Source organism: Pan paniscus, chromosome 2 (assembly GCF_029289425.2).
Source record: "Pan paniscus chromosome 2, NHGRI_mPanPan1-v2.0_pri, whole genome shotgun sequence".
Classification (NCBI taxonomy): domain Eukaryota; kingdom Metazoa; phylum Chordata; class Mammalia; order Primates; family Hominidae; genus Pan; species Pan paniscus.
In genome coordinates, this window is record NC_085926.1 from 183,910,277 (window position 1) to 184,486,992 (window position 576,716).

General features: G+C 43.6%; 7 protein-coding genes and 2 long non-coding RNA genes across 22 annotated transcripts in view; 5 read left to right on the top strand and 4 right to left on the bottom strand.

Annotated features, from left to right (window-relative positions):
- Nucleotides 1-6,776: 6,776 nt before the first annotated feature.
- On the bottom strand, nucleotides 6,777-70,074 carry ETV5 (ETS variant transcription factor 5). Its single transcript, XM_003806618.5, has 13 exons — nucleotides 69,840-70,074; nucleotides 66,725-66,843; nucleotides 66,526-66,613; nucleotides 66,350-66,397; nucleotides 66,206-66,256; nucleotides 41,912-42,041; nucleotides 40,683-40,970; nucleotides 26,696-26,955; nucleotides 25,307-25,366; nucleotides 18,281-18,349; nucleotides 17,933-18,102; nucleotides 12,889-12,990; nucleotides 6,777-9,312 (listed from the first exon to the last, which is right to left on the bottom strand). Exons 2-13 carry the CDS (start codon nucleotides 66,767-66,769, stop codon nucleotides 9,091-9,093), a joined length of 1,533 nt encoding a protein of 510 aa, XP_003806666.1. The 5' UTR covers nucleotides 66,770-66,843; nucleotides 69,840-70,074; the 3' UTR covers nucleotides 6,777-9,090.
- A 25,264-nt stretch (nucleotides 70,075-95,338) lies between these two features.
- On the bottom strand, nucleotides 95,339-323,500 carry DGKG (diacylglycerol kinase gamma). Of its 10 annotated transcripts, XR_008624956.2 has the most exons (27): nucleotides 323,069-323,489; nucleotides 281,527-281,841; nucleotides 268,383-268,459; nucleotides 259,606-259,771; nucleotides 258,963-259,025; nucleotides 250,316-250,486; nucleotides 246,275-246,324; nucleotides 242,254-242,328; nucleotides 241,435-241,557; nucleotides 237,130-237,247; nucleotides 233,853-233,941; nucleotides 230,400-230,516; nucleotides 229,284-229,376; nucleotides 226,850-226,909; nucleotides 223,297-223,376; nucleotides 222,018-222,092; nucleotides 219,445-219,530; nucleotides 214,690-214,779; nucleotides 213,356-213,516; nucleotides 204,119-204,183; nucleotides 173,451-173,541; nucleotides 149,882-150,059; nucleotides 126,552-126,672; nucleotides 123,263-123,323; nucleotides 109,495-111,824; nucleotides 102,072-102,167; nucleotides 95,339-96,601 (listed from the first exon to the last, which is right to left on the bottom strand). XR_008624956.2 is itself a non-coding variant. In XM_055110769.2 (25 exons), exons 2-25 carry the CDS (start codon nucleotides 281,591-281,593, stop codon nucleotides 96,575-96,577), a joined length of 2,304 nt encoding a protein of 767 aa, XP_054966744.1. In that variant the 5' UTR covers nucleotides 281,594-281,841; nucleotides 323,069-323,500; the 3' UTR covers nucleotides 95,339-96,574. The 10 variants fall into 10 exon arrangements, 7 of the variants coding, with proteins under 7 accessions (XP_054966744.1, XP_054966745.1, XP_003806668.2 ...); XR_004670872.3 differs by lacking the exons at nucleotides 102,072-102,167; nucleotides 109,495-111,824 and having other exon boundaries at nucleotides 95,339-96,357; nucleotides 96,457-96,601; nucleotides 323,069-323,500; XR_004670871.3 differs by lacking the exon at nucleotides 102,072-102,167.
- LOC134729915 (uncharacterized) lies at nucleotides 321,560-374,059 on the top strand. Of its 2 annotated transcripts, XR_010111481.1 has the most exons (5): nucleotides 321,560-322,725; nucleotides 324,837-324,955; nucleotides 352,735-352,897; nucleotides 360,803-360,877; nucleotides 373,130-374,059. It is a non-coding gene; the product is annotated as an uncharacterized LOC134729915 (long non-coding RNA). The 2 variants fall into 2 exon arrangements; XR_010111482.1 differs by lacking the exon at nucleotides 352,735-352,897.
- Nucleotides 374,060-402,063: 28,004 nt separating this feature from the next.
- LOC130541410 (uncharacterized) lies at nucleotides 402,064-406,984 on the top strand. Of its 3 annotated transcripts, XR_008955461.1 has the most exons (4): nucleotides 402,064-402,167; nucleotides 402,700-402,839; nucleotides 403,590-403,826; nucleotides 406,646-406,984. It is a non-coding gene; the product is annotated as an uncharacterized LOC130541410 (long non-coding RNA). The 3 variants fall into 3 exon arrangements; XR_008955463.1 differs by lacking the exon at nucleotides 403,590-403,826 and having other exon boundaries at nucleotides 402,700-402,897; XR_008955462.1 differs by lacking the exon at nucleotides 403,590-403,826 and having other exon boundaries at nucleotides 402,064-402,128; nucleotides 402,700-402,897.
- Nucleotides 406,985-500,897: 93,913 nt separating this feature from the next.
- Nucleotides 500,898-506,810, bottom strand: CRYGS (crystallin gamma S). The gene is made up of 3 exons (XM_034957866.3): nucleotides 506,602-506,810; nucleotides 501,654-501,896; nucleotides 500,898-501,267 (listed from the first exon to the last, which is right to left on the bottom strand). Exons 1-3 carry the CDS (start codon nucleotides 506,620-506,622, stop codon nucleotides 500,995-500,997), a joined length of 537 nt encoding a protein of 178 aa, XP_034813757.1. The 5' UTR covers nucleotides 506,623-506,810; the 3' UTR covers nucleotides 500,898-500,994.
- A 1,536-nt stretch (nucleotides 506,811-508,346) lies between these two features.
- TBCCD1 (TBCC domain containing 1) lies at nucleotides 508,347-529,591 on the bottom strand. Of its 2 annotated transcripts, XM_063602637.1 has the most exons (9): nucleotides 529,508-529,591; nucleotides 526,236-526,614; nucleotides 520,657-520,812; nucleotides 518,649-519,015; nucleotides 517,138-517,324; nucleotides 516,858-516,991; nucleotides 516,494-516,608; nucleotides 513,387-513,537; nucleotides 508,347-509,229 (listed from the first exon to the last, which is right to left on the bottom strand). In XM_063602637.1, exons 2-8 carry the CDS (start codon nucleotides 526,569-526,571, stop codon nucleotides 513,408-513,410), a joined length of 1,425 nt encoding a protein of 474 aa, XP_063458707.1. In that variant the 5' UTR covers nucleotides 526,572-526,614; nucleotides 529,508-529,591; the 3' UTR covers nucleotides 508,347-509,229; nucleotides 513,387-513,407. The 2 variants fall into 2 exon arrangements, with proteins under 2 accessions (XP_063458707.1, XP_003806672.2); XM_003806624.5 differs by having other exon boundaries at nucleotides 516,494-516,991.
- A 2,896-nt stretch (nucleotides 529,592-532,487) lies between these two features.
- DNAJB11 (DnaJ heat shock protein family (Hsp40) member B11) lies at nucleotides 532,488-548,112 on the top strand. Its single transcript, XM_008955699.4, has 10 exons — nucleotides 532,488-533,286; nucleotides 534,416-534,572; nucleotides 538,146-538,243; nucleotides 539,974-540,106; nucleotides 543,691-543,833; nucleotides 544,309-544,391; nucleotides 545,030-545,087; nucleotides 546,175-546,286; nucleotides 546,740-546,899; nucleotides 547,656-548,112. The coding sequence occupies exons 1-10, from the start codon at nucleotides 532,982-532,984 to the stop codon at nucleotides 547,718-547,720; spliced, it is 1,314 nt and encodes a 437-aa protein (XP_008953947.3). The 5' UTR covers nucleotides 532,488-532,981; the 3' UTR covers nucleotides 547,721-548,112.
- An 11,155-nt stretch (nucleotides 548,113-559,267) lies between these two features.
- LOC100993393 (protein PET100 homolog, mitochondrial-like) lies at nucleotides 559,268-559,590 on the top strand. The gene has a single exon (XM_034955623.2). The coding sequence runs from the start codon at nucleotides 559,299-559,301 to the stop codon at nucleotides 559,524-559,526; it is 228 nt and encodes a 75-aa protein (XP_034811514.2). The 5' UTR covers nucleotides 559,268-559,298; the 3' UTR covers nucleotides 559,527-559,590.
- A 15,457-nt stretch (nucleotides 559,591-575,047) lies between these two features.
- The window catches only part of AHSG (alpha 2-HS glycoprotein), a 9,109-nt gene continuing 7,440 nt past the window's right edge, over nucleotides 575,048-576,716 (top strand). The window contains exon 1 of the mRNA XM_008955727.4: nucleotides 575,048-575,689. Within this exon, the coding sequence (XP_008953975.3) occupies nucleotides 575,216-575,689 (474 nt within the window). The 5' untranslated portion in view covers nucleotides 575,048-575,215. The remainder of the gene's footprint in view (nucleotides 575,690-576,716) is intronic.

Genomic DNA, 576,716 nt, shown 5'->3' on the forward strand with positions numbered 1-576,716 from the left:
AGGATACCTAGATTTTCAAAATTCTTTTAGAGAGAATGTAAGGAAAAAATGTGAAAACTACTGATCGAATTCATCATTTCATCCTCAACATCTGGCTCAGAATGCGGTACATAATAAGTGCTCAATAAATATTATTTGAATAAAGATAAGAAAGAATGAATGGTAAACAGAGGGGTACATACAAATAATGCCCAATGTAGACAAAGGTTGTAAGAACCTAGGCGAAAGAAGTTGCAGGATACTAGTAAAGGTACAAATCCTCACAATCTTTCTGGAAGGCTTTTTGCAGTCTGTATAAATGGCTTTAAAATTTGCCCCCCTTTTGACCAAATCATATATCTTCTAGGAATTTATCCTGGAAGTCGTAAGTGAACAAAGATGCTCATAACTGCACTCAGTCAGTCAATACATATTTCTTAATCACCTACTCTTTATCGTAGATAAAGCAGTTAGGTACGGTCCTGCCTTCATAAAATGTACCGTTTATTGGGGGAGGCCAAGTAACTAATGTTGCAAATGAAAGGTTAAAAATTGTGAGAAGTTCTATAAAAAATAGATAGCAAGCACTGAAAGAGTATTAAAATGGTGTTGGAGGGGAATGAGAGCAAATCTTGGAAGGCTTGGAAAATGCAATTATTCATTTATTTGAAAGATAAACTGATTGTTTTCCCTGGGGTGCTCTTAGAAATGAGAGTAAAGAATGGGTGGAGGGTAAGCTGCTTGGAGGCCAGAGATGGATTCGGGGCGGGATAACATTTCAGCTCCAGGGAATAGCTCGTGTCAAGGATGGAACAGGAGGGATCAAGATATGGTTGAGACACTGGAAGAAGGCGAGGGGCCGTGGAACATATATTACAGGGGAGAGGACGGTGCATGGTGAGGCTGAAGAGGTATTGCCAAAGGCCAAGTTCAGGATTTTGGTTTTATCTCAAACAATGACTATATTTTCAGAGGAATAATTAACATAAAATAAAATGCACAGACTTCAGGTGTTCAGTTCAATGAATGTTAACAAACATATACATATAACAGTCACCCAAACCAAGATATAGACAATTTCTGTCAATCACCCCAGCATGTGCCCTCTACCCCTTTCCCGCCAATACCTGTCCACCCATCCCTTGCTACCGCTTTCTATCACCATAGGTTAGTTTTGGCTATTCTAGAATTTCATATATTATAGAATCACACAGTATGTATTCTTTTGTGTTATTATTTAGTTTAACATAATGTTTTTGAGATTCATCCACACTGCTATGTGTATCTGTAGTTCATTTTCTTTTATTGCTGAGTAGTGTTCTGTTGTATGGGTACCATGACTTGTTTATTTGTTCTCTGGTTGACGGGCATTTGGGTTGTTTTGAGTGGCTGTTGTAAATAAAGCTTCTATAAATGTTCTTGCATACATCTTTTTGTAATACATGTTTATATCTCTTTTTGGCAAATACTTAGAATTGGAATTGCTGGATCATAGAGTAGATGTATGTTTACCTTTGTAATAAACTGCCAAATAGTTTTCCAAAGTTGGTTGTACCATTTAACACTCCTGCCTGCATTGTATACTTGCCAACATTTGGTGTTGCTGGTCTTTTTACTTTAGCCACTCCAGTGGGTATCACTGAAAAGTCTCAAGTAGGGGAGTAACTCGCGCTTAAAAACAAATCACTCTGACTACATCATGCAGAAGGGGCGGGGGTGGGGCAAGAGTAGATGTGGTGAGACCTGTTAGGTGGTGACTGCAACAGTCCAGGTGAGAGATATTGGGAGGTTTATGGTACTGATGATGGAGATGGATTTTAGAGATATTTAGAAGGTAGAATTAATAGGAGTTGGTTACTAATTAAAACAATAGAAAAGACCCAAATTATTATTTGTCATTTGTTTGATTTTGGGCTGGGGGGAGTGTAGATTACTTGGTCTGGTGGGCATGGGTATATCATATTTGTGGTCCCTTTATCTCCAGCAAAGGGGACTGCTTAAATATATGATGTTACATACGTACTATGGAATGGCATCCTGTCATTAAAAATGGTGTAAAAGAGTTTTTCTTGATATGGAAAGATGTTCAAAATACAATGCTTAAAACAAGTTTAAAGACTTTGTAAAGTGTATAGCATGACCATTTTTAATATTTAAAATACAGTATAGAGAAAAGCCATCTGGGAAGATGTAAAGTGTTAACTGTGATCTCTAGGTTGAGTTTTCAGAATAGTTTTTAATTTGGGCTATGATTTTTTTCTGGTTTTCTACAAAGAACATATGCTAATTGTGTAATATGAAAAAAGTTATTTAAAAACACTTAACATTTCAAAAATAGAAATTTATTTTAAGAGCACAACATGAGAATAAATAGAACCCCAAGGGGATGGGAAAGGTAGTGATAACAGGATCTTGATCCTTCTTCCTTTATCCTCAGATACTCTTTCCCACCGTGTATCTTCCAGTCCAGCTACCTGGCAGGGTTCCTAGGCCTTTTTCAGCCTTTGAAGGTCTGAGAGTAGAAGGGCTAGTGAGAGAGGCTGAGCTGAACTCAAATCCAGGATTTTGAAATCCATGGAAACTTCTCTGATCCCTGTCCCCAACTGAGGGTACATTCAAACCTCCTTTGGATTCTAGTAGTATTGATCAGTTCTATTGCCTCTGCCACTCTGGAAATGGCATCTGCAAGTCATACATGGCCTCCACATTGCTAATCCAGCCACAGTCCTCACCGTACTGGACACATCAGAAGCATCGGCCATTGTCGCTCTCTCCTTCCTCCTGGAGACACCCTCCTGGTTTTCCCCTATTTCACTGGCCACTCTTTTTCAACCTCCTTTTCAGGTTCTTCTTTGTCTCTCCAGCCTCTTAATCTTGGAGTGTCCAAGGGCTCAGTCCTTGGAAATTTTCTTCTATTTATACTTACTCCCTTAGTGATTTCATCCAGTTTTAGCTTTAGATACTCTCTTGCACACTGACAACTCCTAATTGCTATCTCCAGCCTGGATCTCTCCCCTGAACTCCAGACTTGTATAACCCAATGTGTTCCCAACTGGATTTCTCAAAGGCATCTGAAAGTTAATATGCCCCCTAAAGAATGCCTGTTCTTCCCCCACCTGTCCCCACGTTGTTCCTCCTCAGTCTTCTCCCTCTTGGTAAATGGCAACATCAACCTTCCTTGGGCTCAGGCCACAAACCTTGGAGCCATAATTGACTTCTCTTTCATTTCTCACCTTACAAGTCCAAAGCCTGTTGGCTCTATCTTACAAATATATTCATATATGCTTTCCTTATGCCCTGGCTCATGCCACCATCTCACCCCACCTGGACTACCGCAGCCTCCTACAACTTGGTCTTCTTCCTTCCTTCCTTGTTCCCTACAGTCTATATTCAACTTAGCAGTCAGAGTGATCTTTCAAAATACACATCAGATGATGTCACTTCTTAGCTCAAAAAACTCTAACAGCTAAACATAAACAGAGTAAACACCAGAGTCCTTAAAAAGCCTACACGGCCCCAGATGATACAACCCGTTACTTTGCTTTTAACAATGTTCCATCTGACTCCTGGATCCAGTTTCACAGTCCTTGTTATTCCATAAATATTCCAAGCATGTTCAAAGCTTCAGGGTCTTACACTTGCTCTTCCCCCTGCAGGGAAGGCTTTTCCTTCCAATATCCATCTGGCAGCTACTTTTTTGGGTCTTTGCTCAACTGAGACCTTCCCTGACCTCCCTACTTAAAATTGCAACCCTCCACTCCCACTACTCACCATTTCCCTTCCCTGATCCCATAGTACTTAATACCTAACAAATTCTATCATTTGTTTTTTTTCCTCCCTTGCCCAGATGTAAGATCCTTGAGAGCAGAGATTTATTTCCCTCCACGAATCCTACAGCAGTTACCTGGCATAGACTAGGCACTATTTATTGGATGAGTAATACTCAGTATATTATACCTTGCATTCTAGTTTCACCTGGAGAAATGTTTCCCCCACTAGATTGTTGGGTGCTGAAGGAGAGGGTGGGCTTGTGACTCCCTTATCTTCACCTGCAAAGTGTCTTATTACAGTGTCTTACACATCATCGATGATTGGTACATGATAACTCAATGATGAAAGCACAGACTCACCCTTGTTTCACTCTAGGAAACAGGTCATCCAGGAGAGTCCGGCTAATTGTTAAAGGTAGGTGTCACAGACATCACTGATGCCAGCTCCATGTGCCCTCAACCCCCTAAGCTAACCGCATCTGAAAACAGTTCCTAGCACACTGATTATCTGCGTCTACACTCTTCTCTTCCTGATAGGATATATATTGAAGAGTTAACATCTCTGGGGATAACCTTCAACCAATAAGGGCAGGAGTTGGAGGATAAATGCCCCAGCCTCCCTAGCTTCTGGTCAACATAGTCTGGATAAGATGGTGTCAGTAGTGTTTAAGTATTACCTGGAAAGTATAGCCCTTAAACATGTAAGAGGTTGTCACACAATTACTATACTACAAACAGGGCTTTAGCTTGAAAATGCCACCTAAATCATTTATTTTTAGCATCCAGCAGTGCCTGGCACCTAGCAGGTGCTCAGTGGATGATTGAAAAAGAAGAAACGTGCCGTTAATGGTGGAACTGAGCCATCTTCAGAGCTTGCTTAAAAATGGTGACTTGAGAATGATGTTCTTAACTGTTAACTCTCCTACACACGCACACACATTCCTTGACTCCCCTAGGAAACTCCTTTCTTTCTCCCTTACTGCCTATGAGATTGGGGAGTAGTACTTCATCAGTGCCCTCAATGAACCTAGGAGGTTAGGCCAGATGGTCCCCTGAGACCATTTAGTTAAACCCAATCAACCACTGACCTGGGGCCAGAACCCAAATGTCTAGGCTCCAAGGGACTAGTCCTCTTTCCACAGTAGCCACTGTGAAAATTCCAAAAAAGAAATTAATTTTGGAGGCTAACAGCCATGGTATTTTCAGACTCAATTTCAACAGTATTACCATTTCAGAAAGCCTGCCAAAAAGATAATGGAGATGAAAAAGTGCTGTGTAAAGTGCTACCCAAAGGTTACCTGAGGTTCACTGCCAAGGTCAACAAACCCAGGCTTGGGTGTAGAGCCAGCTCTTAAAGTTGGAGGAGCTTAGGCTGGTCATTCAAAGGGCCCCTTCTGAATGGGACACCAGTGTATTTGCTGGGATCAAAAGGACATAGCCGCTCGCCTGGTACCACCCTCACACCCTCCCCCTATTTTAAGTACAATACACTTATGTTGAATAGAATACTTACACTATGTATTTGTACTAAACAATACTTACACTATGCATTTGTATTAAACTGATGATCTTCTGGACTTTTTTCCTTTCTCTTGTATTTCAGAGGCCACACATTGAGTAGCAGCCACCTGCACCGCTGGGCAATGAACTCTCTCTCCAAAGTTTCCAACCGTCTGGGTACATTAGTGTTTTTCTTCCACATTAGTTTACATTTGTCCCAGCTGCATTAGAATTTAGATTCTGCACATACTCTGGCTCTCAAAACCACATTCTTCTGCGCTCACACTACCTCTTTGTCATCTAACAACTGAATACGCATTGTTTCCCTGGCTTGGCTCATGAAAGGGGACCCTGATGCAGAGTAAACTTCCCATTCTCTGAGCTTCCTTATCCTAGCGCCCAACACTAGAAGGGCGGCAGTGTTTGGTGACCTCCTGCGTTAGGTTAACGATCTGGGTCTGGGCCCAGGCTGGATAACGAGCCCGTGAATAATGGGGAGCGGATTGTTAAAGCCTTATCATGGTGAAGCTGAGAGGCAGAGACGGCTTTTTCCTGCGCACCCTTGCCCCTTCTCCCCAAGCATCTTTTCTTAATCTGTCGAAGCTAATGGGGTTTATGTGGCAGACATTCATTCCTCACAAGCTCCAATTCAAGAGGCGGTGCACTGATTCAGTCTCGATGTTTCTACACTTAGAGGCTTGTAAAACAGTAAAGAAAGATAGCAGATAAACTGACAGAAAGCCTTCTGTTCTAGGCTTGAAAAAAGGCTCTACTTTATTTCTCCACTGTAATAGGAGTCTTGAAAAGGCCAAATTAGAGGTGCAGAAAAAGGGTGAAATAAGAACACTAAAAGCCGTAATAATACTGCAATACAACCCGGCAAACTTTATTTCCTTCCACGTATTTCCCGAGTGATATATATTCACGAGAAAGAGACAAACTTGGAGGAAGGGTTTTTACTGCTGCATGGCCAGAAAAAAACATAGTGGGCAAAACCTTCCTGAGCTTTTTTCGTTATTTACCAACCATTAATTGATTTTTCACTTGTCAAGAGCAAAACTTATTGGGGAAAAATTAGAAAACGAATGGTCTTAAGTTCTTACTGGTTTTCAAAGTATCCACATAAGGGGCTGAGAATAATTCTGGGACTCGAAAGTCCTAGACTGCTTTGTAATCTTTTCACACAACCCAAAGCCAAACATGGGCTACACTTAAAAAAAGAGTTACTAAGAATTGGTGGCTTGGTGGGCTCAAGGGGATGAGGTGATCTCAGCTCACCATTGGCTGGGAAGAGGATCTCTCGACTTTCTACCTCTTTGGATTAAATTTTTAGCTGGAGTTTAAGAGGAGCTGTGTACGTCTGTTTCCAGGTAACAGAGTTCTCTAACTACCCTCGATGCCACTGTCCATTGGTAAGGCTAAATTGTTGAGAGGGATAGGGTGGGGGCGGAGAGAAAGCCAGGGGGCTTTTGCCTGCTTTAAAATTAGACCAATGAGGGCAAGAAAGAGGCAGGTTCGGGTGCTTGATAAACGAAAAGCAAACTTCTTTATTGTACACAGTACAGAATATAACGCAGCTTGGCAGGATGCATATGGCCCTGCGCAGGGGAAAGTATTTCAAATCAACTGGCAGGTTAAAGCCTTTCTGCACTGTAGACTTTCCACACTCTGGAAAAGAAGCAAACAAACAAACCCCAAAGAACCCCCGAAAAAAACAAAAACCATCCGGGAGGTGCATGAGTCCAATGGGAATGCAACGGTGATGCCGCTGTCCTATGCCCGGTGACAGCACAGGCCACGTAAGTTACAGCAGGGGAGGGGTAGCTCAAGCTACAGAGGATTATTGTCATATTGCTAAGACAGCATAAATCCATTCAAAAAAAAAAAAAAATCCAAACCAGGGTAAGTAAAGAAAGGAAAACCAAATCTATACAGCATTTACAACAAATAAATCTCTAGCCAGCTGGGGGTAAAATATGCATCTATGTATAGACTATGTGTAGGTTAAGAAAGCTATAAATATGGTTTAGAAAGAGTCCTTTGATTAGAGTACAATGCTAATTAAGGCCCAATCTACAGGTTTACCACCTTTGTGGGCTAATTAGCTTCCAATAGAGGAGAATCTCATGTTTCTGTAGCTATAAAGTGCACCCCTTACCCCTGTGAACCTCTTCACAAATGTGCTGTTGGTCCTAAGGGGGACAGTTTGAGACTATGGAGTGCTCCATGAATAGAAAAGCAGTTCAAAGCACGTGTCTCACACTCACGGAGTCAGCACTGCCTCCTTCACATACGAGGAACACTGTAGTCATCCTTAACGTGCTTAGTGTCGCGGGGAGCACAGAATTCTACCAGCAGAGCAGGCAGCAAGGTACCACCAGTAACTCTTCCTCTACTTTGAGCTCAACTTTCACATGGCTTTAGCTTGGTTGTTTAAAACTTTTCCAATATAATACAGCAATGAGAATAATTTCTTTTTTAAAAAAGGCAGGAATCTAGAATGCTAGCACTGTTGCTTACCTGTCAGTATCACACGTAAGTCTCAAACCCTACTGAATCACACAGGTAGGGTTTAAAGTCCAAGATTTAAAGAAAAAGGAAAACAAAACAAACTGATGAAATGGAAATTGTCATCAGTCATGCCCAGGGAAGAATCCCAAGGGTTTTCACCAGGTGACCAGGTTTCCAAAGGACATGACACATGTTATATACATATGCTTTCCAGAGAGGGCATGTTAGTGAACACGGGGAACTATACATAGAGAATCTAAGCTTGTGTCCAGGCTGCCCTGCACACTTCAAAAATGTACAACTCAGGTGCAAATGTTCCATCAGGTTGTCTGGTGCAGAAAGCACAAAGCAGGCAACAAGGCGGGCTTTCACATGGCCAAGGGGAAGCCTCAGCAAAGCCCCTCTCAAGCTGCAGTGTCTTCATAAGTTGGCACGGCCCTGGCTAAAGGACACAGTGCACAGTTACCAAAAGGTTTGTTTTTGTTTTTTGTTTTTCGTTTTTTTGCTTTAAATACCAAAACTACAAAAATCAGTTTATAAACTGTTTTTCCAAAACAACCACCAAAACAAAACAATCCCCCAAATCAGGGCAAAACAAAATACTGTCAAAAGTGTTAATCGCCCTTCTCCTAAAATAAAAGTCGTCCACACTAAGCCACGTGATTGGGAAGAGAAAGGGGGCTTGCTCTACTTGGCGACCACATGGCCGGGTGGTTCCCAAGAGTAGCCATGGTTTATGATTTTGAGAACCACAGAGTGGGGAACAGCTGTTCTGACTGCCCCCCTTTTTCTAGGCAAGGGGTAATATTTCAGATTCAGCTAGAAGAGCTTTCCAATGTTTAAGATGTATTTTTAACCCTTAATGGTTTGAGCCTCCCCAACTTAGCCTACTTACTTTTCTATGGGTTTGTGATTTTTCAACAAATTGTGCAAATCAGAGCCCTTCTATGTAAAGGCATTTAGTAGTCCATGATCGATGCAGATTGTCACATACTATGTCCCGTTTTGCGGGTACTAACCTGAACAAGATATTGCTTTGCATATATTGTCCATGGTAAGGAGACTCCATTTTGATCTCTTCCCAGAAACCTCATCAGAATCAAGAGTTGAGGCACTGGCCTTTTGGTGGTTTTCTGCCCCTCCCTGTTCCCACTCCCCAGCCAATGTATCTGTCTTTAAGGGCGCCAATCCAGAGACGGCTTGGGTTCTCCAGATAATACTCAAAGGGCAAGCTTTAGGAACAGCCAAAAACACAAACAAAACCACTGCCCTTGTTTGCCTGAATGGGAACTGCTAGCTCTAGGGTTTGGCCACTCCGCCACTCAGAAACTTAGTAAGCAAAGCCTTCGGCATAGGGGAGGCTGCTGCAGCGGTCCATGTCCAGGAGGTAAGCGGGGCTGTCTTCAAAGTGGGTCAGCGGCAGGGTGTCCTCCTCGCTGAGGTGGCACTCGGACTCTGCCTTCAGGAACGGACGCTGGTTATCCGGGAAAGCCATGGAGAACAGGGCATCTGGGTCACAGACAAATTTGTAGACGTATCGCTCTCCAGCCACCTGCGGGAGAACACACACCTTACAGGGCCCAGTTGGAACAGGGCATGGGATCAGGGGAAGAGAACGAGGTATTCCTAAGTCACAAAGCCAGGGACCAAAGGAGCAGCCGATTACCCCAATCACTCAGACTGATTTTGAGAACTCCTGGGAACCTATTATCTGCCAAGTGTTTTACTGACACTACAGCAGTTAAAAAAGAAGATATCTGAATTTCGAATTCACACTAGATGGACTCTTAAAAGAAAATCTTCACTTTCTGTCTTCCAGTGACAGCTTTGAAAGCACGGTTATGCTGAGCCTGGAGTTTGGTGTTCCAAAAAAGGTTTAAGGACTGACAGGTGCAAGGCAGAAGCCTGACCACATTTTTAGTCACTTCCAGAGTTTACAGTCTTCACAGTATGGCCTTGTTATTTAGAAAGGTTAGAAATCTGATGAGAGCGAGCCTACGCAGAAGCCTTAAGTATGTTCCAAAGCCGAGAAGAATTGCTTTTGGCTTACCTGCAGCTTTAAATGACTCATCGCATGGCTCTGCTACACTGAGGGAACCGCTAACTACCTTTCTATGGGTTTTCTGCATGATAATATTAGAACCAGAAGGTCTTGGTTATTCAAGGACCTCATGGTATGTGGCTGATGAGCCATCTGCGTCAATGGGATCACCTTCTCTCTGCTGGTTGTTCAGCAATAGTACAAGAGGCACCTAATACCAAAAATCAAACCCAATAATCGGCTTCTGTCTGGAGACGCAGAGGGGGAAGGGAAGGCAGCCAAAATTACTGATAAGATAAACATTTTAGATTTAAAAATGCAAACTGTTGAGTTTAATCCTGCCCTTCAGTCATTCTGCTGTGATTCTAAAATCTTTTTTTAACTGAACAAGTATGGCTCTGCTTCCACATCTCTACCAATCAACCACCTCTAGTTAGTGTTGTACGCTGGTTTTACCTTAAAGCCCAACCCCAAAAATTAGTTTGTGTGGAAGAGTGAGGCAGGAGAGCACAGTGGAAATAATCCTAGATCAGAAGCTGGGAGTTGCACGGCTTCCAGTCCTGGTTTAGTCACTAATGAGTCTTAACCTCTGTGAACCTCAGTTTTCCCTTCAAAAATGGAGGGCATGGGACTACAGCTTTTCTAAGTCTCTCTACACAGTGACGGGCTATCATTCACCTTTTAATGAGCTCTCATTTATTCGTGAGTCATGTAACAAATAAAATAATAACCCCTTCCTTACACTGGATGGCGCATTATTATTTCTGAAATATTTTCAAATATATTACCCTGTGGGATTAAAGCAAGAATTATTATCTACATTTTTATTAGAAATAGAGGCTTTGGGAGATTAGGTGACTTTCCTCAAACCATACGGCTAACAAATTGAAGTGTTAGGATCTGAGCCCACGAAGCCTCATTCCTGGGCCTTCCTGTACTCTTTGCCTACTTATTCTCAGAAATAAAGTTCTCTTCTACTCCCTTAGAAAACACAGAAGCTAGTCATAAGGACAGCTCATTTCCATTGGTTCAAGTTACTGTGTCCTGGGTTGCATCTCCCCATGCTGAATGTGGAGTTGGGAACAGCAAAGGAATAATGGCTCTCCCACCTGAACTTAGGATTTGGCCTGATGATATCAACTCTAAGGAGGATAGAGGACAATGGGGAGTGGCTGCTGATGGGTATGGCGTTTCTTTTTGGGGTGATAAAATGTTCTGAAATTAATTGTGGTAATGGTTGTACAGCTCTGTGAAACCACTGGACCGTATACTTTAAAAAAAGGAGAGGTAAGGTAGGGAACCACCTATCCTACAGCATTTAACTCTGTATCAAGCACTGAAGTTAAACCTCAATTCCTAACCCAAAGGAGCTTACACTCCAGTGGGGGGTAGCAACAAGAAAGGAGTTAAGACACAGTGAGATTAAGAAAATGTGGCACATATACACCATGGAATACTATGCAGCCATAAAAAATGATGAGTTCATGTCCTTTGTAGGGACATGGATGAAATTGGAAATCATCATTCTCAGTAAACTATCGCAAGAACAAAAAACCAAACACCGCATATTCTCACTCATAGGTGGGAATTGAACAAAGAGATCACATGGACACAGGAAGGGGAATATCACACTCTGGGGACTGTTGTGGGGTGGGGGGAGGGGGGAGGGATAGCATCGGGAGATATACTTAATGCTATATGATGAGTTAGTGGGTGCAGCGCACCAGCATGGCACATGTATACATATGTAACTAACCTGCACAATGTGCACATGTACCCTAAAACTTAAAGTATAAAAAAAAAAAAAAAAAAAAAAGACACAGTGAGAAGAGCAGTGGTAGGAACAAGTACTGGTGCCATCAGAAGCAGCAAAGGGGACCACCTAACCCAATCTGAAATGGAAAGGTGACAGAAAACAAGGAGGGGCTGGCCAGGTACTGAGAGCATTAGGAATGTTCTAGGTCTTAAGTAGGATGACAGTTTAATAGGTGTCTTCCATTTTATGGTATGCCTGAAAATGTACATGCATGTAACATGTATACTTTGGCAAACAAATACTACATTAAATTAAAAGGTGGCTATGCTAGTGAAAGCCGTCAAGTTTGAGTGAAGAAACGAGAGTTAGGTGGTGACCAGACTAGGAACAGCCTCAGAGCCTGTATGACGCACTAGCAAGTCTGGAGCTTATCCAGAAAATCACAATGAGCTGTTGAGTATTTTTTAAGGTGGCGAGGAGAATATGGGGTCACATTACCACCCGCCTATGAGAAAGATGAATCTGGCTTCTTGTAGACAAGTTCTCAGCAGTTTTGCCCATATGCTTCTGCCACGTTCATCTTATTGGCTACTGCCAGGTAGACTGGCTTAATGTGTAAATGCTAGTATCTGGGCAACAGTACATTACGAATTTGGTAGCTAAGAAAGACTTGCCATTCCCATCTTCTACTTATCCATGGGATGTTAAGACTGTGGCCCCTCGCTACCTATCCCACGAAGAATTTTGTACTGATTTCCTCAAAATATGCTTCATCCTCTATTCCACAAAGAGCAACCTGCTACCAAGTGACTCTGCTGCCATTCTACAAACGTTGGGTTTTTAACTTGAGTTCCAGTTTCTGTAAGTCTGAAAGAAAAATCAGATGCTCTTATTCCTCTAACACTTCTGAGCATATCAAACTAACAGATTTGGAGGTCTAGGTGTTTTAATAACTAAAGACTTCAATCAAGCTGTTGAAGTAGAGACCTTCAAGTTGATTCCCTGTAGTCCTTTTTGGATACAACAGTTGGCCTAAGTTTCTGGAAATTTCTATATATAGAAGCAGTTTTGGGAAAGCACAGAAGCCTAATTTTCTATTGTGTGTTCTGCATGCAACTTCTAGTTTCCACATAACCAACAGCATCAAATGTACTCTATATCTCATTTGATTCTTGTCTCAAGTTTGTCTTCTCAAGATTGTTTCCTACCACAGAATCACTTAGGGGGCTAAAATTTTCTCGTAGAGACGATCACCAGTCTCACTACAGAAGCCCTGGACTTTTTCCTTAAAAGAGACCAGAGTGGGCTAAGGGTCTTATATAATGGCTCACCTTCTGCATGATGCCCTTTTCATAGTAATAGCGGAGAGAGCGGCTCAGCTTGTCATAGTTCATGGCTGGCCGGTTCTTCTGGATGCCCCAGCGCCGAGCAACCTGAAGAGACAGGAAAGTGAAGAGCAATGGAAACGCATTCCCTGGGCCCCATGTTCTCTCCCAATCCCAGCAGAGCCAGTTCTGTAACCTGACTGCTTTGGTCAATGATCTGCTACTCTGACCTGGAAGGGAAGGCATTTAACTCCCTCAAGACCAAACATTCAACAAAGGCGATGATTCAGTGACAACTACTAGGAGGTGAGACCTAGAGATGGAAGAATCCTAGCACTTTAAGATTGCAGAGGACTTGGCTAACATCCCAGAGGATGCAGGCCCTCTACTGTTTCTCCACGTATGAATTATTGACCAATACCCATAGACCATTAACATGTTGCCATTAAGTGCTATGGTTTCTGTAGCAGTCAATAAGGAATAATTAGAATGGTCATTCCTGAAACATTAGAAACACACTAGTGAGTTGCTAATGGGCCAGCAGAGCAAAAGTTCAATTCTAATAAGATTGGAGGGGGGCTGGGAGATGTTTACTTATTGCAGCTCATGGACTAAGGGGGAATCAGATCATTTCAGCCTGCTGCCATCCAATCCCATGCTCCCAGCAGACTTGCAGAATGGACATGAAAGCATGTAGCACCATTAGCCACTTAATGAAAAATTAACAGGGCTTTCCAAACAGTTCTGAAATGCATTATATCCAACCCAGTCCACCTGAGGCACACTGATAGGGCAATATAATTGGAGCTCTGGGCAAAGCAGCCTTCTAGCAGGAAAACTTCCTAGTAGAGTTTACCCAATTATCACGGCAGCCAAGCAATTTCTGTTCTCAAGTATATCAGCTTCCAAAATCCTACTTATGAGAATGACTGTCAAGGTAGTAGAATAACCCTGGAAATGTGAGTTTTACTCAGAGGTTTTCAAATGTATGCAAACCAGGGATCGGGGTCACGTTTTGAGCATTTTAGGTCAGTTTTGGAAACTTAAAAAAAAAACTATATTCCTTCGATTATTTTATTTTTATTTTCTGAGATGGAGTCTCACTCTGTTGCCCAGGCTGGAGTGCAGTGGCACGATCATGGCTCACTGCAACCTCTGCCTCCCAGGCTCAAGCGATTCTCCTGCCTCAGTCTCCTGAGCAGCTGGGATTACAGGTGTCCATTGTCATGCCCAGCTAATTTTTGTATTTTTAGTAGAGACAGGGTTTCACCATGTTGGCCAGGCTGGTCACAAACTCCTGACCTCAAGTGACCCACCTGCCTCAGCCTCCCGAAGTGCTGGGATTATAGGCATGAGCCACTGCACCCGGCCCCTTCGATATTTTAAAAGCCAAATGTTAAACATGGAGTGGAGTAGGAATCAGAGAGAAAACAGCATTTCACATAAACCTTTTCCTTAAAATATCTAGGCAGAATGAAAGCAACATCTTCTAAATTCAGTATTCTAAAATGACCTTTCATAAAAACCAAAAATGATCTGATAAGAATGCATCTCTCTTAATTACAATAATAGCAATGATTCTGCTCTGCCTTGCAAGAAACCCTGTGAAAGTCCAATTTCCGTTCAGTTGCTTCATGTCCCCACAGCAGACACGATGTCCTGGGTCTCCTCTTTTCTCCATATGGTACCCACTCAACTCTACCTTTGAAACAGCCCAAAAGGCAAAATTAACCAAAAATTACATCCTGGTTAGAGAAGATAAACATTTAAAACCAATAGAAATAATGGTAAGAAGAGACATCTGCTAACCTAATAATATACATCATTGTACCCTGTTCAAAGCAATGATGCCTTATAATACTAATCTTTAATTGCTGTCTGCCACAAGTGACACAGGGAAATTTCAGAGAAGCTCAGCCTCATCATTTTACTATGTTAAGGGGTGGAAAACAATCCTTGAATATTCTTCAACTTCAGTGGCCACCTCTCAGCTGTCACTTGCATATGCAATTGCTTACTGGAGAAAGGTTTGGTATACGCACAGATTTCAAAGCAGCTCTGGTAGCCATAGTTACTGACTCATCCTCCCGGGCCAGAGCCCTGTGATTCTGTAGCCCTCACCACGGCTGTTCCTTCTACAGTAATGCATGAGGCGGCTCAGCTCCAGAGCAGCTGGTAATTAGGGCTGCCCCTCTTCTGGGACTGGGGAGGCAGGCAATAGCTTGTCATCAGATCTTTCTTCTCTCTCATTAGTTACTTTGGTAGCACGTATCTTGAGGACTGAGGCTGAAGGAGTTAACGGATCTAATCTACCTATTCCTTCTCCCCTTTAAAGAGAGAGCAGCCACAGCCCAGGGAGTGGCTCTTTCTAGCAGCCCATCCCTTCAAACCTCCCAGCAGCAGTTATCTGCCACATGTTCAACAAACAACCCTACCCCCCAAAATATTCATTAATGCAGATTCACAGTTAAAATGGCTCCAGATTAAAGCCGAGTCAGTCATAATTGAGAGGGTGCTAAGCTGGATGACTATCAAAAGACATTTGATTAGGGGGCCTGCCAAAACGCAGCTCTAAAACCACAATTTCCATGCACAGTGTAATGGATATTATGGATCATTACCCAGAGTGCACTACTCAGCCACACAGCTGCCTACAATTACGTCCCAACAGCTTCCTCCTCCGCTTCACCCTTCAAGCTCCCCCATGACGACTTCTTACAGCATTTTCCAGAAGCTGGTATCTTCCTGACATTAACAAGAACAGGGCCCTCACAGGTATACAAAGAGGGGCGGGGGGAGCTCAGCAAATGTCACCTGTCCTGAGGCTAACGTGCACATGTGGCACCCAACTGATCCTGGGTGAAGAGAAAGGAACATTTGGAGCTTAGGGAAAGCTTGGGGACTTCAAGGTGGGGTGGAAAGCACCATTTCCTGAAGAAACAAAGCTGCCCGGTCAACCGAGGGAGGCTCAAGGACACCACAGGCTTCTCACATGACTTGGCTGCCTGGCATTTATGAGCATTCTGTATTAATATTAGTTTCTTTATTAAGTAAGAAAGCAGGGGCCCTTTGCCATCTGTTCATCATTCTCTATGCCACTGGTAGGAGTGCAGAAGATTCAATAACAGCTTTACGAAGGATCATAACCAGGTTTACCTGCAGCTGGACGGCCTGTGCTTAGGCCCGAGGCAGTGGCAATAAAATAATAAAAGCTCCTGTTTGTGAAACAAGATAAATCAATAAGGGCTGCCCACATGACAGAACTACTTTCAGAAAGCCTCAGTGAACCTAGGTGACATGCTTTTCTCAAACTTCACATAAACCAGGCCACGTTATTCAGAAAGCAGTGAGGAGAGGCATGGGTCCGGTGGGGTGGATGGCTCTGTAGGGATGCTAGAAGCCTAAAACATGGCTCTATTTCTACACAGCCAGAAAAAAACACGTAGGCACTAAACTAACACAGTGGCACTCAACTCCAGCTCTGAAGGTAGACTGAACCGAATAGAAGCTGTTTAATTAGTCCATCTAGAGATGCTGACACATTTCCATTCTCGTGAGTGAATATAAAACAGGGAACACATATGCATATCTTGTTTTCTAATTGCCTTGAATGAAGTCTGCCTTCTCCTATCAATCAGGATTCTTCATAAATTTCTAATCCATACATTCTCCTCCTTTTCCCATTTGAATCTTTAGACCACTTTCTTGTTCCAAACCAAGTCCCCGGTTGCTACCTCCTCCTGTTAACCCCATGCCAGCGTATTTCTTTGGTGTGCTAAAGCGAGTCCTAGAGTTAACTGAACACTGAAAACAGCAATTCTCGTTCAAATGCTTTCTAAGAGTGTCTAAGAGTGTTGTTCCCAATTTAATTATACCCAACCCAAAGATGCCTTTTGATCTGCTGGTTTAATTTATATGCCTAAGAACATGCTACTAAAAGAAGCATATGTCAGTTTTTTTGGGCAGTTATTTCTGTTCCATTTATAATCTCTCTAGATTCTAAATCAAACAGAAATTAAAAATCAACCCCTTTAGAATATGCTATACTGAGAGCCTGATTTAATTTACTTTGTTATGTGATATTCAGGAAAAGGATTCTAGGGTGTGTCTTCTCCACTAAAGAAACGGTACTGGTTCTGTCAACAGTGTATTTCTGTTCTGGGCACAAAAACAGTAACAGTGTTTTTTTCCTATTAAAATAACTGAGGTTTGTATCATCTCTCAACTACTCTATTGTGATGTCACATAACACACTTTCATTTTATTTTTTTGGACACAGGGTCTCGCTCTGTCACCCAGGCTCAATCGATCCTCCCTGCCTCAGTCTCCCAAGTATTTGGGACTATAGACACACACCACCATGCCTAGCTAATTTTTTATTATTTTTATTTTCTTTTATTTTTTGTAGAGATAAGGTTTTGCCATGTTACCCAGGCTGGTCTCAAAATCCTGGGGTCAAGCAATACACCTGCTTCAGCCTCCCAAAATGTTGGGATTACAGGTGTGAGCCACTGCACCCGGCCGTAACACACCTTTAAAAAAAAAAGTCTAAGCTCATTAAGATTGGGCCACCTCTGATAATTTTATTTCTCCAGGCTACAGCCATTTGAAATACACAGTGGGTAGTTGTATCCTGTAATATATTGTCAAAATGTCATACAGTATGTTCATGTAGACTCAGAGATAGACTATGGCCTACAGGGGCTAAGACCAAAACAAGTCTGTATCATTGAAACAGCACCTGAAAAAGACTTTCCAAGAGGGAGAGCATATCCTACTTGAATATAAGTCTTCATGATCTTGCCCCCTAAATTTTGCAGAAGTGTTACAAATACTTTTCATGTATTCTACAGTGGAGAACTCTGCCTGTCCATGTATTAGAAACCGTCCCATTAATAGGAGGGATACAGCCAAGCCCACTGGCCAGGCCAGAATATGAATGAGAAGGAAGAGCAGACTTGACACAAAAAGCCTCAATGGAAATCTAAACAAAAAACATTAACAACAACAACAAATCAAAACCCGTCTGAGTCCAGCATCCAGTGCATACCTCTTCCGGTTCTATCAGCTTGAACTCCATGCCTCGACCTGTCCAGGCAATGAAGTGGGCATTGGCTGGGTCATCAAGAAGGGTGACCAGGAACTGCCACAGCTGAAGGGAACCTCGCCTCTGGTAAGGGGGCCCCTCTCGATACATGGTAGGCTCCTGTTTGACTTTGCCTGTTTGGGACAAGGACACATCACACAATAGCTTAGTCCTAAGTTTCTCAGGTGGTTGGGACAAAAAGGAGTTGTTCATGCTGATTTAATCACTGGACTTGGGAAGAGAGTCATGGCTGAGGTGTTCTGACACCTCCAAACCTCTACCTGGCAACAAACCTTGGATGGGGCTACTTACCTTCCAGTCTCTCAGGCACAACACAAGTGTCGTCAAAGTATAATCGGGGATCTTTTTCATATGAAAAACCTGAAAGAGAATTTAAAAAGAAAGACTACGTTGCTTAACAAATTCTGTGTTGTACTAAAACTATGGATTTAAGGACTAGAGTGCAATCCTATCATTTCAGATCCTAAGTCCTACTGCTGTATCTATGGCAGACTGAATTTTCAGGGACTTCAAGAGGGCTTAGGCATTCCAATTCTGATGTAATCACCTGCGCCTCAGTCAGAGCAGCATCAATTCCTGCTTTTACAGCTAAGACTGCAGGGAAGTGCTGAGTCACCAGTACGTTCCTTTGCATTTTGCTTCTGAGGTCTGCATGGATCAATGTTGCTCTGACTAAGCCTTTACAGCTGGAAACACATCTCTATTTCAGTTGGCCTAGCTGGATGGATTTGGTTGATCTGTACACAGACGTGCCATTTTCCTTTTAGCTAAAATTAATTTCAACCTTTCCTATTAACTCATCCAAGCTACTCACATACCTCGTTCAATTACGAAAGAGCCTGAAGGGTAAAGAATGTTGCCAAAATGGATAAAGACTTGGGCCTGTAGAGGATTTCGAAAGCAGTATTGGAGGTATTATTACCAAACAGTGGAGAGGATCTGAAAAGACTTTCTAGCAATGAAACAAATTCACTGTATAGATGACAAAACAGAGGTCAAGGAGGAACTGGCCCAACAACACATGCAAAGGAAATAAAAGAAGGCAAGGCAAAAAGTTAAAGGGCTCAAGAAGGAAGGATGGCCTGACAGTCTTCATCCACAAACCCCTAATATACATTCAGTGCTAACCACCATGTCGCTAGGCACCTTGTCAAGATTGGTGGTTCAAATCAAAGCCAGGTAACAGATAACTTGGATGGGGTCACATCCCTCCTTGTAGTTCAGCCTGTCTCAAGGTGTAACGTCTCCAGTGCATATTCCTTTACCAGCACACGTCTTAGGAGAATGCCCCAAGGGCTCCTGTCTGATAAGCAGTGCTTCCCTGTGCTCCGTTTTCCTGTTAGTTCACCTGGCTCATACTACAGGTCTGTGTGTGTTGGATAATGCAGCGGGGGCAGGCAGGTGAAAAGGCTCTGCAATGAAGGACTTCCATTAGAGTCTGAGAAGGATTCACTGCGACTTAAAAAATCCACGAGGCTGGGCATGGTGGTGAGCAATTATAATTCCATGAGCAATTATAAGGGTGACTGCACCTGTAAAGCTTTAAGGGTTCTGAATGAGGATAGCCATAATAACAAGTGCTATGTGGCTTACGGAGGAGTAGGAAATAAGTGATTTTAGATTGGTTTGTTGAAGACAAATAGCCTGTAATCTCAGCGCTTTGGGAGGCCAAGATGGGTGGATCATCTGAGGTCAGGAGTTCGAGACCAGCCTGGCCAACATGGTGAAACCGTCTCTACTAAAAATACAAAAAATTAGCCGGGCATAGTGGTGGGCGCCTGTAATCCCAGCTACCTGGGAGGCTGAGGCAGGAGAATTGCTTGAATCCAGGAGGCGGAGGTTACAGTGGGTGGAGATCACGCTATTGTACTCCTGCCTGGGCAACAGAGAGAGGCTCTGTCTCAAAAAAAAAAAATAAATAAATAAAAATAAAAAATAAAAAAAAAGAAAGGAAAAATCCGCGAGTAAAGGTCCCAAGGTATAATTTCACCATTCTTTGTTTCTTCAGTCAACCCAGATCAAGTAGCTTCTTGGCAGGACCAGCACCATTTTTAAGAGGCCTGGGACTGAAGAAACTCTGCACAACCGAGACTGCTTTGAGGTTTATATTATTCATTTTTGTTTTCTCAGCCCTAAGCATTAGTTCTCTGTTGCTTAACGACATCAAAGTCTATTTTATTGTCATTTATATATTATTTAATCCACTAAGTATTTATGCCAGGCGTTGTGCTAGAAGGGAGTAGGTAGCCAGGCGAATGTAGACTTGGTCCTTGTTCTCATGGAGCCTGCATCTCAACTGGGGGCGACAGACAATAAAGGAGAAAAAGAAATGAGAGGTGGCATAGTACTGATGGACTCCAGTCAGCTGTGCGATCTTGAATAAATTAATATCTGGGCTCCAGTGTCCTCATTGCAGCAGATAATAATTCCTACCTTATGGTGTTGTCATAAGAGTTTAATTTAGTATCATTCAACTGATCTATTTCTCTATCTTTATACCAGAGTGCCAAGAGTAGCTCCTGGTACATAAGTGTGTAATAAATGGTAGTTAAAAAAATAAACATAGTCATTGTACATTGTGGTAAGTGCTATTAAGAAATTAACTGAATAATGTCAGAGCTTGATCTTATATCCTCCACCAAAGATTCTAAATTCCTTGAGGATAAGGATCGTATCTTGGTATCTTAGTGTCCTCATGGCACCTTACACGTAAGTACTAAATAAATATTTGAATAAATGAGAAGTTTTATAGTCTTCATTAAAAAATATTTAAGAATATAATGCTAACTTTTAAGTCAGGGATTCAATGACTCCTGATCAATTTATTTTCCAATTTGGCACTAAACTGACTTTTCTGACCAACTGGTGTACTCTGTATTACCAACAAGACTTTCATAATCCACCATGCTTCAAACATTTTGCCTTGCCTGCCAGGAAGCTACATATTTCCTGATCTTCCATATGTATTTTGCTATTCCGGTGATGTTTTAATGGTCTTATTATAAAGTCATTACAAGCGAACTACTTCAAGTTTACATATCTGTCAAACTTGCCATGTTATTTTCAGAGTTCTTCTCCTCTAAGGTAAGAAAAATACATTCACAGTACGTAGAAAAAAACACAACCACCTACATCTAGAAGAAATTCTCAGTTTGGTTTTCAAAACTAATCAGATGAAGGTCTGCCTATAAGAAGTATCACTGTGGTGTATCTTGTGGTTTCTAGTCGTCGCCACATGTGGTCCTCTACACCATCTGGAAGATACTATTGGTTTAAGTGAAATTTAAGTCAGTTGAATTTGAGCCAGCAGTTATATCAGTTGTGGCCACAATCATCTAATCGCTCAAATGAAGGTGGCAGGAAGGAAGACCTGTTTGAGGGGCAAACTAGAAACGAAAGACTCAAAACATTATGCAAGGACTCCAGGTGAACACTTAAGGCAGGATGGCTATCTTAGCAATCACAGATGCCAATCAGAAACACTTGTTTCCTTAACTGTTTCACAGGCATCTGTGGTCAAGCCTGTATAAGGATAGGAAAAGCATGTCAGGGTAATTTAGAACAATTAAAAATGCTGGATTCTTTGAAACTAACTTCTTTGATGTGTGTGAAGTCAGGGAAAGGAATGGGAAAGGGTGGAGGGAAAACACACACAAATGCACCAGATAGTCTGTGTGTAGTAAGCAACCCAATGCCTTGCTAAAAATATTTCCCTTAAGAGCATGCTCTTTCCTAAATGTTGTAATTATGCAAAATGTTTTCCTCCCTCTCTTCCCCCACTCCCTCCTAGTTTGCCTGCTGCAGACATCAACTGCTTCTGTAGAAACATTCAGGAACCTCAAAGAGCCCCATGCAGCTGTGCCCATCACAGCCAGTGTCCGGGAGACAGCCCTTCCTTTCCAGGGCTGGACACTTACTCAGAACATCACAGGGTACCCAGTGAAACAACACTCGGTCTCCCATCTAACCAAGTGAGTGCGAAGCAGCTACCCATAAACACCGCTCTTATGAACTAATCACTTATAAAAGCCACCCAATGCTTCATGAGTATCAGCTCTTTTGACTTTCATTTAAAATGACAGAGACCAGTGGTTCTCAACCTTGGATGCACACTGGAATCACCTGGGGAGCTTTAGAAACTACTAAAGCCCGGGTCCCACTCCAGAATTTCTGATTTAATTGCTCTGGAGGAAACCTGGAAATCTACATTTTTAGAAGCTCCTCAGGTAATTCCAATGTTTGACCAAACTTGAGAACCGTTACTACTCAGTAGATTTCAAACTCAAAGGTGCATCAGAATCTCCTGCAGGACTTGTTAAAACACAGGCTGCTGGGCCCCACCGCTGGGGGTTCTGATTCAGTAGGCCTGGGATGGGTCCTGAGAATGTGCATCTCTAAAAAGTCCCAGGTGAAGCTGTTGCCACAGATTTTGGGAATCACACTGCTTTAAATCTTTAGGGAGAAATCCATTTGAGAAAAAGAAGACATACATCTGGGGAAGGTGTTCTAAAAAAACTTCCCTGTTTCAATGTTTCGAAGGGAACTCCTCAATCCACCATCCCAAGTTAGCCTTTGCCCAGAAGGGTAACTTTACGCTCTGAGCCCACCTCTCCAGGCCTTTCATATCCCTCAAGCATGATCTCAGTCCCTACAAGGGCTCCTTTCCATCAAATGAGCCCATTGATTTGCTACTGTCATTCATTTATGCAGGAGCTTAAAAGCCCGATTATCCTCCCCCAACAAAAGGATCCCTTCTTCCTTTTGATTCACATCTAATTACTTCTTTAGATAAATCGTAAAATTTAAAAATCTGTGACAATGTACTAAAAACAACAACAAAACAGACCCTCACAAAAACCGGCAGCAGATGCCTTAAAAAATGTCATACCCTCCTTTACCCAGAAATTTCAGAAACTTAACTTCAAGAATCAAGAGAACAAGAAAACACTTAGCTAGATGAATGTTCATGGAATTTGAGAATAACCTGGAAGTACCCACTTTTCAGCAACAGGTGATTAGCTAAAAGCATCCCCATGCAATGAGTACTGTGCAGCCATTAATGAGGAAATCACAGTGTAATGTTGGGTGCTATAGAGATGACATTGGCTGTGAAATATGGAAGGAGATGAAGAGTATGGGCTCTGGAGCCACAGGGCTTGGCTTAGAGTTCTGGCTCTACTCTTACAGCCACGTGCCCTTGGGCACATCTTTTCTCCTTTCTGAGTCTCGGTTTCATTACCCTATGGGGCAAATAGAAACATCTATCCCTTGGGAGGCCGAGGCAGGCAGATCACGAGGTCAAGAGACTGAGACCAACCTGGCCAACATGGTGAAACCCCGTCTCTACTAAAAATACAAAAAATTAGCTGAGCGTGGTGGCACACGCCTGTAATTCCAGCTACTTGGGAGGCTGAGGCAGGAGAATCACTTGAACCCGGGAGGCGGAGGTTACAATGAGCTGAGATCACGCCACTGCACTCCAGCCTGGCGACAGAGCAAGACTCCGTCTCAAAAAGACAAAACCAAACCAAACCCAGAAATATCTATCCTATAGGGCTGCTATGAGAATTAAACAACTGAATTTATGCATCTAAAGAACACATAACAGTGTCTGAAACACAGTAAATGTTCAATTTGAGTTAATGACTATTGTTTAAAAAAAGACTATAAAACAATGTGTCCTATACGATCTGTATAATCCTATATTTACATATGCACAGCAAAGATTGAAAGACTATGTAGCAAGTTAATGGTTATCTCTGGGCAGTGAGATTTAATTTTCATCTTTTTGTCTGTTTGTATTTTCTGAATTTTATGTAATCAGTATTTATTGCTTGTGCTAAAAATAAGCTACAAAAGTTTATATTTGAAAGAAAACTAGGCTGGGCGCGGTAGTTCACGCCTGTAATCCCAGCACTTTGGGAGGTCGAGGCAGGTGGATCACGAGGTCAGGAGATCGAGACCATCCTGGCTAACACAGTGAAACCCGTCTCTACTAAAAATACAAAAAATTAGCCGGGCATGGTGGCGGGCGCCTGTAGTCCCAGCTACTTGGGAGGCTGAGGCAGGAGAATGGCGTGAACCCAGGAGGCAGAGCTTGCAGTGAGCCGAGATCATGCCACTGCACTCCAGCCTGGGCAACAGAGCGAGACTCCGTCTCAACAACAACAACAACAACAAAAAAAAAAAAAAAATGAAAAAAAGCAAGCTCCTCCAAGAAACTGACATTCTAGCTCCATTCTGACCACTTCCTTGAAGCCATATGCTATGGAGCACTTATGCATCTTATTTGTTCCCAATTACTTTCACCCTAATTAGTAGGTCAGCACTAATGAAGGCAAAGTCACAGGCTCAACCTTGCCTACTGCTCCTGCTCCTAATTAGAGTGAGATCATCTCAGAGACTTACTGAATTAAGTTGGTCCCAAAGGGATAGGGCACAAGAACTTGAGCAGACAGCATACACCCTTGATATAAAACGATCATCTTCACATAAAAATAAATGTTAGGATATGTGATAATCCAGGCTTGTGGGTAAACTGCTTTATATCTGTTCTCATGTTTCTCCTTTGAGGTATTTTTTAAAAATCCAATGAGAAAACATTTGTGTCCTTCAATTATGCATTTTGTACATAACATACCTCTCCACTCCCATCCCCAGTACTCCCTACCCCCTGCTAGCTCACTTCCCCACCAGCCCCCTCAAGGTTGGTGAAGAATACCTTCAATTTCCCTCCCATGTTAAAAATGGCAACCATTTATCATATAATAATAATTACAATGAAGAGTTACCCACCCAAGCACTCAAACTAAGTAAAAAACGTAGAGACACATTTTAAAAACTCTAAGACATCCTTGGACCCTCACTGACATAACTGTAAAACATATAAAAACCACCCTCACTGACATAACTCCTAAATTCCAGTTTCAGCTGATAGTGTTATATAAACATAACCTCCATTTCTGGAAATGTGGAAATAAGGTGGGTTTGTTTTTTCTCCAAATTGTCCTATACTGTTAAAAAGTTGGGGTCATTGCTAATGAAAATGGCAGCCCTCACAGGGCTTAGGGGCATGCCTGAAACCCTGCGTGCAAAATAATTGAAGATTACAATAAATCAGCTCTCATATTCATGAGCTAAGCAAGGTTTAAACTATGATCTCAAATCTTAGCCTGGAAACTGAGCAATTTTAAGCTTGGGTATTAGTCAAGCAAAGAAAGAGGAAGGAAGGAAGGTAGGAGAAAGAAAGGCAGAGAGAAAGAAAGGAAGAAAGGAGAGGAGAGAGGAGAGAAGAGGAAAGAAAAGCAGGCTCCTTACCTTCATGGCTGCTGGAGAAATAACCCCCTCTCATGTAGGATGACTGGCAGTTAGGCACTTCTGAAAGGAAAGCAAAGGTGGACACAATCCTGTCAATAGTTTCTGCAGCAGAAACAGCACATCGGTCAACTGCTGGTAAAGCCCCTAAACTTCCTGCTCTGGGGTCATGTCTTTCTGGCTTTGTCCTGGGAAAGAGGTGCCACACCAATAAGCAAGATGGCAAACACCATAACCCACCATCTGAAAGGCAGGCTCTCCTAATCAAGAGTCACGGGAGGAAAAAAAAGATGTTTTACTCTCATTGTTCACTTATTTTAGAAATGTGTTAACACTAAATCTGGTGAAAGAGCCAATGGCAGGGGAAAAAATATTGGCTTTCAAAAGGCCAAGCCTGGCCTCTTGCCCATGCTGACTCCTGGGTGTTAGGGTGGGAACGGGAAGAGGACTGCTTTAGATCTTTTCTAATTTGCTCCCCTTTACTGCTGGTGGTCACATCCAATTTTGCTCCAACAGGTGGGAGTATTTTTAGGCCAAAGGGATTAGGGGACCTGAAGTTAGGAAGCCAGGACCAGCACTGGAAGGGGTAGAGGATTGCAGTTTGGTCCATTTTTGCCATGCTGGGGCTGTCATACTGAAACCAAACCACACTCAAGTGATCTCTTCTTCAGCCATCATGTTATCAGTGTCCATCGAGAGGAAAGACAGTAATTTGAGTTGTGTCCATGTGGGATGAGCCATCACCCTGGCAATACAACTCAGATCAAAGAATTACAGATATGGTAACCTCTGTTGAGTGTCTTGCTTTAAGGGAGTGGAGTGGGGTGCAAAACCCATCAGGACAGATCAAAATGTCAGTCTTAAAGGAAAAAATGTTGCTGTTCATGCTACTCCTGAGAAAAATACATCAAAGCTTTCCAGAGGAATGCTGATGGAAATGTTTACACACGATCACTACCTCACACTTGGTAATTTTTCTGTCATAAAGCAACAGGTCTCTCCCTTCTGCCTATTTCCTCAGCATTTCCCATAACCAACTGGTGCCTGAATAGATCAATCTATGTATTATCTCAGAGAAGGTTGAGCAAATTCCATCCAAAACTGAACCCCAACACTCTCCAGGCTTGGACTCAGAGATGTACTTCATACCACTTCTGAATGCCTACCGCACTTCCTACCACTTACATAGCTTTTCTGTTTTGTTTTGTATTCCATTGTGCATAAACATGTCAGCTCTACTAGCTCCTAAGTTATTTGAGGGCAATTCTTATAAAAATTATAAAAAATTCTTATAAAAATTCCTGTCCCCAAGGCCCTGCATGTATAAGACACTGAATAACGAGACAGAAGAATGCAAGAATGAAGCAAAGAATAGCACAATTTGATGCTGACCTGAATCGACGCAGTAATCCCGAGGCTCCTGCTTGATTCCCATTGGTGACTGGAACCCGTGTGCTGGGGGCCCTGGCATGCCCGGGACCCCATGTTCATAGAGTGGGTCATGGTATTCTTGTTTGAATCCCTGAGGGGGCGGGGGAGCTGCAGGGACAATAGGTTCTGACATTTGCCGATGGTAACTGGGGCGACTATCTCCAGGAACTCCTGGCTGAGGAGGGAAGGGGTGGCAGGGTTCAGACAGTTGTCTCTGAAATCTGTAAGAAGAAAGAGGTTTTCATGTTGAACAAAGACTTGATGAATACCTACTATGATCGAGCACTGGGGACTAGAAGTTCCAATTAATGAAATTATTTGCAAAGTACTTAATAATGCTTATTTCTGGGCATTTTACCCTCTTCCCAAAATTACATTGTGTATTTCGAAGCTCTTGAGTCAGGAAGTGGCAAAAAAAAAAAAAAAAAAAATCAAAGCAATGATGTGGTAGCCTCTTATCTTCCATGTATGTATATTTTATGCACAGTCTATCTGTATAGATGGGCCAGATTATGTATCTGAATATATGAGACCAATTATCTGCAAATAGCACTAACATATACATAAATGTTTGTTCACTAGTTCATCCATTCTCTCACCTATAGATAGAAGGAATTTTTAAAGACTGAATACAAATTAACCAGTTAGAAAATGTAGTTAAAAAGAAAAAAGAGAGAGAATCCCATTCATAGTAGCAATAAAAAACATAACATTCCTAGGAATAATCAGGAAACCTATAGGCCATATAAGAATAAAATCTCAAAATTGTTTTCTGAGGAAAAGAAAGAAAAAAGATTTAAGAGAATATATTTAGGACTTTGAAGCTATTGATTCACTGAAAATTAATCTATAAAAGCAAATGCCTTCCCAACTAACTTGACAAAATGATTCTAAACTTTATTTTGAAAAGGCCTAAGGACCCACTAGCTATTGACATATGTCATAAAACTTCAATAATTAAAACAATAATACAACAAATTGAGAGACTGGCAGGTCAAAGGAATTTAATGGCAAGCCAAAAACTGTCAAGTATATTCCAAAATTTACTACTTGTTAAGGTGAGCATTTCAAATTAGTTGGGGAAAAAAGTTAGACCCCATTTTATACAGACACCAAAATAAATTTCGTATGGATTAAAGGTTCCAATATAAAAAGTGAAACCAGGCCAGGCATTGTGGCTCATGCCAGTAATCCCAGTACTTTGGGAGGCTGAGGCGGGCAGATCGCTTGAGGTCAGGAGTTCAAGACCAACCTGGCCAACGTGCCAAAACCCCATCTCTACTAAAAATACAAAAAAATTGGCCCAGCACGGTGGTGGCTCATGCCTGTAATCCCAGCACTTTGGGAGGCCAAGGCGGGGGGATCACGAGGTCAAGAGATTGAGACCATCCTGGCCAACATGGTGAAACCCGTCTCTACTAAAAATACAAAAATTAGCTGGATGTGGTTGTGCGCGCCTGTAGTCCCAGCTACTCTGGAGGCTGAGGCAGAAGAATCGCTTGAACCTGGGAGGCGGAGTTTGCTGTAAGCTGAGATAGCGCCACTGCACACCAGCCTTGTGACAGAGCGAGACTCCGTCTCAAAATAAACAACAACAAAAAAACCTAAAAAAATTAGCCAGGCGTGGTTTTGTGCACCTGTAATCCCAGCTACTCAGGAGGCTGCGGCATCAGAATCACTTGAACCCAGGAGGTGAAGGTTGCAGTGAGCCGAGATTGCGCCACTGTACTCTAGCCTGGGCAACAGAGCAAGACCGTCTCAAAAAAAAAAAAAAAGTGAAACCATAATATGAAAGTAAATATATATGAAAACTTACAAAACTTGGGAGTGAGGGAAAACCTAAGTATCATACCAACAGCAGAAATCATCAAGATAAACCTGGATATACCTCACTGTATAAATTTCTGTAACTTAGAAAGACATCGGAAACAAAACCAAAAGAAACACATCAAACCAGGGGGAAAGAATCTGTAGTAGTCAGAAAACACCAGAAACAAAACCAAAAGTAAAACTGAGGAAAAATCTCCACAGATACAGGAATCTCATTGTTGGCATAAAGAGCTTTTAGAAATTAACAAAAGATGAATATCTCAAGAGGGAAAAAAATGGGCAAAGGACATAAACAGGAATATCCTTACAGAACAGGAATGGTCATAAACAGAAAGTTTAACTCATTAGTAATTAAAAAAGTAACAAAGTCAAAAGAGAAGTGTTTTTCCTTTTAACTTGGAAGATGAGCAGGCAGTTACTAATTCTGTGCCAGGTACCTGAACAGCAATTCAGTCACAGATGATCAGGTATAACTACAAAGATGGTCACCAATGCAGCTGTCTAACAAGGAAACTGGCTATATATATTATGATACAGTCATTTGGTTGAAAGCAACCAATAGAAATTACATAATATGTAAATATATAAGGTCTTGGAAAGCTATTTTTGACATATTAAGGAAGGTTGCTAAACAGTACGTAGAGTATCAAAGCTTAGCAAAAATAAAAGTAGTAGTATGGTGTCATATAAAACCACAGAAAGACTGACATTTAGATATTAACACTGCCTATCTGTGGGGTGGTTATAATTTTAGGTGATTTTCTTTTTTTGCTCATCTATAGTTTGATAATAAATATGCACTGTTTTTTAACAAGATAGAATAAAAACCTGTTGCTACTAGTCGAGTTTCCTTAACACTCTTCAGCTGTCAGATAAATCCAGATGTGTGCCAGCTGCCCTTTCCCTGTTGGGTGTGCAGTGTAGAAGGGAAAGCCTGCCATGCCTTAGTAGGGAAGTGACCAAAGGCAAAGTTGCTTGGCTTTGTTTGCTTATCTGTGACATGGGGATGTATTATCCTCCAAATGCTTCTGAAATGGTGAAATACAATCATGTCTGTAAAGTATGGTTTCTGCCACAGCCATAATTGACAGACTATAGAGTTTAGGAAGGTGGTTGTGGAAGGTTGGAGATGTGTGACCCTCAGTCCATGAAACAGACAGGAAGCACTAATCTATGTGTATAAAGAAAAGCATTTGTGAATATATACCCTCAGTTAGAAAGTAGGAGCCAAGCTTCAAGGAAAAATAATACAATCCTGTAATATTAAGGTCTTATTCTCTACTTTTAGCTTGAATTCTATTAATTCAAAGAATTCTTGAATAGCTTTAATAAAATAGTTTGAATTTGATTTGAATCAATCTGTGGGAACAGGTGGCCAGCAGATTTCTAGAACATCAAGATTTACAATCTTAAACTGAAGAGATCTGTGTACAGATAGAACACTGTTTACATCAGGGTATAGCACAGCACAATATACTGCCTTTACTACTCTACCTAAAGCAGCATGGTAAGATCATTTTATAATATGAAAACTACTGGGCAATTTACATGTACTTATCCTTTTATCCCAGACATCAAAAGCCTCAGAATCCACCTGGCCAATGTCTTAAACAAGTTTTACCAATTATTGAAGGTTCAGTGGGCTGATAGCCTTTCACGGGGCACTGAATGCCTTATGGCAGAACTTCTTCAAGAAACCTTTCAATGGTCTTTGAAGAAGTGTAAATTCCCATCTCAGGTTTACACTTGATGTTTAGAACATGGGCACCGGCAGCATGCCGCAAACCTAAAGGGAATTCTTTCAGAAAAGAGAGACGAAGTTGTTTTTTTTTTTTTTTTAAAAAAAAAAGAAAAGTCTTGCTCTGTCACCCAGGCTGGAGTGCAGTGACTCGAGTGACTCGATCTCAGCTCACCGCAACCTCCGTCTCCCGGGATCAAGTGGTTCTCCTGCCGCAGCCTCCCAAGTAGCTGGGATTTTTAGTAGAAACGGGGTTTCACCATGTTGGCCAGGCTGGTCTTGAACTCCAGGATTCAGTGATCTGCCTGTTTCAGCCTCTCAAAAGTTTGCTGGGATTACAGGCAAAAGCCACGGTACCCAGCTGATGAAGATATTCTTTTTATTTTTTGTTGAGATGGCGTCTTGCTCTTGTCCAGATTGGAGTGCAGTGGCACAATCTCGGCTCACTGCAACCTCTACCTCTCAGGTTCAAGCAATTCTCCTGTTTCAGCCTCTCAAGTAGCTAGGATTACAGGTGCCTGCCATCATGCCTGGCTAATTTTTTTTTGTATTTTTAGTAGAGATGGGGTTTCACCACATTGGCCAGGCTGGTTTCGAACTCCTGACCTCAAGTGATCTGCTCGCCTTGGCCTCCCAAAGTGCTAGGATTACAGGTGTGAGCCACGGCGCCCGGCCGAAGATATTTTCTTAAGGCCTTATTTTTGTAAAGTGCCCACATCTTGTGCTACTTGAAAGGAATGGTAGTAATGCCTTCCATTTTCTCTCCCTTTCCCCTCTGCCACCATCCCAGCACCTTCGAAGGTGACCTCCAGAAATCAGTTCCTTTGATAGCTCCGAGATGGCATGTGCCGCTCAGTTCTGTAACCAGAGCCTCTGCAGCTGGCAGGCTGGTGGCCTCACTTCCGCTTAGTGCTCATCTTCTCACCTTCCAGAATGAAACTCTAGAGTTAGCCTGGTATGGCCTGCTCAGGAAAAGGTACTTCCACATGGGCACTAGCCAGCAACCTCATCCCCTCCCCGCGGCATAACTTTAAGGATGCGCAAAGCTTAGAGGCCTGTGATCTGCAGAACAGATTCTATAATTGGGATTGTTCCGTACTGGTTTGTTTTGAGACAGCGGGAGTGGCCAAGGGGGATCTCAGGGGTAGGTCACAAAGCCAACATATTTGGAAGAAAGATTCTCAGAGCTTGCTGCTGATAATGTCTTTTATGTGCAGAGATTAGTGAAGTCATTCAGTCCTTGTCCTCAAAATGCATCCTGTGAACTTTACTCACTGACCTTCACTTGAACCACCCTCCCTTCTCCAGTCCTTTTGAAGTATCTAAGAATGTGTTGTATACATAATACAGCTACAACAAAGATGCCTCTAATTTACCAAGGCAGGCAATCACTTTCAGTGAAGGCACAGCCTGGTTCCTACCAAACCTCCTCTTCCCCTTAACCTCCTCCCTTCCATCCACTCCCACCATTAGCCCAACAGAGTGCACGTGTAAGGAACTCACATTTGGTGAGCAAAGGGAGACTTCTGACTCCGAATAAGCCTAAATTCAATAGGTCACAGTTTAAGGCTTTTTCGGTGCCAGTTTATTTAAAGAACTAGTTATTTATTTATTTGTCAGATTTATATAGCACCTTTCCTCCCACGAGCTCACCCACACTCCCAACATTTGGTTTACGTTATGAAAACCGTTAGATGCTTTTTCTGCATTTCCTTTCTGGTTTCTGCTGCCAGCACACAAAGTAAACACAATGCTCACAGGAAAAAAAAAAAAAAAAGGAGAAAAGGATCTGACGGAAGCTATATAGTGATTACGGGTGCCAGGTGAAGCAGTGGCCGTTTAAAGGCCAGCTGAGAGATGATACATAAAATCTGCCAAGAAATCAACATCATGCACTAGTACTTCCGTTAAGGCTCAGGGAAGAAGACGGAAAATCGAGAAGCAGCACAGCTGGGTAAGAGGCTGTGGCTGTGAAGTCAGAACATCCTAGGCTGAAGTCCAACCTTTACCACTCAGTAGCTGTGTGACCTTGGATGAGTTATCTAACCGCTCTGAAGCCTCAGTTTCCTCTCCAAAAAAATAAGGTCAGCCAGGATACCTTGTAAAGATGATGTAAGATAATGTATGTTATAAGCCTGGCCCTGTTATAACACTGGTAAGTTCTCAATAAACATTATCTTCAACTGCCCCACCTTCTCCCCACAACTCCCAAGCTAAAATCAGAAGATATGCAAATATGGCCGGGCACGGTGGCTCAGGCCTGTAATCCCCACACTTTGGGAGGTCGAGGCGGGCAGATCACCTTGTGAGTTCCTTACATGAGGTCGGGAGTTTGAGACCAGCCTGACCAACACGGTGAAACCTGTAACCGTTTCACCGTTGACGTGGAGTCTCGCTCTGTCATCTAGGCTGGAGTTCAGTGGCGCGATCTCGGCTCACCGCAACCTCCGCCTCTCGGGTTCAAGCAATTCTACTGACTCAGCCTCCCAAGTAGCTGGGATTACAGGCGCCTGCCACCACACATGGCTAATTTTTTTGTATTGTTAGTAGAGACAGGGTTTCACCACGTTGGCCAGGCTGGTTTCAAACTCCTGACCTCAAGTGATCCACACACCTCAGCCTCCCAAAGTGCTAGGATTACAGGCGTCAGCCTGTAGCAGTGGCTCAGGCCTGTAATCCCAGCACTTTGGGAGGCCGAGGTGGGCAGATCACCATGTGAGTTCCCTAAATGAGGTCAGGAGTTTGAGACCAGCCTGGCCAACACGGTGAAACCTGTCTCTATTAAAAACACAAAAAAATTAGCCAGGTGCAGTGTCGAATGCCTGTAAACCCAGGTACTCGGGAGGCTGAGGCAGGAGAACTGCTTGAACCCGAGAGGCGGAGGCCAAGATCACACCACTGCACTCCAGCCTGGGTGACAGAGTGAGACGCTATCTCAAAAAAAAAAAAAAAAAAAAAAAAGATATGCAAATAAAAGAGAAGATCTTAAGGAACTGGAAGACTATGACACACACAAACCATGCACAAATCAAAGGAGCCCACTGGTTGTCTTTTCAATATCCATTCTCCTTTTTCAGAAAGAGAATGCTGATTTTTATTGGAGGTGGCAATGTGCCAACTTCACAATGATGTTTATTTTCCTGCGATATAACGAAGAGCCAGACACTGTCCCTAAACGTACACCAAAGAACTCTGAAACAACTCCATAAGGCCTGCCAACATTGCTGAGACTCAAATGGGCCCATTTAAACTGTGAGAAGACATTGAGAGATAAGGAACAAAAAGCATGTCCTTTGTAGGCCTGTCTGTCTGACTTCTCAAGATCAAATATGGGAGAGGGATGGTGATGAAACTAAGACATGCCCCCAGGATATCAGATGGTGAAAGTATTAGTTGTAGATATAACATTAATAACTTTGGCTGGGCGTGGTGGTGCACACCTGTAATCCCAGCACTTTGGGAGGCCAAGGCAGGCAGATCACCTGTCAGGAGTTCAAGACCAGCCTGGCCAACATGGTGATATCCCACCTCTACTGAAAATACAAAAATTAGCCGGGTGTGGTGGTGTACTCCTGTAATCTTAGCTACTAGGGAGGCTAAGGCAGGAGAATCGTTTGAACTCGGGAGGGGGAGGTTTTAGTAAGCCGAGACTGCACCACTGCACTCCAGCCCGTGCGATGGAGTGAGACTCCGTCTCAAAACAAAACAAAACAAAAAATATTACTGTGATGATGAAAAGATTAGGGAGAAAGGCAGCATTACATTTTAAAAACTTAACATTAAACAATGAAGTTTCTCAGTTTGCGATACCTACATCATTTAAGGAAGTGTCCTTTAGTATAGTTTGTGTAAAATAAAAGTGACTTTCAAAAAGTAAAATTGTCATAGAAGCTAACATTTACTGAACACCTTCTCTGTCCAAGCGTGATTTTATTTAATCTACCCAACGCTTCTGTGTGGTATCTATTATCCTATTTTCAGACGAAGAAACCAAAGTTTGGAGAAGTTGAGTGCCTGCCTGAGGTCACACAGCAGCAGAGCGGCGATTCAACCCCAGATCTGTCAGTCTGTCCAACTCCAGAGCCACTGGCCTATACTGTTTCTACAATCATTTTAAAATACTCTCTGGATGAGAGATAATAAAAATCATATAGTCCAGGCAACCAGAAAAATCTCATACGTTTAGAAATTAAGAAACATATCTATATAAGAACTCCAAGGTTGAAAGAAATAATAGAAAATACCTGGAGCTGAATTTTTAAAATACTGCAAATCAGAACCTGTGCAATGTATCTAAAGCAGAACTTGGGTAGGGAGCTCAAATAACTGATTGTCCAAACCAGGATCCTTTGGAGAGTGCAAGAAGAAGCTATTAGCAATCACTTCTAAACAAGGCATAGACAGACCATAAGTGACCTGGCAAACTTCCATGTACAGTCACCCCAGCCTTAAGAGAAATTTTATATGGTTTTGTGCTTACATATTATAAAGAAAAAGGGCTAAAAATTAGTGAGCTAATCATACAACAAATAAGTTGGAAAAACAGAATAAACCCAAAGAAAACAAAGAATAAAGTATTTTAGTGAGAGCAGAAATCAATGAAACAGAAAACACCCGAGAGAGAATAAGTAAGGCCAAAAGTAGATTTGTTGAAGACAATATTGTCTGCCAAGACTAAGGAAAAAAAAAGGTCTATATAAATAATATCAAAAATGAAAAAGACAACTACAGATGCTATAGAGATTTTAGAAAGGGCACCATGGATAACTTTATGTCAATTAATTTTAAAACTCACACAAAATGGACAACTTCTTAGAAAAATTTATTTATTATATTTATTCAACTAAATAGAAATCCAGGGCAAAACTGTAAAATGTGAAGACACTGAGCCAGTAATTAAAAATCTTCCTACAAAGAAAATGCCAGGCCCAAATGGTGTTACCAGTAAATTCTTCAAAAAGTTCAAGGAATAAAGACTTCCAATTTCACATGAGATGTTCTAAAATATAGAAAAGGGAAGACACCCTCTACTCATTTGATGAGTATAACCTTAATGCTAAAACCTAGCAAGGACAATATAAGAAAGAAAAATTATGTACTTTCTCAATCATGAAGACAGATGTGGAAGTCTTATATATTTATATTAGAAAACCCAAACTCAGCAATGTACAAAATATAATACAGAATAAACAAGTTAGGGCTGGGCATGGTGGCTCATGCCTATAATCCCAGCACTTTGGGAGGACGAGATGGGTGGATCACCTGAGGTCAGGAGTTTGACAGCAGCCTGGCCAACATGGTGAAACCTTGTCTCTACTAAAAATATAAAAATTAGCTGGGCGTGGTGGTGCCCGCCTATAATTCCAGCTATGCACCCAGATGGCGCCACTGCACTCCAGCCTGGGCGACAGTTAGACTCTGTCTCCAAAAAAAAAAAAAAAAAAAAAAAGAATAAACAAGTTAGGTTTGTCACAAGAATGCAAGGTTGGTTTCATATAAATCAGTGTAACTCACCATATTAAGAAATTAAAGGAGAAAATTATTTGATCACCCCAAAAGAGGCAGTATAAATGTTTAATGAATTTCAACCTCTATTCATGTTAAAAAACTTTCAGTAAACTGGGGATAAAAGGAAATGTCCTTTAGCTTGTTAAAAGGTAACAAGAAGCCTACAGTAAACATGATGAAATGCTAACAACAAACCCTCTTAAGACTCAGAACTAAAAAAAACCTACGCACTCTAACCATTACAAGAACATCATTCAGTCTGTCAAAGAAGGTTCCATTAAGCATCCATGAAACTCAGTTTCAGATCCCAAAGTGAATCTGTGCTGCCATACACAACATGTTATTAACAGGCACTTGGAGAAGAGATGCATCAGGCACATTCACTTTATTCCAGGCCAGGCTACAAATGTGACTTACAGTCAAGTTCATTCCTCTCTAAAAATTATTGTACTACAAAATCTGAAGGACAAAAAATGAATAGCAATTGACTTTAAGGGTAATGAACTTTAAGAGAGGAAGAAAAAACAAGAGGAAAAACGAGTATATAAAATCTCTTAATTTATCTAGCCTCCTTAAGGAATTGGTAGTTTTTGTTAAATCAAAATTCCAGAAAACTTAGCCCATCCCTTTAAGCTCTGAATCCTCAATAATAACCACTGAAGCAGACGTTCTTGACATTCTCAAACAGCTTAGGCTGTTTCCTCCTTCAGAAGACACTACCCAGTTGACCTTTTCCTGATGACTCCAGCACGACACATTTTGTTCTGTCAATTACAGCATGCTAGCCTACCACAATACTGATGCCCTTAGGGGCTATCCAGAAGCAGAGGATTCTTCTAGTACAGGAGCATTTTCTTAAATGTTGCTGCTTCTTGGGTTTTAACCTCTTTGGTTGATGTCAAGTAAGTGAGAAAGCAGTGTATTCCAAAATTCTTAGAGATACATTTTTCTTAGTGGAGCTTCTTCAGTTGAATTGCAGGGCTTTCCTCAACTCAAGATATAATGAGATATGGTTTAATAAAAGCCAAAAATATATACGGCCAGTACTATAGGAATATTTTTCTAAGTTCCTCCACCCAGCACATGTAAACATCATAAATAACACAATGAGAAAACTCACAAGATTGGGAAGGCTGAAGGAAAAAACATTTTTTCAGCTGGTCTTTCAGGATAAGTGGCACATGTCTGAACATGTCAAATTACATGTCTTTTCCCCTCTCCTTGTGGGGAGGAAATCACCGGTATAAATCATGGCTTTCAAACACAGTATTTATCTTCTAAAAATAAATTGAGTTGTGAAGAATTACATGCTAAGACTATATAAAACATTAAGAATGTACTTTTTTCTTTCTTCATTATTTTCTTAGAGATGGGGGTCTCACTGTGTTGTCCAGGCTGGAGAGCAGTGGCACAATGAGATCATGGGAGTTTTGACCTGCTCTGTTTCTGACCCCTGGGCCAGCTCACCTCTGCTTAGACAATTTGGTGGTCCCCACTCCCAGGAGGTCACCATATTGATACTAAACTTAGTGTGGACACCTGATAGATCGGCATAGTGTACTACAGAGCCCAGGACTCCCGAGGGCAAGTGATCCTCCCGCCTCAGCCTCTCAAGTAACTGGGACTACAGGTGTGTGCCGCCGTGTGTGGCAAGGGTGTACTTTTGACTAGATTACATTTTAGCTATTTACGGTGTAACTTTAGCAAACTTTTATCACTATCAATAAACATATACTGAGGACAAATAAGATACAAGGCTAAATGTGGCCTAAAGAAAGGAGTCTAAATCACAGGTTTTTATCCTCAAAGAGCTTACTCTATTCAACTGAACAGATACGGCACACCCAGCAAAACAAAAAAGACACATTTTGGATTAAATGATGTAGGAATTTATTAAGATTTTGTAGTTGAAGAGATAGATAGAACTTAAAAGTATAATAAAAAAACATAATGTTCAAGGTCAAAACAAATTTATCAAGGTCAATTACGCAGTTTTTATAGTAGACATTAGTGGATGTTAGCAGCCCAAATAAAATCATAACTGAAACAAATGGCGTAATTACACGTCCTGAAAGTTTTTGGTTGCTGAATGTAGGACCCTGTATTTGGCTATGTGAGCTTTAGAAAGTCCTTTAACTGTGCTGAGGCTTGATTTCTAACCTATAAAATTGGGTTTTTTCACTCTGCCTATGTCACAGGGCTGTTAAAAGTTTCAAATGAGACTCTCTTTACTTCTATCATGCAAAATACCATATATTTGTATTAGGGATTTCGTTTTGAAGTAATAGTCCCTCTAATTTTAATAAAAAGTTCTAAGCCAAGAGACAACCTATAGTCACCAATAAAGGTAATCTGCCCCACTTTTGGGCAGGCATAAAAGTTATTAAATATGTGATTATGAAGCTTGATATTATCCATGACTGTAATTTCTATTACTTTTACAAATATCAAATCAGGGATTTTGGTCTGTCTCATTTTCTGTGTACTATCCAGTATCTAGAAGAAAAATCACTGTCATGTTTTTGATGCGTTTTATGTCACACAGATATCACGTGGATGACCATATTAATAGACAAAGGCAGTAGGAACAGAATTTGGTAATATATGCTTTAAATAAAGGTAGGGTGGAATAAGGATGAGGGTAGAGAGAGCTGGATCACAATTTCTCAAAGTGTGACAAGACTATATCCAGGCCCCACCCCAAGCCCACACACTCTATCTCTGAATGTTAACAAGGACTCTGCATTGAAAATCCCCGCTCCACACTCCCATGGGGACTCCTGTGCACTTTCAACTTTGAGAGGACAGCACTCTGGAGTGGAAATCCAAGTGCCCAGTGTTGTTTGTAATCGATTTGGTCACCTACAGAATACCTCCCCCTTCACCTCAATTACCTCAAGGATCTCTGTATCACCCCAGTGTGTGTGTGAGAGCTTTGAATTTTAGACCCATCAGTCTCAAAGGCAGAGTATAACAAGAAGTAAGTCCAAAATGCACAGGCAGACTTCAAGGAGGAATCACCCAAGAAAAGAAATACCTGCATTCTGGTTCCCTCCTCTCTTCCTTTCAACACCCACGGGCAAATAACTCATCAATCCCAGGAATCCAAACCTCCTTCCTTCTCAGGGGGCTGGGTGGACTGGAGACAGGCTTATTTCACAGCTGAGACTGGGGCTACCCATCTCCCAATTCTCCAGGAGAACTAGGATATTTGTCTCCCAACTCAGTTAACTGTTAATACAGTATGTTACATAAGCCCCTTGGATAAAAAACAAGGATTGAGGGGGAAATATTAGATAAAGGAATTTTCTTTTACACTTCATGGTATAACAAATAGAAGTTTGCTAAGAGTTTCAAATACTGAATATATACTCGACCCCACACTTCCTCCCCAGTTTCCCCATAACCCTTGCAGAAAATCAGCAAGATGCTGTTTAAAAACACCAAAAAACCATTGAAATAAAAATGATATCTAGGCCAGAGTTCACAAATTGGCAGGCCTGCAGGGTGATTTTGCCCAGAGAAGTTTTGTTTAGTCTGCAGAGAGGTGTTGTTTTTAATTTGAATTAGTTGCCAATTAAAAAAAAAAAAGTCTACAATTTTTACATAAAAAACCAAGTAAGCAAATTCTTCTGCACAAGTACAGGTTGTTAGTACAAGGTAACAATTGCCAAAAGCTCAGCGGCAGCTGTGTCCTCCAGATGAGTCCCCGGTGGCAATAGAGGCCCACTCCCGAGCCAGCCCCCCACAACCCTGTCAGTGCTCACCCCTTGAGCCCTCTGTAACACAGGCGTTCGTGTTCCTTGGCCTAACCAAGGAATAAACAGCAACCAGCCATATTTTGCCGTTCTTAATGCTGACTTTCAGAGCAAAACGGGAAGGGGATCAGAACCAGACAAAGGGACCTTATTTTTTCCCCTGCATTTCATCTAGAAAATAAAAATAAAATTTACCTCCAAGTAAATACTGGTAGGCATCTGGAATGGACCAGGCCTGGGAAAGGTATACTCATATATTCTTCCCACTCCTGCCCCATTGTGGCCCCCACACCGATCCACCTAACACAACATAGATAGATATGAAATACCATGGCCACCATCTTGCATCCTTTGGTAATATTGTTGACAACTACCCCCCTATCCCAGAGAAACTTGAAATAAAGACAGGCCCCCAGCACATCTTCTATAAAAGAAGGCCACAAGCATCCGAGATTCTAGAATACCACAGATAAAGAGGTCAGGTTTGGAGTGTGCAGAGAAGGTTCCCTTCACACACTTTTTTGACAAATGAATGACTCTGGACAAGTTACTCCTGATGCCTCAATGTCTGTAGAAATGTAAAAACCACCTGCAGTGTAACCAGGAGATTTCTATCTCAAAAGCAGATGTACAAATAAGGTCCTTAGCTAATCTCCTACTGTTAAAACATGTTAAAATCAGATAAGTAATATTACCTTGTATAAATCAGCAATTGTCCCTTATATGTAAGTGAAATGGTAATAACTGAAGTTCAATTCTATTAATAGTAGGCAGCATCCAATGAGGAGTCAGGAACCTGCCCTCAGTGAGGGACAAGACTATCCTGGCAAGTCATTCTTCCTCTAGTTCTGTGAGACGGGAGAATACCAGTTACCTCTCCCTTACCTACTTTATAAGGATGTCGTAGTCCATCAACCATCTGGAGTACCTTGGGAACAGGGTGGTATATAAACAGTCATATTCGTATTATCATTAGTCTTGCCTCACAAGCTGCCTCAATGTAATGATAACTTTTTAGGAACCTGGTAAATAAGACAAACTGCTTCCCCTCTCCCAGTGAGAAAGGATAGGAGTGAGGGAGACAATTAAGGAAGAAGCCCAGATCAACACCCACCTCTGTTCTGATGGATACTGGTTTTCAGGCATCATCTTTGGCATCTGCAGGGGCTGATGTGGTGGTCGGGGGACCGCAAATGTTTGCTGCTGTGGTCCAGGCTCTGGAAGCGAATGGGGGGCGGGGGCGGGGCCCACACCTTGAACTGGGCCAGCTGCAGGGGCGTGCGCTGAGGTGGGCAGAGTTGCCTGAGGTGGGGGAAATAGGGGATTCTGATGGGTGGGTGAGAGGGGGGTTGTAGGAGGGGTTAATGGCTTGAACCCAGAGGGAGGCTTCCTATCATAGGCACTGTAAACAGAAAAAGAGAAGGAACCATTAAGCTGAAATGAAGCCATTAGCATGGTTACCAGGTCCAGCAGAAAGCTAGTTTGCAGCCCATTGTTGCCAGGAAATAACAGCATTAACATAGTTAAATCGCTCGTAGCCCCGAGGGGATATTTGTACCTCTGAAAAGTGACAAACACACTGCGTCACAGGGACTTGTTTAACACTTCTAGTGATTTTTCTCAAGGATAATTTTAGCCTCTGCTTCCGGTTTCATTTTTCCCTCCTTCTAAAATAATTCTCCGTGTATGCCTGTGTAGGGTGGGTGGGTGAGGGGAGAATGTATGTTTGCCAGGTGTTCTCTGGTCCCCTCTCCCAACTATTTCCAGGGTTCCCAGGAATTAGTCAGAATATGTGTTGAAGGTCCGTTTGTGCTGTGACATCATTTGAATTAACAACTCTTCTCCTCCCCCTTTCAGGCAAATCTATGTTTATCTTCTAGAGCAAAGAATGATTTAAAATTAAAGCTTCATTCCTGGGGCCTGGATATTCTTAAGTAAAGGGCACAAGCTTCAAGACTTTTTCATATATTCTGATTTGGAGATTACTTCTCTGGTGCTTAAAGTTCACATTAACATATGATAGACATGAAGAAGTATATATTACCTGCCTCAAAGCCACAGATCAAATATCCCAGGATTGAGACTCTTTCCCTAGAAGTACTGGGTACCCTATGAACTTAGTGCTCTGTAGAGCCACAAGGTTTTTAATGGTTTTCTTTTGTGTGCAGTACAATGATCCCAAGGGGACTAGACTACACCCGGAGGATGACACTGCCATGAAAGAAGGATATGTTTTACCACAGGGTCTGCTGGGTAAGTAACACTGGGAAGGAACATTCAGCTTGATGGCTACTTCCAGAGCCTTTCTGGGCAGCCTTTCTTCGACTCCTCTTGCCCACTTACCAATAGTTGTAGAGGCACTTTTCTCCATAGTTAGCACCAAGAGCCTGCTCATGGCTACAAGACGACAGCTCAGAGGAGGGGCTGTGCAGCTCCCGTTTGATCTTGGTTGGAGGTGGGGCATGAAGCACCACTGAAATCAGAAGAGGGATGACAGGGGAATAGAGAGAGAACAGCTGATTAACAGGGAGCACAATGCTTCCTTCTGCAAACCTTCTAACTAGCTGATTGTTCTTGGAACTCATGTCAAGTCACATGTCAGAAAAAGCAAAACGCTTAAACACACAACCTCCCATCTAAAGCCAATTAAATTCTTCAAAGTCAGAAAAAGTATCATCATCTGATACTTTTAATTAGCCAAGTCTTTTTTCCCAAATTTCTTTGGTCATGGGTCTTGCTTTCCAGAAGCTGCAAAATCCTTAAAAACCTTGCAGGTAATGGGTCTCCACCAAAAATGCAAGTGGCTGCAGACATGAAGAATTTTGTTTCCAAAAAGGACAAAACGACCAAAAATGTGTTGGTAGACATTACCAACACATTTAAGCTTATCAAAGGCTTAAAATTGCTGTGGCAAATATATTTCTTATTCAGATGCATATTTACAAATTAAATATAGAATTTTTAAAAAGTCCTTTCTCAAGTAACTTTAAATATCAGCTCTCAGCAAGAAATACTCAACTTTAGAGGCATTCCAAAAATTTTAAAAGCAAAGGAATAAAACAACAGACCAATCCACCACCTAGGAAAGGCTAATGAATACAGAAAGCAGAAAGCCTGGCTACCTTTGTGCTTACAACATCTGCTCCAGGCCTGTCTCAGTGACCGACCAGCAAGGGTAGGTTTGCGTAACCAGTCCTTTCATAGATGGTGCAGTGAATTTTGCTGAATTCATGGAATAAATACATGGAGCTACTGCTTTTGGCTTGGAAGCCAACTACATATACCACATAGGATTCTGAGAGGGCAGAGTAACAAGAATTTTTCAAATCAAGGTGATTTACATGTAGTGGCCAAAATAAACCCAAAGAACAAAAAACCGAGTTTGCCTTTTCTGTCTTCTCTAGGAGCTAAATTGTTGCAGAGACAGCATTTTATCCAAAGTGGAAAGATGCATTTTGCGCTATAAGGGCTGCCTTCTAGTTGAGTTAGAATGGTTACTCCTTGTCTAGCTACCTTGGAAGGTGGGGAAGGAGAGCAAGTTAAGCTTCTATGCTGGCCACTGGCCACTGTATCAAAGGTCTCATTAAATAGCTAACTACAGTCAGTGGTCTGGTGACCCAGTAACATTTTCATTTTGACTCAATGTTTACTCCTAAAACATCTTTAGGAGTTACTTCTTAGTAATTATACTAGGTAGAACTAGCTAAACAAATCATCATTTTTCTCTTTTTTTTTGAGACGGAGTCTTACTGTCGCCCAGGCTGGCATGCAATGGCGTGATCACTGCAACCTCTGCCTCCTGGGTTCAAACGATTCTCCTGCCTCAGCCTGCTGAGTAGCTGGGATTACAGGTGCCCGCCACCATGCCCAGCTAATTTTTGTATTTTTAGTAAAGACAGGGTTTCACCATGTTGGCCAGGCTGGTCTCGAACTGATGACTTTGTGATCCACCCACCTTGGCCTCCCAAAGTGCTGGGATTACAGGCGTGAGCCACCGCACTCGGCCTAAACAATCATCTCTTTTCTATTAATATCTGATAAGACCGAACTATCTTCCAGCCAACTGGCCTCTCAGGTGCCTCTATAATCCCAAATTCTGAACTCAGGATTGAATACGAGACAGATGACTCTATCACAGATGACAAGGTTATAAAGCAATGTTGCTGCAAAGTCTTGCCAGTGACTGACTGGAAAGGACAGGTTTTCATAATTCTTTTCTTATATAATGCCAACTGCTTTTCCTGAATACATAAAATAAGTTGAGAACTAGCAGATTATATTTAGAAGTCATTAGAGTTTCTCTCGTGATTTTTTGATGGTGACATCATGGCAGCCAACACTCAATTGTTATCAACTGTTTCAGATATTCAGACACAGAAAATAGCGAAGTTTGTTTGAATGTTGCTAGTAAATGAGAATTTGACACAGAAATCCCTTCCTCCAACACAGTAGATAGTCTGGCAGTTCTCAGCACTGCCCCGTGGTCACTGCCCTTCCTCTCACCAGTCTTCTGCTATAAAAGTTTTGGCAAAATAATGAGGAAAGGTAATGATGACCCAATTTAAACAAAAGCTACATGTCCTTGAAACGTCTACTTTTCTTGCTTTATCTAAAGATAATCATTTGCAATCACCACTTTACCTAAGTTTGGAAAGAAAACAATTAGGGTATTATTCAATGGTCTGATTTCAGGTTTTAGAAGTGTCTTGACATTGTCACAATATTATTATAACAGTTACCAATTTTGCTGACAAGTCTAACACCAGAGGGTAAGCCAAAGTTGCCCAGAAAGAAACATTTTGTATTTGTTTCAGGAACTGCACGTATCTAAAAGGATCTAAGCTGCCAGCGAATTCTGATGTCTTGATTTCTTCAAATCCTGACAGTACTTAGTGTGTACCACATCATTTTGGCTCTAAATTATATAGTACCTTCTACCCCAAAACGTCTTATATGTGGAATAGTATATTCTTTATACAAAGGGGGAGTTCAAAAAGTATTTTTGTGAACAAATGGATTATATTTCCAATTTGTTCTTAACCGTGAAGGCAGGTACCACATCTACCCTACAAGGCTGGGTACAATGTTAGTTACATATACTTTCCCCGCAGGACAAAACATGGCAGGAACGAGAATGGAAAGTTTCACAGATCTACACTGACAGGAAAGCCATGAGGGGCCCTGTGAGTGGTGAGGAACAAGGCTCAGCTCCTCAAAGGTCTGTGGGACTAGAGGATGTGTGAAGGAGCCTAATTCTGGCATGTGTTAGTCAGAGATAGTGGTGTATTTAAAGCAGGAACTCAGAAGCCAAGGAATGCTCCTTGCTTTCAGTCTGTTTCTTCATTTGTAAAATGAGGTATGTGATGCAGCCTTGAGAAATAAAGAAAAGGGCACAGCACCTTGCAGATGGTGCTATGATGTTGTGTAATTATACCCTGTGCTTTCAAAAATAGTATTTACCTTTGCACAGCTGACTTGCTAAATGATGACAGAGACCCAGGACTATAAAGGATGGCAACAAATTGGAATTGAAAAGGGATCATGAACTCTTGAGGAAGTTTGAAAATAAATGCTAAAAAAAAAAAAAAAAAGTTGACATTTGAGCTAATAAACATCTTCTGCAATTAGAAACTTTGAGTTTAAACTCAGAATTGTAGAAGAGGGGCCCACAAAGTCAATGGTGCCCTGAAAATAATTCCTGCTGAATGTGGACTACCTTCTTTGTCATGAAGATCTTTCTTTCTGTCTTCATTCATTCATTCATTCATTCATTCATTCACAGAGTATCTTCGATGGGCCAGGTATTCTGGATGTCGGGGGTGTGATGCTAAGCAAAACAGACATGGTTGGCCTGCATAATTTAGTGAGGCATCTGACTTTTAGCATCTTCTCAACGATGCAATCAGAGATAGATTAGGGCCTCAGTATGCTGAATTCAAGCCCTCACATTTATAGATAAGGATCCTGAGGCCCAATGGAACTAAAGGGCTTAGGGGTGCTGCTATTCGAGGGGAGAAGAGGCAAGGGCCTCCGCACTGTCATTTTAGTCACCTTCTACCACACTGACAGAAATGGGAGATACTCTACTCGCTCACTTTGTACATTAAAAATAGAAGGCATAAACCTTTTTTTCAACTAAACAAAAATACCACTTACACCTGTTTAACAGAAAATGCTCTGGAACAAAGGAAAAATGGATGAGAAGAACTAATACCTCTGGAAAAGAACAAAGAAGGCAGACCAAGAAAGAGGCAGCCAGCCAAGACCCCTTACCATTTCCTTTATGCCTAGTTGCTCTTACATACCTCATTTCATTCAATATTCCCAATTCAATGAGAAAGCTATTAATGCTTCCATTGTCTTCATTTTACGAACATGAAAACAAGGCTCAAAGTCACTTGCCACGTCTCACAGCTGGTCAGTGGCCAGGATTCCTACCTATGCAGTTCTTAGTCTTTTCATTATATTGGCTCCCAGAAGGAATCTGAGAGAAAAAAGACCAATCAAAGAGAGAATAAAAGATAAAGGGAAAGAGAGAAGGAAGACAATACAGGAGAAGACAACAGAAGGATACTTTTTTCCAGCTCTCAGGGCTGTATCCTCATGTTTATCCTACACTCCCCAGTGCGAGCCACACTTCATACACCTAAATCCACTCAAGGACTTACACCTTTGTCTGGCTCTAGGATACCAAAATTAACCAGGATCTCTATTTCACCTCCATTGTCACAAGCAATGCCATCTCTGACTCCAGTAGCCTTCGTTTTTTTTTTTTTTTTTTTGAGACAGAGTTTCGCCCTTGTTGCCCAGGCTGGAGTGCAATGGTGCAATCTCGGCTTACTGCAACCTCCGCCTCCTGGGTTCAAGTGATTCTCCTACCTCAGCCTCCCAAGTAGCTGCGATTACAGGCATGCACCACCACTCCCGGCTAATTTTTTGTATTTTTAGTAGAGATGGGGTTTCACCATGTTGGTCAGGCTGGTCTCAAACTCCTGACCTCAGGTGATCCACCTGCCTCGGCCTTCCAAAGTGCTGGGATTACAGGCGTGAGCCACCGTACCTGGCAGCCTTCACTTTTTGTAATCCTTGCCTCCCATTCTAGCATTCCGTCTAAAAGATCTCACTCTCCCTTCTATAGTCGAGCTGATCAAAACGTTCTGCTCATTCAGACAGCTGCCAGCACTTCAGAAGACCTGGCATCTTCTATAGCCAGTCACTACCACCCAGACTCCGCACTGCAGCCATGGATGCCATCTCTCTCCCCAGAAGCCCTGCCCCGCCCTGCAATTGCTTCTGGACAATTGTCTTACTACCACCACTGAGGCAGGAAGATCTTGCGTGAGCTGTCTGGACCCCTATTTGACTATAAGAACTCTGCTAAGGATCTATGCACAAATATATATGACAGTCTTAGCTCGTCAGGGGTAGAAAAAAGAAGGGCAGCTAGCTGATAAGATGTAATTAAGACCATATCTGTGGGTATGCACAATCAAGTACATGTATTGCCTTGCAGACAACCATAACACCATTTTAAATTTAGATGTGATGCTCACAAGTCAACCAATTTCATAGTTGCTTTTCTTATTAGACTACGGAACTCCTTAGATTTTTCTATCTGACACAGGGATCAAAATCCAAGCCTGGTCCTAGCCAATGCAATAAGGCAAGAAGAATAAACACAAGGCAAATTAGAAAGAAGGAAAGAAAGCTGTCATTATTAACAGATGGCCTGGTTAGGTACATAGAAAATATAAAAATATCCACAAGGTATAAGAATCAGTAAGCAAGGTCATTGGCTATGAGGTCAACATGTAAAAAAACTTTCAGTATACAGTAACTAAAACAATGTGAAATTAAAAGCATACACAATATCAACAAAATCATCAAATACCTAGGAAAGTGTCTAATAAAAGACATATAAGATGTCTACACTGGGCCAGGCATGGTGGCTCATGCCTGTAATCCCAGCACTTTGGGAGGCTAAGGCAGGGCAGATCGCTTGAGCCCAGGAGTTTGAGCCCAGCTTGGGCAACATAACAAATTCCTGTCTCTACAAAAAGATACAAAAAAAAAAAAAAAAAAAATTCAGCCAGGACTGTGGTGTGCACCTGGGGTCCCAGCTATGAGGTAGGGTGAGGTGGGAGGGTCACTTGAGCCCGGGAGGCTGAGGCTACTGTGAGCTGTGATCATGCCACTGCACTCCAGACTGGGCAACAGAGTGAGACCCTGTCTCAAGAAAAAAACAAAGAAAAAAGATGCCTACACTGAAAACCACAGAACACTAAGAAAAATTAAAGAACTCTCAATAAATGGAAGGATAGATCATGCTCGTGGATTGGAAAGCTTAACATTATAAAGATATCAATTCTTCCCAAATTTATCTATAGGTTCAATGTAACCCCCAACAAAATCTTAGCATTACACAGAAGGGAGAATGAAGAAATTGCAATTATGCTTAACAACATGGATGAATCTCACAAATATGCTGAGCTAAAAGAAGCCAGACACAAAAGGGTACATGCCATGTAAGTCCATTTATATAAAGTTCAAAAAAAGACAAAACTAATCTATGGTGTTTGAAAGTCAGGAGGGAGGTTACTCTCGAGGGGGTGGTGCCTGTTAAGGGGGCACAGGAGTCTTCTTATAGTCTGATAAGTTCCGTTTTCTGATCTAAATGCTTATACCGTTTGTGAGAATTCATCGTGCAGCTGTACTCTTGTGATTTCTGTATGTTACTTCAATTAAATTTCTACTTTTTAAAAAAGCAGCCTGGTCCTCATCAAATAGCACCACAGAGTTAATACTAAGATATATCAAATTTTAGAAAATCTTTCTTCTGTGATGGTCTAGAAACAGTCTTCCAAAGAAACAACTCAGTTGTTTTAAAATAGAAAAAATAAACTGGTCCATTCAAGAGAAATAATAATTCCCTCTGCTGACAAAAGCTGTTTACTGCCCACAAGTACAGGCCTGTGGACTGTTCAAGGCGGCCACCCCATGCCCGTGCTAACGGTAAACTTCACTATTACAGCCCCAAGGATCAAGACGTAGGAAAACACTTTTGTTGAATGTTATGATGAGCAACAGTTCCATTCAAAAGCATTTTTTTTTTTTTTTAGAAAGACGAAACCCATCTTGTCTAATAAGGCTTTCTTTGGTGTTTCATAATCATCAAAGTTTCAATTTGCCACAGACTTTGTTGTGAATACATAAAACATTTATGTAGCTGCTGAGTGTTAAAGAAATTGCCAATTAGTTACCCTGCGGTCTGAAGGGAAGAAGGACTAAGCCCATCCAGATTTCTCCTACTTCATACACAGGCTTTGACCGCCTTCCAGCAGTTGCCATCCTTCAGGTTCTGTTTTGGGGTTTTCCTTGTCCCTTCTTCAGTTTCATTTACCTTCATCTGGCCCAGACTCATCTTTCCCAAATCAGCTGTGCAGGCCTGACCTCCAGGTCACACTCAATTGTCATTATCCTCTTAGTTCACATGGAAAGTTGTGTCTCATGACAGAAGCTGACCAGAGCACTGACACGTGCTTCTGAATGGCGTGTCCATGAGGCTGCAGCTCAGGGGGCTGGCCTAGGTCTCCAGAGCCTCCCATTACACTTGAACAAATATGATGTGGAATGTACACAAATAGTAATGGCCATATACTGCTCAGGGTTCCAGAGCCATCATCCTGAAAGGAAGGCCTTCTCCTAAGTCTCCTGGCCACCAGCTTTGGGTCACTGCTCCTCTCTGTGACCACTGCCATCTCACTTCCTTTCCCTCTAGAGGAAGAATTACATACTGGATAGTCCAAGAATGGGGGTGGGAGGGGAGAGAAGTCCGAGACACCTGCCCATACTATTAATATTCTATGGTTGTGGGAGTGAATAGAACACAGGGAAAGAAGGTAGAGGAAAAGATGATCAAGAAGAGGGACATGGAAAAATAACAAGGACACTGGCAAAACAGAACCGAAAAATCCACCAGGGAAGAGCAGGTATGACCTCTTTTTCCCTGATTTACCCTTAACTTGTCTGAGTACTCCACTGGCAAAGACCAGAGGGCTTTAAGTCACAGGAGGGAGTGTACCTTGCGCTTCTAACATAGTGCTGCCTACTCTTAGCTCTTGCCTTTTTTGACGAATTTTGAGACAAAGCTCAAATACCTAGTTAGCAGGAAAAAAGATGTAGATAGGGTAAGACTTATTTTTTAAGTTCTACAGTATTACCAGAGAGGGTCAGAAATATTTATTTTAGGACTGAGCAGATTAAAAACTCATTTCACACATAAAATCTATTATACCTCAATATTCTTTGTAATTGCTCTAACAGCACTAGTGAATGACTCTAATAGTAGATAATACTCTGTTCTGGGAAACAAGAAGGTTCACAAGGAGATAAGGTTAAGTGGACAGGTTCTGGCACTTAAAAAAGAATATCTGGAAAAGGAGATGTCTGGATTTCCAAACCAAATAAGAGGCATGCTCAAACTTGTTTAACATTGATCCTGCCTGGCAACAGTTTCCAAAAATAAAAATTGACAATGTTATCAAATTTAGTTAGGGGACACAAGTTCTTAAAGCAGAATTGGTGTAGGTATGGAAGAATATGCCGTTTTTCTTTAATATCTCACACAGCTAACCTGTGTAAGGATAAATTCTCAAATTTAATAGGTGAAAAATCATCCACAAATAGTAAAATCAACTATTGAGCAAGCTGTGCTAAAAACCATTTAATGAGCCCCCCAAAAGCCCTCTCCTCAAACATGCACAAATGATCTCTGACCCAATTATCTCCATCTGTGTCACTCTGTTCTTTCACCACTGTTTTAAGGTCAACACAAATACATAAATGTGAGAAGTGAGAGAACCAACAATATTAGAGATTTCTAAGCCTAAGGGCAGCATTTCTGGATGCTGTTTGCATTTCTATATATTCTTTAAAAATGGACCCTAAAAAAGTCAGCGACTGGCCAAGACTTTAAAAAAGTCACTGTTACAGGGAAAATAAAAAAGCTAGGGAGACTGTTGCATATTAAAGAAGACAAATGAAGCATAAACATAAATCCAATGTGTGATTTTAAATTGAATCCTAGATCAAAACCATTATCAACATTGCTAAAAAGATATCTGGAGACAACTGGGGAATTCTAAATATTACTGAATAAAAATTAATTTTCTTAGGCTATGTAGGAGAATGTCAATCTGTGGAGATGCACACCAGAGTATTTGGGGTGAAATGTTATAATGCCTGAAACTTGCTTTCAAATGGTTAAGAAAAAACTATATATACACTGAGATGAAGCAAATGTAGCAATACGTTTTAAAAATAAATCAATAAAACAGCTATTATGTCCCATTTCCTCTGAGATATTTGGAGGAAAAAAAATCCTTTATCTTATAGTTGACTAACATGTCAAAAGTAGAAATGCTAAGAACTTCAAAACCATACGTCGACAAATGAAGAAAGTCACCCTTGGCCTGTTACTGAATTGGAAGGATAATACAGCCCTGGGAATCTAGCCTTACACAAGGATATATGCTGGTCATACCTAATGTCTACGCCAGTGGTTCTCAAACACATTTTGTTGGCTTTGGCCCACTTAGAAAGGACAAGGGAACACTCCAGAGATGGCAAAATAAAAACAGCCACTGCTGTTACTGTGACTACTGCCTGCTAATACTTCCATCAAACTGCCTGGGTAAAAAGATAGCAGTTACACAAATGCAAAATGATCGACAAAAATAACACCTATCAGTAACTATATTCATATTAATGCATCTATAACAGGAACTAAAATATATGCCCAAGTCAACCACAAACGATTCTTGAGAAAAAAATGGAGAATTTCCACTCCTTGTGAATTTATATGTAAAACAGGTTTAGGACAATAGGTTGTCCAGAACAGCTGGACAACTCATTTGATTTCATCCCCAGGGTCCTCCAGAGAGTGCAAGGCAGCTATCACCAACCTGGGAAGGTTGGCAGAATTAAAGTTCTCTTTCTTATGGTTCTCCTTCATTTTCTTCCCTCATAAGCAGCTTGGGTTAGCCCTTTTTACCCCTAAATGCTGAGCAGGGCTGGGATCAGGACGAGAGGAAGCTGGAAATAGGTGGCCTATGCTTTCGCTGCTCTGAGCCTGGGGGCTCCAACTGTTCAGCCTAGTTTACCAGGCTAATAAAAAGGAACACGGGGCTGAAGACCTAAACTGTGTTGAAGTAAGTACACTGGCCTGGAAAATCCCCTGTGCCTTTATGTCTTAGGAACCAAGAATGGCAGCTGGACCTTAGTGTGGAATCAAGGCCCTCCATACGACTCATAGGGGACATGACAAACACCTGGTAAGCCAACAACTGGCTGGCCATACCACATGCCGGGGCTGAGATTTCAGGGCAGGCTCATTCTGCAAGAACAGCTGCATTTGTCCTGGGCAAAGTCCCACATGAAGAAAGTAAGGCTTGTGCTTTGTGCTTGTGCTTTGGGATAGGGTTTGCTATTAGCAGGTACAGGGAAAGAAGCTTCAGAACTGGCACAGCTGTATAGTATTCAGGACTTTAGATTAGCAATTAATCATGGTGGTGGAAGGGAGTTATGATGTTGATGACTCTGGGGTATTTTTGCTATTTGTCATATTTCTCGGCAAGAACCAAAGGACTGACTGTCACCTTGGTGGTATATTTCAGGGCTCCAGGGTCTCAGATCAACCATGAGATAGCAGAATTCATCAATGAACAGTTACAGAATAGAATCCCTTCCTATAAGGCCAATTATCATCTTCTGTACAATAAATAACGCAAGAGCCAAATTAGGGAGTGGTAAAGCTAGTTCCTGGAACACTTGGCTTCAGGAATCAGATTTCTCCCATGCAGTGGGAAAAAAAACTACAGTCAGCAGAAGAGAGGCTTCAGGAACTGGTGTGTGGACAAAACAAACAAACAAACAAACAAAAAAAACACTCAATTCTTGCTGATTTAGACCTAGAAACTTGGGGTAATACAATCAGCTCAAAATAAAAGGCTTTGAATGTATTATCATGACATGGACTATGGGAAAGACATATCCAAAAAACAGGGTTAGGGTTACATTGGTATAGGAATAAGACCAACCTAAGATCCAGATTCAAGTTTTTGAAGTTTTGAAGGCCTTGCATGAAAATGGCTAGAAATACCAGGATGTAATAGCAGCCAATGAAATTAGAGCCAAGTCTTGCCACAGTGGGAAAGGAAGTGAGGGAAGGAGACACCTTTCTTGCTCATGAGAGTAGATGAGGTTGTATCAAGTGTCTGGAAATTCAAGAGCCAAGACCTTTTGGGGAAGATTTTTGAAACGCAAGCTGAGGAATTTTGTTGGTGAGTGCCATGTTAAAAAATGCTAGGCACCTTGCTTGAAAGACAGCATAGAGACTATCTCCAGAAAGCCCACTCTCAGTTCCTAAGTGTGGTGGCAGAAACACAATTATTAAGGACACTGGAAGATTACTCTAGAATTCTGAAAATGGAAATCCAAAGGCCTTGAATATAAAAGTTAGAAACTAAAGGGAAGAAAAGGAGCTTAGAAAAGACCTGAATCAACTTTGAAAATGTATAAATAGCATTAGTAGACAATGGTATCTGAAACATCTCTAAGAGGTTGCCTGCAAAGACAGTGGAATTTCTCCCAGAATACAGGAATTAAGAGTTATTGATAAAATTTTCCCCACCTGGGTTTCATTTTACCTCTTTTTGTTTGTTTTTTTAGAGATAGGGTCTTGCTCTGTGACCCAGGCTAGAGAGCAATGGCGCAATCATAGCTCACTGTAGTCTCAACTTCTGGACTCAAGCGAGCTTCTTGCCTCAGCCTCCAGAGTAGGTGGGACCACCGGTACCTGCCACCACATGCAGCTACATTTTTTTTTTTTTTTTAAAGAGACGGGGTCTCACTATGTTGCCCAGGCTGGTCTCAATCTCCTGGCCTCATATGATCCTCTAGTCTCAGCCCCCCAAAGTGTTGGGATTACAGGCTTGAGCCGCTGCACCCAGCCTCAAACCTGGGTTTTAAAATAGATGACAGAACTGGTACCGAGAAGCAGTTAAGACCATGAGGCCATTCTCTGTAAGTCTCTCCTCCATTGCTTGTTTACCTCAGATAACCCTAAGTCTCTGCTATGCACTCGAGCTGACGATAGCAACACGGGTCTAGGTTGTGACACGTATCATGTACTGGGCTTGCAGAACATTGCTTTCTCTGGGGGAAATGCTGGCTGTATATAGAACTGGTGCTTTGAAGACAAGATCTTGCAGAGTTCTGGAGAGTCAAGTGTTTGTATAAGACCAGTGTTATGATATTTTATGCCCTTACTGCTCCCTGGAATGTGGGCTATATGAGATACAGGATAGATTCAACAATGGAGAAATCCAGCATATCAGCAATTCCAGCTTAGGGGACCCCCAGGTTGTAGCTTCTAGTAGACCCCAGAACAAAGCCCGTCTGGCTAGGGGTAAAAGCAGGGAAAGATGAAAATGGTGATTTTATACTTACAAAGGAATTTTAATTTCTTTGTGGGAAGGGGGAATGACTAGACAAGGAGGTTACACTTTACAGAAAAGGGCTTTAGTTGGGAGCATTCTCACACTGTTAAAAATCTCATTATTTGAACTATAAGGTTTATATTATCTAGTGGCTTCATATAACCTGGGGGAAGGGGAGGTGGTTTAAAGCTTTGCTTCTGCTAAGCATGGCTCAAGGATTGCAACATTCAGCAAACAATTGCCTCCCTCCCATCCCCCATTTCTCATGGCCGCTTACAGCAATGGTAGCAGCTAGAGAGCAGAACCAGCACAGGGTATCTGGCAATCAAATCCCCAGATGAAATACAATTGGTTAGAAGACAAAAACTAAATTCTGCCCATGGAAGTCGGCTTGGGAGGTTACTGTCTAACATGTAATTGTAACCCACAGGTTGGACAGTACAACTCAGGTTGACCGGCCCAAGTGTGGGGGGCACTCCAAACTCCAGGGGGAGCTCAAGACTTGCCCTACCTCTTTACTCCTTCCAGAGAGAAGAAATGTGATCAAGTCTAAGATGACACCCAGGTCCTCAAGGACAGACAGGGGGAAAGATGGGGTGGGGCAATAGCTTTGGCTAGGAAGAGCAAATGTGGTCCTGAACACTGTCTACCTTTTCTGCTGCATGAGGCTGAAAGCTGCTCCCACTCTCCAAAGGCTGAGAAGGCCCAGGGAAGAGCTCAAGGCAATGGACCTGTTGCGGGCCTTTGGAGTAAAAGAGTCATCAAAGGTGACCTATGGGGCACTAGCAAGTTTGCAAGGGTAGAGAAGTTGGCAAGGCATGCCTTTGGTCATCAACTAGGAGGGCTGGCTTTTGGGATACTGGTCTTGTCCTTTCTTCACTTCTATCAGCGAATGATATGGGTGATTTGTAAAGATTTCTATTCTAACTCTGGCTAAAATACAAGGAAAGAAATTCTTTGTATTAATGCTTCGTCACTGCTCCTCCTCCCAAAAGAAGTGGTCACGGATGGGAGGAGAGCCCTCCGTCCACGGGTGTAAAGTACTAAATCAGCAATGTCCTGATTCATAGATGGTGACCTGTGGGTAAGAACGATTATCTATCACTGAATAGCTGCATCTTATTCTCGGGACAAAATTGCCTCTTGCAGACAGTAATTTCCAAACAGAAAACCTCTGTTATCAAATAAGGAAGAAAACTGAATGCCAATGGTAGTAGAGTGATTTTTTTTGACCCAGATGAACTAGTTTCAGATTTACTTCCTTTAAGTTCATATTCTTTCTACACTTCAGCATTTTTCTTGAAACAGCTTGGATTTGTACAGTTCCCTTTCTTCAAAGGACTCATTTAGCCTAACAATTTAGGATTGTTACTTTAGAACGCCAAAAATGGAAACCTAGATGCCTTCAATTTCAGCGTTAGAAATTAAAGGTCAGGAGACGAGAAAAGAATTAGACCAACTTCGATTGAAGTAGGGCTCAAGTATTAGCACATACGGGGCTCTTCCATTAAAAATATTTTATACAGGATGAATATTTCTAATTGCATAAGAGTGTCGCATCTCAGAACTTGTGGGATGTGGAGAAACCAAAGCATTTAACAGTCAAGTAACACGCCTTTGAGTACAGAACTGACTCCAGGAGAGTCAAGATAAAAACAAGAGGTTCTTCTGACTTCTAATGCACCGCCCCCTTTCGACTACCATAGGCTTCTTTTAGACCTACAGCCACAGAGCTGGCATGTTGGTTACTTTCATGCTTAAGAGACCAGCAGCATACAAATGTGAGGGACTGGCAGGATTACACCAAAGGAGGATTCTGAGCATTATTTGAATCAGTGTTTTACTACTTTCCTTGGGCAGCTTAGCTCTTCAAAGAATTTTAATACTCAACCTGTAGAAATATGATAGACAACTATTGGTTTTATTTTCAAGATTGAGAAAGAGGTCTAAGGAAACCCCTGTTCTCCCAACTCATTAGAGATGACAGGGCGGCTTCCTCTACTGTGACCTTACATCAACCACAGTGGATTTTATCATGAAGGGCTGCTCACACTGGATCACGCAATCAGGATAAGGGGAAACAGGACATTTTTCCTGAAAGGAAAAAAAATTGCAAAACTAAACCTTAAGCTTTAACATCCCTTCTATAATTTACTCCCAACTTACATAATTCTCATCTACACTGGCACTAAAGTGAAATGTTAACAGTACTTGAAATAGGATTTAAGCACTGTGGAAAATCTTATCTTTAATTTCAAATTGAAAATTCATCCTTAAAATCTGACAGGAGAAAATCCAAACCCTAGGGAAATGAGTTTCTTCCCCCAGAACCATTCCCTTCTATCTATAGCCCCACTTCTCCTAAAAGCAGAAACTCAGCAAGTACGTCAAGGGTGCCTAAACTGTGACTTGCTCTCTAGCACATGCAGTCTTACTGGGAAACATAGCATTAGCTGCTCAAAGTCTAAATGCAGCCTAGCAACACTTGGCTAGTGTATGTGTTTAAAAGAGGAAACAGAAAATGAGAAATAGCCCTAACTAGCTTTTGTTCTATTTATCTAGAAGGTCATCCCAAGGACTCAGAACTCTGGGTTTGAGACCCTTTACAGTGTTACTTCCCCACCAGCTGGAGGCTGGGGCAGCTGGGATGGGAAGGGCATGTGGTAGGGAATGCGGTGGTGTGCGGGCTGTATGCACCAGGTGTCCACAGTGTGCAGAGCAGGCGCTGTGGCTGAGGCGGGACATAAACACGTGACAGGGCTCCTCTGCTTCTGCAGACACTTGGAGCCTAAGAAATGTGATTTGTTTCCTGTTTCAATAGGCATAAAAATGGGGAAGCAGGGACTATGATTATTAGTTGTCAAAATACTAAATACCTCCCCAAACCCTATGCTGTTTCCACCTTCTTCCGCAAGAAATAAAATTCCACGGCTGCTGGGGAAGAAAAAAAATGAAGAGGGAGTTGAGGAGAAGCAGAAATTTTCTGAGTCGAGATATCCCTCAGCACAGCAAAGTTATCCCCCCTCAATTATTCTCTATTAAAATTCAGATGAGGAAACTAGGGGTAGGCTCCAGGATCCGGCCTTTACTGTGGGTGACCATGTGAAAGAGACATCCCCCCTCTTCTATTCTACCTTTTCTATGGGAAAAGTATAAAAGACCCTCATTAAGTGCTCTTGCAGGCCATTACAAAGCATTTCCAGGCACTCAGCTGAAAGTGTTTATGTAAGCGAAGTCCTTTTCAGCCCCTCTGGAGAAACACAGATATCAGCAACCTCCTACACAGCTGATATCTAGGGTTACCTCCTGAGAGGTTTCAAACTCTCTCACAAAAGGACAATCTGCCCAGGCCTGTTCTTTTTTTTAATAGGGAAGGGAAGGCATGCTTGCAAGGCCAACTTACAGCAAGGGAAAAAAAATCCTTGAGGCAAAACACAAGTGCAAACGGCCTTATTAAGGTTGTGAGGATGAAGAGTAGGAACTAAGAAGAGCTCTTTAAAATCCTGAGGAAGTTGCTCTGGATCATTACTATTATGTTTTGTTTTGCCTTTTAACTGATTGTCCTTTTTATGCTCATCATACATCCCTGGGCTATCCCACAGAGCACACTGGACGTGTGTCTGTGAGCTGCCAGTGAGCTACCAGGTAAGATGTTGGAGGATGCTTAAGTGTGGAAGCAGCTAGGTGTGGTGGCTCGAACCTGTAATGCCAGCTATGTGGGAGGACTGCTTGAGGCCAGGAGTTTCAGACCAGTCTGGGCAACACAGCAAGACCACCCCCAGCACACCCGCTTGGCCAATCAATCAATCAATCAATCAAGGGTGGATGCTATTTTGAGGCACATGCACCCTTAAAACCTGGCCTAGTTTTGGCATGATGAGGCTACTTTGGTTTGGGGGTTGCTCAGAGGCTGGGTTTTTCTGGTACTTCCAAGGATGTTCATTTTGGGAGGCAATGCATTTGATTAGTGTCCAGTGGAAGGGTTTACAGCCATAGTGAGGTTCCCCCATTGCTCAGTACCAGAGTTTGAGTACGGTCGTTTAAAAAATACTTATCTGACCACAGTGGAAAATTAAACAGGAGTGAAGGCAAAGGAGTAGAGAAACTACAACTTTGTCTCCCCGTGTTAAAATTGTAAGCCTAAGCAAGAAGTGTCTGTGTCGTGGCAGGCAAACACCTGGGCTATTCAGGCCTGGAGTAGAGGGGAGGTCAGAGAAGAGCAGGCAGGAATCCTCAATGGGGAGCTAAAGCCACAACCCCACGGGAAGGAGATAAAAGGGTTTAACAGCCTCAGATCAAGTCTCAACACCTCCCTCTCCAGGGGAAGCTAAACCACCCTCTCCTCTTATTATCACGCCCTTTAGACAGCTACAGTCTAAAATGAGAGACAAAGAAAGGGGAATGGGCTTCACTGGCTTTGTGGGTCAGCGGCAGCTCTTCCCCAGAATCCCAGGCCATCAGCCCGGCAGTTTAAGGGTTAAAGTGAGCACTTAAAAGAAAACTCAAACCCCATTAAGCCCAGGCTTGGAGAACAGGGAGCAGCAGGGAAGCCAAAGGAAACTAATTTTGGAGGCTCTCCAAGCTGCCAATCACAAGCATATTTCTAACAGTCCTAGTGTTGTTTGAGTTGGTTGTTTTTCCACGGGCTGCACAATGGGGTCTGGTTATTCATTGAAAAAGTCTGCAAGTGAGCCCCGCCCTCCATTCACAACCAATTTGGAATGCTCCATTCAGGCAAGAGGGGGAATCTGCAGCTCTGCTAGCTGGGGCAGACCTAATAGTGCTCAGCGCCCAGCTGTCGCCGCAGGGACGCTTGCTCGCTCAGTACGCTGTGTTTATGTAAGAAATTCAGACACGGCAGGGGATCTTGCCTGCTGTGCACCCTTCCTAGGATTCAAATGGCCAAGACCCTTGTGGAAATCTGCAAGGGTGTGCAAAAGTCCGCTAGAAGTAAGGTCAGAAAGTGCCCTCTGGCAAAACGGGAAAGGCAAAAGACAAACTATCATGTGCCCCTCGGTTCAGAATCTGGCTGTAGCTACCAGCTGAGAGAAACAGACTTCAGTGGTATTTCTCCTGCCCCAGGGTGAGCTGGTTTGCATTAGGGCACAACTCTCTCTGGAAGCCTGCCTCTCCAGACCTTCCTTCCCATTCACTGCTGGTAGCTACATCGGAGCCACCTGGCTTCCTCCCCAGGGGAGGAGGGCTCTGGAGACACTACCAGATTTTCTGGCTGCAGAGAAGGGGACAAGCTACCTATTAAGACAATTTCAGTTCCTTTTTTGGCTTTGGATCCAGCCTGAAGAGTTCAGAATACCCTCCTGAATGCTCATGAGACATCAAAAGGGAAGAATGTGGAGATCTAAGGTTGGAGGGTGAAATCTACGCCGAGACTTTGCAAAGTACAAGGCAAAAAAAAACTGGTTTCGCTTCTTAGATATTTTTTCCAAACCTTCAATAATCACCCCGAGGGACTGGTTTCGTTTCTTAGATATTTTTTCCAAACCTTCAATAATCACCCTGAGGGAAAGCGGATGGAGCCGGTCTGACAACCCGACTTTATTTCAAGGAAAAGCATACTTCTTTATGAAAAGCAAATCCAGGAGATAAATTTTAGCTCATGGTTGTTTCCTTTTTTTTCATCACATATTTGGCTATTTTCAAATGTCTTATGTATGCTTCTTCTCACTGCCTGCCCTCACGTCCCCTCCAGCGAACTCAGTGCCACTGGAAGCATTTCTCTGAAGTCCTTCTGACCACAGAATCCCCATTCCATGCCTCGGCTGTTCAGACCAGCCTCAAACTCCTGGCCTTTTAATAACTAGATCTTATCCTGCTCCCTGGAATCTTGCACTCTCTGCTTCAATTTTCCCCTAGATGCTTCTTTCTTTTTAAACAAGGGAGCCCCCTTTATTTTCTATGCAGAGTCCTCTTACGGGGAATTCTTTTCCCTTTAACATCTGAGTTGCTAACCCACTGTCATTTGCCTGCCAGGCCCAAAGGTGTACTTACATTATGGTTATAATTTATACATACACACTCTAACTAGTGCCGGCACATACTAGGGGCCTGGTATCTTGCCACTCCTTTAAGCCAAACCTAGAGGGATAGGACAATGATAGAAACTGACGACCAAAGCCTCTGTTAAATGAGCTTGATGAGTTCACAAAATGAATTTTTAAAAAAGCAACCTAATCCGGTAATGGCATCAGCATGCCTGGCACTTGTCCAAGAGCCGGGAGCTGCAACATGACAAGCCTCTGAGCTCCTTGGATTCCAAGTGGAGAAGCACTGTGTGCCAGGGCACAGATGGGGCCCAAGCTGCCTCAAGGGCAGCCGTATGCCCGAGAGGGGGCTGTCAGCCTCTAAGGCTGGATGTACTTTACCACCACTAAAACCCAAGAAATGTGTGGAGGGAAGTTTCTCGGCGGAGAATCACACACCCCACCCCACCACCAAGAAACATTTTTTTCTAGGTCTGAAATTAAAACAATGATACTACTAGATGGTAGAAATGGGAGACAGTACACATTTTCGGCTTCATTATGCTACCCATGCCTTACTCCTGTAAAACTGAAGAATGCTGAAAGAGGAGGGGATAAATGGTAATTTCTTCATGGATGCCAGGATTTTGTTACTTCTGGCACCTACACAAGTGATCTTGACACAGATGTAACTCCCCGTCCCAAATCTTTCTCACCAAATACAAAGGACTGGTAAGCCTACTGGGTTTTGTTAGATGACTAACAGCGCAGAGACACAGAAGGGTAAGAGAAAAATTCAGTTTTAAATAAGCCTAACTGAATTAAAGGTAGACGAAAGCAGATTTTGTAAAACAGATGGCTCCTTTAAGTAAATGCGTACTGTAGGTCTTGGGTCCTTCAGAATACTGAGTCTAAGAATCTTTGAGGCTATCAAAACAGGAAGGATTTCACATCATTTAGCACCCTCCCAGCAGTAAGGTACTGGGCTAACTAACAAACACTTTGAAAGTAACACTGTAAAATCTGGAGTCAAAGAATCTCTCCTCCATGTTTTCCTCACGCTTTAGTCAGCATTCTTTTCTACCTTCAGAACTACTGATTCCTGAAAAGTATAAACCAATGGCCTTGTTTTCCCTCAAACCTCTTATTTTTAAAGTGCCCACTGTTTTCTTTCTTACCTTGCCAAACAAAAAGACTTTAGGATGATCCTTTTGAATAGAGGTGGCCCAAGCAAGAAAACATGGTGTTTTGCTACACCACACCTAGGACCAAAGACCAAAATGATGTACCCTCTCCAAAGGAAAGGCACTGCCTCTACTGTACTAAACTCACACATTAATAAAGAAATCCAGCTGAATAATCTCATGGTGAAACAGGATTAAGATCAATGTGTTTTAGGCTCAAGGGCTGTCATAACAGTTAATCCTATTTCCCCAGCCGTCTATTGCAATGTATTTATGAAAAGTCGATTTTATCAGTTAATTAGCTGGTCCTTAGGAAATTACTTGTACTTCCTCCAGTTGTTCCATTCTCTTTGAAATACAGATCTAAAAAGAACACTTCAAGGGGAAAATGGGGTCATTTGGATCTTAAAACAATTCTCTAGGCTGTATTTGGTATGGAGGCCATGATTTTGAAATAAGATTTTTATCATGCTCTCTACTCAGCATAAAATATCTTAGTTATTCAAGATGCTAACAGGTATATATTTACAATATCATAACTGAAATTAATAAGTGAGATTAAAAATCAGACCCAAAATGTATATTTAAAAAACTGCTATTTATATATGCTAAAATCTAGTAACACACTCTTTAAGTACCCAGTCAGTTCAGAAAAATGAATGGAACACATCACCTTACCCCGACTTTGAAACACTCTTGAGTTCCAATCTTATCCATGGCATAGTTAGTTCTATGAAAATGTGTAGTAAATATGTACATACATCTATGCACTGACCCAGATTCCCTGGTTTAGCAGCTCTATGTGTTAAGGTACACATTTAGCTACATACACACTTACATAGATATATACACATGCACAAACACTTTTTCATATATAGGAAATATGTACACAGTTTTATCTGTATACACATGAAAGGTGTCTTCTAGGAAACATGGCAGTTTTTTTTGTTTTTGTTTTTTAGAGATAGGGTCTTGCTCTGGTACCTAGGCTGGGGTACAGTGGTGTGATCACTACTCGCTTGAACTGTAACCTCGAACTCCTAGGCTCAAGAGATCCTCCCGACTTGGCCACCTAAAGCACTGAGGTTACAGGTGTGAACCTAAATATGTCAGTTTTTTATAATTTTTTTTCTTTTATAATTACTCTCTGTCTTCCAAATCCTAGATGGAAAAACTCAAAGCATGAAGGCATTGAGTAACTTTCTCAGGATCATAGAAGGAAAAGAAGTGAGTGCCGAAATGGACAGCCAGAGGTCTCCCAGATGCTTTCCTGAACACCATCTCTAGGTATCTGAAATAATGGAGACCCTGAATACACTTGAATATGCCACTACTCCCTGGCTCTGCAGCTTTGTGAGAACTTCTTTAAGAATATTATTTTATACATCTTCCTCTTACTTCACCTAAACCTTCCCATCTGCCCCCACTACTGGTCAGTCTCTCCAGCTATTTGGGAATAGCTGTGAAAGGAGGGGGCTGGGCAAGCTTGTCTCTACAAGGGACATCCAACTCAAGCAATCTGAGATCTTCAGAGTTACTTCTTAGGACCAAGGGACAATGAGGTCCACTGGTAGAATCCCTATGATCTATAGATTTCTATTCCCTTGAATTTGACCTTTCAGAGTCTCCATGCTTTACTGATATCTATATGTGTGAGGTAGAGGTGAAATCTGTACAGCTAGAAGTAAGCTGGGCATTTCTATAAGATATAAAAGCAATGGTTTCATTCACTCAAATCAGACTTAAGGATGTATCCCTATGGGCAGGAAACCCAATTCTAAGAAACTTACAAAATATAATCTCTTTAGAAGTTGAACTTTTAGTGTTTAGAGAAAAAAAAAAAGCCATAATCTTTAAAACTGACATTCCAAAATAAAAATATTACCTACATTTCTTAGTATTTCTCTTTCTTTCATGTATACAATAAATTTACACATATACAATGGAAAATTATCAAATCATTATTAATAGGAAAGTGTATTACCAGTGGCCACTGGTAAGAACATTTGTTACAGGCCGGGCACAGTGGCTCACGCCTGTAATTCCAGCACTCTGGGAGGCTAAGGTGGGCGGATCACCTGAGGTCAGGAGTTCAAGACCAGCCTGGCAAACATGGTGAAGCCCCATCTCTACTAAAAATACAAAAATTAGCCAGGCGTGGTGGCAGTTGCCTGTAATCCCAGCTACTCGGGAGGCTTAGGCAGGAGAATTGCTCGAACCCGGGAGGTGGACATCCCAGTAAGTGGGCCGAGATTGCGCCATTGCACTCTGGCCTTGGTGACAAGAGCAAAACTCTCTCTCAAAAAAAAAAAAAAAAAAAAAAAAAAAGGTTTGCTTTCCCCGGCAAATCTAAGTTTGGCTTATATTCATTGGTTAAGTGAGTCAAACCAACTTATAAGGTTTCATTAAATTTGAATGAGTTTTTTTCCCTCCCCTGAAAAAAATCACGAGCTCTTCCAGAAAATGACTGGAGTGAAGCTGGTCCTGAACTCGAGGCTGTGGAAAGTGCTCATGGAAAAGTAAGTGCATGCAGCCGGCTGTGGGCTCTGCCAGCTCCTCCTCATGCTTCTGGCTGTCGGTCTGAACTGCAGGCAAACAAACTTGCTTTTGCAAGAATGAATGGCTCAAAGATGTACCACCCACATTTGTGTTCTTGCCTTGCTTCTTAGGCAAGTTATTCTATTTGAATCTATCCCTTCTTGAAGCTCTACCTCAAGAAATAAAGTCAGAGGGAAAGAATCATTAGAAGACCTTTTCTAGGCTAGTCAACCATCTCTTTTATCCTTAAAAGACAGAAAGGCTCAAACTTAGGCAGTTAAAACAAAAAGTAAGCAAAGTAAAAAAAACATCATACTTGGTAAGCAGAAACATCTCCCAAATTACCTCCACTTGAGGTATGGAATTTTAATTAAAGAACTTAGCACATTCTATTTGCTGAGCAGAAATTATTTCTAAAGAGCCAAAACGCATTTATTGATTTCTTCACTTTAGCCTATTCCCACAGATAAATATCTCTCCAAATATAAATCCTGCTTGCTGACAAAGAACATACCCTTGCTTCAGCACATGCAATCAATTTGAATGCAGCCATCTCATCTCCCTTTTAACTCTTTTGGGTTACAGAGAAACAAACAAAAGTGTCATAAAAGCATTTCAAAGAACCTCTGCCAAGAAAGCCACCTCCCAAACAGACTGCAGTTTATGCTGCTCTGAGCAAGAACTGGAAAGGCTGGGCCAAATTGTCAACACAGAACAAAGTTGGATTACAAACCCTGTCTTTCATCTTGCAAACACACACACACACACACACACACACACACACACACACACACACTTGGGTTATCTTTATTTAGTCTTTCAGTGGCAAGCTTCCCAATCACTTGAAAGCAATCAAAGGGCAATAATTAACATGCATTTACTCTCCCATAGAACACATCCACAGCAAGCTGTGACAAAGCTAAGGTAACCATGCATGTGTGTGTTACAGTTTATTCCCTTTTACAGTTTCATGGCATTGTGCCTTGGACATGAGGCCTATCATTAAGGAATGTTTAGCTGCTACCTCTGCTCTTACATTTAAAAGATTTGGAATACCCAACTTTTTACTCAGAGAGAGACCTAAGATACTCTCTCTCCAGTGGCATTTTTACACACATACACCCACCTACCCAGAGATAAAACAAAGCTGGGAAGAATCTGTTGGTCCAAAATGAGAAATTGAGTCCTTGCATGGCTCAGGTGCTTGCTATTATAAACTATGACTAAGAGACATGAATTTCTCTATGATGCAACTCTCAAGAGAGGCAGCATTTTCTCCAGGCCTCTCTTAAACCTGCTCATTCGCCAGTGACTAATGCTCTCTAGAGCAGCCCTGTGCTGCTCAAATTTCATCAGCCAGCTTTGTCCTTCATAACTCCGCCTAGACCATAAAAGCTCCCAAACCTGTTGAGGACAGCCCCAAAAGATCAGTGCAAAGTAACCATGCCCCTGCCAGTGTTGAAAGCCATCTTTTGAGCTTCCCACTGCATTTTCTCTCTAGTAATGAGCACTTAGTGGCCATTTTAAGAAAAAGTTTCTCTTCTCTGAAGAGAAAAGCCACAGCAACTACATGAAAAGTAAGAGTAAATCAGGCCACTCTGTGACCACCCCTTGTCAGCTTAGGGGTAGAGACAAAATTGACAGCAAGTTGGATGAAGCCAAAGTTAACTGGAGTTTTCCATTAACTATTTTCTGCACCTTTAAGAAAAAGAGAAATATCAGGTTCATGATTCACATCAAGGACTTAATTTATAAAACAAACCCCAAAAAAGCCATAAAACAATGTGTGATTAATAGATGCTTGGCCTAACACCAAATATATTTTGTCAGTTAATTTATAATTTTGAGCTTAAAGCTTTGCAATATTCTTTTTTTTTTTTTTTTTGAGATGGAGTCTTGCTCTGTTGCCCAGGCTGGAGCTGTAGTGCAGTGATGCGATCTCAGCTCACTGCAACCTCTGCCTTCTGGATTTAAGTGATTCTCCTGCCTCAGCCTCCTGAGTAGCTTGGAGTACAGGCGCCCACCACCACACCTGGCTAATTTTTGTATTTTTAGTAGAGACAGGGTTTCACCATGTTGGCCAGGCTGGTCTTGAATGCCTGATCTCAAGTGATCCGCCTGCCTCAGCCTCCCAAAGCCCTGGGATTATAGGTGTGAGCCACTGTGCCCAGTCAGCTTTACAATATTCTTAAAGTAAAAAGAAATTTAGGATAAAATTATGTTCAGTAAATCTTACCTGCAATACAGTAGAAATACTTTAGAAATAATTTTATTAAGAAATAAAAGTTTTCAGGGTTAATTCTGAATTATTAGAAGAAACTAAATGCATACTACTGTCTAAATCTGGCCATAGCTGAAAAAAGCATATTCTAGACATGGATGATCTAAGACCAAACAATTTCAGAACAAATGTGCCATCACCAGAAAGGTACTTACAGTTATCAGACTGAAAATCTGGGACAAACTGTTCATCATCAGGAACTTGTGCTGGAAAATAGATTTTTATTTTAGACCTTTAAGTTTTATTAAAAAGCACAGTAAAATGTTTTATATGGAAAATAGGACATCCATGAAACTTGCCTTCAGCTAACCAAGCCTCTTGAAGTTGACTGAGATCCTGAAACAGCTCTGAAATTGAAAAAGAAGACCCCAGAATGAGGATATTTCTTTTGCTAGGGAGAAGACAGGGAAGAATCTACACGCTACTGTCACTGGGAGCAGGGAAGCCACAACATAGTCAGGGAAAGCTTTACTACCTTCAGAATCGTGAGCCAGATCTGTGTCCAAAAACTTCCTCTTTCTGTCAATCACAGGCCGCCCTCTACATTCCTCAGATCGAGATTTCTGAAAGAGGCCAACAGAAAGTGAAGGCTCAAGTGTAGTAAAGAGGTCCACAGGGGGAAGACTCATATTGGAGAGGGAGGACAAAACAAACCAAAAGCCACATAAACTTACCCCTGGGACCATAAAAGGGACTTGCTGATCATAAAACCCATCCATGGTGCTTTCAGCGTCTCTAATACCACTTTGAGAGGTTTCAGCATTGAGTAATTTCTGGGGGAAAAGGGATCCTCCTGTAATATGAATTTGGGAGATTTTAACTAAGAGGGGGGAAAAAAGATATGAAACAATTTTAGACTGCCTTTTTTTTAAGGGCCTGTGCAAAATTATTACCCTTCTGTGAAGTACTTAAAACCTACTCAAGGTGCAAGCTTTACAGACCAATGCCGGGCTTGATTAATGGTATCAGAGGTACACGATGTACTCCGTGCCAAATCCATTTACCCAGTCATCATTTTTTCTTTCTTATTTAAATCATTAAAATTACAGATTTGCTACTGTCTGTCCTCTACCAAAACAAAAATAAATAAATAAAATAAAATAAAAGGGTGATTTCAAGATTCTCTCATATACTCCAGGGCATTTGTAGTAGGTTTTTTAAAAAAGAGATAATTTAATTTTTGACAGTACAGTGTCAGGAAGCAGAGAAACTGGGTTTAAGTATTCCAAATTATTGGCAATTAAAGATCTGACATACATGGTGTTTCTAAAAGCATTTTGTAGGTCACTGTTAAAACACTATATACAGTTCCTGGAATAAATTGATCAGAGGTATACTTATCCTCACACACAACTCTTTATTTAAAAGAGGACTAAACAGATGTAGCATCTGTAATGTCACAAATATCTCCCTGGTTACTTACAGAGATATTTGTGACATCTCCAACTTCTAAAAGAATAAAATGTCTATGAAAAGTAATGGATTAAAAAAACTAATTCCATTGCATGTGGTACAATGCATCTCTACCAAAGGTCTTTTAAAACTTAGGCTGTTTCTTATAGCGGAATCATTTTTTTCTAGACATACCCCCCCCCACCCCCAGATGAAACTCATTTCAGGACTGGTAAGTGTTGAGTCTGGGGAAAAAGGGTGGGGTTAGAAGGGAGAAAACTTCTCCTAACGTGAGTGGAATAAAGTAACAATTTTAGGGAGGTACCATCTTCCTAAACACTTTTATTCTCCAAATAAAAACACCGTTAAGTCAACAAAAGGTGGAAAAACATTAATTTCACTCACTCCAGCTCTAAACAATTCAAAATGCTTAAAGGTCAACTTCTTTTGTGTAACATATACACAATTTTAAACAGGAAACTTTTCCCCCGGTGAGCAATTCCATCCAATTTGTTTTTCACACTGTGTGTAGCATATCAAATTTTTCATAAGTGGGCAGGATACAAGGACACCCTTCACAGCCAGCATCCTCCGCAGCACTTTGGCCCAAGGAATCAGATATTTTCAAAGTCAAAGGAAAGAGAGGAGCAAAATAGCACACAGTTCATAACTTCCTAGAAAAACACTCGCGCCAGCCTGCCTGCGTGCCCCGTCCAAACACCACAAGAAATGTTCAGAATAACGCCTCTCTCAAATGCCACCAAACCGTATACAAAATCTGAGAAACCTCAGCAGTGAGTTGAGGGGCATGAAAGAGAGTGCTCTGTCGCTTAGGAAAATCTGTCAGATGAAATGATGGCCTTAGACATTTTGTGAATGTGTTAGGAGGAAGGGGACAACCAGTAGAAGACGGGAGGGGGAGATATTTTTCAGTCTCATGATGAAATACTTCACCCGGAAGAGCAAAAAAAAATTCTAAAAAATTAAAAGAAATAAACTGCCATAAACGAACGGAAAAGAGGCATTCCAGGGTTAGAAAAATTGTATTCCAAGTATAATTTTTTTAAAAGCCTGAAGGAAAGGCTCGAGTTCATCCAGGAGTTTAAACCACTTCCTTTGCCCCCCCACCACCCGCGCCCCGGGCGCCCCCAGGAAAACTTTAGCACAGCGCAGCGGCGCGATCCAGGCCCCTCCCCTGTGGCGCGCAGCGGGCCCGGTTTTATGAATGGGAGAGCGAGCCGCGGCCGCCACATCAGGTAGAGGCTGTAACTGGATCTCTAGCGCTGGGCCCCATTCACAAAACAAGACACACTTCCACCCAATTCTCAGCCTTCCCCATTCATGAAAACTCCTTCGGCTGCGCCCCCGCCCCCATTTCCAACGCACGCCCAGCCTCCGACGCAGGCCCCTCACCCCAGCGTTTTAGGAAGAAAGCTCAATGCTTCATTCACAAAAAGGGAAGAAAAAAAAAAAAAAGCCGCAGGGAGCAGCGAGCCAACGAAAGAAACCCGCTTCATTCATAAAGTCACCCACATTCATAAAAACGAGGTGCGGCGCCCGGCGCTACCAACCGCTTCCAATCCCCCCACCCCCAACATCTCTCCCTGGCACCCCCTCCTCGACCAGGAGTTCGGTTCCCCCCCCGAGTTTTCTCCACCCTCTGAAAATGCGGCCGGAACCCTAATCCGCTGCGAGGCTCCAGCATCTTTCGGTGCTGTCCCCTCCACACCCGTGTTATCCCCACCATCCCCAGGCCGCTGTTCCGGTGCGCCCCGATTTTCTCGAGTCGCCGCACAGCCCGACGCCCTCAGCCTGCTGGGTGGGAGCAGGGCGACTGGATGTCCACTTTCCACCACCTGAAACTTGCAAGGCCTGCGTAAGTTCCTGGTCGACCCCCGCCCCCGCAGGCTGCACTTGCCTGTGTCATTTACCTCCTCCCAGTGCTCTGGGGGGCAGCGCCTCTCAGACATTCCCCTCAAACTGCTTCCCGCCCCCTCCTCCCAACTGCGGAGCTCCGCCAAGCGTCTCTTCTCGCGAGCCTCCAAGTCCCCTCGGGGCTCTCGAATCTCCAGAGACTGAAAGCCTCGCAACTCCGCGATCCCCCATCCACTCGGGAGCCCCCGCACTCGCGCTCGGCGCGCCTCCCCCACGACGTGTGGAAAGCCGCTCTCCCCGCGCTCCGGAACCGTTAGCCGCACCCGCCCGACGCCTCCCAGGAACCAAACCGGACCGGGCCGCGGGGGGAGGGGGCGGTCAACCCGGGGGGGTCACCCCAGCTACTGCACCCCGACTTTGAAGATTCTGAATCAGCCCGTGAACTCTAGCCGGCTGGGCCTGTCGGACCAGTGGCCGGACGCCCCTTCCGATCTCCCCCCTGCCCCCGCAAAGCCCCCTCACCTGAGGCGGCCGCTCTCCTCCCCTTGCAGCGGCCCCGGCGGCGCAGGCGCGCTCACGCACGCGCGCACCGGGCCTGGGCGCCTGGGCGAAAGGCTGGGCCGAACCGCTCCGAAGACGGTGAACCGCTCCGCGCACCAGCGGCTGGACTCTGCGCCGCAGCTGCCAACCAGGCTGGAGCGCTGGCCCGGCCCCCCGCAGCTCGCTGCTCCGCCCGCCGCCATTGGCCCGCGGCCCTAGCCCAGCCTTGTTCCCATTGGCCAGAGGCCGTTCCCGCGGCTGTCCATCACCTCTTGTTTACCCTGTCTGCGGGCAAATCCAACCAAGCCGCCCCATCAACTCCGGCCCCCATTGGCCAGCAGTGCATCTCTCTCCACCCCCTCAGGGGTCTGTTTTACATAATTTATGCACCGGGGGCCATTGGCCAATCAGCACAGGCTTGTTTATATAATGAATGTAAGGACGTTTTTCATTCATAAAAAACGCGACCTGAGGGGGAAGCTTAGCTGAGTCAGTGAAGCACTTAAAGGCGCCGAGGCCAGGAGGAGCCGCCGTTACTTCCCTTCTCGCCGCTGTCCCGACTTTTCACCGAGGCACGACTCTTCCCCCTTACCCACTCACCCCCACTTCTCCATCCAGCAAAGCCCCGACCAGAATTGGGTCTCTTGGCGCCAGACGTTCGCAGCTGCAGCACCAAGCAAAGTTATCATTTTAGAATTCAGGGGAGAGGAATTCATCATTCCACACAAACTCGCTGACCGACCTGGGCGTTTAGCCCACAGAAACACAGAAAACGGAAACCGAGCCCTCTAATCTTAGTTACCTTTAAGAGAGGCCTTAATTTCTTTTAACCAGGTTTCCAGTGGGAAGAATAAGCAGCATCTGCTTTTAAAATCTCAGCTCTCAAACAGATTTTAGTTACTATTTTGTACTGGCAAGGCCTAAGGCCCAACCAAATCCCGTTTTCTCTTTAACTGCGGCTCGTAACCTCCGCCAGAGTGGGTTCCGTAGTCGAGGTGAGACCGGGTTCGGGCTCAAAGAAATCCTCTCCGGGGACAGCAGCAGCCAGTCCACCGACCTGGAAACCTAAATCCCTCCGAAACGGGCACGCAGACTCAGACTTTTTGCCTCCCTCCCCGGGCTGCTTGTTTTCCATTTAAGTATTGAATGCAAGATGGTGTATTTGCGAATTAGATCCCGTGCAGCTGGGAACGACGAGAAGCGGCTCTGCTTGCCAAACGATAGGGCACTAACTGCAATTGCTGAGATTCTTAACAGGGTGTTCCAGGAAACAAATAAACAAACAATCCTCTCCCCTCTCCGCCCCCTTACCCCCTCCTGTGAAGGCCGTGGGGCAGCTCTATCTTCTCCCCGGGGATGCTGGGGGCCTGTGACGGAGCTCTGTTCTCGTCCTGCTGGAGTGCCCTGCCATTCACGCCGCGTGCCAGCGGTGGGGAGGAAAGATGCTAAGTGACAGGAGAAAGCCCCTAGCAATGGGGGTCCCAGGGTGGCCAACTCTGGGGCAGTTCCTGCCCCTGCCACCCCCACACTTAAGTCAAAAGTTGCCTACCTTCTTTCCTATCTCCACTTGTGTCTCTTAAACAGAGCGGACACTTGGTCTGTCGTTTATAGCCCTTGAAATGTTGGCGTGTCCCTAAGCAACCTGCAGCACCCGTGTTGAGTCCTGGGCTCAGCACTGACCAGGCACGCTGGAGCTGTTGACTTTGGAAGACTGAAATGGGCATGAGTTGATGGATGGAAAGTGCTCTGAACATATAACAAGCAGTTCCTTGAGATCTAGTTTCCTGGTAGAACATTTTGCTTCCGACTCCAGTTTTCCCTTAGTGCCCTTTTTCTTTTTCCAGGTGGTACCGTTTCTGTTTGGTGGCTGGAGATCTTACACTAGTACAGTTGTGCTCTGAGCTTATTGCTGACATTCCTGAGAGCTCTATCTCCCTAGCTAGATGAAGGGCCCAGGTAAGCTCCCAGATCCTCCTCCTCCCCAATTTTGTCTACCCCCACTCCCGCTCCTCCCCATCCCATCCCATGACATCCTGCTCTCTAAACTCATTTTTCCAAAGGAGCTTTCTTACTCCTCTTCCCTTAAGTCTCTCAGGCCCCAGCCCTCCGGAAGGCTTACAGCCCACAGAGCCACATATCCTCACCATCTAAACCGTAACACATCAATCACACTTTATAACTTTGGCTACAGCAAAACAGTGCCGCACGCTTCACAGCAACTTCCTCACAGGGTTGGACCTGATGCCTGGAGTTTGGCTGTTGTGACCTTTGCCTCGAGCCAAGTCTCTCCATTCCACTTTGAAAAGAGAAGTAGGATAGTTCTGGGTTGAGTAGTAACAAATAGTGGCTCAGGTGGGGGCAGGGGAGGATTGGGCGATAGATTTTTTTTCAAAAATGCTTGTCTTGAACACGTGATCATGTGCAGGGGATTACACCAGAATAATTGCCAATTAATTATTGCAATTATTTAGTTATCCAGTAAACATGTATTTTGTACCAAATATTCAGCCAGACTTCGTGCTAGGCAAAAAAGTTGCAGAGATGAATAAGACCCAGTCTTTGCGTTGGAGGAGCCCACAGTCTGCTGTGTAACTTCAGTATCTGAAGTTTACTCAGCACTTTATATATGACTTGTTCATGCCATATATAATTCTTCACAGATTATCTCATTTAATCCTCATAATAATAGTACCAAAGTGGTCAGGCTATTAATATCTCCATTCTATAATATATAGTTGAGAAACTGAGACACAGAGATTAAGTAGTTTGCCAGTGGTCACAGAGCTTGAAAGTCAGTTGCTGAACTTGGATAGGAGCCAAGGTGGTCACATCCCAGAGCCCATATATGGGAGACCTAGCATCTGCCTCTCTTGTTCAGCGACTACCGGGAAACATCATTTCAACCCAGAGTGGTAAAGGACAGAGCTGGCTAAAGTCAAAGGAGGCAGATTTTAGCTCCGAGTAGGGTTAGGAAGGTACTCTGGGATGTTTGGAGTGGTCCAGCAAAGGAAGATTGTATCTGGCCCTGAGTCTTCCATCACATGAGGCATTTATGCAGAAAGATTTAGGGATAGGGTAGAGGGACTAATGCATTTTCCAGGATAGAAGAACTCTGAGGATTGTTCCATCTCTCAGAGTCTCTGATTCTGGGAATTTGGAGGTTTGTGCTGGACAAGGGGTACAGCTCTTGGCACAGCCATCTTGGCTGCAGCATTAAAAGTCAGAGTACAGCCTGCGATGACCTGAGCCAGCTCCTGGGCCCAGGGTGGGCTCCTCATTTTTAAATATTTACTGATATCTTCTCTCCACTCTTCTTCCTTCTTCTCTTTATGATTTACCTCCCCAGCTCCTCTTCTTTTGTTATCTTTGCCTTTATAAGAGTTAAAGGTAGTATTTAGAAGTTCTTTGTCTATTACATTGAGTCTTCCCTCCTAGGAACATTACTTACATGGGAGGTTTTGTCGAACAAGCATGTGTTCTAATTATCATTCCCTCTCCTCCAGGAGAGAAACAGGATTGGAAAAGAAAACAAAAAGAGAGACCAGTCCTCTGGCACATTCATCTAATGTCAATCTAGCCTTTGTCCTCTGGCAGTAGCAAAACTCAATCACAGCACGATAACTAGACCCTTGTTCTTTAAACTCAATTTGCAGTGTGTCTAGAGGGGAACAGTGTAGAAGAATAGAAAAGAAAGTACCTTGCCCCAAGCCTGAGAACTGTTACCCTTTAGAGAACTGCTTTTAGAATTTTCCCCTAAAATGCCAAAAGCAAGTTACCGTATAAGGCAGGCAACCCTGTCTTGAGCTGATCACCAAAATGATCGTGGGAAATATGGAAGCATCATGATCCTGGTCTCTCATACTGGGAAAATGCCTCCTCTTTCTCTGTTAGAAATGCCGGGGTGAGTGTAGGCCTGCCTAGGGTTTGGGATGTGGGCTACAGTGCTCCTGGAGTCCTTTCCTATTCTTGTGTGGGGGGAAGGAAGGGATTTGAGGAGAGGGTCAAAAAGGTACTGAAATGTTGGCCACGCGTGGTGACTCACACCTGTAATCCCAGCACTTTGGGAGGCCCAAGTAGGTGGATCACCTGAGGTCAGGATTTCGAGACCAGCCTGGCCAACATGGTGAAACCCCGTCTCTACTAAAAATACAAAAATTGGCTGGGCGTGGTGGTGCATGTCTGTAATCCCAGCTACTTGGAAGACTGAGGCAGAAGAATCGCTTGAACTTGGGAGATGGAGGTCGCAGTGAGCTGAGGTCATGCCACCGCACTCCAGCCTGGGAGACAGAGTGAGATTTCGTTTCAAAAAAAAAAAAAAAAAAAAAGGTACTGAAATGTGTTTTTATTTAAGGGAGAGATAAAGAATCCTATCTTCCTTTCTAAAATTCAGAAATAAAGGCCCTAAAAACTTAAGGGAGAAAAGAACATCTGTTAGCTTCAATGTCTCTTTAAAAAATAGGGGGCATATTGTTTTTAGGGTTCCTTCCAGCCGGGGAATAGTAAAAGCTGACATTTACTGAGTACTTAATATGAGCCAGACACTTTGCTAAACACTCCACATGACTTGGCACAGTTAGTCCCAATAACAGCCCTCTGAGGGAGGTACTATTATCATTATCTCCACTTTTCATAGATGAGAAAGCTTAGGTACAGAAAGGTTCAATCTATTGCTCCAGGCCACATAGCTAGCACATAGTAAAAAAAAGGGAGTGTGCCCAAGCAACAGAGTCTGCTCCCCTAGGGCCTTCCCAGGAGCCACTCTGCTGCCCTGTGGAAGCTGTGTGTGCTTAATGACAGCGGCCAGCACTGCAAGAACACTTCCCTGTGCTAGACTCTGTTTAGGGGCTTTGCTTATATTAACCCACTTGATCATCCTAATAACCCTGTGATACAGATATCATTATTCTCCCCATTTTATAGATGAGGAAAGTGAGACACAGAGAGGTTAGGTAACTTGCCCAAGGTCACACAGCTAGTAAGAGTTGGAGTCAGGCACCTAATGTAGATCAGAGTCCTTGCTCTTATTCACTCTGTTCTGTTGCCTTAGTTCCTGCAATCTCTCACTTTGTCATCTTGCCCCTCACCTTGTTCTCAGGGCTTTGGCTGCTTGCTTGCCATGCCAATGAGAGCTGCTGTGCTTCCTTAGGAACCTGCTTCAGCAACTCCAGCCAGACTTCTGAATTATTGTCCTGGGCTGGCAAGGATTTGTCTTCATGAAAGCCACTTTAGAAAGAGAATGGAAATGATGTTTACTGAGCATCTCCAATATGCCAGGCTCTGTGCTAGACACTTTACATACTACAGTGTTTCATTTAATACGCCCAATCTCTCTTAGAAGTGGTAATAATACCCAATTTGCTGATATGAAAACTGAGTTTCAAAGTGAGAGGTTTAAAACCATGTCTGAGTTTCCTCAGTTAGAAAGGAGCAAGTCAGATCTCTGACAGAACACAGAATGCATGTTCTTGAGCCTCTGATCCAGCCAGTCTGGGGGACCTTATTCCTCTCCTGGTTCTTGACTGAGCTCGAAGACATCCTTTCTCTTGTCTCCTTCTGACTTTCAATTCTTATGAAACAGCCACTATCAAGAAAACCTGGAAGAACATGTCCTATTTAGATTTCTGATGGCTGACAGGTTTATTTCTTAAGCCCACAACTTTAAAAAGAAACAACTAGCCCGGCGTGTTGGTTCACGCCTGTAATCCCAGCACTTTGGAAGGCTGAGGCAGGCCAATCACTTGAGGTCAGGAGTTTGAGACCAGCCTGGCCAACATGGTGAAACCCCATCTCTACTAAAAATACAAAAATTGGCCAGACATGATGGCGTGTGCCTGTAATCCCAGCTACTCAGGAGGCTGAGGCAGGAGAATCACTTGAACCTGGGAGGCGGAGGTTGCAGTGAGCCGAGATCACACCACTGCACTCCAGCCTGGGAGACAGATTGAGACTCCATCTCAAAAAAAAAAAAAAAAGAAAGAAGATGGAAATCTTAGGAAACTTCCCATGGCTTCTCCTTGACTCAAAACTGAGTCCAGCTCTGCAGCAGAATCTGCACAGCAGCCATGCGACCCTGCAATCTCTCCCAAGCCTCCTGAGTCCTTTCATCTCACCATGCAGGGAAGAGCTCCTAGAGCCAGACACACCCCTGCATCCTTCCCTACCCCTGAGAAATCTGGGGGACTGCCTGTCTCCCATGAAAGAGCCTCGGGCTACTGGACTTTTGGTGGATCCTGTGTTGGATCTTCCGAGTTTTCCTGCCCCCTTTTCAATGTCAGGTTGTTAATCAGAACATCACGATGCATTCAGCACATGCTTCTCTAGCCCCTCACATCTGTTGTAATTTTCTGACTCTGATCTGCCATAGGTGTGGAAACCAGCAAACCAAGTGTGTTTGCAATGGGCATAGAGAAAGAGCCCAGAGGTTCTGAGTAGCAGCAAAAGCATCCCCTCCAATGAGGAAGTGGACAAACTTGGATGTGTAGACTTGGCAAAATCTATTTTGACCGCTCAGAGTCCTCTTTTTGCTTCCTTTTATGCCCGTGGTGGTGAGTTTTATGTGACCAGGGGTTAACCCCTTCTGTGCCCTCCTTGGACTTCAGCTCCTACAGCAGGAGCAGGCTGACTCAGAACTTGCCCGTCTCGAGCTACGAAAGGCCTTGCTTCAGCCTCTCCCGCAGCTCCACTGGAAGAGACTAAGGGGCTGGCAGGGCTGGAGCGGGGCTTCTTCATAGGCCTGCTTCAACGTGGCAGCTGGAGAGCGGGTGGTAAGGCGGGCGGTTCTTTCAGCTCTTGGCTTGGTCTGTAGACGCCCACCTCCGCTGAGGCTCTGCTGGGCCTGTGGAGTGGGCTGTATTTATTTTGAGTTGGACAAAGGGAAGATCAACCATGGCCAACTGACAATTGAGCCCCCAGAACAAATGTCCTGTCAGTGGATTTGATCGCTTGGCTTCAAATGCGGGGTCCAGTCTGCCCTTTTAGCCTGAGGCATCTTCCCACTCATGGCCATGTCAAACCAAATAACCACAGTGAGTGTTTAAAAAGAAGTACACATCCTCTTCCCTCCTCTCCCCATCATGTTTCTTGCTAATAGTCTGTCTTGCCTGCCTGTTGGCTCTGGGGCAGGAGGCAGCCTCAATTTAAACCAGACCCATCTGAAAACCTCTTCTCATCCCCGCTCCTCTCCCTTCTCTGCCTTCTCTCCTATCAAGAGGCCAAGCTATATGCCTAAAGATTTAAAATATGAGAACAGCATCCCATCCCAGGAGAGCCCTGAAGGCATCCAGGTTCTCTGTCTGTTCCTTCCTGCCCTAAGGCTCTACTTGGGTACAAGACACTAGCGCTCATGAAATGATCAGGGGGCACAGTTTCACTCCCATCTCCACGTTGACCTGTATTTATTTCTAGGAGGCTGGAAGTTCGGCATCCAACTCTCAAGAGGGATTATCAGCTTGATGTAAGGGAATGTTCAGGCACCTCAATTTGGGCCTGTTTTGCATGTTTGTTTACTTTTTAATTGAAGTATAACATACATACAAGAAAATACACAAATCATAAATATACAACTCTATGAGTTTTCACAAAGTAAGCACCTCTGTGCATTCAATACCAATATTAAGAAACAGAACACTCCTGGCTCCCTTCCTCATCCCACCAAAAGCCGCCTTCATAGCCCTTACCAGTTGTTAAATCCCCTTCCCCACGAGGGTAGCCACCATCTTGGCTTCTGACATCACTGTTCAGTTTTGCCTGTTTTTGTACTTTATATACATGGAATCATACCATGTATAATGTGGTATCTGGCTTCTTTTCTTCAACATTTGTTTGGGATATTCATTCATTTTGTAGTATGTAGTTATATTTCATTCATTCTCATTGCTGTATAGTATTCCACTGTATGAGTATATTACAACTCATTTACCCATGTTACTGTTAGTGAACATTTGGGCAGTTTCCAGTTTTAGCTATTTTTAATGATGCTGCTATGAACATTGTAGTGAGACTCTAGCACATCTTTTGGTAAACATCAACCTAATTTTAGTTGGTTCACTTAAGATGCAGTCATAGGAATTGTTTTAATCTCTTATTTCTTCGAAAAGTGACAGAGATCTATGACAAAAATTTCAACAGCACAGAAAGGTGTAGAATGAAAAATCAAAGCCTGTATATAACCTCCTAGCCTGTATCCATTTTCATGCATGATTAACAGTTTCTTGTGTATCATTCTGTTTTCTATTGCCCAAACAACTATATCTATGTGTTACAGCCTTTTAAAAATATAAATTTTATTATACTGTATTTCTAACCTTAGGTCTCCTCCACCCCAGCCCGTAACACTATAGAGTCCCAGCAATAAGTGGGTGAGCATATCTGACCATGGAAAGTGACTGGTCCTTCCTTCTATCAGATAAGGCTGGGCAATCACTTTTTTTTTTTTGAGATGGAGTCTCACATTGTCATCTGGGCTGGGGTGCAATGGTGCGATCATGGCTCACTGCAACCTCTGTCTCCCGGATTCAAGCAATTCTCCTGCCTCAGCCTCCCGAGTAGCTGGGATTACAGGTGCCCGCCACCACACCGTGCTCGTTTTTGTATCTTTAATAGAGACAGGGTTTCACAATGTTGGCCAGGCTGGTCTTGAACTCCTGACCTCAGGTGATCCACCTGCCTTGGCCTCCCAAAGTGCTAGGATTACAGGCATGAGCCACCGCGCCTGGCCTGGGCAATCACCTTTAATGGGTTCTTATTAAGGTAAGACACATAGGAGTTTGCACAGCAGTAAATTTCATTTTCACTTCTAGAAGCATTTGTTGAGTTGCTGGTGTCCTCAGCTTAGGACTTGTCTGAGAAAAGGTCACAGTCTAGTGGGAGGTGGAAGAAGGGCACAGGAACAAATAGCTATTGTACAATATTTACAGGTGTCTTAATAGAGCCCTGTAAATGGGTTCTGAGAGTACAAATGAAGGAGCAGTGAGTACTTCCTGTGAGGGTCAAGGAAGGCTTTAGAGAGGGTTGACATTTGGGACAGCCCTTGAATGATTAATTACTCAACTTTGCTTTGCAGAGCAAGTAGCTTTCCAGGCAGAGGGAACAGCACACACAAACATATGGGGGCTTGGCAATAGCTGGCATATCTAGGGACTGTTGATTCCTCATGTGTGTCTAAACTGTAGAATGTTAGGTCGGGGGGAGATGTGACTGGGAAAGGGCTAGAATGGGTATTTTAGGGACAGGACATCAAGGGTCTTAGAAAATCATTAGAGGGGTGACACTTCACATTTTGGAATCATTGAATACATCTCTTAGGTACTTAAAAACAATCAACCAGGCTGAGCGTGGTGGCTCACACCTGTAATCCCAGCACTCTGGAAGACCTTGAGCCCAGGAGTTCAAGACCAGCCTGAGCAACATGGCGACACCTCATCTCTACAAAAAAAGAATGCAAAAATTAGCTAGGTATGGTGGTGCGTGCCTGTAGTCCCAGCTACTTAGGGGGGCTGAGGTGGGAGGGTCACTTGATCTAAGGAAGTGGTGGCTGCAGTGAGCTGAGATTGTGCACCACTGCACTCCACCCTGGACGACAGAGCAAGACCCTGACTCAAAAAACAAACAAATACCCAACCAACCAAACAAACAAAAACTCAATCAACCAAAAGATAAAAACCTCTTCAAACATCACAGCGTTTGTGATGTCTTCAATTAAAGCACAGATCACATTATTTATGCATCTGTATTTCCTGTGACACAAATTCCTCTTACAGGGAACCTCTCAGACTCTTGTCTGAATCCTTCAGCCCCAACCACAGCACCTGGCACTTAGGAGGTGGTCACTAAAGGATGAATGAAAATGTGAATGAACATGTGATTTCTACCGCACAGCAAAACACTGTGCCTGAGAAAGGGGCGGCTGGGTTACCTTCTCTTTGTGGACTTAAGTTTTACAGGTGCGCAGCTTCTGCCTTGCTCACATGGTGGGAGAAGAATGAGGAACCGGTAACCTGGCCTCTGCAATAGCTCGGTGTGTGTGGAGGGAAGCACCGCATTTCCTTAGCAGCAGTACCTGGACCCTGGGACACCGAATTTCATTTTGGTCAGGTTAGGAATGGCATGAAGCTCAGTGGGACCCTAGGGCCTCATCTTAGCATTTAGCAACCCAGAAGGAGTTCATATTGCACCCAAATTCCCAAGTCTCCCATTTGCATGTCCTTAGTTAAGTCTTGTTTAGAAGGAGGACTTATACCTCCTCATTGACTCATTCCACCTAGGTCCCTTTCCCTTCCCGACAGGTGTCCCTGGGGCTGGGCAATAGTGATCAGGTTGGAAGAACCACTTTCCACTTCTCCTCTGGGCTGGAAAGATTGGGAGGCTTCAGGGTCCCCCCTAAAAAACAGTGTCTCACTTACCCCTGGTGTTCCTGGTCCTCACCATTGTTGCCAGTTTCCCTGGGATACAATCCCATGCATCTGGAGGGTCTTTAGGCAGCCAAGAAAAATCAACATTCCAAGGCTTTCCTTTCTGCCTGACCATCAAGGAATTTTCTTCATCAAGTAGCATCCTGGTTGGGAGAATTTTGTTTACCTTTGACTTGAACTACCTTTGAAATCTTTCCTCACTCTTCTTGCCCCTTGCTCCATAACCTAATTGCTTTGTATATTTATCTGGGTTTCATCTAGATCTTCCCACCTAGGAATGTTCGTCTCGAACCTGTGAGCTGACCTTAGGGCCTGCTCCAACAGGGTCTGTCTCCATCACAGGGGAATATACCAGCTAAATATGGACTTCCCCTTCCTCCCTATTAGTTAAACTGCTTTCGATGACAAGATGCAATTTTTCATTACAGGATCCATGTTTTACCCATTCCAGCCCACACATTCCTGACTGGAATGCGAGTAGCATTCATTTACAACTATGTGTACACCTTGTAAATGTAAATGGTAACTAGGTAATCCATGTGGTAATATGGTAATGGCTCTATAGACTCTTGTCTGAAAGAAGCTCTTTATTTATCCAAAGATCTTCAGTGGCTTAAACCACCTCCCCCTGCTTCCCAGATGTAATATTTTCTCTCAAAGCTACTAAATTATACCTGTGCTTCCTTGTGGCAGCTGGGGTATGGTGAAAAGAGCATGAACTTGGAGCCAAAGCCCCACATCCTATCTCAACTCTGTCATCACTGACTAGGGGACTGTTGGTTCAGGCTGTTTCATTTCTCTGCATATCAGTCTCCTATCTGAAAAATGGGAATAATAACTCCTGTCTTATAGGGCTGTTTGACTGTTCAATGAGATAAAGTATGTGAGGATGTCCAGTGCCAGGTAGATGTGGGCAGTGGAAATGGGTTTCCATCTTGCAAAGTGGATGAATTTGAGCAAATAATTTCATCTCTCTGAGCCTCAGTTTTATCATTTGTAAAACAGGGATAATAATGCAAACCTTAAAGTTTCCAAAAGGAATAAATAGAATATTTTGAAAAGCATCTAGCAGAGTATCTGGAATAGAGTAGAAATGTAATACATTGTGCTCTCTCCCAATTTTTCTGTATGAATCTTGTCGCTAGGAGCTCACCTTTCATGACCATCAGTGACCTTTTCAGTAAGATCCACAAAGCTGTTCTCTGGGGTAAATGCAATAGTTCCCACATCTTCCTTCTCAATGTGATATTTCCTCCTTTGTAGATTTCACTTAGTGTTTTCTTCTTTACTACTTTTCTCTGATGTCTAGTGTTTCTCTCTTCCTCACTGATTTCCGAAGAAACGAAAGGGATTCTGTTGGATCTCAGGACAGAGTTCAGAAAGCCTTCATGGAGGATAGGACCTCGCAGAATGCCCAAGTATTCTTTGGCAGAAAAGGGGTCATGGAGATCATAAGAAGAACGGTATGATGAAGGCATGTGTGTATGAATCTGATATGTTGGAAGAAGAAGAGTGTGTCTGAGGCAATACTTTGTAAAGTCACTGAGATGTCCTGGCTCTTAGCAACCACAATTTTCTTAGTAGAACATTATGACTTTTTTTTTTTTTTTTTGAGCCTCAGTCTCGCACTGTTGCCCAGGCTGGAGTGCAGTGGCGCAATCTTGGCTCACTGCAAGCTCCGCCTCCCAGGTTCACGCCATTCTCCTGCCTCAGCCTCTCGAGTAGCTGGGACTACAGGTGCCTGCCACCACGCCCAGCTAATTTTTTTGTATTTTTTTTTTTTTTTAAGTAGAGACGGGGTTTCACCGTGTTAGCCAGGATGGTCTCGATCTCCTGACCTCGTGATCCACCCGCCTTGGCCTCCCAAAGTGCTGGGATTACATGTGTGAGCCACCTCGCCCAGCCTGAGTTTTTTTTTCTAAAAAAAAATAAAAAAGACTACCAGAAAAGCATGTGGTATATACTTCTATCGTATGAACCAAAACAATTTTATTAGTAGAAAATGGGAATTTATTTTATGTGTGCATATAAAATCACAACCATGAGCACGTGTCTATGAAATAAACAAGCTGTTGAAGGACACGTGATGGGCTGCTCCTGAGGCTTTTCCATGATTATTCACACGGGACTTGTTCCTTCGCCTTGCCATCTGTGGGCTCTCACTAGAGATAGGCAGAGCTGTGAGTGCCAAAGGTTTAACAAAAATTGATGGGAAAAACTTAACATTGAGAAAATTGTATCTTTGAGCACAATTTGGACAAGCTTCCACTATTCTATTTTAGCGAAGGAACATTTCTTTCCAACTTCGGAGTGCCACTGAAGTTCAGTCTGCAGGGAGAGCTGGGTTGGGTGCTGGGGTTGGGGTGGGAGTAGGTGGGATGGGGTGGGGGTGACGGAGGTGAGTTTGGAGGAAGTTGGGTAGGGGCTGTGTATTGGGGATCTGAGGAATTTGGGTCTGATTCTTCAAGCCATGGTAAGTTGTAGAGTAAAGGAGTGACGAATGGAAGGGGGAAATTTGGGAACGACAAACCTGATGAGGGTGAAGGGTAGGTTGAAGTGCATCATAGCAGAGAGGTGAGAGAAAGAGAGCACAGACCTGGCTGAAGAGATGGGGGATCAGAAAAAGCATTCTTCAGATGCCTTCTTGTCCCGGCTCAGAACACCCCAAAGCTCAGAGGAACAGGACTAGGTTCACAAGGAAGAACAGGGAAGGCTGTCTGGGCTATCAACACTCTTCAGTGTCTTGGAATCAACCCAGCACGTCCTGCTGCTGCTGCTTTCTGCCTCTGCTAGCTTGGATCCGGTAGGAAGAACAGAGTTTTACATTCCTTCAGTGAGTGAGTAATTGACAAAGCTCCACACCAGGTGTGAGTGGGGGGGTGGGGAGGCTCATATTTGCTCCTCCCCTGACTTCTTCCCCACCCTCCCTCCCTCTAGGCACACCAGGGATTTATTCATCAGGGCTGATCTTGAATGGTGGAGATAGATTCAAGCCATTTTGAGCCCAGGTCCAGGGTAAACAAGTAACAGAATCCTGTAGGCTGTTACATTTGTTGTTTTAAAAAGACTTGGTACATTATTTGTAAGGGAGTGCCGTGGGAAGTAAAATAGTTCTTTCAGCTGGCAGGCATGCCTATCTGTCATGATACTTAAAAAAAATTAAACTTATGGCCTAATTCCAATCAGAGAGGTTTCAGATATTTAATAATCTCATTTGTTACAGTTTCTCCAAAAGCATTTGTTTTTGTTAAGTTTTAAAATCAATCTTCTCAATTCACCCAAATTGGGAGTTATAAAGACACTTTAAATTGTAAAATCATTCTATATCCATTGTATACAGTTAGGGAAATATAAAAAATAATTACAAATAAACTAAACATCCATCATTCTAGAAATGAATACTGTTAACATTTAAGCATATTTCCTCCCTGTCTTTTTTCCTTGCTGTTTTACATAATGGAGATTTTAAAAGATAAAAAGCTTTGTATTTTTTCCTGTATTATGTCATAGGAGTGGCTCTAGGTTATTAAACATTCTTCTAAAACTCAGTTTTTAAAGTTTGCTTAATATGTCTTCTTATAGCTATAATATGATTTGTTTGTTTCCCTAATGTTGATTATTAGGCTGTTTCCAATTTTTTGAGGTTAAAAAACAACACTACCGTGAATATCTTTGTGTGTGTGTGTGTGTGTGTGTGTGTGTGTTTTAGTATAGGTATGACAGTAGGCGATCTGGCTACATTCTGTTGCCTATTTTAGATGGGGATAGGACTGCCCCCTTGCCATTATGAATGACAGCTGTCAGCCAGAGAGGGCTGCGCTAGAGACTGTCAATCTGGCTCCTGGGAGAAGGGATAACACTCAGCACAGGAATGTTGTAAACACATTAGGGAGGTCTTGCAATTCCACTTTGAAATGGAGGAACCTAAACTACAATCCGTTTTCAGATGAGGTCGGGTTTGTTCAGGGTGGTATGGCCATAGATAACAATCCATTTTCAAAGGAAACAGGTTTCCAAAAAGCCTTTTGAATGGACTGGGCTAGTATTGTGTGATTTTTAAATTAAATTACACATGTTAAAAATGGGCGATCTAATGAAATAGATAATAGAGGTTACTTTGAATGATAAACTAGTAGGAATAGTATTCGTGAAGTTCCAGGCAGGCTGACTTCCTTGGTGAGTTCACCGGGGTAACAGGACGAGTGTTGGAGTTGGCAAAGCAGAATTCTAATACCAGCTGGGCCATATTGGGCAGGTTGCTTGATGTCTCTGAGCCTCATATTCCCCACTAACAAAATGAGGCGGATAATGACACTAATATTTCTCACCTGCAGTTTGTTGTTGAGAGGATTTAAACACCAAGGAAGGATCAGTAAATGGCAGCTAAGGCTGTGCCCTAAGGGATGGCTGAGGCTTGTTCTTAACCCAGAATTCAAAATAGGCCTGCCTGACCTCAGGACGGCGCAACACGAGAGACTTGCACGTACAGAACATGGATGTAAGGAGGGAATCCTGGGTTATAGTTTCAGAATCCACTGTGGGGATCTTAAACCTTCTCTCTTCAGCCTTTAATAAATGATTTAATTTGCACACTGGACAGTTCAACACTATTTTTTTTTTTTTTTTTTTTGCCCCAGCCTGTGAAAAGGGACGGGGTTGGGCTAAGGCAACGTTGAAACATCGCATTCCTCTGCCAGAAGCTTAAAAACCCTGCAATCAAACCCGAGGCCCTATTCGGAAACAAGTGTATCCGATGACAGCTTATTATGGAAGGTTCTGAACTTCTAAGAATTCCTTAGTAGGAGACAAACAAAATACAAAGATATCCTCCTAATTTTCTGCGACTGGGAATTTTTGTTTTTCTCTTCCTCACTTCTCCCATCCATTCTGCATGTTTGTTAAAATGTAGGCACACAGGGTCCACGGTGTGTGGTACTTGAGTGGGCAAAAGGCTAGTTCAGCTGGCCAGCGAGGCAGACAAGACGTGGTTCAACACACACATTGCTGGGAGCTGGGACTTCTCCTTCATTAGTTAAACATGGGCATGAAGTAAAGATTTCTGGTGTGTGTGTCTGTGTGTTTTCAAACGGCAGGTTCAGCACTTCTAAGTACATAGCATGATTGGAAGAGAAGTCTGTAATTACCTCTCATGTCTGGGGTCCTGACGGGCCCAGAGCAGATTTGATTTACGTTATCTTCAAGCGGGAAACTTGTCATCCAGTCTTCATTTGCCCTTCTCTCTGGGCAGGAAAGAGCTCCATTTTTCCCGCTCCACAGAGGACATTTTATTTTTGCCGTTCTTTGAAGTGCCCTCAGAGATCTAAGCACCAGACTGAAGGCAGCTCTGTGTATCTTTGCAACAGATTAGAACATATTCACATTTTATTTGCTCACAGAACAAATATTTCCCTTGGAATGAGACCGAGGCAGTGGAGCAGGACCAGGCAGGACCAGCCACCAAAGACGGCCCCCAGGCCCCATGCTGGGCCTGCTCAGCGCCTGCACAATTGGTTCCACATAATTGCTTCTCCGCACTCACCTCATTTAGGCCCTATAGACACATATGGGCTGATTAGTTGAGTCATTTATTGATTCAGGAATATTTGTCGAGCCTCAACAATGTACCAAACACTATGCTGGTAACAGAAATAAAGAGAGAAACACATTCTGTCCTCAAGGGGCTCCTAATCAAGTAGGGGAGAGAAGCAATGTCTGTATATTAATGAATCAAATCAAGGTGACAAAGATAAGGCTTCAGAACCCAGGAGACAAAGTGTTTGAGGTAGGTCATTATTCTGTCTGTGTGTTGCGGGGTGTGTGGGCAAGGGTGAGGCGTGTGGGGTGGTGTGGATATGGTGTGCATGGGCCTCTGTGTGTGTAGGTTATGTGTATGTGGTGTGTGTGGTGTGGGGAGTGTGTTTGTGTATGGGAGTGTGTATGTGTCTGTGGTGACAGTGGTGAATATGTGTGTGGGTATGGTAGTGATGGTGCTAGGTGGTGTTTAGTGCGTGTCGTGTGAGAATTGTGTGTAGGTATAGGGATGTGTGTGTATAGTGGTGATGGTGGTGTGTGGTGTGGGGGGGTGTGTGTGGTAGAGAGAGTGTGTGTATGACAGTGTGTATGTAGTGAGTGATGGTGGTGAATGTGTGTAGTGGTGATGGTGGTGTTTGTGTGGTGTGGGGTGTGTGTGTGTAGTGGTGATGGTGGTGTTTGTGTGGTGTGGGGGGTGTGTGTGTGTGGTGAGTGGTGGTGAATGTGTGTGTGTAGTGGTGACGGTATGTGTGGTGTGGGGGGTGTGTGTGGGGGGTGAGTGGTGGTGGTGTATGTTTGTGTGGTGTGTGTGGTGTGTGTGTGTGTGGAGTGGTGGTGAGTGTGTGTGTGTAGTGGTGACGGTATGTGTGGTGTGGGGGGTGTGTGTGTGGGGTGAGTGGTGATGGTGGTTGTGTGGTGTGTGTGTGTGGTGAGGTGGTGGTAAATGTGTGTGTAGTGGTGATGGTATGTTTGTGTGGTGTGGTGTGTGTGTGTGTGGAGTGGTGGTGAATGTGTGTGTGTAGTGGTGATGGTATGTGTGGTGTGGGGTGTGTGTGTGGTGAGTGGTGGTGGTGAATTGTGTGTGTAGTGGTGATGGTGGTATGTTTGTGTGGTGTGGGGTGTGTGTGCGTGGTGAGTGGTGGTGGTGAATGTGTGTGTAGTGGTGATGGTGGTGTTTGTGTGGTGTGGGGTGTGTGTGTGTGTGGTGAGTGGTGGTGAATGTGTGTGTGTAGTGGTGACGGTATGTGTGGTGTGGGGGGTGTGTGTGTGGGGTGAGTGGTGATGGTGGTTGTGTGGTGTGTGTGTGTGTGGTGAGGTGGTGGTAAATGTGTGTGTAGTGGTGATGGTATGTTTGTGTGGTGTGTGTGTGTGTGGAGTGGTGGTGAATGTGTGTGTGTAGTGGTGATGGTATGTGTGGTGTGGGGTGTGTGTGTGTGTGGTGAGTGGTGGTGGTGAATTGTGTGTGTAGTGGTGATGGTGGTATGTTTGTGTGGTGTGGGGTGTGTGTGCGTGGTGAGTGGTGGTGGTGAATGTGTGTGTAGTGGTGATGGTGGTGTTTGTGTGGTGTGGGGTGTGTGTGTGTGTGGTGAGTGGTGGTGAATGTGTGTGTGTAGTGGTGACGGTATGTGTGGTGTGGGGGGTGTGTGTGTGGGGTGAGTGGTGATGGTGGTTGTGTGGTGTGTGTGTGTGTGGTGAGGTGGTGGTAAATGTGTGTGTAGTGGTGATGGTATGTTTGTGTGGTGTGGTGTGTGTGTGTGTGGAGTGGTGGTGAATGTGTGTGTGTAGTGGTGATGGTATGTGTGGTGTGTGTGTGGTGTGGGGGTGTGTGTGTGTGTGGTGAGTGGTGGTGGTGAATATGTGTGTGTAGTGGTGATGGTGGTATGTGTGTGTGGTGTGGGGTGTGTGTGTGTGGTGAGTGGTGGGGTGGTGGTGAATGTGTGTAGTGGTGATGGTGGTGTTTGTGTGGTGTGGGGTGTGTGTGCGTGGTGAGTGGTGGTGGTGAATGTGTGTGTGGTAGTGATGGGGCAGGCTGAGGGCTGAGCCAGAGAAGGCATGGAGATGAGACAACTCCAGAGGGTATGTAAGGGGAGGTGAGTGGTGGGAGGTGAGCTAGGAAGGCATTTTTAATGTTGACCCATACTCTCTAATCAAGACAATGACAGTTTTGCAGCTGTTCCTCTTCCTAAGCTCATGTGAGGATTTTGGGTTAGAATCACTGTGTTCTTCTCCGCGGGCCGAAGCTCCCTAGCGCTGGGGCCTCCACTCTGGGAAGGGCCCTGTGGGTGAATCTCTGAGCGTTTACTGGGCTCCTTCTCTACCTGGGCTGCCGCGCCCAGAACAGTTCTTAGAGTTTCCAGCCTCCTGAGCTCGCGGAATAGCAAAGATGGGTTCTACTGGACTTGGGGCAGAGGAGGTCTAAATGTGAGAATCCCTGAGGCAAATGTTAGAAGAAAGGGCAGTGCAGCCGGGCAGGGGATCTCCAGCTCTCTCACAATGCATGGCCGCCCTGGCTAGATCTGGGCTGTGTGGAGCTGTTTAAACAACGAAAGAGGGGCCAGGCACGGTGGCTCACGCCTGTAATCCCAGCACTTTGGGAGGCCAAGGCGGGATGGATCACCCGAGTTCAGGAGTTTGAGACCAGTCTGGCCTATGTGGTAAAACCCCGTCTCTACTAAAAATACAAAAATTAGCTGGGCGTGGTGGCGCATGCCTGTCATCCCAGCTACTCGGAAGGCTGAGGCAGGGGAATTGCTTGAACCCGGGAGGCGGAGGCTGCAGTGAGCCAAGATCATGCTACTGCACCCCAGCCTGGGCGATAACAGCGAGACTCCGTCTCAAAAAAGAAAACAACAACAACAACAAACGAATAAGGAGGCAGATGTCAGGAGTTGGCTTTCTTCCTCAAATTTTGGTTTGCTTTTTGTTACTTTCCCCTTACTGGATAGGGTCAAAGCTGCCTCATGATTAAGTGTTGGCCAGATAAGAATGATTTATTTCCATTTTACTAGACAGGGACTGGAAACACAGAAAGTCTAAAGATTGCAAGATACTAGTCATGTTGTCTCAGGTCATTTTCGTGGTTACCTGTGAGGTAAAGGTTTTCTGGTATCGTCCCCATTTTACAAATGGGGAAATTAGGGCTGAGAGAGGTAAAGTCACTAGCACAAAACCACTCAAGCTTTTCCGTGAGTTCCTCATCACTGATTGTCTAACTGAAATTTGAACCCAAGTCTTTTTGGCACCAAAGACCATGTTTTTTTCATAATGCTTCCTGAAGTTTATGAGGCAGCATGGTTTGGCTAAATGATGGTGGTTTTTTTCTTTTTTCTTTTTTTTTTTTTTTTTTTGAGATGGAGTTTTGCTCTTGTTGCCCAGGCTGGAGTGCAATGGCACCATCTCAGCTCACTGCAATCTCCGCCTCCCAGGTTCAAGCGATTCTCGTGCCTCAGCCTCCTGAATAGCTATAATTAACAGGCATGGGCCACCACACCCAGCTAATTTTGTATTTTTAGTAAACACAGGGTTTCTCCCTGTTGGTCAGGCTGGTCTCAAACTCTCGCCCTCAGGCAGTCCACCCGCCTTGTCCTCCCAAAGTGCTGGGATTACAGGTGTGAGCCACCGTGCCCGGCCGATGGTGGGTTTTATCGTTGCATAGGAATGGATTTAAACCCAAGTTCTCCTCCGTGCTGGTTAGGTACGTGACCTTGCATTCTTTCCTTCCTTGCTCCCTTGTGAAGTGTTAATTGAGGCCTATTATATCCGTGTCAAGCACTCTGCTGGGGTCTGGGAACATACCAGCTAACTTCACAGTCCTTGCCCATCCAGGGCTTCCAGCCAGATGATTAATTCAGACAATGAAATAGGCAAGTACAATGTAGTTTGAGAAGTGCTATGATGGGAAGCCTCAGGTGCTCTCTGTCCAATAAAATGCTACTAACCACAGCCCAGTGCTATCAGTGTAAAATGCCTGCAGGATTTTGAAGACTTAGTGCAAAAAAATAATGTTAAGCTCTTCATTAATAATGTCTTATATTGATTACATGTTGAAATGATTATTTTTGGGATATGTTGAGTTTAAAAACTACTTCATTCAAATTAATTTCACCTGTTCCTTTTTATTCCTTGTATGTGGTTATTAGAAAATTTAAACTTAGGCCAGGCACGGTGGCCCATGCCTATAATCTCAGCACTTTGGGAGGCTGAGGCGGGTGGATCATTTGAGGTCTGGAGTTTGAGACCAGCCTGACCAACATGGAAAAACTCTGTCTCTACTAAAAATACAAACAAATTAGCCAGGCGTGGTAGCGCATGCCTGTAGTCCCAGATACTGAGGAGGCTGAGGCAGGAGAATCGCTTGAACATGGGAGGTGGAGGTTGCAATGAGCCGAGATCACACCACTGCCCTCCAGCCTGAGCAACAGAGCGAGACACCATCTCAAAAAAAAACAAAAAAAACAAAACAACAACAAAAAAACAAATTTAAACTTACATATGTGGCTCACATTGTATTTCTAAGGGACAGCGCTGCTGTGGAAGAATAAAAGCATGCAGATATTTCCTATCTTAATGCAACAATCAAAGAACATTTATCCTGTGACCTCCCCAGGAAGGCACACAAGAGATGCTTAGCAAGCAGGAGCTTCTCTCCCTCCACACATGGTTTAAGAGGCTGTTGTTTATTGTGGAACCCTCAGTCCTCTGGTACTGTGGAGAAGGTATCAGGTGACATGGCTGCAGAGCTTGTTCAGCCCCCTCGAGGATTCCTTTGGGTCCTATATCTTGAGAAGTAGCTGTCGTAACCCATCTCCCCATGCCCCCCGAAAAACCCATGGCTGACAGATGAAATAAATGTTGCTTGTTGCCATGGCCCCTAGGTATCTTTGCTTTTCTTTATTTTAGCAAAAGGAAGTCATGTTAAATATTTCAGGAGAGTCTGATTTTCAGTATCTTCATTGGATTGAAAAAGACAAGGCACATTGGGTTAATGATAAGGCCTTATCTGCCCATTAGATTCATAGAACTGGGAAGGGTCTTGGGAATTGACTAGTCCCACTTCTGACCCTCCTTCTCAGAAAGTGAAGCTCACAGAGGCTAAGGGGCTTGCCTAGGGTAACAGAGCCAACCAAGGTTCTCAGCGACTGGAACCCAGTCTTTCCATCCCCCCCTTCCACATGCAGCCGTCATTCTGCCCTGCCCATTCTTTTCTAAGATACTCCCTTTTCTGCTCCTCTCGCCCAAAGTCTCCTCCTGTTTTGTGCCCCATCCTCTTCTGCTGCCTTCTCTCTCTCTGACCCGGTGTCTTTAATACAACAGACAACAGAAACAGGTGTCAAAAAGAGATAGGCACCGGGCACAGTGGCTCACGCCTGTAATCCCAGCACTTTGGGAGGCCGAGGCAGGCGAATCATGAGGTCAGGAGATCAAGACCATCCTGGCCATGGTGAAACCCGTCTCTACTAAAAATACAAAAATTAGCTGGGCATGGTGGCACGTGCCTGTAGTCCCAGCTACTTGGGAGGCTAAGGCAAGAGAATAGCTTGAACCAGGGAGTTGGAGGTTGCAGTGAGCCAAAATCGCACCACTGCACTCCAGCCTGGTGACAGAGCAAGACTCCATCTCAAAAAAAAAAAAAAAAAAAAAAAAAAAAGACATAGGCAAGTTAAAGGATAGGCAGAAGTTAACATGACAAAATGGAACAGAAAAAAAACTCTGATTTTGAATAGACATGAACAAATGAAGCCAGGGAGATTTTCGTGGGCCTTAATAATGGTTCAGGGCTGGGCGCGGTGGCTCACGCCTGTAATCCCAGCACTTTGGGAGGCTGAGGTGGGTGGATAACCTGGAGTCAGGAGTTCGAGACCAGCCTGGCCAACACGGAGAAACCCCATCTCTACTAAAAATACAAAAAATTAGCCGGGCGTGGAGGCCTGTAATACAAGCTACCAGGGAGGCTGAAGCAGGAGAATCGCTTGAACCCGCGAGGTGGACGTTTCAGTGAGCTGAGAGCATGTCATTGCACTCCAGCCTGGGCAACAAGAGCAAAAGTCTCAATAAATACATAAATGACCATGGTTCAGGTGAAAAGGCAGCCTGGGTGTGTTTGGAGGAGCATGGATTTGGAATCACAGGCTCAGGGCTTGAGGGCTGGCCATGAGGCCTTGGAAAACCATAGTTTCCTCCTCTTCAGTCAACTTCACCGGGTTGTTGTGAGCGGCAAATAGGAGCATGTTTCTGAAATGGTTTTGTCATCTCTGAGACGTCATACCAGTGGTGGTTATTATCATTCCTACGAGGCTTGGAGATGTTGTTGGCTATGAGAGCAGGATGAAATAGCAGAGTGATATGGTTGCCAAAGAAAGCTAATGTGGTATCGACAGCAAGGGACGCGACTCTCCACTTGACCATCCGTTTCTGGGGCATTATGCTGTGTTCAGTTCCGGGAATTGCCTTTTAAAAGGAACTTTGGCAAACTGTTGTTGTTCCAGAGAAAATTGCAAGAATAGCTTAGGGTTTGAGAGTTATGACATATAAGGGATGATTTAAGGATTTGGAGGATGTTTAGTCTGGAGGAAAAAAAAAATAAAGACTTAGCTAGAATGAGGTAGCTCTTTCCAAATATCTGCAAGTTGTCCTGCAGAAGAGAGGAAAGATTCATTCTGTGTTGCTAGTGGCCAAGCCAGGGCCCAATGATGGGAGTTAATAGGAGGCAGATTTGGGTGCCACTGGAGCCTATCTAAAACTCAGAAAGTTGTTCCCAGATGGACTTCCTGGGAAAGTGGTGAGCTGTCCATAAGTGGAAGTCTTCAAGCAAAGGGGGCTGTTTCTGGGGACAGGGTGCTGTGAAGAGAAGTCCTGCTCTGGCTGAGAGGTTGAACCAAGTGTTCTCTGTAATCCCGCCAATTCTGAGACCACGATTATCTGCTTCTGCTCTCTCTGATCTTTCTTGCTGATCTGCTTCCTTCACCGTTTTTGATGCCTTTGTTGACTGTCTGCTCCTTCTGAGAATGCTTTAACGTTTTAGATTCAGAAATATTTCTGTAATCATTGATAGTCCAGTGTAACGGAAAGTAGGAAGGAGGAACATTTAAGAACAAAGGCAGTGTTGTTACTTTGATGGACACACAGTAACCTGTTAAGTGGGGGTAGAAGCAGAAACATGGTGGTGTGTGTTAGGGAGTCTTGTAAATACTACAGCAAACGAATAGGCATCTCTTATTCTTAGCTATTGTTTAAAATGCAAACACAACTGCTAAAGACCTTTGTTCTTGAATGGACCAGCATTTTCCTTGTTTGTACAATTCTTTTGTTAGCTACAGAGATTCAAGAAAATTCTCACTATAAGAATTCTAGATCATAAACTGCTTTCCAGACTCATAATTTAAGTGCTTTGCTGATTTGGTTATATCAAATTCTGTACAGGAGGTGTTTTCATGATTTCTCGACTTCAGAAAAGCCATTTTCTTGAGGAAAATATTTTTCACGCATAGTTAGTGTTGCAGCTGGGAGAGTAAGAGGCTAGCTGAATCTCTGCAGTTGAGTGGGCAGCTGAGCTATTTCCAGGATTTTGTTCTGCCCCCAAGTAGCAATTATGCATCTGTCTCACAGTGCTCCACCTCAGACATCCCAACCATTATTTCAGAAACCTCCACCTAGACTCGAAGGCACAAAATAGAACTCAGCAGATCCAGGTGGAAGGAGGAGGGAATGGGTAGGAATGAGTAACATTTTGGTCAGATTCCCTGAGGTCAGAGTCCTCGCCCAGTCCCGAGAATGACAGCGGAGACATGGAGAAAACTGTGGATCAGGGCGTGAGTTCCAATGCTTTGGGAGCCTTGTTGGTCCACTGTGGCAGGAAGAGCCTGGAGAGACAACAGTAATGGTTCTTCAGATCTGGGGGACTGGCCAGTTGGGCCAGGCTGGGCAGGGTGGTGGGGTGCTGAAGAGGCAGCAGCAATCTGTAGGAGCTGCAGCGTCCATAGTCATCCTGTGAGACTGCTGCCCTATTGCAGACCCAGTCTCTGAGGCTGCTGTGTTGAACCCACATCCTGTTGCCTTAGCTCCACCTTGGTGTGCCCTTGAACCCTGGGCTCAGGACAGCCTCAGCCTGGAGACCAGCAGGTGGATTTGCTCTTGGATCTACATTCTGGAGAGAGGGACCAGCCAGCTCTGATTGAAGCCCAGCCCACAGCCTTACTCCCCACTCATTCTTTTTTTTTTTTTTTTTTTTTTGAGACAGAGTTTTGCTCTGTTGCCCAGGCTGGAGTGCAGTGGCACGATCTCGGCTCACTGCAACCTCCGCCTCCAGGGTTCAAGTGATTCTCTTGCCTCAGCCTCCTGAGTAGCTGGGATTACAGGCACCCACCACCACGCCTGGCTATTTTTTGTGTTTTTAGTAGAGATAGAGTTTCATCACGTTTGCCAGGCTGGTGTCAAGCTCCTGACCTCAGGCGATCCACCCGCCTCGGCCTCCCAAAATGCTGGGATTATAGGCGCGAGCCACCTTGCCCAGCCCCCACTCATTCTTTTATTCCAGACCTGCTTCCTCACCAGTCTCTTATGTCTAGGGGTTCTCTTCTATAAGCTCTGGTTTCTGAGCTTATAGAAGTCTGGGAAAATGGAGTCTGGGAATGGAAGGGACTTCTTACCGAGTCATTTTAAAATGCTGACTTGTCTCTGTCCTTCCAAAGTAGTCCTGCTGTCCCTGCATGGAGTGATGCAATGGTTCTCAAACTTCTGTGGGCATGAGACAGCCCCAGCTTTTAAAATACCAGATGTCAGAGGCCCATTCTCAGAGATCATGATGAGGGAGATCTGGGTGGGCCCTGGAAATCTGGAGCCCAGGTGTTTCTGATGCAAGCAGTCCCTGGGCCACACTTAGAGAAACATTAGAGGAAAGAACATGAATTTTGGGGTCTGAGAGAGACAGAACTGGGTTACTTATTGTGTTATGTGTTGAGCAAGTTAATCACCATTTTTGAGCCTCCTGTTTCATTATCTATAAAATGCTGACCACGTCTCAGGGGAGACGTCGGTGTGAAGATGTATATAAAGTGTTTAGCTGGGGCTTTTAAAAAATTTTATTTTACTTTAAGTTCTGGGATACATGTGCAGAATGTGCGGGTTTGTTACATAGGTATACATGTGCCATGATGGTTAGCTGCACCTATCAACCCGTCATCTAGGTTTTAAGCCCCACAGGCAGGGGTATTTTTCCTAATGCTCTCCCTCTCCTTGCCCCCCACCACTCAACAGGCCCCGATGTGTGATATTCCCCTCCCTGTGTCCACGTGTTCTCATTGTTCAACTCGCTGGAGCTTATTAAATAGGGCTTTTGGTTCTCTCTCCCCCTCCTTCAACACCAGGAAATTGGCAACAGAGAATTTCAACCCCTCCTAAACCTGACACATCAGTGGTGCCTCTCTAGCAGCGTGCACCTGTGGAATGGTCACAGAAGTGTCTGGAGGAGCACGTACATCCCCAGAGCATGAACGGCCAATCCTGATTTCACAAGCAATGGCATGAAAAGAAATGACCAGGAGGTCAGAGGTCAGCCACCTGCTGTCATTTTTATTTGCAGTAAACCACAGAGTCAGGACATACACATATACAGTGCATTACAGAGCAAGTCCACGGCACTCTATGCAGGCAGATGAGCAGTCTCGAGCAGGCGACCTCTGTTATAGAATAACACATCTAGGGTGCGGGAGGCAGTGGAAGTGGAAGAGCAAGAAAGGAAGGATCTGGATCCTGGTCCTGTACTTTTAGTTAGCTACTGCCCCAATCATGGCTGGTAAAGCCTGCATTTCTGCACTGCAATGGAGGTGTGTTAGGACCTTTAGCTTCAACCTGTGCCCAGGGTCATCCCCAAACACTGAGGTTTAGCTGAGTTCCGTAAGTGGAAGCAGTGCTTCTCCGCTGTGGGACTGAATTCTCTCCCAGCACACTGGCAATTCAAGAGGGCAAAAGAGGTTTGATACATGGAAGGGAAAATACTTATATTTCAGGGTTCCTGTATGTGTCTGTGTCAGTGTATGTGTATGGGTGTGTGTAGAGGTGGAGAGCTTACCTAAGAGTTTCTTTGTAGTGTTTCTTTCATGTTGGATGCCCCCCACCCCCAAATTAGCTGATTTCTGAGCATGATCAGTCAATGAGGGAAGGAAAGTAGATTCTTGGCAGAGGGGCTAGGAGTGGCCCTCCTGGGTCAGCAGGGCTTGGAGAAACCTTGGGCCTGGTGGGAGACCCATGAAGACAAAGACCCTGCCTCCTCTCCTATGGCTGTGGCATTTACCCAAGGTGAAGCAAGATCGCTATAGCAGGAAGGTCGTTAGAGCACCCCCTTGTTTGACAGATACAGAAAAACAGGTCCCAGAAGCCTATAGGATGTGTCCAAGACCCTGTAAATGAGACAGGACTGAAGCCCACTCCGTGTGCTGCTCTTGTTTTCCCAGGCAGGGTTTCAGGCCTTATCCTAACATGGGATGTGGAATGATTCCCTTCCACAGCAGCCTCTATGGAGCATTTGCCAGACTTCCCCAAGATAGAAGGTTCTTACTTGTTTTCTACAGAGAGAGAAAATCATCCATCAGGAACCCCTTAGCAAGTGGCTTCTTGGAATTATGACTACTTGCTAATAATAACACTTTCTCTGAGATACCCACCGAACTTTGAGGTTGATGGTACAGAGAAGCATAAAAGCATAAAACTTCTTCCCATTCTATGGAAGAGGACAGCTGTGCTGTAAGCTGGGTCAGCAACTTGCTGTAAATCCTCTTCTCTTTAGTTGAGTTGTCTGCCTCTTGCCATCTGAAGAAGGAAGAAAGAAAATGCAGCACGTTTTGAAATCTGCCTCCTTGTCAAGTGACCTACACGCTAGACCACACTGTCTCTATTAAGACTGTAGACTACCTCAGCAGGTTAGCACAGACCAAAAAGGGCAACATCTGGAGCATCAGGCCCTGTCCAGGTGAACACCTGCCTTGCCTCCTATCCAGGGTCCTGGGAGAGTTGCTTTGAAGGAATTTTTTATATGCTGATGGAAGAACCAGTACTGAATGACCACCATTTGTTATTCAGCTGTAATCAGCAGAGACAGACTTTGTGCTATGCTGGCTGCCAACTCTGCATAAAAGGTTGGACTTGATAACATCTAAGGAAGGGCCTTTCCAACCTAAGGGGGCTATGATTTTAGAACTCCTTGCTCCGTGGACTTTTCATGTTAATTGAGATAGTTTGTTAGAAACTGTGAGTCCAGTAGGGTCGTGCTTGTTGGTTTTTTGCTATTTGTTCTGTCTTTGTTAATTTTACAGAAGCCCAGTCTAGCTAACTGCCATAGCCTCTAGTCCATTCTGTGTTCCTGGATCTGGTTTTACATTGAAACTATGGTTGTTAGGGCCTGGGATGTTCCACTATGTCACTATGGGTTAAACTTTCCCACAGTTCTCTCTCACAAAGGTGCTTTATGTCTGTGATGTGACTCAAGAGGTAAAGAGAAAAAGGAGAGTAGTATTGAACAGAGGGGTTTAAGTTAGACATTGAGGCCATTTTTTAATGGAAGAAGTTGTGAGACGCTGGAGTGCATCCTGAAATTGGGCTTGGAGTATGCCCTCTGATCTTTCCTGGGCCTTTTAAGCACAGGTTTGCCTGGAGGTAACAAAGTGGGCAGATGGCCCCTTAAAACCCTTTTCTAATCCTCTGATTTTATGTATGAACATTCTAAAAATAGAACCATGCTGGGGTGGGGGAGGGTGCAGAGAGTGAAGAAAAATACGAAAATAAAAGAAAAAAGCTGAAGAAGCAGGCTCTGGGTGTGGGTAGAGGTTGAGAAAAGCAGAATGTGATGGGAAAAGATGGAGAAAAAGTAATAGAACTGCATTGCGACATATGAAGAGATTAGGGTGCAGTGCCTGACAGATTGACATTCTTTTTTTTTTTTTTTTTTTTTTTTTTTGAGACAGAGTCTCTTTCTGTTGCCCAGGCTTGAGTGTAGTGGCGAGATCTCAGCTCACTGCAACCTCTGCCTCTTGGGCTCAGACGATTCTCCTGCCTCAGCCTCCTGAGTAGCTGGGATTACAGGCGTGAGTCACTACGCCCAGCTAATTTTTGTATTTTTAGTAGAGATGGTGTTTCACTATGTTGGCCAGGCTGGTCTTGAACTCCTGACCTCAGGTAATCCTCCCGCCTCGGCCTCCTAAAGTGCTAGGATTACAGGTGTGAGCCACTGTGCCCAGCCCAGATAGACATTCTTTTTTTTTTTTTCTTTTTTTTCTTGAGACGGAGTCTCGCTTTGTTGCCCAGGCTGGAGTGCAGTGGTGCAATCTCGGCTCACTGCAAGCTCCACCTCCCAGGTTCACGCCATTCTCCTTGCCTCAGCCTCCCCAGTAGCTGAGATTACAGGCTACAGGCGTGCGTCACCACACCCACCTAATTTTTGCATTTTTAGTAGAGATAGGGTTTCACCACGTTGGCCAGGCTGGTCTTGAACACTTGACCTCAGGTGATCCTCTCGCCTCGGCCTCCCAAAGTGCTAAGATTACAGGCATGAGCCACCATGCCCAGCCCAGATAGACATTCTTTAAAAACAAAATATTCACTGATGAATCCATTAGTAAGTGTGTGAATCACCCTATCCAGCCCCATTTTACATGTGGGGAAAGTGAGCTGTAATATGACTTGCCCACATCCCTATTGCCAGTTGGTATGAAGGGAGGCACCAGAATTGGCCTTGCGAGAGAAGTCCAGTGCTGAGCGGAAGGAGATGAGCACATTTCCCCGGACGAGGATGTGTGGGTAGGAAGTGCCCTCAGGATGTGGCTTCGAAGCTCAGGAAAGAGAATGAGAATGGCCACAGCTAAGGCCTGCGTCTTCCTTCCCTGGCCCTGCCTCAGAGCCCCAGGCCTGGAGTGACTGAGGCGGCAGAAGGGAGCCGGGCACTGCAAAGGGCCTCATGCGTTTCCTTTCCTTTCGTCAGTGGCAGTAGGAGAAACAAATCCTGTCATACAACCGTCCCTTCTCCTCTTGGGAGCCATGCAAAATATCCACTGAATTTGGAAGTTGGGCTCATGAATGGCTTTTCCTTGCTTTTTCTCTTTCCTCGTTTCTCTGAGTTCCTGAGTGCGGTTTCCAGAAGTTTCTCTTCTCTTTTAAGAAAATGGAGTCTGGGAATGGATGGGACTTCTCACCAAGTCAGTCGGAGGCAGGATGGATTTCTTGCAGATGACCTACCTTTGAGACTATCTGACAGATTTCCCTAAATGTCCTTTTATTTCCCCTTTGGGGGAAGATGGGAATTCTCATCGATTAGGTTGGTGCAAAGGTAATTACAGTTTTTGCCATTAAGAGTATAAGCAAAACAGCAATTACTTTTGCTCCAACCTAATATTTTGTCTTTCCCTCTGCCCTAGTCCCTGCTCACAAACATCTCAGAAAGGACCTTCGAGCTGGAGTCTTCCGAAATGTCACACAGGCGTGGCCCCCAGCTCCCACTCTGTTTCTATCCTTGCTCCCCTGTGGTGACCCACAGCGGTGTGGCTCCATCACAGAAAACAGCCAAGTGAAGGGGGCTCAGCACATTCAAGTGAGCTTTGTCTTTTGAATTCTTATTTTCCCCCTTAGGAAGTTGGGCCACTTTTAATCACTGGGAAATAGGAAGAAACTTTGTGCTTCCTCTTCCCTACTACAAAACGACTGACGAACAGTAGTACAAATAGGCCTCTCTGTTCTGAGGAGATAGAGAAACAAAAAGTCATGTTGCCTAGGCGAGGCAAGCACAAGTGTGCAGAGACCTAGCCCAGCATCCATCTCTGGGAAGGCCTGCCAAGAGCTCTTATATAAGCTGCAGTGAGCTCATGTGTTTGATCAGCAGATCCTGGGCTTCAGGGCCAGGGGTTAGGCTGGAGGAGGGAGCTTAGAAGAGATTGTGTTCTTCCAAAGAGGGGGCGATCTGGGAAGAAAACATGTTCCTACACTCAGAATGATGGAGGCAATTTTCATCTCTGTGCCGTCAACATAGACTTCCTTTTCTTTTGGTGTCAGTGTCAGGAGAAGAGAAGGTGATGCTTGGTGTTATGAACTCCATGGTGTGAGGAAAGGGGTGGCGAAGGGAGGGGTGGTGTTTAATGATTCAAAGGCGGGCAGATGCGCACTTGGGGTATGGATAAGAAAGCTTTCCTCTCGATGTGTAGGAAGTCAGGTAGGTGCCCGTGTAGCTCCACCGTGCACAGGCTGGGAATCTATCAGGCCTTGGTTTCTAGTTGTTACTTCTCCCTTAGGCTGTGCTTAAAATGGGAAACACATTTCGTTCATTGACTGAGACAGGCTGAATATTCTGGCACCTGCTATCACTCATTTTTGCCTGCTTTTCTTTTGTTTGGCGGAATCACTGAGCTGGTAGACCTTTGCACCACCCACCTTGCCCACCATCTTGTCCGGAACATGTGCAGTCAGCCCATCCTGATCCCAGCAGCTACGCACAGAGCAAGTGGAATGATACCTGCTTTCCATACATTTTGCCTATTGAAAAATTCTCTCTTACCCTGCATAAATGAGCCAAAGCTTTTCAACCAGGCTTCCCAGATGTTCTCTCGGGGGTTGACACACTTCCAGATCAGTCCTGCCCTAGTGGAGGGGAGTATCTGTACATCACAGCAGCCTACCCACTCCCTGAGTCTAGCTTCCTACTCTTCACGTGATGGCACAATAACTAAAACTGTTTTTTAGCTGAATAAATAAATCTGCAGACATGGTGTTCTATTGTTTTACCTGTTCAAAATAATATTGTGCCCAACCACTCTGTAACTAGTAATGCTTTAAACAGTTTTTTGTTTCAGAATTAAGAACTTGCATTTTTCAGCTGAATTTCTTTTTCTTTCTTTCTTTTTTTTTTTTGAGACGGAGTTTTACTCTCAGGCTGGAGTGCAGTGGCACGATCTCGGCTCACTGCAACCTCCGCCTCCCGGGTTCAAGGGATTCTCCGGCCTCAGCCTCCTGAGTAGCTGGGATTACAGGCACGCGCCACCACGCCCGGCTAATTGTTTTGTGTTTTTTCAGTAGAGATGGGGTTTCACCATATTGGGCCAGGTTGGTCTTGAACTCCTGACCTCAAGTGATCCGCCTGCCTTGGCCTCCCAAAGTGCTGGGATTACAGGCGTGAGCCACCGCGCCCGGACTTTCAGGTGAATTTCTGACTCCTCCAAGTGTTTTGCATTTTTCTGTCTGGCATCATTAGTGCTTATAACACTTTCTGATTTAGTGTCTTTTGAGAATTTAGTTCATGGGCTGTTTGCTTTCCTGTTTCCAGAAGAATCAGAAATGTTTCAAATACAGCTAAGACCGTCTTTGGTTCCACCTAACACTTTCTCCTCATGAGTGATGGTAATGTCCTGATGAATTTCTGCTTGGAAACAACTGGACTCAGTCAGTTGAGAAATGACAGAGCTCATATGCACAACACCTTGAAGCCTTCCTTCAGCAATGCGGACGATACACACAACCTTCAACACTTCAGAGAGAATCCTCCGTGATGATGTATGCTCAAGTATTTTGGTGTGAGATGTCATGATACCTATAACTTACTTATTAAAAATTCAGGCCAGGCACAGTGGCTCATGCCTGTAATCCCAGCACTTTGGGAGGCCGAGGCGGGCAGATCACGAGGTCAGGAGATCGAGATCATCCTGGCTTACACGGTGAAACCCCATCTCTACTAAAAATACAAAAAATTAGCTGGGCGTGGTGGTGGGTGCCTGTAGTCCCAGCTACTCGGGAGGCTGAGGCAGGAGAATGGCGTAAACCTGGGAGGCAGAGCTTGCAGTGATTCCCAGATCGCGCTACTGCACTCCAGCCTGGGCGACAGAGCAACACTCCATCTCAAAAAAAAAAAAAAAAGAAAAAAAATTCAGTCAGAAAAAGATGAAACAGGGCAAAATGTTAACAACTGTTAAATCGAAGTGATGGGTACATGGTTGCTCACTATACTCATGGCTGCACTTTTTTGTATGTTTGAGCATTCTCATCATAAAAAGAATTTATTCCCAGATGTTCTAATTTCAGGAGGCATATTTAACCTGTGGGGGCTTCGGGAGGCTGACAGGGAGCAGACAGGAGGCAGGAATTGCTTAGTTCTCCTAGGTCTATTATCATTACCTTAATGTCTGGTAGTAGCAGAGTACGACAATAGCAAACCCCAAACAGCGATTCCGTGACACCCTCTGTTATTAACACCTTCCATGCAAGTATGGTTCTCTGAGTTAAAAGATCTAGTTCTCAATCCCTTTACCTCAAGGATGTTGGGGAGAGAGGAAATGTTCACCAGGAAAACTTTTTTTTTCTTGAAGATCATGCCATTTTCTGGTAACCAATTGGTACCAGTTTTCTTAAAAAAATAAAAAAGACAAAAGAAGTTCATTAATTACTTTGAAAGTACTGTTGTTTAGTCCCTCAACAGAAAATGCAAACTTTCTGGAATCTTCTTCCGGATTGCCAGGTATATTGTGGGGTTTTAAAATTCATTTCATTTTCTATATTCTAGGGTACAAATACATTATTATTATTATTTTTTTTTTTTTTTGAGACAGAGTCTTGCCGTGTTGCCCAGGCTGGAGTGCAGTGGCACAATCTTGGCTCACTGCAAGCTCTGCCTCCTGGATTCACGCCATTCTCTGGCCTCAGCCTCCCAAGTAGCTGGGACTACAGGCGCCCACCACCACACCCGGCTAATTTTTTGTATTTTTAGTGGAAATGGGGTTTCACCATGTTAGCCAGGATGGTCTCGATCTCCTGACCTCATGATCCGCCCATCTCGGCCTCCCAAAGTGCTGGGATTACAGGCATGAGCCACCGCGCCCGGCCTATTATTTTTATTATTCCTCACCTCGTAATTCCTCTTAAGATTTCATTTTTAAAAGATTTTTGCTTTTTGAGACTTAAAAATGCTCAATTTTTTTGCATTACTCTAGGCAGTAATTTTTATCCCAAATTATGATTCACCCAAAATGTTTTTAAAAGGCCACTTCAAATCTCCACTCCACCTTTAGAGATGTTACTAAATTCTGACATTTGACTACCTGACCTTATTTCTTTTGCCCCTGATCTTTACTATGGTCTCTGCATAGCTTTTAGTATGATCTTTAATACTATGTGAATACTGTGATCTGGCTGAGTTCTTCACTAGGTATCCACCGTTGTCCATCCTGCTCAAGTAGTGCCTTAGGATATATCCCAGCTGGTGCCTGGGAACAAGGACCTGGGAAGGTAGGAGGAGGTTGAATGGACCTCCTGCTGCTCAGGGCTGCTGCCCCACCTCAGTGTGCCCCCGCTTCTAGACATGTGAATGCTATTTCCACTCCAGCTCTGTTGAAAAGGGAGGAGAGGGACTTGGGTTTCCAGTTTGAGAAGGGAGTAAGTCCTACATAGGGGATTAGTTTCGGGGTAGTAAATCCCTGTCCATTCCTGAGGCTCAGAGGAATTGTTAATGGCCCTGCAGGCAGAAACTTGGACTTTGAAGGCAGATACTGACAGATCTGAATCCTGGATCTGTCACTGTGAGATTTGCTCTGTTTCTCAGTTTTCCTCACTTGTCAAATAGAGAACCATACAGGTTTTTGTGAAGTTCAAAAGTGGTCATAAAAATAGTAAGCTTTGGACTAGATAATAAATGATAGTTGTTATTTAATAACAACGTCATTAATACCTGGGGATTTCTATTTTATCATTTACTCGACTTTAGGCTTAAAAAATATTTTTTGAGGATTTCTCAGTTCTTCCTTCTATTTTTGGACTGTAGTGTTCATGCCCACCTCCCTTGCCCAAATCAATCTGCCAAAAAATCCAGTTCTCTATCTCTTTTCATCTTGTGAATCTGTATCTTATTATGCTGATCTCTTACTGTGTTGTAACTCTACTTCTGTGCTGCCCTTTTATTCTTTGTCAATTCTGACCTTATCTCTAAGAAGTGAATTGCAAATATTTCTGTCTTTCTGTCCAAGTTGAATTTCATATTTTCTGAATCATGTAGCTGCCCTCCATGTGACCTAGAAAGCCCTTTGATGATCCATATTTAGCTGTATCCATCACTCAACAGATGTCTGGGTAGTTAAAGGCCCCCATGAGCTCCCTCTACATCCTGTGGTTTCAAGTTCCTGAGTTGTTAGTTAAAAAGCTTTCATCCCCCTGCCCCCCACCCATTCCAGAGTAGAAGTACAGATACCCACTTTAGCTATTCATTCATTTATTCATTTGACAAATGTTTACTCATTACCTACTGCATGCTTGATACTGGGTTAGATGTTACCCTCTTTGTTCCAAATTGCATTTTCTTAATCTGACCCATTTAGAGTAGCCCTCCAGGTTTTCTGATGATTTCTCTGGAATCAGCATTGAGCATCCAATTAAACCGTCTCTTCTACCTGCAGGGTTTCCTGACCCCTGGGAGACTTGGAGGCTTAATCGTAAACTCTGATGTCTTGCTATAATGTACCTGCTATTCCATGCACAGATTTCAGACTTACAAAGGTTCACCACAGCTCTATCTAGGGGAGTTTAGTTCGCAGATGAGGTTGCAAGGCTCGCTTGTCATCCTGCACCTTGGACATGAAGAATGAAGTGGCAGCAAGGGTAGAACACCCAGCAAGTTAAGTAGCTAATTTCCAAAACCCCTTGGTTTTCTGTGTCCCTGGTTTCCCACAGAGATGCCTATGAAGAAAGATGCTTCTCTGCTTTTTGAGCTCTCTGGATCTTCCCATTAGATAGCATCTCTTGGCATCTGAAAGGCAGCTTGCCATTCTGTTCTCCTGTGGAACACAGATGGCCCAGCCCACGCCTATCACTAATGAGGATTGCATACAAAGCCTCCTCGCTGGAGGCTCCCTTCAGCAACCCCAGTGCTCCTTCCCTTTGCTGGCCAGTCACTGTTGACCATGGCATTTAAATCTGAGAAGGCTGTTTGCTGCTCTCCCACTCACAGAGCTGAACAAAAAAACCTATTAGGTGTAGGTCCTGGGAAATGAGTTGCATTCAGCTAGAACATGAAGACATTGAGGATTAAGGAAGGGATGGCTACTGATTCGATTGCCAGGGTTTTGGAATCCAGCTGTCCGTGGAGGCTGTTGAGTTTAAATATGAACAAGCACTGGAAGTTCTTCAGTAGGAACATGATTAGATGGCTATACAGAGGTTGAACAGATGGGATATCAATTTGTCAATGCCATATTATTTCAAGTAGAATACTAGTATGGTTGGAAACAATTAGAATAGAATGTTAAAGGCACTAAAATGTAGTGGAAAAAGCATAGATTTTCTTTCTCTTTTCTTTTTTTCTTTTTTTTTGAGATGAGAGTTTCATTCTGTCACCCAGGCTGGAGTGTAGTGGCATGATCTTGGCTCACTGCAACCTCTGCCTCCCAGGTTCAAGTGATTTTCCTGCCTCAGCCTTCCAAGTAGCTGGGATTACAGGCGTGCACCACCACACCTGGCAAATTTTGTATTTTTGGTAGAGACGGGGTTTCACCATGTTGGCCAGGCTGGTCTTGAACTCCTGAACTGAGGTGATCCACCCACCTCAGCCTCCCAAAGTGCTGGGATTGAAGGCGTGAACCACCGCGCCTGGCTGAGCATAGATTTTCATATGAGACAGACCCGTGTCAAGTCCTAGTTCTATCACTTGCTGTCTGTTGGACAAAGTACTTCACCTTTCTACGTATGAATTTCTATATCTGTAAAAAGTACAATGCCAATATCTTAGGCTGTTCTGAAGATCAAAAGGGAAAGCACATGAAAAGACCTTGACACTGTGCCTGGCACTAGTAAGCAATGAATGGGAATTTCCTTTCTTTTTTTTTTTTGAGACAGAGTCTCGCTCTGACACCCAGGCTGGAGTGTAGTGGCATGATCTTGGCTCACTGCAACCTCTGCCTCCCAGGTTCAAGTGATTTTCCTGCCTCAGCCTTCCAAGTAGCTGGGATTACAGGCGTGCACCACCACACCTGGCAAATTTTGTATTTTTGGTAGAGACGGGGTTTCACCATGTTGGCCAGGCTGGTCTTGAACTCCTGAACTGAGGTGATCCACCCACCTCAGCCTCCCAAAGTGCTGGGATTGAAGGCGTGAACCACCGCGCCTGGCTGAGCATAGATTTTCATATGAGACAGACCCGTGTCAAGTCCTAGTTCTATCACTTGCTGTCTGTTGGACAAAGTACTTCACCTTTCTACGTATGAATTTCTATATCTGTAAAAAGTACAATGCCAATATCTTAGGCTGTTCTGAAGATCAAAAGGGAAAGCACATGAAAAGACCTTGACACTGTGCCTGGCACTAGTAAGCAATGAATGGGAATTTCCTTTCTTTTTTTTTTTTGAGACAGAGTCTCGCTCTGACACCCAGGTTGGAGTGCAGTGGCGTGATCTCGGCTCACTGCAATCTCCCACTCCCGAGTCCAAGTGATTCTCCTGCCTCAGCCTCCTGAGTAGCTGAGATTACAGGCATGCACCACCAAGCTCAACTAATTTTTGTATTTTCAGTAGAGACGGGGTTTCACCATGTTGGTCAGGCTGGTCTCGAACTCCTGACCTCGTGACCTGCCCGCCTTGGCCTCCCAAAGTGCTGGGATTACAGGCGTGAGCCACCGTGCCCAGCTGGGAGTTTCCTTTCTTATCTCCCTTTCCTGTTTTCTCTTTATAGCAGAAAGTTGAAAGATGCACTCTAATATGGTAGAACATCAAGTTGAGCTAAAATCAATGGCTCCATATGAAAGTTTGTACAATTCTGCTCTCCTGTTTTATTTAAAACTTGTTGGAATTTGAGATGTAGGATAGTTTCTTTTTCCTTGCTATTGCAAGTCTGATACAGGTCTGATATTTATGATTAGAAGTTCCAAACTGTTCATATGGATCTCGGTAGAAGGGCAAAATCTGTTTGACTTTAATACTACAATCCATTTTTTAAGTTCTCAGAGCTACCAAGGAGCAATCACAACCACCATCAGCGACCCTTGAGGGTGCCAGTGAGTCAGGTCAATCCTGCCATGTCCAAGACTGGTCTAAATGGTCAGTACTCCCAATCCAGAAATTGCGCTTGGAGTCATTTTTCATTCTTTCAGAAAATAAGGGACACCAAGAAATGCTGTTCAAAGGGAATTAATAGATTTACTGATTTAACATTAATGCCTACGAAAACAGTTTAAATAGCTTTTGGGGCAAGGTAGATTAGTTACTGTTTGTTTCCCATCCAACCAGGTCAAAGCTTTTTCCTATAAGAGCAGGTGCATGTTCATTCCCGTACATGGCAGCCCTTTCCATATTAGAGCAGCTCCAGGAGTAGTTATTAAATTGAATAGAAGTTAACCTGTCTACAACTGTGTTTTTCAGACCTGATTCTGGTCTCTGGAGTTACACAGATGAAGTCTGATCTCTACCTGCTATCATGCCTACCCTTTCATTTTTTCTTCTCTTTAATCCCCTTTCCAGTCCCTTCCCAACTCAGGAAACAAAGGGCCTAGATCATTGATTCTTGCTTGAAGATGTGTAGAGGGGAACAATAAAAATAGACAAACAATCTCATAAAGAAACAAGAAAAAGGGTCTTAAGAATGGAGACTTGGCCGGTCGTGGTGGCTCATGCCTGTAATCCCAGCACTTTGGGAAGCTGAGGCAGGTGGGTCACCTGAGGTCAGGAATTCGAGACCAGCCTGGCCAAGGTGGTGAAACCCCATCTCTACTAAAAATACAAAAATTAGCTGGGCACAGTGGTGCATGCCTGTAATCCAAGCTACTCAGGAGAGGCAGGAGAATCGCTTGAACCTAGGAGGCAGAGCTTGCAGTTAACCAAGACTGTGCCATTGCACTCCAGCCTGGACAACAACAGCAAAACTCTGTCCCCAGCCCCTGGCCAAAAAAAAAAAAAAAAAAAAAAGAATGGAGACTTCTTGTCCTAGAAAAAGCACTTTTTGAGATATTATTGTGGAGGATGGTCACTTGCGTGTTTCCACCTCCACTGAGAACAACAAAATAAATGGTGGTCTTAAGGCAGTGTTTTCTAATCTATAGATGTTGACAAATAAAGGACTCTATGGTTCTTTACTAGGAGTTCTCAGAGACTCTCTATGTACTTCCCAGAAGAGATTTAGTACTTGACCACAGAACTCTTTTTTCACGGAACATTTGATGGACACTAGTGTTTTGGGAGACACATTTTAGGAAATTATGGTTTCAGATATGCTGTGGGGACTCAGACTGGACATTTGAAATAATTTCCTGATTAATTACTGTTAGAGCCTGGAGCTGGCGGCCAAGGAAGACTGTGAAGTTTCCTTCCTTGGAAGGCTGGTAGACTCTTCCTCCGTCCCCCAACTCCCGCTCTTTTAATATTAGCATTAGACATGCACCTGCCTGGGAGTGTTGAGGTGTAGGCCTGACATATAGGGGATCTGAGCATCTAGATCCTTCCCATCCCCATGATTCTATTTTTATGGATCCCAATTGTGGTAGTGTTGCACGGAAGGCACAGACTAGCTGGGACAGGAGGTAACTGAGAGTTTTGGCCAAGAGAAGAGGGGGCTAGAGATGGGAAAAGTTGATGCAATTATTTTTGGCAGGAGTTGGAACCAAAGCAGCAGAAGAGAGTAAGTTTTAAGACTCTCTGGCAAAGTAACTTCCTAATCTGTCACTGAGTATGTGTAAAAAAGTGATTAGTGGGTCTCTATATTTATCATGATTACTCACAAATATGTAATTTACATAATATATACAGCACATTAAGTACTATGTCACCTTATATAATGTGCATATGTATAATGTATATGCATGTTATGTAACGCCAGTCTGGAGGCTCTTCCAGGTTCTGCCAAGTATTTCCTAATTTATTTGGCAATTTTAACGTATCTTTTCCATCTGTGGAAAGAACTCTCTTGAGAGGAGCTGGTCTCTGACCTGAATATAATCATCCTACTAGGTCTATCTCCACTCTCAACTCACTGGGGAAAACCCACAAAGACTAAGCCATAATGAGACACAATTCCTAGCCCATCAGTTTAGGGACAACACAATGTACTAGAGAGTTCCTGCTTTACAGTTTTTATTGCTGTTGGGGTAGAAGCATGGGGGGCAGGTGAGAACATGTTTGTAGCATGGCCAGAATCAGAATAAGATAAGAAATAAGGGATTAGGTTCTCCCCTGACTAACCATGCGGTTTTGAGAAGTCACTAAACCTCATTAAGCCTTGTTCTCCTCATTGAGATCGAGATAATAATACCTTCTCTGCTAACCTCAGAGGTTGCTATGCGGGTCACTATGATGAGGGACTCCACAACAAGAAACCACAGTCATAGTGTTTAAAGGATGATTTGCAAGGCACGATTAAACAACAACACAAGATTTACTAAGGTTACCAAACTGGAAGTGCAATTCCACTGAAGTTGTTATACTCCATGCCTCTAAGAAGGACTTGGGATATGTCTCTCAAGCAACATTGCAAGTCCTGTGCACTAGGGTACAGCAGGTAAGGGCCATTTTCTGCACAGCCCCTTCATGAGACCTGTGAGTCTCTGAGAATCAATTTCACCTGTTGATAGTGCCATGTCTCAATAGCCTCAATCTTGGGGATCATGGCTGAAACACATGCATGAACTTCTGTAAATGTCTTAGAATCAGTGACCCCAAACCTGAACCTGCCTCAGTTTCAGAATCAAGTGGCTTCCAAGATAGTACCTGTAGTAATTCTGGAGCTTGTTGGTCCCATCACCAAGAATACCATCATTAAAGATATTCTTCAGGTGGCCTGGTTTTCCCCTTACTTAGCATTCTGCACTGTTAGGTTGAGCAGAATGGTCCAGGATCTTGCTCCTAGATGGTCCTTCACAGTTAAGTGCCATTTGTACACACAATCTTAATATTCCCTTCTTTGTCCGAAGCTCCTGTCCAATGCAAGGAGATTAGAGGCAGCTCAGTGGAGCGATATCAAGTGGGTCCAAGTTTCCACTGATAAATCTCAGAGAGGGATGGAGGCCCAATGAAGCTCTGCATGGCCTTGCCCTTGGGAAAGGATGGTAATGCTGGCACTTGCTGAATGAAGCCCACTGAGCTCTGCTGAGACCCCTCTGTCCTGGCTGGCAGTATCTTGCAGAAGACGCCTCAGTCCTTCTTGTGACTCTCCACTGAGGTCATCCCTGCAGCCAAGGTTGTTTCCAAACTAAGAGACTATGATGACCATGATGAGGTGACATGTGAATAGTTCAGTCTGATGATCTGTTTAGTACCTTCGATCTCAGACCAACTTCTTTTCCATTCAGGTCAGAGAGAACCTCTGGGAAGCAGCATGAGGCGCTCGTTTTCTTGTGTGGGGATATCCCATCCACGCATGTGCTGTACGTTTGTTCCTCCCTGGCAACCTGGATCCAAGTGGACTCACTTTTCAGTGACCAGAAATGACCCTACTCTGAGATGTGTGGGTTCTTTTCTCCATTAAATATCTTTGTAACGGCACCTACTCTCAAGCTGCATTAGCCAAGACACCATGGAAAAGTCTCTGAACTTTTCTGAGACTCAATTTTCTTATCTGACAAATGGGAGAGTAAATCCAGCCCAGCAGGTCTTTCATGCTTGTTTTGAGGATCCAGAATAGGAGTTCTCGGTCTCTTCGTTCATAATAGGGAGCTACTTTCATTCCCCTTAACCCTTGTGATCACCGCAGGGAGATGCGTCCTGACAATGAAACAGTGGAGTCGGGGAGTGAGAAACTTCTTTTTCCTTACCACTTTCTGTCTCATACTACCTATGTTTTTTTTTTTCCAATCAGGAAAAGTCCATCAGTAAATAAATATTTATATATATATAAATATATAGGCTAAATATATATATATATACACACACACACACACGCACACACACGTTAAGACCATCAGAAGGTCCTTCAGGTCATACTCTGGGAGTGGTGAGTGCAAAGAAGCAGGAGGGAACCGTCTCCTGGTTTCCCCAGCAAAGTTCCTTCCTTCCCATCTTTTCTGCCTTCAGGAATAGTCTGCCACCAGGGCTTGGAACTCAAACAGGAAACACGCTTTGGCTTGAAAAAGAAAGAAGCTGGGGGTGGTTTTTTTTTCCTTCCCTTTTTACACAATATTATGACACCAATTTGAAAAATAAATCCCAGTTTCTCCGCTTTCCCTCCCAGGTGTTCACAGAACTAAGAAAATAAATACCACATCTAAGGTGTGCTATGCAGGCAGCTCTGGGGGCTCTTGGAGCCGCCTCTAAACAAACACATAGACACCAGGAGAAGGTTCCGGGAAAATAACAAGTGCCCACTGACGGCGCAGAAACCCAAGAATGGAAATACAGCTTTCCACGGCCTTTCTGCCTCTTCAGCAGGTTCAGGGAGAAGTTGTCACTCAAAGGATGACCAAGAAACCAACGTGCGCCTGCTGAGCCCTGCCAAGGATTATGCTCTGAGAGCCGGAGTCCGTTTTGTCTCTGTACAGAGGGACCTTTGTGCAAATTCTCTGGAACCAGAGCTCTTTCCCTTGGCCACATCTGATCTCACCATAGGCAGGAAACCTGCAGCCTGCTCCTCGCGAGCGTCCGTGAGGAAACTTGCAGGGCTGGTAGAAAGAAAGGGGGATTTCCCTTCAGTCTCAGAAAATTCTACTCAAGGCCTGTGGGAATGTGGAGGTTGCTGCCTAAGCCAGCCACAACCTCATGGGCCCTAAGTGCATTCAAAATGTTTTGTTGGCACTGGCTCTGTTAGGGGTGTACCCACTGTTGAAACACAATGTATGGCAAGGTGACGTTTTCTTCCCGAAGGGTGGCTTTGCTTCCACTGGTTAGAGAAGAGTGTGTGTGTGTGTGTGTGTGCATGTGTGAGTGTGCACATAAATGTGTGTGTGCGAGTGTGCATTATAGTTTCTTGCTTTCTCTCTTGGTTTAGCTGGTGTTTGGCGCACTGTTTAGTCTTTTGAACGGCTCTTCCTTCTCAACGAGAAGAAGCTGCTCTTCTGGGGAGGCCCCATCATCATGGGCGCTTGGTTCTTGTGAGTAATTTTAATCTAAAAGCAAAGAGGCAGAAATGAATTAGTGGCATGCAAATCTCAGTAGCCTAAGGGAGAGTGAGTCGCAGAGAAAGGAAAGGCCAGCTTCAGGCTGGAAGGAGCCCCATGCAGAAGGACAACTGTCCTTGAACGGCTTCAAAATTGGCAACTTGACCCTGACTGGGCCTGGAGTTTGTCATGGCTGGAAGTGAGGGGCGGAAGCACTGGGGAGAGACAGGTGTGAGCTTCCCACGTGGTGATCAGCTCACACCTGTCTTGTGTTCTTGGTATTCACAGACTCTCAGAATGTCACAGCCAGAGGAGACCTCAGGGACTCAATCGACCCCTCTGCAGGAGCCCATTAGACTAGCCTAAGTTCACAAACAGAGCAGCAGCACAATTAGAGCCCAGTTCTTCAGATTCCCAGCCTCCATTGCTCCTGGTCATTCCTGCCAAGGCAGTGCTGAGATGTCAATCAAGAGACCGAGGCTTTGGTCTGACCTCTGACCAAGCACCATTATGTGGAGAGTTCCCAAGTGAGTGCCTTATGTATTTCCTCTTTTCTTGGCCTTTGAGGGAAGACCCTAAATTCTTTTTAAAACTTTTTTTCTTTAAATTTTAGGATTTATAAGTGTTTTCTCCTGTAAACTTTAAGTCAATCGGAAGTGAAAGACACTGATGTATTCTCATTTTTGCCTTTATTCCCAACCTTATCCTCAGGTCATGGCTTTGAAATAGTTAATGCCTACCTGAGTGTGGCCTTGCAACCTTAATAATCTACATTATCCATCCACAATATTTATTAAGTATGATAATGCTCAGAGTAGGACGATGAAGTGGGAACAGGAAGCAATTAGAATTCAAAGACCTGGGTTTGAGTCCAGACACTTTCACTTCTTTGCTGTGAACATTTAGATGAATCATTGACTCTTCAGAGCCAGTGCTTACTGAACTGTAAATGAGGAGGATAACATTCGTCTTATTTTCCTCACAAAGATCAAAGAATAGATTGTCAATGAAAGCCCACTGTAAACTGTAAAATGGAAAGTAACAGTTAGTGAAATCCTTGTCTTATGGAGAAAGAGAAAGAGAAAGATGGATGTCAAAAGACACAGAACCTATGAACTCATTCTTGTGGTTTTTACCACATTATAGGAAATGACAGTGTGACCGCAGGGAACAACAGAACTCTTGAACACAGAACCATCAATGAATTTAAATCAATGTCGGCTAAACCAAGTGGTGTCCAAAACAAGGTGGGCATGGAATGAGAAAAGTCTGATGGGAACAAGGAGGAAAGAATTTTAAAATCTGAAGGAAGGAAAGGAAATGTGTTGATGAAAAGGGAGTGGGTAGAGAAGTCACAGATGAGCAGGTTGAGTTCAGGGCAAACTATGAGAAATGTGGTCATGGACACAGGTGGGGCAGCTGGTGTGGGGTTTTAAAGGGAGGCAGAAAGACTGGGTTCACGTGAAGAAACGAGGAAGCATGAGAGATGGCATTCTGCGCTGGAGAATAACATGACACAAAAGAAAAGAGTTTGAGGGAAATTATTTAACAGCTGTTGTCAAGGTGAGCTGGGGTAGTGAGTGCCTGGCTAAGAGGGCACTACTGTAAGCCAGGTTTACATTGAAAGGGCTCCAGGAACTGTAATCCCAGCACTTCGGGAGGCTGAGATGGGCGGATCGCTTGAGGCCAGGAGTTTGAGACCAGCCTGGCCAACATGGTGAAACCCTGTCTGTACTAAAAATACAGAAATTAGTTGGAGGTGGTGGCAGGCACCTGTAATCCCAGTTACGTGGGAGGCTGAGGTAGGAGAATCACTTGAACCCGGGAGGCAGAGGTTGCGGTGAGCCAAGATTGCACCACTGCACTCCAGCCTGTGCGACAGAGAGAGACTCCATCTCAAAAAAATAAAATAAAAATAAAGGGCTCCAGGAAATGGAAGGGAAGGATAGAACCAGAAGACACTGTGGACAATTAGCATAACCTGGTGCTAAAAGCTGAAAATGATCCTTATGTTGGCTTCCACCAGCCCGGAGACCTAAAAGGGGAGAGAGTCTCTGTTTTGTGATAGTCACCAGAGGAGAAAACTGAGAATGCATCAACATCATTTTGTGTTGTGTGTCTTATTGTGGGCATTATGTTTATCCCAGGACGCACGGAAGCGAGGCATAGGCTGGAGACTGGAGACTCGGACAGCACTTATCTGTGGCATGCAATGTAGCATTCTTTGTTCCCCTGTGGAACATGTTTGTGGCATGTTCCCCTGTGGTCAGCCTTCTCTCACTCCTGATCTCCCATGCCCATGAGGGGAAGGACTTCAGCTTATTCACCACGGTACTCTCTGAGCCAGTGCAGTGCCTGTTCAGGGTACAACACACTGTGGAAGTACTGACTGATAAGCCCTACGTGCTGGCAGTGGAGATGGCTCTGTTGGAAGCAGAGGATGGTAGCGGGTGCCTACATTTCCCGCTGGTAGAGCCCCTCCCCCCCTTTTTTTATTTTTGAGACAGAGTCTCGCTCTATCACCCAGGCTGGAGTGCAGTGATGCAATCTCGGCTCACTGCAACCTCCACCTCCCAGGTTCAAGCGATTCTTCTGCCTCAGCCTCCTGAGTAGCTGGGACTACAGGTGCTTATCACCATGCCTGGCTAATTTTTTTATTTTTAGTAGAGACGGGGTTTCACCATGTTGGCCAGGATGGTCTCTATCTCCTGACCTCATGATCCGCCCGTGTCGGCCTCCCAAAGTGCTGGGATTACAGGCACGAGCCACCGCGCCCGGCCTTTTTATTTTATTTTATTTTATTTATTTATTTATTTTTTAGATGATCCGAGACCCTCGCTTCTCTTTTTTCTCCCTTTAGCTGAGCTATTTATTTGCTAGTTAGTACCTCCAGGGCACGGAAGAGGAAGTAAAACTCAAATCTCTCCTGCTTGTTTTTCAGCGGTTCTGACAAAGGTCTTGACAGGGTAGGAGTCTGGGGCTCCTGGGTAACATAATATTTTGGTCAGCTTTGTGGATTCTATTACTATAGAACCGAAAGAAGTATGAAATCATATCCTCATTTCCAGTCAAAGGGATATCAGTCCCTTACCCTCAAATTAGGGGCTAGCAGGTAAAATAGTTACGATCCTATTTTAGGAGGTAGTTGAATGTGGCTAAGCCTGCCTTTTCAAACCCTGATAGAAAGAGGTCATCCCACGTTTCTGTAGTTAGCACCCAAGCTTCTTTGGTAATTGGGCAAGTCAGGCCATTGACTAAAGTCTCCATGATTTTCTTAAAAACTGTTCACATCACTGACAGCACCTGGCCAAGTGCTAAGATCAGCAGCTAAGTGCATAGTTTTCTGTTTGATCACAGAGAGAATTGATACACTAGACTCTTGCATGATAGTTCGAAGTTCACAAAACTATTACAGCATGTAATTTCCCCTTTAAAATAGAATAAAAATGTGAACTTCACTAGTGCTGGGGATTGACTTTGTCGGGGGCTGTTTTCTGCAAACCAACACATTCTTATTACTTCAAGAGAAGCAAGAGATTGAGGGGCTTCTTCCTGAATGTTGCCTTCTCAGGGCGTGTAATTCAGATAATGCCTAGTAAAATGGCCAATAACCTGAAGTGTGAACCCTTCCCAAACCATTTGAAAGGTGCCTGAGGGGCCAGGCGTGGTGGCTCACGCCTGTAATCCCAGTACTTTGAGAAGCCCAGAGGGGCAGATCGCATGAGCGCAGGAGTTCAAGACCAGCCTGGGGAACATGGTGAAACTTCGTCTCTACAAAAAATACAAAAATTAGCTAGACGTGGAGGCGCGCCCTTAGCTACTTGGAAGGCTGAGGTGAGAGGATCGCTTGAGCCTGGGAGGTCGAGGCGGCAGTGAGCCGTGTTCTCGCCACTGTACTCCAGTCTGGGTGACAAAGTGAGACCTTGTCTCAACAACAACAAAACAACAAAAAAGAAAAGTGTCTGAGGTCTGCTGTAATTTGAACTGGAGATGCATAGAAAGGCACAAATCTGGAAGGTCTCAAATAGTCTCCACGATATTTTAAAAGTTAAAGAAACATGGTGAGCCTAAGGGAGGAGGAAGGTTTGCATGGCTTTCCGGTCTTAGTTGTTTCCGGGCTCTCCAAGATCCTAGAATGTGCTGCTTCCTGACAGTGTTTCCTGCCATCAGAGGCCTTCGAATGTAAATGGACAAGGCCAGGCGCAGTGGCTCACACCTGTAATCCTGGCACTTTGGGAGGCCGAGGTGGGGCAGATCACCTGAGGTCAGGAGTTTGAGACCAGCCTCGCCAACATGGTGAAACCCCGTCTCTACTAAAAAATACAAAAATTAGCCAGGCGTGGTAGTGGGCGCCTGGAATCCCAGCTACTTGGGAGGCCAAGGCAGGAGAATCACTTGAACCTGGGAGGCACAGGTTGCAGTGAGCCGAGATTGTGCCATTGCACTCCAGCCTAGACAAGAGAGCGAGACTCTGTCTCAAAAAAAAAAAAAAAAAGAAAAGAAAAAGAAAAAAAAAAAAGAATGTAACTGGACAATCAGGTTTTGCAGAGGGTGGGGAAGAAGTGTGGGATTTATTGATGAGTTGGGAAGTTCAACTACGTCATTGGTTCTCAAAGTGTGGCTCATAGGCCAGCAGCATCAGCATCACCTTGGAACTTGTTAGAAATGAAAACTCTCTGGCATCCAGACTTACTGAACCAGAAAATCTGGGATGTGGCCCAGCAATCTGTGTTTCAGAACCCCTGTAGGTTATGTAGATGCATACTCAAGTCTGAGAATCACCAGACTAGATAACTAGGATCATCTTTGACTTTGAGATTCTGCTATTGTCTAACTCTGGGAGAAGATTCTGAATTTTGAGGCTCAGATTATGCCACCTAACTGTGATGGTGAAGCATGAGAGATCATCTTACAGTGTAATAATAATGAGACAAGTTTCCTGAATAAATATATATATACGTTTGTATATACATATATAAACAAATATGGGCTTCTGTTTTTGTTTTATTTTGGTTTTGTTTTGTTCTTGTTTTTGTTTTGTTTTGAGATGGAGTCTTGCACTGTCGCCTGGGCTGGAGTGCAACGGCGTGATCTCGGCTCACTGCAACCTCCGCCTCCCGGGTTCAAGTGATTCTCCCGCCTCAGTCTCCTGAATAGCTGGGATTACAGGCACCCACCACCATGCTCGGCTAATTTTTTATATTTTCAGTACAGACGAGGTTTCATTATGTTGGCCAGGCTGGTCTTGAACTCCTGACCTCGTGATCTGCCTGCCTCAGCCTCCCAAAGTGCTGGGATTACAGGCATGAGCCACTGTGCCCAGCTGAAACCTTTCCCTAAATGTTGGGCATTTTAAGGAAATTTTTAGGAAATTTCCAACTTTTTGCAATGATAAGTAATGTAGACGTGACATTCTTATATATCAGTCTCTCTGTATTTCTGGTAATCTGTATTTTACTTAGAATAAATTCCTAGAAGTATATGAACAATTTTTAAAAGTGAAAGTAAATGAACTAGATCAACGTATATTAATATTTATAACAGTTCTTGACACATGGGTCTACATGCTTTTCAGAATGGCTGTAACTGTTGATACTCTTGCCTCACTGTATGAGTGTCCTGGTCTCCCCATACCCTTGACAGCAATGAATATAAAGACAAAACAGCTGTGCTAATTGGTCAGTGAAACATGGCATGGCTTTCTCACTGTTTTAATTTGAAAATCTTTTCTTCCTTTTTTAAAAACTTGTGATATTAAATATTATTTCATAGATTTATTAGCCCATGACACTTCTTCTATGAATTCTCTGTTCACTATTGCATTGTTAGTATTTTTTTTTTCCGCTGGATTCTAATAGCTGGTTTCTTTATACCTTGTGAGAATTAACCTGATCTTTGGGATAGCGATGCAAACATCTTGTCCTTAGTCTTTCAAAGATTCTATATTGATTTTTGACTTGTAGAAATTAAAATTGGTTAACAGTCGAATATGTCACTTTTTCATTAGAAAATCCCTGCCCCCAGTGTAATTATGATCATCTATTTTTTTTCTGGTAGCTAAGAACATTTAATACTGTAATTGAACTGGGGGGCTTTTTTTTTTGCTTTGGTTTTGTTTTTGGAATACAGTTTGAGGTGAGAGGTTCTATATAAAGACATTTTCTGAAACGCAATTTCTTGGATATCATATGCTAAACAGTTCATGCCTACCTAATTAGTTTATAATCTTTCTCTTTCCTTCATTAGTTTTTATGTATACTAGGGTTTCTCAAGGCTTGCTTCTGTACTATTGATTTATCTATCCATTATCATGCCAATAGCATGTTATTCAAATTATTGCGGCTTTATAATTATTTTAATATCTTGCAAGAAGTTATTTCTCAGCGTTCTTTCATAAAACATCCCAGAAATTGCATTGTTTGTAGAGTTAAAAAAACAATTGCATTGGGATTTTGGGATCCCTGTTCAGGAACATGGGATGTTCTGTGTTCAAATCCTTTTTTTTTCTTTATTGGTTAAATCTTATAGTCATCTTCATGCATTTTACACAGTTCAGTTTAGTATTTTATGTCTTTTATTGCTTATATAATGATATTTTAAGCTTTTAATTATATCCTTTGAATTGATTATTGCTGGTATACTATTAATATTAATGCCAGAAAACTTAATATTTGTCCATTTTTTCTATAGGGTTTTATTGAAGTAATTTATCCTTTGAGGTTTTCAGTTTATTCTATTAGCTTTTTATGTTCATAATCATACCACCTACAAATAATGACAGTTTTGACTCTTTTCCAAATAATTATATTTCTTTTTCTAATTATATTTTCTAATTATATTTCTTTTCTGCTTCAAGTATATATTGCATTGGCTAAAATTTCCAATGTTAAAAATACATGTCTTGTTCATGATTTTAGTGAGAATTCCTCTAGTGTTTTACTATTAAGTAAAATATTGGTTATGGTTTAACATATATTTAACAAAGGTATTCATTAGTAGGGGAGAAGCTTTATGATCTTAGTTTTCAGGAGTTTTTATCTTTAAAAATCAGAAATGTTGAATGTAATTGAATACTTTTGGGTCATCTATTTTATCATGTAGTTTTTCTATTTAAACTAATAGTAGAAGACTTTCTTTTGTTCCTTTAATATACTCATAGGGGTGAATGATTCTTTTAATACATTGTTCAATTCTACCTACCAATACTTTTAACTAGAATTCTTATGTCATATTTATATATAGTCTATAGTCTATAGTCTTCTATTTTTAAATGTAATTTTTGTTAGGTTATTGCATGTCTTCATTTCATAAAATGGATTGAGTAGCCTTCCATCTTTGTCTGTACTATGAAACAGTTTACCTAAATATGTATTTCCTAGTAGTATGGAAGATCTCACCAATAAGGCCATCTGTTTTTAGATCATTTAGTATGTAATTCTTTGAAATAATTTAGTTTCATTAATTAATGGTTACCAGGATTTTCATTCATCTTCTTAAGATGTTCAAGTTCATTACAATCAAGATGATTATATATTTTGTTTTATAATTTTTTTTTTTTTGAGACAGTGTCTCACTCCATCACCCAGGCTGGAGTGCAGTAGTGTGATCTTGGCTCACTGCAACCTCTGCCTCTGGGTTCAAGCGATTCTCATGCCTCAGCCTCCCGAGTAGCTGGAATTACAGGCATGGGCCACCATGCCTGGCTAATTTTTGTATTTTTGGTACAGATGGGGTTTAGCCATGCTGGTCAGGCTGGTCTCAAACTCCTGACCTCAAGTAATCCTCGTGCCTCGGCCTCCCAAAGTGCTGGGATTATAAGCATGAGCCACCACGCCCGGCCTTGTTTTATATTTAAATAAAGCCACGGACACAGTTATATTTATATTTTTATATTACATTTATATTTTTTACCTTTTAATATGTTTGATTCCTTTCTCTTTTACAAATTAGGTTTTCAAACATTTGACATATTTTAAGAACTAGTTCTAGAGTTTCCTGTTTTTAATTATTTAATTTCTTCTTTTATCTTTATTATTTTCTTCCTTCTGCTTCTCCTAAGATTGTTTTATTATTGCTCTTCTAATTTTAGTATTATTCATTACATTTTACTTCTTTTTTATATGATGGAAGATTATGAGGCTTTTAATTTACTTCCAAATATAGTTTAGGCTATATTCTATAATTTTTAAACTGGAGCCTTCTTATTTTTGTAATTTTTTGAGTAATCTACCATGGTGGCTTTGATCTCCTCATAAATCTCTTGTTGTTTAGGAGAATTTTTAAGTCTCCAAGTGACTAAATTTTGTTTATTCACTGAATCTTCTATTAGTAATTTCTAGCTTTATTACTTTGTGGTCAAAGAAAATGACCTTTATAATTTCTGCAACTGGATTTTATGGAGCTTTTTGCCTTGTAAACTAGTTTATGATCTATTTTAATAAATATGAATGCTTGAACAAATATGATATTTAATTTCTTTATGAGTTATAGAGTTATTTCATCCAAGCATTTATTTTTTTGCTACTTAACCTCAAAGATGGAAACAAATATTTTAAAGCTTCTCAATATCTGTCTGTCAACTTCTATATTAACCTTTTCTCAGAATATGTATTGATAGTTTTTTATATATTTTGATTCTGTTATTAAATATCTAACATTTTATGACCACTATATCTCATAATTGAATGTACTTTTTATCAAATAAAAAATGTGTTTACTTATTCTGCTTCATGCTTTAGGCACATGGGAGGGTTACTTTGCCTAAAATTAGCATAATTAACATTACTATGTCTTCCTTTTAATTTCTTTGTACCTGATCAAGGATAAAATAAGATATATATTATATATACGTATGTATAACCTTTCATTTTAGATGTATCTTTTGTAAGAAGCATATATTTGGATTTTCATTTTTAACTTAATATGAGAGTATTGATCTTTTAATAGGGAATTTTAACTCATCTATTTTTCTTTTATATATATTATATATATACAGTCTTAACATCATTCAACTTGCTTCAAAAAATTTTTAAATGTTGGCTTATTTTTTGCTTTCTATCCTGTGCTACATTAATAGGGTTTATATATTTATATATTTTAAATTCTTCCAGATTTGAAAGGTGTGCACCCTATTTTTAGTTTCGCTAGTGATTGTCTACCTATTAAAATTATCTTCTGATTTATATGTTTTGTCATCAAAGTGAAGAGAGACAATGAGAAACTTCACATATCTTTACTATTCCTTCAGCAGTGTCTCCTGCATGTTTTTGGCCTTTGTTAATATAATCTCAGGTTTGGGATACAGGTTATTAATATTTACATGATATGTCTTCTCTTTCAAAGAATGATTTTTTGCCATTTGCATTTAGTTGCATAAACATATTTAGCAGGTTTTTGGAAACTTCATTCTAATTTCACTGGTTTCCATTTTTACCAAAAGTTCTTTTGGGCTGTGATAGTCCATTCTTAAGGCTTTAATTTTGAATCACTTCTTAGTTGGTGTATACCTTCAAGAAGATGTTTCAACAAGGGGTACATGGGTTTTAACCCTTGCAAGTTTAAGAATGATCTTCTGTTACCTTCTGTTATGGAATAAATTGTGTCCCCCCCAAATTCATATGTTGAATTCCTAACCCCCAGTGTGACTATATTTGTATATAGGGCCTTTAAGGAGGTAATAACGGATAAATGAGGTCACAAGGTGGGGGGGCCGTAATCCCTTAGAACTGGTGTCCTTATAAGAAGAGAAAAGAGTGTACAAACACAGAGGAAAAGCCATGTGAGGATACAACAAGAAGGCAGCCGTTGGAAGTCAGGAAGAGAGGCCTCCCCAGAAACCAGCCCTTCCGGCACCTTGGTCTTGTGTTGTCAGCCTCCAGAACTGTGAGAAAATAAATTTCTGTTGTTTAAGCTGTCAGTCTGTGGTATTCTATTATGGCACTCAAAGCAGACGAAGATACCTTTACATACGGATTTCTGGGCCTCACACTATGAAATCATTGGTTCACAAATTTTTTCATAGTGAGTTGTAATCTCTAAAGGGTGGTATGGAGGAAGGGTGGGTGTGGGCATAGGGAGAAGCATTTGGCTATTTCAAAATCCAGGGCTTGAATTTATAGGAATAGCAATCCAGTTTTCAGCTAGGACTGAACCAGGTAGGAGAGGGTTTGATTTCTTCCACCTTTTTTTTTGTAGGGGGGTTGGAGATAAGAGGAACTTGGATAGAGTCTTCTCAACTCAGTTCCATCAAATGATAAATAGTAGAAATTCCCTCTATGCGTCCTAACTCCAGCAAGGTGGAAAGCTATTATTTGATATAGTGTGTTTTCATTTTTTTCTTGGTCTTCATAAGATTGAGGTAAGATTTTTGCAGAGAAATTTCTGTTTTTGATAACCTTTATAGAAGATGCTACCTTTTCTCAGCAGGTTCATGGAAACCTTCCTTTAGTAGAAGACAATTTGATGTTCTGGAGGGCTCGAAATAGCAGGTGATCAAAGTATCTGAATACTCCACTAGAGTGAGGAAGCTTAGAAACTCCACTTTTGTCTTTTGAAATTTGCATAGCTGCAATCTTATTGAGGGTATTACGCATGTAGTATCCCAGCAGAGGCCCTGAAAACCAGGACGATTGCTCTTCACCACGAGATTCTAGCTGCGTTTCTAACTGAGGACAAACTAAGAAGGAAGGATGCATGGCTTCTGTACTAGTGCTAAAGGGAGAGCTAACGGATATGGTAAGTCTGGGAATGGAAATACTCTATTTTTGTTAATTCATTTGTTCAGTCTTTTATTCATCATTTGACATGTATTATTGTGCAACTATTACAAACCAGGCACTGTTCTACATTCTGGGTGACAGTGCCATAAACAAAATAGATAACCTGCGTGGTGACTCATTCAGTGGAATTTTCAAGTAGGTTATCAGGGCTTTGGGTGCACCGACTGGGAGGCATGTCTGTGCTCTGCGAGGAATTTTCTCCCGGGAGCTCCAGCAGTCAAAGGAGCTACCCTACCAAATTCTAGGTAAGGTAAGTGTGTAGATTTGGCTTCCATGTAAGGAAGCAATTTGACTTGTTCATCAGCAGAACAGTCTTCCTTTTGAGGTAGTAAATTCCTTGCCATTGACATGATTCAAGCTGAGGCTGTCCAGGATACAGTAGATGAAGTCTCAGAATTCACTGACTAGAACTGTGAACTCCTCGAAGTTGGTTCTATGTCTCATTCAATTTTGTGACCGGCGCTTCACAGTGTCTGGCATATAGCAGGTGTTCATTAAGAGTTGCCAGGTAAATGAGTGGATGGATAATAAAGTGGAAGAGGGGTTGCACTAGATAATCTTCCATGGTCCCTGCGACTCTGAGATTCAGTGATTTCATATTAAGTCAGTGCCCAAAAGGGCTCAAAAATAAGGCTTCTCATCCCCATCTCAAAGATTGGCAAGACTCACCGTGCAACATGGCTGCATCCAGGGTTCTCCATCCACTTGCATTGGCAGCAGCTTGTTTGTCCTGGAACCCAGAACACCAAGAGAACACAGTGAGCTTTTTCAAGTGGGAGAATCAAGGTTATTCCCGCTAGGAAAACAGAAGTAGGAAAACCTTATCTGCCTACCTAAGAGTGGTTCTCTAAGACTCTTTTGGAGAACTTGTTAAAAATAGATTTCTGAGATCACCTCAGGGAGTCTAACTTGGCAGGTCTGGGGGCCAGGCCCAGTGGTCTGTGTTTCTGTGTGTGTGTGTGTGTGTGTGTTTTGAGATGGAGTTCCGCTCTTGTTGCCCAGGCTGGAGTGCAATGGCATGATCTTGGCTCACTGCAACCTCTGCCTCCCGGATTCAAGCAATTCTCCTGCCTCAGCCTCCCGAGTAGATGGGATTACAGGCATGCGCCACCACACCCAGTTAATTTTTTGTATTTTTAGTAGAGACGGGGTTTCTCCATGTTGGTCAAGCTGGTCTCAAACTCCCGACCTCAGGTGATCCGCCTGCCTCGGCCTCCCAAAGTGCTGGGATTACAGGCATGAGCCACTGTGCTTGGCCGGGTCTGTGTTTTAATAAGCACTACAGGGGATTCTACTGCCTCGGTCCTCAGACCCCACTTTGAGAAATACTGCTGTGGATGAGCAGTGAAGTCCACAGAAGTCTGGGATACAGTGGCCAGTGAGCGTGGCAGCGCCACCACTGAGCAGGTGCTCCTCAAACAGTCAGCTAGAAGGCCCAGAGTACGTGCCAAAAACTCCACTCTGAAAGGGGAACTGGCCTGGTCTCTATGTTGAGTGAGAGGTTGCATCATGTCAATGAGGTAATGTCTCCAATTTATACAACATACAGCTCAGGTCTGAGTGTGTCTTGCCTTGCAATCTAGTCTAACCTCAGTCCTGGTTTTTGTTTTGTTTTGTTTTTGAGACAGAGTCTTGCTCTGCGCCCAGGCTGGAGTGCAGTGGCACCATCTCGGCTCACTGCAAGCTCTGCCTCCTAGGTTCACACCATTCTTCTGCCTCAGCCTCCCGAGTAACTGGGACTATAGTTGCCTGCCACCATGCCCAGCTAATTTTTTTTGTATTTTTAGTAGAGACAGGGTTTCACCATGTTGGCCAGGATGGTCTCGATCTCCTGACCTCATGATCTGCCTGCCTTGGCCTCCCAAAGTGCTGGGATTACAGGCGTGAGCCACGGCGCCTGGCCCAACCTCAATCCTTTTTAAAAATCTCCTGAATAAGCACACTCTGGGGTTGCATGGACTGTGGGCCTGGCTTACCTGGGAAAGGGGGTCATCCAGGAATACTCTCCCCAGAGGAGAGGTGAAAGTGTTGCCTTCTTGCTTGAGGCAAGGCTTTTCTGACCTTGGCATATGAATTTTTTAAAAAGAGACAGGGTGTCACTCTGTTTCCCAGGCTGGAGTACAGTCACATGATTATAGCTCACTGCAGCCTCGACCTCCTGGGCTCAAGCGATCCTCCTACCTCAACCTCCTGAGTAGCTAGGACTACAGGTGCACATCACCACACCTGGCTAATTTTAAAATCTTTTGTAGAAGGGGGTCTTGCTATGTTGCCCCCACTGGTCTTGAACTCCTGGCCTCAAGCAATTTTCCCTTCTCAGCTTCCCAAAGTGTTGGGATTACAGACGTGAGCCACCACAGCCCGCCATAGGTTTTAAAAGGAGAGAGATGAAGTCTTCTGACTTCCCTCTGCAGAAGAGTTATGAATTCATAATACATTGCCTTTGGAAGAAAAGGCAGGCTCTTTTGGAGGCCTCTGGTCTGGGTGAGCAGGGAACAGTTATCACCCATTGACATAGAAGCCCTCACCTGGGTATGGCAACTGTTCTGTCCTTGAAATTATAAAATGGGAGGGAAAAGCTATCTTCTGATGTGATGATTCTCTGATTGACCCTGAGGGTATTTAATAATAAAAACAATAAATCTACTAACAAAAACAAGAGTAAAGAGTGGCATTTTGGCTCTTGAGGCTGGGGATAGTATTCAGGAAATGGCCAGGAGGATGGGGCTCCTGGCTCACCCCCTCTGTTTCTATCTGGAAATAGAGCTACTGAATGTGAAGAAAAAGTCCTCCTCCTTATACATGGCTTTCGGATTCCTCAAGGATCAGGATGTTCTGTTCTCTGTGGTCTTCATAAGTTATGGCTTAGATGTGTTAACAGACTGGACCTCCTCAGTATTAGAGTCCTGGAGAATAGACAGGCCTCAAGAATTAATCTGGAAAACAGGGACCCCATCATGACAACAGCTCAGAAAGAAAGGAGAGCAAAGCTTTGGGGAATAGAAAAGACAGAAAACAAAGAGGGGAAATGAAGAAAAGGGGTCAGTGGAGCAGACCTTCAGCTAAGAGACCTCAGGGAATCCGCTCTGGGGACCTTTCTGAGGAATGCAGTGTAGTGTCAAGGGCAGAGTTTCTTCCAATGTGCTCTGATGACACTTGCCCAGGAGGTTCTGGGAGAAAAGAGTTCTGTGGTCAAATACCTCTGGGAAACCCAGTATCCTGTGGACTCCTCTCGGAGATCCCCAAGGCATATTAATAGATTTGGTCCATAGTAATTCAGTGAAAAAGGAAAGGAATAAAGATTTCTGAAATAATCAGGTGGGAGAAGAATCTCAGACAAAATGTGATGAGCTGCATTGATTAATCAGAGGCAACTGAAATCAGAGGATCCTCTCGATTAGACTTCATCTGTTCCAGGAGCCTACAGTGGCTAACCTGTGTGGTCCATCCCCTAGAGTTGTCATCCTGTCTGTCAATTATGCCAGTTTTGCTGATGTTGATGGCTTAGCATACAAAGGTGTATAGGAAATAGTGTTTCTCAGGTCACTGTCTGAGAAGGAGCAGAGCCGAGAAGAGACATCTGTTTTTTATCAGAGTGTGCCCTCTGGCATCCCTCTGCCATCTATCTAACATTTTAATTTGCAAATATAAAAACACCAAGGAGTTGGACCTTTGGTTCTCTGGACCATTTAATCTTATACTCCTGTTTAGAGAACTTCACCAGGTCAGTTTAACAGAACAGCAAACTGGTTGTGGTGTGTCCTCCAGTTGATGTTTTAGATGGGCGTATTATATCCTGTTTGGGAAATGGTCTACAAAGACGTTCTTTACAAACATTATCAAGCTTTTGTGCTGCACTCTCCCTGCCCTAAAATCCAAAGATGGCTTCTCAGTTGTCTGCACGCATGTGTAGGGAGGTGGGGAGATGCAGAGGCTGTTGGGTGACAAAGAGGCATACCTGATGGTGACAGAGGCGCACTGGGCCAGCCTCCTGCCTGCACTCTTCAGGCCGGTGTAGATCTGCCCCATCTCCATGGCTCCTTCTAGCCCCACCACTTCAAGGAGCTGGTCGCTGAGGTCTGCAGAGCGAGACAGCAAAAGTAGTGCATACACATCTCTGTGTTCCTCAGACAAGTTCTGGCCAGAAAGTCTGGTCCCCAGATGGCCAATGTCTGTATCCCTTCATCTCCCACCAAACACCTTTTTCATATTCACTCTGAATAGGGTGTTTCCCCAAAGATCAATAAATGTACCTTTTCATGAGGAGATGGTCAGTTTTAGTGAAAAAAGATTTTGATTCAGACATCATATATATCCAATAAATAGGTTACCATATCAAGAAGTCTCTTCAAATGTAGAGTGACATAAATGATGAACCAGCTATTTCTGATATTTTCAACCCCTAGTGCAGCTAAAGACATATTGGTTTGGAACTAGGATAGGAAGGAATGTTAATGAGGGCCATTACCCAAAGCTGGACCAAGTCTCTCTTCTCTGAATGTCTGAATAACATTTGGCCCCACTGACAATGACTGATGGTTAATTAACCTCAAATTTGGCCTGTGGTAAGCCACTGGTGAGCCAACCTCCTTGGACATCCTCAGGAAAACCAATGACCTCTTTCAGGACACCAGGTGCCTAATCCAAGCCAAGGAAAAGAACATTTCACCAACATCAGAGTCTGTGAGCCCACAGTAGAAAAGGAGGGGCAGGAAGTAGGAGGCTCAGGCTCAGAGTCACTCAGGACCAGTGGTCTCCCACAGTGGGATTTGCTTCTCATTCACAACCTAGATGAGGTCCTTTTCTTCAGCATTGCTGAGGCTTGGATGGTGCCTCCCCAGTTTCTTGTGAAAGCAATAGCAGGATTAATGTTTGATGTTGGGCTCAAAACTCACTTTTCCAGCACAACTTTCATTTATTTAAAACAGAAGCAAAATAAAACGGCAGATTTTAAAAAAGCTTTCCATTCCTTTGCCTACCAAGGCAAGAGTAGCTTTCTCATAAGTTGTGGCTAATCACTAACATCCTCTTAATATCCACAAACTAGAAAACTGTGTCTATGTTAATGCTATTGCTTGTATAACAGGTGGCTTCTGTCTTCTAAAGTGCCTCCTGGTATAGTATAACAGTGTTAAGATTGGCAAGGAGATATTTGAGTTTGTCTTTACTCTTGTTTAGAAGGCTAACTATTGTTTAAAAAACAATCTCTTGACGGATGTATTCCTAGTGAAGACAGTTAAACAAACCATTGGGCTGACCACAAATGTGTCAACATTGCTAGTCTAAATTACTGACGATCACTAATGGACATCAGCTGCCAACAGATACACGGCTTGCATCAGTCTTTCTGTGACAGGCACATAGCTTTCCCCCTCTACCTCTACTGACAATCACATTCTGCCCTAGTATTCCTTTCTTCATGTTTGTGAAAAGATACTGTCTCCTTAAACACTCCATCTCATTTGGACTTGGAATAAGAAGCCAGGAAAGGGTAATGTTTGTTTAGGAGAATGCTCTAGGCTCTCTGAAGGAGTTTGGACCTAATAAACAATGAATGTCTAAACCTCTAGTCACTTAATTAGCCTCCTTCTTACCAAAGAGGGTTGAATAACGTTGGATGGTCTAGCTCACTGTGTCATTCCAATAGTGTCTGTGAAAACAACATGGGCTATAAATGTGTGTGTGTGTGTGTGTGTGTGTGTGTGTAAGATAAAGACAGAGAGAAGGAGGAGGGAGAGGAAAAGGGTGAGGAGGAGGAGAGAAAGGTATAGAGTATGTCTAGGGGTGAGGGGGTTTGAGGGTTGATGTTGGGGTAGGAGAGAGGGGGAGAAAAGAGAAGCAGAACTTTGCAGAAGTCTCTTGAGTGGCAGAGACAGATGTCTTATAAACTGTTGTTCTTTGTACCAGGCTTTGGTGTCTGATGGTGCTGTGATAGTCCAATGTTTTCCCTCCTTAAAACATTCCCTGGTAACAAAATGTTCTAAGAAGCAGGGGACTTAATAGACTCAAGTGTTTCAGCTTTACAATGTCTTGGTCTTTTAACAAATTTTCCCGTTGAATGGCTTTAACTCCAAAGTTGTTATCACTTCCCACACATTACCTTGCAGCTATCACTTCCCACACATTACCTTGCTTCCTGGCTCTAGAAGAGAAGTAATGAAGGCTGATCTCATCAGCATGGTGGGTGGGTGGGGGCAGGGGCTTACACAGATGTGGGACTGAGGAGATTTGTAGGGAAAGGGGCTAGGATCTTGGCATACTGTTTGCCATCCTGCCTTTGAGTTTTCCCTGGTGTAGAGAGGCTGGGATGACTACCACTGAGGCAGGACCTGGTTGCTCTTTTACTTCTCTACCATTGCCGAACTCATCTTTCCTTCTACTTCCTAGAATGCCTACAGAGGTCTTGAGGTAAAGAAATCTATGTAACATTGTTTCCCAAAGTTATAAGACCACAAGACCCTTTTCTTGTGTGTGATGCCTATAAACAACCCACAGCTTCCATTTTTTAGGAATGCATTTTGGGAAATTCTGGCATCACTTAATCCCCTTTACTTCCTCTATCACAGAGATACTCAGGTACAACTTAAATTTGGAGTTAAAATGAAAGAGAACAGAATGCAAGTCAGCATCTAGGCACACAGAGGAATTAATGTTTAGATTGAGACATCTGGTATACCAGGTGTCTGTTTTACCTTAAGCATCAATGATTCAGGGTGTGATTTTGGCAATTCATGTCATCTCCATATTGTCTTTACACTCTTCAACTGACGAGTATTTAAGATGGAATGTGTATACACCTTAGTAAAACAGGAATTCACTCACTCACTCACTCACTCACTCACTCACTCACTCACTCACTCATTCAACAGTTACTGAGTAACAACTCAGTGCCAGACACTGTCTTGTAAGAGTTGGGATGCAAAATGTTCTATTCTTGAAGGGCTCTTAGCCAAGAGGGAGAAACCAAGTTAGGTGTAGAAAATGCTGCAATTGAACTGCAGGATCAAGGCAGCCTGAGTGACTGATTCTGCTGGGGCAAAGTACAGAAGGCAGGTGTCCCAGACCTCTCAAAGAAGTCTTCAAGGATGAATGAGCGCCAAGGTAACTTTTGGGTTGAAAAGAGGAAGGAAGAAGGACATTCCAGGCACAGGGATGATCATGTGTGGGGCTGGAAAGTCACAGGATGAAGAAAAAAATAATTAAGCAATAAACCTACTTGGCAATTTCATTGGAAAATATAAAAAGTATTTTTTCCTAAGGAGAATTACTGTCCAGAGACTCTTTTTGGCCAGAGCTAGAGGAAGAGGGTCTCTGGGCCAGCATGAGCTTGTCACATCCATAGAGCTAGGACTTTCAATACTGCTCTTATTTATTCCTTGGTAGTAAAGCCTTGTACGGTGTTTTGTGTGTAGTGAACATATAATATAAGCGCTCCAAGAAAAGAGGATGATAACAAATGGGAAAATAGAAAAAGGAGAATGTGGAGGCAAGGGAGGAAAAGCAAGGACAACAGTGGGGGTTCCAATCTGGCCCATCCAGTTCAGCCTCCAGGAAATGCAAATCTGATTATGTCATCCCCATATGAAAAATCCTCAGTGGCACCCATCATAATACCAAGTGCTGGCCAGGCACGGTGGCTCACGCCTGTAATCCCAGCACTTTGGGAGGCTGAGGCAGGTGGATCATCTGAGATCAGGAGTTCAAGACCAGCCTGGCTAACACGGTGAAACCCCCTCTCTACCAAAAATACAAAAAACTTTAGCCAGGTGTGGTGGTGGGTGCCTGTAATCCCAGCTATTTGGGAGGCTGAGACAGGACAATTGCTTGAACCCGGGAGGCAGAAATTGCAGTGAGCCAAGATTGTGCCACTGCACTCCAGCCTGGATGACAGAGTGAGACTCTGTCTTAAAACAAACAAACAAACAAACAAACAAACAAACAAACAAACAAAACACCAAGTGCTGGGGAAGGGAATATGCAGTGTGCATACTTTCACACTGAAAACGTAAACTGATAGGAAGGAAACAATTTGGCCAATTTTACTAAGTATAAAACTTCCTTGCTGCTTGATCCATTAATTTCTTTCTTGGTATTGATCATGAAAATCACTGATAGAAACTAAGTTCATACAAATATGTACATTGTGGCATCATTTGCAACAGGAAATCTCCCTACCCCCATTTCTTCCTGTATGGGAATAGTTAAATAAGTGAAATAAGTGATATGGTATCTATATGATGAAATTTTTTTGCTGACATTAAAATATTTACAAAGTTTCAATAACATTAAATATTGTTTATGTTAAAATGTTAAGTGTGAAGGCAGGATATAAACTTACTTGTATAGCATTCTCTCAACTAGGTAAGAATATGCATAAAAGAAAAGGACAAATCCCAACAAAATCTTAACAGTGGTGAGTTCTAGGTAATTAAATTAAAGGTAATTGTTATTTTCTTCTTTATGCTTTTTGGTATTTCTTATTTTTTATAAGTGTGCATTAATGTTATAACAAAAGTCATGTATAAAAACATATCAACTGCTCTTCACAGTTATAAAAATAATGCTCACATTCCCTGGTTTGATGCCCAAGGTCCAATTCCCATCTGGCAAGGGGCTGCCTCTGCAGTTTTACTTCCTGTCTTTGTGGGGCTAGATGCCTGCCGCAGACATACACAACATGTCATTCCCCAGGCAAACCCTACTGTTTCCTCCTCTGTGCTTTTACATGTACTCTACATATACTTTCTCCCACTTTCACTTGTCTATCAAAACTCAGGTCAAGTGTCATCAACTTCCACAAGTTCAAAATGAACAAGTTCAAACTTCTGTGCCTGCAGTTTGACTTAGATGCTCCTCCTCAAACCCTCCCAGGTAGATATAGTCAAAGAAAGAACAAGGAAGATAAGGGCATTGATGATATTGGCTGTGGGCAGGAGATGGCTGCAGTAATTACTGTGCCACAGGGTCTGGGTTGAATAGGAAAGGAGATGGACTGAATGAAAAGGGAGAAGGTGAGTAAGAGACTTAAGGAGTTCTAGAAAAAGCTGTTCTGAGACAGTGAAAGAGAGGGTTGGGGAGAAGTGCTGTGAAAAGCACTAGCCGATGCACAAATTCCACCTGTAGTCCCCGTGGTGGGCAGCTGAAGTGGATGTTGGAGGGTGGGATTAGAGTCTAGGAGAAATGAGGCTAGGCCAGTGGTTCCCAAACTTTGCTGAGCGTTAGAATGACCTGGGGAGCTTTTAAAAACAACAATGCCAGGTTGCACCCTATACCAATGAAATCAGAATGTGTGAGCATAGGAGCTAGGCATCAGTCTTTGTTTTTAAAGATTTCCAGATGATGAAAAAATGAGCACAGTTTGGGAACCACTGGGCTAAGTTATTGGGTGGATCATTCCCATTGGTCAGTGGTTCTCAAAGTCTGGTCCTGGACCGGCAGCCTCAGCATCACCTGGGAACTTGTTAGAAATGCAAATTCTTAGGCCACACCCCAGACCTACCCAATCAGACAGTCTGGAGTTTGGGCCCAGCAGTCTGTGTTCTGACAAGCCCTCTGGAAGATTCTGAGGCGTACTTAAGTTTGAGAACTTGGGCCTTAGGCAATAAAACTGCCCAAAATATATACGGAAGTTGGAGTGAAGAAGAATGTCAACAAGTTATTTCATGACTGCTTTGATCTATTGCTATTTCAATGGAAAATTTGAAATAATAATATTGACCTCAAAGTGGGGTTATGAGATTTAAATGGCAGACCTGTATGTGAAAGTGGCTGGCACAGAGTGGGCACCCAAAATACATTAGTTTCACTTTCCTTTTTCTCCACATTCACCCTGACAACTCCCAATGGTCAGTCTATCTACCTTCTTAGAGCTGTGTACAAGAGTCCCTAGGCCATAATATTAAGGCTAAAAACATTTTCTTAAATCTTCAATATTCCTCATAGTTTTACACTTCCTGTAAAAGTCAGAACTCCAGATGAGCTTGACACTGATGAGTAAACGCTAGCAGAACACTCTGGGAAACATCTGACATGTCCAGTCTTTCTTTGGGAACATCTGGAAGCCAAAACAAACAAACAATAAAAACAAAAAACAAAAACAATGTTCAAGTTCCTTCGCTAGGTGTGCAAACATCCCTCTGCTTGGACAACTCCTGTTTAGCCTCCTGGGATGCCCCAAGCACCATGCTAGTTCCTTCTTCTGTGCTTAGATAGTGGATCTCACCCAACAACTGTCTCTGTACATATCACTCTCTCAACTCCATTGTGAGTTGAAGGCAGGACTGTGTTCTTGTTTTGTTTATCTTTGTATCTGTAGCAACTAGACCAGCCTTTGGCATATAAAAGATTCTTGATATATGTTTGTTGAATAAACTGAATAATATAGATGCTTTAGAGCCAAAGACTTTGACAGGTTTGGCCAGAAGAAGGAAAGAGATAATAATCAATAATAATAATAATAATAACTATAGTTGTCTGCAGTTATCAATGGGGGATTGGTTTTAGGACCCCTGCCAATACCAAAACAGATGCTCAAGTCCCTGATATAAAATAGTGTGGAATTTGCATATAACCAGTGCACATGCTCCTGTTACTTTAAATCATCTCTAGCTTACTTATAATACCTAACACAATGCAAATGCTCTGTAAACAGCTGTCATGCTGTATTGTTTAAAGAATAGAGACAAGAAAAAATGTCTACATGTGTTCAGTACAGGCATAACCATCCATTTAGAAAAAAATCTTTGATCTGCTGTTGGTTGAAGCTACAAATGCAGAACCCATGAATATAGAAACCTGACTGTACTTGCCCAGATTGTACTGGGTAACAGGCTTTCCATGAATTCACTCATGTAATCTGCATATAACAGTCAATTTCTACCCAGCCTGGTTTTTGCCTCTCTCCTTTATTGCATAATTTTTCTGTCCATTCTCATCCCAGTTGCTTTTTTTTTTTTTTCCGATATTTGGAGTCTTGCTGTCTCCCAGGCTGGAGTGCAATAGCATGATCTTGGCTCACTGCAACCTCTGCCTCCCAGGTTCAAGAGATTCTCCCACCTCAGCCTCCCAAGTATCTGGGATTACAGGCACCCACCATCATGCCCAGTTAATTTTTGTAGAGATGGGGTTTCACCATGTTGGCCAGGCTGGTCCTGAACTCCTGATCTCAGGTGATCTGCCCGCCTTGGCTTCCCAAAGTGCTGGGATTACAGGTGTGAGCCACCGCGCCCAGCACCCGCTTGCTTTTTTGCATTAGTGAAAATTCAATCAATCATTTAAGAGGCAGGGGAATCTCTGGGTGTCCTGATTTGGGCTCGCCTTTTGCAGTGCCTTTGGGAAGTGTGGGATATCCTTAGCTTAAGAGGATGCTTTGCTACCCTCAATCCCACCCCTACTCCACTTCCCCTTCCATCAGCACACCAGGGTTCAGGTCTTGGGGCTGCCATGGAGTAGCCCAGGGAATCAAACAACCCTGAATGGAGGGGCAGGGCCCCTGACTATGTATGGAGCCAACAGAATTTCTAAACCACACCACCATGGTGGCAAGGAAGCCTGCCCCATACCTTAGAGCATCTGTGTCATGTGATAAAACCTGTGGGCCCTGTCTGTTTACCTGGGTTACAGCAGCACTGGCGTGCTAAGATGTTAGGTGCTATTGTTTGGGCTGGAATCCTGTCAGTTCAGTGGGTAACGCTAGTTAGCCAATGCTCATGTTGAGCTCTTACCAGCAGGGGTATGCAGCTGATTCATTAGAAATGCAAACAGGAATTTGTCACTACTTAATAAATAGCCACTGATAGAAAAACTGTAGTCACGGAGGTAAAGAAAAAAGCTGGGAAACTCTACACTAAGTTCTTGAGGATGGGACTAATACCTTAATTGCTGTGTCATTTAGGGTAGGTCATTTGTTCTCTCTGAGCCTGTTTTCACATCTTGAAAATAGGGGCTGTATTAGTCAGACCAGGCTTCCACAAACAAGCAGCCACAGGCTGGGAGGCTTAAACAACAGAAATGTATTTTCTCACGGTTCTGGAGGCTGGAAGTCCAAGGTCAAAGTGCCAGCAGGGTGGGTTTCCTCTGAGACCCCTCCCTTTGGCTGGCAGCTGGCTGCCCTCTGGCTGCCTCTTCACAGGGCCATTCCTCCATGCATATGGACCTTGGTGTTTCTCTGTGTGTCCAAATCTCTTCTTATAAGGACACCAGTTGGACTGGATTAGGGCCCATCCAAATAACCTCATTTTAACTTGATCACCTTATTAAGGCTCTGTCTCCAAATACAGTCACAGTCTGAGGTGCTGGGGGTTAGGGCTTCTTTGACGCACGAATTTTTGGGGGACACAATTCGGCCCATACAGGGATAATCATAAACCCTACTTCACTGTGTTATTTTGAGAACAAAAGAGATAAAGAATATGAAGGTGATCTGTAAAAAGCCATGTCCCTTATGATTGTGCTACTGAGAAGCTGACAAGCGCTGGGTGTGTGTGGGATCCTCTTAACCTCCTCAGAAAGAAAAGACACAAGCCCAGCTCTGCTTACAGTGGGGCCAGATTCAGTCCCCACAGTCTAGACAGGTGAGTGGGAGCTGGCAGGCCTCTTTGCAGGCTTAGCCCACTAAGGCGGCGGCAGGCATGTCCTCGGGCTCCTCTCCTGCCTCCAAATTTCCATGGAGATGGGCATGTGTCCTTGGTGGCTCGGGCACTCAAAGCCCAACAAGGCTGGGCACTGCTCAGCTCCTCTGAGCCTCCCAGTTGGACTGGTCTGCACAGATGAAACACTGCTCCTGGCAAAAGAGCTTCAAAGTGCAGCTCAAAGGCAATGTAGCCTGAAAAAAGCCTAGGGGTGGGGAAATGGAAAGAATCCCTAAAGACTGTTTCCTGATCTTCCACAGGGCAAGGGGACTGGGGTTCCCCAGGAACAAACGAGTAAAGAAGGAAAGCTCTAACTGGTCCATCTTCATCCCCCATGTTCCCGCCTGGCCCCTCAAAGCACCAGGCCTTCAGGCATCCCAACCATAACTAAGCTGAAGAATACTCTGTGATTAATGCTTTCCCCAGAGAAACTGACCCTGTCATGAGGAGAGAGGCAGAGGGCTTATTCCTTGGTCTTCCATGAACCCAGCACAGAGAATGTACCCCTGTGACAGGTTGTGAAACAGCACGAGCTTCGGACAGAGTTGGGTCTGATCCTGTCACTTGGGAGAAGACTCCTAACTTTTCCGAGTCTGCCTTTTATCTGGAAAATGTATTAATAGATTCAATAAGTCACTGGCAGGGTTGTCTCGAAGTTTAGAAGGGATGCCCTCAAGTACCTTGTATGAATAGGATGGGATCAGAGCAGCACACAGAGAGCCCTCAAGAAACACTTGCTCTTACTGCGATTTTATGTTTCTTTAAAAAGGGATGTACTCAAGAAGTTCCGTCTTTGCTACACAGTAAGTGCATGGCCTTCTGTAGATGGTAATTAATGTAACTTAGAGAAGGTTATGGAGGAAGAGGAAGGCAATGAGAGGGAGGGAGGGGAAGGATAAGTGAAAAAAAGGAGAAGGTGGGGGGAGGATTCTGAAAAAGAGAAAGGCAGAGAGACGGTAAAGAGCAGAGAGATTACGACCTTGAGAATTTAGGGTGACTTGCCCCTCTGGCAAGTGAAGCATCTTTATTCCTTTTTTTTCTTTTTACTCCAAAACAGGGAGGAAACTCACCCTTTTATCTGAAAATGAACTCCCCTCCTTTCCCTGCGGCTGTGTGTGTGCGTGTGTGTGTGTGTGTGTGTGTGTGTGATGCAATCCCACAACCATCCAGGTTGCCTTCTCTTGTTCCTGGGCTGAGCAAGGTGGCAGCAGAGCAGGTTCTAGACACCTTTAAGGCATGGGTTGGATACTCTTAGGCCAGTTGGGTACCCCGCTCCTTTGTGCCATGCCCTTGCCACACTGGCTTGTGGGTTTCTGCTACTCTCAGGGCTCTGTAAAGCCCCATCAAAGCATGCAAGTGGCCAGAGGGCATTGAGTGGCCTTTGAGTCTGGATAATCCCATTGGGAAGAGTTAGGAAGGAGAAGCAGGGAGAACCACTGCTTTTGGAGGAGGAGAGGCCTGCAGAGCCTGAGGGAGAAGCGACATGTGGGCCCAGCAGGCAGGACTGGAATTGTGGCGTCTGTTCTGGCTCTGTCTAATTGTGTGACCTGGGAAAATCATTTCCCTCCTCAGGGCCTCAGTTTCCTCCAGTTGAGGATGGAGGCATCCTATCCCTAAGGTCTATTTATGCTTTTCCAGCCAAGATGGAGGCTGGATTTCCTAATGGGCTGAGTCAAGGGCAGATGGGTTGGAGACCTCACCTGTTCTCACACTGTGCAGAAGACAGAACATTCAGTACAGCCCTACACTGAGGCAAGAGAAAGTGTGAGGGCCTGCACACAATGGCCATTGTTTTTGGTTCCTGAAAACCTGCTTGTGTGGTGGGTGGGACGGGAAAAATGTGTCCTCCATTCTGTGTGGCTTTATCTTCTGGGATTCTCCAGGGCTCCGATGAAGGCGCTGTATGTTGTGGGAGGTGGACTTTGAAAGCTCTGTGCATGAGGGTCAGGTGCTTCAGAGGGGGAGGCAGTGCGCCGGCAGAGCTGTGTGGTGGGGAATGTCCCAATGGCTCTGAAGCAAGGGTCTGACAGGAGCCTGCCTCTAAGAGAAGCCAAGGGTGGGGATGTCCTTTAAGGCCTGGGAGCCAGCAGAGCTATGGAATCTTGATCTGGTGGTCCCGGTGAGGTCCAGTGCTGGGCACAGACTCCGCAGCCTAGAGCTTTACAAAGGACAGAAGCAAGAATCGACACATGGGATCTAATTAAACTAAAGAGCTTCTGCACAGCAAAAGAAATGATCAAGAGAGTTAACCGACAGCTTACAGAATGGGAGAAAAATGTTGGAAACTATGCATCCAACAAAGGTTTTTCTTTCAATCCTTGTGGCAACTCCATTAAAAACTACTATCCCAACTTAAAACAACAACAACAACAAACCCTTCAGGCTCAGAGGCTAAGAAACTTGCCTAATATCAGATAGCTGGCATACCCTAAAGCTGGAATTCAAACCAAGGCCCGATTCAAAAAATAAGCTCATTTGAAAGGACGCAAGGCAGAGACAAAGTACCTTGCAGTGACAGGGTACCCGAAGGCAGGGAGGTGAGCTTGGGTGGGGGTGAGCCTCTTCTCATCTCCTCTCAGGGAAGCCTTGGCTACATGATCTTATTAAATGGAATGCTGAATTCTTTGGCTCGAAGGTAAAATACTAGTTGGTATATTATCTGGCATTACTTTACCCACTGAGCTCAGGAATCTTATTCTGGGTACACTGTATGTAATAAAATAAATCAATTAGTGGTAAGATTTTCCAGCTTAACTCAATCCTGATTCTCAGGCGTGGCATATACAAGGTACATTCCAGAGATCTGCACTGGCCAAACTTATCACAGCTCAACAGGCTGCCTACAGCACCTACTATTGAGAGATCATCTCAGAAAGATCTTATAAGGGAACTGATCACATTCACTAATATCATCTCAGATTCTCCAGAAAGACAAAGTTGGAGGAGAGTCACGACAGGGAGGGCCTTTTTCTGGTGGTTGGGTCAGGGTTGGCCAGAATGGGGGAGGTGTGGGAGGGTGTTGGGTGTGTGTGGAAAGAATCCTGTGTTTGGAATACTAGGATTTGGGCTCTAGTCCCAGATCCACCAGCTAACGCAGTCTTGGATAGGTCAATTAACCCTCCCTGGGCCTTGTTTTTCTAATCTATAAAGTATTCCTCGGGGGTGCTGTAGGGGATTAAAATGAGACGATGAATGTAAAATATTTCTGGCATCTAGTGCTAGATCCAAGTAAGTGCTTAACACATGCTGGATAAATAGACCTGAAGATGAAAAGAGATGGGCGCTGGCCTCATGCTGGAGGTGCAAAGGGGCAAAGGTCCCTGCTGATGCCTCTGCTCTGCTAACAGAAGCCCCTGGTGATGGGGAGAGGTTTGGGCGTGGAGGCAGGCAGGAAGAGGCTGAGCTTGTTGGGAGAAGGAGCAGGGGTCCTGCTGGGTGGTTTTTGGGGAGGGAGGAATCACCTGTGTGGCAGTGTCCTCTGTCCATCCCTTGCTTACTGTTGGCTTTGTCCATTCTTCCCCTTTGGGTTGCTGACTCTCAATTTGAGGCCTTGGAGCCATAAGCCCGCATTCTGCATTAGTCTCCTCACTGGCCTCGTTACTGCCAGGTTCTTCCCCTTCCTTCTCATCCAAACTGCACATGACTCTCAGATCCTATTGCTCCCGGCTGAAAAAGCTTCATCTCTTCTTATTATTCAAAGGATCATGTTCAAACTCCATGAACGGTCTCTATCTTCCAGTCTTTGCTTTGCTACTTCTGGGTTTCAGTGCCCAGCCCATGTTGCCTTTCTTTTACTCCCTGTCTTTTCAAATCTTTTTGAGCTCCCAGGACTAACACACATGCATTTCATCTTGTTCATTCATTTGTTCATCAAACATTTGTTGATCACCTACTAGGTGCATTGCATGGTGCTGGGCAGCTGGGGCACATGTGCTGAAGGGGAGACCTCCTTGCCTCCCACACTCTTATAAACTCGTCTCTTCCACTCCATGGTGCTTGCTCATTATGCCAATATTAACACAATTGTTCTAAAGATATTTCTTACATGTAGATAGTAGATTGTCAACTACTTGAGGCCTGGACCATATTGTTTTCTTGTCTCCTCCTCTGCAGACTTGGAGCACCTTAGATACTTGAAGACAGGTTTGAGTCCAGGCTCTATCGTGTGTTATCTGTGTGATTTTGGCCCAGTCACTTAATCCTACTGAGCTTCAGTGTCCTGAGACATAAAGTGGATTAAATAATTATGCAATGGTTTTGTCTCATAAGTAGGTATTCAATAAATAATAGCCCAACACATATTTGCTGATTAAGAAGATTAAACACTGCTATGGACTGAATGTTTGTGTTCCCCTCCCCCCATATTCATATGTGGAAGCCCTAATTTCCAATATGATGGTATTTGGAGGTAGGCCCTTAGGAACATAATCATATTATGAGGGTGGAGTCCTTGTGAATGTGATTAGTTCCTTTATAAGAAGAGACCAAGAGAGATGATCTCTCCACATGAGGATACAGCAAGAAGCATCCATCCGCAAACCAGGAAGACGACTCTCACCAGGAACCAAGAGTGCTTGTGGCTTGATCTTGGACTTCCCAGCCTCCAGAACTGTGAGAGATCGATTTCTGTTGTTTACGCCACACAGTCCGTGGTATTCTGTTATGGAAGCCCAACTCACTAAGAAAAACACTTCTTGCACCAAATAGAAACAGATCACAGAGAATACCAACATTCAGGCTGTGCAGAGCATGTGGCCAGGATGGAGTTTTGCTGTGGGATGGATCTTAGGTGGTGCCCAATATGAAATGGTCTATGAATTCTGCAGGGGAACAGAGACTAGTTTGGGGGTCAAGATGGGCAAGTGCAAGAGGGAAAAACTAAGGTGTCTAGTCCTGCCAAAGAGCCTAGCCTAGAATTTTCTTCTGTATGTGAAAAGTGAAAGGTTCCTTGGCTCTGTGGTTCATTTTGAGCAGCAAACCTCCTGAGGCAGGAATTAAGTTGGAGTTCAACTCCAGCTCAAACCTGTGTGAGCAAGTTTTTCCTCTGCAGATGCTGAGCAGCCTCCTGAGGCACATTTCCACCTCGCCAGGCCCTCCCAGGTCTTGCAGAAGGGAGTGGGAGAGGGGAGGAGACACAGCTGGAGTCAGTCTTCTTCATTCAGACGTCAGCTGAGAAAGAGTGAATGATTGCTTCACTTGAATTTCCAGTGAATTTGAGTTGGGTCAGGACCAGCCAGAAACTGCGAAGCTGGGGTCGGGTTGGGGTGGTTACTCTGGGGTTTGTAGAAAGAATTGTACGTTTGGAATACTAGGACTTGGGTCCAGTACCAGATGCACCAATTAGTGTGACCTTTGATAGGTCAATTAACCTCCCTTGGCTTCCTTTTTCTAATTTATAAAATTTATTCTTGATATTCTTTGGAGGAGAAACCAGACCTACCAGTGCAGTGCTTCTCAAAAACTTCAGCGTATGTGCGATCACCAGCAGATCTTGTTGAAATACAGACTCTGCTTCAGCAGGCCTGCAGTGGGACTTGAGAGTCTGCACTTCTGACACACACCCATGCAAGGCCAAGGCTCCTGGTTCGTGGACCACACGGCGTTCTAGTGCAGGGATTGACTAACCATGGTTTGAGGATCAAATCCAGCCTGCTGTTTGCTTTTGTAAATAAAGTTTTATCAGAACACAGCCATGCCCGTTCATTTAAATATTGCCTATGGTGGTTTTCATGCTAAGTGGACAGAGCTGAGCAGTTGCATCAGAGACTGTATAATGCACCTAGCCTAATTATTTTAATAGTTACTACATGGCCCTTTGCAGAGAAGGTTTGCCAGCCCCTACTGTAAAGGACTGAGGATTGGTCTGTGTGAGCCAAAAGATCTGCATTTCTATCTGGGTTTGGCTAAGGGCAAGCCACTTCACCTTGCTGGTACTCACTTTCCTTATCCAGGGAACAAAATAATATCTACATTTCCTTATCCAGGGAACAAAATAATATCTACATTCCTAGGCAGCCTGTGATTCTGGGATTTCAGTATTATGTAGAAAACATCACAGTTTCTATAGAAATAGGCATCTGAGAACCACGTTGAATGGCCTGCATTTGGAAGCTGCAAAAACATACCTGCCCTAACCTGGCGGAGTCTAGCAAGTCAGATCCCACCAGATGCCATGAGAGGTCTGCGGAAACAGACCACAGCTACTTTCTGATGTAGAGTCAGTTGGGAATAGAAAAGGGCTTGAGAGGGGAGAAGAGTGAGAATTGGAGGCCGACCTCCTGAGCTCCAGTACAGGTGGATGCTGGCAGAGGGGCCCTGGCACAGCGCACGCCAGCATCACTCACACAAATTCACTCTTGCTGAGAGACCAATTCAAAAACAATCCCCTAACTCACTGCTCCATGTGCCCCTGACTGGGTGCATTTGGTCAACCAATATTAACAAGCCCTTTTGAGGCCTCTGAGACTCTGCCAGGCACAGGGATACAGAAGGGATTATGACATCTGGGGCCTCCTGAGGCCCTCACAGTCTGATGGGAGAAACACCATGTAAATAAATAATTATATGAGAGTTCCTCAAGCCAGTCGTGAAGGGAAACATGTGACTCTGGGTCTCCAGCTTGGGCAACAGGTGAGACATCAATAAGGCAGGGAACATGGGTACGGGGAGGAGGCAGTGTTTTTAGGAGGGGGAAGGATGTGTAAAGATGGGGAAGATAATGACTAGTTTGGGGCATGTTGATTTCAACGTGGGCTGCTTGAAGGACTAAATGACAAAGCTGTGATTTCCTGTGAAAAGCAAAACAGCGTCTCCGTAGGCCTGCAAATGTTGAACGGGAATGACATGTATGTTGCCATGGTTACTCCCCAGAGCTAAGAAGAGTCCCAGTGCACACACCCATAGTACTTCTGGGGCTCCCTAGGGGTCACCTGCCTTGCTCTGTCTCAGCCCACAGGAGAGACCTTGGCCAGAGAGGATCTCTGTTAAATGCAAACTTTTTAGGAACATTTTTATTTTCTCTCAACTCGGAAGAGTGGTGGCTGATCATTTCTCACTATGACTGTCAAATCTCCACTGAATGGGAAAATTGGGAATCTACAGACCTGGACAGCTCCTGAACCCCTGAGGCCACATTCTGGTATGGCTTCATAAAGGTGAAAAGAAAGCCATGAGAAACAGTGAACTCGTGCTCACAATTATTTTGGCGTCTCAGCTGATCTCTAGTTCCTCACCTGGGAGTATGAATCTGAGATGGCTGAAAGGCATCCCATTCCCTTGCTTTGGGATTCCGGGCATAGTCCATACAATTAGTGAGAATCCACATGGGCACAGTGCACAGACAGATTGAACCATACGTGCTTGCAAAGTAGCAGAGCCAAGGTATTGCCCTTCCCAGGTAAAGTGTTCACATCTAGGAGGGCAGATCTGATGACTGCACTTATTTGCCTGAAGAGTGCTTGTGCCTGCTCTGCTCAGTTGGTTTGAGTGCTAGGCTAGTGAGGCCACGGGCATGCCTATGAGCTACACACTGGCTTGCTGGCCTTGCCTGGGCTCTGGGTAGCTAAGCAATTCTTAGCACTTAGCATAGTTCCTAATTATATGCCTGTCTGTGGGGTTATTTTATTGAGGCCTGGCTCCCCCACCCCCAGTGGCTATAAAGACTATGTTTGCTTTTGGTTTTGTTCACCATTGTACCATGGTGCCTGGCGCTTGGTGGGGGCTTTGTAAGTATGTGTTAAATAAACTGACAGGAAGCCTGTCCCCACTGCTGGGAAAATGACTCAAAGTGAACACTACCGAGGGTATCTGTCTCCCTGTCTTTGTTTACCAAGAATTGCAAAAAGTATTATCTAGTGAGATCCTGGGGAGATTTTGTGCTACCCATTTATAACCTTCTCTAGTGGCTGGGTGCGGTGGCTCACACCTGTAATCCCAGCACTTTTGGAGGCCGAGGTGGGCGAATCACCTGAGGTCAGGAGTTCGAAGCCAGTCTGGCCAGCATGGCGAAACCTAGTCTTTACTAAAAATACAAAAATTAGCCAGGCACGGTGGCAGGTGCCTGTAATCCCAGCTACTTGGGAGGCTGAGGCAGGAGAATCACTTGAACCTTGGAGGCAGAGGTTGCAGTGAGCCGAGACTGCACCATTGCACTCCAGCCTGGGCAAAAAGAGAGAAACTACATCTCAAAAAAATAAAATAAAACATTTTCTAGGACACACCATTTGCAGTTCAAATAGGATTGACCAAGAAATCACTGAGAGGAAAGTTGCTTTAATATCAGACAGCCAGAGGGGCCAGGTGTGGATAACACAGGCTCAAGACCACTGCTGGCTTGAGACTGAAGGTTGGATAGGAGCAGGCATGAGGATCAGTGAAGAGTCTAAGGAAATATGCAGGAAGCCTCTGCATTTATATTTTAGGCTGGGGCCAGAGAGAAACAATGGCATAGCTCCCCAGGACTTTGCTCCTCAACCCCAGGGGGACCGACCCAGCCTTGTGCCATGCCGTTGGTGCTTCCTCAGGATCCAAGACTGGGCACCCTCCCCCTCCCCTTGCTTCACTGGACAGCCAGCTCAGGTGGAACTCCACATGGGCAGCAACAGCCAAACATGTGTAGGCACACAGCCAATACATAACCCTAGAATTACAGGTTGTTAGAGCCACAGGCAATTTAAAGATAATAGATGAAATCCTGAAGCCGTAGTCAAGAGAGTGAAATTCTAAATTTGGCCCCTTTCTTATATTATAAATACCTTCCCCCACACCTAACAATAATTCTGATTACTGCTGACCAAGGGCTCACCAGGTTCCAGGCACTCTGCTCAGTCCCTACATGGATGATCTCATTTAACCCTCAAAACAAGGCTGAGGGAGGGAGACCATACTTGTTTCCATCTTGTAAGTGTTGAAATGGAGGCTGGAGATGTCCAGGGACTCATCTAATCCATGGCTGGTGCTGAGAAGCTCTGGGTCTTCTGAATTCTAGTTCAATGGTGAGTCCCTACTCTACCCTCTCTCAATTGCAAGTCCTCTAAGCTATATTTGAATTGCCTATTTGAAAATGGCCAGCACATCTTACTTATCAAATGAGTTTATAATAGCTCCATGAAATTAAATTCTCAGCCTCACAAATACTGACATGTAACTCTAAGATTTTTTTTTTTTCTAAAGAGTTTTCACTAAGTACCTGTTCCTGTCCTACTCCAGAATCTACTGCCCACTGGCAAACTGGAGGCAAGATTCTTTCCCCTCTCTCCCCTCTTCCAACAAACGTTTCTGTAGAACACATGTGAGCCAGGCAGGGTGGGAGGCTTTGAAGGGGACACAAAGATAAAGAACATGTGATCCTCATTTTCCAGGTAATGGCAGGGAAAACATATGATGAGAACACACATGCCCGTGACACAGGCCGACTTCTGATCAGTGTACTGATGAGATAGAAGGCAAAATTAAGTGCTCAGGGAATTCAGAGGCTGGGCTCGCTTCCAGCAGGGAGATGGCCATTAGGTAGGCCTTGCAGAGGGAGCAGAATTTCAACAAGGAGTTGTGGAGCCTTTCCTCGGACTGGGTCTAAATACTTCCTATTTCCTGAGTGCGTGGCTGATGCAAGACACACAGTAGGCTCCCTAACACATTTTCTAAACACTAGCCACTTGGGCTAGGCTAGGAGTCATGGGCTTGAATCTTGGTTCTGATGCCACCACTGGACGTAAATTATATAAATCCTACCCTTTCTCTGGGCCTTGATTTTCCTCAACTATGAAATAGGGATATGGAGGAGGCTGGGTATAACCTTGCTCATGGGTTTTGGGTTAGGATTACACTAAGTTAATACATGCAAAATTATTTGCAAGCCAAAATGAAATAGAAATACAAGAGACTGTTTCTCACTATTCTTATTGTTGTTTCAAAAACTAAAAAATAGCAAATTCCATATGCTTCTCATGTAGCTAAGAACCTTTTCTGGGGGGGCGGGATAACTACTTGAGGCCAGGCACTGGGGATACAAAGATTAATAACACCCAGCCTCCATCCTTGGAATCTGAAAGGTCTAGGAAAGGAGATAGTAGGTACAATTGGTAATATAAGTTTAATGTGCTACGACAAAGGCTGGGCTAGAGTTTGGCAGGAGCTCTACTCTTTCTTTTTCTTTCTTTCTTTCTTTTCTTTCTTTTTTTTTTTCTTGAGATGAAATTTCGCTCTTGTTGCCCAGGCTGGAGTGCAATGGTGCAATCTCAGCTCACTGCAACCTCCGCTTTCCAGGTTCAAGCAATTGTCCTGCCTCAGCCTCCCGAGTAGCTGGGATTACTGGCATGCGCCACCACACCCGGCTAATTTTGTATTTTTAGTAGAGATGGGGTTTCTCCATGTTGGTCAGGCTGGTCTCGAACTCCCAACTTCAGGTGATCCACCTGCCTCGGCTTCCCAAAGTGCTGGGATTACAGGCGTGAGCCATCATGCCCGGCCGAGCTCTGCTCTTTCTTAGTGGTAGTGCAGGTGGATAGTAATGCTTAGGACAAAACTTCAAATGTGAATCAACTGGCATTCTCCAACACAAAATAGAATTATAGGCGTAGGGACATTTTTTTTTTTGGGTTTGAGCTTATTATACTATGTTCCAGGCACTTTCACATCCATCATCTTCCTAATAAGCCATGTATTATTATGCCAGTTTTACAGATGAGGAAGCTGAGACTTAGGGTGGTTGGGTAATTTCCCAAGATCTATAAAACTAGAAGCATAAAGGCAAAATTTAAACCCAGATTATCTAACTGTAAGCATGGGGCTTTTCCCAATACCCCTTATTGCTTTCTTATCAGCCAATGTTTCTATAGAACCCATTCCATGCTAATCTTGAATGACCTTCCTACTCGGATTGTTTTTCCCAGGAGAAAGACTAATCTTTGATGGAGTGCAGTGGTGTGATCTCAGCTCACTGCAACCTCCGCCCCTTGGGTTCAAGCAATTCTTCTGCCTCAGCCTCCCTTGTAGCTGGGATTACAGGCATGTGCTACCATGCCTGGCTAATTTTTGTATTTTTAGTAGAGATGGGGTTTCATCATTTTGGCCAGGCTGGTCTCAAACTCCTGACCTCAAGTGATTCGCCTGCCTCGACCTCCCAAAGTGCTGGGATTACAGGTGTGAGCCACTGCGCCTGGCCTGATGAGAGATTTGATAGCAACCCCTCCCATCATCATTTCCTCTTCCATTTCCTATGATAAACTCATTCCCTCCTACTGTGTCCTGATTTCTCCCTCTCCTCCAACTCCAATGAAACTGCCAAGGAGTTAAGAATCGCAACACATGAAGAGGCTGCAGAGAGAGCTCTCTGCCTCCTCAGCCACTAGCCTATAAATCCTGGGACAAAATACACTAGAGAAGGTAGAAATTTGAATACAATTCTGTCCAAGAAAGAGTCCACATAGACCAAAATCTGACTATGCCTTAATTTTGCGGAACTGTAAGGAATCTTAAAATATAATTGTCAGACTTGCTTATTTTACAGATACAGAAAACTGAGACCCAAGAAGGGGAAAGGACTTGCCTCAAGTCACACACTAGCGACAGGCAGAGTCTGGACTGGAACTCCAGTCTTCTGACTCCCAGGCGAATGCTTTTTCACTAAAATACGTTGCCTCTTTAGCTTTTCCCATTAACAACTCAACTTACATGAGATCATAGCCCTTTCAAGAAGAAAGCTCAGTGCTGGCATCTCTGCAAAGCCCAGAAGTCAGTGCCCCACTCTGATCAGCTGATGTCCTCATCTAAAGAACAGGAAGTGGTTTCACTTCTAGCTCTGAAAGCACATTGTAGGGGTGAGAAAGGGGGATTTGGGGAAGAGAGTTCCTGTACATGATAGTCAAAAGCAATCAGCAGACACTTTGGTCTTGCTTGAAGAAGGGGAAGATGTAAGGTCAGACATGTAAGGGGAAGATGAAGGTTGTCCTTGATCAGCACATGATCTCAAGAGCTTCCCCCAGCCCTAGGGTGGTGGAGAGTCGAAGTGGGGAGCAGGGAGGGTGGTGGTGGGGATTCGGCTCTGCTCATTCCCTTCTCTGCTCTGAGGGAGCTAGATACCAGAGCGGGGGTTGAGATAGGAGCACCAGGGTAGGAAAATTTGCAGGAACTTGATACAACCTTCAATGCTTCCCCTACCCTCCGTTAGCACCCACAACTTCCCCTGCCAAGGGAGGAAGGAGGAACACATTATTCAGCTTTATACACTGAAAAGTTTACTGTGTGAAATAAAGGGGACTTAAGAGGTCAACAGAGGCCGGGCATGGTTGTTCACACCTGTAATCCCAGCACTTTGGGAGGCTGAGGCGGGTGGATCACCTGAGGGCAGGAGTTTGAGACCAGCCTGGTCAACATGGAGAAACCCCATCTCTATTAAAAATAGAAAAAAGTAGCCGGGCGTGATGGTGCACGCCTGTAATCCCAGCTACTCGGGAGGCTGAGGCATGAGAATCACTTGAACCTGGGAGGAGGAGGTTGCAGTGAGCCAACATGCGCCACTGCACTCTAGCCTGGGTGACAGAGTGAGACTCTGTCTCAAAAAAAAAAAAAAAAAAAAAGAGGTCAACAATTCCTGAATCCTCTCTTAAAGGACAGAGGTGTGGAGATGATGTTTCCTGATGACCTGGCCTGGAGTATAACAATCTGATTGTCAAATAGACGGGTGTGAAACAAGAGAATAACTTCCCCAACCCGCGCCTTGATGTCAGTGGAGTTTTGTTTTCTTCTAGTGGTGGGATCACATCCCACCTTAGCACTAACAGCCTGGGACATCAAAGCACACAGACGCAGAGCCATGGGATGCCAGGCATGGCAGAGACTGAGGGCATTTGCCTGTAGCAATGGTGTTCAAACCTGGCAGCCCATCAGAGTCATCTGGGGAGCTCATTAAAATTGAGATTCCCAGGAACCAGCACAGAGATTGATTAGGTAGATCTAGGCTGGGGTCCACAAATCTTCATTTTCAACAAGCAGCTGGTTTAAGAACCAAGGTACTGGTTCAACCCCATCCATCCACCTATCAAAACTTTGATACAAGATATTGCTTTTACAGTAAAGAAAACTGGGGTGCCAAAAATAGGTTAGTAGCAGGACTTGGACTAGAATTTTGTCTCCTGCCTGCTGGTATGGTGTTTCTGCCAGTGCTTTTACACCTGGCTTTCTCCTCCAGCTCTCCTGTCCATTGAGGACCTGTGAGGACCCATGAGCCCACAGGGGAATCAGCTGCCAGGAGCTTTGATTGAATCTCTCCATTTGGATCACTGGTGGAAAATGGCTACTTTTGGGGCTGGGGTAGAGGTGGTTTTAAGGACATTCTCAGAAAGCTGTGTTTGTATTCTGGTGAGTTAAAAGTGGAAGGCCCAGCTGGTGGCCTCTAAAGCATACTACCCAGTTGTTCCAGACGGAAAGAATAGTTGGTTCATGGGAGCAGCCTGCTGTGTTGGAGGAACCAGAGTGGCGGAGGCAGAGTGAGCGATGGAGAGAGTGGCAGAAGAGGCGGTCTGGGAGGTAATGAGAGGCCAAAACATACGGGGCCCTCTAGGCCACGTGATCTTTGGCTTTTTCTCCAAGCCACTGCAGGATTTTGAGAAGAGGAGTGTCATAACCTGACTGCTCTGATGTGGTGGTGAGAACAGGCTACCTAGGGCAGTGAGATAGAAGCAAGGAACCCAGTGAGGAAGCTTTGCAGTAATCCAGGGGACAGAGGATGGTGGCTCAGATCAAGATGGCAGGAATGCAGGTGGTGAGACGTGGTTGAATCCTGGATGTTTTTTAAAAGTAGCTAACAGATTTTCTGATGGACTCGCTGTGAGCCGTGAGATAAAAAGGGGAGTCAAGGATGATGCCAAGCGTTTTGGCTCTTGTGATGGGAAGGCTGGAGTTACCAACGGAGAGAAAGAAGGCTGTGAGTGGAGAAGGTTTGGGGGAGGGACAGCAGAGCTCTGCATTGGACATACCAAGTTTGAGGTGTCTGCTAAACACATAAGGGAAGTACGACACAGGCTGCTGGACATAGGAGCCTGGAGCTCAGGGAAAGCTGGAGACAGGCTGGAGGCATCATGAGTAAGCACATGGTATTTAAATAAAGTCTTATGACTGGATGAGGTAATCAAGGGATTAAGTACAGACAGTGAAGAGAAGAGGGTCAAGGACCCTGCCTGGGGATCCTCCAGCATCAAGAGGTCAGAGAGAAATGAGACCGAGAAGGAGTGACCAGTGAGCGGGGAGGAAAACCATGAGCAAATCAAGTCCTAGAAGCCAAGTGGACCAAGCGTTTCCAGGAAGAGGGAGTGATCAGCTGGGTCACATGCCACTGACAGCTGTGGCAAGATGAGGGTTAGGAACTGACTATTGGATTTAGCTATTGGAGAACCCTGGTAACCTTGACATTGGCAGCATTTGACTCTGAACCTCATGGAGCCCCACAGCTTGACAACTGACTGTCATTGAGGACACCCTTATTGTGAATTTTTGTCTTCTGGATTAAGTTGTAAACTTTGCAACATCGGATGACGAGTCAGCGTATCCGCAGAGCATGGAGTCCTTGCTGGGCTGTGGGGCCTTACGAGGCCTGCTGACACCCACCTGAGGGCACCTACTACTGGGCATTGACCTAAAACAATTATCCTCATTCCTGGCTTACCTTGAACGCAGAATTTCAGTTCTTTGGGGTCAGTGACACCCTTCCTGCTTTCCCGGATCACAGCCCGGTTCTTCTTGTTTTCTCCCCAGAGATTGGTGCCTCCGTACATGCTGGGAATGTTGAGAATGGCAATGCCTTCCAGGAAGATGTTGCTCAGGTCCACCCCAACCCCATCACACTGGAGGACAGAGAGAAAAGGCCATCTGTTAGTGTCCTCAGTTTGTCACAACCCAAGGTGCTCTGTGTGTGTGTGTGTGTGTGTGTGTGTGTGTGTGTGTGTACTCTCTTAAAGGATGTGACAGGTCCTCAGCCACCACCCTGCCACTGTCAGAAGAGAAATCATGGGCAAAATCGCTCAGACTTAATGCTTTGACCGCTGTGGTGAGATGACAGATCCAGTCCTGGTCAGCTCCGGGGAATACAGTACAGGCTCCAGGGTCATCTTTAGGTCTAGAAGTGCTTTAGGGCTGGTTCTTAAGTCAATTGTCAAACTGTTCTCCAGTCTAATCTCATTATCATCAATCTTGCCCCTTCCTAACCATTAGAAGATTTAGTGGAACTGAATTCAGAACCTAACAAATGACAGAAAATTCAGAACATAACAAATGACAGAAAACTTTCATATATATATATATATTTTTGAGATGGAGTCTTGCTCTGTCACCCAGGCTGGAGTGCAGTGGCACAGTCTCGGCTCACTGCAACCTCCACTTTCCGGTTTCAAGCAATTCTCCTGCCTCAGCCTCCCGAGTAGCTGGGATTACAGGCACCTGCCACCATGCCTGGCTAGTTTTTGTATTTTTAGTAGAGACGGGGTTTTACTACGTTGGCCAGGATGGTCTCGATCTCCTGACCTGTTGATCCGCCCGCCTCAGCCTCCCAAAGTGCTGGGATTACAGGAGTGAGCCACCACGCCTGGCCAGAAAATTTTCATTTTGCCCCCTCCTATTTTATCTCTCTGTGAGAAGCACAAGACTTTAAGCTTTGGGAGGCTTTCAGAATCTGCCTGTCTCCCGTATCTGTATCAAAAATGCAATTTTGGCATATGTGTTTGCTGAAGGAGCAGAGTTTCTTTATCCAATCTCCACAACTTGCAGTCCCCACCAGGTACAAAAAGCCAGAAGGCTTGAATTTTCATCTCACATGTCTATAAAGTCAGCCCACTTTGGCATCGTGCTTACCAACACAGCAAGAAATATCAGCTCTGATCCTTGTTCCTCAGGATAGTAGGTAGTTTATTTCACTTACAGAAGCAAACACTGGACCCAGAGACTTGAGCTAAGTTATCCAAGCTTGCACAGCTAATAAATAACAGAGCAGGGATTCAAAGTTGGGGGATTTGAGTACAAAGTACATGGTCTTTATGTTGTTTATTGGGAGAAAGAAAAAATCAAAGGCATACAATAAAAACCCACTATCTCTGAGGTTACGTACAAACCCAAACTTTCAGAGACTTATCAACAGAGCAGGACTAGAAGACTTGTTGCCATTCATAGTGACTCACCTCCTGATTTCTTTGCAGTTCTTACATTATGTTATCTTGTTTCCCCAACTACAAGATGGCATACAGTGAGCAACTCTGGTAACTGTGAACTCATTTTTTCACTGGGAAGTTCTGATAATTTGAGAGGTCTCTTTATGTTGATCTGGATTCTCTCTCACTCTTGTTTCCACCGGTTGGTCCTGTTCTCCCTTCTGAACCCATACAGAATGACCCTCCTTCCTCCTCCATAGGCCACCCCCTAGATAGATGATGATGATGATGAAGATCACCATTGTGCACATGTATTCAGCACTGCCATCTACCACACACAATTTTATATGCATCTCATTTATTATCTTCCTAATAATCCTATAAGTTAGTTACTATGACTATCCTCTTTTTACACTGGGGAAACTGAGGCACAGAGGAGGTTAAGTAACTTGCCCAAAGTTCACAACTTACAAGTGGAAGTACACAGATTTAAGGGCAGGTAGTCAGAGCCCAAGTTTTTTATTTCTCCTCCCTCTCACACTACTACCAGGTTGTGCCACCTCTGGACTGTCAACTCTCTTCATCTTCTCCCATGAGACTTGGTTTTCAGATCTTTTCCCATCCCGGCTTCCCTGTTTTGCACACACTCTAGTTTGTTACCCTGCTATTTGGCAAGACCCCCAACATTGAAAACAACATCAACGACGGGATCTGATGGGGGCAGGTGGCTACCACACCAGTACTTCTTGTGGCTGAAATTTTATGATACTATCATGCCCCAGAAATGAGATGACGTGCAAAGCTCATGTAAGAGTTCAGCACGTTATCCATTATCATTATCCTTATCCTTATTATCCAATTGATAAAGATTGCACTGGCCATTTTGTTAGTGGCTAGATGACAACATCACTTCAGCTTAAATGGGTGGTCATCTTCATTGCCCAGATCATCTCATGATCTATTTTTCATCCAGTTCTTCACCATTCTGAACCTGTGTAGATTTTAAAAAATAACATAGACATAAAACTTTACATTTATGTTAATTAATTTCATCTGGCTTTCAGCCCATGTTTCCTCTAGTCTACCCAGCTTACTTCCAATCTTCATTCTGTGACCTTTTGTCATAGCGTTCCCATCATTTGGGGATTAAGTCATTAATATGTGTGTATAAAAGGAAAAAACAGTGACCGAGCACTCTCCTTGGTCAGTTTAACACCAAACATTATGCGTTAACATCCTTTGGGGTATGGCTGCTCTATCGGAGCTGCATCTTCTGGACTGGACTGTCACCCAGCCTACTTTTTGTTATAAGACAGACTGATGGAATTTAGAGATGAGAGGCACATAAGGGAAGATGCCTCTCATCTTTCATGCCTCATCTTTCATAAATGAGCCCCAGTGAGGTTAAGAAACTTCTCTGTGGTCATCTGGCTTATTAGTGGTGGAGCTAGATATGTATCCAGGTCTCCAGACCTCAATCCTGTGTTCTTTCCATGAAAACATAAAACACTGTGCCGAGATCAAACAGCATTTCCTAAGTGACCACCCTACAACCTCTATTAGAAAAGCAATAAGATAACTCAACTAAGTCACCAATATCTGTGTGCAAAGCCTAAATACTTGGTTAATAATCTATTCTAGAATCTTGCCAGGGATCAGAATAAAGTGTATCAGTCTGTGGTTTCCAAAATGTACCCTATTCTTATTTTTTGAACACTGGAGCCATATTTGTCTGCCTCTTATTGGCTAGAACCTACTCTGTTTTCTGGATTTGTCAAAGTGGCCCCTGAATGACACCTACAGGCTTGTCCGGCAACTTGGATTCAAATGTGTGTGTGTGTTTCAAAGCCAGTTAGTTCTCCATTGATTTACCTTGGGTTCTAGTATCCACCTTTGGCATCTTTTCTTCCATTTTTAGTTTAAGGCCACTCTCTTTGGAAAAGATGAAAACTCTTCCAGAATGGCACAGTCCTGTTGAGCTATGCTTTCTATGTTCTTTTTCGCTTCAAACGTTGTCTAGCATTCAGCTGGGCCTTCAGTTAGCCTGAAGCCAGGCTCACAGGTCTGAATTGCTTTTGTGTATTCCTACCTGGTTGCATGCCCAGGCTCTGCCTTTGCGTGTATGTGTACAGTTTCCTGAAAGCATAGGCTCAACCAACACTCTCTGTTGCTGTCACATTGATTGAAAAACAAAAACCAACTCCTTTTTCTTTTCTTTTCAGTGTGATTCATGACTTCTTAGAAACTTATTTTGGAATGTCTTCTACCCTCCTATCCTTCATACACATATTCCTAATTAGAGATTTAGGCTAGAGTCCCATTGGATCACACTTTCTTTTTTCTTCCTTTATTTATTTTTTTGAGACAGAGTTTCGCTCTTGTCGCCCAGGCCGGAGTGCAGTAGTGTGATCTTGGCTCACTGCGACCTCTGCCTCCCGGGTTCAAGTCATTCTCCTGCCTTGGACTCCTGAAGTAGCTGGGATTACAGGTGCCCGTCTCCACGCCCAGCTAATTTTTTTTCTATTTTTAGTTGAGATGGAGTTTCACCATGTTGGCCAGCCGGGTCTTGAACTGACCTCAGGTGATCCACCTGCCTTGAACTCCAGAAGTGCTGGGATCACAGGGGTGAGCCACCGGGCCTGGCCCACATTTTCTTTTATCCTTATCACCCTCTAGATGAAGGAGCCACTTCCCCATCTTGGCTGTAGTTGCTTCTACATCATCTCAATTTATTCACTGTTGGTCAAAACATCCCTTTCCCTTCTGAGCAGTAATAAGAATAATATTAGCAACTCATGCTTGGTGAGAGCTTTCTAGGGCACTGTGCTGGGATTCACCCATAGTATCTCTTGCGATCTTCACATGAACATGATGAGGGAGGCAGCATTGCTACTCCCAACTGACAGGGCCTCTTAGGGGTTAAGATGCTTGCTCAAGGCTCCATAGCTTCCCACTCTACAAGATGGCAGAGCCAGGATGCAAACCTAGGAAGGCAGATGCCAGATCCTACGCTGGAGATGAGTCAGTGAGGCAAATCGGGATTTTTGCTGATGCTAGGCTTATAGCAAAATTAAACTTCCAGCTGTTTGAATAATTGAGATCTCCCACTACTGCTCTATCTTATAGAGTGCTTAGAGCAATGCCTGGCACATCAATGTTGGATATTAATATTATTATATCTTGCCTCCGCACCAGGTTTGTTTTTTAAAAAAGTACATCACCAGCACAGTCCTTGACAAATAGTATTCCACAAAGTCACCTTTCTTCCGTACTACAGTTTTAACTGTCCCCTGTCCCCTCCATCTCTATCCATAGCCAGCTAAGTGTGTTTGCTATTACCTTGGTAAACGTTTACCTCTTCCTGGAAGAGCAGACAATCCTCACTCTGCTTTCTAGGTTGTCCCCTTCCCCTATTACCGCAGTGGGTCCCATGTAGATAGGGCAAGTAGAGGAGATGGGAGAAGCCTGGGGTCTGCTGGACGCTGATGTCCTGTCCTCTTGGAATGCACCTACTTGGAAAGTGAGAGCCAATGTAGTGTCTTGGAAAGAACGTGCCTGCCTGGGCTTGAAGGCAGAGAGACATGGGTTTAAATCTTGGCTCTGTCACTTGCCAGCGGTGTGATTCCAGGTTGTTTCCTTACCCCTCTGAGGTTTAATTTGTCATCTGTAAAATGGAGGATAGGGGAATAACATCTGCCTTAACGGGTGGGTTGATGGGTGTCTGGAATGCAGTAGCACTGTGTAACTGTCTGCGTTGTCATCACAGGTTCCCCAACCTCTGTGCCATGAGGCATTTATCTTCCTGAATTCACTCCCCCTACCTGAGGCTTTGCTGGAAGCATCTTAATGGCCTCTTGGCCCGACCCAGGCTGGTAAGAGCCTTGGCAAGCGCACTCCTGCGTGCCGATTCTCCAGAGTTCCTGGCCTCGCGATCGTGCACTGATTTCCTTCAGAACCCCAGGCCCGCTCTGGACGTGGAAGGCAGCCGTGCCGTCTGGGAAAGTGGAGCCGAGCCCGGGACGCTGTCGGCCTAAATGGAACGCCGGCCCCGGGGCCCGCTCCCCGGCGGGTTCCCGAGCTAAATCCTCCAACTGTTCCATGACGTCATCGGGCCCCCTCCCCCTGCTCCGGCCCGCGCGGCCCCAGCGTGGCGCTAAGGAGTGTGGCGGTCCCCGCGCGCACCGTGGGCCATCCCTAACCCAGGACCTGCCTAGCAGGCTGCCCTCCGAGCCGAGGCTGCGCTGGGCGGAACCAGGGATTTATAGCCCGGAGTGGGGCTGAAACAGAGCTCCCGGCCCGAGCAGAGAGCGTGCACACGCTTGAAATCGTGCTGCTGGGTGCGCCGGCGGCCAGGTGCCCGATGTCGGGCTTGGAAGCAGCGCCGGAGTCCGTCTGAACCCAGGCCCGGGAGGCCAGAGGCTGCCGGCCACGTTCAACTGTGTCCCCCTTGGGAAGACAATCCCCCCAGTTCTGGTTTCTTCCTGAGCCACGGGTGGTTGGTTGGTTTGGTGGAAGGCCGGTGCACAGGTAACAGAGACAAGGTTAGGAGGCAAAGCACATTTATGTGCAAATGAAACGCGCTAGGGAACTTGTAATCCTCTCCACCCCCGCCCTTGATGTCTCGATCCCTACAATCACAGAATTCTAGGTAGAGGCCGCCGACTTCTCCGCCCTCGCCAAGAGGGACCCGAAGCACCGAAGCTTCCCAGCCGGTGCCGGCGTTTCCGCGCCCTCCTTCTCTCCTGCGCCGTGACCTCAAAAGGGCGGCGGGCGGGGGCCCCTCCACTCCAGCCCTATTTCTGAAGGGCCTTAGGGAAGGAGATTCCACAATTTATTTGATGACCTGTTTCAGTTTTTAGCAACTAGGAAATTCCCCCTTCTTCTAACCTCGATTCACCGTGCCACAGATTTGGTTTGGACGCAGACGGTTCTGTTTATAGGCCTGCCACTCGGCTTTGTCTGCTCTCAGGAATGACCTCCACCAGGCCAGATCGGAGGTGGAAGCCAGGACTCGGTAGCTCCGGGAGGCATGTGTCCCCTTTCTGCTGGGAATTTTCTCTTTCTTGGGTACCCTGTCACTGAGTTATTGTCCCTCCCATCTTCCACGACTCTTTCTTGGTCTTTCTTTAAAAAAAAAAAAAAAAAAAAAGCCGGGCAAGGTGGCTCATGCCTGTAATCGCAGCACTTTGGGAGGCCGAGGCAGTTGGATTACCTGAGGTCAGGAGTTCGAAACCAGCCTGGCCAACATGGCGAAACCCTGTCTCTACTAAAAATACAAAAAATTAGCCGGGCGTGGTGGGGGACGCCTGTAATCTCAGCTACTCTGGAGGCTGAGGCAGGAGAATCGCTTGAACCCGGGAGGCGGAGGTTGCAGTGAGCTGAGATCGCGCCACTGGACTCCAGCCTGGGCGATAGAGCGAGACTCTGTATAAAAAAAAAATTATGGGTATTTTCAAAATATAGGGAAAGCAGAGAGTATAATAAACCCCCGTGTACCCCAAAACCCAGTCTGGGTAATTAGCACCTCTAGCAACAGGCAGCTAATCTTGTTTTAACTCTACCCCAGTTCACTTTATCACCACCAGACTGAACTAGTTTATAGCAAAAAAAAAAAAAAAAAAAAAAAAAAAAAAACCAAAAAAAAGAATTACCTTAATACTATTGTTACTCTTAAAAAAAATTCTTTAATAAGTATCCAGTAGTTGTTCAAATTTCCTTGATAGTATCATTTTTTTAAATTGTTAGCTTGCCTGAAAAGTCTTTACATTGCATTTGTTGATATATATCTGTTAGGTCTCTTTTGATCTATAGACTCCTGTTCTTTTTTCTCCTTGTCTTTTATTTATTGAAGAAATGGGTCATTTGTCCTTAGAGCAGTGCTTCTCAAACTTGAATGTGCATGCAGATCACTCCAGGGTCTTATTAAAATGCAGATTCTGATTCAAGAGGTCTGGCTGCGGCCCAAGACTGCATTTCTGACCCCCTTCTTGGTGATGCTGATGCTGCAGGTCCGTGGACCACACTTTGAGTAGTAAGGCTGTAGTGTTGCGCAGATTCTGGATTTTGCCAACTGCATGTCTGGGGTGTCTTTTAAACATAGTTTATCCCTTGTATTTTCACTAAATTGGTATTTTTAGATCTACAGGCTTGACTAGATTTAGGGTTGGCTTTTTGGCAAGATTACTTTATTAGTGGGGCTGTATATTTCCTATTGCATCTCATTAGGAAGCACATAATTTGGTTGTCTCTTTTTTGTGATTTTTAGACTGATCAGTGGATTCAGGTGTTATCAGCCTATACCTTCTATTATACAGTTCTTGTCTTGACCCATTAATATAGTCCCCTAATGGTAGGATACCCTAGCACCTTCCCTGTACCTTTCTTCTAAATCTCTACAGATGCTGTTTTCTCCAAAAATTATTTCTCGTATAGTCTCTTAAAAGGATCTCTCTCTCTTTTTCTTTCTTTTTTTTTTTTTTAAGACTGAGTCTCACTCTGTTGCCCAGGCTAGAGTGCAGTGGCGCGATCTTGGCTCACTGCAACCTCCACCTCCCAGGTTCAAGTGATTCTCCTGCCTCAGCCTCCCAAGTAGCTGGGACTACAGGTGCCCACCACCACGCCCAGCTAATTTTTTGTATTTTTAGTACAGACAGGGTTTCACCATGTTGGTCAGGCTGGTCTCGAACTCCTGACTGCAGGTGTTCCACCTGCCTTGGCCTCCCAAAGTTCTGGGATTACGGGCGTGAGCCACTGCGCCCAGCCTTTTTCTCTTCTCTGCATCTGTAATCTCATGGAATCAAAGACCTGAAGGGCTTGAAAGGTGAACCAGTCCAAATATCTCATTTTATAGAAGAGAAAACTGAGGCTAAAGATGTTAAGGGAATGGCCCAGTGTTACTTAGCTAATTAGAGTGAGCTGATCCAGAATTAGACCTGTGATTGTTTGGACTGACAACCAAGAAGCCATGAGTAACTTTATAAAGAGGAATTTTGGCTATTGGATGAGGGCTGAAGCACAGAATCTTAGAATGGGAAAGCAACATGGGACATTAGAGATCATTCCTAATTACCAAAATGAGAACAGTGAGGTCTAAAGTTGGTAAGTTGACCTTCCTAGATGACACAGCTCTCTCCTGGGAGAGATAGGGCTTAACCAGGGACTCTGGGGTGAGTCGGGTGGTGGTAGTGAGGGAACAGAGTCAGACTCACCGTGTGGTTTGGTGGCACACGGGCTGGAGAGGGAAGATGGGATCTAAAAGGACAATGTGATTGAGGAAAAGGTTTTTTTGTGGATGTTTGAGGCAGAGAAGATCCTCAATACATCTTGTTGGATGAATGGATGAGAAGAGGAAGTTGGGATGCCTAGGTTGGGAAGTAGATAGAGGGGAAGAGAAGATGCTGAACAGAGTGCTGGGACATTGATCTGGGGATGACACCAGGGTCCTTCCTTTCTCAGTGAGTGAGAGAGTTGGCCGGGGGGTAGCTCTTTTGAAGATGGAAGTAGTAAATGCTGGGCCATGTCCAGGGAAAATAGCACTTCAGTTACAGTGAGAAGGAAGAGAGAGGGCTGAGGAAGAGGCGGACAATATCCTGACACACTTGAATAGGGGTTCTGATGGGCTGAGAGGGGCATGGGCAGGAGATGACGGTGGCCTCCTTTGATGCCTGGGCTCCAGATCAGAGCCCCAGATAGACCCTAAAAGGCAGAGGGGTGGCTGACCTAGACCTGAGTGAAATCCCCCACCACCCCGCACACTGCCTCTTTTTTGAGGGAACAGGACACTGACAGGAAATAGGGAAAGAGAAAGCACCAATAAGCCACACTGTGCAGCCCCCGGGGCCTGTGGGACTTAGGTAAGAACGAGGCAGTGGTGCTCATTTACAGCGAGAGCATTTCTGATACCGTGGGCGGGGAGCAGCCTCTCTCTGTGAATTAGCTTGGCAGGTTGGAATGTAAGTCAGACTGTGGTGAAGGCTGGATGCCGTAGGGTCTCATTTGGTTTGGACATAGGAGAGTACCTGAGGGAGAGGGTTAGCTGAGCCTTAGTAAATGTCAATTATAGTAGCCTGAATTCTGCATAGAGGCCACAGAGTTGCGGACTACTTACATTGTTTTCTGCTGTACACGCTGCCTAAACTGCCCATCAGCTCTTTTATGCCCATTAAAATACCCTTCCAGCTCAAAGGCTTTCTCCTCTATGAGGCTTTCCTCAATGCTCTTGCTAGAAATGAATCTTCCCCTTCTCTGAATTTTCACTGCCTTGTTTTCTCCTCTTAAAGGAAATGTATATTCTGCCATGCATTTTGCATAGTTGTCTGTCCCCTAGGAGACTTTAAACTCATAGAAGGCAGGGACCATATCTGACAGCTCTGTGTTCTTCACAGTTCCTGGCATGTCTTACCCATATCAGGTGTCCAATATAACTATTTGTGAGTTGAAAGAAATAATGTGTGCAAAAATCCTAAAATGGAAACCCAGGTGTTCTTTGAAGAAATGTGATAAGGTTTCTTTGCTTCCGTATGAGTTCCCCCAACCTCTCTGGATGAATATAGTGAACAAATAAAGTGGACCAAATTTCCAGGATAGGGAGAGACATGGAAGGTTAATCCAAGTCTCCATCAAGTGGTCCTCTGATCACAGCTGAAGGAAATCCATACCTGAACACCTGAATAGGTAACAAGAGTAGGGCACATGGGGCATGTTTTATATGAGAGAGACATTAAGAGGCAGAAGACAGGAGTACTCACTGATCCATCAAGAATGATGAGAACCTACTTATTCTGTGCTAGACTCTAGGGATGGAGCAGAAATGGGACACAGTCCCTGTCCTCAAGGTACTTCCAGTGGGTCAATACTAGAGGCAGTGGTGTGCAGTTAATGCTTAACAGCAGACTCCCTTGGAGGAAAAAAAGCCTTTGTTATTGTGTTCCATGGTGGTGTAAATATTCCTACTATGGCCAATTTCAAGTGACCATGATGACATCACCAAAAGGCAAGTTGGGAAGAGATACACCAGCAAGCAAGCTTGCTCTAGCACACCGCTGGCTGGAGGCAACGGGGAAGAAAAGGAAGTAGTTACCTGCATGTCTGCAGGGCCTATGGCCATAATAGAGAAAGTACTGGGAGTCAAAGAAAAACAGGGCAAACAACAATATCTGTTTTCCTCAGAGAAAAACTAGAGAGAATGTTTCTAGTGTCAATAACCTGATGTGGCTCAGAAAGGAAGAAAAGGTGATGTATTGAGTGGCGACAACATTATTGGAAAGACAGTCCAGTATTTTTTTTTTTAAGACGGAGTTTTGCTCTTGTTACCCAGGCTGGAGTGCAATGGTGCGATCTTGGCTCACTACAACCTCTGCCTCCTAGGTTCAAGGGATTCTCCTGCCTCAGCCTCCCGAGTAGCTGGGACTACAGGCGCATGCCACCAAGCCCAGCTAATTTATGTATTTTTTTTAGTAGAGACAGGGTTTCACCATGTTGGCCAGGATTATCTGGATCTCTTGACCTCGTGATCTGCCCACCTCAGCCTCCCAAAGTGCTGGGATTACAGGCATGAGCCACCACGCCTGGCTTTCAGGACAGTCCAGTATTATCCACATACACAAACTGGCCTGGCCTGTAGCAACTCTTACAGAACAGTGGCTTCTCCTGCATTCAGAGGTGCTGGTTTATATCATTTTAGGAGCTGATGTCTATTGTGGGCAGTTAGATAATGATATTAATCCACACGTATGTTATATATTATTAATATATATCATTTATTGAGTATTATGAACCAGCACTTTATATATTTTATGTCTAATCTTCACAACCCTACAATGTCAGTATTTGTATTCCCATTTATTTTTTTGAGACAGAGTCTTGCTCTGTAGCCCAGGTTGGAGTGCAGTGGCATGATCTCGCCTCACTGCAACCTCTGCCTCCTGGGTTCAAGTGATTCTCCTGCCTCAGCCTCCTGAGTAGCTGTGATTACAGGTGCACACCACCACATCCGGCTAATTTTTGTATTCTTAGTAGGGATGGGGTTTCACCATTTTGGCCAGGCTGGTCTTGAACACCTGACTTCAGACAATCGGCCTGCCTCAGCCTCCCACAGTGCTGGAATTACAGGGTGTGAGCCACTGCACCCGGCCTTGTATTCCCATTTTTACAGATGAGGAAACATTGACTCGGTGACACTAAGGAAGGAATGTCTTTCCAAATTTGTCAAGGTTCATGATAGTCCTCATGAAGCTGCGGGTTTCATGCATGAGATGCAAGTGACGAGATCAAGAAGTCAGCCCAACTTACAGAGTGCACGCACCCGATGCCTCTTACTCTTGTGCTTTGTTACCTATGAGATCGCATTTAGAGTATTATAGAACAGGAATTTGATTTTTCATTTTAAGGCGGACCATGAAAAAAATGGAGTGTATCAAGAGAAGAGTGGTCCAGAATATTTGGGGGTCTATAAATCAAGTCCTCTAAGGAACTGAGGCTGTTTAGCTCAGTGAAGATGAAGAGGAGACACCATGAAGATACATCACCAGCCCTATGAAAGGCAGTCATGTGGAGGAGTGTGCAGGATGCTCTGTGTGCCCCTAGAGGGTGAAAATGGGCCCAGTGGATGGAGAATTCAGTCATGCACCCCGTAAACACTTATTGTGCACCGATTTTGTTCCAAGTATTGTTCTAAGTGCTGTCTAGGGAAGAAGATGACAAGGAATGGGACACACAATCCTTGTTCAACATCAGGAAGAACTTTCTGAAGATCAGAGCTGTCCAGTAACGCAGCAGGCTTCTTGAAAAGTAGTGAGCTTCCTATCTTTGGAGCATTCAGGAGGAGGCTGGGTGCCCACTTATCAGAATGTGCTAGGATGAGTCTTTTGTGGAGTGGTAAGTGGAACTAAATCCCCTTCCAGTTCCAAAATTCCACATCTACATTCAGCTTTGTTTTGGCAGGCTAGCGTGTGCTGTGCTGAAAGAGTGCCATCCTGACCCCCCACTTCCACCTAGCCTTGTCTGCCCTGCTGTGTGCTCCGAGTTCTCTGACAGTGAGCTGAGGTGGGCCAGTTAGACTGGAAAGTGGCTGCATCTGTGACAGGAATGATGGAGTTCTGGCGGGTTTGTGTGGGCTCAAGGAATGCGGCATTGAAGCCATGTACACACAACCTGCTTAAGAACATCCCATGGGCAGAAAATGTTTTCTTCCTCTTTAGCCCTCCTCTGTTGCTGTGCCAGGCAGGCACAATGGTGCCTTTGAGAGGGGCAGCTGGAAGGGGGTGTTGGCAGGCAGACTGGAAGTAGAATATTGCAGCTGGGGGTGGGGGTGCCCAAATTCATTTCCAGGAGTGAGCCGGCACTGGGTGCCAGTTTCCAAAACAAAACTGCTGTTTCTCAGAGTTCACAGTGATGGGTTGCTTCAGAGTTGGACAGAAGGCAAAGCTGTTTCCTATCCGCTGCTCCACCCTCCCCAAGTGTTTTTTTCTCTTTCTTTTTTTTTTTTTAAACTGGTGTGTTAAGGGATTCTTGCTCTGGATGCAGATTAATAGGCTTTGCTGTCTGTCTGGGAAGCTGAGGCCAACCTGGAGTGGATGGGGCTTTTTGAGGGATCACACTTTCCTGCAGACAAAGCAGGGCTTGATGGCCTGGGGGCCAGCAGGGATCATGGGCAGGTAGGCTTCTGAGCCATGAGAGAGGGCTCAGAATGGAGACCCTTTCTGCCCTGCAGGGTGACTTCCACCCTACAGCCACCTGGCACCCTCACTGCCACATGAGCTCTGCCCACTCACTGTCTTAATTCTGTTGGGTGGGAAAGAGGGGGGAGAATGTTGGCATTTCCTGTCCTGGTTCACAGTTGTCCCGGACCCTCTGCTACTATCAAAGATACCACCAATAGCTTCCTAGAGATGGGCGTGGGAGGCCTTCTCACTCACTGTGCAGTTAGGAGAAGGCATGAGTGCCAGCCATCTTCCCCTTTGTGTTACAAATGCAGCAAGGTGGGCCCCTTTTTCTGGTAGCTTCCAAGAAACAGGCGGGTCTTGAGGCTGGCCAAGTGATCATTTCTAATGTTCACACCAATTGTGGAATTTCCTATACTTGGTTCAATTTTATAATCAACAAATAACTATTGAGGAATTAGTTCATTTTGGGCATCGTGCTAAGTCCAGGGGTATAGAATGAATAAGATAAAGTCCTTGCTTCAGAAAGCTGACTGCCTGATAGATATGCCAAGTCCTGAATGGGAGCCCCTTTATCAACTAAATGGACACATGACTTTTCTAAAAGCAGGAAGGTAATGCAGAGGTCATCTCCTACTGCAGGTCCCGTGGCATTGTGAAGGGCGTATGGGCTGGGGATCACAGATTGAGGCTTGAAACTCATCTGATCTTGGGAGTACTTACTTGTTTTATGAGATGCAGTTTCCTTGGGTAAATAATGGGAATAATACACAACCATGCAGAGCTGTTATAAAGATGAAATAAGACAGAGCTTGCCACGTGGTAAGTACTCAGTAAGTTGCTGCTATTGTTATTCATTTGTTGATCCTAATGGGCTTGAGATATAACACGTGTGTGTGCACAGTGGTATTTATCCAACCCCTTGTAGATTCTATGACCTTCTTTAAAGATTCAGTTCTTCTACCTTCTTAATTCCTCTTCTAGTGAAGACTAAGATTAGTAAGCTTGTGACTTCACAGGATAAGTTAGAAAAACAAAGACATATCCACTATAGCCAACAAGACATATTTGTATATAATATTCTCTGTTTAATAACCTGTGATTGTAGAGGAAGAAAAGGATTGTAATGTTTCTCTTCCCTGAGGTTCCCAAATCTCCTGTGTGTGGTGATGAAGATCATGAATTCCTCTGAATATTCTAAAAAGTCTAGGTCATTTCCCACTGATGGGGCCTCACAGTTTATTGTTACTTAAAAGATGCATTTGTTTGGTAGACATTGCTTGGGGAAAGTTATTCTTTTAGTAAGGGACCTTGGTGGTAGAAGATGTACGCTTCCTGGGGCTGGGACAGAAGTTGGCTGAGAGGATCTTCCAGAAAGAAATGTATTGTGGGAGAGCATTCTGACCCAACATGCTGAATCACGTGACCCCCAACTTTGATCTTCTGAGACTTTCTTGGGCCCCGTCTATTAAACATGCTGCATATCCCTCAACAACTACTTTGTGAAAATGTAGGCATAAAACATAATCTTTAAAAGTTACTTCTAAGTCCATGGAAGACACAAAGTAGATAGAGCCAGGAGTCTGAAGACAAAAGAAAATCAAAGCAATTCACAAAGAACAAAAGAAATGGAAAAGAACAGGAAAATAAAAGCATATGAATGAATAGAGGCTTGAAGTGAACTACAGGGTGCACATTAGTAAGAAATAAAAAAGAGGGTCATTTAAGAAAAAGAAAAAGTTTTATGTGCCAGAAACTGCAAGCAAACAATGGAATTTTGTAAGGGAAAGTTGACAGAAACAGTTTTTCTTTAGTAAGCTGAACGATTCTAAGCATTAGTGAAGGAAACTCGTAGTCAGTGCACGATTGAAAGAGACAGAGATGGGGATGATGGAGCTGCATTTAAAAATGAATAAAGATTTAATAAGCCAAAGAATCACAGAGGTCCTCAGGAGGCCTGATGTTAAAGAAACAAGGGCTAACGTTACTCTAAGATTGAAACGAGGCCAATGTTATAGCAGTGCTGATTCCTGGTTGGTGGGATTGGGGGTTATTTTCTTTTTTGCCCTTCTGTATTTTAAAATGTTCTGCCATGAATTTGGATTACCTTTGTAATCGGGAAAAGAGGTTAGCCCACATATTAGGAGTAGCAGAAAGAAACCGATTAGGAGGAAGCAGAAAGAAACCAAGTGGTGAGAACCGGTGAATGGGCAAGAAGAAGCAACCAGAAGTGGCAGGAGCTGCCTTGGATGGTCTCACAGTGAAGGTGATGCTGGAATGAGGGAGCTGCTGGACTGGATTGAGGAAGGGAATAAACTAGAAGGAGGAGCTCTCTCAGGACCATTCTAGCCTTACTTTTGACTCCATGGTTTGATATGTAATCAGGTTGGCCCTCTTATTTTCCACGAACTCAAAATCCCTTCTAATGCTCTTCTCAACTTTCCCTTCCCCATGCGTGTTTCCATTTCTTCCACTGTGGCAGCATGGACAGGCTGTACGTCAGCCAATTCCTACTTTCCTTACTCCAGGGAAAGGCTCTACCTGTGGTAGCTGAGAAGAAGGTTCAGATCATATCAGGAGAGACCAAGACTTGAAGACCTCTTTCCCTCTAGTTTAAGAGTGTGCAGCACTGCAGGTGGATGCTAAGACAGAGTAGAGAATGCCCACAGCTGGAGCTTAAGAGCCGTGGGTTCTCTTCTGCACATACTGGTTTGGGTGAAGTTAGTCAAGGTACTTAACCTGTGAAGTCCTTGATGTCTCTTTTTTAAAAATAATAGCACTGGCCAGGTGTGGTGGCTGATGCCTGTAATCCCAGCACTTTGGGAGGCCAAGGCAGGTAGATGTATTGAGGTCAGGAGTTTGAGATCAGCCTGGCCAACATGGTGAAACCCCATCTCTACAAATACAAACATTAGCCAGGCATTGTGGTGTGTGCCTGTAATCCCAGCTACTTGGGAGGCTGAAGTAGGAGAGTCACTTGAACCTGGGAGGCAGAGGTTTCAGTAAGCTGAGATCGCACCACTGCACTCCATCCTGGGTGACAGAGCGAGGCCCTGCTTCAAAATAATAATAATAATAATGGCGCTGGTTTAGATTGGAATAGCTAAAGGTATCTGCCCAATCTTAAAGGACAGTAATCTGACTCATTATTTGTGCTAAATGTTAGTTTTAGAATATGGATTCTCATAGGTGAGACCCATATCCTGATATGGTGATACGGATTAAATATCAACAGCATAGTACCCAGCACATCCTTTTTTTTAAATTAAAATTTTTAAAATTTAACCATTTTAAAGTGTCAGTGGCATTTAGTCACACTGTCTTTTTAAAGTGTTAGAATAACATAGTCATTTGGGTTGGTTCCATTTTGTTGCAATAAAAAAATGTTGCATTGCACCTCTATGCTCATGTGCGAGAAACTCTCTAGATCGATGTTGAGAAGAACTTGCTGGGTCATATAGGCTATAAATGCATTTTCGGATTGGCGTGTATTGCTGAACCGCTCTCCAAAGTGGCTTACCACTGATGTTCCCACCAGCAGTGTCTGAGAGTTCCCATTTCTGCTCCTCCTCACGGATAGTGGCTGGGTTTTCATGGAACTCCATAGGGCAGTTAAAAGTGACCAACCAGGCCGGGTGCAGTGGCTCATGCATGTAATCCCAGCACTTTGGGAGGCCAAAGTGGGCTGATCACTTGAGGTCAGGAGTTCAAGACCAGCCTGGCCAACATGGCGAAACCCCGTCTCTACTAAAAATATAAAAATTAACTGGACATGGTGGTGGGTGCCTGTAATTGCAGCTACTTGGGAGACTGAGGCGGGAGAATCACTTGAACCTGGAAGGCAGAGGTTGCAGTGAGCTGAGATTGTGCCATCGCACTCCAGCCTGGGCGACAAGAGCAAAACTCCTCAAAAAAAAAAAAAAAAAGTGACCAACCTGCTCTATCAGCACTAACACGGAGTGATCTCAAGAACATAAAGGTGAGTGAAAAGGTAAGTTCAGAGCATAAAGAGGCTGGGGGCTTCAGCTTTATCTGTAATATTTTATTTCTTCTGTTGAAAAATAGTTGAAGGGGCCAGGCGCGGTGGCTCACGCCGTAATCTCAGCACTTTGGGAGGCCGAGGTGGGTGGGTCACCTGAGGTTAGGAGTTCAATACCAGCCTGGCAAACATGGCAAAGCCCTGTGTCTACTAAAAATACAAAAATTAACTAGGTATGGTGGCTGGCACCTATAATCCCAGCTACTCAGGAGGCTGAGGCAGGAGGATCACTTGAACCCAGGAGGAAGGGGTTTCAGTGGGCTGAGATCGCGCCACCGCACTCCAGCTTGGGTGACAGCAAGAGCTCCATCTCAAAAAAAAAACAAAACAACAACCACAACAACAAAAAATGGAAAAATAGTTGAAGTAAATAAGACAAAATAATGACAATATCAATTCTGAGTGAGGGGGAGTTGGGAGTATTTGATATACTATTCTCAAGACTTTTCTGTATTAAAAAAATCCTCAAACACCCAAGAATGATCAATAAATACTAAAAAAAAAAAATTAAAAAATCCTCAATTAAAAGGAGTAATTGATGTGCAGAGATTCCCAAAATATACTGGATAACCAGATTTTTTTTTGAGCAGCTTCCAGATTTGGACTTACTTCCCCTCCATCAAAGTTTATATTAGTTCATATTAGTGGAGCTGGCTGGCCTTCCCTTGTGAATATGTTTTAAAGATTGGATTAAATATCAAGGAATTGGGCCAGGCACAGTGGCTCATGCCTGTAATCCCAGCACTTTGGGACGCCGAGGCAGGTGGATCACGAGGTCAGGAGTTCGAGACCATCCTGGCCTACATGGTGAAATCCCGTCTCTACTAAAAATGCAAAAATTAGCTGGGCGTGGTGGTGCACGCCTGTAGTCTCAGGTACTTGGGAGGCTGAGGGAGGAGAATCACTTGAACCTGGGAGGCGGAGGTTGCAGTAAGCCAAGATCACACTACTGCACTCCAGCCTGGCGACAGAGCAAGACTCTGTCAAAAAAACAAAACAAAACAAAAAAAAACAAGGAATTTTGTAAGTTCTTATTTTTAGCCAGTGAAATGAAACATCTCTACAAAATGTAAAATAAGTGCTTGAGTTGAAGCCTGTCTGGTTTGCTCTACCTATGATCCCATCCAGAAACCTCTGCAAGGTTATTCTGGGCCTGGGGTGGGGGAGGTGACTCACTGTGTGCCTCCCTCGCCCCACCCCCCACCTGCTTAATCAGGTGAAATCAGGTTAGAATGAATATTAAGAGCCTCTGGAAGGGAAGAGATGTCAGAGAGGAGTACCCTGAGAGACTGCCTTAGACCAGGGATGGTGAGGGTGAGGGTGGGGGTGTGGGGACATGCTGGCTTCTTTTTTTTTTTTTTTTTTTGAGAGAGAGTTTTGCTTTTGTCACCCAGGCTGGAATGCAATGGCCTGGTCTCCACTCACTGCAACCTCTGCCTCATGAGTTCAAGAGATTCTCCTGCCTCAGCCCCCTGAGTAGCTGGGATTGCAGGCATGTGCCACCACACCCGGCTAATTTTGTGTTTTTAGTAGAGATGAGGTTTTACCATGTTGGCCAGGCTGGTCTCGAACTCCTGACCTCAGGTGATCTGCTGACCTCAGCCTCCCAGAGTGCTGGGATTGTAGGCATGAGCCACCGCACCCAGCCAACATGCTGGCTTCTTAATTAGGGCCCACAATGATTTATGGAGCACCCAGTTTCCAGGTACAGCACTCACGTTCACAGGCCTTCCTTTGTGGTCTCATAGAAGAAGCATCTAGGGTGAACGTTTGCAATATTTTTTTATGCTCCCGTTTTGACAAATGGAAAAAATTATTTCCTGCTTTTAACGTTATCTGAAATGTCAAAATAAAGACTGGGAATAAGGACATTGGATATGCCCAAACCTGGTTGAGAGTCTGTGCTCTAGACTGAGCTTCTCAAGTGCCAGTACTGCCCCGAAACTCTCGGGTGTCTGGCAAATCTGGATTTGAAGCCTGACCTGATCGCTTGTAGGTTATGGACCTCAGGTGAGCTTCTTACCTTCTCTCAGCCTGTGTCCCCCTTCTCTGGAAAGGTGATTATGACACCTGCCACTTAGGGCTGCTTTGCAGATTCCATGAGGCACTTAGCACCACTGCCAGTTACATAAAAAAACAAAAACAAAAAGCCCTGAAAACTTCAATCCTAATAATGGCCTTGGGAGGTAGACTAACCCCCATGCCCCCCATTTTATAGATGAGAATACTAAGGCTCAGATATACAGTTCAATAAGTGGCTTAACCTAAGCACAGACCAGGGCTCGCTGCCAGGCCTTGTGACTCCAAGTCAGGGCCCTGGCCACGTGTCTACAGGTAAGCAGGAGATTTAGAGTCACCTTCTCCCCCGCCTGAGTCACAGGCAGGGCCAGGAGTGATTTGACTCACGTGGCTCTGCAGGACTCTTTGCATCTAGTTTCCTTAGCACTAGGTCAGCAAGCGCCATATTGAACAGCTTTTGTGTGTTCTGTGGACTCCCTTCAGTTTCTCTTTTGTCCAGTTGGCCCAGTTGGCCACAAGCTTCGTTTCAGAGATGAGACCAAGTCTCCTATTCCTTCTCAAACAGCCACTAGCCTCAGAGAAATCGCCTGTATATCACCTGAATGGCTTTTTTTTTTCTTTCTTTTTTTTTTTTTTTTTTTTTGAGACAGAGTCTTGCTCTGTTCCCCAGGCTGGAGTGCAGTGGTGCGATCTCGGCCCACTGCAACCTCTGCCTCCCAGGCTGAAGCCATCCTCCTGCCTCAGCCTCCCAAGTAGCTGGTATTACAGGCCTGCACCACCACACCCGGCTAATTTTTGTATTTTTAGTAGAGACGGGGTTTCACCATGTTGGCCAGGCTGGTCTCAAACTCCTGACCTCAGGTGATCCACCCGCCTTGGCTTCTCAATGTGCTGGGATTACAGGCGTGAGCCACCGCGCCTCGCCACGCGAATGGCTTTTAATGGAAACCTTCCCTGCAGTCTCTCATTTGAGCTTTAAGTTTCACCATCCAACTTCTTACCAGATTGGCAAAAAAAAAAAGAAGAAAAAAAAAGGAAGAACCTAAATAGACTTCACTGTTCCCCTAAGTTCCTTACAGCTGTGCCCTTCCTCTGGTCACTGAACCTGTCAACCTAAGTTCCCTCAACCGTAAAGTGAGGACATTAATATTGGCCCTGCCTGTTCTGTGCATCAAAATAAATGAGATGCTGTGTGGGAAGACCTTTTGCAAACTTTAACGCAGTTTTCCTCCTCTCTGACTCTCTCTCCTATGATCCAGCCTGAATCTATTCCTTCCTCAAATGAGAAGTAGGACTGAGTCTTCTGTTCTTTGCAAAGCATTTCTCAGCACACCTGCCCAGCTGCATGAGCTGAGAGGAAATCAGCATATTAAGGAAGAAGAAACAGTGCCTCCTGCTGAAGACTTTACTGCTTCTAGCACCTGTTAGGTAAATCTCTATTTATTGGGTTCCAAGCTAAATTCACTCTAAAAGACCTGGAATCTTCTCTCTTATCAGTTTTCAGCAATGAAGTTTTGGTTGAGACACTGAATGTACCTAAGCCTCATTTTTAAAATGTGATAATAGTTGCCTTGCTGCGTTGTCATAGCATATTAGGACATGTTATGGTCGGCAGTCAAAGCACGTGACTTTTTCCTGTCCCACTGGACTTTTCTCTCCCTTCAGTTTACCCTTCTTTTTTTTTTTTTTTTTTTTTTTTTTAAGACGGTGTCTTTCTCTGTCTTGCGCAGGCTGGAGTGCAGTGGCACCATCTCAGCTCACTGCAGCCTCTGCCTCCTGGGTTCAAGCGATTCTCCTGTCTCAGCCTCCGAAGTAGCTGGGACTACAGGCGCCCACCACCCACACCTGGCTAATTTTTGTACTTTTAGTAGAAACAGTATTTCATCATGTTGGCCAAGCTGGTCTCGAACTCCTGACCGCTGGTGATCCACCTGCCTCGGCTTCCCAAAGTGCTGGGATTACATGTGTGAGCCACTGCACCTGGCCCAGTTTACCCTTCTAAATCTCTGTGCCTCAGCTTGCTTCTCCATAAAATGGGGATAATAATCTCTGGACTACTTAGCTCACAGGGTTGGTTGTGTGACTTTGAAATAAAGGCTATGGTGGGGAACTGAAGACGGCGAAATGTAGTAGCAATGCCTCAGTGGGGTTATTTGCTGGTCTGGGGCTGGTGGGTCGTGTGCTGGTTCTCAAAGGCCTGGCCTGTTGTCTGCAGCAACCACGTTTAGAAGGTCCCTTAGCATAGCTGCTCTTACCAGCTCTTCCTGAGGCCCCTGACACTCTCCCATCTCCCTGCAAGGCTCTGCGGTCTCCTTACACCTGTTACCCCCATGCCTCGCCCTGTCCATCTCTTAGTCCCCCTCTGGATCACAAGGCACAGGACCATTCACCGCTATTCTCTGGATACAGAAATGGTGCCTGCCCCAATCCTGAGGGCTGTCAGAAGCTGCCCATCACAGGACACGCTCAGCCCCACTCCCCCAGCTAACCCTCATGAATAAATACTAAAAAGACTCATTATGGAGAGATAAGGAAAACAGGAAGTGCTTCTGAAAGCTCCCAACAACACCCTCCCTCCAGACCAGTGAACAACCCCACCCCCTCCAGAGGCCACCAGTGTCTTTAGCAACGAGGCCCCCTCTGCGGTTGAGGAAGAGCCTCTGTCTCTCAAACCCAGAGGGGACTGTGGGGCCTGGAGCCGGGAGGGCAGGCCAGAGGCAGGGGAGCTGAGTTGCTGTATTCTGGGCACAATTTCAAGGCCAGCTGCAGGGAGAACAAGCAGTCGCTGTGCGCCTGCAGCTGGCTGTGGTTAGGCCAGGGCTGTCCCTCACTTGTGGTATATTTAAAGAGACCCCACCAGACGGCTGTGCCAAGGGGAAAAAATGCACACATATCCCTTTTAGCCACACTCGGTTCCCCTGCCAAGGCCTCTCCTCCTTCCTCAGCTCCCAGCACTGCGTTCACACGTCAAGAGAGGAGGACCGGCTTCTCAGACTCCCTATGTGCCACCTGGGGACACACAACCTGGCGCCTGGCCTCTCTGCCCTCTTACCAAGCTGGCCAAAAGTTCAGGGGATTAGCCAGATCGGCGCCTCCCACCCTGGCGTTGGTAACCCAGCAACCGAAGAGGAGAGGCAGGCAGATGAGTCAAATGCAGCCGCACAGAACCTCTGGCTTCGTGTTTTGTTTGTGAAAACTCCCTGTGAGTGAGGAGCACAGGGGCCCTTCCGGCAGGGAGGGGCAGGGCTTTCCTACACCACTCCAGGCCACAGGTGCCTCCTCCAGGGAGGCCCAGGCCCCACTGGACTGCAGTGCGGGCTTAGAGGCCAAGCTGGTGGGCCAAGAGGAGCCCACCCTGGCTGAACTCTCTGGCTGCCTCTTCCACTTATTTTTCTCAAGTGAAAACAAGACTACGGGCCTAAATCCCACGGGAAGGTAGGCCTGGTAGCAAGAACTCTGGGCAAGAGAACCAATGGGCGTAAAGTCCCACGGAGCAGGCGTGCATAGAAGTTTGGGCTTTCAGGTGGCCAGAGACCAAGGAGCTGTCCTCATGGCAATCAATGAGAGGGCTTCCGGAGCGAAGCCCAGCCAACGTGGGGTGAGAGGGTGGGAAGTGGGCAGCTTATCAACCAGGGGAGGGGAGGCAGCAGGCAGACTGTCTGAGGCAGGCCCCTACAAGTGCCGGAAGAGTTAGTGAAACACAAGTGCACCAACAGGATTGGCTACATAATTTGCGGGGCCTAGTTCAAAATGAAAATGCCAGGTTCTTTGTTAGAAAATTATCAAGGATTTCAAGACAGTGACAGCATAGGATGAAATCAAGGGCCCTTCTAAGCACAAGGACATTTTGTGACCACACAGGTTGCACACCCACAAAACTGACCCTGGGTACCTGTGAGTCAGCTCGCTGAAGCAGATGTGAAAATCAAGGCAGGTCAGCTGGGGGATGTCTGGCTGCAGCCCCTATACTCCCCACCCCTGCTGCCCTGTAACACCAGTTCCCAGACTTTTACCAGGCTTGGGACATTGTCTCTCCAACAGCAGCCCCTCTCCCTGTGCTGATGGCAATGGAGACTTTATCTCTCAGAAAAGAGGGAATCGTAAGGCCACGGTGGAAGGAGGGCTGAGGGCTGGAATGAAGTGTGGCTCTGGGCTCTCGGGGCCTCTGAGTCCCAAAGCCCCCCAGGGATTCTCTAGACAGGCCACTGGAGCCTTCTGAGTGAGCGTATGGAGGTGTTTAGGAACAGGATGGAGAAACAACACAGACTACGCTCTGGGTCACCTCTTAAGGTCCCAAGAGGATACATCCTATGCATGTGTGACAGTCCAGGAGCAGAACCAAGATCCAGGAAGCCTTCTCCCCACTTGGGAACTTACCTCCAACTCAATGTGGTCGTGGAGTTTCTTGCAGGTCGCTGCAAAAGTCTCCGAGGTGCCAAATTCAAAGTACCACAGCTTGTTCTTCATCCTGGACCACAAAGCAGAGAGATGTCTCAATATTCCATACTTGAAATGCTCATGTAAAATAGCTATGTTCTTTGGATTGGGAGGCCCAAGCCTTCAGCAATTTCCCCAATCTTACATTTTCAGCACTTGTTAATCAGATGATCAAGGAATAGAAATTTTTTACCAACTGTTCTTGCTCGGAACTTAGAGAAAATCCACTTATTTCTTAGACATCACGGCAACCCTGGGTGAACTACCAACTGCTCCCCGAGTTTCCTGGTCAGAACAGGAAGAAGGTCTCTGTAGCTGCATTAAGGAAAGAGCTCTACGAGAAGTCAAGCTAGAGGTGGCAAATATCAATACAGTGCTCTGGCCACTGTCCTTTCCATTACTCAGGCAGAACTCTCTTTTGGGTATGTTTGGGGTGTAAAGGGAAGATCCTTCTAAGACTTGAGGGATGTGCAGTCTTAGGACAGAGGAGGGATAGCCCCACACTAACCCAGCTAAAATGCGTGCTGCATTGCCCAGGCTCTGACTGGGGGAAGCAGAGTGGCAAGAATTAGATACAGACTTGCGGCAAGTTGGAAAAAAAGAAGAGTTGATTGGTAGCAATAATCACCTCCCCTCTTCCTCAAATGTATTTGCTTAGGCCATGGCAATCCTTCAGTTAAGGGCAAGCCTTGTCATATTTGCTTCAAAGTAAGAGTCCACTACTTTGAGCTTTAAAAATTTTCAGCATTTTCCTTAAGAGAAAAAAAAATCAATCAATGGGGTTCCCATGTAGCTGGGGGCTTTGCAAAGTCAGATGGTGTGTCCTGACACTTGGTGCTTTTGATCAGATGGTCTCACTAGGAAGTGTTTCTGAAGGTATTCCATTCCTTCCACCCCAACTGTCACCCCATTATCAGGGGTTGGCTAAGAAAAGGGACACCTGTCCAGTTTACGAGCTGACAGATTTTGCTAAGGAAGGATTAAACAAAATCACATTCTTCTTGGCACTCAGAAGAGAGGATGCCACCTTGCATGCTGCTAATCCTCTCTCCTCAGGTTTGCAGATGAAGGGGAAAGGAGCAGTCTTCAGAGGGAAGAGGGCTCTTATTTTTTCCTCATGTTCCTTAGGTTGTAGCAGATGACTCTCCAGAATAATAGACACAACTCTTTTCTGCAGATTTCCCCAAGAGTCTACCTAGAACTTGAAGATGAAACTGTGTTCTTCCATTGTATGAAGACTTCTGAGATCTAGTTGGTTGGGAAATAGCTTCTCTGACTCTTAGTATGCATGAAAAGAACTAATAAATGATGAAGAAAGTAAGAGTAAGCAAGCTCTGGGAATTATGCCTCATGAACAAAGTTAGAAGAGCTGGGTGTACTGTAAGCAGACCGGTGCTTCTCAACCCATGTGCTGTGGCACAGGCGTACCTGGGATATCAGTCTCCTCAGCCTGCAGAGCAGCCAGGTGGGATCTGGGACAGGCTGAGCCCCAATGCCATGGCAAACATTCTCATTTGTATTCCCAGTGTGCCACACATAGATTTTCATTTTCTATGCATGCCATGATGATGTAAAATAATTGGGGGAAACATTGTTCTAGATCACTGGTTCTCTGCATGCACAGTAATGTGCATATCTAATCACTTGGGGATTTTATGAAGATGCACATTCTGATTCAGTGGTTTAGGGTTAGGGCCCAAGATTCCTCATCTTCAGTGCTGCTGGTCCAGGGGATACTGTGAGTCATGTGGATCTGGAGACTATGCCTGTGGTTCTCATACATTGGTATTTATAAGAATTACCTGGGGAATGTGATTAAAGTGCTGCTTCCAGGGCTCCAATCTATAGAGATTCTATGAGAGAGTTGTGGAACGGGGCCCAGGATTGTGCATTTTTATGTGTGTCCAAGTGATCATTATGTAGATGGTCAGTGGACAGGACATTGCTGTAGATCCCAGTGAAATGAAAACATGGAAAAGGACAGAACCAGTTAAACCTGAAGGAGAGGATTCTCCAGGGAGGACAGAACGAGGGTCAGTGCCTTTCCACAGTCAATGATGGCAAAAGACTAAGTAACAGGAAAAACACAGATTGTCATAAATGTCAAAGCTGAGCATTCCTTTTTGGCAGCAAGAGCATCTTTGTAGCCAGGAGACTTGCTTGTGATTCCATTTTCAAATATCACTGCTGGCCTGAATCATGACTTTTGAAAGTTATTGCCAGGAGATTTAGAGTTTCAATAAAAGTTTCCGGAAGCCGCAGCTATTTTTGCCCAGTAGAAGATCTTCTGATGAGCTAATAAAGGTTAAGAGGTCACGGTTAGGTCAGCATCGCAGAATAACTGAGAAGATCAAACGGACTACTCATTCATTGCTGGCTGTGTAACCTTTGACAAGTGATTTAACGTTTTTAAGCCTCAGTTTCCTCATCTCTAAAATAGAGATAAGAAAAATATCTGCTTCAAGAGGTAGTTGAAAAGTTAAATGAGATGACAGCAAAGCACTTCACATAGGATTGCTGTATAGCAGGCTCATCAAGAATGCCAGCTACTTACTTATTAGCTATTACTATTTCAGTGTCTTGAGCTGGCATATTTGGATAATATAGTGAGGCAAAAATGACAGATAAGGATGTGTAGCTATAGATATTATATATTAATATTTTTCTGGGCAAGAAAAAATGTGATCACATTTATTAAATTATGTGTCTTGACTTTTGGTGAAAAAAATATGCTCCCCATATGTCCTTAATAGATTTTTCCAGAGTCATACCACGCCCTAATCCTTGATTAATTATCTTGACTGGTCACACAATTGGCCAAAGCGATGCTAATTGCTCATATACTTCGGAGAAAGTGCATGTTTGGTGTGAGACAAAGTATTCATCAATTCAACAGACATTCATTGTGCCAGGGACTGGAGAAGGTGTGCCTAGTACAACAAAGAACAAAATAGCATTCCTGGACATCTGGAGAAGACAGATAGGAAGCAGACCACAGTGTGGTTGGCCAAGAACCAGGCACCAGAGTTCGTAGCTGGAGGGACACCCAATTCTTAGAAGGATGTAGAAGGCAAACAGGGAAGGTGGAGAAAGAGCACTTCAGGCAAAGAAAGAAGCTAGGCCATGGGACAGGCAAGAGAGAGGATAGTCTTGCTGGAGGGGACACAGAACTCAAGGTAGGGCTTGGCCAGGTAAGGCTGGAGGCAGACAGGAGCAAGACTGTGAAGGGTAGGCACGCCACACTCAGGGTTTTGTGCTTTATCTTAAAATCTGGTGGGGCGCGACAGCTCACGCCTGTCATCCCAGCGCTTTGGGAGGCAGAGGCAGGTGGATCACCTGAGGTCAGGAGTTCGAGACCAGCCTGGCCAACATGGTGAAACCCCATCTCTACTAAAAATGCAAAAATGAGCCAGGTATGGTGGTGGGCACTGGTAATCCCAGCGGCTTGGGAAGCTGAGGTGGGAGAATTGCTTGAACCCGGGAGGCGGAGGATGCAGTGAGCTGAGAATGCACCACTGCACTCCAGCCTGGGTGATAGAGTGAGACCCCCGTCTCCAAAAAAAAAATTCTATAGGGAGTCATGGACCATCCTCAAGTGGCTGGGGAGGGGGATGTGGTGATGGTAGTGACCTGATCAGACTTAGGTTTTTTAAAGATCATTCTGTTCCGGGTGTGGAGAAGGGACTGGAAAGAGAGGTACAGACTGGAAGTTTGGAAAATAGTTTGGAGGTGGTGTAGAAATCCAGGAGATAACTGGGAAGGGCCTGGACAAGGGTCATGACAATAGCATTAGAAGAGAAGAGCGGGGGAGACTCACAAGCTAAAATTTAGGAGTTATTTTAGCTTACGGAACAAAAAAGAGGGGTCACAGTGATAGCCAAGTTTTTGTCTTAGACAGCGTGATAGGTGACAGGTGCCATTTCCTGAGAGAGGGGCACAGGATATTGATTCTCCAGTGGCTGTCGTCTTTGTAACTGAAAGACAGCACTTTTGTTTTTGGTTAATCTTTTCATTTATCCATCCATCCATTAAACATTTATGGACCCCTACTATGGGCCAGGTGCTGTGTAGGGCTTGGAGATAAGTGATGAATAAGACAAGCAAGACCCCTGCCCTACCCCCCAACCCCCCATTTTTTCGGGGGGTGGGGCAGAGTCTCATTCTGCCTCCCAGGCTGGAGTACAGTGGTACACTCTTGGCTCACTGCAACCTCCGCCTCCCTGGTTCAAGCGATTCTCATGCCTCAGCCTCCTGAGTAGCTGGGATTACAGGCACGTGCCACCACGCCCGGCTAGTATTTTGTATTTTTAGTAGAGACGGGGTTTCACCATGTTGGCCGGGCTGGTCTTGAACTCCTGGCCTTATGTAATCCATCCACCTTGGCCTCTCAAAGTATTGGGATTGCAGGCCACCGCACCTGGTCAAGCTTATACACTTTTAATAGTGTCACCAAGACCTAAGATTGAACCTCTGACCCACAAGGGACGTGGCTTTTAGATATGTTCAAAATGGAAATGCTTCTATTTCTCCTCTTTCAACGCAGGCACTTTTTGGCTAGAAGTGAATGCATTCTATTCCCATGGCCCTTTGGTTTTGCACTCTGCTAAACATTTTACACACACCATCTCCTTCAGTTCTCAGAAGAAGCTTACAGGTAGGTTACTCTAAGATTTCCTTATTGCTACAAATAAGGACATTCACAGATGGAAGTGAATTCTCCTCTGCCTCGTCTTCCTTTTCCTTTGTCAACACCAGCACACCACCACCACCACCCATTTCCAAAGCCTTCAGGAAAAGCCTATAGGCACGTGGTACCCTACAATTTGAGCTGGGAGATGCAGCCCCCACTCTCCCTGACTACCAGAGAGCCTGAGTGCAATGTTCCTTCTTCTCTTTTGAAGCTGTCTCCCCTCCTACTTTACTCTTAGCCCTTGTTGGAGGACCGTTGCTGCAGAATGTGGCACTGAGCTTTTGTCTGTTTCATCTTCTATTGTACAAGAATATGGCATCTGAGAGCTGAGAGGCTAGGGTTCATGACTGGCTTTGCCACTCACTGGCTGGGCAAGTTATTTAAATTATTTGAACCTTCACTTCTTCTACAAAATGGGAACATTATTTTCTACTCACAAAGTTGTGAGGCTTATGTGGCAAATGCAAAGTACCAAGCAGGTGTTTAATGCATAGTAAGTGCTCAGTAGCTCTTCTTCCTTGTTGCTAGGAGACACAATCACTGGAAGAAGACGCATTCCCCACAGGCTGCAGGGGTAAGGGCGGGTCTACTGTGGGGAGTCTATCGTAGGTGGCCCATATTTTTTGAAGAAAATAAAACTAACGATGTTTTCATGGCTGCTGGAATGCTTTTTCTGCATCTCTCTTCCTGAGTTGTCTTTGGCCCACCATTTTTTTTTTTCCCCTCTTATAATCACCTTTCAGCTGGAGATGACTAATCCTTAACCAGCTGTTCTGAGGCTGATTTCCAGTTCCATGAAACTCCTAGGTTCATTGTCAGGCTCTGAACTATCCAGATGAACCCATTCTTGAGGCAGAAGATCCTCCTGTGTGCTCCAAGGGACTCTCAGCCACATGGAGAAATGGCAAATACAAACAGTGACACCATGGCTCAACTCTATTTCTGGGTTTTCTTAATTGCCCCCTGGCTTATAAGAAAATAACATCAATTGCACACTAGCTAGTTGAATCTTTTCATTAGACAGATGAGAGAAAAAATGAGACTAACTAAAAATGTTCTTTTATGTTTGTCAGCAATTTAGGGCTGAAATCCATCATCCTGACAGCTATGAATAGCCTGTTTTCAAGGATGTCCACAGTGAAACCCAGCTAGCTGCTGGCCATTCACTTTACCAGCAGAGGCTACGCACTCAGCTTCCTACACCACCCTGAGCTTCTGGGGACCCTTTACTGAGAATCAAGGAAGTTTTAAGGGCATTGGGCTTTTGAAGTTGTCGAAACATGAAAACATTTATTTGGGCTTAGAAGTCTACACAGAGAACACTACAGTTATTTCTAGAAATAGAAGCCCTTGAAGTGAAGGTATTCCTCTTTGTGGTTTGGACTTTGATAATCAGGTTCTCTGAGTGACTCATAACTCACATAGTTAGTTAGGCTTTGGGTGTCAGCATTAGATTGGGAGGCCTGGTGAAACAGATGCTACCCACAAGATGGTGTTCTGTATGGCATGGGGGGAGGGCAGAATGATTTAGGGCAGACTGTGCTGCACCAGCGGGCAGAGCTGCCTCCCAGACCCCATTATCAAACACACCAGCATGTGACTTCACGAGAGTCACTCAGCAACACCAGGCCTCAGATTCCTCATCTTAAAAATGAAGGGCTTGGGGCCGGGCACAGTGGTTCACACCTGTAATCCCAGCACTTTGGGAGGCTGAGGCGGGTGGATCATGAGGTCAGGAGATCGAGACCATCCTGGCTAACATGGTGAAACCCTGTCTCTACTAAAAATACAAAAAATTAGCTGGGCGTGGTGGTGCATGACTGTAATCCCAGCTACTCGGGAAGCTGAGGCAGGAGAATCTCTTGAACCAGGGAGTTGGAGGTTGCAATGAGCCGAGATCGCGCCACTGCACTCCAGCCTGGCGACAGAGCGAGACTCCGTCTGAAAAAAAAAAAAAAAAAAAATGAAAGACTCGGACCAACTGCTTTCCAAGGTTTCTCCAAGCTCCCCAGACAACTTGAGATGACACAATTCAGAACAGGATGGGAGGACTCACGTGTTCTACAACTGCTGCCGTGTAGGAGTGTGGGCCCAAGTATTGTCAGAACTGACATTTTTGAAAGAGAATCCAGAAATATATTTTCATGTAAAATCTCCTGATTATTGGAATTGGCAACTAATTCAAGTTTTTAAGAACCTAAGCCAAAAACTACACATTTGGGAAAACTGTAGCTAGCCAACAGGACATTTCTGTATATGAATTATAAATTTTCATCAGGTTCATCTCAATTAAAAAATAAAACAAATGATCTCAATCCCATTTGGGATTTGCTGGGTTATTAGTGGTGTTATTGCTACCACTACTGAAGATAATAGACTAGCATTGGATTACTAAGGTAAATAATAATTTAGCAAATCAGGTATAACAGAAATGCAGAACGGCCAAATGCAACAAGAGTTGAATTATAATTGATAAATATTAGTAATAATATTGACAGTACTTTACCTGTTAACATTTTACATTACTTGAATCTCGAATACCTTTGGAAGCTTAGTGATTATGTTAACCGAAGTTTACATCAAGAGTTAAAAAAAAAAAAAAAGAAAAGCAAAGGCAGGTGGGGTCTGCTCTGAGGCCAGGATGTCAAGTCCTATAAGGGGCCCCTGACTGTTACCTCACAGGTGCTGCAGAGGCCATCTGTGTCACCCGCACACCCAGCTGCCTTGGCCCATCAGAGAGTGTGTCACCACATCTAATCCACGCTGCATGCTGTCCCCAGCTCTCACTGCTCATCAGAACAGGCACGCAGTGATCCTCAGGCACCGAGCTGTGCATGGAATCATCTTTTCCAAGAGGGGGCAGTGGCCCCTTTGGTTCAAGGGAAAGTGAACACCCAGCAATCAGGAAGGAGGCTTTATAAATAGCTGTTTTTGTACTCTGAATGTGACTCTTGTGCCTGCTGTTCCTGCCAACAGATTTGTGTTGGCTCGATGTGTTTCAGCTTCAAGGGGCGAGGTATTCCCTGGCTTGTTTCCATACTTGGGACAAGACTGGTGTTCATGGCACTCAGAAAAATCTAGGGTGGTGAATGATGGGAAGACTGGAGGCCAGAGACCAGGAAGAGTGGGCAGAAAGATGGAGAACAGGAAAGGGGAGATCTCAAGAAGGGGCTCAGAAAAAAAAAGGCTGAGGAAGGAGGGAGAAACTTGAGTAGGATGTATTTTATTGTATAACTATGGAATCCTCTTAATAACCTCTGAAGACACTTCTTGAGTCATTTCCATGTGTGAGAAATTAACCGTAAAATCACAGATGACATACTGTTTGCAACTAAGAGGTCTTCAGGGTTCAGGGACTTATCATAGCCAGGGGATCACTGGTTCCAAAGAGTTCTTCCAAAGTGTAAATGGAGTCCAGGAGCTGCTGTCTTAATGTAAAATAGTATTTGTGCATTTAATCATAATAAAGACAGCATAGGCTAACTAGTGGGTTAAATTATAATTTTTTTGATGTGCAATGGAATTAAATCAGTTATATCAGTTACTGCTTGGTAACCAGAGACACGGATTGAATGGCAATTGAATCCTGAATAATCAAAATGGGGAAACAAATGATTACTTAGAAGAGCTTTATGGCTGAAAAAAGTCTTATTCAATATGGCACCCATGGTGGGAGGCAGTGGGAGAATGAATAAAAATAGTGCACTATTCCATAGTAAAAGGGTACATGTAAAATTACTACTCTATACCAGGGCTGCATGGTGGTTCTCTTCTAAGCCACGGCAGCCTTCTCACGGTACAGCTTAGGAGACCGAGATCAGTTCTTGGTGATGCAGCTGGGAGGTATGGAGCTGGAATACAAACCCCATCTTCCAGCCCATACTCCTTACTGGTTTACTCTCCCTGGCTCCTGTTGCTATGCCCCAGAGGCACCTGAGAGAAATGGAAAAGTCAACCGAAGTCACCAGAGCTAGTGACTGCAAAGCTGTGAGTCATCCTCATTCATGCCTGTGAGCTGGGTTTACTCACATCTACCACATGCGCCACCTGTATGGCTGTAGGATCCCAGCTTGAGGTTGGCTGGGACCCTGACACTCTTTAGCAGAGTCCATGATCTGGGCCTCCCCATTGGTCTCCAGTCTCCACTCTTGTCCCAGAGTAACAAAGGGCCAAACCCATGAGCCTCATATTTACAGCAGCCTCTGTACCCCTTCAGGGGTAATTCTGGGCCCCTAAGAATCTACTGCCTCTGAACAGTGACCCTTCTCTTCCATATAAGACAGTGTGTTTCTGTGGACCAAGGACACATTCTCCATTGATAGGATCTCCGAATTCTGTCTGGCACCTGACAGTATCTCCTCCTAAGGGCAGGACTCCAAGCACGAAGATTGCCAAAGTCTGAAATCGGATCCTTTCCCAGTGCAGCACACAAGGACACACGTGTGCACGTGCGGGCACACACACAGGCTGCAACAAGAAGGCTTCCCTGAGACTCATGATCCACTGTTACCAAATGTGCTCGCAGACACTGCCCCTCTGAGGCCAGAGAGTCTCTCCAAAGGCCCAGCAGCCTGACTGGAGAATGGCCACTGTGCTGTGAAAGGCACCACTTTGGGGGTGGCCCTCAGGGGAGAATGCTGAGGGGCAGGCAAGGCCAGGACCATGTTGTCAGGGTTTTCCTTTCCTGATGGCCTGGGTCTCCAGGGTGTTTTTCCAGTTAGTATCTGTCCTTGCCAAGAGAAAATAGCTCCTTTCCCTCATCCAAAAAGAAAAAAGAAAGAAAGAAAAAACCCTCACAGTTTGGCTGCTTCTTAGCAATCCTTTCTCCCTTTGAAGAGTTATTCGTGGAAAGAAAATCCCCTTCAGGCTGATTTGGCGGAGGGTGGAGGGCATGGAATAAGCTTGCTCTTGGCAGTTAACGGAGAGCAAAGTCAAATACTGGGACAAAAAGAAATCCCTGCCTGGAGGGACGGGGAAAAGGCGGACAGGAATGCTCACTCCTGAGGTTCTGTAGTGATTCCTTAGCTGTGCTTTCCAGCATTTACACATCCATCAGCCCTGGGAACTGGTATCTGAAGGCAGTGGGGACAGTGAAGACACAGGTGGGTGAGGCCTCGTGTTAGAAACTGAGCCTTGAAGGCTTAGAGAAGGTGGCTGTCCTGCTGGAGCTGAGCCTCTCGCTGTGGAAGGTGACTTCCTGGGTCCTGATCAACCAAGACTAAAAGGTGGAACTGTCTGGAGGAGCAGAGGCAAACCCTGGAAGCAGGTCCACACCCTCACACTACCGTGACCGCCAGGTGGGTCCTGAGGGAGCCAGCTGAGCTCTGCCGGCCCCCAGCTGTTGAGAGGAATCTCACTTCCCACTTCACAAATGTTGACCGTGGGTCTGACCTGCACTGGCTGCTTTATGTACCCAAGGGTCCCGCTCTTTTGATCCTCATGTCTACCCCCTGCGGTAGGTACTATGGTGGCTATTTGTAGACGTGTCAGATGGTTGTTCCTTGGCAAACCTACAGCTAGACTGGAACGGGATCACAGAGTCTGAGGGGATGCAGGCTGGCTGATCCTGTTCTCCCGTCTCGCTCCCCAGCCAGTCTTTCTGAACACGAGGCAGTGCCTGCTTTATGATAGGTCGGGTTACAAAAGTTCCTTGGTTAAGCCAGTTGTTTGTCACTCTGAGCACATTTCTCCATAGAAACAATGTGATGTTGAGGTTGGGTTCCTAGGCTAACCCACAAGAGCCAATTAACCCATTAGGTACCCAAACTACAATGTCTCGTTTTAGAGAGAGCTTCCTGGAGCTGAAGGAGTTCTGGTGGGAAGGCAGAAAGGCCTGGGTTCAAGCCACAGTTCAGTCATTTACTTGCCATGTGGCCTTGGGCAAATCATTTAGTCTGTCTCTTAGTTTCTCTATTTTTGAATTGACACAATATGACCTACCTTGCAGGGGTTGCTGGCAATATTAATTAAGAATACACACACATGGTCGGGCGCGGTGGCTCACACCTGTAATCCCAGCACTTTGGGAGACTGAGGCGGGCAGATCACTTGAGGTCAGGAGTTTGAGACCAGCCTGGCCAACATGGTGACACCTTGTCTCTACTAAAAATACAAAAATTAGGCCAGGCGCAGTGGGTCACGCCTGTAAACCCAGCACTTTGGGAGGCTGAGGCGGGCGGATCATGAGGTCTGGGAGTTCAAGACCAGCCTGGCCAATATGGTGACACCCCATCTCTACTAAAAATACAAAAATTAGCCAGGCGTGGTGGCGGGTGCATGTAATCTGAGCTGCTTGGGAGGCTGAGGCAGGAGAATTGCTTGAACCTGGGAGGCAGAGGTTGCCACTGCACTCCAGCCTGGGCGACAGAGTGAGACTCTGTCTCAGGAAAACAAACAAACAAACAAACAAACAAAAGAATACACACATGTGTATGTATACTATATATATATATATGTCTCATGATATACACTCCAATAAAGGCACAGTAGAACTCCATTGTTGTATATAAAACTGGCTTAGTGGCCTCATGATTCTGAGTTCCAGCTTAAAGTACAGGGAGCACATCTTTTCCGCTGAATTGGGATTGGGGATCTTTGCTTTCCTCAACTTCCTGGGAAAGAAACCTGGAGACTCCTCTACCCTACATCCCTGGTGGTGACCCTGAAGTCTGGGCTGGAGTTCTACTTAGGAGGGGAATGGAGACGCCAGAGGGAGAGTGAGAAGCAGCAGAAGTGGAAAGGGTAGCAGAGAGCACACACTGAAGTATGCATCCTGTGTCTTTCTTTTGCAATCCTAAAACTCTAGGATGGTCTGGTTATTTCTGCCTATGTTTCCTGTGCCTTCCCCACCATCGGCTGGTTAGAGGCATCTTGTCTAGAATTAAGTCCACGGTAAGTCGCTCCCTCCTTGTTTCCCTTACCTTTCCCATCATGAAATTGTTAGCAAGGCAAGTCAAAAATGCACTCGATAGGGCAGATGCCTGGATAAATACCCCCCTTCTCTTCCCTATTCCATCTTCTTCCTGTGCCAGTTTAAAAAATCTTAAATAGGAAAGCATGAGCCAGAGCCTCGCTCTGCCTGAGAAGACTGCGGTAGACCCTGCCAGCAAAATCCTTTCTATTTCATCCTTTTGAAAATCTCATCCATATGCTCTCTACTTTGCTTCCACTCTGACGTTTGTGACTTCTTATTCTTGTGTATACATCCCTGCCACCCATTTCAGAGACTGCAATTTATGTGAACTTGTCATCCTCACCTGGCCTGGTGGTGCAGCTGTGTGTCCTGCCCCACCATGTCTCTGACTGCAATCTCTAAGGTCGTGCTCCTCTCCCCTAAGGAACACGAATCATTCAGTTTGCCCCTCTCACTGTGCAGTTGGCAAACTTGTCCCAGCTGTAGGTGTGGCCCCAGTGGTCCTCCCAGCCAGTTCCTTGGGAGAGCTGCTTGGCACCACCTTAGCCACGCCTCTGATTTGTAGCTTGCACCTGCTGCCCTTCTGTGGGCTGTGATTTTAGAGTTTAATTTGAACACTCTACTTTATCCTACTTAAATCTCATTTTAAAGCTCTTCTGTTTGGTCCTCAAGTATCTGGCCAAAAATATTCGGCTTGGTTTATGTGATAAGCTCCCAATTCCTTGCCAGGGTCCTCTTATTCCAGCATCAAAATCCATGGTCCAGAAGAACAGTCGTTCTCAGATCAGCTACAGAGCAGCTCTGTGTTCCCCATATGTGCCTGTTTCTTCTAAAATTATGACTCACAGCTGAGGAAGAGACTAAAGCATTGCCTTTGCCCATGTCCCTTAGCTTGCTACCCAAGACATCAAAGGTCACTAGAGATACTAACCAGGATTCTTCCAAATGTGTCATTTGCCACCATGCCCGCAGGCAGACAGGAGAAAGAGTCTGTAAGTTATATGAGTATGTGCACTCGAATGCAGGGGCTTTCACCAATGAATTCAGTAAAATATTGGTCTCAAGAGGCTCTGGGGTAAGGGGATTCTGTGGTCAGGTAAATTAGGGAATGAAATACTTTCTCTTGCTTTTGCATGATCTCAGCAGGTTAGAATCTACATTAAAAGCTCTACAATATCAAATAGAAAATAATTATGTTTGACTCAATTTTCCAAGTGTATTCAATGATTGACACCCCCCCCCACAATCTTCTTGTGAATTTCCTTTTAACATCCTGTGGAAGGCATTTTAACCAATGCTACATACTTTAATACATGCTGGAAGAAGACAATCTGGGTAGCTACCTCTGCAGGCTCATGAGGAGTTGAACCTCATGGTAAGTCTGTTAGCTGCTGTGTCTCCCTTCTCCAGAAGGTCCAAATTTATTCTCCTTGTGCAGAGACTATACTTTTAATTTTTTCTCCAAACAGGAATTGGGAATTTCCTCTTTATTTCCATATCTATTTATTAATCAGAGTGACTTTTCTTTATGTTCTCTTTGTCCCCCTGAGTCCCTTTTCTTTCTGAATCATTTCTTTCTTTCTTTTTTTAAATGTATTTTATTTACTTATTTTTTTTGAGGCAGGGTCTCACTCCATTGCCCAGGCTGGAGTGCAAGTGGTACGATTATATTAATAGTTCCCTGTAGCTCCAAAATCCTGGGCTGAAACAATTCTCCCCTCTCAGCTTCGCAAAGTGTAGGGATTACAGGCATGAGCCATTGCGCCTGGCCCTGAATCATTTTTTTTAATGACATCTAGGAACCCTTTGTCAATGCTTTAAAATTCTCCTCAAGCCCATTCATTCTCTCCTTTGGCAGGAGATCAGTTCACATTTATAGCACCAATAATTTGTGACCAAGGTCAAGCAAGAAAAATAAATAATTGGCCCCCATCACAACCCTAAGGTTATATTTCCTGGACATCAACGTGACAAGTTGGAGGGCCAAGGCTCTTATGGGGCCTGGCAATGTGTTTATTTGGCTTGCACGGTGGTGTTTAAAATTGGAAAATTTTACATACACACCTGAAGCCCAGCTTCTCTTGAGAAATCAGATCTGTTAATACTGGATTGCTTTCCAACCTGGCAATGATCGACGGCCACTGAGAACTGGCTGCTCCCTTTACACAGCACTCAGGCTAGAGTTCTCACCACTCCCTAGAGCCTCACATCTACCCACTTCTCTCATTTACATGAACTGCCTGCCTCTGCATGTGTTTGGATTTGTGACCCCTCATATAGACCTCTGTAGTTTTCCCCTGGGAATTTCCCTGGAAGATGCTTCAAAAGTGTCTCCGCTACTTTCTTCCTCAGATCCTTCCTGTCTGAGCTGCTGGTGTCTTTGGTCATGAGTCCTAATACATGTCTGATTTCAAGGGCTGACCAGCTGCAGCAGGGTGAGAGATGAATCATATTGGCATTTGCAAAGATCACATGCACAGAAATAAAATATCATCCAAATCTACCTCTTCTGGGAAATAATATTGCAGTTGCTCTGTGTTTGGAAGTTAGGGCACAACCTGGTAGATAGATCAACTATTCCACAATCATGGAACACTGAGAAACGAACTTGACTCTAACTACTAGAAAAGTAGCCTAAGCTCACATTTACCTTTTCCCTGAACTCACCACTTTGTACAAACCATGATTATTGTGAATTTTAAGATTATACCACCAAGGCTTGATTATTAAGGGACAAATTCTTTAGTAAGTAGATTATCGAATCCTTCAAATTTCTTCTTTTCTAACCCATCGGCTGTTAACCATTTCATTTTTCTTTAGTGCAGTTTTTACCAGTTGTGGAGATGGGGCCAGAGGGGGAAATGAGTACAAGGCATGAACCAGAACGTCAGCTCAAATCAGAGGGCATCCCGTGGTGTTATCTCCACCCCAACCCTGCATATACCCACAGAAACCGTGATTATGAGCAGCCGCTTCCCCTCTCCCCACCCAAGTTCAGGGACAAGGTGGTACAGAAGAGGAAAGGGGGAACCTGACTAATTACAACACTCTGTGTTGAGAGCTCCAATAAAAGTTTCACTGAGATCAACAGTTTGCAGTTTTCATTTACCCAGGACTTTCTCACTCCCTCTTACTCTGTGGTAACCCAAAACTGGAGATTACAGACCCACTTTCAGCTTATTGAGTTCAAAGGCAAGGTAGGGTACTTGGCTTGATTGGCAGTTTGGAATGCTCTCCAAAAAGGCCCACTTTCAGGATTAAAGGGACACTCCATTTAACAGAATAGAAAACATCTTGTTACTAGACAGTGAAGAATTTCAATCTAAGTGTAGGTTCAATAAACATGAATATTCAGCAATTATGTAATTCCCTGCTGTGTTAGTAATTTGAGGGTATAAGTACATTCTTGAAGTGAGAAGAGCCCCTCTTTCATTGAAGAGCATTAGAAGATTGGGAAAATGCCTTCTTAGTAAAATATGAAGTGGTAAGCACCTCCTAACCCCTTCAAATTTAAACACTCCTACAATCTTCATAATAGAGATCTACAGTCTTCAAAGTAGAGATTTGATGACCCCCTTTGGAGGAGCGTTTATAGAGGGGATGCTTACACTGAGAAGGGGGTTGAAATCTAAAGTCCCATCCAAAGCTAGGAGTCTATAAGTTACTATTACAGACAGGAATCACGACAGCATGCCTTTAAATTAGAGATTCTACCATGGATTCTCATATACTGCTGCATGTTCTCCTTACAAATCCCTGTAGTAATCAATATAGCATCATACCAATACCTGATAAACTTCAAATCCATTGATTTATCTACTCTAATTCTCACAGGCACCTTGTCAGGCAGTTGTAATTTCCATTTTACACGTCAGAACATTAGGAATCAGAGAAGTGAGTAACTTTCCCAATGGCACACAGTAAGTAAGAGGCAGAGTAAGGGCTGAAACTCAGTTCTTTTGATGCTGAATGCAATGAAACTCAGGAATTTGTATCTGTATTTCACATGAGGGTGACCACGACCTGGCATAGCAGAGTTGTAAAGCCATTTGTTCAGGGTTTCTGTGAAATAATTTACTGAGAAATAAGTAAATTATTTCACAGAAGAGAGTTACTGCGTTTCCTGATAAGTACAGTGAAAGCTTGCTTTTGAAATTTCCTTTGGCCCAATAATAAGTGCATTACAACGTTTTTTAGTAAATGTTGATTTAAGTGGGGAGTTAAAATTAATCACTTGAATCTTTTTTGAGAACATCTATTACCTTTTCACCTTGTTTTTCAATTTCTTCATAATAAAACGCATGCAATTATGAAAAGTTTAAAGAAAATATGGACGACTGAATATGCTAATCACATCAGCTGTAAATACAGATACAGACTCTGTTGTATCACCAAAATACCCTTATGCAAAAGGGCAATAATTTTCCAAAAATACCCTTATGCAAAAGGGCAACAATTTTCTGAAGTTTTAATTAGTAAAGTACAATAGAAGGCCAATAAACTCTGACATTATTTTTTCTGGAGCTAAAAACAAACAAAGAGACATGTTAAACTAACTTTAAAAGCCACCTAAGTTGCCCTCTCCCTGAAGGCATCTGAAATTGTGGTGGTGAGGAAGAGAGAATGACATGCGGATTCTTTTTTTCAATATGGATTTCTACTTCACAACCAAATAGCATGCTTTAAAACTCAGGGTTTATAAGAAAGCTCTGTCGTTGGTTTCCATAGTTTTTCCAGCCCTGATGTGTACTGACTCCTCCAGGGCAGCAGAGTTGGCTCCTTCTCCTCTCTCCTGATGCCCCTCTTCCTTCTGTCTCCCCCCGGGGATTGCCTCTTTTCTGGGTCTTTCTGACTAACACTCTGTCTGTACTATTCTAACACTTCAGCAAGGTTCAGTATTTTAAAGTCCCAGTGTTTCTAGGAGCCCTGAAATTTTTGCTCCACAAATACTTTGAAAGGTAAGCCATTCCTTCATTAATCTGTTCAAAAAGCACTTACTGATGGATACCCTCACTGTCCACTCACCCACTCCTAGGATAAGATGCAAACTCTGGTGCAGACCAGCGAGATCTGCTGCAACTGCTCCCCCCGCCTTTTGACTCCACCCGGGAACCTCCGGCCTCTCCGCTCATGTCCAGTGTCCTCTCACACTTCAGCCCTTCTCCCACACTGCTTCCTTCCTCCTAGCATGTCCACGGTTGCTTCTCTCCTTGGCGAATTTCCATTTCTGTCTCCAGCTCTCACGCAAATGTTACCTTCCTCCTGAAGTTTCATCCTAGTCTCTCACAACACCCTCATTGTTCACGTCCCTTCGTGAAAACAAAGCTACCGTATTACATTGTATTTCCTTCTTGTGTGAAGGTCTGGGGGAAGACTGATGCTGTGGTCTGAATTGTGTCCCCCCCAAAAATGATATGCTGAAGTCCTCACTCTCTATACCTGTGAATGTGACCTTATTTGGAAATAGGGTCTTTGCAGATGTCATCAAGTTAAAATGAGGTTATAACGGGTTAGGGTGGGTCCAATCCAGTGACTGACGTCCTTATAAGAAGAAGGAGATTTGAACAGAGACACAGATACAGAGGGAGAAGGCCGTGTGATGATGGAGGCAAAGATTTGCATGACTGATACATCTACAAGCTAAGGATGTCAGACTGGCGGCAACCTCTAGAAGCAAGGAGAGAGGCACAGAAAATCATTCTCTCTCAGAGCCTGGGGAAGGAATCAACCCTGCTGACATCCTTCAGACTTGTAGCTCTTTTTTTTTTTAGATGGAGTCTCATTCTGTCACCCAGGCTGGAGTGCAGTGGCGTGATCTCGGCTCACTGCAACCTCCGTCTCCCGGGTTCAAGTGATTCGCATGCCTCAGCCTCCCAAGTAGCTGGGATTACAGGTGCCCACCCACCACCATGCCCGGCTAATTTTTGTATTTTTAGTAGAGACGGGGTTTCACCATGTTGGCCAGGCTGGTCTTGAACACCTGACCTCAAGTGATCCGCCCGCCTCTGCCTCCCAAAGTGCTGGGATTACAGGCATGAGCCACTGCGCCAGGCCAGACATGCAGCTTTTAGAGCTACGAGCGGATACATTTCTGCTGTTCTAAACCACCCAGCTGTGGTGCTTTGTTATGGCAGCCCAGGACACTGATATAGTTGCTATTAACTTCTGTATGTGCTCATCTTCCCAGTTATACCCACGAACTCCTGAAAAGCAGGGGCTGTGGTGCTCCATCGTTCCTCTCAGACCTAGCATGATGCTAACACAAATAGATGCTCAACTCATTTTGGCTGAATGAAGAAACATGCTTAGCATCACCCTTCTGGATTTAGTTCAGTGGATCCTGAAGAGAGTCAGACTCCTCTCCGAGTGAGAAAGCTTACGAACAAGTTGGAGACATAACAGTAGTTTAGCATCCCAAACAATGAATTATAGAAGACAAAGAGGATGCAGCAAAGTGGGACGGAATGTGTCAAAAACATTGGAGATGGGCCGGGCACGGTGGCTCAAGCCTGTAATCCCAGCACTTTGGGAGGCCGAGGCGGGCGGATCACGAGGTCAGGAGATCAAGACCATCCTGGCCAACATGGTGAAATCCCGTCTCTACTAAAAATAAAAAAATTAGCCGGGTGTGGTGGCGGGCGCCTGTAGTCCCAGCTACTTGGGAGGCTGAGGCAGGAGCATTGCTTGAACCCAGGAGGTGGAGGCTGCAGTGAGCCGAGATCACGCCACTGCACTCCAGCCTGGGCAACAGAGCAAGACTCCGTCTCAAAAACAAACAAACAAACAAAACAACAACAACAACAAAACATTGGAGATGGAGTCTAAGAGAAAGTGGAGTACCAAATGGGTTGGTTAAGTAGGTTCGTTCAGAATATTCTGTGCTGCATTTTGAAACAAGTGATGACTAGGTCACAAGAGGAGATGTCATCTAGGTTGAGGGATTGAGGGAATGAGAGCAGCTGTGTGGGGAAGGTGAGAGTAACAGAGCAAGCAAGCAAGAAGGTGAGGCTGGTGTTTGAAGAAGAGAATGTTATAAAGGGCGCTAAATGCAAGCATGGGATGTAACGTGGGAGGGGGGTGGTGGAAGTAGGTGCTTGTGCAGCAGCAACAGGACCACAAACGTGTCCCAGGGAGACTAATGGGCAGCTCCAGGCAGGGTGGGCCTGAATGGGAAGGGCATCGAGATGGGCCAGAGGGTGGCTGAGGAAATCCTGAGGATGGAACATCTTGGGGACCAATTGGGAAGCGAGGAGCACAGGAGGCAAGCGGTCTCACAAGTAAATAAAATTGTGCAATTAAACTGTGCAGCTTGGTCAGTTGTGGAGTGGGAGACAGAAAGCTCCCATCTGGGTGGGGACCTGGTGGGTGCAACGAGTACACTGCTGGGCTCAGAGAAGGTGGTGTGTTTATCATCCCGGATGAATGCAACTCTCTGTTTTTGGAAGCCTTTGCAAGAGATTCCAAAACTACTCTCAATAACTCATTTCAGTCTTTAATATGTCTCCAGGCCAGAAGATTCCTGCTCCCATCCAAAAGAGAATTCTTTATTTTTAGAGCACATTTTTTCCCTCTCTCATTCTTTCCTGAACCGAGATGAAGAGTAAGGAGGTGCAGTCACTATTTCCTGTTGTGAATCCTTCACACACTTGAGGCCCATTCCCAGTACATTCTCTGTTTCTCTCCAGGAAAAGTGATTTTGGATAACTTGTGGTTTTCTCATGGGCTCTTTAATCATATCTATGGCTCTTTTCTAGTCTTTTTTTGGGTGCATCTTTGGTCATGGGGCACAAAACTGGGCACATGGAGAGGCAGGGAATTGTAGCAGGCTAAGAGGAGATGTGGAGTGGACAGGCCTAGGTGTGAATCATAGCTTCTCTAGTAACTAGTGTGGTTTTGAGCAAGTTGCATCATCTCTATGAGCCTCACTTTTCTCATCTGTAAGATGGATCAATAATACTTACACTTGGTGAGTTGTGCCACTTAAAAATAATGTACATGAGATTCTTGAAAGCTCTCAATAAGTGATGGCTACTATTGTTGGTATGGGTTGGAGCAGGACTGATTACATTGGGAAAACCACCTTTCTAAACACTTTAATAAATGAGCTCATGGTTATTCATGCTTTAAAAACTATACTAGGCCAGGTGTGGTCACTCACGCCTGTAATCCCAGCACTTTGGGAAGCCTAGGTGGTTGGATCAACTGAGGTCAGGAGTTTGAGACCAGCCTGGCCAACATGGTGAAACCCGCTCTCTACTAAAAATACAAAAAAATTAGCTGGGCATGGTGGCGCACACCTGTAATCCCAGCTAATCAGGAGGCTGAGGCAGGAGAATTGCTTGAACCCTGAAGGCGGCCATGTCAGTGAGCCGAGATAGAGCCACTGACTCCAGCCTGGGTGACAGAGAGAGACTCCATCTCAAAAAAACAAAAATAAAAACAAAAACGATACTACTGCATAGTTCAGACGGCAACTCTTGCTATCTCTGGTGGTCAAATAAAACACAAACTGGTTCTTTTGAGATACAGCAAAACTATAGACAGGACCCAGAATCGTGTTGAAAGCATAAAATATTTTTCATTTACCCTGCACGATAGTAGAGCTGCATAACATCTGAAATAGTTATTTCAATTGTGAAGGGACTTGGGTAATGGTATCTTTAAAACACTCAATGACTGAACAAAAGCGTTGGGACTTTTTAATTGGAAAAGGCCAATAAAACTCCTACAGCAGATGAACTCACTCCATTCAGCTCCTTTCTATCACCTTCCCTTCATAACCTATAAATGCTACTGTGTTAATAATGTTTTAAACTAGTGTCTACAGCATGATCTCAAGTCAATAAAATTGTGCAATGAAAATGCTGAAAGAAAATATGTTATAGCGCTGAGTGTTTATTTCTTGGAGGAGGGGATGCAAAATATGATTTTTTTTACAATGAGCCTGAATGACTTATATAAAGAAAAATTAGTTTAAAAATGATATGTATAGCTTTATAAAAACACATTATCGCAAATATTTTAAGGTATATCTATCAAGTTAACTGCTGTAATGCACCAAAATGGCAATATTGTGTTTCTCCATGATGGGAATATGAGTGATTGGTTTTTTTTTCTTACTTTAACTTTTCTGAACTTTCCAAATTATTTATAATGATATTGCAATGTGCTATATAATAACACTGTGTGATGTATTATTAAATTACATGATAAATGTATTGATACTTTGTTGAAAAACTTTTAAACAAGATAAATGATGAGAAAAATAATTCCATATATTTCTTCATTGATGACTCACACCCTATTTAATATTAAATAGATGTTTATCTGCCTATATTAGAGAATCACCAAAATTCAGAGTCTTAATGGCTTCTGAATCATCTAACATGGTTATTATCTGATGTAGGATCTGTCTTTGTAATAAGAATATTAATAACAATCATAATAGCTACCACTGATGTGCCCGACTCTGTAATAGACACTTTAAATGCATTGTTCCACTAGATCCTCGAAATAAGCCTATGAGGCTAGTAGGTGGAACAATGCCCTGAGGATGTCCACGTTCTGATCCCCAGAGCCTGTGAGTATGTTAGGTTACGTGGCAAACGGGCAAAGGGGGAATTAAGGTTGCAGATAGAGTTTAAGTTGCCAGTCAATTGACCTTGAGATGGGGAGAGGATCCTGAATTTTCTGGGTGGGTTCAGTGCAATCAGCGTTCTCATAAGTGGAAGAGGGAGGCAGGAGAAAGAATGTCAGGGGGACGCCATATGAGAAGGACTCGACTGGCCACTGCTGGCTTCAACAATGGGAGGGGGCCAGGAGCCAAAGAGTGGTGACACCTGGAAAAGGCAAGGAAACAGCTTTTCCCCCAGACTCTCCAGAAAGGAATGTAGCCCTGATGGCACCTTGATTTTAGCCCGGTGACACCTATTTCAGACTTCCAACCTCCAGAACTGTAACACAGTAGTGCCGTTTTTGTTGTTGTTGTTGTTGTTTTTTGAGACGGAGTCTCACTCTGTCGCCCAGGCTGGAGTACAGTGGTGCGATCTTGGCTCACTGCAAGCTCTGCCTCCTGGGTTCACGCCATTCTCCTGCCTCAGCCTCCCGAGTAGCTGGGACTACAGGCGCCCGCCACCACGCCCGGCTAATTTTGTTTTTGTATTTTTAGTAGAGACGGGGTTTCACCGTGTTAGCCAGGATAGTCTCGATCTCCTGACCTCGTGATCCGCCTGCCTCGGCCTCCCAAAGTGCTGGGATTATAGGCGTGAGCCACCACGCCCAGCCAGTAGTGTTGTTTTAAGCCACTAAGTTTGTGGCAGTTCATGACAGCAACAACAGGAAACTCACATAATATTATACCCCAGTTTTACAGGTGAGCAGACTGAGGTTTAGGGAGAGTAACTTGGTCAAGGTCACACATAGTGGTTAATGAGAACTTCAGGATTTGAATCCAGGTTGTATGATAATGGAACCTTTCCTACTGGGCACTTGCTTCCAAAATCATTGCCAGCATGGGCTTGAACGTAAAATAGGAAAACTCATCACCTTCTCCAATAGCTCACTGCACTTGAGGATGGCTCTGACCAGTAGAATTAATGTCCTATTTGGGACTTAACCCAGTCTTGCATACCAGTCACCTTTTCATTGATTTATTGTGCAAAATAACATAATTCCTGCTTTATACGAAAAGCCTTTTAAATATTTGAGGCCAGTGATCACTTCTCTCGAAGGCTTCTCTTCTTTGGGGGAAACAATTCCAGATTCAGCCTTTTGTTCGAAGACATCTAAAGTTCCAGCACCTTCTCAACCTCTCCCTTCTGGAAAGCATCCAGACTGTCAACACTCACGTTAGGATCCAGCCAGTTCCTACCTTACTTTGAATTTGTGTGCTTTGATTTTCTTCCATAAGGTTATCGTGCTAACCTCAACTCTTGTGAACTGATTACACATTACATCTTGAGCTCTTTGATGGAAATATTTCTAGAAATCAATCAGTCAGTAAATACTGATAACTTTGGGATTATCTGGCCTATAGTCTTGAAAACATAGCATGCTTTCAAGTTCCTTCTGATATGATCACAAACCGATTCTACTCTTTGTTGACATGAATAAGACCTTTCCTGTTCTAGCCTAGCAGGGGCTAGAAGAAAAAGCCCATTAAGCTACAGAAAGAAACGGTTCTGGCCAGTGGGTAACCTTGTAGGGAGGCTTGAGACGCCACAGGCTGCTGCTGTGTAACAGTCTGAGAGGTTGTGCTGTCTGTTCCCACGCGGACTAGGGACCCAGGAGGAAAATGATTGTTAAGAGTCAGTGTGATTTCATCATATTATTTAAAATACTACAAATGTTAGGGCAGGGAGAACTGCATACAAATATTAATAACAGACTCCCAAAATCTTTGATCATCCACCACTGTAGATGATCCACGTGGTTGCTCCCTTGTTTCTGCGAATAATCAAGAGTTAACTATAAACAATCCAACAACAACAACAAAAAAACCCTGGACTTCTGCAGTTGTGTAACGTTGAGCACCTGATGAAAAAAACATGAACCCATATTTCATTCATTTTACTCTCTGCATCTCTCCCAAGGAGAGGTGGGGAGGGTGGGGGACAAAACATTTTTGTGGCTTAGTATATAAACATTCAAGTAATTAAGTCAGTTGCTCTGTCAGAATTGACTTGAAAATCAAAGGTTCTTGAGCACAAAACATAAGGTTTGTATTTCTTTATAAATACCTACAGGAATAAGAAAAAACACAGAAAATCCCACAATTAATTTCATTTGGGGCTTTTCTGAATCCCAGATATTTAAGAAAAATAGTTTGCTATATTGAGGGAAGCAGGTGCAGACAGTCTGGACCTCTGGCTACCTACAGCAGGTCTCTTTTGAGGTGCCAAATATTAGATGAAGAGAGGCAAAGCCCAATTCAGGGCACAGAATGAAGACTTTGATGGCAAGGATTTTTAACTTTGCTATATTTGCTGCTGTTGAACCTTTATGCCTTGAGAAAGTCACACATCTGGGTTGTAATAGTGGGCTACCTCACAGGGCGCCAGGAAAGAATAACTTAGAAGGGTTTCATTTTTAGATATAAGAAGAAAATCTTATGTAAATCATGATATATTTTATGCTTGTGACGGCAGAGCATACCACAGGTATTCAAGAGAGGAAGCCCTTCCTTTCATTTTCAGAACTGTGTGACTTGAGCTTTGTCGGTTTCTATTTTGTTCCCCACAGAACATCTCTGTCTTTATCTGAGGTCAGGGTTGGGGAGAGGTACGTGGTGGGTGAGGGGAAAGAAGTATCTGTGAGGGAGGGGTAGTCACATCCCCAGCATCTGACCACAGGGCCACTTGCCTACCTGCCATGCAGTCCATGACCCCTGCTAGTAAGCCAGAAGCACCCAGGGAGCACATGGAATCTGTCCTGCCACTCTCCTTTACTCACTCCTGCCCTGTTCCTCCTGAGGCCATTTCACCTGGGGTCTATGACCCCCTCCCTTGATCCTGCTAGCCTGGATTTGGCACTGGACTTCGAATCTCTAGTGTCCAGATCCCCAACCTCTGCCTCTCGGACTTCCATGGAGCCAGTGAAGGGGATTTCCTCTAGAGCTTCTGTCCTGTAGAATCCAAACCAACCAAAGTGGTGCCATATTCCCACCCCCAGGAGAAGGATTTGGGCAGATTCAATGCATCACTGCTGGGGTCTCCTCCAACTTTTAGTTGTCCTCCAACTTTTCAGGTTAAAGGCCATGTCAATGGAGCATTGATTCTGTGATAACTGAATCCCATTTGTCACTCCATTAAAAACAACCCTTTTATTGTCAATACTTTATCGTCAATTTAAGGCAATGCTTGTTATTCAATGATATTCAACAACAAATGTTTATTGCGAACCTCCTGTGTACTATGAACTTAGGTATTATGTCACTAAATACTTATAGCAACATTGCAAGATTTTCAAAAGAGGCAGCAAAGGATTAAGAAGATTAACTTGCCCAAGGTCACATAGCTAATAAGCGGCAAAGCCAAGTTTTGATGCCAACTTACTCTATACCCTGCTGCCTTCTTCTATAAATAGTTACTAAGTGCTTAGTTATTTACAAGGTATATTTCCAACCTCTTAAAAACTCAAGCTACATTAGGGCTTCTGGGGAGCCCCTCATCAGTGACTCCATGGGACCTGCTCCAAGAAAGCTAATATTTCAGAACCTGTTAATTAGTCAAGGGCTTTTGAGAAAGGTGGTCAGCTTCTAGTAGGAATGAAGCACTGCTTCGGTCCCTCTGAAGGGCCTAACAGGAAATAACTTGCTTCAGCCTCAACTGCTGAGAGACGCAGTCAAGTGGATACACTCAACAGGTTTAGAATAACACATTCCGCAAGTACTCTGAGTTTCTAACCAACAATGAAAACATTCCACAGTTAGACTTCTCTTTCTAGACACTCACTGACAGTGACATTAGAATTAGGTGGCTTTTATGTATAGATTTCATATGCAAAACCCTTCATGGAGACTTAATCTGGAAACTTCATGGTGGGCTGGTTTTTGGCTATCTGGAAGACTTTGACGGGATTCTTGGCTCCTCTGCTAGTACTGATTGCTGCCTGTTTGTGGGACTGAGAGTCCCTCTCCTTCTCCCTAAGTTGAGACCCTCTTTCCTCCATTCTTTTGACTTTATTGCAAACACCCTACTCTGTGACTACTGGCAAAGGTGTCTTCTTTTTATTAATTCCTCTGTCTTTGCCAGGGCCACCTCATAGGTGTGAGATGTCGACCCCAGGGCCCCACACTTAAGAGGGCTCAGTGCTTAGTTTAATGCTTTGCTGTCCCATTTTTGAGGAAGGGGCCTCACATTTTTAATTTTGCACTGGGTCACACAGATCATACAGCCAGTCCTGCTCCTTGCTGTGGACGTGGAAACAGGGAGAATGCTCACACCATACAAGGTATGACTGGATGGTGTACCTGTTCTCCTCCCCTTTGGAACTCAGCAGGCATTTTCCCACAGAGACAATCCATAAAGGCAGATGATGCCAATGATAGCTCCATCCTCCTTAGCCTCAGTTCCTTCATTTCTAAAATGGGGACAGTAGCACTTACTCTTGCATGTTATTGTGAGCAATGAGTGGGATGATGTATAAAGTACTTATCAGAGTGTCTGGTATACATCAGTGCTTGCTCAATGAAATCTATGGGAGACAGCAGTTGCAGCAAACAGAGCTTGAACTCTGGAGTGAAGAGCTAGGTCAGAAATTAAATTAGCCCCACTGCCTAAAAAATACATGACTTTTGTTAGTTGACTTGGTTTCTTCCAGCGTCAGTTCCTTTATCTGTAAATGGGAATGCTAATATTTAACTTGAAAGGTTGTTTTGTGATTTAAATAATTTAATGTATTTAAAGACCCTAGCTCACCACTTGGCATCTAGGAGGAGCTAAAAAAATGAAAACAGTTCTTAGTCAGGTTCCCCTTTAACACTATTGCTACACCTAAAACAACCAATTTGGCCAGGAGTGGTGGCTCACGCCTGTAATCCCAGCACTTTCGGAGGCCAAGGCAGGCAAATCACTTGAGGTCAGGAGTTCAAGACCAGGCTTGCTGACATGGTGAAACCCCATCTCTACTAAAAATACGAATAAAAGTTAGCCAGGCGTGGTAGTGTGTGCCTTTAATCCCACCTACTCAGGAGGCTGTGTAGGAAAATCACCTGAACCTGAGAAGCAAAGGTTGCAGTCAGCCAAGATCACACCACTGCACTCCAGCCCAGGCGACAGAATGACTCTTTCTAAAAAAAAAAAAAAAAAAAAAAAAAAGACCAAAAACATCCCCCAAAAAGAAAACAATCCATTTGCAAATGATGTTTGGGATATGACCATTAATAAGTTCTTACATATTATACGACTTCCTGTATACTATATCACCTATGAAATGTAACCACCTTGTATGTTAAAATAATTTTGTAAAAAATACTTGAGCACTATTTTTCCTTTTCTTTTGCTAGACGACGATTTCCTTGAAGGCAGGGGCCACATCTTATGTGCCCTTTATTCCAGATCACTTTCAAACACTTTAGAATCTCAGTTGAATCAAATTTCTCTTTTGTTCTTTATGCCAACAGTGAGACGATAATCTCCCTAACATTCCTCAATTAGCAATTAATGATTAGCCTATCGATAACTAGGAGGTAGACAGGGCCAAAAATAACCCCATCTCTGCCCTTAAAGGCCTTTTCTTTTTTGCCCATCACACATGGCTCGTATTCCTGCCTCCTCGGTTCTGGTTCTTGCTCTATTAGTGAAACTATTCCATCAGGGAACATGACTTGGTTTTCTGGAACCAACTATCTTCCCTGGCAACAACCCATCTAGAGAGGCCATGGAGGAAGAATTTCCTGAAACCCCAACATTTGAGTCATAATTTGATGCCTCTTAGGATTCAAAGGGCCTCAGACCTGTGACTTTTAAACATTTTGGGAGTATAGGTTCCTTTAAGAATCTTCTGATAGTTATGGACATTCTCTGCAGAAAAATACATTCAATACCTTAGTACAATTTCAAGGTGTTCTCAAAACCCCTGAAGCCCTTGGATCCCAGGTTAAGAATTCTTGTTAGAATAGCCAAGAAAAGGGAATCAGCAATGTGAATGATTCCGGTTTCCTGGTAAGTGTTCTAGACCTGACTAGTCACTCTCCCTTGCTGAAAACAAAACAAAACAGAACAAAACACAGCAATGACAACTCCCAAGATTTAACCTCAAGATTATCCCTGAGAGTCCAAACCTGGGCAGTAATGGTAAAGGCTTCCAGCCAAGCAGTAACTACTCTTTGGAGAACCTAAGTTCAGCTGAGTAAAATAAGCCTTGTTTGATAATACCGTTTACATTTCCAAATCCTGGGTATCAAGCTTTCTTCCTATCCCTTGCGGCCCTTCCTAAGTTTAGCCGCTGGTGTAATGGGGTAACCATGGCAACAACCACCTGCCTATTTAAAACCATCTCCAATGCTAAATAAGGAAGCCCGAAGAAAATGGCTGCTTGCCTGCCTCTCAGTGGACAAATTGGGCACTCCTGGGTATTTTAGACATGGGCGAATAGGCAGAGTAGAAGCAGTATGTATGCAAAGTTCTTCATAGGAAGCGTTCGGTGACCTTGTGAAATAGGTGCTACCTCAGCCCTTCTGTCTTTGTTAGGCGAGCACGCAGGTTTATGTGCAAATCCGTGGGCCTGTCACCATGTCATCCATGCTACCTTGACCTCAGTCAGGTGAAGAGTGAGCTGAGAACCTACCCTCAAAGAGAAGTATTGTTTATAGGATCTCGGAAGGGAGAAGGAAAAACAGTTCTACAGATCACAGTGAATTTGTTCATACTTTGCATTAAAATGCACGCTACAATCTTTTTTTTTTTTTTCGGACGGATGTGTCTTTCTAATTGTACTTAATCATGTGGGTGATGGATGATTGCTCTATTTATGTCATATGTTGGCCTGCCTATTGATTTTTGGCATATGGAGAAATTTCTCCCTCCCTCTGCTTCTTTGCTTTCTGGGAATTACAGATGTTTGGTTTCTTTCGTCTGCCGAGACCATACAACGGATCACACTGAACATCTTGCTCTTCCACAAGTATACTGTACCCTCTCACTCCTTCGTATCTTTTCGTACATTTGCTTCCTTCTCCCTGTGTTGCCCTCCTCTTTTTCTGTGTCTTGGTTCAGGCATCTCTGTCATTGGGAAACCCTCCATGCCATGTTTCATGTCCTTGGTTTTTGCTCCCATAGGTCACCCCCAGTCACATCACTTAACACAAACCATTCTGCACATCTGGTTTCCAGCCTGTTTCCAGCACCAGGCTGTGAGTCCCCTACATGGGTCTGTCCAAAATGCCTGTAGAACAGTGTCTGGTGTGCATTACGTTTTCAAAAGATCTGTTGAATGAATGGATGAATGAATGAACAGAGCCCCGTGGCTTTCACAAGCATATGGCACATGTGCATGAGTACGTATAAGGATACTTGTGTGAGGCCGGGTGCAGTGGCTCAAGTCTGTAATCCCAGCACTTTGGGAGCCTGAGGTGGGTGGCTCACTTGAGGTCAGGAGTTCGAGACCAGCCTGGCCAACATGGTGAAACACTGTCTCTACTAAAAATACAAAAATCAGCTGGGTGTGGTAGTGGGTGCCTGTAATCCCAGCTACTTGGGAGGCTGAGACGGAAGAATCGCTTGAACCCAGGAGGTGGAAGTTGTAGTGAGCCAAGATCGCGCCACTGCACTCCAGGCTGAGCAACAGAGCGAAACTCCATGAAAAAAAAAAAAAAAAAGATACTTGTGTGAAAAGAGGACCTTAAAAGTCTGAGGAATGGGTTGAAGAGGAGTACTTTTTAAAAAAGTGGTTTGTGTGTATCTGGGAGTGCAAAAGACCATTAGAGGAGATCACCTGAACTGTAAGTTTGTGACTATAGTATCAGGGGCTGGAAGTACATGTGTTCCTAGTGTGCAGTGAGTGTGTATAGTCTGTGTGTGTGAGAGCAAGAAGATACTGTGGCAGGATGCACTTCCTAAAAGGTTCATTGAGCTGCTATCGGATCCCACAGATCACTCTTCCTGAAGCTATAGTGTTCAGTTTCTGACCTCTAAAAAGACCTCCCTCTTCTTGGTTGACTTCTCAGGCTGTGGGGTCAGGACAAAGAGTAGGAATGAAAATGGCCAGTGCTGAAAATGATGGGTCCTGGGCTTTAAATGAATGTCTTCAATGAACACTCTAACCTCTCTTTTAAGGACAATTCTTGCTTGTAATCCCAGCACTTTGGGAGGCCGAGGAGGACGGGTCACTTGAGGTCAGGAGTTTGAGACCAGCCTGGCCAACATAGTGAAACCCCATCTCTACTAAAAATACAAAAGTTAGCCAGGCATGATGGTGCACGCCTGTAGTCCCAGCTACTCAGGAGGCTGAGGCAGGAGAATCGCTTGAACCTGGGAGGAGGAGGTTGCAGTGAGACAAGATCACGCCACTGCACTCTGGCCTGGGTGACAGAGTGAGATTCCATCTCAAAAATAAATAAATAAATAAACAAACAAATAAATAAACAAAAAGACAATTCTGTGGGCTAAATAAAAGTCAACACCTTCAGGCTCAAAAACAAAGTCCAAATCATTATCCATTCTTCTCCCAACCTACCTAGGGTTGGGGTGGGAACAGTGTCTGAAATACTGGTCATCTTGAAATAGTACAACAAAGAAAAAGATAGAAAGAATGAAAATCAACTAATGAGAAGAAACAGACAAGGAAAGAGGGAGAAAGGGGTAGCTATATGTCAGTCACAACTAAGTTCTGGCAAATTTCGTCCTACAAGGAAGAAGGGTTTGCTTTCGCTTGCAAATGATCTGGTTTCCTCTTTCCTTTCATTTTTGAACCTAACTTGGTGACTTCACAGAGTGCCCAGGCTGAGGCTGGGACTTAGTGGGTTCCGGGTCTCCAGCCTTTGCAGGTACCTCTCTGCTGCTGCCCTCTGCTGTCGGGGGAGGCAAAGGAGACACCCTTCTGGTCCACCTGGTCCAAGCCCCGGAGCTGCCACCTCCTCCCACTTGAGACCCACAGAAGCTAGGGTCTCTTCCAGCCTCCCCGCTCTTCCCCACAAGAATCATGAGGGGCTGGGGTTGGAGGCGCTGTACTTGGAAGCAGCAGAGACTCAGGACGGGGGTTCCAGTTAGACAAGGGCAGACGCCCTCCCACCTCCTCCCCTGCAAAAGCAGGCCCTTCATACCCACCTCCTGCCCTCCAGCCCTGCCCTCTGCACAGATCCTTTGGGAGAGGACAGGCAGTTAGCCTGCGCCAAGTTTCTGACACTTTTTTTTTTCTTGGAAATGGAAACCCTCCTTCCGGCAAGTGGCAGGAAGGCCAAGTCCCTGGCGGCCCTGGCTGGGAAAATTTCCAGAGAGCAGGTGAAAGGCCTCTGTTCCGCCAGGGCCACACTGGGTGGGTGGCAGCGCAGCCGGGCCTGCAGCTTACCTGCTGTTGAATTTTTCAGGATGTTTCTCTCTCATCACATGGAATCTGTGTGCAATGGAAGCGTCCTGAAAGTGAAAGAGACAAAGCAGATCCTTGGTGAGTGGTCATGACAGTGCAGTGCGGAGGGAAGGGATGCACGCATGCCCTCGCTGAGTCATGCCAACCCTGGGACTCTATCTATCGCATGGTGGGGCTCCAGGTCACATCCACGGAGCCAACAGAGGCTCAACACTGCCTCCAGGGGGATGAGCTAGCACCACCAATACTCTTACAGCCTATGCCAGTTGACTCTGGAGTCCTTGCTATTTCACTCTAGCCCGGACCAGCTGAGAACAGATAGTTCAGGGGTGAGTGAAGGGGAAAGCCTTTGCCCTTTGGGGAGACTGAGAGTCTGTGAGCAGTTAGAGATCAGGAGCCTGTGTCTGGGGCTGAGCATGAGTTTCTGGAAATGACTTTCCATATTTGTTCTTTTTAAAATAGTTTTTATTTTGGAATATTTTGACTCACAATTAAGTTGCAAAAATAGCATAGAGTTCCTAGGTCCCGTTCACTCAGCTTCCCCCAATGATAACATTTTATATAACTATAGGATATTGTCAAAACCAGAAACCTGACATTGGTAGATGCTATTAGATATTAAGTCTTAACCATCCACAGCAATAGAAATAATTAGTGGCACTGGATAACATGCTTAGTAGATAATAAAACAAAATTAAACTCTGGCTTCTGCTTCTTGATCACTTCACTCGAAGGACTCCCTCCAAGGCCAATAAGAGTCATTATTACATCATGTGGACACTGCCCTCCTATTAGCACATCCCTTTGCCACACTAGCGGCCCCCTGCACTCCAGCACTCACAGTTAGGATGGCTGTCATGCACTGTGCTCCTGGGCTCTCCATCCTCTGACCACAACTCCCTAACCCTGGGTTCTACCTGCGGCCCCCACTCCACACCGTGGCCATCTCGTGAGTTCTCGTGGCTGTTACCAGCATCTGAATGATGATAGCTCCAAAGTGTCAATCTCTAGAGCCAACCCTAAGCCTCAAACCTGAAACGGAACTTGTCTTTCCTCATCAAACTCGGTCTTCCACCCTCGACAATGGTCTCATTTTCCAGCAGAAGAATGTGTAACGCCCCTTCACTGCTCAGGCCCCATACTGGTACTTTGGGTGCAGGTGCTGGGCTTCAGAAATAAACAGGCTAATTGAGCCGGAGATGGGGGGTGACACAGAAACCAGGGAGTTGACTAGATTTGTCTTGCAATGAAAAATATACAAACCCATTTACTGGAATACATGGCTACAAAACACTTGAAATTCCATGCAGTGAATTTTCATCAAATGCATATTAATTCTATTTCTTATATGAAAATTTCTGTGTTTTTTTTTTTTTTTTTTGAGATGGAGTTTTGCTCTTGTCGCCCAGGCTGGAGTGCAGTGGCATGATCTCGTCTCACTGCAACCTCTGCCTCCCAGGTTCAGGCAATTCTTCTGGCTCAGCCTTCTGAGTAGCTGGGATTGCAGGTGCCTACCATCACACCGGGCTAATTTTTGTATTTTTAGTAGAGACGGGTCTTCGCCATGTTGGCCAGGCTGGTCTCGAACCTCAGGTAATCTGCCCGCCTCGGCCTCCCAAAGTACTGGGACTGTAAATGTGAGCCACTGCACCTGGCCTCTGTGTGTGTTTTTAAGCATCAAGAGGTATAGTTCTATGAAGAAGCTTTTTGAGCGTGAACTCTGTGTGGTGAGGTGCACCTGGCATGGGAGTCCAGCAGCCCACATCTGAAAGGTGGCAGGGCAAGAGGAGAAGATGGGCTTATTTTGTGATTGGCAAACATTCTTTGCTAAAATGATGTTTTGAGAGTTTAAAATTTAAACTTTAGCTATTGATTTTTTTTTTTTTTTGAGATAGAGTCTCACTCTGTCACCCAAGCTGGAGTGCAGTGGCACAATCTTGGCTCACTGCAACCTTCACCTCCCAGGTTCCAGAGATTCTTCCACTTCAGCCTCATGAGTAGCTGGGATTACAGGCATCCGCCACCATGGCGGGCTAATTTTTTGTATTTTTAGTAGAGACAGTGTTTCACCATGTTGGCCAGGCTGGTCTCAAAACTCCTGGCCTCAGGTGATCTGCCCAACTTGGCCTCCCAAAGTGCTGAGATTACAAGCATGAGCCACCAGGCCTGGCCAATTTATTTTTTAGTTTAAGATATATTAAGAGTTTAAGGTCTTGGAGAGGCACCCCCATGGGTGCACGGGTGAGATGTGCGGACCCCAGAGAGGCCTCTGTCCCTGAGGCCTGTCCAGCCTGCACCGCTTCCCTGGGCAGCAGCACTTCATGCTCCCAGACTGTGCCCACCTCCCACTCTCTGAGCAAATTTCAGTGAACACCCTCAATAAGATTCATGTGACATTTGTCAAATGCTTCTCTAAAATTCGAGAAAATATTCCATCTACTTCTATTCCTTTGAAGCACTAATTTTCGTCTGTCAGGAAAAAAAAGTGGAGGGGGGGCGGGGAAGAAAAAAGCAATCACATATTGCCTGGCACAATTTGTACTTCACTCTCCCCTACCCCCAATACTGCTGATTGACTCCCAGCTTTTTTATTCTCCAGGATATGTGTACAGGCCCCCTCCTTCCATGCAGTTCTGGTTGTCCTTGGTTTTTCCATAACTAGGTTTTGCAAAGATGCTTTTTACAAAGACCAGCCTTTAAAACATTATTGGTGAAGCACGTGGTCCCTAATTTGACAATGTAATCCCTTGGCAAATACACAAAGTAGCAAGGGAGAGTAGAGCAGCTCCTTTTCTAAGTCTTAAAAAGGCAATGAGGGTGAAGACTCTGACCACGTTTCTCTATCTGGGGATTAAAAAGAGAGTCGAGATTCACTTTCACTCTCTGGAGCTTCTATGTCAGGCAATGACCTGAGCATATTTACAATCAGTAGTGACTTCATTTAAATTTGGGAAACCAGGACTACGACGGTTCAAACCCTTTCTTGGTTATTAAGGTGTAAACCCTTTCTTGATGATAATTAAGGCAAAGCGAGACTTCTGTTCTGAAGGCAGGAGATGGGAATTACAAATCCATGGAAGTGATGATAGCATTTCTCACAGCCTTACTCTCTGAGGTCTTTTCTTTCAGGTGTGGGGTGAAGAGGAGATGGTGGAAGGTATGGACATAGAGCCTCTTTCCTGAACTACAACTCCAAGCACATGGGTGGACAAAGAAATTTGGGCCCCTTCCAAGTACATGCATCAGTCATTTGGATTCTGAGATATTGGAGTATCTAGGCCAGTGCTATCCAATAGAAATACAGAGTAAGCTACACATGTAAATGTAACTTACCATTTTCTAGTAGCCACATAAAAAAGTAAACAAACAAACAAACAAACAAACAACAACAACAACAACAAACAGATGAATTTAATATTTAAAAAAATTTTTAAATTTTTTTATTTTTTTGAGATGGAGTCTCACTCCGTTGCCCAGCCTGGAGTGCAGTGCCATGATCTCAGCTCACTGCAAGCTCTGCCTCCTGGGTTCAAGTGATTCTCCTGCCTCAGCCTCCCAAGTAGCTGGGATTACTGGTGCCTGCCACCACGTCTGGCTAATTTTTGTACTTTTAGTAGAGACGGGGTTTCACCACATTGGCCAGGCTGGTCTCAAACTCCTGACCTCAGGTGATCCACCCGCCTCAGCCTCCCAAAGTGTTGGGATTACAGGTGTGAGCCCCCACGCCTGGCCTGAAATTAATTTTAATAATATATTTTCATTAACCCAATAAGCCTTGAATATTATCATCACATGGAATAGAACAATTATTGAGACATTAATTTTTTATATCATATTTTTGAAATGTATTGTATATTTTATACTTACAGCTCACTCAACATCTTAATTAAGACAAGCCCCATTTCAAGCATGTCATACCACATGTGGCTGATGGCTATTACATTGGATAACACAGGTCTAAGTCACTTTGGCAATTTACGGAGATAAAAAGATGGAAAGGAGACCATAAAACAGATTATTTGAAATTGGGGTTGCTCTGAAAATTATGGGAGATTGGGGAATGGAAAAGGGCATAGACCCTTGTCCATGTCCCTCTGGGGAGTCCCACTGTATTAGTATCTTCATGGCTCTCACAGGTGACAAATAACCTGGTGCCAGCAGAATCCAAGAATCTGCAGGAAAAATTATGTCTTGTTGAGAAATTCCCTATGTGTAGGACGCTTATCATGGTGGGAAGCTTGTCTGGTGATAGCTAGGAACGATCTGCAAGGTGGAAGACGGTGCGTGGGTCAGTGCGACCACTGTGGCCTCTCCTTGGCCCTTGGGCTCCCCTAGCATCAGAAATAGATTTCACTGAATCAAGGGATTAGCTGTTCACCCATCCTGTTAAGGCTCATGAAAGCAGAGCTTGTGAGGAGTTCAGAGTTACACATACCTTGGGAATTATTTTGTAGTCCCAAACTTCCTGTCACTGATACCTGGCCATCCTGACATTTTCTGCTAATCTAAAAATAAAGAACAGGGAGGAGCAGGCCAGAGAAGTCAGAGGAAGTGGCATCCTGAATGACTGTGTTTAAAATCTCCTGCCAGTAGATATTATCAGTTAGAAGGACTGATAAGGCCAACGATCTTAGCTTCTCACTGGTGAGAAACTGATGTGTGGATGGGGCTGTCGTAGCAATGAGGGCACAGTCACTTCCTGGAGAGGCCAGGAGACCCTGCCTTATTTATTCCCTCAGCTATTAAATGGGTTCTGTTGGCATCAAGGGGTCTCAGTAAACTCATCAGAGAAAATTCTACCCACAGCACCCAAGGGCACTGTCTCGGAGGTCATTGTCATCATCTTTATAAATACAAAGCAACAGATGTTTGATATCATAAGATATTCTAGGTCCTTCAAAAGAGGCAAAGACCTTGGCAGGGCTCTCTTTGCCAGTGGAGTCCGCCTCTATTTGATCATCATAAGGAAGTAAAACTTCCTCGGTTTACATACCTACTTCTCTTACAAAGTTTGGGAAGTCAAATAGGGAGCAAGACCTTCTGCAAATGTCAGCCCCAGACTCTGTTAGGGTTGCGTGTTGGTTACTTGTTTTCTCAAGAATTTCTCTTTTCAACTTTTAAAGAGCGAGCATACAAACCCTGCAAACATTTTATTGAGAGAAAGCCAAGGGCACACCAATGAGATGAGAACAGCCCTGGTTTCTCATTCTTCTGCAATATAATATTAAACATGGATAAGCTAAAGGTGTATGAAAAAAATTACAAGAAAGATATTGTGAAGTTGTTCATAATTGGAAAGATGAATAGATTGGATTATTATAAGTCAGCCCAAGGTAGGTAAATTATCTTGACCACTGAGAGTGATGGAGAATCTGTTTATATGTGTTTCCTCGGGGACAATTAATTAGCCAGCCAGCGGGACTTCCTTCCTTCCTTCCTTCCTTCCTCCCTCCCTTCATTCCTTTTTTCCTACTTTTTTTGCTAGAATAAATTAAAACTATGATTACTGAATAGTCTTGGCTCTTGGGTTTAGGGCCTGGCTATTTAGTTGAGGGAAGGCTGTCCATTCCTCTTTATGTGTTCATCCATTTGGTCAGCAGATACTAAGGAGGGCCATCTTATACAGGGCACTGTGTTGAGACAGGGAGGTGTGGGGAACCATGTTTTTATCAGCCAGAGCTGGGTGTGTTAGAAAGGGAAGAGGTGGGGCTGAAGCTTCTGCAGGCAGCTGCGCTGTAACCTGCTGTCTAGAAGTTCCCAGGCAGCTCTGCCAGTCTTGCTCCTCAGCTCTGGCTTCCAGCCCGTTGCTTAGAGGGCTAGTTCTCCCCTCCTTCCTTGCTTCCCTCTCCATTTATTTCAGTTCCGGCTTCCATGCCAGTGAAGAGCCACTTCCTTTGACCATTCTTCTCTGCTCTAGTAGGTTGTCTTCACTCCCTGAGAACTTGGTCAGGACCATCTGCACCAGAATGATCTCAGGGGCTTGTTAAAAATGCCAGTTCCCGGACCTTACCCAGACCTACTGAGTTGGAATATGAATCAGCATCTGTTGTGGGGGTGGAATTTACATTTCTGATAAGAGGTGGTGGTGAGCCACCACAACTAAATTTTGAGATTCCCCTCTTTCAAACCATGTTACATTTGGCAACATGAAGACGGAGGGGGCTTCAAGGAGGCACAAAGCTCAGTGGTCCACAGCTCAGTTGGCTCTAGAGTTCAACTATTATGATTCCAAGCTCTGCCACTCACCAGCCTGAACTTGTTTCTGTACCTCTCTAAGCTATGGTTCCTTCTTACAAAACACAAATGGATAATGCCTGCCTCCACTGGCAGGGAAACTATGTCTGGTGTGCAGTAGGTACTCAATAAATGTTAGCAAGTTATGTTCTGGTTACTATAGGAAAAAGACATATGAGTTTTTTTTAACTGTAATGATGGGAAGCCCACGCTCCAGAACCCCGGACCTGTCAGTCATGTGTAATTTGCAGGAGCTGAAGGCTGCACATGTTCCTGCTGGGGGAAGCGGAGCCTGAACAGCCGGTCCAAAAAGGAGAGGGGCCTTTGAGCATGAAGAGGAGGGAGGGCATCTGCGTGGGTCACTGGAGGGGGCACCTGGAAGAGGTCTAGGGAAAGATTCCCCTCAGCTGAGGCCGGGGATCCAGTGGGATGAATCAGATTGGGACATAGGAACCCCTAAACTTGCTCCCAGTCTACCACCTCCACCCTCTCAGAACCTGATCATGGGCCCAGCAATGCTTCCCTCTTCTGCTTTAGCAATAGAAAAAGAGCACCGGATTAGGAGTCAGAGAATAAAGGCAAATCTCTTAATCTGAGTCTCTGTTTTCTTATTCATAAAATAGAGATAATAATGCCCTTCAGAATATATCTGTGAATATGGTAAATTTTAAATCCTTCTGTAAATATAAGGTATTATTATTTTTAGTCCTTTCTTCTCCCATGGTTCTCTATTTAGCCTTCTTATTAAAAAAATAAAACCTAGGCTGGGCATGGTGGCTCACGCCGGTAATCCCAGCACTTTGGGAGGCTGAGGCAGGTGGATCGTTTGAGGTCAGGAGTTTGAGACCAGCCTGGCCAATGTGGTGAAACTCCGTTTCTACTAAAAATACAAAAATTAGCTGGATGTGGTGATGCACACTTGTAACCCCAACTTCTGAGGCAGGAGAATCGCTTGAACCTGGGAAGCGGAGGTTGCAGTGAGCTGAGATAATGCCATTGCACTCCAGCCTGGGTGACAGAGTGAGACTCGTCTCAAAAACAAAACAAAACAAAACAAAACAAAACAAAACAAAACAAAACAACACAACACCCTTTACTTAAACTTGCTATCCCCTCAAGCCACCTATCATTTCTCCTTCTCTTTCCTTTAAAAAAAATTAAAATACCAACATTTCAGAAGAAACACAGCTGAGGATGGTTGAGGAGTGCAGGTATCACAGAGTCTGGGGCAGAGGATTCGTCTGGAGGGTTTCATATGCATGTGAAACTGGGCAGCACAACTCCAAAGACAAGGGAACAGAGAGGAGAGAACCTGGCTCCAGAACAAGGCACCACCATGCGAGTCAAGGGTCTCGAAGCCTCATCTGTAGAGTGAGATGAGCGGGATAATGATACCTGCAGGACTACTGTGAGGGCTGGAATATGTACAGTCTAGCACTGTGGAGAGCACACAGGTACTCAATAAATGCTAGTGGCTGTTCTCACTTACAAGTGGGAGCTGAACGATGAGAACACACGGACACGAAGGGGAAACCAACACACACTGGGGCCTGTGGGGATGTTGGGGGAGGGAGAGCATCAGGAAGAAACAGCTAATGGATGCTGGGCTTAGTACCTAGGTGATGGGATGTTGTGTGCAGCAACCCACCATGGCACACACTTACCCACATAACAGACCTGCACATCCTGCACATGTACCCCTGAACTTAAAATAAAAGTTTAGGGAAAAAATTTGATAAATATTTGTTGAAAAAAAGAACAAATAGTTCAATAATTCTGTCATTCTTTTTTTTTTGAGACAGAGTCTCGCTCTGTTGTCCAGGTTGGAGTGCAATGGTGTGATCTCGGCTCATTGCAACCTCTTCCTCCCAGGTTCAAGCAATTCTCCTGCCTCAGCCTCCCGAGTAGCTGGGATTACAGGCACCCACCACCACGCTCGGCTAATTTTTATATTTTTAGTAGAGATGGGGTTTCACCATGTTGGCCAGGCTGGTCTCGAACTCCTGGCCTCAGGCAATCTGCCCGCCTCCGCCTCCCAAAGTACTGGGATTACAGGCGTGAGCTACCGTGCCTGACCAATTCTGTCATTCTTAAAAAAAGTAAATACTAGTGTCTTTGTTGCACCCCCACCCCCTCCCAACCCCCAGCTTCATTTATAGAAATGATTGATCTGTCCCCTCCTGTTCCGATCCTGTTCACAGCAGCCTGGGAAGCAGTGCCCACTCCAATCCTCTTTGGACCAGAAGCTGAGCTACACTAGATGTGCTGGGGCTAGTGGGTGAAAAAGGAACAGAGTGCTGTCCTTGCACTGAGGGAGTGTGTGTGGTGCATGGCGGTGGGGGGCACCAGATAAGTACATTAAACCAATTCCTTCAACCTAATGCAGAGTGTGCATGAATGGGGTGAGCATAAGGGCTGTGGGAGCATCAAGGAGGCTCACAGCATTCAGCCTAAGGGGTCAGCTGGGAGGAGACTCCCCTAGAGGTTTATGATGCCCATGGAGTGAGTGGAATGGGGTTGAGAGAAGAGAGAATAGGAGAGAAGGAAATCTGAGTGCTAAGCCAGCCAGGGCAACTTGGGACCACATGGTCCTCCTTTGAAGATCAGAATTCCCAGTTCCTGAAGCTCATGTGAGAGTTTCCTACCAACCTTGTCCCCTGGCTATTTCTTGGTGTTGCTTTTCTATGACTGCTACAAATTGCAGAAGGAGAAAATATGTCTTTTGAAAATTTTTCTGTCTTTTCCTGTGTTAGTTAAAATGACAGAGGAGAGAATTTACTCCCTAAGCAAGAGATGGGGAATAAAGCGGGGGTGCAATCAGGGTGTCCACACTCAGGCCAAGTTTCAGAATGCTTGGACCCAAGTCAGGGCTCGGGGGGCAGGTAAGACAGGTAGACACTAGGGACCCAGAGGGGACAACAGAAGGCTGGAACCCTTCCTGGGCGTTTCCCTTCCATACAGAAAGGTGATCTTTGACCAACTCACCACACCAATGGAGAAATAGTTGTTCATGATGCTGTATGGGACCTGGTCCCCGTTTTCCACTTCCTCTCTGGGGATGACTTCCAGATGCCAGCGGTCCAGCATCACCAAGGGGCTCTGCTCAATGTCTTTCAGGATTTTTGTCAAGCTGCCCCCTTCATAACCTGTGGAGGACAGCACTGCATTTGCCACCACAGCAGAAAGGCTGTGTTCTTGCTAATGCACAGGTAGTTGTCAGGGCAGGTAAGCCCAGGGCATCTGTGACTATGGGACTCCCCACTGTGTCTGTGGGCTAGAGACACTTATGTTCCCCGAGCCACAGAGAAGGGCAGGATAACTGAAAGTAATCAGAGGCTGGGGGCAGGGGAGGGAGTGGGTGCTGGCTAAAGGTCACAGGCCTGTGTAGCTGAAGCGAAGCAAACCCTGGAGAAGCAGTGGGCTGGATGGCTGGGAGTCTCTGCATGGGAGAACAGCAGATCCTTCTGGGCTGTGTCATGTGGGAGATGGACAGTGTGGCAGGCAGAATTTTAAGATGGCCGCTAGGCCTAGGTCCTGCTTGCTTTGACACTGCCCACCAAGCATAGCTGATCATTGAACACTGACCATTGCACTGCCTGGTCTTGACTCATTCTCTGAATTATCAGCCATCTGGAGTCCCCACCCCTTTTCTGGCCGGCAGCCTGATCTGTCTGCTCCATGTGTTGAGCTGAACTTCTCCATTTTCTGGCGCATGTCCAACGCCATGGGGGCTACTGCAGTTTGCAAAGTTCTCTGCCCCTTGTCTTATACACTGGTTACCACTCTGTGTTTCCTCTTAGGGAAATTTCAAAATGAGGGCCCATGGCTATGGGGCTTAGGATGATCTGAACGCTTCTAGTGACTGTAAGTAACTGGAGATGTAGCATTTTGGTCCTCAGTTTTAGTCCTAATTCAGAAGATCAGCCATTTGTGGGAGAGGGAATTTCACACAGAAAACATCTAAGTGAGCACCTTCTTGGATGGGACTCTGGGGATGGGACATATGAGACTTTGTCTTTACCCTACAGTTGATTGCTTTCTACTGGGGAAAGCAGGCTCTAAGTTGATGGTTTCAGGATGATAGTAAACTCGGGGGTGAGGGAGAAAAAGCTCCCAGAGCCCAGAAGAGGGGCTTCTATTCTAGATTCAGCATGGGATGGAGGGCAGAGAAAGGGTCATGGACTTGACATGACTGCAGAGTTGAGTATTATGCTGCGGAATGTGATCCATAAAAGGGTAAGTTCAGCCTAGCTCTGTAGAGCATCTCTGTAAACAGGAACACCTGTTCCCAGGGTACCACCATTAGCATGCAAACTCACCTCCTCCCCAGCGGAGACAACGGGCAAGGTCATTTCCTGTTCCAAGAGGCAGGACAGCCACTGGTGGATGCTTTGCAAAGTTGGCCTTATCTGCAAGACACACAGAGGAACAGAGAACCGTATGCCATGGGACTGTAGAATGTTTGAGTTGTCTTTTTATCCCTGATCTGATGCTTGAACCCCTCCATAGCATTCTTTGTTTGAATACCACCCTGATGGGAAACACACTACTTCCTAAAGCCATCTATCCCATCTGCAGCGTGTTAACCACCACTAATTGAGTTAAATCTGTCCATTTGTATTTTATATTGAGCTAAATCTGTATCCCTGCAACTTGCACATGTTTATTCAAATTTCATCCTAAATCTGTCCTTTGGGGTGGCAGCATACACCCCAAAACATTAAGTTGCATGTTTTTAATCCTTAATGATAATCAGCACTTACTCCATTTATTCCTCAGCCTAACTTTGTAAGGGATTATCCTCCTTCAAGTAGCTGAAGAAACTGAGATTGACAGAGGGAAAGTAGTCTACAACCATTCTACCCTGAACACGCTCAATCTCATCTGATTGCAGGAGCTAGGCCTGGTCAATACTTGAATGGGAGACAGGGAAAGTAATTCCAGAGCCAGGATTCAAACCCAGATCTCTATGGCTCCAAGTCCATTCCCCTCCTCTCTTCAGGGGCCAGGCAGGTATACAGATTAGTAAAACAGGTGGGGCTAGGACACTAGGGAATAGTGGGACATTGGACAAGCTGAAGATGCTCACCTTCAACTGTTCACCACTCGAGTTTAAAAGTTTAAAAACTAACATTAGCTAAATGAACAAAACCTCCAGGTGTTATTTGGCCCCCACAACCAGTTTGTCACTTCCACCACCTCTCAGAATTGCAATGACACAGATTCCTAATTATTCCTCTTCTGACAGTTGTGAAGGACATCAGACAGAACCATCAGAGAAAGCACAACAGAACATGTTTTCATCTGGCCTCAGATCTACTGTGGCATATTGTCTAGGCTGGGAGAGCTGAAGAGGGCGCAGGCATCCATCAGTCTTGGGGGTGGGTGGGTATTTCCATGAGACCTCAGCACGCATGGTGCCCCTGGATGTGAGCAATGTGATTGCGGCGTGAGGAGAGATGCAGGAATCAGCAGGGAAGGCTCAAGCTAGGGTTGTCCTGGCAAACTGGGAGCTCATAGGTCCTCCAGGTTGTCTGACCTATATCAGAAATGGCTGAGCGCAGGCAAGACCCAGGACTGAGATGGCCACTGGAAGACTTGAGATAGAGAGCAAAACAATGCAATGGCCCCTCTCGTTGTCCTCAGAACATGTGTTCAGAGCACTGCCTCCCTGCCTTTGCACAGCCTGCTCCCTTTGCCTAGAAGGCTCTTGTTTCCTGTGTCTGCCCCTTCTTCTGTGTCCCCACCTCGGCAGGTCAACTGTTGTTATGGTGTTTAGGCTAGAAAGCTGTATGCCGCCCTAGGTTTTTCCTTTTCCCTCACACATCCATTCACATATCACATTCTATGTGTTGTCTCCTTACTAGATCTCCAAGCAATCTCTTCTCTCTATCCCCATGGTGATGCCTGAGTGCAGGTATGATTCCTTCCCACTGGTATCGCTGCAACAGCCTCCTCTCGGCTCTCTCCGCCTCCAGTTCCACCCTCCTAGTGTGTCACCCACGCTTTCACCAAGAAGGGAAGTCCATGAACCACAGTCCCTCGCACTGGCTCACTGCTTTCACTTCTGGGATGGGGCTGTGTGGCTCCTCATGGCCCCATAGCCTGCCACAGTAGGCCCAGGAAGCAGGCTCTGCCTTTCTCCCTAGCCTCATCCTTCTGCACATCCTGCCTCCCACGCAACATGTCAACCGTTCTCAAGTGTTTTCACTTCCTTAAAGCACAAAGCTCTCTGTGGCTCAGCTTAGAAGCTGCCTTTGGGAGACCCTCCCTAGTTGCCCCAGCCTGGACCTGGTGCCTCGTCAGAATATTTCCTTAGCACCAGAAATGATCTCTTTGTACTCTCTTGTAATTATCTCCTTGTTTGTTCCCTGAATGTATTGTAACCTCCCCGAGGGGGACTGGGTCTCATTCTCACAGCATCTTCGCACATATCGACTGAAGCCTGCTATATGCAGATGCAGTGTTAGGTGCTCCAGCTCTGAGAGTGGGCAAAAAAGCCGTGGCTTGGGTTCTCATGGTGCTTACTGACCGTCCAGTGGGACAGACAGATAATAATGAGGAATCCATGGAGACAATGCATCATTTCACATTCACGTTGGAAAACAGAGGAGCACTGTTGTATAGGAAGGTGACTGAGGCTGGTGGGTGTGTCAGGGGAGGCTCCCCTGAGTAAGCCACATGTCAGCTGAGATCTGGAGTGGAAGCTGACTGAGTGAAGGCTGGGGCAGCACTGCAGACAGGGTGGCCAACTTGTGTGAAGGCCCTGAGGTGCAAGGGAGACTGGAACGCCCAGGGGTCTGAGAGATGGGCCGGGACCTGAGTCCAGATGGAGAGGGATGGAGGTAGAAATAAGGCTGGAAGGGTGCGCAGCAGCTGGACCACCCAGGGCCCTGTAGATTACTTCAAGGGTTTTGTCTTTATCCTAAGAATAATGGAAGCCACTGGTGTGCTTTATGCACACCATGCACCCAGTGACATGCAGGAAAGATCGCTATGGGTGTAGGGAGAGAACAGATCAGAGAGGGGACCATGCGGGGGCGCTGCAGAGCACTGAACAAGTGCTGAAATGAGAGTGAACGGATGAATATCTTACGCAGTTATCCCTTTTGCTTCTGCTTTTTTCTCTTTGGGTCACTAACCTGTGAAAAAAACTAATGTTTCTTCCTCCTTCTGTGATCTTCCTTCTTCTGTTTTGAGCAGCTTCTATCACCTGTGTCCTCTGCGGATGAACTGCATAAAGCTCTCCGCCAAAGCCTACTTCTCCCTCATGGTGGAGAGGGAGCCGTGTGAGTAGTCCGGTACCGCAGCCATCCACCCTCTGCAGATCAGCTTTTCCTTCCTTGGCTCCCTGAGGACTCCTCCCTCCTCCCACAAACAACTCCAGAGCTCAAGGTGACAGGAGAGCGTGGGTGGCTGCTTGGCAGGGCTGTGTCCATGGCAACCAAATCTCCCGGGGGAGTGGCGTGCGGCAGGTGTACCGTCCTGCAGCCTTCTCGCCCAGCTAGGTGGTCTACTTACAGCCCCCAGAGGCACGGCTTTCTCTGCCCTGGTCACGGTCTAGTCCTGGCTTATCCTTGACTTCCCTCTTCCTCTCATCTCCCACATACAGTCTGTCAGCAAATCGTATTGCCTTCACCTTCTAAAGATATCCAGAAGCTGGCCACTTCTCACCACCCCTCTGTTTCTCCTGTGGTCCAAGCCCTGGACATCTCTCACTTGGATTGCTGCAGTGGCCTCCGAACTGATCTCCTCGCTTCTGCCCTCTTCTCTTAATCTGTCATGTTCCTCCTTTGCTCAAAACCATCCAATGCCATGGGACCCTCCCAGTATAAAAGCCATATTCCATAGAATGCCCTATATGTCCTAGTCACCTGGCCCCTCGTCACCTCTGCTTCATCCGCTGTAGTTTTTCTCGAATCCACTCTGCTTTGACCATGCTGGCCTGCCTCCAGCAGCCTGGCCTGCTCCCACTGCAGGGCCTTCGTCTTTGCTGTTCCTTCTGCCTGGACTGCCCTTCCTCAGGTATCCACTTGACTCACCCCTCCTCCAGATCTCCATGCCAATGTTGTCTTCTCTGTCAGGTGTTAGATTGCAGCCTTGAGCTCCCTGTGCCCCTTCCCTGCTGTACTTTAAACACCTCCTGACATACTATGTCTCACTTATTTAATTGTTCATTGCCTGTCTCTTTCCTCTACATGGTGTGCTCCATGAAAGTGGAATTTTTGTCCGTTCATTCCCTGCTGTATCTCCAGTGCCTTGGGGAGAGCTTGACACATCATGGAGCACAGGCAGCATTTTTGGGATGAAGAATGGAAAGCCCAGGGCTCATCGCTCAGGGCCCAGTCTCTGACTTTGATGACTGTCCTCCCCAGTGCTCCCCCTGGCCGCTTTCTTGTCCTTATATTACACTTTGCAGTGTTTGTCTGGGTTCTGTAGGGTTAGATCTTGACTCTGCTTCCATCCCAGAATTTCAGTCAGTTTCCCTCACTTACTGGGGCTGATGTGTCCGAGGACCCACAGATCCAGGTAGAGCTGGGTAGAAATCAGGCTACCAGCCTTCTGGCCTGGGCCTTTTTATCTAGATGTACTCTACTGGACACAGCTCAGTGTGGTCCTTCTTTGCTTGCACTGATCTGTACTTTCTAGATGCACTTTCTGGACTCAGGCTCCGGGTGTTCATCTCAAGGTGATTTGTCCCAGGCTATGATCTATGCTTAGTTCTCTGGCCTTTACCAACCCCAAAGGGTCTGCCCAGAATTCCACTCCTGTCCTCCCACCCCCCAAATCTGGCCTGTCCTGCCACTGCCCAAACCCCAGCCATGACAGATCTGCTTTACAGGGAAGGCCTGAAACTAAACTGTTACCTCCGTATTGGAGGGAATCATTCGATTGTCTTATTTCTTTATTTTTTTTTTCCACCCAAAGCAAATATTTAGTCAAGTGTTGGTCCAGGGGAAGATACAAGGATGAACAGACATGGCTCCATGTCTCTTTCTTTTTTATTGCCTTCTGCTGATTGTAAATACGCTTACTATAAATAAGCAGCAAACGCCCTCTTAGCCCATGCTTACCAATGCAATCCAAAATCCAGCCAACTGTCCCATCTCCACCACAGGCCAAAACACGGAAGTCTGGAGTATCACGGAAAAAGTTCAACCTGGGAAGAAGAAAGGCCAAAATGGGCTTGTTACTAGGTTGCAGCTGACATTGATACATGTTGAGTCAGAGTCTGCCCTGTTCCCCAGGAGTATGTTAAGACCTCGATTCCTTTTGTGGTTGAAAGGGTCACTCAGTGTTCTGAAACCAGAAGTTACTATGCAGTGCCTTGAATATGCAGCCAAGGCCAAGAGGGCCATCCCTGTGCAAGGATAATCTGACTCAACATTCGACACAAATGGAAAATGGTTTTCTAGAAATTCTGTACTAGTTACGCAGAGGAGTCCAGAGTTTTGGCGTCAATACAAATAGCCCCCAGTGTTTTCACTCCTCTCGGGCTCTCCTGCCTGCTCTGTCCTGACACCCGCCCTGGTAAGCAAGATGCACCGAATTTGCTGGATCTTCTCTTCACTCTCCTGTGGGCCACAGTGAGTGGAGTGATGCCCTTCTCTTCTCAGGAGCCTTAACCCTGGAGAGCAGGGTGCTTATACCTGGGGTCCACCAACCTCCAAGGGTTCTATGGATTGGATTCAGAGGGCCATTAACTTGGAGGAGAAAATAATACATTCTTATTTTCCCTAAGCTCAAACTGAAATTAGTAGTATTTCCTTCAATTCAGCATGTAGGCAACAGACCACAGAGGTTGGAACCATACCCATGACTTTGTCAGCGGTCAAAATCACAGCCATGTTAGTGTTTCATTATGGTTGTGACAGACGCCTCATACCACTGCCATGCTCATCACTGCTTGGAATTTACGGTAGTTATTAGACCCACTTCTGGGTCTTCCTCTTTGATGTATTGGTGAAGCTCATATATTCTCATATCACTAATTTGTTTTACTGTTTTAATAACTGTTTTTTAATATGGTTTCCCTGGTCACCTTTTATTATTAAATTTATGCATTAAGAAATAATCCAAGAGGGGGTTTCTATGCTTCACCAGACTGCCAAGGGGGTTCCTGGCACAAAAAAGTTAAGAACCTCTGCTTTAGAATGAATGTGCCCTGCGGACACCTTGGGGGTGGAACTTGGGAAGCCTAAGGTCAATATTTCCAATCTGCCGAGCCTGGTGGTCTGAGAAGAGCCCTGGAGCTTTCAGAATCACGGATGCATGTGTAGGCAAATTAACATTCCTTCTCTTGCAGAACTCTGCTCTCGGACGGGAAGTGAATTCTGAACAGACGCTCCCTCCAGCTAGGCAGCTTGTCTGATTAGAGAGTGACATGCGCATGAGAGACCCTCAGGGCGTATCAGCCCGGGAAGTAGCCACCTGGCTCGTCGTCTCAGATGAAAACAATTTAGAATACACGAGGTTAAGCTGGAGGACTGTCTGCCAGTTTTGACAGTGGGCTGGTAAAGGTGTCTGTGGGGGGCTGCTCCGTCACAAGGCTGTACTGTTCAGCAGTGATGGCAATCATGGTGACTGTGATGACAACTGCATGGTGTACAGAGGTGGGCTCTGTTCTGAAATTACTTTTACAGGTAAATCATGGCAGGTGTACTGAATCCGCACTTATGTTTCTTTCTCTTTTTAACTGGGCCTTGTACTACCGCTGCCATAAATAATAGCTTTGGTGTCAGCCAACCAAAGACAGGGTCAAATTCTCTTTTCAGAGTCCTTACTCCAACCTCTCGGAGGGGTCCAGCTGAACCCGGAGTAGAAATCCTGGTTTGGAGGTTGGGCAAATGGCTGCGTGCTGGGCAAGCCCAGCCCAGAGTATGCAGACAGCCCCGGGCCCGGGGCCGGCCAGTAGAGGGCTCTCGAGCACCGGCCCGGACTGGGAGGAAGCCCAGGCTTTCCTGGCCTTCTAGCCCAGGTGCTGGAGGGGCCGCATCACAGAGACCTGCAGCTCACCATTAGCCGCAGACACAGGGACCACGCCTCCCACCAGGCCTCTTTACAACCCCATGCTAACGAGCAGAGAATAGCCAATGAGTAAGTGGCAGGAGGAGCAAAACAACCTCAAAATCGAATGATTTAGAAAACAAAAGTGATTCCATTGAACAAGTAATTGTCTTGATCCTAAAATGACCCCACAGAGGAACACCAAGGCAGAACTCTGAGTCACTGTCTAGATTTCCAAACTGCTGACTGACAATGATAAGAAAACTTTCTCTTCTCTGATGATTCAGTATGAAGACACCAGCTAACAGAGCCTTGCAAATAAGTTAAAATAATTTACCAGCCTGTTCCTCCTGTCAATCAAATGAAAGGTGTGTGTAGTTTTTCCCCTCTTATAAAATAAACAACTTTTTCTAGGACAAGCTACAGGAGGCCACTTCTCAAACAGAGTTAGCCTTCCTGGGCATCCTGAGTATCTCCAGGAGTCAGAGTAAGACGTGAGAAAAAGCAGAGAAAGGGAGTAAAATGGCAGGAAGGAACAAGTTGAGAGATGAAAGAAAAAAAAAGGTGACAAAAGAGGCATCTTCATTGGAGTTTAAAAGGGAGGGGGAGAAATAAGAGGTAAAGATTGTGATCTCCATACCCTGGAGTAGGCCCCCCATTGTCCAGGTTGAAAACTTGTTTGGGGTTGAGCAGATAGTGGAATTTCCGAAGAATTCTATGGAAAAAAAAAGAAAAGGAGGGAGAGAGAGAGACAGAGAAGGAATATGTCATCGTGAGAAGTCACATTAGGGTAAACACCTCTGGAGCCCACTGGCGGCAGGGATGAGGGTTCATTTAAACCCCGGAGGGGAGGGCACTGCCTGCTGACCCTGGCGTCCAGGTTCCACCTGGCATCCAGGTTCCACCTGGCATCACCCGTGTTATCACTCCCGGTTCAAGGCTGAACTACCAACCTAGACTCCAGCTCCTAAGCCCAGAAGCATCGCCCCTTACCAAGAGGACAGGGCAGAGAAACCCAGAGAACAGAACTTTCATTCTAAAGCTTTATCCTCCACAGAGACCTTCTCCCAAATGTTCTGTATGGTCTAGGCAGTGTGATTCTGCCCTCTGCAGACTGTACAAAAGCATCACAGGACCCCCCTCCTCCCCAGGGAGAGGCCCCCTGCAGTCCTGGGATCAGGAGGAAACGCAGGAGGTGGCGTTGGGCTGTGGGGGAGGGAGGGCACTGAGAGGCTGTGACTGCACCCAGGCCTGCTTTCCTGGCTCCAGCTTGGAATTGTCAGGTCAGTTCAGGAGGGGTGTCCTGCCCCTTGGACAGGGGTGGGGGTCCTCATAGTTCTTGCTTTAACTCTACTAATTATTATTTTTTAACCTGGATTCCAGATCGCGGTGCCATCTGTTAATGATCCCGGAATTGGGAGGCAGAGCTGCTTTAACCATTCTCCCTGTCCTCCCGTGCTGTGTAGCAATTTCTAGCCTCCACTGAACTGGGCATTTCAGCAAACTGATGAGGTGGATGCACTGGCTTCTCACGGGTGACGGTAGCCCAGCAGGTCCTAATCAACGGGCTGCCCATCATCTCTTAAATCAAGAGATCTGAGAGGCTAGAAAGGCACAGGCATCTCAGAGCGTGGCCTAACTCTAGTGGTCTTAATAATGGCTCACGTGGCAGGCTGTGGGCTAAGCACCGTGTCTATTCTCACCTGTGAGAGGAGGAATGATAATTATCTCCATTTTACAGAGGGAGAAACCGAGGCCCGGGGACATTAAGTCACTTGGGCCAGGTCATAAAGTGGCAGGTGGCAGTGCTGGGATTTGAGTCTGCCTGTCTCCACAGCCTGCTGTGTTCCTGCCAAGGGGAGGAAGGGCCTGAGTCATGTTGCCCTAGTTGCTCCACTTTGAAACAGAAGAGAACGTACCTTTCTCCTTGTCTCCCTCCACTCTTGGGGTTCACCAAGACCAGCAGGGGGTGGGTACCCGGGGTGGGGATGATCTTATACTTGAAAGGTAAAAGAAAAAGAAATTAGCTCTGCTTCATCCACTAGGGGGGTGAGATGAGAGTTGAAGCCAAGACAGCTTCGGAGAGGCAGATGAGAAGCAGGAGGGCAGGCAGTCAGGTGTTTTTCCACTGGCTGAATTTTCGGAGGGGCTAAGTAGCTAAGTGTCTCCAGTTTGAATGGCCTTTAAGTAGTGTTAACGGAAATGAGGGTTTGAGGTCAGGATCAGCGATGGGACAATGATGCTGTAGCTTCAAATCATTCAACGATGACGTGGTCTTGTACCTACAGCACAAGATGAAATTTTGTGGGAGACACAGCTGAATATGATCTTAGAAAGCACGGCCGTCTGATCATACGCGTAAGTGAAATAGCACTCATGGAGTGAACCACCCGCTTCCACCCTGGCGCCTTCCAAATGCTCATTTCCGGCCCCAGTTTCCTCCTGAACCCTGGTCCCACATTTCTCACTGGCCAGTGGGTAGTACTGTCGACTGGATGTCTCACCATCAGTACAAGCTCAACATGCCTCATACATGACCCATCTTCTCTCCCTATGAAACTCGGCCTTTCTCTTGGTTCCCTGTTTCTGTTATTCATCCATCCATCCAAGGAAGGTCTTGTCCTGCCAAGTCTTTCCCTGAAATGTCCCTTTACCTCTGGTAGCTGCCACAGCCCCATGCTGCTTGCGCCTTTCCCACCCTAGGTAAGTCCTGCACACCATCCCCACACAGTTCCTTCCCAGGACACCAGGTCAGCCATACCACTCTTGCCCAAAAACTTGTAAAGACATCTCATTATTAAAGGAGGATTTGGATTTTGTGGATAAAATGTAAATTTCCTAACCTGGCATCAAAGGCCTTTTCAGTCTAGCCCTATTCTACTGTTTTCTCCTAATTCCTGCTAACCCTCAGCTGCAGGTGCAGCCAAGTCCTGCTCTTGCTCCTCTAGTAAGTCTAGAGTGTGTCTCTTGCATTCCCACCCATGGGTCTGCTCGTGCTTGTTTCTTCTCCCATTCCATGCCCCGAAATGCCCACTTCCTTCTTTGCAGACTCCTAAAAAAATTTTTGGCTGGGCATGATCACTCACGCCTGTAATCCCAACACTTTGGGAGGCCGGGGCAGGAGCATCACAAGGTCAGAAGTTCGAGACCAGCCTGGACAACATGATGAAACCCCGTCTCTACTAAAAATACAAAAATTAGCCGGGCGTGGTGGGAGGTGCGTGTAATCCCAGCTACTCGGGAGGCTGAGGCAGGAGAATCGCTTGAACCTGGGAGGTGGAGGTTGCAGTGAGCTGAGATCTCGCCACCGCACTCCAGCCTGGGCGACAGAGCAAGACTCCGTCTCGGAAAAGAAAAACAAACAAACAAACAAACAAAAAACACCACCACCACCACCAACAAAAACCTTCTTATCCTCAGGGCTCAATTCAAGAGACATCTCTATGAAGTTTCCCTTCATCATTGCAACTAAAATGATTGCACTTAAAACATGTACTATTGGCTGGGCATGGTGGCTCATGCCTGTAATCCTAGCACTTTGGGAGGCTGAGGCAGGCGGATCACCTGAGGTCAGGAGTTCGAGACCAGCCTGGCCAATATGGTGAAACCCCATCTCTACTAAAAATACAAAAATTAGCCGGGTGTAGTGGCGCATGCCTGTAATCCCAGCTACTTGGGAGGCTGAGGCAGGAGAATCGCTTGAACCCGGGAGGCAAAGGTTGCAGTGAGCTGAGATCGCACCATTGCACTCCAGCCTGGGAGACAAGAGCGAAACCCCATCTCAAAAAACAAGCAAGCAAGCAAGCAAGAAAGCAAGCAAGCAAACAAACGCACCATGTACTATCTTCTGGAGTTTCTTTTGTTGTTCATTTGTATTTTTTTTTTTTTTTACTTTCTTAGATAAATGACTCAAAACATCAACTGGATTTAAAATGCATTGGGAGCAGAGTGGGGTGTGTGTAACCCTACTACCAAGGACCCTATAGCACCAGACACAAGAGTGGGTGCTCAGCAAATACTTGTGGGTTCAGTGGAAGGATACACCAATGTGGACGCACAGCTCTGCTCCATATTCAATATCTAATGCCTGCTTTTCCAGATCTCAAGCTAAAAGTCCAGCAAACACAGTGCCATGTTGTTTGAAAAGGATAGTAGCATTTCCGATGATCTAAAAAATTTGTCTCACCTGCCCAGGGTGACTATGTGATGCCCAGAAGCATCTTGGAGGCTGAGGAATTAACCCTCACCTCTGGAGATGATATTCAACGTATTTAACAGCCAGCCCTACAGTGTGGGCTCTGCCCCATCAGAACAGATGCAAGACAACCCGATGGCTACCTGCCCTAAACAACTGGCATACATGTATCGGGTGTGGATGTGCGTGCGCCTGTGTGTGTTTCCCACCTTTCTGCCCTTCTAGGTGTCTAGAGCTTTCTCACATATTAAGATTCTCCCCTCATTTGGCCTTATGTTTCACTTTTCTTTTTCTTTTTCTTTTTTTTCTTTTGAGACATAATCTCCCTCTGTTGCCCAGGCTGGAGTGAAGTGGCAGAATCTCGGCTCACTGCAACCTCCACCTCCCAGGTTCAAGCGATTCTCCTGCCTCAGCCTCCCGAGTAGCTGGGATTACAGGCACCTCCCACCACGCCTGGCTAATTTTTGTGTTTTTAGTAGAGATGGGGTTTCGCCATGTTGGCCAGTCTGGTCTTGAACTTCTGACCTTAGGCGATTTGCCCGCCTCAGCATCCCAAACTGCTGCGATGACAGGCGTGAGCCACTGCGCCCGGCCTTTTACTTTTCACAACACATGAATCTGTATATTCTCATTTAATCTTACAGCACCTCTGGGAGGTGGGCAGGGCAGGGATTACTGTGTCTCCTTTGAGCAGAGGAAACTTAAGGCTCAGAGGCAGAGCAGGAGGCCCCGGTTTTCTATTTCCTTTTCTAGTACTCTTTGTTCCTCACCAGGCTGCCTTCCCTGCATTCCTTGGAACTCTGTGGAAGACACAAAAAATGTTCATTGCTGAACCCAAGTAAAAAAAATGAGTTCTTAAGTATACATTTAAGGATTAAGAAGAACTTTTAGATCTGGTTAGCTTCATTTTGGCAGATCATGTTCTGGAGACAGCTTGGCAATCTTGAAAAACCCATTGTCTATTTTTAGGCCACATCTTTGTTATTATTTAGGACATCTGCATATTAAAGTTTTATGTAACTTTTTCCTAAAATAGTAATAAAGCCCAATAAGACCAGCAATGGGATCAGTCAACCTTTCCTCTCACCACTTGCTGACAGTGTGGCTGTCAAAGGTAACACAAGAGGCCACAAATAAATGCCCTCCTGGGTGGTATAATTAGTCAGATGAGAAGGCAAATGCTGAGATGCTTTTCTATAGAACCCAAACCCCGTCTTGCCTGCCACAGCCCTGGAACAACTTAGAAGGTGCAATCGGATTTAGAGCTCATGAGGTACCTGCATGACAAGTTCGCCCTTGGCGGACACGCAGCCATCAGACTTCTCACCTGGCCTGTCCTGTGACAAGAAAGGAAAGAAGCATCTTTTGGAAAAAGAAGCCTAACACAAAGAAAGAGATCAGATGAAAAACAAACGGCTGATATAAAGAAAGAGATCAGAAAGCTAGTGTAGTATGGAGACGAGGTTTTCAACATAGGGCTTCTGACCTAAATAAAGAAATGTACCCCTATGACTTTTTCTAGGATTCTTCAGGCCTCCAGTGATGACATCACGGGCTGACTTTACCTTTGAGGCAAGGGACATAGTGGGGAGCACTGAAAGTGGCAGAATTCCACTTGGTTGATTTAGAAGCTTGAGCTCTGAGAAGAAAATTCTTAGATTTGGCGACTTGGCTTTTCTTCCTTTCTTTCTTTCTTTTTTTTTTTTTTGAGACGGAGTCTCGCTCTATTGCCGGGCTGGAGTGCAGTGGTGTGATCTCGGCTCACTGCAAGCTCCGCCTCCTGGGTTCAAGTGATTCTCCTGTCTCGGCCTCCTTAGTAGCTGGGACTACAGGTGCGTGCCACCACGCCCAGCTAATTGCTAATTTTCATGTATTTTTAGTAGAGATGGGGTTTCACCATGTTGGCCAGGATGATCTCGATCCCTTGACCTCGTGATCTGCTGGCCTCAGCCTCCCAAAGTGCTGGGATTACAGGTGTAAGCCACTGTGCCTGGCCGTAGACTTGGCTTTTCTGCTGAGCACTATCTAATGATATGATATTGTCATTTTTCTTGGTTTTGTTTGTTTTTCTAATGTTTATTTTATTAAGGTTTTCTCACATATAGTAAAATGCTCAAATCTAAATTGTACAGCTTGATGAATTTTGTATATGGGGATGGCCTCGTAACTACTACCTCTTCAAGCGTAACCCTGTTGTGACTCCTGATACCACACGGGTTTTGCCTGGCTTTTGAATTTCATATAATGGATTCATAGAGCATATCTTTTCGAGTCTAGCTTCTTTGGTTCAGCATTATGTTTTTGAGATTCTCCATGTTTTTACTCTATGCATAGTTTGTTCTTTTCCATTGCAATGTAGTTTCCCATTCTATGAATGCCAGATGCCGATATGCCTCAATTTATTCATCTATTCTCCTGTTAATGGTCATTTAGCTTGTTTCCAGTTTTTAACTGTTATGAATAAAGCTGCTATGAGCATTCTTGTGCATGTCTTTTGGTGGAATAAATGCTTGTATTTTCCAGGTAGATGCACTGGAGGAGAATTTTTGAGTTATGGAGTTTGTATATTTCCAATGCAGTAAATATTGCTAAATGATTTTCCAACGTGTTGGTATTTTTCAGGGTTTTTTATTTTTATTTTTGAGACAGAGTCTCACTCTGTCACCCAGGCTGGAGTGCAGTGGTGTGATCTTGGCTCACTGCAACCTCCACCTCCCAGGTTCAAGCAATTATCCTGCCTCAGCCTCCCCAGTAGCTGGGATTACAGGTGCCCACTACCACGCCTGGCTAATTTTTGTATTTTTAGTAGAGATGGGGTTTCACCATGTGGCCAGGCTGATCTAAAACTCCTGACCTCAGGTGATCCGCCTGCCTCAGCCTCCCAAAGTGCTGGGATTACAGGCATGAGCCACCGTGGCTGGCCTTTTTCTCAGGTTTTTAATGAGAAAGAAGTAGCTGGTCAAGTACAGAGTGAGATGTGAGGAATGGGTGGGACTTGCAACATTTTAAAGATGGGAAGATGGCAAAATTAAGTGTTTGATGCTTGTTTGAAAGAGGAGTCTTCAACACAGGCAACAACGTGTCAGGTGGGGGTAAAGGAGCTTAATTTTGCTGCTTTCATTTCCAAATCAGGCTGAGAAACCCAAGTGGAAACTCAGGAAGTAGAGGGAGATACGGTTTGGATGTGGCAGGGAGATTGACAGAGATGAGGGAGGTTGGGAGCCTGGCCATGCATAGGTGGTGACTGAGGTTCCTTGTGCTGTGTTCTGCCTGCAAAAGGCTTAGAACAAATGTGCTTTCCTTGCTGGGTCATTTCAGGGCACTCGGGGTGGCCAGCAATTGGAAACAGTTTAGTCAGAGAAGTTTTCTCTCAAAATCTGATCTGTGCAGCGCTGACCTCTTTCAAGCACATACTGAAAGCACAAACCCAACAGAGAGGAGCAGAAAAGATTAACAACTGGGCACTGGGCTAAAAACCCAGGTGATAAAATAATCTGCACAACAAACTCCCGCAAGACGTGTCTGCCTATGTAACAAACCCTCCCATGTACTCTCTAACCTAAAATAACAGTAAAAAAAGAAAGAAAAGAAAACACAAACCCAAAGAGTTGTCAGGGAAGCCCTGGGAAGGATGTGAATGTCTGAAAGCTGCCTACATCTGAAACCAGAACCCGGAGAAGCTACAGCCCTCGCCAGGGCAGGAGCACTTACCCGGGTGATGGGGCATATAGAGGTGGGCAGTAAGATGTGGTCTCTGAGTTCCCCACCATCACACAACGTTGATAATTCACATTTGCGGTGAAACTGGGGGGAGAAATGAAAAAGAGAGTGAGTGAAAGTGAGCAAAGAAACATCAAACATGAAGGTGGAGAGGTTTGGGGGAGAGGTGAGCTGTCTAGTGCTCCCCCAAATCCTGATGCACTGCTGGCTTTGACAGTATTGCCGTGTGTGTGTGTGTGCACATGTGTGTGTGTGGTTAAGGGTGCAAAGTCTGCCGTGGGCTGAGCAAAGAGGCCAAGAGCCGCTCATGGCTACTGAAGCGACACGGTCATGAGCCGGCCTGTGACCCTTCAGTGTGGCACCCCATGTTGATTCCAGAGCCCCCTTAGATATGTGCTCTCCAGGCCCTGAGACTCTGGGAGGAGGGAGATCTTGATGAACAAATTCATGGATGGCTGAGAGTAAACCTTGTGATTCAACCTTTGTATTTTGAGAGTTCTGCAGTCTGGTTTGGAGAAACCTACATTTTGAGGCTGATACCTGGGGAGAAGGACAAGAGCTGGCAGTGAGTTTTGACAGGCAGGTTGGCCAGCTCAGTGGCTGCCAGTGGCATTCTGGGTGTCTAGTGGGGCTGTGGACTCTAGCATGTGCTGTGGCTGGTGGCAGCAGGTCCAAACCTTTGGCCCAGGCAGTGGGGCTGCTCTGAGGAATGTGCCTTCAGGGCAGGCACCCCCTCCTATGATGCTCCTGTTGTCCAATTTTTCTCCCACTCTGTCAGTGTCCCCGGCCCTAGGTGATAGCCAGGTAAAAGAAGTTCATAGTCGGGCCTGCTGATCCCAGCTGCCAGGCCACACAGACAGTGGACTGGCCAGCTTCTTCTTCAGCAGTCCTCACTCCCCTGGTTCGGGGGTGCCCTCTCTCTGGGCAGCTTGGTAATTCACTGGAGCATCGTTAGGCTGAGGGCATTGAATAGGCGCTGTGGGGTCCTCCTAGCCTCGCTCCCCTGGCTTTGCTCATGCCCTCTGGCCGGATATTCACTGCTCCTGGGCTGCAGCTTGGGCAAAAAAACGTTGAAAAGAAGCAGGGCCGCCCTGGGCGCCAACCCACCATCATCCGGCACCACACGCAGTGCCGCGCGGTGACACTCTGGTAGCACTTGATACTTTTGTGGCACCGGTCACACTTGACGGAGGAGTTCCCTTCCACCCATGCGTGCTGCATCACCTGCGGGAGGGAAGCGAACGATGCCAGGGAAAACGGCAGAACCATGTCCCCGGGGCCCTGGGCTGGAGGAGAAGGATCTGGGAGGGGACGCGGGGGAGCCAGAGGGACTGTTTCCTATTTAGAGGATGCTTATTGGATGTTGGGTGGCTTGCCTAATGGCACGATGTGGTTCCTCCCTGCCTAACCGCCATTATGCGAATCAAAGTAGATTAAAAGCTCGCTTTGCCACATTTTGAACAGCTCAATCGCCCTGGCAGGCAGGCCTCTGAGCAGCATCTTGTCTGGCAGTCCATCTGTTTGTCTTGCAGAACGCCTTGCAGAGTGATGTATTTGTATGCGCCCTCTTCTGGAAGGCAGCGTGGTGCAGAGGAACTCTGGAGGGCTTGGGTAGGCCACAGACAAAACTGGCTGGAGTCCCTTGGAAGTGGTGGCCTTTGGCCAGTTCTTAGACCTCTCTGAGTCTCAGGTCCCTGACCTGTGGGAATTGGTATAAGAAGTCCCACCTCTGGGGTTACTGGGGCAATGCAATGAGATAGCACGTTTTGAAGGGCCTCCCTGGTACAGTCCTGGCCCTTTGGGAGTACCCACAATTGGGTAACGCCCTTCTCCTTCCTCAGCTGTAGCTGCCCATTAGAAGCACCTGGGGGAGCTTTTAGACGTCCTGATGCCCAGCCGACACTCCAGACCAAATAAATGAGAGTCTTTGAGGGTGGGGCACATGATTAATATGTTTTACAGCACTCTGGGTGATTATAACGTGAAGCCGAGACTAAAAAGCACTCTAGAAGGAAGTTAGAGAAAAGTCCAAAGAAGTTAGTGAGGGTCCATGGGTGCTTTTCACACCTGTTTCCTGGGGAGCTGGTTGTATCTGCTCCGTGACCAGGAAAGACCACCAGGGCAGGCTAGGCACTTGGAAACAGGTGGGAATAGTGGGATTGTTTTTGTATGTGTGTGTCAGTGCGGCTAAAGCAAGAGCAGCTGGCTAGTAGCCCCACTGTCTGGGAGGCTGAACCCTCAGTTCTCTCCCCCTGGAATTCTCACCAAAATTCTCACTCAAAAATTTTCACCACGGTGCCACAAATAACAGAAGGAAGTGGATATGGACTCTGGGAGAAGGTGGGGGACATATCCTGAAGTGACTAACCACAAGCACGGTATTAAAAACCCAGGAAATATCTGCGTGATTCTGTCCAGGTTTGTATTAAATAAGAATAAATGTGTTTTTTTGAGACAGTCTCACTCTGTTGCCCAGGCTGGAGTGCAGTGGCATGATCACAACTCACTGCAGCCTCGATCCTCCAGGTTCAAGCGATCCTCCCAGCCCAGCCGCCCAAGTAGCTGGGACTACAGGCACATGCCACCACGCCAGGCTAATTTTTGTATTTTCTTTTTGTAAAGACAGGATCTCACCATGTTGCCCCGGCTGGTCTCAAACTCCTGGGCTCAAGCTATTGGCCCTTGTCAGCCTCCTAAAGTTCTGGGATTACAGGTGTGAGTGACTGCACTTGGTCCAAGAATAAATGTTTCAAATTACTTAACAATTAAGTTGCTTAAGGCCTCCCCTAAGAATGTTTTTGGCAAAATTATTGCTCTGGAAGATGTGTCACGTTTGGTTGGTACCTTATCACCTTGTGCCTTGCACTTCTGAGGGTGTAAAGAACTCGGTTTGCTAATTAATCTATCATCTACATGGCCACAATTGAATTTGCTCTGAGATTATTATTTCCATTTTGCAGAGGAAAAAATGAAAGTTTCAGAGAGGTTAAGTGACTGGCCCTAGGTTCCAAGGCTGGTAAGCGGCCAAGTAGGGTTTCCTAGCCAGGTTTTCTGACCCCAAGTCCAGGGCTGTTTCCCCAACACCACATCGCCTTACCCATTCTCTTTGGGATCTGAGGAGATGGTGAAAGACTGGGTTGCTCCTGCAGGCTGAGAAGTTTGTGAGTGTGCCCTGCCGGCCCCTCATTGGCCTCACTCTGTTCTCTGTGTGACAGGTGGCCAGAGTGCAGGCTTAGGGCCTGCGTCCAGCAGGTACACCATGTGTCCCGGTGAAAGGCATGGACATGGAGCAGGGTGTGCATAGGGTGGTGCAGAAGGCGTGGATGAGAGACCATGCAGTGTCCATGGGGCATGCACACAAATTCTAGGAGATGCCTTTCTCTACCAGGAGTCCTTCTGCAGGAGGGCTGGGTACCACTCTCACGGCTAACTGTCTCCTGACTCACACTCCTCCGTGTAATCTTCCCTTTTCAGGAAGGCAACGTGCCCTTCCCCTGCTAATTTTAAGGTAAGTCTATTTCCAGACTTGGAGAATGGCATCACCCAATGGCCGAGTTAGAAACCTGGGAGCCATTCCCTACCTTTTCCCTTCTCTCATCCTCCGCATCCCCATCACCATGTCCTGGTCCTAGTGGTGGTACTTCCAAATTACCTCTCAAGCTCTCCCTTCATTTTCTCTCCTTTAGCCAGTGTGACAGTCAAAATACCCAATAACCAGCATGGCCTGGGGGACCCTCAGCACAGGACCATCCTAGAGCAGTGAGTGTGGATCCCACCCCAGTCGGGCCCTCAGCGCAGTACTGCCTTTTGCTTCAAGTATTGGAAGAGTTTCCCTCCCCTGATTTCTCTCCCACATCACACTCAGAGCTATTAACCTAATTCACAAACTCGATCACATCTTTATGTGCTTGAAGCTCTTCAGTGGCCCCCGGCTGCACAGAAAACACCTTTCTCACTCAGCTGGCCTCATAAGACCTGCTTCAGGCCAGATCTCACCACTTTCTGAGTGCATCTCCTGCCACTTCCCTTTAAGCATCCTCTGCCCCAGCTATGCCAAACTAAGTATGAATCCCGGAATAAGCCATGTCTCATGCCTTTACACATGAGGCTTCCTCTGCCTGGAGAGTCTGGTCCTCCTCGATGCCTCATGAAGTCCTCCCAATTTGTGTTCAAGACACAACTGCAATGCCAGCTCCTTTGTGCAACTTGCCCCGTGCTTCCACTGTACCTTCCACACAGCTGTGTTACTGTAGCACACATCTCACTATTCTGTTCTTTGCTTACATGCCTGTCTCTCCTTCTAGACAGCATAGTTCTTGAGCAGGATGGGGAGCATCTCTTACAACCTGTGTACCCCCTAGCATGGAGCCTGGCACATAGCGGGTACCAGGAAGGTGCTGAATGGATGGATGGATGAACGGGATGGTTTACAGGTGGTCCTCAAGGCAGAGAAGGGACTGGATGAAGCTCCCAGTGCCCCTTCCTGCCCAGGAATCCATGTTGATGGACATGTTTCCTGGATGAGGCATGCAGTAGAACAAGGCAGTAGATGTCACCAACCTCACCACTCCTTTTGGCTTTTGAGTACGTTTTGACACAACCAGGAATGTTTTTGGAAACACAGCGTTCGTGGACAGTGTATTTACAGTCTGAAAAGAAAAAAAGTCAAGGCAGGTGCTTGTGAATAGCCACGTAGGAGAGGCCCAGCCGCCCTCCCACCCTAGCCAAGGTCTTTACCTCCCTTTGGGTGGCTGGTGAGGGGCAGGGGACACATGGGGCTGGTCTTGTCTAACGGAAATTCAAAACAGTCTCTAATTGTTCTTGGAGGACAGAGACCCTGCTTATCTGCTGCGGCTGCACCTCCACCTGCTTCACTGCCTTCCTCTGCAGGCAATGAACACAGCAGGAACACATCCCCAGAAAGGCGCTTTTTGCTGAAGGGGAGTGTGCGGCATCATCCTCCTGGCTATGCCAGTGCCACTGTATTGCATGCCCGGGACATTGGAAAATGAATAGAAAGGCCAGGGCTTTTTTTGTTTTGACATGGTGTTTCGCTCTTGTTGCCCAAGCTGGAGTGCAATGGTGTGATCTCGGCTCACTGCAACCTCTGCCTCCCGGGTTCAAGCGATTCTCCTGCCTCAGCCTCCCGAGTAGCTGGGATTACAGGCGTTACAGGCATGCACCACCACGCCCCGCTAATTTTTTGTATTTTTAGTAGAAATGGGGTTTCACCATGTTAGCCAGGCTGGTCTCGAACTCCTGACCTCAGGTGATCCACCCGCCTCAGCCTCCCTAAGTGCTGGCGTAAGCCACCGCACCTGGCCAAGGCCAGGGCTTTTGAAGGCTAGGCAGGCCCCCGTGACAATCCACATGACCTTGGGTAAATTGTTTTACCTCTCTGAAATTCAGGGTTTTCTGTAAAAAGGGAAGAAAATGGCCTCTCTTTCTCTTTCTCTTTGCAGGGATTGTTGCAGTAGTACATGAGATAGTTTGTGTAAAGCATCATGTGTCTGGGTCAGAGTAGCTATTCCACACATTATTGCTGTTGTTTTTACTACCATTATGTGAACAGCAGAGGCCCATGGGCCTAGAACTTAATGGGAATGAGATTGATCTATAAAATGTGGGTAAGAGCTGGGTTTGAACTGGCGCTGGGGAGACTGTTGTACCCCTTTTTTTTTTTTGAGATAGAATCTCACCCTCTCACCAGGCTGGAGTGCAGTGACGCAATCTCGGCTCACTGCAACCTCCGACTCCCTGGTTCAAGTGATTTTCCTGCCTCAGCCTCCTGAGTAGCTGGGATTACAAGCATGCGCCACCATGCCCAGCTAATTTTTGTATTTTTAGTAGGGATGGGGTTTCACCATGTTGGCCAAGATGATCTTGATCTCCTGACCTCGTGATCCACCCATCTTGGCCTCCCAAAGTGCTGGGATTACAGGCGTGAATCACCGCGCCAGGCCTGGCGGACCCCTTCTTTAGCCTGTTGATGCTTGGTCTTTGTGGACAGCGGGCCCAGCTCTGCCAAGGCGACGTCTATGGCTGAGGTCACTTGCTGCCTAATTCACACGTGCATGTTGGATAAAGCACTTCAACCTGGAGCACAGCCAGCGGGCCTCCCTGCCGCAGCAGCTCCCCGGTGTCTGGTGGGTTCAGGCTGAGTGTTGCTGTCCACATCATGGGGCAGGCGGCAGGGCTCTGTGCACCCACATATTCCGGTGCCTGCCATGCCTTCTTGCCGCAGCCCCTCTGCCTTCTCCTCCTGCTCCCTGTGTCCCCTTCTTTCCTACTCCTTATCACTCTTTTCCCCCATCTCCTTTTCCTGTCTCCCTTTCCAGTCTTCCTGTCTGCTTTTTCCTCTACCACTTGTAGTTTTTTCCACCTTTCCACTCTGACTTTACTAAAGGAATTAAAAAGTGAAACAACTGTAGAGTTTTAATTCCTATTGCATTTACAGAATGTAAAATGCTTTTTTGTTTGTTTGTTTTTTGTTTTTGAGACAGGGTTTCGCTCTATCATCCAAGCTGGAGTGCAGTGGTGCAATCTCAGCTCACCGCAACCTATGCCTCCTGGGCTCCAGTGATCCTCCCACCTCAGCCTCCTGAGTAGCTGGGATTACAGGCGCATGCCACCATGCCCAGCTAATTTTTTTTTAGTATTTTTATTTTTTATTTTTTTATTTTTATTTTTTATTATACATTAAGTTCTAGGGTACATGTGCACAATGTGCAGGTTTGTTACATATGTATACATGTGCCACGTTGGTGTGCTACACCCATTAACTCATCATTTACATTAGGTATATCTCCTAATGCTATCCCTCCCCCCTCCCCCCACCCCACAACAGGCCCCAGTGTGTGATGTTCCCCACTCTGTGTCCAAGTGTTCTCATTGTCCAATTCCCACCTATGAGTGAGAACATGCGGTGTTTGGTTTTATGATCTTGCAATAGTTTGCTCAGAATGATGGTTTCCAGCTTCATCCATGTCCCTACAAAGGACATGAACTCATCCTTTTTTATGGCTGCATAGTATTCTATGGTATATATGTGCCACATTTTCTTAATGCAATCTATCATTGATGGACATTTGGGTTGGTTCCAAGTCTTTGCTGTTGTGAATAGTGCCACAATAAACATACGTGTGCATATGTCTTTATAGCAGCATGATTTATAATCCTTTGGGTATATACCCAGTAGTGGGATGGCTGGGTCAAATGGTATTTCTAGTTCTAGATCCCTGAGGAATTGCCACACTGTCTTCCACAATGGTTGAACTAGTTTACAGTCCCACCAACAGTGTAAAAGTGTTCCTATTTCTCCACATCCTTTCCAGCACCTTAGTATTTTTAGTAGGGACAAGGTTTCTCCATGTTGGCAGGGCCGGTCTTAAACTACTAGCCTCAAGCAATCCACCTGCTTCTGCCTCCCAAAGTGCTGGGATTTCAGGTGTGAGCCACCGTACTTGGCCCCAAATGCTTATTAATTTTTAAAAAATAAGTTTCCTCTGAACATACCCAGAATAAATATTGACTAGAAAACCCAACTAAAAGTAGTATGAGAAATTTTAAATTATTTGTGGACTTTAATAATTTCTTCTAGGGGGTCAGTGGCTCATAAAAAGCCTGCAATAATAAATAGTCCAAGACCTGTCCGTCGGACTTGGGTAGGAAAAAACAGGACATGAAGGCCTCGCTTTATTCCTTCTGTTGGGACAATATGGGTGGTCCCTCAAGCTGGGAAGCAGAAATACCAACATTTTCTCTGCAATGGATCAACCAACCATGCGCAGAGCAAGATAGTGCTTGGGGGGAAGAGGTTTGAAGGAAATTTACTCACAAGTGCAGCACAGGCCTTGCTTGCGGACGCCCATGAGCATGATATGGCAGAAGTTGCAGTAGGTTGGTTTCTTGAAGTGCTTCATGGTCCAGGCGTGCCGCCCATCCCCCTTGGAGCCCTGCAGGGGTAATAGGAGGTGAGACCCCAAGCTGGCTGCCCTGAGATGGAGGAAGCCAGGGGCTGCCTCTTGCATGTTCTTCCTTTTCATCTCATTTAGAAGATGAGTTATTGATATTTTTTACTGTTTTAAATACAAATAAAAACAAAATTTTTGTGTGTGTGTTTTAAAAATTAGCAAATATTAAAAGCAAGAAACATCTGAATGGAAGCATGTGTGTGTGGGATAAAATAAATCCTCTCCCGCATGGCTGGCAGAAGCATAAACTGAACAACAATCTGATCTATCATCTATCTATCTATCTATCTATCTATCTATCTATCTATCTATCTATCTATTATCTATCATCTATCTATCTCCTTTAAATGTTTACAACCTTTGACTTACCAATATCTCCTTTTCGACTTTATCCTAAAGAAATAATTTTTAAAAGGCAGATGAGCCTTTTTGTGCCCTGCCAGATGCTTAACCCAGCATTATTTAAAATAATGAAAAGCTGGAAATATCCTAAAGGTCTCATAATTACCAAAAGGCTAATGATAGTACATCCGTCTGATGTAATGTTAGGTGGCAATCAAAAAGATATTTATAAGACTATCTAATGGCATGGGAATGTGCTCATGATACAATGTTAAGCGAAAAAACAGAATGCCATTTCGATGATATGTTATGATTTCAGTTTTATATAACAGATCTTTGATGGGAAGTAATTGCATTAACCTGTTAACAGAGGTTGGCTATAGCTGGCAGCAATATGGATTTATTGTATTCTCTGATTTCTACTTTCTGCTGTGTGTTCCAAATGTTTTACAGTGTGCATGTACTAGTGTGATAATCAAGATGAAAGAGTTTAGTAAAAACAATGTATTTCTCCTATCAACTTTCGGTATGCAGAAAAAATAGTGAAAAGACAGACAGAGAAAGGGTTAGACCATCACCTCCTGACTTTGTTCGGAAGTGAAATCATCTGCATCTACTAGGTACACCAAGCCTCATACAGTCACACCCTCATCTCCCACATCCCATCCCAGGGGAACACAGCACAGCTTGAGGAATGTCCCTCCTGCATGTGATATCCCTGAACATTTCTCATAGGCTCCATTACAAGAGTAACACTCGTGGGCTGGTTTCATGATCAGTAAAAGCTACGGTAAGGTGATGAGGATCGATGGTCATGGATGTAGTGTCCAATGTGCGGGACTCAAATGTAATTCTTACTTCTGGGGTGCGTATGCATTTGGGCTGGTCACTGCAACCAGACCTCAGCCTGTGCCCAGGCTTCTGTTATGATCTCCAGAGGAGCTCACATTCTTTTCCAAATGCTGGCTTTCTCCTCTGGGCCAGAGAAGCTATTTTCTTCTCATTACCTCAAACCCTGCTTCTTCCAGGACATGAGTTTTATAGAATTAAAACCCTCTTATCTAACGGTCTCCACTTTAGTAAATGCATTCACAAACTGATAATGATTCATCAAAAGACTGATTCATTCATTTATTCGTTTGACCAACATCTACCTCAAGGGCTTTTTGTAAGAATTAAATGACATCATGTAAGTAAAGCTTCTAGTTCAATGCCTGACATATTGTAAATTCAAACTTTCATTAAATTCTTATTCCATTCCAGATGCTGGAAGACACAAAATAAACTAAAAAGTGTTTGTTGACGTGGAAGGAGGTAGATTTGTTCCCATTCTAGAAATGAGAAACAGAGATTTGGAGAAGTTCTGTAACTAGCCCAAGCCCACACAGATAATGAGGGACTGAATGAGTAGTCAGACTTGGGTCTTTTGCTGGCCAGAGCCCATGCTCTTTCCATCCTGCTCCTCCACCTCACAAGCCAGGGTTTTCCTGTATGGGTAGAAGGAAAATGATAGCACTCTTCAGCAGACTTCTTCGTGGAGCCCAGAGGATTGTCAATGTATCTGAAAACACCTCTAGTAGCTAAGTCAGTTAGCTCATCCCCCTTTCTCAGCTACTATTTTTATGGATATAAGAAGTGCATGGACCGTGACTTGGGATAAAGTAACGTTTCTGCTTGGGTTATAGCACCATCATGTGGCTCTTTCCTTTCCACATGATGGTGGCTGCAGAATGTGGGCGTAGCCTTCCTCGTGCTCACCAGGTTTTATGCTGCTGCTACGATTTTCCTGGGAGAGAGTCTGTTTTGCAAATATCTCATTCAGTGATTCCCCAGACTTTTCAGTGGTTGTATGTGGGTTTTGAAAAAGCCCAAGAAGCAATGGACTTTTAAGACATTGATGGGGGCTTTCTCCAAAACCCCAAATAGTAAGTGTTAAAAACTTTTAAAGTACATATTTAAAAATAAGTGCATAAAACTCTTGATTAATAAAACTAAACTTGCATTGGCCACTTTCCTGATATAAATGAGAGTTTTCTACAAGGCTGATCTAGCATTTAGGGGAGACACTTGGGAGAATGCTGAGGAAGTAGATGGGCTCTCCTTCCTCCTGCCACAAGACAGCGGGTCTTTTCCATGCAAAGAGTTGGTGGTATTTTGAACCTCAGCAAGTCCAAAGTAGAACAGAAAATGGTAATTGATTCCCTGTAACTAAAATGTCCCATCTTTATTCCCTAAATGAGAAAAAAAATGGTGTTTTGGAACAGAACTTCCATTTTGTCTTGAGTATAATCTTAAGTGAGTAAAGTCAGCAGAAAGCATATCTAACTTATCTGAGCCCTTCCAGTTCCTGGATCACATGGGTTCTTGTACATAAAGCTTCTTGGCAAGGGATCATTGGGTGAGAGGCGTGATGTGAGTGAGTAAGGGGGATGATCTCTGGTGCTAGTTCGGTGGATGTCCTTGGGCAAGTTCCTTCATTTCTCTGGGTCTCAGTTTGTAAAACAAAGGGGATCAACCAGGGACCACAAAGATCTTTTCCAGCTTGACTTTCTAGGGTTCTAAGGAATAAGAAGGGGGTCATGTAGATCCTGGTTCCTTGATTTCTCCTTAGAGCTTGGAAAGCACTGGACATGCTATGAAATGATTGCAAGATTCATAGTTCTTGAGTTTCAGAAATGGGGGCTCAGCTTTAGTCCTGAATTGCAGAGCTATGAAATGAAGATATTATAGGCAACTTGGTCAGCTAGAGGCTCACCCAGCTGCACTTGCTGCCCTGTTCCTCTCTATGGAATAGTCTCAAAGAGGTGTAATCTTTGAGATCTGTAATCTCAAAGTAGTGTTGTCACACAACTGATGTGACTAGTAAATGCTTAATGTCACCATTTGTGCTTCTACTAGTTTTAGTCTTCCCTACCTCATGTATGGAAGTGAGTTCACTTGGTAAATAGGTAGAGAATACAGTAACTGGGTCAGATGAAGGTATATATAACAATCAGTTTCACATTAAGCCTTTACACATATGCCCTACTCTGATCAAATGGGAGATTTGCCTAACACACCCAGAACTTTCTTTCATTTGTGTTTTTAATCAAGCTGTTCTCCAAGCCATAAACTCTCTCTAGGTCTTTAAGGCCACCTGCTCTTTATTCTCAAGAATGGGACATCAAAATCTCATGCATTCTTCAGGGACAAGTCAACACCTTCCAAGGTTTCTTCCCACTGGCCTAACTCTCATGTGTGGGATATTACAAAGTGCAACATCTTTGGTGTCAGAGACAAATCCTCACTCCTCCTTTTGCTCCTTAGGGTCAGAACCTCAGTTTTCCATCTGTATAAATTGGGATAAAAATATTTACCTTATCTGGTTGTTTTGATTATTAAATAAGATACCACTAATGGAAGCCACCCCCACAACAGATCCGTATTTTTTCCTCTCTCCCTTCGTTCTTTCCTCTCACCCTTCCTTCCCCAATTCTCTTAGCATTTTTAAACCTAATTTGTTGAAAAGACAGAATTCTTCTTTGAAGTTTGTGGCCCTTTGCCTGGTTGAGTATAAGGTTCTTGCAGGCAGATAACGTGTCTGTATTCCCTCACAGCATGCAGAACAGTATTTTTAAAGTAGCAATAATGTAGTAAATGTCTGTCAAATGAATATACTTCAGGCACTAATGGATACAAAATAATGTAAATAGAGAGGACTTTGGGGCTGGTCATGGCACATCTGTTGGGCAGTCTGGAGCAGAAGCCAAAGTGATATGTTGATATTAACATGAAGCCCAATGTTCCTGAATGGCAAGAGATCTCTTAACTCCAGCTTGTTGACTTACAGAGTCATCCATCCCCAGGAGGACCAGCAATGGGATGGTGGTCATCCCTCCGTGGACCCATTCCTGTAGAGACACAAAGCCGTCCCGGTCGTAGTCCATCCCTTGCAGCATCTCCTTCAATATCTGTGGAATCCAAAGAGCAATCATTGTCCATTTTCATCATCGACATGTCTACCTGCCTTCTGCCTCTGCTGTCTTGTTCATCTTGCATTATCTGGTTTGTGTTTTACCCCTTTCCCCTCCTGTTAAGTGTGAATAGAGCAGACTGGGAGTGAGGAGGCCAGGCTTCCAGGTCTGGCTCTGCCCTTGGGCCTCGGGCCAGTCGCCCTGACTCTGTGGGCTCTGGTTTGCTTATCTGTAAAAATGGAAATAATATTGTTGTGTTTGTGGCACTGTAGCAGGGATTAGAGAAAATGAATGTAAAGTGAATAACAAAATACCTGACACAGAGGAGCCCCCAAATGTAATTATTCTTATAATTCATGTTATCTGGTGATTGAGGAAGATCTCTACAATTCTTTCTAATAGAAATCTCTATAGTTCTCTCTAAATTCTTTGACTGATGAATTTCTGCTATAACATTTTAGTTCTGGTGAAAAGATTAGCACGGTTATTTCAGTTATGTCTGCATGTTTTCCTGCTGCCTACATTTTTCCTATCAGAGAGGTAGGAGGTAAAGTGCAGGACTCCAAAGAAGCTGCCTATAAGAAGATGAGTCTGGGAGCACCTGCAGGGTTAACACTCATTCATGTCTTGAGTGTGTCCCCCTCCCTTCTTAGAAGCTCACTCCAAAGCCACCCCATCCTTATAGAAACTCACAGGCCTCAGCTCTGTGGGATCCCACTCCAGGTACTGGGCAATATGCAGCATTTGGTTGACAATGCAATCCATCTCCTAGAAAATAGCAAAGGGAGAAAATATCAAAAGGAGACAACCAGAGATGTGTCATTAAGAGCTGAATTCAAAATTAAGCCCAGTGGGAAGAGGGACAGGGCAGGGCAAGAGAAGAAGCTGGTGCAGTAACTGCCATTTTGTGAGGAGCTCAGTTTATTTCTGTCTCGACCACAAAGCTCACGGGAAGCACAGAGCATGCGTAAGCTGGAGGTATGCAAAAAGCTCATAAACACTGACTTCCTCCTGGACCCACCTTCCTTCCCTTATTCTGTGCTTTAACTTGGAAAGCATAGAAAGCACTCCTATTTTTATCCCTCTTTGTGATTATAGCTTCCACAAATACTTACAAACCAAGGCAGGTTTCTCCTGTCACTTCTTATCACTCATCCCCACAGCTGTAGCAACTTGGGATCCATCTCTCAGCTCAAGGCCAGTTTCTCTTGCATGGAGGGTTACTGTGTGTGTCTTAGCTCAGGTACCATGATCTTGATTCCTTTTGTTATCTCCTCTGTTTCCTTTTTACCATGGTCCAGCCCTTAGCCCAGCCCCCAGGAGTCCGTGAACAGGAAACTCAATGAGGAATATGTTTACTTGATGACTGAGCCTTTTGGTACTGAGGCCAGGCTCCATCTAAAACCTCACAGAATTGTTGGCTGCCAATGAGTCAGTGTTCTGAGAGCCCCGCTGAAACACACCAGACTGAAGAGGCATTTGGTGTCAAAGTTAGCACCATTTAGGCACCAGCTAAGATGTTCACAGTAAGATTGCTTTGGGAGGACATGTTGGTAGACTGAAGCAAGGTTCAAAAGTGTTACCTCTGCCAGATAGAATGCCGGGTCCAAATAGCAAGCTAAAACCCAGCAGGGATTTTAAAAAATTGTATTTTATTTAAGTTAAAAAACAATCCATTGCAAAACTACAGGATAGGCCAGTAGATGAGGGTAAGAAAGTGGGCACAAAGGTGGGGAAAGGTTTTGGCAGAAGTTCCAAAAGAAAAGAGCTTGTGAATCTCTGGTTGGGTCCAAGATTTAAAGAGAAAACGTATTTCAGGAACCAAGAATTGGACTCAGTCTTGGGCTATGAAAATAGAAGCAGAGTTGGCAGATTTAAAAAAGAAAAAGTTCCCCTGAGGTCTTCCTGGTCAGGCCACATTTGGATACTTAAAGAGTCAAAGGGGACGGATTCTGTTCTGTGCCACATTTCAGGAATGGCATTTACAAACCAGAGCTTGTCCAAAGTGGATATTTAAGCCTGCCTTATGAGAACCAGTGTAGGAATAGAGAAATTTTAGCTTGGAGAAGATTTTAGGGGAGATGTGATAGCACCTTCAAATACTCGAAGGCCTATTGTATGGGATAGGTATTCCATTTGTCCTGGCCAGGTATGGGGGACAGAAGGAAGCAGAGGGATGCAGGGAAGGAAGGAGTTGAGGACTGGCTTATTTTGGCCTCCCTGTTGGATTGGGGGAGAAGGGGAGCAGAAGCAGGTTTTGAGTTGAAAACGATTCCCCACCACAAAGAGGAGTGCCTGTGTTCGAGAAGGAAGCCCTCTCCAGCAGTCACCCCCAGCAGTGGAATGGCTGTCTTAAAGTAGGAGTCCATATGCCAGGGATTCCAGGTGAAAGGTTGAATCAGATAACTCGTTTGAGATTTGCTTCAGTCTTCCAATATTACCTTTAAAACGTATCTGGAATTTAACAACTTCTTACTACCTGCAATGATTCTACCCTGTACAAGTCTACACCATTTCATGCCTTGATTATTTCAACGGCCTCCTAACCAGTATCCCTGCTTGCATTCCCTCTGTCACCCAGGCTGGAGTGCAGTGGCGCCATCTCGGCTCATGGCAACCTCCACCTCCTGGGTTCAAGTGATTCTCCCATCTCAGCCTCCCGAGTAGCTGGGACTACAGGCGCCCGCCACCACACCCGGATAATTTCTTTTGTATTTTTAGTAGAGACGGGGTTTTGCCATGTTGGCTAGGCTAGTCTCAAACTCCTGACCTCTGGTGATCCGCCCACCTCAGCTTCCCAAAGTACTGGGATTATAGGCTTGAACTACTGCACCCAGAGTATAGTGATTCTGTTAAAACATAAGTCAATCACATCACTCCTCTGCTCAAGATCGTCAATGGTTCTCCATTTCTCTGGAGTAAAAGATACACTTTTTTTTTAATTTTTTTGAGACGGAGTCTCCCTCTGTCGCCCAGGCTGGAGTAAGTGGCGCGATCTTGGCTCACTGCAACCTCCACCTCCAGGGTTCAAGCAATTCTCCTGCCTCAGCCTCCTGAGTAGCTGGGACTACAGGTGTGTGCCAACATGCCCGGCTAATTTTTGTATTTTTAGTAGAAACGGGGTTTCACCATATTGGCCAGGCTGGGCTCGAACTCCTGACCTCGTGATCTGCCCGCCTCCCAAAGTGCTGGGATTACAGGCAAGAGTCACTCGCCTGGCCAAAGATAAACACTATTAATCACCTATAACGTTTAATAAGATTTGCAAACTCCCCACTCTCCTACCCCCCTCCCATGACTTCTCTGATCTCATCCCCTATTACTTCCTCACTGTGATCTCATCTGTTTACTCATTCTGCTCCATTCACACTGGCCCGGAGTGAATCTTCTAACATCCTAGGGACCCTCAGGACCCTCACACTCACTGTTCTTTCTCCTGGAAGGCTCTTCCCCTAGAATTACTCCCTCACCTTCTTCATGCCTCTGTTCAGATGCCCCCTCCTAGAGAGGCCTTCCTTGTCGACCCTCGCTAAAGCTTCAACTTCTTCCAACATTTCCTTTCCTTTATTTTTCTTCTTAGCACCCATCCCTACCTGACACATGTTTTTACTATGCTGCTTAGTGTCTGTGCTTGGACTAGAATGAAAGCTTCATGAGGGCATGGCACTTTGTCAGTTGGCTACACTGCCATACCCTCAGTGCTTAGAAGAGTGCCTGACATAACGCAGATACTCAGTAAATATGTGTTGACCAAATGCTTGAGAATCTGTGATTCTCTGGATGTTTCCTCAAATGACCCAACCCGCAGCATTGCAATGTGGCTGGAGGGATCCCATAGAGGCGCCCTGGGGTTCAGAGGGAATTGGGATGATTCAGTTTGTCTAGTGGACTTCTTCCCTTCCTTCCTTCCTCTGGTCTGACTCAGCCCCATGCATCTCAACCTCAGGGCCTTCCTGTTAATGAGCCCTATCTCTGACATTGACAGTCAGGACAACAGGTCCTGTCTGACTCTGTTTGCCTTCTTCTCTTTCCATTCTTCCTTTTACTCCACGAGCCTTGATCAATCCTTGCCTGTTCCTGAAGGGGTGAGGGTGAGTCTCAGTCTTTCTCAGGTGCAATGGGATGGGAACATGTACTTAGAGCAGACAGAACCAGACTCCTAGGCTAGTGCCCTGGAGTAGGAGAAGCAGCCAAGGGTGACGTCAAAGCACATCAGCAGTGACCAGCAGCCTCCTTCCTCACACATCAGCAGTGACCAGCAGCCTCCTTCCTCTCAAATCAGCAGTAACCAGCAGCCTCCTTCCTTGCACATCAACAGTAACCAGCAGCCTCCTTCCTTGTGCCCTTTTCCCTTGGTCTTGTTGCCTCCCCTGCCCTCTCCTCTTGGCCTCAGGACTCCTGCAGGAAATTGCAGGAGGTGCTTGTGAACTGAATGGGAAGTTAAACTAGGTGACATGCTAAAGCATCCCTCCATCCTGAGATTTGATGATCCCAGGCTTCTAGAGTGAAAAGGTAAGTTGGCATTCACGCTCTGCAAGGCCGGCCCTTTGGAAATAGCGGGTGGAGAGGTCCTAGTCGGATTTCCTCAGGCTGCATCGAGACATTGCTATTACTACAAAGACGGAACTGAACATTTTCAGATTCTTCCTCTGCTTGCTCCCTGCTCCCCCAGCCTTTCTCAGGTCCATGAGGGATATTTAGAGTGAGAACTTACCGCTTGGTCCAGGAGACCGTTCTCATCTGAATCATAGAGGCGAAACATGACTGTAAGAAACACAGAGGTAAGCCTTGAGGTGTCCTCTAAGAAGTGCGGATGGCTGAAGTTTTGATGCTGCCAAGTTTTTAGATTAGTTCTGTCACCACTGTGACGAAGGTTATGGCAGCCAGCTCTCCCTCCCTCTGAGCACAGAGTCTGACTTCCTTACAGAGAGGCTGGGCCAAGGGAGGAGAACCACCTGGCTTCTGGACCTGTCTAAGCAATACCTATGTGGCTGATGAAGTCCAGGTCATGAGTGTAATTCCCTGGGGAGCATGAACACATTTCAGCGTCACTAGAACACAACCTAAAACAAATGCCCAGCTGGGGGTGGGGCAGAGGCACCAGAATTTTTCTTCTATTGAGCATAGAAAGTGTAGAGTTAGGCAGATTTAAATCCTAGGACTGCCCTGCCACTTCTGGGGGGTGCCCAACAAGTTACTTAACTTCTTTGAGCTCAGCTTCCTTATCTATAAAGTGGAGAGAATAATAGTTGGTTTCTCCTAGGATTATTATGAAGATTAATGTGTAACTGATAGGCCAAATCAACTGGGCTTAGAATATAGAAAGCACTCAACAGATGTTACTAATTTTTATTTTCCTTTTCAAATGAACATTTATATATGGCATTTAACATATACAAGGTACTGTCCTATAGACTTTCTCATTATTGCTTAATCCTCAACAATGCTATGGGGTAGTTATTATGGAAGCCATCTTTTCCTTTTTCTAAAGGTATTCGGAAATACGCTATTCAGAAACATCTTCAATCACGTTCTAACTGCAGGGAAGTGATGTAGGATAAGGAAGATCTGGGAGAAAAATCTGGACAAGGGACTACATGTTTACTTATGGGACCTGGAAACCTATGTTTTACTCAACCAAAAGGAAAAGATCCTGTCTGTGGTCTCATAAGTCAGCATGGCAGGAAACAGAGATAAGCATTTCTTCATTTTCCTGCTATTCTTTCTTTCTTTCTTTTTTTTTTTTTGAGACAGAGTTTCACTCTTGTCGCCCAGGCTGGAGTGCAATGGCGCCATCTTGGCTCACTGCAACCTCCGCCTCCCGGGTTCAAGCGATTCTTCTGCCCCACCCTCCTGAGTCGCTGGGATTACAGGCATGCGCCACCACACCCGGCTAATTTTTTATTTTTAGTAGAGACGGGGTTTCTCCATCTTGGTCAGGCTGGTCTCAAACTCCCGACCTCAGATGATCCGCCCGCCTCGGCCTGCCAAAGTGCTGGGATTACAGGCGTGAGCCTCTGCGCTCCCCGGCCTTTCCTGCTATTGTTTAAAACCCTTCATCATGCCTGCTTTCTCTGCGGAGCACCCATTGACTGATGCGGTGCAACCCCTTGGGGCATGTACCAGCCTGGTCCCCTTATTTCTGCTAAGTTGTCCTTGTGTCATCATTTCCTCCTAGATGTTTTAATGTCTCTGCACCTTGTGTTTTTTTCAGGGGTGCATCGCTGGTCAAAGTCAAAGTCCTTTAAAGGTAGGGTCATGGGCTTTCGATGCTTTGTGATTCCTCAGAAGGTCCCAGTCAGAGGCATGCATCGTATGCTGCTGACTCACCCAGCAGATGGTTGAATGACATAGAGGACAGACCTTTTCTGCTAGCATTATTCCAGGACTCTGGGCCTAGGCGACTCTCCAACGCTGACCTCTCTCTGGTCCTATTGTGCATGAACAATAGAACTAGAAAGGCCTGAGTAAGCATCCTTATTTTAGCAGTGTAACCTTGGGCAAGTCTTTTAACCTTCTTGTGCCTTCCTTCTAGGTTACAATGAAGTTAAAATGAGAATGCATTCAAAGTACTTAGCAAATAGAAGGTGTTTATCAATGATAGTTGTTATTATTGCATTGGCAATAGGTGTGGGATTTCAGGCTATTATTTCCAAAAAATACATGTTTGGTTTTTAAAAAGAAAAGTTTAATTTGTTTTCAGTCCTTAAAGTTAAGGAAGGATATAAATTGATATGGTTTAATAAAAAGCAAACCAAAATGAAAACTCTATATGACCAAGTTTCTGTAACAAAAAATTGCAGGCCGGGCGCCATGGCTCACACCTGTAATCCCAGCAATTTGGGAGGCCAAGGCGGGCGGATCACCTGAGGTCAGAAGTTCGAGACCAGCCTGGCCAACATGGTGAGACTCTGTATCTACCAAAAATACAAAAAGTAGCTGGGCGTAGCGGCGGGCACCTGTAATCCCAGCTACTTGGGAGACTGAGGCAGAAGAATCACTTGAACCTGGGAGGTGGAGGTTGCAGTGAGCAGAGATCACGCCACTGCACTCTAGCTTGGGCAACAAGAGCAAAACTCCATCTCAAAATAAATAAATAAATAAATAAAGGAAAAAATTAGCAAAAGATGGAGAGGGATCCAAAAGATTAAAAGAGAGTAAAGAGACATAATAACCAGTGGTGATGTATGAATTTTACTCGGATCCTGATTCAAACAAACAATTAAAAATATCTAAGATAATTGGAAAAATGTGAATACTGACTATTTGATAATAGCAAAAGGAATCATTTTCTTTAGCTGTAATGATGGTATTGAGGTTATATTTAAGAAGAAGAGTCTGCGATTTTAGAGGTACATACTGAAATATTTACAGATTATATGATGCCTGGAATTTGCTTCAAGATACTCTGAGGCAGAGGGAATGGTGGGAGGTATAAACACAACAAGATTGACCATAAGTTGATAATTGTTGAAACTGGATGATGGGGCCACAGATGTTCACTGTACTCTCTACTTTTATCTTTGAAATTTTCTGTAATAAAAAGTTTTAACATTTCTTTGCATGGTCATTATAAGACTCAGTTGGAGAGTCATTAATATAAAAAAATCTGTCACCTTCTCTTTGGTAGTCACTAACAAATACAATGCCTGAAACTCAAAATCCAGCTAAATGCTGGAAATAATTTGATGTTTCACTTTTAACATTAGCTAGAAGAAAACAGAAATCTGCTACATTTGCCACCAAATTAGCACTTAAGACTTGCAATTGTTAACACTTCAAACCTATGGGAGAGATTTTAAGCTCAGCTAATGAGCAAACTGTTTCATTTTGTTTTTGGCAAGAATTAACCTTTGGCAGACTTCCCTTGCTTATGTTTAAGTTTTGTTGACTAGTCTTATTATTAACTGGAATTTTGACTTTGGCTGTAACATGTACATTTTTTTCCCCTTACTGTCTACTTAAGTTCCCAAGAGAAGCAAAGACAATACAGATTTTTTAACAAGGTCCTGTCATCTCCTATTTTTTTAGAAGTATGTCTGTAGGCTCACAGAAGCCAGGGAAACCATCACTGGACTGAATCATCTACAAGACTGCAGGCTGTTTCAGCCACTGTGAACTTTCTGCCCCCAGCTCTTACTCTCCTCCTGAAGACATGTTTGTAAAACCTACTTTAGTAGCACCACGAAACTGAGCTCAACTCCTTTAATTAACTGGCCCCTTCGTTCTCTAGAGGCCAAGAATCTTGGGGTGGGGGGGGGCATAGGTAGAGAAATGGACAAAGGCTTATCAAGACAGAGGTTGATGAGATCTCAAGAAAAGAATATTTCCTCATAGTTAAAGAGTTGCCTGGGCACGGAATAGGGGAAGGAGGAGAGATGTTGACTATCTTTCTTTAAAAAATCTATTAAGAGGCGGCAGCAGTTTTCTGAGTAAAGGCTTTCAGGAAGTCCTGCCAGCAAAGCAAGGAAGTCTTGACCACTTGATGGGACCCCTTCCCTTTCCAGATTCTGGTTCTCAATACCTGGGTTTCAGATGCCCTTCCCATGTGATACACAACTGGTAATATGTCCCAGGGTGGATTCTAGGAGTTGTTCATATCACTGCTGGTAACAGGACAAAGAAACCTCCCCAAAGAGGCAGGACGCATATCCGTGATATCAACTCAATCTCCAGTGTGTTTAGGAATAATGGATAGAACCCAAGATCCTTCTCTAGGAAAAAGCTGAAGCCCCTTGACAGGGTGAGCACTTACACTCCAGCTTATCCTGAGGCCTCCCCGTCTCCAGCAGGGACAGGTAGCACACAACATCCTTCAGGTACACCACTGGGGATTCCGAGCTTGAAGACCGAGGGACGGGGGGTTCCAGGGGGGTCGCAGCCACTTGGTCTTCAGCTGGTGCTTGCTTCTCAGCCATATTTGATTCTGCGATGAACAAAAGGAAAACATCCAAGGACATTTTCTGTTTAGTAAATATTAACCCCTCTTTGTTACCCCATCCTTTTCATGGTAGAGGCAAGAATTTTGTAGAAGTGTCTTCAAAAGCTTTGGTTACATAGATGTGACCAAATTAGTGGCCCTAGAAATCCAACTTGTGGAGTTCATATTCTCTGAAGGGATCCCATGCTGACCCCTTTAAGAGTCTATTTCCTTGCAGGAAATTCATCTATACTCTGAATATTCAGAAAAGATGATAGTGATTATTGGTAATATCAATAATCAACAGGTAAATGTCATTTGGCCTACTTTTTTGGGAACATACCCAACTTATAGAAGTAATTTTGGCTGGGATTTCAAAATGGTAAATGGCCAACAGTCATTTCTCAATAGACCTTGCAATTTTCTTTTCAAACACATTTAAAGAAACACAAAGGATGAATATTCAAAAGAGAAAACCGGGATTGATAATTAACGAATCTCCAGAAACTAGGAAGGACTCAAACTAACTGCAAGTCTAATTTGGATGAAGAAAATGCAGAAAGTGGATTATTGTACCACAAAAATGGGGTAAGTTTTCCCTTTAAAATTTCTCTTTTCTAAGGTAGGAAAACACTTTGTCTCTTCCACACTCTGTCCTGTGGTTCAGAAATATAAGCTCTATTACTAACAAGAAAACTGGGCACCCCTGTTTTCCTGTGTGAATTCTATTTTTTGAGACACTTTGAGTGCTGTCTTCCATCTCTACCTCCATGCTCATCAGAAATGATCTCTTAATATCTACTAGGAGTGTACAACTCACAGAAAACAACTAGCCAGGGAACAAAGGGAAGTTGGACAGTGGAAAATCCAATGTTTTAGGTGTTGTTATATTATACCACCAAGTAACAAAGTACTGAAGGTAGAGGCAGTGGGAGAGACAGCCTTGATCGTAATGTGTGTTGAGGAAGGCAATGTTACCTGTACACTCTTCATTCGGAGAAACCAATAACCAAGCAATGGGAGTAAATATTCCATTTTAGGCAAGCAGGGCTGTGCTAGATGAAAGGCTTCCAGGTTCCAGGGATTCAGTTGTGGGTCTGAGAAGGGAGTTAACCATCATCCAGATGGACAATAGGAGAAACCAAAGGTCACTGACACAATTTGTATATTACAGAGGGCCTCATGAAGAAACCAAAATGGAGCCTATGAAACGCAGCTGCAAAGTAAGGAAAGAAAGCTTCATCCTGAGGTCTCAGAAGACCAGATTTTCAAAAGTAATTTTCTACTGGAGAAGGCCCTTAGCGGGATGCAAGAAGATATCACCTCTATTATACAAAAGCAGAAAGCCTCAGGGTTTGACAAGTAGAGATGAAAATACAGTAGGATGAGATAAAGACAGGGATAGTGAGATAGGGGAAGTTGTAATAAAATTACATATTTAATGAAGTATTAAGATTGTCACTGGAGGAAAACATGGGAACAGGCCTTTGTACTGTGTAGTCCATTACACCCAAAGTTATTGCTAGGTCCTCATATTATTCATCAATTAAAACTCTATCAGTGACTTCTACCTTGACTAAAATGGACTAACAGAGACCAGATTTACCCTCTCACCCAAAACAGTGACAAAACTGGACAAAACATATGAAACAATGGTTCATAGGACATTATATTATCAGGGAGGACCAAACATTGATCTCTGAGAAGATGAGATGACTCCTACAACTGCCACATCAGACTGTTTGGAAAGAGTTTCTAGGCCGCAGCACAGAGAAGGGGAAGGCAGGCCAACCCTGGAAGTCTCTCTGAGTGGAGGTGAAGCTGGAATCTGGAGCCCACAGTGGCTAGGGTTCACAGAGCAGGCACTGGAGAGGAGGGGATGCACAGAGAGCTAGCTCTGAATGTGTGTAGAAGGTCCCCTTTGAGTAACAGCAGAGAGTTCCCTTCAATTATTCAGCGGAGTAGTAATTAGCACACTTGTGGAAGGAAAACACCTAAGGCTAAGGCTGGGGAAAGAACTAGGATTAGAGGGAATAATCCCTGGAATGCAAAGAGAACCAGGAGTAATGCCTATTCCCACCAACCAGGGTAGAAACCCCCCATAATTCGTGAATCATCGATAGAGTATTCAGAAACATTTTTTCTCAGTAGTGAGTAAATGCCTTTCTGGTCCTGTCCAGTGAAGCTTAAAAGATAGATCCAAAAAGATCAGACTGTTTCCAAGTAACCTAACTGTACCTAAAAACAAAGCTCAGGACTTTGTAGGAATGTGAAAATCCAGTACTCAACATTTAGTGAAGAGGCACCATAAATTCTACACAAATTCTTCCAGAAAATTTAAGAGGAGGGAATCCTACGCAACCCTTTTGGTGAGGCCAGCATTACTCTAAAGCCAAAAACAGACAATGACATGATAAGACATGAACATGCAAATCAATATCCCTTATGAACACAGAGGCAAACGTTCTTAATATTTTAGCAAATTGAGGCTCATAATATGTAAAAAGAAATTAAATAAGACCAAATAAACAATTAAGTACATGAAAAGATACTCAACATCATTAAAGCACAAGAATATTTATAACATTTTTATTTATGATAATTATAAATTGGAAGCAATCTAAATGTCCATCAGTAGGTTAACAGACGAACAAATTGTGGAATATCTATGTATTAAAACACTAATCAGCAACTAAAATATGTGAACTATTGATACATACAAAATGGATAAATCTCAAAATTATTACATGGAGTGAAAAAAGGCAGACCCAAAAGAGTAGATAGTGTATGATATCATTTATATAAAATCTAGACAATGTAATTTAATATATATGGCAGAAAGCAGATCAGTAGTTGTATGGGGATGAAGGGTGGGCGGGTAAGGAGGGTGGAAAAAAGGGATTACAAAGAAAACTTTTAGAGATGATGGGTATGTTCATCATATTAATTGTGGTACTAGTTTTACAGGTATATACATGTGTCAAAACTTATTAATTATACACTTAAAACATGCAATTTTTTGCCAATTTACAACTCAATCCTTGGATCTTGAACCATTTCTCTAGTTTTCACTGAAGTCTACTGCTCACTCCTGTCATAGAGATGCAGGGGTCCAGGAAGGCTGAGAGGCACTGACACTGTCTCATTAGTGTCCTTCCTCTTCATTCTGCTTTATATGAAATAGCCCTGACCTATGGCCATCTGAGTACGTCCCTCAGGTACCACCAGTAAAAAATGCCAACACCCTCTTCCGGATCACAGAGGTTCTGTCCTGGTGCCATGTCCTAAACCCTTTCATGTGACGGCTCTTGGGCAGACTTGACTTGTTCCACTTTCTCCCTTGGTATCTGTGTTACTTGTTCCCTTTCAGTGGGGCAGTGTGGCATAGTGGGAAGAGCACCAGGCCAGGCAGCAGAAGACCGTGATTCCACCGCTGAGTTTGTGTTCAGTTGTGTGTGATTTAACACACAAAGTATGTGTGTGTGATTTAACACAAGCAGGCTTACTCCACCACACTCAACCTCAGTTTTCTCATCTGTTTAAAGAGGGGATTGCATTAAAACTGCTGTTTACCCAAAGTCTTGAATTACAGAAATCATTCAAGTAAATGACTTAACTAAGTGAAGAACAAAACTGGGTCCCAAGGCCGGGCACGGTGGCTCATACCTGTAATCCCAGCACTTTGGGAGGCCGAGGTGGGTGGATCACCTGAGGTCAGGAGTTGGAGACCAGCCTGGCCAACATGGTGAAACACCGTCTCTACTAAAAATACAAAAATTAGGTGGGCGTGGTGGCGGGTGCCTGTAATCCCAGCTACCCAGGAGGCTGAGGCAGGAGAATCACTTGAACGCGGGAGGCAGAGGTCGGGAGGCAGAGGTTGCAGTGAACTGCAATCGTGCCACTGCACTCCAGCCTGGGCAACAGAGCGAGACTCCATCTCAAAAAAAAAAAGAAGAAACTGGGTCCCAGATTATCTATACAATACAGTCTGATCCCAATTCTGTAAAAAAATTATAGAAAAATCTACAAGGAGATTACACACACACACGTAATTGCATTGGTAAAATTATGGATGATTTTATTGTGCTTTTTTAAAAACACATTTTTTAGAGCACTGCAAAATTCAGAGTAAAACTAGAAGAGGGTCCAGAGATTTTTCACACACCCTGCTTCCCTACACATGCATAACCTACCATGCCTCACTCCCCCACCAGAGTGGTACATTTGTTACAGCTGATGAATACATCAACACATCATTATCTCCTGAAGTCTATAATTTGCATTAGGGTTCACTCTTGGTGTTCTACATTCTGTGGGTTTGGGCAAATGTACAATGACATGCATTCACCATTATAGTATACAGAGTAGTTTCGCTGCCCTAAAAATCCTCGGTGCTTTGCCTATTCATCCTTCCCTTCCCCTGACCCTTGACACCACTGATCTTTGTTGTTTCTTTATTTTTTTGTGTCCTTCAAATTTCTTACAATGTGAGTGTATTACTTTTATAATTTGGAAAAACTAACACAAAATACTGGGGGACTTTCCTTGAGATTTCAATATTCCAAGTCGCTGAAACATCTCGACAGCCTGAGAAACTAACGAAACACCAGGACACTGAAGTTCTCCTTGTTCATCCCAGTTAGTCCTGGGCCTTCATGAAGGGAAAGGTGGGCTCAGCCTTTCCTGAGCTGACACTCTGACAGTGATAGATTGCTCAGGCCTCCGAGCCAAAGTCTGGACCCTGAAAGCCCTGCTCTTCTGTCTTTATGGCTCTGGGAATGAAGTGGGCTTTGCTAGATCTGAGCTTGGAGACTGATCTGATAGGCCTAGACAGGCCACATGAAATAAGAATCTAAGCTCTTTCCCTGGCTTCCACCTGGGCAACAGGAAAAGGTTGGTCTTTTCAGCAGATGGCCTGATTGAAGGTGAGTCCAGGACTTGGCTCTTCCTTGCCGGCAGAGGCCCCTCTCTGTGGTGACTGCCTGGTCCTATAATTCTTGTTTCTGGTGAACAGGGACATCTAATTAAGACATCTGTGGAAGAGGGCCTAGCAGGAAAAGGTTTTTTCCCTTAAATCTCAAGTGTCAAAAGAAGATTAAAAAAATGCTGTATACCTCCTTGGGCCAAGAGTCAGATAATTGCCCTTTCATGATTTTACTATAGGGGGCTGATTTTTCCCATACACAAGGAAAATGGTACGTGACAAAATCACTTCTCCAGGAGGAAATCTCTGGAAGTTTCTCTTTTAGACCCAGAATGATACAACTATTGCAAATACGCATGGAGGTCAAATAAGTCAGCTAATTTCCGTTATCATCATTGATCATCTTTTCTCAAATATCACATAATGACATATCCCCAATAAGTTCTTCCTTGGTACCTCAGAAACATTAGCCACTAAAACACAACCTGCTTAGACAATTTGGAACCTCAGTGAATGAACTGTATCTTCTTCTAGGTTCCTCTTGAAGTTCCAGATAAAATAAACCCTGTCTCTACAAAAAAAGAAAAATTAGCCTGGCCATGATGGCATGCACCTGTAATCCCAGCTACTCAGGAGGCTGAGACAGGAGAATTGCTTGAACTTGGGAGGCAGAGGTTGTGGTGAGCTGAGATTGCACCATTGCACTCCAGCCTGGGCAACAAGAGTGAAACTCCGTCTCAAAAAAAAAAAAAAAAAGTCTCTAGGTAAATAATTTGGGGCAGGATGCTTTTTACCACTGAGTTTCTTGCTGGGAGTTTAAAATCTCAGAGCTCCTAGTTTCACACTTTCCTCCCTAGTATGAGAATGATCTATGCCTGAATATGCCTCCTCTAGTCCATAGAAGATATAAGAGTTATCTGTGCCTTACGTCCATTTCACCAAGGGGCTATGGACTAGCATGGCTGAGTGGCGTGCTGGGCAGGGCATGGACGAGCCAGCACTTTTGTGGAGTCTTGGCCTGCTGCTGTCCCTGAAGCCTTCGGGAAGGCACAGCTGCTCCTCATCCTTGCTTTCTGGTGCTCTGTGCATGGAGTTTGCTGAGCTTACGATCCAGGGGTAACTGTTTTTCTCCAACCATGCTCTGCTTTCCATCTATCATGACCTGTTTATCTCACCAGTCCTCAGTTAAACACTGAAAACTCGATAATCCTTCCAGTTTCTCTTTTTTGCTGTGACAGGAGAAAAGATTAGAACTACATTGAAGAAACTCTCTCTTCAAGGTCCCTGTTGCAATTAGTTCCCCTTCTCCTTCAGCTGTAGTACCTCTAATCTATCTTGTTTTATATATATTTAAAATATAGGCTGGGCGGGGTGGCTCACGCCTATAATCCCAGCACTTTGGGAGGCCGAGGTGGGCAGATCACGAGGTCAGGAGATTGAGACCATCCTGGCCAACATGGTGAAAGCCTGTTTCTACTAAAAATACCAAAAATTAGCCGGGTGTGGTGGCACGTGCCTGTAGTCCCAGCTACTCGAGAGACTGAGGCTCGAGAATCACTTGAACCAGGGAGGCGGAGGTCTCAGGGAGCCGAGATTGTGCCACTGCACTTCAGCCTGGTGACAGAGCGAGACTCCGTCTCAAAATAATAATAATAATAATAATAGTAATAATAATAATAATACTGCATTCTTTTTCCCCTGGGCATATCCTAAGAGCTGGAATTCACCTTTGGATATCTATAAAGCTTTTCAATAAAATGATAATGCACAGTAAAAAAAAAAAAAAAAAAAAAAAAAAAAAAAAAAAAAAAAAAGGTCTGACTCTCTGAGTCTTTGTATTCAAAGCTTCAGGAACAACCTGGGAGAAAGAAAGCCCATGAGAGACCTTTCATGAGAAGAGGATGCCCAGGTGACACACTTGGAGACTGAGGTTGCAGGCTGAAGGAGATAATGGCAGACCATACTGAGTTAAGAATAGAGTATACTTCTGTGCTGGGTGCGGTGGCTCACGCCTGTAATCCCAGCGCTTTTGGGTGGATCACTTGAGGTCAGGAGTTCGAGACCAGCCTGGCCAAGATGGCAAAACCCTGTCTCTACTAAAAAAGTACAAAAATTAGCCAGGCGTGGCAGCACACTCTTGTAATCCCAGCTACTCAGGAGGCTGACGCACAAGAATAGCTTGAACCTGGGAGCTCGAGGCTGCAGTAGGCTGAGATTGTACCATTGCACTCCAGCCTGGGGGACAGAGCAAGACCTTATCTCAGACAAAAAAAAAAAAAAAAAGAAAAGAATAAAGTATACTTCTGGAAGGTGGCCTGAATAATAAATGCTAATATTTATCAAACATTTACTGTGTGCCAGGCACTGTTCTAAGCATTAACATATCTAACTCACTTAACCTTCATAACATTTGTTATCTCACTTAGGGACACTGAGGCACAGAGACGTTGTTCAAACATGCCCACGGTTACAGAGCTAGGTAGTGTTGGCTCTGGGAATCAAACCCAGGCATCCTGGCTCCTTAAGCAACATGCTCTGTTGCCTGATCCAACTTGAGTTGATAGTACTCAGGACATTTGTATTGAATATGAGAACAGAAATTAAGTATGGTAACCTTCACCTCTCATTTTTGTAGGAGATTCTGGCCTTGGGCTGGCCAGCCAACAGCAGAGAGGAATGGCTTCCCATTGATAAATGTGTCAGGGAAGATTCCACATCTCTCACAGCCCAACAGTGGGCCTATGGGCAGCAGGCACCACTACAGCAGCTCCGCTGAGAGTGCAGCCTTGCTCATTCCACAGGAACCAACGACACCACCAGGACCACTGTGTCCTCTCTCTCTATAGGAAAGACTGCACGAGTTTTGAGGTTGGATGATTCTGGATTGAATCCCTGGCTCCACAGGTCACACCAGTGGTATATAATCTCTTAAGGCCTCAGTTCCTCATGTGTAAAGTGGTGTGATCGTGAAGCTTAGATGAAATGTGTAATGAGCAGATGCCTGGCAAATATATCTTCAAGACCATTTGAGCTGGCTTCCTTTGCTAACTTATTAGCAATTCCTCAACTTATTCAAAATAGTGTATATATGTTGTTGGAAGTCAACAAGGGCACATTTTTACCCTCTTGCTCTGTTCCTCTCCAGACATCCACTGGTAGAGTCATCTGCACCTCAGCCTTACAGCCACAGCCACCTCTCTCTGTCTGTCTGTCTCTCTCTCTCTCTCACACCCACACACACACACTTCCCCTGAGAAGGCTCTCCACTTTCTGGGCAGGCAGACATATCAGAGATAAACATCTAGCAAGCTGTCCCAAGTCCTGACCTGCTCTGTTCTAGGGCAAGTGAAGCAAAAACCTTTACCCAGCCTCAGAATCCCAGAACATTCAAATGACAGGAGCCCCAGAGATGGAGGTTCTGAAGGCCACAGGAGGACCAGATCTGCATAAGATTGCACAATTATATGAAGACAGCACTGCTGGTTAGGTTTCCCCACTTCTCCCCAAGGATGAGGTATTCCCTACTTTCCCCACAAGTCTTATATTCCAAAGACTTACCAGTATCAGGGGCACAGGCTTCGTCTGCTTTGGTGGCATTATCTGCATTCTGTATATTAGTATCTGAGGAACAAAAAGAAGATTTAAAGACCAGCCCAGGCCCTCCAGCTTCTTGGAAGGGCAGGTACAGGACCTCCCCATGGGACCTGGTTTGCCTTGATTGTGTCTGTGTCTCGGGGTTATGTGTCAGCTGGGTTCATGCTCGCTTATTGGGATTGGGTGTGTCTCCCCCATTATAGTCCAAGCTCCAGGAAGACAGGGATCATGGCTTCCCTCTCCTCTAACACTTCCAGGCTAGTCCCAGCCTGGACACAGAAGCTGAATGTGCTCCATCCGTGGACCGTCAGCCTTTGCTGAAGGCTCTCTTCCCCCACCATACATTATTTTGTGTCTCCTCCTTCCCCATCCTGCTCTTTGATCCATAGTGGCAGGAATTATGCCTCCTCTTTATTCCTCTTGCTGAGAGGTTCATCAGGGCTTCCTGTAAGGCACTATGAGGAAAGGCGTCCATGTCCCTTGGTTCATATTCGCACCCTTGGGGCAGTTACTATGTTCAGGGGACCCTCTAGGAATGCAGTCTGTGGCTGTGGCAGGGGATGAGAGCTGCGCAAGGTCTTCCCATCTCGGGGAAAGCTCTGTGTACCTGCGCTGTTGGCCTCACTGTTGCTGGCTCCCTCCGTCGGGTGGTCAGAGGTCTTGTGTCTGGGCTTCTGGCTGAAGGCCAGGAAGAGGTGAGTGCTCAGTGGCTGGGGAAGGTCCACCTCCAGGTACGCCCTCATGAACAGCTTGAAGACATCATAGCTAATCGGCTGAGAAGGGGCAAAAGGGCAAAGTCAGTGGAGAGAAGCAAAGGGACAGAGAGGAAGAGAGAAGGAAAAGGAATAGAAAAGCTGGCAGGTGAAAGGAATGGAAAGGGAGGCAGCAGGACATGGAGGAGCTGATGGGGACAGGAATGAAAAGGCCAGGGAAGTGATAGAGAATGAGAGGCACAGGGTGCAGGGGATGGGTGTAAGAGAGAGAAAATGCTGCGGTTGCATATTGGGGCTTGGTGGGGCACAGAACCAGGGCAGGCTCCTGTAATAAGAAATGATATTATGTAAATTTAGATAAAAAGGGACATGTTGGAGAGTGAGCCTTGGGAGTGGAGGCCAAAGTGCAGGGCTCTGCCTTAGTCCAGGCCCGTGTGAGGGATGTGGCTCTAATGAGCAGGGACAAGATCTGTGCCCTAGAATCCTAGTTAAGATGAAGAAGGATGCAGTTGAAAATATGATGGAAAGAAATAGTTCTTCTGTGGTGTCTTGGTTTTCCTCTTGTACCGTGACGGATGTGATGCCTGAGTATTCAGGTCTCAGAAAGTAGGAAAGACCTGGAAGAGAAAAGAACAGGCTCCATCTTTCATGACTTTCATAGTCCTGATCTTCCCTGGAAAAACCCTCAAATAACAAGGCGGGGGGGGCGGGGCGGGTGTGTTTCGGGCTCAGCTGCTTCTCAAAACATGTCCTTGTGAAGGTTTTAGGCACCAGGAGAAGAACAGGAAGCCAAGGACAGAAGGTAGAACCAAGAGATGTGCCAAAAACTAGACCCTCTTCCTGCTGTGTCTCTCCCAGTACCGCCTGGCTTCTGGTCCCAGGCTGGGAGCAGCTATGCCAGAAAGGGCTGCTGCACTCAGCAAACACTCAACAACAACAGTTTGCAGTGAGTCATCACTGGCTTGTGCTTTGATGGCATCAGATTCTTCATCAAATCGGCAGATGCTCCTGGAAGTCATTTGAGGAAGCACTACTCTGAGATCTGCTGTGCAGGCTTTTGTGAATAATAGCAGCCATGAGAATAAAATCCCTTTGCAGGAGCCTACTTGATGTACCCATCAAAATGTTGGTAGCATTTAACCCCTTGTCTGTTCTGGGAGATCTGGGAGACGTCCCAGAACCAGAGACTGGCTTACATGTGTATAAACAAGTTTGAGTTCAAAATCTTGGCCTTAAAAGCGAGTAATGGCCTCCCCACCCCACTGGGGGGCTCACAAATAAATTTCTGTTTAGCACCAGGCTTGGCTGTTCTATCCGTCTCCTTTGCAGAGTGAAGGAAGTCTGATTCAGCTGGACAGAGGCTCTTACCAGATTAGGGGAACTCCAAGCAAATGGTGGACTCACATTTCTTGTGACAGCTACCCATCTCTCTGTTCCTTTTCTGTCCCCGAGTCTCTGTGTCTCTTTATTTCACACTCTTTCTGTCTCTCTCTGCCTCTATAACTTCATTGCCTCAGAATGTCCCTTCCTCCCACATCCTCCTCCTTTTTCCTAATATACAATAACAAAATCTTTTCTTCCTCCTCTCTTTTCTTTTTTTCTTTCTTTCTTTCTTTCTTTCTTTCTTTCTTTCTTTCTTTCTTTCTTTCTTTCTTTCTTTCTTTCTTTCTTTCTTTCTTTCTTTCTTTCTTTCTTTCTTCTTTATTTTGAGATAGAGCCTTGCTCTGTCACCCAGGCTGGAGTGTAGTGGCACGATCTCAGCTCACTGCAACATCTACCTCCTTAGTTCAAGTGATCCTCACGCCTCAGCCTCCTCCCAAGTAGCTGGGATTACAGGCATGTGCCACCATGCCCGGCTATTTTTGTATTTTTAGCAGAGATGGGGTTTCACCTTGTTGGCCAGGCTGGTCTTGAACTACTGACCTCAAGTGATCTGCCTGCCTTGGCTTCCCAAAGTGCTGGGATTACTGGCGTGAGCCACCATGCCCAGCCCCTCTTCTCCAATTGTAACCCACCCACCTTGATCCTTGATTCCATCCTCGCTGGCTTTGATTGCATCTCCAGCATTTTCTTTTCATTTACCTGCAAGTATGTTAAATGTCCACTATTCCAAAGAAATTGCTGTCTACCAGATCTACTGGCCCATCCTTCTTCCCTTTCCTTTCAAATTTCTCCAAACAGACCAGATTAGCCTCCTCATCTCCTTAATCCCATTCGGATTGGATCCTAGCCCATTACTTCTGAAACTGCTTTGTTGAAGGTCACAGACATAATCATCTCTTTTTAGACTGTCTCATCTTTGGCCTCTCTGCAACATTTCATCTTCTCTTCTTTTTAAAACTCTCTATTTTCCATGGAGTTGTTCTGTTTTGGTTCTCTTCATTCTCTACTTTGATTTGACTGAATAATATGGCACTGTTCTTCATTAATTTATTTCTAAAGCTCTTTTTGCATTGTCTCTTTGTACCACTTTAATTGACAAGTAGTATTTTAAAAGGTAGTTTTCAGTTCCAAAGTGTACTATTAATCTCTTTCAGCTAGCATCAAATGAAAACTATCAGAATAAAATATTTCTGGAAAGCAGACTGTACTAAATGATCTAATAAAAAGAAAGTTTAGTTAAACAGTCTAACATAATGCTGTAAAAAACCAAAGCCAAAAGATCATGAAACAAGATCAGCATGAGATTCAGGAAACCTCGTGACTGGTCTCAGACCAAGCGCATTTCTCCCCTTTTTCCAATCTGTTTCTTCTTCAGCAAATTGTGAGTGTTGAACTAGAAGATTTCAAGTTCTAAACTTCAATTAGCTTGCTCCCTGAAAACCAGCTCCTCTTCCTGACTCCACAATTTCTGTTAATGCCAATGACACCATTATGCTCCCAACATTACAGGCTGAGCTTTGAACTGTCAGTTGGCTGAGACTAGTTCTTGTCCCTTCCTTCTGTCCACTGTTCTTCTGCAACATCTGTCACATCCAGACCTGTTCTATGTCCATTGTCCCTGCTGCCATCACCAAAATTCCTGGATTCTGACTTCTGTTCCATGCATCTCACCTGGGCCATTGCAATACCTCTCCAAGTCTTCCTTAACCCCATGTCCATCTGTTGGTCCTCCCACCTATCTTGCCTATCCTTGCCCTATTGATCTTCCTAAAGCACAACTCTGATAAGATTGCTTCTCTTCTCAAAAACTTTCCATGTGAGGGGTGTGGTGGCTCACACCTGTAATCCCAGCTCTTTGGGAGGCCGAGGCAGGCAGATCATGAGGTCAGGAGATCGAGACAATCCTGGCTAACATGGTGAAACCCCGTCTCTACTAAAAATACAAACAATTAGCTGGGCGTGGTGGCGGGCGCCTGTAGTCCCAGCTACTCGGGAGGCTGAGGCAGGAGAATGGCATGAACCCGGGAGGCGGAGCTTGCAGTGAGCCGAGATGGCACCACTGCACCCCAGCCTGGGCAACAGAGCGAGACTCCGTCTCAAAGAAAAAAACTTTCCATGGTTTCTAATTGCCCATGGAACTGAATTGAGATTAACTGATGTACTACTGTGTTCTTACACTATACATTATAAAATATTTGCAAAACTAAATTGGCAAGTGGAAATTAGATGAATGTAAATAGAAGGCCTAATATGCAGTGTTCTACAGTCCAGTGGACCATCCTGTGTACTCTCCTAGACCTTTGGTATTCATAGCCTCCAATAATCCCCTCCAACCTAGATTTGTAGTTACTTCAAGCTCTGAGATGATTCTCATATTCTCTCCTGTTATTCCCCATGTGTGTGTATGCACTCTGTCCATGCTGACCTCTGTGTTCTTTCCTGAGCAACCCTCCATGCACTGTACCCTGCATGAACTGCTTCCATCTCTACATGTTCAAGTTCCAGTCATGCTTTAAGGCCCAACCCAGATTCCACCTTTTCCAGAAAGCCTTATGATCGTCTGTCCCTGAATTTCCCTACTTGGCACCTTGGTTCCTGCCTTGTGACACTCATATGTGCTGCTCTGCATTGATATATAGTTGTTTGTGACAGACCTTGGTTCCTCTACTCAATCCAGAGCTCCTGGAAGTAGTGAGAATGTCTCCTTTCATCTTTGAATCCCCCACACCACCTACCACAGGGTTCTTCATAGGCATTTGAATGGATGATGTGTCCTAATCAGTGCACCTGAGGAATAGCCTGGTGCCTGGTCCCTGGATGTCATCAACTACTATGGGATCCATTCAGTCTATGTATAGACTGAATGGATATATGTATCTCCACTCACAATTTGCTGAAGAAGACACAGATTGGAAAAAGAGGGGAAATGTGCTTTATATATATATATATATATAATATATATATATACACACACACACATACATATATTTATGTGTATATACCTATATCTATATCTATATCTATATCTATATATCTATATACCTTGAGCCTCTTAAGTGCAGGGCACAGTACAGTGCTGGGCACCAATGAATTAGGCATGAGTCCGTATCTTCAAAGAGTCAGTGTTATATAAGAGGTAAAGATATTGAAATAATTGCAATGTGTGGTCATCAGTGGCAAGTGCCATAGGAAAAGAGCTGACAAACTGTTATGAGAACTTAGAAAATAATACTGATGGAACTCATCCAACCATGCATGTCCCTATCCTAGAGAACAGGATGCACAGAATAAACCCAGAAGCACAGAACATGCAAACCAGAAGAGTCTCAGAGGGGACTCAGTCTTCTGATGCCTCCGAGGCTCAGGAAATTCAGTGATGAGCCCCAGCGAGCTAGCAGCAGAGTGAAACCAGAAGCCAGACCTCCTGACTCCCAGTCCAGTGCTCCTGCTACTATATCTGTCACAGGGTCCAGAGCTGGCATAGTGCTCCCTGACACTCCCTCCCAGTATCCCATGTTCAGCAGGCAAAGACATGCAACGATGTGCCACACTCTCAAGGTGATATCTGGGTTATACAAAAGTTCTTTAAAAGCACAGCCCAGGAACAGAGTAGCTGCTTAGTAAATGCATGATGAGAGACTAACTAGGGAGTGGCTAGGGGTCATGCCCAAACCAGATGACCAACCACTATGAGGCATGCTGGCAATTCTCTGAGACCTGGACTAACATCCCAGGCACACTCATGGTTCAGGCCAAAGGAACTCTGTTTTTCCCCAGCAGCTTTTATGCAGGAATTAGCTGGGCAATTTGCTCCTGCTGCAACACACTTAAAGAGAGTGTGTTAATCCTTACGCAGACCAAGAAGAGAGGAGAACTAGATGGAGAACTTAGCAGGCATCTGGCACTTTCATTCTCAAGACAGCAGTGTGGGGAAGAACTGTTACTGTCATTCTGGGGATAAAACAAATTTTGACAACATAAATAACTTGCTGAAGATCATAAAGCATGTGGCAGAGCTGGGCTTTGTGATCAGGTGTCTGGGTCCAGGCTCACAGTGCCACCAAGCCACCTGCCTCTTTTGCTCTTCTGGGTTTTGCCCACTCTCTAGCTGTCTGCCACCACTCTATTCTCCAGAGAATCACTTGGTACTGATGGGCAAGCGCATGTTCATCATGGCCAGATGCAGCTCTGCCACTCTGCAAAGTTTTATTCCCATCCTACCTTTGCTAGCAATCTGCCCCTTCCCACAGCTAACTCGTTTCTCATTGAGACATTTTAGCAGCAGTAAGCCATCAAACTCAAGAGAAATTAAACCCTTCTTATTTCCCTAACCCTGTGCCATGACATTACACCTACTAGAAGTCAGCTGCACTGTGTGAGAGAACGAAATCAGAGTGACAGAGCTCCCTGGGACCCAGCAGTGCCTGGCATTACAAAAAGTGGGGGCCAGCCCCGACAGAGGCGAGGGCGGCTGCGTGCTCATAGCAGCCAAGCGACTCCCTGCTTCTGAAAGCTCCTGTGGCCTCCACACCTGCAGTGGCCCTGACCAAACTGTTCCTCTCCCACTCATCAGCCCCAGGGCGGACAAGCTGATTAGCAGCCCCCGCCAGGCTTTGTTCCCGTGTTTTTGGAGCTAGGGGTGGGGGGTGTGGGGCAGTGAGTTCTTTGCTGGCTCTGCTATCTTCTCTGCATGGTTTCTCCTCAGGAATGTTCTTTGAAATGGTGCATTCTCAATCTCGCCCCTGTTCTGGCAACCTTCTTCCTGCTTCATTCTCTCTGCAACTGGTGTATTTTATCCAAAGCCCCTTTTAGGTGTACCTTGAGGGCACAGGCTCTGTTGATTCATTTCCAGTGTCCAACAGAGAAGGTGTTGACTCAGTTTTGTTCAATGGATGACAACGTGAATAAGAAAGTGGCCAGTCTCTCCCTAAGTGAATCCTGCAGATCAGTCACTTTTCTGTGGTTAGTCTTCATAAAAGGACTCAGGAGCAGGGAAAAGGGAATTGAGTTAAAAACATTCTGGGGAAAGGGGATGGAAGAGGGATAATAATAGGTACAGTTTTTTAAGTGCTTGTAGAATGTTAGCCACTTTGCAAAGATCCTCTCATTTAATTCACTCATCCACAAACTTAGAGGCTTTTTTTGTTATGTACAGTTTATAGATGAGGAAAGTGAGGCTCAAAGATATGAAATATTATTCAAGACCACTTGTTGATGGCAGAGGTAGAAGTCTAACTTAAGACCATGTAATTCCAGGGTCATGGCTTTCAAACCTGACCCTGCCAGTAGGAAGTAAGTCCTGGAGGGCAGGAACTGTGCTTCTATATTTTTATGCCTTCTACAGTGCCCAGTACAGTGCATAGAAGCCCAAGAAATGTTAGAGTCATTGAATTTGAAAGTAGGGGGAGATCTTGCATTCATTTATTCAGTCCACAAATGTTTATTGAATGCCTGCTATAAGCCAGATACTTTTCCAGGCACTGAAGACACAGCAGTGAACAAAAATATGCTAGTGGGAGAGACAGACAATTAATTAAGTAAATTATATAGTGTGACAGGTGGTGAGAAGTACTTAGGAGGAAAATAATGCAGAGCAGGGGGATAGGAAATGTCAGAAAGAGGGCTTCAAGTTTTAGATGAAGAAGGTGATGATCACTGAGAAGGTGACTTGAGCATAGACTGGAAGGTGGTAAGATAATGGACAATGTGATGTGCTGAGGAGGAACATTCTAAGAAACAGTAACAGCAAGCACAATGGTGCTGAGGTTACGGTGACACTGGCTTATTTGATAGCATCAAGAAGGCTAATATGCTGAAAAGGAATGAAGATGGGGAGAGTAGCAAGAGATGAGGTCAGAGAGCTGGGGGAGGTGCAGATTGTAATGACCTTCATGTTTACTCTGAGTAGGGATGGGGGGAACCATGGGAGATTGTGGAGTAGAGCAGTGACAAGCTCTGACATAAGTTTTAATGGATTGCTCAGGATGTGTGTGAAGAATAGACCGAAGCAGCAAGGGCAGAAGCAGGGAGACGAGTTAGGAGACTCTTGCAATAATCTGGGCAAAATATGGTGATGACTCAGGTCGGGATGCTAGCAGTGCAAGTGGCGAGATGTGTCTATATTTTGGATACATCTTGAAGGTAGATCTAACAGAATTTGCCAATGAATTGGATGTGGGATGTGAGAGGACAGAAGTTGATGATGACTGCATAGTTTCAGGTTGAATAACTTAAAGGGTAGAGTTGTCATTTACTGAAATGGGGTAGACTGCTGGAAAAACAGGCTTTATAGGGGAAGATTAAGGACACATCAGTTTAGCTCATGTTAAGTTTGAGATGCCCATTTGATTTTTAAGTGTAAATGTCAAGTAGAAGGATAAGAAGAAATCAGGAGAATGTAGAATGTAGTGAAGAAAATGGAGGATGACTTGACCAACCGTGTCCAGTGTTGTTGAGCAAAATTGCTATTGGATTTAGCCATAGGGAGGCCCTTGGCTGTCTTGACTAGTGATTTGAGTGGAGGAGTGAAGGTCATAGACTGATGCAAGGCATTTCAAGAAAGTAGGAAAAAGAGAATTTGGAGGCAATGAGTATAGAGAAGTATTTTGTACAGTTTCGCTGTAAAACACAGGAGGGAAATGAGGTGGTACCTAGAGGAGGAAGTGGAGTCAGGAAAACGTTTTTAATATAGAAGAAATAACAGGATGTTTACATGTTGATGGAAAAATAAAATACATGAAGAAAGTTGATATGAAGGAGACAGAGGTAGAGATATAGAGAAAAGGAGGGACGAGGAGGGAGGGAAAGAGGGAGTCTGGGGAAGATATGTTGCTGAAGCAATGCCTGTAAGTAGGCCGAAAGAGGATGGGGTTGAGTGCACACGTGGGGGAGTTGGACGTAGATAGGAGCATGGAGAGGTCATCTCTGGTTATAGAAGAAAAGGTACAGATAGGTGGGCCTATGGGGTGAGGGAGCTTGTGAAAGATCTGTTCTGTTTGTTCTATTTTTTCAGTGAAGCAGAAAACTCAGTTGTTAACTGAGGATGAGGAGAGGAGGGGTGAGAGATGAGCAGAGGAGAAGTAGTGGTAGTCTTCTAGGACAGTGGAATGAGTGTATGGGCTTGGGAAACATATAATGCCAGGTAGCACAAATGGCTCACTTGAGACTTAAGAGGAAACATGCTGAGGAGCAAGTTCTTCAAGGCAAGCGGAGTCTCCAAGAGGGAAACAAATTATGGAAAGGCTAAAACACAGGGGTTTTTAAAGGCTTAAAATGGAAATGTTCTTACCTCATGTGGGTCATATTGTTTGAGGCTCCCACCCTCATTAAATTCAGTCAAGACATCTTTTATCTTCTTGGAGGAATCTGAAGAGACACAATTCACATGTGAAACACTGGCAAATAGCTAATGGAAGCTGGGCCAAGTAAATTCTCCCTGTGTAACCATGTTTATGTTGGAGCTGCCCCTCAGTCCCAGAAAATCTGGAGAAATGTCACCCTCTTCTACCCTTTGTCCTCTCACTTCTTCTTTTCCATCTGACTTCCCCCCTGCATCTAAATTACCTTTCTGAAACACAAATCTGATCAGATCATATCCCTACTCAAAACCACTCAAGGGCTTTCTGTTCCCCCAGGATAAAGCTTACCATTCTTAGCTTAGAAGATAAGCCCTTAACTTGGAATACCAGCCCTTGGTGATTTTATTTACCCTATTCCTCATTTCCCTATTTACTCTATGTTTCAGCCATATCAAGTTACATTTCCAGACATCCCTGAACATATTGTGCACTCTCTCATGGTGTTTCTTCTCTGTCTTGCAAATTTCACTCATTCTTCAATATCCAGCTCAAATGTCAACTCCTTTGTAAAGTCTTCCTTTGCACCAGTCAGAGTTAAGCATTCCCTTCATTGGCTCCCACGTGACTTGTACACAACTATGTAATAGTGCTTGTCATATAGTGTTATAATTATTTACTAACTTGCCTATCTTGCTCATCTCCTGCTTCAGCTTTACCTTGAGAGCTATTAACTGGCTGGTGAGTCTTTGTCTATCATACTAAGGTCTGACGTGTAACTAGGGCTCAGAAAAACAATATGTAGATGAGTATATAAACATCTGAGTGAAAATTTCAAAACATTAAAAATTCATTAAGTATGTAGGATGAGTGGGCATTAAACCCCATAAGGCTCTGTCCTTGGTGCTGAAACACTGTTGTACACTATGGCAAGATAGTTTCTTCTACTTCTGGAATCTTGACAACTCTGTCCCTTTTTTTTTTTTTTTTACCTGATTTTTATTTTTTATCTTGATGGATAAAATAGAGCTACTCATTCTGACACATAAAACATAACCTCAATTATGTCTCATAATTAGCATGGTTGATTTTATGTTCCCATGGTATTTCTCATATATTTCTGACAGCCAGAAGATTTTCCTCTGAAAGTTGAGGCCTCCACCCCCCGCCATGATTTCCCCTTAATGTTCCCTCTATGTTGCATTTACTTTGGAAGGGGATAAAGAAAGACTCAGATAATTCATGAAACATGGTGTTTTCGAAAATGCTGCTTTCCATAGGAAATCATTCAGAAGCAACTGGAGGCAAGACTGGCTGCTTCTTTTTGGAATTTTATAAAGGAATTGGGAATCCAGAAAAGAGACTCAATAATTGTTATTAAAAACACATTATGAATGCATCTTGTGTAGCTATCAGCACTCTAGACATCAAAGCAAACCAGGGTTTCTCTGACCTTGGCTCTCCCTCTCTTCCAATATTGTGGGTAATTAAGAGCTTTCCAAGCTCCATTATTGTTGCTATTTAAACATCTGAGCCAAAGGACGATGTTATTAAAAGCTCACACAGTGTTTTTTGTTGCCCAGGCTCTTTGTACAGAGGGTTAATGTCTCTTAAGCCTAGGTCAAGTAGACATATTCGTGGGCTGGGCTGTTCTCCATGGCTTTGCTGACTTGGATTCAATCAAGCAGAAGTTCTAATCATTTCAGGATTGAGACATATTGAAATACAACAGGAAAATGCTTCTGTTGCCTAAAAATGGAAATTTCTTTCTGAAATTCAAAACAGATGTTGAAAAACTAATAGCTCAGTAAGAGCCAGGCAGCAGATGCTGTCAATTTGGGCTGCTTCCATTCAATTCAGAAAACACTAAGGAGGGTAAGATGTGGCAAGATACTGTTAATGGACTAGTGGGAAAGATGATCTAAATAACTGTGGTACTAATAGCTGTCCCTTACTGGAGACCTTCACCTGCATAGTCTCATAAACTCTCCTCTACTAATCCATGCAAGTATTTTCTTCAGTTTACAGATGAAGAAGCTGAAATTCAGAAAAATTAATTCGACTTGCTCAAGAGCCAGGGTTGTAACTCAGGTCTAGTCTGGCTCAAAAGTGTATGGTCTTTTCCCTTGAGCATTATTCACTATAGCTTCCTAAACATTTGTTAACATAAAGAAAGGTGTAATTAAGGGTGACACAATGATATGAAGTTCTATGAAACACCAAGTTGGGAAGAAGGAAAATTAAGATGAAAGTGGGGTAGGGGTGGGAACTGAGGCTGCCATATAAAGGAGGTAGCATTTGAGCTGAGGCATAAAGAATTGGGTAAGGTTTATAAAGGCAGATATGAAGTGGAAAGGGTATTCTCGGAAGAGACCAAGGGAGCAACGGTGCAGAGATGGGCACCATAAAACGTTTAGGGCAAGTCAGAACCAGAGAGTCATTTGTGGCTAGATTTGCGGGGGTCTTGAATGTAGAGTTAAGAACATTGATTTGAAATGGTTAAAGATTTTTTTGAGTGGTGAAATAATATAACCAGCTCTCTGTTTTCTAAAGACCACTCTGGAAACAGGATGAAAGAGAAGTTAGAATGAGACCAGAGCTCAGTTAACATCACACATATATGTTATTCCACAAGCAGCTTAATTATTTAGGGAAACAAATCCTACATTTTAGAATCTATTTTAATGGGAGGTTGTTAGCTCAGCCAAAATGGCTAAATAAAAAAAATAAAAATCTGAGAACATGAGTACCCCTGGTGTGACTTCTGCAAGAAGAGTGTAGAGTTAGCATTTTGATTGAGAACCAATGGAGTAATTTCAATTGAATATATGATATTTTGATGTTCTCATCTCATTTTGGATATTCCACCATTCACTGTAGCAGAATTCCTTTGATTCTAAAGAGCTGCTGCTCTATTTTAAAAATCCTGCTTTATATTTAAATGTGTGATATATATACACACATAAATTCATCATATGTTCGCATAAAATAAACTGAGGTTTTAATAAGAAAAAAGTAGAAAAGACATTTATTTTAAAATATCTGATTAATAGCCTGAAATTAAATGGAAAAAAAAAAAAACACAGCCGGGCGCGGTGGCTCACGCCTGTAATCCCAGCACTTTGGGAGGCTGAGGCGGGCGGATCACGAGGTCAGGAGTTCAAGACCAGCCTGGCTAACATGGTGAAACCCCATCTCTACTAAAAATACAAAAATTAGCCGGGCGTGGTGGCACGTGCCTGTAATCCCAGCTACTTGGGGGGCTGAGGCAGGAGAATCACTTGAACCCAGGAGGCGGGGCTTGCAATGAGCCGAGACCGCACCACTGCACTCCAGCCTGGCAACAAAGCAAGACTCCGTCTCAAAAAAACAAAAACAAAAACAAAACAAAAAAAACCCCCCCCCACACACAACAAGAATCCAGGAGGTTTCTAACTAGCTTTCCGTGAGGTGGATTACTCATCACACATTTACTTCAATTTGCTTTATGGGCTTTCATAGGATTATAGTATCAATACCCTTTAAAAAAGGGAATCAACCTAATTCTCAAATTTGGGACACACTACTTTCTCCTTGGATGTCCTTATATACTTTATAACCGTTTTCTTCTTAATAGATTTCTGGGTTGGGTTTCTTTTTCCATGAGGAGTAAGTAGGTATTATGCATGACTAATCTGCTTCAGTGACAGCTGCTTTATTCTGTTTCATCTTAAGACAGAAAAGAACAACGAGGGAATAGCATCCCTTGGTCTTATTTTAGGTGTCATCTGTGGGTCCAATAGTATAACCTCACAGAAAATTCCTTTGTCAAAGCCTTTACCATAATACCAGCACTAGATTCAGAGGACACCTTGTTCCATTTCTGCCTGTAGAAAATAGGGCCATTTCCACAGCTCTTTGTAACAATTCCCATTTTGTGGAGTGCTTATTATATGCTAGACGCTGTCCTAGTCACCTTATATGTTTTATTTAAATCCCCACAACTACCCTCTAATGTAATAATTATCCTTATTTTAGAGAAGAAACCGAGGCTTATGGAATTTAAGTGATTCTTTCAAGGAGACTCAGCTCGTAAGTCACACTTCTTAAACATTTCTAAATCATAGGCCATGGTTATTGGATTCACTGGATACTTGAACACTGGCAAGTTAGAAGCCAGGACTTTTCCTCTATGAAAGTGGCTCTCAAACCTGCCTGCATGTTGAAATCACCTGGGGAGCTCTATACACACTGTAACCCAGGTCTTACCCCAGGTGAATTAAGTCAGCATCTCTTGAGGAACCCAGGACACAGTATAATTTAAAAGCTTCCTGGAATTCAGATGTACAGTCAAGGTTGAGGACTGCCATTCTAGGACATGATTTTATTGTTGTAAATGAAGACTGTCTTAAAAAGCCCCTGAACTTGAATACTTATTGCCAAGGGAAAAAAAAGCTTATAACTTCTAAATTTAAAATTGCTGTGCTTGGCAGACATTATCCATTGTTTAAGTGGACAACACCAAAGAACTCTACCCGACAGGTCAACTTGTTCAGCTGCTTGGCAAGGTAGGAGCATGTTTTGCATTAACCCAGACTGTCAGGACTATCCACATACAGTTCTGTCCTAAATCGGGTGTTCAGAAAGTTTTTCTCTTTGATCAAGGTTACCAGTGCCCTAAGAAGTTTTCAGTCCAAAATTGTCTTCTATACTTTATGTGCCAAGAACTCTGGGACCTAAACCAAGCACTGTTCCTAGTGTTTGAGCAAATTCAAAGCCTTTTAAAGGGAAAAATTTGGCCCTACACACAGACACCTTTGTTGCCTTGTCAGTGTGGGACAGGGGTGCGTTCCATCTGAACAAGCAGACAAATCAGAGACTTCAGTGTTTACAGCAGAATATTAGTTGTGCTGCCAGGACTAGACCCCAAAGTTTATAGTCTGTTGTCTAGTTAAGAACACAGAGTATTTGAGCATTAGACCATTAAACTGTTAAACTCCGAAAAAACTATAAATCAACATTTTCAAAAGTGAATCTGAAAATCCATATATGAGAGTGGAATTCTAAGGTACATGATAACTCTTCATTCCTCAAAGTTCTCTATGAGCTTCTCAAACTGTAATGTGCGTATGAGTCACATTGGGATCCGGTAAAAATGCAGATTCTGTAGGACTGGGCCACAGCCTGAGATTCTACATTCTGAATAAGATCCTAAGTGACACCAATTTTGCTGGTTCACGGACCTCACTTGATACACAGGCTCTAAGCAATGTCCCTGTGGATCTGGGGCTGACTGCTGAGGCTTGCCTGTCACAACCCGGAAAAGACCACGATGCTGAGGACAAAGGAACATACTCAATGGAGTAGAAAGACCATAAGTGGTGGGCAGGGGGAGTCACTGAGATGAGGGGAAGGGAAAGTTGGCACATGAGCAAAAAAATAAAATCTAGATTTTCCTTCTTCCAGTGAAGACTGGGATGTAAGAATACATTTTCTAATTACTCTAGGAAGTTATACAGTGAGATGCACAAAAACAAGAGCAGAGTTTTGTGAGGGTCCTGAAAAATGTCAAAACAGAAGGGCCAGGGCCAAGAGCACTGCATCAAAAGGCCCACCTCTTCAGCCAGATGGAGTCAGGCCTCAGAGCAGCACGTGGGAAGCACAGGGGAGAAGCCCAGCTTCATAAGCACGGATGTACTTGCTACACACATATTCTCCCATCTAAACTTTGTTTCTGTTCACTGTTCATCCCCAGCATGCAGCCCATTGCCTGGCAAAAAAAATAGATATTCAAGAAAGATCTATTGAATAAACGAAGGCTAGCAAAGGGATTGAGCTGGTCACACTTGTCCCACATGTCCTATATTCTCAGGGGTATGGAAAGAAAAGGTAGACTAGTGGTTATCAACCTTGGCTGCTTATTGAAATCACTTGCAGGGCTTTAGAAAATACTGATGCCCAGGCCCCATGCCTACAAACTGTGATTAAATGATCTGGGAGGTGTGGGCAGAACATTGGAAGTATTCGAAGCCTTCCATGTGATTTGAACATGAGCCGAGGCTGAGGACCACTGACATGTGGAAGTGATGGCTCTGACACAGATGTTACATATGAAATAATAAGAAAAGACTTTATATAGAAGCAGAGGAAATTGGGGTCAATAGCAATAAAACATTTTTTAAGACACAATTTTTTTGTCATAAATGATCTGAATCACTGGTATGACTTATTTGTGTAAGTAAAATTTGTATTGCTAGAACATTTTCTCACCTTTTCTCCAAATAATTTGGCTTCATCAGTCATATTTCAAGTGAAGGTGGAGGAATGGATCAGACAACTTGGACCATCTTGCAACTAAAAGTGTGGTCCCTGGACCAGCAGCATCAGCATCACCTGGGAGCTTGTTAGAAAAGCAGATTCTCAGCAGTACCCCAGACCTACTGATTCACAGTCTGCATTTCAACAGCTCTCCAGGAGATTCATGTGTACATTAAACATTGAGAGCTATTGTTCCATAGAAATTCCTCCCTGTCCGTAGATTCTGTGACTCCTGGTGGGCAGAGTCCTACTCATCGTTAAAAGAAAAAAAGGTCTGTGGTGCTGAAACACATGTAGGTGAGAAATAGTTATGGCTATCCTTCCAAGATAGAAGCAACTAGATATGACCCTTCATGGGCCCAGGACTTCATGAGCATTTGATCAAGTCTCACTCTACTGGCCAGCATAAATAGCAAGGTTTTAGTGACATTTACTATGGTTCTACATATCAGCCCTAAATATGTTCTCTGACTCTGACGGTTTTGTATTTTGAACTGTACCTGCACCTTAAAGTCAGAAACTTTGTCATAATCTGATTCGAATGAAATATATTTCCTAATAGCACAATTTACTGATTGATTCTCTTTAATTACATCTTAAAACTTCGCTTTAATGTAATTTAATTGACATATACATATCTGCACATGCACACACACACACACACACACACACACACACATTAATGTATGTTTGAAGGTTGAGCTCCAGTGGGTACTTTTTGTTTAATTTGTTGTTGCTGAATTGAAGCAAATGAGTTTGTACTAGAATTGAGGGACTTTTGGTTCTAATTTCTATTTTACTATCGACCTTCTTTCTATATGACCTTGGGCAAGTCACTGAGCTCTTCTGGATGTAGTAGTCTCAGTTTTAAAATGTGTAATGCTTGGCATTGATATGGTTAAGATTTTTCCCAACTTTAAAAATTCTGGCTGAGTGTGGTGGCTCACGCCTGTAGTCCCAGCACTTTGGGAGGTCGAGGCGGGTGGATCACCTGAGGTCAGGAGTTCGAGACCAGCCTGGCCAACATGGTGAAACCTCGTCTCTACTAAAAATACAAAATTAGCTGGGCATGGTGGTGGGAGCCTATAATCCCAGCTACTTGGGAGGCTGAGGCAGGAGAAACACTTGAACCCGGGAGGCGGAGGTTGTGGTGAGCTGAGATCGCGCCGCTGCACTCCAGGCTGGGTGACAAAGTAAGACTCCGTCTCAAAAAAAAAAAAAAAAAAGTTCTACACAGTCCAAGCAACTGCGGCTGATGTAGGAAATGTTTGGTTTAATTTCTTAGAGAATTAAAAGTTTAATGGATGCTTCATCAGTTGTTTTTCCTTTTTTCTCTTTCTGAATAAATGAATAGTTTCTGTCCTTGAGGCATCATGGAACTTTTAAGGAATTAACAAAAAATTGAAGAAAAAATGCCCACCCCCCAATGGCCACCAGCAATTATTGTTAGGAAGAGGGTCAGTAGGCGGCATCCCCACATGCACACACCCTCTGCGGGAGAAATCTATTTAAATATAGAAACCAAGTATTGGAAGAGCTAATGAAGGTCATTTAATCAACCAGATCACTAAAGCTGTTATCTTCCCTACAGTGTCTCAACTAACTCTCTGCCCAGACAGTTCCAGGGAAAGGAAACCCAGTCACTTTTAAGTCAATTCGATTCCATCTTGGGCAGATTTGACCACTAGTAATTAATGTATTCCATACTTTAAAGACGTCCTATAACTTCCTCCCATTAGTCCTAGGGCTACCTCTTGAAGCCATTCAAAATTAACTTCACACCTCTTCCCACAACAGTACTGCGCTATTTTAATACAACGAGCTCTTCTTCACCTTTCCCTTCCCTTCTCCAACAAATATGCACAGTATCTTCATTTCTCCATAATGTGGTTGTGAGGCCCCTCACCAACTCTCAAACAAGTTCCAGGTTGTCCATGTCCATCGTAAACCATAGTGACCATAAATAAATTCAGTTCTCTAGAGAGGTCTGACGGTCTATCAGGGTAGGCTAGAATGTGGATATCAGTTTGCCTTACTAGGCACTATGAGTCTATGAATACAGCCTAAGATTGCAATGACTGATTTGGTTAGATGAAATAGTACAAATGTAGTAAAAAAAAAAAAATCTCTGCAACCGCTAAAAGCTATGCTTCTGAGGAGTACAGAATGATGTGGGAATGACTCATGATCGATATTGTGTGCTAGCCAGTTTCCAAAGATGGCTGCCATAAATTCTTTCCCTCCCTATGTGAGTCCCTCCTCCCTGAAATGTGGAGTCCACTCCTCTACTTCACTGAATGTGAGCCAGGCCTGTGGCTGCACTAACCAACGGAATGTGGAGGGAGTTCCGTTCTAGGATCTCTGATCCCAGGTGCTAAAAAGATCTGACAGCAGCTTCTTTTGTGCTCTTGGAGCCCTGAGCTGCCATGTTAGATTTCCAGGTTACCCTGCTGAAAAGAAAGGACATATGGAGAGGCCCTGGAAGACAAGAAAGTGCAGGAGAAAGAGGTTCCATGAAGGAACACTGAGGTCCCACAATGTGAGTGAATGAGCCACGACGGATGGTCTAAGTCCTCACTTGTTTGAGGCCTCCCCCTTGAAGGTCCAAACACTGTGGAGCAGAGATGAGTCATGCCCACCGTGTCTGCCCAGGTTCCTGACCCACAGAATCATGGGAAACCAAAATGGTGGTTGTTTCAGCACACAAGTTTTGAAGTTGTTTTGATGCTGCAATAGGTAACTGAAACATATTGTTAAGGGAAAGAAAACAGCATACAAAATAGCACAGCATGCATATTCTCAAGTTTGTTTTAAATGCGTATATTGTATATGTGTATATATGTATATGTGCTTGTATATTTTGATATCTATATTTATACTTATATTTATACATAAACATGCTAGTGCTGGTTATCACTGGAAAATAGAATCATGAGTAGCTTTAAATTTCATCGTTTTATAATACAAATTTCTTAATATCACATTAGCTCTTTTGATAAGTACTTTACATTGTAGATTGATAACAAACTTACTGTCAGCTATATGTGTGTGTGTCTGTGTGTATATGTATGTACGTATACATACAAAGTTAAGTTACATGTCTCCAAGAGCAGTTTTAAGATGCCCCACCCTCACCCTATAGAAGGTCACCAGAGAAGGTGCCAACTTTACACTATATAAATGGAAAACACCAAGAGCCTCTCCTACCTGGTAACCCCACTGGAGAAAGTTCTCAATTCTCAGGCTGTACACTTCATTATTTTGTTATTGTAAAGCTCCTGTTTATGTGGTTACGGAAGAGTGGTTGCTATGGCAATGCAATCCGACTGAACACCAGAATGTGTCTAAAATTGGTGGGAATGACTTTTTCAGGGTTTCCTCTGAGGATTAATCATTTTGTAAGAATTGTATCTTTTTTTCCTCTCCTGTTTGAACAACAGTAGCAGAGTGCCTCATCCAGTCCCGCGACATGGACAACATGAGCAAGGGTCAGAGAAGGACAAAGGTAAATGTTTAAAGAAAAGGCCCAACCCCAACACAACCCTCTTCTACTGAATACTCTGGTTCCTTTTCATCCCTCCGCCTGCTCAGCGGCTTTGCTGCATTTGGAGCCCCTCCTTGCCTTTGCGCCCTCCATGCTGCACTCTTTTCCACCTACTTGCCTTTCTGGTTCTTCTCTCTGTGTCTTCTGCTGAATCCTGATAGAGGCATACCTTAAGCCTCATTCTCCAGCCTCTTCTTTTCTTTCCTAACATTCCTACTGTCTGAGTGCCTTCATTCATTTTCTTTCTCTCCTTGCCATCTCCACGCGTGATTCCCAAACCAGAGCTATGGACTGACCCCTCATTTCCACTCAAATCCCATCACACACCCTCCTGGGGCCTACAGGACATGTTGCTTAGAAAGCAGGATTCCCCAGGATGGGGTCCTACTTTCCTTTCTAGTTCTTCCCCCAACACTCCTGATGCCACCACCAACACATGCTCTGGGCTCCAGCCTGGGAGCTGCTTGCAGTTCTTGGAAGCTCCCATGATGTCCTCCACCCTGCCCTGCCCTTGCCCAAGCCACGTCCTCTACCCAGAATGCCCTTCTCCCTCCCTCCCCTACAGTTCCTGGAGTCTGGAAACAATGCGTGCATCAGGAGGCCTCCCACTAGGCTGAGCGGGGCCTTCTCCTCCCATGCTGCCCACTTCTGAGCACCGGCTATACTGCAACACCCGTGCTTGAGTCCTGTTTGTCTTCCCCTGTGAGGCAGTGATCTCTTTGAGGGCAGGAACTATGTCTCATTTATTGCTGGATCCCTGGAGCCTGGCACATAGGAAGGCATAGTGGATGTGTTATCACCATCTCCAAATCAACATTCCCAAACATTCCCCATCAGCCCTGCATCCTGATGTCATTTTCTACAGATTCAGTCTGCAAGGTATCTTTGATGGCTTCCTTTTGTTCTACGTGCATTGATGATATTTCCACCACAGTTTCCCACGAATTAGCATTTGTTCATGGCCACACTCACCATCTTATCTCTTTGGCTAGACTAGGTTTCCTCCAAAGGATCCTGCCCAGTTCCCTGGCCTGGAAACTGCCTGATCCAAGCCACCCTGCACACAGTCTCCAGATTCCTGGCTCTAAATTTTGCCCACACTTTGACACACAAGGCCCAAGACCTCCTGCTATCCCCATGCCTCCTATGTCCTCCTCATTCTCTGTGCCTTCTCACCATCCAGCCCAGAAGCTCTCCTTACCCACCCCTGCACACCACAGGAATGCTTAGTGGGTGTGTTATCACCATCTCAAAATCAACATTCCCAAACATTCCTTTTGCTTCCATCGTTCCCCTTCCATCTGCTGCTCACATTTTAAACCTCTTTCCTCCATGGAGTTTATCCAGCTAAATCCTCTGTTATCGGTTCAACCATGCCCTAAACCTCAAATTTATGTGTTGAAGTTCCATCCCTCAATAACTCAGGATGTAACCTTATTTGGGTTGTTGCAGATGTAATTAGTTAAGATGAAGTCATGACCGAATGGGGGGATCCAGGCCAATAAGGTTGTGCGCCTAGGAAAGGGGGAACTTTGGACACAGAGATATGCACACAGGGAGAATGTCATGTGAGGGCATGCAGGGAGAATACGGCCATCCACAAGCCAAAAACACAGCCCTGGGATAGATCCCTTCTCCACAGCTCTCAGAAGGAGCCAGCGCTGCTGACTCCTTGATTGTGGACTTCTAGCTCCCAGAACTTTGAGACTATAAGGCTTAGAGACAATAAACCCACGCTGGATTGAACCAAATAGCAAACAACCCCCATACCAGTTTCCCTTGGTTTTTGATCCCCTTCTCGTTTCCACGCTTAGTTTATCCAGCTGTACCAGAGCTGTTTGCCTGCTGCCTTAAAGCTGTTCTCTGTGTCACGAGCACATTTCTGATGCCCTAACAAGATTCTGATTCCTCCAGGGTAGGACTCGCCTTTGTGCTTCTTCTTCATCCCTGACAGGGCTTGGTACTTTGCTGACCTACAGAGCTAGCTGAATTAAATTGAATTTACCCTGGAGGGTGATTTTTTGCTTCTTGTCCATATATTAGAGTTTTTCTAAACCCATGGGGGTCAGATGAGAGACCACAGGCTCTAGAGTACCAGGAGGGTGACAAACCATTAGCCCTATGGTCCCCTGTTGACCTCGGAGAGCATTCGGAGTCACAGGATGCTGGGCTGGAAGGGACCGCAGGGACAGAACACTTAGTCCAACCCTCCCATTGTATAGAAGAGGTTGCTGAGACCCAGGGATGTTCAGGGATGTCACAGCATAGACAGCAAGAGGCAGAGCTGGCACCTGAACTGGATCCCCTGACTCCTAGACCAGCGCTGGGACAAGGACTGCCTACTGTGTGAGAAGGGGGACCTGTGCAAGAGCAATAGGGCAAGTCAACAGCTGCAGGCCTCATGATTTACAGAAGCATCAACACAGTTAATGTGAAGGGAGAGGCCATGGGACAAGGGCATGGAACAGGCAGTGCAGCTGAGAGCTCTACAAGATGAAGGGCCTCCTGGAAAGTCAGTGCCATGCAGGGTAAGTGATGGTCACTCTGTGTGGGCAGCGTGCAGTGGTCATGTGGTGTCCTGCCACAGCCCAGCAGGTTCCTCTCACCAGTCAGGATTAGGAGTCACCTGAGGGGACACAGCCATGGGCCCATGTGTGGCTGTGCACCCTACCACCACTGTGTCTTGCACTGAATTGGTTCTGGGGCACAACTAATGGGAAACCAAGAGCCCCAAGTAAAAGCCCAAGCCTTCCCAAAACAAAGTCAAGAAAGAAACACACATTAGCATTCAGCATCTTACTGCAAGAAGGCTTTGGGTCCAAATGCAGGAATATATTACAGTAAACGATTGAGTAACATTGTAGCCGTGCAGCATGCAGCCCTTCAAAATTATGCTCTGAAGAGCTTTAATGACCTGAGCAAATACATATGATATATTAGGCGGAAAATGCAGGCTTAACTCAGGGTGTATACGGTGTGAGCTCAACGGTGTAAAGCAATATGCACAGCAGGGAAGTGCTCTAAGATGTTTGCAGTGTTGTCAGTGATTTTTAACCTACTCTTTTTTTCTATGTATATTGCAAATTTCTATGGTGAGCACGTAGTATTTACTGAGCTTAAAGATAATTGCGTTTTAATGTTAAATACACTAATTCTGTGTTTATAAGGAAATATAAGCCGTCAGGCGTGACATCATTCTTTGTGGCTTTGCAATGATCATACTGCTATGCTTTCCAGAAATGATTTCTCCAGCCAAGAAGAAATCCCGTCCCAGGGCTGTCAATGCATTTACTCACATTCTGAATATTTCTGGAGTTGGTCAAATTCTTCTGGAGTGAGGGAGACCCACCGTTCTTCACCCATTTTTAAACTTTGTGTGAGTGGCTAAAGGGTAGTGATGGAGTTTTGTTCACTAGGCTGAAGTGGAGGCCCAGCCCAGGGCCTGGCTCATTGCAGGTTTGCGATGTAAGCCTTTCAGGAGACTTCTGGGAGCACTCAAGTGTATACAGCAGCAGCAGGCACCTCTCAGAAGATGAGACAAGATCTCTGCTATTCCTTAGGCAACATCCTCCTGTCTGTATTCAAGGTAAATTCAGAAATCCTGGCTCTTCCTAGATAGAAGCAGAAAAGACATTGTAAATGAGAATGTTAAAAAAAAAAAAGGCCCCAAACGTTCTTTGCTGAAAGATCTAGAGGGGACAATTGTTCAATGGTTCTTAAGGATGGTTCTCCCCTTAGAGAGGTCTGAAGAGGGCACAACGACAGTTGTCTGGCTGGGGGTGAGAGTTGAGGGGCAAGCTGTGGCCTGTATGAATAGGTGGGCCATACTACTCAGCTCTGGGAAATGTTCCGTGTGTCACATGAGAGGTGGTATTAGAGCTGCCTAAGAGCATCCTCAGGGCATAAAAATGCCTTAGGCTATTGGATGCTTCATGAGTAATTACAGGAACAGGAGCCTATGCAGCCATTCTGTCCTGCACTGATTTCTAAATTCCACCGTGATAGCTCTGGTGAGCCGTTTTGGAATAACCCCAAGGCTGGCTAACATCTAGTGACTGAAGCAGTTCTCTGTCCTCTTAGAGCCATAAAAAGGGAGTTAGAGGAATGGGCTGCTGGCCTCAATGAGGCCGGGAAATGGGGATGGATTCAAACAAACACTGAGAATTTTTCCTTTGAGCCTCTCATACTGTGGGTCATTAAATCAGTTTTGTGGTTGTGAAATTGATGTAATGAGTCACAACAAGCACGTAAACACATGAAATGGAATAGGGTAGAATGAGATGGAGTTGAAAACACTAGAGTGCATCTACCACAGTAAGGGGATGTATTATGTCATAAGACTTTTCCTTCAGTTATACACCCATGGTTATACTGATCATATTGTGAAGTGTCTTTCTTATTCTCAGTTGAGGTTACAAGCATGGTTGGGAAGCCACCAACCTAAAAAGGTGAGAAATAAAGACCAACTGAAACACAGGCTCTACTGTTGCCAAAGAACAAGCACAGTTTTAACAAAACAGGATCCATCCTGAGGGCCAACTGCAAGGCAAGTCTGGGGTTCCTGGAGCATATGAGCAGTGCTGGATGAGACGACCAAGTTGGGAGGTATATATGGACCATTCTCTGGGGAAATGTGTAGACTGGTTGTTTTGGACCTGGAGAGTGAACTAGAGCTGAGGGAAGATGCTGGAGAGAGAGAGATTCTAGCTTTATAAAGAAAACCTTCCATTAACCAGAATGCATGGCAAGGAAATGAGAGACCCACATTCCTGGGGACATTAAGTTCTAGTCTCTCGCCTTGAGAAGTCCAACTCTCTCCTTAATCCAGCCAGCTCGACTCTGCTCCTTGGCACATGCTACTGTCAAGGTCATCAGTGACCTAGCTGCCAAATCCAGCAGGCACCTTTCAGTCCTTCCTCGGCTTGTTTCTCTCTCTGCAATCTTTCTTTGCCATGGCAGAAAACTTCCACCTAGAAACTCTCTTATGTTTCTGGGTGTTTCTTGTCAGTCTCCTTCAGCCTCTTCTTTTGCCATCTTTAAATATTGAAATGTTTCCACAGCAAAGACATAGAATCAGCCTAAATGTCTATCAGTGGAAGACTGGATAAAGCAAATGTAGTACATATACACCACGGAATACTACACAGCCATAAAAAAGAATGAGATCCTGTTCCTTGCAGCAACATGGACGGAGCTGGAGGACATTATCCTAAGTGAACTAATACAGGAACAGAAATCCAGATACAGCACATCCTCACTTATAAGTGGGAGCTGAACACTGAGAACACAGGGACACAAAGAAGGGAACGATAGGTACTGGGGCCTACTTGAAGGTGGAGGATGGGAGGAGGGAGAGAACTGAAAAACTACCTACTGGGTACTATGCTTATTACCTGAGTGACAAAATAATCTGTACAGCAAACCCCCGTGACTTGTGATTTACCCATATAACAAACCTGCACAAGAACCCTTGAACCTAAAATAAAAGTGAAAGAAAAAATTGGCGCTTCCAAAATCCTGTCCTCAGCCCTCTTCTCACTCTACATCCCTTCCCTGATGGACCTCATCCACCTCCAAGCTTTAATGACCCCCGGCATGCTGCGGCAGCCCTGAGCTCTCTCCTTGGTCTGAATCTGAATATTCAGATATTCAGATGCCTTAATCCAGATCTGTATATCCAACCATCTACTGTGACTCCCTTGTGTGTCCCAAACCACCCCTGATCTGCATCTTCCAGTGTCCCCAGCCGCTCAGGTTATGCCCAAGAGAAGCCAGTGCCCAGGTCAGAGGCAGGAGGCTCAGCTAAGCTCCTCCCCTTTTCTCTCCTGCCAAATCCAGGCACAGCCCCGGAGTTTGACTGTCCACTGTGTGCTCCCACTTGTCCATCACACCAGTCCTGGCATTAACTCAGACCTTCTTTATCTCTTGCCTGGCCTTTGACAACAGCCTCCTGCTGCTCTCCCTGCCTTGCGCTTTGTTCTCCTCCCCTTGGTCTGCTCTTTAAATTGCCAACCAGATCACATCTCTCTCGGTAATAAAATTCTTCAGCAGTTTCTACTGCCTGTAGAATAAGATGTAATCTTCTTTTCACGATACACAAAGCTCTTTATGATCTGGCTCCTGATGATCAATTTAGTACGAAAGTGAGGAGTATCCTTTAGAAACTTTTGCCATCGTGCCAGGGAATCTAGCATTGCAACCACTGTCACCACTGCTGCTGCTATCAATGAATGGACCTGTACTTTACTCTGTGCTATATGCTTTATATACATTATGTAACTTAGTCCTCTTAATAACATGTCAATTCAATATTGCTGTCCCTGTTTTGCAGATGAGAAAAAAATGAGGCTAGGTGTTTAGTAAACATGGTGAGGAGAAAGAAGGAGCCACTAGTGCTTCTGTTTAAGAATGCCTCCTGCTGGGTGCGGTGGCTTATGCCTGTAATCCCAGCACTTTGGGAGGCTAAGATGGGCGGATCATGAGGTCAGGAGATCGAGACCATCCTGGCCAACATGGTGAAACCCTGTCTCTACTAAAAATACAAAAATTAGCTGGGTGTGGCCAGGCGCAGTGGCTCACGCCTGTAATCCCACCACTTTGGGAGGCCGAGACGGGCGGATCACAAGGTCAGGAGATCGAGACCATCCTGGCTAACACGGTGAAACCCCGTCTCTCCTAAAAACACAAAAAAATTAGCCAGGCATGGTGGTGGGCACCTGTAGTTCCAGCTACTCAGGAGGCTGAGGCAGAAGAATGGTTTGAACCCAGGATGCGGACCTTGCAGTGATCTGAGATTGTGCCACTGCATTCCAGCCTGGGCAACAGAGTCAGACTCCGTCTCAAAAAAAAAAAAAAAAAATTAGCTGGGTGTCGTGGCGCATGCTTGTAATCCCAGCTACTCGGGAGGCTGAGGCAGGAGAATCGCTTGAACCAGGGAGTCAGAGGTTGCAGTGAGCCAAGATCACACTACTGCACTCCAGCCTGGCGACAGAGTGAGAGTCTGTCAAAAAAAAAAAAAAAAAAAAAGAATGCCTCCATGGCCTGGGCATTCTGCACACCTTCAGAAGCACAGAGGGAGATCTAAGAGGATGCAGAGGCACACTGCATGACAGAACAACACTGAACTAAAACCAGAAGGCAGAGAATTTGAATCTGGGCTCTGCCCTTCTGAGCTATTTCACCCTAGACATATTTTTCATCCCTTGAACTTTGGTTTCTTCATCTAAAACATGAAGATATTAATGAAAAAGCTTACTGGGTTGGTGTTAGGATTAAGTGGGTTAATATATGCAACAAACATAAAAACAAAATCCCCACTTGGTGCAATGCCTGCACATAGCAAACACTCAATAAATGATTGTTATTATCATCCAGTTGCAAATACAACATGTAGCAATGTGGCTTAAACGATCAGCTGAAAAAAAAAACCCAAAATAACCCCATTAAAAAGTGGGCAAAGGGCACAAACACACTCTTCTCAAAAGAAGACAATACAAGTGGCCAACAAACACGAAAAAATGCTCAACATTGCTAATCATCAGATACATGCACATCAAAACCATGACTATTATTAAAAAGACAAAAAATAACAGATACTGGTGAGGCTTTGGAGAAAAGGGAATGCCTATACACTGCTGGTGGGAATGTAAATTAGTTCAGTCACCATGGAAAGCAGGTTGGAGATTTCTCGAAGAACTTAAAACAGACTTCCCATGCAATGCAGCAATCCCGTTACTGGGTATACATCCAAAGGAAAATAAGTAGTTCCACAAAAAAGACATGTGCACTCATATGTTCATCACAGCACTATTCACAGTAGCAAAGACATGGAATCAACCTGGATTTATCCAATTTATCCATTTATCCAATGATGGACTGGATGGATAAAGAAAATGTAATGCACATATACCATACAATACTACACAGCCGTAAAAAAGAATGAAATCATGTCCTTTGCAGCAACATGGATGCAGCTTGAGGCCATTATCCAAAATGAATTAACACAGGAATAGAAAATACCAAATACCAAATAGAAAATATGTGAAAACCAAATACTACATGTTCTTACTTATAAGTGGGAGCTAAACATTGGGAACATATGGACATAAATATGGAAGTAAAAGACACTGGGGATTACTAGAGGGGGCAGGGGGAAGGGGCAAAGACTGAAAAACTGAAAAACTGAAAAATTGGGTACTATGCTCACTACCTGGGTGATGGGATCATTCATACTCCAAAGTCAACATCATGCAATATACTCAGGTAACAAACTTGCCCCTGTACCCCCTGAATAATAGTTGAAATTTTAAAAAATCAGCTGGCAGTAGTCGAGTAGAAAGTTTCTAGTATTGTGCCACAGGTTTCTGAACTTGATCTGATACTGCTCCAGGTTGTTGTAATTTTGTAATTACTCATCCAACCCTTATCCACTAGTTTTAGCGTCCACTAATGATTATTGCCTGGATTAATTATTACAATGATACTGATTTTCTAATTCCATCATTCCCTTTATATTTGTTAGTTAGGATCTATTGTAAGTAAGAGCTTTCCCTTCTTGTTATTTATATCAATTTATATGTCTACTATAAATAAAGATAAATTATAAATATATAAAGAATATATATGTGTGTATAAAAACTGCATTTATATGTAATATATATTTATTTTCACAGATTCTTATTTTATTCTGTGGGTTACAAATCTGTTGCTATCTTCGACTCTCAGATTATTCCAGATTTGATCAGTGGAAGCTCAGTCAAGGTGGCGATCTGTTCTTTAGATATATCTCAGTCATTTTTTCAGCACATCCTTATTTTCTAGCACTACAAAATGTTTCAGGCTCATCTCGTACTTCCTCAGCTCAAGTGCTAAAATCAGTCATTTCTCTAAGGAGTTCCTTTGGTGAAGAATGGCATTTGAAGCCAAAGCTTGGGTACCACGTATGCTCACTGCTGCTGGGGTGTCATTGCTTCTAGGCCCTATCAAGGACAGAGCTAGAAAATAGATGCGTGTGCTGGGCGTGGTGGCTCATGCCTGTGATCCCAGCACTTTTGGAGGCCGAGGCGGAAGGATCACTTGAGCCCAGGAGTTTGAGACCAGCCTGGCCAACATGGCGAAGCTCTGTCTCTATTAAAAATACAAAAATTAGCTGGGTGTGGTGGTACATGCCTGTGGTCCCAGCTACTTAGGAGGCTGAGGCAGGAGAATTGCTCGAACCTGGGAGGTGGGGGTTGGATGTTGCAGCGAGCCGAGATCCTGCCACTGCACTCCAGCCTGGGTGACAGAGTGAGACACTGTCTCAAAAAAAAAAAAAAATAGATGTATGTACACAGATACACACACACACACACCCCTCATCTCTCTCTCTCTCTCTCTCTGTTAAATACCTTGAGTTCATACTTACGCCTCCAACTCCAGTCCAACATTACAAAGTCAATTGTAGCCTTCCCTTCCTTCCATATTTTTTAACTATCTTCTCTAACAAGCTTTGTTTCCATCATCTACAACATACTTATTTGCTTAATACACAGAAAGTAGTTTCAGAATTGCCAGTCCACACCTCTGTGAAAAACAAAATAGACTTCAAGATTTGTTTACAGTTCTATTGTTTTCAGGCAACAGCAAATCCTCAAAATGCTACTCTCAAAAGTTACGTAGGTTAGTTCTTTCTCACTCCCATCAGTTTCTGTTTGTATTTCATTTTAGGATGTTTTCTTCATATCCACTGATTCTTTTTCAGTATGGTTCCAAAGTCAAAACTATATAGAAAGATATATTCAGCCAGGCGTTGGTGGCTCACACCTGTAATCCCAGCACTTTGGGAGGCTGAGCCAGGCAGATGCTTGAGCCCAGGAGTTCTAGACCAGCCTGAGCAATATGGCAAAACCCCGTCTTTACAAAAAATACAAACAAAAAAATTCACCAGGCATGGTGGTGTGCGTCTGTGGTCCCAGATACCCAGGAGGCTGAGGTGGGAAGATCACCTGAGCCTGAGGGATCAAGGCTGCACTGAACTATAATTGCACCACTGCACTCCAGCCTGAGCAGCAGAGTGGGATCCCGTCTCAAAACAAAAACAAAAAGAAAAAGATATACTCAGAGAAGTATCCCTCATTCCTCTTACTCTTTTCCCATCTCCTCTTTTCTATCTTATTCTCACTCACCCTTATAGTATCTAGTTTATACTTCCTGTGTTTAGTTTTGGACATGTGAGAAGATATGTGAATATCTTATTTCCCCCTTTCCTTCTCCTTCTCCTCCTCCTCCTCCTCCTTATTCTTTTTCTTCTTTTTTTTTTTTTTTTTGAGGCGTGGTTTCTCTCCATCACCCATGCTGGAGAGCAGTAGTGGAATCACAGCTCACAGCAGCCTTGAACTCCTGGGTTAAGCAATCCTCCCACTTCAGCAGCCCCCTCCCAGCCCTCCCAGTAGAGTAGCTGGGACTAGAGGTGTATGCCACTATGACCTGCTAATTTTTTTTTTTTTTTTTTACTTTTTGTAGAGACAGTGTCTTACTATGTTGCCCAGGCTGGTCTCGAACTCCTGGGCTCAAGTGATCCATCTGCCTCGGTCTCCCAAAGTGCTGAGATTATATGTGAGCCTCTGTGCCTGGCTTCCCTTTCTTTCTAATACAAAAGGTAGCACATTATAGATCATCATCTGCATATTGTTTTTTCACCAATCAATACATCCTATGAATCACACCATACCTGTTCATAGAGATCTTTCTCATTTAGAATTAAATTGGACTCTGACACTTATCTCCTTAAAATCCTTCAGAGGCCTCCCTTGGCCTCCAGGAAAAAAAGAGCTGTCTCCTTAGCTAGTTCCACAAGGTTCTTTACCTGTGGTAATAACTCACCTCCCCATTCTCACCCCCATTACCTCCTGCCCCACACATTCCACCTTCCAGCCAAATCTACCTTCTGTCTACTCTTAGCACTAGCAAAGTGCCTGGATGTGGGAGGACCCCATAAGCATTATGGCCTGACAAACACACCATGCCTTTGATCTACTTGAAATGCCCTTTACTCCTTCTTTCCTAAAACAAATCTCTACTCATCTCTTTAGATCCAGATTAAAAGGTCACTTCTTTTCTATAGCTTTTTGGAACTCTTTGAGCAAATTTGCCTGTTCTCCCAGCTGTGTTCCACAGAATCCTATGTATTTCTCTATTGCGGTGGTTGATGATTCCCTGTGGGGGACAGACACCCAAACAGCTATTAATAATTAACATACAAGCTGGCAAGAGAAGTGATGCAGATATGTCCAGAGATTTATGGGGTCATCTAATGTGTCTGAAGCAGGCACAAGGAATCAGGAAAAGCTTCCTGAAGGAGCTGATGCTCCTGCTGAGGAGGGGTGATGAGGTGATGTGGTATACATTGCTATAACTCAACAAATGTTCATATTATCATTATCATGGTTGTTCCATTGTAGCTCAGTGCTTGAATTCACAGTGGAAAGAGCTACACCATTCTTTTTTTTTTTTTTTTTTTTTTTTCTTGAGATTGAGTTTTGCTCTGCCGCCCAGACTGGAGTGTTGTGGCATGATCTCAGCTCACTGCAACCTCCACCTCCTGGGTTCAAGTGATTCTCCTGCCTCAGCCTCCCGAGTAGCTGGGACTACAGGCACCTGCCACCACGCCCGGCTAATTTTTGTATTTTTTGTAGAGACGAGGTTTCACCACCATGTTGGCCAGGCTGGTCTCGAACTCCTGACCTCAGGTGATCTGCCTGCCTCAGCCTCCCACAGTGCTGGGATTACAGATGTGAGCCACTGCACCCGGCCTTACACCATTCTTTATTTCCTTCAAGAAAAGTTAGGGGCCTAAAACATTGCCTGACTCTCCAGATGGTATCCCACATGACAGCCCGCCTCTGTCTTCTGCCCTTTGATGAAGGTGACAGCTGACAGCCAGGAGGGCTTTCTCTAGCTCACGAAGCTCGGCACTTCCCTCAGCAGCCTGCTCCATCACTCCCCTCTCAGAGGCTCTTTGTAGTATGAACAATCTTCTTATTACCACCCCAAGCATCTTTTCTGACAGAAAAAATTGAATAGGATTTTCTAAATAAAACTCAGATTGGATATTGTCTGACTTGGGTAGGAGAAGAGTATTTTATGTCTCTACAGCTATGTCACTCTGAGCAATTGCTTCAGCTCCTTTGGCCTCAGTTTCCTTGTCTATAAAATGAGGGGGTGGGAATAATGGTTTCTAATGCATTTTCTAGCTCTGCAATTTTATATACTGGATCAAATTCTATTTGTTCTGTACAGATGTCAGCATGGAAATCACAAGTCAGGAGGAAGAAGGCAAATTCAATGAGTATTGAATTGCACCCTGGGTCTCTCTATTCATTTGAATGAATCAGCCATACCCAATTATCCAGGAACAAACACCTCCTCATCTCCTCTTTGCTCTCCTAAAAACATTAATTCATGAATATGACATCAGATTGGAGAAGCCTATTTATGTGCATTTGAAGGTTTATTACAAAGCCATAATGAGTACATGTTCATAAGGGAAGAAAGACTAAAAGCTACAAAGATAAAAACCCCTTTCTCTTCTCAGACTTGTGGAAAGTCACAACTTGACAAGTGCCCCATCTCTGGCTTTTACTCCTACTGTTCCTTCTTCAACTCTATAACTCTTATGCAGGCTTTGGAGTTTAGTTCAAATTGCACCTGAAGATGCCCTCTTTAATTGCCCAGACCTGGCTGGGCATATCTTGTCTGCTCTCCAGTAGCACTTTGGGTTTTTCTCCATTATGACATTTACTGCAGTGCATGTACTTACCAACTGTCTTCTCTACAGGACTTTGAACTCCTTCAGGACAGAAAGAGTATCCTGTCTGCTTTGCAGCTCTAGCTACTACAAGATTTCTAAGAGTTCATTTTTTGACACTAGAAAAATGATTCTCAACCTTTTATTGACCAAGATCATTTTCATGGAGTCAAAGTTCCTACCACATCTATTTACGTGTCCCTATAGAGGAGGAACTGGGTGATAAAAAGAATTCAAGAAGAACAAAAGACGCAAGTTGCAGTACAATTGTTGATAGTATCACTTATAAGTCACTTAATTTACCATAAAATATACATCAACACTCACATTTTATATTAAAATAATGACCTACACAAGTATAGGCTATCAGGGTTATAAAGTTATAACAGATATAGACTTATAATCAAGTTACTTTATTATGCTTAATCTGATAGTATTTTGTAAGTTACATAAGTTGCTTGAATTTATCAATGAACTGTCACTATTGTGGTCGTCATTTACATTGGTGGTCCCCCAAACCACGCTTCCTGATATTTATGCCCTTTCTAGTTTCTTCCCTTGAGTCCGGGCTGCACCTGTAACTTGCCCTAAACAAGAGAGTGCATTAGAAGTGGTGCTGTGCCAGTGTCAAGCATAAGCCTTGAGAAGGCCTGGCAGCTCCCACTTGTGAGTTCCTAAGGGCACTGAACTGCCATGTAAGAAGTTCAGCCATTTTGCTGGAGAGATCACATAGAGACCACATGGAGAGGCCACGTGGATGAAGGGAGATCTAACATTACAGAGAGGAGAACTGAGCAACCCAGCTGATGACAAGAACTGAAGCCCAAGATGTAAGACCCCAGTCAAGCCATTCCAGCCAGCACCCAGTCATCTAAGTCATCCTAGCTGTGTTGTGAGACAAGAAGCCATTTGGGATTTCACAGCCTTGGCAGACATCACACGTGGAGCAGAGATAACCCATCCCCGCTCAGCCTGGTCTGGATTCCCAATGCACAGAAACACATAGACGAATAACATAATTGTGGAGCAACAACATTTTGGGGCAGTTAGTTACGTAATCGTAGATAACCAAGACAACTACACAAGCACTTTTAGGGGCAGGTTATGCATGTGTCTATTTGGCAACAGAATCTGCATGATTCATGCTTGAACTGCAACTTATTCATGTCTTAAAATCTAGTAATTGGAAAATTATAGGCTAAAAATACCTTCGATGCAAATATGTATCACTGCCTGCTGTAGGGTTAGCCAAATATCCTTCACAAACTAATATGATAATGATGAAGTCAAGTGAACTATAATTTCTAATTAATAAGCAAGAATAGCAGTAGCTGAAAACCACAACCAACTCAAAGCAAGACTGACATGCAATGACAACAACGGGGCCTTCCCCAGGTCACAGGATTCTAACCATCTGCTTGAGTGTGGGGGCTGTAGCTGCTGAGCATTTAGAAGCAGCCTGATTTCACAGATAACTGAATTAAAGCCCTTGGGGAACTTTGCAATGATCTAATTTAAGTTTATGAGTGGTAAATATGAGTAATACCTAGTAACTCATTTAGCATATTACCGGCATATAGTCCTTAAATAAACATAAACATAAAAGTCTTGGGATTGCATTCTATCCATAAGAATTCAGAGACGATTTTCATTTGAGAGGTACTTTGTACACCATTAGTGGCCTCAGAGTGAATGTGAGAATCTCTGCCGCAAGATAGTCATGAAAATGTCAGGCTGAACCAAATGCCCAGGTGGGGGAGCTGGGAGTGGCTGGTACCCAGAAAAAGCTTTTGGGCTCCGAGGAGAAGTTGAGGACTGCTACTTTGGGGGTCTGTCTTTGGCACAGGCAGGCAGTGTTGGTCTAAGAAGAGTGTTTGTAGCTCAGGGGCATCACAATCTGAGGATCGGTCATTCATTCATTTGTTCACTTGCTCAACAAATCACTGTAATAACAAGCAATAGCAGCAACCTCCATTTATAGATTGCAACACATCTTGTGCTTTGCAAACTTCATCTGTAATAGTCACCAAACCCTGTGAGGAAGGTATGTTTTATGCCCATTTAACATCTGTAGAAGCAGGCCCAGAGTAATTCTCCCAAGTTGTCCTACTAGTAAATGACGAGACTGTATAGGAATCTAAGTCTGTGTTGTTCCAAAGCTCATGGTAACATCTTTGGATGAATGAGTACTGAGCACCTAAGTGTTGAGCCTGTGCAGGTACAGATGCCATTAATAAGCCACCTGTGGAGATGCCACGCCCTGGTCCTCAACATGGAAGGGGAATGGAAGCCAGAAGAAAAACCATGGCCTGTTCCTGAAAAGCCAACATTATTTGAGGGAGGAAAAGCTATATTATATTAAACATGAGCACAAAATGGAATAGAATGCAAAATATCCAGGAAATTTGTAGGCAAAACATGGGACTTCGAAAGAAAACCTTGCTCTTGCCCTGGGGCCACCTCTGTGAAACCTGGGAGAGTTCACTCAGCTTCACCACTTGGGGCCCTTAACAGTGGAAATTTAAGGAAGCAGGGTTGTGAATAGCAATGGAAAAGTCTGATTCTGAACTCCAGTGCTGAGGGGCTGATGTAGGGAAGGGATTGTGAGTAGAGGTCTCCTTTATGAAATTACTACCTGGGGAAGCGTCTGCCCTAGACTCATGCCTTGTGTCAGGGAGACTTCTGCCCAGAGCACCAAGCACAAGTCTGGCTTTGGAATTAGAGACCAGAATTCAGATCTTGGCTCTATCCTATATAACTGTGTGACATTAGCAAGTTCTTCTTCATCTCTAAATGGGAATGGTGAAAATATTAACACATGCTTCCCAAGGTTATTATGAGATTATTTGTATAATGTTTATTACGGTTTGAATGTTTGTCCTCTCCAAAATTCATGTTGAAATTTAATCTCCAAAGTGGCAGTATTGAGAGGTGAGGCCTTTAAGAGGTAATTGGGTCCTGAGGACACTGCCCTAGTGAATGGATTAATCCATTCATGGATTAATGGTCTATCATGGGAGGGGAACTGGTGGCTTTATAAGAAGAGGAAGCGAGATCTGAACTAACACGTTCAGCCCCCTCACCGTATGATGCCCTGCACCACCTTGGGACTCTATGGAGAATCACCACCAGTAAGAAGGGCCTCACCAGATGCAGTCCCTCAACCTTGGACTTCTCACCCTCCATAACCATAAGAAATAAGTTCCTTTTCTCTGTAAGTTACCCAGCTTCAGGTATCCCGTTATAAGCAGCAGAAAATGGACTAAGTGTTTATGAGAGCATCACTAGTAAAACTTTCTATCAGTGGCTTTGAAAGCGTGGTCCTCATCCCAGCAGCATCAGCACCACCGGGGGAACGTGTTAGGAAGGCAAATTCTTGGAACCCGCACCAGAGCTAGAGAAATTCAGGGAGGCCCAGCAACCTGCCTGTGTTTTGTAATCACTGCTTTACATTAATGTAAGGAACAGGACAAAGAAGAGAAACTTGGAGTATCTGGAGCTATTTCTTTTTCTTAATGGGGACCTTAAGCAGACAGATTTTGGGTCTGTCAAATCAGTTCCACTTTCCTGAGGCAGTTAAACATTATAGGGAAGCTGGAGGCCCATGACTGCCAGAAAACTGTCATCATGCCACACTCCTAAAATTGTCATGTTATGACTTATATTCCCTGCAGAATTTTCCTTTCTTTCCAATCTGGATGTGTTTTTCATACTCCTTCTATAACATTTTGTGCAAAATATTCATCTAGAGAAGGCATAGAACAGGTAAGATTTTCCATCATGAAGCAAATGGACAAGAAACAAACCAAAAATCCAAGAAGGTAAGAAAATGACAGCTCCATTAAGGCTAGCAGCTCATTCCCACACCAGAAATGGACCTGTCAGCGAAGAGACATTGCAGAGCCCTGGGCATGAGTATGGGGCTTGGGCAGGTCTAGAAAGACAGCTCTGTAAAAATGCCTAGGTATTGTGGTGATAGCGGCGTGGAATGTACGTGTGTGTGTGTTTTAACAGTAACCACAACAAAACCCCACTAAAGAGAAAACACTCAAGTTTGGAACGGTGTGTAAATCCACGCTCAGCTTGGTAAGTTCCCATGGAGTAGAAGGAACTTGAGGTCAGCCATCCAATCATCATTCTCCACTTCATGAAGCGCTTGTGTTCTCCCTCCCCTCTCTCTTCTGCCAACGCCTGATCTCCTATTCTCTAATTCTCCTTTCCTTTTCCTTGTCCCCTTTTTGTTTCCCATAACAACATAAACAGCAGCAGCCGCTTACTGAGGGTCAACTATCTGTTCTATATTAATGCAATCCTTAAAATAATCTCTCAAGGTAAGTAATATTACACCTGGGACCAGGTTCCTTGCAGGAAACTGAGCAATCATTCAAACCCATGTCTGTCTGAATGCAAAGCCCATATTCCCCCACCCCACCCTGCATCTGTACTGCTTCTCAGACCTACAGAGATTATTAGTACCATCTCTAGATTGTAAACTGATGGAGGGTGGATTTACTGGTTCATTCCAGAAACCTAGGGCTGAGTTTATGGAAGGCTCTGGGTAGCCAGGTGCCTCTTCCTCCACCAACCAGCAGTGTCCTAATGGGCGATTATGTAGTAATGATTCGGCACTGTGGACAACAGCATCTAGAGGTGCATACACCTCATGCCTGGCCCAGACAATATGTCCCTGGATGGCCTCCTCTACCCCAGAGGTGTCTAGAACCCAGTTTGAAATAAATACTTCATTAATATTCAGTAACCTTTACAATGTGACAGATGGTCCTAAACAACTTGCACAAATTAGCTGGTTGACTCTTCATAACAACTCTGTTAGGTGGATGCAAATATTATGCTCATTTTAAAGCTGAGGAAACTGAAACACCGAGGTTAAGTAACTTGTCCTAGGTCACAGAGCTATTAATTAATGAATCCAGGATTCCAATCCTGGATTGGAATTATGTTATATGACACAAAGTTAACGGGCATTGGCTTGTGGCAGTACTTGGCATAAGAAAGTCATTGAGAAAATGCAAATATATCTGTAATAATTTTAAACATTGTCATTTGAATAAAGTACAACATTGAAATCATTTCACAGGGCGCTCATAAACCCCGGTTACAGAAACACCACAGCTTGATGGGGTTTGGAAACCAGAAAGGAAGAACAAATTAATTTTCTAAAGCAAATAAAAGGTGTTGTAAGACCTGGAGCCCTTGGGTCTAACCCAAGTCCTGGTATTTATTAGCTTGCCCAGGCTGGAGTTCAGTGGCGTGATCTCGGCTCACTGCAACCTTCGCCTCCTGGGTTCAAGTGATTCTCCTGCCTCAGCCTCCCAAGTAACTGGGACAACAGGCGCCTACTACTGCACCTGGCTAATTTTTTTTTATGTTTTTAGTAGAAACGGTGTTTCACCATATTGGTTAGGCTGGTCTCGAACTACTAACCTTGTGATCTGCCTGCCTTGGCCTAAGCAGTCAGTTCTACTCTCTATGCTTCAAGTTTCTCATTTGATAATTGTGGTGAGTGAAATAAGTAATATTTAAGCTCTTTTTAAACAGTAATTTCATTTTCCTTCCAGAAATGTTAGACATAAACCCTTTACTCTTGCCACATGGTATCTCGTGCCACCAGTTTAGGCTGGGGAATGCCTTTTGTTTTCATATTCATTTAAAGTGTACTCCATTGGATGGAAACAACAGTAAGATACTTTTGCCACCTACCAAATTGTTAACAACTTAAAAATAGTTAATATCCTTGTTGGTAGAAAGGAAGGAAACAGAAACTGTCCAATGCTGCTGGTGTGGAAGTAAATTAGCCAAGGTAACGCTATATGCCAATAGCCTTAAAATGTACATTTCCATGAAATTTTAGTTCTATAAGTTTATCTTAAGAAAGCAACTATGGACAGTAATAACAGTATCACTTTCACAACTACTACTATTATTTCCACAAGATTTCACCTCCCAGGACATTTGTGGCAGCACTGTTTATAATAGCAAAAAATCGAAACGATTTAAATGCCACACAATATAGGATTAAATAGCTTTTAGTATGTACATCTAAAATATTAAACTATACATATTTGTAGTAGGTGCTGAACTGTGCCAATCAGATCTCCCAGATACTTGGGAGTGGTGCTGGCAGACAGCTCTCACCTGTCAATTCTTTTCAGGAATTGCCTTAACTCTAAAAAGCTGCCTTGTCCAAGGTCATGTCCCCTTCTTGGGCAGCCCACACCCAGTGACTGGATGATACACAGTGGTACGGTATAAAAGCCTGGTCATCTCACCCCAACTGGGAACAACTCTGCAGGACCATCTCAGTCCAACTTCTCCCTTCACCAAGTTCCATTTCTGTCCCTTCCCTTCCACGAATGGTGATCCCAAGCGTACTCCCTAATAAAACTCATTAACACTTCTGCATGACAATCTCCATCTCAGAATCTGTATCCCAGGAAATTTCATTGGCAGCAATATGAAAATTAAGAAAAAGATCCATGCATTCTTAAGTAACTCCATGTTTAAAAAAATGTAAATATGAAGATTTTAAATATCAATGTAGTAGATTACAATTTGGTTGGAGCAATGCTTAAAGGACACTTTGTAGCCTTAAATAAATTTCTTAGAAAACAAAGTAGATGAAAACAAAAATAAATGAAGCCTCCAAATCAAGAAGCTGAAAAAGGGACACAGACGAAATCTAAGCGAAGCCAGAGAGGGCAGTAATAAAGATAAGGGCAGAGATTATCAACTAGCACTCAAAACAAAACAAAAAACTGGATAGTTTTGGTTAAAAGCAAAAGTCCTTTTGGTTGTTAATATTGTTGAAAAATCTAATAAAATAGGCAATCCTTTGGCAGAGTATGAGACAGAGAGAGAGAAGGGGAAGGAGGAGGAGGTAGAGGAAGAAGAAGAACCAGTAGCAATATTTGGAATGAAAAAGAAGACATAACTATAATGTAAGAGGTTTTATTAAATTATGAGACACTACTATATTCAACTTTATAGCACCACTTTCAAGAACCTAGATGAAATGGGAAAATTCTGCAAAAGTATAAGTGATCAAAAGTGACTCAAGAATTAGAAAAGCCTGACTAGTTCAATAATAGATAAAACTGAACCAATATTAAAAGGTCTACTTGCCCCACCCTCCTGGCCCAGACAATATTACAGGCAGTTCTAAGAGTCATCAAAAAACAGATAATTCTTCTCTTACATAAACCATTCCAGAGCATAGAAAAATATGTTAAGTTACAATTTATTCTATGAGGTTAGCATAACCCGGTAACAAACTGAACAAGGAAAATACAAAAACAAATTATAGACCAACCTCATCTAAATAGAGTAAAACCCCACATAAAATAGTAAAATTCAGTATAGCATTAAAAGAACAATAAACAGTTTATTTCAGTAAGGCAAGACTGGGTCAATGTTATAAAACCTATCAATATACTATATTAATAGAATATAAGAGAAATTCATATGACCATCTCAATACATGTAGAAAAAAATTAACAAAATTCAACACTGAAATATAATAAAAAAACAAACAAAAAAACAAACAAAACCTTTAAGCACATCAGAAGGTAAATGAAACATCCTTTAACTTCATGATGGCTATCCTCCAAAATCCCACAGCAAACTTCATATTTAAATGGTGAAATACTAGAAGCATTACCATTAAAATCAAGGACATGATAAGGATGCATGTTAGAAACTCTACTATTCAGCAATCTCAGTCTATGAGAGATCCCAGTTAATGCAATTAAATAAGACAAAATTAGAGGTATATAAATTGGAATAGAAAAGGCAAATCTGTCATTATTTTTAAGTGATATGATAGCAAACCTAGAAAAACCAAGAGATCACATAAATATAAATTATTAAGGGATCTCAGCAAAGTGACTGACACAAAATCAATATTAAAAAATTGCTGCTTTCCTTTACACTAGCAACAGCCAATTAGGAAATACAGCATAATAGAAAAAGATCTTTTTCAAAATTTTAATAAAAAGTAGAATGGGCTGGGCACAGTGGCTCATGCCTGTAATCTCAGCACTTAGGGAGGCCGAGGTGAGCAGATTGCCTGAGCCCAGGAGTTCAAGACCAGCTGGGAAACAGGGCAAAACCCTGTCTCTACAAAAAATTTTAAAAATGAGCTGGGTGTGATGGTGTATACCTGTAGTCCCAGCTACTCGGGAGACTGAGGTGGGAGAATCCCTTAAGCCCAGGAGACAGAGGTTGCAGTCAGCCAAGAACGAGCCACTGCACTCTAGCCCGGGCAACAGAGTGAGACCCTATCTCAAAAAAAAAAAAAAAAAAAAAAGAAAAAAAAGAAAAGTAGAATGTACATTGGAGTGAATCTAACAATTAATGTGCAAGACCTTCATGGAGAAAAATGGAGAAACCTATAGGCATTTGTAGCAGGACAATAGGGAAATCTAAATAAATGGATACATATTTTATTCACGGATAGGAAGGCTCACTTTAGTTCTGGTACTTACTAGCTATGTGACTGGTAAAATTTTTGAAATCTTTGTCTATCTAAGCCCTAGTTTATTCATGTGAGTGATAATGGAATCTCCCTTGTGGAGTTTTTTGTGACTATTAGAACTAGTAAACGTCATTTTAAAAACCTCTCAAAATTACATGCAATATTTGTAGTGGTACAAATATTCTTATGTAACTGTAAAAAAGAGAGATGTGAAAGGATATACATGAAATGTAATCATGGTTACTTCCAAGAAATACATAAAGTTTAGAAGTTGAGGTTTGGTTATCTGTAACGTTTTAATTCTTTTTTAAAAAGGGAATGTATTAATGTATTATTTATACTTTTTAAAAATTTGAAGGAAAGTCCTTATTTCTACTATCTCGGTCTGCTTCTTTCTATTTTTTTCTGGCACAACTCAATCTTTTCAAAGTTTACGTACAATGGTTAGAGATGGAGGCTTACGGAACATTGACTTGAAGGCAGATACCCAAGCAGTTACTGCATGGAACATATCAATGTATACTATGTATGAACACGTGTAATGTATGTGGGCTTACAGGATGAACAATATGTATTATGTCTTTTCATTCTTTATGAGTATTATTTATATACATGAGAATTTTAGTATCTGTGAACGATGCATGAATGTATACCATTGTTAAATAAATGAATCACCTTCACCTAAAGTTCCCCTACACCAGAAATTATAGAGGACTTTTTCTACCTTGAAATCCTGTTCTATCTTCTAGTTAGCTTATCCTTTCCTATAAAGTTGGTTAAAATAATGATGTTCAATGGGCAATTATGCTTGTGCATTTATCAAGCTTTTAGTATGTTTAAAATACTCTGCTAGGAGCTATGGGGGATGCAAAGATGAATTAGGATTACCTTAGCCATCAGTGAACTTAAAGCCCATTGGGGATATTACAGAGCTTCCATAAAAGCTATAGTACTGAGCTGTGTGTGCTAAGGGCTGTGGAGCTCAGAGAAAGAAGAGCTCAGCCAGCGATGATGTTGACATGGTTGACTGAGAAGAAAGAGCAGAAAAGACTCCTGTTTACTAACTGTGTCTTACATGCCTCCACCGGAGAGAGGAACTACTAAAATCAAAACCTCAAGACTCCTAAATTGGATGTAACTTTAAAAGAGGTTTTTTCATGCTATGAAATTATGTTTTTGTATTTTCAATTTCAATAAAAAATACAGCTAATGGGTTCCTCAGTTCAAACTAATTAGGAATGTGCTATTTCATTTCCCCCAAATCTTCCAAAATAACGAGCCCAGCTTACTGAAGCATGTGTGTGGGTTGTGGGGGTGGGTGGTATGCCAAGAGGCCTGTACGCTGGGGCCTGTGAGATATTGAAGGTTTCTCTGCTGCTCCTTTGTACCACTGGCTTCTGATGTGGAGCACAAAGTGTCAGCAGTACCCGGAAATCTATATCTGCCAGGAAACAGAAAACAGTATCACCCCAAGCTCCAACAAACCTGAGTCAGCATGTCCTCCATGACATTTCCTATATCTGTGGTCTTGAGCATACTATTTATTCTACTTAATCTCTTGAGCCCAAGTTTCCTCATCTGGAAAATGGGAATAGTGGTATCACCTTACACAGTAGGATTAAAGATAATGAATATAGGTTTCCCAGGGCCGTGCCTGGCACAGGTCTCCACAGATGTTAATTCCCTTCCCTTCCTCTTTATCAAACACAGGTAAATGTGCCAAGATTCCCTGACCCCTTGAGTGTCCTCATAAAATGGAGAAGTGGTTTAAAATGAGAGAAAGTATGAGTTTAGAGATGAAAAATCTTTGAGTAAGAGGATGGGAGGGAAAGAAGATGCTTTTCAGTACCAGCTGTAGAAGACAAAACACTGTAAATTTTCACCTTCATCTCTAGAAGCTGTTAATGAATAAGTAAATTTAAAAAACTATAAACTTTATGGAAACATCTGCTTGCAGGGGTTAGGAGTGGCTGGATGTGTGGGCCAGACTAATAACACTGGAGGGGTTGGGAGAAGAGCACAGAGTTAGTCATTTGGCTGAATGTGTTTAATAAATTACAACCCAATTGGAGGGACTGGCTCCCTGGGTGAGTCACTTTGAACTAGGCAAAAATAGCCAACAGAAACCAGCCCCAACTAAAGAAAAATAAATCATTTTATTTGATTGACTGACATTGTTTTGATCAGAGTGTGAAATCACATGCTGAGTTTAGTTTGGTCAGAAAGCCACGCTGTTGCTGATGGAATCACATGCACGTATTCATTCCTCTAACCACTTGCTAGATGTAACTTTTAAATATATAAATACTCTACTCTCAAACTTACCTTCCTCCCACGTCTATCTCCAAAACTAAACAACTAACTTTTTCAATGAAGAAGTCATTCTCCACATTTCCTGGGCTTGATACATTGGCTTTATTTACCTTTAGTCTCCTTCCCCTCTCTGAAATCTCAATACCAAATCAGACATCAATTCACCAAGTTTTGTCTTTTATCTTTCAGCTCTGCCCCCTTTCTCTCCATTAAATTCCTTGTAACGGCACCTCCAGTTTCTGGGTAGGGGCTTCTTAATGGCCCTAGCAGGTCTCTGGTCTCATAACTATCTTCTCACTCATTTTAGTCTGTTCTGCACATGAGACTACCGAAAACCACAAGCTTCAATTATTTTCCAGGTCAAGAACTAAACTATCAGTTTGTGTTCAGTGCATTTTCCAAGTATTCAAGGTACTTTATCTCCTAGGCTAACTGGATCTCCCACTAGTTTGAGGGGCGAGACTGTGAAGGACTTGGGAATAGGGATAATGTTGTCATTGTTCTTTCTGCTGATCATTGGGATTCTGGGATAACAAAGAAGCAGATATCACTAAGTGGCTGTAGATTTCTGGACCATGATTTATCATATGCTGGAAGGGTAAGTTCATGTCTGGTCATGAAGGACTTGCATCTACTAAGCATGGGGGACATGTATTTAGTACAGGGTGATGAGTAAGAGGATCAAAGAGCTGGGATAGAGCCAGATGCAGTGGTACACAACTGTAGTCCTAGCTACTTGGGAGGCTGAGGAAGGAAGATGGCTTGAGCCAAGAAGTTCAAGACCAACCTGGGCAATATAGTGAAACCCCCAACTCAGAAATAAAATAAAATATAAAAGAGTTGGGATGATACCATGATACCATGAATCTATCCAGGAACTGCTGGTAAAACAAAGACAAGAGAGGGAAGGTACCTGGTGACACGTACACATATGTATACATAATTATAAAGAATACTACAGAAGTGTCTGTTCATGTCCTTCGCCCACTTTTTGATGGGGTTGTTTGTTTTTTTCTTATAAATTTGTTTGATATAAAGACACATGCACACGTATGTTTACTGCAGCATTATTCACAATAGCAAAGACTTGGAACCAACCCAAATGTCCAACAATGATAGACTGGATTAAGAAAATGTGGCACATATACACCATGGAATACTATGCAGCCATAAAAAATGATGAGTTCATGTCCTTTGTAGGGACATGGATGAAATTGGAAAGCATCATTCTCAGTAAACTATCGCAAGAACAAAAAACCAAACACCGCATATTCTCACTCATAGGTGGGAATTGAACAACGAGAACACATGGACACAGGAAGGGTAATATCACACTCTGGGGACTGTTGTGGGGTGGGAGGAGGGGGGAGGGATAGCATTGGGAGATATACCTAATGCTAGATGACGAGTTAGTGGGTGCAGTGCACCAGCATGGCACATGTATACATATGTAACAAACCTGCACAATGTGCACATGTACCCTAAAACTTAAAGTATAATAAAAAAAATACTAGAAACTACATTAATGGGCTGAATAGTCTAGACAGCAAGAGATTGATTTGTTACGGGAATTCACGACCCTAAGGATAGAGCACCTAGAGATATAATGAGTGAGCAGAATATGGTAAAGAACATGTGTGAGCTCATTATGAGCATTTTCTACAGGCCTCTTGGCCACAGGAAGAAATGGAGGGTGGATTCTTAGCCACTGTTATTCTGTCATAAGGGAAGTTACAGCAGTGAAAGTGGTCTTGTGCTGACTGAACCCTTGCAAAATGCCCTTTTCAGCTAAAAATAGCGCATCAGACAAGTCTCTTCATTTCCCTTGTTGACATGGAATAAAGAAGCTTAACTAGATACACTCCTCTGTCTCTCATTCTTTATTTTTTTATTTGATTTTTTGTTTTGTTTTATTTCTGTTTTTTTTCTCTCGGTCCCTCATTCTGACCAACAGAAAGACCCTGCTTGGTGAAGCAAGCAGAAGAGACATATTAGGAGGAACAAGCCACTCCAGCTCAGAGGTCATGATTGTCAATGAGGAGAAGCCTGGCTGTAATAAGTAGCCAAGAAGTCTAGATTTAGGCAGTCTAAAAAGTTAAAAAGAAGATAGTTATGATTAGATGAGATTCTGGAATAGAGGCAGCCTGAAGTTTTCCAAAATGGGGAAGCGTTCAAAAATCATTCCAATAAAAAGGGAAAAGAAATGGTCCTTTTAAAAAATGTGCCTGCAGGCTCACCCACAGATTCCCATCTGAAAAAGACACTTAGAAAAAAAGGAAAAGAAAGGCACACCACCAAGGAACATATAGGAAGATGGCACAAACTTAAACGGAAAAATTATAATGTGAAAAAAAATAGCTGAAAGTGATCTGAAATACTAAATGACAATAACAACAAAAAACCCCACTATGGGCCAAAAAAAGTTGGAGGAATTCTGGGAACTGGGCCAGTTCATTTTAGACCCATAAGAGCAAAGAACAGCTTAGTCTATTGCTTGTGAACGAGGATTACCAGAACCTCCATGGAGGCTACTGAACCACTTTCGTTGATCTTTGAAGAATTTTGGAGAAAAACAACAACAAGAAGCCAGAGGACCAGAAACAAGCAAATCTAATCTTCTTTCTTTCTTTTCTTTTTTTTGGAGACAAAGTCTCACTCTGTCATCCAGGCTGGAGTGCAGTAGCGCAGTCTTGGCTCACTGCAACTTCTGCCTCACAGGGTGAAGCAATCCTCCCACCTCAGCCTCCTGAGTAGCCAGGACCACAGATGCGCACCACCATGCCTTGCTAATTTTTTTGTATTTTTGGTAGAGACGGGGTTTCACCATGTTGCCCAGGCTGGTCTCAATTTCCTGACCTCAAGCAATCTGCCCGCCTCCCAAAGTGCTGGGATTATGTGTGAGCCACTGCACCTGGACTATCTTATTTTTATTATCAAAAAAGTGGAAGAAAATATATTCCACAAACTATCAACAGCGTGAGCATGATACTAGTCTTAGCTAAGAATCCAAATCATATTTTTAAATGATTTTAAAATAAAAATCACATATCATCTCAGTATCCAACTACAATGACAAATAACATTTTGCTGTAAATTCTTTCTAGAATTTATCCATATATATGTAGGCATCTCTTAAAAAAAAATTTCAAATTTGTTTTAGCTCTTTTTGTCTTTTTTTCACTTAGCAGTATATGGTGAGCATTATTTGGTGTTACTAAACATTCCTCAATACCAGCAAAACAATACTGTTTTCCCTGGTTACCTAGTATTTTATTGTGTAAATAGACATAATTTATTGACAGCTCCCTCTGCTGTTGTTTATCTTTAAAATCCATCTCTTGCAACTCAAAACCACAATGAGATGCCATCTCACACCAGTCAGAATGGTTATTATTAAAAAGTTCAAAAAAACCAAAACAGATGCTAGTAAGGTTGTGGAGAAAAGGGAATACTTATACACTGTTGTTGGGAGTGTAAATTAGTTCAACCATTGTGGAAAGCAGTATGCAGATTCTTCAAAGAGCTAAAAGCAGAACTACCATTGGACCCAGCAATCCCATTACTGGGTATGTACCCACAGGAATAGAATTCATTTGACCATAAAGACACATGTGTGCAAATGTTCACTGCAGCACTATTCACAATAGCAAAGACATGGAATGAGCATAAATGCTCATCAGTGACAGATTGGATAAAGAAAATGTGGTACATATACACCATGGAATACTATGCAGTGATAAAAAGAACGTGATATGTCTTTTGCAGGAACATGGATGGAGCTAGAGGCTATGATACTTAGCAAAGTAACGCAGGAACAGAAAACCAAATGCCACATGTTCTCACTTACAAGTGGGAGCTAAATGATAAGAACTTAAAGAACTTATGAACACAAAGAAGGAAACAACAGACACGGGTTCTACTTGAGTGGGGAGGGTGGGAGGAAGGAGAGGAGCAGAAAAGATAACTATTGGGTACTGGGCTTAATACCTGGGTGATGAAATAATCTGTACAACAACCCCCCCATGACACAAGTTTACCTACCTAACAAACCTGCACATATATCCCTGAACCTAAAATAAAAGTTAAAAAATAAATAAGTCAATAAAATTCATTTCTAACAGCTAGAAACTATGACTTTTACTATTTTTGCTTTGAGGAACCTGCTGAGGTTTTATGTATAACCTGATGCAAAATTAATTTTTATAAATGTTCCACGGGCCCTAGAAGATAAATTTTATTATGTGCTTTGGATATTATGCAGCATATAATTTTTTCAGTAGTATTCATTATATTACACAATTCCTGTATTTATATTATGTTTTGTTTGTTTACTTGATATGTGAAAGCCTGAGAGTGGTGTCTTGAAATCTTCCACCTCTATCGTGTTTCCATCAGTTTGGGGTGCAATATTAATTGATGTGTATATTTCCATGGCCATTATATCTTCACTGTGAATTTGATTCTTTGCTTATAGAAAACAATCCTCAGTGTATTATTTAATGACATTTGTCATGAATTGCATTGTCTTATATCAATAAAATGACTTCTGCTTTAGTTTTTGTGGCATCTCCCTGCTATACCTTTTCTCAGTGTTTTAATTTTTGCACAACACTTTGTTTTAAGGGTTCCTATGGTAAACAACATAGAGCTGAATTTTCATTTTTGATCCAATATGAAGACTTTTATTAAAAATGAGTGATTTAGCTTACTTATGTTAATTGTTATAACTGAGGTGTTTGGTGTCTTCATTTTCATGCTCTATTTTATTATCATTTTAATGCTTCCTTGCTGTCTCCTTTGTTTAATTAATATTTAGTTTGCTGCATAGAGTTTGTTTTCTTAGACCCCCTTGATTCAGAAGGTGGGTTATTCAAAACTCTGTAACTATTGTCTTCTAAATTTAAGTGTCAGGAATGAAATGACTGTCTCATAATTGAACCAAGGAATTCAGAATATTTTATTTTCACTGTCTTATCCTTTCAGACAAACACCAGTCTTTTCAGGCTTTAAAAATTATTATCTGGGGTTTTAGGCCCAAATTTTTCTCAGGATTTTTTGTATCAATGCATATCTACTGTTTGAATATATTTTACTTTTGCATATAGTTTTGTTTTGTTTTGTTTTTGAGACCGAGTCTCGCTCTGTCGCCCAGGCTGGAGTGCAGTGGCGCGATCTCAGCTCACTGCAACCTCTGCCTCATGAGTTCAAGCAATTCTCTGCCTCAGTCTCCTGAGTAGCTGGGATTACAGGCGCCCGCCACCACGCCTGGCTAATTTTTGTATTTTTAATAGTGGTGGGGTTTCACCATCTTGGCCAGGCTAGTCTTGAACTCCTGACCTCATGATCCACCTGCCTCGGCCTCCCAAAGTGTTGGGATTACAGGCTGAGCCACTGCCCCTCACCTTGTATACAGTTTTAAAACTTTATGTACAAATTATTAGTTAGATGTCTTTTTTAATTTGCTTCAGTACTGGTTGCCTATCTTTTACACTGTCACTTCCTTCACATGCTTGGTTTGACTTTTGATAGAATACTCTGCTCATTAATTCCAGCTAGTGAATTTTAATTCTGCTGTTGTGCTTCAATTTCCTTGCAGTCCGTCCATATTTCACTCACATCTTTGAATACGATTTTTCATTTTCATCTCAGCTTTATTCTTATTCTCTTTTGATTTGTAAAGACCATGCCCTCTAGTGCCCTCTTATGAGGATTCTAGTCTACTAAAATATTCTTTTAGGCCCAGCTGGAGTAACTCATTTTCATTTCATATGCTATTATTTACTCCCTTATTTTACATTTCCTTTAATTCCTATATGTTTTACTCTTTATTCATTCTTAAAGAAGGAAGCATTCTATAAACTTGGTGCTTGTCAAACAACAGGTCTTTTTGGTCTTGTTCTCACTGAATGCTGAAATCAATAATGGTGAGTGGATGTACACAGGTCCTAGACCTACATCAAATTTAAAGAATAGATTATCCTAGAGTAACTATACTATACTATACTATACTATACTATACTATACTATACTCAGTTTTATTTGCCTCTTACTGCCAGAACAAGTTCTACATTTTTTGAAATGTATCATAATTTTTTTATGATGGGATCAAAATATCTCAATATTTCATAAACATTTTAATAGATTTTTTCATTTCTTAAATGTAAAGTCCCATATATGTCCATTCCATCAAGCTCCTTAGAGCCTTAAAACTTTTATACACTAATTTGTTTTTGGCACTCAATTTGTTGCAGATTGACAGATGTATGTTAGATTTTCCCTCTGCAATTGTGTTTTGACAATTTTATTGTATCATTTAATGATTTTTGTATCAAATTTTACTTTTAGCTATAGTTTAATACTAATATCACCCTCCTTTCTTTTTGTTTGCATTTTCCTGATATATCTATGTCCTTTCATTTTTTATCCCTTTCTCTCCCATTTTGTTTAAAACAGCATATATTTAGAATTGGGTTTTGACCAATGCGTGGTTCTTTGTCTTTTAATAGAAATGATTGGCCAGGCGGGGTGGCTCACCCCCGTAATCCTAGCACTTTGGGAGGCCGAGGCGGGCGGATCACGAGGTCAGGAGATCGAGACCACTCTGGCTAACACGGTGAAACCCTGTCTCTACTAAAAATACAAAAAATTAGCCGGGCATGGTGGCACATGCCTGCAGTCCTAGCTACTTGGGAGGCTGAGGCAGGAGAATTGCTTGAACCTGGGAGGCAGAGGTTGCAGTGAGCCGAGACCACAGACGCTGCACTCCAGCCTGGGCGACAGAGTGAGACTCAGTCTCAAAAAAAAAAAAAAGGAAATGATTAAACAATTCACACTTAATGTGGTATGTTTGACCTGGCTTCTATCATCTTATTTTATACTTTTTATATTAATGTTTCCTTGCTATTTCCTTTTTTATGTGTATTTTTTTCTTTTCTTTTTTTGAGGCAGAGTCTCACCGTGTTGCTCAAGCTGGAAGTGCAGTGGCACAATCTTGGCTCACTGCAACATCCGCCTCCTGGGTTCAAGTGTTCTCCTGCCTCAGCCTCCTGAGTAGCTGGAATTATAGATGCCCACCACCACGCTAGGCTAATTTTTGTATTTTTAGTAGAGACCGGGTTTCACCATGTCAGCCAGGCTGGTCTCAAACTCCTGACCTCAAGTGATCCACCCACCTTGGCCTCCTGAAGCGCTGGGATTACAGGCATGAGCCACTGCACCCAGCCCTTTTTTAGTTTTCATTCTTGGCTATAATGTTCCAAATCTTCCTCCTAATTTTGAAGTTAAGCATGGTATTTCTAGTTTTATATTCACCTACTGTCTTCTTATTTAAAAATGTATTTAAACCTGTATTTTTCTGTGTCAGCAATGAAACAATATTCAGTGTTTCCCACAGCACAAAATGAGACATTCAGCACATCAAGGTTTTTTGCCTTGAGTAATCTGAGTTTTTAGCCCCAGATTATTATCATTAAGTTTCTTATGTATCTTCTTTGTTGAGAGTAATTTTGACAGTTGCATTGTTTCCTGACCATATTAATAACATGTAAATACTAAGTCTATGTTTGTGTGGTTTTATTATTCACCCCACAGCTTTGATATCACATCTTTTCCATTCCCAAGCTTTAATGTTAATTTCTCTGTTGACCAGAATAGTTTGAGTAAATACATTTTTTAATAAAGGATTTTAGTGGCCTACTTGCTGGGTGCTTTTTTTTTTTTTTCTTTTTTTTGTCTGAGAATAGCTTTTTTTTTCTGTACAAATTACTGAATACAGAATTCTGGCTCATAATCTTTTTTTTTTTTTTTTTTTTTGAGATAGGGTCTCATTGTTGTTCAGGCTGGAGTGCAGTGCTGTGATCACGGCTCACTGCAGTCTGCACCTCTTGGGCTCAGGTGATCCTTCCACCTCAGCCTCCCAAGTAGCTGGGACTCCAGGTGAACATCACCATTCCTGGCTAATTTTTGTATTTTTAGTAGAGATGGGGTTTTGCCATGTTGGCCAGGCTGGTCTCAAACTCCTGGGCTCAAGTGACCGCCTGCCTTGGCCTCCCCAAGTGCTTGATTTATAGGCATGAGCCACGGCACCGGTTGGTTCATTATCTTACTACCCCCAAATTCCACAGTCATACCTCAACTTATTTCTGATATTTAGTGTTGCACAATGTCTGACACTTGCTTATCTTTTCTCTGAAAATAAAACATTGTTCTTCTGTTTTCATACCAACAGATTTTTTCTTATAATTAATAATTTTCACCAGAATATACTTTTAATTTTTCCTGGTACACATTAACTATTTTGAAGTGATGTCAGGAAATTTTTTTTATTTAAAAAATTATTTAAATTTAAGTTCTGGGATATATGTGGAGAATAGGCAGGTTTGTTACGTAGGTACACATGTGTCATGGTAAATTAAATTAAAAAAAAAAAAATTGGAGACAGGTCTCGCTCTGTCACTCAGGCTGGAGTGCCATGTCACGATCTTGGCTCACTACAGCCTTGACCTTCTGGGCTTAAGCAATCCTCCTGCCTCAGTTACCTATATTTTTATTATAACATCTTCTATTTTTTCTTTTCCTGAAAAATTCTGTATTTATATGTTTAATGTATTGAATAATAACCTCCGTTTTCCCCTCATTATTTCACTTTCATGTTTTTTGTCAGAATTGTGAGAACTCATGCTCATCTTTAGCTTTCTGCATTGTTCCAATGTTTGTGCTTCCACTGCATGATTTTAATTCTGCAAAATATTTTTCATTTCAAAGCAGGCAAAGTTTCACAATCTCAGATTGCTCTCTTTCAGATTGCTCCATGTTGATAGTTCCTGCTGTATCCTCTTAAATCTCTATAAATATAACTTGGAGATTTTTAAGTTTATGTTCTTTCTTTTTTTTAGCATCTATTTTAAAGAGTGACATTAGCTTTGCATTCTTAGATGTCTCCCTTCTTTGGAACTGCTAGATATTGTTTTCATGAGCTTCACAAAGAGTGAGTCCCATGGCCCCAGCACAAGGCACATCTGAGGGGCCATTGGATACATTTGATTGAGATGTGTTTCCCATTGCCTGCCTACCTAGCATTCCTGTAGCTCTTGCCACTTTTTAAAGTTTTTTTACATGGTAAAATATGCATAACATAAAAGTTACCATTTAACCACTTTTAAATGTACAGTTCAGTGTCATTAAGTACAGTTACATTGTTGTGCAACCATCGCCACCATCCATCCACAGAACCTTTTTTTTTTTTTTGAGATAGGGTCTCACTCTGTTGCCCAGGCTAGAGTGCAGTGGCATAATCATGGCTCACTGCAACCTCTGTCACCCAGGTTCAAGCGATTCTCATGCCTCTGCCTCCTGAGTAGCTGGGATACAGATGTGTGCCACCATGCCTGGCTAATTTTTGTGTATTTTTTTTAAGTAGAGATGGGATTTCATCATGTTGGCCAGGCTGGTCTCGAACTCCTGACCTCAGGTGATCCATCGGCATCGGCCTCCAAAAGTGCTGGGATTACAGGCATGAGCCACCATGCTCAGCCTTCCACAGAACTTTTTCATCTTGCAAAATGAACTGTGGCATTAAATGATAACTACCCATCTTTCCCACCACCACACCCTGGCAGCTATCATTTTACTTTCTATCTCAATGAATTCAACTACTATAAGTACCTCATATGAGTGGAATGTGCAGTATTTTTTCTTTTGTGACTGGATTATTTCATTTAGTGTAATGTTTTCAAGGTTGCATGTTGCAGTATGTGTCAGAATTTCATTCACATTTAAGGCTGAGTAATATTTCATTGTATGCATTTACCACATTTTGTTTATCCAGTCATCCATAAGGGAACATTTGGGTTGCTTTTACCTCTTAGCTATTGTGAAGAATGCTGTTATAAACATGGATGTACAAGTACCTCTTCATGTTCCTGCTTTCAATTTTGGGGAGTATATACCCAGAGGTGTGATTACTGGATCATACAGTGATTCTATTTTCAAGTTTTTGAGGACCCACTGTGCTGTTTTCCATAGTGGCTGTACCACTTCACATTCCCATCAGCAGTGTACAAGAGTTCCAATTGCTCTACATCCTTGTCAACACTTGTTATTTTCTGTTCTTTTAAAAAATATACATAATAGCTATCCTAATGGGTATGAAGTGGCATCTCATTGTGTTTTTGACTTACAGTTCCCTGATGATTCATGATGCTGAGCTTTTCATGTGCTTATTTGCTATTCATATATCTTTTTTTGAGAAATGTCTTTCAAGTTCTTTATCAATTTTTGAATTGGGTTTTTTTGTTGCTGTTGTTTAGTTTTGGGAGTTCTCTATATATTCTGGACTTTAATTCTTTTGCAGATATGCGGTTTTCAAACATTTATTCCATTCTGTGCAGCCTCTGATGCTTTACCTTTGGAGATGTTAGTGGAATTCTTCTAGGTGTCCTTTTCATTTAATCTCCAGGCCAACTTTTCCTTCCATTCTGATGACTTACAGTTGATTGGTCTTTCCCTCAATCACTGTTGTGAACACTCTTTATTATGGAATGTTTTCAGAACGTCTGACATGTGGATTATATTTGTGTCCTTTGCTAGTTGTCAGTACTATAACAAATATTCCCAAATATTTATATATTAATTTGGTTATTTCAGTAAAAATCATGGAAGGTAAGAGTTAAATGTGTAGGCTTCATTTTCCATTTTTAAGGCCTTATTTTTTGAAAGTGGTATCCCTGCACCATAATTACCCTAACTACTGGTGAAAAATGCTGGTTCGAGGCCCCCTTCCCACACCTCTGGCTCAGAGTCTCTGAGGAGAGAGCCTTAGGATCCACGTTTCATTACAAAAGAAATCTCTAGGAAGTTCTAATGCAAATGAAAATTAGAGAACTACTGGGTTCAGTGGTGACTCGTGAGCAGTTAAAAGAGAAGGGAATGATCCCTTGGAACTAACCAAGGTTCACCAAGAAGTCATGGCAGGTGATTCTTACATCTTCTTGACAGGTACATTAGTTATATAACTCAGGGAAATGTGGTAGACAGTGGATGTAAGTGCAGGAGACTTGACAAAGTTTTCATGAGCCTTGCAGGCATGATGGAGAAATACCCATTGAATACAAAAACAGGGATAACACGCAAGCAAGACCATGACTGGTGCAGATCCAGTTTCGGTTCTGACACCTTAAAGTAGTTTTAGAGAAACTGTAATGCACATGTAGGAGATTTACCAGAGGAGCTAAGGAATTAAAAGCTCTGTAATTTGAGAAATCACTGAATGTTTTGTTCAGCAATGGTTCTTAACTCTTCTGAACATTGGCATAGTTGGTAGCACTGGGAGACGTAAAAAAGTACTGAGGCCCAAGCTTTGACCCCAGACCAATTAAGTTAGCATCTCTGGGGGTGGGACCCACAACTGGTGCTTTTTCAAGGCCCCTCCCCACCCCCCCCCCAGGCAATGTTAATGTTAAACAGAGTTGAGAACCACTAGCTTAGAGAGAAAGACCATGCTTACAAATTTGTGAGCTCTAATACGGAAGATGGGCATAAGTGTTTCTGTAAGCCACCCCCCTGCTTGACCATTCACCTGGCAGAAGTGGACATTGGTCTGAGTCAATAGACAGCTACTGGGACAGCTCAGTTGCCAAGCCCAGACTCTCAATGTTGTGAGATGTTTCTTTCCCTTATTAGATAGGCATGGACCTCCTTGACATGGATCTTTCAGGTACTGGCAATACATTGATCGAGATACATGGAAATAGACTCTCCCCTAATCTCATGAGTTTTCACAGTTTCACCCACCACTTGCACTGAGGACTTCATTATCTGGGCCTCCAGCCACAGAGCTCATCTATCCAATTACATCTCCATCTGGATCTCTCACTGAAACCTCAAAGTTAACGTGCCCTGAACTGAACTTGTTACCTAACCCCACACCTGCTCCTGTTCCTCAATTCTCTTGGTCAATGAAACCACTATCTTCCCAGGTGTAGGAGCCTGGTGGCCACCTTTGGCTTCTCTGCCTCCCTCAGCCCCCTCACATACACTCAGTTACAAGTTCTTTCCTGGTTCTGTCCCTGACTCCACCTGTACTGCCATTGGTTTAGCCCTCATCTCCCTGGAACTCCCTCAAAAGCCTCTCAGGGGCAGCCTCACTTTCCATCTTCTCTCCTTCCAAGACAGCAGTCTGAGGCGTTGCTCTAATGTTAAAATGTGGCCACGTCAGTCCCCACTTATGAGTTCTCAGTGCCCCTCCCCTCATCACTAGCTACAAGAAAAAAAATGCACACTTTAATGTGACAAACAAGACCCTCCATGGCCCAGCTCCTGTCCACATTTCCAGACTCATCTCCCATAACTTTCTGACTCACAGTTTTTGCTCCAGCAACACTGAAGTGTAGACAACAAAAACTGGCTTTGCATACATGGTTCCCTTTACCTAGAATTTATTACCCTCATTCCTTCACTTAACTTCACGCATCCTTTAAATTTCAGTTCAAGCTCATCTACTCCAGAGCGTATTACCTGATTTCCTAGGTCCAATACCTTCCCAGGCCGAGGACATGACCCTCTCCTGACTCTCATCTAAAGATTGACTCTGGCTGGGCATGGTGGCTCATTCCTGTAATCCCAGCCCTTTGGGAGGTTAGGAGGGTGGATCATCTGAGGTCAGGAGTTCGAGACCAGCCTGAACATGGTGAAACCCCATCTCTATTAAAAACACAAAAATTAGCCAGATGTGGTGGCATGCATCTGTAATCCCAGCTACTCGAGAGGTTGAGGCAGGAGAATTCCTTGAACCTGGGAGGCAGAGGTTGCAGTGAGCCAAGATCACAGCACTGCACTTCAGCCTGGGTGACAGAGTGAGATCCCATCTCAAAAAAAAAAGTATATATATACACTTTTATATATACTTTTATGTATATATATATATACACACACACACACATATATATAGACTCTCTATCTATCTATATCTATATCTATGTCTATGTCTATATCTATATCTATATCTATATCTATATCTATATCTAATCTATATCTATATAACAGTGGACTCTGTTCCACTCAGCTCCTGGAAACCCAGTTGATCCTATCCCAAGAAATGAGTCCTATGACTAGCATGAAGTGGGTGCTCAGCACATATTTACTGATTGAATATTGGTTAAACGATGGAGCATCCTCAGGAGAGCATTGCTATGGTTTGCATCATTTAGGGATTAAAGAATGGTGTGGTCTTTGGGGCACCATGGGACTTTTTCCCCTATAGGAACATATGGCTACTAGCTTCCTAATAGTTGAGAAAGATCACTTTGTGATCATCCAGGCCTGCTGGACATGCCGGCATGAGAAAAGGGAAGAGACTGATTTCCACCAGTGAATATCTTTATGTCAGGTTCTGGGGATCAGGAACATCCTTGTTGATGAGACTTTCGGATGGGGAGTTTGGGGGGCTAGATGAGAGTAACCATTTTGTGTGGCTTCCAAGGAAGGGACACCCTGGCCTTCTGGGAGCTGGAAAGAGCTTTCTCTAGCTTATTTACTTTAACTGCAAGGCAGGGGCACGACGGAGCTGGTGAAGTACTATGAGCCACTGTTCCCAGAGCAGAGGGGTGGAGAAATGCAGTAGGAAATGGAAACATTTAGGCCAAAAACATTTCAAGTATTTCAGCATCTAAGGATCAAAGTGGCCTCACTGACCTTTGGCTACTTGGAACTTTCACACCAGATCAGCCATCAGCAAAGTGAAAACTTGGTTTCTCTGCAGACGACACTGTTTATTCCCAAGGTGAGAAGAAAACTTCCAACGCAAAACACACAGAAAGGAGTGATGGACCCAAATGATTAACTGGGCAGGCAAGTCTGGGTTTTGTCAGCTGCTGTCTGGCCATTGAGTTTTTCTCTTCCATCCCTTTTCTTGCCACAGCAGACTTTTCTAGATGGCTCCATTTTTCACTTGGAAAATGAGAGCTCTTAAGCTCTTTCCTTCTTTTCTCTTACACATCATGATTCCAGGAAAGAATCTTTAACTTTCACTGAAGCATCAATGACTTAAGAAGCGAATTCCAAGGGAGAAATAGATATTTTCGCAGGAAATAAAGCCTTAAGCTTCTTCAGAAAAGAAAGTGAAAAGAGGAGTTATGCCCTGGAGAAGGCACTGGTCAGAGTGGTGAGACCCTGGCTCCCGTTCTGGCTGGGTAACCCCAGGCATGGCACTTATTATGTTGGGGGTTTCCTTATTTCTCAGGATGAAGGCTTAGAACCAGATGTTCTCTTGGCTCCTTCTCTGATCTCATTTTCTATGACGCCAGAAATTCTTAGATCTGCCCCAAATTAATGTATATCTCTTATCCTAATTGAATAACATCCCAGGGTGCTGAGACAGTGTGCAATTGAGGTAATTAGACCATGCTCCTTAATTTGTTCAGAATCATAGAGTTAAGGAAGCCACTACTATCTCCATCATCACCCTGCCCCCAACCACCATTATCATTATCACCACCATCACCCCCACAACTATCACCACCACCATCAATACCACCACCAACACCACTATCGTCAACTCCCCACACAACTACATCACCGCTACCACCAACACCACTACCACCAGCACGATCATCATCACCACCATTATTGTCACCCCCACCACCACTACCATCACCACTATCACCACCAACAACAACACTACTCCTACCACCATGATCATCACCACCACCACCACTACCATCACCACTATCACCACCACCACAAACACTACTCCCACCACCATGATCATCACCACCACTACCACTACCATCACAATATTGCTACCACCATCACCATCAACACTACTCCCACCACCGTGGTCATCACCACCACCACCACCACCATCACGACTATTGCTACCACCACCACCATCAGCACCACTACCACCACCGTGATCATCATCACCACCATTATTGTCACCCCCCACCACCACTACCATCACCACTATCACCACCACCACCACCACCATGAACACTACTCCCACCACTATGATCATCACCACCATTATCATAACCCCCACAACCACTACCATCACCACTATCACCACCACCACCATCACCTCCACTGCCACTACCATCATCACCACTATCACCACCACCACCACCTTACCACCATTACCCCCACCACCATCACCCCACCACTACCACCACCACAATAATCACCCCTACTACTGCCACCACTATCACCACCACCACCACCAGCATCACTGTCCTACCACTGCCATCATTACCCCATTACCACCATCACCAGCACCAGCACCAGCACCAGCATCACTGTCCTACCACCACCATCACCACCACCATTACCACCATCATCACCACCACTACCATCACCTTCATGAGAAATAAAGTTCTACTTTTTAAAATGGGAAAATTTATAAAAATGTCTTAATTTGAGGGACTGATGTTAATTCCAGGAAACATTCTGGAATGGGATGTGGAATGAGCTTTTAGGATTGAAGCTGTGATTTCAAGGAACCAGCATGGAATCACTGAAATTAGTTTATGTCAGACCAACAAAATTGCTTCTTTGACAAGATTATTGGACGGAAGATCAAGGAAATACCAGTGATGAAGAATATTTGGAGTTCATCAGAGACCTTTGATAAGATTCTTCTAATAATGTTGAAAAAGATGAAGAAATATGGGCTCAGTTATAGTACAGAAAGCTGAATAAATTTTCTAAGTAAGTGCTGTTTAATTATTGAATTAATATCTATGTTTAGGGAACATACAGTGGAATGCCTCAGAATCCCATAGTGTTCATTATTTTTATTGATGACTTAGATGAAGAGGTCGTGCTCATCAGATTCAGAGATGGCAGGAAGCTGGCTGAGAGGGCCGGTAAATACACTGGATGCTAGAATCACAGCCAGAAATATCTGGGCAAGTTGGCAAGGCAGACTGAACTGAACAAGATAAAATGAGAAACAATGCACAGTCTCTAGAGTGGCTGTGAGGGGGTGTGGGCAAGTATCGGGTGAAGGCGAGCAGGTGGGCAATGCAGTTCAAGAGCAAGTTTAAAAGAGAATTGGGTTACTTCAGTTGATATTAAGCTCAACAGGTGTCAATGGTATAGATTCTTAATTAGACCTTAAAGAGTTTTAATAGAAATAGGAAATAGAATGAGGAGGTGGTAATTTCAGTCTTCTCCATGCTGATTAGGACTCCCTTGAAATTTTGCACTTTATTCTTTAAGAATAAAGAAATTAGAGAAAACTAGGACAAGAGTGATGATAATAATAGTGAGGGCACTGGAGCAAATGGCCCATGAGGTAGGGTGGAGCAGTGAAAAGGGCGTTGGCCAGGGATTTGAGAGCCAAGTTACCCCATTAATAGGTTGCGAGATCTTAAGAGCTGGTTCAGGACTCCCTGAGGAGAAGCACAGACTATGGTGGTTGACTGGTCTGCTCTTGTAGGTTTTGGTCCCCCGGTCAGGCCACACTATGGGTGGGTTCCTTTCTCCCTCCTTCACCCATCCAGGGACAGGTTCTCTTAAGACCCTGAGCAAAATTTTGCACTCTTGATATGTGATTCAGAGTCATAAATTATACCCATTGTTTCTCTTGGAAAGCTTTCAAAAGTCCCCTTTCTGTGATTTCCCAGGAAGCCAAGATGGTGGCAATCCTAATCCACATCACAACACACAGCAGTTATTGAGGCAGTAAAGCAAAAGCTCCAAGAAAAAACAGAAGATAAATAAAGAGAAAAGGCTTTGAAATCATATAGACCTGAGTTTCAATCTCAGTCTCTCCTAACAGCTTTGTGACCATAGGCAAATTACTGAAACTTTCTGAGACTCAGTTTCCTTATCTGTGAGATGGGGTTAATACCAGGAGTGTAGTGATGTGAATATCAGGTGAAGCTATGCGTGTGCAGAACATAGCACAATGTGGGACTCAGAGTCGGTGCCCAGTAAGTGCTATTGCTAATATTACCACAACATTTACTACCACCATCCCTCCTTTATCTTTCTCTCCCTCATCTCTTCGGGGCTAGGCACTGTGCTAGTGCAGAGGATACAGTGGAAAACAAGACAGACATAGACACACACTTTGCTTGCACCAAGCTTACACTGTAGCACAGTCCAGTTAAACTTTTTGCAATGATGGAAATCTTTTAAATGTGCATTCTCCAATATGATAGCCAGAAATCACATGCTGCATGTAAGCACTAGCAATGTGACTAGTGTGACCGAGGAACTGAATTTTAAATTTCATTTAATTTTAATGAACTAAAGTTAAACAGGAAATAGTCACATGTGAAAACAGACAGCACAGCTCTAGACACCTTTCAGGTATATTTCTGGGACTGACTAGCCTGAGCAGAATAAACGTATGCTGAAAGAGAAATGCACGTAAAGCATCCAGTACAGGACCTGGAAAATTCTCTTATTCGTTCATTGGTCACATTTAATTGTTGACTATGGATTGGCACTATCTCAGGTGCTGGGGATACAGAAAAGAATTAGACATGGTCTCTGCCTTCAGGGGGCTCATAGTTCAGTGGGAGATATGCAAATAGTGACTTCGCCATAGCGAGGTAAGCTTACGCACAGGTGCTGTGGATTCAGGACGTCTCTAGGGTGGGCTTCCCTGAAGGATGTTTCCGGACCTGAGCTGAATCTTGCATAAATTGATCTCAGAGTGGGAGCAACAACAGATTATATTCCAGGGCTACTAAACCCACTGCTGGTGGCAGAGGTGGCTTGGAGATCAACGAGGCTCTAGGAACAACTCATAGCTAGGGCCAGTTTGTTTTCTTCTAACCCTTTGTGTGTGTGTGTGTGTGTGTGTGTGTGTGTGTGTGTGTGTTTTGTATTGCCTAATTCAATCTCTCTTCTGCCAGCCACATTTTGTTTCCACCTGAGCACATTTTTTTTTAAATGATGGGTATAACTTTATTTTTAAATTGTTTTATTACTATTAATAGTTACTAGCCTTGATTTTTTTTTTTTTTTTTAGTCAGACAAACTCTGTTACTTATAAAGTGACATCAGCTCTCACTATGGTTGGGTGTGGAATTCTGATACTTGGTACAGATAAACAACTCTTTGAATATGGCCAGTATGTGAGGAAGCTGTTGCTGATGGGTTAAGCTTGCTGAACCTGGCTGTGATCATGATGCACGTTCACAGGAGTGAGTGTTGTTATAATGACTTGTATGGAGAAGTGGGACATTATACACATTTGTATATTTTACATTATGGTTTGATTTGTTCAAAGTTAGTATGTGACATTTAGCTAGAGAATTCTGCAGCTGATACTTGCTCACATAAAAATAGTTATAGCTTTATGTTGTATGGTTTCCATAATCCCTCCTGAGTGTATAAAGCAAGGTGATATGTGTGATTCCTTCTTCCATGAGACTGAAGAATGCTCGTGTGATGTGGCTTGGTCGTGTGAGGCCTTGGCCTATTTGGATTCCTAAAGGTCATCTGCTTGAACTATGGCCGAGTTGTTTCTGGTGAATGGAATCCTAAATTAGTGTACCCTTTTTGAAAAGTGGCTTCTCATATATACTGTGAGCCTTAAAACATTCATGCCCTTTGGCCTGGTGATCTATTTCTAGGCATCTATCCAAAGGAAGTAATGGGAAGTGTGTGCAGTAAAGACTTTGTCCAGTTATTTGTAGTTGCTAAAGACAGGAAGCAACTTAAATAACTAACAGTGTAATAATATGCAGCCAGGAAAATAATGTTCATGAAGGTCTTTTGCTACAACACTAATTCAGAAAAAAGCAGAGAACCAATAGCTACAGGGGCTCAGCAACCATACTTTTGAGTCAGACAGCCTGGGTTTGAATCTTGATTCTGCCACATACCAGCTATGTAACTTGGGCAAGTCACCTGAAGTCTTAGAACCCTAGAAAAATGCAACCCTAGAAAAATGGGATTGATAGTAATAACACCTCAGAGGGACTCCTGAGGATTAAAGGATATAATGAATATAAAATTTAACACCATGCAAAGTATACTTATTAGGCACCCAATAAATGCTGGCTCTCTATGGATTGTATAATTTCAAGGCATAAAAACAGATGGAAAGGAAATATGCCAGTATATTAACAGTGTGGGATGGGAGTGGTAGGATCATGGGTGATTGATTTGTTCTTTGCATACTTTTCAACTTCCCAATTTTTTGGCAATGAACATGAATTACTTTTATACTAAAAGAGTACATTATAATGATGTAATACAATAAGATATACATTTTAAAAGTTTTAAAGTTTTACCACAAAGAAAGGGTACTTCCCCGCCCTTTTCCCCCTTCTCTTCCAGGGGAGGAGATGGGGCCAGCATCCACCAACTCCCATCAGTAGGAGAGGGGAGAGTTGCTGGCTTCTGGGTTCTTTCCTCGCAGAGGCTCACGCATGCACAGCCTGGGCCTCTGGGAGTGTCCGGGTAGGAGGGATCCTCGCCATCTGTTGATGGTGTTGTGTGGGGAGTTGGAGCAGTTGGGGGAGCTGGAACAGATGATCTTAGTAGTTACTCCCATCTCTGAGAGTCTAGATTTCAAGACACGCTGATGTTTGTCGTTTTCTCCCCATGTCTTGGTTGATCTGAACCAACCACTCCATAAAATTCTAAGGTAGGAAAGACTCATCTACTAGCTTCCCACCCTAAAGCCCCTCCCAGAAAAATACCTGTAGTAATGCCTATAGTGCTGGGTGTAAACGTTAAGGGTGATTGGCAAAAAAGACATAGATCAGGAGTACGACCGGGAAGTTGGCTTAGTTGCAGCCGTTTTATTTAAGGAGTATAATTCATATTCGGAATGGAATCTCCAGCAAATGTAGTCTTTTAATACGACAAACAGTGAAGTACCTTCCCATGTTAGACACATGCCTGGAATGAGAGTGAGAGGGACATAAAATATAAAGGGGTGTGTGTCTGTGCCTGGGTTCATGACCAAACCTCGACATTTGCCCTCTATGATCTAATTTCCTTCATTGACAACCAGGGTGCCCTGTGTGCCAGCAAGTGGCTCTGCCAGCTGTATTTTACAGACAGAGAATCCCAAGCACCAAAATAACAAAGTTGATTCCCCCATCCAGACCAGAGGGGTCGTTTCCAGTCCTGTGTCCTGACCGCTGTCTCTCATCATGACCCCTGGTGTTCACCTCCAGATCCAAAGTGTCGTCGCCAAGCCCCCAAAATAAAGGAATGACAAACAGCCCTCCCAGGCCCTCCTCCCCACAGAGAGGTCATCGTATGCTAATGAAGTCCGAGGAGGCAGCGGCGCAGCGCGGGAGAGCGCGCCCACGGGTTCACAGCGCTCCCGGGCCCCACTGCGGCGCAGCCACAAATCGCTTCGCGCTGCAGCAGACCCTCCCGCCGCGGGGGGCGACTGGGGGAGGGGTCTCGACCGCCACCCTGAGTTCCGCAGCTGGATCCCTCCCATCTGGGAGGTGGTTCTAGCTCTAGTCCCAAGCTTTCCACTGCAGTGATGGCGGGGATAGGGGCAGCACGTCAAATCACCTGTAGGGCTTTTTAGAACTCCACAGCCCCCTCCCCTAACTCTATTCCACTAGTTCAAACGAAGAAAATCTCAGACTAGGCAAGGGGAGGTGGACCGGTGGAGTCTGCGAAAGCACCACAGGTGACTCCGGGTACGCACTCCTCAGGACACAAACACACACACGGACACATCTTGTGACTCTGAGACTACACAGATCAACCTTAGATTCGACCCTTCCCTCCTTTATTCTCTGGGGTGTCCGTGTTCTCTTCAGCTTCCCTTTAAGTCGCCCTGCGCAGGGGCTTTGTGGAGTGCCCCCAAAGTCCTAGAACCCCGCGGGACGGTCGGAGGCTTTGGCGGCCAGACATTAGGAAAAGCATCTCCTGCTTCTCGGACTGCCTGGAGCGCGAACTGGATATCAAGGAGCCAAGGTAAGTCCAGAAGAAGAAGGAAATCCGACCAGTTGTTTTAGCAAACTGCCTGGAGCAAGGCCGCCTCCCACCCGCACAGCTTTGAGGCTTGAGGGGGCCTCTCAGTCGCAGAGAGAGCCGAGCCCCACCCTGTGCGTTCCCCAAGCCTGCACCCCTCGAGCGGGGCGTCCCTTCCTGCAGGGCTTTGTGGCAGGTGGAACTGTCGGGGTGGGCGCCGTGGCTTTGGCTGCAGCCCCTTCCCTGGCCGCGGGACCGGCTCCCGCTTTGCCCTCCTTTACCAAGTTGCTGCACCGGGTGCTCCCTGAGCCGGGGACCCCCTCCGCCGCGCCGGCCGCCGTCTTACCTCACCAGGCAACACTTGGTTGCGCGGTGGCCCGGGGCGCTCCTTCTTCGCGGTTTATTCCCTTACTTGGGAGGAAAGAGGAACCGAGAGACAGAAGGGGGACCGAAGCTGGCCTCTGGGCGTCTTCCCGCCTGCGCAGCCCTCTCGGGGGAGGGGGATGCAGCCCCAGTGGGTGCCGCGGAGACCAGGCTGCCAGGCTGTGGTTGGTAGCGCCGGGGTCTTCACCCTGTGCTCGGAGTTCAGCAGCTCCAAAGCCGTCTATCTCCGTGGCCCGCTACTACGGCACTGCGGCTCTGTGCCCTGCCCCTCGCAGCCTGGCAAGTCCAGCTGCCACTCTCACTGCGGAGCCCTGCCCCCGGGCGCAGAGCCCGCCCCCGCCACACACACCGGCGCGCGCGCGTACACACACGGCACACACAGACACGCGCTCCCACACATGCACACGCGTGCGCACACACGAATGTGGATCCGCTCCATGGGAACCTGACCCCCTTTGGTGCAACTAGGGCGCGGGCATCATTAGGACGCTTTTTACTGACAGGGCTTCAGGTTTGGGAGGAGGAGTTACAGGCTTAGGAGTGTGGAGAGGATGCAACAGTGGTGGGTACCACAGGGCCCCTGACCCCGGAGGCAAAGGACAACTGTTTGACAAATAAATACCGACTGGGCGTTTCCTTTTCTCCACTCTGGTCAAGGCTACCGTAATATCCCGACCAAATCGAAGAAAAAATAAAAATACAAAATCAACAAGTTCTCTTTGTTTCCCAGGAACTCAGTATCTCTAGGATCCAAATCACTAGCCCTGTCCAGAGGGTCATTTCTGACAACCTTGACTTCGGTGGCAGTGGATTGGTGGCAGTTCAACTTGAAAAGGTTTTCCCCTCGTAGCCTGGTGGAGACTGGCACAGCCTGCCTGAGCTGGACTCTGTTGGATGGGTCGGGTCTCTGGGTGTGTTTAATTCCCATTCTCCTTTGCTTTTAGGTGACCTTGGACTGTATTCCTGCAGAATAAATAGATCTCTTCTTTTTTTAAAATGTAGAAGAGCACAGAAAAGACGCTGGGGTGAGGGGTCGGGGGGAATAGGGGAGCTACATTAGCCAAGGCACTATGACTTGTTGCTTCTCTTTCCATGACGTGCATGTCCACGTGAGGGGGTGATGGTGGTGGTGACACTATTTCAGGCATGTCACACAGCAGGATGACTTCTGTCCATTTCACACCACATTTAGAGTCATTAGGAGTTTAGACTGTCATCTTTAAAATATGTGGAGTTTACTCGTTTCCACAGCCGAGAATTCTTTTCTGCCAGTGGGCAGTGAAGGTCCCCGGGCCAGCACTGCAGCCAAGAAAAGCTTTCCGCAGAGTGTGGAGGCGCCGAGGGGCTCTGGGTGTCTGTGCATTTGGGGAAGAAGCCTCAAACACGAATGTCAAACAGCCCTGAGGACCCTGTTGGGTGGTGTCCATACTAGGCTATCTGCAGGCAGGCTGGTGAGACAGATGAGAAACAGAGCTGAGAGATCTCCTTAAGGTTCCACACAGTGATGAAGACAGAGCTGATACCAGAACCCCGTGTTTGCGACTCCTCTTATCCTCTGGGTCTTATCCATTCTATCACCCTGGGTGGCTTCTCAAAGTTTCCTTCAGCTAGGCTGAAATAATCTTGGTGAGGGTGCCTTCAAAGTTCTTCCTTGTCCTTTCTTTTTTTCCTCTTCAGTCACTGACTCACTCATTTTACAGCTATTTATTAAACTCCTACTCTGTCTTCAGGTGCTTCCCCGTAACTCCAGTCCTGGGCCTTACTTGGGAGGAAAGAAGAACTGAGAGACAGAAAGGGCTTAGAACTGTCCTCATCCCTGGAAGAGAGGAGCCCTGAGCACAGGTTTCTGGTATATATTTTCACTCTGCTACGTTGCATGGATGTGGAAGACACAATCCTTGCTTTTTTTGACTGCATGCTCAATGGAGGAAAATGCACATACATGTCACAAGAAAAACATTCTGGCTGCCTATTCTTGACTCCTTCTAAAAAAGGCTAAACTGAAGGAGACCCTGTGTTTGGCTGAGCATCATAATGGACTTGGGGTACATGTTTGCAAGTAGGTGTTAGGACAACATTGAGTTGCTCTGCCTATTAGGATGGGAAGGAAATAAATTGAATGAAACAAATGAAGAAGACATGCAGAGACTGAGTGTGGAGCCTCAGCTTCGTTGAGAGCACATTGGGGAAGGGTAACGAGAGGGGAGGAGCTCTGAGGACAGGGTTGCCAAGCAACTTGCCTGAGAACAGGCAACAGGGTTGCCAAGTTGTCCAGGGATTTGGACAGGGGAGATGCTTGCAAAGATTGGTAAGTAGTTTGCTGTGGGGTGGGCTATGAAAGCCCCCGGTCCTATGAAAGAAATCATTTGTAAAGTCAATATTGTTCATCGGTTTGTTTGCAAATGGATTCCTTTAGGATCAGGATGGAGCCAAATGATGCATCTGAGTTGCTGCAGAAGGAGTTCAGAGAAGGCTGTGTGGACTGAGTTACATGCTAATAACATGGAGGAAAAGGGTGGTAATAGAGGCTGAAGCAATGTGGAAGGCAAAGAGGGATGGGGCAGGAAGAAGCACCAAGAACAATTAGTGCTAATGGAGGCATCAAGGAGGAGGTAGGGTTTGCGATCGGATTTTAAAGGGGAATAGAGATCTCACTTAAAGATCAACAGGACGAGGGCAATCTAGGCTGGGAGAAAGCAAAAGCAGAGACGTAGGACAATTCATGGTGAGTTCTGGGTCTTCCCAGCACAAGAAAAGAAGGCTGGGACAGTATTGTGGGAGTCTCCAAATGCTCTTCTGGGAGCATAGACTTGGGTTCCACAGTGAGGAGCTATGGCAGGTGTGGATTTTTTGTTGTTTGTTTTTGATGGGAAATGAGCTGGGAAGCAAGCTGGGAAGTATCTGATGCCAGCTTTCCCAAGGTAGGCCTTCCCCATCAGAATGGAGCACTGTGGAGAGGGTGTCCTTGTTGCTGCTCTCACGAAGAGCCAGAGCCCAGGTGGCTTATGTGGCTTGCTGCACAGGGCACCCAGCTAAGGGGCTGATATCCAACTCATGCCCCACTTGCCCAGCCACACAACCTGTTAGGGTTATGTCTGCCTGGAGGGAGGGATGCCTTTTCTCTAATTTGCATGGGCTGACAGAGGCCCTGCAACTGAGCTCTTTATTTGAAAAGGCTGAAGCTACGGTGAAACAAGTGAGGATTTATTGGGCATTTGCTGTATGTGCAAACATAAGGTAAAGCAGAAAGAGTCTTGAGGTCAGGACTATCTGTGAGTCTGAGCATGTCTCTGCTCTGTGGTGACACCCTGAGACTTACTGTAGGGTGCAGAAGAGGAAGCTTAGTGCCTCCCCTCAAAGATTTTGCAATCCATGTCAGTTATAAAACAAACGCTCCACTGGTTAAGAAACAGTGGACGACAGTATGGAATCAAGTGCCAAATTGCACAGGGCAGATTCTCAGGGCTTGAGAAAGGAGGCCTCCTCTGGGCTGAAAGAGTCAAGGCAGGCTTCATGGAGGAGGAGGGCTGGGTTTGGCAGTGGAGCATGTGTATGTTGGTTCTCAGCCAGAGAAAAGACCTGCGAACAAAAAGCCAGAGGAAACAAAGCTGGGGGCTTCTAAGCATGGATTTTTAGCCCCCACAGCCACCCTAATGCCATTCCCAATTGTAGCCCAAGCGCTGTGATGAGTCACCCTTGTTTCTGAGAGACGGGGCATTTTTGGATGTTTAACTGGTTCGACACTTTACATTCCCTGAGACTTCAATGTTGGCAGCTCACACTCACCATGTTGCTCTGGGAACACATCATCCAAGCCAGCAGCTGATGCCTGATCTCCATTGCCAAGGCAAAGCGAGGGCTGAGTCAGGTACCTGTGTCTGGAAATTTTTAGTCCCACTGTCTCTGACAAGCTGAGCGAACAGCACTTGACAGTTGGAGCACAGCTGAGTTCAGGGTCACCAACCGCAAGGTGGGCCGGGGGGGTTCTGCTCGCCTTCTTAGGCCTCACTTTTCTCATGTACAGAACACAAAGGATTATACCAGATTATCTCCAAGCTGTCTTCCACCTAATATTTTATGATCTCATAATTAATGGAATCTTTCCATGTTATCAAGCAATGACAGGATGGGAACAGATACTAGCCAAGTCTGAACCTTAACTTTCCTCTTGGTTTTGACTGTGAAGGCTGTGGTGGAGTGAGACTGTGGGTTGGAAACAGGAGAACCAGGAGCTCCTGGTCACAGTTTTGCCATGAATGGGATTTGGGATCCAGTCCTGGGAATGTAGGCAGGAGATTCCCTCATTTTAGTTTTCTTAGAAAATAAGGAGGCTGGAAATGGTCCCTACAACCCTTTCTGGCACTGATACTCTGTTAAGTACTAGCAACTGAACAACTTTTAAGTACCGCCCCCTTGCCTGGGTGGGGCCCCTCCACAAGGCAAGCTGGGAAAATTCTCACAATATCAACTGATAAGCTTGAAGGAAAGCACAAAGGAGAAGCCATGGGGTTCAGAATAATAAATAGATAATTTAGAATTAGATGGAGTCAAAAGAGCTAATCTGAGTCTCTAAGCTCCAATTTCCTCTTCTGCAAAGTGGGGATAGTAATACATGCATCTCAAGGTAATGATTAAATGAAGAAGCTTATTTGAAAGTGTTTTAGAAGTGCTATGCAAAAATGTAAAATACAGTTATTGAAGATAGTCTGTTCCCTTAAGGTAGTCTATTTTTTAAAGCCTAGTTATTATACTACTTGCTAATGTGTCTGCTTCCTAAGAAACAGCAATTCAGGTCAGCAACTCTTTATACACCACATTAAAATATAGTAATATTTTAACATGAAAGGAGCTGGTGGACTTCAGGACTACCAGAGTGCACATCTGCCCCCTGCCTGGAATTCTACAGTGTCACTGGAGTTGCCCACAGTGGATTTCCCAGGAACTTTGATTGTGTTTACTTGACAGTGAAGGAGACACCTACCCATCCAAGATCCTGCTTTGATGCTTGCCTATCCGGAGACAGATGGTGGAAAGAGGGGAAGGAGGTGTGAGTGAGTAGGGAGAAAAAAGGAGGCTTTCTTCTTTCTGTTATATTTTGGGCAAAGGATGTTAAACTTTATGCTTTAATGAGCTTGTAAAAAGGCTAATTTGGGTTCACTACATTACTCCAGGTCTGTTTTCTGCTATGTCTGGTCAAGAGACACCGCCGTGGAATTCTTCACTGTTGTCCCTGGAGGGGAAGCTTTTCACAGGAAACGCTGGGAAGAGCCACAGAAGGGAAAAGGTTCTAACTCCCTAAATGACCATTTGCTTCAAAGCCTGCCCAGCCCACAAAACTTTTGAAAAGATCAGTCTAGTTTTAGAAATCCTGGTCACTTCTTTATCTCCTGTTTACTAATTTGGGGGGACAAAATGTCACAACATGTTAGCAATTGAGGGAGCCCCAAGTGCCAGCACTTCTCTCATCCGTTCTTCTCATTTGCTGCTGCCAGAGTAACTTCTGAGAGTCTAGACCCCAAAGCCCCCTCTCTTTGTTCAAAAGCCTTCAAAGCCTCAGATCCCTCATCCTTAAAAGGGACATAATAATACTTAGGCATAGGCTTTTATGGAAGATAGAAGAAATATTTATGAACAGTCTACAATAGGATTGGTCACATAGTAGGTTCTGGATGAATGGAATTATTGTTATTACTGCCTTTAATAGAGAGAAATAGAGAGTCCCTAAAATGGCATTCAGGGCCCTCCACGAAGTGGTCCCAGGTCACTCATCCACTTGCATGTCCGGTAAGCTTTTCGAGGACATGGTGTGCACGCTGCCCGGCTTTTGTCTTCCCAACACACCTTGCACCTGCCCCTCCCTGTCCTGCTCAGGCTACTCCCACGGCTGGGAGAACTGCCTTTTTTCTCTCTCTTGCTCCTTCTATAGTGCCTTTTAAATCCACTCAGTTGAAGTTAATTATTCTCTCTCCCGTACTTCCATTGAAACTTGTTTATAATTTATTCCAGTTCTTACAACAGACTGCCTTGTATTATGATTACTTGTATATGCTTCATACCCGTTGTCCACCCCCCATCCACGGAACAGCAATTTATCCTCCTTAGACTACATCTTAATTGTTTTTCTATCACCCACAGAGTATTGCACATAGTAGGCGATCAATCATATGAAATTGAATATAAAGAAGACAACTACATGTCCCTGTTTTCTCTGAGATTCTACAATTACAGGAAGGCTTATTCCCATTTTCAAATCTTGCTAAAGAGCTTCCTCTCACTGAGCACCTATCATGAGCCAGGCACTATGCAGACTTGGACGTTAACCCTCCCAAAAGCCCTGTGAGGAGAGAATCATCATCCTCACTTTACACAGAGGCGGATGGCTGGGATCTCCCAGCCTGTACGTGGTGGAGGCAGCATTAGAAACCAGAAGCCACAGTGTGCTGTGAGCTTCCTCTAAGAGAGCTTCTCTCACACTGAACTTGCCTTAATTTTCATTCTACAGCACTTGTCAACTAACTGAACTGTATTCTATAAAACTGGCTTATTGTTGCTTGGCTATATTTTTTTTTGTCTTTGTCTTGATTCTCCAAGTATATTTTAATATAGTTGTAGGGCAACATGATAATAGAAATAAATAAACATTTATTAAGCATTTATAATGTTTTTAGCACTTTATACACACACATCCTATGAAGACGTTATTAATCCCATCCCATGGGGAGTTTCACTGGGGTAGCTGCTGCTAGCAGGAGGTTACTACCTGGGAGAGCAGTACTCATGAAAGAGACTATTTTTCCACCCTACAAAAATTTTTGGTTATTTCAACCACCAGCATGCCAGCTGCATCTCAGCTCAGCCCTCAATGTTTGCTGAATGAGTGATGGGATCTCTTTTATCTCTCACCTATGCTGTTTACCCTGAATCCCTGACTCTATACATAGCCTGTGGAGTGACAGGTCATTACTTGCCCTCTTCTCCCACTGGAGAAGGAATCGGGAGAATGAGAGAGGAGGCATGGTTCTCTACCAAACAGACAGAGGCAGTCTCAGGAGATGAGCCTTCAGCCCAGGTAGAAGTGATGTGGCATCTCTTCTGGGCTAGCAGTTCTCTAGACGTGGTCCTCACATCGGTTGGGTCAGACTTTCCCAAGTGCTTGTTAAAATGCATATTCCTGGGCTCTACCCTGACCCACCGAATGTGCCTCCCTAGAGGGAGAGACTAGAAATCTACATTTTGAACAAGCCCTGCAGGTGATTCATCCAGGCCCTGGAGTCTGAGCAGGACAGCCTGGTCTAAGCATCTCCTCAGCAGCTGCTGCAAATACAACGTGCATTTTTTCTCAGGTATCAGCATTCATATAAATAAAAAAGAAACCATTTAAAATTTCATTTTATTGCTTCCAAGTATTGCCCGTTGTCCAAAGGTTACAGGGTAGTTTGACACATTCCATATGTCTATTTTATGATGTGTAAAAGAAAAGAGTGGTTCCATAGTATAGCTTTAGTGCTTCCTATTATTTTCCTTTGCAAATCTCTCGAGTTGGAGCTGTGTTGTCAGTTACTCTTCTGAACACAGTTCTATGAGAAAGTGTATTCTGAATTTCAAACAACAATTTCATAAATAGATTTTCAGAATACAGCATGTTCCTACATAGGGAACTGCCTGTATTTTAAAGTTTTTGTAGTTATTTGTTCCTGAGAAAAAGATTTTTACAATTGGCCCTAGAAGGATGTAGACTGGGGGGGCTCTGAACTTTTCCAAATCACCGTCTCACAGATCTCTGGCTAGCGTCATCGCTTACTTTATTCTGTAAATAATTTCTAGGTGTTTCTGGGAGGTTTGCCAATTGGGGATATATAAATTAGAGGTATAGAAAGTACTTTTTTTTCCCCTCTCATTTGTGAATTTGTTCATTAACAAATGCTTCTTGGGCACTTCCAGTGAGTAGATGCTGTGCTAGACACGAGATTCAGACAGGGGTGTTGCTTTCTGTCTCTGAGAGGTTCATGGTGGAGCAAAAATTATAGACCACACAGGGGAGAAGTTGGTGGTAAGAAGATGCAGTGGGATTAAAGGTGTAAAGAAGAGAGAGTTGAACAGTCTGTGGAGGGAGAATAAAAGAGAAGTCTCAAACACCTACCAGGAATTCTGTTGATTAATTGTTTGAGATGGGGGTCTTGCTCTGTCTGCCAGGCTGGAGTGCAGTGGTGTGATCATAGTTCACTGCAGCCTTGACTGCCTCCAGCATCAGCCTTCTGAGTGGCTGGGACCACAGGTGTGCACCTGCATGCCTGGTTATTATTTTTGTTTGTTTATTTTTATTTTTGTAGAGATGAGGTCTCGCTGTGTTGCCCAGGCTGGTCTTGAACTCTCGGGCTGAAGTGATCCTCCCGCCTTGGCCTTTCAAAGTGCTGAGATTACAGGCATGAACTATTGCACCTGGCTTTGCTTTGTATAATGAGAGAAAACAATGTGGACTGTAACCTCTACTACTTTGAATGTTCCCAACCTCTGCTGGGCTAGGGATTGCACAAGTGGAGTTCCCTCAATATTTGTGGCAGTAGCAAAAATTCCTTTCCCTGTGTTAGGGTGTAGAGGCAGGGGAAATAGACTAGGGTGATGTTTCAAGTGGGTGATGGGCAGAGGATGCTAACTGAAAAGTAGCAGACAGAGAGGACCCTGATTTCTATAGACTTGTAGGAGGTAGGAACTCTATTTCTTCAGAGACTCTAAACCTACTTCCTTGCCACTTCCTCCTTTTGGTCCTGGTTTTGTCCACTGATATCCAGAAGAATAAATCCTATTCTTAAAAAATTTTTTTAGAGACAGGGTCTCATTCTGTCACCCAGGCTGGAGTGCAATGGTATGATCATAGCTCACTGGAACCTCAACTCCTGGGCTCTAGCAATCCTCCCACCTCAGCCTCCTGAGCAGCTGAGACTAGAGACGTGTGACACCATGCCTGGCTGATTAGAAAAACAAACAAACAATTTTTCTTTTTGTAGAGATGGAGTCTCATTATGATGCCAAGGCTGGTCCCAAACTCCTGGCCTCAAGTGTCAACTCTTTTTTTTGCAGGGGGTCTTTGCAGATGTGTGATGGCAGCTTCTGTGTTTCCCCCGCCCTCCCCTCCCACTGAGCATTCACTCATTCATTCCAACATCCAGTCAATAAACATTTATTTATTTACATGCCTGCTTTTCCAGGAACTGCGTCAGGTGTGGGAGAATGGAAATGAAAACCGGGCCCTGTGTTTATATGGGAGGACTGGCATGTGGACACATGGTGACACCATGGCCTCACAAGTGATCTACAAGAGAGGAGCACAGGGGGTCCAAAAAGGTGGGTAGGGGGACTTCTCAGGGACAGATGATGGTGCCCCATCTGTGTCCTGAAGTCTAGTCAAGGCCTTCCATCTGCCCTTGTGTGACATGGCGGCACCCACTGACAACCGCAGGCAGTGGTGGTCCCGGAGGCCTACCAAGCAGTGGGCTGGAGGCAGAGGTGCTCATCTCTTCCCAATTCTGCATCCAATGACATCTGGTGCTAGTTTCAAGCCAGCCATGGTGGGAGTATTTAAGCCATAGCAATCTGCAAATGCTATAAATCAGGACTCTCTTTCTCCCACCCCCATCATACCTGATTGTCAAATATTTACTAGTACAGCATTGATCCTACCATGCCATTCTACCCCTAATGTCCTGTAGAAACTAACATAGGGATGAGAAAGCGATGCAACCTACCTTCTGGTTCTAACATGAATGGTCTGCCTGCTGTTCCTACCCCTACCTTCACCAAGGTTATGGTTGAACATTCCCTGGGGACTCTCAGAGTGGCTCCTTTCCTTCACTGCATACCTCAATAGAAGCCCTAATGAGTTTCAGGGAGTGATGGTTTGTGGCACCATGCTGAGAATCACAGTAAGCTTGTTTCAGATGGTGCGTTCTCCTAAGGCTGATGCAGGTACAGAAACTAGAGACTACTGGCCACATGGCTCTTTTCAAATGTTTCCCACAGAAATATCACTGTCAGTGGAGGATAAACTTGTGTCTTCCTCCTCAGGTCTTGAGGCAAAACTTGAAGCACATCCCTGCATGCTTTAGTTTTGTTTGTTTGTTTGTTTGTTTTTTACTGGCATCATATTTGTTCATTATAATTTATAGAAATGTGGGCTGCAACTCCATGATCTTTTCGTGATTGCTTAATATAGAAATAAACAGTAGACAAAAAAAGAAAAAGAAAAAATAAAAAAGGAATAAACAGTAGAAACATGCTGTTTATCCTTTTGTGTTTGGGTGGTGAATGGAGATGGAGAGGAGTCCCAAGTTGAACTCCCAAAGCTGAGTTGTGGATGAGCTCAAATTATCGTTGGGCTACTTTGTTCTAGATGACAGTCTGCCTTTCATAGTCGAAACGGATTAAACTAGAAAAACGAATACATTGAGACATTTGCTTTTGCGGCCTGGGTGTTGGTGTTACCTCATCTCTGCAGCATTAAAAAAAAAGGGAGGAATAGGAACTCAGCCAATTTGCCATCAGTCCACAGAGTGAGATTCAGCTCGTTTTGTTGGATTCTGGATGCATGTTTTTCGGCTCTCTTCTGCTGACAATTATATTTAATGGTAATTTAAGAAATTGATTGATGTCATTGAGTCCTATGCAGTTTTACAATTGATTTCTAATCTTCTCTGGAAACTTGAAGATACAGAGAAGAAAAGAAACGAAAGAATGAAGACACTCATCATGTGCCTACTGTGTGCCAGACACTCTCTCTTAGCCATTTCAGTCTCACAATCACCCTGTAAGGGAGAGAAGACCCTGAAGTCTGGGAAGTGAGATGGGCTGCCTAAGGTCACACACCTGGGGTAGCAGGAAGTAGACTCAGTCCTGTTGGGTGTCAGGACCCAGGCTCCTTCCACCTTACTGCTTCTCCTCATAATCACCAGATGTTTTCAAAATCCAGAGAAGCTGGTGCCAAACTCAATTTTTCACAAACCAAGCAGAGACTAGAGCTCCTTGTGCAGGGAGATATGTCCAGGGGATGTCCTGCCATCAGTGTCCTCCTAGAGCTGGGGGCATTTGGCCAGAGTGCCCCAAAGGGGTGTAGGATCATTCCTGTGGTGGTGAAGCAGGGGGGACCAACCCATGAGCAGCTGCAAGAGGAGAAATGGAGGCAAAAAGAGCAGTAACAACTACTGAAATTAATCTATCCCCTCCTCTGCACTGGTCACCTTGCTGGGCCAGTTCTCATCCTGACCCTACAAGGAAGGTATCATTATAAACATTTTACAGATGAAGAAGAAACTGAGCCTCAGAGAGTTGACACAACTTGGCCAAAGTCACACAACAAAGTTTTCTCCTGGAATTTGAACCAAAGACTATAGGGCTCTAAACTCTGTGCTTTTTTTTTTTTTTTTTGAGACTGAGTCTCGCTCTGTCACCAGGCAGGAGTGTAGTGGCGCAATCTTGGCTCACTGTGGCCTCTGCCTCCTGGGTTCAAGCGATTCTCCTGCCTCAGCCTGCAGAGTAGCTGGGACTATAGGTGCATGCCACCATGCCCAGCTATTTTTTTTGTATTTTTAGTAGAGACAGGGCTTGACCACGTTGGCCAGGAAGGTCTCGATCTCTTGACCTCGTGATCTGCCTGCCTCCGCCTCCCAAAGTACTGGCATTACAGGCGTGAGCTACCACACCCGGCCAGTTTGTGCTGTTTCTACTGTGCCAAGCCATCCTCTGGAGGTAACTTTGAGGTCCATTTTCTTTTTCTCTCCCATTGCAGACCACTTTGGGGACTGCTTTTTTTTTTTTTTTTTTTTTTTTTTGAGACGGAGTCTCGCTCTGTCGCCCAGGCTGGAGTGCAGTGGCGCGATCTCGGCTCACTGCAAGCTCCGCCTCCCGGGTTCACGCCATTCTCCTGCCTCAGCCTCCCGAGTAGCTGGGACTACAGGCGCCCGCTACCACGCCCGGCTAATTTTTTGTATTTTTAGTAGAGACGGGGTTTCACCGTGTTAGCCAGGATGGTCTTGATCTCCTGACCTCGTGATCCACCCGCCTCGGCCTCCCAAAGTGCTGGGATTACAGGCGTGAGCCACCGCGCCCGGCCTGGGGACTGCTTTTTATGTAGGTTGCTTGTCATGTTTTCTTTTTCTATTTCATTGTCCCTGCATATTATTTACCCCTTTGCTTTTCTCTGACATTCTCCTCATCATTGTGGTTTTTCCTCCCTAAGTAGCAACCGTCATCTGGGGTCATCTTTGGCCTCTTTCTGCAGGTACACAAACCTGCTGCTGTTCCCTTCTGTTGGAGATGCTGCACTCCCCCTTCCATACCCGAAACCAGTACAGAAAAAGCATATCTGCAACAGACATACCTGGAGGGTGAGGGCCAAATAAAACAAATGGTAGGTTTTGGTGTTCTGTACAGTCAGTGAGATTTCTTGGTAGGAAACCTAGAAGGATTTCTAAACCCAGCCATCACTGCTATAGCCTCCAAAAGGACTTCCCAGGAAAAAAATGTCAAACTGGAGGGATAAACAAATATTGGTCTTGGCTACTTTGGCTGTTCATCTTTCCAGAAATAGGACCTGGGGAGGCGGCCTTCTCAGACAGGGTCTGTCCAGTTTTTCCCATCATATTGGGTTCCACTTTATTAAATGGAAAATTTGAAAATAGCACCTCAAACTCAACACGTCCCACATTCAACTTGTATCCTAGTACCCCACACATTTGCATCTCCCCTGTGTTTCTTTCCTTAGAGAATGGCTCCCACTCTCTGCAAATTCAGTCAAGCTAGGAACCTCAGGGTTAGCTGAGACTTCCCCTCTCCTGGACCCCCTTCTTCCTCTCCTGGACCCCCTTCCACCTTCAGTCCCTGAGCGATGACAATTCATTTTGCTTTCTTGTTGATTTCCAAATCTGCTGCGAAAGAGGAAGATTCCTCATTGCTGCACTTCCTGCCTGCGTTTAGGCTTGCATCCTCTCTCCCTGGACAGCTGTGCTGGCCTCCTGGTCATTTTTCCTGCCACAAGCATTGTTGTGCCAGTCCAATCTCCTAATCTATACCTTCTGTCCTGCAGCCAGAATGAGCTTCCCAAAGTACAGATCTAATCATGCCACTCTCCCGTGATTTTATCTTGTTACAGTCTCCCTGATACTTTCAATATAAAATCTTAAACTACTTTGGCCAGCCTGTAAGACCCTTTGTGATTTGGTCCCTTCTTACCTTGTTCTGAGTCATTTTTCACCTCTTCCCACTCCTTCCTGTGCTCCGCACATTTTGAACCACTTCATTTGGAAGTTTAAGTAGTTATCAATCCTTGTGGCTCCCTGAAAAATATGTTTTCGTTTTGTTTTATTTTTTAGACAGGGTCTTGCTCTGTCACCCAGGCTGAAGTGCAGTGGTGTGATCATGGCTCACTGCAGCCTCAACCTCGCAGGCTCAAGTGATCCTCCTGCCTCAGCCTCCCACGTAGCTGAGATTACAGGCATGCACCACCATGCCCTGCTAATTTTTGCATTTTTTTGTAGAGATGGGGTTTCACCATGTTGCCCAGGCTGGTCTCGAACTCCTGGGCTCAAGCGATCCACCTGCCTTGGCCTCCCAAAGTGCTGGGATTACAGGCGTGAGCTACTGTGTCTGGCCAAAGTATGTGTTTTTATCCCCACTTTTAAGTGAAGAATCTGAGCCTCAAATCACAGAGCTGCTAAGTGGCAAAAGCTGATTTTAAAGACAAGCCTCACTGACTCTGAAGATCAGGGTCTTTAAGACAGAATAGGGGAGCCTGGTGTACTTCGTGGAGTCCTCCAGGTCTGCAATGAGGAAGAGGAGGAGATGGAAACATTGCAACTCAGAAAGCCCTGACATCATCTCACTGTAGCCCTATCCTTTTTCTCTGACCCAGATGGTGTTGCAGATGTGAGGGGTGACTGAGCCCCAAGATTAATAATCATTGTAAAACTCACTGGGGCCAAGGAGAAAGCAAACCATTCATCATGTGAACTGCTCAGATTCCATTGCTTGAGTTTAATCAGACTAATGAACCAGCTGGCTTCCTTTCTAAAATGATTTCTGCTGTTTCCATAACTGAATAACAGCACAGCAGGATTTGAAAGGAAGAGAGAAGAAAATTCGACTGGGGAGAAAAGACATCCTCCAAGTTAGCCAGCTGACAAGTTGGCTGTGCTGGTAAATGCCGGGCAGAGTGGCTGGGGTATGAGGAGGAACTGTGTGGGACCTTGCTGATGTCCAGTCCAGGCCTATTATCTCCAAGCAAATGTTCTCAAGGAAGAGAGGAGATTTTTTAAAGGGTGGATAAGGACAGCTCCAGGGGACTTACAGGCCAGTGTGTTCGAAGAACAGCCAGGGTATTGAAGGAAGCTGAACCCAATGAATACATTCATTTATCTAACATTTATTGATTCTGCCGTGTGCTGCAATATTTTAAACACTGAAAATACAATGATGGGCTCTGCCTCAAATAGTTTAAAATCAAGGCAATTATTTTCAAATATCTTTAAACCACAAAATCATTTGTTCAAACAAAGCCTTTAAGATAAACCCAACAGTGAAACAAAGGCAAAGCTCTATGTGGCCCCAATGAGCCCCTTCTGAACACTACACAGAGTTAAGTGGACCATGCTGAGGAGCAGGACTCGTGGGCAGAGGACACAGAACTGTCTTCTAACATTTGATGGTGATCCTGGGGAAGAAGGGTCTGATGTATCCATTGTGGTTCCATGTTAGTCAAAACTCTATTAAGAAGAAACAACAGAAAGTGAACCCAAACCGCTGAATTATCAAGCTGCAGAAAGAACAGGGAAATGAATGGATCTCATGAACAACTGGAATCAGGGATGGAATGTCATCAGTTCTGTATCTTCCCCTCCCCTTTCCTCCTAAGCCCAATCTTACCTCTGCTTCTTTCTGAACTTCACCCTCATCCTCTCACACTCCAGACCAGCTTTCTCTAGATGGCAGAAAACAATGATATCTTGTCTTGGTTCTAACTTTTAAAATCCCAGGGAAGGAATTTGATTGACATGAGTGAAGTGCTCACTCTTGGACCAACCATCTGTGGCCTATGTGGAGGAGAAGATGATAGAAGCTCCAGCTGATTCCGTGGGGCTGGAAGGAAGTTTCATGGAACTCTCTTAAAGGACCCAAGGGATAGAATCAGAGACAACAAGCCAAAAGTTAGAGGGAAATGCATCTTGGCTCAAGAAAAGAAAAAAGTCCTAATGGTCAGAGATGAGAAAGAGTTTCTCCTGCTGCTTCTAGCAGAATAGAATACATTTTTCATGTGATTCCCTCATGTGCTTTACTCAGAGTCAGCCAGGCTGCCTATTTATTTAGGAAAAGTTTTTTGCAGGTTTTGTTTTAGAGCGCACAGGATGTGATTGATAGGCTCTTCTTACAGAATGCCTAAGTATGTCATGTTGGGCTGAACCTCTCCTTGTTCAGTAGTAATAATAGTAATGATGGCTACTGAATGTCATGGCATTAATTTCACACTTTATCTTACTTAATCTTTGAATAAGTCCCTTAGGATGAGTTTTATCTCATTTTTCTTATAAGGAAACCAAGAGTGAGAAAAGTTAGGCAACTTGCTCAAAGTTACTCAGTGACTAAGTGGTGGAGCTGGGATTTGAACTGCAAAGTCTTGCTATTAATCGCTGCCCTATATTGCCTTCAAGACCCATCCTCCAACGCTAACCCCGTCTGTGTCTTTTTTGGCCAGGATAAGTGCCTGCTTGACATTCAATTGGCTCTGGGGCTTTTGAAATTATCGTTTTAGCATGAAAAATGTCAGTGCTAGAGACAGAATGAGTGACCAGGAGAGATATTGAGGTAGGGATGGGAATGATTTAAAAGCAGAAGATTGGCTGGGTGCGGTGGCTCATGCTTGTAGTCCCAACACTTTGAGAGGCCAACGTGGGCTGATCACCTGAGGTCAGGAGTTCGAGACCAGCGTGACCAAAATGGAGAAACTCTGTCTCTACTAAAAATATAAAAATTAGCCAGCTATGGTGGTGCATGCCTGTAATCCCAGCTACTTGGGAGGCTGAGGCAGGAGAATTACTTGAACCCAGGAGGTGGAGGGCGCAGTGAACCAAAATCACACCACTGCACTCCAGCCTCGGTGACAGAGTGAGACTCCTTTAAAAAAAAAAAAAAAGCAGAAGATTAAAATTCATTCATCCACTCATTCCACAAACATTTGCTGAATTCCTAATACTCTAGAGATAACTCAAAGTACCTTCTAGTCTACTCCATACTCTACATTCTAAGGGAGTCCCCACCCAGAGGCCTTGCCTCAGTGAGTGGCCATGAACATTTGAGTACCCCTGTCCTATGCCATATGGTAGCCCACACACTGACACCCTGACTGGCCCATTTGATCACCTGACATAAGGATGGCCAACTAACCTAGAGGTTGGCCAGTGGTTATAACTTGGGCTTGCCTTGAAAAGATGAGCTGGGACAAAAGGATCCTCCTGCTCTGAAAACCTAAGCCAAGAGACACAAAGAGAAATTGCCAGTTAGCTCTGGGAAGAGAGGGACAAACTTATGGGTTTGGGTGCTGGTATGGCCATATGGATTGGATGACCAAACATCCCAGTTTGCCATGGAGAATCCCAGTTTATCCCAGGATAATTATGACTAGGATCCCTTTCTCTCTCATAAGTATCCTAATTTGGATGAAAAAACTATTCAATCACCCTAATTATGGACCATGATGGGATGCGGAGTGGGAAAGGAGAGGGAGGAGAGACGAGACTGGGGTCAGGCCTTGAAAAGCCCTGTGGGTTAGGTTAAGGAGTCTTGATTTTTGTGCTGAAGACAATGGGGATTTTAAGCATGAAAAGTATGAGTTCAGATTTTTTTTTGCTTTTAGAAAGAGTACTCTGATAAAGCGTGAACAGCAGATCAGAGATAGGTGGAAGTGGAGGCAAGGAGATCATCTGGGAGGCTCATTGAACAATCCAGAGAAAGTCTGGCTGGAACTAGACTAAGTGACTGCAGAGATGAGAAGGCAGATGTGCTCAAGGAATATCCAGGAGAAAGAGTTGAAAGAATTTTGGAGACTGATTAAATTTTGGGGGGATGAGGGAGAGAAAGGTGTTAGGAGGGAGAGCAAACTTCTTGTTTGGGCAACTGGTGAACAATGCCACCTTTCACCTAGAAGGTGTTGCTGGTGGCCGGAAGATGGAGAGTATAGCTTTGAACATGTTGGTTTTGAAGGCCATTGCGTTAGTCAGAGTTCTCCAGAGAAACAGAGCCGACAGAAGGATGGATGGATAGATAGATTGATTGATATATTAAAGGAATTGGCTCACACCATTGTGGAGGTTGAGAAGTCCCACAATCTGCCATCCACAAGCTGGCAAACCAGGAAATCCATTGACACCTGCAGTTGGAGTCTGAAGGCTCAAGAGCTAGGAGCTTCAGTGTCAGGGGCAGGAGAAAATGGATATCCCAGGTTTTCTTCTAGGGTTTTTATGGTTTTAGGTAACATAAAAACCCTAGAAGAAAACCTAGGCATTACCATTCAGGACATAGGCATGGGCAAGGACTTCATGTCTAAAACACCAAAAGCAATGGCAACAAAAGCCAAAATTGACAAATGGGATCTAATTAAACTAAAGAGCTTCTGCACAGCAAAAGAAACTACCATCAGAGTGAACAGGCAACCTACAAAATGGGAGAAAATTTTCGCAACCTACTCATCTGACAAAGGGCTAATATCCAGAATCTACAATGAACTCAAACAAATTTACAAGAAAAAAACAAACAACCCCATCAAAAAGTGGGCAAAGGATATGAACAGACACTTCTCAAAAGAAGACATTTATGCAGCCAAAAGACACATGAAAAAATGCTCATCATCACTGGCCATCAGAGAAATGCAAATCAAAACCACAATGAGATACCATCTCACACCAGTTAGAATGGCAATCATTAAAAAGTCAGGAAACAGGTGCTGGAGAGGATGTGGAGAAATAGGAACACTTTTACACTGTTGGTGGGACTGTAAACTAGTTCAATCATTGTGGAAGTCAGTGTGGTGATTCCTCAGGGATCTAGAACTAGAAATACCATTTGACCCAGCCATCCCATTACTGGGTATATACCCAAAGGACTATAAATCATGCTGCTGTAAAGACACATGCACACGTATGTTTATTGTGGCACTATTCACAATAGCAAAGACTTGGAACCAACCCAAATGTCCAACAATGATAGACTGGATTAAGAAAATGTGGCACATATACACCATGGAATACTATGCAGCCATAAAAAATGATGAGTTCATGTCCTTTGTAGGGACATGGATGAAATTGGAAATCATCATTCTCAGTAAACTATCGCAAGGACAAAAAACCAAACACCACATGTTCTCACTCATAGATGGGAAATGAACAATGAGAACACATGGACACAGGAAGGGGAACATCACACTCTGGGGACTGTTGTGGGGTGGGGGGAGGGGGGAGGGGGGAGGGATAGCATTAGGAGATATACGTAATGCTAAATGACGAGTTAATGGGTGCAGCACACCAGCATGGCACATGTATACATATGTAACTAACTGGCACATTGTGCACATGTACCCTAAAACTTAAAGTATAATTATAATAATAATAAAATAGAAAATAAAAAAAAAAAGAAAATGGATATCCCAGCTCAGGAAAAGAGAGAGAGAATTTTCTCTTCCTCCTCCTGTTTGTTCTATACAGGCTGTCAACAAATTAGATGGCACCCACCCACATTGGTGAGGGTGATCTTCCATACTCAGTCTACTGATTCCAGTGCTAATCTCTTTGAGAAACACCCTCTCAGACATACCCAGAAGTAATGTTTTCCCTGCTATCTGGGCATCCCTCAGCCCTGTCAAGCTGACATGTGCAATTAACCTTTGCAGTTATCAAAGTGGCAATTAAATGATTAGAACTCAATTAAGGAAGAGGGGTCTGGGCTGAAGATGCTAAATGGTGTGTGGTTGTCAGGGAGGTAGTTTCATTCATGGGAATGGAAACAGCACCCAGAAAAGATGAGTAGGGTGAGGAGAAGGAGGGTGAGAGAGATGAGTGGTGAGGACAACCCTCACAGCTGTCTGCACTTCTGTGTTTCTTACTCTCCTTTGTATTCTAGTTATATTTTTTCTTGCCATTCTCCGCCGTAGACTGCAATCTTTTTGAGGTCTGGCACCCTTGTAATCCTTGAGTCACTCAGCATAGTGCATTTACATAGCACATTGTTAGTATGTATTTGGCTGAATGATGGAAGTGTTTTAAAGGCCCATGAGATTGACCACCAAGAGGTCACTGATAACCTTGGGTGGGTATTTTTTCATGATGTGCTGGGGCAGATGCCAGGGTGCAATGTTACATGGAACAGAGGGTGATGAGAACACAAACCAGTAACTCAAGCTATAATCTGGGCTGCCTCCCTTTCCTCTAGCCCATTCTCTTGTTACAGTAGGTAGCTAGTCAGACATGAGCAGGGCAGGAGAGTGCCAAACCCCACCAGGAATGTCAGGCAACCATCAGGTATGGTCAGGTGGTGTTAAGCTGTCTCTCTAAAATAATAATTGGTCACAGCCAGTGCCAGAGAAAGGCAGTCTCCCGATAGATGGAAAAAACCTGAAACTGGTGATCAGCATCTTCCCAATAAGATTTCAAGATTTGGTTGAGTGGGCTCAAGCATGTACACTAAGTGGCAAAATGGCGGAGTTTAACTGGTGTGCGACCTTCTAGGAACATTGAACTGGTAAGGCAAGAACGCCTCAAGTGAGCATGCGTGCAACTCCAGTAAACACGCTGCACATGCAGCTCCTTCCAAGGGCTGGCAGGCCACTGTGCATGCAGAGAGCCCACCCTAAGGGAAGAATCAGGAGAGGAGAGATGCAAACTCTGGAAGCATGCCAACATTTAAAGCCCCAAGTCAAAGGTCAAACTGTGCACTTGATCTCTCAAGTCGCCTGCTTGGCTCTCTTCCAAGTGTACTTTACTCCCTTTTGTTCCTGCTCTAAAGCTTTTTAATAAACTTTCACTCCTGCTCTAAAACTTGCCTTGGTCTCTCACTCTGCCCTGTGCCCCTCGGTTGAATTCTTTCTTGTGAGGAAGCAAGAACTGAGGTTGCTGCAGACCCGTATGGATTCGCCGCTGCTAACATAATTTGGTACCTCATGACTCAGATATGTTCCCTAGTGGTAACTCTCTCACACCTCACATTTTGAAGGAGGTATTTTTAATTATTCTTGAATAAAGGAATTGAGTCATTTGGGAGGGACAATAGCAAAGGGAGGAGTCAGAATGTCTATTGACCTGTTTTGTTTTTCCCTTTAAGGGTAATGCCACTAGAAAAACAACAGTACTACAATGTAATAGGAAGCATTATACTACGTGAAACTCCAGCTCTGTACTTGGGAAGGGCACCATTCAGATAGCCCAGAATCATAGGAAGAACTTTGGAATTTGAAATCAGATCAACCTGGGGCCAGTATCCAGGTCTATTCTTTACTTACCTAATAGCTTTGTAAACTTTGTAAAGTTTCAATATCTCTGAATATTAAGTCACTTATCAGAAAAATGGGCATAATAGTGAGTACCTTTCAGTTTGCATAGCTAATCCATGGGTAACAGAAACTGAAACTTACAGAGGTTTTATTTACATACTCAAGGCACTTGACTAGTAAGTGATAGAGCTGGGATTTCGACCCAGCTGTCCTCAGTTTTGGTGCTTTTGTACTTTCTAGGGCACACCGCTGCTTGGCACACCGATGACTTGTACACGCCCTCAACTCCTCTTTGGGAATGAAACAAGGCATAAATAACTAGAGAAATGCTCAGATCAAGAGTATATAAAATCCTCTTCCTTACCCTCATTTTCCTTGGGACCTTAGGAAAACCTCTGTTATCACTGAGGTTTCTCATCTCAGGTTGGGAAATTATACGGCCCACTACACAGGCTAATTTTGAGGCTTAGAAGAGTTAATGTCAACAAAGGCACCCAGCAGTGTTTACACAGTAGGTGCTAATGAAATGGTAGCTAAGGGTGATTCTAACTTTGGGGTGTGGGGTTAGCTCTTCTAACAAGCTTTGCTGATAATGACAGTGATTGTTGCTGTGGTGGAGGTAGTTGTAGTAAGAAAAGCATTAGCTAACATTTGTAGAACACTGGAAAATCTTCACGTGCCAGGAAGTAAGTCTCATTTAAATTCACGACAACCCTGTTAAACAGGTGTCATTATTTATTCCCATCTTACAGATAAAGATAGCAAGGCATGAAGAAAGAGAATAAGTAACATGCCCAAAGTCATCTAGTTAGTAAGCAGTAGAACAGGGATCATATCCAGGGCTCAGTGTATCAGTGATGTTTCCACCTCCAGTGGATTCCAACACATGAACCCCAGGGTTTGGTCATAATTTATTCCCTTTGTGGGGTCTTTTGTGCTAAAAAGGAAATAGGAAGGCTCCTCACGAGCAGACCCGGCTGGTTTCCTGACCGTAATTCTGGGAGCTGATTCTGGGCTTTCAAGGACAGTGCTAACAGCTAGGCTAGAGGGGAGGCCATTGTCATGAAGTCATTGTCTCTAAATGGCTCCTTAGCCCCAGCCTGTACTTCTGTGGCCCTGTGGCCTGCCAGTTCCCACTGAGAGACCCTGCCAGCCTTGCTGAGGCCACCGGGAGGGAGAGACGCATGGGCTAAAGGCTGGAGAGACCCTCACACAGAGACTGGGAGAGAAGCAGAGTGAGAAAACCTGCTGAGTGAACTGAGCGGATGGGCAGCAGGGAGTCTGCCAGTCCGCTCATCTGTATGCCCTGAGGCTGAGAGCTGCACGGAAGCCACTGCCCGGGCAGCGTCATTCGAATGTGGGTCATGAACCAATCAAGGCTCAGAGGCACCGTTCTGAGCTTCTGGGGGTTCTGATCCCATTCCCTGCTTGCCCCTGTCCTCTGTCCAACAATGAGATCGGCCTGTGGGTTTGGTGTGTACATTCCCATACCAGAGAAGCAGAAAAAAACGAAAGTCCTGGGATCCATCCCCATCCCAGAATCCAGTCCCAGGACTGTGTCCTCTCACTCTCCCTGAAGCCGCTCTGGAGTCCTCTCCCCCAGATTGTTGGCAAAGCTGCAGAGCTTCTGATTCAGTGACATTTTACAGGATCACTGTGTTCTTTCTTTAGAGCCATTTCAGATAGAACTGAGAACAGGAAGCCCACTGTCTCAGAGGATTAGATCGAGAATGGTGTTCCCCCAGCAGCTGAAGCCTGCAGGGTCTCAGGGCAGTGGGAGAGAAGAGGGAAGGAACCAACACCCCTTGTGTTCCAAGACTTGCATCACGTATTTTCACATATTGTCTTTTCTTTTAATCCTCTCAGGAATACTAGAAAGTGGGCAAAACTGTCCCCATTTACAGGTAGAGAGAACTGAGGCTGAGAGGGATAAAAGTGGCTTGCCTAAGATAATTCAGCAAAGTAAGTAGCCTGAAAGGCTTTAACACCAGTTTTCTCTAATTCTCCATGATGACTGTTCCTGCATGTCATGCATCCCCCAAGTTTTGCCACAAGCCAGGATTCCTGGGACACATTGCTGGGTTATAAGGCAATGCTGAATGTTGTGAGTTGGAGGTGCTTGCTTGTGCACAGGGGGTCATTGTGCCTTATCCCCTTCTACAGAGTCTTAATCTAAGTCTGTCAGAAATTCTCATGGAAAGGCCAAAAATTCTGGAGCAGGAGGAAAATGTGTGGGTCATTTAATTCAAATTCCCAATTCATGAATTAAAGTTACAGTACCTAAAGTAAACAGTTTGCTAGTTTGTGCTTGGAGATTTATAGATTGTAAAGGACTTTTATAAAGGGAGGAATTTTTATAAGAAATAGTAACAAGTGGCCGGGCGCGGCGCGTCATGCCTGTAATCCCAGCACTTTGGGAGGTCGAGGCGGGCGGATCACCTGAGGTCAGGAGTTCGAGACCAGCCTGGCTAACATGGTGAAACCCCGTCTCTACCAAAAATACAAAAAATTAGCTGGGCATGGTGGCAGGTACCAGTAATCTCAGCTAGTGGGGAGGCTGAGGCAGGAGAATTGCTTGAACTAGGAGGCGGAGGTTGCAGTGAGCTGAGATCGCGCCATTGCACTCCAGCCTGGGCAACAAGAGAGAAACTCTGTCTCAAAAAATCAAAAAAAAAAAAAAAGAAAAAAAAAAAGAAACAAGCGAGATTTGACCCCCACAAAGCACAGACTTACACAGCAAACACCCAGAATTATGTGGTGGCAGTGGTCATGATAAAGGTGGTGTGGGATTGGTAACAGTAGTGATGGTGGCAGTGATGATGGTCATGATGGAGGTGGAGGTGATGATGGAGATGAGAATGACAATAATTACAACAATGAGGGGAGAGTGGCCATGATGGTGTTGGTGGTTATAGTGGTAGAACTGGCAGTGATGGTGGTAAGGGAGGACAATGGGGGGTGGTAGTGGAGGTAGAGGTGGCAATGATGGTGGCAGTGTAAGTAGTAAGGCCAGTGGTGGAAGCAATGTTGGCAGAGGAGGTGATGGTGGCCAATGATGAAGGTAGTGGTGATAATGGTGGTTGGAGATGAAGGTAGAGATGAAGGAGGAGGTGCAAGGGTGGTAATGGTGGTTGGAGATGGAGAGGGAGGAAATACTAGAGGAGGAGGAAAGGGTAAAGGTGGAAATGGGGGTAGGGGTGATCTTGGGGAAGAAAGCGTGTCTTACTCTCTAAGATTTCTTGCGAGTTGGAGTCCCCAAAGCCTGAGGCGCCAGTGCACATGGGGAAAGCCCCAGGCCCAGTAATGGCAGAGCGTGATTTCCTTCCCAGGTGCTACAGTTGGGTTTGTTTGTCCCCTGCAAATCTCATGCTGAAATCTGATTCCCAATGCTGAGGTGGACTTCATGGGAGGCATTTGGGTCATGAGGTGGTTGGGTCATGGATGGACCCCTCATGAATAGCTAATGCCCTCCCTGAGTCAGAGGGTGGGGAGGGTGTTGGCTGAGTTCTCACTGTATTAGCTCCCATGAGAGCTGGTTGTTAAAAAGAGCCTGGCACCACACCCCTCTCTTGCTTCGTGTCTTACCACTCTATCTCTGCATATGCCAGCTCTACTTCGCCTTCTGCCATGAATGAAAGCAGCCTGAGGCCCCCACCGGAAGTAGATGCTGGTGCCATGCTCCTTGTTGTATGGCCTGTAGAACCATGAGCCAAATAAATCTCTTTTCTTTATAAATTATGCAGCCTCAGGTTTTCCTTTATATCAATAGCAACATAAATGGACTAAGACACCAGGACACTAAACAATTGTCCAGATTGCCCCAGGGTAACTCATCCCTGTGAGGAGAATGAATAAATCCATGGATGTCTCCTGGCCTGTATCGCTAAGGGTGCTGCTTTGTTCTGGTGTCTGCCTAGGCTGGAATCCTGCATGCCAAAGCCATTGGCCTTCATTCCCATGTGGCCAGGGGATAGGGCCCTCAGGCTTGATAGAGTTATCTAAGCTGCGTGGGAATGCTTATGATGGAAAAAATCAGGTCCACACACTCTAACACATTTCCTCTGATAGGCACATATATACTCACACACTCTGACACATCCACACACACATATCTGCACACACAGAGAGAGTTTCTGCAGAAGCTCATGCTCTTTGTCTTTAGAGCCAGTAGACAGAGGATGGAGTGTGTGCTCAATATGCAACATGTCCACCTCCACCAGCCTGATCTGGAGTGGTTACGTAGTGCTGGCAGCTTTGCCACTGTCTCAGCCACTGAGACACCACCAGTGAAGAAAAATGAGGTTGTTTGCCTCTCTGAAGTGAGAGCACACCAGATGAAGACTCACAAAGGGTGGCCTTGACAGCAGCTATTGATGGCCCCCGACTTGCCTCCAGGTTTGCCTTCTATTTCATTCTAGCGACCCTCTCATCTGTCAGGAGTAATATACGGGATATTTGATGAAAACATCCTCCATTCTGTGTTATCTGTATTGATTTGTATGGCTCATTGGCTTCCCTTCAGAAGTGGCTAGTTGCAAGGCTAGCTTAGTACAGCCTTGACCCGTAAGACTCCTGCTGTTTATTATGCTCCACAGTACTCCTTCCCCACAAAAACACGTGTGGTTCATACTCCATGCAACCCTCTATCCACCACCTCAAGCACTCCTAGCGGTACCACCCAAATCATAGATTCACTGAAGTGCCTTTCTTTAATACGATTTCTTATTTCCTTACATGGAGTAAGTAATAATCTCTAGAGCAAGAAGGCAGAAGAGCATGTGAATGTCATTCCTTCTTTGGTGCCTGGTGCTTAGGCAGCATTTAGAACATGTGTGTTCCATGAAAGGCATGGGGGCTGGGGGATACAGGTGTAGAAGCTCTGCCGTGTTTTCAAGGCCACATTAACCATGGTGCAGGGAGAGTCAACCCAAAACTTGGACGGTCTCCAGGAACAGAGGCCCCAGCTCCACACAACCACACCATATATATGGTTTCCTAGGTCTACAGGCTGTAAAGACAGCCACCAGGCAGTCCCTGCCTGGATGGCTTTGCACAAGACAATGGCACATGTTGGTACCTAGCAGTTCTCCAGAGACCCAATTTTAATGGTTTCTTTTATATCATAATTGCCTCCATGAAGACAAGTTGGCCCATGACAACTATAGCCTTTTGAAATTCTGGACAGTGACTCAGAGATTAGCCAGAAACCACACCGTGTCATCTGCAGGCACAAGACTTAGGCACTGTATGTACCTGGCAAGAATGTCTTTGCCATCCTACCTAAATTCCACCCTAGATACAAGGAGAGGCCCTCAAATTCCAGTGAACAAAAGAAAAGGCCAGTTTTAAGGAAATTGCCATTTACTTGAAAAAATAATACCCAGACTCTCTGTAGCAAATTCTGCTGGTTGCCAAGTGAACTTACCAACTGAATCCTGATTTTATTCAAGGATCCATCCATTACCAACTTGGGGCATTGCACTGGCATCTGTTTCTGATCCAGGTGTGGGAATGTGTATTTGATGCCTTCATTGATACCCAGATTGCATCATGCCTGGGCCTCCAGTTATGTCAGATAATACATTTCCTTATTGTTTCCGTCAGTTCAGTTCCATATGTTCTGTTCCTTACAGCCACAAAGATACTAAGTGAGATGCTTTGCAACACTAGCTGGAGAGGAAGATTCTCCATGTCTCCATGTGAAGAGAGGCAGAGAACAACACAGCCCCGCTCTTCTTTCCAGAAGGTCACCTCCCATGGTGACCTCAGAGGGCACTGCTCCTCTTTAATGCCCCAACCACAATCCTTTTATAAGCTCCTCCACCCATAGAGCAGAGGGCAGGCTGGAGTATTTAAACAACCCTATCCCAATTCTCTGGGATATCAATAGGAAAATAAGCATGGAGAACAATTTGTAACTAGATAATCTGGTTTTCAACATGTGATTTGGTTTTCTTCAGATTGTGGCATTGGTTTTCATTCAGTCTTTATATGATGGGCTCTACCTAGCATCATAGAGTCATGCCTTAGAGATCTATGCTCTTTGACATCTAGTCTGGGAGTGTGTGTGTGAGAAAGAGAGATACAGGGAATTCTCTCTCCCACTTCTCCGTTTCCTGTCTCAGGTCCTGCCTCTTCCTACACGATGATTGACTCAGGAAAGGCCACATTTCCCGGTTATAGGAAGAAGTCCTACTTAAGGCCACAACAGTTGCCTACCTGCAATGAATATTTATTGAATAATGAATGGGAAGAAAACTCCATCCCAGTTCAAGACATGACTCCAGCACTGATACAAGAGCCAGAAATAGGCTATAAGGGGGATAAGAGGATTAGTATAAGACATCTAGTGAGCCACACCTTTCCACCTACTGTGGATCCCCAGATCAGCTGGGCCCATGCCTGTACAGCCCCTGCTGAGCACAACATGAAGAGGCATTACAGCACATCTCCTCCAACCCATATTGGCAGTGGAGTGTGGTAGGAGTGGAATATGGGCCCACTGCCTGGCCTTGATCCCTTTTCTGCCATCTGCTTGTTGTGTGAACTTAAGCAAGTTATTTAGTTCTGTGGGCCTCAGTTTCTTCTTGTGCAAGCCTACTATATATGTTGCCATGATGATTAAAAAGATAAAATATATACCTGTGCCTGGTGCACTAGCAGTTTCCTAGTATGTGGTAGTTTTAGTTATTAGTAACCACTTAGCCAGTTTCCCACTTCTTCCCTTGACCTGTTTCAGACACTCCCAGCTATCTCTTTGTAGCTCATTCTTCTGTTGATCTTCAATGTTATCTTCAGATTTGGCATACAAATTATTCCTTCCCAAGTTCCAATATTGGTGTTGACAATGTCCGACAGACATTCTTGGAGAATGACCTCTGGCACTTCCAGACCCTAGAACTCTTCTTGTTTAGATGTGATCCCGGGTGCACTTCTACCCATCACATCTAGACAGGACTCTGGTGGCAGCCAGAAAAGATTGTCCCCAGGTTAAAAAAAGAGCCCAGAAGGCAGCCCCCGTGGAAATGTTGGAGAGGCGCATGGATCTCACTTGAGCTTTTGTCATCTCAACAATATGACTGCATCGAATGGCGTACCCCCATGCCAGCTTGGAGAGGAAGCAATCTGGGCATGGCCAGCATGCTAAAGGGTTTGACCTCTCTCAATAAGGCCTGTCTGCCTGGGGTGGACCAGAGCCAACAGAATCTTCTGGGGCTACTACAGCCAGATGCCTTTCAATGGGTTTTGCCATTGATCTTAATCAATATAAGGAGGCAGAAACTGGACTGATAAATAAAAAGCAATCCTGGCCTGAAAGGCTTATGTTCAGAAATTCTCACCATTTCAAATAAATTTACCCAGTATTTGTGGGGCATCTTCCATGAACCAGTCACTAACTATACTTGGCCATGTGATTACAAAGATGAGTAAAAGGCACTTCCCTTCTGGAGAGGCTCAGAGCCTCTAGAGAGAGGCAGGAGTGTGAGCAGATGGGGGTAGAGTAGGGTAATAATGATTATAGATTCCAAGACAGGGGCATAAATGAGGTGCAAAGGGTGCACTAAGGAAACAGAGGTCAGTTCGCCTGGGAGTAGGAGGTCAGAAATGGCTTCACAGAAAAAGTGATTCACGTATCATGAGTTCCATGATATTTATTAACTGACAAAACAGCACTAATTTCTGTGCTAAGGGATTTCACAGGCATTATCCCGTTTATACTTCACAAAAATCATGTGAAGTAGATATTATTCCTGATTTTCAAAGATGTGAAAAGGTAAGTCCAAAAGTTGCATGGCTAATCACGATGTTGGAGCTTTGACAGGATTTTAACTCTCAGTCTGACCACTCAAATGCCCTAACTTTGGGGCCTTGTTTTGCCCATGCACACAAGCCTTAGTTATATAAGGGGATGCCTAGATGTCTACTCGTCATTCTGGTGACAGTAAAATGCATGCAAATGAAACTCACAGACAGAGTAGCTAAGGTAAGCCTCCCTCCCTCATATCCCTATACTCTCTCAGTTTTGAAGGCATTGAACTTGACAAAACAAACAAACAAACAGACAAAAACTCTTCGCCCTCCAAAGCCACTATTCTTCTCTGTTCCATTACATTGGCCTTGAAATTGACAAAGGAAGGCCTATTGCCAAGGAAGTCAGAATAGAATGCTGGGGAGGGAGTGGGAGAGGAAGGGAGAGTAGGGAGAGGAGAGAGTCCTACTTGGGCTGTGAGGACTGAGGGCTGGGGGAAGTAAGGAGAGAGTGAGAGTGGAGGCAGTGGCACAATCAAAGGGAGAGAGTGAAGAGAAGATAGACCAGAGAATCAGGGAGAATGAGCAGAAAGAGCCATAGCCAGGCTCAAAAAGGATACGCAAGGAGGGACCACACAGCTGGGTTCTCTCTCCTGAGATAATTTCTATAGATTCAGTCAATCCTGGTTACTCCTGCCTTGATCTTTGTGTCCCAGACCTGAAGGCCTCATTAGGGGATGCTGTGCTGGTTCTTTAAAAATACAGACTCAAGTAATGGAAGTACTGGTTTCTGGGGGAAGGGGACTCAGTAAACCTAATTTCACTAAGCCCCAGTCTCTTCATCAGTGGAGGAGTGGATAGACCAAGTTGATCTCTAGGGACCTTTTCAACTTTGGTTTTCCAGGATTGTTCAGCCTGCACATTTTCCCTGGATTTGGTTGGAAAGAAAGGAGACTAAGAGCCTGGGAACTTGAGCCAACTCTGCAGGTGCATAGGAAGAAGCATCAGATTTAAGACAGAATCAATACATTGGCTTGGGGCTACAATTACCAAACATGTTATTTAAGGAAGCCTGTCTTAGTCTTACTCTCGTTTACGTGGCTTTCCCAAAATTCTTTTGTCACTATATTTCCTTTTCCTCAAATATAGTAATCTCTAACTGAACATTTATCCAGAGGCAGAAGAGGCTGCTGTAGTGTGCAAGCCCCTAGCCCAGCAGTACAGGCTGAGTAGTGTCCCTCAAAGTGATCAGATCCAAATCGTGGTACCCGTAAAGGCGCCTTACTTGGAAAAAGAGTTTTTGCAGATGTGATTAAGTGAAATTTTTAAATTTAATTTTCTTGTATTATTTTATTTTTTAGTAGAGATGGAGTCTCGCTATTGCCCAGGCTGATCTTGAAATTCTGGCTTCAAGTGGTCCACCCACCTCAGCCTCTCAAAGTGCTGGGATTACAGACATGAACCACTGTGCCTGGTGATGGAGTTAAACATTCTGAGATGAGGAGATTATTCTGGATTGTCCAGGTGGGCCCTAAATGCAATCACATCTGTCCTTATAAGTGGGAGACAGATGGAGATTTGACACACACGGAGGAGAAGGCCATTTGTGGATGCTGGCCTCGAAGGCTGGAATGAGTGATGCAGGCACAAGCCAAGGAATTCCAGCAGCCACCAGAAGCTGGAAGGGGCAAGGAATAAATGCTCTCCTAGAGCCTTCAGCGGGATTGTGGCCCTGTGGATATACTTTGATTTCCACACAGTAATACTGATTTTGGACTTCTGGTCTCCACCACTATGAGACAATAAACTTGTTTTTAGGACACTAAGTTTGTTACAATTTGTTACAGCAGCCATAGGAAACTAATACACTCAGCCTCATTCCACCCCCAACACCTATGTGTTCTTCTGCATCCATACCCTGCATTCTGAACACGCCATGGGCCTGCCATTTCCCTTGGAGGTGTGGGGTATCATCTTGACCCTCTGGATGAGCTGTAATTTAAAAAAAAAAAAGCCATAGACCTGGAGGTAGGATGAAGACCTGAATTGGAAATCCAGTTTGTCACTTATTGGTGACGGGCAGAGGACTTACCCTCTCCAAGCCTGTCTTCTCATCTGTAAAACAGGAATGACAATCCCTGACTAGCTTGTTGTTGTCATGTTAGGAATACATGATATAATGGACTTAAAGACTGTTTGTGACCTTTAAAGCTCGACATATTCATGCCAGGAATCATTTACTGATTTCATTAAATTGTGTTTCCTGGACATAATCCTGGGCAGATTCCTACTGATATCAGCACACAATCCTGAGGAAATGCAATTCAGGGTCAGGTTGGGAAAAACTTTTGTGGCCCTTGCTAGGCTTGACATTTCCCAATGCTTGTTTTCTCTAATTCTGTGTGACACGAAGCCGTGGGACAAGGTGTGAATGATCTAAAGGAGGGTTGATGGTTGTAAACCCTTTCCCAGGCCCCATACACAGGAGGCATTGAACTTGACAAAAATGACAAGTAACTGACACTACACTGGAGTAACTGACATGCTTTATCCACAAACTTGGTCAAGACCATAAAAATCCTCAGTGTACTCTACTCATGACCTTAGCACCACCAAGGTGAAAGGATGTGGCATAAATCCAATAACTTGTGGACAATCTCTTATTTGCTTTGTATCTCTAGTATCTAGGTTGGAGGGCCCAATAAATGTTTGTTGGATGAATGAAGGAATAGGTAGATGCATCAATAAATTATTAAAGAAAGGGAATGAGTCCCGAATATCCACATAACCTCCAAACCACAACCTTCTCATATCCTCCGATGTTTCTTTTGACTATATGTTGAGGTTTTAGCCTCTGTTCCCCTGTCTTGCCCTGTCTCCCTGGATCTCTGTTCTGAGCTTGGCTGAGACAAACTTTCACGAGTCTCCATCAAGAGTCACTGCCAGATCAAAGACACAATGAGAAAAGAAAACTACAGGCCAGTAGTCCTGATGAATATAGATGCAAACTCCTCAACAAAATACTAGCAGACCAAATCTAGCAACACATCAAAAAGTTAATTCACCATGGTTAAGTAGGTTCTATTCATGGGATGCAAGGTTGGTTCAACATATGCAAATCAATAAATGTGATTCACCACATAAAAAGAATTAAAAACAAAAACCATATGATCATCTCAGTAGCTGTGGAAGAAGTTTTGTATAAAATCCAAAATTCCTTCATGATAAAAACCCTCAACAAACTAGGCATCGAAGGAACATACCTCAAAATAATAAGAGCCCTCTATGACAAACCCACAGCCAACACCATACTGAACAGGCAAAAGCTGAAAGCATTCCTCTTAAGAACAGGAACAAGACAAGGATGCCCACTCTCACCCCTCCTATTCAACATAGTACTGGAATTCCAAGCCAGAGCAATCAGGCAAGAGAAAGAAATAAAAGCATCCAAATAGGAAAAGAAGAAATTGAATTATCTCTCTTCACTGATGATATAATTCTATACCTAGAAAACCCTAAAGACTCCATCTAACGGCTTGTAAAACTAGTAAATGACTTCAGTAAAGTTTCAGGATACAACAACAATGTACAGAAAATTAGTAGCATTTTTTCAGGAATGCTCTGGGGGATTTTAAAAAAATGCAAATCAGTAGCATTTCTATACACAAATAATGTTCAAGCTGAGAGCTAAATCAAGAGCACATTTCCATTTTCAACAACTATAAAAAGAGAAAAAGACCTAGGAATACATCTAACCAAGGAGGTGAAAGATTTCTACAAGCAGAACTACAAAGCTGAAAGAAATCATACACAATACGAACAAATGGAAAAATATTCCATGCTCATAAGCTGGAAGAATCAATATTGTTAAAATGGCCATACTGCCCAAAGCAATCTACAGATTCAATACTATTCCTATCAAACTACCAATGTCATTTTTTACAGAACAAGAAAATACTATTCTAAAATTCATGTGGAACCAAAGAAGAGCCTGAATACCCAAAGCAATCCTAAGCAAAAAGAACAAAGCGGGAAGTATCACATTACCCAACTTCAGACTACAGTATAAGACCACAGTAACCAAAATATCATGGTACTGGTACAAAAACAGACTCACAGACCAATGGAACAGAATAGAGAACCCAGAAATAAAGCTGCTCACCTACAGCCATCTGATCTTTGACAGAGTCAACAAAAATAAGCAATGCTGAAAGATATCCCTATTCGATAAATAATGCTGGGATAACTAGTTAGGCATATGCAGAAGATTAAAACTGAACCCCTTCCTTATACATTATACAAAAATTAACTCAAGATGTATTAAAGATTTAAATGTAAGACTTTGAACTATAAGAATCTTAGAATAAAACCTAGGAAATAGCATTTTGGACATAGGCCTTGGGAAAGAATTTATGACTAAGTTCTCAGGAGCTATTATAACAAAAACAAAAATTGACAAGTGTGACCTAGTTAAACTAAAGAGCTCCTGCACAGCAAAGGAAACTCTCAACAGAGTTAACAGACAACCTACAGAATGGGAGAAAATATTTGCAAACATGCATCCCATAAAAGTCTAATATCCAGAATCTGTAAGGAACTTAAACAATTGAACAAGCAAAAGACAACCCTATTAAAAAGTGAGCAAAAGACATGAACAGACACTTCTCAAAAGAAGACATATAGGTGGCCAACAAACATGAAAAACTGTTCCACATTATTAATCATTGGAGAAATGCAAATCAAAACCACAATGAGATACCATTCCACAATAGTCAGGATGTCTATTATTCAAAAGTCAAAAAATAAAGGATGCTGGCAAAGCTTCAGAGAAAAGGGAATGGTTATACACTATTGATGGAAATATAAATTAGTTCAGCCACTGTGGAAAACAGTTTGAAGATTTCTCAAAGAACTGAAACAGAACTACCATTCAACACAGGAATCTCATTACTGGGTATATATCCAGAAGAACATAAATCATTCTACCAAAATGACACATACACTCATATGTTCATCACAGTACTATTCACAATTGCAAAGATATGGAATCCACCTACATGTCCATGAATGGTGGACTGAATAAAGAAAATGTGGTACATATACACCACAGAATATTATGCAGCCATGAAAAAGAACCAAATCATGTCCTTTGAAGCAACATGGATGAGCTGGACGCAATTATCTGATGTAAATTAACCCAGGAGCAAAAAGCCAAATACTGCATATTATCACTTGTAAGCGGGAGCTAAACATTGAGTACATATGGACATAAAGATGGGAAAAATAGACTCTAGGGACTACTAGAGGGGATGAGAGGGAGGGGATAAGGGCTAAAAAACTAACTCTTGGCCAGGTGCGGGGGCTCATGTCTGTAATCACAGCACTTTGGGAGGCTGAGGTGGGCAGATCACTTGAGTTCAGGAGTTTGAGACCAGCCTGGCCAACATGGTGAAACCCCGTCTCTAACAAAAATACAAAAATCAGCTGGGTATGGTGTCATCTGCCTGTAATCCCAGCTACTCAGGAGGCTGAGGCAGGAAAATCAGCTTGAACTCAGGAGGCGGAGGTTGCAGTGAGCTGAGATTGCGCCACTGCACTCCAGCCTGGGTGACAGAGCAAGACTCTGTCTCAAAAAAACCCAAAAAAAACAAAAACAAAAACCCCCAAAAATTAACTCTTGGGTACTATACTCACTAGCTGGAATCAGTTATACCTCAAACGTGAGCATCACTCAATATAACTATGTAGCAAGCCTGCAGATGTGCCACCTGAATCTAAAATAAAAGTTGAAATTATACAAAATGAAATTACTTTTTCAAATGGGGAAGAAAAGAGTCACTGCTAAGACCTATAAGCACTGTCCATGGTCTTACCCTGCATCTACTGGTTACCTGTAATCACCATCCTTGTGAGTTTCCAGCCACTCACTGTACTGGGTCCCACAGGTGCACAGCCAGCCTAGTTATCTGAGGGCAGTACCCTCTCTGTCTTATATGAACAGTCCATTTGCACCTTAGAACCATCAGCTCCAGCAGAATTAGGGTTTCTCAACTTCTGTCTCACCCTTTCTTTCTCCCGGGCCACTGTGGTTCCCTCAGATTTCATTAGAGACATGATTGAGAGTGAAAATAGGACCAAACATTTCTATAGATCAAATGGGATTTTTGAGAAACCTGATTTTCAAGTAAGGTATGTTCGTTGTATAGAGCTTGGAAAGTACATAAAAGCATAAAGCATTAGAAAAAGGTAATCGTAATTCCACCATCTTGAGTCAATCACTGTGAACATTCTTGTACATTTTTTCTAGTTGTTTCTCTAATTTTTACATAATTAAAATCATAGAATATGTACAATTTAAACCTTGTTCTTTAAATTTATTTCATACAAATCATTTCTCATGTTGTTAAAAATTCTCCAAAAATGTAATTTTTAACAGTTGCATAAAATTCCTCAACCTCATATTGATTGCAATTTATAGGTATAATCCACATGCTGACTTTCCCTTATTCCTCTGGCTCTGTCCTATTTTCTTTGTTCCCTGTAGAATCCATTTGCAGAATTCAGCATTTCTTTGTGTCCCGTAAGAAGAAATAGTTCATTCCAAAGTACTGAGAGTAATACAGACTTTTACTGAAGATCCCACAGGGAAGATGTAAGAAAGTTTTACATGGTATATCCTACGCAAACAACTTTAGTAAATACATCTCTTAACCACTTCTGATTTGTATTAAATCAGAAGCCTCTATGTGGCTGGAGGAGTTTTTCCTCCGGGTTCTTCTTTCCTTCTTCCTAGATACCACCTTCACCCCATCATATTTTTTACGTACTCTTATAAGGAAGAGCTCCTAGTTTCACACGCTTACCTTCATCTTGAGACTAAGGAAAACAGATAAAATCTGACCACCTAGACCCACCTACCTTTCTAAAAAGGAAATAGAGGCCGGGTGCAGTGGCTCACGCCTGTAATCCCAGCACTTTGGGAGGCCGAGGCGGGCGGATCACGAGGTCAGGACATCGAGACCATTCTGGCTAACACGGTGAAACCCCGTCTCTACTAAAAATACAAAAAAATTATCCAGGCGTGGTGGTGGGCGCCTGTAATCCCAGCTACTTGGGAGGCTGAGGCAGGAGAATGGTGTGAACCTGGGAGCGGAGCTTGCAGTGAGCCGAGATCGCACCACTGCACTCCACCCTGGGCAACAGCGTGAGACTCTGTCTCAAAAAAAAAAAAAAAAAAAAGGCAATAGAGTGACAGTCATCTGATATTTGAATAGGCCTTCAAAACCCTCCCCCCGTTCCAACTGACCTCACTTATCATCATCAAAATATTTCTTCCAGACACATAAAATGCTTTCCTAAGAGTAAATGGCTTTCTCAATTTTATTAAATTGGTGTGTAATAAAATCTCCTTGATTTGTTTTTCATGGAATCAATTCTTTTTAATTTAGGTCTGAATAGAAAATTTTTGTTTTAAGAAGGAAACAGAAAACTGTTCGTGAAATTTGGAACCTGTGTATATGAATTCCATGGATACCCCAACGACAGTTGTACCCATCGACTCTAACCCAAGGAATTTGATTGGAAGTGGGGGAACAGAGATTACTTACATAAAACAACTCCAGTCCATAGACACTTGGTGAAAGAAGGAGTTGTACCTCACTGGCTGGTAGTCTAGAGAAATTCAGGTTACATTAAGCAAATACAATCACATTTCAAAATATCCTAACGTGATATTTTGAGAGTGCATTATACAAATTGCTTTCATGTACATATTTTGCAAAGCTCACAACTCTACAAGGTAGGCAGGATCTCTATGTTTCAGGAAGTGAAGGTTGTGAAGGGAAGAAAATAGGCGTCAAATGGCATGGCCAAGGCCATATGACCAGAAAACAGCAGAGCCAGTATTCAAACCCAAGTCTTTTAAAAAAAACTTAACCTTTTAAGTTTAGTGGTACATGTGCAGGTTTGTTATATAGGTAAACTCATGTCATGGCGGTTTGTGGTACAGATTATTTTATCACCCAGGCATTAAGCCTAGTACCCATTAGTTATTTTTTCTGATCCTTTCCCTCTTCCTACCCTTCACCCTCCAATAGGCCCAAGTATATGTCATTCCCCATGTGTTCTCATCATTTATCTCCCACTTATAAGTGAGAACACACAATATTTGTTTTTCTGTTCGTGAGTTTGTTTGCGAAGGATAATGGCCTCCAGCTCCATCCATGTTCTTGCAAATGACATGATCTTGTTCTTTTTTATGGCTCCATAGTATTCCATGGTGTATATGTATCACATTTTCTTTATCCAGTCTTCCATTAATGGGCATTTAGGTTGATTCCATGTCTTTGCTATTGTCAATAGTGCTGCAATAAATGCATGTGCCTTTATAATAGAATGATTTCTATTCCTTTGGTTATATACCCAGTAATGGGATTGCTGTGTTGAATGGTGTTTCTGTTTTTAGGTCTTTGAGGAGTCACCATATTGTCTTCCTCAATGGTTGAAATAATTTACATCCCCACCAATAGTGTATAAGCATTCTTTTTTCTTTGCAACCTTGCCAGCATCTGTTATTATTTGACTTTTTAATCACAGCCATAATGACTGTTGTGAGTTGGTATCTTATTATGGTTTTGATTTGCATTTCTCTAATGATCAGTGATGTTGAACTTTTTTCATGTGATTGTTGGCCACGTGTATGTCTTCTTTTACGAAGTGTCTGTTTATGTTCTTTGCCCACTTTTTAATGGGGTTGTTTGGTTTTTTCTCTTGTAAATTTGTTTAAGTTCCTTATAGATGCTGGATATTAGACCTTTGTCAGATGCATAGTTTGCCAAAGTTTTCTTCCATTCTGTTCACTATATTGATAATTTCCTTTGCTGTGCAAAAGCTCTTCAGTTTAATTAGATCCCATTTGTCGATGTTTGCTTTCGTTGCGATTGCTTTTGGTGTCTTTGTCATGAAATCTTTGCCAGTTCCCATGTCCAGAATGGTGTTGCCTAGGTTGTCTTCCAGAGTTTTTATAGTTTTTGTTTTTATATTTAAGTCTTTAATCTATCCTGAGTTAATTTTTGTGTATGGTGTAAGGAAAGGGTCCAGTTTCAATCTTCTGCATATGGCTAGCCAGTTATCCCAGCATCATTTCTTGAATAGAAAATCCTTTCCTCATCGCTTGTTTTTGTTAGGTGTGTTGAAGATCAGATAGTTGTAGGTGTGTGACCTTATTTCTGTGTTCTCTATTCTGTTCCATTGGTCTATGTGTCTGTTTTTATACCAGTACCGTGCTGTTTTGCTTACCGTAGCCCTGTAGTATAGCTTGAAGTCAGGTAGCATGATGCCTTCAGTTTTGTTCTTTTTGCTTAAGATTGTCTTGGCTACTCGCAAGCCCAAGTCTTCAGACTGCTTTATTCTGTTCTTTCTACCATGCAGGTTCCCATGGCAACCCCATTAAATTGCCCAAACGCAGTGGTGAGCAGGAAGCAAGGAAAACCAAGATGGAGCAAGGTGAGCATCAATCCCTCCAACCCTCTGCTGTCCCCCAGATGCCTCATGGTCTTTGGGCAGTGAGTCATCAAGCATTGCTCTCCCACTTCTTAAACCCCTGCCTGGTGCCCTACAATCCCTCTTCAAAATGGATTGCAGAAGCTGGAATTTGTGGGTGCCTCCCCTGGGGGCTGGGAGGGTGGGATGAAGAAGGTTGCTGGTAGCTGTCCTCCCTCATCGCCCCTCCCTGAGATCATCCACCCAGCAGTTGACTTTAGGCACTAGATCCTCCAAAACACAACTCAGAGGGCAGCTTCCATGACTCCACTTCCCTTTGAAAGGCTGATGGCACCCAAGAAAAACTGCTCTCAGGCTGCTAGAGAGAATAGGGATAAAAGCTGCAATGTCTTCACCACTTAGGTGCTAGGCATCGTGTTGGCACTTTATATGCATTCTCATATTTGATGCATTTTCATGCCGTTTCTACTAAGTGAGCATGACTATCTTATTTTACAGATGAGGAAGTTAACTTGCCCACTGTTGCACAGATTGTAAGAAGCAAAGCCCAAACCAGGGCCAGAGGTCTTGTCTCTCCATCTGGGCACCTTTCAACCACACCATATTGCTTTAGAGGCTCATTTTGCTTACTCTGGACGAAAAGGGCATGGGCGTGTGGGAAATGAAGCAATGATAACTGCTCAATAGAATTCCTGCAGATGAACAAACTCACCTGTTCCCACCTGGTGTGCAGCAGATACACACTGAGGCTGAACTGACTGCTAAAATGTTGTCTGATTGGTAAATTGCCACCCAAGTGCTTCCTCAGCACCCCATTCTTCCTGGCCAGTACCCCAGGACCTCCTCACTATCCAGCAACTAAAGGGCTATCACTTGGGCACTGAGGTTGCAGGGTCCTGCCCAGTGCTATGGTCATTGTTTCCTCTGACTGGTTCCTTGCTGTACCAGTATTATATGTGTTGGCATCATTCCTACCTGACTGAATGAAAGCTGTGTAATGGGGACTGTTGGAAGTTAAGTAATATCTGGCATAAAAAATCCTGCTTTCAGAGGTAACTTGTGGGTGACGAGGTGCGTCCCCAGAGGGAGGGAGAGTGAGCACCAGTGAAGGTTTGCTCAAGAGGATCTCATAGGAGAGAAAGGATGTGTGCCTGCAAAAGTGGCCATAGGGTGAAATTCTTCAAATAAACCCTGTTGTCTTATTGATTCTTATGATAAAAATCAGAATTACACTGGAATGGTCAGTTTATTATTGAAGAATAGGGGGACACATTTCTGATCAGGCAGGGAATGAGGTGGCATGTGCCTGAAGCATGCTGGCTTTTGCAATATAGAATTGCTTTTGCAGAACTTTACAGACTTGAAACACTTTATTAACCTTAGAGTCTCCTGACTGCTGCAATCTCTCAGCCCTTTTCAGGACATAGGAAGCTCACTAATTTCTGAGAGTATGACTCAGAGCTTCTGGAACTGGGCTCCCTTCTGTCCATTTCTCCTGAGAAATGGTCATAATAACTCTTATTTAATGAACAGCTCAGATCTGCCAGGCACTATGCTAGATGGTTAACATATTTTATCTCATTTACTACTCATTGCAATTTAGTCATATAAATTTTATTATATTATATAAAATTTATAATTTTATTATGTTCACTTTATAGACAAGGAAACTGAGGCTTGGAGACATTTTTAAAAGTTAGCTATGGTAACTCAGCTGGTAAAAAAGCAAATTGTCTAACTCAAGTACAGCAGACTTCAAATCCCACGTTCCCCCCTCTCTAGTACACCACTTGGTGGTCTGGGTAGTCAGGGCACCTCGCCGAGCTCTAAGGCCCTGACATGGTCTGGCTGCTGCCTCCCACTGTGACCTCGTCCTGGACTCTACTCTCCCCTTCACTATGCTCCAGCCACACAGACCTTCTTTCTGCTTCTCAAATGCACTCAGTTTGTTTCTGTCACTGTGCTTTCACTCTTGTGACCTGCAGTGCCAGGAATCTAGAAACTTTTCAAGTTCTGAGGGTGTAAAGACATATGAGACAAAGTTCTTGCCTTCAAGAAATGTATAATCTAGTGAGGGGAGGCAGATCCACAGATCAATAATTACAATGCAATTTACTAAATTTGAGAGTAGAGTTTTGTATTAGTCTGTTCTCACACTGCTAATAAAGACACACCTGAGACTAGATAATTTATAAAGGAAAGAGGTTTAATGGACTCACAGTTCCACATGGCTCAGGAGACCTCATAATCATGGTGGAAAGCAAAGGCACGTCTCACATGGCAGCAGGCAAGAGTGCGTGTGCAGGGGAACTCCCATTTATAAAACCGTCAGACCTCATGGGACTTATTCACTATCATGAGAACAGCACAGGAAAGGCCCGCCCCCATGATTCAATTATCTCCCACCCAGTCTCTCCCATGACACGTGGGAATTACAGGAGCTATAGATTCAAGATGAGATTTGGGTGCTGACACAGCCAAACATATCGAGTTTGCTAAATACATAACAGAAATATAGAGATGGGAAACTACCTAAAGAACAGTCTGGAAGACTCTCTGGAAGAGTGAAGCTGAGCTGAATCTTAAAGGGCAAGATGGAGTGTAAGTGAACAAGGCACAGTGTGAGGGAGGGGGAAGGTCCTCTCACATCCAGGCAGAGAAGACAATCAGAGGAAAAGTGCAATGATTAGAAACCATGGCATATATGGAAGTGGGTGATCCACAATCTGGCATTCTGGAACACCAAGTGTTAGGAGATAAAGCTGGAGAAGCAGGCAACGGTCAAATTGTGGAAGACCCTAGGGCTAGGGAGACCAAATAATTTGCTGTCCAAATCAGGATACTTCGATGTGAGAGAGGATGCTAGTTAGTGGGACCTCAAGACAAGAGGGATAAACTGGAACTGTCCTGGGGTCGCTGGGATGCACAGTAGCTCTCACCTAGAGTCCACACTAAGGAACTTGGACCTCGCCTATGCACAATGAGGAGACATTATAAGGTTGCAATTGAGAGGTGGCAAAATTAGACTTATTTTTTAAGGGTCATTTGGGATGAACTAGAGGGATGGGTTTGACAGGCTGGGGACAGGAAGACCATTTAGGAAGCCCTTATAATAGCACGAGAGAGGTGGAAAGGGATGGAGGTGATGGTGGTCATAATAGGATAAAAAAAGAAGACGGGAATTTATCAATATGTAAAGGAATACTAAGGAGGTAAGATTTGGGGGATATTGTGATTGATGGGGAGAGGGAAGAAAGAAGAATAATTGGCATGCCCTCCAGCTTCCTAAGTAGGGAACTGGGTAGATGGCAGTGCCACCTAAAGTAATGGAGAGCAGGCTTTGGAGATGTGTGCTGAGTTTAGCTTTAGACAGGTTGAGTTTGAGGGGCCTGAGAGATATCTGGGGAGAGATGTCCAGTAGACTGTTATGAGTCTGAAATACGGAGAAAGGGCTGGAGACTTACCTGGCACTCATCAGAATGTAGAAGAATTCCAAGAAAGTTAAAAAAAAAATTCTCATAGAGAATATGTTCACTGAGAAGAATGGTGGGCTAACACTGTTTCTTATTCCCTCTTGGCAATTTTCTTTCAAAAAATAAAATTTATTTCATTAACAGGATATTTAATTAACACTCTAATCACTTGTGAAAATTAATGAGCTTATGATTTTCTCTTGCAAAAACTTGCCTCAGGTTCTCCAAATTTTTAATTATGTTATTATTTTCTGCAAACTTAACTTATCTCTGTTAGTTACGTATGGCATGGTTCAGCATCCATTGTTGGTAAAGGTCAGCATTGTGTTCACTAGGTTGCCACTGGAGCCTGGCAGTGATGACCAGGTTGCGAGAATAAAGCTGGGCTGGGCCTTCTGTTCTTTTTGACTTTTCTTTTTTTTTTGAAATGGAGTTTCACTCTTGTCTCCCAGGCTGGAGTGCAATGGTGCGATCTCGGCTCACTGCAATCTCTGCTCCTTGATTCAAGTGGTTCTCCTGTCTCCTGCCTCAGCCTCCCAAGTAGCTGGGATTACAGGCATGCGCCACCACACCCAGCTAATTTTTGTATTTGTAGTAGAGAGAGAGATTTGCCATGTTGGCCAGGCTGGTCTCCAACTTCTGACCTTAGGTGAACCACATGCCTTGGCCTCCCAAAATGCTGGGATTACAGGCATGGGCCACCGCGCCTGACCCAACTTCTTTATTTACTTCTTTTTTTCCTTTTATTTATGAGTATGTAATGTAGGCACATGGTTTATAAATTTAATGTATTTACATATATGTAGCAAAAAGTCTCCCTCCCACCCCTAGTCCTCATTCACACAATCTCATCCCTGCCTCAGGTAACCATTGTTATCAATTTCTTGTATAGTCTTCCAGAATTTCCTTAACATATATGAGAACATATAAACATATATTCTATTTCTCCTGCCCCATTTTTACACAAAAGGTTTTAGAGTATACTTACAGTTCTGACCTTATTGTTTTCACCTAACATAGCTTGAGTACTTTTCCAGGTTAAAACATAGAGACTCACCATTCTCTGTAAATCACAAATTATTTAGCTAGTCCTCTATTAATGGACATTTGGGTTATTTCCGTATACTTAACAATTACAAACACCAGTGCCATGAACCTTGTGCATGTGTTATTTTACATTTGTGCAAATGTGTTCTTTTACATTTGTGTAAATGTGTCCATAAGGTATATTCCTAGATGTGGAATTGCTGGGTTCAACATTGTATCTTGATAGATAGTGCCAAATTGCCCATCATAGTGGTCCTACCAACTTCCGTTTCTATCATCAATGCGTGAGAGTTACTCTTTCTCTGCAGCCTTAGCTACAGTAGTACCAAACAGATTATGTGAAAAATGGTATCTCACAGTAGTTTTCGTTTGCATTTCACTTAGCTTGAGTAAATTTGAGCATGTTTTTATTTCCTCGTTTTATGTAACGATTTGTTAAGAATTTTTTATACTCTGAATGCTTGCGTCCCTCCACATTGCATATATTTGAACTTAGTCACCCATGTGATGGTATTAGGTGGTGGGGCCTTTGGGAAGTGATGAAGTCCTTAGGGTTGAATGGGTTCGTGCCCTTATGAAGGGGACCCCAGAAACATCCCTTGCCCTTTCACCATGTGAGGACATAGGGAGAAGGCTCCATCTTTGAACCAAGAAGTGGCCCTTACCAGACACCAAATCTGCTGGTGTCTTCGTCTTGGACTTCTGATCCAATTGATAATCTCATCCAGAAACACCCTCACAGACACACCAGACACAATGTTTAATCTGGGCATCCCATTCCCTCCTTAAATTGTCACAGAAAATTAACCGTCACAAACCATACTGTCTGTCACTGCTGAGGCAGCTAGAATAACACAGTGATTAGGGGCTTGGGCTCTGGAGTCGTGTGGATGTGGACTTGGGGTTACATCTCCCCCAGCTGTGTGACTTTGGGTAAGGCATTTAACCTTTCTGGGCCTTAGTTTCTTAGCTGTAAAATGAGGATAATACAACCTCATAGGATTGTTATGAGCACTAAATGAGATACTGTAAAAGTAAAGTAAGTAGTTAACAAATGTTAACTATTATCATTATTGGATAACCCAAGGTCAGAGGATGGCTCAGAGAAATAAACACCAGGCCCTTGAAAGAGCACAGTTCTGCCTGCAGTCCTTTCCCACTCCATTGCTAGGGGCACTAGAGTAAGTGGTAAAGCAGGGTCTTTAAATCATGGCCACTGCGGTCCCCGGGTGCATTAGCTTTGAAGCCGCTGGTCCCCTCCCGGCCAGTTCCGGAGTGGCATCCATCTTGCAGCATCTGAGTAAGGGAGAGGGTCCTAGCCACCACTGGAAAAGGTTAAATACAAGTACCCCCTGCCACCCAGTTCAAGAGCAGGGTCTCATCTGATGCAGAACTAAGGGAGGCCTGAATCGGGATCAGTGTGTTTCCAAAAGAAAGCAGCTCCCTCTAGATAAACAGGCCACTTTCCCCATGATTGCACCATGATAGACGGTGTTAAGGAAAACAAATTTGTCCCCCTGCCCCTTGCTGGCAATCTAGGCCCCTCTATCTATCTTATTTAGTTGAAGCAGATAGTAGTTTTCCCACAATAAAAGCACAGCCATCCCCGAAGAATTCTGTGAACCCGTTTAGGGACAGTTGTAGACGTGTGTATCTAAGCGCATGTCTCGATGTTCCTCCCCACAACAGTAACTGTGATTATTTTTGGGTGGTGAGGTTTGGGATGACTTACACTCTCTTCACAATGCATGTAAATTATTTTTATACTCAGAGCAAAAAGCCATTTCCATTTTATTTATTTAGTTTTTGAAACAGGGTCTTGCTCTTTCACCCAGGCTGGTGCAGTGGTGTAATTATAGCTCACTGCAGCCTCAAACTCCTGGGCTCAAGCAATGCTCCTGCCTCAGCCTCCTGAGTAGTGGGGACTACAGGCGCATGCCACCATATCTGGCTTTTTTGTTTTATTTATTTTGTCTTGTTTAGATACGGGGTGAGTCTTGCTATGTTGCCTAGGCTGGTCTTGAGCTCCTGGCCTCAAGTGATCATCCTGCCTCAGCCTCCCAAAGTGCTGGGATTACAGGCATAAGCCACCAGGCCCAGCCTACTTCCATTTTAGAAAAGAAAAACTGCCCATGTATCCCAAGAAATATTGCCCTCTTTAGGTAAATATTCAGCATTTCTGAGTACTCTATCTGCTGCCCCTCAAATTGATGAGCAAGATCTGATTCTCAGAAATCTCATCTAACTCTGTTGGCTTCTAAACTAAATATTGGGAAGCAGCACTTCATCATTCTTGATGGCTCTTTCTGGGAGTAAGTGGGACCAGCAGATATCGGGTCTGTCCATGGTCCATTTTGTCAGGACCCTGTGTCATTCCTGACTGCCCCCCAACACCAAATCTCACCCCTGCCAGTGCTGGGCCTCCCTGACCTGAACTCAGCTCTCCTCAGTCCGGTTCTTGGCCTGGATTTCAATTCCATTGATTTACGTTTGTTTTTCCCCCCAATTTTCATGGTGACACATCTCAAAGCCAAAGTTGCCTCTTCTGGTTGAATGAAAAAATATGCATGACTTTCTGGGTTCATATGTGGGACCAAGGATCCCGGATCAGGCAACATTTCACATGATTTTAGTTCTGAGGTTAACCAGGATTCTTAGGATAGCGAACAATGAACGATGCTTTCTAACAACATGTGACCTGGGTACAAACTCATTAATTTACTAAAAGTTGCTCTTTCTGATGTGTCTGAAGCCTGTAGAGGCAGGACAGTCGTTCCGACTGCAAAGTGCTTGCAAAGTATGAAAGATACTGAGTTGCCGGAGGCCTGCAAGCAGGAAGCCAGAACTGACGGCAGGCTGTCACTAACTGCTCTCCAAAAAAACAGTGAGGAGGACCAGGAGCCTTTGCCATACGCCAGGGGATTACTCTCTGGAAAAAACACAAGGTTGGCTGCCCACCAAGACACAAGGTTCCCAAATAGAGCCTGAGTCCTTGAGGGAGAGGAGATCTCGCTAAAAATAGCTATGACGTCCCAAAGTTGATTTTCTTCTCCCCCTCGCCTTTTCATTTTTTCAGTGAGTTCACCTAAAATAGCCTGGCAAAAGATTTTTTGCCCTTTAAGTCGAAAAAGAAAACAGCTAGAGAGGTCAAGAGCTGAAGTTAAGGTTCTAAGAAGCCTGAAGTTTCCGCCCAAAAGACAAGGAGGTGATGGCCCTGTCCCGGGTGAAGGTTGCCTCCCTGAAGAGAAGGGCCAAGGCCTGGGGCTTTTCAGGGAATGACATGAGCTCCTGTGGCCCAGTGGACACATACAGGGGGTGACCAGAGCCTGGACAGGCATCCAGGTCACTGAAGGGCAAATTGGCCTTCAGCTTGAGGGAGGACGCCAGGCTCTGAGGTCCAGCCCCAAGGCTGGCATTTCAGGAAACCTAAGGATAATTTGTGTTTGGGAGGCAGCATCCCAGGCTGTCTTACTCAGCCGGGAACCCCAGTGGGCGGGTCAGAGGCAAGATGTTTCATTATCACCTGCAGAAAGAGCTCCAACATGAGGAAGTAGGGTTTACCTAGAGATAGGGCCAGGTAAGGGAGATGCTCCCCATCCCAGGGGCAGTCAACTACTTACAAATACCTAGGGAATTCCCTTCTCTGGGAGGGTTTTCCATTTTTCCACCCTTGCCTCGGAAGTGGAATGAATGCCTCCTTCCTCTTTGCCTCCCTGTCTCTGGCCTGCGGTCCTCACCTCCTTGGGGTAGCCTGACTCGGACTCCTCCTGTAGTCCTCGTTGAGACAGAGCCACTACCTTAGGGACTCCTTTGAAAGAAAAATCCCAAGTCAGGGCTCAGAGCAGAAGGAAAAAGAGGCAGTGCTGTTCTCTTAAAACCAAAGCAATCACAATAGCAACTTGAGGCTGTATAATTATAATCCCTCAAATACAAGCAATGTTTTGTATTATGCAAAGTGTTGCCATCTACACTATCTGATTTCTTTAACAACTGCAAAAGGGATGAGGTAGAGGATTCATTCATTCATTGAGCAAATATTGCCACCTCTATTTTACAACTAAATAAACTGAGGCTCAAAAAGCTGACTGACTTGTTGCTCAAAGCTATACAACTAGTAAAGCTACACAGTCAACAAATTTTAGACAGAAAAGTCAAATCCAGGTGCTTGTCTCCCAGTCCAGGGCTTCTTCACTACCTTGCAAAAGATTTTAGTGGGGGAGGCACATACTCCAGAGGGGGTGTCCCCAGGTGAAATTCACTACAGACAGTGAGGAGAAGCATGACTGATGTTTGAAGGTCCAGGTGTGTCCCACGGCCAGTGTTCAAATGCTACCACTTAACAGCATGTGAACTTAGGCAAGAACTTCACCCCTCTGATGGTGTCACTGCACGCGATGGTCAGGATTAAGTCAGAGAGTATATGTTAGAAGTCTGTAATACAATGACTGGCATAGAATAAACACTCAATAATTTTAGCAGTTTTACTACCATTATTTTCATAATGTTCATGGTACAGAGCCTAGTATCAATTTGGCAGACTCAGAAGCCTAGTTTTGCCAAAGTACTGAGAATGAATTAGTCTCCGAGACTGATATTTCAAGCTGGAAAAGAGATGTGCACTTTCCAAGGTGCTATGTTCCCTGCAGAGTGAAATCTGTGTTCTGCCCAATGCAGACTTCTCTCCTTAGACAGGTGGATCAAAAGGGTCTTGAGAGCTCGGCAGCTGACCAGGTGCTTGTCAGAATCCAAAGGTTAATGACATTGGGCTAAGCCTGACTCTGCCATCTTCACCATATGGGTAATGGCCACCTTTTGCCCACCCACTGAGGCACTCATTCATTCAACAAGTGTCTTTTGAGCTCCTGCTGTGTGTTAAGCACTGTGTTGGCACAGGAGAGATGGTGGGAAATAGAACAGCTCCTGTCCTCATGGACATTCTAGGACCAAACAAGGTAGGTCCTTCTCCCTGTCCCCCATCGATGGTGCTGGGAGTGGGCAGGGCTGACATTTGCTTCCCTGCTCCTTGTACTCTCTTTTGTCTACACTCAGCAGCCCTCCTTCTGATGATACAGATGTTTCTTGGGATATGCTAATGTCATACGTCCCTAAGGATGAAATGCAGCCCCCAGCATATCATCTCTCTCCCTGGCTGCTGGCAGTACCACCTCGCTCCGGGCCAGACCCAGGAAGACAAGCCCCACGGCCCAGTGTTGTGGGAGCACACATCCTGCATCTGCTCCCCAACTCTCTTCACCTGCCCACACTGCCCTGCTGTGGCCCCTCCTCAGCGCCCAGCCTGTGCTTTTTCTGGCCTTGACTGTCCTGCAGCTCTCTCCCGGCTCCCCATACTTGCAGCCCACACTCTCAGCGCCCAGGGCTCTCTCCCCAGACAGGCCTTTAGGACCCCTTTTTGTCTTCCTCTACACCCTCCCAGCTGGCTTTCCCTCCCGGTGAGAGTTCTTCCTTTCTCTCCAGGCTGCCCCCCTGCCCCTTACCTGTTCTCTCTCCTCCACCTGCTGCAGGCCCTCCAAACTTCTGGTCTTTTTGACCCCTGCCCTCTCACTCTTGGGGGCATCACTTTCTTTCTGAGTCCAGGATCTTTCCTAATTTTCATACACATATTTTCCATCTTGTACAAGAGCTTCCTTTTCAATATTAAAAAAATTAAAAAGTATGTGTGTAGGGGGGTGTCCATTTAATGGGAAATGTTAAGCCAATAATGGTATAGGGGGAAGGCAGATATTTCAAGATTTGAGAAGATGGGACAAAGACGGAAGCTTGGGGAGCAGAGAACTCATACACCCAATTGGGTTCTGGTCAAGTCTGCCAGACCCAAGCCCTGGGCTGCCTCTTTGAGGTGGATTTTCCTGCCACTCCTGAGATCATCTATCATGAGCTGGTTTTAGGGTGACCACTCAGAGGACCCTCTTATTTGCCTTATTTCAGGTTCTTGAGACACACCTCACATTGCATCCAGGTACCAACATATATACCTTCTCTGCCGGTGTGGATAATTTCTCCTTAAGACTGACTTTAATCTCCAGGTGAGCTTGTAATTAAACTGGAGCTCATTTTCCTATAGAAACACATGAACACGTGGTAATTAAATTCCAGACCAGTACATACACTGGATACCATATCACTCATAAAGTCGTTGCCGAGAATCCGAATGGTTGTCTAAAGGGCCCCATGAGCTCTGCCTGTGGGTTCTGACTGCCACCCCAGGCTTGCTGGCAAGACACAGAGAACTTAGGCTCAGAGGTGGCATTAGAGAGGAGTTTGTCCAAGTGTCTGATCTGTGTGTGAGCCATGTTCCTCAAGATCATGGAAAAGGCTTATTTAAAACATAGGTATCTGGACCTCACACACAACTTGATCAGTTAGAACCTGGGGAAAGGGGAGCCCTGGAAATCTGTTGTATAACAGGGTCCTCAGGTAATTTTTATGTATGTTGAGGATGAGAGAATGTCTTTCAAAACTGATGAATATGTAAATCAACCATTATGCAGCATTTGAACAAAAGGTTAGTTAAGGTAACACCAGCTCCAGTAAGAAGTAAACAGATAGGCTGGGTGCAGTGGCTCAAGCCTGTAATCCCAGCACTTTGGGAGGCCAAGGCGGGCGGATCACGAGGTCAGGAGATCGAGACGATCCTGGCCAACATGGTGAAACCCTGTGTCTACAAAAATACAAAAAATCAGCCGGGCGTGGTGGTGTGTGCCTGTGGTCCCAGCTACTTGGGAGGCTGATGCAGGGGAATCGCTTGAACCCGGGAGGTGAAGGTTGCAGTGAGCCGAGATCTCACAACTGCACTCCAGCCTGGTGACAGAGCAAGACTCCATCAAAAATAAACAAATAAATAAAACAAACAAACAAACAGATAAATTCAGAGGCTTAACACAATAAAATTTTACTTCTCTCTCACATAACAATTCAATATTGGGTGGGGTGGGAGGAGTCTGTTCCACACAATCATCTGTGACCCAGGCTGCCAGGGGCTCTGCCGTCTTCGACATGTGGCCCCAAGGTTGCTTTGGGCAAGCTGATGTGGAAAGAGTGCACACGGGAGGTTTTTATGAGCAGGCCTGGGGGTGATCCTTACCACTTCACTCATTCTAATTTTCCGTTAGTGAGAACTCAGTCATATGATCACACCTAACTGCGAGGGATGTTGGGAAATGTTCTTTAGCTGTATGCACAAGTAAAAGTCGTAACAGTCTGGTTAGGAGCAACTTGGAGTTTTCCCATAGATTCTTAGTTCAAAGTTGGGGGAGAAATCTGAGGAGGCTTCTTGGAGGAGGTGACCCTGGCATGAGACAGTCTGGCATACTGGTTCAGAACAGCAGCTCTCCAGTTAAATAGAGCTGGGTTTTGCTAGCTGTGTGACTGTGAATAAATTACTTAACCTCTTGGAACCTTGTTTTTCTCATCTGTAAAATGGGTATCAATAGGATATTATAGGCTGTTGTGAGAATTAATAGATGTAATGAGGTAAAATGGAGTTACGTAGATAATCTGGCTCATAGTAGGTTCTCAATAAATGTTAGATAAATGTGAACTCAAGTTGGACAAAGAAGAGGGAAAAGTGAGTTCTAGGCCAAGAGAATAGCAAGGAGGGGAGGAGTGGCTCTGAGATGTTGAGGATGAGGAAGCCAAAGGGCCAGACCATGGGGGTGGGCTAGGGGAAGGGCTCTGGGGTTGAGCTGATGACCACGTCTATGTCCTCCCTCTGCAGAACTTCTATCAGACCCGTGACCACATTTCCCCAGACTTGGAGGAATCTGGGGAATGGTGCACCTGGGAGACTCCTGGCCTCTGTAATAACCCGCATGTAGCACAGAAGGCAGAGAAACAGCAACCCCACCAGGCTTCCCAGGCCTGAGGAACAAAGAGGGCCTGGACAGCGAGCATCTCAGCAGGAACTGAGATGAACGGTGGCTTGAAGGGTGGGGACGCCTTCCTGCATCTTTTTCTCTGGTGGAGAAGACAGAGAGGCCTTTGCTCTCTTTCCTGGAGCTGAGGTTTGGACAGTGAGGAGAAGCTCCAAAAGAAACTGAGAGTGAATTACTGTACCCATCAGAATCAAGTCTCCAAGTAAGATTTAACTTAATTTAGAAGAAAGGTAACCTTACTTTCCCAATGTTATGGACTAAGCTTCGTACTGTGTACATATGTATAGAAAAATACTAGGTACTTGTATTAATCATGCCTTTTACTTTCTGTATTCTGATGCTTTGGCATCTGGGGCCTTGCTGACTCTGGAGGGACTGCCCCTCCCTGGATGAGTCAATTCCTAGAGACAGCGAACAACTTGTCCATGAGTATGTCTTGGAAATGCAAACCAATCAATCCAGAGCCCAAGCTCCAGCCACCTCCATGATAAGGCTCTGGGTCACTACTCACCTGCCCTAATCATCCCAGGGCCAGGACCAGACAACAGAGACAGCCCCTATGCACCAGAGCCACTGGAATTATTTAAACCAGTCAATCTGAAGCCCCCTTACCCTGCCTGACCTGTTCCTTCCCATGAAACCACAATAAGAGCTCTTGCCCACAGTTTACCCCTCCTTCCGCCTCCTGATGTTTCCCTGTGGCCCTCTCCCCCCATGGCATGGCATGCACCCTCCTTTTAGGAACTGTAATAAACTATCTCTTAATGGCAATTGTCAACTGGTCTGTTTGCCTTACTGTACCTCAAGTGTTCTATTAAATATTATATTTTTGAGACGCAATCTTTCTTTGTCGCCCAGGCTGGAGTGCAGTGGAGCAATCTCGGTTCACTGCAACCTCCGCCTCCTGGGTTCCAGTGATTCTCCTGCTTCAGCCTCCCAAACAGCTGGGATTACAGACATGCACCACCACACCTGGCTAATTTTTTGTATTTTTAGTGGAGGCAGGGTTTCACCACATTGGCCGGGCTGGTCTCGAACTCCTGACCTCTGGTGATCCCCCCACCTTGGCCTCCCAAAGTGCTGGGATTACAAGCATAAGCCACCGTGCCCAGCCAATACACTATATTTTAAAATAGTGCCATTTATTGTTTACCCTGTGCCAGGCAAGAGAACAAGTGATTTAGACACACAGTCTCATTGCATCCTCACAATCACCCTATCAGGAAGGTTCTATCATTAACCCTGTTTTAAAGATGAAGAAACATACTCCTAGAGAAGTTGGGTCACCTGCAAGCGGCATAAGGCAGGCTGTGAACCCAGGTCTGCCTGATTCCAAAAACCACGTGCTCTTAACCACTGAACTCCATTACCATATGTGGAGTGCCTACTGGGTGCCAAAATATAGCATAAGACAGAAGCAGCCAAGGCCATTCCCAGGGACCCCAGACCCCAAGGGAAATGCCTTCCTTCCCCCCAGCCCCTGGAGATGTCCTTGGCTGCCTCCTTCTCACTGTGCTCTTGACCTTGGCTACTCTTGGGCAGTACCCAAAAGACCCAGGGAACACACTTCCCCTATTCCATGTCTCTCAGGACAAATGAGGAATTACAAATAAACCGTATTAATTCATCTGTGAACTCCAAGCCTCTGGCACAGTACCCGGCGATATTTTACATGGTATATAGCACCTAACAGGCTATATTCAAAAAATATCAGAAGATAGACGGGAGGAGACGGTCACCATGCCAGGCAGGGAATGTTTCCAGGGAGAACTGTAGCTGCAGGGAATGGGACTTATCCTGACTGCCCTGGGAGATCGCTAATTTAGAGCACACCAGTGTGACAGTACATTTCTTTTGAAATGCAACTCAAAATCCGCTTCCTCCAGGAGGGATGCCAAGTGGCGTCCCGGAACAGGACAAGTTGTACTTCACAGGAGATGGGAAGCTAGAGGGTGGAAATGCCATCATTAATCCACCAAGCAGCAGGGGGTGGGGGCGCTTGCCTCCAACAGGCATGGCTGGAAAAATAAACAGCTCTGGCTTGTGCTCCTCCCTGTGTCCCTGCCACGACTGTGAAGGGCTAAGAACACAGCAGAAAAGGTTCCAGTTCATTTACAAGCCTCGGCTATTTTTAGTTCATCGATCCCTGGGGGCGGTGTGTGTGTGTGTGTGTGTGTGTGTGTGTGTGTTGAGGGGGGCCGGGGGGCGGGGCTTGCAGAGCTCACGGTTTGAGGTGGAAGCTGGGGAAAGCTTTGGAATTCTTTTCATAGAACAGGTACTCTGTTCACTACGCACCATCCAGCCTCTGGAGACCTAACCGCTTTTCTTGGGGCAGGAAGAAGGAGCAGTGTCAGGGGAGGGAGGGGACTGAAATGAGAAAGGGAACGAGGCAAGAGGCGGTGATGCCCTTGTGCCAATGACCAAATTGGGTCAGAAAGAACAACCTTTTGAATGCAAGTCAGGAAATGTGAATCGCTGCCTCAGCAGGGCCAGGTGCATGCCTAGTGGGTGCCGGCCCAGCCTGACCAGGGAACTGTAAGTGACTGTACCTCCTGCCGCTGTAGAGAACCAGACCGATGACCATCTAGAAGTGCACTGATCTTTATTCCTTGCCCGGTGCCCTGTGGCCAGTTCAATTCCTATTATCAACCCCTCCTTAAAGCTGTCAGGGAAAAGGAAGGAGAAGTTCACTTTTAAAGATGGATCTAAATGGTGAAAGAGGTGAAAATCATTGCCTTAAAAGAGATCACCTGTGGATTTTGTGAGTTATTAATTCTATGATCCCTACCGTGTCTGATTCTGATTGGCTATATATAAATTAAAAAACGGCTCTTTTTTCATATCACCTCTACAGCCCCTGCAAGTTAAAAATATCATTACCCGGCTTTTCTCCTTCTAAGTGTAGGCTGCTTGATTTAGGACATTTTGCAAACTTGTCTTTGTTCCAAGGATTTTTAAGCAAAAAAGGTGAGTCATAGTAGTAACTCAATAGATGTTGAGCTGATTTGTGTTACTAAGAAGTTGTGGGTAAATTGCAGTTTTGAATTTTTGGAAACGGAATCATATTGTAAATGTCCTGGACAGTTCAACAGTTATGGGACTCCTCTGGCGAGTCCTATGCAGAAACCTCCTCTTACTTGAGTCACTCAGCAGCATTCGATGCAATCACCCATGGCTTCCTTCTTGAAACAGGTGTGATTCCTTGACCCTCACACTCACTTGGCTTGTCTCCCAGGTTGCTGACTGTTCCTTCTCAGGCTCCTCTGCTGTCCTCCCTGCCTCTACCACACCTCAGTGTACTGGAAGGACCTGCGTTCTACCTTTGTTCCTCCTGGCTTCATTTCCTCCTTCCTAGAGAAAACTGGAGGATGCCCATCCTGGCACTCTGATGACTCAAATTTCTGCCTGCCTTTTCTTTTCTTTTCTTTTCTTTCTTTTCTTTTTTCTTTTCTTTTCTTTCCTTCCTTCCTTCCTTCCTTCCCTTGTTTCTTTCTTTCTCTCTTTCCTTTTTTTTTGTCTTGCTCTGTCACTCAGGCTGGAGTGCAGTGTCATGATCTCAACTCACTGCAGCCTCTGCCTCCCGGGTTCAAGCAATTCTAGTGCCTCAGCCTCCTGAGTAGCTGGGATTACAGGCGCCAGCCACCACTCCTGGATAATTGTTTTGTATTTTTAGTAGAGATGGGGTTTCACTATGTTGGCCAGGCTTGTCTTAAACCTCTGACCTCAGGTGATCTGCCCACCTCGGCCTCCCAAAGTGCTGGGATTAGAGGCTTGAGCCACCGCACCTGGTCGACTGCCAAATTTCTATCTCTAGCTGGATCTCTCGCTGAGTTCTAGATGTGCAAACACCACTGCCTGCTGGCCATCATCACCTGCCTGTCCGTTAGGCAGCTCGAACTTAGCAAGGACAAAATTGATAGATTGCTTTTTATCCCTTAAAATATACCTCTCCCCTAGTGTTCCCCATTTCAGTATATGTGGCATCATCAACCCAGCTGCTAGAGCCAAAAAACCAGCAATCATTCTTGATTCCTCTCTTTCGTTCATCCCCTACACTCAATTCATTTGTAATCCTGCTGGTTCTAATGCAGTGTATAATCAGGATCTGGTCACTTCTCAGCACCTCTGCTGTTCTGCCATCCCTCACTGGACTATTTCACCAGCCTCTTTCCCAGGTCCCTGCTTCCTCCCTTGCCTTCCAGTCCATCCTCCATAGAACAGAGCAATCCTTTTAAAAATATAAATCAGACTCTATCACTCCTCTGCTTAAAACCCACACTGAGAATAACATCCAGCTTCCTCATCGAGGCCTTCACCAGTTTAAATCAAGGGTTAACCAATTATGGCCCTTTGTTTCTCTCTCCCACCACTTTTTGTAAATAAAGTTTTATTGGAGCATGCACACCCCCATCACCCCCATCTATAGATGACTTATCTATGGCTGCATCTAAAGATGAATTATCTATGGCTGCTTTGGTACCACAAGGGCAGAGTTGAGTAGCTGTGACAGAGTTGGTGTGACAAAGCCTAAAATACGAACTATCTGGCCCTTTACAGAGAGTGTTTGCCATCCTCTGTCCTGCATGGTCTGGCTCCTGCCTCTTCAGTCATGGCTGTCTTTATTCCCGTCCTGGCTCATAAGGTTCTAATCACACCACTGCTTTCTTTCATATATATATTTATTTATTATACTTTAAGTTCTAGGGTACATGTGCACAACGTGCAGTTTGTTACATATGTATACATGTGCCATGTTGGTGCACTGCACCCATTAACTCGTCATTTACATTAGGTCTATCACCTAATACTATCCCTCCCCCCTCCCCCCACTCCACAACAGGCCCTGGTGTGTGATGTTCCCCTTCCTGTGTCCAAGTGTTCTCCTTGTTCAGTTCCCACCTATGAGTGAGAACATGCGGTGTTTGTTTTTTTTGTCCTTGCGATAGTTTGCTGAGAATGATGGTTTCCAGCTTCATCCATGTCCCTACAAAGGACAAGAACTCATCCTTTTCATGGCTGCATAGTATTCCATGACACACCACTGCTTTCTCCTCCTCACCTGTGCTAAGCTTGTTCTAGCTGGCGCATCTTTGCACTTGGAGTTCTTGCTCGCTTTGTCCCCCCCACGGATCTCCACACGGCTGCTTTCTCACCACTTAGGTCTGAGCTCAGACGTTACCCCCACAATTACTGTTCTGGCTAAAACATCCCACACCAGTTATTCTCTATCAGAGTATCCTGCTTCATCTTCTTCACAGTGCCTATCGCCAAGGAAAAAAATGTCCACGTCTATGTCTGCAACTATACCTGTGTCTTCATGTCTCAATATGTGTAACTGCAAATATGAAAGTATGAGTTAATTATCTGTCTTCCCCACTAAAAAATGAGGTACTTGAGAGCAGAGACTGCTTTACACGTCTCTAAGTACCCAAGATCTTCTACTGTGCCTGGCACATAGTAGAAACTCGTGTATATTTGTTGACTAACTGACTGCATCTTTGTAAAGCAAATTATTCTAGATGGCATGACCAATCAGACCTTACTTTGTTACGCAAATTCAGATATTCGTATATCAAATTTTCTTGATGTGGTTTGTACCTACGTATTTCACTGCTGGCCAAATATGAATTTCAAAAGGTATGTGTTGTTATTTTTATTGTTTTAGACTTAATATCTACCATTTATTGAGTGCTCAGCACTGACTAGATGCTTTACCTATAGAATCTTGTTTTAGTTCTTATGACAACCCTGTGAGGGAGGTGTTACTATCTCCATTTATAGGTGAGGAAACTAGGGCATGAAGTTGCTAAGTAACTTGCCCTGGGTCACACAGCTAGAAATTGACAGAGCCAGAATTTTAACCCACGGCTGTGTGACTCCGAATCCCATGTTGTTACTGTTACTCCAGGCTGTGGGTGAGTCCTTCCTCAATGCTTCCCCCCATAATCAACAAATCTTTCATGCATTTGTGGATTCACTTATACCATCCTGTCAGGCTCTAGGGAACATTCAGACATCTCTGCATCACACACCAAAGGCCCAGGGTGTTCCCGTTTTCTTCAGATTCCTACTTCACCAGAGAGTTGACAGAGTAGAAACGTCTCTCCACTCTCATATTCTGCCATTAGTCACCAATGACTAATTTGGGGAGTATGAAGATGATCTGCTTTTAAGAGTTTCTTGCAAAAGGCAAACAGCCTTGGGAGGGGTAGCACTTTATCAGAGATGAGTTGGCAGCTGTCTGAGCCTGGAGTCCTGGGGAGGAGGACCCTGACAGACAGAGAAGAGAGGAAGAGCTGAAGGCAACACTCATTCATTTTGTCCATTTAATGACAGAGAAAGATGTTCTCTCTATAATTAGGCAAATAACAGTGGGTTATAGCATGGTGTGTACAGTATGATCCATTTTCCATATACATAGGAAGAAGACCAGAAGATTCCATACCTATTAACAATGTTAAGTCTGAGCAGTAGAGTTATGGGTGATTTTTTTCTTCCATTTTTGCTTTTGTTCTTTTTTTCCACTGGGAAGGACATCTCTCTCAGTAGTGCTCTCTTTTCCTCCCCAGGCCACCACTGTGGTCATTCTAGAACCAGACTGTTCTGGTGCCTGCCAAAGGGTCTCCTCCCTCAAAGCCCTCTTGGCTCCAAGATGTCCTGCACACAGCTGCCAGGTTAAAACATAGCTCAGACTATGGAAATGCTCAAGACAGCCCCTTCCCAAGCAGTCACTCTCAAGGGTCACAAGTCTAGGCACACTTCTCAGGTGGGAGAGGTCAGGAATTGCAAAGAGCAGGTGTGTGAGTGCCGGCTGGTTTCCATGGTCACTGAGTTGTAGCCGGGACAGAGCGAGCTGGCTCTTAGGACTCAGGGAATCTGTAGCCTGGGTTATCTTTCCCAGGTGGCAGCTTTATGAATTGCTCCTTTTGGCCTGCAGTCAACTGAGCCAAGCAGATTATCTCAAGGCCCCAGAAGTGAGTTATGGGTCTAGGTGAGAACAGCCTTCTGAGCAAGTAATGACAGTGAGCTTCCCCAGGTGGTTCCCAAATGCCTTGAACCCTTTCAGCACCTCGGTTTCCACAGAAGCAAAACAGCAACAGCAGAGGTAAGGCAGAGGCCGCAGAGAGGAAAGACCACCCCCCACCCCCACGACCGCATGCCTATAAACAAGCCTCTGGGGACTTGGATGGCACTCTGGGAAAACACCAGTGGCATTTATCTCAATTACACATTTTTCCTGCATTAGCCTAGAAAACTTTCACTGGAAAAAGACAGTCTGCTTAACTTGCAGGCTACTTATCAAATCAGGCTGCAGCAGTAAACATTAGTCTCTCACAGCTGGGTTCATTTCAGGGGGTGCAGACTGAGAGGAATCTGGGATAATGAAATACCATTAAATGGAAACAGCTTGTTATGAAGTAGGATGAGTCCAGGTTTGTAAAAGAATGTGAGAAATATGGATATACATTCATTTAAAAAAAGAGTGGGACTCATGCAGCAAATAAAGATATATTTATTTGTGTATGTTTACATGAACTTTTCAGTATTTTCAAACTTTTTTATGACCATGGTATATTATTTTTGAACATATATGAGAATATTTATGCTTTTAGAAATTAAGAGTAATACAAGGCACCAAAACAGCCAGACGTCATGGTGGTGGCATGTGGCTGTAGTCTCAGCTACTCAGGAGGCTAAGGTAGGAGGATCACTTGAGCCCAGGAGTTTAAGGCCAGCCTGGGCAATATAGCAAGACTCCAACTCTTAAAAAAAAAGGGGTGGGGGAATCACAAAACCTGTGATCTTGCAGTGTTAATGAATTCATTATATAATTTTCTTTTCATGTAAACATTATTAACATTTAAATATTGCTTATTTTCCTACCCCTATATTGACATCAATTCATACTATATTCAAAAAGCTTCCTAGACAAATATGGGATATCTTTATCTTTGCTACACTTTTTGTTCACAACCAGTAGCAGTAGCTTTAATGGGTTTGTCTTTGTAAACCAAGTATGATGTTTGGCATGAAATTGTTTTAGGGTCTTGTACACTCAAAGTATACACGTTTTTTGAAATTGTATATTCTTGGTAAAGATTATATTACCTGGCCTTATCCAAACCATAGACATGCTCCAGGTGTTAATTATTTAACAGCTATTTGAATAATCATGAATGTGGAACGCAATGAAGGTTCTTGCCAAGGTCTGAGGATAGGTGGTCAGGTGCGGTGTGGAGGGGCATCCAGTCAGTTCTGGTGTTCCGATTTTAATAACACCTAAATGAATTTCTCAAAATTTAGGAACCTAGAAACACCAAAAACACTTTAAAAAACGATCCAGGACACTTTATTTTAGAAAGATTGGTATTCAAATTTTTTTAATCAATCAAAGGAGAAAAAACACTATTTAAAAAAGTCAGGTTTATCGAATATAATTATATGGAGTAAAATTTACCTTTCTAGTGTACAGTACTGTAGATTTTGACAAATGCATACAGTTATATAACTGCTACAACAATCGAGACACATAATACTTTTATCACCCCCGAAAATACCTTTGTGTCTCTTTGTGGTAAGCCCTTATTCAATTCTCAGTCCTTGTCAACTCCCGATCAGTTTTCTCTGTTATGTTTTGCCTTTTCCTTAATGCCATATATTACCCACTGTGTAGCCTTTTGGATCTGCCTGCTTTCGCTTACCATAATTCAACTCGAGATTCGTCTACTTTGTTGTGTGTGTCAATACTTTTTTAAAAGTTTCTGATTAGTATTGTATTGTGTGGATGAACTAGAGTTTGTTTATCCATTCACTGGTTGAAGAACATTGTTTCCAGTTTTTGATGATTGTGAATAAAGCTACTATAAACATCCTATTCCAGGTTACTGTATAAACATAAAGTTTCTTTCTCTTTCTTGATGCTTATGAGTAGGATTGCTGCATGGTGTGGTAAGTGTCTGTTGAACTTTGTAAAACTGTCAAATGGTTTTCAAAAGTGGCTATACCATTTTGCATTCCCACCAGGAATGGATGAGAGTCACAGTTGCTCAACATCTTTGCCAGCATTTATTGTTGTTTTTAGTCATTCTAATAGACCTACACACCAGGCTCATGGTTTTTCAAATGCATTTCACTTGCATTTCCCTCATAACTAATGATGTTGACATATTTTCATGTACTTACTTCCCACCAACATATCTTCTTTTCTGAAGAGTCTCCTGAAATTGGCCAATTTGAAAAATTGGATTGTTTGCTTTATTATTATTGTTTGGAGAGTTCTTTGTATTAAGGACTTATCAGATATGTGTTTTATAAATATTTTCCTCTGTTGTGCGCTTGTCTTTTGTTGTTGTTGTTGTCATTGTGTGTGTGTGTGTGTGGGTATGTGTGTGTTTTTGAGATGAAGTCTCACTCTGTTACCCAGTCTGGAGTGCAGTGGCCCCATCTTGGCTCACTGCAACAACCTCTGCTTCCCAGGTTCAAGCAATTCTCCTGCCTTAGTCTCCTGAGTAGCTGGGACTACAGGTGCCCACCAACATGCCTGGCTAATTTTTGTATTTTTAGTAGAGATGGGGTTTCACCACATTGGCCAGGCTTGTCTCAAACTCCTGACTTCAGATGATCTGCCCGTCTCAGCCTCCCAAAGTGCTGGGATTACAGGCATGAGCCACCATGCCCGACCTTGTTTTTTCATTCTCTTGACAGTATCTTTTGAAGAGCAGATGTTTTAACTTTGAAAAGGTTTAATTTATTATTTTTTCTATACTTTAGGTGTTATAGCTAAGAAATCTTCATCTCACCTATAGCCATAAAGATTTTCTCCTATGTTTTCTTTTAAAAATTTTGTTGTTTTAAGTTTTACACTTAGATCTGATTCATTTTGAGTTGAGTTTTGTATATAATACCAGGCATGGATCACATTTCCCTTTTTTACATTTGGATGTCAGTTGCCAAAACCATTTGAATGACCTATACTTGGGTTTACTGGACAGTTAAATGTACATATAGTTCATTACAATGTGGTTACCAATGTGTCCCTGGTGGGTCTTTCATTCATTCAGTTATTCAAAGATTTCTCAAGTACCTGCTACAATCTAAGATACTAATCATGAAGAATCACTGCCTTAAGGTGTTTACTGTCTAGTGTAGGAGAAATATATGTCAATAGTATATAACTATACTATGATGCAGAGAGTAACAAGCTGCATATGTTCTGCCCAAGAACAGAATCTGAATCATTTCATGATTCATGTCAAGAACCTACTAGACTATTTAGGAAGAAGCTATATGGTAGGCTAAAAATGGAGGTAACTGAGTAACTGGCCCAACCCTTTGGACAACTGGCCTCTGAGGGATTTGGCAGAACTGCCAAGTCAGAATGTTTGAATGCTTACTTATAAATGACAGGCACCTGAAAATCTAAATGGTCATATTGAAATGCTGGAGAGTTGGTGAGAAACTTGGTCTTGGAGACAACTCAATCTGCAGCTTCAATCAAGTCACTTCAGCATTCTGGGCCTCAGTTATCACATCTATAAAGTGAAAAACTTGGACCAGGTAATCTATGTGTTTCTTTCAGGAACAAAACATGCAAAAATGTGGAAGTTTGGTGCTATGCTACTGAAACATAGAAGGCTACAGTCATATTAGGTGAGTTGATGGATGCTAGGCAGAAAGATATAATTATTGAGTGCTTAGGCAAATCTATGGGTGCTAAAGGAATGAAAGGATATTGCTCATAAGTTAAAATTAAAACCAGACTTACACACTATATACATATATTAATATACATATGTGTGTGTGTGTATATATATATATATACACACACACACATACATACATACATATACTTGAAACAGGGTCTTGCTCTGTCACCCAGGCTGGAGTGCAATGGTGCGTTCACAGCTCACTGCAGCCTTGACCTCCTGGGCTCAATTAATCCTCCCACCTTAACCTCCCGGGTAGCTAGGACCACAGATGCACCACCACACCTGGCAAACTTTTTGTATTTTTTTGGTAGAGAAAAAGTTTCACCATGTTGTTCAGGCTGGTCACGAACTCCTGAGCTCAAGTGATCCACCTGCCTTGGCTTCCCAAAGTACTGGGATTATAGGCGTGAGCCACCATTCCTGGCCACACACCATATTTTTTTGAGGGGTAAGGAGCACTCATGAGAAAATGAATTATTAGACATTACTGATATTTTCAAAACCCTATAACAAGATCTGTGAAAAGTCTATCACAGTATTTCCCTTATATTAATGATAACTCAGTTTTCCTCCATTATGGCCAGGGACATGCCTAAGAGACAGGAAATAAAAGGCATGAAAATAAAAGGGTAATTTTTCTGAATGAGGAGGTAAAAAGAACAGAGATTGGCCTCAGAATATTTTGTCATGCAGAAACAAATAAAACTGATATTAAATATCTCTAGTTTGTGAATGTCAATTCAATGGGAACAAGCTCTTGTATAATCTTATAAAGCTGAGTGTTTTAGGTAAACCAAATTATATTTATAGGGTGATAGGCAACTAAAGGACCAGTTAAGACAAAGGGCAGTGACTCGAGAGTCACCATATTCACAAAAGATGTTGCCTCTAGACTCTAGAGAGTGTGATAGCCAAAAAGAGTAAAACAGGCTGGGCAACATCAATTACCCCTAATGGGATGTGGGTTACTTTGAATGAAATATGAATCAGAAACACTATCCTCTCATTATAAAAACCATGGGGGCCTCCAGACTAGGAAGCTGTGAGCCAAATCCTGGCTGCCGAATGTTAAGGAAGACACAATTGAGTTAAAGGATTTATGTCAGAGGGTAGAAATGCTGCCACATGATGCCAGGGTTTAAAAAAATGGGCCCAGTCTAGAAATTAAAAGGCTTGACATGGAATATGATCAGCTATAAAAGTGTTAACCTTCAGAAGAGAACAAACTGATGTTTGCAAAATGCCAGAAAATAAAGGAAGACCCAGTGAAGCTTAAAAACACAATACTTTCTATAGCTATGAATTTCATTACCTCAAGAAGAGACCAAGAATGATAATTTGAACAGTTTTCTATAAGAATTAGCTAATAACCTTTTGGATTCGATTATCCACTGACTGGAAGGAATCAAATGTTTTCAGGGTAATATCATGGGAGGGCTGTTTGTCAGCTTGGTCTCGAAACCAATAGCCAAACAAATTTTCTTTCACATTCAACAGATCATAAAAGGTAGTAAGTTTTATGTTGAGCTCTGGGGAATCTCACACTGTTGGAGCAGCTATCTAATGTCAAGTTTAGAATTTACATTAGAAGGAAACAGCTTTCTGCAGATTTACTTTTCCCAGGCCAACCATCTGACAAAAAGAACAATCAGCTCCCAAGGTGGTGCCTCCCCTTCCAACAGTGGTTCTGACTGTCTGTCCAGAGAAAGGAAATCCTAAATGACCTGTTCATCAGCCGGACATTCCTGTGCCAATCAGCCTTTTTACCCCACTGAAATATTTAGATAGTTACAACAAGCATATAAGTGAACGTTACAATCTCACTCAGAATCTAAAATAACGTCCTACGTCAGGCAACTAACAGTAAAAGTAAAATTAGACTAATGACCACACGAACAACAGAAGACACTGGATGCAAAGTTTGGTGGCATGATCACTTGAAACGTACAACAGAGGTAACCCAGTGCATATTTAGGCTCTTGTGAGGTAACTGTGATTAGCGTAATTAGGCTTAAGGAATGAGTGGCCAAAAACCAAGTGTTAAAATGAGTTATTGTGGGAATCCCTTTAAGAAAGCTCTGAGGGTCCCAGACGGGCATAAATAACCAGTGGTTGGGCCGGGCGTGGTGGCTCACACCTGTAATCCCAGCACTCTGGGAGGCCGAGGTGGGTGGATCACCTGAGGTCAGGAGTTCAAGACAAGCCTGGCCAACATGGTGAAACCTCGCCTCTACTAAAAATACAAAAAAAAAAAAAAAAAAAATTAGCCGGGTGTGGTGGCACGAGCCTGTAGTCCCAACTACTCGGGAGGCTGAGGCAGGGGAATTGCTTGAACCCAGGATGTGGTGAGCCGAGATCGCGCCACTGCACTCCAGCCTGGGCAACAAGAGCGAAACTCCATCTCAAAACAAACAAAGATCAGGTGTTGGGCAGTGCTTGGTCAGTGGTGGCCATGGCTGCGCAGGAGGAGGCAGAGCTCAGTCTTTGGTGGGTCACGCCTCTGTGGTTCTGCTTGGCTGGTTTTCTGTAGTGCTATACCTGCATATACAGCTACAGCTGTCTTGAGAGCTGACTCCGTCTACTTTTTTTCCCCGAAAAATGAAGTTAACTGAAAGCAAAGTGTGTTTCTTGAGTGTGTTTTTATCCTTGACAAGTGTTAAGGATACGGAGTACATACAAAATAACAAACTGAGAGCTGCTATTACTGTCTATTTTAAGCCTCGGTAGGCTGCTTGAACTCCTAGAAAAGAGAAGGAAGAGACAGGGGGTTGGGGGAGGGGGGCATGATACAACCAGGTACAACCTGGGTTCAACTAAAGAAGACACAAGGAGAATAGGCATGACTTTTAGGGCGAACTTCAGAGAGAAGAGAAAGGCTGCTCTCAACCTCTTTGAAGGAAAATTTATGCAAGACTCCCAACTTGCTCACAATCTGCATAAATGCAGCAAACGAATTGAGTAAATTACCTTTGTCCTCACTCAAGGGATATCTAATAATAATCCCAAGCTTTATTCTTTGGTAGGGCAATACACACAGCCAAAACTGCCCCAGTTGTTAAAAATGATTAAGTATTTCCGTATTCCTTGGAAAAGAACTGCTATCTGAACCACCAGAATGCTACCAGCTATCCCATTTGCCCCAGCTCCTCAACTGGGACTCCCCAGACCTCTGCCCACTCCCGCCAGGGTGAATGCCTGGCCCCGAAGGTCACTGCTGCAGCTCTAGAATGTTCATTCTGACTGATTGGTGCCTGGACTACACTGATTGTGAAAGTATCCTATCTGTTCTCAGGCAATGGTCGTAAGCGACACTGCTGACTAAGCCAGAGAGTTATTAAAGTAACCTAGTGCAGGATGGCAAGGAAGTTGGGTAGAGATGGAAGAAGAGACTAGCCCAAGGTTGCCTGGGGATGGGGAGTGAGGGGCTGTTAGTGCTGAAGCCTCCTGGACTCACTACATGAAGAAGGATCCTCCTTGGTCCTGAATGGCATAGCAATACCCATTTACTGTCTCTAGGAGAGGCTGGGAGGAACAGATCACAGCTAAGAAGCACCAGGAACCCCAGAGGGGAAAAGTCTTACATAAATATGCAAGAGGATTAAAAACAGAAAAAGAGAATATTAATCCAAACCACAAGTGTATTTTCAGACTGCCAAGGTCCTGAACTCCTGCATCTTACGCACCTCAGTGTGAATGGTGCTTTTACCAAAGTAAGAGAGAATTTAGCTCAACTGAGGGACTTATAAGGGAGGTTAAGGGAAAAGTTCCAGATGGGGTAGTATAAAAATGCAGAAAGAGCAAATAATTCCTTTAAAGAGTAAATGCCACCAAAGGCCCCAATTTAGCAAATGCCTGTATATCCTCGGAACTCACCGCACTTACAAAATATCCCTTTCGGGGCATGGCATGAAATTTGACCATGCAATAAGATTTCCTTCATTTGGCGTATGTTTATTGTGTTTACATATTTGGTCTCAGAGCCAAAAATACGCACAGATAGGTCCCAGGCCAAACTCGTAAGCAAACGAAACTTTTTTGTGGCTACTTCTTCCATCTTCCTTTCACCTCCCTTTGCCCTCCGGTGGTCAATCTAACCCCCTCTGAGGGATGAGTGCTTTTGGCTCAAGTGGTAATTCCTTTTGGAGAGGAATTATGAAGGGCACATTCCATTCAGGACCTGGAGGAGTGAATCTCTGTGAGTAGGCTTATCACGAGGGGTGGGAGAAGGCCTTTTGGGGGCCAGTTCACAGTAATTCACTTTTTTCTGGGCTTGGAAGGAAGAGTTCCTCAAACAGTAGACACTTTGCATTTCAGGTGCATGGTTGCAATTGTCCATGCAGCCAGGGAGGTCTCTGTTTCTAATAGTCAAGCTCCAGCACAAAGGACTGGATAGAAGTGATTGAGCTGAGGAATGTCTTAGCTTCCCAGTAGGTTAGCCACCGAAGCAGCAGGCACACAGGGAGGGGACCATAGAGGAGTATTGATCACTGACAAAGGAACTGCTGCCCCATGATGTAGGAAAGAGTAAGTCCGCTTTAAGTCAGTTTCATTATTGATTTTAAATTCTCTAGGCCAGGCGTGGTGGCTCACGCCTGTAATCCCAGCATTTTGGGAGGCTGAAGTGGACAGATCACTTGAGGTCAGAAGTTCGAGACCAGCCTGGCCAACATGGTGAAACCCCGTCTCTACTAAAAATGCAACAATTAACTCGGCATGGTGGCGGGCGCCTATAGTCCCAACTACTCTGGAGGCTGAGGCAGGAGAATCGCTTGATCCAGGGAGGCAGAGGTTGCAGTGAGCCGAGATGGCACCACTGCCCTCCAGCCTGGGCATTAGGGTGAGACTCCATCTAAAACAAAACAAAACAAAAAATTCTCTAGAGACTATGTATGCTTTTATTTACTGCACTGGGGGTGGGCCACTTCTACCACCAGCCCTGCCTGCAACCTGCCCAGCACAGAAGTACCTCAGAGGTTTCTCAGCCCACACAGTTTTCCCTGGGAGCTAAAGTCTGAGAAGTCATCTCAGTACAAACTGACAATGGCAAAGTTAGGAACAGAGGCAGAGGTGAGGTGAGGAACTTGGGTCTGTATGTGCTATGAGGACGCCTTTCTGCCAGGCGAAAGAGAAGCAGACTGCGGTTCCTGGCAGGGCAGCCACACTCTCCCAGCACCCTCCTGCTCAGTCTCCGGTGACTGCAGCATCACAGGAGGCCTCGCCTGTGTCCTCCAGTTGCTAGGGTGATTTAAAAATAGCTTCTGCAGCTGGGGAAGGGGGCAGGGAAAGAATGAAGATAAGTGGCCTTTTGCAGGAAAACCAAAGTCAGTGAATCCTCAAAGGCAATGACCCTCCCTTGCGGGAAGGTGTCCTGTGTTTACTGTGCTTCTTACCTGAAAGACAATCTTTTGTCCTGGGTCTGCTGTGGACTCTTTCTGGTAAGGACCCGGCTGCCTCTGGAGAAGGCCCTGTTCACTCTGTGGACCTGCAGCCAGGAGGACACCGGCAGTCTCTACACAGAAACAAACAGTCGGTGTTCAGGATCAGGTTCAGAATGATTGTTCTGCCAATATCAAGATGAGGCTTTGCAAAGCAGGCCTGTCAACAGGAGTTCTACTGGGAGAGGCCGTGTGCAAGGGAAGAGTGGCACAGGGCCAGCAACATCCTCTTCAACTTTTTGCGTTAGGAGTTCCCATTTTTTAGTGTCAGTGTCAATGGGCTGGTGTGCTGTGTTGGGTAATGGCAGCCAGAGTCCCAGCCACGTCACCCTAACTTTAGGCTGTTTTCTCGGTTCAGTGTGAGTGTTTCAGGCCAAGTATCCCAGTGAGGGGACCAACCGATTTTTGAAAATTACTTAGTGAGTATCCCAGGAAGCTGTTGTGGTTTAAATCCGTGTCCATCTCTCCTCTCTCCACTTAAGAGACTCTACCTCACTATTACCAGGCTTTGGGAGATAGCAAAAGCAGTTATTTTATTTTATTTTATTTTTTCAGGAAAAGATTCAAGACTCTGGCATTAAATTTTATGAGAAACTTCCTAGTTAAGCAGTCTTTGATCCCCTCAAAGGAACCACCAAAATAAAGTCTGATATTCAATGTTTTGGGATATTGTAAAGCTATAAAAAAAGAATAATAATTAAAATGTATAAAAATACTCACAATAAAGTAGAAAACAGGTTACCAAACAGTATAAATAAAATCTTAATTTTTAAAATTATAAAGTATATGTATATAAACATTACATCTTGCCACATGTTACATGTATATAATTGTATATGTACATCCAATATAAATATGGACCAGGTGTGCTGGCTCACACTGTAATCTCAGCACTTTGGGAGGCCGAGGCAAGAGGATCACCTGAGGTCAGGAGTTTGAGACCAGCCTGGCCAACATGGTGAAACCTCGTCTCTACTAAAAATAAAAAAATTAGCCAGGCGTGGTGGTGGGTGCCTGTAATCCCCAGCTACTCAGGAGGCTGAGGCAGGAGAATTGCTTGGACCAGGAGGCAGAGGTTGCAGTGAGCAGAGATTGTGCCGTCAGACTTCAGCCTGGACGACAAGAGTGAGGCTCCATCTCAAAAAATAAAAATAAATAAATAAATATGATACCAGATTGTTTCTGGATTGTTCAATTATAGTTATTTTTCCTTCTATATGCTTTTATTTATATTTCAGATTTTTCTACATGGAGTATTTCATTACTTTACAACTTCCTAATGCAATTTTAAAAATATATCCACATTACGAAGTTGAAAGTTGTTCTTCTCTTAGGCATGGCCAAACAAAGGCAGACTAGTGGTCTGGTGGCAGAAGTGGCCTTTTCTTGCCTTCAGAAACTCCCAGGGGATGGAAAGTAAAGACAAGTCTCCTTGGAGGTGGAGGGAGACCTCCCTAGCTCTTAAATCACTGTTGAATGCTAATTTGCTCAAAAACCTGGAGGGAGCTATTCAGACCCTTTATAACCCTCTCTCTGGACTGGTCTCATTTTGTCATGAATCAAAATGTTATCCTCACATTTAACCCAACCCCGCCCCCCAACCCCACCGACCCCCCCACCCCACCGACCCCCCCAACCCACCGACCGCCGCAACCCCACCGTCCCCAACAGGGCTGTAAAACATTTCTAGTGGGTTCAGGGGCAAACAAGGTTCTCAGGCCCAGGGCACCCACCTAGAAACAGCCTAGGCACAAAAGCTGCATTCCAGGAGCCTGAGGCGTGGCCTCACTAGCATGTGGCAAGAAAGAGGGTGGCCAGTTAAATGCCTTTACTGCCTCACTTGTTTTCCAAATATATATGGTGGCTCTCAGCAGGCTGACAAAAACCTCGCCTTGAGCAGGGCCTTAGTTACCTTTTTTACTGCCTCTGGACTTCAGTTTCCACTTTTGTAAAATGAGAAACTTAAACTTAAAAGTTAAACTTGAACTCTAAGTTTCCTCCTGGCTCTGGGAGTTGTTTGGAGGTAAACAGTTGCTCTTCAATTTTATGGATGTTCCAAAACCCAATTTGCCCCCTGAAATCTTTGGAGTAGTGTGAACTACAAGTCTAGGATCCAGGTGCATGCCGGAAGCCGGAAGCCCAAGGACTGAGTCCAGCCCACAGAGATGTCTTTTTTGGCTCACAGAGTTAGAAGGGCACAGAATTTGGAAAAAATAGTCACTTACCAATCTTTAAAAATAGGGCCTTTTTGGCCAGGTGCGGTGGCTCACACCTGTAATCCCAGCACTTTGGGAGGCCAAGGCGGGAGGATCACTTGAAGCCAGTAGTTCGAGGCGAGCCTGGCTAACACGGTGAAACCCCTTCTCTACTAAAAATACAAAAAATTAGCCAGGTGTGGTGGCATGCGCCTGTAGTCCCAGCTACTCAGGAGGCCGAGGCAGGAGAATTGCTTGAACCTGGGAGGCGGAGGTTGCAGTGAGCCGAGATGACACCACTGCACTCCAGCCTGGGTGACAGAGTGAGACTCTGTCTCAAAAAAAAAAAAAAAAAGGGCCATTTTGAATAAAAACCTACATTTCTGGATCTTCTTCACAAATCGTAACATCTGGCAATACTGGGCCTTCATGGAAATAACCTTCTGGATCTGAGTGGTGGCTGCACCTTTTGAAAGAGACGTGGGGTCTCCAGGTGCCCAGCTGCTTCAGTCACTGCTGTCTCCTGGACTCTGAGGCTGAATGGCCGTGGCCATTCTCAGGTTTCTTATAACGGATCTGGTCTCTTCACTCAGTCATGTTACCTCTCTGACTCTTGCAAGCATCTGAGTTTGCGATGTCTGATTTCTTGGGAACAGAGGTCACCTTTGTATCCTCCACAAAGCTTTGCTCGGTAAGAATGCATAAAGGTACTCAATTTATACTGTTCCTAGCCACCCAAAATGAAGGGTTTGGTAGACAAAGTGAATCAATCCTTGTGTTCAGAGTTTTACAGTGTTTTTAGGTGAATCGCTTTCCTTCCCCACAAAGGCAAAGGATTTGCTCCTGAGTAAGCCCCTGGCTCCTGCAGGTCCTCCTCTTGGGCAGCCTTAATTCTGGCCCTGGTATTTCCTTGGAGTGTGCCTAGGGAGGTTTGGCTTAAGTTTGGCTTCTCACTTAGGAGAGGACTTGCCACATACCTCCATGGAGACAGAAAAGGGACTCTGGGCTCCCCTCGTATATCACTTTTGACACTCGCTTTAAAACACAAGAGCATATTTTTCATTTGCCAGCCATCCAAAGACGGAATCCTCATCCTGTTTATTGACACTGGGGGTTTGGATAAGCTGCTAGTAATACAGAGATGGCAATTTCTAGAGATATGCTGAGGAATAAGAAACTGGTTTCTACTTCTCTCCTTATCTCTGCTCTCAGCAGTACCTATTTTATTGTTGAGACTTCTGTGACCTTAATATGTCTATTCCCCTAATGATTTTATTTTTGGTCAAAGTGAAAACATGCTGTAGAGTAAAATAGGTGGTTCAAATGGTAAGTGAAGAGCAGTCAATTAGCTTAAACAACTTGAGGAAGATAATATACATATTTTATTTTAAAATAAAGTAGCCATATAACTTATTAATTTATGTTTTTTGAGGCAGGATCTCACTATGTTGCCCAGGCTTGTCTCAAACTCCTGGCCTCAAATGATCCTCCCACCATAGTCTCCTGAATAGCTGCGGTTATAGGCATGAGGCACCACACCCAGCAGCAACAGCTGTTGTAGTGGGGAGAAAGGTGGCAGGCTGTGAGCAGAAATTTCCAAGTGACTACAGGAAGTCCCTAAATTTTATTGTTGTACATTTATCTGTTCATTTGAAGCTTTGTAAAAATTGTCTCTATCTTGGCTCTCACATTTTTTGTGCCCTCATTTTGAACTCTCTGTCCCTAAGTAATATCAAACAGGTTTAAGCAGTCAAAGTATCTGAGATACCGGTACTTGGCAGTATCTTAAACAGAAGGTGGCAGCAGGTTGGAGAGAAGGAGGAGCTCTCCTGAAAACTGTAATCACAATTATGTGAGCACCTACTATGTGCTAGACCCTATTCAAAGGCAGAGGAAACTGACCCATGGGATGGATACACTGTAAAGAATTCCAACACCAGCCCTGCAAGGTAAGTTAATAGTTATGCTAACTGCTGTAACAAATCCAAAGTCTCAGTGACTTCACAAAACTTAATTCTAGTTCATGTCACAGTCCACTGAGTCAAGCGGCTCTCCCGAGCAGCTGTCTTCCAGGCAGTAGCCCAGAGATCCAGGCTCCTTCTATCACGTGGCTCTGCCATCTCAGAAGCTTTCACTTCCAGCCATGGCCCCAGGGAGAGAAAGAACATGATTAGTCAAAGTGGGGTTTTATGACCAAGTCTGAAATTGGTATTTGTCACATCACTTGATTACATTAGCCGGAATTAATCATATGGCCCCAAACTAACTGTAAGAGAGACTGGGAAATGTGGCTTTCCTTGATGCCAGGAAGAGATCAGTGAGCCTCTGGCCAGAATCTGCCAGTATTGCTGTAGTCACTCCTTTACTGATAAAGAAATGGAGGCTCAGAAGACAGCAACTTACCCAAGGGTCAAGCAGCTGAAGTGGCAGCATTGGGACTCAGCTTAGGTATGCTTGGCCCCAAAGCCCATGTTCTTTCCAGTATACATCTACCTCTGCAATCAGCTCATAGGCATCCCCCATAAGCCACACAGAAGGGAAGAACATGTCAGCCTAAGCTCACTGCCCAAGCCTTTGTCTGCATACTTCTTCTGGTTTATAACTGACCGACTGTAGTTCAGATCTGACCATCTGAGCAAGCCCCATTGAGGCTGGGACACTCTACCAAAGAACCAGACTCCCCTCCTCCTGTGGGGGTTCTCTCATTTATGCAGGTTTTCTTTAATGTCTCCCAATAGTGTTTTGTGACTTTCTGGGTATGGATCCTGCACATCTTTTGTCAAATCTATTCCTAAGTGCTTCACATATTTTGAGACATTGTAAACAGTATTTTTAAATTTTAATTTCTATAATATAGAAATAAAGTAGATTTGTGTATATTAATTGTGTATTGTGCAACACTGTTAAACTCATGTATTAGTTATAGCAGCTGTTTGTAGATTGCTTTCTTTCTACATGAATGATCATGTCGCCTGCAAATAAGAACAGTTTTATTTCTCCTTTTCCAATATGGATAACCTTATTTCTCTGTCTTGCCTGATGGCCCCAGATAAAACCTCCCATATGTTGTTGAATAGGGACGGGGAGAGCCAACATCCTTGTTTTGTTCCTGCTACTAGGGGAAAAGCATTTAATACGATGTTAGCTTTAGGTATTTTGTACACAGCCTCTATCAGGTGGAGGGAGTTCCTTTCTATTCCTAGTTTTCTAAGAGATTTTTTTTTTTAATCAGGAATGTGTTTAGATTTTGTCAAATGGCTTTTCTACATCCATTGAGATGATCATATGTTGCTGTTGTTGTAATCTGTTAATATGGCAAATTACATTGTTGATTTTTGAGTGTTCAACCAACCCAGTACTATTCAACTTGCGTAAATCCCACTTGGTCATAATATATTGTCCTTTTTATATATTGTTGGTTATTTGGTAAAATTTTGTTTCAAATTGTTGCATCAATTTTCATGAAGGATATTGGTCTATAGTTTTCTTACAGTGTCTTTGTCTAGTTTTGGTTTCAGGGTGATGCTGGCCTTAATGAGAATGAGTGGGGGACTATTTTCCTCTCCACAATATTGTAGAAGAATTAATGTAGAGTTGGCATTATTTCTATATTAAATGTTTAGTACAGTCCTATCTTGAGTGCTCTTCTATATATTCTGTGGGCTCTGAAACTTGGGGCAACACACGCCTGCTGGGGTTTTGCCTGTCTTTCTCTTTGAAGGCAGAATGCTGTTTCCATCCTTCAGCCTTGGAAGGATAAAGGAAATGTGGAAATGGTTAAAGATGAGGGACAGGAGTGGGGGCATGATATCTCAATGCATCCTTTAAAAACAAAAGGTGAAATTCATGTAACATACAATTAACCGTTTTAAAGTGTTTAATTCAGTGGCATTTATTACATTCACAATGCTATACAACCACTACCACTAGCTAGTTGTAAACATTTTCATTATCCCAGAAGAAAATCTCATACTCACTATGCAGCCACTCCCTATTCTCTCCTCCCGCTAGCTCTTGGCATCTCCTAATCTGCTTTCTGACTCTGTGGCTTTACCCATTCTGGATATTTCGTATCACTGGAATCACACAATATGTGACCTTTTGTGTCTGGCTTTTTTCACTTAGCATAATATTTTAAAATTTTACATATAATGTAGCATGTATCAGTACTTCATTCCTTTCTATGGCTGAATAATAATCCATGGTACTTAGATACCACGTTTTGCTTGTTCATTCATCACTTGATGAACATTTGCATTGTGTCCACCTTTTGGCTATCAAGAAGGGTGCTGCTATGAACACTCATGTGTAAGTATGTGTTTCAGCACCTGTTTGCAGCTCTTTGGGGTACAAATCTAGGAGTGGAATTGCTGGATTGCATGGCAATTCTGTTTAGCTTTTTGAGGAATCACCAAATTGTCTTCCACAGTGGATGCACCATTTGATATTCCCATCAGTAAGGTGTGAGGGTTCCAATTTCTCCATATTCTTGCCAACACATTTTTGAAATTAGAAATTTTTTTATTGTGACTATCCTAGTGGGTGTTTTTTTGTTGTTGTTTTTTTGTTTGTTTGTTTGTTTTAGGATAATAAGTCCTTTATTCTTTTCTTTTTCTTTCTTTTTTTAAAATTTTTTTTAGTATTTATTGATCATTCTTGGATGTTTCTCGGAGAGCGGGATTTGGCAGGGTCATAGGACAATAGTGGAGGGAAGGTCAGCAGATAAACATGTGAACAAAGGTCTCTGGTTTTCCTAGGCAGAGGACCCTGCCGCCTTCCGCAGTGTTTGTGTCCCTGGGTACTTGAGATTAGGGAGTGGTGATGACTCTTTTTTTTTTTTTTTGCTTTTATTATTATACTTTAAGTTTTAGGGTACATGTGCACATTGTGCAGGTTAGTTACATATGTATACATGTGCCACGCTGGTGCGCTGCATCCACTAACTCGTCATCTAGCATTAGGTATATCTCCCAGTGCTATCCCTCCCCCCTCCCCCCACCCCACAACAGTCCCCAGAGTGTGATGTTCCCCTTCCTTAACGAGTATGCTGCCTTCAAGCATCTGTTTAACAAAGCACATCTTGCACCGCCCTTAATCCATTTAACCCTTAGTGGACACAGCACATGTTTCAGAGAGCATGGGGTTGGGAGTAAGGTTATAGATTAACAGCATCCCAAGGCAGAAGAATTTTTCTTAGTACAGAACAAAATGGAGTCTCCTATGTCTACTTCTTTCTACCCAGACACAGTAACAATCTGATCTCTCCTTCTTTTCCCCACATTTCCCCCTTTTCTATTTGACAAAACCGCCATCGTCATCATGGCCCGTTCTCAATGATCTGTTGGGTACACCTCCCAGACGGGGTGGCGGCCGGGCAGAGGGGCTCCTCATTTCCCAGATGGGGCGGCCGGGCAGAGGTGCCCCCCACCTCCCAGACGGGGCAGCTGGCCGGGCGGGGGCTGCCCCCTACCTCCCGGATGGGGCGGCTGCTGGGCGGAGATGCTCCTCACTTCCCGGACGGGGCGGCTGCCAGGCGGAGGGGCTCCTCACTTCTCAGACGGGGCAGCCAGTCAGAGACGCTCCTCACCTCCCAGACAGGGTGGCGGTGGGGCAGAGACACTCCTCAGTTCCCAGACGGGGTCGCGGCCAGGCAGAGGCGCTCTTCACATCTCAGACGGGGCATCGGGGGCAGAGGCGCTCCCCACATCCCAGACAATGGGCGGCCGGGCAGAGACGCTCCTCACTTCCTAGACGGGATGACAGCCGGGAAGAGGCGCTCCTCACTTCCCAGACTGGGCGGCCAGGCAGAGGGGCTCCTCACATCCCAGACGATGGGCGGCCAGGCAGAGACGCTCCTCACTTCCTAGACAGGGCGGCGGCCGGGCAGAGGCTGCAATCTCGGCACTTTGGGAGGCCAAGGCAGGCAGCTGGGAGGTGGAGGTTGTAGCGAGCTGAGATCACGCCACTGCACTCCAGCCTGGGCAACATTGAGCACTGAGTGAGCAAGACTCCATCTGCAATCCGGGCACCTCGGGAGGCCGAAGCGAGCAGATCACTCGAGGTCAGGAGCTGGAGACCAGCCCGGCCAACACTGCGAAACCCCATCTCCACCAAAAAATACAAAAACCAGTCAGGCGTGGCGGCGCGCGCCTGCAACCCCAGGCACTTGGCAGGCTGAGGCAGGAGAATCAGGCAGAGAGGTTGCAGTGAGTGGAGATGGCAGCAGTCCAGTCCAGCCTCGGCTCGGCATCAGAGGGAGACCGTGCAAAGAGGGAGTGAGGGGGGAGGGGGAGGGGGAGGGGGAGAGGGAGAGGGAGAGGGAGAGGCAGAGGCCTAGTGGGTGTTAAGTGGTATCTCATTGTGGTTTTGATTTGCATTTCCCTATGGATTAATGATGTTGAGCATCTTTTCATGTGCATGTTGGCCATTGGTATATCTTCTTGGAGGAAATGTCAATTTAAGTCATTTTCCCATTTTCAAAACCGGATTTTTAAAAATCTTTTTGCTGTTGACTTTTTTGCATTCTTTGTATATTCTAGATATTAGGCCCTTATCAGATATATAATTTGCAAGTATTTTCTCCCATTCTATAGGTTGACTTTTCACTTTCATTTTTAACTTTCAGCATGCCTTTATTTTTTTAATCAACAAATTTTAAAAATGGTATATATTTATGGTGTACAACATGCTTTTAACATATGTATACATTGTGAAATGGCTAAATCCAGCTGTTTAACATGTGCATTACCTTCCATACTTATCATTTTTGTGATGAAAACACTTAAAATGTACTCTCTTAGCAATTTTCAGATATATAATATATTGTTATTAACTGTAGTCACCAGGATGTGGAATAAATCTGTTGAATTTATTCCTCCTGTTTAATTGAAATTTTCTTCTTTCACCAATATCTTTTCACTTTCTCCATAATGTTTGTGATATATAAAAGTTTAATTTTTTTTTTTGAGTTGGAGTCTCACTCTGTAGCCCAGGCTGGAGTGCAGTGGTTCCATCTCGGCTCACTGCAACCTCCGCCTCCTGGGTTCAAGCAATTCTCTCACCTTAGCCTCCTGAGTAGCTGGGATTACAGGTGGATACCACCACACCCAGCTAGTTTTTTAATTTTTAGTAGAGATGGGGTTTCATCACGTTGGCCAGGCTGGTCTTGAACTCCTGACTTCAAGTGATCCTCCCACCTTGGCCTCCCAAAGTTCAATTTATCTATGCTTTTTATTGTTGTTGCTCACACTTTGGATGGTATATCTAATAATCCATTGCCAAATCCAAGGTGATGAAGATTTGCCCATGTTTTCTTCTAAGAACTTTACAGTTTGAACTCTTACATTTAGTTTGTTAATCCATTTGGAGTTAAGTTTTGTATATGGTATGAGGTGGGGGTGTCCAATTTTATTCCTTTGCATGTGTCTCAGCACTTGATGCATATTTTTATATCATTTTGCTTTTTGTTTAAACTATAGGAATATATTAACTATCAAAATTTTAAAATATATTTTTAAATGGGAAAGAAATAATCTTTGTAAAAAGAGGAGCAAACTGATAGTGAGGCTAAGATGATGATCTGTAGAGCAGGACTGCCTGGACTGGAAGCTTGGCTTCTCCACATGCAAGCTGATTGATCTTGGGCATGTTATTTAATCTTTCTGTGCCTCAGTTTACTCACATATGAAATTAAATAACAATGGTGCATACTTCACAAAGTTATTATGGGAATTAAGTGAATTAACACATTTAAAGTATATAGTTGTTAGTAAGCCCTATACAAATGTTTTTTAAATAATTAAATAAATAAATTTTGAAACTTCAGATACTCCAACCATTGTGTCCATTGCTTAGGCACCAAGTTTTCTGGAGAAGCAGGGCCTGAGTGTAAGGAACCAGAAGAAAGAATACTGAAAGTTGTCAGTAGCATACTGTGAGATGAAAAACCCAGTTTTCTTTTTTTTTTTTTTTTTGAGATGGAGTCTCGCTTTGTCACCCAGGCTGGAGTGCAGTGGCACAATCTCAGCTCACTGCAAGCTCCACCTCTGGGGTTCACCCCATTCTCCTGCCTCAGCCTCCCGAGTAGCTGGGACTATAGGCATCCGCCACCACGCCTGGCTAATTTTTTTTTTGTATTTTTAGTAGAGATGGGGTTTCGCCATGTTAGCCAGGTTATTCTCGATCTCCTGACTTTGTGATCCACCTGCCTCGGCCTCCCAAAGTGCTGGTATTACAGGCGTGAGCCACCGCGCCCGGCCTGAAAAACCCAGTCTTCTATCCCAAATCCCTGACACAGAGATGCCATTGGTCCTCGCAAGAAGGGCTTCCACCCTGGCCTGTGCTTTAGTGGGCTCCACGTAAACACAAACACACAACTAAACATACTTACAAAGAAACACATGGCTGCCTCTGCTACTGGCGCAGTGTAACCCATAACCTTAACATCCACCCTACAACTCATGTAGGGAAGCGTGTCTTCACAACCCTTGCCCTGTGTTCTTGAAACAAAGGACACAGTGTTCAAATGATGGGACAAAAGGACACTGTGTTCAGATGATGGGAAGGTGTGTGGGTTGTGCTGCTGCTACCACGGAGTCTTATCATAAGATATGTGGGGAACATTTTTAATGACAGAAGTGCCCATATAAGAGAAAAGACACGTTGATTAACTTGTGAAATCTGTTTCAGCATTTTGTGTAATGAAGTATCGATTTCCAGTAGTGCTAAATATCCATTTTCTTTCTTCTTTTTGTGTGCCAATTCATGGTTTCAAAGATTCTCACAAATTAGTGCACTATTCAAAACAATTGCACAAGATGCCTGGGGAACATTTTGCAATATTAAACATTTCACATCACTGTTAAATGTGTGTGTGTATTTATGGAAGTTTGATAATGATTCTTTACATTGGCAACTAGATGGACATTGAACATGAAAATTGCAAATAGTTTTAATTGTATAAAAATTAATAATATTTAATTAAAACTTAAAAATTAAATAAAAGGTTTTTCAGCTTTATTTAAATATTTTATTAAAACACTGGTATTCATTCACTGTCATTTAGATTGTGTCACTAAACAATCATTTTGAAAATTTTAGAAAAACTTATGGAAAATATATACAAAAATAATTTTAGTTTTTTATCTTTCATATTTACCGCAATTATATTTTTATTAAGTATACTCAATTTGGTATAATTTCAATGCAATTATATCTTAATTTTTAATACTTCAGATCAGTGCAATTTAATACAGTTATATGTCGCTTTGTGACAGATATGTCCTAAGAAATGCATTGTGAGGCAATTCCATCATTGCACAAACATTATGGAGTGTACTTACATAAATCTTGAGTGTAGTCTATTGCACACCTGGGCAATATGGTATAGCGTATTGCTCCTAGGCTGCCAACCTGCACAGCATGTTATTGTACTGAACAATGTAGGCAATGTAACGCAATGATATTTGTGTGTCTAAACATACCTAAATGCAGAAATGCTGCAGTAGATATAAAACATAAAAGATTTTTTTTAAGTCCACCTGTAGAAGGCACTTACCATGAATTGAGCTTGCAGGCTTGGAAATATCTCTGGGTGAGTCAGTGAGTGAGTGGTGAGTGAGTGTGAAGGTCTAGGACATTACTGTATTCTACTGTATGCTTTATAAATACTGTCCATTAGAAGACACTAAATTTATTTTAAAATACTTTTATTTCTTCAGTAACAAATTAACCTTATCTTACTCTCTTTTACTTTATAAACTTTTAAATTTTTTTAAAACGTTTTGACTATTTAGTAATGACACTTGGCTTAAAACGCAAACATTGTAGAGCGGAACAAAAATATTTTATTTCTTTATTTCCTTACTTTATAAGCTTTTCTCTATTTTTGAAATTTTTAATTTTTACTTCTTAAACTTTTTTGTTAAAAACGAAGACACAAATACACACATTAGCCTAGGCCTACACGGGGTCAGAATCATCAGGATCACTGTCTTCCGCCTCCCCTCCTGTCCCACTGGAAGGTCTTCAGGGGCAATAAGTGTGGAGCTTCATTTCCTCTGATAACAATGCCTTCTTCTCGAATCCTTCCTGGAGGACCTACCTGAGGATGTTTTCCAGCTAACTTTTTTTTCATAAGTAGAAAGAGTACACTAAAATAACAGCAAAAAGTATAGTAGATACATAAACCAGTACCATAGTCATTTACTATCAAGTATTATGTACTATACATAACTGGATGTGCTATACTTTTATTATACAACTGGCAGAGCAGTCAATTTGTTTACCCCAGCATAACCACATACATGGAAGTAATGCATTGCACTATGATGTTACCATGGCTACACTATCACTAGGTAATAGGAATTTTTCAGCTCTATTAGAATCCGATGGGACCACCATTGTATATGTGGTCTGTCATTGACTGAAGCATCATTATTTGGTGCATGACTGTAGAACTTTAAGCAATGATGAAAATGCTCTATATCTACACTGTCCAATATGGTAACCACTAGCCACTTGTGACTACTGAGTATCTGAAAGGTGACTGGTACAACTGGGGAACTGAATTTTAAATTTTCTACAATTTAAATTAAAACAGCCACATTTATTTCATGGCTATTATATTGTATCCTATATCATATCATATTTATATATCATATCATATGTTACATAGTATATCATATTACAAATGCAGCTTTAGATCATTACTTTCCCTAGAACACAAATTACATGAAAATCTTGAGTATAATGACATAGTTACTGATTTTGCCAGAATAAAGGAAAAAATAAATGTTATTTAAAAAGCACATAATTTATGAATTATTAATATCTTCATTGATTATTCATCCAAACACCCAGGCCCATCAACAGAATTCCCAGTATATGCGATAATAATTATGTTCAGTCATCGTTGACGTTTTATCAGCTTTCAGTCAATTAGAAACTTTGAACTTTACTCGCATTTTTCTATCTAATCATTATGAAGATATATTTGTCAAGGAAGGAGGATAGAAAGCATGTTGTTCAACTCTTTGTGATTTAGAACTGTTAGATATAGTCATATGATATGCAGGTTCTGCTTGAATTCTTGCCCTGGCTCTTGGTGAAGGATCGGCCTGCTGGATCTGAGTCATCCACCTATAAGAGGGACAACACCACACATTGGTCACTGCTCTCAAGCCCCTGGAATACCACCCCACTTGGCTTCTCCTGGTAACAGTGGCTGCCTTTGCTTGCCTGTCTCCAACTCCTCCCAAGAGCATTGCTGACTGTGAGCTGTACCTTTGAATCTGCAGGGACCCTTCCCATCTGTCTAATATTTGCTATCAGTGAAACAGAAAAACCCTTGGGGCACTGTCAGGGAGCATTCTGGCCCGCAAAATGCCTACCAACCACCATGCCGTTCTCATTCTTGCCATTAGCAACCTTCTCATTCTCTACATCATCAGCGTCCTATGTGCACTCATTCTAGAGGGCCAATAATTCTCACAGATTACCAGTGTAGACTTAAATTATTTTTATTATAATCTCACAGTACAAGTAAAAAAGTATATGCCTGTGGTTTTTGTTCAGTTATAAAGTTCAAATAAACTTTCTAGATTAAATACAAACAAACTACAACACTGATCAAAATAAAAGCAGCAACATTAATTTAATGTGGCAATGTCTTGTGGAAAGCAAATTGCCAGTGTTGAAACAGTAGAAAGTTCTTAATGTTGGTTTTTTACTGGTTGTATTTCCGCATTTTAAATTTAGTAACAACACAGAGAATGCTGTATATAAAATCATATATATATATATACACACACATATAAATATATATATATATACACATATAAAATTATGGTCCACTGCAGCCTTGAACTACTGAGCTCAAGTGATCCTCCTGCCTCAGCCTTTGGAGCAGCTGGGACTACAGGCACATGCCACCACACTCAGCTAATTTTTTAAATTTTTTTGTAGAGATGGGCTGTCACTATAGCCCTGTTCTGGAACTCCTGGGCTCAAGCCATCCTCCCACTTTGGCCTCCCCAAAATGCTGGGATTACAGGCGTGAACCACCGCATCTAGCCTAAAATTATATTGTTAAAAGACTTTGTTTCTCAGTTTGGGATAATCAGAACTCATAGTTCTGATCTCGACTACCAGTTTTAATGAGGTACTTCTTTCTAACTCCATCAGCTGTGTGGCTATCTGCAGGTAAGGACTATGTTACAACATTATCTGAATTCGGCATCTAATTATCTAAATTATCTAAATATCTAAAATGGGCGTATAAAATGGGCATCTAATTCTATTAGATATCTGGACTTAGAAATGGAAAAATTTTTAATTGAGTATTTTTAAATATCCCTACTGCTAATAAGTTGGGAGCCATGAAATAAGCTCCTCCTCTTCCGTGAATGTGGTCTTGGCCACAGCCCAGTTTCTTATCAGTTCAGTCTCCTTGTACTTCCATGCACTTTCCTATTTGCACTGCTTCCAAATGTGATACCCACAGAGCCAGACACCGTGTCACGTGGGCCTTTAGGCATGTGGCACTGTTCAAACTGGGAGGTGACCTGCAGTGTGTTTGTACACACGTATTTTAGTTTAACATAAAGATGATTACACAAAATTTATAAATTCTCAGGAAACCTCAAAGTATCCTTAGATAAGTGGTTCTCAAAGTGTGGTCTGTGGATCCCTTGGGGTTCCTGAGTCCTGCTACTGGGGTCTACGTGGTTTGCAATAAAACCAAGATGTTATTTGCCTTTTTCATCCTGTTGACATTTGCACTGAAGGTGCAAAAGCAATAGTGGGTGTTTTAGTTTTTTCAGGTTGCTATAACAAAATACCTTAGATCAAGTAATTTATAAACAACAAAAATGTATGGCTCACAGTTGCTTGCAGTTAATCTGAAGTACAAGATGAAGGCTCTGGCAGAGTCCATGTCTGCTGAGAGCCCATTCCCCAAGGACGGAAACTTTGAGCTGTGCCCTCCCATGGCAGAAGGGGCAAAGCAGCTCTCTTCAACCTCTTTTATAAGGGTGGTGAATATGAATTCTATTCATGAAGTGGGCAGTTCTTATGGCTTACTGATTTCCTGAAGTACCCAACTCTTAATACTATCACATGGAGTATTAGGTTTCAACATATGAATTTTGGGGGGACACCAATGTTCAGACCATAGCAATGGGTGAAACTGCTGGAATCTGAACACAGCACCAAACTGTTACAGAAGGCATTATGTTCTTCATCATCATGCATTTTCTGCAAAGAAAAGAAAAAAAAAGCCATCTCAGCACTTTGGGAGGCTGAGGCGGAAGGATCATGAGGTCAGGAGTTGGAGAGCAGCCTGACCAACATGGTGAAACCCCGCCTCTATTAAAAATACAAAAATTAGCCGGGCTTAGTGGCACCTGCCTGTAATCCCAGCTGCTAGGGAGGCTGAGGCAAGAGAATCGCTTGAACCTGGAAGGCGGAGGTTGCAGTGAGCCGAGATCGCCCCACTGCACTCCAGCCTGGGCGACAGGTCAAGACTCCTTCTTAAAAAAAAAAAAAAAAGGCCAATTTTATTTAATGTCCATGATGAAGCAGAAAAAAATATATACAACTTTATCATATTCTAAGCGACAAAATGGGAATTACATGCAAAGCACTTCTGCTGCATACTAAAGTAAGATATTGTCTTGAGGACAATCACTTATGAGATTGAGTTACAGAGCTAAACCCGCTGCTTTTTTCCATTGAATACCATATTTACTCTTAAGAACGATTAACACACACGATGGTTGCTCAGACTTAGGGGTTTGGCGCACAGTTTTCCCAGAGATGCGTTAAGTGAGCCCAATAGTTTAGGGAAAACAACTCGCAATATTTTTAGCAAATGCTAAAATGCAGGCTTTCAAGTAAAAATTAGAAAACCTATATCCATAAGTTTAATAGTTTCTAAATATTTAAAAACTTTTCTGATAAGATGGTAGGGATATTAATGAATTTATCTTTTTTATATACTGTAATGAAATGTGTCACTATTTGGAAGATTTATGTAACGCAGTAAACCAATATTTTCCTGTTGACCAATGCGTATTGTTACAAAACCATGCATAGTAAAAGATCTATTCAAAGTTCAGGATAGACAAATGGATTTTAATGTAACAGAGTATGAGAAGTTTATTGGCATGGTTTCAGACTCTGTTGTAATTAACTTTAAAGAAACTATCATTTGTCAAATTTTGAAGAAGTGTTAAGAAATATCCACAATTACCTGAAAAGGCTTTTAAAATACTCTTATTTTTAACCTACTACATATCTATGTGAGGCCAGATTTTCCTTGTATATTTCAACTAACCAACATATTTCACAGATTGAATGCAGAGGCAGATATAAGAATCCAGGTGTCTTTGATTCAAGCCACACATTAATGAGATTTGTAAAAATATAAAACACTGTCATTCTTATGAAGTTTTTGATTTAGTAAAAATTCAGGGTTTTTTTGGTAAAATATGTTATTTATTATAACATATAATGGGCTTTTATTATGACTAAATTATTCATCCATTATTTGATAACCTCAGCAGATATCAAATAATATTATGTATTTAATAAATCAATTAATAAATTAAATAAATTACTAAATGTTAATTAATTTAATTAATAAATATTTTAATTTCCCTTAGTTTTAATTGCTAATATGAGAATATCAATAGATAAAGCTTAAGTGGAAGCTGAATTCCTAGACACAGCAAGTGTCTACAGTCAATGTCATGGCCCTAATTGTCATAAACAAAGATTGTGCAAACTAGAGTGATATCTGGGAAGGGCTGGATGAGCCTATGATCAGAAGATCCCCAACATAGCTGGAGTTACTTCAGATAAATCCTCGCCATAATATTATTATTATTTGATAGCTGCAGAATATATCAAATTAATTTATTAAATACATAATATTATTATTTGATATCTGCTGAGGGCCCTTTCCCCAAGGACTATTATCATTTACTAAATGAATTAATAAATATTTTAATTTTTTCTAGATACCACCCACATAAACAAAAACTTTTTGGGAGTCCTCCAGAATTTTTAAGAGTTATCTAAACTATTGCCTTTAATGACCAGGAACTCCAATTTGAGAAGTGTTACCCTACGTTAAGCCAACAGCAGCCTGGCTCCTTCATGCTGTGCAGTATGGGACAGAGCTGGGTCCTTGTTGTCATCAGCCAGACAAGCACACATTAAAGCCCACCTTAGCCGTCGGCATTAGAGCTTTAAAAGCAGCTCCATCCTACCATGCTGTCACTCTACTCAATCACGTGATCTTAACGACCAGATCTACATATCCTCCCTTCATGCCCCCACCACCATCCCCCACCAACAAATCCGGTAATCTATCTCTGTCAACAGTCCTGCAATGAATTCCGAATATAGTTTTTCTCTTCCCTGGCCTGCCGTTTACGTAGTACCCTCGATGAATCTATACTTACTCCATAGTAAGTAGTACCTTGGATGAATCTATACTTGCATCCAATGGAAATGAGAGTGATGGTGCAGAGTTATCCGAAGTAACTCCAGCTATGTTGTGGATCTTCTAATCATGGGCTCATCTAAGCCTTCCCAGATATCACTCTAGTTTTTACAATCTTTGTTTATGACAATTAGGGCTGTAACATGGGCTGTAGACATTTGTTGCATCAAGGAACTCAGCTTCCACTGAAGTTCTGAAGTTAATCAGTTTCTGATCTTGTTCTGCAACTCTCTGCAAGAAGAAAAATCACCAGGAAATAGTGCATCCTGAAAGGAGTCAAAGTTTCCTTATCCAGCTGGAGCAGTGTGATCTCGGACCAGCGTCAATTCCTTGCCCAACAGACTTCACATTAAGCCATGAGAAGCAGCCTACTTACCCTTACCTGGACACTTCTCCAAAACCTGTGAAATGGCCTCTGTCACTGCCTCAAAGCCTCATCCTTGGTGGGCAACTCACCTGGATCCTGAGACCAAAATATAGAGCTTAATGAACTGCTCCTCTGCTGTAAACCTACTATCTTTTCACACTAAGATGTAGATATTCTCGCCTTGCTCTACCCAGTGGTGAGCAAGGATGTTAATCTAGTTCTTACTTCCCCTGAGAGCCTCTTGCAACTTCACTGTTAATAGAAATCACTCTTTTATGCTTGCAAAGCATATCCTTATCCTTTGGTATAAGGAATTTATACAAAGATGCACAGGACTGGTGGGGTAACAAGAAAAGCCATTTCCCTAACTGCCTGCTTAATCTGGATCCAAGTGCTGCTAAGACAAAGAAGTACAACAAATTTAATAGGAAACCAGAACAAAACCCTAAAACGAACGCTCAAGGTTGTTTGGGTTACAACCTCAGCTTGAGAGATCTGCTCTGGCATTTATACTTCCTAAAATAGAGAATTTGAGTGAATGAGGTGGCCACCACCCAAATGAAGTGCCTCAACTGGGAAGAGATTCATGCCAACCTGCTAGGGCATGGTGTTTAGCCTTTCTTATATTTACTCAATTCATGGGCTCATCATTTGGGGTGAGGTCATCAGGATGGTGCCACTCAATTCACTTGGCAAGAGCCACAGCAACTGATGTAGGAAGAAGCCTGTTGCAGTTTCTTTTACTAAAGGGCACCTGGGGGCCAAGGATGCGTGGAGCCTTCATGAATTAATGAATGAACCCCCTCAACTGGCTCAGTATAATTATTCTCAGAGGACATCTTTATATTCTCTTACAGTTAAAGTCCTGGTGGGGCTAGCTTTTCAAAATAATGACTCCAATTTTGAGGCAGTTCAGAGAATTTAGTGGATTGATTTTTCAATATCTCTGTCTGTTACTGATTAATTTGTTGGGAGTGAATGTAGGCATCAGCTCTAATTTCCTTGAACAGCTTTTATAAGTGACTTACATGTATAAAGGGCATCCTCCAAAACCATTTTAATTTTTAAAGATGCCAAACAATTTGATAATTAAGTTCTATAAATGTGGACTAGTATTTCCCAAACTGTGCCCTCTAGGAAATGCTTCTAGGAGATGTTAATAGGTACACAACAAAAATAAGTGAATGAAAGAAAAATTTTCAATCCATTGTCAGAAAACTTTGGAAAGAATTTGTTTATTATAGGGGACACTTCTTGGAGATTTACTCTCCAATTAGTATATTTAAAGACCTGAGAAGTTCCATTGTAAAGAAATTTGCTTTTAATTAACCAAGCATTTCCCAAATTTACCTTAACACAGACAATTTTAAAATTTTTCCTTATGCTTCCCCAGATCCTAATTTTAGGACATATTGATCTATGTAAATTTTAAGTCAAATGTATAATTTTGAAACATGTGTAGAACTTACATGGAACAGGATAGGGAATAAGACTTACTTTAAATCAAGTCCTCAGGAAAAACAATTCGAGATAAAAAACTTATGTGGGGAAGTTTACTGGGTGGTGTTCTCAGGTTCAATTCCTGCAAGGAAGTAAAGACATAGCACTGGGCCGAGGGAGAATTTGAACTGTGTTCTAGCCACAACAAAGTTCTCATTCTGTCATAGGGGATCACCGAAGCCGGAATGGGCTTTTACATTTGTCCTGCCTTGAGGCAACGGGGCTGGGCATTCATAACCCTCCTTACCAGGTTGCTTCCAGGAAGAGGTCATGATCCTGGGCTGGATCAAGAACTGCTATCTTGGGTTGAGGGTAATTCTTGAAGAAGGATTCAGCCAGAGTCCCCATGTCTTAGAGAGGCCATCAACAATTCGGAGATTTAGTGCCTCATCCCTAAAGAGGGCACTGGAGGGGCTCCATGGCAGCCTCTACTTTGTGCCACTTGGATCCATTTGCTTTGTAGATTAAGTTCTGAGAACATTTCCTCCAGGATCTCGGTTAGTCATTTCTCTTGGAGAAACTTACAAGAAAAAGGAAATGGAGGAACTACAGCCTCACCACATGCAGCTCATATAGAGGTTGCAAATGACATTCATCAGCTCCTCCTCAAGTACCATTCCAGATCCCCTTGTCCACGGGTGGTAACTTTGTTGGTCCATGTGGCTGGCCTGATGTGGTGACCAGACTTTGATCTCTGAGGGGCCTGAGCTTCATAGCCACGCCTGCTGCACTTCCATTCATTACCAAAATTGCTCCCATTGGGTAACGGCAGCTCTATCTCCTCCTTATAATAGAGCCGGGAGGCTGGCTCCTCTCCTTGCTTACTGTTGGCACAAGGAGTCAAACGTGACCACTGACAGCCATAGCTAACATTTAATGGGAGCCCTCCTGGGTTTCCTGGTGGAAGCATTTTTTTTGGTCTGAAAACCAGAACCTCTAAACCCATAAAGTTGAGAGTTATAGAAATGGGAAACACAAATTTCACAAGTGGGTCAGTAGTACTGATGGGAAGTGGGGCAACTCCTAATCGTCTCCCTTGGTTTCTGGATTTACCTATTGAGAACACAGAACCATGTAAAGGCGGTTGATTTAGAGCAGTAGCTTTCAAACTTTTGGTCTTAGGACCCCTTTACACTGTTAAAATTATTTTAAACAGAAGCCCAAAGCTCATTGAGGGTGATAACTACCAATACTTACTGAATTAGAAATTAAAACTGAGGAAACGTTAAAACACTTCAACTCATGTGAAGATAGGGTGGAACACACTGCATGTTAACAGATATAACACCTTCATATTATTATTATGAAGTTAGTTTTGGCCTCATGGAACCCTGGAATCTCTCCTAAAGTGTCAGATTGTCCCAGAATATGAAGGAGCATAGTGAAGGACACTTGGCAGGTGAATTTTACTTGCCTTGGTTTGTAATACCTGATTCTTAAAAGAAGCTATGAAATGTGTTGACATTTTAGTGAAGTCTGGTCTACTTTAGTGGAAGTGCTTCCTTGATTTACTCATTAATTCCTTTGCCAACAAAATGAAATGTTATTCCTCACTTTCTGTGTAATCTGCCTAATAGCAAAGCTTCTTTATGTTAGCTTTGTTACCTCCTTGATTATTCAAGAAAAAAGTATCAAGTTGTAAAAGAACTTACATATTCTTTACAATCATGTTACTATCTACATTTTAAAAAATGCTATTTTGATTAAATAGATAACTAAATATCATTTTCAGGCACCCACAATCATATGTTAATCAAATGTCCAAATCTCCTCTGACAACTTTTTGATTTTTGCCTTCTCAAAATCAAATCCAAATATAGAAACATATAAGTAAAAAAAGAATATTTCAGGATATCTTTTACATCAAAATCCATTTTGAGATTCCCAGAGGGTCCCTGGAAAATTGCAAAGATTTGTTTTTTCACTTTATAAGAAGAGAGGTACTAGAGATAATTAGCGTTTTTGATATGTCACTATTATAAAGTTTCATGGGAAAAGTTGTCAAATCAGAAGAGACATTCAGTTAAATTTGGGTATTTAAAATATTTTATTAATGTAATGATTTCAGAAATTATATGATTTTGGAAAGTCCCTGGAGATTTGTCAGTGACCTCGCATTCTATGTTTTAACTTCTGAGGGAACGTTGACCTAAACTCTGTGGATTTTTTCCATATTCACCCGAATCTTTGTGTTGCTTTGCCTGATGATACTAGACAACAACTGTATGTTATTAGTCATAATTTCCATTATTATTTAAAATATGAACTTCATCACAGACTTAATTCTTTAATTTGACTTTAATATATTCTATGCCACTGATTTTCTTTTTTTCTTTTTTTTGAGACAGTCTCGCTCTGTCGCCCAGGCTGGAGTGCAGTGGGGTGATCTTGGCTCACTGCAAGCTCCGCCTCCCAGGTTCAAGCGATTCTCCTAACTCAGCCTCCCTAGTAGCTGGGATTACAGCCTGGTGCCACCACGGCCGGCTAATTTTTGTATTTTTAATAGAGACGGGGTTTCACCATGTTGGCCAGGCTGGTCTCAAACTCCTGACCTCAAGTGATCTGCCCACCTCAGCCTCCCAAAGTGCTGGGATTACAAGCGTGAGCCACTACACCCGGCCTGATTTTCAATTGGGGATGCACCTCAAACTTACCTATGGAGTTATATAAAAATACAGATGTCTAGGACCGATGCCAGATTTACTGAATCTCTTTTTATTCTTGATATTTTCTTAGTATACGTTTGCTGTAATCTTAGTATATTATTATATTATGTCTCGGTTATTATATCTCAAGGCTTTTCCTCTCTAAAATTATGTTCTCCTATTTTACAAATCAGATGTAACATTCACTGACTCCTCTGAAAATAGGCCTAATCATTCTTCTTAGAGACATATTGTCTGAAAGTTTATCTCAGAATGGCTTTATCATCTTGTTAGGTGTGCCACAGAAGCACTCAAATGTCTCTGTGGGTTACATTATTCTTATTATTAACTCTCATTAGACCTTTACGTTGGAAAATTATTTTAATAAATTAACCACAGACATTTTCCATTTTCTCTATCATTTAAGATACATTTGTTTTTTGTTGGTGTTGTTGTTTTTGTTTCTGTTTGTTGTTTTTACTATTTACTCTGATGCTTGCCTGAAGATTCTGCTATCAGCTACAGGTCTGGGTTTGTGTCTCCAACAAAGAACCACCTCAAAGCCCCACAGAAAAGGACTGTACCGTATACTTCAAACTATTGACACCTCAAAGAACAGAGCTTGGGTTCAGGCTTCTGATGCATTCTGAGACACTCTCAGACCATACCAGTGGGCTGGGTCAGGATTTACAGAACTATTTTCATTTCAAGAGCATACGGGCTCATGAGATTGCTAACTCAAGATCCGGTGGAACAGAAATACTTATATTGGACTGAATAAACTGATGAGGAAAATCTTATTGCATTTATTGGTAGAGAATACTGTTAATGTTTAAATGTTCTCTTTTCCATATTTAAAAGCAAACAAGCACTTTCTTTTTCTTCTTAAACTCTCTGTAATCTGTAATGATTTAGTAGACTCTGCTCTTTCTTTTCGTTTTTGTTTTGCTTTGTTTTTTGAGACGGAGTCTCACTTTGTTGCCCATCTGGGGTGCAGTGGTGGGCTCTTGGCTCACTGCAACCTCTGCCTCCCGGGTTCAAGCAATTCTGCCTCAGCCTCCCGAGCAGCTGGGACTACAGGCACCTGCCACCATGCTCGGCTAATTTTTGTATTTTTAGTAGAGATGGGGTTTCACTCTGTTGGTCAGGCTGGTCTCGAACTCCTGACCTCAAGCAATCCACCCGCCTCGGCCTCCCAAAGTGCTGGGATTACAAGCATGAGCCACAGCGCCTGACCTGACTCTGCTCTTTTATACTGAAATGTAACATTTTAAAATGATATCTGATTCTCCCCGATTCCTCTGAAATCAGAAATTCTTAAGTGTCCTCACTTTTCACATCAATATGCTTGTTTGTATATGTTCAGTAAAAATCTGTCTTTTAAAAAAATCAGAATATAATTAGGAAAATCAAATATACAAGCAAGGCCTTTCCTGCAATGTCACATTTGTGAATAATCTCATTTAATGGAACTTAATGGGGCCAATACTTATAAGATCTTCCCCCAAAAAATGGCCTGGTGCCTCATTCACAGAGTCCCAGCCTTACAGGAGTAAAGGCTTGACTGAGGCTGAAAGCTTCACGGCAGGACGGCTCACTTCTGCCTGTTGGCCAGAGACCACAGGGCCTCTTCATGGGCAGCCTGGGTATCCTCATGACATGGCAGCTGGAATCGCCTACATCCACTCATCAAGGAAGAGAAGGCAAGGAGGAAGTTGCCATCCTTTTTATGAGCTAGTCTAAAAGTCACACTGTCACTTCTGCCTTATTCTATTTGTTAGAAATGAATCACTAAGGCCGGGCACTTGGTAGCTCACGCCTATAATCCTAGCACTTTGGGAGGCCGAGGCGGGTGGATCACCTGAGGTCAGGAGTTTGAGACCAGCCTGGCCAACATGGGGAAACCCCATCTCTACTAAAAGTGCAAAAATTAGCTGGGCATGCTGGTGGGTGCCTGTAATCCCAGCTACTCGGGAGGCTAAGGCAGGAGAATTGCTTAAACCCAGGAGGCGGAGGTTGCAGTGAGCCGAGATCACACCACTGCACTCCAGTCTGGGCGAAAGAGAAAGATTCTGTCTCAAAAACAAATGAACAAACAAAAGTGAGTCACTAAGTCCAGTGCATACTCAAATGGGCATAGGAGAGAAGCTCTACGTCTTGAAGGAAGGCGTATCAAAGAATTTGTGAAGACATGTTTAAACCCACCACAATCACCTTCCAAAGCTCTAGCTCTTTCCATCATTCTAGGCTCCATCCTCACCTTTGGGTAATTTTATGATTTACTGGATGAAGCAGCCTTATAAACAAATAGCAATAAAACGAAGCAGATTATAATTGTGTACTATTGTAGAGGTACAAAAAGTGCTGGAAAGGATGTTAAATCCAGCTGGAATAATCCAGGGGAACTTCATGAAGGAAGTGGCATTTGACATGAAAAAATGAGAGGATTTCGAGGGTCTAAGATTAGAAGCAAGAAGGAGCGACTGGCCAGGAGATAGGGCAAGGTGGATGTTGGTACAGAGGCAGGAGAAAGCGTATGTCGGGGCTGGGGAGCTGAGGACAATATAGTGTCACTGAAAACACTGAAAATAAAACTGTGGAAGTTTAAAGAGGAGAACAGTGTGGGAAGCCTCATATGTCAGGACCAGGACATCAGAAATCCAGGAAAGGTTTCTGAATAGGAGACTGGCATGATTAGACCCATGCTTTAGAAAGAACAGCCTGGTGATCCTGTGAAGATTGAGTCAGAGAGGGACAGGCATTTAATGTATTACATTATCTTAATAAACTAACCACATGCATTTGGCAGTAGCAAGGCCCAATGGGAAGCCGTCCTAGTTGATTGAGCAAGGGCCCTTTGACTCCATGGGGCAGCTCAGAGGCGCTCCATTGTGGCTGCACATTGGAGTCACCTGGGTGTTTCCAAAACACACCGACGCTCAGTCTCCCCACCAGGTTTCTGATTTAACTGTGCAGGGTGGGTTTAGGCACCCCGGCTGATTCTCATTTGCAGCCCAGTTTGAGAAGAGCATGACTGAGAAAGGGAAGTCAGGCTGATGTCTTCTCAGCTCCAGGCAAATTTGAGGACTACTACTCACTCTCGCCTCATTTTCTGAATTTCTCTTCTACCTTCTTCCTTGGGTCCTTGTCCTTCACTTCTGTGTATTTTTATGATTTTTAGGTTTTCCACGGTAGCACCGCTATTTTGCCTATTCTAACCCCGAAAGTGTTTCAAGATCTCATTAAAATGGAAGGAATCTGATCAGACTAATTCGCAGTAAGATATAAATGATTGATGACCCAAAACCCCACCTAAGGGTATTTAATTTAAAATTTTTTTTCTAACCTTAAAAAAAGAATAATTTCACACTTACGGAAAAGTTACAAAAGAGATTTTCTAGATACTCTGTTTTGAAACATATCAGTGTTATTCTGTCTCTTCACACATACACACTCATATGTACACACGCATATTTATTTTTCAGAACCACTCAGAACTAAGTTGCAAGCATATCCCCAAATACTTCTGTGTGCATCTCTGCTATGGTTTGAATGTGCCTCCTGCCCCCCAATTCATGTGTTGAAATTTAGTTGTCATTGTGATGGTATTAAGAGGTTAGGAAATCCAATTAAAATTCCTATGTTGATTGGACGTGGAGTCTAGGTAATTAGGATTAGATAAAGTCATCAGGGCAGGGCCCCCGTGATGGGACTGGTAGCTTTATAAAGAGAGGAAGACACACTTGTGCTGACACTTGCAATGCAATTGCCTCCATGCCATGTGATGCCCTGCACACTTCCGGACTCTGCAGACAGTTCCCACCAGCAAGAAGGCCCTCACCACATGTGGCCCCTACACCTTGGAATTCCCAACCTCCAGGACTATGAGAAATACATTTCTTTTCTTCATGAATTACCCAGTCTCTGGCATTCAGTAACAGCAACTGAAAATGGACTGAGACAAGCTCCTAAGAACAAGAGCACTCTCCCGCATAGCCTCAATACGCTTGGCCAAAATCAGTACCTTAATGTTTACACAACACACTTCTCTAATCGACAGCCTCCACTCAACTTTTGCTGATTATCTCAATATTTTTTATAGAAATACAACAACAAGAAGACTGGGCTCGGTGGTTCACACCTGTAATCCCAGCACTTTGGGAGGCCGAGGCAGGTGGATCACCTGAGGTCAGGAGTTTGAGACAAGCCTAGCCAACATGGTGAAACCCCTGTCTCTACTAGAAATACAAAAATTAGCCGGGCGTGGTGGTGCATGCCTGTAGTCCCAGCTACTTGGGAAGCTGAGGCAGGAGAATCACTTGAACCTGGGAGGTGGAGGTGGCAGTGAGCCAAGTTCGCACCACTGCACTCCAGCCTGGGTGACAGAGCAAGACTCCGTCTCTCTCAAAAGAAAATAAAGAAAGAAAGAAATAACAACAACAATGCCATCTTTCCTTTACCCCCTTTCCTTTCTGGTTTGGGATGCAATACACAACCACACACTGCATTCATTTGTTATGTCTCCTGTCTTGGTCCTGAGACTGGGCACTTCACATGTGTTTGGCAGGAATGCCACGGAAGGAGTGCCGTGTCCTCGGTCCATCCTATCAGGTGGCACACAGTGCCCACTTGACCCAAGCAGTGTTGTTAGCTTCTGTCACCAGGTGAAGATGGTTTCTGCCAGGTTTCTCATAAAGTTAGTAAGAATTTTGTCAGTAATTATTAAGAATTGTATAGGGATACACTGTGAGGCCATATAAATATTCTGACCCTCATTAAACTTTCACTCATTTGTTCCAGCATCCATTGATGATTTTTAGCTGAATCCATGATTAGTACGATGGTGGCCAAATGGTGATTTTCTAACTTTATCATTTTCTTCTACACCTATTAGATGGATTTCTACTATAAAAGAGAGCTTTCCCTTCTCCTCAGTTTTACTTATTTATATGAACATAGACTCATGACTTGCTATTCTATTCAATAGGGTGCAATAAATTGGTAGCATTATTTATTTTGATGCCCAAATTGATGCAGGTTTGACCAAAAACAATCCCTTCAAGCTGGCTCAGAATTTTGACTTTGAAAAGAGGCCAATTTTTTATTCAAATATGTCTCCACATAGTAGGAGTAAGGTCTTCGGAGTAAACAGAGTGGAAATTTTCAGCAGCGCGCCTGGTGATGATGAGCAAAGTGGCCTTTACCGTGTCAGCGCTCCCTCAACTGTTCCAGCCTCTCGAAGCTTCTTCCTCCTTCCCTGTCCTAAAATGGAATTAAGTGCTGGATCTTGGAGGCACCTTAGAGATGATCAGGTCCCTGGTTCCCAGACACTGATTGGCAAGGGCCGTGTGACTGCAACCCCTGGAGAGGTAGTTTCTCAGAATAGGCGCCCCCACGCTCACGCCAAACGTTTCAGGTTCAAAAGCCCGACCTGGTGGGATGAGCCCTTTATGTGTGTATGAAGCCACCCAGATGACTCCTGTGCTTAGCCAACACCCACCCTACTCCCATAAACACATGCACCCCGCTTTCTTTTGCAGGTGAGAAACCAGTGACTCAGAGAGGGGAATCCGCATGCTCTAGGTCATGCTGTGAATGTCAGAACTGGGAAGTGTCTTGCTCCGTTAACACTGGCTTTTTGCCTGCATTGTGCTATCTCATTACAGTTCTTTGAAAGCTCTGAAGTTTTTGGCTCCTAACAATTGTTCTCACAGCAGTAAGAATGAGGAATTTACCTGTAGGATGGATGATGCTTAAGTCAGGTGTTTGTAAACCAGGGGCTGTCTCTGCTCATTTACTTGATACTTACATGCAGTATGTTGGTTTACTTTATGCTGATCCCCAGAGTTTCATCATTTAAACTGAAAAGAATAATAATATTTATATGGCCGCTATGAGCATTAATTTTAGAGATACTGTAAGCCTGGCACTTTTGCTAACTAAATATGCATTTACCACTCCCCCAACCCAAAGACACACACACACACACACACACACTCCCCTAATTTCACTTAAGGAAGCACTTTCTGTTACCATTTCTCTCTCTCCTACCTACTGACCCCTCACTGACAATAACAGCAGTATGCCCTTTTGCCGTTGAGAAAGACAGCTGTAAGATAAACAGATGCCATTGCATTATACGTACATGTCCCCCTGAGACCATTCTGCGCTGTAGCCACCACCTCGTCCCCTGGGCTATAGGAATCTGACTATTAAACAAAACTAACCTTTAAACATGTAAACTGTATCCACCCGATAACAATTCAGCCATACTTCCTTACAAATCTAGACCCGACCCAATATGTTAAAGGCTTTCTGGCACTACAGTGAAGGAAGAGAACATCTTTCAAACATGTTTATAAATACGAATAACAGTACAGGGTGCTCAAGATCTCAAGTAATCCACTGCTGACTTTTTCATTAGGTGGTCACTTGTTGAACTTCAGCTCCCTTCCAATACCTTCCATTCATTCTCTTCATCAAGGACATCTGCAGTGCACGGCAGCATCAGGGGGCAGGCCTCCTGAGCCCCCAGCAGGATTCCATTTCTCCACCTTCCACTGCCATCCGACTTGCTGATGCCCAGGCCTCCAGAGGAGGAAGGGCTATCCTGTTGTTATGAGAACAAATGAAGCTAAGAAGTGGTTTGAGGTGGGAACAGCCAGGCCCTACAGACAGAGACAGTGGTTAATAAATCTGTATTGTACTGAATTAAGTACAGCATCTTAAGCTACCTACTGGGGATGGAACAATGCAGAGACTCCTGTGTTTTTTAGTAGCATTAGCAAAAGAGCTTAGCATCGCTGCTAATTAAAATCACATCCACGTTTGGCTTCGGAATGCATAAGGCATCACAATAACTCAGCACTGAAGGAGCTTATAGTGGTTTTAAAATAAATCCACACATTCTTTGCAGTGTGCTCCCTTCAATGCAGCCTCATTCCTCTCCTCTTGAATGTGGGCTATTCTGAGTGACTCACTTATCAATAGAATGTAGTGAAAACGGTGGAATATGACTTGCAAAGATATGCTGTTGAAGACACTGCGCTTCTATCTTGCTCTCTCTTTCAGATCATGCGCTCTTCAGGGAGCCAGCTGCCATGTCATGCAGACACTCAAGCAGCCCTATGGAGAAGCCACATGGTGAGAGGCTGAGGCCTGTTTCCCACAGCCATGTGAGTGGGCCATTCCGGAAGCAGATCATCCAGCCCTCGCCAAGCTGACAGACGACTGCATCCCCAGCCAACATCTAGACTGGAGCCTCACGAGAGACCAACCCGGAGACCCCACCCAGCTAAGCCACTCCAGAATCCCTGACCCCAAACATTGTGACATGATAAAAATGTGTTGTTTAAGCTTTTAAGTTGTGTGGTATTCTGTTATGTAGCAATAGATAGTTAATACCGGGCTCTTAATCTTTTCCATAGCAACCGTGACAAAAGGTAGTGCAGGCTCAGCTTGCACCTCCCATTGACAGAGAGCTTGCTTCTTCACAGGGCAGCCCCTTCTGTTGCTTGGCCAGTCTGTTACCAGTCCTGCTCACACCGAGCTGGTTTTGGCCTCTCTGTAATTTCCATCCCTGGTTCAAGATGTGCCTTGTGAAGCAAAGGTGAAGCTTCTCCTCTTTTATGTGACTGCCCTTCAGACAGCTGCAATTCGTGATTATGCCGGCCTCCTGTGTGCTCTTGTGCTGGCTAAAGAGAGAAGAAGGGGAGGCAGCACCTTTTGAGGGGCCCGGGAGAAGAGACGTAGTCTGTCTATAGGAAAACAAAACAAAACAAAACAACAAAACAAAAAACTGCCTTATGCTCTCTTTTGTACTCTCACAACATTTTTGGTCACCAAAATGTGTGGGGTTTTCCCCCACATCAAGCAATTCTCTAATTCTCTGTAGACTTAATTGTAATTGAATTACAATTTAATTCAATTCTGACAGTAGCTAGAGTTAGTGCAGACCCCACAGGTTAAGATCCCAGTCCCACAAGACCAATTCTCACTTCAGACATCAATCGTGAGTAGTAGGTCCCCAGGTTACCCGCAACTTCTCTCTGACCTGGCTGCATGGAAGGTTCTCGCAGCTGCCTCATTGGGTTTAATCGTTTGCTAGAATGGCTCACAGAACTCAGGGAAACACTCTACTTACATGTTTGGAAGATGTTCTTCCCTCTTTCACTGTAGTGCCACAAAGCCTTTACAATTTTGGATGGATTCTAGATGTGTGAAGCAGTGTGGCTGAATTGTTGTTGAGTGGAAATCCCGCTTATTACAAAGTATACAACTCGGGAACAGCAAAATGGAAGAGATGCAAAGAGCAAGGTATGGGGAAGGGGTCAGCTTCCATGCCTTCTCTGGGTGTGGACCCTCCCAGAACCTCCACGTGCTCAACAACCTGGAATCTCTCAGAACCCAGTCCAGTCCTTTTGGGGTTTTATGGAGGCTTATTGTTTACATCTTTAGCTATTAGTTATTAACTCAAACTTCTGCCCCCTTTCCCCTCCCTGGAGGTTGGTTGCTGAGGCGGTGGGTGGGGGAGGGTGTACTGGGACTGAAAGTTCCAACTCTCTAACCACATGGTGAGTTCTCCTGGTAACCAGTCCTCACCCCAAGGCTGTCCAGGAGCCTCCAGCCCTTGGTCATCTCACTCGCATGCAGAATGACACTTATCACTTGTCACAAGGGGTTTATGAGCTATGTGCCAGAAAACGGGGAGGGGTGGGATGAGGACAAATATATATTTTTTATTATATCCCAATGTCATAGCCTGGAATTAGGCCACAGTCCTTCATGCACCAATCCAAGAGGGGCTGGATTCTGGGAGATTTTGAGAAATGGATGGCACCAGTCCTGAGCCACTAGATAACAATCGTAGCAGTAACAGTAATAATTAGTGCTGACATAGCACTTAAACAGGCTGCCAGATCCTCTTCCATGTGTTTTGTATGTGCTAAGTCATTTAATCCCCACAAAAGCTCAGAATTATTGCCCCTTTTCACAGAGGAGGAAACTATAGTGCAAATAGGTTATAACTTGCCCAAGGAAACATAGCCAGTAAGCAGCAGAGCAGGATTTAAAGGGAGGCAGCCCAGCTTCAGAATACTCCTCACTGCAACTCAGTAGTGCCTTCCCTTCTGGATCTAGCTCATCTTAGAGCTGCATTGAAAGCTGTTATAGAAACAAAAACTGCTACCATTTATTGAGCATCTGCTATGTCTCAGTCCCTGGGCTGAGTGCTTTGCACACACTAGAAAAATTAGGGCTCACGGTCAATGGAACCAATCATTTAACATTTATTTATCAAGCACAGACACTTCGCTGATCCCAGTGGGGACACAGCGGTGACTCAGGCTTGGGTCCTGACCTTAAAAATTTTTCAGTCCTGAAGCGATAAATTAGGTACAAAAATAGCTAAGTTTGAGGCATAGAGCAAGAGTTGCCCTTTTGGAGAGGAATAGAGAGCAACGTTATGGTCTAAATGATCATGTTCTCCCAAAATTCATGTTAAAATCCTAGCTCCCAAGGTGATGGGATTAGGTTAGATCTTTTGGGGAGGTAATTAGGTCATGAGACTGGAGCGCTCCTGAATGGGATTAGTGCCCTTAGAAAGAGGCCCAAGGGAGCCCATTTGCCCAGTTCACCATGTGAGAATGCAGCAAAAAAAGGTGCCATCTATGAACGAGAAAGTGGGTCTCACCAGACTAAATTTGCTGGTGCCTTGATCTTTGATGTTCCAGCCTCCAGAACTGTGAAAAATAAATATCTGCTATTTGTAAGCCACTCAGTCTATGGTATTTCATGATAGCGGCCTAAAAAGACAAAGACAAGCATGACACACGGAGAGAGCTGGGGCTATAGGGGTGTTACCTGAGTAGGCTTTATCTGAACTGGTTCTTGAAGGAGGTTATGGTTGGGGAAGGTAGAGGTGGGAGAAGGGCACTCTAGGAAAGGAAACAGGACAGGAGTTAAGATGAGAAAAATGAGGCTTCACTCTAACCAAAGACAGAATGATGAGCTAGAAAGATGGAAACACCATACTGGGGTGGTTTTTGTTTAATCCTGTGTATTACATGTGATTTTATAGGAACCCATGGTCTTGAGACTGCTGTGGGTTTGCGATTTCAGCAAATCTATCCCAGGCTGGAAAAGCAGAGGCCCTGTGAGGACTTCATCTGGAGCAAATGAAAACTGTCAGACCCTCAGAGCCCCCAGGACATTCATTTATCATGGTGAGAAATATTGATATTAATAAGCCCTTCTGCTTGATACAATTTCTTGTCATCACCCTCTTCTCTCACCCCCGGCTGCCACCACCACCAGTTTCCATTTGGAGAATCAGACTGGCAGCAGAGAGTCACACTTCTTGCAGATCTGTTGGACACACACACATAAATACTCACGGCAATCATTTTATGTCTAATGAATGGGAAGTGAGGGGTAGAGGTCCTGACTGCACAGTGGGAGATTTGCAAGCTGTTTTGCTGGGATTTCCTCTCACCTGTGGGAAAGAGGGAAAGACATGACCCTACCAGGTTCCTGCATGTGATGTGCCTGCATGCACTGGGGGCACAGTCATGACTCTGATCCCCAGGTCGGGGGAAGCCCTTTCCAAAGGGTGGGGCATGCTTTTGGGAACTTGTGCTTTCTGAGATCTCAAGGAAGAGGCAAATTCTGATTTCATGAGGGCTGAAAGTTGTACAATTTGGGGACCTTTTTTAAGAAAAAGAATATCAAATTATGAATACAAAGTGAGGCTTACAAAATTTTTTTTAGAGTGGAGGTCTCGCTCTGTCACCCAGAGTGGACTGCAATGGTATGATCATAGCTTACTGCAACCTTGAGTTCCTGGACCCAAGCAATCCTCCTGCCTCAGCCTCCCAAGTAGCTGGGACTAACAGGTGCACGTCACCACACCTAGCTCAAAGTGAGATTTGAAAGTCACCATTTATTTAGAATGATTAAAGAAATCACAACAAATTTTAAATCTTAAAAATGCTGATAAGTACCATGAATATCACAAAATTCAGAGAAATATTTTATTAACTGCCTGACATATGACTAAAATATATTTTTCTGCTTTTCTGGGTCACACACTCTCTAGATCACTTCTTCAAATGGCAACAGTTTTGTAATAGTTCTGCAGAGAGAAGACAATTCAGTCTGATGTCTAGCATGTTTGGTTCAAATTATTAATATTTTCTCATTGATTTTTTCAAAAGTTTCTTTTAGCTTCACAACTCATTATTAAACATGCCATTTAAATGTTTAGGATTGTTGTAAATTTGGGGAAGACTTAACAAAATATCTTTCCTGTATGACTGCAAGCCTTCTGCAGCTATCTCCTTAAACACTCTTTGACTTGAGAATGACTCATTGATTCATTGACCAGTTAGTCATCCCCGTTCTCATTGTGGAGATACGTGAGGAGTTGTGTGTTATCCTCAGAAGAGCCAGTTTCATATTGAGACAGTAGGAAATGTAAATCTTTCTCCAGTGTGTTCATATGATTCACTTCTTTTCATTAACTGGACTATTAAATGATCTGGGAGTCTATTCACTATTATTCTATTGGAAAGTTATCTCTTCCTTTTACTGAATTACTGCTTTTGATGCGATTAAACAGTATTTTATTGTAATTCTATCCTTGATGTCTGAATAATTTCTATGTATCTCATTTCTTTTCTTTTTTGCTCCATTAACTTTTTCTCTGAAACTTCTCTGAGTTTCTGAATAAATACACTTAAAGATGACAAAAGATTATACCCATCGTAAATGCCAAAATTGGGAGTCTGTACTCTTATTTCTTTTCTTGAAATGTTCCAAAAATGTCATTCCAAATTGAATTAAAATGGCTTGTTGAGCTTTATAAACTTGTAAGTAAACACCTTGCTACTTATTTGTCTTTGAATTTCTCTTCTGAATCTTCAAAAATACATTTTTAAAATTTATTTTTATTTTATTTTATTTTTTATTTTTTGAGATGGAGTCTCGCTCTGTCACCCAGGCTGGAGTGCAGTGGTGTGGCTTCAGCTCACTCCAACCTCTGCCTCCTGGGTTCAAGTGATTCTCCTGCTTCAGCCTTTCGAGTAGCTGGGACTACAGGTGCGTGCCACCACACCTGGCTAATCACACCCGGCTAATTTTTGTATTTTTAGTACAGACGGGGTTTCACTATGTTGGCCAGGCTGGTCTTGAACTCCTGACCTCATGATCGACCCACCTTGGCCTCCCAAAGTGCTGGGATTACAGGCGTGAGCCACCGCGCCCGGCCTACGTTTTCTCAAAGATTGTTGTATCTATGTGTCAAGGCTTGAACAGATTTATAATGGTAGACCAAATGTTACCTGCAAATATTACCTGGGTGCTATAAGACACATTCATGTTAAAATGAAATTTGGGTCCTACACATTTTGAACAGAAGTATTCCTGGAAGCCATTCCTATACCAGACAGCCAGCGGAGCACGTTGGCTCACACCTATAATCCCAGCACTTTGGGAGGCCAAGGTGGGCAGATCACCTGAGTTCAGGAGTTCGAGATCAGCCTGGCCAACATAGTAAAACCCCATCTCTACTAAAAATACAAAACTTAGCTGGGCGCAGTGGCTTACGCCTGTAATCCCAGCTAGTAGGGAGGCTGAGACAGGAGAATCACTTCAACCCAGGAGTCAGAGGTTGCAGTGAGCTGAGATTGTGCCACAGCACTCCAGCCTGGGCAAGAGAATGAGACTCCATCTCAGAATAACAATAACAACAACAACAAACCAAAACCTATACCAGACAGCCAATAACAATTCCTTTATACGTGAAAGTGACAGTGATTTCCAAACACATAATTATATCCCAATGGATGTAAATTAATATGTGCCAATTCAACCTCCCCTTAACCAATATACCCAAAATGTCCATGGACACTACAACACTACCTGGCATCAGCAAGACTATGATGGAGAAGTTGCAATGGAAAGAAACAGTGGTCTTAACCAATTGCAATAAGTGGTGTTTACTTTTAGAGAAGTGCTCAAAAAATGATGGGAGCACCGTGAAAAAGCTCCCAGTGGCCAAATCTGGGATCGTTTGAGCAATGATGGTAATGAATTGTATTCATTCACTTCTGTTTAGTGATATAAATAAAATAATTGATTAAATAAAGAAATGGGGGAGAAGGAACAGTTCTTCCTTATAGAAGATTTCAATTAATACACATGGAAAGGTGGAAATGGAAAAATCATCATCTGGCAAATACCATGGTAATAATTTTTATTGGCAACAATCACCAATGAATACAAAAATCAGTGGGTAAAGTAGGATGATAAGGGGCATATTTGTACCAGTATCAATGCACCTCTTCATCTGATACTTATTAATTACTGGGGGAAACCTCAAACTTCACAGAAGAGAAACCTGAAGATACTGTCTCTACCAAGTGGTCAAAGTTAACATCTCTAGTAATGACACATATCAACATCATGTGCCCCCTGATGTAATGCCTGAAAAAGATGTATCACAGTCATATAAGTAAAATATTTAGGGATCCAGAGGTTTTGGACATGCAGCAACATCCCCCAGAGATAAACGACAAGTTACTGCATCTCACCTCTTACCATTAAGAAAGAAGCCCCATGCCTGGGAGGCCTCTTCAGGTTCTAGAGGCAGTACTTAGTGATATTGCTCTGACCAATTTACCAGGTAACATGGAAGGCTGTCAGCTCTGAGTCACAGCAGGTATAAGATGAAATGCCATACTGCTTGGGCCAAATGATTGAGCAGACCCTATTGATATTAGTTATCTGTGGTGGAAGAATTCACCACATGGAGCTTATGGCAAGCTCCAATAAGAGAATCATAATGTAGACCCCAGAGTCTTGGAGCAAGGCCATGCCATCTGCAGAGGAGACCTTAACACTATTTGAAAAGAGCTCCTGGCACGCCACTTCCCTAATAGAGACGGAGCATCTGACAAGTGACATGTGGCCAAAGCTACCCAGCACGAGCTAAGTAGCATCTAACCTACCAAGCCATAAAGTTGGCAAGCTGGAAACAGTACATCTGGGATTAGGTGTGAGCAGGGCCAGAGGGTGAATGTAAGCTATGCTAATAGATGGCCCAGACCCCAGGGCATCCATCACTGTTGTACCAATGTCTCTCCCTTAGACAAAACTTGTGGCCATGTGGAGTATGCCTTACAGCCAAGCTGATGGAGGGGGAAAATAAAGGGCTGAGACCGGTTCAAGGAAGTATAAGCTTGGTTTGGGGGTGCTAGCCAAAAATGAACTGCTAGACACCATTCCTCTAGTCTATCTTGTAAGTGGTGAAGAGACCAACCAGAATTCCAGAAGAGCTGTTCCCAGGTGGATTGGACTTATACAAAGCCAGTAGATTTGATCAGTGCAAGATATGGACTGTAGAAGATGTGCTGGTGTATTACTGTAGTCCCATTCAGGGTGGTCCCAAAAAACAATGGTAAAGAGGAATCCTCTCATTAGACTGAGCACAAGGTCATTCACTTTCTGTGGGAAGAGAAGTGGCCTGAAGTAGGAATATATAACTCAGGGCTATGAAAAATGACTAGGCTGGTTGGCCAGGGGCCTGAAAAGGGAAAGAATGTAAGATTGGGGACTGGGGACAAAGCATGTAGATGGACCTATGGGAGCGGGCATAGGGAGTCAAGACCTTTGCAATGCATGTTAGTGCCCATTAGGGAGCACCTACCATGGAAGAAGCACTTCACTCTGTGAAGATAGGGTTCCTTCCTTTAGGATGTGGTTAACACCCTAAATCACAGACTTTTATATGAGTTGGTGTCCCTAGTAGGTAGAATACATGGGCCCAGGAACCAAGGAGTAAGATTGGGAAAGGTCCTGCATACCAGCATTCCCAGTGTCACACTTGGCAATTAATGCTTGTCATTGCTGCAACATCAGGCTCTGTGGGTCCAGAGGTCCTGGTTCCCAGAGGGAAACGCTTGCACCAGGGGCCATGGTAAGTGTCCCATTAGAATTTAAGTCTTGGCTGCTGCCTAGGCACCTTGGGCTCCTTGTGCCAAAGGATGAGAAGGCAAGGCCCCCATGCTAGCTGGGGTGATTGACCCTGACTGTCACGGGAGTAGGGCTGCTGTTCCACAGTGAAGGCAGGGTGGAATAAGGCTGACACTCTGGTGATCTGTTAGGGGCTTTTCTTGGTGCTCTCCTGCCTACTTTTGATGGCAAATTGGTGAGTGTAGCTGCCATGGCTTGAGAACAGCAAAATGACCAGAAACTTGGGGATGATGGTTTGGGTCATCCTACCAGGTTAGGCACCTTGACTAGCAAAGGCAACAGTAAGAAGAGTATAAAATGAGTGACCTTGAGGCCAACTGCAGTCACTCAGGGAATATATCATCTCTCTAGTCTTTTTCTTGTAAGTGGTGAAGAAACCAACCAGAATTCCAGAAGAGCTGTTCCCAGGTGGATTGGACTTATACAAAGCCAGTAGATTTGATCAGTGCTAGATACGGACTGTAGAGGATGTGCTGGTGTATCACCCAGATCTCTCCCTTTAGGGCCAAAGCCCCCGTTTCCTTGGCTGCCATGAATGTTGGCTGCTGACTGTTCACATCTGAGCCTTCTAGGAACTACCCCTCACTGAAGGGAGCTTCTGGCCCAAAAGGCTGAGGACCCTTGCCTCAATTTGGGACAATTCAGAAGGCCCATCTCAGCTCCAGAGCACCCTGGTAGAATTGGCTGAGGCCTCTGTTGCTTCTGCATTGCAGCTCAACTCTTCTCTCTGCTCATTCTGGCTCCCTCACTCCCTTACAGGTGTTGTTCCCAAGAGCAGGCAAACAAATTTCCCACACACAAACACCTGTCGCAGAATCTGTTTCATGGGGAGCTTGACCCCGGGAGTCCAGAATTTTCTCCATGCTCTTGACGTGAGTTAGGAGTGTTTGCCTCTACATGCAATGGTTCAACTACTGTAGACAAGGGAGGATGGTGTAAAGCAGAGCTCCCACTAACCCTGCATGAGCATATAGGGTGAGCAAGACATCAACCTTAGTGGTTTAAGTCACCTGAGATCTGATGGTTGTTTGTTACCACAGTACAGTCTAACTCTCCTGACTGATACAGAATCAACACAATGATTCTGCCTTTAAAAATTTATAGATTCTGGTCTCCATTCAGAAGTGGCCAATCTTAATGCATAAAGCAAATGTAGGTCTGCACTTATGGCTGACAAACTAGAGTCAAGCTAGAAAGAGTCAAATAGAGTCAAAGAGGCTAAGTGTCATCACTGGGGCCTTTTTAAAAAAATTTAATTTTAATTTTTTTTTGAGACAGTCTCGCTGTGTTGCCCAGGCTGGAGTGCAGTGGCACGATCTTGGCTCACTGCTGCCTTCGCTTCCTGGGTTCAAGCGATTCAACTGCCTCAGCCTCCCGAGTAGCTGGGATTACAGTCATGTGTCACCATGCCCAGATAAAATTGGGGCTTTTCTTGAGCCTGACTGAGAGTTGCAGGATGGAACTCAAAGTTGCTTGGGTGCTTGTTGGACAAGTCTAGAACATGGGGATGAATTACCAGACAGCAGGTCCTGGTTAGAATTGGTTGGGTAATTTACATATGTTTTCAGGTCACTGCCGAGACCTTTTTGCAGGCAAACCAGATGGGTCTGGACTCAAGTGAGAAGTGAGTCATCAATGCCTGTATCAATGAGAAAAATAAAGATTAGTAATTCAGTGTTGGGTTCCATGTGTTTTTTTAGTGGGAGGCATGAATCCAAGACAAAGTCCTTGGCACCACACAGTACATTCTTTGACAACAGCTATTGTTAAGGACCTTTCCAAGGAGTTTTAAGCAGTGATTGTTGCTGATGAAAGTTGACCAGGCAGGGAGCCTTACATTATGGTCCTATCTGTGCGGGTGGGTGGATGAAATGTCTTGAGCCTGTGAATGATTTCTGACACCCTTGTTAGTGTCCTGCAATATAACACAATGTTATCTGGCTTAGGAATGTGCTACTGGCCTTAGCTGCTGAGGAAGAAACCAGAGTCTCATCTGCTAATATTTCATAAGAGTTAAGTTTTGGGAATTTGTTTGTTGTCTAATCAGAGCCATGGGCAGTACATCTGTCCTCTTCAATCCATTTTCTGCACAAGCCTTGGCCAGTTTATTATTTTTAATCCCATTTTGATATTTTATTACCTCTGTTGACTGCAGACAATGTGGGCATTGACAACACTAAATATTCTGTAGGCTTTACAACTTTAAGAACCAATCTATCAAATACATGTTCAAATACATGTCCCTATGATTGTAGAGTATTTTAAACCTAGTAATGAGATTTTCTGGAGGTCTTTTGCTGGTCACCATTGTGTCAGCCTTGGAACATAGATATGTTTCTACCCATTTTGAAGAGACATATAAATTACTAAAACGTGTCCATACCAATAGCATTTTCTTTATCTGTATAAATTTAGCTTGAATATTAATTTTAAGTAGCCCCCAAGGAACAGAATGAACTGCTTTCTTTTTCTTGACAGTTCTCTCCTTGCTCCCTTCTTGGATGTGAGCCTGATAAGTAGGTCCACTCTTATGATACTGTTTGTCCAGACTAGAACATTTTGGAACACACCAGTCAAGTCTCATGTTTCCTAACATCCCCTCTCTTTTCATGTGGATTATGTCATAGGCTACATAAGCAAGGTGGAGAAGGCAATTAATTCCTTTCATGCCAATCAAGATATGGATGTAAAAGACACTGCCACCTCCAAAGGTTCTGCTCTGAGTCTGAGACCTTATCCAAAATCTTCTCAGCTGATGTAGGAAGAAGACAAATGCAGTCTGAGAATAACCGAAGACCTTAGCTGTTATCCAAAGCAAACATCTTTTTAGGTAACACGTCCCCAGAAATCTTCATTCCTCCAGAAATTCCTCCATTGTGATAAACTGCCCATGGACACAATATGGGTCAGACTCTGAAGAACTAAGTATACCCAGCTCAGGTAAGGGCAGCAAATTTGCTCCCCCAGGAGGCCCAGCACTGGTGCAACCTCCTGTGCAAAACAGATTGCAACCCAGAGATCAGTCCCGTTCTTTTTCTCTCTTACACCAACACTTCCACAAAGTGTTAGGCACTGTGCTAAGCCTTTTACAACAACCCTGAAGGTAGTATTATCTCCATGGTAAGATAAGAGAGATCACAGAGGCCAAGAGGCTAAGTGAGTTGCATTGGCTGAGCCTGGATTTAGGCCCCAGTCCATCTGCTTCCAAAGCCTTTGGACCTCACCTCTCTGCTACAGCCCTTCCTTTCTATGCACAATGGCCCCCTTTTTGCAGCACTAGTATGAGCAGGAGACAGGTTTCCTATTGACCTGTGTGTCTAGGGATTACAGCAGCAGAAAAAGAAATATTTTAATTCATCTAATTGTTTACTCATTCCCCAATCCACTCATTTAACAAATATTTGTTGAATTGTTACTATGTCCGACACTGAGCTAGATGCTGAGGTAGAGAGGTAAACACTGAGGAAGTGAGACACTCAAAAAACAAACACACAAATAAATACATAATTACAAACTGTGATAAATTTGGGTAAAGAAAATTTTCTTCCCAATGCATTACCATCTGCAGCAGCGATGTTGGAAAAGCAATTTCAGTTGTACAGTTTGTGAATCGGAATTGAAAGAAGCTCTGGTGCAGCACTATTCAAAATAAATATAATGCAAACGACATATATAAGGGTAAATTTTCTAGAAGCCACATTAGAAGCAGTGAAAACAAGGAGGTGAAATTAATAATATAACTTATTTAACCCAATATATCAAAATATCATTCTAACAAGTATCTCATTATTAATGAGGTATTTTGGGGTTATTTATTCAGACTAGGTCTTCAAAATTCAGTGTGTATTTTAGGCTTACAGCACATTTCAATTCCAACTAGCCTCATCTGAAATGCTCAGTAGCCACATATTGACAGTGGTTGCCGTATTGCGTAGCATACCTTTTACGGATACAGATAGTGCAGCTTTTGCCTGTAAGTCAGTGGTTTGCAACCTTTGCTGGCATGGAATTATCTCAATGCCAGTATTGTAGATTTTCATCTAATTGATGTGGGGGTAGAAGAAGGGGATTTCCTAGGTATCAGTATATTTTATGTCTTCCCAGGTGATTCTAATGTATAATGAGGGCTGAGAACCACTGCTCTAAGCAGTAGCAGTTTTGTACCCAAAGTCTTCAAATTATGCAAGGTAACAAGCCTGAAGCCCCTTTAACCCAGGTTGATAATCTGCCCACCATCTTCCCTCCCCGCTGCAAGCTCAGCTCTGGTCCCAGACTCTAGGCCAACAACCTCAGTCTGGGAAGCTGGGTTGAGGAGCTCCAGGGCAGCCATGCTGTCCCATCATTTACACTTTGGCTGCCGGTCTCACTCTGACCTTTTTGCTCTGGCTCTGACAAATCTTCTGATTCTACCATTATTTTAAAAAATTTTATCAGCAAGAATGAGCTTGAGTGATTCTGGCTTCATCGTTGCATTGTGCCCTGTGTCTAAGCCTCTCTTGCCTGCCTTCTGGGAAACTGCTCAGTGTCACTAGCCTGGTCAATTCTCTCTCTGGTCCTCTGCTGTCCTATCCATTTGCCTTCTCTAAGACCTACTGTGGGACTCTACCCTTTCTGTCACCTATTGGGACACTTATCACTGCTTACCAGGTCCTTCTGATGCAGCAAACTCACTGCTCCTCCTTTCCCCGTCTTGCTGGGCCCCATTTCTCTGGATACCAGGTCCCACACGCCTGACTGTTCTCTTCATCCCCTCCTGCCTTCTCCGAGCACCTGCCCCAGCTTCCCTCCATCGCTAAATAACCCTGCCCTGTCCAGTCCACATCAGAGCATCTTCAGCCCAGGCCCCTTTAGCATCCTGTCATAATGGCTCATTAATCTGTATCTAGGCACTTCGACCTGCCCAGGAAGCAGGCAGCTCTGCTTATTTCTATTTTTATCCCTCTCTCTTTTACTTTATTCTCTATTTTACTTTCTTTTTTTAGTCTCCTCTCCAGTTGCTTCTTCTGCTCTGGGTCTGCCACCCCCAGAGCACGGAATAGAAAGTCTAATAAATAGTGGAGCAAACACGTTTCCCACACCAATCACAAGAGGTGTTTGTCTCTGAGCTAACTCACTGCCTGTGGCTGCTTCGGGGTGTGAATAGGGCTACAAAGCCAGCTGAGAAAATCCCTCCAGGAAATTTGATTTCAAGCTCATAGTTTTCCCTCACAGCCTCTTGCATAGGAGTCACACAAATTTTTTTCCAAAAGTCCTGAGTATTGCTACCATCAGCTCTGGCGGTTCTGCTATGAGGGTATAAGAGCACTTGGCTGAAAAGTTAATCATTTCCATGCTATTTTGCAAAAGCTTACAGCTGGTGTCCCCAGAGTCAAACTTGTCAGATAAATAAAATTAAGGCTGTAAGGCTGTTATCTAAAACCTACCACAATTCTATTCCCAACAGAGATTTAGGGGAAGATGAAGATAAAGAGAAGAATAATTTCTAAATCAGTTCATCACACACACAAAGGCCAGGACTTACGAGGCTCTTTTGTGTGAGGGAGGGCAGGAGGGATGACTTTCCCAGCTGTGGTGAATTCCCGCTGCTCCAGGCCACAAGGTGCAATTTCTGGAGCAGCTGGCCACTGTGGCTCTGTCCTTGGCCCTCTCCTAGAACTATTGTACCATAAATTGGCCTGGCCATTGGACAAATGTGAGGTTTGTCTCTGGATCACTCAATCATGTCCATTGACTTGAAATGCTAGAACTTAGCAGCAGCAATGGATGGGGTGAGCATTGCAGGCAGCAACATGAGGCCTGTGGAGTCCTGGAAGATGGATGGATGGATGGATGGATGGATGGATGGATGGATGGATGGATAGATGGATGGATGGATAGATGGATGGATAGATGGGGGCATACTATGCTGACCATGAATAGAATTTGTTCTTCCTTCTTATGTATAGCCAGAGATAATATTTTGAAACATCAATTGATATACTTTTTGTCCCTGATGATATGTTTTTATTTTTTGGCTTTTCCACCGTTAAAAAGTAAGACATAATAATAGTATCTTCTTCACAGGATTGCCATGAGAATTAAATGAGATAATCTGGGAAAAGCTGTTTAGCTTCGGTATTAATTTACAGTAAGGGATCAATATATGGCAGCTATTGTCATTATCCTCCCCATTTGATGCTAATAAGTTGGTAGAACCTGGATAAGTCCTGCCCCACTAGAAAGCAGCTGCTGGCTTGAATTTCTTCAGACCCTCACCCTTCCCTTTTAGAGGGAGAACAGCACCACTGAGGCTTCCCAGCACCAGTGTAGACCAGCTTTTCCCTCCCTTAGTATGACCTCAAGTGGCCACACTGTCTGAGCTGGAAGGAAAATAGAGCTGTGTATATGCTGGGGTTAGGGGTTATAGAAGAGGTCTGCTCTTTGGTTTTGAAAATTATAACCTATGGGAGAATTCCGCTGTGGTTTCTCAAAAAATTTTCTAGGAATGGAAGCTCTCACTGTTTGTTTTAGGAGTCCAAGCCCTGTGGCTCTGATGGTCCTTCAGACAGGAAAGAAATGCAGAACCAGGTGGGTACAGAAGAAGAGATGCAGTTTATCCTCCCTCGGCAACTTTCCTGGAATTCTTCAAATAAACAGACCTGCAGTGATTCTCTGCAAATGGAGGGCATCCCTTGCTCCCACCACCCCTGTACTCACTCCAAAGATCACTGTTTGCCCTGAATGTCAAATATAGTTCAAAAGGAAGCAGATCATAACTGGAATCTGGCTCTGTCGGGCACTAGCTGTGTCTCTTGGGCAAATTAATTCTCCCCTCCAAGCCCCTGAGCTAAGGGAGAAGAAAGAGAAAAGGCCATCTTTGAGAAGTGGTGTTATTTGAGTTAAGTGGAAAGACGCTGGGGAAATAATCCTTTTTGGCTAGAGGTACAGTCTGTGACTCCTCCAGGGGTCTTCTAAGTCCAAAGCCCCCAAAGAGGGCAGGGCTGAGAGCAGACAGAGCCCTCTGTGGCTGCGCAGATGGAGACAGCTTGATGAGAGCCAAGCCCCCTCCTCCCCATGTGCCACCTGCTGCTGATAGAGACAGCAAAGGCTGGAGCTTGGCAGAAAGGTGACTTGTCAAATAGGCGGCCTCCATGCATGCTTAAGACCTAGATTTTTTTTTCAAAAAGTACATATACTAACTCCAAGAGGACCGTTCTTGAAAGCAGAACAGCTGCTGCGTTTTCTCTGTGAAGATGTCACCTGTAACTCTCACAACTTCTATTTTTCTGATGCCAGGCGACAATCATAACAAACCATTTTCACCAGTAAAAGCTTGCATCTGCAATCACAGTTAATCTGCATGTTTTTAAAAACTGTATTTCAGAAAGGGTCTCCAGTCCTCCAACACAACATCCAAAACACGGGTTCTCTTGTGAGAGATGTAAACATGTAAGTGAGATAGATAAGGCATGCAGCTGGGATGAGATCCATTTATAATGAACACGCAGAGCCGTGGTGGGAGCAGTGAGATGGCAGAGAAGCCACGTGCCCCTTAAAGAACACCCCAAACATGGAAATTCAGCTTTGGGGAGCAATTAAATTAGTAAAAGTAAGATTTTATATTTTGTAAGATTTTTCTCAGGATTCCCTTTGATAAAGGGTTGTTCCGGATCACTTACAATAGAGTGTGATTTACAAAAAGCCCATCTGTTCGCAACGTGCAATGTTTGCAAAAGCACAGTGGTTGGTTTGGCTACAAGAAAGGAGGATCTACTGTTTATGTGAAAATGGCAAAGGCAACGTCCAGATGACTTGCAGAAGCTCTTTTCCTGGAATTCTCAAAAGAGTCTATTTTCTAAGGGATTGTCCCAGTGAATCATTACGATGACTAGTACAACCGAGACAATTGTCAGTTTGTGAGTAAAGTGATGAGGAAGGAACAGGGGATATTTTGTCATCCCACCATCACAGATGATGGAGGATGTTAGAGATGGACAAGGACTAGTGAAGCAAGCTTGTGTTAGAATGAGACGGGGCTTCGGCCTGGACAGGGGTCATGGGCCAGGAACCAGACAGGCAGTTAAGAACCAAAAAATTCATGGAAGCCAAAGGATAAGGCAAAGTTGTGGTTCTGAATTCAGTAAAGAACCAGCGGCTCAAATGTCCTGAGACTTCATGCAGGCAGGAAGCAGAGCTATAGGTAATATGAAGGCTGGAGGGTTCCTCAGCTCCAGCCAAGGAACCTCAGGCCCTGTAAGCATGAAACAGATGAACCACATTTTAGAAGTATAGGTTCACTCGCCTGGAAGGGAGAGCCAGAGGTTGGGCTGCAAACAAGGACTCACATGTAATGGTTTATCTTTGGAAGCAGTGATGCCATAATGTCCAAAGAACAGGAAATTAAATTTTATTCTCTGCTGCCTCCGGGTCTATTTATACTCCCAAGATCTAATCTTTCTGTAACTCTTGTTACCTGAGTAAGGTACATAGCCAACTTGTCAGGTATCCAATAAGAGAGATAAGATGCTCTTTCCAAAGCCACGTCTACTGCGTATTATTGGACTGAAGGGAGTTCCTCCAGGAAGGAAATTAAATCTCGAGGGCCTCAGCATTTGACTTGCCTTTTTCCTTCCTGCTGCTGCCAAGCTGCCAGTGTGGTCAACTGGTACCCTAGCTCGGAGAAGACCCAGGTGGGTCTCCACCAAGGAGGCACAGGAGATGTCAACAGTCTCTTCTGCCTGCCCTACGACCTTGGGATGTTGAAAACAAGTAAGGAAGCAGGAAGAGAGAGAGTGGCCCAAAGCGATCTCTGCCTGCATCAAGCATTTTACCCAGAGTTATTCCTGAATACAGGTATCCTAAGCAGAATGCCTAATAGGGAGAAGACGATTGAAGATCAAGCTTCTAAGAGGAATTGTGCATATCTGGGTTAATGCAAGTGGGAAAGGGGGAGAGAGAAAGGAGAAGAAGCAAAAGGCCCCAGCCGTGGCAAACTACTGCAGATATTTTGTTCTTCTGCATCAGGTAGCACTGATATTATGTTTTTTTACTTATAAAACATAATAGGAGTAATAAATAGCAATATATGAATAGCAACATAAATGTACAGATTACAAAATAACTTTTAGTGTCATAATTGTATTACATTATTTATTTATTTATTTATATTTACATTTTTTGAGACAGAGTCTGGCTTTGTCTCCCAGGCTGGAGTGCAGTGGCATGATCTTGGTTCATTGCAACCTCCACCTCCTGGGTTCAAGTGATTCTCCTGCTTCAGCCTCCGGAGTAGCTGGGATTACAGACGTGCGCCACCATGCCCAGCTAATTTTTGTATTTTTAGTAGAGATGGGGTTTCACCATGTTGCCCAGGCTGGTCTTGAACTCCTAATCTCAGGTGATCCACCCACCTCAGCCTCTCAAAGTGCTGGGATTACAGGCGTGTACCACCGCGCCTGGCCTAGTATCATAATTTTATATAAAACAATAAATAATAATATTTTATTAATATATGACTGATGACTGTAAGATTTTTCTGGCTCGTTTTTCTGCAAACTCATTTATACTTTTAGCAATTTATTTTCCATTAATATCATTGAAGGCAATGTGAGCTGCTCTTGGCAAATGCAAGACTGGAAGTTGATAATTGATCCTTTTTAATTTTGAGAAGAGTCTGATGATGCAACTGTTACTGAGCTATTAAGAGTTTCTACAGACTATGGCAACAGATACATTTGTCAGATAAATTTCTGGTAAATTATTTTGAAATATATAAATTTTAGCCTATCTAGAGCTGGTGATTCTCATGAAACAATTTTTCTAAAAAGATTTCACTCTTCATATAAATCAGTTTCATATAGTCTGAATTTAATTTTAAAGTAATTTTACACAATGGCATTTAAAATTTTCATCTAATATTTTCTGTAACTTGTGAAAGTCATATAAGAAACCAAAAGTGGCTTCATGGTTTTATATAATGCAGAGCTTCTGCTTATGCATTCTATTACCACATCTTCAATTACAAAGGAAATGAGTTATAAAATTGTCCTCGTTATATTAAAAATTGGTTCACCTAACACTTTGTATGAAAATCGTGTTCTTTTCCATTGAATGCAATAATATTTAAATTTAATTTCTATTCCAAGGCTGTGGGTATTTTCTTTGCACTGTTGCAGCAGTTTTCAAAACCAGAGTCTAATCTCATTGAAGAATAACTTCTGGCCGGGCGCAGTGGCTCACGCCTGTAATCCCAACACTTTGGGAGGACGAGGTCAAGAGATTGAGACTAGCCTGGCCAACACGGTGAAACCCCATCTCTACTAAAAGTACAAAAATTATCTGGGTGTGGTGGCACGTGCCTGTAGTCCCAGCTACTCAGGAGGCTGAGGCAGAAGAATTGCTTGAACCCAGGAGGCGGAGGTTGCAGTGAGCTGAGATTGCGCCACTGCACTGCAGCCTGGGTAACAGAGTGAGACTCCATCTCAAGGAAAAAAAAAAAAAAAAAAAAAGAATAACTCTTTGGGATGCTTTATTGCAATATATGTGCTTTTATTTTGTAATAATTTACAGACAAAGTTTACTGTCTGAGCTCTGGCATCAACTGGGATGGCATTCAGGCCACATTAATATTTGTGCTGATGGTACAGGGATGGTGCTAGGGTTTGAATATTTGTGTCTCCTTCAAAATGTATGTTAAAACTTAACCCCCAATGCAATAGTATTTAGATGTGGGGCCTTTAGGAGGTGATTAAGGCGTGAGGGCAGATCTCTTGTGAATGGAATTACCAACATTATAAAAGAGGTTCCAGGGAGCTGTTCGGCCCTTTTGCTCTTCCTCTCTTTCTCCCCATGAGGACACAGTGTTCCTCCCTTTTGTCCTTTTAACCCCTCTTCCATGTGTGAGAACAAAGCAAGAAGGTCCTCACTAGACACCAAATGCTAGCGTTTTGATCTTGAACATCCCAGCCTCTGGAACTGTAAGAAATAAATTTCTGTCCTTCATGATTTACCCAGTCTCACCTATTTTGCTGGAACAGCACTAATGAACTAAGATAGAAGGTTTCCGGGGACAGGCAGGCAATCTGGCTGCCACCAGTGGTCCTGCCACCACTCTCACGCAGATTCCCCCCTCTCTCTCAGTGGCCGTGTGGGCCACCACTGTTGCTCTGCTACTACTGGACTGTCATTGTTTTCAATCTTGGCCTGGGTCCTGCTGCAGGCTGCCAGGCCAACCTCTTGGCATGCATGTGCCCCTGCCCACTGTGGCAGTGGACTCAGCCTATCTCACTACCATCTGGCATCTCCTCTGCCCCCACACACCGTCCTATCTGACTTCATTTACAAAACACAAGAGTCAGATAAAAACGATAAGATAAGCAAATTCACAGCAGTGACAGCAGAGTGTTAAAACAAGCACAGGGCCTCTTGTGAGGGTGGGCCTAAGTGATGGCACAGGCTACCTTCCCATGAAGCCACCCCTGCTTGTGGGACTAGGTCAGGCATGTGATGGGGCCCCATGCTGGACTTAACATGTCTGGGCATGCATAACTGAGTAATAGGGTAAATCCCCTACATCAATTTTCTGGTTTTCCTATACAAAAAAGCACAAAGTATGTGCTTCACAAGGGACTGGGTTGGGAGAATAAGAAGTGCCAATTCGTGGACCCTGGCCCAGCCCTGAGGATGGGCATCTGACTGAGCCCTTTGCAGAGTGAGGTTGCAAGCAGAAGCTGAAGGAGCCGTTTTTCTCAAGGGCCCTGTGGATGTGGAGAAGCCTGCAGGGATGCTTGGGGGTTCAGGTGACTGCATGGCACAGAGCCTCCCACAGCTCTGAAGAGCAGTAAGCCAGGTACTGGACCACTAAGCCCTCCAGAAAGACCCAGTTGGTCTGGTCCCTCAGGGCAGCAGCTCTGGGGGGCACCGCCACAGCTTTTCACTGTGGAGATCAGCAGCAGCAGCAGGTATGGCAGCATCCTGACCTCACAGGCCTTCCTGCCTTGCATGGAGGAGCCAGGCAGGAGAGGAGCAAGACCTGTAGAAGCCTGGGTGATAGTAGACTACTTGTGAGCTGGTGTGAGTCACGCTCAGCAAAGGGGGAAGAAGCAGTAAAATGGGGTTAGAATCATTCCTGGGACTCTGTTTGTAACCAAGGGTTCTAGGGAAGACTGGTTACAGAAGTGATCTTGGTGTTGAGCACTTAAAGGCCCAAGATGGACCGGTTCTGTGAAGGTCGGCAGCATGAGTAAGTAGTGGGGAGATACCTTTTAACCTTGTGGGAAGAGGAGAAGAGACACTCTAGCCGTAAAAGCTGCCCACGGAAGGCATGGGCTGCCTTGAACCAGTTCCAACACAGATTGTGGGACTCTGCGTTATGAATCGTGGAGAGAAGATGTAGGAAGAGGGTGGGAGTAAGGAGAGGGAGTGTTTTTCAAAGTGCTGCTGGAGGGACTACTTGCATTGGCAACATTTTGACGGGAGGGTGTTGAAACGCAGACTCCTGGTCTCCACAGAAATTCTAATTCGGTGGGTCTGAATATGGCCTGGGAATTTGCATCTTTGACACACACCCCTGACATTTCTAATGTGCACTGAAGTTTGAGAACCACTGTACTAAGGTCTTTGCAGCTGTTAAGACTTGATGCCTCTATATATCAGCACTTTTCTTTGACACATGCCCCTAGCATTTCTATGTACATTAAAGTTTGAGAACCACTGTACTAAGATCTTTGCAGCTATAAGACTTGATGCGTCTACATCTCAGCACTGTTCTCCCTGCCCTTGCAATAACGATGGCAGAGAGAATCCCCGAGTCTACAACCCACTCAGGTCCCCCATGCCTACACATGAGATACTACAAAAGTGAGCAGGAGACAGAGTGAGTCTCCTACTAATTTTTTTTTTGGCATAAATTAAATTTTCTTTTCACGAAAACACTTCAGCAGTTTTTCAGAATCTGGCTTTGCAATCCAAACCACCCAAGCACTAAAAGGCACAGGCACCGACAAAGACTATCTCCTTGACAAAGGTTTAGTTGGGTTCCTCTGAGCCTTCTTCTCGACTGGGCTCAACCTTCTGTGTGCTTCTTTCCTGAGTCCCTCCTACTGCTATACACCTATTGGAATAGTCTTGAATACAGTCTTCTTTGCAGGACTGTATTCAAGTCTGAACAAGCATCAGAATAATTTTTTTCTTTAACAGGTATGGTGTCACGACTCAGACAGGATCAGAGTCATCATTGGATCCCTGGGCCTCTCACCCAGGACCCCAGGTGCCCACCTTTGAAGCTTTCATCTTCACTCCTGACTGACTGATTGGGGCTCCATTGGTGAGCCCGACTCCTGATCCAATCCAAGGCTCCAGATGACAGTCTGTTGAAGAATGGGCAGCACAGATTGTGATTCTTGAGATTCTGAGTATACTCTCGAAGCTGGGTTAGTGTCCTAGGCTTCTCTGCTTGTAAGAACTGGGCTATAATCCCAGGCAAACAAAAGGCTGGGTTGGAATCTCAGGTTTCTGTGTAAGAAAGAGGCTGAGTTAGATTCCCAGGCTTTCCTGTTTTAAGACATAGAGTTGGGATTAGAGTGCCAGGCTCCATTGTTTGTGAGGTATCATGAGTTATGAACATGGCAGCTTCTCAGTTGACTGAACCTCACCCCAACCTCCTTCTGAAACCCTTGCTGACTATGTGCTCCACCACCTAGGCACTAACTCTGCCTGCTTCCCTTCTTGTTGATATGATTTTACTAAGGATAGTTTGGGACTTCCCTAAAGTGGCATCTCTAAGATCTCTCTCTTCTTTTTGCTTCCATTCCTCCTTCCATTTTTGATATGCCCTCCTTTAAACCCCCACCTCCTCCACATTTTTGTTCAGCGCTGCCAGACTTTTCCCTTCCCACTCCAGGCTCTCAACTACCTACACTCACTGGAGCCCCGTTGGAGACTCTATGGGACTCAAGAGCCTCCAAAAGCAACTACATTATCTTAAAAATGCCCTCCATAATATTGGTAAAAAATATTTTTGCTCTCACATTGGTCAGGTAGCAACTTGTTCCATTCACCAAAAACACAATTTGGATAAAAAAATTAAAGTGCAGTAAAGACGAGAGCCAACCATTTCATATAAACCAGTGAGTTCTGTATTACTGTGTTTACCTGACTCATGGCTACAATTTTAAAATGGAAGCTATAAGGTCTCCATTTGCATCTATCTGTATGTTTATGTATGTACATATGTATCTTATGTATATGTGATACTTTCCTATCTTCTGATGTTATTACCCAATTAATTTATAAAACCCTATAAAGAAGCTCTATTCTGATAGGCTTAGGGACAAATTGCTTATATCAATTAAATATTTATAAAGCTCTCAGAAATATAGGAATTAACCCCAATTTTTTTCTAAGTTCATGTGACTTTGGGAAATATTTGTTAGATAAAACCAGTTTAAAATTGTTGATTGAATAAAACAGCTGTCTTCTGAGTTATCACATGTATTAAATTCATGTGAGTAGAATCAAAATTTTATAAATGAACTTTTTGACAATAATTATGTTTTATAATATCTGCCTAAAAATGCTTTCCACAATCTTTTTGGTAACTTGCAACCTTAAAATTATGCTAAGTAATACATATTCATTAACTATCTAGATTATTTCTAAGTCAGATAAACCACTGAAAATTTATTTTTAAGCATAAGTTTAATTTTATATACTTTTGGCTTCTTATTTTTATATCATATAGAGAGGCTAAATATATTTAGGTCTGTTACTAAACATTCTTTTTGACACATTAAAACAATTGTATTACGAGGAAGCACATACCTATAAAAATTGTGAGATGGTATATTCATAAAATTTGCTGATCTTCTACAGAATGTTGGTACTTGACAGACAACTCACAATTGTCTATAACCTAGTTTTTTCTGTTACCAAAAAAAGAGGTTACTTATGGTTAAAAATTTTAATCAACATATGTAAATAAAACTCCTAGAACTAATAAAGATAAAGGGAGATGACTTGCAAGCACAATTTGCAAAGTAGGAAGAATGTGTTTTTGTTATGGGAAAAATAAAAATAACTGTCTTAAAGTGAAATGACTGGCTGTTCCAGAATAAGAAAGAGGAAAACATAGAACAAAATGAAATAGATATAAAAAATTGTAAAAGGAATATTGGGCCAGAGCAATTAGGCAAGACAAACAAACAAAGGGCATCCAAATTGGAAAGAAGGAAGTCAAATTAGCCTTGTTCGCAGATGACATAACCTTGGACCTCGAAAAATGGAAAGACTCCACTAAAACACTGATAAAACTAATAAACAAATTCAGTAACGTTTCAGGATACAAAATCAACATACAAACTGAGCGTAGTGGCTCACGTTTGTAATTCCAGCACTTTGAGAGTCCAAGGTGAGTGGATTGCTTGAGCCCAGGAGTTTGATACCAGCCTGGGCAATATGGCAAAACCCAGTCTCAACCAAAAAATTTAAAAATTAACCATGTGTGGTGGCATGCACCTATAGTCCCACCTAACTTGTGAGGCTGAGGTTGGGAGGGTTGCTTGAGCCCAGGAGCTCAAGACTGCGGTGAGCCATGATTGTGCCACTACACTCTAGCCTGGGTGACAGAACGAGACCGTGTCTGAAAAAAAAAAAAAAAAAAAGAAGACCAAACAAAAAAATACAAATACAAAAATCAGTGGCATTTATATACCCAATAGCAAACAATTTGAAAAAGAACTCAAGAAAGTCATCCCATTTACAATAGCTACAAAAAATATAAAATATCTAGGAATCCTTTTAACCAAAGAAGCGAAAGATCTATATAAGGAAAACTATAAAACTCTGATAAAAGAAATGGAAGAAGACACCAAAAACTGAAAGATATTTTATACTCATGGATCAGAAAAATTAATATTGTTAGAATGACAACACTCAAAGCAATTTACAGATTTAATGCAATCCCTATCAAAATACTAATGTTATATGCCTACTATGTACTCATAAAAATGTTTTCAATTTTTTTAAAGATAAAATAAAATAGGTCGGGCGTGGTGGCTCATGCCTGTAATCCCAGCACTTTGGGAGGCCGAGGCGGGCGGATCACGAGGTCAGGAGATCGAGACCATCCTGGCTAACATGGTGAAACCCCGTCTCTACTAAAAATACAATAAAAATTAGCCAGGTGTGGTGGCAGGCTCCTGTAGTCCCAGCTACTGGGGAGGCTGAGGCAGGAGAATGGCGTGAACCTGGGAGGTGGAGCTTGCAGTGAGCCGAGATAGCGCCACTGCACTCCAGCCTGGGCGGCAGAGCAAGACTCTGTCTCAAAAAATAAATAAATAAATAAATAAAAATAAAATAAAATAAAATAAAACAATGACATATTCACAGAAATAGAAAAAAACAATCCTAACATTTATATGAAACTACAAAAGACCTCAAATAGCCAAAGCAATTCTGAGCAAAAAGAACAAAGCTGGAGGTGCCACACTATCTGACTTCAAATTTTACTACAAAGCCATAGTAACCAAAATAGCATGGTACTGGCATAAAAACAGACACACAGACCAATGGAACAGAATAGAGAACCCTGATATAAATCCACACATTTAAAATCAAGTCATCTTTGACAAAGTCACCAAGAACATACAATAGGGAAAGGACAGTCTTTCCAATAAATGGTACTGGGAAAACTGGATAATTATATGCAGAAACATGACTATAAACTCCTGTCTCTCACATGAGCAAATCAAAATGAATTAAAGACTTAAATCTAAGACCTGAAACTATGAAACTACTAGAAGAAAACATAGGGGAAATGCTCCAGGACCTCAGTCAGGGCAAAGATTTCCTGTGTAAGACCGCAAAAGCGAAGGGAACTAAAGCAAAAATAGACAACTGCGATTATATCAAGCTAATAAGCTTCTGCACAACAAAGGAAACAACAAAGAAAAAGGAACACCCAAAATGGGAGAACATATTTGCAAACTATCCATCTGCAAGGGATTAGTAACCAGAATATATAAGGAGCTCAAACAACTCAATAGCATAAAACAAAGTATCTGATTAAAGAATGGGCAAAAGATCTGAACAAACATTTTCTTTTTGCAGGGGAGGTGGTGAGACAGAGTTGTGCTCTGTTCCCCAAGGTGGAGTGTAGTGGTGTGATTTCAGGTCATGCAACCTTTGCTTTGCAGTGAACAGACATTTTTCAAAAGAAGACATACAAGTAGCCAACAGCTATATGAAAAGAAATGCTCAATTCAACATCACTAATCATCAGAGAAATGCAAATAAAAATAACAACGAGATATCATCTCATTCCACTTGAAATGGCTTGTATCAAAAAGACAGGAAATTAACAGATGCCAGTGAGGATACTATGAGGAGATGCTCATAATTCCATGGAAAAGGGAAACCCTCATACATTGTTAGTAGGAATACAAATTCCTAGTACAACCACAATGGAGAACAGTATAAAGGCTCCTAAAAAAACTAAAAATAGAATTACTATATGATCCAGCCATCCCACTATCGGGTATATAACCAAAAGCAAGGGAATCGTCCAAGAGATATATGTGTACTCTCATGTTTATTGCAGCACTATTCACAATAGCCAGAATATATAATCAGTCAAAGTGCCCATCAGTGGATGAATGAACAAAGAAAATGTGGTATATATACACAGTGGAATATTATTCAGCCATAAAAAAATAAGATCCTGTCATTTGCAGCAACACAGATGGAACTATAAACCATTATGTTAGGTGAAATAAGCTAAGCACAGAAAGATAAATATTTCATGTTCTCATTCATATGTAGGAGCTGAAAACATGTATTTCATGAAGATAGATAGTAGACTGGTAGTTATCAAGGGCTGGGAAGGGGAGGGGGGAGGAGGAGGTGAAAGGCAAAAAAATTATATATATATTAAAAATATATATATAAATGTACTTATTACCACTGAACTGTACATTTAAGGTGGTAAATATAGTAAGTAATATACATATATTTTCCCTCAATAAAAGTAAATTTTAGAAAGGGATATTGGAAAAGAAATCTTATCTTGTGCAATCAAAGCTGGGTAAGAGTAAACAGACTTATAAAGTGTTTAAAAAATGGGCTTCAGTAAAAGTGCTAAGCCTTTTTTTTTTTTTAGCAATTTTGTTTCTACATATATTTACTTTTGAATTATTTTACTATCACTTTGGTTAAGTTGGTAACTAAGTATTGTTTCACAGTGGCCTAGAGTTCTATTTAGTTAACTGTTCAAACCTCTTGATATTTTTGACAATTTGGCCTTTCCAAAATAAAATCCTAAATGAAATCTTGATCTTGAACTGACCTTGAGATTTCTCAGGGAGCCCCTGCAAAATCTCAAAAAATTTGTTCTTTCACTTTCTAAAAACAGAAAAGTTAAAAAACAATTAGGTTTATCTGGTATGTTGAATTGCATGAAAAGCATTGTTACATAAAAAGATGCTTAACCTTCCCTGTGTTATATTTGTATGGGTCAATGTTATTAATATAAATATTTCAGAAATTGTATGAAGTTCATAGAAATCTGTCATTGTCCTTGCTGTTCATAACATGTACTGGTAAATTGTTATCAATCATAATTCCATCATTTTAATATTTAAAATGTTTCATGCCACAGAGACAACCGAATTTCCTTGTCATTTGCGTATTTTTTATTATGAACTCTCAGCAGATCTTTAGCCATGGTCATTTTAAGCCTTTTGTCATTCGCTGATAATTTTTGTTTTACTCTGATTCTTCTCTGAAAGCATTCGCAACCTGCTACAGGCAAGCATGCTTCATTTTCAGCAAAAAGGAATTGTCTCAGAGACTCATAGAAAGGACTGTCAAGTACTCTGGGCTACAGGATTCTGACAGCATTGCTCACATAACTTTGAGACCATAGCACTGGACTGAGTAAGAATTTCCATAACTCTAGTGGAGAAGCTTACGGGTTCATAAAACTGCTCATCTAAGTGCTATGGACTGATGTTTGTATCATATCCAAAGCTCGTATGTTGAAGTCCTAATCCCCAAGGTGGCTGTATTTGGAGATGGGGCCTCTAAGAAAGTAATTCAAGTTAAATGGGTCATAGGATGGGGCCCTGATCTAATAGGATTCGTGTTCTTATAAAAAAGAAACACTAGAGAATTCGTGCTCGCTCTCCCTCTCTCTCTCTCTCTCCACATTTACACAAAGAAGAGGACATGTGAGCACACAGTGAGAAAGTGGCCATCTGCAACCCAAGGGGAGAGCCCTCACCAGACACCAATCATGTTGGCACTTTGATCTTGGCTTTTCAGTCTCCAAACTGTGAGAAGTTTCGTTGCTTATACTGCCCAGCCTATGGCATTTTGTTATGGTAGCCTGAGCAGACTAATACAACTAAGATCAAGCAGAACAAGAATTAATTAGATGAAACGGAATGAACTGATGAAGAATAGTTATGGCTTTTGTTTGAAATATTGTTGCTGGATTTAAGGAACCCCTTTCTCTTTCCTCTGAAGCTATCTGTAACTCATTAATAGAGTATGCTTTTGTAAACAGAATGAAACATTTACCCTTTATCCTTGCCTAGACTTTCCAGAATTTGGAAAGTCATATTGAGTATTCTTATTTTCACGGTAATATAATTATTTGCAGAGATGCAGTCAGAGTCTGTTCTCCTTGAACAGTTCAGAGGTTCCTCAGAAAACTCAAAATAGAGCTACCATATGATCCAGCAATCCTACTACTGGGTATAAGCCCAAAAGAAAGGAAATCAGTCTATCAAAGAGATATCTGCACCCCCATGTTTGTTGCAGCACTATTCACAATAGCCAAAATTTAGAAGTAACCTAAGTATCCATCAACAGATGAATGGATAAAGAAACTGTGGTACATATACACAATGGAGTATTATTTATCTATTAAAAAGAATGAGACCCTGTCATTTGCAACAACATGGATGGAACTAGAGATCATTATTATAAGTGAAATATGCCAGGCACAGAAAGACAAACGTCACATGTTCTTACTTATTTGAGGGATCTAAAAATCAAAACAGGCTGGGCACAGTGGCTCACACCAGCGCTTTGGGAGGCTGATGCGGGCAGATTAGTCGAGGTCAGGAGTTCAAGACCAGCCTGACCAACATGGTGAAACCCCATCTCTACTAAAATACAAAAATTAGCCAGTCGCAGTGGCAGGCACCTGTAATCTCAGCTACTTAGGAGTCTGAGGCAGGAGAATCACTTGAACCCAGGAGGCAGAGGTTGCAGTTAGCCAAGATCATGCCACTGCATTCCAGCCTGGGCAACAGAGGGAGACTCCCTCTCAAAAAATAAATAAATAAATACATAAAAATAAAAACAACTGAACACATGGAAATAGTAGAAGGATGGTTATCAGAGGCTGGGAAGAGTAGCAGGAGAATGATGGGGGGAGGTGGGGATGGTTAATGGGTGCAAAAAAAAAGAATGAATGAATGAGTAAGACCTGGTATTGAAGAGCACAACAGGGTGACTATAGGCAATAATAATTTGATTGTACATTTGAAAATAACTAAAAGAGCATAATTGGATTGTCTGTAACACAAAGGATAAATGCTTGAGGGGATGGATACTCTATTTTATATGATGTGATTATTATGCATTTCATGCCTGTATCAAAACATCTCATGTACCCCCATATATATATGTGTATATATATATGTACCCCCATATATATATGTGTATATATATATATACACACTATGGACCCATGAAATAAAAATAAAAAGAATATGTTCTTTTTATTAAAGATGTAATTGGAAACATTGGTTATATAACCAAGGCTTTGACTATAATGTTATATTTGAAAATGATACATAGATTCAGATATGACTAGACAGTTTTAAGAAATGAAGGCTGACTATATGGAGCCTACAAAAACTCTCTTAGGAAAACCTGGCTTGGGCCGGGTGCAGTGGCTTGTGCCTGTAATCCCAGCACTTTGGGAGGCCAAAGCAGGCAGATAACCTGAGGTCCAGCGTTTGAGACCAGCCTGACCAACCCTGTCTCTACTAAAAATACAAAATTAGCTGGGCGTGGTGGTGCATGCCTGTAATTCCCAGCTACTCAGGAGGCTGAAGCAGGAGAATCGCTTGAACTTGGGAGGTGGAAGTTGCAGTGAACAGAGATCACACCCATTGCACTCCAGCCTGGGCAACAAAAGCGAAACTCTGTCTCAAAAAAAAACAAAGAAAGAAAGAAAGAAAGAGAGAGAGAGAGAAAGAGAGAGAGAAGAAAGAAAGAAAGAAAGAAAGAAAGAAAGAAAGAAAGAAAGAAAGAAAGAAAGGAAGGAAAGAAGGAAAAGGAAGGAAAGAAGGAAAAGGAAGGAAAGAAGGAAGGAAGGAAGGAAGGAAGGAAGGACAGACGACTGTCTCAGTACCTGGCTTACAGTGTTTCCAGCCATACAATTGAGCAAGGAAGGCCACTTCCCAGCAGATCCAGGAAATTTTGGGGACCTCAAGAAGAGGAATTAACCCAAATCTATAGGTATTGCCAGTAAAATCTGGTGGTGAGTTCCTGGCTTGGCTGTCTGGTCTTGAGAAGCATTTTAAAAGTCTTATCTGAGATTCGTCATGGAGATGTCCAGCAAAGAAAACTTCAAAAGGTCTGTGTGATCAGTTACCATTCTCATTGCACTTATCTAAATAATCAGGCCAAATCTAATAAGATTTGACTTATTTCACAAGCAAGAATAATCTTAGTTTGGTTATCTTTAATCAGAAATGGGGCTGATCATAGAGAACGTTTTGTGTTGCAGTGAAAAACTATAGCACACCCTTGTGGGTTATCAGATTCTGGTCCTGTTTATTGCCTTGGAGGTTTTGTTATTCACCTGTAACTGGATTCTGCTGTCATGCATATTTGACATTCTTTCATCCACATCTTCTACCATCTACACTGAGAAATAACCATGACTGTGGCCCTCATGTCTATGCCATCACCAAAGACATTCACACTGCAAACCAGGAAACCCGTCAGCTTGCCACTGCTGTCCTTACTCCACCGTCTAAAGATGTCTCGAGTCCAATGTGTAGCAATCTTGGCTGCCCTCTGGACTCAGAAACTGGGTTTATTGTCTGCTCCAACCACTCATCTTTGTACTGCTTTTTATTTTCATAGAAATTTCCCTCATTAAATATTCTCTCCTATCTAATCTCTACACATGCTTCAGATAGTCCTTAATGAATAAAGGCAACTGAACAAGCAACAGACTTATATTGTTCAGAGGAAAGAAAGATGTTCTTTCCTTGCACAAGAGGAAGGATGGACAAAAACTCTCAAAACTCTCTCCTTATTCAGACCTCAGTGAAGTGCCTCTGAGCTCTCTTCTCAACTAGGCCTCAACCTTGGGCCTCAGTTTCTGCAAGAATCCTGGTAAAGTGGTTTAGCTATAATCCCCCACTCTTTTCTCTGGACGCAACAAGTCAGGCTGGAGGGGGACTCTTTGCCACTGGCCTCTGGAGATGCCAAGGCAGCAGGTCATTGGAATGAGAGGTAGCCCAGCTCATTGAAGCCTGAGTTTCCCTTGAGATTCCATCCCCTGCAGGAGGAGCCAGAATAGGGTGGATAAAATCAGATGAACGCAGATCACAGGGCTGTGCCTGCTTTGTGGAATTAAATACTTTCTCCAGATCTGTCGCTCCCATTTGTGGGGTTAGGAGGAAGAGCCGTGGGGAGCCCTGGGACTCCTCTTTTCCCAGACTTTGTACTAACTGGTTGTATGACCTACAGGCAGGCCCTTTAGGCACAGAGTGTTGGGAAATATGATCTCTTAGATTCCTCCAAATCATTCTCCCTGGGGCTTTGTCGCCCCCCTGCTGCCTTCCTCACCAGCCTCATCAAAGGTTTGTACCATTTGTTGTTCCTCAGACTCATTCCCTGTGGCTCTCTCACCTACTGCTCCAGCTGGGCCCTTGCATGATGTGAAACCACATTTTATAAGGTGCAAAGTTTCTATAGTCAAACAGTTGGCAGGAGGGAGGCAGTTATTACATTTGTTTCCTCCTTCTCCTGCACTTTGCTCAAAAAGGCTCTTTTAATTTTTTTTCTTCCCAAACAGTTTTTCAGATTTTACTTAAAATTTGTTTGATTGTGGCTAAGCATGATGGCTCACGCCTGTAATCCCAGCACTTTGGGAGGCCGAGGCAGGTGGATCACTTGAGGTCAGGAATTTGAGACTAGCCTGGCTAACACGGTGAAACCCCATCTCTACTAAAAATACAAAAAAATTAGCCGGGCATGGTGGCGGGCACCTGTAGTCCCAACTACTCAGGAGGCTGAGGCAGGAGAATGGCGTGAACCTGGGAGGTGGAGCTTGCAGTGAGCTGAGATCGTGCCACTGCACTCCAGCCTGGGTGACAGAGTAAGACTCCGTCTCAAAAAAAAAAAAAAGAAATAAGAAATAAGTCTGCAAGTTTCTGTAGGTGGCAAGGAGATTTCTAGAAGAAAGGAATCGAGACTCTACTTCCTTTCTTTTGGGAGGCTCAATGTTTTAGAACTCATATAATAGGTTTCAGTTTTAAAAAGCTGATTGACTACAGTTGTTCTTTCTCTGCCCTACCAAAACCTTGCCAAAATGATAGTAAAGAATAAAAATGGGCATAAGGACAAGAAGAACAGGAGAGCAACAGCAGACAAGACATTTAGATGAGTTTTTGGAGGACAAATAGCAAACGAAGAAGTGGTTGCTGACTCAGTGGACAGGAGCAAAGTATAACTTAAGGGTCTGTCATAAAAAAAGTGGCATGAAGAGGAACCCAGAGAAATCATGAGAGGTTTGGGATTTGGAGGCTCTGCTGAGAAAAGGGATGAGGCATGGGTCTGAAAACAAGAGTCACTGGTTGAAAGTCTGCATAGAGTGTGTTGGGATCCCAGGTCCCCTCCTCATCCCACATAGCCAGGAAGCTGATATTTGAGTTTGTCCCTGTGAAAATGATGGCTCAGGGTTTGAAAACCCTAAAGAAAAGCCAATCAGCTAACAGCTCTATGCACACACTGCAGAGCTTCCTACAAGACTTTTAGTGCCTCACTGTTAACATGAATAGATAGCCAAGGATATGACATATGAGGAAAGCTTCCAACATAGGAGAGACAAAATATCCAGAAAAGAAAAAGGAATGTGGGGGAAACAGATAATATAGGGAACATTAGAAATGTATTATTTCTTTTTTTTTTTTTTTAATTATACTTTAAGTTTTAGGGTACATGTGCACATTGTGCAGGTTAGTTACATATGTATGCATGTGCCATGCTGGTGCGCTGCACCCACTAACTCGTCATCTAGCATTAGGTATATCTCCCAATGCTATCCCTCCCCCCTCCCCCCTCCCCACCACAGTCCTCAGAGTGTGATATTCCCCTTCCTGTGTCCATGTGATCTCATTGTTCAATTCACACCTATGAGTGAGAATATGCGGTGTTTGGTTTTTTGTTCTTGCGATAGTTTACTGAGAATGATGGTTTCCAATTTCATCCATGTCCCTACAAAGGATATGAACTCATCATTTTTTATGGCTGCATAGTATTCCATGGTGTATATGTGCCACATTTTCTTAATCCAGTCTATCATTGTTGGACATTTGGGTTGGTTCCAAGTCTTTGCTATTGTGAATAATGCCGCAATAAACATACGTGTGGTGCTGGGAAAACTGGCTAGCCATATGTAGAAAGCTGAAACTGGATCCCTTCCTTACACCTTATACAAAAATCAATTCAAGATGGATTAAAGATTTAAACGTTAGACCTAAAACCATAAAAACCCTAGAAGAAAACCTGGGCATTACCATTCAGGACATAGGCGTGGGCAAGGACTTCATGTCCAAAACACCAAAAGCAATGGCAACAAAAGCCAAAATTGACAAATGGGATCTAATTAAACTGAAGAGCTTCTGCACAGCAAAAGAAACTACCATCAGAGTGAATAGGCAACCTACAACATGGGAGAAAATTTTTGGAACATTAGAAATGATATTGCGGCCGGGCACAGTGGCTCATGCCTGTAATCCCAGCACTTTGGGAGGACGAGGTGGGCGGATCACAGGGTCAGGAGTTCAAGAACAGCCTGGCCAATATGGTGAAACCCTGTCTCTACTAAAAAAACAAAAAAATTAGCCGGGTGCGGTGGCATGCTACTAGGGAGGCTGAGGCAGGAGAATCACTTGAACCCAGAAGGCAGAGGTTGAAGTGAGGCGAGATCATGCCACTGCACTCCAGCCTGGGCGACAGAGCAAGACTCTCTCAAGAAAAAAAAAATAAAAAGGAAAAAAGAAATGATATTGCATCATAAAACAAGAACATGATACTATGAGAAAGAACTTTAAACCAGAAACAGTCTCTGGGGAAAAAATACATGAAAGTGATGTGGTTAAGCTTATAGAAAATTCAGTAGATTGGAATAAGTTAGGGATGATGGAGCATTTGGGGGGAAAATAACACTGCAGAAAAGCACGCAAATGTGAAACAGAAATTATAAGCCCTGGAAAAACTAAGGGCCATATAAGAATTAAAGCATAACATAGCCCACTTCTTGATTCAACCATGAAAAATATTTGTATAGCCAGAATGAAATAGGGACTGTCAATTTAACCAAACATTGTGAAATAACTATATTTGGAAGATGCAAGAGACAAAATGAGAAGGAGCATTAGTATATGAAAACTAAGTCCTTATCTACCATGGTGGGAGGTTAGTAGAAAATGGCTAAAAATGATAGGTTAAACATTAGAAAGAAAAATAGAAGCAAATACTAGAAGAGCTAGCTAAAAGTTTTGTGGATAGTTGCCCCAGGCAACAGAACTGGAGAATGGGATGGTGGAAGGCGTGGGTAAAGGCTTTGGGGTTTTCAATATGGGCCCTGTAGCGCCATTTGACTTTCAAGTTATGAACATCTGCTACTTGGATGAAAAATTAATTATTGACAAAAAGAACACTGCTAAGGATTAAGACAGGTTGCTTGAAATCAATGAGTAGCAATAAAAGATTCCATAGGCTTCCTACGGCATACAGTAAGAACTCAAAAAGTGTGAACAACTATTATTGTCATATAACAATTAGTGGAGAAGCCAGCAGACTTTGCAAGATCATTGCCCGTCCATGACTGGCCTTTGTCTATAAATGGCAGGATTTCTCATGTGTCAGCTGCAGTACTTAGATTTGGTTGGAGAGCTGGGCAGTGTGGCTCAGCTGAAGTCAAGAGAAACCCTGAACTTGGGGAAAATAACTGTGTGGTGAAGAACAAGTGATCAAGGTTAGTGACCCCCGTGATATCATGTGGGTATCTTCTGAAAGTTTAAGATTATTCTAAATTAAAAAGTAAAAAAAGTGATAGAGAAAAAAAGACAAAAGCTTTGAACAGACAATTTACAGAAATACAAAGTGGCCAATAAATATATAAAAATATGCCCAGCACCCCCAATAATTAGAGGAATGCAGCCCTTAAAAATTATGAGGTATTGGCCAGGTGCGGTGGCTCACGCCTGTAATCCCAGCACTTTGGGAGGCTAAGGCAGGAGGATCACCTGAGGTCAGGAGTTCGAGACCAGCCTGACCAACAGAGTGAAGCCCTGTCTCTACTAAAAATACAAAAATTAGCTGGGCATGGTGGCACCTGCCTGTAATCCCAGCTACTTAGGAGACTGAGGCAGGAGAATTGCTTGAACCCGGGAGGCGGAGGTTGCAGTGAGCCGAGATCACGCCGTTGCGCTCCAGCCTGGGCAACAAGAGTGAAACTCCATCTTAAAAAAAAAAAAGAAAAAGAAAAAAATTATGAGGTATCACTTTAGCCCCACCTGAATAGCAAAAAGTTGAAGAGAATGAAAACAGCTACTAGTTAATGGGAATATTGGGGTGAAGTTTCCCCCCAAATACTGTCTTTCTTCATAAGTAGAAATGTGATGGTGCCTCTTTTGGAGATCAACTTTGCTCTACCTTTTAAAATGAAAAAATCTACGTACTCTTCCCTTCATGAATCCCTCTCCTTGGAATCTATCTGATAGGAGCAAGAGTCCATGGGCGTTTAATGACCATAGATTCAATAGTATTCATGGCACCCGTGTTCCAAGTAGCCACCCAAACCCCCAACTAAAATCCAAACAGAAGGAAAACAAATAAACAAACAAAAACCAGAAAACGACCGGGAACTAAGCTAATAAAAGGGTTAGATCTGTTTCAGAAGACTTGAAGAGATTTCTAGAATATGCTTCTTATTTTTTCCCTGCCACCCTGGTTTCTAGACAAGGTGGCTTACACCAGGTGGTTTTCAGGGGTTACCTGGAATGGGAAGGAGAGTTGGTGCAGATAAAGAGACATGCAGAAGGGAAGCAGGAAGGTAAGACAGCAAAAGACTGATTTGGGAGATATAAAAATATCTCCCAAAATAAGAATATCTCATTTATGTTAAATATGTGTATGTATAAAACTTATGTATATGCAAAATATTGTCAACAAGTGGCTGATGGGATCATCTCAGGGTGGTGGGATTTTAAATGGTTTTTTATTTTAATTAATTAATTATTTCTTAAAATTCAGCTCCTGTGGGAAGATGAACTTTTAAGTTATTTCCTACACTTTTATACACTGTTCAAATTGTTCCAAAGAGCAAGTGTTAATTACATAAACTGAAACAGCAATAAAGCTGTTTACACAGTGAGGAGGAAAAAAAAAACAACTTATCAAGAATCCCTTATCCATGCACCCACCTGGTGATTTCTTTAAAACAAAATTGTAACCAGCCATGTCCTGGAGCAGACACGGTCCTTTATTTTACTATGTGATAAAGGAGGTAGTGCTTCTTTTGTAAATTCGAGCTCTTGCTCTGAGGAGGGATCCCTGACATTCTGAGAAGTGTTAAATACGTATACATGCCTCGTTTCTAAACCTGAAATCATTTAACAGATTTGGTTATTGTCTGCTCCATTAATTGTGCTATTCTGCCATTGCAGACCAGTAAGCCAGGGCTGAGGGGATCTAAAGCTCCTCCCAGCATCACACAACTGAGAGCTCTCCCAGACACATCCCCTGGGAGCTAGTAGATAGACTGGAATAAAAATTCTGAGCCTTCACAGTCTCCCAAGCCAATCTTTTCATCCTACTATAGTGTAAGCTTCCATGCAAAGCCACCCTCCCCTCCACTGTTCTCTGGAGCAGAGCAGGTCTACAGGGTCAGGCTGCCTGGCTAGGCCCCTCTGTGAATGCCCCTTGATTAGAGAACCACTATTATTCTCCTCCTCATAGTCCATGGAAAATAAATCCAGGAAAGTCAGCAAACTTTCAAGAATGATGATGCCGGCTGTTTTCAGGTCCCAGTCATCCCTGCAGCCTGGCCGTGCCTTCTGTAAGCCTGTTTCATCATAAGCTCTCTGCCAGCAAAACTCCTGCAATAGAAAACTATCTGGAGAAGAGCCAGGCAAAGGCCTTGATATCGGTGTTCTGGGCGCTGGGATTGATCATGCAGAGACCGGTGCAGCACCAAAACAGGGACCATTTCCTCCAGCCTGCCCACAGCTGCTGCCCACGGGGCTTGCTCTGACACCCAATTTTTAAAAGCAGGCTCTTAGAATAATAAAACCAGAGAATCTTTGAATACAGAACCATTGACTGTTAGAATCATAAACTATTGAGAGAAGAACCATGAAATTCTAGAATCTTGGCGTTGGAAGTTACCTCCCAGGTCAATGGGTTCTGTCTCCCCACCTAAGCAACAGGTATTTCTTCTGAGAAAACTGGGTGCAGCAATGATGTGGTCACAACGCCTTGTAGATGTGGGAAGATGTCCACGGTGGCCACAGTAAGAAGCCTTTTTGTGGTCTCTACCTTCTGAAACAGTACATGACGCAAGAAAATGTCCATGCTTGTCACGACAAAAACTACTATTCCCTGGAAGTCTGTGGTACTCTTGAACTCTCTTAAAACTTTACCCTCCTTGAAGAAGGTTTCAGGAGAAAGAGGAGGCCCTGGAAGCTCTTGATAATGCCCTCAGCACTGCTTCCAAGGAGCGCCAGTCATATAGACCATCCCTGAGAGAAACAAGAGAAAACGGGAAATTCTGACTTCTCTCTACTTCAGAACTATGAGCTATTTTAGTTGGCATTTTTGCCCCCATCCAACATTTTTTGGCTTTGCTATCTAAAACAAATAAATAAAACAGCTGATGCTGTGAACTGTAAAGAATCTGAGCTAATTTGGTCCTCCCCTTTCTCCCATCCATTGCAGACTTCGGCCATAGCGCGTGAGCATTAGAAAACAACTTGTCGCCCACTCAACTCTCTTTCTCATTCTTAAAGGAAAATATTTATATTACGCCACAGAACGGGTTTCCATGGCAGTGACGACTGTAACACTGTTGCCTTAGCAACCACTTGAGTCCATCTTGAATGATCTGAATCCCCTTCACAGACAAATAAGGAAAATCTGTCAAAAGTGCCATTCCGCTGGTGGGAAGTCCTGGAAGACGGTTTTCTCGCGCCCTCGTTCTCCCTCCAGGTCCGTCCCCCCAGTCCCCCAGTACATCTCCCCTAACACTCACTCGGGAACTTTCCATATTTGCTACTCTTTCAAGAGCTTGCCCTCGCCCTTCTCCTAGTGATTAGACCCTAATCCACCATGGAGACGCTGCCCAGAGCTCTGCAAAGGGTTAAGGACTGGCAGGCAGAGCCGTGCCAAAGACAACAGGAGACAGAATAAATACACAGATCATCCTTTTTATAGGGCCTTGCTCTTGCCCCTGGAGACTGGGTGCACGTTTTTCTCTGTCAGTCCAGAGCAACTCTGAGGGGAGAGTTTCATAGGAAAGACCAGTCCTCCTTGAGGTTCAGCTCTCAGTCACAACAAGTGGGCAGGTTGCCTCTCGGGCCTCAGTTTCCTCATCTGTACGATAAAGGGGTTGAGTGGAGGGTCCCTCTGGCTCTTACACTCTAGGAATTTGGGGGAATCAAGAATGTATCATCTGGCCGGGCGCGGTGGCTCACGCCTGTAATTCCAGCCCTTTGGGAGGCCGAGGTGGATGGATCACTTGAGGTCAGGAATTCCAGACTAGCCTGGCCAACATGGTGAAACCCTGACTCTACTAAAAATACAAAAATTAGCAAGGCATGGTGGTGGATGCCTGTAATCCCAGCTATGTGGGCAGCTGAGGCAGGAGGATCGCTGGAACCCGGGAGGCAGAGGTTGAGAGGTTGCAGTGAGCTGAGCTTGAACCACCGCACTCCAGCCTGGGCAACAAAGCAAGATTCTGTCTCAAAAAAAAAAAAAAAAAAAAGAAGGTATCATCTTCTTTCTCCCAAAGTCATCAGATTTCTTGTAGCATGCCTACAGAGAACTCAGATAGGACATCAGGACAAGTGACATCCTGGAGTGACATGGAGCACGCCAGCATTCACAGGGAGGTGCATCTTCCCCCATCACACGTGTGGGCACAGGTGAAAAGCACCGTTGGCATCAGCGGCAGTGGTGCTATCAGCACCATAAGCACGCACTGCAGACCAGGCCACTCCAACTCAACGTCTTTTACTGGAGAAGGTGCTCCTGCAGGCTGATTAAATCAATAAATGAGCCCTCTCAGGGAAGCAGCGACTTTTCTCCTGGAGGAAATGTTTTCAATGCAATTCATATCCATCTCTGGAGTTTTCTTTGCCTCTTTCCTTATTGAAAAACAGCTTGAAAAGCTAGAAATGCTGACCTGTTTTCTTTCATTCATCTTCCTGCTTCTTACTGACAGGGAGAAAGCTGTTTTAAGAGAGAAAAAGAGCAGTTTAAATCGTTTTTATAATTTTACTAGCCGGCAAGAAAATCACTTTGCTGGATTTGTATGGAGACTAGGAGAAATGGAACAAAACATGGGTGGAGGGCCGGGGAGAAAAGAAAAAGAAGAAGCTGGTGCCACTTTAGGAGGAAGCTGAAATACCTCTTCACCAAAGCCCTTCTTGGAAAGTGTAATATCTACAAAAGTCACTTCAGACCTTTTCAGACTTCTGACCTAACTGAGAGGCAGGATGGAGTGCAGGAGTTAAGAGTGGGCTTTGGAGTCATACGAAAGTGGGAATGCATTTTGCTCCCACATCCCGTCTTGCCTGCTGGCCACAGCTGATTAGAGTAGGCAGGAGTAGATCCCTGACCTTAAGACAAACTAATCACGGACTGACCTGATCTGACCCAAAAGGATTGGCTGGGTCAGCTGGTTTTCTTTCCTTAGGAGCCTGAATAGGAAGTAAAGAAAGAATTCAGCCTGGCGCGGTGGCTCACGCCTGTAATCCCAGCACTTTGGGAGGCTGAGTTGGGTGGATCACTTGAGCTCAGAGGTTCAAGACCAGCCTGGGCAACATGGTGAAACCCTGTCTCTACAAAAAATACAAAAAATTAGGTGAGCATGGTGGTGTGTGCCTGTAATCCCAGCTACTTGGGAGGCTGAGGTGGGAGTATTCCTTGAGCCTGTGAGGTCGAAGCTGCAGTGAGCCAAGAACGTGCCACTGCACTCCAGCCTGGGTGACAATGTGAGACCCTGTCTAAACAAAACAAAACGAAAATAAAGCAAGGGAATTCCCCAGTCATTGGAGGAGAGGTCAGGTCAGGTCAATAGTGAAAGAACTGAAAAGGCACAACACTGGTAGTCATGGAATAAGATTCATCTCATCCAGACCACATCGTGTTCTGCATTTTTGTGAATCTGTTACCAATCTTTAAACTTTGGGATATTTTGCATAAAACCCCAGCTCTTTGGCTTCTCTTAAAAAGCCAGAAGCTCTGTAACACAGAGTCAGCATGTCCTGGCTGCAATCAGCTGGAGCTAGGGCCTGCAGCTGCCCGCTTTTCCTGGGCCATATGTTCTCCCATCCACCAGCCTCCACCCTGCCTTGTTACGCTCACACTCAGCTTACCTGCCTGCCCCATGTAGGCACTGGTGCATGCCTGTGTAGGTATTGGTGTGTGCAACCCCTAAATTAGAGGGAAGGCCCCTAGCAACTGCTTCCTGGAAACTAAAATTGTCTTGAATACACAGCTGGAATTACTGAGGCAAACTTTAATATAGTTTCTGGTCCCAGATTTCCCAGAGGCTCCCCTTAATCTTATATGTGGAGCCTTACAATAAATCCTCTCTACCAAGCTAGCTTGAATGGGTCTTTATCCCTTGCAATAGAACAAGCCCCATGTATACAGGGGTAATTATTAAATTACCTCCCCTTCTTTTCCCAGCTCTCTGAGAGGCTGCAGTTTGTACAAGGGGCTGCTGTCTGAGAAGTCTAGGGGAGACTGGCTGATGATTGGGAGATGCATTCCTAAGGATTAGCTGGGCACCAGGAACCAAGGTCAGGCTCACTTTGCCAGGGGAGATACAGGAATGAGAGCTGACTCAGAGGCCAACAGCTTGTGAAAAATACCAAAGTAACTCCATAGGTACCTACCTGGGATTCTTTGGAGCCAGGTATATGCAAGGCATAGATTGGTCCTCTGGACATAGGAAGCCAAGGGTGGTGTCCAGTAGGACTTTGGGGAAGCTTACCCACATGAGCAATCAGAACCAACCTCAGCCCTAGCCTTTGGAGGCCTCCAGCTGGACTGTAGGAGGAGCCCAAGGCAGCTGGAGTTCTCCAAAGGACTTGAGGGGCTCTGGACAGAGGTTATTCATCAACTAGTATGAAAGTATATAAATGTGAGCCACTGGTATGGTCCCACCTTTGACTGCGGGGCTTTAACTCAAAGAATAATCATTCTTTAAGTAGTCATGATGGATACCGGGCCTCGTGGTCACCAGGTTGCTGTGAGTGCAGCATTGGTACCTTAATGGGTTAATGCCAGCACAGCCCTGGGAATCTTCCTTTGTTATGTGCACAGGGATCTCCAGAAGCCTGGCTTTGCAAGGATTTGGGTTCAGAGATGTGTGTGAGCTCCAGGATATTGCAGTTTCTTATCACTGACTCTCAGGTACTCTGGACATGAGCCATACATCTCAGTAGACAGTGAGGTCTTTATCTTGTCTACTAGATTCAGACTGGGGTTATTGTGTGGATCAACACATAAGCAAGATGGAGGAATAGGGTTTTCCAGTGCCCATCTACCCACAGAAACATCAATTTGAACAACTCTCCATGCGTGAAAATGCCCTCAAAGAGTTAAGGAAACCAAGTGAGAGATTATAGCAAGTGGGTTATAGCACAGAAGTAAGAGGTGTTTAAGAGGGTAGGGAGGAGAGTTTTACATCATCCAAATTGCCCCTCCCCCCAGTCCAGGCAGCAGAGGGCAGAGAGATACCCTCTATGTCGGGGAGGGAGAGGGAAGTGAACACCTGACTTTGCCTTGGGGCCTAACACTGGGCCCTCTCAGTAAAACTCAGTACCAGGCAGGACTCCACAGCCCAGCCTCCAGGCCAATACCCATGGACTAAGGCTCCAAACCAGCCCTGGTGCCAGGAGGGATCCTGAAGCCCCAGGCTCCGGGCCTGCATAGTGGAATGTCTCTAGGCCCGTCCCACTGCCAGGCTGACCCCAGTGGCCCCAGACTTTGGGACTACCTAGCACCAGGCCAACCACCACAGACTCAATATCCAGACGCAGTGGCCCTGGACTCTGGACCACCCTCAGCACTAGGCTGCCTCCCACAGCCCCAGGCTTCAGGCCTGCCCCAGCACCAGGTTGACCCCAGAGCCCTAGTCATCAGGCCATCACCTATAGACCCAGTCTCGAGGCTGGCCTTTGTGTTCATAAGTTCTTATCATTTAGCTCTCACAAGTGAGAAAATTTAGTATTTAGTTTTCTGTTCCTGTGTTACTTTGCTAAGGATAATAGCCTCCAGCTCCATCCATGTTCCTGCAAAAGATAGGATCTCATTCTTTTTTATGGCTGCATAGTATTCCATGGTGTATATATACCACATTTTCTTTATCCAATCTGATATTGATGGGCATTTAGATTGATTCCATGTCTTTGCCATTGTGAATAGTGCTGCAGTGAACATTTGCATGCATGTGTCTTTATGGTTGAATGATATATATTCCTCTGGGTATATACCCAGTAATGGGATTGCTGGGAGGAATGGTAGTTTTACTTTTAGCTCTTTGAGGAATCACCATACTGCTTTCCACAATAGTTGAACTAAATTACACTGTCACCAATAATATATAAATGTTCCCTTTTCTCTACAACCTCACCAGCATCTGTTATTTTTTGACTTTTTAATGATACCCATTCTGACTGGTATAAGATGGTATCTCATTGTGGGCTTGATTTGTGTTGCTCTAGTGATTAGTTATATTGAGCTTTTTTTATATGATTTTTGGCTACATGTATGTATTCTTTTGAGAAGTGTCTGTTTATGTCCTTTGCCCACTTTTTAGTGGGGTTTGTTGTTTTCCTCTGGTAAATTTGTTTAAATTCCTTATAGATGCTGGATATTAGACCTTTGTCAGATGCATAGTTTGCAAATATTTTCTCCCATTCTGTAGGTTGTCTGTTTACTCTGTTGATATTTTCATTTGCTGTGCAGAAGCTTTTAAGTTTAATTAGATCCCACTTGTCAATTTTTGCTTTCGTTGTGATTGCTTTTGGTGTCTTTGTTATGAAATCTTTGCCTATTCCTATGTTGAGGATGGTATTGCCTAGGTTGTCTTCCAGGGTTTTTATAGTTTTGGGTTTTACACTTAAGTCTTTAATCCATCTTGAGTTGATTTTTCTGTATGGTATAAGGAAGCGGTCCAGGTTCAGTCTTCTGCATATAGCTAGCCAGTTATCTCAGCACCACTTATTGAATAGGGAGTCTTTTCCCCATTGTTTGTTTTTGTCAGCTTTGTCAAAGATCAGATAGTCATAGATGTGCGGGCTTATTTCTGAGCTTTCTATTCTGTTCCATGGGTCTGTGTGCCTGTTTTTGTGCCAGTACCATGCTGTTTTGGTTACTGTAGCCTTGTAGTATAGTTTGAAGTTGGGTAACATGATGCCACTAGCTTTGTTCTTTTTGCTTAGGATTGCCTTGGCTATTTGGGCTCTTTTTTGGTTCCATATGAATTTTAAAGTAGATTTTTCTAGTTATGTGAATAATGTCATTGGTAGTCTGATAGGAATAATATGGAATCTGTAAATTGCTTTGGGCAGTATAACCATTTTAATGATATTGATTCTTCCTGTCCATGAGCAGGGGGTGTTTTTCCATTTGTTTGTGTCTTTTCTGATTTCTTTGAGTAGTGTTTTGTAATTCTGTTTTTTTTTTTTTTTTTTTTTTTGAGACAGAGTCTTGCTCTGTCACCCAGGTTGGAGTACAGTGGCACGATCTCGGCTCACTGCAACCTCTGCCTCCTAGGTTCAAGCAGTTCTGCCTCAGCCTCCTGAGTAGCTGGGACTACAGGAGTGTGGCACCATGCCCGGCTAACTTTTGTATTTTTAGTAGAGATGAGATTTCACCATGTTAGCCAGGCTGGTGTCAAACTCCTGACCTCAGGTAATCTGCCCGCCTTGGCCTCCCAAAGTGCTGGGATTACAGGCATGAGCCACCACACCTGGCCTGTAATTCTCATTGTAAAGATCTTTCACCTCCCTGGTTATCTGTATTCCCAGATATTTTATTCTTTTTGTGGCAATTGTGAATGGGATTGCCTTTCTGATTTGGCTCTTGGTTTGGCTGTTGTTGATGTATAGGAATGCTAGTGATTTTTGTACATTGATTTTGTATCCTACAACTTTGCTGAAGTTGTTTATCAGCTGAAGGAGCTTTTGGGCCAAGACTATGGGGTTTTTTAGATACAGAATCACGTCGTCTGCAAACAAAGATAATTTGGCTTCCTCTTTTCTATTTGGATGTGATTTATTTCTTTCTCTTGCCTAATTGCTCTGGCTAGGACTTCCAATACTATGTTGAATAGAAGTGGTGAGAGAGGGCATCCTTGTCTTGTGCTGGTTTTCAAGGGGAATACTTCCAGCTTTTGTCCATTAAGTATAATGTTGGCTGTGGGTTTGTCATAGATGGCTCTTATTATTTTGAGGTATGTTCCTTTAATACCTAGTTTATTGAGAGTTTTTTAACTTGAAGCAGTGTTGAATTTTATCAAAAGACTTTTCTGTGTCACTGAAACAATCATGTGGTTTTTGCCTTTAGTTCTGTTTATATGATGAATCACATTTATGTTGAACCAACCTTGCATCCTGGGGATGAAGCCTACTTGATCACGGTGGATTAGCTTTTTGATGTGCTGCTGAATTCAGTTTGCAAGTATTTTGTTGAGGATTTTTGCATCTGTGTTCATCAAGGATATTGGCCTGAAGATTTCTTTTTTTGTTGTGTCTCTGCCAGGTTTTGGTATCAAGATGATGCTGGCCTCATAGAATGAATTGAGGAGTCCCTCCTCATCTATTTTTTGGAATAGTTTCTGTAGGAATGGTACTAGCTCTTCTTTGTACATCTGGTAGAATTTTCTTGTGAATCTATCAAGTCCCTGGCTTTCTTGGGTTGGTAGCCTACTTATTACTGATTCAATTTTAGAGTTCATCATTGATCTGTTTAGGGAATGAGTTTCCTCCTGGCTTAGTCTTGGGAGGGTGTACGTGTCCAAGAATTTATCCATCTCTTCTAGGTTTTCTAGTTTGTGTGCATAGTAGTTTCTGATGGTTGTTTATATTTCTGTGGGGTCAGTAGTAACGTTCCCTTTGTCATTTCTAACAGTGTTTATTTCGATCTTTTCTCTTCTTAATTAGCCTAGCTAGTGGCCTATTTATTTTATTTTTTTCAAAAAAATAACTCCTGGGTTCGTTGATCTTTTGAATGGCTTTTTGTATCTCAGTTTCCTTCAGTCCAGCTCTGATTTTTGTTATTTCTCATCTTCTGCTAGCTTTGGGATTGATTTGTTCTTGCTTCTCTAATTCTTTCAGTTGTGAAGTTAGGTTGCTAATTTGAGATCTTTCTAACTTTTTGATGTGGGCAACTTTTAATGGGCATAGGGATTACCTTGGGGCCATTTTAAAATGTGGATTCCTGAACACTCCCCTGGAGATTCTAAGCTGAAACCAACATGACCCCTAGGCCAGTGAAAAGCATGAGGAAGAGGACAGAGTACCGGGAGAGTCCCTGAAAGACTTGGAATCTGGAGCTTGCTGGGTGAACAAATTGTGTGACTTGGACAAATTCTTTCACTTCCCTCTTGTTATATAAGGAAGTTGGATGGGATAACCCCAGCAAACCCTCCAGTTCTGACATCCCAGGGTTGTGCCATTTGACAAGTTGCATATACTCAGAACCCTTGGTTTGGCTGAGAATACAGATGCAAAGTGTCTGAGGGCATTGGCCACATTTACACCCCCTAGCACAGGGTTCACTAGACAATATTCTCTCCTGCAGAAGGGCATGGAGATGAGTCCCTGGCCCAGTCAGAACACCTCATGCCAACTGGTGCCTTTCCAACATGTATGCCCTTCCCAGAGGCTCTGAGAACAGAGCGCAGTCTAGGAGCCTGTCTAAATGGGTTGGGCTCTTCAGACTGAAGTGCCATATTTCTTCTTTCTCCCATTGGCATGCCTTATTTCTGAGGATGCTCATTTATACACCTGGGAGAGGATCAGCCCATAGATATAAAATACAGGATTTTTCAAGGGATGAGAAAAGACAGGGTCCTGAGGAAATCAGCTCTGGGCTGGAGAGGTGGAGCATTCCTCTCTTTCCCCTCTGAGCCTCAAGGCACCATGGAGAGGAGAAAGGCTTTGGGGTCAGATTGAATTCCAATCCTGACTCTGCCACTTACTACTGGGGGTAATCCAAGTAACTTAACTGCTCTGAGTCTCTGTGTTTTCACATCTGAAAAAATTGAAGTGGCAATAATCAAGTTTATCTGCAGGGTTGCAGTGAGAATTAAATCTGATTACATACATAAAGGTGGCTGGCACTTAGAAGGGGCTCAGTAATCCTCACCCCTCACTTCACCACCTCGAGCTCTTTCTTGCTGCCATCCTTTGCCTGGGGGAGGGTGTCTGTACCTAGTCCCTGCAGCCTTAGGAGTCATCAAGATAGAACAGGGGTTGGGGGAGGACTCCTTCCTTCTTTAGTATTATTGAAGGATATTCAAAAGAAACATTTACACCAAAAGTGACTCTGAGGAAACAAAGGGAAATGAACAAAGCAAGTATAAATCCATAAAATGAAATGCAGATTACAGCTTCTACAAGAGCCTCTGATAAACTCCCCACAGTGCCCAGAAACAATGGGGCCAACTGGAGCTGGGAGCCTGTTCCCAGCTGAAAATTGAAGCCCTGTCTCTGCAGTGGAGCCTCCTCTGCCTCTGGATTGTTTTCTCAGCCTAAGGAAGGTGGGAGGTGCTGAGAGTTGGAGGCACAGAGAGCACTCCAACTTGTGGGTCAGCTTTGCAGCTCCTCTGTGGCTCCTGCCCAATGCACATTCCCCCCTGCAGACATCTCTACCCCACTGAGGTCCTCTACAAAGAATAAAACCACAGCCCTGCCTTTGCAGAGCTGCACGAGGCTGCACAGAGCCTGTCACCACTCTGGGCTCAGAGGAGACTTGCTCCTACTTGGGTGGGTGTTGGACAAATAGCAGGAGTTAAGAGGCTACCACTGCTGTCTTTTCTGCACCTGAGCCAGGTCCTACAGCATGGGCTTCTGGGGATGTCAAAGTGCTATCGGAAAGGGATCCTGATCCAGACCCCAAGAAATAGTTCTTGGCTCTTTCTTGTACAAGAAAGAATTCGGGGGAAGTCTACAGAGTAAAGTGAAAGCAAGGTTATTAGACAAGTAAAGAAACAAAAGAATGGCTACTCCATAGTCAGAGCAGCCCTGAGGACTGCTGAGTGGCTCTTTCTATGGTTATTTCTTGATCATATGCTAAGTAAGGGGTGGATCATTCATGAGTTTCCTGGCGAAAGGGGAAAGGAGTTCCCAGAACTGAGGATTCCTCTTCCTTTTAGATCATGTAAAGTAATTGCTGGACATTGCCGTGGCATTTATAAACGGTCATGGCACAGGTGGGAGTGAATCTTAGTATGCTGATGCATTATAATTAGTGTATAATGAGCAGTGAGGATGATCAGAGGTCACTTTTGTCACTATCTTGGTTTTGGTAGCTTTTGACTGGCTTCTTTACTGTATCCTGCTTTATCAGCAGGGTGTTTGTGACCTGCAGCTTGTGCCAACCTCTTGTCTCATCTGTGACTAAGGATGCTTACCCTCCTGGGGCTGCAGCCCAGCAGGTCCCAGCCTTATTTTACCCAGCACTTATTCAAGATGAGTTGCTCTGGTTCGAATGCCTTTGACAAAGGGACAGAGAACAAGATTAGTGGGATCCAATCCTGGAATCTCACAGCTCACAGCCTACCACCCATACTCAGCCCTGGGAGAAGTGGGGGGCTTGGAAGGAAAGCACTGAACAGCTGCTTTGTCAAGGGAGGGCCAAATCAAACAATAGCCATTGCCTGAGCTTGGGACAACCAAACTGAGCCCTGACCCATAGCTCCCTAGGACTGGAGGAAGAGTGAGACCCTCAATATCTAAAAACTTCCAGACCAGACAAGCAGGAGTAACACCACAATGCAGGCTGCCTTTACTGACACAGTAAAGGTTAATAAACCCTCCTGGGCTGAGGCCTGAGGAGGGTGGCCAGGATCTGCTCAAGGATCTGGAAAAATTGCCAGTTAATGATTTAAGAAGCTGAGGGTGCTTAGTAGGGAAAGAAAAGCTTTAAGGACACCTGGGTTTATAGATGTGAGGGTTCATCTGCGGAAAAGGAATTTGCCATAATTAGGGGATGCGTTTAGGCAGAACTAGAGTCAGAGGGTAGAAGTCACAGGAAGAATTTCCATCACTGGGAGTGGCCAGCCATGGAGCAAGCACGGCATTGAGGTCTTTAGAAGGATGACCTGTTTGGATTTGAAACAACAATGCCCCAAGTGAGATATGTTGGTGGACGTTATACCGGTTATGGAGCCAACAAGGGACCCAGTGAGCCCTCTTCAATATTTTGAGCAGGCTAATGATGCATAGGGATGGTTTAAACACATATGTGTAGGCTTTCCAAACAGAACACAAAAACCATCAGCTCAGCGAGTCACCATGCAGATCCCTCCCCCATGAACAGCGCCAACTCTGGGTTTTCAGAGCTTGCCAAAATGGCTGTAGCTCTCAGCTTATAGGTATCTCTGGTCAATGCCTGATAATCTGATGCACTGCCTGGACACTCCCTGGGCCTGGGAACATGCTACTGGATCACAAGAAGTGCAATCATGCCCCAGTCAATGGGGACACAGCCTGACTCGACCAGAAGGAAGGGGTGGTGGGTCCTAACACCATGGCAGATCTTCCTTTTTTTTTTTTTTTTTTTTTGAGATGGAGTCTTGCTCTGTCACCAGGCTGGAGTGCAGTGGCACAATCTCAGCTCACTGCAACCTCCACCTCCCAGGTTCAAGCGATTCTTCTGCCTCAGCCTCCCGAGTAGCTGGGACTACAGGTGCCCACCACCACGTCTGGCTAATTTTTGTATTTTTAGTAGCTATGGGGTTTCACCATATTGGCCAGGCTTGTCTCGAACTCCCGACCTCGTGATCCACCCGCCTCGGCCTCCCAAAGTGCTGGGATTACAGGTGTGAGCCACCGCGCCCGGCCACCTTCCTTTTTTGAGTCAGGCCCTAGTTCAGTGGGCCCAGCTGCTTGTCCAACCCACCCTCATCCTGTCTGGATTCATACTGTTTATTGTCCCCTGTTGGAAAGCCTAATAATGTACAAATAGAAGGGAGTCCCACAAAGCAACCAGTCTAAATGGCTGCTACTGCCCGCTTCCTCATCATTGCTTTCTCTTGGCTCTTGGCTGGGGCTTGCTCTCGGCTCTTGGCTGGGGCTTGCTCTCTTATCCTTCAGAAAATTAGCCCTGAACTCAACCCCCAGAACTGTTGTATTTTTCCATAATCCCAAACGAAAACGTCTCCTATCAGGTTGGATTTTAGACCAGATATAGGGAGAAAGACGCTGTTTCTACATCAGAAACAACAACTAATAGGAAGAACTAACCATTTATCATACTCAGAGGTCTACATCCTTATCTCATTCGTCCCTCGCAACAATGCTTTTATGGGAAACATTCCTCTGGCCCTTTGTAGCAGGATATGAAACTTCCATTTGTTTTGTAAGACACCTCAATTTGTTTGCACCTTTTCTTTGCTCCATTGAACGTTATCATCTGGCTTTCCCCAGGATGAGATCAAACATTTTCTGAACCCTCCAGAGAGGAGAGATAAGATAGCTATCCTCTGTGAATACTAACTCTTTGTGCCTTCAAAGATGAAAGATTCTGATGTTTTTCTTTTATTAAATAATTACGAATTATTTGAGCTCCAGTTTTTATGGACGGGGTTTTGTGTGTGTGTGTGTGTGTATTTTCACTTTGGCTATCCAGCATTCTTTTCTTAATTGAAAATATCCTAGGACCGGACGTGGTGGCTCACACCTGTAATCCCAGCACTCTGGGAGGCCGAGGTGGGCGGATCACCTGAGGTCAGGAGTTCGAGACCAGCCTGGCCAACATGGTGAAACCCCATCTCTACTAAAAATACAAAAAAAATTAGCTGGGCATGGTGGCACATGCCTGTAATTCCAGCTACGGGGGGAGGCTGAGGCAGGAGAATCACTTGAATCTGGGAGGCAGAGGTTGCAGTGAGCTGAAATTGCACCACTGCACTCCAGCCTGGGTGACAGAGCAAGACTCCATCTCAAAAAAATAAAAATAAAAATAAGTAAATAACATCCTAGTTTCCTTTTAGGAAATCCTCTCCCCCATTGTTTTCAGACTGGTGTATGACAGATTGGTGTGTCTTGCCCCCAAATAACAGAAGCAGAAGGGTTACTGTGGGCTCCTTTCATCGGATTCCTTCTCTCTCATCCCAGTACAGCCATGTGGGCATGTGACCTAAGCCCAACTAATAATATTCTCCCCTGGGACTTTGAATGTTGAGCAGAGTAACACAAAGATGCCAAGAGGGGAGAAGCAACACCCTGTCAAGTACATCCTGTCCTGATTTCTTCCTGTTTCCAAGCTGTCTTCCAGACTTCCCAGCACTTCCATGAACTCTCTGATAACTTTCTAATAAATTTCCTTTTCTGCATAGATCATGTTTTAGGACTTGGCCAAAACCAAGGACGACTTCCTTCCCTGGCATTCTTTGAATTATTTAGAAATAAGCAACAAGATAGAAGAGTCAAGTCACCAAGAGATCAAAAAGTCAAAGGACTTTTCTGCTATCTCCCTTATTCTCCCTCAAGACATGGCTGCTTAATGATGGGCTAAGAGAAGAACTTCCTCTATGTATTCAAGTAAGTGCTGAGGAATCAGATCAGACAGCTTGCAATCCATCCTCATTATTCCCATGAGTGGTACCTTCATATTGCTTGCAATAGCCCTAAGTATGTTTCCTATGCAGCCTTGAGGTGAGACAGAGTTTCACTCCACATGCCCATGATCCACAACCCTGGGTCATGCTGTGAATCAGTGCTCTGCTCTGCTCTGCTCTCACTCGGCCTCATCTATGAGGATACCCTTATGGGGCTCTCAGAACAACAGGAAGACCAGAAAGGGCATGTACCCCAAGGGGTGGTTAGAAGCTCTTGTGCTGAGGCGCAGTTGCTGAACTGAACCCTCTGGAGAGGCAAGAGCAGAGCCAGTGGGACCGTGGAGCCCCCTGACTCATAGCTAAGTGCATAAGCACAGGTTGAGGGTCACATGACTCACCATGTTCAACAGAAAATGAGGTTTTAGACAACTCAAGACCCATGGGGTAATATGACTCCCAATAAGCTCAGTCAATCTGGAGAGTCATTTTGATGATGTTTGGAATACTGGGGCCAGCTCTGTGCCCCCACCAAGGCACTTCAACACCAGGAGATAGAGGGAAATCAGAAACAGAGAAAGAGAAGATTCAGACAGAGAGGAAGAATCAAGTGGGCAGCTAGCTGAAGCACTAACACATCTAAGAGGGACTAGAATCTTTCTGCATCATAGGGCAAAACTGAAACCGATGGGTAGAAGTTCTAGGGCAGCAGATTTGGATCAGACTAAGGAAAATCTTTTTTTTTTTTTTTTTTGAGATGGAGTCTCGCTCTTTTGCCCAGGCCGGACTGCAGTGGCGCTATCTCGGCTCACTGCAAGCTCTGCCTCCCAGGTTCATGCCATTCTCCTGCCTCAGCCTCCCAAGTAGCTGGGACTACAGGTGCCCGCCACCACGCCCGGCTAATTTTTTTTTGTATTTTTAGTAGAGACAGGGTTTCACCGTGTTAACCAGGATGGTCTCGATCTCCTGACCTCGTGATCCACCCGCCTCGGCCTCCCAAAGTGCTGGGATTACAGGCGTGAGCCACCGCGCCCGGCCAGGAAAATCTTTTAAACCAAGCAGTATAGCAGCGACGTAGGCTACTTCTCGGAGGCTGACAGAATAGTGGACAAGAGTCTTGCGTTAGGAGGCAGCAACCATGGACAAGTCCCAGCCCTATTGTTTAACAGTCACGTGACCTTTGTAAGTTACTGAGTCTTTCTGTTCTCATTTGTAAAGGGAAGGAAATAATAGTACCCACCTCTGAGGGTATTTGTGAGGGTTAATGTTACTGTACTATGGCACTGACCAATTGCCATAGAAGTGTGGAGAAAAAACATTTTCCAACTGGAAGGGGTCCTAGAAAGGCTCAATATAGCTTCATTGAATAGTGCCTGATATATACATATACTGATCATCAAAGTGCTAGATATTAAGGAGGATTATGCTTGTGAAGTGATCAGCACCTCATTGCTGGAAAAGGCTAAACCATGGCTGCAAGACAAATGTCAGGGATGTTAGAGGCCATTCCCACACTGAGTGGGAGATGGGACCACACCATGGCTCAGAGAACAAAGCAAGAGCTTTGGTAGTAGACAGCTCCGGTCACATCGTGCAGCTACCACTGGCACACTGGGCAAACCACAAGATCTCTAGGTCTCAGTTTTCATATCCATAAATGAGGCTGATATGTCTCACTCCACAGCACAGCCACAAGGATGAAATAATTATGTATACAGATGTGTTATATTATTTGCACTTGTTTTGTATTTTTAAAACCTCCAAATACAATAATAAAAGGCACTTATAGAATGATCACCTATGTTTGGTCCCTGGCACCTAAAGGGGTAGCATGTGTATGATGATCATTCTCTGCCCTTCGCCCTGAATGCCCTGCAGTTCCCCGGACACCGGAGCTGGTCCTAGGCTGCCTTCTGGCGGGTCTTTTTGTCCTTTCACAGTGGCTGCCCCCTCCTTCCAGGTCGCTTTGTGTGACTCACCGTTCTTTGCAATTAACTGTGATTTTCTGCTGGAGGCTTCCATTAGAAATGACGAGAACAGCTACTTTGGCCTAAACAGAGTGTGGTGGGCTTGATTGTTTTACCTCACGATTTATTGCTAAAGAGACAGAAGATGGGCCCCTGGGCAGGTCATGGCTGGCCTGAGTCCTTCCCGCTGCACAAGTTTGTCCCGTGATCTGGGTCCCCATGGCATATTCAGTCCTGAGGGCCAGGCCTGCACACTCACACAGGCTCAGTGGCACCTGGCTAGACAGCAGGAGCCAGGAAGTGAGGCTGGTTCAAGGAGGTTGGCAAGGAGAGAAATGTGGTTTCTTCTCTGGGAGTTTGAATCCCATTTAATTCAGGAAGCTTTAATTGAACACCTACTCTGCGCCAGGCACACTGGGGGATCAGATGTGAATTAAAGCAATCCTCACTCCCTAGAAACTTAGAATTTAACAGAGATGAAGGCAAATCTATGACCAGTCCTGAGCCTCTAGTATGGCGCTGAGCAATTATCATAGAAATATAGAGAAGGATGAGACTTTGCAACCAGAGGGGGCCCTAGAAAGGCTTCATACAGCTACCATTTGTTGAGTACCTACTATGTGCAGGATACTCCCCTTGTTTAATCTATACAACTCTGTGAGGAATGGGATTATTGTCACCCCTATGTTGCAAATGAAGACTCTGAGGTTCTGAAAGGTTAAATAACTTGCTCAGAAGTCACATAGCCAGTAAGAGGTACAACCAGGACAAGATTCTGAGTCTGAAACATGTGCTTTTTCAAGAAGGCCAGGCTACCTACTTCTTAGAGGAGGCTGAATTTGTCCTGGGCCTGAAATAAGGCTGATATTTTGTCACACAGCTCTGGGTGGGGAGGGCCTTCCTTCTGCTTCTGCTTCTAGGCAGGTACAAACCGCCCGTTCTGAGACACAGCTAATGTCCTTTCATCTTCTTCCCACAGGGGACCAATAAAGCCTGAGAGTAGGCTTGGGAGGGGCCACATTCCTCCCAGGAGGGGCTAGTTCCTCTCTCCAGCCTCCGTCTGTGATTCAGCCCTAAATACATAACCTAAATACATAACTGTCAATTCAAATAATACCTGCCCACTGGAACCAACAACCTGGATTCATTTCACACCTGCTGGGAGCCATTAGTGGTACAAACACATTCTTTACATCACCCAAGGCAAGTTTGTTCGCAGTCATGGCAGTTTAGACTACAGCACTGGAAGGCAATGGAGTGCTTAGAGACAACCAGGTTCGAGTACCTCTTCTCACAGATCCACACTGAGGTACAGAGAAGGGAAGGGGCTGGCCTGAAGGCTTCGAGGAAAGACATAAGAAAGGACACCATCTTCTCCGTGCTCCACACCTGTTGGGAGGAGCAGGATGAAGATTCACTGAGCACTATTTCTGAGTCTGCAGGTATTTGCCCTTAGTGTTGTGCTATCTCATTCATCCTCATCATAGCTCTGATTCGAGGTCCCTGCACCCCCCTTTCCAGATGGGAAGCCTGATAAGCTGAGGGGTCCTGGGAGGTGTCCTAGGTCACATGAGAAGAAGCACAGCCAAGGTGGGAGCACACACCTGCTGGCTCCAAAATCCCACCATGGAATGAAAGGAGGCAGTTGTTCCCCTCTCTTTGAACTTGCAAAATGGGGTTGGGTTGAGTTTGGACCCAGGGGATCTATGACACAGTTTCTCCAGCTCGGAGGGGCCCAGCCCTGGCCTTTCCCATGGTGTGTCTTCTGAGCTGCGTGAAATAATGTCCAGCCCTGGGCAGGCAGGAAGTGATATGCAGAGGCTGTGGAAAGTGTACCTACATTTCGTGCTTTGTTCCTAGATGACTCATGCAGCCCACAGAACAAAATTAATGTCTTGTCCAGCACCAGCAAATTGCATTTCTTTCTTTGAAAAATCAGTCAGGCTGCAAAGGGCCCTGGTTTATTCTGGGGACATGGAGCCATCCTGTGGCTGCTTCCACTGGACAGGCTGGAAACAGCAATCAGGCCCCTCGGAAGGGCCCCTTCCTGAGGTGGTCTAAGCCTTGTGCTCTGCTCCGGCCAGACCCTCTGCTCCTGCCAGTGACATGTTGCTACACCCTTGTCTCCTCTGAACCGATGTTCCACATATGATCAAGTGCTTTCCAAGCCCCCGTACCACTCCCCTCACACGGCCCCTCTCCCCTGCAGGTGGCAGACTTACTCATTCTCATGCTTCAGCTCCAGGGGTTCCCCTGTATGAGTCTTCTCTGCCCGCTCCCACACCCCAGGTAGCATTGCCCCTGCTTGCTTTGTGCCCTCACTGTCTCCACATGTATGCACATCTCTTACAATAATATTAAATACCAGCCAACATTTATATAGTACTTCTTATGTACCAAGTACTGTTGTCTATCTATCTATCATCTATCTATCTATCTATCTATCATCTATCTATCCATCTATGTACACACACACTCATATTATCTTCACAATGCTATGAAATAGGTATTATTGCTGTCCATTTTACAGATGGGGAAACCAATCTATAATTGGTTTAGTGAGATTTACTGAGCATATCTACAGGTATTTGTCCTTGGCTATAGGAAACCAATCTGTCACTGGTTTCCCCTTCTGTAAAATAAGTTAAATAATTTGCTTAAGCTCACTCAGAGAGTGTGTGGTTGAGCCATAATCTGAGCTTCTCTCTGGCCCAAACTGCTTATTGTAACCACCACATCATATGGCCACTTCAGCACCAGTCACACCTCATTTTACTTGTTGATGTCTCAGTTTTCCCCTCTATTCTGCGGGCTACTTGAGAAGACTTCTGTCTTATTCCTCTAGGTATCTCTGTGCTTGACTCAGTATCGAGACCATGGGTATGTGGGTGGGGTTAATCCACACTTGCTGAACACATGTGTCTGTGCCCAATGTCCCTGTGCATAGTGGCCACTTCCCATGGTTCACATGCATCTTCATGGCTCTTGTTTCTTCCATTCACCCATCCCATGTCCCTGGCCCTGTTCTCAGTGCTGAGGATGGAACCTCATTGTTGCTGCTTCTAGCCCTGGCCCTGCCCCTGTTTGGGGCCCAGTGCTTCATCCCGTGGAGCTCAGGGGATGCTGTGGGTACTGACAAACTTGTACCCCATTCCTAGTTCAAATTTTTCTTTGCCTTTCAAGGGCACTTGGTGTGTGTTCATACATTCAACTAATAATGTTTGGATATCCACCACACATCAGGCACTGTTCTAGGTGCTGAAAACACAGTGCGGGGACAAGAACAAGGTCCCACCATCGTGGTGTCACATTCTGCTTGGGGAGACAGACAGTAAGCCATCAGCAGCTGAGTAGTAATACAGTGCCACGTGGTGGTCAGCACCATGAAGAAGAAAGCCAGGTAATGGCAGAGAGTAAGGGGGTGGTCAGGGAGGGTTGTCTCTGAGGATGTGATATTTCAGCAGAGACCAGATGAAGAGAGGGAGAGAGGGAGGCTGATATCTGGGGGAAGAGTGTTCCCTGGCAGAGGAAACAGCAAGAGCCAAGGCTCACAGTGGCTCATATGGGGAGAGATTGAGAAAGAGTGAAGCCCACTAATGCAGGCGCAGAGTGAGACAGGACAATACAGTAGCAGAGCCTGGCAGTCCTCAGGGGGCATGGAGAGCCTTTGCAATTTTATTCCCAACGTGTTAGAAACATCTCAGAGGGGCTTGTGCAAGGGGCCGGCACAATCTGTGCCATGTTTTAAAAACTTGAAAGCATGAGTTTATGTATGTGCTGTCCCCCTCAGTTACGAGATCAACAGTGGCGTTTTTAGTGATGTTTTCTTAGGAGTTCTTTCTGTTGCCACTGCTATTTCTCAACACCCCCCTCTCTCCAAAGCCCACATTGTTTCTCTCATGGACTCAACTGGCTTCAACTAGAACTTACAGTCTAATAAGAGACACAACCAAGTAAACATTGGACTGCTGGTGATATGAACTGTGATGGGGCGGCTTTGGGGACTGTGGAAGCACAGAAAAGGAGCTGCTCAGACACAGAAAGCTAGGGATGGCTTCTGGAGGCCAGGGCATCTGACATGAATCCTGAAGGGTGAGGTCAGCCACATGAGAATGTTCTAGGCAGGGGAAACCACGCATGTGAACTGAGAAACCGTGACGCTGCTGTCACAGTGGCCTTGCCTGGGTCCTTAGTTCCCTCACCCCCATATCCTTCAGTCCCCACCTAGGCAACTCCAGTGCTAGCCAGGCTGGGTAAATCCTCTTCCGCTGCTGAACATTGCTGTAGAAATTTGCCACCCCTGGTTCCAACACAAACTCACACTCTAATCCCAGCTGGGTCTTTGGCCATTCGGTACTCCTTCTTTCCATGATAATTAACTGCCTGCCACATTCCCAGCAGCACATATTCCAGGCTTCTATTTTCTTCCCGCCTACCCCACTCACTGAGGGTGACCTGACCTCCTATTGTGATGTGCCTCCCACTCCTCCTCCCACTGTGATCTCCACCTCAAAGAATGTTTGTCTTCAACCGCATCTCCTTCAAACGATCTCAGAAAGAGATACGATTATTCTTTTTGAGATTAACCCCTTGGAAAAAAAATTAAGCGTTTATTTTGCCTTGCCTGGATTGTATTGCAGGGTAAGCAAATAGCCCAGGTTGATAAGGGAAAGTTCTTTTTCATAAAAGCTTAAAAATTTGAATAGAGTGCAGAAGTAGAAAGTCATCTTTTTGCAATCCCATTTGGTTTAGGCAAAAATCATAAGCAGATGAAACAATCAGACGGTTTATTAATGGGGGACTTTCCATGGAGAGATAAAGCTGCCACAACTGATCCTGCTGCTCAGTTTTATCACGATCGCTAACAATGGCATCAACAATGCTATGGGTTTGCCGATGAGATGAAATATACAATGGGTGGCACTTTGCCTGCACATTGGAATTGTCTGGGGATCTTTAACTACTGATGTCTGGGATCCATTTCCACTGATTATGATTTTAAATGCCTGGGATGTAGCCTGCGCATAGAGATGGTTAAAAACTGCCTCCAGCTGATTCCAATGAGAGGCCAAGGTTGAGACCACTGCCAAATGAAGCACAAGGCGTCAGTGTGAACTGTGCTAGCTCCCGCAAGAGTTGGGTCTCATCAAGCCTTTCAAGTTCATCTGTAGCTGAAAATATTTGGGGGCATAGGGAAACAAGTTAAGGGACAATGTGAGGAAGACAAATCCAGAGTGTAGCTCGTTCTGTCCAGCAATGGACTCACTGTATTTTTTCAATAATCCAATACCTTTAAAAAGGGGAGGAGGGACAGTTACAAATTAAGAGATTCAAAGATATAAGAACCAAATGCAGGATTTTGGATCTCGAATGGAACCAATCATTTTTATACAACTGGGGAACCTTGATTATGAACTGGATATTAGATGCTACCAAAGAGTTAATGCTAATTTATTAGGTATGTAATGACATCGTGGTTATGTAAGAAGTGTTTTTTAAATCCATGGTTTTTTAGGTGTAAAGGGGCAAAATAATAGGGGGGCTAGGATTTACTTTAAAACATTTCAACAACAACAAAATGAAGCAAGTGTGACAAAATTTTAGGAATTACTAAATCTGAATGATGAGCATACGTGTGTTCATTATTTGAGTTTTTCATTTTTATAATAAAATAAAACAAGTGAAGCCCTCTGCATTTCTAGTATGAGCTATCATTAGTACTAGTATTATTACATCTGTTCCCTCACTTCATGATTGCCGCCGTAATCAGCAGCAGCAATAGCATCAGTCAGGTGCGATTGGGACTGTGCTGGTGCCGTAATTCCCCTGCAATCCAGTAGGGTGGATGTTGTTATCCTTGCTGTACAGATGAGAAAACTGAAGTTCAGAGGGATTAGGTCACTTGTTCAACATTGCCTGGCTAGTAAGGGGCAATCAGGATTAGAAGGCAGATGTAAGAGCCTCTGATCTTCATCACTATGCTCTGCTATTGTCTTCCCTCTTTCTCCCTGGCTCATCTCCTGTCTCTCCCTCTCCACCATCTCCTTCCTCTAGGCTCCTTCCTCCTGCAAGAACATTCCCTTCCACCCACCCCTTCTGTGGCACAGTCATTTCTTTCTTCTCTTCCCTCCCCCACACTGCTGGGAACAGTCATCTACACTTACCTGCCTTCTCATCCTCACACCCATTCATTTCTTAGTTTCCCATACTCTGACTTCTACTACCCCAAGATCATAAAGACCTCATGAACACAACCTGGAGAATGCCCTCAGCCTCATCTCACCTCCCTGCAGCACATGGCTCACTTGCCTGCTTCTTCCTTCTTAGAGTCCTCTCTCTGGTTGACCTGTCAAAGATGGGATTCTCCTGTTAACGACCCTGACTCCTTTGTCTCCTTCTACAAAGATAATGCACTGACTTTCCAAATGTACTAACTAGTATGATCATCACTGTCTACTGTTGCATCGAACCACTGCTAACCTCAATAGGGAAGGCACCAGGTTCAAGAGGCCAAAGAAGAGACCCAGAGCCAGCAAATGAGACATGGGGTTTTATGAGGGGCTCACATAGAGGGGAGAGAGTCCAGTGGCAGTGGGCTGGGCAGGAGAACCACCTTACACATGGTCCAGTGGTGGGAGGCTGGAAAAGAGATCTGTCTTGCCTACAGTTCAGTGGTCGCGGGCTGGGCAGGAAAACCACAACTGCCTGCAAACATCATGCAGTTTACATAACATTGTCACTTAGCAGCCTCCCCTAACGACCTCCACCTGGCAATCTTCATTTAACCCAAAACTCAGGGCCTCAATCCCCTGTATGGACCATGTTTCATGGGACAGGCCAGGGGCTCAGAAGTTTATCATAGATAAGGAATGAATCTCCGGGTTGGCCACTCCTGGATTCCCTAGCTTGGAACACACATTCAAGTGTATCTGCCATTCTGAGTGTATTCTTCAATTATTGCTGTCAGGTGTGTTGACCCTCTATCATATAAGTATTTCTCAAACCAGGGCCCTATGATCAGCATCAGCATCACCTGGGGTAAATGTGAAAAATGCAGCTCCTGGACCCACTCCTAACCTTTTGAATCAGACTCTCAAAGTTAGGTATGCATTTTTAATAAATTCTCCAGGAGAGTCTTCTGTCCCTAGAGTAACGGTGCTTTCCCGGTAGCCCGGCCTTTCCAAGGCCTCCACCTGCCACTGGCAGGCTAATGACTCTGAATGCTGCAGATGCATTACAGTCTTCAGGCTTCTCTCTTGAAACCCAGTCTCCTGTTCTACTCCGTCCTCCTCATTCCCCACATATGATCCATTGCTCCACCCTGTTAACTTTGTTTCTGAGCCATTCCTTGTATCCACCATCTCTCATTGTCCCATTGGGCCCCACTGCCCTGCCCTTGGTGAAATTCTCACCCTCCCTCACCTGGTCTGTTGTCTTAGTTTTCTGAGAGGTCCCTTTGTCCCCAGACTCCCCCATCTACCAACTGTCCTCCATATCCCTGCAAGCATGTGCTACAGCGCTTGTCTAATTATATGGATTTCCCAACCCTGCAACATGCAGTGGTCCCCTACGGCCTGTTGAGGAAAATCCACATTCCTCCATGGCCCCACCCCCACCTACCTGCACAATCTTATCTTCCCTTTAGATTTAAAATGATCAAGACTAATACTGCTTTTTATTCTCCACACACATCAGTGCTTTGCTCATGAGGTCTCTCTTTTTTTTTCTTTTTTTTTTTGAGATAGAGTCTTGCTCTGTTGCCCAAGCTGGAGTGCAGTGGCATGATCTCGGCTTACTGCAACCTCCGCCTCCTGGGTTCAAGTGATTCTCCTGCCTCAGCCTCCCAAGTAGCTGAGATTACAGGCACCTGCCACCATGCCTGGCTAATTTTTTTTTATTTTTAGTAGAGAGAGGGTTTCGTGATTTTGGCCAGGCTGGTATCAAACTCCTGACCTCAAATGATCCACCCTCCTTGCCCTTCCAAAGTGCTGGGATTACAGGCGTGAGCCACTGTGTCCAGCCAAGGTCTCTTCTGCCAAGTATGTTTTTCTCCTCCTACCTTAGATGTGGAAATATTTTCCACTGGTGGCAGCTAGGCTCCAGCAAGCCTCCCCAGAGAACCCTGTTTCGTGGTCATGATGCCATCATGGAATCCCCTCCCATTTGAATCTAGCTCCACCAATAGCATGCAGTGGAAGTGATATTGTGTAACTGCCCAGGATGGATCATAAAAAGACTCACAGCTTCTCCCTTGGCCTCTCAGAGTGCATGCTCTGAGGGAAGTTAACTACTATGCAAGAAGCTTGACTACCCTGAATTTGTCATGCTGTGAGGAAGCCCAGTTAGCCAAGTGGAGGGGGGCTATGTAGAGAGAGATACTCTGCCAGCCAACACTGCTCCAGCCATCCCAGAGGAAGTGCCAGACATGGCAGTGGCAAAGCCATTTTGGATGCCCAGCCCAGCTGAGCGTTTGGATGACTCCAGCCCCAGCTGTAACCTGACTGCAACTCCGTGGGAAACCTCGAATGAGAATCACCAGTTATCCCACAGAACTATGAGAGGGTATAATAAATCACTGTTTTAAGCCACCATGTTTGGGAGTGGTTTGTGACACAAGGATAGATTTCTGGAACAGCTTCCTTCTAAGGACAGGTCAAATACTCCCTCCACAGTGAAGGGATCCCCGAGCCCTTGGGTGGAATGAATTGCTGTCTTCCCTGTAGCCTTCACAGCTCTTGATGCCTGGCAGAGACTCACTGGGCTGACTCACAACAGTTGGGAAGGGCAAGGATTTTTGTCTTGCTCATCTATGTAGCTCTGGTGCCAGTCGCGGTTTGTGGCACGGAGTAGATGCTCAGACAATGTGTACTAAATTTAATTGATTTTCTTTCCTTTTTCTAGTCTCTCAAGGCAGATAGGCAGCCACAAGACCCAATAGAGATAATCAAGGAAACCTCAGAGTGCCTAGAATTGACTAGTGAGCCTGAATGTGCCAAATCAGTGCTGGAAAAGCTTCCCATAAGAGAGGAAAGAAAAACCTTTGAGCCAATGTTAAAAAAGCTGAACCAAAGAGGGATGGAGGAGGTTGGAAGTGACCATAACTCTTTGCTCATCAATAGCAGTTCAGTGTTTGTGGACCTGGTGCCTCCTGGCGAGGAGCATACTTCCCAACTCCCTGGACAGCTCCCATAGGTCCTGGGCTGGAGGATTCTAGTCCATCAGGGTGGCCCAGAGATATCCGCCACAGGCTGGCTTAGATGGATGCTACAAACAGTTTACCAGGTAGTGCCAGCCCAAGACTTTTAATTATTGCTGAGTCTCAGCATCAGAAAGCCACCACAAGTGCCTCTTGTGGACCAGAAATAAATCTTCCATGTCATTATCCCCTCTTTTAAAGCACTCTCCAGGTCTCGCTCCAATCACCTCCATTCCCTTCTCATTAAACAACCCTCCCATCATTCTCAGTCATATTCTGCCAAATAATTTTAAGTGTGTTTTATGCAACTGCAGCTGTCACACTATACAGATGACAAAAGTCTCTACTTTGTTATAGGAGAAGAGTCTAATCAATGTGCCTTTATCCTAAGTGTGACTGTGGTGAGGCTCTTTCTAAGGAGTTGGCCTGTGAGACAAGTCATTCTCCATCCTGGATGCATAATAGGATCCTGCAAAGCTTTGAAAATAAAACCTATGTCTGTTCTTAGCCCACGTGATTAAATCAGAATCCCTGGGCACAGGGTCTAGACATCAATAGTTTTTCAAAAGCTCCCCAGGTGATTCCCATGTGCACCAGAGCTGAGAACCATTGTTCCGCAGAACATGAACGTTAGTGATGTCTGTGGTTCCAGGCAAACCCAAACGGTTTCCTGCCCTGTCCCGTTTCTTATCCGTTTTTCTTACAAAAAGCTACAAATTAGCTTTTTGTAAAACATGCCTGGCCTTCCAGGACAGGAGGGACACGAGACAGACATGAAGCTGTTGCCAGCCAAGTCTTAACTAAATTCAGGTTCAGTCATGTTACACGGGTTCAATTTTCTCTCTTTAAACATTGCAACAATGGGATATAGTGTTTTGTGACAACTCTGAAAACCATAGCATGAAAAAATATCAAACTATTAAATGAAATAGCAGAATTTCCTCTCCTCTGTGATTGCAGCTGCATAAAAATATACATTTAAAAAGCCTGAAAATGGAAGCACAAAATGATCCTAATTTGGGTATTGGATGATTTTTTTTCTTCTTTCAAAACGTCTTTTGTGTTGATCGTTATACTTTTAAAACAAACAAACAAACCAAAAACAAAAAAAGCAAAATAATGTCTGAATACTTGAATTTATACAGAGAATGACTTTCACACAGACCAAGAGGAAAACAGGTTACTGTGCAACCTATACAAACCCTTTCCCCTCTCTGGGCCTCAGTTTCCTGGCCTGCAGGTTGCACCAGAAGAGCTGCAAGGCCTCTTGCAGCCCCACACTCTGATTCCTGGCTCACGTGACACCGGTTTTACGAGACAAGTTATGCAAATGTTATCCAGTATGTTTCTCTTGGTGAGGAGTCAGGGCCAAGCAAGCTCTGAGACAAGCTGTCTCACCTCCTCACCTCCCGAGCACAACTCACCCACAGCTCTGCCCTCGCCTCCACCTACATCATGCCTTCCTGCATGCCAACTTCCCTCTGAGGTTCCCTTCGCCCACTTACAACCACAGCCTCCTTCCGGACCTCCCCTACACGATGAACAGTCCGCCAGTTAATATACATCAAGCTGCCACCATCGAACAGCTCGGAAAGCCCCATCTGTTCTCAGTAGCATTCCAGCTAGAAAGACCATCCACCACCCATGGCCACTGAAGAAGGTCCTCCCCTGAGTGCCAGGCAGTGGGGCTCCTAACTCTGGGCCCCAAGTAGCTTAGCTTGGGGGAGCAAAGGACAGGAGCACTGTTCACCCAGTTGGACTAAGGGCTCCACACTGTGCCTAATAGGAACCTCCTTCTCACAGGTGGCACCTTTGTGAATCAGGGTCTGTCCTGAGCCACCCTCCCTTGGAGAGATCTGAGCACTGAGAACCACACATCCTGGGACACCAGCACAGGGTTTGAAAAACTCCACTCCCAGTCAGCTGCGGTGGCTCATGCCTGTAATCCCAGCACTTTGGGAGGCTGAGGTGGGTGGATCACAAGGTCAGGAGTTCGAGACAGCTTGGCCAGCATGGTAAAACCCCATCTCTACTAAAAGTACAAAAATTAGCCAGGCATGGCGTTGGGCACCTATACTCCCAGCTACTCGGGAGGCTGAGGCAGGGGAATTGTTTGAACCTGGGAGCTGGAGGTTGCAGTGAGCCGAGATCGCACCACTGCACTCCAGCCTGGGCAGCTGAGCGAGATTCTGTCTCAAAAAAATAGGAAAAACGTCATTCCCATGTGTGTCCTCGTTGCTTGTCTCTTTCAAAGTACTGCATACTAAATGCTACCACCCATTGCTTCTTGTGTGCTGGGAGCTGCTTCAGACTTACTATCCCATTGAATGTTTTCAACAACCAAAATGGTAGGTACTATTATTTATAACCATGTTTTCAGATAAGGAAATTGAAGCTTAGACAAGTTAAATAATTTCCCCCAAACACACAGCTAAGTGGTAGGACAATTGGTTCTGAATTCAACCTGCTTGGATTTGAAGTCTGGCTCTGTCACTTACAAAGTGTGTGATTTTGAATGAATTATTAATCTCTCTGAACATTAGCTTGCTCTTCTATTAAATGAAGGTATTTATTTCTATTTATCAGGATGGAAGTGTAAGGATTAAATGACATAATCCATGTGAAATGCTTGGTACAATGTTTGGCACAGCATGTGAGTCCAATAAATGCAAACTATGGTTTTAGCCAGATGCATATCCCTCTTCCAGGCACTCAGAAATGACTTTCTGTAAGTGTTGACTTCATCTGGATGTGCCCCTTCACATGGGCTTCTGGCGTGCTGGGCTCCAGCTGTCACCATTTGTCTTCAAAAGTCCAGGCTTGAAGAAAGGGAATGACCAAACGCATGCACCAAATGCGTCTCATTTTAAAGCCCACCAGCCCCGTGGACTTCGACTTCCAGATATGTTACCTCCTTTTGTATTATTAGAAACTTGGTTGCCCCACACCAGTGGGGTGAGGTGGAATGCGGAGAACAGACAGAATATTTATAAGAGATGAAATGAGATCACCTACCTAGAGACACACCCCAGAGGAAAGTAGGATAGTTCTAGAGCTTTGTGGATCAAACAGGCACTCTTTAATCCCTTCTGACACCTCCTTCTCCCCATGCTACCCAGTCCCTTGCTCCAGTCAGACAGAGACGGGAAACATTTTTTGCACAGCCAAAACAAAGCCACTCAGGATGTAAATAAAATAGTCTGAACACCCAGTTGATCCCTCTGCCTTTGAGATTGGAATCATCTGGAGGGTGGATAAACACTTTCCCTGCTCCAGCACTCGGAGAAATAAGGGAGCAATAGATTGCAGCAATGGCTGCTGGGAGTGTTCCGAACTCTGTGAACAATATGGAGACTGCTCAGTAGATTATGGAGGGGTAAGAGCTGAAGTGTATATGTGTGTGTGTGTGTGTGTGTATGTCTGTGTGTGTGTGAGAGAGTGTTTGTGTGTGTGATGTTAGTGATGTTAGTGATTTCAGAATCCAGGCCACTGATAAACCAATTGAGGTGTGGGTGACATGCAGAAGGGCCCCAGAGGTGTACTGCCCATCACATCCTTCTCCAGGGCACTGCTTGCTGAGTTCATGTCTTTGTCACTCAGCACTGCTGTGCCCACAATCTGTGGCTTCTTGGAGATTCTCTTTGTCTGTGTGGTCCTTGTCTGTGTGGGCAGCCCTGGGGGACCGCTGAGGTAACTCTTACCAGTAACTTTGACTCCAGAGTCCCCGGGGCCTGGGCTTCTGGGAAAACAAGGCTGTGTGAGTGTGAAACTCAAACTGAAAGGACTTTCTTCTTTTTTGGTTGCATTGCACTCTGAACAAAACTCACTGGCTTGTGACGAGCAGGTGCTGTGCAAAGGGAGGCATACCTCCTGCTACTATTCCTTCTCCTGGTGAAAGGCCACGCCCCCTCACTTGGCTCTCTGGGACATTTCTTCTGTCAGGAGGCCTCTGCAGCTGGAATGTTCCTCACTCTTTGAGGTCAGGCATCTTTTCCTTTCCTTTTCCTTTGGAAATCTGTGGTCCTCCCTTTGCTGTGACAAATTGCACTGTGTGGCCAGTCAACTCCATTCTGCCTCCTGGGAAGGCTCACGTGGCCCGGCCTCCATGAGGGCCCAGGGCCAGTGCAGGAGTCCTCGACTTGCAATTCTGCCCTTTTCCATCCAGCCTTTGTCCAGCTCTCCATTCTGTTCTCCCATTCGGTGTCCCCTCCAGCCCCTTAGCCCCTTTCCAGCACATCATGCTCCTGCTTGAGGACTGAAGAGGAAAGAAAGCCCATCTGGGGAGGCAATTAGGGAAAGAGAAACAGAGGCAGAGAGAAGTAGAGACAAAAGATGAAGAGAAGGCTTCTGCCTGGGTATTGTTGCTCCTCAAGGGCCTGATTCTGGAATTTCCCAAATCCAGCTGTAATCCCATTAGTTAAAGTTAACTAACTTTTTTTTTTTTTTTTTTTTTTTTTTGACTGAGCCTCGCTCTGTCTCCAGGCTGGAGTGCAGTGGTGCGATCTTGGCTCACTGCAACCTCCACCTCCTAGGTTCAAGCGATTCTCCTGCCTCAGCCTCCTGAGTAGCTGGGACTACAGGCGTGTGCCACCATGTACAGCTAAGTTTTTGTATTTTTAGTAGAGATGGGGTTTCACCATGTTGGCCAGGATGGTCTCAATCTCTTGACCTCGTGATCCGCCGTCCTCAGCCTCCCAAAGTGTTGGGATTACAGGCATGAGCCACCACGACCGGCGAGTTAACTAATTAAATTTGCTTGCTATTTGTCATCCTCCAAAGAGTCCTAATAAATATCTCAGGCCCCTTCGCCCACCTTGCTAAGATTCTGTTGTGTGCACCTCCCCATTCTGAATGAAGTCTTCTCCAGGCAGAGTGAGCTGCTGCTGCCTCTCTTCCCACTGTGTTTTGTGCACAGTTCTGCTGTACATTATCCCATGTGTGGCTATGATCTAAGGAGCCATTTGCCCATTGATTTTCCCCATGACTTTGTGGCAAGGACTGAGTTTCTTTCCTGACTAGGAGCCAGGTATCTTCAGCGCAGCCTAGCACAGTGCTTGGCATATCATAGGTGCTTTATTAGTGTTCGATGAATCCATGAGCCAATGAACCAACAAAAGAATAACATGTTAGTGCAGCAAAATGCAAACAAATTGTATGAAGCTGTCAAAAGTGCTTCTGGAAATTTTAATTGTAATTTAAGTTTTAAGCATGCTAATTTGTGCAAGATACATTAGACTAATAGGAATACAGCCCAGAAACACATTAAACAGGGCTTTAATCATTGTTGCTGTCTATTGAGAGGACTTTCCCATCTTCTTTCTCCTAGTAACAGACTCCATCCCACTGGACCAAAAGGGTGAGCACGTGACCCTGTCCTGGCCAATAGGAGTGGTTGCCTGATGTGAAGGGCCAATTCCCCACAAAATGAAAAGATCAGCTTGTTGGGGGACAGAGCAGCACCCTGCCCACTGAAGCAGAGACAAGCAGAGACGCAAGACAGATGGAGAGTTGGGGGGAACCTTGTGTCCTCAAGCCAGTTCCTTTGGCTCCTCTGTCTACCCTAGGGCTGCCCTTGTGTCCGCATTGGCTTGGAGAGCCCATGTATTCTCTTTCTTGCTTAAGCCAGTTTAAGCTGGGTTTCAAAAAGTATCCTAACTAATTCAGCATTAAATCTCCTGCTGGAATCTGGACCTGATTACCAAAGCTGTCCCAAAAAGAGATGGCTTTGTAATGCCAGCCCTTTGTTCCCACCTCTGTCTGATCAAGAGTTATTTGTGGACTTTGCCTTCCTTCTGGCTGCCGCTGATGTCTGTGAGCCCAGTGACCCCAAAAAAAACCTCCGGGCTAGGTTTAAACATGGCCTTTATTAATCTCCTAGATGTGTGAGAAAATGAAAAAAGCAAGGTACAGTGTATAATCAGTAATGATTGATGTGCTGAAATAGGGTAGACATGGCCATAAAATGCATATACAAGCATGTAAGAATGGCAGCACCACTTGAGTGCTTGAATGTAACTCCTGTAGGGCAGCATTCTCAACTTTTCCACTTACTGCTCTATCCCCAGTGCCTCGAACAGGCACTCAACAAGTATTTATTGAATGAGTCCATGGAACCGAATGAAAGGAATATCCTTGAAGAAACACATGAGAAAATGGCATTCCTGGGCACCTGTTTGGGGGCAGGCAGGATGAGGGGTAGAAGAGGGATGAGAAGGAGACTGAGTACCATTCTATATTGTGTGCACTTAAAAAAAATTTTTTTTTTGAGATGGAGTCTCGCTCTGTCACCTGGCATGCAGTGGCATGATTTCTGCTCACTGCAACCTCCGCCTCCCAGGTTCCAGTGGTTTTTGTGCCTCAGCCTCCCAAGTAGCTGGGTTTATAGGTGCGCGCCACCACACCCAGCTAAGTTTTGTATCTTTAGTAGAGACGGGGGTTTCACCATATTGCCCAGGCTGGTCTTGAACTCCTGACCCCAGGTGATCCACCCGCCTTGGCCTTCTAAAGTGCTGGGATTACAGGCATGAGCCACCGTGCCTGGCCTTGTGTGCATTTTCTATACAGGTATCCTACCTTAAAAAAAAGAAAATAAAGCCAGGCGCGGTGGCTCATGACTGTAATCCCAGCACCTTGGGAGGCTGAGGCAGGTGGATCATGAGGTCAGGAGTTCGAGACCAGCCTGGCCAACATGGTGAAACCCCGTCTCTACTAAAAATACAAAAATTAGCCAGGCGTGGTGGTGCATGCCTGTAATCTCAGCAACTCGGGAGGCTGAGGCAGGAGAATCACTTGAACCCAGGAGGCGGAGGTTGCAGTGAGCCGAGATCATGCCACTGCACTCCAGCTTGGGTGACAGAGCAAGACTCTGTCAAAAGAAAAAGAAAGAAAAGAAAGAAAGAAAGAGAGAGAGAGAGAAAGAAAGAAAGAAGAAAGAGAGAAAGAAAGAAAGAAAGAAAGAAAGAAAGAAAGAAAGAAAGAAAGAAAGAAAGGAAGGAAGGAAGGAAGGAAGGAAGGAAAGGAAAGAAAAGAAAAGAAAAGAAAAGAAAGGAAGGGAAAGAAAGGAAAAGCAGGACCCCTTGAGTCTAAAAATGGGTTGGAAAGAATCTGAAATCTGGTCAAGAGTATCTTCCTGGTACCGCACTCTTACAACAGAAGGGGAAGGGCTGGACACAGGACTAGTAGTACCTGCTCCCTCACCTTCGAAGAAGTGAAGTGAAGCCTTCCCTTTACACAGCATCCCTGCCAAGCTAATCTGCTTCTGGTTGTAAATATGGCAAACCTGGAGTATTTTCTTTCCATAAATAAATAAGGCTCCCACAAACAGCACAGCTCATTTGCTTTAAACACTGGAGCAACAGGTTTTCCTTCTGATAGCCTCTTGATACCCTGTCAACCTCATGGGATGTCGTTTCTGCTTTTTATGTTTGCTGATTTCACTGACACCTTTTGAAAAAGGTAGGCAGGCTTAGAAAAGAAAAGACCCTATGCATTTCATTTGGGCCAATTCTTTTACAATAAACATTCTTCTATTTCCAGAAGTACTACCAAATGTCCAATTTCAGTGCCATCTTCAAAATAATGGGTAGCATATGAAAAAGAGAGATTTTGTACTTTTTGCCAGGAATTTTACATAACATATCTCATTTATATCCCATAATAACTTCAGGCAGGAGATGGGACCACCCCATTTTGTAGAAACGGGGGCTCAGAGAGGCAGGTGGACAGCAGGGATTCCCACCAGATCTGTCTCTGAAAAGCACACTCCTTCCGCTCTGCCCACCACCTCCCTCCATTTGCATGGCACTTGCAGTTTACAAGGCAGCTCATCTAAACTATCTAATTTAATCCTCACAACTCTAAAATCTAGGAATTATTTTAATTCTCATTTTACAGAAGGGGAAAATTGAGGCTCTGAGATCGGAGCACAGAGTCAGCATGACATAAGAGAGAAAGAGAACTGGTCTGTGCAGTGTTTGGGGGGCAAGGGTGGAGGGGGGTAGAGCCTGTGTCCTACTCCTGGCTTTGCACTTTGAACTTTGTGGTCAGTCATGCATTCTCTCTAGCCGTTTCCTATCTCCAAGGCAGGTCGATGGACGAGATGGTCTCATGTGCCCAGCAGCTCAAATAGTCAATGATCCTAGCAAATCTCTTGGTGTTCCTTGTAACCAGATTAGAACTTTAGTTACAAGGGGGAGCCCATGGAAACTTATGTATATAACCAGTTCCAGTGGGATATTTGCATTTGTTCCTACGCTGAAGTTCACATTTCTAAGTTTCTACAGTTACAGTGTCTTAATCATAATGACACTGCTTCTAGAGTGCTAGTAAGATTCCTGTCGGAGCCAAATTGCTAATAGCACCCTGGGGATTTTGCAACTCTTGCTGTCATCCGCCTTTGGTGATTTTTTGAAAATCACATTTAAGTGTATTAAAATATCAGCTTTTTATTTAAAAAGAGGGAGCTCGATGCCAGTATCTGTACAAATGCAGAAAATGAAACTCTGTCCACCAGAAATAAGCCAGCCCCACATGGGTACCAACTCTACCGAGCTGACGGATACATCTGAAGAACCCAGCTCTGCCTGGCTGCCCGCAGCGGTGGGGGGGTTCCCTTTGCTAGTGGGAGTTGCCAGCAGCGTTGGCAGGCAAGTGTTGAATTAAAGCAGCAGCTGGAACCAGATATAGGTGGAAGCACATGACCCCCATCTGTGGCACAAAACTGGAGAGAAAAGCAAAAGAGTCACACAGGGTAAGGCAGTGGGGGCAAAATGGGCAGAACTTGTTTGAATCTGGGCTCTGTCACTTGTGACTTGTGATCCTGGGCCATTACTTCATCTCTCTGAGCTTATAGGATGTGTTAGGCTGTGTTCCACTAAAACCAAAAACAAGGATTTGAGTAGAGGTAAGGTATTTGGGAGGTGACCCCAGGAAGCCCTGGTCAGAGAGTGGGAAAGTGAGACAGGAATGAGAAGAAAACCAGTGAAAGTTTGTCATGGAGCAGGTGACAAGTCTGTGGAGCTCAGCTCCACTGTGGATCTCTGGGAGACAGTGTGGAACATGCCTCAGGGTTGCCCCACCTGAGGGGTGAAGAAATGGGCATATTATCTTCCAACTTCCACCCATCATTGGTCAGGAATGATTCCAGAAGCATTAACTTCCCAGCATTTCTGGCCATCCCCATGCATTGGCTGAGAATTGCTGCAAAAATTGAATGGGCTTATGAGTCTTGACAAAAGGAAACAATCAAGAAAGTAAAGAGACAACCCACAGAATGGGAGAATATATTTGCAAACTACCCATCTGACAAGGGATTAATAACCAGAATATATAAGGAACTCAACTCAATAGGAAAAAAAAAATCTAATAATCTGAATTTAAAGTGGGCAAATGATCTGAGTTCACATTTCAAAAGGCTCACCTAGCCTTGAGTCCAGAAACCAGCTTCGGTCAGCACAGTGAAGATGGGTGGGTGCATCCAAGTTTGTAACTTACAAAGAGGAATAACTATCATAGGAAATGAACCCTTATGACTAATAGCAGTCACATTACTTGAAAGCCAAGTCAGAATCAGAGGTTTGCCTGAGAAACATGGAGCAGGATGAGGGATATTAGAGGACTCAAGTGTTTGACAGCTAGAAGCTTGAGTCCATCAGCAGTAGGTGAGTGTCCTGCTTGCTCCTGCCCAAGGGACAGCGACATCTAAAGGCACTAGCCAAGGCTTCCTCTTTCAGGAACAACACCTGGACATACCCACCTACTCATCCAACCTTGGTCCCCAGGACTCAACTTTTCTTATATTCTGTGGCTGGCCATGCCCCTCCTGTTTTTTGACTTGTTTCTGCATATAAGACATTTTTTGCTTCCAATCAGGATACAGTAAAACTGGAAGGATGGGGAGCCTATCTGTCTTATTAAGATGACTTTGAGGATCTCTGCTATATCCTTGATAAGGATACTTGATAAATTTAGGTCTTCAAGAGGACTCTTGTTTCTTTAAATTCCTAATGTATCAGTACTGGCAACAGTACACAAATAACCTGACACATAGTAAGTGCATGATAAATGCCCATTTAACAACAAACATTTACCCCGGTGATATGTGGGCAAAAGACACAGTCCTTGACATCAAGGAGCTCACAATCTAAAGGAGATGAGAAACAACTACTCTGGATACTATGGACTGAGAAGCGGTGAAGCTGGAGTGTCACAGGAGCACTGAAGAGAGGTATGTTGTCAGAGAAGCCCCTGAGGGGACATCTAAGCTGTTAAAAATGATAAGGAGAAGACTCACAGAAAAAAAAAATGTAGGGAGGGTTATTCCCAGTGGAAAACAGCATGACACCCTTGGAAAATTACGTGATTCACTGCAAGTATATTCGATCGGAGGTGGGAGTCAGGGTACTGGGGGAGTGGAGAGCTATGAACCTTTGTGCCAGGTGGAATTAAGGGGCCCCTCTGCAGGCCTTAGGCTTTCCCAAGCCCCTTCCTCCAGCGGCGCTGCAGCCCCTTGCATTAGTCTGTTTTCATGCTGCTGATAATGACATACCCTAGACTGGGCAATTTACAAAAGAAAGAGGTTTAACTGGACTTACAGTCCCATGTGGCTGGGGAAGCCTCACAATCATGGCAGAAGGCAAGGAGGAGCAAGTCATGCCTTACATGGATGGCACCAAGCAAAGAAAGAGAGCTTGTGCAGGAAAACTCTCCCTTATAATAACCATCAGATCTCACAAGACTTACTATCACGAGAACAGCCTGGGAAAGACCCACCCCCATGATTCAATTAACCTCCCACTGGGTCCCTCCCACAACACATGGGAATTCAAGATGAGATTTGGGTGGGGACACAGCCAAACCATATCACCCCTCATGCCTGCTGGATGCCTCTGTGTACTGTGTCATGAAGTACATATGTCATCGTCCAGGAAGTTGGGATTTTGTTTGGCAAACACTTGGAACCCAGAGGATTAGAAGGGTTTAAATTAAGGATTTGACACACTCATGACTGTGTTGTAGAAAGAATGCTCTGAAGGCAGTGAGGTTCTTGATTTTTGAGGAGTGACAGAGAAGGCTGTGAGACCTGTGGGAGGACACACCAAGTACGTGTGCAGAGGCACAAAGCAGAGAGGCAGAGGATGGAGGACGGCTTTGAGAAATCCACAGAGGGTGGATTGGACAGGATTTTCTAACCAGCTGGATATGAGAGAAGAGAGGATAAGGACAGGATGATGGCTGGATCTTGAAGCTAAGAGAGAATGAGTCAGGAGAGGTAGATTTGGAAGTCATATGTAGGAAGAGAGGAAAGCTAAATCCATGAGAGAGTCAAGCGTGAAGAGGACCAAGAACAAAATGTCAGGGAACCCTGATATATTCAAGACAGGAAGAAATGTGCTGCAGTGGGGAGGAAGCTGAACAAACGTCTTTCTTTTCTCTACTAAGTAGAAGGTGGAGGTATCTGTGGAGGCCAGGCCATGTGATGGGGGGGACTTGGGGAGAGTGAGGAGGAAGCAGCTGCTGTTGAGAGTGGGTGAGGAAGCTGACTGGGGACATAGAGGAGGACTGCCAAGCACGGGTTGTTTTCTCCTGCCCTGACAGCTGCTGTCAGTCAGGGGACCAGATGGAATAATGAGGTAAGATTCTCCCAGCACAGAAGCTACACCCTGGGAGCAAAGCAGGTACTTCTAGTAAAGAATTTATTCCTCTGAATCACCAGAGGGCCACTGGTGCCTGATGGAGTAATTTGGTTACAGGAGTGTAGGAAGAAACTGCGAGATGTCCTCCCCAGTTACGACCTGGAACAGGTCCTCCCTAACACTTGCAGACCTGGAGCAAGAATACAAACGGAGGCCCACATACGCGACGTCTAAACATTTAGAATCTGTAAATTAAGCTATTCCTAGTGCCAGCCTGCATTCCTAGCTTGCAACCCAGAGGCTAAAGGAGCCAAGCCCTCCCCTAGGCCACCCCTGCTACCTGTGAACCTGGGAGTAGCTCAGATCTGCTGGGACAAGATGGGGCTAAAGCCGGACGTGGATTCCAGGACTCCCAGCTGATGACCTTCTGAACCCAGGATAGAAACTAACACAATCAAGATCCCCAGGAAGCCAAGGCAAATAGGTTTCACTTGTCATTTTCTCAACTCAGGATTTCCAGGTATTTCTAAGGACCTGCCAAAACTCCATCACTGGAGTAGAGAGAGGGGAAAGAGCACAGTTATCTTGGGGGAAACTAGCCTGGCTATACACCCACTTTGGGTGGTTTGAAGCAACTATAAACCATAGTAGCCTTTCTGGAAACAACTCAATGTCCTTTAACTAGTGAATGGTAAAACATAATGGAACCAGCCTGACCAACATGGAGAAACCCCATCTCTACTAAAAATACAAAATTAGCCAGGCATGGTGATGCATGCCTGTAGTCTCAGCTACTCGGGAGGCTGAGGCAGGAGAATTGCTTGAACCCAGGAGGTGGAGGTTGCAGTGAGCCAAGATCACGCCATCGCACTCCAGCCTGGGCAACAAGGGCGAAACTCCGTCTCAAAAAAAAGAAAAAAGAAAAAAGAAAGAAAAGAAAAGAAAAAACAATGGGATACATCCATACATACATACAGTAGAATAATACTCTAATAAAAAAGAACAAACCACTGTGCATGCAACAACATAGATGTATCTAAAGAGCATTATTCTAAATGAAAGAAGTTAGACACAGAAGTCTACATACTGCATGATTCCATTTACATGACATTAAAGGCAAGCTATGGGGAGAGGAAACAGATCAGTGATTCCACAGCAGGAAGTGAGGGGGCAGGGACAGAGATTAACTGCAAAGGGACATAGGGAGTTTAATTGGGTGATGAAAATGTCCTATGTTTTGATTGTGTTGGTAGTTAGCCAATTGTATGCATTTGTCAAAAGTCAGCAAACCAAACACTTAAAAAGGGTGAATTTTATAGTTTGCAAATGATACCTTAATAAAGCAAACCCCTCAAATAAGTAATTAGTAAGCAATTGATCAATCAATCAGACCCTCTTTCTCTGGTTTCCCAGAGAAGAGGCTGTGATTTTCTCCTTTCACCCACCTCCCTACTTGAGCATTCAGATCCGTATCCCCTAGTCTACAGAGTCTATTCCAGCCCATTGCCCTCTCCCATAATTTCCCTTCGCCCAACTGGTTACCAAACCAGACAGAAAGATTTAGACAGGAAAGACAGAAAGTGTTTTTTTACTGTAGAGTTTGAGATATGTAGGAACCTCCCCAAGGCAGAGAAGGGCTCCTCTTCCCAGGGCCTAAGGACAGTGTGAGAATGTCACTGACTGAGAGAATCTGCTTTGATAAGTCTAGGAATAGGTCAACTTTTAACATCCTATGGATTTTTCTCTCATTTAACACACAACTATTTGATAACAGACATTCTATGAACACTGAATTTTTGTTGAAATTTTGAGTGTACATTTTTAAAACAGTCCCATGGTCATTTAAAAGTGAATATTTTCCCCTAATCTACTGGTTGTGCAAATTTGAAATTTTTCCTGATTAGATTTGCTTAAAAGGAAAGGTACCTGAAGAGTATGCCCCGAACCTCCATTGTGCTCTGCAGATCTGCCAAATTCATCCTTCCACTATGGCAGGACCCAGACAGAAACCAGAGAAATGGAGGGCAGGAGGGCAAAAGATCAGCAAAACCATGGATAAATACATTTATTATTTTTTAAGTCTAACTTTAAGTTCTGGGATACATATGCAGAACATGCAGATTTGTTACATAGGTATACATGTGCCATGGTGGTTTGCTGCACCCATCAACCTGTCATCTAGGTTTTAAGCCTCATATGCATTAGGTATTTATCCTAATGCTCTCCCTCTGCTTGCCCCCAACTCCACGACAGGCCCCAGTGTATGATGTTCCCCTCCATGTGTTCATGTGTTCTCATTGTTCAACTCCCACTTATGAGTGAGAACAGGTGGTGTTTGGTTTTCTGTTTCTGTGTTAGTTTGCTGAGAATGATGGCTTCCAGCTGCATCCGTGTCCCTGCAAAGGACATGAACTCATTCTTTTTTATGGCTGCATAGTATTCCATGGAGTATATGTGGCACATTTTCTGGATAAATACATTTCTATTTGTCTTCCAGGTGCATACTCATAGACATTCACACTTTCCCCCAACTCTAGCACTCCACTTCCCACTTGTATTTCACTAACATTAGTTGAAACCATAGGGTCCACTGAAAGCATGCCTTAAACTTGTGTGAGGAAAATGGCTTTCTTGAAATTGTCACATCACAGAGAAGACTTTTGGCATGAACCCCCATCACACCAACAGGCTGGTCTTAAATATGGGGGTCTAGAAAGTCTGTAATCCACCTGAAAGTCAGAGCCTTTTCCGTGATTCAATTTATTCATGAGTAAGATGGGAATAATGATAACTATCTCCTGTTTCTCACATAATCATGGTGAGGGTCAAATGAGGTATTGTATGTCAAAGAGCCTTACAAACTCTGAAATAGTATGTGCAAATATGAGCTGCTGCTAAGTGGTTGCAAGACACAGTGAGTGTGGCAGGTAAATGTGACTCCCTCACAACTGCTAGCACCTCTGGCCTTTAGGGAGGCCCCAAAAGCTTATGAGTGGTTCTAATTTATAACTAACTTGCAGGTAACCCTCTTCCCCCTTCTTTCATCCTTTCCTCTCCCCCTGCTCACAGAAACAGTCTAAAGATTCATCTTTCTGTCCTGAGTGCTGGATCCTGGAGTACTAGCCTAGCCAGGGTCACCAGGTTCACTGTGAGCTCAAGCAAACCATCCAGTGTGTACCCAGAAATTGTGGAGGTCAGCACTACAGCCAGGCCCCACCATTGTTCTGGCCCCACGGTTCAATGGACAGGCTAATGTGGCCTGTTCAGGGGGGTGGGGGCATGAACAATAGGAATAAATCTCTGCCTGCTGTGTCCCAGAAGGCAAAGTGCTGGCAGTATTTCCCCTGAAAGCTAATCAATTCCAGAACCACTCAACCAGGGTCCTGAGACTCACAAAGGGGCACACTGGTGCTGGGGAAACAGGACCAAAGTGAAAGGAAATGAGATCATTTAGGTGAGATAAGACCAAGTGGGCAGCACAGGCCTGGCAGAAATAGAGTGAGGAGATTAACTTCCCCTTTCTGTGCAATCAGCTACCCCCCTCAGCTGCACAGAGCTCTCTGGCTCTCCTGTACTCCCTACCACTACCTCCCCTCCCCTCCCCTCCCCAACCTCCTCCCCTCCACTTACTCCCAGAAATGATCTCATAAAATCATTGATTATTAACGCAGAGAGGGGTTGGAGAAACAAACAGCCCTCTAGTTCCCAATCTGTTCACCACCAGGGACTCCTCTTAGGTCTCCTCCTTCCAGAGATTCCATATTTTAAAACAGCTGCCTTTATTCAGGACCTGCTCCTTTGGGTCATTCACTGGGCTAAGGATTTTTCTCTTATTATCTCATCTAACACTGCGAAGTAGTTATAACTACCTCTATTTTACATATGAGAAATCTAAGACTAAGAGAAGTATGTTTGCCCAAATCCTGCAACTAGAAAGTGGGAGAGGTAGAATTCGACCTAGGTCTGTATTGTCTTTAAGGCCCTGCATGCTTCCAGCATTTAATAAATAGCTCAGGTGCCCAGCAATTATACTTCTAGGTATATACCCAAGAGAAATGAAAATACATCTCCACATAAAAACTTATACACAGTCCGGGCACAGTGGCTCATACCTGTAATCCCAGCACTTTGGGAGGCCAAGGCAGGAGGATTGCTTGAGGCCAGGATTTCAAGGCTGCAGGGTGCCATGATCATGCCACTGCACTCCAGCCTGGGCAAAAGAGTGGGACCCTGTCTCTGTTTAAAAAAAAAAATCAAAATAGCCAAAAGGTGAAAACAGCACAAATGTCTATCTACTGATAAATGGATAAACAAAATGTGGAATTTCCATACAATGGAATATTATTTGGTCACAAAAAGAAATGAAGCAACAACATAGGCCACCATATCTGTGAACCTTGAAAACATTTTGCTAAGTGAAAGCAGCCAGTCACAAAAGACCATGTGTTTTATCATTTCATTGACATAAAAGGTCCAGAATAGGCAAATACATACATACAGAAAATAGATTCGGACATCTACAGAAAGTAGTTCTTCAGGACTGAGGGGCTGGGGAGATAGATAAGGCAGTGATCCCTAAAGGGTACTGGGTTTCTTTTCGAGGTGAGGAATATGTTTTAAAATTGCCTGTGGTCATGATTGCACACAGACAACGGTAAGGATACTAAAAACCACTGTATTGTATGCTTTAAACAGGTGGATTTATGACATGTGAATTATATCTCAATAAACTTATTTAAAAAGAAATAGCTCATTCTATGATAGACAAGTTACCATGGTTCTGTCTTGAAAGTTGAGAAGCAGAAGTTGCACGGTACAGTGGAAAGAATGAGAGCTTTGGAACCAATGACCTCAGACAAGTTGTTTAGCCTCTTTGAGCCCCAGTTCCTCATCTGTAAACTGGGGTTAGTAAGCCCCAATCTCACTGTTTTTACAGTATATGGGGAAGCCCCAGCCTCTCCTGTTCTAAAATTGCCTGACTTTGAAGTTTGAGGCTTGAAGGAAGAGGTAAAGGTGTGAGGTGTCTGTGGACAGAAAAGTTTCCCTTGCTCTGAAGTCACGCCCATGAGGGATTCTCCTCTCCTGTGTGTGCCAGAAGCTGGTCACCCAAAGCTCAGTGATTAGCTGCCCGCTGTCTCCTGAGGAACCTCAGAAAAGAGAGACAAAAATAAGGGGGACTTGCGTGAACTCTAGGGACAATTCTTCTGGCTGTGGAAATTGCTGGGAGCTAGAACCAAGGGAGCTAGAACCAAGGGAGAAGCTTATGGGAGAGCTAAGAAAAGGCTGAACTCCCATGATAACAAAAATATGGCTCTTTTTCAAGGTAGTAGGATGGGTTGGACCATTCTGATATATTTCTTCCCAATTATGAGGCATCTGCCAAAAATGCAGAAATGCTTTTCTGAAAACAACTAGGGGGTAGAAACAGGGATTTAAAAAGCTAGACAAGTTAAAACACACACACACACACACACAAAACTGATAATAGCAGTACTTTACTACTCAGAAACAGTACTAATATGACAACCATGGTGGTAAAGAACTGGTGACCCTCATTATAACATACATTCCATACTTGCAAATTCACCCACTCCCTCCAATTTCATTGTAATCGCAAAATCACTAATCGTGGTGCTCTTGTGATCATTTATGGATATGAGCAGAGCAGTGAAAAATTTGAGTCATCCAATGAGTATATTCCCAGCTAAGGTCGAACAAATGCTCCCCCTTCTTGTTTCAGCTCCCATACTGTAAACAAGTCTCCTTTCAACCCATTTAGTGTCATGCTTTCCGCATTGCACTGTTCTTTGTTGGTAATTTCACTGTTGAAAACATCCCCAAATGTAGTGCTGAAGGGCTGTCTAGTGTTCCTAAGCATGAGAAGGCTGCGACGTGCCTTACTGAGATACCCGTTAGATCATCTTTCTTCAGGCAGCAGTTAGAGTGCTGCTGGTCCTGAGCTCCATGTTAATGAATCCACAACATATATTCAAGAGTCTTTAAAGAGAAACACATATGAAAAAAGTTTATGCATTGATCAGTTGACAAAAATGTGACCAGAGGCTTACAGGAACTTAACCTAGTATTTTATCTAAGAGCAATAATTCAATATTTGCAATTCAGTGTTTGAGGTATTTTTATGGAGTATAATTACAGAAAATAATGAGAATTAACTGTATATGCTACATATTTTTCACATATTATCTCATTTTAATGCCCACAAATTAGGTGTTATGTTAGTTTCACAGAAAATTGAGGATATACATGTTAGATTATGTGATTTAGAGCTAACATATGGAAGTGGCAGAATTTGAATCCATTTCTGTCTAACTACCCAAAGAGGAAGAGAACTCTTTAGCCTTTTGACTGGAGAGTTGGCTCTTAGGGAAAGGTAGCCAGTCATCCATATCAGGGCTGGGCCACAGGGAGAGCTGAGCTTAGTTAAGAACAGCATAAATCAGAGAAAAAAGATGTAAGAACTGAACATAATCCTCCCCCTGTAGTCTGCACTGGTCAGACTACATACAGCTATGACAGTGGGGAGAGAGAAATGACCATTAGCTCGAAGAGAGGCACCAGGATGGTGAGGAGTCTGGGAGCCCACACATCAGGAGAGAAAGGATGAAAGAAACAGGCATTGCTCAGTGTAGAAATGCCAGCATGGAAGCAAACTGGAGGCATCTTTAAATACCTAAAGAGCTATCCTATGGACGAAAACTAGGATTGCAGGTTGAAAGCTTCAGGGATCAGATTTTGGCTCAATCTAAAAAACAATTTCTGATATTCAGAGCTGTCCTACAAGCCAAGATTGGAAACTGGTGGTCCACAAGCCACATTCAGATGCAGATGTATTTTGTTAGTGTGTAGTGATTTAAAAAAAAAAAAAAGTATTTAAATGCCCTTCTATTGGGGAATGTGCTCATTTTCACAGCTTGCACCACTCTCTGCTCTTAGCCCCATGTCACTCCTGCGTAACTTGCCTTGTCCTTGAAGTAGGGTTGTCAGATTTAGCAAATAAAAATATAGGATACAGTTAAATTTGAATTTCAGACAAATGACAATTTCTTAGTGTAAGTATGTCCCATGTAACATTTGGGACATACTTATATTTATTTTTCTATCCCAATAGACAGTGAGCTCCATATATGGGAATATTCAGACTTGTCTTAGAGAAATTCTTGTGATGGAAATAGGGTTAAAATGGTTTAAGGGTGTCCTTGCTTTATTTTATTGAGATCCCCCATTTCAGAGCGATAAAACAATAAAAGGTAGGGGGAGATAACTGAATTATCAGGTGCTGTTCTGGGTGTGGGTGACAGGTAAGACACCAGCTTCTTGTCCTAACAGCTGAATGTTCTACCAAAAGAGCTGGGACTGACTGATAGATAAGGATATAAAGTGTTTTTGACCTCTAATATCGTTAGTCAAATTCCTTTTAAGCAGAAAGTTGATTGGTGTGTCTGCAGCTGGAGAAAATGATAGCAATCTCTTTCTGGACCAAGGCATGAACCAGGAGGCATGCAACACTCCAAAATAATAATCCTGCTTTTATCTGTCAAAAGCCATCTTCTACTTCTCTGAAACTGTGGTTAGTCATCCTGACACTTCTTGTTTTCCTACCCTGCTGCCAGAACTGCTTTTCTGGTTGAACAGACTGTGACCAACTCACCAAAGAACATGGCAAGCAGTTGATATGAGAAAAGAGACTGATACTAACTTACTTATCACAGCCTATTTCTTTGGCAAAAAATCAGTGGATCTCTGAGGTCACTTCCGGAAATTGTGCCTCTAAAAGTAAGTGTCAGTAGTCCTTGGTCATCAGCTAGTTTTTTAATGTCCTCCTGCTGGTGTCTGGGGAATTAGAATGTTTGTGTTGGATGAGACTCCAGAGAGCATTTGGCTCAACTCCCTTGTTTTGGAGATAAGGAAAGGTAGCTTCATGGTATGGTGGCAAGATCCAGAGCTGATGGCTGCAGTCAGCTCACAGGCCAGAGCCTTTGCAGCTCAGCAAATGGCCTCCCATTCCTTCTCCATTTGTCACGTTTCCCTCCCTTACTTACACCCACTTTTTTCAGTCTCTCACTTGAAACAGACAAAATGACAAAAGGGAGGGGAAGATAACAACATGAATAAACATATTTTGGGGTGAGTATGCACTGTGCACTATAGAGTATACACAAGGGAAATTTAGCAATTCTAATTTGTCCTTTTGGGGAAGGCTCCTAGACGACAGGGGCTTTGCTATCTCATTTACAGATGGGTGCATTCTGCATATCCCCAGGTTCACTTGTACGCTCACTAAATACTCCTGGCCATACTGTTTCCTTCATCATTCTCCTCTTCAAGATTAAATAAAATCTCAGGGGTTACTCAAAGCAAGTAAAACTTGATAAAACTCCATTTCAACTATTATAATGTAGGGACACTTTTAATATGTCCTTTCTTTACACAAAAAATCTAAACTTAGGATTGAGAAGTAACTAACACAGCAGTCTTTAGATCTTAAGCAAGGACTTCAGATGGCTTATGGCTCCACCATTTTCAAATAATAACCCTATTTTCACTGGTTGTTCTTGATAGACGCTCTGTCCCCTCAATTGGAACATCAGAGGACCCCGTCTTTTCTACCTTTAAAAATTTTCAGGGGCTTCTACAGACACTATATGCACAGATCTCCAGCCAATGTGTTGAATGCATGTGTTAGAAAGCAGAACAATGACTATGGGAGCAGAAGTAGCCTGGACTGAATCCTGGCTCCTCCATCCACCAACTGGTGAATTTGGGCAAATTTTAAATTTCTCTCAGTTTCCTTATTTATAAAATACCGACAAACTACCTCTCACAGGGTTGTAAAGAGAAAATGAAATAATGTAGGCACTCAATAAATGGTAGCAATTATTACTGTGCCTGTTGAATTAATGCAAAACATAAGCTAAAGGAACCACCACATGTCAGTGTGACTTTCTAACCTTTTAATGAGATCTCATTTTGTTTGGCACAAAGATCTAGATTGGTGATCTGGCAGATGGGTAGCTTTGTGTGACTGCCCACTGTGGCGAGCACTGTATTGCTGGTCCCTAGAAGCATTTAAGGAGAGGCGTTATAGTCAGCAGTGGGATGCATGCCAACTGTTTTATTGATGATGCCTATTTGGACCACAAGGCCAGCCAGCATTTGGGCCCCAGGAAGAATATGGCCCCATTCATGTCATTACTCCACAATGCGGCGGAAAGACTGGACAGCTGGGGAGGCTGCACCCCAATCGATGGGCTTCCGGTACTCCTTCTTGTCCAGGAGGTACTGCCTGCCACGGTAGTTGGGTAGCTCATAGAAAATCCAGACACCCTCCGGCACCTTACAGGAGTGGATCTCTCGCATGTGAAATTGCTCCATGATGGAAGGGCAATCTTCGGTGGTTTCATACATCTGACCACTAAAATCCCCTTTCTCAAAGATCTGAATCTTATACTGGCCTCCACTAGGCTGAAAAGACACAGGAGAAAATGAACAGAAACCATTATGGAAATCACCAGCAGGTCAAGAACTTAGAGAACAGTATTGCTCAGAACTTATCACCTTGAAAGCTAGATGATCTGAACTCCCATCTCACCATGTACTGACTAAAACAGCTAACTTTCAATAAGAAAAAATTAATTCTTCAAAACACTCAAGAGGCAGAGACAGCACCCTGGAAATTAGTGTAGTCATTCTTGTGATGAGCTGCTCTAAGATGTTACTCAAGCCTCAGCAGCCAACAAGCAGCTACTCATTAAGAGGTAGAGAAGACTCAAGAAAATGTTCACCTAAAAGCAAGAGAAAGCGGACAGGGGGCGTGGGAAACACAGGGAGTACACAGTCCCCAGACTCACCAGATGAACAGCTCTGCAGGAGCTGAGGCGGTCGTTGAGGCCCATCCAACGCTGGTATTCAGGGTACTCTCCCTGTGGTAAGATGTACATGTACCCAGCAAAGTTGGGCCTTTCATAAACAGCCCAGGTGCCTCCTTCCACTTTAATGGAGTTGCAGCGACTTAGGTATGTGTGGAAATCTGCACAGTCGCAATCACAGTCATAGCGACGGCCTTGAAAATTTTTGTCTTCATAGAAAGTAATCTGAAGTAGACGGCCAACAGAGAAAGAGCTGAGGAGCTGGGTGGCTTAATTCACAGATAAAAATTAAGAACATAATGCCTACTTTAGAAATTCCTTTCACCTCAATTTTGAGGAAAAATATGTAGCTGTATGTCACCTTACAACATTGCTTTCTGACAGACAACTTCAGTTGTCAACAACAGAAATGAGTTCTTCCTGAAGGCTGAACATGAAGCAAAACAGAAGAGGGCTCTAATAGAAGCGAGCAGTCTCAGACTCAAGTTCATTTTCCTTCCTTTATGTTCCCACAGCTCTCTGTACTTACATTATATTATAAATTATCCATTTATATGTCTACCCCTCCCACCAGAATCCTAGCATACTTTTTCCAAGGGCAAGTACCAAGCCTTATTTGAGCTATCAATCCTCTGTGCCCACCACTGGACTTCAATAATTGTTTCATGAAGATGACTCCTAGGTGATATGGAGGATACATAGAGAAAAATAAAGCATGAACCTTAGCTTTACAGAGCTTATTTTAGGTAGATGTAGAGCTTTCATATATGAAAATGTATCATATCATGTTCTTTATTATTAGTTTATTGCCAACAGAGTAGTTGCAAAGTAACAAAATGATAAGAATCCTCTTTGCTTCCAACTCTTATCAAGTTTCTACCACAATGCCTGGGGTAAGTCTCTGATGGCACTGAAAAATATGCAGCCCTGTGAAAGCAGAAACAGTAAGTCTGGACTACAGAGCTCCCTCTCTACAATTAGCCTTACAATCTTCATCCAGCCACCTCTCTGAGCTTCAGCTTCCTATTTGAAGACTACAGCAGACTGGAAGTTCTGGCTTTAAAACAACTCTCAGAGCTTTTCTGGCTGAAACAGGAGACAGAGTTCCTAGGAACTCCCAAGGATTCACCAAGCAGTTCCTGAAAACCACGATGAAAACTACAAATGAGCTACAGAGCTTGTCCCTTGTTATTCAATAATTCCACAATCTTTTCATCTTTTTTTTTTTAAGATGGAATTTCAGATCAATGCTAGGTTATAAACTGAAACCACAGGTGTCATGCTTCGAACAGTTAATTACCTGGCATTATGCCGCCACCTTGTGGCTGATTTACTTTATGGATTTCAGGGGCGAAAACTATGTGAGTCATTTCAGATGAAAGGAGCAGAGCCGGGTACTGTCTTGAGAGGATCTTTGAGCTGAGCATTGAAGGATAAGTAGGTGTTTTCCAGAGGCAAATGAAAAGGAACAAACATGTTTAAAAGAATAAAGTGAAAGAACATGGCCCATTATAGGGACAATAAGTAGTTCATTAAGTCCAGTACATATTGAATATGTGGTGAAGTACTAGAAAATAAAGCCAGAAAAATGACACCAGAATCATGCTGGAATCCCTTTGGTGATTATGAGTGAGTTGGACTTAGTAGTGTGTGCCTAGAAACGGATGGCTGCTGTGGGCCAGGTGAGAGATGATGAGGGCCAACCAAAAGGCAACTCCAATGTGAATGATGATGAGAAAACAGTAAAGAACTTCAGGATTTGGTGACTAATTAGATGGAGGGAATGAGAGGAAGAAACGAAGAATGACTCATAAAAAGCTATAAAATCTCATTCTCCTCTATCCTGGGTAGTTCTTTCTATCTAGATACTAATATACTAATAATTGTTTCCCTCCACCTTAATCTTTCCCTTCCCTTCCCATTTATCTCAATTATTCTCTTTCCTGTTCCCTAAAAGGGCCCTTTTTCCTTCCCACCCCTAAATCATCTACTTCCTCTCCTTTATCCCCTGCCCAAATTTCTTTATGTGTTTCAGTTCCCTTCCCATCTTAGCACAGTACAGATTTAGATATATGGTACCTCAGTTTACGGATGAAGAAAAAAAAGAAAAGTCTCAATACTACTGCTTTCTTGCTACGTGACCTTGGACAGGGCAATGAACCTTTCTCTACAGCTCTTCATTGGCAAAACAGGATGATAGTGTCTCTTGCAGATGGTATGCTCTGAGGGTCCAAGGGGATGTTGATAAAGTACTTAGTTTAATAGCTGACTCACGATTAGCAATAAGCTTTTGCTACAGTTTTTACAGATGAAGAAGTTAAGTGATTGGCCTAATGTCACTACCTAGTTACAAGTTAGTTGCAGACAAGCTGGTGGGCTGCAGTGCAAAACTCCTGGTGAGTAAACTATTGTTCACTTTATTTTCCTTTGCTGTCTTTCTGCCTGCCCAGTTAGCTTCGTTTAACATGGCAGCACTTACTCTCTTGGACAATGACCAAGGCTGGGCCTAAGCCTCAGGGGCTCTTCCTCATGACCTGTGGAGAGATCTTTAGGAAAGTCAAATAACTTCTCTAAGAATGGATAGATTCTAAACTCCTTAATTCATATGTTCTATTTGCCTTTGGTTTTTGACCAAACAAGTCACTAAAAAGAGCCTTTGCAAAAGATATCCTATGGGAAATGAAGTTAATAATACCATCTATTTCACTTCATAGTTTCTCACATTTACTGCCTTCTGCACATTTGCGTGACTAATTATCAATATCTGCTAAGTAAAAAGATACACGATGCCTGATACGGTCACCTGATGTCCACCCTCCCAGGAGACCAGCCAACCATCCAAAAGTTGAAACAAAGCCCTCATCCTGTTGCTATGGAATCATCACTGAGCTCCAAGACTAAGCTCTCCTTTCAGTGGGAGACCTTCTATATCTCAGAGCCAGAGAATGTTGCACCTAGCTGTGCTCAATTTCTTTTTGTAGAATAACCATGAAATCCATGCTATTGTCAGCCTAGAGGTTTTGACCTTTGGGCAAAATATTTTGTAGAGAAGGCTAAAGAAATGTGCAGAAAGTTTTCCTAGAAATTATTACAAAATTCCTATCATTATCAGGTTTATTTTTGGAAAAATGGCCTACTAATCCAATGCAGCAGAGAGAAAAATATCTTGAGTATCCCAGAAGTAATGAAAACATACTTAGTAAAATCTATTCCTTTTGCCAAGCCCATAACTCCTCTGATTAAACTGCTAGCAAGATAGTGGGAAAGGAAGAAGCAATGAGAAAGAGTAAGAAATAATTTACTATCTCCTTTACCCTAGCAAGCAAAAGTTATTTAACTAAATGAACGACTCAGCTATAAATAAAAAAGAGTATACTATTAGTACTCTGCAAATCTTTAAAAGTAGATGTTTTCATCTAAGATGGTTGTAGAACAGCTTTACCTCAAGATACATGGATATCCCTCCTCTAAGGACCAAAAATTCTTTTTTAGTGGGATTTGCATGGTATATTTTCAAGAACCTCAGAGCACTGAAGACACCAATTTTTCTCCCCAAACCTCCTGAATGACAAGCATGATTATTAGTTCTATTTTCCAATGAAAAAAAAATCAAGCACTAATAAATTACAGAACAAGTTAACAGGTACCTTCTGACATGATGCAGCAGGAAGTACACAACATTGCCTATGTAGCTTTCTTGCCAAATATATTTATTCTGAATCTAAACATGAGGAAACAATTAGACAAATCTAGATTGCAAGACTTTCTAAAAGACATCTAACCTAGGCTTTGAAAAATGTCTCAAGAACAACAACAAAAAGGGTAGAGGGACATTTTTAGAGAGGCTAAAAAAAATTAAAGAGAATAAAGAGACATGACAACCAAGTACAATACATGTTTTTCACTGGATCCTATATTAGGGGAAAAGTCCACCATGAAGCACTTTTCTGGGGACAATCAGGGGAGATTTGAATATGGTCTCAATATTAGCTATTATATTTATGATAACTCTTGGGGACATGCTAATGATACAGTGTTTATACAGGGAAATGCCCTTGTTTTTAGGAGATACATGCCTAAATACTTAAGGCAAAAGTATAATAAAATCTGCTACTAATTTTCAAATGGTTTAACAAAGAGAGATGGAGATAGGAGAGACCAAATATGGCAAAATGTCAACAACTGGAGAATATAAGTGAAAGATATACAAATATTCATTCAACATTTCTTTGCCATTCTTTGAGGATTCAATGGTTTTGAAAATTTTCAAATAGCTGGGGGTAAAAATCAGGCAGCGGTTTTGTCTCATCAGTGGAAGCGCAAAAAAGAAAATGAAAGCATATTCCCATTCCCAAAGCCCTACCTGAGAGAATAATTTCCAATCCAGTAATTGTGAGTTAAATATTTTAGAGGCAATTTTCTGACTGTAAGGGAGCACTTTATTTGAGGAACGAGTAAAAATAATTGCTTGAATGGAAGAGAGATGTAGGACTTTATTCACCTGATTGGCCCATCCACTTTGGCCTTTTAGAACACAAATGGTTGAGGCTAAATTTCAGAAAACAAAATTTTAATTGATTATTAAAAGTTTTCTGCTCAATATAATCCCCATTAGCATGCCTTATTCCTACGGAGAATATCAGTTGCATAGAATATTAGTTGCTAGAAGGCAGAAATAATAATGATATTTATAAATTACCTGTATAGTATTTAACATAGCACCGTACATAAAGATAAACCCTTAATAAAGTGTTCGGTAATTCTGTTAAGGGTGGAAAATATAATAAGCATTTCTTAATCTTCTCTCTCAATCCCAGTTCTCTAACCACTATCATACTCACCTCTAGGCAAAGAAGCAAAAGCTTTTCTGTGTGTTTAATGCATCATTAGGTGAAAAGCGGGTAGGCTAAAAATCAGTATGACTACTTACCTTGGTTCCAGTTTTAGACATTTTTGGTGCATAGACTGGTTTTCCCAGTGCTGAAAGAAATTCAGGAATGGCTACAGAGAGTTAGAGGCACAGTGACATTTATATGGGCTGGTTTCAGTCAAACATTTGCTTAGTCATGAGAACAGGATCCAAAAATTGAGTCAGTCATTTAGACGCTATTGATGGTTTCTAGAAAAAACAATTGGGATTATAAAATAAAGGAAGGCTTCAGTACCGCCTTTAATGCTTACCAAGCAGGGCTGCATTATAGACTTTGCTGACTCAAGAAACCAAAACCCAGACAAAGTTGTAAAAATTAAGAACAAAAGAGTCTCTCTTTTTTTTTTTAAGCAGCCTCTTTGAAATTCCTAATGTCCTTTTTCTTCAACAAAGCTTGTGAGAGGTAAGAGTCAGAAGACTACCTCTATTTCTGGACAGAAGTGACATGTTCTAAAGGCAACAAAACTTACATGACAACTAAATGCAATGCATGATCTTGTGTTTGGGGAAAAAAGTCACTATAAAGACACTGCTGGGACAATCAGAAAACATTTTAATATGGACTGTAAATTAGATAATACTATTGTACCAAAGTTTAACTTCTTGAATTTGATCATTGTACTATGACTAGGTAAGAGTATGTCTGTTTCCAGGACATGTATGCTACCATTTAGAAGAAAGGTTCAAGATGTCTGCAACCTATTCTCAAATTGTTGAGCAAAAATAAAACAATACTATCATGTCGAGTGGTAAAGAGAATGTAGCAAAATGTTAACAACTGGTGAATGGAATCTAGATACAGGGTATGTTAAAGTTCACTGACTTATTCTTGCAACTATTATTTAATTTTTTTCAAAACACAATTTTTTTTAAAAAAAGAGCTCTAATCCATAAGAAGGGTGCCACCGTATGTAGAAAAGTGACTGTGGGACTCCTGAATTTGCCAAGGGTTAGCTAACTAAACACAACAAGCTACTGGCTAGGTGGTCTTCTTTGCCCACAATACAACATTGGAACATGTTCGGAGAACATTTTTTGGCCCTAATACACCTCTGACTTTAGGAATGAGATTGCATCTTACGTAAATACAAAAAAAACCAATAAATTAACTTTTCTCCATTTTTAACTTTAACTGATCAAGTATATTCTCAAAAGTCAAACTTCCTCATCTTTCTATTAACAAAACTAACAAATATTTTAATAAATGGGATGTATTATGGTCAATTCAGAAAATGGCAAATGTGCCTTAATATAAAGATTATTGAGAAAATATTAAGCTATATGCTTGGTTTTCTGAATTTTATAAAATTTTATAAAACTTTAAAACTTTAAAAAAAGTATCTGAGTACCATTTATTTCATTAACAAATAGCAATATCTAAAATATATTTCTATTACTCCAGTGTTTATTTGGTAATGGTCTGCTTCTTGAATTTCATCTTAAAATAAAAACCATGTAAACTTCAATTAGAATTAAACATTCTGAGGGTTAATTTTTACTTTAGAAATACAAAAGACTTTTTTGACAGAAATACTAATTAAATGGCCAGAGAGCATATGAACCAATGTTTATCAGCAATCTGATTCATTTCACTCATTTGGTAATTTGGTAATTTCACTCATTTATCTGAAAGAAGGTTTTCCCAAGTAAATGTAAACTTTACTAGTTATTTTGAGAAATGACACTGGAAACCTTTTCTAAAATTAAAACTAAAGATTTATCTTTTTACAAAAAAAAGGAAATTATTCTTTGGAGTTTGTTTATTGAAAATTTGAAGCAGGAAGTGAAAAATAAAGATTTTTTTACACAATTTCATTAAGTTCCATACTTTAAGGACTAAAATATAGTATAAAACTATTTCTATGTCTATATACCAACAAATCATACTTCCTTTCCAATTATTTTTTAAAAGGAGTAGCAATTTCCTTTTAAATAGTTACAAAGAACTATAAAACTCTTATTTAACTCTAGAAAGAATAAAACTCTTTCATCACACAAATGAAGATACATACTATAGTTGCAAATCTACACTCAGTTGCTTTAATATTAACATACATACAATGGTACTACCTTCACCAACTTTTTCATTTGGGCACCACAAAGATGAGTCTTCTGATGTTCTATAAGCAATATGTTTATATGAAAGTCAGAAGTTTAGCGAAAATTCGGCCTAAACAGTAATAAATGAAAATGGAAGGAAATCAAAGTTCTTAAATAGAACAGAAGGCTGGGCACGGTGGCTCACGCCTGTAATCCCAGCACTTTGGGAGGCCGAGATGGGCGGATCACGAGGTCAGGAAATCGAGACCATCCTGACTAACACGGTGAAACCCCGTCTCTACTAAAAATACAAAAAAAATTGGCCGGGCGTGGTGGCGGGCGCCTGTAGTCCCAGCTACTCAGGAGGCTGAGGCAGGAGAATGGCGTGAACCCGGGAGGCAGAGCTTGCAGTGAGCCGAGATCGCGCCACTGCACTCCAGCCTGGGCGACAGAACAAGACTCTGCCTCAAAAAAAAAAAAAAAAAAAAAGACAGAAAAGTCCCAATGTCTCTTAAGCAGCAATAGCACCTTCCCAATTTAGTTTCAAGATGAGCACCATCCTCCATTTATCCTTGTATTTCCAGGGCCCTGAAGATCAAAGAAAAAATAATACTAATCACTTAATTTTCTATTGCTTCATGTAAATAATTTTAAAACTCTACGTTTAAAAAATCACATAAATTATCAAGGTCAAATGATAGATTAGAGTGATAAAATACACAAAGTTTAAAGTTAATAATATTCCTTTTTGCTAGGTGTAATGTTAGATCATAATAAAAGAGAAATTCATACATGAATGTAAAAAATTGTTAAGCAGTGAAGATTAAACAAAATTTTTTACCCGCTTATAGTTCACATTTCCTTTGCATAATCTCCATCAGATTTGTAATTGTTTTTTTTTAAGAGATAGGGTCTCACTCTGTTGCCCAGGCTGGAATACAGCAGTGCAATCATAGCTCACTGCAGCCTTGAACTTCTGGGCTCAAGAGATCCTCCAGTCTGTGTCCAGAGTAGCTGGGATTACAGGCGTGTGCCACCATGCTCAGCTAATTTTTAATTTTTTTGTAGAGACAGGGTCTCATTATATTGCCCAGGCTGGTCTCAAACTCCTGGCCTCAAGTGATCCTCTCACCTCAGCCTCCCAAAGTGCTGGGATTAGAGACATAGGCCACTGCGCTCAGCCAAATTGCTAATTCTTAATTCTCAGCATTTATTAATAAATATTGCTAAATTCTTTTTTTTTTTTTTTTAAGACGGAGTCTCGCTCTGTCGCCCAGGCTGGAGTGCAGTGGGGCGCTCTCGGCTCACTGCAAGCTTCGCCTCCAAGGTTCACGCCATTCTCCTGCCTCAGTCTCCTGAGTAACTGGGACTACAGGCACCTGCCACCACGCCCGGCTAATTTTTTGTATTTTTTAGTAGAGACGGGGTTTCACTGTGTTAGCCAGGATGGTCTTGATCTCCTGACCTCGTGATCCACCCGCCTCGGCCTCCCAAAGTGCTGGGATTACAGGCATGCTAAATTCTTTAAAAAAAAATACACCCTTAAGACATGTAAATATTTAAAGCAAAAAATACACTTTTACAGCTTTGTAAAACTGCAATTCCTTTAAAAGTTAAATTTATTCCTCACAATTCCACTTCTAGGTATATATCCATGAGAAATAAAAACAAATGTCTACACAAAAACTTGTACACAAATGTACACAGCAGCATTACTCACAACAGCTGAAAAGTAGACACAAGCCAAATGTCCATCAACTGATCAACAGATAAACAAAATGGTAGATCCACACGATGGAATATTATCTGGCCATGAAAAAGAATGCAGTACTGATACATGGCTACATGGATGAATCTTGAAAACACTACACTAACTGAAAGAACCCAGACACAAGAAGCCACATGTTATATGATTCCATTTACATAAAATGTCCAAAATGGACAAAGTAGATTAGTGGTGCCAAGGACTAAGGGGAAGAGGAAATGTAGGGGTTGGAGGAATAAGGAGTGGCCTACAATGTGTACGAGCTTTATTTTGAAGGTGATGAAAATGTTCTAGATTTTTTAGTGGTGATAGTTGCACAAACTTCTGAATATACTTAAAAGCTACTGAATTCTTTACTTTAAAAAGGTGAATTTACTTCCCACAATGTTATGTGGTAATATTTTATCTCAATAAAATTTTTAAGAAGTTTTCTCCCACCCTAGACACCCAATCTCATTCCTCAAAGACAAACACTGTTTATAATTTCTTTATATTCTTCCAAAGATTGTTAGGCATATAATTAGCATATAAATACACTGCATTTGGGGTGTTTCTAGTCTACAGTTTTTTTAAACAATGCCACATCAAACATCTTCAGTTACAAAATTTCGGTTAGCTAAGAGGAATACATTGAAGAGATCTAATGTACAATATGGTGACTGTTGTTAATAACAATACTGTGTGATCTTGAAAAAAACAAAGAGAGTAGATTTTAAGTGTTCTCACTGCAAAAATGACAACTATGTGAGGTTCTAATGTTAACTAGCTTGATTTGGCCATTCCACATGCGTATATATTTCAAAACATCATGCTGGAAATGATAAATATATACAATTCATCTGTCAATTTAAAAATTAAATAAATAGGCCAGAAGCAGTCGCTCATGCCTGTAATCCCAGCACTTTGGGAGGCCAAGGTGGGCAGATCACCTGAGGTCAGGAGTTCAAGACCAGCCTGGCCATCATGGTGAAACCTCGTCTCTATTAAAAATACAAAAATTAGCCGGGTGCGGTGGCCGGTTCCTGTAATCCCAGCTACTCAGGAGGCTGAGACAGGAGAATCACTTGAACCTGGGAAGTGACGGTTGCAGTGAGCCGAGACCGCACCACTGCACTCCAGTTTGGGGGACAGAGTGAGACTCCATCTCAAAAATAAATAAATAAATTAATTAATTAATTAATCCCTACATACATGAGTTTATCTGTAAGATAAATTCTATTAATAATAAGTGAAACTGCTAAATCAGGGCAGGTGCAGTAGCTCATGCCTGTAATCCCAGCACTTTGGGAGGCCGAGGCAGGAGGACTGCTTTAAGCCAGGAGTTTAAGACCAGCCTGGACAACAAAGTGAGACCCTGTCTTTAAAGAAAAATAAAAAGATCAATTGGGTGTGATAGCATGCACCTGCAGTCCCAGCTGAGACAGGATTGCTTGAGCGCAGGAGTTTGAGGCTGCAGTGAGCTATGATTGTGCCACTGCACTTTAGCCTGTAAGAGAATTAGACCTCATCTCTAGAAAAAGAAAAAAGAAATCGCTGAGTCAGAGAAAATTTGTATTTTTAATTTTGATTTTGTCAAACTGCCCCCCACAGAGGTTACATATACACTTTCCTAGTGGTAAATGAAATGTTTTGCCAGTATTGTGTACTACCAGCTTTTGCTCTTTGCCAGTCTAATAAAAAATAGTATTTTACATTTCTTTAATTTTAAGTAAGCATTTTTGTGTCTCTAAGTATTTTTCTGTGAACTATCTATTATTGTCCTTTGTCTGTTTTCTATTGCTAGCATTTAAAAATACTTTAGGCCAGTTCCGGTGGCTCACGTCTGTAATCCCAACACTTTGGGAAGCCGAGGTGGGTGGATGTTCAGGAGTTTAGTTCAAGATCAGCCCAGCCAACATGGTGAAACTACGTCTCTACTAAACATACAAAAATTAGCTGGGCACGGTGGTGCGTGCCTGTAATCTCAGCTACTTGGGAGGCTGAGGCAGGAGAATTGCTTGAACCGGGGGAGCGGAGCTTGCAGTGAACTGAGATTGTGCCACTGCAACTCCAGCCTAGGTGACAGAGGGAGACTCTGCCTCAAAAAAAAAAAAAAAAACTTTAAACTAACACAGTATACTAATCTCTATTAAAAAAGAATACCATATGTTTGGGGCTGGGCGCAGTGGTTTATGCCTGTACTCCCATCACTTTGGGAAGCCAAGGCAAGTGGATCACCTGAGGTCAGGAGTTTTGAGACCAGCCTGGCCAACATGGTGAAACCCAGCCTCTACTACAAATACAAAAATTAGCCAGCTGTGGTGGTGCATGCCTGTTTTCCCAGCTACTCCGGAGACTGAGGTGCGAGAATCACTTGAACCCAGGAGGCGGAAGCTGCAGTGAGCTGAGATGGCGCCACTGCACTCCAGCCTGGGCAAAAGACAGAGACTCAGTCTCAAAAAAAAAAAAAAGAATACCATATGTCTGGATTAAATTTACTTCCAGTAAATTTGTTTGTATGCATATTCTCTTCTATTTAATCCATGATCTTCTAGTGTTCAGTAATCAAATCTTCATTTGGATTAATTCTGGTAATTTATTACTGCTAATATGTGTAATTAGCAAAGATCAGCTAATTTGTAAATTGGTTTTTGTGAGGGGAATGGATAAGAGGAAAGGTATTAGAAAGGGAGAATAAAACTTAGAACTATGTATGGGGGAATGTGGTATCTTTGGACAGTACAACTTGTCCCAGGCAAAAAGCAAAATAAGACAAAATTTGGCCATTATATTGGCCCCAAATTCTATAGGCTCCATCTGAATATTTTGGTTGGTTTTCTCACTATAAAATATGGTAAATATGGGTACATAAAGGTCCGTGTATGCTGGTAGGAGTGGTAGAAAAAATTTGGGCATGTTTAGTATATAATATTCTGTGCCTTTTTTTTATGCTTGAAAGATTTCCCCAAAAGAATCTGTTTTAAGTGGTATAAATGCCTACCAGTGTTTGCATGTAAGATCCTTATCCAGCTGCTTGTTTGGAGCCTGCTGCAGGGGGTACAAGGCTGTCCAGCTGTTGGCGATGTCCTGTATTAATCAACCATTCATAAAACTTGTTCTCTACCAGTACCTGGAACTGCTTCCTTTGATCCCTAAAATTGCGATTATGAGTAAAAAGAACGTAAGAACATGAATTCATATAAATTGTACTCTAAGCAATTATACAATATTTTAATAGGATAATGTTAAATCATTAATTATTTCTTGTTATCCTTTTGTTCTCACTGTTCAGAGTACACTGGACACCCCCACCCCACAAAGGATTGATCAGATACAATGTCCTCTTTCTACTTTTTCATTGTCAGATATTAACCAAGGACCAAGTGAACACTGGGTACTGTTCTGACTGACGGGGATAAATGTATAGAGAAGAGACAAGGCCCCTGTTGAAGCAGGATGACACTTCACGACTCCAGAGGGCACCATTCACATTGTGATCTGTGTAATCCATGCTCCTGAAGACTATATATTCTAGTAGGAAAGATAGGTAAAAATAAAATAAATAGGCCGGGCATGGTGACTAACGCCTGTAATCCCAGCACTTTGGGAGGCCAATGCGGGTGGATCGCTTGAGGCCAGGAGTTCGAGACCAGCCTGGCTAACATGGTGAAACCCTGTCTCTACAAAAAATATAAAAATTAGCCAGGCATGGTAGCACATGTTTGTAAGTCCCAGCTACTCGGGAGGCTGAGGCAGGAAAATCGCTTGAACCCAGGAGGTGGAGGCTGCAGTAAGCTAAGATCACACCACTGCACTCCAGCCTGGGCAACAGAGCGAGATGCTGTCTCAAAATAAATACAATACAATAAAAATATAATATAAAGTTAAGTAGTTCTAGGTGCCATGGAGAAAAATAGAGCAGGGGGAAGGAATAGCAATTCTGGAAATGTTATTTCAGAGAAAGAATGGAGAGAGATGGCCTCCCTAAGATAATATTTGAGCTTAGGTCTAAATGAAATGATGGAATAAGCAGAATGAGTATTTGGAGAGGAATATATCAGGCAGAAGAGACCAAAAAAGTACAAAGGTTCCAAAGTGAGAGCGTATTTCACATGTTCATGATAAGAAAGAGAAGAGTAGCTCCTGACAGCCAGGAGCTAGCCTAGCACTGTCAGCTAGGCCTTGGTGTAGGATCTGGACTTGCTCTTGTATTCTTCTGTTGAACATAAACAATACCTTAAACCACCACCATTAGACAAAGCCACTCTGGGATGATGATAGACCAAAGAAAGAACAAGATCACTCCGTAATCGTATCTCAGTTCAGAAACCCCCACACCAACCTCCAAAAAAATGTTGTGACCCAAACCATAAAATCACCAAACATTCCTTTCCTGGAGGAGTGGCTACTTCTTTACAATTATAGTTTTAGCTCTTCCTTCCTTCCTCCTGCCTTAGATATAAAAGTTATTAAACTGTCAAATCACAGATTACTCTCACTTCCAGATAGTCCTGCTTCCTAGAACTCTCCCCCAAATCATTAACACAAGCCAAAATCCAACGATAAGTTCCTTTTAACACCTGTTTACTGAGTTGAAACACAGTTTTCCATGTTCCCCAACCTTTTACTGAGATGAAACACACTTCTCTCCCTCCTTGCCATGAGTCAACACAATCCACCTTTGTTCTATAGATGTGTTCCTGGCGGTCTTTGGTCAGAGGGCAGTGATGAAGTAATAGTAAGATGACTGCTGTATGCCGGGAAGGAGGAAATGACGAAAAGAACGGCAGAAATTGAGGAAGAGAGAGCCTGGTAAGTATGGTAAAGGCTTTGGATTTTATTTGAAGTATGATGGGAGGCCATTAGAGGGGTCAGAGCAGGGAAATGACATGATGTAATCACTGTTAAAAGGGTCACACTGGCAATTTGTTTCAAACTGATTTCTGTCTTCCTATATTCCCAAAGTTAAACTGACTACTTTCATTGTTTCTGGGATCACTGTGGATCTCACCACTTGAAAACACTGACTCAGAGTCAGCATTTATTAAGTGCTTACATCCCACAGTCTGCACATGTATATGCAGGAGCTTTTCACATGTAAGAGAATCTAAGCACTTCATCGTTTCTTGGCCTTTTGGCTGAGATCAAGTGTAGAGAATCTAACCATTTAAATACTAGAACCATTCAAACAACAGAACTGCTTTAAAAGAATGTTTTTTCATGATCATCCATTTTTACAACACATTATAATAATGTTATTATTGTACAGTATGATATGGTATGACAATATTTGAAAGAAAACAATGAAGACACTAGAGGCATTTAAGAACCTCTGGTTACTAAGAAGTCAGAACAGAGAAAAAAAAAGAACCTCTGGAACCAGGTTGATTAGGTGTGAATCCTGGCTCCTGTGTGACTTTGGGTAAAGTACTTAATTCCTCAGTTCTTCGGTTTCCTCACCTGTAATCAGGTGTTATTACAAAGAATAAATGAGTTAGCACATAGAAGGTGCCTAGAATGGTATTGGATTATGTGGCATACTCTATGTATGATTTTTTAAATTCATGTAAGTCTTATATTTGCCAACTAAACTTTAGCTTCTTAAGAAAAGGGAGTCTAATACTGGATATTTACCCACTCCCATCCCCAACCTAACAGTGTTTGAAATACTAATTTGAAATCCAAACCTTAATTTAAAAACACATTACTTTTTTTTTTTGAGACACAGTTTCACTCTTGTTGCCCAGGCCGGAGTGCAATGGCACGATCTTGGCTCACTGCAACCTCTGCCTCCCGGGTTCAAGCAATTCTCCTGCCTCAGCCTCCCATGTAGATGGAATTACAGGCACACGCCACCACACCCAGCTAATTTTTGAATTTTTAGTAGAGACGGGGTTTCACCATGTTGGCTAGGCTGGTCTCAAACTCCTGACCTCAGGTGATCCACCCACCTCGGCCTCCCAAAGTGCTGGGATTATAGGCGTGAGCCACCGCGCCCAGCCTTACATTTTTTATTACTTTAGCACAGCTGTAAAAATGTGCAGACTAGTTTGTTTCTCCATGGAGTTTCACAAAAAACACAAACTGTTACTTGTAAAAAATACTCACTTTGTCAAATGAGCCTCCTTCACAGTTTTCTGCCAGATCTGTATCTTCTGTTCTCTTTGACCCAGTGCTTTCTGATATACAGATGGAAGACCCCCGGGTATCTCTGTTGTGTCCCCTTCCATTTCAAAGGGAATAATAAATACATAGAATTCACAAGGTGGTAAAAGCTGGAAGACTCTTGTGTCGCTGTTCTCTCTGCATACAACCATTGGATTATCCCAATAGTTAGGCACTGTAGCAAGGCCAGTCCTGGCCATATGGTCCTCTAGCATTGGGTAATGTGTATGAAAAGGGGCAAAAGTTACTGTCTGGTTCCCAGAGAGAATAAGTGGGCGTGTAGGCGTAAGAATGTGAAAGATGCAACCTGTTGTAGAAGAGATGGACAAACGACGGCAAATAGCAATGACTTTAACATTGTCACAACTGTGGAGGTGAAGTGTAGTCCCTACAGGGCCCAAGACAAAGATGCTATTCCTGCACTTCTCAATTGTCACAGATCTGAAAAAAGGAAAAAATGAGGTAAAGTCCTCTGAATAAGATTTTAAAAATTTGACTAAAATATTATTATCTGATGGCAAAAAAAGAATCAGTCACAGTCCAAAGAAAATGTCAGAACATCAGAACACCATGAAAACTGTGCTTACCGTAAGGGAGAGAGCAGATATATAAAAGATTCGTTGCAACGATGAATCTTTACATGTGCCCCCACCAGAGTATCTGAGCTCTTAGCCAGTGTCTGCTTGTAAACCTGGCTCATCACTACCAGTCGGTGCATCCTAGGGGCCACATGAGTATTACAAGCAATCTTAGCTCTTTTGGTGGTCCCTTCAACTATTTAAGAAAACATATAAATAGATGAGACAGTATCAAATCAAAGAAAAACAAACAAACATATGAGGTTACACGTCTACATGTATATATGTCTCAAATTAGATACCACATGTAGGGACAAAAATGTTAGATCTGGGCTTTGGATAGAGGTATTTGCTATACTATTCTCTATTCCTTTCTGTATGTTTGGAATGTTCATTTTTGTTATAAAAAAAATTTTAAAACCTATAATGAATTTAAGATTGCCTATAAGTCTAAGATACTTTTTCGTGTCTATGCTTCAAGTTAAGGTCTATGCCTAAGGTCATATGGCTAGTAAGTGGCAAAGCTGTCCTAACTCAAATATCTTCTCCTCCAAGATGCTTTACTTTATCTTCCCAAACGTAATTCACCTCTCTAAATTACCATAATATTAATTCTGTCCCCTTCCTAACTTACCACATTATCCCATTAATCCTATTTGAGTTCATGCCTTTTTTTCTTCTTTTTTGTGAGACGGAGTCTCACTCTGTCACTCAGGCTGGAGTGCAGTGGTGCAATCTCAGTTCACTGTAACCTCCACCTCCCAGGTTCAAGAGATTCTCCTGCCTCAGCGTCCTGAGGAGCTGAGATTACCAGTGCATGCCACCATGCCTGGCTAATTTTTGTATTTTTAGTAGAGCTGAGGTTTCTCCATGTTGGCCAGGCTGGTCTCGAACTCCTCACCTTCCGCCAACCTCAGCCTCCCAAATTGCTGGGATTACAGGTGTGAGCCACCGCACCCAGCCTGAGTTCATGTCTTTACTCCTAAGATCATTACTACCTGAGAGCACATCTTCCTATCACACACAGTGTGTTGCACAAACTGACACTCAAAAAATATGTGCAGGTTCTCCTAACACAGTCACACCATTACGTGACTGCCTTCTCAGACTGTACTTCCCTGCAAGCCACTGGGACACCCTTGTAAACAATACTGCTGAAATGTTGGGAGGTCACATGAGTATGCTATTATTATTCTTCTTTTAAAACATTTCTTGTTTATTTTTATTACATACGTTTACTTTTATTACACATGTACCAGGTACATAATATATGGTTATTTAGAAAAATAACAGTAAAAGAAGATAAAAATAATTTGTAATCCTACTATCATTTTTAATATTTTAGTATAATCCTTGAGAGAAAAAGTCATGCACAAAAGACAGATGTTGCTTTTTCTCTTTTATAGGAGCAGTATTTTTTAGGTCTTCTAGAGAAGACACGAGATCACTAATATATTAGAAAACACTAGGTTCCTTAACTTGTCATTCAATTTAATGTAGATTAAAATATTAAAAAATACCTTGATGAGCCCAAGCCAATTTCTTTCCAGACTTGAGGCAAGCTGATGTACCAAATGGATTCCCAGTCAAACAGGACCTCAACCAGGTTTCCAGTTTGTAGAAAGAGAAAGTCTTAGAGATCTTTGAGAAGCCACTATCTGCATGCAGTGGTTGCCACAGTGCAAGTTCATGAAGTGGATAGATCTTCCTGGCTCTACTTATTGTACCTTCAATAAGGAAGCTGAGCGCCACAACAGCTTCTCGAGACACTAGACTACTATGGGTTGAATGAAATGATGCAGTGAGTTGTTTTGGATCTAAAAGCAGCTCGAGGAGATCAGACAGATGATCATAGACAAAAGCTTGGTGACTGTAATCATTCCAGTTCTAAAAAAAAGTTAAAAGAAAGCACTCTTAATAAAGAGATTCCACAAGATCTAAAATTTCTATATTTTAATTATTTTGTATTTATACTCTGCCTCATCCCCCAAAAGGAATTAGGTAGTTATATAAACCTTATAAAGGTGATCCGCCCAGCTTGGCCTCAGAATTTCTAATCCCTTAGAATTCCAGTTCATTAACAAGCATGATGGCTATTCCAGTCCCAATGTCAAATGCGTTTTTAGTTCAAACACCTATCACCAATGCATAATTTCTTCCTGGGGGAACTGACTGGCCCAGGTCGTCACTTTAAATCTGGCCAATTTCAAATGTATAGCAATAAATGGGCTACTCAAGTGTCCACCCCGGTCCAATCAGTTACTCAGAGAGGTCGTGCTGTAGTATAAACCAAAGTCACCATTTATTGGTGCTTACTATGCAGTAAGTCCCATGCTAATATATTACTGAAGTCTCATAGTCATTCAGAAACATGCATTATTATCCTCACTTACAGAAGGGAAGCCAAGGCCTAGAGAAGTTAACTGACTTGCCTAAAATCGTATGACTAAACGATAATAAATGATAGAGGCAGAAATGAATGGAGGCTACCTTGGCTCAAAACACCATCTCCTAACAGTGCCCATTCTGCAGGAACTACATGTGGAGAGAGAGATAGTGACTGGTATCTCTAATACATCTGGGCTTGAGCATTCTGAATTTAAGCTATAGCTAGGGCATCTATACAAAGCGGTAACTATAAAGCAAGAGCTCTGGGAAGGACACAAAGTTGGGAGTCACTGAGATATATGAAGTCGTAGGAATATAAAGAATTACATTGAATGAATAAGTTAAGAGAGAAGGGAAAATTGCCCCAGACAGAATAGCTGCTTGTAAGGGCCAGGGGAGAGAAATTTATGAAAGAAAGTGAGAAGAGAGAGTTAGAAGCAAAACCAAGAGTAATAGCATCATGGAATATAAAGGAGGAGAGACTTATTAAAAAGGAGATTAGAAAAGTTCCAAATAGCAAAGAGATATTTTTTCTTAGCTTTAGAACATTTTTAAAGAGCTTGTACATGGCATTAATACTGAGGCCTACATTTTACTGAAAGTTTTTCAATATACTTACACAAGAACAAGTAAAAATATTTTGGTTTTCTTTACAAAAACAGAAAGAAAAAAGCAATAAGACATCCTCTAAAATTCACAATGTGAGGCAGTTAAATTTAGCTTCTGGGTTGTCACGTATGTAATTACTTAAACAACATGAGAAGATATTTTTATAATTTTTTTCAGTAGATTTCAAAAGATTTTGCAAGCACTCCATCTTCTTGATGCTCCTTAGTCACATAAGTTGATTCGCATTGATTGACATGTTGAAAACGGCAATGCTAATTGAACACAGTGATGATCTGCCCACAAATCAGCAAGTGGTTTTCCTACCAGTGAAGGCACTGCAACCAGTTCTCTATTGTGATTAAGACTGTACACACTGATTTTGTTTTATAATTTAAAAAAAAAGTGAAAAACAAAACAAGCCATCAAATCACTGGCTTATGTAAGAAATCTCATCATAATTTTTAATGCAAGTGAACCATCTCCCACACAAATTGTCCCTTTTAGAGAATGAGATCAAGATATAAGGAGTACCTTATTATGACAATTAGATTTTTCAGTCAGGTCAGGAGACTGAGATCTGTTTCTGGGACTGGGCCACTCTTCGCCAATCAAAGATGTCCTTAGGGAGACCTTGTTCAACTGTTGAATGTATAAGAAGAGCAGAAACTGTAGCGTGTCCACTGAAAGCTGTCCAAGAAGAAAATAAAAGATGAACAGACGTTTTAAAACATCAACCACTAGTCTAACAACTAAGTAGACATAGTAAATTCACAAGTTGGCTGATCCTAAAAAAACCAACTTAGAAACATTGCCAGTTTTGATATGTATGTCTCTGGTACCCAGATGTAAGAGTTTCTTTTTCTTTTTTTTTTTGAGACAGAGTTTCACTCTTGTCGCCCAGGCTGGAGTGCAATGATGCGATCTCAGCTCACTGCAACCTCCGCCTTCCTGGTTCAAGCGAGATTCTCCTGCCTCTGCCTCCTGAGTAGCTGGGATTACAAGCATGTGCCACCATGCCCAACTAATTTTTTTGTATTTTTAGTAGAGATAGGGTTTCACCATGTTGGCCAGGCTGGTCTTGAACTCCTGACCTCGGGTGATCTGCCCGCCTTGGCTTCCCAAAGTGCTGGGATTACAGGCGTGAACCCCTGTGCCTGGCCAAGAGTTCCTAAAACTAATTAAAGTGGAATAATTTACCTTCACAGAAAGCTGTATAACATCTATGGCTATAGAAATTATCTCTCAAAACTGATGAAAGGATGTAGTACATACTTTAAGTACATTATTTCAGAAGTTTAAACTTACAATTTAAAAAAAACCAACCTTAGTAATTTGAATAAATAAGTAGATAGAAGTAAGAAAGAAGAAAATTCAGTTAAGACAGAGGTCTAACTTAAGACTCACAAACCTATCAAGAAAGTTTAGGATACCAGTGCAATACCTGAAATTGTATGTAATTTTTTGGTATATGTGCATTTTTCAAGGGAGTAGGCCTCAGGTTTTCAGCAAATTCTTAAAGGGGTGTTTCACTTAAAGACAAAAACACTGTTGGTCTGATAGATGTATAGTCATTTCTTATTCAAGGAAGGGTGTGGTTGAAGCTCACGACTTGAAGCCCCTGATTACCCTCATCTACCCACCCCCATACAGGAGAGGCAAAAAAGTAAAGTAATACATCTGGGTCTACAGCTATATTCACCCTGATACCCAACCTGGCTAAAAACACTATCATCTGAGAAACTTAAAAGTACAGATTCTCAGGATCACCCAGACCTATTTAATCAACTAACAATGTGAAGCCCCATGAATTTGTATATTTTATAAATTTTTACTTTCTTAATTGAACTTCTGAGATAACTGTAGATTGAGATATAGTTGTGAGAATTCACACAGAAAGATCCCATGTACCCTTTACCTGCCTTGCCAAACTATAGGACAATATCACAATCAGGATATTGACACCGATACAGTCAAGATACGAGAACATTTCCATCAACAGAACAATCTCTCATGTTGCCCTTCTACAGCCATATGCACTTCTCTGTCCCACTCACCCCTTCTTAGGCCCTTAGCAACCACTTACTTGTTCTCCATCTCTATAATTTTATTATTTCAAGAACATTAGGTAAATAGAATCATATAGTATGTAACCTCTTGGGATTGGCTTTTTTCACTAAGTGTAATTCCCTGATTTTATATATACTTCCATTTTAAACAATTATTTGTTACATTATCATTATTTCTTCATGGAGACTATAGGATCCTTGCCTTTTCCATTTTTATACTCCTAGTAACTAGCAAAGCATCTGGTACATAAAAAGCACTCAAAAAATCTGGAACTTCCTGAAGGTTTTATTCATCTCTATATGCCCAGCATCCACTACTATACCGAGTACATAGTAGATAATAAATATTTGATTAATGAATAAATGTACTGCCCTTTCCCTCTTCATTGCTTGACAAACTTCTTTTCAATTTCCAAAACGTTGTTTAGATATGACCCTATAAGGCAGAGACTGCTAGATGCTTACTACTTTTTTTCTTCTTCCTGGGTATGTAATTAGATGGCATTTCCCATCTTCCTTTGGAGTTAGATATGGCATAAATGAATTACAGCAACTGAATGTGAATGAATTTATCTTTATCACTTTCAAGCCTAATAATAAAACCCTCAAAAGAAATGGAAGCAAAAGGACTCTGAGGCCCCAGTGGGCATGGCTGTGGCAAATTGTATTATTATTCGCTATTGCTCACTTTCAAATTCTCTAAGAGGCTTATACAGCCCTACCCATGGCCATGGGATTTTCCTTATCTCCTGAAAGGTGGTTTACCTTCCCATCTTCATGGGAATAATGCCTTAGCCAATGGAATAAAAGTAGTCTTAGTTTATGTCAAATCTGAGCAAAAGTTTTAAGAGGCATCATGAGTCCAGAAACAAACTCACACATATATGGTCAACTAATTTTCCACAAGGGTGTCAAGAATACAAAACGGAGAATAGTCTCTTCAATAAATGATGCTGAGAAAACTGGATCTACAAATGCAAAAGAATGAAATTGGGACCATAGCTTATACCATACACAATCAACTCAAAATGGATGAAAGACTTAAATGTAAGGGGTGAAATGGTAAAACTCCTAGAGAAAAATAAGGAAAAAGCTCCTTGACATTGGTCTTGGTAATGATTGTTTGGATATGACACCAAAAGCACAGGCAACCAATGCAAAAATAAGTTGAATTATATCAAACTAAAAAGCTTCTGCACAACTAAGGAAACAATCAACAGAAGAAAAGGTAAACCATGTATCTGGTAAGGGGTTAATATCTAAAATATATAATGAACTCCTGCAGCTCAATAGCAAGAAAAACCAAATAACCTAATTAAAAAATGGACTATGGACCTGAATAGACATTTCTCCAATGAAGACATACAAATGGCCAACAGGTATACGAAAAGGTGCTCAACATCACTACTCATTAGAGAAATATAAAGCAAAACCACAATGAGATATCACCTCACACTTGTTAACAAAAGATTAACAAGTATTAGTAAGGATGTGAAGAAAAGGGAACCCTGGTACACTGTCAGTGAGAATGTAAACTGGTACAGCCATTATAAAAAATAGGGCCGGGCGCGGTGGCTCACGCCTGTAATCCCAGCACTTTGGGAGGCCGAGGCAGGCAGATCACGAGGTCAGGAGATTGAGACCATCCTGGCTAACATGGTGAACCCCATCTCTACTAAAAAATACACAAAACTGGCCGGGCGTGGTGGTGGGTGCCTGTAGTCCCAGCTACTCAGGAGGCTGAGGCAGGAGAATGGTGTGAACCTGAGAGGTGGAGCTTGCAATGAGCTGAGATCGCGCCACTGCGCTCCAGCCTGGGCGACAGAGCGAGACTCCGTCTCAAAAAAAAAAAAATAAAATAAATAGTATAGCAGTTTCTCAAAAAATAAAAAAGAGAACTACCATACGATCTAGCAATCCCACTTCTGGGTATTTATCCAAAGGAATTGAAATCAGGATCCTGCAAATACCTGCACTCCCATGTTCATTGCAGCATTATTGATAATGGCCAAGATATGGAAGCAGCCTAAATGTCCACAGATGGATGACTAGATAAAGAAAACTTGGCATGCATATATAATGGAGTACCATTTGGCCTTAAAAAAGAAAGAAATCATGTTGGGTACAGTGGCTTATGCCTGTAATCCCAACACTTTGGGAGGCTGAGGTGGGAGGATCACTTGAGGCCAAGAGTTCAAGACCAGCCTGGGCAACACAGTGAGATCCTGACCTCTATGAAAAAAATACAAAAATTTGCCAGGCATGATAGCACACACCTGTAGTCCTAACCACTCAGGAGGCTGAGGTGGAAGGATTGCTTGTGCCCAGAAATTCCAGGCTATAGTGAGCTATGATTACATCCCTGTACTCCAGCTTGGGCAACAGAGTGAGATCCTGTCTCTTAAAAACAGAGAGAAATCCTGCCATTTTCAACAACATGGATGGACCTGGAGGACATTATGCTAAGTAAAACAAGCCAGACACAGAAAGACAAAGCTATGTAATCTCACTTATATGTGGAATCTAAAATAGTCAAACTCATAAAAACAGACAGAAGGGTGACTGACAAGGGCTAGGAGGAGGGGGAAATGGGGAGGTTGATGGTCAAAGGCTACAAAGTTTCCGTTATGCAAGAAAATTAAGTTCTGAAGATCTACTCTACAGTATACCGCCTAGAGATAACAATTACATGTTGTATACTTAAAATTCTCTAAGACAGTAGATCTTATGTTAAGTGTTCTTAACACATACACACACAAAATAACAAGCATAAAAGAGGAGGGGGAAACTATGGGGGGTGATGGGTATGTCTATGTCCTTGACGGTCATGATGGTTTCACAGCATACACTTATCCCCAAACTGATTGAGCTGTATACATAAAATAAGAATTTAAAAAGAGACATCATGAGTTTCCTCCATTCTGTTGATCTTCCCTTCTGTTATAAGAATGGGAATGATCTACACAGAAGCTATTTCTTTAGCCTGTGTCCCTAAATGGGGAAACACGGAGCCTGGACAAATGCCATAGCAAAAATGAAGCCCACATGTAAAATGGGCAAGAAATAAACCTTTTCCCCTGTAAGCCACTGGAATTTCATTTGTTTGTTCTTAATGAATGAAATCAGCTTTTAACAAAGCTGATTAACAGTGACTCCAAGTGATAGAAGCATGGATCCCTGGTCATTGCTTGGATGACAGCAGCCCAGAGATTTGTCCAACCAGGAGCACCTGTGTTAGATTGCTGCCTGAATGAGAAATAAACTGTTACTGTTCTAAGCCACTGAAATACTGGGTTGTCTATTACTATAATCAGCCTACTTGATTAATATACTTTCTCTGTGAAGTCTTTCCTTATCACTGAAATAAATCATTCTTTATTCAATTTCTGTACTTTGTGTATTCTTTTATTATACATATCACACTATTAAATAGCATCTTTTTTAAATACCAGCTTCCTCTACTAGTCCATAAGCTCCATGAGGGCTGAGATGCTATCCTAATCATCTTTGAATCCCATCATGTAGCAGATGTTCATTTTAAAATAGTCAGGTGCTCTGACTGTAACATATCAGTTGTTCATAACACTCATTCACCCCAAAATCTTTTTAAAGTCAGTAAAATATTTCCCTTTTTCAATAACAGGGTCTCTGTAACATTACTGCTTTGGGAGTAGGTGAGTAAGGTCTGGTAAGTAAGGACTAATTCATTGAATACATGAAATACTGCCAAACTGGAACTACTAAAACTCAAATGATAACTTGAGATTACAATGGCCATTAGCCTAAAACCTAAAATTTTACAGCTAATACAAAAATTAAGAATGGTTTATTGGGCCAGACATGGTGGCTCATGCCTGTAATCCTAACATTTTGGGAGGCCAAGGCAGGAAGACTGCTTGAAGCTGGGAGTTCAAGACCAGCCTGGGCAACAAAGTGAGACTCTGTTTCTATCTAAAAATTGTAGTAAGCAAAAACATTTTTTAATTTAAAAAAGAATGGTTTCTTTCCAAAAGTAATTAAGTATACACACATATCAATCCGTACCTGATTTCTCTGCTTTTCAACTTCCTCCTCAGACATGCAGTTGGACAGAACCTCAGACCATTCCAGGCGCTCCTCAGGTGTCTTCATTGAAAGACTATCAAATATTTCGAAGTAAAGCCACGCCAGGTCCTTGGCCAACTGCAGCTTCCCACAAGCGATGTGCCTCCATGTAGACCAGTAGAGGCGCGGGTAAGCTCCTTCTGTGGCCCGGATTTGCACATAGGTGGATATCTTCCTGAGATAGTGAAGACTAAACTTGGATGGAGGGGGGACCTGCAAGGCACCCACTATAAAGGGTTCTGCTTTCACCCAGAGGAGAACTCTGGACTGATCCATATTATCTCTAAGGACATCAGGGTGAAAAGGCTTCTTTGCATACCTAGGAAACAAAGTTTCTTCATAAACTGATTTGAAACAAGTCTCATTTATGCATTTTTCTTGGAAGGTGACCCCTCTCTCTCAACTGTGTCATATGTACTACATCATCATCTTAAAAGGCAGCTCTAGTTCACCAACCAAGAGCAGAACAGTTTTTTTAATCAGATCTCATTATAATCTGAGAAAAAAATTGTGATAAAACAAAATTATCTTACTTGAATTGTTAGAAATCCTTGTTTTAGGAAGTGTGTGTAGATGCATGAAGTCTGAGTGAGATCCCAGGAAGAAAACGAATGAGGGCAAAAAAGTCATCCTATCACAGGAAACCTTTTTCTACTCTGAGGGGGAACACTGTTCAAAATAAGGGAAATACATTTCACAGAGTTAAATCACTTACACAGAAGACAGTTGGTTAAAGATCTGGACATGTTAGCTGAGCATATAAATTCAATATGAAGTGCTAATGTGAGGCAGCAGGCAAGAATGCTAATGTAAATGTAGACTGCAAGAATAGATCAGGAGAAGTTACAGCATCTTTATTCTCTATAACAGTGAACCCACTCTAACATATTTGATCCTGCTCAGTTCAGGTGTGATTTTTTAGATTTTTTTTGTTGTTGTAACAATGATACATGATTTTTATGGAATATTTATAAAATACAAAAACAGGGAACCATCCACAATCCCACAAGTAAAGGGCAACAAATTAATATTTTATTGTATTTCCTTCTTCTTCTTCTTTTTTTTTTTTTTTTGAGATGGAGTTTCCCTCTGTTGCCCAGGCTAGAGTGCAGTGGCATGATCTCAGCTCACTGCAACCTCCACCTCCCAGGTTCAAGCAATTCTCATGCCTCAGCCTCCCCAGTAGCTGGGACTACAGGCGTCCACCACCACACTTGGCTAATTTTTGTATTTTTAGTAGAGATGGGGTTTAACTATGTTGGCCAGGCTGATCTCAAATTCCTGACCTCAAGTGATCCCTCGCCTCAGCTTCCCAAAGTGCTAGGATTACAGGCTTGAGCCACCATGCCTGGCCTCTTTGTCTTTTTTCTACACATAAATTAGATGTTAGTTTTTGAATTTTCACAGTTGTGATGTTACATACACAATTCTGTACTGTTTCAAAAGCTTTATAGTATTCTAAATAAATGTATCCCATTTTATTCAACTCTTCTCCCATTTTTAGACACCTTACTAGGTTTCAGATTTTTCACAAAAACAACATAGGCAAAATACTGATCATTATTGAAGTGGGGTAATGGGTACATGGGGGGCTCACTGATTCTATTTTTGTGTATGTTAAAAAATTTCATTACAAAAGTTCAAATGTTGTCACCAGTGTAAATAATGCTATCACTACCATCTTTCTTCATATTTTCTGCATTACGAATTATTTCTGTGTGAAAATTTTCAGATGTACTTTTGTGAAATTAAGTAATTGACATTTCTAAAGCTTGTGAAATATATCCTTGTTGCTTCCAAATGATTTTATCAAATTGTACCATCCTTTGACTCTGGTACCTACTTCACTGTGCACTCCTCAACATTAGCAACATCATTTTTTAAAAAATATAAAAACTAATTTAAAAAATCAATTATATGACTGATGAAAATTTTATTGCTATTATTATATTTTGCATTTGATTCTAAGAAAACTGTGCTTCTCTCTTTTTTTTTTTTTTTTTGAGACGGAGTCTCGCTCTGTTGCCCAGGCTGGAGTGCAATAGCTCGATCTCGGCTCATTGCAACCTCCACCTCCCAGGTTCAAACGATTCTCCTGCCTCAGCCTCTCGAGTAGCTGGGATTACAGGCTCCCGCCACCACGCCAGGCTAATTTTTGTATTTTTTTAGTACAGACAGGGTTTCACCATGTTGGCCAGGCTGGTCTTGAACTCCCTGACCTCAGGTGATCCGCCTGCCTTGGCCTTCCAAAGTGCTGGGATTACAGGCGTGACCCACCGCACCCGGCCTGCCAACTGTGCCTCTCTCGAGAATCATCTGTTCGGAAAAATAACTGACATCAATCGAGTGCTTACTATGCAACAGGTAGCATGCTCATGATTTTGCATACTTCACCTCCTTTCATCCTCACAACCACCTGGAGATACAGTACTTAAGACTGTACACATTTTCGATGAAAAAAAAATGAGGCTTAGCGAAGTTAAGGGATTTCCCTAAGGACACCTACTTAGCTGGCACAGCTCTAGATTAGGATTCAGGTCTGACTTGAGAACTGCATTACTATAAATGTACTCTAGGAATCCAGTTTTGGGAGAATCTCTTAAAAACGGGAGTGGATCCAGAAGAGAATTTCCAGAATAAAGAGTCTTAGACAGGAAGCCAGGTGAAAGAACCAGGGAGAGTAAACTCAAAAGAAGGGCGTGGAAGGGCAAAAGGCAGCTGTCTTCCAACGTGGAGAGACTGGAGTCGTTTTGAGTAAAACCAGACGATAAAAGTTAGGCGAGGAAGACCTCGGTTCTCTCCAAAATGTAAAGAGGCTGCTCTGTGAGGTACTGAGCCCCTGTCAACAGCCAGATCCCAGAGATGAGCCCTCCATTCTAACTCCGAGAATCGAGAGGGCTCAATCCGTAAACAAACATAAACTGGGGCTCTGACCCTGGCGGTGCCCTGAGGTTAAGGTTTTTCAGGTCGGGAGATCGGCGTGGGTCCAAGGCGGTTGTCCTGGGGCTTCGCCGCCACCTTGGACGCGATCCGGGGTGGGACTCTGCGTGGGCCGCCCCAGCGTCGCGACCGGACTTCAGGAACACACGCTCACGCTGACAGGGTCGGTAGCTGACCCGAGACGCGGTAAGCGCGAAGGCAGCCTCCCCGACCCGAGCCTGAAGCCTGACTAACCCACACCGCCCTCCCCGGCGCACCCAGTGCGCGGTTACCTGCTAATGCAGGCGCCGCTCCGCCGCACTTCTCCGCGCGCCGCCGCGCCCCGCGTCCGCTCGCTGGGCCCGCCCCTCACCCTCCTCCGCGCGCCGCCGCCGTGCCCATTGCGCAAGCGCGAGGCCCCGCACCACCGAGACCTGGCGGACCCCGTTGCTAGAGCGGCAGATTGCGGCTTAAGCGTCTGAGAAAATCTAGGCTGGGGTCGAGATTCCGCAACAGTGGCACCTGGAGCCAGACCCACCGCTTTCTGGTGTCGCGCCTTTCAACCCGGGGGGGGTAGGAAGCTTTCTGTTGCTCCGCATAACTGCGGTCAGCGAATAGCTGCTGGTAAGATCAGCACGCTTTCATCAGAAATGCTACTAATACTAATGGCAGTTTGCATTTATAGAGCACTTACTATGGTCTCAGCACTGTGTAAAGCAACTTTATGTATATTTCCTAAGTCTTGTCAAGAGCCCTTTAAGTATATTCGTTTTACTGATGAAGAAACTAGGGCGTAGAAAGGTGAAAATAACACAACCCTAAGGTCACACAAGAGATGGAGCCAAGATTCAAACCCAGGGCGTCTGAAGCAAGACTGGCACTCCCTGCAGCCCCTCGGTGTCAGCTCCTTAACTCTGTTAGCTTTCCTGCCGTGTTTCCACCTTCATGAAGCTTTTTCAGATTACCGGGCAGAAGCAATCACTCCTTAACTCTGTTAGCTTTCCTGCCGTGTTTCCACCTTCATGAAGCTTTTTCAGATTACCAGGCAGAAGCCATCACTCTTTCCTTTAAACTTCCATTTCAGAATTTCTGGACATTTCCTGCTTTTTTAAGTTCCTTTATGGCCTCTCTAGGTGTGATAGATACAAAGGTAAATTAGACCGTAAAATGCAATTTAGTTCCTCTTTTGTGTGGCCATTGTCCCTACTGGGTATCTTCCTGAAAGCAGGGGCTTCAAATTTACACATACCTGGGTTAGGATCCAGGCTGCACCACTTACTAGCTCAGTGACCCTGCTGTTATTTGTTGAGTACCACTGTGTGTCTGGCACAGTGGTACGCACTAGAATGACAGGAGTGAACAAAACAGACAAGGTCCTTGCTTTCTTGGAGTGTATAACAGGGAGAATAGACAATACATATTAAGGAATAAAATAAGATAATTTCAAATAGTGAAAAATGCTATGAAAATTGGGGCGGGGGGTCAGGGAAGGCCACTTTGTGGTGCCAAATTTGAGCTGAGGCCTGAAGAGTAAGAAGCCAGCCATACAATGATCACCATCCAAGTAACTTTGACTCAAAAGTACTTCAGCACCTACTCCATGCCAGGCACTGTTCTAAGGTGCTCTTTTATACAGCTGTGAACAGAACAATATAGATTCATGCTCTCATGAAACTGGCATTTCAGTGTGTAAGTCTAGGGACCAGGGATGAAAAAAATAGGAGGCCGGGCGTGGTGGCTCATGCCTATAATACCAGCAGTTTGGGAGGCTGAGGCGGGTGGATCACTTGAGGTCAGGAGTTCGAGACCAGCCTGGCCAACATGGTTAAACCCAGTCTCTACTGAAAATACAAAAAAATTAGACGGACATGGTGGTGTGCACCTGTAGTCCCAGCTACTCGGGAGGCTGAGGCAGGAGAATCGCTTGAACCCGGGAGGCGGAGGTTGCAGTGAGCCAAGATCACGCTACTGCTCTCCAGCCTGGGCGACAGAGCAAGACTCCGTCTCAGGAAAAAAAAAAAATAAAGAAAAGAAAACAGGGTGGTGTAAGAGTAAGGAATTCGGTAGGGGCTAATTTTGATTAATTGGTCAGGGAAGTCTTCCCTGAGGTGGCGACCTTTAAGCTGATATATGAGTTAAAGAAGGAATCACCCATGTTAGCACATGAGGGAGAGTACAGTGTTTCAGGCAAAGGCAATAGCTAGCACAAAGGCCCTCGGCAGGAATGAGCTTGGTGTATACAAAAAAAGAAAGGAAGCAAGTTTTGCTGGAGCATGGTTAGGAGTATAATAGGTTTACAAAGCATAAACGGCTTTGTAAACTAGCATAGAGTTGGGATTTTATTCTAAGTGCAAATGAAGAGCCATTCCAGGGTTTTAAACAGGGGAGTGACATGATTTGACTTTTATTTTTTATTTATTTATTTATTTATTTTGAAACGGTGTGTCACTCTGTCGCCCAGGCTGGAGTGCAGTGACAGGAACTCGGCTCACTGCAACCTCCACCTCCCAGGTTCAAGCAATTCTCCTGCCTCAGGCTCCCGAGCAGCTGGGATTACAGGCGCTCGCCACCACACCCGGCTAATTTTTGTAGTTTTAGTAGAGACAGGGTTTCATCATGTTGGCCAGCCTGGTCTCAAGCTCCTGACCTCAGGTGCTCCGCCCGTCTCGGCCTCGCAAAGTGCTGATTACACTTTGGGTGGGTGAGCCACCGCGCCCGGGCTTTTTTTTTTTTTTTTTTTTAAATCATGGAGTGAGGGACAGGGATGAGCAACATATATTAAGGTATTAAGGAAGATATTAAGAGTAGGGGCAAGGAGGCCAGTTAGGAGACCCTGGCCAGGTGAGAGATACACTGTGACCCAGAATCCTGGTAATGGAGATGTAGTGAACAGATTGAAGTATAGTTCAGAGGTAAAGAGTTGGATAGCTTATGCATGAAAGGAATAAAAACACCTAGAGTTTTGTCCTGATCAACTAGGTGTTGTGTAACTGCGATGAACAAAATCGGGGGGAAGACGGGGAATCAAAGAGTTCTGCTTGAACCGTAATAATGGTTTTTACTCGTTGCCTGCTTACTATACGCCCGACGATTTACAGATTTTTTTTCCCTGTTAAAATTCACAGAACTGCCAATAAGTGCTTTGCCTTAGTTTTGTTGATAAAGAAACTTAGGCTCAGATTTGGGAGGAGGGGAGGGGTGGGGGGTCTCACCACTAAGAAGCGGTGGAAGCCGAATCCGAACTTAAGTCGGTCTGTCATCACTGTAGCCTTTCCGAGACAGTTGTCTTATGGAGTTGCTTGGAGAACGTAAAATAAGAGGCCTAAGCAATGCGTCTGATGTACACCTGTCGTGGAATAACTGTCCCCGCTCATTCGGCCGCTGTACCTCTGCTCCCTCATTCGGAGCGTAGCTGGGTATGAATGAAATTCCAGGCTTGTAGCACAGAGAAAACTTCTCTCCCACAATTGGTTGGTGCTGGGGAGGAGCCTCCTGATTGGTGGAAAGTCCGAGGAAGTGGGCAAGCCGGAGGGATTTCGTGTACCTCAGGTGCCCTCACTCTGACCGGCCCCCTATCATTACGTAATTTTCTACGACTCGAGGTAGCTCAGGCAGAGCGGGTTCCTGCAGCGGCGCGACCCTCTGACGTCTCCGCTTCTAATTGGTCAAGAGCTGCGACTGCAGTTCTGAAGCCTAACTGGTTGCCCGTGCCGCCTCGGAGGTGAAGTGTACTGCGCTGATTGGCTTCCAGGCGCCGGCCGCGTGTGATGTCCCGGGCAACGATTGGCTCTCGCCTACCGGGGGCTTCTCTCACCGGGACTCGGGACTCCCGGGAAGTGGACCGGCAGAAGAGGGGGCTAGCTAGCTGTCTCTGCGGACCAAGGAGACCCCCCGCGCCCCCCCGGTGTGAGGCGGCCTCACAGGGCCGGGTGGGCTGGCGAGCCGACGCGGCGGCGGAGGAGGCTGTAAGGAGTGTGTGGAACAGGACCCGGGACAGAGGAACCATGGCTCCGCAGAACCTGAGCACCTTTTGCCTGTTGCTGCTATACCTCATCGGGGCGGTGATTGCCGGGTGAGGAACAGACACTCGCAGACAACGGGGCCCGTGGGTCAGCCTTTGCTGGGGGGTGGGAGGGGGTGGGGGAAGTGGCATTGCCAGACTGACGGAGTGGAGAGGGGCATCGCTGTGGGTTGGCGGGGTGGCGGAGGAAGGTGTAGTATGGGCCAGGCTAGTGGGGTGAGAGGAGAACCGTGGGTGACACCAGTGAGAGGGCCTTAGGTCCAGAGAGGGTCTTAGGTAGAGCTAGATTTGCCCAGAGGAGTGGGAGTTGGATGCGTTGCCAAACGGCATTTGGGGGATGAGGGAAAGAAGGTGGTTGCGAGCTGAAGCAGTGTCACGTAGAGCTGGGGAAGAAAGAGGGATGCCTGACTGTAAGGAAAGGTAGTGACAGTGCCAGGCTGAGGTTGAGGGGATGGACGTTTGTTTGATCAAAGAGGTGAGTTGCTGTGCCCCGCTGAGGTGGAGAAGCGGACGATGCTCTATGCCAAGCCTTCGAAGAGCCATTGGGGGGCTGACATTAAAGTGGGTGGATGATGCCAGCCCGAGTTGGGACTGAACGAAATTGGATGCGGGATGTGAGCAAGAAGATCTTTAGACAGCCCTTGTACTTCCCAGCTTCTTGAGCTATTTATTATCTTAAGTTGCTTCATCTTTAACATTCTGGCAGTGCTACTGTTAGGACATTTATGTGGCATAATCTTTTTAAAGAAGGAAAATCATCCTTTGAGAGTGTTATTTGACTTTTAGAAAAGTCAAAATCATTTGGAGCCAGTATAGGGAAAGGGGGGAAGAGTTAATTTGATTATATGGTTATTGCCTAAAGATAACATGAGACCATAAAATAAGGAAGTGGTTTTCTTGACCGAAGGTGGTTCTGAAAGAAAAGTGCCACAGATGTTTTGAATAATCCGAAAAGAAGTATATAGCCTCTTACTGTGATTACTTCAATATATAAGATTCATTACAAATTCTGGTGTTCTCTTTTTAGTCATTCTTTGTGTGTGTATGTGTCACATAAACCTTCATTTTTATACCTCTTTGCTCAGATACAAACCTAAATGTAGAGGAAAAATAAATCTTTTACTTTGAAAAATGTAACATGTAACTCTTTAATGAAGTATTCTCTCCCTCTACTTCCCAGACGAGATTTCTATAAGATCTTGGGGGTGCCTCGAAGTGCCTCTATAAAGGATATTAAAAAGGCCTATAGGAAACTAGCCCTGCAGCTTCATCCCGACCGGAACCCTGATGATCCACAAGCCCAGGAGAAATTCCAGGATCTGGGTGCTGCTTATGAGGTGAGTCAGAAAAAGTGATAAAGTACGAATAAAATCTGTAGCTCTAGAAAAAACATACAATACAGAGAAACAGTCCTTTCAGCTCACATTTATTTATTTATTTATTTTGAGACTGAGTCTCTATTGCCTAGGCTGGAGTGCAGTGGTGCAATCTCTGCTCACTGCAACCTCCACTTCCTGGGTTCAAGCAGTTCTCCCGCCTCAGCCTCGCAAGTAGCTGGGATTACAGGCGCGTGCCACCACACCTGGCTAATTTTTGTATTTTTAGTAGAGACAGGGTTTCACCATGTTGGCCAGGCTAGTCTCGAACTTATTATAGATTAATAAGTAGACCAACTGATTGGTCTGTCGTTCAATCAGTTTGGGAGCTAGAACCAAAAATAAAAAGAAAGCCTTCATGAGAGTTGCAAACCTGCGTGTTCATATGAACTAGACAAATAACATGCAGGGCAGGTATAAGTTAAAACATGGCAGCAGATATTCTGCCTCCATATTGGGAAGCAATAAGGATTGTTGAGGACTTTGACAAACTGAAGCCTTCTGGCCCCATTTCAAGGGAGCAGCTGTTACTCAACCCCAGCCAGTTTTTGTCATACAAATGCAAACAGTATGTTCCTGGATGATTTAATTTTTCAAGAAAAGTTGAAAATCTAGATTTTTTTATATGAGTTCTGCTTGTAAAAGTGTTGGTAACTAATTCAGTTAAATTTCTTTTTTACATAAATCAAACAGAGCACAGTTTTAATTTGATTTTGCAACCTCTAATCTGGGGATCAAAACACTTCATGTGTATCATCTCATTTAATCTTCACTAGGACACCAGGAAATATATTAGAGCTAGGCATATTTTTATTCTCATTTTCTAAATGGACACAGAAAAAAATTAATTGAACTAAAAGTCATAGAGCTAAAACTCCTGAATTTAAGTTTAAATTCTTGTATATTGAGAAGGCTAAAAACAAATTAAAAAATATTTTAGGAAGACACAAACCTTGAAAGGAAGGAATCCCAAGATCTCTAGATTAAAGAAGCAATGGAATTGAAACAGTGAGTTATACCCAGGTGAACCCAAGAGCTGTTGGGGTCCTTTTGTCTTTCAACACCTTCAGGGATCCTATGGGGCAGAAATTCTTTTTTATTTTTTTTTTGAGACGGAGTCTCGCTCTGTCTGCCAAGCTGGAGTAGAGTGGCACGATCTCGGCTCACTGCAAGCTCCGCCTCCTGGGTTTTACGCCATTCTCCTGCCTCAGCCTCCCGAGTAGCTGGGACTACAGGTGTGCACCACCACACCCAGCTAATTTTTTGTATTTTTAGTAGAGACAGGGTTTCACTGTGTTACCCAGGATGGTCTCGATCTCCTGACCTCATGATCCACCCGCCTCGGCTTCCCAAAGTGCTGGGATTACAGGCGTGAGCCACCGTGCCTGGCCAAGGGACAGAAATTCTTAACCTGAGGCACATCAATAAACTTGGGAAGGTTGATGGCCCATCCTAAATTATATGTAATATTTTGTTTCTTGTTGATAATATGCATTCTATATTTTGCACTGTATTTTCCATGAATAGTCCCCTTGTTTGCTAGGAACCTAATACTCAAAAACATTTTCTAGGGAAGCTGAATTTACCATGCTCTCTAAAGAATCTTCACGTTCTTTATCAATGACCTAGGCAGGCTATACAAAGGTCAGTCATGAAATCGTGGCTTATTTAACTATAACAATCCTTTTAGCCACTAGTTCAAATTTCTGTTTTCTTTTTATCATTCAAGCTTGATTGCCTTTAGTCTTAGGTAAATTAGTGTTCACAAGTTAGAATCCGAGTACAGTTATGAAGAATCTTTTGTGAATACAAATTTGTTTTCTCTACAGAGCTAGGATCACTGCTGGCATTTTAATTACTTGAGAATCTGTGTATTGGTTGGCCAATCAACTAAAAACCTTTTTTCTTTTAAAATAGTTTCCAAGACCATGGAATAAAATTGCATTCCTTGATGGAAGAAAAGTGAGGAGGAAGTAAATGATAATGACTTCAAGAGTAGTTTTTAGGGGGTTATTACAGAAGCCTCTGATGTCTAAAAAGAAACTGACTTAAAACTAGTCTTTGGGGGTTTTGAAATGGTGTTTTTTATAGTCTCAAATGCAGGGTTCATTTATTTGTCAAGATCAGATCAGAGAAGTAGACTAAAAGTGAAAATATTGGAGATCCAGATAATAATAAGGGTTTTTTTTTCAAGTTAATTGTGCCCATTTCTGCTTCCCCAAAGTACCTGTTTTCTAAAGATACTTGTGAAAACATGCTTTCCTCTCCCTTTTTCTATCATAGTGGCTTTAATCAAGTACTGTGGTCACTTCTGGAATAACCCATTTGCCTTTGCTTTTAAGAATGTTCACTCTCTTGTATACTCAATTTCTATTTATCCTTTCAAGGATATCTTAAATGTTAATACATTTTTGCCATGACTCCTTACACCTCATTTGGGCCCTAAGCCAAAAGTGTGTCCTGTGTGAATATGCCTTTCTTTTAAGTCAACAAGCCCCGTCTACTTTGAACCTCTCTTTTTCTGGGCCACCATGAGTGTGGTTTTGAAATAACTCTCTCCTTCAGACTTTTGTCTAAGTAGGAGTTTATAAATATCAAAGGAAGATTTTAAAGCCATTTAATTTTCACAAGTATATATGTGCATATATATCAGATTGCTCTAAATAAAAGAGAAAGTTTTTTTTTGCATGTTGAAGGCAAATTTTGAAAAGGATGGAAGCTTATTTTGTTGTTACATTCTTTAATATACAGAGAGAAAGCATATAGTCATGATTGTGTATGTAGTTCTCCGAAACTTAAAACTTCAAGAATTATTTCAAGCAATGAAATTGACCTTGAATAACCTTCATAGAGTATTTTTACTTATTACTCTTTCTGCATTTCAAACTCAGGACATTACAAACTTAAACATATATATATATGGCAGGCAAAATTCTTCCACAAATGGATTTCTGCATATACCAAAAAATGAAAAAAGGAGGATGAAAAGATATCAGTGTAGGCCTCTCTGGAGGGCCTGTCATTTGATTTCCTTGACTTGACAATCTCCTAATACATGCGCGCGCGCGTGTGTGTGTGTGTGTGTGTGTGTGTGTGTGTGTTTTGGGTAGGGGATGTTATAGACCTGTGGGGCCAAGTTGTTCTGAAGGCAGTATAGTGGTTAACAGCATAAGCACCAAAGTCAAACTGCATGGGAAGTAAACCTGAGGAATCCGTCTTAACTCTTTCCTGTTACCACCCTGACCTTCACAGCTGCATTGCTAATCTCAGGTATTATTTTTTAGTGACTACGCGGGTTTTGAGAACTTTAAATTAAAAACATGAATGGAGCAATGTGGAATGAACAATGCATCAAAGAATTTAGTCTTAGAGAAAATAACTTTGTAAATATGCCTTAATACAGTACATAATGGAAACTGCATTCTATTAAAATTTTAGACCCACTGTCAAAGTAAAAACAAACATAAATATGACTGTGCCTTAACTGGATATTACCAACTCATGATCTTTTCCTCCACTGGCTTTTATCCCCAGGTTCTGTCAGATAGTGAGAAACGGAAACAGTACGATACTTATGGTGAAGAAGGATTAAAAGATGGTCATCAGAGCTCCCATGGAGACATTTTTTCACAGTGAGTAATTTACCCATCTGCAAAGTGTTAGTGTCTGAGAGAGGGTCACTTAGCGATTAAAGAATTATTCTCATTCCCTAGTTCAGAAACTTTTGATGAACAGTACAATTTAGCTGATCCAAAGATCAATTATTGTCCTCCCTGTGGGAAGATAGTCTTCTATTTTCACAAAGCTTCAGGAAAGACGGATGGCACTGAAAGGACATTCCATCTAGCCAACCGTATCAGTTAAATCAGTGCAGACAATTCGCGGGGACATGTGTTGGAAATCAGTTCATCCTTGCCTACTTGCTACCTTGGAATCTGCAAACCACTTAATGAGCAAAATTATTGTTAGCAGAGATAGAAAAATTCCTGCTCCCATACCCAGAGCTGCCTCTCTTTCATGCTATCAACAAGTGAGGGTGATTATAATAACCAGCATTAGGGGAAGGAATTAGGGTAGAGGACCTTTATCTCTTGCTTTCTGGGAGTGCTGGGTGGTTGGAATAATAAACACTTTCTTCCTCACTCTTTGAACCTCTCTTTATTGAGCATTTGAATTTCCACATTCCCTGATGATTACATATACTAAGAGACCTTAATCTGGGGTTTCAGGTCTGAAATTATAAACAAAAAGATGTTCGAATCTGCATTTTTATGGGGAGAGTTCATTGTTTTCTTCAGATTCTCAAAGGGTTCTGTGAACCCTTCCCCAAAAGAAGTAAGAATCACTGTTGCATATAGTAGTTACCACCATTTAGTGCTTGGTTGGAGGGCCTGGGGTGGGGGAGTAGATTTTTAGGGTCTGTAAAGATGTGTGAGTAACATGATTAGGACATCTTTTCCCCCCCGCCAGGATAAATTTGGCTGGCTGAAGTGATCCCTAGGGAATACCAGAAAGAGAAACAGCTTCCCCAGCCCCCACCCTGTTCTTTCCCCTTGCCTTTATTTAAGATTCAGGGAATTCATTCACCTGAGTTGGTTGGTGGGAGAGGGAGTTATATAGTTATCATCTTCGCTATGCTAATATATGAGGCTTCTTAATAACACCAAAAATTAACATTAGATTAAACCACCTGTAGGATTGAAGGTCACCTTTTTTGTTAATCTCAAGTTACTCTTGTTACTTACAAAAATTAGTTTGGGTCTTATAGAGGCTAGAACTTCCTTCTCCTTAAGCACTAGGATTTTACTAAGGCTGATGCTTTTTTAGCTTATTTAATTACATACTCAAGATTTTTGTGTAGAGCAGTAGCTTCTTTCAACAAGTTAGCTTCTAAAAAGCATGTAAAGAGAACATTACATATGTTAAAATTACCGATAAAAAATTCTTAAATTAACCATTACATTTAGCATTACACAAGTTTATGTATACTGTACTCTTTCTCAATAAGTCCACCATATTCAGATTTTTCCCAATATTGAAAGATTATTATTTCATTGGTTGGGTCCAACATTGAATTCATTGGCATACTGTGTGTGTATGTACTGTACTATATGTATGGGCTATATTTTGTTAAAAAGCGGATTTTTTTGTAGTAAGGGACCATATAGTTACAATATGGTTGATAGTATATAAATTTAAAATTATGTATGATAGTTGACTCCATTGTATTAAAAAATACCTTGTAGTTTTGCACAATGCATTGGTAGAAACAGTAGTTTATCAACGTAAAGAAAATGAGTTAATTGTGAAACATAGAGTCTTGATTTTTTTTTTTTCCTGATGATTTTGCACTTATCTTTAGCTTCTTTGGGGATTTTGGTTTCATGTTTGGAGGAACCCCTCGTCAGCAAGACAGAAATATTCCAAGAGGAAGTGATATTATTGTAGATCTAGAAGTCACTTTGGAAGAAGTATATGCAGGAAATTTTGTGGAAGTAAGTTCAAACAATATAGCTGTTCATATTGACTCCCAGAACTTGCACTTTTGACTAAAAATAAGAGGTTTATATGTACCTTCTCTGTCTTTTTGAGGGTAAGAGGGAGTGATCAAATGCACAAAATTGAATTAATTATAATGCTTGGTTCATGATACACTGATGTCATTGTTTTATCACCCAGCTTAAGAACTAAGTAAAACATTACCATGACTTAATCTACCTACATGCTACTTCCCTGTTCCATTACCCTGCCTCCCTTCAAAGGTAACTACTGTATTGAATTATGTCTTTATTGTTCTTTTGCCATTCTTACTTTATCATGTATATATGAATACCTGAATAATGTATTGTTTATTATATTGTTTTTGATTTTTTAGAAATGGTATTTTATTCATTATTTTCTGGGACTGGTTATTTTCACTCACTATTATGTTACTAGGATTCACCCTTGTTGCTTATTGCTATATTGTGACCATAATTTATTAATAGGCATTTTTGTTTCTTCCAGTTTTATTCAATTCCAAACAGCGCTTTTATGAACATTTTAATCCATATTTCCAGGTTCAGATGAACAAGAATATCTCTTGGGTGGATATGCTTGAGAGTAGAATTGCTGGGTAATATGAACCAATGTTCATTTTTACAAGTTAATACTGTATTGTTTTTGAAATTGATTGTACTGATGCTTCTACATGCAATTTATGAGATCCTATAGATTCACTGCCTCACTAATACTTGGAATTATTAAGAAGTGGATTAGACTTCTTAATTTTTGCTTATCAAGTGGGTATAAAATATCTCATTATGGTCTTGTTTTACATTTTTTTAAATTACCAATTAGGATCAGCATCTCTTCCTGTGTTTATTGGCCATATTTGTTTCCTCTCCTGTGAAATGCCTGTTCTTTCTTTTGCCTCTTGCTTATTGATTTCTAAGAGTACTTCACTCTTGCTGCTAATTCTTTGTTGGCTGTATGTAATGCAGATATAGCCTATCTGTTTGTAACTTGTCTTTTCATTATGTTTAAGATTTATTTCAATTTTCAGCAAACAGAACTAATTAATGTAATTAAATCTATCAGTCTTTAATGGTTAGTTTTTGTGTCTTTTTAAAGAAATTCGTTTTTGTTCTAAAATAAGAAAGCAGCCTTGTGCAGTGGAGCACACTTGTAATCTCAGCTACTCAGGAGGCTGAGGTAGGAGGATTGCTTGAGGCCAGGAGTTTGAGGCTATCATGTCCTGTGATTTCATCTGTGAATAGCCACTGCACTCTAGCCTGGACAACATAACTGAAACTCATCTCTGGAAAAAAATTTTAAAATAAAATAAGAAAGCTGTTCACCTATATTTTCTGCTAAAACTCTGGGATCTTTTAATATGAGATTATTCAGCTTTTTTAAATTCTGGAAAATATGTCTCATTATTTTTTACAATTCTATCACTCCTACTTCTGTCTGCTCTTAACTTTCTTTTAAATACGAAAAATAAATTTTCTTCATCCTTCACTGCTTCCTTCTGGGAGGTACCTCATTTTGATCTCCCAGCTTACTACTTCAGTCTTCAGCTATATCCATTCTAATAATAGCCCATCTGCTGTGTTTTAATTTCAACTCATATTTTTATGCATAATATTTCTACTTGATTCTTGCATTATTTCTTACTCTGTATCATTTTACTAATGCCTTCCCTCCTTCAGTATTATCATGCTTGTTTTAAGTTCCTGGTCTGTCTAATCTTTTTTTAAGCAAAGTACAGTTGCTTAAAATATATGTGTTATTCAGTTTGTTGTCTTTTGTGGGGCAGATGATAGACCTTCTCAGGTATCTAGCTGTCTTGGCCTTTGAGCTGATATTCCCTTACAGGTACCAGCAACTACCTTTCCCTGCAGAGCATCGTGGGCTGAGCCCTGGCCCACTGGTTTTAACTGTGTTTTGTTTGGTGTCTCGGGGTGTTTTTTTGTTTTGTTTGCTGTCTGGAGTCTTTTGTTTTCTGCAGTCATGGGAAACAGTTCAAAACAGCCCTCTATCTGTGGGATTTTCTCATATATTCTGTGTTGTAGTTACTGTTTCCAGGAATCCATGTTTTCTTGTAGTTTTTCCAGGATACTGGAGGAGACAGCCGGTAGCCTGTGCATATGTGCCATCTTGACAAGAAGCGTATTCTTCTTAGTTGTAGCTGCTTCTCTGAATAATTGAAAGAAGAGATATAGACAATCACAGAAGATGCAACTGACTTGTAATACTGTTGAGGCTGCAGGAGAAAAGGGCATTAAAAATATTCATAAACCAGTGAGGTTGTTTAGATGGGAGGAAAGAGGTGAGCCTAATTAGCGCCCATGTTCCCTTCCAAGCCTGTTCTGCAGTTGTCACTAATACACAGTAGACATCACTTTTTGCTGTTAGTGTGTTCCCGAACAAACTCTTTTTTAATCCAACTATTGTAAAGGCTATAAATGGCTTTGCTGGTTCAGTAACCCCATGCTAAATTCTTTTTTTCCTTGTTTTCAATCCTGCTCCTTCTGTATGTAAATTCTTTTTTAAAGAAAAAAAAATACCTTGAGAAATAGGATAGCACAATGGTTAAGAAGCATGGACTTTGCAGCTAGACTGCCTAGTTTAGAATCCTGGCTCTGCCATGTATTAGTCATGTGGCCTTGGTCATGTTACTTAACCTTTCTATACTTCTGTTACCTCACCTGTAAAATGGGGATAATAACAGTACCTGTCTCATAGAGTTGTGAGGGTTAAATAAATATGTAAAAGTGTTTGGCACATGGCTTGGCATGTAGTAAGTGCTATAAAATGTTTGCTCTGATTACTATTATTGTTGCTATAATTTACTCTGTTGACCTGGGCCTTTCATATGTTGGTAGGCTTTAAGGGATTTTTCTCCAAGCATTCGTCATTCTGCTGCGTGAGCACATACCTTGTGATTAGATGTTTGACTATTTAAACAGGCAAAACTAGGAATACATTTCTGCATATATATCAATTTTACATTCTTAGAGGGATCAGAATGTTTGATTGCAGTCAACTACAAAGAGATGGTCATTGTTTCTCTTCCTATGTGTTAAAGTATCTGAATGGAGATAGCTCCAGAAAATAGTCCTGGATTGCATTTCCTGAAATAAGGAGACATTTTCATTAGGTTAACCAGAGGATTGGATAGTAGCCACATACCAGGTTTTGAAGGTAGTGATTGTTCCTCAGGGGTTATGCTTTACACAGCTCGGATTTCCTAAAAGATAATCATTACATGAAGTACTTTAACTCAGTAGCATTTAGTTGTGGCTTAGAAATGCTGATATCATACACTTTATTTTTCGGTTCTCTTGTTTCTTACTCCTGTCTCTACTTCTCCAGCTTTAGAATTTGAGTCATTTAAGTATGTGTTTGCTTCATTCCTGTTTGGGGGCTGATTTGTACTCTTCAAAGAGTTTTGTCAGCTTTAGATCTCTGAGGGATAGATTGCCAGAGAAGGGGAAGTTTCAGTCCAGGCATATGTGCAGAGCCTTGATCAATTGAGGAAAGGAAAGGCTGTTTTACACAAGAGAGAAGCTGATGTTGTTTATGCACTTCCTAGGTAGTTAGAAACAAACCTGTGGCAAGGCAGGCTCCTGGCAAACGGAAGTGCAATTGTCGGCAAGAGATGCGGACCACCCAGCTGGGCCCTGGGCGCTTCCAAATGACCCAGGAGGTGGTCTGCGACGAATGCCCTAATGTCAAGTAAGTGAAAGCACCTTCTTTGTTCTACCAAGAAACGCTTGTTAATTTCGTTCATCTAGTCAAACACTAATGGTCCATACTAGATCTTTCTCTGTCTCCTCCCCACTGCCATGTTCTGCACAAGGATAGAGCAAAACAATGTACATTTTTTTCTGAAGTATTTGTAAATATCTCCTTTTATGTTTCTGAACTAACAAGCAGTGCCCTTTATTTCTGATACATTTTCGACAAGTATTAATGCTTCATTTTCTTCCTTCTTGTACTATTAGAGCAGCCTTATATGTTTATAAATGTATAGTAGCTTCACCCTGGATTTTAGCATATAGAAGATGTAAATGATTATCAGATAGTTTTGTCAAGTAGAGGCACACTACAGTCTTCCAAGAAAAAGCTCTGATAAAATAGGTATAACTTTATCTATATCTGATGTTTTATTTTCATTATTTTTCTCCTCTTTTAATTCTCTTTACTTCAGACTAGTGAATGAAGAACGAACGCTGGAAGTAGAAATAGAGCCTGGGGTGAGAGACGGCATGGAGTACCCCTTTATTGGAGAAGGTGAAATATTGATATTTGATTTTTTGATTGTGATAACTTTTTGCTCTCTGCTTATTTGTGAATACCTCTCACCCCTGCCTTACTCCATCTTAATGTTCACATAGTAAACGCATATATAATTTCCAACACTCTTCGGCCAATTTTAGGATATACAAAGCCTTTTGTTTACCTGAAGCAGTAGCATTACCGTTTATCCTTTGAATGTCATGGCCAAAAGTTATTATGAGGTAGCCTAAGTTTCATCAAAATTTAGGGTGTTCAGACCTTAATGAGTTTTAATTCAGCAGTGAAAGAAGATATGTAACTCTAGTTGGCATTAATAAGATGCTCTCAGGACCTCACCTTTAGACTTAAGTTTAAAACTCTAAAAATAAAAAAAGCTTTAAGACTTAGGTTCAGGAGACCAGTGTATCATTCTTTGTTTAGGAAATGGGTCAAGTTATGTACTGCTGTATCTGAGGCAAAGGTGATGATTTCTAATAATCTGAAACTTGATACAACCAGGCAGAGACACTGCCGTCACAGATTTGACAGGTCAATGCCCAAAGTAGTGGATTAAAAAAATGTATCAGTTGCCAAATAGATTTGTGGTATTCAACTTGTATGATTTACAATATGCTGTAATCTGCTCTGACTAGGTGAGCCTCACGTGGATGGGGAGCCTGGAGATTTACGGTTCCGAATCAAAGTTGTCAAGTAAGTAATCTAATTTTAGAGGTCTTCTCAGATGAGTCAAATTATAGAGACGTAGGTGGCCACCAGAGCAGTTAGACTTTTTTCTCTGTTTCTTACCCTTATTACCCTAAACGATGATTTGTAACTCCTCTACAAGGCTGAAAACTTGGGGTTGGGCCCTAGGATTGAGCCCCAGTTATTTATTTACTTAGGACTTAAAAATGCAAAAGATGTTGAAAGGAAATAATTGATAAGGAGTTATAAAAGAGAAACAAACAAGATAGGGAGTCAAAGCTGAGATTTTAGCTGAAGAAGTATGGCACCATACAAGAATAGGAGACTTTTCCATAGACAGAACCTTCTACATAATATGCAGCTTCTGTAAAGAGAGCTTTTCTTTTGTGAGCTTCTCTTCAGCATGAAGTGCTGCTTAGACAGTTTTGCCTGGGACTCCGGCTTTCTTGATTACTGTTGCTCTCTTGTTACCACTTTGGAAACCAGTAATATCTCTGCCTTTGTAAGGAGTCATCAAAACAGGGTTCCCACCAGAATATGGAGAAATGGCCCCCCACTGTCTGGGACTTTGCCTTCCTGCACTCTTTAATCTCAGTGTTGTTTTCCCCAGCTTCTTTACCTACCTTGTCTTTATCATCACTTCTTAGAGAAACTGGAACATGTGTTGTTTCCTGAATAAACCTGACACCTTCCTTGTCTTTGCCAGAATTCCTTCTCACTCTATTTCCCCTTCCCTCCACCCATTTTATCTGCATTTCTACAGCCAACTTAGTCTTGTGAGCCCAGCTCAGGAAAACTTCTGTAGACCTATTTCTGAAGATGATCTCCCCAGAAGCTGCCTTTCTCTCTTTTCCATAATCTAATGATTATAGTTTTACTTATACTCTGGCTTTTGCTGATTGTGTGTTCCTTAACAGTAGCATTTAATAAGACTTAAACAACTTTATATTCTTGATTAATACTACACACAAAAGTATGTCTAAGAAATGTTTATTGTTTGAAAGAGTGGTGTTCACCTTTTTCCAAGATTTTTCTAACAACTGTTTGAACCTAAAGTTGGAAATTAATGATTTTTACCTTATTCTGTTTTTAGGCACCCAATATTTGAAAGGAGAGGAGATGATTTGTACACAAATGTGACAATCTCATTAGTTGAGTCACTGGTTGGCTTTGAGATGGATATTACTCACTTGGATGGTCACAAGGTAAACAAACCAATTTACTCGTTCTGCATCCTTTTGAAGCCTTTATGTGGGTAGTTTTGAGATGTATCAGCTGTTTCAGTCATTGAGAACCAGATGGACTCCTTTCTTGGTCGTATTCTGCCGTCTGTACTTACTCTGCTGCTGAGCATACCGCAATAACAGTGCCAGACCTTTCAGCTACTCAGAATGGATTGCACGGCCTTTGACAATCTTGTCCTTATAGTTTCTATTGACGAAAACCTTTCTTTGTTTACTTGTTTTTGTGTTTGATTTTTCTTCTTTAAAATCCTTTGTTCTTGACTCACATTGTCCTAATGGTATTTCCTTTGCTCCTTCATTCTTTCTTTTTGCTGAGCTGTGACATTAGCTTTGTGTACCAGTGCTCACTAGAAGCTGTGTGATGTACTTCAGATGTACCGCTCCTGCTGCAGTACATTCCCTTTGGTTTTCTAGGTACATATTTCCCGGGATAAGATCACCAGGCCAGGAGCGAAGCTATGGAAGAAAGGGGAAGGGCTCCCCAACTTTGACAACAACAATATCAAGGGCTCTTTGATAATCACTTTTGATGTGGATTTTCCAAAAGAACAGTTAACAGAGGAAGTGAGAGAAGGTATGGCATATTATTGTGTGTGTGTGTGTGTTTGTGTGTGTGTGTGTGTGTGTGTGTGAGATGAGAAAAGGATGGCAATAGAAGAACTCTCCAGTGACATGAGACATCAATCATTAATGCTAGTAGAACACTAAGATAGGAATGAACTCATCTTTCTCTGTAAAGGCGATATATTAAAAATCCTGCATCTTTGTGTTACAAAAGTCTGTGTAAGCTGTGCTTCAAAACCTAGGGAGTGATAGAGTATATGGGAGTGAAACAGAATCACTTAAAACAAATGAACTGGACCACACTGTAAAAGGGAAGATGAGGTAGACTGTAGAAAGATTAGAAGCTTATGGGTGCATGTCTAGGATGACTGGTTGAGAAGAGGGCCCCACTGGGGGTCCTAAATAGTAAGAGAAAGGAGAGCAATGAAGGAGGTAAAAACTGAAAAGAGGATACAGAAGAAGGAATGGAAGACTGAGCTGAAGAGTTTTCTTTCCCTTTTGATTGCCTCTTCTAATTCCTCATTTCATAGAGCTTTGTGGGACATGTATGTGGTATGTGGGCCTAAAAGACAAGGGATCATCCTGGACACATATGTGCATGTGTGGGGTTACCTACATGCGATTACGTTGGAGATTGGTAGTTATTTAATTCACATCCACGTTTGTCATAAGGCCTTTTATGAGCCTTTTCTTGAAATATGCTCTTTAAACGCTAGGAAAGTAACATTTTTTTGTTAATGGAGTCATTTGTTCATTCTTTCTTCAGGTATCAAACAGCTACTGAAACAAGGGTCAGTGCAGAAGGTATACAATGGACTGCAAGGATATTAAGAGTGAATAAAATTGGACTTTGTTTAAAATAAGTGAATAAGCGATATTTATTATCTGCAAGGTTTTTTTGTGTGTGTTTTTGTTTTTATTTTCAATATGCAAGTTAGGCTTAATTTTTTTATCTAATGATCATCATGAAATGAATAAGAGGGCTTAAGAATTTGTCCATTTGCATTCAGAAAAGAATGACCAGCAAAAGGTTTACTAATACCTCTCCCTTTGGGGATTTAATGTCTGGTGCTGCCGCCTGAGTTTCAAGAATTAAAGCTGCAAGAGGACTCCAGGAGCAAAAGAAACACAACATAGAGGGTTGGAGTTGTTAGCAATTTCATTCAAAATGCCAACTGGAGAAGTCTGTTTTTAAATACATTTTGTTGTTATTTTTTTCATGACTCCTGTTTCTTCTGTGAGCTATTTGGGTTGTCCTCCCATCAAGCAAGATGGATGCACATGCATGCAAAAGAGTGATATAGATCCAGTCCCCATGCCCAATTACACATACAGCATCTGCTAGAAAGGAGCTTGGAAGAAACTGAATGGTTGATTGGGGTCCATGAATGAAGGTTACACAAAGATCTAATTGTCCTTGAAGTATATTTTCTCTCATTTAATTTGGGAATAATAATCTGATATGGACACTTTACTGTTTAGAAAGCACCTTTCATGTATATAATTTCAGTTGACCTCATGGTTAGAAAGCCTTTGGTTTGTTTAGGAACAAGGACTACCACTGGTTCTAGAAAAGGAATTTAGAGTTGCAAATTATGTTTGCTCATCTCATGGCACCCAATTCAGATGCTATGTGACGAGTACATTTGACTTTTGAATCTCCCTCATTTTCACATATATAGTCACATCACACTCTACTTTTCATGTACTTTGGACTTTTTGTCTCTGCTAGTGAGTATTTCAATTCTGTTTAACAACTGATGTTGCGTATTGTGTGTGGAGCTGCCTTCTAGCCATCAGCATAGTTCTAGCAGCATCCCTGCCTTTGGGCTATACATATCTTAGAAATCACCAGGCGTGGTGGCTCACACCTATAATCCCAGCACTTTGGGAGGCCGAGGCGGGTAGATCACGAGGTCAGGAATTCAAGATCAGCCTGGCCAACAGGGTGAAACCCCGTCTCTACTAAAAATGCAAAAATTAGCCGGCCACGGTGGTGGGCGCCTGCAATTCCAGCTACTCAGGAGGCTGAGGCAGGAGAATTGCTTGAACCCGGGAGGTGGAGGTTGCAGTGAGGGGAGATCGTGCCACTGCACTCCAGCCTGGGTGACAGAGCAAGACTCCATCTCTAAAAAAACAAAAAATCAAGTGAAACCACACAAATACGTATGTAAGTTCAGTGGACTTTTTGTACCTGTAAGATTCATTATGTACTGAATTGCCTCTAGTTGAGCATTTCTCAGGAGTGATCATCATTTCCTTTATATATCAGCCCCGGAGAAGTCTTGATCATTATCTGCACTTACTAATCCCCATTTTTCCAAGATGTATGCAAGGGTCAGTCATGATATTAAGAGCTAGAGCTGCTAGTCTTGGTGAGAAAGACCCCATAGGGATAATGTGTTTCCTACAAAGAAGAATGTTAATGGGGCTTTGTCACTCCTGGGCTTTGTCACTCCTTTTTATCCATTGTCTAGATTGTTGTGATTTAATAAAGAATATTCTTTCATTATTGGACTCTGAGCTTAAGGTAGCTTTAAGTGCTTTATCTGAGGCACATTGTAATTTGGAAAGATTTATATTAAAGTTCCATAGATTTTCTTAAGAAGGGAAGATAAACACCGTAGAGGAAGGATGCTAGGTAATTAATGTGGAAGAACAGATAATAGTGTCTTCAGTTCTGCAAGGAAAAAAGCCATTCCAGGGAGCTATGCAATGAGGCTGAAAGGATGCTTGGCCTGGAATCAGACTTAATCGCTATGACTGAGGAAGCTTGTTAGCCTCAGTTTTCTCATCTGCAAAATGGAGATAATGAAGGGGGATATTTTTGTGCTTGGTCTTTTATGCATCTTAAACATCTTTTTGGGCTACTCAGAGATTTATTCACTTACATATACTCCTGCCCCTTAGCTGCATTCACTACTGGTTAGGTGCTGGATTGCCAAATCCTAGATGGATGTTAGTGCTCAGAAATCACTGAAAAGGGAACAGGATTTGGAAATGTAAAACCTGTTAGAAAAGGTCCAATGGGTGTTACTAGAAATGGGAATGGAAAGATAATTTTATTCTATTCCTTAAAAAAAAGCTGCTGTTGGCTCCAGTAGCAACCTCTACCATGAACAAAAGATATCCAAGGGCTCTGAAAGATAAGCAAGAGAAGAAGACACCACTTGGTAAGTGTTCACTTTTTAAAATTCTAGTATTTTAGTCACTGAAATTGCTCCGGGACTCACAGTGAAGGGTTGGACACAGGTCACAGGCAGTGGGCACCAGTACAGCTTCCGTCATGAGTTTAGATGTCAAAGAGCCCCGACCCTTTCTTATTCCATTAACAGAAATGAAATATTTCTGAGTGGTATAACTTTAAGCACAGTTCCTCCAACAATGCAGCCAGCCTGAGAATGACATAATTTGGGGGCAGTCTCATCACACTGAGTGTCAGTGAAAACCCTCTAGAGCTGCATAGTCCAATCTGGTAGCCACATGTGGCAATTGAGCACTTGAAATGTGGCTCATCCAAACAGAGGTGCTATGAAGCATAAAATACACACTGGATTTTGAAGACTTAGTATAAAAAAAAGTAAAATGTCTCAATTTTATATTGACTACATGTTTAAATGATAGCATTTTGAATATAACTGGTGAAATAAAATAGATTATTAAAAACAAAATATATTACTAAAATTCACCTGAGTTTTTTTCACTTTCTAGAATTTGGCTAATAGGAAATTTTAATTACGTATGTAGTTCACATTATATTTCTGTGGATTGCACTGCTCTAAGAGTCTCGCCCAGGCTGTGCCAGGTCACTCAACAGAAGTTGACTAGTACTTTGGGATAAAGGGCCTCATATTCACTCCTATTCAGTTACCTCCCCCTCACTCAGTTGGCCCAGTGGTCCAGTCTGTTACCATGTTTTGGGATCCTCCAATTCAGGCATTCAGTATGAGCCTCTCCACCTGATGTTATCTGTGCACTGTATTGACTGAGACATAAGATTTTCATCTAAACAGTGAATAAAAGCACTAGCCAAAGAATTGAAATCAACTCTTAGTTAGATTTTGCCACTGAAAGCTTGCTCCAGGTTGACAATCATCTGAACATCAGGGTAAAGTCATATCAACCTCCATAAAAATAATTGATTTTGCATCTAGCCATATTTCTTTATCTTGTCCACACAGGTATGCTGAGAGATCTTGTTGAAATCCAGTTAGACAACAGCCTGTTAGGAAATGAGGTGTGTCTGATATGACTCACTCTTTGTGAACCCATACTGGGGCCTAGGGATCTTCACTTTCACATTTAGGTGATTTTCTCAGTATTCTGGAATTGTCTCCAGTCCAGAAGACAGGATTTCCTTCAAAGAAAGTGTTTCTTATAATCAATCACCTCTTCCCTCTTACTGATGTTCACTTTACCCTTTTATATTGAAAACATCATTTTTTGACAGAATATAGAAACAAAACGGGAGGTTTTATGTACCATAGTGTTACCATGTGCATGCTCTAGAATCACACTGATCAGATTCAAATTCCAGTTCTACCATTTACTAGTTGTGCCTTAATTTCTCCCTCTGTAAAATGGTGATAATAACAGTACATGTTTCATAGAGTTGTTGGTTGATTTGACATTTACAACTGGAATGCCTCTCTTGGGATAGGCAGGCAAAAAAGAACAAGTTAATAATATATGTTGCACAACTGAGGTTTGGGAGGCTTATGATTTTTTAAAATTTTCCTTCCCTCTGCAATGCATGATGTTTGTGTGAAGGTGGCGCTAAAATAATGCCGTGAGAGCTCTCGGCTCTGGAGACCCAGACCTTTTTTTTTTTTTTTTAAAGCCATTTTCTAGCTCTTGCCACTAAAAATCAGGATATTAAGTAAAACAATAATAATTATAATTTTCAATGCAAACTCAAATAATAATGCATTTAACTACCCTCCTCTTTTAGCCTCCCTTAATCTTAATGTAGACAAGGCAGATGCCGTACAGGCTGGATTTTGATTTGGAGCCTGATTCTGCCAAATAATAATAATAATAAATTAAAGGATGGTTTCCGAGAATTAGTAACAGTTATGGAAGCCACTGCAAGGGGCCAAACTAGGTGATTAAGAACAAGGCCGAGCACGGTGGCTCATGCCTGTAATCCCAACACTTTGGAAGGCCGAGGCAGGCGGATCCCCTGAGGTCAGGAGTTCGAGACCAGCCTGGCCAACATGATGAAACCCCGTCTCTACTAAAGATAACAAAAATTAGCCAGGCGTGGTGGCACGTGCCTGTAATCTCAGATACTTGAGAGGCTGAGGCAGGAGAATCACTTGAACGTGGGAGGCAGAGGTTGCAGTGAGCCAAGATTGCGCCACCACTGCATTCCAGCCTGGGTAACACACCGAGACTCCATCTCAAAAAAAAAAAAAAGCAATCATGTAATTAAGTCTTCTGTGTTTTCTACCAGTTAGGTAACATTAAACCAGAACAGGAAATGTGATAATGTTTTCAGCAAGGTGTTTGATGATTCATCTTGTGATATCCCCTGGAGATAAAATAGAGGCACATAGTTGGATTCATAACTCACTAATTACTGTTGAACATACTGTTGATTAATGGCTCAATGTCAACCTGGAAAGGAGAGAAGAGAGTCTTTGCTGGCACAAAACAAAGCTATGTTTTCAGTCCTGATCTGTTCAATAGTTTTATTGTCAGTGAGCATTTCAGGAAGAGCACTTAAAACACCAGGGGCCTACTGTGTGTAAGTCACAGAGTTTTCACAGCTCTTATATGTTTGTCATTGCAATAAGTCCTAGGAAGGGGCAGGACGCATTAAAACTGACCAGATAAGCTTTTGGCTGTTGTACAATGTTTCAAGTGGGAAAAAGCAACTTAACCTGTAAGAACAGGGTTGGGGTACACCAGCTTCATCAACAGCATTGAGAGGGAAGCATGATTTGACAGTAATGCTATCACGGTGTCATTTGAATTGATGTCCCCCAACATAATCACAAAGGGTCTTGCACTTTGTGGGCAGAGTAACTGTAACAAAATAGAGTCAGTAGAACAAAAAGTATAACCACCAGGGCCATTACAAGAAGCTGTAAGTCTTCGAAATATGAGTTAAATGCCTCTGTGTTTTCTGGTAAAGAAATGTTGACATTGGTGGGAGCAAAGGTCTTCCTCTAATTCTCAGCAACTGGTAGAGAAGAAAAGCAAGGGCATCACAGGAAGCAAGGGGAGAATGTAATGATAACACAAGGGTGGTGTCCTGGTTACTCTTGTCATTGTCATATAACAAATTATCCTAGCATTTACTGGCTTAACGCAGCAACATTTGTTTTTTTCTCACAAATCTGCAATATGAGCTAGACTGATGGAGACAACTCCTTTGCTCTACTTGGTGTCAGCTGGGACAACAGCTTGAAGGCTGGGTCTGGAGTCATTTCTACTCACATGTCTGGCAGTTCATTCTGGGAGGTGGGAGGGCTCAAGCAGCTGGGAACTGGAAATGGGGAGACTCCTCACGAATCTTTATCTCTGTGTGGTTTCTGCAGCATGGTGGCTATACATAGCTGGACTTCTTACATATTGGCTCAGGGCTCCCAAGACACGTTTCCCAAAAGGAAGTGGAAATGGGTAGAAGCTTTAGTTCTTCTTATGACTTAGCCTCATAAGTCGTGCAGCATCCTTTCCATTGCATTTTCATTTATGGAGGCAGCCACAAAGGCTCATCCCTCTTCCTGGGGAGGGGAATTAGACTCGACCTTTCAAGAAAAGAATCTTTAAGGTTCTGAAGGGTATGTAGACCTGCAAATATTGTTGTGGCCGTTTTTTGGAAAATACAGTTTGCCCCAGGTGATCAAATGAGACAGCCATACAAATAGCAGCTGAGACTGTGGAACATCAGAACAGCCATGGAGGGGCCACATAGTGCTCACAAAAGGCAAGTGAATTCAGAAAGAATGAGGTGACCATTTGCAAGTCCATGAGTACCAGCCCCTATCCCTGCCATCAAGGAAGGAAAGCATTCTCGCAGCTGGAGTTTCAGGGATGAGATCTGAGCAAATGTCACACCATTCTGGCCCCTAGGATTATCCCTTTCTCTGCTGGGGTGCCTGGGAAATGTGCATTACACATCGGTGATATTAATGAGAACATGAGAGATGCTGATCAAAGCTGTGGACATCGAAACTGAGAGGAATGTCAAATGACAGATCTGGTTTCTCACTATAGCTGCCAACACCTCTCAGATCCCAGTTCCAGAAAAAGAGGACAACTATCTGTTTTTTTAAACCTAATAGTATGAGAAAAGTCTCTTCAAGTAAATTGTATCTTCTACTACTCTACAGGACTCAACATAATCATCACTGAATTTATTTCTTCTGATTGCTAGGCACTGTGCTAGATGCTGGGATATATAAGAGAGCTTTTTAACACAAAATGCACACACCTAATTAGCCAGCAAGCAAGACTAACAAAGGCTGAATAACTGGCCAGTAAGAAATCTTAAATATGTTAGTTAAATATGGAAAGTTGAGTTCATTTACCACAGAAAGAACACTTACAATTAAATTATGACAATGGCCGGGCACGGTGGCTCATGCCTGTAATCTCAGCACTTTGGGAGGCCAAGGCGGGCGGATCATGAGGTCAGGAGTTCGAGACCAGCCCGACCAACATGGTGAAACCCCATCTCTACTAAAAATACAAAAATTAGCTGGGCACGGTGGTGCACGCCTGTAATCCCAGCTACTCAGGAGGCTGAGGCAGGGGAATCACTTGAACCTGGGAGGCGGAGGTTGCAGTGAGCCGAGATCACGAGATCATGCCACTGCACTCCAGCCTGGGTGAGAGAGCGGGACTCTGTCACAAAAAAAAAAAAAAAAAAAAAAAAGACAGTAAAACATGTTTCAACAGTCTATCCAATAAACAGAGAAGGAGGCCACACTCTGCATTGCCTGCATTATCCATCACAGGATTTTTGCCCTGGGCCTCGCAAGCCCAGTCTGTTGATGAGCAAGTGGTTAAAGCTATGTCCCCTTCATGTGTGGCCATTGCCTTTGTAGGGGGCATTTTGAAGACATTGAAGAAGAATGTAAAGGATTCCTCGATTTTTGATCCACTTAGATGGTAAAACTATAGATAATGAAAGAGATTTTAGAACTCGGAACAAGACCTTTGAGAAATTCTCTGTGAAGCCCATAAGAACAACCTAAAAATAGGCATTTCCACTTGCTATGGTTTGAATTTTAGCCCCCTCCAAAACTCATATTGAAAATCCCCGATGTGGAAGTATTGAGAGGGGGAGCTTTTAAGAGGCGATTGGATCACGAGGTGATTGCGTTTGTGAATGAATTAATCTACTTATGGACCAGTGAATCAATAGGGTTGTTGGCTTTTATGAAGAGAAAGAGAGGACTGAACTAGCATGCTCAGCCCCCTCACCAGGTGATGCCCTGCACCATCTGGGGAGTCTGCAGTGTCCGCACCAACAGGAAGGCCCTCACCAGATCTGGCCTCTTGAACTTGCACTTCTCAGCCTCCATAACTGTAAGAAATACATTTTTTTATTTATAAATTACTCAGTTCCAGATATTCTGTTACAAGCAACAGAAAACAGACCAAGACACTTTTTTTTTTCTCAGCTCATTGCAACCTCCGCCTCCTAAGTTCAAGGGATTCTCCTGCCTCAGGCTCCTGAGTAGCTGGGATTATAGGCACCCGCCACCATGCCCACCTAATTTTTGTATTTTTAGTAGAGACAGGGTTTTGCTATGTTGGCCAGGCTGGTCTTGAACTCCTGACCTCAAGTGATCCGCCTGCCTTGGCCTCCCAAAGTGCTGGGATTACAAGTGTGAGCCACCTTGCCCAGCCCCAAGACACTATTGATGTGATATTTGAAGGCACTGAACTTGAAACTCTAGGGAAGAACTCAAACCAGCTAATCTGAGCATGTATGTGCATACAGAGAATTTGATCAAGGAAGGTAATGCAAAACTGAGCTGTCACAAACTATCACAGTACGCGGTTTCTAAAATTTATTTCTATGGTGGCCTTTGAAGCACAAACCTTAGGAATTTTCAAGCCCAGACTTTTATCAGCATGGCTCACTTCTGAGAGGAACTGGCTGAGCTGAGAAGTAGCCATAGGCTACCAGACCTGAGTGTGGTGTCTCTGGAATTCTGGTGATATGAATCCCACATGAATATGAATCCCAGAATGATAATAAAATTTTGGACACTGTGGCCAAACCGTGGATAATTCCTGGATCCACTCAGTGCACAGATATCATGTTGTCTTTTATTTAACTCTTGCTATAGAAACTGAGAGCCCCCTCAATTACATAGACCTAGGTCCAGGAAGGAGACACACCTAATTGATACACCCCACAGTTGTCCAGAAAGCAGTATGTGAAACTGCAGTCTCCTCACTGGTTTGCTCAAACATGATTGTGCTTAGCTCCGAGTCTACAGTTCTAAGTCCAAGTGCTGGCTCTGTGGTGAGACTGGATTTAAATCCCTTCTCTTCCAATTATTAGCTCCATGACCTTGAACAAGTATGACAACCTCTCTGAGCCTCCTCACCCAACTCATATTGTGAAGATTGAACAATATGATATATTTAAAGTACCTGGTATGTAACAAGCACTCATTAAATATTAGGTATTATTACTGTTATATAATAAATGTGACTAAACTTTTTGAACCAATTTGCATCTCTGTTAAGACATATTTTTGAAGCACTAACAAATTTCCCCAATGTCAAACAGTGTAAAACATTCATTGACCTGCACAGGTGTGGATTTCTGACCCCGTGACACCCTTTCCTTGGGAAAAAACCAAGAATGTCTCCGCTGAAGAATATCTGCAGAGAATACATGGAAACCAATCCTACATTCTCAGCCTGCTCTAGGCCCAGAAAAACAGAAACTGCTATGAGGGCTATTACTAAACATGAAAAGAGGGAAAGATAAAACAGCCACAGAGCCTCGGGAGAAATGAGAGCAGATATCTCAGGAGCTGGCCTGAGACACACCACCTGGCAGAGTGTTTGTATAGCAGGAAGCCTCAGACCTCTGACCTTCGCTGCTAGAGATCTGGCAGTCCAGAGTTACAGCGCTTGGTGTGACCCATTGCCTTTCCCCACCAGCACTAGGGTAACCAGATCATCTCTGTTTGCCTGGGACTTTTTCTGTTTTAGCACCGAAAGTCCCATGTCCCAGAAACTTCTCAGTCCCAGACAAACCTGGACAGTTGATCCTTCTAAGCCCCAGCATGAAAGGTGCTGCTTGCATGGAAGCCCATGCAGCTCACATCATTCAGAACTGTTATGAGGAAGTGCAGAGTGATGGCTGAAGGCACAGGAGGGGCTAGAGCCAGGCTGAGTTCTGAGACTGTCTCATGAAGGAGGAACTCATGAGAGCTGTGCATGGAGACCAGGTCGGGCTGCACCATAGCACAACTGTCACCCGGGTGAACACGTGCCAGGGGAGGGCCAGACCAAGGCAGAGCCTTCCCAAGCTGGTTCACAGATTGGCACACACTGAAAACAACATTCTACATTGCACATTTACGCAGGGGACAGGGAGAAAATAATTTTGTTTGGTACAAGTTGTATATGCACCCTCTTCCCTTATATTAAAGATAAATAAATTATTGCATGTGCTGACTATATGATAAAAACATAAGCATAACTATAATTGGCTTTCATTTCAATTTTCTGTTTATTTTAATGAATAATGTTAAACACTTATACATACTAAGAAGATAGGCTACTTACATGGTTATGGGCTTAAAGGCCTCTGGGGAAAAATATATATATTTATAAATAAATATATTATATATAAAATATAAATATGTAATATAAAATTTATATATAAATATATATAATATAAACATTGTATATTATATAAAATATATATCATATAAACATTGTATATTATATAAAATATATATCATATAAACATTATATATAATATATAATATAAACATCATATGTTATATATAAATATATATATTATATATACATTTTGACAGAGTCTCACTCTGTCACCCAGGCTGGACTGCAGTGGCACAGTCATGGCTCACTGCAGCCTTGACCTCCCGAGCTCAAGCCATCCACCCATCTCAACCTCCCAAGTAGCTGGGAACACAGGTGCATGCCACCATGCCTGACTAATTTTCATATTTTTTGTAGAGACGAGGTTGTAAATATCTTTAAAATTTTTTTTCTAATCGTATGTTGGCAAAATTCTCCCACTTTTGTTTGCTGTAGTCCTTTAAAATTTTATTATTATTTTTAAAATGCTGTTTATTAACGTTTTTATATAGAGATGTGGATCTCACTATGTTGCCCAGGCTGGTATTGAACTTCTGGGCTGAAGCGATCCTTCTGCCTCGGCCTCCCAAAGGGCTGGGATTACAGGCAGGAGCCACCATGCTCAGCCTGTTTGCTCTATTCTTTTTAAAATTTTTGTTTGTCTCTTTTTGTTTGTTGTGTAGTTATTAATTTTATGAATCTCCTTAAGGTAAATATTAAGGGATTTTTACAATTTAGATAATAAAATACATTAGTTGTTTGCTATAAACAGTGATATTTCAGATTTTTGGCTGACTTGGACAGCTGGCAACAGCCCACTGGCTGGTCTGAGAGTCCCTGTCACAGTCTGAGCTTGAAGGCACAGTTTGCAAAAACCCTCAAGAAGGAAAGCCCAGAACCAGCAAAAAACACCTTTTTTTTTTTTTTTTTTTTTTTTTTTTTTGAGACGGAGTCTCTCTCTGTGGCCCAGGCTGGAGTGCAGTGGCGTGATCTCGGCTCACTGCAAGCTCCACCTCCCGGGTTCATGCCATTCTCCTGCCTCAGCCCCCCGTGTAGCTGGGACTACAGGTGCCCGCCACCACGCCTGGCTAATTTTTTTTTGTATTTTTTAGTAGAGACAGGGTTTCACTGTGTTAGCCAGGATGGTCTCGATCTCCTGACCTCGTGATCTGCCCGCCTCGGCCTCCCAAAGTGCTGGGATTACAGGCATGAACCACCGCACCCTGCCACAAAGAACATTTTTAAAAATGTTCCTCTATTTCCATGAAAGGGCACTGCCTGCTGCGGAAAGGATGGAGCCGGTGCACATTCTATCAACTATGGAGAGTCATGCAGGGAAACAGATTGGTTGCTGTCCAGCTTCCAGGTTATTCTAGTGTCATATTAACTCCCCTTTCCGAGTGCTGTCCGGGGCCTATTCATGCCTACCCCTCCCCATATGACTCAGGGAGGGGCTCTCTGTACTCTTGGCAGCCAGAGAAAAGCCCATGATCTCTGGTGTAGAGATGAAGTGGGCACAATTACATCAAAAGGAGAGAGGGAGAGCTCACTCGTGAAAGCTTTCATTTGGTATAAAGAAACAATCAGGGGGAGAAACGAGATGGGGGTGAAGCCGGAGATATTTCGGATGATAATCTACCTCACTTTCCCTGTGGCTATGTTCCGGGTTTCCAATCAGGCCGAGTGGTTTGAGGATGATGTCATACAGCGCAAGAGGGAGCTGTGGCCACCTGAGAAGCTTCAAGAGTTAGAGGAATTCAAAGAGAGGTTACGGAAGCGGAAGCGGCGGGAGGAGAAGCTCCTTCGCGACGCCCAGCAGAACTCCTGAGGCCTCCAAGTGGGAGTCCTAGCCCCTCCCCTGATGAAATATACATATACTCAGTTCCTTGTTATTCAAAAAAAAAAGAAAAAGAAAAAATCAGGAGCAATTGTAGGTTTCTTCAATGGGAAAAATAAGATTAAAACAATATACTTCATTGCTTAAACATTTATTAAACAGCCACTATGTGCATGAACTTCAGGAGGCACTGGGAAACCAGGGATGCCCAGAGCCCAGCTCCTATACAGAGGAGTCCAGCCAGTGCAGGGTGGGGTGCAGGCCGTGCTCCAGCCTGTCCTCCGCAGCAGATCCCTGAGCTCAGACTCCTCCCAACACACAGCTTAAGAAGGTGCCTTCCAATCTATTAGGCATCCTCATCTGGGGTTTGCTGAAGATGAGTCTGGTTTTCTTTCTTTCTTTTTTTCTTTCTTTCTTTCTTTCTTTCTTTTCCTTCCTTCCTTTCTTCTTTCTTTTTTCCTTCCTTCCTTCTCTCCTTCCCTCCTTTCCCTTCCTTTCTTTTTCCTTCCTTCCCTCCCTCCCTCCCTTCCTTCTTTCTTTCTTCTTTCTTTTTCAAAACAGAGTTTCACTCTTGTTCTCCAGGCTAAAGTGCAGTGGCACAATCTCAGCTCACTGCAACCTCCGCCTCCCAGGTTCAAATGATTCTCTTGCCTCAGCCTCCCAAGTAGCTGGGATTACAGGCGTGCGCCACCATGCCTGGGTAATTTTTTGTATTTTTAGTAGAGACGGGGTTTCACCATGTTGGCCAGGCTGGTCTCAAACTCCTGATCTTGAGTGATCTGCCCACCTCAGCCTCCCAAACTGCTGAGATTACAGGTGTGAGCCACTGTGCCCCGGCCTGGTTTTCTTTTTTTTTTTCTTTTGAGAAAGAGTTTCCCCTCTGTCACCCAAGCTGGAGTGCAATGGCACGATCTCGGCTCACTGCAACCTCTGCCTCCTGTAATCCCAGCTACTTAGGAGGCTGAGGCATGAGAATTGCTCAATTGCTGGGATTCCAGGCACACACCTCCACGCCTGGCTAATTTTTGTATTTTTAGTAGAGATGGGGGTTTCATCATGTTGGCCAGGCTGGTCTCGAACTCCTGACCTCGTCATCTGCCCGTCTTGGCCTCCCAAAGTGCTGGGATTACAGGCATGAGTCACAACGCCTGCCCTGGTTCTGGTTTTCTCCACTCCTGCAGCATGGCTTTCATCACCTTCTCCCACCTCCCCTTCCTCCTCCTTCACACACATTCTTCTTTGAAAATGTCATCACCACCTCCTCTATGTATGGCACGGAACCAGACCCTGGCCACCGCTGTTTACAGCAAGAGAAGCGGGCCATAGTAGAGGAGCTGTGCCAAGCAGGCCCTGTGCTCTCAGGACAGCAGTAAGGTGTAGCTGCTCCAGACCTGACACGTGTGCTCTGAAAGGTGACTTCATTCCTTGTTGATGAATGCATCTGAATGGAAAGTGTTAGAATGATAGGAACTTTAAATCACACACTTATTTTAGTATTTAACAAAATGCCTCGGCTAAGGAAAAAACTAAACAATTGAGGCAATTGCAAAAAATCAAAGTCTGACAACCTCATGGTTATAGCCCTGTTTCCAGAGTAGTAGGCCCCCTGGCTCTGCCCTTGTGCACCGCAAAACAGCCTGGCCTGTAAGTGGAAAAGTACATGTGGCATGTGTGTGTGTGTGTGTGTGTGTGTGTTAGAGACACCATCAGAGAGTGGCAGGGCAGAGACAGAACTTAGGCTCGTAGCTGCTGGTGGGTTAGAATTTCTAACTTGGGTGGAGCTCAGGTAGCCTGGCCGGTGGTGAGGTGGAAGTGGGGAGGCAGCTGACATGTCACAAAGTGGCGCTCACATAGCATTTTATGTTCAACTGAGAAAACACCAATCATTCAGAGCAAAGGAAGGGAAGTGCTGACGGAAATTAGGGTGCCCTAGGCCCCATCCCCATGCACTCCAGGTCACCCTGTATGCCCAATTCCCTGCTTGGGTTCTCTGGTCAATAATTTTTCCCTGGACACTGAATAACAAAAGGACTTTGAACTACACTTCATTACATCAGAAAGTCACTGAACCTTGACCTGTTAGTTTTGGATTTTCTACAAAGAGATAATGCTGCCGCCCCTCTTTACAATCTCCTCTTTACATGTCGTCTCTGTTGGTTTAAACTGTCCTTGGTAACCATTTCCTATCCCTTCTTAAATGTGACGTTCCCAAATTTCTTTTGGTTAAGTGTTGTATTCTCTGTTCACTTTTCAGAATATGCTGTGTTTTAGTATACAGTGAGTGGACATTGTTTTTTAGCAGTGATCAAATGACATAGGAACTATGAGAGGACCACTCCCTTCTTCAGGGCGTGACTGCCTGCCCTGGGCACTGCTGCCTTCTCCTAGACACTGCGGCCTGTTGCTGGGCACTGCTTCCTCGACCCGGGCACTGCCCGGCTACTGGACCCTGCCCTCTCCTGCCCCAGCTGAGGCCACGGAGCACCCAGGGCCATCCAGAGCTCTGTGCAGACTGTAGAGGAAGGCCTCTTTTCTCTGCTGTGTTACAAGCTGTCAACAGGCATCAAAACAGAGATACCTGAACTTCCTGGGGTCCTCTAGGGACAGTCTCTTCAGTTCTTATTTGTATGAGTTCAAAGTAGGGCTGAGCCAGAAGCCAAATCTAAGCAACACTCTTGTTGTTCCCATTGATCACGGAGGCTCTGTTACCAGGCCAGGCCTGTTGGTCCTGACTCTCCAGCCCTACTGCAGGTGGTCTGTCCCACTAGTTCCCAGAGAGCAGCAGCACAGCTTAGAGGAGGCTGAGGCTCTGGGACTGCACAAAACATACTAGCTATCTATGCAACTCTGTCCTGTTTAATTCAGGAGCGGGAGCTGAAACTTTTAGAAGCTATGGGACACATATTGGAAAAGAAAAATCAAAGCTTGGCAGGGCGTGGTGGCTCACGCCTGTAATCCCACCATTTTGGGAGGCGGAGGTGGGCGGATCACTTGAGGTCAGGAGATCCAGACAAGCCTGGCCAACACGGTGAAACCCCCTCACTACTAAAAATACAAAAAATTAGCTGGGCATGCTGCCGGGCACCTGTAATCCCAGCTACTTGGGAGGCTGAGGCAGGAGAATCACTTGAACCCGGGAGGCAGAGGTTGCAGTGAGACGAGCTTGCACCACTGCACTCCAGCCTTCCACTCCAACAAGAGTGAAACTCCATCTCAAAAAAGAAAGAAAGAAAAAAGAAAAATCAAAGCCTGTTGAGCAAGTGGCAAGGTTCAATATTTATGCAAATCTAAGGAATACAACAACATGTACATTGGCACGTCATTCACGATATGCTGAGTTAATATAAGTGATGACAGTCATATGTTCATAGACATACAATTTCAAATGCAAATTTTAGGATAGTCAGTTGAGGGTAGAAATTGTGAGATTTTTAAAAGAAAAATGCCTTTTTCATTTTATGTTGTTTCTCATCTGTGTCACTATGGTATGACTCTAGGTGATTTTGTAAGAGCCAACACTTGCACTGTTTTCTGAACAACTCCAGGCTTCTGTTTGGGGAAACCCACCCTGAGGGAGTGAAGCAGGAGTTGTCGCACTGTGAGGCACACGACACAGGGCAGGATTTGGATCCTGGTCAGAATTCTGCCTCTACCTCTTGCCAGCTGTGCAAATCCCTACACAGAAGTTGTGATATAAAAGATCAAGAGAGCAAGTTAGATGATGAGAGTTGTATATTTTTTCTTTTCTCTTCCTTCCTTCGTTTCTCTTTCCTTCCTTCCTTCCCTCTTCCTTCCGTCCTTCCCTCTTCCTTCCTTCCTTCCTTCCCTCCCTCCCTTCCTTCCTTCCTTCCCTCCCTCCCTCCCTTCCTTACTTCCTTCCTTCCCTCCCTCCCTCCCTTCCTTACTTCCTTCCTTCCCTCCCTCCCTCCCTTACTTCCTTCCTTTCTTCCCTCCCTCCCTCCCTCCCTTACTTCCTTCCTTCCCTCCCTCCCTCCCTTCCTTCCTTCCTTTCTTTTTCTTTCTTTTCTTTCTCTCTCTCCCTTCCCTTCCCTTCCCTTTTCTTTCCTTTTCTTTCCATGTTTTGCTACATTGCACAGGCTGGACTCAAACTCCTGGGCTCCTAGTAGTCTCATCAGCTACTAGATACTCCTAGAAGCTGGTGATACTATAGGCACATGCCATGACGCCAAGCTTGATAGGGATTCTTAATTGATTTTTCCCTTGGTCTGTATTTGATCTATTATTTGACCTGTTTTAAGTATTTTTCTTTTATTTAAATGACAATTTTTTCCTGTTTTTTCGAGTCAGGGTCTCACTCTGTCACGCAGGCTGGAGTGCAGTGGTACGATCATAGCTCACTGCAGCCGCAACCTCCTGGGCTGAAGCAATCCTTCCACCTTAGCCTCCAGTGTAGCTGGGAATGCAGGTGCATGCCACCATAACAGTTATCTTTTTTGTTTTTCCTAGAGACAGCATCTCACCATATTGGCGGGCTGTTCTCCAACTCCTAGGCTTAAGTGGTCCTCCCAACTTGGCTTCTCAAAGTGCTGGGATTATAGGTGTGAGCCACCACGCCCAGCCTCAATTACCTTTTTTTTTTTTTTTTTTGAGATGGAGTCTCACTTTGTCACCTAGGCTGGAGTGCAGGGGCACAATCTCGGCTCACCACAACCTCCACCTATCAGGTTCAAATGATTCTCCTGCCTCAGCCTCCCGAGTAGCTGGGATTACAGGCACCCATCACCACTCCCAGCTAAGTTTTGTTTTTAGTAGAGACTGAGTTTCACCAGGTTGGCCAGGCTGGTCTCAAACTCCTGACCTCAGGCGATCCACCTGCCTTGGCCTCCCAAAGTGCTGGGATTACAGGCATGAGCCACCGTGCCTGGCAGTGACCATATTTTCAATTTAAAATTTCTGATTCTTTAAAAATCTGCTTTTCTCCACCTGTGCTTTGAGGTTTCAATGAATAACATGGCTGGATTTAATTTATTAGTTGGGCAGGCACCTAGCAGAGTGGTAATTGGAAGAAAGGATTTTAAAGGCCTTGAAAAAGGCTCCCTATAGAAAGGCCACCTGAGCATGGCATTCCTGTGGAAGGGCCCAGATGTGAGCAGCTCAAGAGCAGACTCCAGGTTCACAAGGATTTCTACCATTCCCTAAGCAAAGTCCATACTCCTACACCTCGACTTTGCCAACATATTCCTTCCAACCGATAGCCGTACTCCCATTTCTATCTATCCAAATCCTGCCCATCCTTCAGGGTCAAATTCAAAGTGTCCCCTGTCCACAACACCTTCTTCCCTCTCCCCCTGTCCACCCTCAGCTGGAAATGATCCACTCCCCCCACCCCACCCCGACTCTCCTGCAAATGCCTACAGCACTTGGTTCCTCTAACTTACTAGTTATGATTAATGACTGGCTATATGATTTACATGGCCCAATGCAAGATGAAAACCCAGGGCCCTTGCTAAAAATTCAGGCTGGTCAACATGGTGAACCCCTGTCTCTATTAAAAATACAAAAATTAGCCGGGCAGGGTGGCACATGCCTGTAGTCCCAGCTACTCAGGAGGCTGAGGCGGGAGAATTGTCTGAACCTGGGAGGCGGAGGTTGCAGTGAGCCGAGATCGCACCATTGCACTCTAGCCTGGGTAAAAGACCGAGACTCTGTCTTGAATAAAAAAAGAATTTCAAGACAGCCACAGCAGAACATTCCACAAGCACAGGGTCCTTTTAAGTGCAGGGCCCTGCACAAGACACACACCTGGAAAGCCAGCCCTGGTGATTATAATTGCAGACTCCAATGGGAAGCTGAAAGTCCACCGGGCAAACACAATCTTTTAAATGCCTACGGAATCCCCTCCCAGGGAAGCTTCTGAGCTGCTCGCCTCTCCTTCCTCAGCCCTGTTTCAGTGTCCCAGCACCTCTGTGCCTGCTTCTCCACCTTGCGGGAAACTTAGCTGTGTACTCGCATCCTGAGCCCCAACCAGCCACTCTGACCTATGCCTACTGCCTTATTCTCTTTGAGTCCTGTCTCATTGGGGTCCCTGAGTTGGCCGCTGTTCTTTGTAGCACAAAGAATGGGGAAAGATTGATCGGTTACTTTCCTACAATACCACTATCCCCCTTTTGTTCCGGTTCCTCTTGTTACAGGAAGTTGCCGACACACAACCCTCTCTTTGCCAGCCTGTTGATGGAAAAAGATGTGGCCTCTAGCACTGTTTACCTGTTATATTTCTACCGTCTGAGTAAGTGGTAATATAGCTGCTTACCTGATGCCAGGAATGCTAAGCATACCGTATTATTTAATGCTCTCATTAGTCCTTTGAAGTATACATTGCTGCTATTCCTTTTACAGAAGGATAAAATGAGATGCAGTGAGTTAAGTAATTTGCCTGAGTTGATAAAGCTAAGGAACCCTTACTCTTAGCCACCAGGATATATCGCTTCTAGAGATAGGCCACTCGAAGGCAAAGACCGTATCTTGGTCTTTAGTGTTCCCTATATTGCCTCTTTATGCTCTCAGTCCTAGTGTATTATTAGAGCTATTAAGAACTCTCATTTATGGGCCAGGCGCGGTGGCTCATGCTAGTAATCCCAGCACTTTGGGAGGCCAAAGCGGGTGGATCACCTGAGGTCAGGAGTTCGAGAGCAGCCTGGCCAACATGGTGAAACCCCATCTCTACTAGAAATACAAAAATTAGCTGGGTGTGGTGGGCACCTGTAATCCCAGGTTCTCAGGAGCCTGAGGCAGGAGAATCGCATGAACCCAGAAGGTGGCGGTTATAGCAAGCCGAGATCGCGCCACTGCACTCCAGCCTGGGCGACAGAGTGAAACTCCACCCCAAAAAACAAAAAAAAAAGGACTCCCATTTATTGATACCTTACCCTGTGCCAGGCCCTACGCTGAGCATTTTGCAAATGTTATCTCACTAAATTTTCAGCTCATCTCTACTAGCCAGGTTTTACTGCCTGTATTTAACAGATGAAGAAACAAAGGCATAGCCAGACTTAATCTCTAGTTAGGTCACATAGCAAGTAAATAGTGGCACCAGGGTTTGGACTTGGGTCTATCCTGATTCTCCATGTAAGCTCCCTCATCAGGTTGCTCCCACACCCCTGCCTCCCACCCATCCAGCCTCTCTCCATCTTACCCTTACCTTCCTGCAAGTATCCATCCTCCCACGCCTCAGTCTCCATTAGAATCTGAATTCTGGCCGGGCGCGGTGGCTCACGCCTGTAATCCCAGCACTTTGGGAGGTCAAGGCAGGCAGATCACCTGACGTTAGGAGTTCGAGACCAGCCTGGCCAACATGGTGAAACCCCATCTCTACTAAAAATATCAAAAATCAGCCGAGCGTACTGGTGGGCACCTGTACTGTAATCCCAGCTACTCGAGGCTGAGACAGGAGAATCGCTTGAACCCAGGAGGTGGCGAGATTGTGCCACTGTACTCCAGCCTGGGTGACAAGAGCAAAACTCCATCTCAAAAAAAACAAAACAAAACAAAAACGAAAGAATCTAAATTCTGGAGGCTGAATCTGTTGCTTAACCTACCAAATGATCTCGCTGCCTGTTGCATAATCCCAGCACAGACAGAAAACTGCCCACATTAGCTGCCCTGGCCCTGTGATCTGCACCCTCTCAATTTCAATTTGTCTCCTTTTACTATTCTAACAAGAGCATGAGAGGCAAAGACTGCCCATATCCTCAAGTGTATTCAAGAGATCAGACAACAAAGAGTGAAGAAATGCTACAGCCAAGAGCCATGCCAGATCCAAGCAGAGTAGGAGGCTTAGTCCCCTCTTACGGGTCTTCCATTAGCCTCATATATTTTCCCTCTCAACATTCAAGAAGTCTCATCAAGGTAGTCTATGGAGAAGAAGGACTTGTTTGTTGGTTTCATTGTTAATCTTTCTGAGGGTCCAGATATGCCTCTGAAAACCAAGAGAACCCCTCCTGTCCTGCCAGTAGCAGCTGGCTAATCTTCATCCTGTAATTGTTGAATTGTCCACATGTACACACATGTGCATGCACCAGATCACACCCACTCAGAGAGCTAAGAATTAATTTCACTCCTAATCACAGGATGATTCATCCTATTATTTAATCATTGGTGCTAGTCTTGCCTGGTCAATAGGATGATGATGTAGTCTCAAAACTAATTCACCAGAGAAGTATGTAAAGGAATAGGGATACTGGAGGCCAGAGAAGGAAAACAAGATACAGCACAGATGTCTCTAAATACCTGAAGCATAATATAGAGACCAGGGATTTAGTCTGTATAGTGTTTTAGTTCAGGTAACTCCTGAGGGCAGAATCCGGGTTTGTTGGTCAGGTTACAAGGCAGGCAGGGAAATCTCTTAGTAATCAGTGTGAAGCAACAATGGAATGGGCTGCAGGAGTGGGAGAGAGGCCCTCATATCTCCACAACCTCAAGCAGACACCAAACACTGGAAGGAAGCTCTTCATTGAGTGATGGGCTGGTCCAGAGCAACCCCGTCAGTGATCAGGTTTGGGGCCCAACTGTGCTGGGCAGGAGGCAGGTGCTGGAAATCAAGAGTAAATAAGGCATGGACACTGCTGTCATCTGGAGACCCTTCCACCTCAGGGACTGTGCTCCTCAGGCTGAGGGCAAGAACCACACACAGCTTACACTTCCCTCGTGTGTTCACAATAGTTGTATGGCATCAGACCCAACAGTGAACACCCAGAAGACAAGAATTATACCTTCCATTTGCGTTTCCTTAGCACCTAGCACAATGTCCAAGAAACAGTTGTGAAGTTAAGGCATGTGTCCAGAGAATACCCAATATGTGTCCATAAATGGATCCACAGAATCTTCAATATTGACTCATTGTTGAAAGGACCCATTTTAATCCCAATAGCCTGCATGATGGATAAAGAAGTGCCTAAATGTAATAAGGTGCAATGAATTACTTGACTCCAGTGGCCTCTGTGTAACCTTCACTGGTAAGGCCATGGCTCTTCTGAAAATCTCCGTGACCAAGGACATCAGCAAGCATAGCACAGGGCTCATTAGAAGAAGATGATTTCACCTGCCATCTTCCTTCTTGTCCGAAGAGTGCCACTCACTCGCCTTGCTTTGAAGACATCAAAGTCTGGTGACAGAAACCAGCAGGAAAGATGGATGTGACTATCTGCATTGACTACCATTTTCCCTGAAAAACATCTGACTAGAAACAGTGTAATCATTTACCCTTTATTTACCTTCTAAACCTGAAATAGAGATAACTTTAAGACCGGCTGAGTCATTGCTAAAGTCAACAAGTCAAAGTGTTTTTTGGAAAAACTAAGATCCAGATATTTTCTACTGACTGAAATTATGGGCACAAACTAACTTTTAAATTATTTAATTGTTGACCAAACTCAATGCATTTTTCTATTCCTTTCTTTTTTATATTTTACATTTTTATTTTCATATCAACAAGATTGAGTTTGAATCAGTTTTCTTTTCTAATATAGCAACATGCAGCCATGTTTTCTTTTTTATTATGACTATACTTTAAGTTCTAGGGTGCATGTGCACAAGGTGCTGGTTAGTAACATATGTATACATGTGCCATGTCGGTGTGCTGCACCCATTAACTCATCATCTACATTATGTATTTCTCCTAATGCTATCCCTCCCCCTCCCCCCACCCCACGACAGGCCCCGGTGCGTGATGTTCCCCACCCTGTGTCCAAGTGTCTTCATTGTTCAATTGTTCAATTCCCACCTATGAGTGAGAACATGCGGTGTTTGGTTTTCTGTCCTTGCAATAGTTTGCTCAGAATTATGGTTTCCAGCTTCATCTGTGTCCCTACAAAGGACATGAACTCATCCTTTTTTAATGCAGCCATGTTTTCTATTCTCAAGAATAATGATTTACTCAATTTAGTGTCTAGCAGGAGACTGCTGTCCAGCAGCCAACCTCCCCAGCTTTTCTTGGGCCCCTTATACTTTTGGTTTGGAGTTAATACAGAAATAAAGTGATTGGGCTAAATCCAGGCCCTTCCATTTTCTTGGCGTGTGATGTGGTCAAGTTCCAGAACCTCTCAGCCTTTTTTCCCTCTGTAAAGGAGGAAGGATAAGAATAGTTCAGCTCTCATGCCTTTTATGAATAAGTCAGTAACAGGAGCTATGATGATGCTGTTTTCCTGAGCAGGTGCTGTTCCAGGCCTGGAAAGCTCAAATCTCCCGATTTCTTTAACTGTGAAGTGATTCTCTTATAAGACAGAATGTTTAAGTGAGTGTCAAGGCCACACTAAACAGTATGTAGTAGTAAGTCTCCTTCCTATTGTACAAAAGAGAATGGAAGGTTTCCCATTGTTTCTTATGTGATGATGAAAAGTTTACTGCAAGGATTGCTGTGTTTTGGGGCCCATTGCACACATAGGATCACCAGCCCAAATGTTAAAAGAACTTCCCTTGAAAGAGAAAAAATATTTGATGAAGTAGAAACATTTTTTCTTTTTTGGAGACGGGGTCTTACTCTGTCACCCAGGCTGGAGTGCAATGGCGCGATCTTGGCTCACTGCAACCTCCACCTCCCGGATTCAAGCGATTCTTCTACCTCAGCCTCCCGAGTAGCTGGGATTACAGGTGCGCACCACTATGCCTGGCTAATTTTTGTGTTTTTAGTAGAGATGGGGTTTCTTCATGTTGGCCAGGCTGGTCTCAAGCTCCTGACCTCAGCTGATCCACGCTCCTTGGCCTCCCAAAGTGCAGGGATTACAGGTGTGAGTCACCGCATCCAGCCAGAAACATTTTTTCTATCCTGGGTTTCGATTATGCCTCTTCCGCAGGGCAGGACAAAGGTGCAGCAAGAGAGGCCTAGAGCACAACATTTAAGAAGCAGCAACCCCAAGGGAGAGGCCTCCTTGAAATTTGCACCTTTACCCACTCCCTTGCCCTACTCTAGTCCACGCCTTACTCTTCCCTTTATATGTTCTCAAATGCAATTTCCTTTCTGGGGTTTGGATTTGCAGAGCTAGGTCCTGCTTATCAGGGCAGTGTTGGAGGAAGGCTTGCAGAGCCCTTTTTCCACCCCAAAAGATGGAGCCATTACTTATGGTCATTTTTGCCACGCTGCGGTTGGGCCCACATCTCCCAACTTTGGTGCTGAGTACAAGGGGCTCTTCCTAATTATGGGTTGATGACTTCCAGGGTGCTTGGTGCTAAGTTACTTTCACAAGAAACCAGATGGGTCCTTGGACAAAGGTAATTTGCTTTCATTCACTGGTGCTTTACATTGGCAAAGTAAATCCCAACCTGTCTCCACAGGAAAATATGATAATTTGTATAATAATATTATGATAATTTCATATATTAACATAAAGTTCTTTGCTGATCAGGCATTGCCGGACTAAATGAGTCAAGATGAGCTCCTCCAGAGCATGTGGTTCTCATTACTCTGTGTCCAGGCATCTGATAACACAGATAGTAGGTGCCCAATAAATGTTTGTTCATTGAACATATGAATGAAGAAACACCCAGTCTTTGAGTGAAATTCATACCCAGTCTATCAGGGCCTAGGCCCTTTAAGTACCAGAAAGGGCAGAGCCATGAACCTGACCTAACGATTTAAAAACCAACCACTGCTATTTCCTCCCTACAGAAACCAGTTGTCCTTCTGGCTTTTGCTGACAGGCACTTTTTCATCTTCTGTTTTGTGAGAGGCTGGTTTCTAGCTATCACCTTAGCTCTTGCTGCCTGACGGGATATTTCATATCTTTCTATATCTATCCTCTCCCTCCTATACTCACATCCACTAATGGAACCAACCTCTGAGAAACTCTGACCCTGAGCTTATGGCGATCTTTCTTGTTGTGGCTCCTGGCCTGCAACTATAAACACTGAATTCTGCCTTGGAATAGTTTAAATACAACACCTGCCCTAGTGGCTCCCTGGCAAAGAGTCCTTTTGACAAATTCAGGAACCCTGGTGCCATCCTTAGCTGCTGCTCTAGTTTGGATATTTGTCCCCCCACGTCTCATGTTGAAATGTAATCCCCAATGTTGGAGGTGGGGCCTAATGGGAGGTGTTTGGGTCATGGAGACAGATCCCTCATGAAGGGCTTGGTGCCATCCTGGTGGTAATGAATGAATTCCTGCTATATTATTTTCCGTGACAGCTGGTTGTTAAAAAAAGAAAGAAAGAAAGAAAAAGCCAGGCATCTCTCCTCTCTCTCACCAAGAGCTTGCGCACGCCAGCTCTTCTCTGCCTTCCGCCATGAGTGGAAGCAGCCTATAGCCCTCACCAGAAGCAGATGCTGGTGTCATGCTTCTTGTACAGCCTGCAGAACCATGAGCCAAATAAACCTCTTTTCTTTATAAATTACCCAGCCTCAGGTTTTCCTTTATAGAAACACAGATGGACTAAGACAGCTGCCATCTTGAGATTTCTGCCATCAGCCACACAAGGGTTGCACCTAGCAAGCACTGCCCGGCACCCTGCTGCCATCTCCTGGAGATTGTTGATCCTCTCCTGCTCCTTAGACTGTTGGGCCTGCTCTCCTTGACCAGTTCTAACAAGCCCTTGATATCCTCAATACACTATCAGCCATCATAGTGTGAATGGAATGAGGATTATTTTATTGCTGTGATGTGAGCCTCATAGAAAAATGCACAGAAAAGTAACTAAAATAATGCAGCAAAGGACCAGAAAATGGAGGAAATGCTTATCTCCTACTGATATGCAAAGAAGCTGGAGCCAGTTGGATCAAACTGACCCAAGATTATTCATGCGTATATGTATTCAGCACGTGAAGATCACTCATGAGTCCCACATACATTTGGCAAGTGAGAATCTTTTAAAGTTTAAAACTGGTGTCATCAGGCACAGGGAACTATCCATTGGCACTAATGCTACAGCCATCTTGGAAAACATACCAAAATATCATCTATTTTCTTCCTCATTTCCAGTAAGTAAATGGCAACATTTCTTTCTAAGGAAACTGAAAAAATCTAAGGGATCATTTTACTCAGCTTGATACCAAAGTTATTTTAGTTTATAAGTATTAAACATATGGAGTAGCTGTGATAAAAGCAAAGATATTCATAAATTACATTTTAAAAAAAGAATTCTGATAGTGTTCACATATCTAAGTTCCCACAAAAGTCAGCATGAAAGCAGTAGCAGAGGAAAAGAGAAAACAGCTGAGCTGACATCACACAACAGCTAAATGGAAGGGGGATAAATTGGCATAGCCAAATAGACTATTTGACTATAGAAATTAAGAGCTTTAAAAATGTGCAAATCATTAGAATCAATAATTTTACCTCTAAAAATCTATCCTGAAAAAAAGAATCAAAAGCCAAAGATTCCTAAATAAAAAAGTGTGTTTTTTTTGTTTTTGTTTTTGTTTTTGTTTTGAGACAGAGTCTCACTCTGTTGCCCAAGCTGGAGTGCGGTGGCACAATCTCCCCTCACTGCAACCTCTGCCTCCCGGGTTCAAGTGATTCTCCTGCCTCAGCCTCCCAAGTAGCTGAGATTACAGGCGTCCAGCACCACGCCCAGCTAATTTTTTGTATTTTTAGTAGAGATGGGGTTTCACCATGTTGGCCAGGATGCTCTCTATCTGTTGACCTCATGATCCACCTGCCTTGGCCTCCCAAAGTGCTGGGATTACAGGTGTAAGCCACCGTGCCTGGCCTGTAAACATGTTTTTAAGTCTACTTAATGACATAGGAAAATATTCAAGTTAAAGCAATAGGTGAAAAAATTTTAACAGCTGTATATGCAGTATAATCAAAATTATATTAAAATATTATTTTACATAGAAAAAAAGAAAAGATATAAATGCACCAAAACATTAACACTGTTTATCTCTGCATGATGAGATTGTGAATGATTTCTTTTTTGAGACAGAGTCTCATTCTGTTGGCTGGGCTGGAGTGCAGTGGCACTATCATAGCTCACTGCAGCCATAGCCTACTCCAGGGCTTATGCTATCATCCTGCCTTCATAGTTGGGATTACAGGTGTGTGCCACCTTACCACACTTTATTCAATTTTTTTTTTTTTTTTTTGAGTCGGAGTCCCACTCCGTTGCCAGGCTGGAGTGCAGTGGTGCAATCTTGGCTCACTGCAACCTCCACCTCCTGGGTTCAAGTGATTCTCCTGTCTCGGCCTCCCGAGTAGGTGGGACTACAGGCGCGCGCCACCACGCCCAGCTAATTTTTGTATTTTTAAAAGAGACGGGGTTTCACTGTGTTGGCCAGGCTGGGCTCAATCTCTTGGCCTCGTGATCTGCCCACCTCAGCCTCCCAAAGTGCTGGGATTACAGGTGTGAGCCACCGTGCCCAGCCCTTCAATATTTTTAAAAATTATATAAAGAAAAGCATAGCTTCCACACACAGTTCAGGAGTCAGGGCCCTGAGTGAAATGGAGTATAAGGTGATGGAAGATTGCCCCTGGCTTTGAGGATCATCTTGCTGGATGACCAGAGTTTGTTTTGCATCTGGAAGAATCATGTTCCCCCTCTTGGAGAGAACCTGGATTCCTGGCCACACCTTCTGAGCTTCTGTCATTAAGATTCGGTGTGGTGTGTGAGCAGCTGGGAGTAAATGTGAAAACAGTCCTGCCAACTACCTTCTCTGCCCCATCACCACTCACTTCACCTCCCTCACCCTGATCCTCCCCCTAGAAAATCAATATTAAGCTTCCCTTTGGAGGGGCCCCTCTTCTTTCTTTTTTTTTTTAACCAGTTTTTTTTTCTCTGAAGCAATATCAAACATTAGAACAAATTCACCCACACACAATGATGGCCTCTAAATATTTGAAGACCATGTTGGTCTCCATGAGAGGGCTTCTTTGCTTCAGACTAAACCAAACCAGGTCCTTGTGTGATATTTCCCAAGCCTCTCTTTATCCTGCCAACCCTCCTTGGATGTCACAGTTGGAATTGTCAAGGGTCACTTAATTGGCAGTGCCTGGAGTCAACACTGGCCCTCTGTTCTGGCCAGAAAGACACACTGTAATTCTGCTGAGTCTGCAAAGAATGTTCAAGGGGTATTTGTGTCCATAGCTGCTCGTGCAGCATCTCAGCCTGCAGTGTCGGACTCAAACCCAGAGCTATGTCAAATGAGCAGCTGTTAGATCAGGACTCCCCTCTGCTGCCCTTGTGCACTGGCAGGGGCACTAGGTTACTAGTGCTAGGAGACTCTGGTCAGTGCCCATCTGTGCTGTCACATGCAGGGCCCTGGCAGTGAGGTCTGGAGAAGGAAGAGAAGGGGCAGGGAACCCCACACGTTTTGCTAGTCATTTCCCACCGTGGTCCTGCCACGGGAACCCCCTTCTTCCACCTCCATTCCCCACTTTAGGCAGAAACATCTCTCATCCTTTCTTCTTTTCTCCAAGAATCTTCCCCCAAAATCTTGGCATCTCCTATACACATCTGTACCTTTGCTATATCTGTGGGCCTTGTTCTCCCTGTAGGACTCCTCTTGGAAAGCTAACTCCCCCTGACATTGGAGAATTTTATCAAATTGCTGAGTATCCTCCCTTCCCTCTCACAGACCCCATGGCATGCTCAGATCACAGTAGAAGACGTTTCCTCTGCTGCCAAACCCATGGCACTCTGAGGCTCACTGTGTGCACCTCATTCCCTCAGCTGTCTTCTCTTTGCTGCTATTACCATGTTCCAAGCAGACTTTGGAGCATCTCCCCCACAGCAGCATGGACTTTGGCAGATTTCTTGGGGACCAGCGATGTCCTAACCTGTTTGCTTTTCCAAGGCTGATGTTTGCAGGGTGTTTTTTTTTTCTTTTGAACCAAAGCAGAAATCATCCTGTATCCTTATGCAATTCTTCCGGCAGGCTCCAACAGATAAATAAAGCCCACCACCCTCCATGGGTCTACCTTTCCCAGCAGAGCACCTGGGTTGGTCCCGAAGCCTCCAACCACCTGCACGCCTGCCAGGGCCTCTCTGGGGCAGCCATGAAGTCCCTCGTCCTGCTCCTTTGTCTTGCTCAGCTCTGGGGCTGCCACTCAGCCCCACGTGGCCTAGGGCTGATTTATAGACAACCGAACTGCGATGATCCAGAAACTGAGGAAGCAGCTCTGGTGGCTATAGACTACATCAATCAAAACCATCCTTGGGGATACAAACACACCTTGAACCAGATTGATGAAGTAAAGGTGTGGCCTCGGGTAAGTGGACCTGCTGTGTATGAGCTGAAATAATGTGTACGTGGAGCTCAGTCAGGTGCCTCAAAAAGTCACCATCACCCAGTGCAAATGAAACCACAGAGGAGTAAATTCTCTGATTTCTTCCCAGGAGTGAGGGAAGGGGCAGGCAGAGGGCAAGAGAGGAGACATTCTGTACGGCAGTCATGGGTGTCAGGAGGGAGCTGGGTGGGGTGTGGGGTGGTGTGCGGAAGAAAAAGTGCTTCAAATGGTAGTTTGCAGATCACAGACGGAAAGTGTAACTTGCTGGAAAAACTAGGACCCAAGAGACCAGCTCCTAGTTGCCAAGTTACCACTGGCTGAAAATCACGTATCTGTCTTTGGTTTGGTTTCTCTCTAACAAAGACTGAGAATGAATAAAACTAGCATCTGGCAGATGCCTACTATATGCCAGGCCCATTCACATAGATTATCTCATTTACTCTTTCCCGGTCCTGCCTCCTGGTGCTGTGTGATACATATATTGTTCTCGTCTTACCCAAGAGGAGACCAAGACTCTGTTGTGTGTGTGTGTGCGGTTGTTTTGTTTTTGTTTTGTTTTGTTTTTTTTTTTTGGTCCAAAATCATATAATTACTAAGTCTTCAGGCTGGGATTTGATTCCATATCTGTGTTCCTTCTTCTACACAAACTGCCTCCCAAAGAGAGTTACCCACATCCCAGAGAGAAGTCTTGGCATAAACACAATTCACCTCCTCACACACTAGACAGGAAACCAACGCAGCTTGAAGCCAGTGACAAGAAAAATCAAGCTGGAAATATGCCTCGGGGATCAGTCAAGAGATTTGGAGAGGTGGAAAGAAGCTGTCTGTCTACTGCCTGTTTTGAAATTAGATTTATTTCTGATTAAGGACAATTCTTTCAGCAAATATGTATTACAAGCCTTCCTTGGACAAGAACCAGAGATATTAGGATGAACCATATAAAACTGCCATTTTTCTATATCAAAAGCAACCAAATATTGGCCGTTTTAATGGTTCAACCTAATACGGT

Excerpts from the sequence above, each read along its gene's own strand:
- ETV5 (XM_003806618.5), bottom strand. The coding sequence starts at position 66,769 with ATGGATGGGTTTTATGATCAGCAAGTCCCTTTTATGGTCCCAGGG. Across the intron at positions 66,398-66,525 it reads TCTGGCTCACGATTCTGAAG|AGCTGTTTCAGGATCTCAGT; the intron begins GTAGTAAAGCTT and ends TTTCAATTTCAG. Across the intron at positions 40,971-41,911 it reads AAGTGCCTCTACAACTATTG|TGCCTATGATAGGAAGCCTC; the intron begins GTAAGTGGGCAA and ends TTCTGTTTACAG.
- DGKG (XM_003806620.6), bottom strand. The coding sequence starts at position 281,593 with ATGGGTGAAGAACGGTGGGTCTCCCTCACTCCAGAAGAATTTGACCAA. Across the intron at positions 229,377-230,399 it reads GCGTGTGGTGCCGGATGATG|TTTCACCGCAAATGTGAATT; the intron begins GTGGGTTGGCGC and ends TTCTCCCCCCAG. Across the intron at positions 214,780-219,444 it reads CTGGATTTTGGATTGCATTG|ATAAGGCCAACTTTGCAAAG; the intron begins GTAAGCATGGGC and ends TGTGTCTTGCAG.
- CRYGS (XM_034957866.3), bottom strand. The coding sequence starts at position 506,622 with ATGTCTAAAACTGGAACCAAG. Across the intron at positions 501,897-506,601 it reads TGTCTAAAACTGGAACCAAG|ATTACTTTCTATGAAGACAA; the intron begins GTAAGTAGTCAT and ends CGTCTACTTCAG. Across the intron at positions 501,268-501,653 it reads CCTGCAGAGCTGTTCATCTG|CCTAGTGGAGGCCAGTATAA; the intron begins GTGAGTCTGGGG and ends GTGTCTTTTCAG.
- TBCCD1 (XM_003806624.5), bottom strand. The coding sequence starts at position 526,571 with ATGGATCAGTCCAGAGTTCTCCTCTGGGTGAAAGCAGAACCCTTTATA. Across the intron at positions 519,016-520,656 it reads AATCTAATTGTCATAATAAG|AACTGGAATGATTACAGTCA; the intron begins GTACTCCTTATA and ends ACTTTTTTTTAG. Across the intron at positions 517,325-518,648 it reads ATTGGCTTGGGCTCATCAAG|TTGAAGGGACCACCAAAAGA; the intron begins GTATTTTTTAAT and ends TTTCTTAAATAG.
- DNAJB11 (XM_008955699.4), top strand. The coding sequence starts at position 532,982 with ATGTCCCGGGCAACGATTGGCTCTCGCCTACCGGGGGCTTCTCTCACC. Across the intron at positions 540,107-543,690 it reads ATGCAGGAAATTTTGTGGAA|GTAGTTAGAAACAAACCTGT; the intron begins GTAAGTTCAAAC and ends TGCACTTCCTAG. Across the intron at positions 545,088-546,174 it reads TTCCGAATCAAAGTTGTCAA|GCACCCAATATTTGAAAGGA; the intron begins GTAAGTAATCTA and ends TTCTGTTTTTAG.
- LOC100993393 (XM_034955623.2), top strand. The coding sequence starts at position 559,299 with ATGGGGGTGAAGCCGGAGATATTTCGGATGATAATCTACCTCACTTTC.